General features: G+C 41.5%; 1 protein-coding gene and 2 long non-coding RNA genes across 4 annotated transcripts; 2 read left to right on the top strand and 1 right to left on the bottom strand.

Annotated features, from left to right (window-relative positions):
- Positions 1 to 17019: 17019 nt before the first annotated feature.
- On the top strand, positions 17020 to 19167 carry LOC128787441 (uncharacterized). Its single transcript, XR_008430719.1, has 3 exons — positions 17020 to 17103; positions 17184 to 17254; positions 18606 to 19167. It is a non-coding gene; the product is annotated as an uncharacterized LOC128787441 (long non-coding RNA).
- A 72225-nt stretch (positions 19168 to 91392) lies between these two features.
- ADGRL3 (adhesion G protein-coupled receptor L3) lies at positions 91393 to 571125 on the bottom strand. 2 transcript variants are annotated; one of them, XM_053940149.1, is made up of 25 exons: positions 570582 to 571125; positions 483515 to 483582; positions 397804 to 398047; positions 343650 to 343863; positions 290501 to 290610; positions 253453 to 254253; positions 223567 to 223647; positions 186347 to 186652; positions 184526 to 184629; positions 175454 to 175639; positions 172705 to 172743; positions 160102 to 160285; positions 159180 to 159302; positions 156830 to 157038; positions 155958 to 156134; positions 146168 to 146377; positions 145445 to 145665; positions 138558 to 138624; positions 136976 to 137067; positions 124026 to 124052; positions 121080 to 121248; positions 118209 to 118334; positions 115470 to 115566; positions 99748 to 99876; positions 91393 to 94263 (listed from the first exon to the last, which is right to left on the bottom strand). In XM_053940149.1, exons 3-25 carry the CDS (start codon positions 397856 to 397858, stop codon positions 93458 to 93460), a joined length of 4533 nt encoding a protein of 1510 aa, XP_053796124.1. In that variant the 5' UTR covers positions 397859 to 398047; positions 483515 to 483582; positions 570582 to 571125; the 3' UTR covers positions 91393 to 93457. The 2 variants fall into 2 exon arrangements, with proteins under 2 accessions (XP_053796124.1, XP_053796125.1); XM_053940150.1 differs by lacking the exons at positions 99748 to 99876; positions 124026 to 124052; positions 172705 to 172743.
- On the top strand, positions 310976 to 316115 carry LOC128786690 (uncharacterized). The gene is made up of 3 exons (XR_008430437.1): positions 310976 to 311080; positions 312547 to 312615; positions 315916 to 316115. It is a non-coding gene; the product is annotated as an uncharacterized LOC128786690 (long non-coding RNA).
- Positions 571126 to 576716: the final 5591 nt, after the last annotated feature.

The following is a 576716-nucleotide window of genomic DNA, read 5'->3' as shown; positions in this document are numbered from 1 at the left end:
GACTTGAGATGAAAAGACTTTATTGGCAGCACTCTAAAATTCTCCACTGCTTTTGCAATGCTGTGGCAGCTGCTACTGTAATGATACAAGGTGTGTTCTGTTAGTCTTTTCCTGGTATTTCTACTTCAATCAGATAACAGTAAATGCAAAAACACCTGTGTATGTCACTTGAGGAACTAAGCTAGGTACTATTGATCACAAACAACATCTAGTTCCTCTTTCCTTTTTTTTTTTTTTTCTTGCCATGGAGAAACCAGTCAGTGGAAACTAGGTGCTTGAATCAAACCAGAAAAGGGTGTGCCTTTGGCAGTGATTTTTGTATGGGTTTTGACACCCTGTGGTTCAAATGCAATGGGTTGTCATTCTTTTCTGCAGAAAATGCTCTAAGCTAGTTTTTATGAAGCCATGGTCAGGATATTCATGATTGACCTCTGACCTCCCTCCCTGCTCAGGAGTCAAGAGTAGTACACAGATCAAGCCAGGTAATTTGTCTATCTGATCTTTCCTGTTTAGCCCAGAATTGTAGTTTCCATAAGGTAAAAGAGAAGTATTTATAAATTAATTTATTTGTGGATTTAAGCCACAGTATTTCTGTTTCCCACTAGAACATTCTAATGCACCGTTTTCCACAGGGGGGAAAAAATAATCTTGCTGAAAAAAATCCCCCAATACTTTTATAATCTGTCCTAATAAATAGCTCTGGGCACAATCTTCTTTTGCCTAGAATGTATAATATTATCGAAGGTTTTTTCCTCTAGTCTCAAGAAGATAAGCTGAACTAAGATAATGGCAACTTTTCCACAAACCACAGCCTCCAGGACATTAGCCATTTTTTATCTTTTATGGGGTTGTCCAGGTGAGGAGTAGACAGTTGTCCTCATGTGAAACACTAATGGACTTACAAGGAAGAAGTAGTAACATTAACAAACTACTCAAGCCATGTGTTGTAAGGAGCATAAACAATGCTTTCCTCCTGGAAAAAGATCTGTTCTGATCTTTCAAAATGTGGCGTGTTTGCGAAGGAGGCACAGAATAAATAAATGCAAACACTCTTGCTCTGTTTCAGACCTGAAAAAATTCTGCTTAATTAAGTAAGAGGAAACCCTTGCATCTCCAATGAGAAGCTAATCCTCTCTTTTTATTTCCTTTTGCCTCTCCAATTCCTTAATAACAGATGGCCAGAGAGGTGTTAATAATATTCCCAGCATACCCAATGGCAATACTGAGGAGATCTATATGCTGCTATTTACATTAATTGGCAACATTGCCCTGATGGACAAGCTATTATCTTCCTAAGCTTTAGTGTCTCTGTCTGAATACTTATCTTTATCCAACCAGTAAAGTCAAGGTCCCAGTCTATTGTTTTCTCCCACAGAGGGTGATTTATTTGATAATGTGGTTTCAAACACAATCTCTTCCTAAATTGTCCTATCCATTCCATTATTTCTTTTCTATTATCCTGAAAGTCCCAAAGACTAGGTAAAAAAATTAGGTGCCAAATTCACTGTAAGTTTAGGAATTCAGACTGACATCTCTAAATCCTCTTGATGAGATTTTGTGATGTCATTTTGTCTTTCCAATTAACTTGGAGTGGCGTACTGGTGATAAAAAGATTTGGTCAGTGTCTGTCTTCCAGATATTGAGTAAATACAGGTCTCTCTAATTCATCTACACTTAGTCTTTGTTGCAGAAGCAATGAATATTTTTTATTTGATAAAAGTCATGCTTACTTTCTTTCCATGCCACAACAACACATTCTGTATGTGTGGAAAGTACCATAACTGAAGAAAAAATAAAATAGTCTGGAAAAGGACTAGTGAAAAATGCTCTTGGGGAAAGCAGTTACATTTATATTATCAGGACAGGCAAGTCTTTTAATGCTGAGATAGTGTCAGAGCAATTCAAAGCTAAGCCACTTTATAAATATTAAATTTCTAAGGAAATGGAAATTCATGGTGTACTAGTTTCAGAATGTTACTTTCACCTGTCACTTAGATCCTGAACATACGGTCTCTGAATAGCAAAGGACTTTTCCAATATTAAGATGTAGGTGTCAGGTATTTCCTTGTAGCTATGTATAAGAACTTTTTTTTTTTTTTTTTTTTTTTTTTTTTTTTTTTTTTGTTGCTCTGCTTTTCTTCTGAAGGATATGTAAACTGCTTTCCTCTCAGTATCATCCTCTGCTCTCAAGAAGTGATCTGTGGCCCTGTTCTGCTGTTCTGTATCTCAATTAACATCTAACACCCAAGAATTAGCAGAAATTCATAAAAAATCTCTCTTGGCTATTCAAGGAACAGCTATTTGAGCCCAACACTCTTTGTTGACCAGTGCTCAAGGCCAAAAAGCAAACCCATTTTGTCTGGCTAGCATCATAGCGAGCAGGCTGGAGTGTGGATCCTGCAACATTGCACCTTTGGCCCTATTCACTGTGCTCAAGACAAGCCATTACAGAACAGGCAGAAAGGCTGGCAAAATTGCAACTTGAGACCTCTGCAAAAATACCTGTGGCACCATCCCAGAAACAGTCATACATAAATGTCCTTTTGTTGTCATATGTGTAGAGTTAGTCAGAAGGGGACCTCTGACTTGCCTGACCAGCATGTGAACACCTGCCTGAAGAACAACTCTTAAAAGCCCCATACAACTCATGTCTTTTACTAACACAGCCCCTAGGTGCACTTAGTTTGTCCCTTTCACGTGTTCATCCTGAAGGACTTAGTCTATCTATCTATGTAGTGCTGAGCGAAACTCTTTGTTACTGCCTTAAAAGCTGTGAAATAATGCCTTACTACTTCTTCTCTGGGGTGAGAGCCTTTCTCAACTTTCAGGCAACATTTTGCAGACAGCCAAGGAGAGATCTGTGTGCTCAACGTGTTGTGATAACTTGAAATCTTTGCCTCAAACACACAGTTTTCTCAAGAGCAGGGTCACTGTACTGAAACAGAAGAGAGCAAAGCCCCAAGCTATCAAGCAGAGTACAAGCAGATTAGGAAGAAATGAAATTCATCAATACAGTGCCCTCTTGGTCAAAAGTTCACTAAGAGAGAAGGGAGCTGTACAATGCACCCATCTCCTTTTAATTGGCTTGAAGCTGCTTCCTACCACACTCAAGCAGATGTGGTATCAATGGAAGCCATGCTAAGGCAGAAACTTTTAATTATTTTAAAATATTCTACTTCATCTTTAGGAGCTGTAGTGAGGACTCGACAGGAAGAGAGAAATATAAAACCAAAAAAAAAAAAAAAGAGAATAGGCTAATATTTTCTGGAGTAAATCTCTGAATTTACTTCCAAAACTCTTGTGTCCAGCGTTTATTACTACAAAGGTAAGTTGTTCAGCAGCACAGAGGAAAAAATAAAAATGCTGTGAACATTTTTGAAAACACGCATATTTGTGGCTAACTCATTGTGTGATTACATGGGATTTATTTTTGTTCTTAACTCAAAAAATTGCATCTATCAGGAGGGAAGAAAACAGGCAACACAGAGCTTATAACAAACCATAAAACAACTGTCTGTGGATTGGATATTTGAACCATTAGTTATAAAGCAGAAGTTAGACTGAAATACTGTCACATATATATGACAGCTATTATTCTTGAGCAGATTTAGTCTCTCCTAGATAACTGACAGACAAACAAACAGCAGCTAAGGCAATAAAACCTGTTTCTCACCATGAGTAGGTCTGCAGTGGATAACATGGGTTAAAATAATTTTTATTACCTTCAATCTTCCAAAGTGTTATGTGGGGAAGCAGAGAGGTTCATGCATGTGCAATTGCTGTTCTCTGAGCCTCTCCTTCCCTCTGAAAAGGGTTGTGCATAATCAATGAGGGGTTGCTACCACAGGGCAAAGATGTATTGGCACTCTGAGTCCTGGGTGGCAGGGAGAGTCCAGAAGATAGCAAAGTAACTGAAAGAAAAAAAATGTCTGAGGATACAAAAGAACTTCGCGCTTCTTTTTGCAACCAGGAGGCAACAAACAAGCCAGAAAGAAAACCCTCTGCAACAACATCCTATACAGGGCAGAAATGCTTTTATAGACTTCGTTGATTTAATTTTCTCTTAAAGTGCAACAGCTGTAGATCCACATCTAACAAAGCCTAAAAGCTGAAAATAAAAGTCCCAGGATGTGCCTGGGATCTGTTCCTTTAAACCTACAGTTCTGGAAGACCGTCTTAGAGAAGAGACCATCGTGGTTATGTTCATGTGGCAAGTTTGAAACTTTGCTACAGATACCCCATGTAATGATGAACATCAGGTAGGTCTTAGCACGAACTATAACGTGTGACAAATGTAGAGTTAATAAGTGTTAAAAGGCAAAACCAACTTTCATGCTACCATGCTGTTAAAAATTCTTTCACATGCTGATTTGGCATTTCTCTCAAATATTTTACTGACCCAACCTTCTTGGCATGGTGAAATTAAGCCACAATTTATACCCTCTGGTAAAACACAGCTCCAAGTCCTATGTTGTTCTGGTACCTATAAGAAATAGAATGTAAAAAAAATTGTTTACTATTGGCATAACTTACCTCCCGCTGCTGCTACAGGGTTCTATATCCTTGAGTTCAAAAAGAGACTGAGACTAGCCCAGTGAACTTCGACAGATCCCAACCTACATTTGTTTTCACTCTTATAAAGCAAGAGTGAGATCAGAGGAAATACTTATTGCTAATCAAATATTGATGTATTATAATAAAAAAATTAAAAAGTCTGGCCAATTATGCTGACCTGTTTGTCGTGTTTTTGCAGGGCTCCTCTTGGTACCTGTGCCCACTGGGATTTAGTTTAGCACATCAAAGTGTCTGTCAGGATCAGCATTTCTTCACAGTGCTAACAGGATCAGTTGAACACTAATTCCCCTTCAATACACATATGTGGAGCATGCTAGAAAAACATTTCTCATTAAAAAAAAAAAAAAAAAAAAAGACAAATTTGTGCTGGAAGGGGAAATAAGACAAAAAAATAGGAAAAATCCCTGATGGCTAGAACCTAACTAACCCGACAGAATTAATGAGCACTTGCTACAAAGTCTCCATAGATTCTCTCACATGACAAATATCCTCATTTTAAAGCTCAAAAGTTACCTGTAAATTCTGCTTTTTGGCAGCATGATGTAGCCTTGTACCATCTCAGACAAGTCTCATATCTGCAAACGTCCCCACAACAGACTCCTTCAGGCAAGCCCTTCTGCACTCTGCAGACCATCTTGTATATCCAGATGGAGGAGAAGGTGCTCTCCTCCTCACGGGCTCACCATCCTGACATCACATTGAGTTGCCAGCTGTGCTGAGGCACCCAGATGGGTCTTGGATAGTCTCTAGGTACATCCAGTGATGCCCGAGCCCAGACTCGTAGCACACACATCTGTTCTGATCACAAATGTCCTTTCAAAGACAACCCTGGCGGTGTCGGGGAGACTGGGCCAAGAGCAGCCCTTGCCTAATGTGTCAAGTGCAGGACATCCTTAAGCACTCAGAGAATTAGGGCACTGCTTGCCACTAAGCATGCTCATAACCATCCTGAAAGCTGAACTGCTTGATGCTATAAATAAATGGTTTCCCTTTTCCCCTGTGACTGTTACTGCGTTTCTTTAAGCATCCCAGTTTAAAGTAAGCACAGATAACAACAATGTGCTCCAAGGTGCCAAATTGTACATAAGGGAAAGTCATGTGCAAGAGTGCAAGCTATTCCTGAAAGTCTGGCAGACTCTCACAATGTTTCCCTTAGTTTAATAATAAATAATCATAACACTCAAAGCACACATATTACATAAACAAGCACTGGATGACACAAAAAAAAAAAAAAAAAAAGCTCATTTTTTTTGGCTGCTGAGACTTAGTTACACAAACTACTTGCCAGAACTGACAGCTAGAAAGAAGATGGGATGCATCTTCCTGCATCTTGGGAGCCTTTCATCTAATTCCAATGACTGCGGGTGCCTCTCATTTCGTTACTATCTTCTTTTGACCCATTTAAGTTGATATGGCTTCTGGAGTTATGTGATAAGGATCACTAGGGTAGATGGAGAGATTGCAGCTGAGCGAGGACCTTCTAACCCAGAAGAAAATCCAATAACTTGACCAAGGTGCAGCTAAGGCCAGAAGTCTGAACAATAAGGATGGCCTGAGGGTGTCCAGTGGTCAGGAATGGTCAGGGATCTTCAAAATCATCAAGCAAGGAGAAAGGCAAACTGGGTAATGGCACTCTTGGTAAAGGGAAACAACGGAGAACACAATACAACTGAGTCAAAAATAACACAGATAAACCAGGTATGAGAAAGAACAAACCTTCAGCAGCAGAAAGCAAGAATAAAGACTAATCTACAGAAATGCAGCTACAATCAAGTAGTGGATTGAGCAGCCCAGAGAAATCACTCCTGCCAGAGGAAATTTTGTCAGACTTTTAAAGGACAAGAGAGGCAAGATTTTAGGCTCCCAGGTTCTTTGTTCTGTCAAGTTGTGGAGCACTGTAGATCAGGACATAAGCAGATGGCTCCTGGCCCCTTCGGACAGAACATCTGTTATCCATGACAGCAAAAGTATTGACCCATCTGTGACTAGGCTGTGTCACTGGTTGTATTTCAATTCTGTGTCAATCCACAGAATTGTGTTGCTGTTACTTGGAGTATTCACTGAAGGCAAACATATCATAATGCACTCTTGTTCTTGTCCCACATCTTCTCGTGTTCTTTATGGTCTCAGAGACCCTGGCAGCATCCAGTAGTTGCTGCTCCCAATTCACCTTCCTTTCCTTTTCCTTCTGGCTTTTCTTCCAGCTCTGGAAATCAGTGTGGCTATTTTCTTTTGCTCCACACATATGGCTTTGCATTTTGTTAGGCAGAAAATCATGCTGGCATTAATGTTGAGTTTGTTTTATTCAGCTGTTTTCCACTCCCATATGTACAAAAAGCTGCTTTTAATTCTCACCTCTCATTCTGATGTTTATATATGCCTCTGCTTTCCTGAGTTATACTTGTTTTATGACCTTCTGCTCAGTCAGAAACTTGGCAGGTATTTGCTGCATTCCTATGAGGAATATTTCTCTTATCTTCAGCAAAACTGCCCTGGAGATTTTTATCTGGATTGCTGTAGATTTTTATCTGGATTTTACCTATGAACATGTCCCTGTGAAAGGAATGGGAGAGATTTCACTAGTGCTGGACTGCTTTCTGCATCTGGATTTTTCAGTCAGTTTCAGAAGCTAATGAATAATGAAGACTTGCCTCAAACAGAGACCATCAGGTGTGGACAATAGCACTTCAGAGAGGGAGTGAGGGAAGCAGGAATAGTTTGGCCTTCAGAAATGAATACTGAGAGTAATATCATACTTTGACGCTTTACTGGCCACAGCTGGAAAACATTCTGCTGCTTTTTAAATATGAAAGTCATTGTAGAGTTATATTTCATAATCATGCACACCTTACATTTTTAACATTGCCGGGAATACTGTTTAAATGCCTCAGCACAGAGGGAGTGTTTGCCATAATATTGTCTCCTGAAGAGACATAGCCCACAAAGCTCAGTATGGTCTTTGCTGCCAACTGTCCTTTTAGCAAATGAATTCCCATCTGTGTGGGGTGAGGGCTGTGCTGAAGAATTTCACAGAAAGATCAGAAGATATATCTCTGCTAGAATTACAGTTAAGTAAAATTTGGTGTAAACTCAGTCTATCCAACTTAAACACCAGCTCCTCAGTTTTGCTAACTAGTTTGTCATAGTTATCATAGTTACACACACACACAATGCTTTGTATAATTTTTAAAATGTTTTAAATTACTGAGAACAAAAATAGTGCATTGAAGTTCAGATTTTGCAATCAGAGCCTCTAACTGCTTCCCTACTGTTTTCATACCATTTATGCTTAGTTGTACTTTCTATGCTTTTATATAAGAAAGCACAAACGCATTGTACACTAGATTTAGATAATGCTTTGAATATAAACCTGATCAGACTGGAAGTTTGTACACATTTCATGGTAGGTCTGAAGGTCTTGAGCCATAGTGTGGAGCATGACCACGTTACCCACTAGGTAACTTTTGTAAAAAGGGAATCCCATAGTTTTGGGCTCCCTCACCTTTACACTAAATAAAATTTAAGCTCTTCTTGCATGCAGCCTTATAGCTACAGCATTCATCTAGGTCTTCTTTCTATTCTTTAGTCTGAATCAGGGCAATTTTTCTCTTTGGATGACTGCAGCTCAGAGGGCAAGGGTATGAACCTGCTTCTTTTTTTTTCATCTACAGCTGGTGTGCTAAACCCCATGAGTTTAAGAAAACAAATATGTGGAAACATCTCTAAAAGCAATATATATCTCAAAAAGTTATGATGTGGCATATATCATATTCTCACAGCAACTAACTCAATCAGAAATGTTCCTACTGGTCCCTATATAGTTTGGCTGAGGGCACCTCCTGTAATCATCAAAGGTGGTTACTGAATTGCAGACCATGAAACAATTTCTTTGGTACAGCGCAGGTGCCACTGCATTAAATCAGGATATCTCCATGGAATTTAACCAGTTGTGTATCTAACCCAAGGTGTCCCCCTTTTTCTGTTACTTACTAAGCCAGAGGGTGAAACACAGATATTTTGAGGGTGGAGTGTATACAATATTAAGTATGAGTAGCCCACAAATGCTTGCTTGCATCCCTTGGGCATTCACCCAGTGCCAGATTTGTAGTTTCCATTTGGAGCTGACCCAACTCTGAGAAATTTGCTGGGCTGTGACTCTCAGCTGGGTTCCCCATTTTAGTCAAAAGCAGCTACACTTTAAAAGCCATCCAAGTTTGTTGGGAAAAAGACTCCACATTCTACCTTAAAATAAGTTACACAAATGGAAAAATACAGCCCAGGTCTTTCATAATTTGTTCACGTTGTACAGATAGGAGTCCTTAGCATGCTGGAGCAGAGCTTGGAGTACCACGGTTTTACAAAGTCGGAGTAAATTAGAAATAAAATGGATAAAATCCCCTCATAGTTCACTGTTAAAGAATAATCATACAGCATGCCTTCATGTCTATAGCTGCATTACAATGAAGGACACAATCAGTCTCTCAAACATACATTGCTAGCTTAGCTTATCATTTCCTACCTCTCAAACTGATCCTTCTGCCACTATTAAGTAGTTTTCCATTGACATTTTCTGTTCTTTTTCAATACACCAGGAGCTTTTGATGACATTGGCTGTTACAGGACTTTCAAAACTCCATCTTTTTTCATATGAGGAAAATCTGACTTTCTGGTATCTTTTCTTCTGCATTTATCCTTACAAGGTGCAGGTTTTTTGAAAGGACTGGATTTCTCTTAATGGATTCCTCTGGAGTTCCAGTCTGCTTCTGTAAAGCCCAGAAAGCACAGGTTGTGAGGAAGAGGAAGGTATTGCTGAATATGAGCCTTTTTTGAAATTTACCCTCTCTTAGGGTGGGGAAGTGAGGTGAGCTGATATTGCTGAAATATTTTTAAAACCTCAGGGATACAAAACTTTGCATTTAATGACATTTTTTGATGGGACTTCTGCCTATGAAGCACCTGTAACCTCTCCTAATTTAACCCTCATTTTACCTCATGTATTTATTTATTTTATCGAGCTGGTTTCTCTTTAACATCACTATTACAAAGAAGGTTGTTAACCTGTTATAGATCAGTTGAGTCATTATGCCCATCCTCACCTGCTCTTAATAATATTGCAATTCTGAAATTGGTAGTAAGTCATTCTAGACTTCTTTTCCCAGGTATTTTCTTCTGTCGTGGTGCTGTTAGAAAACTGCCTGGCTGCTTTCAAGCAGTCAAGATTTACATGTTGGATCACAAAAAACAAAAGGCAGTTTCCATAAGAATGCCACCCCATTCCTCTTTAGGTTCACAATGGCACTAAAAGGAAAATACACAGGGATTTTCCAAAGCAGTCGGTCTTCACGCCCAAGTGCAGTGCTCACAACAACAGAGTCCCTTACTCATGTTGAGCTCAGGTGCTGCTAGCAGCGAGGGTCAGCTGGCACTCGGGAAGGACAAGCATGGCCTGCAGCTTGCACATCACACTCCTCTGAAGGGCTGTGGCCCTAAAACCCCCAGGTCATGGCATTTGCTGCAATCTCAAATGCAGTCCCCCACATGTTGCTTTAAGGTAACAATCAGGAAACAGTAAGAATCACAACTCCTTTAGCCAGTGATGATTCCCTCTCTGTGCTCTAGCTAGTTAGGTAATAAGCCTCTGTCCTGGATTGTGACATGTATCTGTGATTCAAGGCTGCTGTTTACTTGTTAATTGTCAGCACTTGGCACAGGTCTTGTGTTTGTGCAGCATTACCAACATTTATTTGGATGGTGTTACAGAATAGGATACAGTGTGGTCAATAACACTTCAAAGCCCTTTTTCTCGTAGCCACCATAAAAACACTGGTAGATTGAGAACTGCCTGAATGGCATACTCAGGGTTGTGATCAGTGGCACAGAGTCCACTTGGATGCCGGTCACTAGTGGTGTCCCACAGGGGTCATTACTGGGCCCAGTTTTGTTTAACTTGTTCAGCCATGACTTGGATGAAGGGGCAGAGAACTCCTCAGCAAGTTCACTGATGACAGAAAGCTGGGAGGAGCAGCTAATTCTCCAGAGAAATGTGCAGCCCTTCAGCAGGATCTCAACAGGATGGAGAGATGGGCAGAGAGGAACAGTCTGAAATTCAGCAAAGGTAAGTGCAGGGTCCTGCAGGTCCTGGCAAAGAACAATCCCAGGCAGCAGCACAGCCTGGGAGCTGACCTGCTGGAAAGCAAGTCTGTATAAAAGGACCTAGGAGTCCTGGAGAACAAGCCATCCATGAGCCAGCAGTGCCCTGGTGGCCAAGAAGGCCAATGGTATCCTGGGGTGAATTAGGAAGAGCATTGCCAGCAGGTTGAGGAGGATGATCCTGGTACTCTCCTCATCCCTGGTGAGGTGCATCTGGAGTGCTGTGTCCAGCTCTGGGCTCCTCACAGCAAGAGAGACATGGAGTTCCTGGAGTGAGTCCAGTGGACAGTGACAAGGATGATGAGGGGACTGGAAAACCTCTCCTAGGAGAAAAAACTGACACAGCTGAGCCAGTTTAGCCTGGATCAGAGAAGACTGAGAGGGACCTTATCAATGAATGTGATTAACTGAAGGGACCATATCAAAAGGATGGAACCAGACTCTTCTCAGTGCTGCCAAGCAATAAGACAAGAGGCAATGAACACAGGAAGTTTCACCTGAACAAGAGCGGGTTACAGAGCACTGGGGCAGGCTGCCCAGAGAGGTTCTTGAGCCTCCCTCACTGGAGATGTTCAAGAACAATCTGGGCACAATCCAGAGCACAGTGCTCTAGGGAAACCTGCTTGAGCAGGGAGGTTGGACCAGACGACTTCCAGTAGCTCTTTCCAACCTTAAATCACAGCATCTCATAATCAGTAAAGTGTTGACAAGTAGGATTCAAAAGACTTTGATTGGTGGGACTGGTGGGAAGACCAGTAAGGACATGCCTAAATATAGGTGTATGTTTAAATACCCTCCTGAAGCTGAGCCCAAACATTTGCAGTTAGAATCTGAGCTGATTAGTACCCATAACCACATTAGATTTTTACTGAGCCCCTAATAAGCCCCTCCTTAATGCTGTGGCAAGGGACTAGCATACATTCACTTCTTATTCAAACACTTTGGAAATTATTTTGATTCCAGAACTAATTAACTGGACTATATCTTAATCATTCCTACTAGTATCATACAGACATAAGTAAACTATCATATGATTCCCTACCAGCCTGATATATTTTCAATTTCAATGTAACTAAATAATTGCAGTACCAATTAGTTAAAATGTAAGTATGAAAAAACACTGGATGGAGACATCTTAATTTAAATATAATCCATTAAGTAAAAACTGCTATTCTAATTAGTGATAATGTAGCACAATTAGTAAATAAAATTTGATTAGTACATTGGAATTTAAACTTAATTGGTAACTGCTATCCTAATTAGTAAATGCAATACGGTTTGAGCAGCGTTTTGTTGGGGGAGAAGTGCATGTACAGTAGAGAAGATGGTGAGGAAAGAGGTATTGAGAGAGCTGAGGTGGGGACTGTGGAGCATAGGAGTTCAGCCAGTGTCAAGCCCAAAGTCCTGTTTCTGAACCAGCACTGACCTCAGAGCAGAGGAGTTCGATCTCGCTCAAAACAGTTCATGTGAAGGATAGTTTGCTGTCACCTTTGGGCAATCTCTCCATGCAGTTAATTACTTCCACTGCCCAGATGGAGTGTCTTACTTTGACATCTACAGTTTTCTGTGTCCAGATCTGGACTGGTAAATTTTGATAAACTAGGGAAAATAGATATGGAAGTCAATTAAATTGAAGAGCTCAGCATTTTGAATTAGGAAAATGCAGAGTTGTCTACAGAGTGTCCTTTATGTAGACATAAAGGCACTCCAATACCATGGGTCTGCACTCTTAGAACAGGGAGAATATTGGAGGAAGGACCTTCAGACCCAGCAGGATCTACAGTCTTCTTAAAAAAGTATTGTAACATTTCTCTCAATGGGAGAGGGGAGGTGAAAAAAAGTTTTGGCTGTTATTTTCATTGAACTCACTATAATTTCAACCTCTTTTTCCTGGAAAATATTTCACCTAAGCCCCTTATTATGTACACATACTTAGCACCATTCTTCATTGTATTACTTTGCATTTATTGACACTGGATTCTGTCTGCTGTTCTATCAGCTAGTCAATGTCTTCAACAGTTCCATGGCAAGTTTAGATTTGCATTTCTGGACTAGCATGAAAATACCAGGAAATTTTATTGCTTCCTAATCACTCCTTTTGCAATCACCTGTGACTATGCAGAACATACCAGGTCCTAGGAGCATTGTATAGACTGCCATTGCCTCTTCAGTTCATTACTTATCTTTTAAGAGAGAAAAAAAAAAAAGTATTTGGAATAAATTAATTACAAACAATTAATTCATAGGAACAAGATAAGCAAATTAACTAACCTTTCCACTCATCCCCTGATAGCTTTAAAAGACTGGTCAGAGAATCTCTGTCAAAAGATTTTTAAAATCTAGTACTTTGTATTGATTGGATTCTTGTTATTAATACACACATTGCAGACAGTTTCAATAGATTTGTATGGTAATGGCTTCTTTTTATAAAAACTGCATAGTTCTTTTGTTTTTTTTTTTCCTTACTGGATCAATTTATCCAAATGCCTATTCATTCTATTCTTCATTACAGTTTACACCAGATGCTCCAAGACTTTACTTCAAAAACATTTGTTATATTTACCACTTTCCATCCCTGTGGTACCAAGAGCTATTTAAAGAGTACATGAAAAGAACAGAGCTGGCAGGTCAACACTTTCATACTTACATTCCTTGACACCTCTTGTGTGAATATTAGTTAGCTTTTGCAATTGGTTACTATTCTTCCTGCTGATTTACCTGGAAACCTTTTCCATCAGTAATTTAATTAGAGTTAGATTGTCAGAAAAGCACCCCAGAAAGAGATGTTGCTATATGAGAAAGCTCCCTCACTTTACCCAAAATGAACTTTTTAAATTACTTTTTATTACATAGTCTGATCCTCTCTGGGTGCCCCTGACTGTGCCTCAATCATTTATTATCCCTACAGTACTGACAACAACATCCCTTTTTCTAATGTGTGTAGGAGGTGGAAAGTGCATTTAGCAGGCTCAGCTCCACACCCACCCCCCTCTCCCCCTTTTTTTCCCCCCATGGCTCTTCTTAGAGTTTAGCATTTAACTTTCCAGAATTTGGGCATGTCTTTTTGTGTGTGCATATGAGTGTTGAAACATCATTTCTAGTTTTCCTTAGTGGGTCTTTTTACTGCACTGTTTGACTGTAATCTGTTTAATTTTTTTTTCTCATGGGTAACACACAGTTACTCTGAGCTTCCACTTAAAGCATTTATGCTGTAATCCAAGACCCTTTTGACTGTTCCTTTTATGTATTTATTCCTGTCTGGTTTGCCTACATGGCTAGAGAGTAAGCTTTTTCATTCTTCCACATTCTCTTTTAATTCTCCCCTTTGAAGTTAAAAATGAAACAGTACATTCTCTGAATGCAAAGGTGGAGAAGCAAAACACCAGCATGCATCTGCCAAGCACAGTGTGGATGTTTTCTCTGCTCAATGTCTTCATAAATGGGTTACACAAATATCAATCAGGAATTTTATCAGGATGACTGGATTGGCTTTGAAGTAAGGGTAAGGACAATTTAACTGTGAATGTTTCCCTGCAACACTGTTTTTCTGTAATTTTACATAATATATGAGGGCAATAAACACCAGGTGAGAAAGAAAAGCCTCTCATGCTGAGGGTAAAGGCTGGTACAAGAGCAAATACATTCACCTAAGTCATTAATAAATCAAGACTGGCAATTCAGAAGATGGTTCATGTCTGTGAATAACAGATTTCCAATCAGAAGAGTAGGTTAGGAAAATGCTAACTAGTTTTAATAGGGGGATTCCTAAATCCTTGGGTAAGATCACAAGACTCCCTTTTCTGTGGTAGCAAAGGCTTAATTTGCTAACCTCAAAAAGGCGAAAATTTTCCTAGGTGGTTCAGGACATTTTTGTGTCCTTTTCTGTTAAAGATCCTCTCCTCTGAAAACTTCCATTTTTGCTCCCCAGATTGAAAGATAGTTCAAGATCTGACTCCATTTTGGCAGTGACTTTGGCAACATAATTTACCACTGTCAGAAAAAAATTCAAAGGTTTCTTTTGTTTGTACCAAGTCTGCTATTCTATAATCTCATTTGATGTTCTGGACTTCTGAGTTGTAAGACCAACCAACTTCCCCCTCGCCACCAAACTACTTCTATAATTTTCCCACGTGTCTTCCCCTCAGACACCTTTTTTTTTCCCCACACCAAGCAGCCTTGGACCATTTAATCACCTCTTAGAGGAAACTGTTCCATACTACTGATAATCCTTCTTGCCTTGCTTTAGGGGTTGCCCAGATCTGCTAGATCATTTTTGAGCTAGACAAACAAATTTCATGCAGCACTCAAGATGTAAAAACACCATGTATTTAAACAGCAGCCTGGGGGGATTTTCTATTCACTTTTCCTAATAATTTTTAGCATAACTACTAACGAGGACCAAGCAGATGTTGAAGCTCTAAAACCTCTTTTTTTTCACTGGCAGCAGTGACTTTAGAGCCCACAACTACATGTGTAAATCTTTGAAGGTTTTTTTACCCCATGCTGTTGTTTGCAATGTGTTTTTCACATCCTGCAGATAAAAAAGGCTTTGAGTCACCCCACTTGGCAAATTGTCATCTGCAGCATATCAGTCCCTCCCTAATACAGACCGGAAGCCATTCACAGACAGCTGCACCCACCCAGTGCTCCAGACAACTTATCAACCCAGATTTGGGATGTTTTCCTATTGCAGTACCCTCTCAGATTTCCATTCAAGAAAGTGTGCACACAAGCATCTGTTTAATACCACTCTAATTAGCTAAATATTTAAGCACAAAGCAACCATTACACACCTAAAAAATTCTTTTCTATTTAGCAGGATTTCTGCATTTACTTGAATTTAAGTATAAACTTTGGTATTTTGCTGAGTGGAGATGCCTTCTTGAACACAGCTTTTATCAAATGAATTAAGCAAATAAACCAAAGAGATTTCCTAAATCCCAGGTTTTCACCTACTGGAAATGGGTTGAGTGTGTGCATAGCTTAAGAAATAAACAGATGAGGGAGTTGTCCATCAGAATTATTTTCTGCCAGCAAACAAACACTGCTTTATTTTTCCTATGTGTGAATTGAATTGTGTTATTTGTGCTTCACCTGAGTCAAACTTCACTGATCAAGAGATGCAGACCAAGGGGAGGTCTGGAAGAGAAAGGGAGAGGCAGCAGCCCACCAGGCACACACATTACCAAATTTGAATTGAGATAAAACATTGGCATTGCTCCTGAGAACTCCTCTCTGACCTTGGCTTACTGCCACAGTAGTCCCTTGAGGTGCATGCACATCCCATGAATTGCACTTACGGTTTTTAAAAAATGTAATTATTGAGCTTTAGATTTCCTCTGATAAGTCAGTAATAAAGCCTGAATGCTGCCCTGCAGTTCTGCCTGCCCTTTGGCTGAGAGAATCAAGAGCTATTTAATCTACCAGCTTGTGTTTTAACAGGGAAGTGTTTCCTTCTGGTCTTATTGTACTGCCCAGGACATGGAAAACTGCACTATGCTTTGGGACCTACTGTAGTTTGGAGCAGGGACAGAAGTCTTCCTGTAGGATTTCTGAGTGCTGGCACCATGGTACAACTGCAGCAGGCACAGAAAACACAAAAATCTTACCAAAGGAGAAGGTGTTGTTGTCACTGGCAGCTGGAAGCCTGCATTGGGTTACATATGTGTATATTTGAACATGCATCAATATTTTACCAGTTGTGCACAGTACTGTTATTTCCAAAATCCTCTCCAAACTCCTTTTTTACTGTGCATTTTTATAGCCTCTAGTGCAACAGGGTTTGAGCCCCTGACCTCAGCTCTGAGGTAAAAACTGTGATTCAAAGACTTAATGGGCAGCCAACAGGTCCCTGCCAAACTAGTAATGCTTTTCTGCAGACTGCCAGGGAGAGCAGGGGCACAGGTAAGTGGGAGTAAGGGGCTCACTTAGAGTCACATCATGAACTAATGCTCGAGGGAAGAACATTACCTGCTTGCTTTGGGCTGCACAAATTGCATTTCTGCTACATCTGCATGAGCAGGAATTAGAATTTGCCTCATACAATGGACCTGAAATAAGCAGAGTGCTCGGAGTGAAAGGCTTTTACCATTAGGCCCTAGTGGGTAAGTAGTATTTGTACCTAGAAAATAATGGTCATGCCCTCTAAACACCCTTTACTATAATATTTTTGATTAAGCATTCTGATAAATCCCCTGATGAAGAGTAAGCCTGCCCTCATGCTGCACTAAACACTGTGGAACAGCTCAGCTAATTTCAGCTGTCAAAAAATTAACTACCTAGACACAGCAGTCACTGGGGTAGGCTGTGCTCAGGAGAGATTCAGGGCTCAGGCAGGCTTCATTTCCCTCAGAGCTACCTGCCTCGCCACAGGAGAGGGTGATTCATCCTATCCTAAAATAGGTATGTAAACCTGGGATTTGCATCACGCTCTGGTAATGCTTTTCTCTCCTTCTCAGCTCCTGATGACTCTCCTGGGAGCCCAGACATTCAGCACTGACCAGCCCTGGGGCCAGTAGGCTGATTTAAGGTAAGTGCCAAACAATAAGCTTTTTCCCACCCCAAGTAGCCAACCACCTAAATTAACGAGTAGATTTTCAGAAGAAAGGTTTGCAGCTGTCAGGTCTCCTCCTCTGTGCAAGACAAGTGCCATCCTTCCTTACAGGCACGGCTCACAAGCAATTGCATTTCAGACAAGATTTTCTGCCAAGCCACAGGGGGATGTTCTCATTTCAACATACAATGGAGTGTGGCTTTGGCATGTTCTGTGCAGCGTGTATTTGACATTTTAATTGATGTCATTTGTTAATTAAGAAGGATAAATGATGACAGGGAGAGAGGAGGAGATCTTATAAAGAATGAATAATAACCTTGTTCAAAAGGTAATGAGACACTGGGATAAAATTATGTAAGCACTTGCAAAAATGTCTAAATGTTTTTCAGAAATTAGGTGCTGCCCATCTTTTCCTTATCGCAGACATGTCAGGGAGTGAAATTCATCAGCTGCTTACAACATATGCTCTGTACTGAAGGGTTTTCTAGCAGAAAAAGCTGCGCATCCCTTAGTTAAGCAAGAACTGGTCTCCTGCCACGGCTTGGACTGAAGCTCACCATTCCCTTTGTCTCCACTTACCATTACCACAGCTACCACCACGGCAGAGGACAAGGTCACATCACTGCCAGGCTCAGTCTGTCCAGCCTGGGCTGGCCCCCAGTTTTGCACAGAAAGATTCTAGGCAGAAGCAACTTCCCCCAGCAGCGGGAAGAAAACAGTGGAGTTGGTAGCATGATGCTCAACACTGATCCCCTTTTCAGATGCACCAGCAGCTGTGTTTGGGGCTTGTTTTCCCTAAATGCTCCCTGTGTGTTATGCAAAGCCCTTTAACAGAGGAGAACAGAGCAGAGTCTGTTAGCCAGGAGAGCGGCTCTGCAGAAAAGCAGATCCAAAAAAGCCTTGGGTCTAGCTCCTTTCTGTGCAGATGCACATTTAAGCAGAGACAAAAGGAAAGACCAAGCAGAGGATGGAGACAGAGGAAAAGCAATTTTTGTCATCTGATGTAGGGAGTAGAGAAAAAAGCTGCCACATCCAAATTTCCAGTGTCAATTCCTGGAAACAGAAAACTCCCAAGCTTGGTGTTTTGTACTGAGAAGGGCTTTTGACATCTAGCAAGAGACAGATTTCATCTAGACTTTCCTGTCCAGTTTGAAGTGGCATTTGTTTCCTGCTTCTCTGCCCACCCTGACAGAAGCACTGATACCAGTGTCAGCACCTGTGTAGAGTATACCATAAGTCCCTATATGTGATAGGAACCAGGAAACCTGTACAGCTATGCTAGCTATTTACTGTGGTCTATAACAAGTATATTGTGTGTGTCTCCTAGGATGGAAGGTGAGGGAGTTTACAGAGTTTCCACGTCCAGGAGCTCAGCAACCAAGCTGCAATTTTGGAGGAGCCATCAGAGCACCCAAAAGATGCTGTGTCTCTATTCTGACTCTCCTGCAGAATCTGGGTTACACCTTGAGCATGTCTCCTGCCTTCCCCAGCTCTCAGTTTGCTTCAGAGGGGTAAGAAGGCAGCAGTGAGCATAACAGCAGCCTTGTCTGGACTCTGACATGAGCACCAGCACTAGGGCAGTGGCAGGGATTTCCACACAAAGGTATACTGCAAATTTGCTAGAAAACTTAATTTTCGACTTCCACTTTAAAAAAAAAAAAATCTGTGAAAATTTTGGGGTGGTGATTAATACTAGCTCCAGACTGGTGCAGGTTGATTGTTTGTGGGTTTTTTCCTATTTGTTTTAGGTTGTTTACTCAAAGCAATCATTTGTGTACCTTGTTGTTTTCCACTCCTTGCATCTGTTCATTTGTTTAAGTATGAGCCTCTGTGTTTTCCACTTCTGTTTCCTCTCATTACAGTGGAGCATCTGCTTAGCACTTAAAAAAATAAATCAATAATGATCTTATACCATGGAGCAGAAAGTTTTTGTAAACTATGAGTGAAGAGTGATTATTGTCTACATAATCCCTTTTATTATTACTATTCATTTAGACTTCAGTCTGACAATAATCTGCATGACCTTGACAAATATTTTTTGGGGAAAAAAGGTAGGAATTACATCCTAAGATAACATCTGAGAGAATCAGCCCTCCCTGAAAATCAAAGGAACAAGACTATTGTCTTTCCCTCCCTCTGCCAGTCATTTTAAATCCAGTATTGAGATGGGGATAGCCTGCAAAAGTTTACATTTTTCCCTGCTAGACAGATATCTCAAGAGAAAATGAACCTAGCTAGATGTGACCTAGCTGCAAAACCTCTGCAGAAAGCTCAGATGGGTATGTTTGTGCAGTGTGTCATAAGAAATGCAGCATCACTGTCACCTTCACCAGCCCCCTAAACCTGGCCAAAACTCTCCTTTCGTTCTTTACCAGCAGGTGCTGAGGGCTCTCAGAATCCTGGGCACTCTTCCCTCCCTATAGGAGGGGAGCTGGGGAAAGAATCACCACACCCCTTTGCCTCCCTGCCTGCACAGGCAACCTCAGCCCTCCCTGGGCATGGGGACACACCATGAGGACTGTCATTTGACCAAGTGACATTTAGAGGAAATTGTCTTGCTGATTAAAGGTAATATGCAGTATCTGTGGAAAAGATATCAAGAGCACAGTGACGTGAGGCTGAGTGTCCTCTTGCTGCCTAGGAGCTGCAGGCAAGAGTTATTCATTAATGTAATCAAGTCACACAAAATTCCATGACAATGTTGGGGAGTTTTGCACGAATGATTAAACCAAACAACAGGTAGATGAGCCTCTGTCAGGTTTTCTAGCAACTGCCTGAATAGCCTCTAGGTTCAATTTTAGATCTAAGAGGTGATCCTGTTACCAGCAATCTGTCACAAGTGACTTTGAGTTCCCTTTCCCCATCTCTCCCTGGTGCCATCCAATAAATCTTTAAAAAAGCAAGCAAAGAACCCCAAAAAACCTTCTACACAGCAACACCATTTGGACATCACATTAGGAAAGCCCAGTGCCTACGATGAAATATTCAGATAAAAAGCACTTGGGTTGAGTTGAGGGTGGACCAAAATCTTGTGAATCAAAATAAATTCTCTGTGTGTTCCTGCCTGTTTATGCAAAGATTTCTTTCTCCACTCACCAGACACAACAAAAGGAAGAGTTTCTACATAACAAGATAACACTTGTTGCATAAAAGTACTGTTCTTCTAATTAGCAGAGATATTCATGGCAGTGAGTGGAGGAAAGCTTTTTCCCTTGCCCTATTATGCTGTAAAGATGTGCTATCATTTAGAACATCACTTAATTAAATACTAGAAATGAGGACACTTTGGAATTGAATAATTCTTTTCTCTAATAATTTTTTCTAGTGTTCAAATATTGGTCTGAAAAAAAAACCCTAGCCTTGTCACAGTCATCTGGTACTTAATTGGTTTTCTATTTAGTTCAGTATTAAAGCATGAACTTTGAGGAAAAATTAATTCATTGCTCTCCAGTGTGGACAACTGGCAATGAGTGATTGTGTGGAAAGAAAGAAAACAACTCCAAGCCTTTTTAAAGCCCAAGATCTGATCTTGGTATCATCTCTCATCATTTACAAAACTCTAGCTGACACGGGAAGTACATCTTTTCTCTGATAGCATTAAAGAGTAAACCGAAGGTAGGATTTTTCAAAGGCACTTCTTGCTGCTCTCTTGATTCCCATTGAAACCACTGGCAAAATTCTTTACTCCCTTCCCAGAGACCAGAGCATGCCAAGCACATCTGAGCACCCCACATACACAAAAATCAATAAATGCTGGTTTGTATCATCTAGACTGTGCCAGGTCAATGATGTGGCCACCCAAAGGTCACCTTTATCAGCCAAATCCATCGGGGGGACTCCTCCCTTCGAGTTGCCTCTTTAGCCCCACCACACGGCTCTTCTCGTGGTGCCATATTTTTTGGGAAGCAGGAAACATCCTGCTGCTGATGCCTTTTCCTTTCAGCTTTGCTCCAATTCAGACAGTTGTGGAAGAGGATAGCCAGGATTCCCCATGGCAGGAGAAGGGAGTGGTGGGATTACTTTGGCCTGCCACAGTGCACAGGACAACACCAACCTCCATGCCAGGGCTGGGCAGAGCTACTTGGGGCCAAACTGTGAGTCAATTGTAGGAGTTAGTAGGGCATTTGGGGGCTGGCCTGAGGGGATATCACTGCACTACTTTTAGACAGCAGGCATAGGCACAAGCCAGATCAGCTGGAAAGTGATAACAAGACTTGTATTGACACCAGGAAGAGAGGGCTTAATACAGGGGATAAAGGACAAAGACCATCTCAGGCATCCAGGGAAGCTTGATTTTATAGAGCAGCTGCTGTCCCCATCCTCCCCTTGCAAGTGTCTTACACAGATGTGTCACAGAGATGCTGGTCCCCATCCCTGCTCCTGCATCAGTGATGTCCTGCCAGGCAAGGCTGACTGAAGGGAAGTCACATGTGTGAGACTCTATTAACTAGAAAAAGCCCTCACAGTACATGCCTCTACCAATGTGCTCTTAGGAGAAAGGCAGCTTGATAGGGATTTTGGCCCAGTGCTAAAACCTGGTTAGCAAAGACAAGGTGAATCACAATTTCTGGACACCTGTGGATCACTGTAATCATTAAAAACAACAGTCTACCTTGTTTTATTTGGCTGGTTATCATACAGTAGTTAGCATGGACTAGGGACAGCACTCTTCCTGGTGAGAGGGAGTAAGAGAGGGAACAGGGATCAAAAAGATGCTGCAGAATCAGTGAAGAGTTAACACACAAGGAGATTGCAGTCTCTTCATTAGCACCAAATAAGAGCAGTTTTGAAACACATGAAATGCTTTGCTGCACCATCTGTTTTGTCCAGCTAAATTCTCACATTAATCATCTTTATTCCTTGTGAGTAATTCCCTTATGGGAAATCTACTGAGCATGTTTAAATTTATTAAAACTATCACAGTTTATTAAGAGTCCATACCCAGTGTCTTCTGCCTTACGCACCTGATGAAGGGCAGAGAAAAACAGCTGTAATCACAAAATGGTTTCTCTCATCTCTGTACCTCCCAGTGTTATTCATGCCAGTAGTGGGTATTTGTTGAAGTGACATTTCTTGCATGCCCACCGCACTGTGCCAAGCACCATGTTTCTCCAGAAACTATGTGCCAAAACTTTTAGAAGAGATGCAGAAATGGTTACATCTGGTTTAAAGAGGAAAACTCTCACCTGCTCTCCTCTAAGCTAAAGTACATAAGCCCATCCCTACTTTGTAACATAGACAAATTTACCAGCCAGCCTAGGCAGGCATCAGCCACTTGATCAACTCTGGATCACATCTCCCAAGACAGCAAAAAAGACTTTTTGCCTTCATTACTCTGTGCAGGCAACCAAAGGTAAGAAAAGAACAAGGCTGGCATCATGAGGAACCAGGGAACATTTGATGGCAGGACTTTGTATTCCAGAGGTCCTCACAATGTTCATCTCTGATAGGACAAGGAAATACTGAAATACTGGTTTCCATTAAGTTTGAGTTGCAGCTGCATCAAAAGACACGGAATTTTTAATGACAGAATAGTGACTAATTTTTCTGGTATGAATCATCACACCATCTCAGTTTCCTCACTTATATTAGGAATACCAAAACATTTGTTTCTTATCAGTAAGGGAAATTACTTAATGTGTATAAAGGGCTGTCAAGCCATGGCCAAAGACTGAGCAAGACTGCAAAATCCAAGCCCCTTCTCTCAAGCCTGTCAAACCCACAAGTGCTGTCAGAGGAGGAGCTGTCTTATCCCATCAGCCACACTGGGAAAACTAATCCATCTCACACCATTGGCTGGAGTCACCCTTGTGGCTTCACCACACCCTTGGCTGCAGCAAGGGCACTGCAGGGGCATGGCTCTTTCTGCCAACTTTGCACCAAGACCAGTAACCTCTGTGAGCTGCCATGTCCCAAGTCCCCAGATTTTGTCCTCCCTCCTTTTGGGCTCCCTAGACTGCAGCCCAGAGCTGTTGGGCTCATGCACACTTTAGTAAAGCTTGGTTTGCATGGCACAGAGAAATAGGAAACTTGAGCACAGATGGGTTTTTCCAGCCAAAAGCAAACACAGAGGCAATTGTCCCTGCAAAACTCCCTTTGCAAGCTGAACACACTCCATCCAGGCAACCTCTTTAATCTCTACTGGCTAGTTACTCCCTGCTGAATAAGCTTACTTCTCCTTGAGGGGGTTGCCAGCCTAACTCAACTCATGTGACTAAACTGGCAAAACCCACTGAAGTGTAAAGAGTCCATCCAGGGTTCAGAGACCCATTCCTGGGTAATTGTCTTCAATAATGACACATACACACACAAATACGAAACATAGGAAAGCTTCCTCTCAGATTTGCTCAGAGTACATACAGCTTTTCACTGTGATGAATAATAAAGAGCTTGTCCTTTTATTCCCCTGCCCATGAATTAATCAGGTAAGGAAAAAGGGGGATCTGGATGAGTGCCATGGGCTAAAGGATAAAAATCCCATGCACACACACACAGAGCAGGGACATGCAGAAGTGCCATATGGAGAGTAAACAAGCTGTAGTGACCTTCTCGGGCTTTATCAAGTATTCATGGGAAGCAGGCTCATGGGGATACAGAACTAATAATAATGAACCCACTAGCATCCTGGCATGTTCTGGTTCTCCCTTCTGGCAGCATTTCCTCTCCATTTGCACGCCAGATGCCTGTCAGCCCAGCAGCCCAGCCTGCCTGGTGGCCTTCAGCCCTCTGCTATTACTTGGAGCTAAAGCAAAGGAGGGTGAAGCCATGTAGAGGATTTATTTGTATCCAGGCCTTTTTAAATAGAAAAGAGCAGACAATGTCAGACCTTCAGGGAGACATGGTAATCCATGAACTCCGCTAATTTAAAAGGTGAAGACCAGCACCTTGCAATACCAGTGTCAAGTTTTATACTCTTGTGCCTTCAACAAAGACCTTGGGGTTTTTTTTCCAGCCTCTGAGAAGCATGGTCCTTAGGCACTTTCTGGAGATCAGGGAGGGCATATGTTACCAAGTTAGTGACCTCAGCCATGAAAGGAGTCATCTTATTAGAAGCTGGCCATTTAATCATAGCAAATTACATTTCTTGAAGGATTTCAGCCTTCAGTTTTCATTTCACAATATATTTCAAAGGAAAAATGGGACCTTCTAAACAGATAGCTGGAAGAATGAACTATGCAAGATGGGATGATTTTTCTAAAGGACAATGATCTATTTAAAAGCAACACAAATACACTGAGTGGAAGCAGTCAAAATTATCTTGATGTGACTACTAAGAAAGCTAAATGCAGGCAAGTCTTTGCATCATCAGTGCTTTCAGTTTTAATCTCTCAGAAGTAAAGAGAAAAAATGGCAATGTTGTCATTTCTTGAAAGACAGTGGCAGTATCTTGATTTTGGTATTCTTTGCTTCTCTTTGAACTGTTGTTTTTTTTTTTTTTTCTCTCCTACATACTTCAGATCTCAAAATAGTTATTTTAAAATAACAGATGTAATTGCCCAGAGGTGAGATAGAAAGGAGACATGGACAACCCATATAAAGACTGAGGGCATGAATGGCTGGACAGCCTCTATAAAAGCAACCTGGTCACCAATAAAACCAAAATTGGATGTTTTTGAGGGCTTATATGTTGCAGAAAGCAACTTAGGTCAGTTGCAGTAGCTACCTGAAAGTGAACATTACAGCCATTTCAAAGAGATTTGGTGAGCTCAGAAAATATTTACAGCTATGTAGGGGTAGAGCCAAAGCCATCCCCCCAGCTTTGCCCCACTGGGCAGCAGAGGTTTTCCAGGGTGAACAAACCACTCTACCACAGAGCTGCTGCTGTGATTTCCCCCCTATACTTTAAAATGACTCTTGTATCTCTCACTTTCTCAGGCTATAAAGTGTCCCTGTGATAAGTTAAACAGTGGTGCTGTTTAACACGGAGATCTATAGCTTGTGCTTGGGTGGCTGGAGGTAGGGTGAATATGTGTCGTGGGATAAACTGCATTTCTCCTGTATTTTTAACCACCTTCCTCATGCTTAGCCCATTAATCCAATATATATGGACAGACTTTTTATATTCCAGGCACCTGAACAGGTCCTGTTGCTAATAAAAAAACCCCAAACAAAATAAAGAAACAGAGATAAAAGCAGATTTTTTTTTCTTTGCCCTCATGTGAAATTGCTTCAAGAAAACCACATTCATTTGCATTTTATTGGTGAATGCAAAAATTGGTATTACAGTGCTGGGAAATGCTGAGTGAAGAAGGCCAAAGAGGAGGCAAAACAAAACTCAGCTCTTCAAATACCTTGGGGGGGTGGGGGACAAAGCTTGAGGAAAGAGGCAAAGAGAAGCTGGTAGGAATGGATGGAGATCTATGAGGTTCCAGGGATGAATGGGAAGACAAGGGCAAGGAGGCAGCCGTACACAAGAGGCAGTGCAATAACACATTAGTTATTATTAACTAATTTTAACCCTCAAGGTGTTTTGCTCTTACTCATTACACACAAGAATTTTTCCTCATGAGCAGGCACAGGCACATGTCTGCATCCTAACTCAAGACCAGCATCCACCACCTTGCCAGAAGCAGTCTCTGCCTTTGGACTGCCACACCAGCACACATGTTATAAAAACATCATGCTACAATTCCTTATTTTGTCCAAACCAGCTCCCCTTTCCCTGCACCAGGAGCTCCTAAACACAGGATTGTATCCCATCTGACCCATGGGAACACAATACGCTTCAGTTTTAATTCAATCCAACCTTTCCACTTGCTTTGGTGTTCTTTGCTCAATGTCACAGCAGGAGCAGCTTCCTGATTGCCTTGCTACATGTTTATAATTAATTCCTCTCAGGAGGATTACAGCCAATATTATTACCAAACACATTTCCTAAGTATTGAAGCAGGATTGGTTCCAAAAAATACATGTGATTTATTTTTTCCCTAAGGAGTAGACGTTTGTAAGTAGCAGATTACTGACATGCCACAACCAGAAAGCAAAACATAATAGCAATTAATACAGCATTGTGAAGGAAAGCCTGTCTGCTGCACAGACCTCTCAACAGCAGCAAGCTGACAGCACCCGTGTCACAAAATCTGTTGCATGACTCAAAATACCAAGAAAAATTAAGAGTGTGGGATTTAAATTCCTTGCAGCAGAGACTATCCTTTTATTCTGCTTTTGAGCAGCACTGGGCAGGCAGAGGTCCTGCCCTACAATGGGTGCTACGAGCATCAGCACTAGGGATGAGGGGTAACGCACACCCATATTAAAGCACTGTGGGTGTTTCAGAGGAACCAAGGCCTTTTGATAGGATAACTTTCAGAATAAATTTCAATTTTTTCCTTTTTTAAACCCTCTTTTTTCAGAGAGAAAAAGAAGAGAGGTATTTTTCCTTTTTCTCTTAAAAATTCATGAAGTGCCCCCTCTTCCCTTGCTTTCCATACTCTTTTGCTTTAAATTCCCTCAAATATGTGACACAATAACTTCAGCTGAGATTGTCCTTAGGCAAAAGTAGCTTTTCCTAGGAAAACTGGCTTCTGGAGAATATACCTTTGACCAGCCCTGAAGGAACAAAACAAGTTGCCATGGCATGATTTTAAATCACTACTCTCTTAACACAAAGCATAGGAACTTATGTCATGGTCCTACTCAGTTCAGTGGTCATTTAGCCCTATGCTTCCTTGATGAGCCAGTCTGTGAAAGGAGTAGAGGGGTCTTGCTTAATCAAAAAACACTGCCTTGCTAACCCAACCCAACAGGTGCTTGCCAGAGGCGTCTCTGCATACACAGAGAGAACCACAGCATTACAGCAAAGCTTCACCTCACCTGGTCTGGCAGCCAGGTGTCCCCTTCAGCACAGCTCCAGGTCACATCCCAGGCTTTTCAGTGAGGGTCCTCCAGGCACCAGTTTGTGCACAGCTCATCTTCTTCCCCAGGGCTGCCTTTATGCACAGACACTGCAGGCTGAAATGGGCACTGCAAGGTGCCTGTGGCTGACTTGGTGAACCTGAGCCCTGTAACTCTCCAGCCTCTCTCCCTCATTAGCTCCAAAGACAACACAAGGATGGTGACGAAGCATGGGGGCAAACCAGCCACCCTGAAACCCAGAGCTGCAAAAAGCCATGTAAATGAGGGCTGGCTAGCCCCTGCTTGTGGGTGATTTGAAAATCAATTCCTAATTGCCCCTACAAATATAACCTCAATTGTTTCCCAGACAAAAAACTTGAGATCTTGTGCAAGAAAACTGCTTTCACTGAAAAATTACCACTGAAGATTTTCAGCTCTTCCCAGCAACACATGGCCAGCAGGGTTGAAAAGAAATAAAGAGGATCTGCCAGAGGATGGGAAGATCCCTCCAGCCGTCTCTAATTTATTCACTCACCTGTATAAACAGCACTTAAAACTTGACTAGGTGAAGAAAGTAGTCTGCAAATGTTGGAAAAACATTTTTCAAGGCACAGAAAGGAAAGAGAATCAAAAATTTTTAAGTGTGATTTTCCCTATTCCATTGTAGCTTTTACAATTGTTTCTACAGGCAAGCATGGGGCAGATGATAATTGGGGCTGTGCTTGTAGAAATTCTGTACATTGTTGAGATCTTTTCACAGATATCCCAGTTATTGCAGCATGAAAACTTTCACTTTAAGAAAGTGTTTCTGCCTGTGAAAATCACTTTCTGAATCCTGAAATAACCGTGATAATAGATATAGAAACTTTTCCCCTATGATTTCCAGCATAATGACCTACAAGGTTTTTAGAACCTAATTAAGAATGTTAAAGTGTCAACAACCTTAACCTTTTCAGTACCTGACGCAGAATATCCCACCCGGTGCTGGCAGCCTGTGGTTGCCACAGTTGCCTTTGATGAGCCATGCATTTGAAAGGATGGCATGCTACAATTAACTCTGTGGGTCTGGACTATGAAAAGAAGTGCTGGGATGGCAGGAAAAAGTGGACTCTTCACCTCCAAATTATACTAGTGGGACTGATTATGGTAATGCCAATTTAATAATACAACAGTTAGCTTGTTCTTCCCCTTTCCTGACTGAAAAGTCCACTTTGCTTCACAGTGTCTTTATTTTGATAGCAATGAACTTGGAGCCTGGCTCTCAGCTAGGTTTGTGAGCTTTTCCTATCTTTTCTTTTTTTTAAAGTAAACTTCCCTCAGTAATGGAAGTAAATTCTTGATATAATCATGACAGCAACCCAGCTTTTTTTTTATATAGCACTGACTACCATCAAATTATGGCTATTTAACTGGAGAACTTCTGGATTTTGGTCTTAACTCTTACAGTACTAGCTTGGAAGACACCACTGTATTCAAGTCTGGTTCTTCATCTTCTCCCATTTCCTTTTCAATTGGGATAGTGGGTCAGGTGGACCTATTGTCTCACCCTGTAGGACAATTCTTCCAATTTTCAAGACAGGACAAAAGTCACTGGACTTTTGATTTGGCTTTAAAAAAGTTTCCAAATGCCTCAAAGTTTGCCTTATCTTTTCCTTAGTTTAACTAACTGAGAAGATTTTCCAGTTTGTGATGTCTTGGGTTATGGCATGTGCATGCATTGATTTTGTAGTACATGGCAGTGGCTACAGCTTATCAGAAGTGTACAAATGTAAATGCTTCCCTGTATAACCTACAAAGTAGGGGGAACTTGAAATCATTAAGGACCATTAAAAAAGAAACAGATTTGTTAATAACTTGACTGCTTCCCTGAAAGTCTTAGAAAGATGAATTTCTGTGTTGTTTGTGAAGGCAGAGCAAGAGGGTTTTTGCTTGCTTCCTCAGCACTGTAATCCTGAATGTCTCCCAGCAGCAACAGCAGTGTTTTATATTGAAATTTGAAGTAATGAATAGCTCATGTTTAAAATGGCAAGTTGGTCCTCCTGGAATCAGAAAAACAGGGCATGATTTCAAAAATAACACATTTTGGATTGTCTGAATTATCGGTCTTTGACATCAATATTTTGGAATCACATATTTGCGTTTCCTTCCTGCAGTGTAAAAGCAGCCCCCTAGCTAGCAGGACTCCTAAGCTTTGGGTCTTCTTACCGCCTGTCTGTACTTTTAGCATTCCTAGAAGACTGCAGAAACATGTGGGAATCCTTAATGTGGAGGGTGGTTTTTAAAAGGTGCCTCTGGTGGATATGACTGCAGGTCTCCGCCCTCCAAGTGGTGAAGCTATTTTTGCACTGTGTTCCTCTGATTTAGGTTCATAATTCCTGTGGTTTGTTTTTTGTTTGTTTTTTTTTTTTTTTTTTTTTTTTGTTTGTTTGGGTTTTTGGTTTTTTGGGTTTTTTTGGGGTTTTTTTGTGTGGTTTTTTTTTTTTTGTTTGTTTTGTTTTTTTGTTTTTGTTTTCTTTCACCCTCTGGCAAATATTTACAAGGACAGGAGAATGAGGCATGTCCTGTGGGTATCTCTGAGAGACACCTGCACTCTTTTTGTCATAGGCTGACCTCACTAATGCTTGTAACACCCAGTTTATTCCCACATTTATAAGTGAAGGCCCACTTCCCTACACAGTCTCTAGAGAGAAATACTATTTTATGAATTTCTAGTCAATTTTATGTACTGATACCTAAAACTTGTTCTAATTAGTCTCAGCTTTAATAAAGAAATGAGTGAAAAATCATCATGTTATGACAAATGAAGGTGGATCAGTTGCAATCTATATCAAGCATATACATTACCCCATATAGACCCATCTCATAACTATAACTGGCTAATCTGATTGCTTGAGTCCAATTATTTTAAATACTCCTGGCAATCAATAGAGATTCATCCCTATAAACCTATTTGACCCCTTTCCTCAGTAAGGCATGATTACACACATAGCAGTCCTCTATTAACCTTTGACAGAGGCAGGAATTAGTGATCAAATCTGACATACAAGTGGTGGAAGGTTGCCAAGCAGTCTCAAAAACATCCATCTTCAGAATGAACCCAACACTGTGGCCTTCTAAGAGAATAGAAATTCACCTCACAAGGTGGATACTAAAAGATAAGAGAGGCTTCATTGATCTTTCATTTCTCCCTACTGCACCATTGTTAATTGCAAATTATAAGAGGAAGATCATTCAACATATGCAAAGCTTTCCAATATTAACCTCAATAAGTGAATTAAGCAGCAATACTTCGCATAAAATTAGTGATCACTAATGGGTCAAGAAATGCAATTCATTCTCACTCTGGGCAATCAGAACTCTCTTATGATGGACCTCTGCAACTTACTGTAAGCCTGGTAATTGCTGCCCATTATTGCAATAATCAGAGTCTGACCTCAGGGATGAACCATACCAAACCCTTGGGATGAGCCACACCAAAATGCTACCTGATCAGAGCAGCAGCCTCCACCAGCAGTCCCATCCTTTGAAACATCCCAGTCAACAATCCATCCTATGCTCTTGAATAACACTAAGCCATTTAAACTGCTTCCAGAAGAGCAAAGGGTTAAATCCATCCCAAGGCTATCCTGTTGAAATAATGATAAATCTGGAGCAGTGTTAATTAACAACTGTGAGAGATTCTTTTCCTATTACGCAGGCAGCTGTATTTCAGCAGTAAAGGTGTAATTTATATTGAAAATTTCCAGTTAACTTCTGAATCTCTTAGGCATTGCAAAGCTCAAGGGAGAGAGTAATTCTCTTTCTACAGGGGAAGGCATCAAGAGCAGCTGTGCAGAGGTCAGTGAAATAAAACAAGCGGAGAAAGAGACACAAAGCCTAGAGTATTAAATATAACCTTATTCCCTATCCCAGTGTAACTTGGTTTTGTGTCATGGGGAATTTGATATACCTGATTCAAAGGTCCAGGGATGCCAATAGAACAGCCTTAACAGAAGCCAATGTATCATGCTTTGAAAAAAAAACAGAAACACCCAGAGTCTGTAAAAATATTCCAAAAAAACCCACCGACCTCTACTCCTGATAAAAAGAGAAAGAACATACCTACAAAAGTATATTGCAATGCAGGAAAATTCCATCACAGTATCTCCCACGCTCACCATGCTGAACACTGGCTTACACAGGTTCTCTGAGGGCTGTTACAGAGCTCTGGGTGCAGTGTGAAGAAACAGGTGCACACCTGGCCTCAGCAGAAGGGAAGCTCTAATCAATGGGCATTGAAAACAGCTGGAGTTGTTTTCAAGCAGTGCTTGTAACGCTGAAGGCTTCTGCTGGTGCCTCCTCTATATGGCCATGAGGGAGGCAAAGGAAGACTGGAAGGTTTTTCTGATTAGATTGGTGATGACACCTGTAGAAGGACTTCAGTGAGTCACACGGGGCAAGTCTACATTGATTTTGTGCTTGGTTTGGCTGTTGGAGGTGAAAACCAGCTGCAACGTACATGTTCATGAGTTTTACATTTTGATGTTACCTATAAACTGGCATGTTATGGCACTGAGCCAGTAAGGTCAGTTCTATGAGGAGAAACCATAGGAGAAATATTAACCTCTAAGGTAAAAAACAAACAAACAAACAAACAAAAAAAACCAGCATCATCCTCACATTTGAGTGCATACTTTAGTATTTGGGTTGAGCTGTGAATGGCAGATGAATAGTAACTGGATCCAAATTATCTTCCTCATCTTGCACAGATTAGATCCTTACAGTTCTGCCCTAAAGCCAGCTTGATGGCTCACATACTTTTTGATGTGCAGTGAGCTTGCTCTGTCCTTTCCAGTGCCGTAACTAAGCCTGACAGCTTTTGGTATTTATCCTCACATCACCCTGTAATGTAAAAGAAAGCTATTACTCCTTGCTTGCACAGGTGAAAAATTCATGCAAAAAAAAAAAAAAAAAAAAAAAAAAAAGACCAACCCCAAAAAAAGAAATTAAAGGGTAGGCCATCAAGTATTTTTAAATTAATGGGAGTTAGACACCTAAACAACTGGGTGAATTTAGACATTAAAGAGTCATCTACTGTCCAGCAGTAATTCCTACTAATTTACAGATTTGAAGGCCTCCCTCCCCATTTGCTCTATTTTTATTTTTTATCCTGCTGTCCTGGATTTGGTTTGTGTCTTGTGTCCTAAGAGCCATATTATGGGTCCTTCAGCCCACAGCCAACACCCTCACTTCTCTCTGCTGCTTGCAGCAATGAGCCCACAAAGAGTGCGCTGCTGTGTTTTAATGATGAACTCCTGGAGCAACTGTCTGGGACCATGGGACTTCTGGGATACCCTGGAATAGTTCCTGCCATTTCCAAGCCATCCAGGAAAAGAAACCATACTAAATCTCTGCAGACTAGGGAAATGCTAGACTTTTTCTCGGTGCAAAAAGAAGGGATTTAGAGGTGCTCCATCTCACTTTTATTTCTGCAGATATTTTATGTCCTTAATGTTGTTGTTTAAAAAATGCAACACTGTGCTTTAAGTATGCACACTCATGTTGTGCCTGCAGACCCTTGCAATAAAACTGAGGGTGCCATCAAAAAAAAAACAATCTAAAAGTTTATTTCCAGCATTTTTTTCTTTAAAGAGAAGACAGGGTAACAATTCTAGAATTCTACTGTGAAATAATTACATGTTATATACCTTTTATCTTCCTCTGACACTGATCTCATGGGCTTCAACATAGTGGGGTTCTCTACAATTGAATGGCATGAGTATACAAGCACAATTTCTCTCCAGCTCCAGATTTCTAGATCTTATAACCTGCAAGACAGTGGCCACTTACATTTGAGATGGCCATAGAGGTATCCCTGCTGATGTTCAAAGAATGTGTTGTTCACCATAGCAAGCTCTGCAGGAAATCAAAGAGCTGTTTTAGATCCACCTGTCTAGTGCTGTTTTGTGTATATGACTAAATCCCCTATTAAGTTCTTATCTCCAGTGTCCCAGTTTCATCTCCCCCTATTAAATTGTCTCCCTGCCAGTCAGATATGATTCCAGAAAAGTCTTTCAAAATAGGATTTTTTTTCTTTGCAAATCAATTCTCTCACAATGGATCAAGTGGGGAAAGAAGGCACAGGATGGTGGGAAGTCTCAAGGGAAAAAGAACTGAAAGAACATGTTAAAAAGAAGTTGCTTATGAAATTCATTCATTTCATACCTGACTGCTTCTCTTCCAATAAATAATTGCAGTATGCCAGAGACAGGAAAAGGTGTTGTTAGATCTCTTGGCTCTTCAAAACACAAAACCTGCATAGCACGGACATGATCTATAAAGGGCTTTAAGGCAATGCAAACACCTTGGCACCATGGGATGCTCAGCAACATAGTTGGAAGCACATGTAGAAACCATGACAAAAGCATTTAATGAAAGCTTCCTGGAATTGTGTGCGTCCCCACCTCCAAAGTGGATAATAAATCCCTTCTGCAAGATCTGTGTTCTTCCTTCCCAGTTTACTCTCTCTCCCTCACTGCCTCTCTTGGAAAGGACAGCAATTCATTGTGTGTGGGCAAGACCAAAGGTGCCTCAGGAAACTGTTCTTTCACACACACTTGTGGTGTTTTATCTCATCCAGTCCTGCACATTTGGTTGCATTTTGCAGCTTTCAAGAACTTCAGAGAGAAAGGCCCAGTACCTCATCCCTCTTAATAATGCAGAAATTTTTAAGGTATTTTGCTTTCAAACTGCTTTACTTTTTCCTTGTGTTGAGTCCCTCATTGTATCACCAAACTGGTAAGCTTTTTTCCAGCTCATACATGTAGTCAGATTCAAGTACTGGGCAGCAATGTTCTAGGAAGTCCCAGGATGTACACTCATTATTCCATGTTTTTTACAGCCTACAGCACTGTACAACTGCAAATAGGGTGACCCATGTTGTCTAGGGCATTTCTCATACAATTAATCTCCCCATCCATCTTTAAGCACTTTCCTCCTCCTCTTAGCCTTTATGTGTGTGCCTATACATGGGCAATGACTGATGTGGGTCATTTCTGAAAAGAAAAGCAGGCTCAAAATCCAGTAGGTGCTTTGGGCTCTTCTTGCAGGTACTAAGTGCATAGCAATTTTATTAGTGAGTCACACACCTCTAACCAGCTTTCTACTAAGTGGTTGTTTTAGTATGTTTTGTCCCATGAAAAAATGTCATATAATTAGGAAAATGATCAACTGAAGTGCAGGCACAGGTGTTATTCACCTGTGCTTGTTATTCACCTGTGCTGCAAGATATTTAGATGGGAAACAGCAGATGTATGTGTGGTGCAGCCTGCAACAGCCCCAGCATCACCATGGAGGAAAATGCTCTTCTCAGGAACAACACCCAAAGGTGGGTTGCTCCCACCCTCCTGTTCTGCTCTCTTAGGGATCCAAAGCCCCAAGGAAGGCACCTTCACTTCTCTCCTTGCATTTCACTTTGGAGATCAATCAGACCAGACTAATCTTCCCTGCACATTGAAAAGCAGTGTCTTGGGTCCTTTCCAGCATGTGGCCATGACTTTTCAGGGATTGCACCAGGGCAATGGGCCTGTGGCATTCTTACATCATCCTGCCCATGCTGAAATCCATCCTGCAGTTACTCTGTGACTGCTGCCTTGGCCCACCTCACTTGGGAATAACTGATCACTCTGCTCACAGGACTGGAGAAATTCTTCTGGAGTTCCTCCTGCACCCAGAAGGATGGGTTCTCAGAGCTGGGAGCAATCTTCTGTGATAACTAGTGTAACAAAAAAACCAAACTGTATTAACTACACTAGGGAGGCTGCTTGGAGCATATGACTTCTGGCCCACACAGTCTCAATTTCTTACACCACAAAATTAATTCCTTTGGAAAGAGGAGAGAATTGCCCTTTATATTATGTTTTAAAGATGACCCTGTGATTAAAAAGCAGATCTTATTTACTTTCAGATCCCAGCAGGATAGAAAGCTATACAGTTTCCTGTGTCTTGTCCCTGTTTAAGTACCCAAAGAGATATTTAATATTTTAAAGTACTAAATAATAGGTAAAGGATGTAAGGTGATGTCACTTTTCAAACCTGCTCCTAAGAGGGGAAATGCAGGTACAAAAAAAAGCAAGATTCAGCAGCAACTCCAACTGTCCCTGACCTCGCCAGCACAACTTCTCCCAGTTAAAGGATTCTCCATTCACTTCAGGATGAGAGCAGCACTCCCAAGTAGCCCTTCTCTGAGGAGAAGGCATTTATTTCAGAACTGCTTTTGTCTCCTGCCTGCACAGAGTAGAGAGGTAGTGCTCTGTTAGAGGCCACTAAATACGAAGAGGAGGGATGGCTGCAGTTTGAACAAAAGACACAAACCAGGAGGTGGCAGATGCCTGCATTGTGTCCTTCTAACTGTGGCATCTGTTGTCAGTGGGTATCATCAGAAGCTTAGAGGAGAAGTAACATGGAAGAGACTTAATTTCCACCCACTGTCACATATTTGAAAGGAAAATTTGGTCTATTTCTCTCATCTCCACTACCAGCAGGATTTCTGTTGAGCTAGCTACAAATTTCAGATTGCTTGTTTGACATGTTCCTTGCCAGCATCTAGGAGTCCCTTGGACTCTCCTTTAGCTTCATCTTCTACTTAGCCCTTTGAAAAACAAAAAAATCAATCATTCAGATGCAGCAGCTCCTACTTTGGACCTACCCTACTTGGTTGATGTCCTGGGGCCATAAAGGGTGACACAATGATCAGACAACAGCAAAGCTGAGGATGAAGTCTGAGATCCATCTTCAGCCATACAAATGACCTTCAATGTCCCACAAATGTTCTCCCCAGAGACATCTTTTTTTCTCCAGAGCACTTCCAAGATGCTTCACCAGCTTTCCTAGAGCCTGCAGTGCTTAGCCCCTTTGGGGAATCTCTCTATGTCAATGACATTCCTCTTTCCTTATTCATTCCTATTCAGAAGCTGGTTAAAAGGGCAGAAAGACTGAATTTGGGAACAGGGAGCTGGAAGATCTGGTCTCAAGTCCTGTGGTGTCTGGACATCAAAGGAAGGTCAGGTCAAGCTTTGTACTTGTCTCCTGAGTAGCAGCAGCTCCCATGCACTCTCCTCCAATTTACCTCGCTCACCACCAGCCTTGATTTCTCCATGACTTCTTTCCAAATCTGTCTTCACACCAGCGTGTTACTCACTGAGCCACTTTAAATGAGCAATTCAGCAGCTTATACCTGCAGAAATCTCTAAGGAAAACTTTGATCCAAATTTAAAGGTCATTTTATTTGTATAAATGCAGAAAACTTTCAAAGTAGCACCTGGAATCTTCAGTAATGGTGTATAATATTTCTAGCGAGAGTTACATTGGATCCACACAGGTTACACTTTACTACAGTTCAAAACACCTCTGTGAAAAATATGACAATCTCAGAAACAAGCTGTTGAGTGGACTTCAGGGAGAACACTTGTTCAGGAAAGAATAGATCAAACCTTTAAAACCCGGACCCTGATGCTTCCTGATGGAAATGCAAATGTGACTGTAATTGGAAGCTGTCAGCTCCCAGGTAACAGTGGCAAATTAGGGTGAGGAACCAAGGTAAGAAAGCGAGGTTATAAATGGAGACACACTTTGCTGTCGCCAGGCTGACACAGTCATATGCGAAGGCTGCATTGCAGAGTACTATTTATAACAACACCCATTTGGAATAGTGCTTAACACTATGCCAGGTAGATTTAGGTTTAAGAAAAAAAGAAAAAGAAAATGGTAGAGGCTATATTTTTTCATTGAGTTTCCTTCAAGTCTCATTTCCTCCCTTCCATCCCCACTGTGGAATTTTGCCTGTGCCACCGCTGTGTCTTATTCCAGGGTGTTGGACAGGTGCCTTCACACCCAGTTTCAGTCTTTGCCTTCCACCCTTGTTTATGCAGTGCATAACACAGGTCACAGATTTTTTCTCTGCAGAGGCAACAAGAATTGAAAATGGAATACTGGCTTATTTTCCTCCAAAAGTCTGTTTTAAATACATGTTCACACACTCTAGAGGCTTGTGGTTTAAGCTAGAGTATATCTTACCAAGATCCTAGTTTTCTGAAGGAGGATCAGGGGGTTTTCATGAGGTACAGATCTGTAGGAAAAAAAAATATAAATACCTTCTCATGCTGATTTAGTATTTTTTCTCAGTTCTTGGCCCAAGATGAGTCTGTCCATTGTATGAAAACTGCTATGGATAGATGACCTCTGAATGCTGTTGAAGATAAAGAACAGGTCAGCAAACAAGGAAAGACAGACTTGAATAGGCCAGTCACAGTAACACTGTGGGTAACACAGTTTGGTGGTGTAACCACCCAAACAAAGCCATCTCTGTCTAGGCCCAAACTATGCCCCTGTGGATGCACACCATACTTTGGCTGTACACCAATTGCTCTTAGAGGTGCCTTGAGCTTTGCATCAGTCATGTGGGGAGCCTAAAGGCCCATGGGGTAGAGTACTTTTAGATGGCTAATATTAGATTAGATGGTTCCCACTGTTTTGGCCAGTTCCAAGGGCTCCTGAATTAAAATGAAGTATTTTTTCTGGCAGTTTGGGCTCACACAACATTAATGTGGTGCAGTCCTACCAGTTTAGTACCAACTTGGCATTGCAGTGCTTATGTGAGGAATGAAGCACTGGAGATGGGTTTTATTACAGGAGTTTATTGTGGGGAACAGAAGCCTCCTCATTCTAGGGTGGGACCACTGTCATGTTCAGCCTCCTTGTTTATGGCTGGAAAACATCTAAACATGGTAAGGCTATAATATTTACAGAGAAAAGCTACACAAAAATTTATTTACACAGTAAAGCACCAATTTCAGGGTACATTTTATTAGCAACAACAATTACTAATCAGTTAACTTGCTATTTCATATTACAAGACCTGCATTTACCATCCACTTCATCTGCTCCCTAAGGCTGGCATAGGTCAGCGATGCAACTTTTGTTTTAGATGGTGGTGCACATTTCTCCCAATTTCCATTGATTACAACTAATTAAAAGTTTATATCATAGAAAGACCAGATAAAATACATTTAAAAGCCATTCTAAAGCTTATGGCAGCAGTAAACTAGTTTCAATTAAAACTGGAGAGTGTTTCCCGCAATATATTATTATACTGGTTATGTTTTTTGGGCTTCCCTGCTTTAAAGAAATTTATTAAGCTGGAAAATGTCCAGCTTTGAGTCAGTTTTATCCCAGATTAGTTATATGTAGATAATTATGCAGCCAGAAGGACTTGCAGATGCGCATCCCCATGGAGTGGCTAAGTCTCTTTGTAGGGTGACACAGCAATAGCAAGCTTTATGGAAGGGAGAAAACTCTCAGAAAAGAAGAGGGAAGTTTTTGTCTTGCCCTGCAAGTGTGTGCAACTTCTACACCTCAACTGGCCACAGTAAACTGGTCAACACTGAGATTTCACCTTAGGAGCCAGCGGGAGACCCAGTGTGCTTTTCTGTCCCCTGCACACTTTAGTTCATTCCCCTCCTGCTCTGTGTTAATACCTCAGCCAAAGTTTGAAATGAGCTGGGGCTGAGAATGTCCCACCAACCTCTGTGAAAAGAATAACACAGCTGTGGTTTCAAGGGATTTAACACACAAGTGCTTTGGGAGCTCACTCCATCTGGCATGGAGTGTCAGCCCACGGAGAGGAGCGTGTTGCACTGCTGCTTTGATTTTAACACTGTGCTTTAACTGGTGGAGGTGACAGCCCTGGGGCTGTGGCTTTGGCTCTCTGTGCACTTTTACATCTCAGCCTCAGGCTATCATTCTCTTCAGATGGGACTCGAGCTACTTAAATCCTTCAATGGTTTCTAAAAACTATAAGATATACTCAACGCCAAGGTCTCCACAAGCTCTGTTAGGTTGAAGATCAGACTATGGATGGTGTGTGAGGGTCTCTTAGAGTCCTAAATACTCCTCTTGTGCTTATATTCTTCTCTTACTTAAAGATAATGGCAGAGTAGATCTTGAGTCCAGATTGTTCTTCCTTGCCTCTTTTCTAATTTGGTGATTTCATGTCTCTTTCCCTCTGGGCTAGGCACATAACATGAAGCTTTCAACAAGAAATTTTGCTTACATGTTGCATGTACACAGTCCCACATGCTGAAGGTATCTCATCATAAACATCTTCACTTACTGTTTGCTATCACTATATGCCCATTTCCCGTTTAATTTAAAATATCTCTTCCTTCCATATTGCATAAAACTGCAATAACATCTACCATTACTGTTTTGAACATCACAAGTTACATCGATTTCTGACAGCTTTCCTTGGTTTATTGAAAATATTTAAACAGTGCACATTCTATAGCACTTGCTGTTGCTGAGCTGAGTTTCAAAGTGTTCAGCCCCCACATCACCCCACATTTTCCTTCTTGGACACAGTTCTAGAGGAGAGCACAGCCTACAGGATCTTGGGTTGTGGTCACATTTTTCACCACAGCTCTCAGCAGGTTCATGATCCATCATACAGCCAAGGGTAAGCACAGTTTAAAAAAATAAGTCAACTTATCTCTGACCGGTGTCACTCAGAGTGGTTCCCCATTTTTTTTTATTGGGCTGACACAAAGCAGGAGGATGTACTTACCCGCTTTACCCACTGCACTAGGTATACCAGGCAAAAAAAAACAAGTATGGGTGTGGCAAGCACATTTCTTTCTCTCTCAGGATTTTTTCATAGAGCAGGACAGATGAAAGGAAGAGAAAACAATTTCTATTTCTGCTCCTTGTTTTTCTCATGTGGAATGTGTTTGGAGAATTGTTTACCTGGGGTGATTGCTTGATTGGATTCTGGTGAGAATTATTTGAGCCTGATGGCCAATCAGATCCAGCTGTGCTTGGACTCGTGCAAAGAGGGTCACGAGTTGGAGTTAGATATGGTTGTTAGAACAAGCAGGTTTGTAGTTTTAGTATCTTTCTTTAAATAGTATATTAATGTATTATAGTATAGTTATAATAAAGAAATCATTCAGCCTTCTGAACTGGAGTTAGACATCATCATTTCTTCCCACTGGGTTCACCTGCATTTATCATATATGAGATCTTCCTATAGTTCTCACCCCATGAATGTTCTGCACTCAGGAGTTCTGTTGTGCAGGTTTTGTGAATGGCTATAATCTATGTTATTTTTCCTTTAGAATTTTTGTTTTTTTGTATTTCTGCTGAGATTTTTCTAAGCATCTTTTTCTTAAAAGCCTAAAAAATGATCAGGCTATATGTACTGGTGTGTGTATGTGGATAGACTGGGAACGCTGCCACAGTACCATACAGGAAACACTTCATGATCGTATTCTTTCCAGTTCCCCCAAATATGCAGTCCATAACATAAAATGCATCACCAGCAGCTTCTACAAAAGAGGCATTTTGTGCCTTGCACTACTGTTGTGATACTGAAGATTACAGCCCTATGGCACAGTCCTGAAGGATATTTATCTAACAGAATCTATAAAATAACTAGCTAGAATTGCTAATTTTTATCATATGGAAGACACTCAGAAGCCATGGATGGCAGTATAATACCAAAAAATTAAAAGTAAAATTCAAACTCAAAATGGGTACAGCAGAGCTCAAACCCATCCATTTTCTGATGCCTTGCAAAACAACTCATTCTCCTTCAGAAAGGCTTCCTGCCCAGGAGACTCCTGCCACCAATACTATAGCAGAGGAGGTCAGACTAGTAGGAAGCAGGCAGGAAAAGGTGCAAGAATCTATGCCTGTGTCTATTCACAATGAAAGGGAAGCAGATTTTTCTGAACATAATTACAAAACATGCTGGAGCCTGCGCACTCTGATGTGGGTGTACCTTTGCAAAAGCAGCTGAGAGCCTTGCCAGCTATCGGGCCTTCCTCACAGCAAAAAATGATTGCTCTGGCCCTCCAGTGTCACCTCCTTGGAGCATCCTGCTAGGAAATATCATTAATGCAGCAGACCACTGAGAGAAAAACCAGTGTGGATTCACCACACAGGGCCAGTGCCTTGGTGCCAGGCACTTCTATCATTGACTGCAAACATCCCCTTCCAGTCTGATTTTTCCCTGAAAGGAATAATTATGGGACCTCACTGTGCGCACCCCTGCCTATCCACCCAAGGGTTGCTTTTTAACCTCTCTGACAATTTGTAGCTACACACAACAAATGGATCTCACACACATTTAGCTCCTACACATGTGTGACAGAGTTGGGTTGTACATAGGGGAAAATTCGTCTCTCTTTAGCCCCTGGGGAAATGTCTAATGAGTTTTATTAAGCATCAGCATATCTGCACAGGAAAAAGGCAATGGAAACCAGGCTTTATAAATTTCAGCATGTGCAAAGAAGTCTGGCTTAATATACCTATTTGCAATGGTCTGTCTGGCCAGCCCAATCCTGGAGGGACTGCAATGTCAGTGGATTAACTGTGCAGCACAGGTCCTGTAGATTATAAAGATGCTCATCCTCAATGGATGGAGATCCTTAACTTCTGCATACCTCCTCTGGCTTTCTTAACACACAGCTGTGAGGCTGGGCTTTGCAGTGTGATCACAACTAAGATGTTTCTAACAAATCCCTAACGTAATGCACAACTTGTGTTTATTTTGCCTGATCTAGCAAAAGGGTTTACCTGGATAAAAGGCTGATTGGTTCTGATGAACTGTCTGCACATACCTAAATAGAAGCAGGGGTCCAAGGTTGTTGTTATAAAGACAAGAAGTTTCTGTGCACGTTAGAAACCCTCATATTGCTTGTAGCAGCAACATGTCTGTGACTCTGGGAAAAAAAAAAAAAAAAAAAAAGAGAGCTAGTTATACACAAAATATCCAAATACTGGAATATGAAGATGATGGGAATGTAAGACAGGGTTTATCAAAAGTCTATTGCAGACAGATGCTGTGCAGTTTTCAGCAAATACTTTGCATTTTGGTTCTCTTCAAATGCAGCTCTATAAACAGTGAATAATCCCATTGTTAATGACTGGCTTGCTGTATTTATAGAAAGCCAGATGTTATTTAGCTATGGTGGGATTTAACAAGTCTAATAACTGGGGGCTTTTATTTTTTTTTTCTAATTCCCAGTAAATCAGTAAAGTTTTGTTGCACCAACAATCTCAAATGAGAGGGCATCTACTCAAGGTTCAGCAAAACCAGCATGACACAAGACAAGGAGGTGGTGCTTTTTCTAGAATAAGTTATGCAATTTAGAGAAAGAAGACCCAAGTGTAAATAGAAACAAATGTTCTAATCCTGCAGTGATTCATTGTAAGATAATTAATCCCCTCTCTGACTCTTTCCTGCTTTCTCTGAATAGAGGCAGTGTTCCCACACAGATACACAGGAGCATCAGAAACATTGGGGCTCTACTACTGACAGCATCAGTTGACATTTCTAAGACACTGATAATAATCATTTACCTCTGGGCTTGGTTGCTCCTCATTTATTTGCTGAGAAAACGATTTGAGGCCCCAGCAGCTCTGGGCAGCTGTTGTCCATTTCATACACTCTTCTTCCAAGCAGGTAGTGTCAAGACTCACAACAGAGACAAGGAACAGACAAGGGGGGATGTCGCCCTGATTTTTAAGATTTTTCTAAAGCCTTCTGAGTTTACATTCTTGTAGAGAACTTTCTCATACAACTTTCTGTAAACAACCTATTGTTTTGCATTCCTTTATAGAGGTGGAAAAATTTGATGTACTGGTAGTTTGTCCAGTGTCGTTGGAGAGGTGGCATGTTCACCCTCCAATCTACTGGCACCTTTTGAGAACTATAAATGATTGGAGTCAGAGGAAATAAATTAGTCTCTTCATCTTGACCATAGCTGTGGTGCATCATTTTTCCTTGTGTCATCTGGTGACAGGGGTAGGAAAGAGTAAACAAATGAACAGCAAAGGAGAAGAAGCCCTCCTGTTTAATTTATCCCACACTGCAAGAGAAAAGGAGCAAACAAAAACAAAGGTCTGCTAGCTCTGGTCTAGACTGGTTAGATATTACTTTGATAAATGTTGATGGCAGACTGATGAATATCAGCTATTAATGCTCTAAATCTTAACCCTACAGGACCCTTCACCTTTGCCGTCCTTAGGAGGGGTGGCAGCCTCCATACTGAAGGAAATGCAGCTGCCCATGGCACCCAAGTAGCATTTTCTTCATGACCTTCCTGTCTTCTGACCACAGCACCACCGAACTATAGTGCTCTCCTGAGGCCAGGGCCAACTCAGACATCTTTCTAAAATGCCACTTCAGCCTGCTACAATTACATGCAAGGCAGCATCACTTCCTTTGATAGTGGGAAGAACATTAGCTCTTGCTGTCCTTCTCCCACCCACAGGGAGCAAGAGGTTGGGGTGTCATCACTTTTACTTTTGAGAATGCACTGACAGACCACTTCCTCTACCTCCTTCAAGACCACAGTAAATTTGCCTTTTTGGGTACACACCTCAGCCTTTGCTCATCTCATTGAGGAGTTCTGCTCTGGTTGAGAAGGGGTTTTTATTTTCACAGACCTAAACTTTTTAAGGCAAGGCTCCATTGCCATTTACTGGCATTTGCAAGGCTCTTTATACCAGCTTGAGCTCTTTCATTTGGTGGGTTTTCTTTTGTCTCCTCTAGAAAGTCCTACACAAATATATTTGTGGCATTTTGTCCCTGCCCTGAGCCTTGCACAGGAAATATTGCTGCTTTTTCTCAGTCAGCTTCTGGCTGGGTATGTGAAGAAATAGAGCTCCCTCTTTCACAACTTGAAGCTGATTCTTTTCCTTTGCACAAGCCATATCCCAGCAGATATTACTACAAGGCTGACAAGGCTGCCTTTCTTTCTGGATTTACTTTGAACAAAGCAGAAATCCATACGTCAAATCTGTGATATATGTGGCTCACACTATCAGTGTGTTAGCCTGGATTTAAAGAAAATACTTGATCACAGCTCCCAGGGGATCTTGAGGCACAAGTTAGGAACGATAGGCCATCTGTCCCCAGATCAGGGAGAAACTTGATGACAGGAGCCGTGTTTGCCCTGCTACCTTCAATGCCTCATTTTGCATCCTGTCTTTCATTACACTCTTTTCCTCTGTTCTTTCAGACTCCAGCACTCAGGCTTTTTGTTCACTCCTGCGGCAGGTAGGGTACATTGGTGCCCCTTAGCACACTACCTGTACCCCATGGGAGAAGGGTGTCAAACAGCAGCCAGTCTCTCTGGGTTCAGAAGGTGCTGTACTCCCTTGAATAGATTAAATAAATTATGTGCTCAGTATGCAGGGGAAGGCACTTAAAAAACAGTTCAGAAACTAAAAGGAAGCAAAACAAGGAAACGTAGATGTGGAGCTGAAGAGCCTGCTGCCCTGCCCCGCAGAACAGTACCTTCCTTGTAAGGCAGCAAGTCATCTTTGGACAGCCTCATAACAGCAGCTATTAGCTGGATTGTGCTCCTTATTCTCAGCCTTCTCCCCCTTTAATCTCAGCTGATTTTGCTACTTAGTGCAGAGGAGTTACAGGCAGACGAACCTGTTGTTAAGAGCCTGGTTTCCAATCTTGAAACCCTCTGTTCATGCACCTACATATGCACTTAGACCTAAAATTGGCACTTGACACCCACTATAAGAAGTAAGTGCTGACAGGCTTTCTGAATAATCAGTGTGCAGGTGTTTAATTGCTGAATTAAAAACCTGATTTTGAAAATTGAGCTCTAAGTATCTGTATTTCTGTAACCAACTCTACTATCAGCTTCAGACATGCACCATGGGAAAATAGTCTGGCTGTGAGGGCCAATTCCAGCACTTTTTGAGTGCTCAGTCTCCTTTTTGTGCCTCTCCCATCTCATTTTCCTCAGGTGCCCTCCCCTTTCTGCCTGCTCAGATCCAGGGTTGAAAATGGCAAAGGGAATAACCAAAAGCAACTTAAAACTCTCATCACTTCTGCTTCTGGAAGTCTTCCCATGGATTCCTGTCCTTTCCAGCCTACGTAAAAATTTGGGGGAAGCAGGTAAAACCAGGGTTCATATCTCAGTTACCATTTCAGTGTTGCTTTTCAGCTGCCCTGAATGGCCTCTTTTTGTTGAAAGACTGCAGATGGCATTTGAGCAACCAAATTCTTTTTTTCTTATTTCAAAGACAAAGCCTTAAGAGCACTCATGGTTAAAATCAAAGCTAGAGGAGGCCAACTAAGAGTGAAGTACAAGATTTCTAATAGCAAAACCCAGTAAGCAGCAGACATGCCAGAAAGCACTGTGACTTTTTTGCTTTTGAATTCATATAATCAGGCCTATCGATCTTCATGGAAATTACGTTTTAGGTAAAGAAGCTTTGCCAGGTTCACTGACAGGAACAGCAGTGTGTTTTCTGTCCTGTTTTTAAAAGGGGTCAGCAGATGATACTGGCTCTATTCTGGCTCATTTTAGCACTCCACTGTAAAGAAAACAATTGTTCTGGCCCAAAAAATATTTTAAAAGAAACAAAGCCCATTTCACTGTTAAACAGCACAAGATTTCCAACACTTCTCTGGAAGGAAACTTTATGATCTGCCTATGAATGTTGGTTTGTCCAAAGATAAACTATCTGGAGACACTTATTATTAAGAGAAAATTTTGAGATTCATGTTACCCAAGAGCTAATATAAATGAAGCAGGGGAAAGGAAGGAATATTTTAGAAAGGAAGTTAGTGATGTAGGTAAGAGTGTGCTACAACAAAACCAAAACTATCTGTACAGCTGAACATGACCTCAGTACAAGAAAAAGACTTTTTGTTTAAATATCTTTTTCAAGAAAAGGAACCAAAACAGTTTTGTTGGCATTGAGTAGACACATTGGAGAAAAACTAAACTCCAAGTGCTAGACTTGTGAGTACATAAATTTCTGAGCATATTTGCTGAACATTCCTACATCAGACTCATATTTTGGACACTGATAGGTATCCTAAGTCCGGTTTTGAAGCTGTGCAGTTGTGAGTGTTTTGGATTTTTTTAAACTAAGTACTGGCATATTATTGGCCATTGCTGGCCCATGATGCCAGTCAGCTGCTGAAAAACAATATTCTCCTGTTTCAGCATTTACTCTTCCACCCACACACACACCCCTAAGTTTAACAGCAACTATGGCAATATACACCAAGACTTCAAAGGCTGTAGATAATAAACACTCTTAGATTCATTACATACTGAAAACAAATGGCTTAATTTACAAACTTAGCTTTACACGTGCACTTAAACATACCTGAGTGGAGCAAGACCTCAGGTTTCATATTCCAAGACCTCTGCAGATGGTTTAAGTTTAGGGCAGTACTAGCCAGCTGCAAGGAATAGTTCCTTTTGTTGCCATATAAAACTGTCTCTCCTTGTCCCATCTACCATACAGAGCAGCTCATCTCCAGCCTCCATACCTGGACACACAGCACATCTTACAGACAAGGCTTGAGAGCAAAACATGGGTCCAAACCCTGACCTCAGTCACTCCTTAAGCAGCATAACTATTACCTAACACAAGCACTTCTTACAGTGGAGAGTCTTCCTCCATCAGACTATTGTGGAGAGTGATCACATTTGAGTCTGTATTTTACATTATTCTCTTCTGACCTTCTCCTTTCTTTTCAAACAAGGAATTATTTTTCTTTTTAAGAAATGCTCCTACAGGGCCACTGTATCATGCTTTACTATTTTACACAATTGCCTTTGTAAGGAACAGTCAATAAAACCCACACTGCTGCTACAGATATTTCTTCCCATCCTGCATAGCTCCTACTCAAGGTCCCAAAGGATTTCCTCATCCCCACATCTTGACTAGTCCTTTCAACAAAGCATGGCTTCCTCCTTTACTCTTTACTTCTTATTTTGAGCCTGAGCTTCGTCTCTGAAATGACTCCCCACAGTCTCCCAAATGGAAAAATTCTGAATTGGCTCACCAGGAAGTGGCAGATATGTTTGAAGGAGAAACCAAAAAATGCATGGCACAGGTCCAAAGATTTGTACTGGTCTTCCTTGACTTCTGAACAATCCTTGGGACAGAATCCTAATTCCCACTGCTACCCCCAAGATTTTGCACCTTCTCCCACAAAATAGACTAGATGCAATTATACAGACACCATGGCATCTGACATTACCTGTGCCTTCACAGAGGACATGCAGAGAATTGCCCCAGAAAGTGACAGCAAAGCCCTGCCCGACCTACTGGTCATTGTCACTGTTGTAATGCCAATGGCATGGGACAAAATACAGCTCATTTATCTCTGAATTAGACTGCTCATTGAGGTGTGAGGGACATGTGCAGCCTCTTAAAAATAAATAACTCTCATCCTTGGGGATGAGGTACAGCTCTCTTGCCTGGACAATGTGGTCAAGGCAGTCTTGTACACAAAGTCTTTTAACTTTGAGCCCTAAATTCACAGTTCTTTTTTTATCTTTTTTATTTTCCCTTTCTAAACATACTGTTACCCTCTTTCTCCCAAGCACCACCTTCAGGTTTCCTCTCTGCTGCCTGCTCCTGGCAGTATCCAAGCTCCCCGAGACAGACTTGAAGTGTTTGTCCCTTAGCCCTGAGAAGGTAACTAATGATTGCTATTAGCAGTGACAGTACAGTGCGGTTTTTACAGTGCCTTGTTGCTCCTCCCGAAATTACAAAAGTTATTTTAATACAAATAGCAAACATATTTCCTTTAGTAACACAATGCATCCTATTTTGATGAAATATGTACTAAAATTATTCCAAGTTATTCAAGACTTTCGTTGCTGTTTATTTTCTAGTAATTTTTCTATAAGGAATACAAGCCCGCTTTATTGTATATAACTCACTCTACATAGTAGTTCTTGTTTAAATTTAGCTTAGTCTTACCTCATACCCATTTAACTTTTCTGAAAGTTTCAGAGCAGAGATATCACTTATTCCCTTTGTTACTTACACAGATACATGTCTCTAAGAGCAGCTCAGTTCAGTGAAGACTCAGACAGTGGCTAATTCAATCTTCTGGGTCCTCTGGAGCTTTGATGTGTTGTCAGAGCAATGGGAAAGCCATGGCTAATCTGAATTTGGTAAGGGATTTAATATCAAGCTTAGATGAAATAAATCAGATGGAAAAAATATGGCATCAAACACACATGGTGAAGTGATCATGGGAGTTAATTGGCAACCTTTCCCTTTGATCGTGATCCAAGCATCATTGAGCCTAAAAAAAACCAGGTGTTTGGTTTGCTACCTTAGGAAGAGGCATGGGGTATGTGTAGTCATAAAAAAGAAGTCATGATTTTTTAATTACTAACTACAATGCAAGAACTTTTAAAACTTGTACAAGTCTTGCCAAAGACCTTTGAAATCAAGCAGGCCATGATGAGGTGAATTTAATTGATGGTTTGGGTGCAACTTTTCTACATCAGAGTTCTCTTTGGATAATAAAACATTGACTACTTTCATTTTCCCTTTGGTTCATATTTTTTTAATTTTAAAACTTCACTATTCTTGTCAGTAAGAAACTTTTTCAGGTGCACATGTGGGATCACACACCTAATTATATTTGAAGGCAGAAATGCAGGAAGAAATGTTGTATTGTGGCCCACCAGCAGCTCTTCTATGCCACAATCCACACACTCTGTGGTGGGAATTCCTTTCAATGACTCTCATGCTGCTCAGCTCTGTTTTTCATGCCTTCCTACAGCCAACAGTTCAGTCATTAATACAGTGACTCTTTAGGAAGAATAGATATTTATGATGGTAGGATGGGACCAAAAACACTGCTGTACATATCAAAAACTCGCAGAATGGTTTGAGTTGAAAGGGACCTTAAAGATAATCTAATTTCAACACAGGGAAACTACTAGCATCTTCTCAGAGAAGCCACCCCTGTAACCCCTTTGCTACCAAAACCTTGTCATACAAACTTAATCCAGTGAGTTTCTCTGATCCATCCAACAAGGCAAGCTCAGTAACTATAATTCCAGAAAATACATAGACTAATTCTGTCTCCAGAAACAGGGGAATCTAAATGCTGCCTTAGATGGCAAATTCTACCTGTAGCCTCACTGCCAACCTCCTCCCCTTTATTTATGCCTGCTCCGGGGACCATGCTTATAAGAATTCATTCATTGTCTTAAAAATGCACAAATTGAGACTAATAACCTATTGTAAGAAGATCCATACAGTGTATCTCTAAAACAGAACAATTGTAAGACTTCTTATGAGATATTTACAAACCAGGTCATAATGGATACAAAATAAATGCTCGGTATCCATAAAAATGTCTCCTAGAACATTTTAGAGGTCTGAACACATGACACAGAGGGTGGAAGCCCCAACCTTTTTCTGGCATGCAGCAAAACACTGGTTATAAGATCCCCTCAGACAACTCCTAGGCAATCTGATAACAGTTTGAGCTTCTGGTGCTTATTGGAACTGAAGCACCCCAACCCTTTGATGTTTTCTCATAATTAATTAATTCAGCATCAATGTTAATTGCCTACACAACACACAGAATTTACAGTACATCGAGGACTCAGCCTGCCTGTTTTGTAGCTGGCTAACTGGGGTGTTTTGCTGCTCTCATTACTATTCTTGTCAGGCCAGCCATTAAATAAAAGCAGTGACACTTTTCCTCCCCAAACACAGTCTGTTGTGGGTGCAAGTCAGATCTGATAGCTACCAGCAAGAGAAATGGACTCAACTGGCATCATGACAGAAGTCCACAGACAATATTTTTTCCCTTTTAATTATTAGCTTAGAAAGATAAACACTGACATTAAGGCAGGCTTAGAAGATGCAGCACAAAACCTTTATACAGACTCTCACTGTGGGGACCAATTTGCAAAAATTAATACAAACTGGGGACAAAATAATAATATTTGACAGATGTAAAACAAAACCATCCTGAAACAAAGAAGAAAGGACAAAAGGCTTCTTCCTTCACTGCAAAGAAAGTGCATCATTAACACCATGAATCACACCAAAGTTAGTCCAGGCTCAAACAGCTCCAGCAGCTCAGCAGCCAGCACAGTGACCCAGTGTGCCATACACCTGTAATTACAGCCTCCACAGCTCCCACACGCTCCAGATGTGCAGCTTTCTGTACTCTGCTCAGGGGGGTGATGGCATTCTAACCCACAAGGTGCATATGTCACGGGTCATGGCCCTCCTGTGTCTTCCATGTGCTGAATTGCTGCAACATGTGACTCCATAGTAGCTCACCATTCGAAACTCATCTCTGGCAGCTCAGACTGAAGGGAGACTCTGGTCCTGTCCAGACCTGGCTGATGTTGGGTAGCTCCACAGGCAGCTTGGCCTCGAGCTCCTTTCCTTTTTCCAGCAGTGTCAAATCATCATCCCCCAAACCATTTTAGGGATGGGCCATCAGAGACTGACAAGGTAAACAGGTTTATCTTGATCTGTGTGTTTTACTAAGCCTGACTGGGTGCAATTACACCGTGGTTGGTGATTGCCTTGGCTGCATGAAAAGAATGAATGCCTGGCAGCAAGAGGTGAAGAGAGGGGAGGGAGCCCAGGATGGGGGAGTGAATGGCTTCATCCATAAAGCTGCAGCTGGAGCAGGACGTGTGAGCACAACCTGGATCCTATTTCGCAAGCCCTGTGCTCAGCCATTCCTAACTAAGCTACTGAAGCTATTTCCTTCTGCAGAGATTGCAAAAGGTTGGCAGCCTGATTCTCTTAAAATAACCAAGTGAATCTTTTGCCCTGGGAAGCAAGTTTCAATCTTTCTGGAATCTAGGAGTCTAAAATCCCACTAATGTTTGTGTACCCAGTGGCAGGGGAATGCAAGCTTCAGAGGAGATTTTGGCATCTTTTATAGTCCTTTTAGACTCCAAGGAGAATAGCAGAGATACTTTATGGTATAATCGACTTTCCCCTGCTGTGAGAAGGGCATGGAGGGGCAGGTCCAAGATGCCCAGAGATCATCAGAAAAGCTGGTTTTAACAGCTAGACAAGCCAGCACACTGTACTTCAGGACTCTGCTTGAATATACTCTAAATGCCACAGCAGCTAGCACAGGAACTACTCAAAGGCCTCATTTTTCCTGCAGAAAGGCAGTGTTTCACACAATCACCTGGTAAGCCAGCAACACTTCTCCCTACTCCAGAGAACTTGAAGACAGGTTTTCTGCCTTCACTCACAGTACAGAGCAGACCTACACAACTACCTCTGTGCCAGTCCTGTCCCTGTTTGACTTTGGATTTTTCTAAGGCTAAAACTGTAGAATCTCCTACACCTTCTTCCAGTACCACATTTTTGTGAGCCAGATGTGGGTCTTTGCAGGACCATCCTTCTTACCATGCCAAATGCATGGGGAAGGATCTGAGGGGCCAGAAGAATTTAATAGGCATGGCTCAAACACCTTGGCATTATCTTGTTACAAATTAAATCACTGTAAAACTGGGCTGACTGCTGTAAGCTTTGGGTTTGTGACACTTTTCTCTACACCTTAAATCAAGTTTCCAGATCATTGTGTCAGCTTCTGTTTAGATGCTTAGAAGGCCTTGAAGTTCTATATCTTTTAATCTATCCCAAATTTTGGGGGGGTTCATCTTGTACTCTGGCTCAATAGCAACCCAGCAAACCTTGCAGCCCTGAATCCAGAGTTACTTCAACATCCCACTTATGGTGTCTGTGGATGTTCAGCAAGTAGCCAATAACCAACTAACTGCATTCATTTTCTCCAGCCTAGGAGAAATCCCAGCTTCAGCTTGTCAGGGATTATAAACAGAGGTTTTAGGCATACCTTTTGTCTTGCTTTGGTTTCAGGCTTTTATCATCACAGTGCCACTTTGGTCAACTGGCTTGTATCTTCTGTGCTGCGAACAAAGAAGGTGAGAATTTGCCATGTTTGCACTTAATTCATCACCTGTAATTGTTTGTGTGATCTGAAGCCTGTGGCACAGCATGGCATCAGTTTCTCCACTCTTGGCAAATATGAACCACACATACACTGAAAGAAATACCTTTGAGCATTTAATTTAGTGGCACAATACACTTTCCTAAGTGCACTCTGAGCAGGAGATAGGTGGTCCTTAACCTTTTCTTGCAGCAGCTGCAAAGCCAACATGTGCCAAAGCAGATGAGAGAACTCTGCCCAAACAACACAACCCCACAACAACGGCAAATATTGAGCGTTGAGACAGAAACTTTGTCTGAGTGCTATCTTCCCCTCTTTCCAACATATGAACATCCAGCGAGGAGTCATTGCATCCTTCCAACTCCCTTGTCCCCCATTCCTACACATCTAAGCCAGCCATGGACAGATCAGCACTCAAGCTTCCTGGGCAAGGAATAAGCAATTAGAGCTACAGTACTAGGCTGCAAGCCCTTAGAGTTTCAGCTCTAGAAACAAACCTGCATCCATAGGCAGGAGGGACAACCTGCGCATTTGGACATAGAGATAGTCCCTGGCTTGAGGACCAGGGGACAGTAAGCCATTCTGGCAGGCAGACTGAAGGGATTCTGGAAACTTGATTCCAGGCAGACTGGGTACAAAAAGGGAGGACTTAAGTAAGGTCAGAGTAAAGTCACATATAAAATATACAAATATACAATTTTTGAATCTTAAGCAAACAGAGATCCTGTTCACCCACTTACTCTATTTAGGAGCAGGAAATCTGTATCAGCATCTGTTCTGGGAAATACCTATGTGCCAGACCTGTAGCTCCACAAGAAGGAGAACTTTTATTTACGACTCAGTCAAAAATGGCACTAAGCCCAAAGTCATTAACCACCTACTTACTGGTCCATGCTCACAGAACCAAAACAACCTTCCCCCAGGAAAACCTACAAATCCACAGAGGTTAGCTCCAACCCAAGTGACTATTTGCTGGATCAGGTGCTATCTGTCCTCCTAAAATGAACACAAAAGTGGTATCATGCTCCCCAGCTGATTTAAGGGAACTTGAACCTCATGTATGGCAAGGAGATCCTACAGCACTCAGGTTTGGTACAAATGAGTGAAGTCACCCCCATACTTACCTGCCAAGGCTTGCTGTAGTCACAGAAATGGATGATTTGGATTTCCAGTGGGATGCACCTGCTTTTCTTTTTTGATTAAATGTCTCATATATTACATGCCTGAAGTCTCTGTGCCATGATTATCCCCTTTTGGGAGGTACAATCCCTTACAAATAGGGGAAAAAAAAAAAAAAAAAAACAAACTTGAAAAGCCAAGGTTAAGTGGCACAGAAAGGTAAAATGCCCTCTCCAAAAGCATCCAAGGAACTGGTAACTGTGCCAAGTTGTTGCCTGTCTTCTCTTCTGCCTCATGCTGCCTTGCAGCATGAATTAGCCGTCTGGCCTTCCCTTTCCTTGTGCTTTGCTATGCCAGCAGAGCTGGGCTCCACGGTGTGCAGAGAGTTATATTTAGAGAGAAATTACTTCGGCCCTGTCCAGCCAAACAGGCAAAAGCAGGGGCTTTTGATGCCTTGCTCCTACACAATTAAACAGGAACAGCAGAGCTGGCCCTAATGCTGGGCACACTCCACTTCCATGGCCTCCAGCCCTGCCAACACCTGAGCAGTCATGAAATGGAAAACATTGTGCTACCTGATGTAAAAATAGATCAAAAATGGGAGGGAAATAGCAAGAAAGGGCAGTGGCTGTCATGTGCTTTTCTAGAGAGCTCTGGGGAAGAGGCAGCTGGTCAGCCTCATGTTGCAGCCCTCCATGTCTAACAAGCAGACCATCCCACCTGCACTCTGCAGCTCCACACAAAGTCTCTCTTAACAGTAGCTACCTGTTTGGACTGTCTCATGGTGTCACTACACATCACCCTCTGCTCTGGAAGGGTTTTTCCTTTCCCTTAAATCCTGCTCTTGGGCTCTGTCACTCTCCATCTCCCTCTTAACTTATGCAGTATGAGCACTTATGCCTGCAGCCTCTCTCAGCTTGTTTTCCTTCCCTGGCCCAAAGTTCTCTACTCCTTGCACTTCACTCTTAACGGGGTTTGCACCTTTGCTTTGGAGCAGGAGGGGTGAGGAAGGATAACAGAGCAGGTTCCTGCCAAGTCAAGCACAATGTACACAAAAGGCATAGAGATGGCAGAGTGCATTTGCAAGCCTGAGAGACTTCACAATAAAATGCCTTTTCTTCTTTCTTGTTTTGTTTTGTTACAGGGAAATAGCAACTGGAGAGGATTCTCCTACAAGTTTTGTGTGCTGTGTTTGCTGACAGATGGAGGATTGCTTTTGAAGCAATCAGTCTTGATTTTGAAACCCAAAGACCACAAACAGCATCTGAAAGACCTTTTTCTCCCATTATATGCAGCAATCTCTTCACTTTGAAAAACACATGCAATCAGAGAGGCAGTTGTCAACAAGCACCAGTTCAGGTACTGAATTACAGCCAGTGGCCCTTGCAGGCACCTGCCCTTCCTGCTGGTGGAGGGAACATGCAGGGCATGACCTTGGCACACCCTTGGTACCCTGCCAGGGCCTTGAGTGTGCCTGCAGAGGGTGAATTGCTAGTTTAAGGGTGCTAGACTTGCAACAAGGGGAATTTAATGCCCAAGGAGGACCAGTATGTTATTTTAAAAGCATGAAACTTATCCCTGCTTGGGATTCACAAAACTCCCTCATTTGGATATGGGGCCAGAAGTGACTTCTACTGGGAATCTGCTCCCCATATGCTGCCTCTTCTTCCTTTTTCCTCCTATCTCTGAAGTGGATTGTGAATGTTCTGGGGACAGGTATTCTCTGCATTCTCTGCCCAGAGATGTGATAGAGAGCCATTAAATACAAGATGTGCACCCCAGTGCAAGTAGCACCTGGCCCCTTCCTGGCAGCAAGCAGGAAATGCCACACTTCAACATAAGTAGCAAGAAAATTTTAAAAAGTTATCCCTGGTTTTCACTTTTTGTGCACTCTTACCATCACACCATACTAATGTAAAGTGTGTGAGCTTTGAAAGTCACAGCAGCCCAGGCTATGCAGATGGGTCTCATCGCACTAATTCAGGCTCATCTTGTATCTGCCAAAGATTTGTCAAGTCCCCTTTTCCTTAATGCTTTAAAAACCTCCAAAATGAAGGAAGTAAAATGCAAAACCACAGCAAAGTAATGAGTACAAAGAAGGATTTATCCTTTTCTTAACCATATGCACCATCCTTTTCTTTCCTTTTAATCACTCAAGCTCATCTGACTGCAAAACTCAAAAGGCTACATTAGCCTAACTTATTCTGTTGTTTCCCTTCCTGTACTCAATCAGCAGACATAACTTTCCTCTGGAGAAGTGAAGCTTTACAAGCTTTTGAAAAGTAATTCCTAATAAGGATAAATGAACAGGCTGCCTTCTCTTTCTCCTCAGGCAGCTCCCAGGGTATCTTTAGAGGAGGTTCTGTGGGTCTGAATTCAACACAACACTACACCCTCTGCAATAACCCCTCTCTCAGGAGCCTGGCACGGCCCAAGTGTGAGCAGAGACCACATGAGATCCCAAGGCCTCAGATCTCACTACTAACCCATAAGGACCCAAAGCCAAACCTTGCTTTATGAGTTTATCTCCTGTAAGCAGGGCATTTGGCTCCTGGGGACTTCTCTCCCAAAACCCTCGCATGTGAACAGACAGTATAATAATTTTTTTTTTAATCTCTTTGTCCAAAGCTGGTGTTTTTGTTCTAAAAGCTCAGAGATTAATTAATTAGAGCATATGCACCAACATTCAGGACTTAAAAGACACCCTCCAACTGATATGGGGTTTTTTTCCTGTGAGGGTGCCAGGCAATATAAACATACATTTCTCTTGAAAACCCAGGTGAAGATGAGTTTAATGGGAATGCTCCCCAGAAGGCACTAAGCCCTTTTCCTGCTGAAGACTGGGCTGGCTCTAAAGCCTCTTCTCCACCATCTCTTGGAGTTTCTGCTGGGGGATGATGCTCACACACCATTATTAAGATGTGTTACTTGCTCTCAAATGAGAGTATGAGCATCATCACATAACTAATATTAACCAGATGTTCAAAGCATGATGCAGGTACCCTGGCTTATGTCCCCTCTGCTTCCTCAGAGACCAACGCAGCTCATCTGAGGAGATGGGCAGCAAATCCTGAGTAACCAACAGGCAAGGCTGCCATGAAACACCTTTCCTGAAGATGCCTGAGACTGAAAGCTGACAGAGTATTAACTTAACTTTTTAATCAAAATGAAAGCAGCTTATAGGGTTTTTTTCCCTACTCAATTATGCAAGCAAGGTATTTTTTAAAAAAGGATATTAGGTTACTAGTGGGTTTTATTTTAAAAAACATAACTACCTAATGTCACAGAACATCACTGCAGAAAGCATATCTGTAGGGTCAAATGGCATTTGAAATCTAAGTAACAAAAGCCCACTTCAACAGTTGTTTTCACTGAGCTGCAAATTGATTGACAAATTATTCATTGCACACTCAGACATGTCTATCTTTCAGAAAAGAGAAGCAAGTGTAAAGTATTTTCTGCTGATTTTTATCCCCAAACCATTTTCCTCCCCAAAAGTATATTGCATTCAAAGAACTCCACCAACAGAAAAGTCATAAAATACCACTTCTGCTGACTTGTATTAAAAAAACCCTTTTAAAGGGTTCAAATTGTGATTGTAGAACTGAAATATTGCTAGCCCACAAGCAGTTGGGAAAAATACATATAAATTGCAGTTCGGTGTTTTACAACAATTATATTTTAGCTCTTAAACTGACTTGCAATCCCGACAGATTTACTGCACATTCAAATTAACATACCATAGCTTACTATTGCCATAACTTTTATTCAAACAGTCATATTCCTAATGGCAGGAACTATGCTTTTACTGTTGGATAATTTTTGCTAAGTAAAATAAATGCCCTGTTAGACTCAGGCTTTTCCCCATAACTCAGCTGGTAACAGTGCCACTCAGCAGCAAAAGCTAAATTGCTCTTACAAAGAAGTTGTGGCATCTTATATTTTTGCTCTTTAGGGACTGGAGGCAGTAGTAATTTAAGAGTGGAAAGAGGTCTGGGAGTTAAAACCAATACACTGTTCTGGCCGGGGGGCCATTGTCTACTAACATAAAAATTAGTGATGCTTCTGGAGCACCTCAGTGGGACCCCACAGGTTTTTGATCAGCTCAGCACAGTGCCACCAATTTTCCTTTTTGGTCAAATGCTGAGTGTAGGCACAATGTTGAATGCAACAGGGTTATGGCAATACACCTTGTTACCATCAGCCAGATCCAACCCTATAACCAGCCATACCCACAGATGCACTTAACCCCGATGGTAAAGGGAAAATGCAGGGTATTGTGCGTAGGAACGGGCAAAATCACAAGTGTGGAGAGTGACTGCTATCACAGACTATGCACTGCCATGAGTTTATCGCATTTAAACATGTGCCATTTTAGTTTTCCTCTGGGCTTTTACATAGCTGATGTAAGCTCTGATCCATGTTAACCTTTTGCTCTATCCCTGCTCCTCACAAGCAACTTTGGCTTAAGGATTTGGCTGCTCTCAGTCTACAGACCAATAATTGTAGTTTGAGATAATTCCCACTATAAAGACTTTAGAAGGTATTGAGGTGCAGTGTCATAGTAATGCCAATTTACTTTTAAAAGACAAAAAAGCCCACAAAACTTTGAAAAGTATGTCATACCCATGACAAGCTGAAACCTTCTAAGGCCTCCAGAGAGGCTACCTGGAACAGAGGCTAGACAGAGCTAAAGGAATAAAGTAGGTATTTATTAAAAGGCCTTCAAAGGATACATCTTGGGCAGTACAAAAGCCCAGCCGTGGCTCCACCCGAGATGGACTTGAGATGGATGCAAGATGGACACCAGGTCATGAGTTTTCACACTTTTAAAAGTTTTGGTCCATTTACATATTAGGGTTAATTGCACAATTACATCTTTAGGTTATGAAGTCCCATCCTCCAAGATTGCTCTCCTCAATTTGCTGTTGTTTATATCTTTTGGACCTGAAGCCGCAATGGTCTCCTTGGTTCTCAGGCTGGAAAAGGATTATTTTGTCTAACTAAACTGTAAAGAGAACTTGCTAACACTTTATATGAAGTTCAGAGTTACACACTAAGGCAGTACAGAATCTGAAAAATATGAAAGTTAAACTTAAAGCATCATCTCAACTGCAGCGTTAAAAATTAATATTTACCGTTCACCTGGCCAGAGCTACAATACAGTGATACACATCACACAAAAATTAGTGGTTTGACATTTCACACTGAAGTCGTGGCTCACAAGGCAAAGTCTGCTCTCTTCTCCATGAACCAGCTCAGCCACACCTTGTAGCACTTACACTTCAACAGTGTAAATCAAGGCCAGTATCTGAGAGGATATATAAAGATCTCATTTGTCTCTGCATAACTCACAGACTTGAAGTTAGCAAATCTAAAATGCAGGTGACTTTCAAATCTTACTGTTTAGGCACTCAAGAACTAAAACACTCAGAATCATCAGTTGTTTAACATGATTGATATGTTCCAAATGAAAAGAGATAGCTTTGGGGTTTTGGGTCAGATACAAACACATGCAGCATCTCTATAAAAATAAAATAGTACTACCATGATTTGACAGACACTATTTCCATACCTGCAATCAAAATGGGCACTTCTTCAGCTATAAAGTAATTTTTTGTCTTCATTGCTAAGAAGCATCACTTCATTACCTTGGACCAATGCTGAGAAAGGGGAATTTATTATTAAATTCAAAAGATGGCTTCATTATAACCTTGCTGGTCTGTTGATATAGTTCACACATAAGCTACCATACACATACATCAGCCAATTTTTACCATTTGTCAATTTGGATGTCCCATATATCAGTACAGATGGGAGAAAAAAGTTATTATGTCCAATGTCCCTTGCTTACACAAAAGTTCATACTGAATTTGATGTTTCAAATCACACACTTGACAATTTTACTGTTGTCAGTGATAAAGGAAAAAGCTCAAATGAAACCAGTGTCCTTTGCTGTCAAACACAAGGGTATCTCATGTCTTGAATGCCATCACAGGCAGGAAATTGCCTGTCCTGGTTTCAAAAAGAGATTTCTGGAAGAAGAAGGGAATGACTTCTTGACAAACTGCACTCTTTTTGAAAATTGTCTGTCAATCAAGGAAACCAAATCTCTGATTAGATGTTAACTCTTTCAAGTTGTCCTAATGTTGTCCACACAGCATATTTAGGTGCTTTCTTTAGGACAACGATATTTGTCAGACAGTAACTTAGTCTCAAAGACATTACCAAGGTTTTTCAGCCAATGACTTCAATTAACCAAAAAATTCCTTGTCTGTTTTAATGACCATTTATTTATCATCTCTTGTGCCAAATGCATTCATTCCCTCAATGCTCAAATAACCCTTTGATTTGATTCAGAAGCCTGTGAAGTGGCCACAACAGTATTCACAGCTCATACCACACTTATGGAAACATGGGGTACAGGAGCCAGCTGGCAAAGGTAAAACTTGATAGCACAAGCTTGGACAACAGGAATGCTCAGCAGGGAGGCTGTGCAATAGCATCATAGCTTATAAAAAACCCAAACCACACAAAGAAAGAGGATCCCAGCACAGGGAAATCAGATAATGCAGGTTTGCTTTGTGACTGCAAGAGCACATGTCTCCCATAGGCAGCAACTGGACCAGCTTTGGCAAAACCCCTCTCTGAAAACCTGCCCATTCTGTTTAGAAACCCCACAGCTCCTGTTCCCAAAGATATGGGTTTATTATTTGTGTTTGTACAGTACCTAGAGGAGCAACACTAAGACTTTCACCAAGAACATCTCTGGGCATAACTTCAAAATAAATTTGAGCACTGAAGATAGAAGTTGTGGAGTTACAGAAGAGAAAACAGGGAAGTTCACAGCAGCCCTTCCCCCTCCTCTCTAGGACATCAATTAGGACTGACCAAACTGTGCCAGGGAAAGTAGAAGAGAAATTTATTTTTTTTCCAAAATCGCACAAAATATTATTGAGAAATTATAAATGTGACGGCAGTGCTAAAAAGAGCAGCACATCATACGGTGAAAAGAGTTGGGATGTTGCCTACAAGAAGATGTTAAAAAAGTCAAAACAAAATCAGGGAACAGACACTTGTACTGCACTTCAAAGCTGCAATAACAAATACTAACAGGGTTATATAACCTTCTGCTTCAGGATTTAAAGTAATCTCTATGATAAAATTAATAAAAAGGTCAGATTAATCAGTTTCTGCCCACTTCACTCTCCCCCAAGGCAACTGGGTAAAGTGTTCAGAAGACTCTCAAACTGCTGGGAGGTAACTCACTAAATCTTTTCACAGCATGCTCTGGGTTTGATTGGAAGTGGGATTTCAACCCATGCATCATTTAGCTGCTTTTGCAATTTTTATCTGAGTTGCTCTCTACTCTGAGACCACATCTGGCAATATCTACAAACTCGCTCTGCTCATGAAAATGTGATGAATACCAAGGTTTGCCAAGGAGATTCATATTAAATCTAACAGCTTTATAATAGTCAATAACCTACCTGTCAGGTCCAAGTATTTTATTAAAGACCATACTAATGGCTTTTCTCTAATATTACAATATTGAATTCTGTAGGTGGGCTGCACTGTGAAAAAAAGAGAATGTCACATTTTCTATTTTTGTAGCTAAATAAATACATATATGCACAGGGGAAATCTACATAAGTTCACTGCACACTTTTGAAACATCACATGTCTCCTGACACACACAGTGGCATTTATTCTTCTCCATACACTTTGATTTCTGGGCTCTTTACCTTTCCCCTCTCTGCTGAATCTGGTCTGGGACAATCTCCAACTGAAATTGCTCTGTTTCACTCACTGTCAAAAATATTTGCCCTCCCTTCCTTTCCAATAGGGTATGATTACTCTTGACTAACATCAACTGGTGACTGCATGCTTTTTTGAAACATCCTGAAGTGGTGATAGCTAGTGAGATAAGCATGGGATGGGCACAGCTGGAATCTCATTCATTTGAACTGTTCATTATAGAGACAAAAAGTCAAATGCCATAATTTAGGCAGCAACACCTTGCTCTACCTCCTAACCTAGTGTCTCATCACAACACCTAATCTCACACTACCGCCCAACACAGTTGATTCCTCCCATCTCTGACCCTTCCTGATAAAAAACATCTTGTCCTCCCTTGAGATTGCACTGCAGACTTCAGCTTCCCCAAAGGGCTCAGATTTCTCCCAAACAGGCATCCCATGGAAGGAGCAAATGATTCTTGGGTCACAAACACCATGATACATCACGTCATGCTCATAAACAGAACAACTGCTCCCTACAAACCCAGGACAAAGAATTTCCTACCTTAATCTGTTTGTTTTGCAGGCAGCAGACCAAAGGCTCAGCCACTGGACTGTCAGCATTGACTTGCACTCTCTCACATCACCAGAAGCAAGAGGAAATGCAGCTGCTCTTGAACTCCCCTCACTGCCATTAAAGGCTCACTGAACCTGCATAATTCCTGGAGGAGACAAGTACATGCTCCTACAGACTCATCTTGCTCCAGAAGTTATTCCCCAGCACAGACTGCTTCCCAGCACCCTCAGCCATGGCTAAGGCCAGGGCTTAAGTGGGTGAACACTGCAGGTGGAGACCCAGGCAAAGCTGGAATAGGCAATTAGGGTTTATTAATGACATGGTGCCCTGATAACTTTCTACACATGGTGCACAAGATTGGTACAGCTTGGGTGTTTTATTTTAAAGCCTAAATATGGCAAGAGATGATGCAGAAGCCAAAGTTTTCAGGGTGGAGCAGAAACACTGTGGCTGAGATCTAGGAAACCACCTTTGCTGTGGTGGTGGATCCTGCCATTATCCCAAAGCAAATTCCTTGCTACAGTCTGGCACCTAGGGCAATATGTGTGGCTCCTCATGTCAAAACCATACTTTTTCCATGTAATACAACCATTATTTCTGCTTTTTTGCTGGTGGCCAGAGAGTTCTTGCCCATTTCCACCAGACACAGGCAGCATGTAAAGATGAGCAACAGCAGCTAGAGAGCCATAAATGGAATATGAATAGTAAAAAGAAAAAAAGAATAAACGCCAAGGGTATTTCTCGATGCTACAAAGGTGTGAGTCCTGCCAGCCCCTTCTTTGCTCACTGTGGAGTCAAATTCTTCCACAGGCTTTGCATAAATAGTGTGTTTTGAGGAGAGTAAGATGGGAGAAAGAGATGCTTTTTATTGTGAGTTGCAGCTGAGTCCTGCTAAATACTGCAGGCAATGGTCCTAAATTGTCTCCCTGACTGACCCCAATGTGAATAGCTTGCCTGACATAGGGCTCATTTGGAAATGCTGGTGTTGAAACCAGGCAGGAACACTAAAGGTTATGGTTCCTGAGCCAACAACAGAAAGCGCCACATGACACAGCCCCTCAGGATGCTACCCAGAAGCTGGCAGAAGGAAACCTGCATGTTTTTCTGTAGGTACAACATGTGCATGCATGTAGGTGAGTGTATGCACGTATGTGAGTGTGTGCACACATGATCCTCTTGAGTTACTGTGAACAGCACAAGAAACACCAAGCCTTTGAGCCATCAGTCCCGAGGAACAGAGCTGTTCACCCTGCAAAGGTTTAGGGAGGGACACATCCCCGTCCATCTCCTAAGGTGTCCTCTCCAGTCAACAGCAAAATGGAGACCCCTCCACAGGGAGGCTTCAAACAGAAGCAGAGAATACATGGACTAAATACAGGCTCATTCTCCTTTTCCACTCCTCCCCCTAAATGCAACAACAGAAGGTTTAACTGAGGGCAAGTCTCCTCCTTATGATACAGTCCTGACCCCAGAAGCAGCTGTGTCTGGATGAAAGGCAGATGTTTGCTCCAGCCAGCTGGGGTCAGTGATTCAAAACAGCAGCCCACTGCCAGCAGAGCCCATGGGAGCAGAGCAAACCTCCAAAACATAAAACTAGTAAAAATGTCCAATGAGTAGACTTCCCAAGGCTCCCAGCAAGCCTTGTTGCTGTGTTGGGTCTGCCCTGATTTTGGTGGAGCAGCATGCTGGGTCCTGCTTCTGTCTTTAAGAGGGGGAAGTGGTCGGAGTTGATTTTCTCATTTGTATTCACATCAGGTATCCAGCCAAACCACTGTGTGCCCTTTAAATGGATTAATCTACTTGCTCCCAGCATCACTCTGCAATTCCCTCTCTGCCTGAGCTGTGTGGTATTCCTCATCATGCCACAGGAGTTGTGTTCCCACTTCCTCTCCTGTCTGAACACTCCCATTGGACTGCAGGACACAAGACAACAAAAGCAAAGAGCTGTGCTGATGCTGGAGGCCTTGTTCCTGATGTAGCCAGCAAGATTTGTTGGCAGCATGCTCCCAGCCACCCAGCCCTGAGCTGATGAGCATGGCATGCTCCTTTCTTCTCCACTTCCAAAAGCTAATGCCAAATGAGCCATCAAAACTTACAGCAAAAAAAAAATTTAATTCATTTTGCAGAAACTAGATTTTTCCTTGTTACAATGCTATATAGAGAGAATAATTATTTCAGAAAGGCCTTTTCATACTCCATGGAGTATTAAATAGACAACACTGGATTTCCCTTAGTTGCAATTGCTTCCTCTGTCAAGGTAAACCCTGTGCTCAGCCCCCCTCCATCTCATCTTCATTTTGCTGGCTTTAGTAGGCTGCTTCTCCCTAAATGACTGAATGTGACCACTGTAACTAAGTCAATCATCCATCTAGAGGTTGATACCTGCATTTATTTATCTGGATCAGAAATGCTGTAGATAATGGGGTCACTAAAAATTACACTTTTCAAGCCACAGGTATCATGAGCCTGACTGGCAAAGAATGAGCTTTTAGATAAGAAAGGAGGCTTAGGAGGGTCAATTAGGTTAAATTGGCTTGGATCATCATCCTCTGACACACAGGCTTTATTAAAGCCTGTATCTGGAGACAATAGCTTATCTTCACTTCAGCACAATTATTTTTAAAATGTGGCCACACAATTTGGGGATAGCCAACACATGATATCCACTACCAACAAATCTGAGATTATCAAACATTTGAGCCCATCAGATTAAAAGGGCAAAGGTCATTTTGTAGAAAAGATATGGAGGACAAAACCACTGTTCTTCTGTCAAGCAATGCTCAAGCCTCAGCAGAGCATGACTGGTTTGTGAAATAAAACACTGTGGGTCTGAAAGGAGCCAGTCAGCCGTGAGTTACCTGAGCCCTGCAGCTGAGCCCTTCCCCTTGGCACTCAGATGGGGTTTCCCTAGCCTGAAAATGTTCCAGTGGCTCTAGCAATATCACAATGCAATCTCCTGTTATGAGCATTTGCTCTGGGGAAGGAGAGAGAAACCCCTCTTAAGTCTTTCTCAAACAGATTTTCTCATCTCTCTTTCTAGACATCTGTTTCCAAGTAAAAGGGAAAAATATGCTTGTAATGAAACTGGCCATTGAGCCCAAAGCCAATGAGCTGCTCATATGATATTCTGTTCCCCAGAGCAGTCCCACAGCCCTTTCTTTGACAAGAGCCACAAGAGTAGGGTTCCTCCTTGTTTTTCTACTGTCCATCATCTGGTTTTGCTGGAGGGTGCCTCACTGCCCCTTCTCTTCCCTGCTGAGCCACACATCCTTGCTCTGTGGGATCTGGCAAGTGCATTGCAGATGATTTGCTGTACCTCTTGGTTTCCAAACACCTGAGGCCGATCCTTAGGTATTTCAGACAAGAGGGAAGCCAGATTGCTAAAGGGAAGCATCCAGAATACCATCAGAATGAGTACACAGCACCTGGTGATCATCATCAGCATTTTTCTTGTTGTGCTGTTGCTCTCACACCTCATCTTTGTGTGTCAGGATTTGTAGGAAGGCATGGGAACTCTCAAATCCCAGCCTCATTTCTGCTCCCTGATTGCCATTTGGCTTGGAGCAAGATATTCACAACCTTGCACATCTGCTTCTGAAGGCATCACGAGGACTCATCAGACATCTATGTTTATAAATAATGGCTTCTACAAATAGTATTGTGTGGTTTGCGGTCAGCACTACAGAGCTTGGAAAGGGCAACACAGGCCTTCTGATACATCCAAGGAATCCTGAGGACCACCACAAAGATGTCTTCCAAATAAATCCTGTCCTTGGAAAGAGACTCTAGGATGGGCTTGGAGAGTTTCCTGTGGTTTTGTTCTATTTATGACATTCCCTTCTCTGCCCCATTTCTTATATGCTCTTTTAATATTGGGGGGGGGAAAAGATTGCAAAGATCTATCTTTTTTTTTTTTTTTTTTTTTTGTCACTAGAAAGTGCAAAAGATTTTTGAGGTCCTCTCCCTGTTTAATTCATCCCAAATATACATGCATGATATCAGAGCGTGAGAAAAATATCCCTTCTTTATAGAGAAAGCATGCAGTCATAGAACAAATTTTCTGTAATAAATGTCTGCCTTTTTACCATATATTTTATAATCTGTCAGATACATCTTACATGCATGTGCAATAGGCACACATTTAAAAAGAGAGAAAATGTATGCATTTTTTACCCATATTTAGCCTGAAGTGGCTTCATTATATATTACTTCAGTTTGCTGCTGCTGTGATTGAGAGCTGGAGAAAGGGAAGCCTACAAGCAGGGATCATGGGAATATAAAGGGAATTGGCATTCACAAGTTGCTGAGAAAGTCTTGGGCTTGTGACCTCATTTTGACTCCTATCAATGCCAAGTGTAAAATAATAGTCCGATTCAGAGCTAAATACCATCTAGATTTCCCACTGAGTCCATTAATTCTCTTCTTTTATTGTGGCAGAAAGCATTAAATACCTCAGATTAGAATCAGGGTTTCATGCAGGATCTGTATTCCAATTACACAGCATCCTTTCCCAATTCAAGACATTGTATTGATTTGTTTGGGGGTAGGGGGGATTCTTTTTTTTTTTTTCCTGCCAACTTAAAAGAGCAATTTTTTCTTTCTTTTTAGATCAAATTGCAGGTGTTTTTGTCAAGCTGCTTCCTATCAGGACTGGTGCATGAGCAAGGAGAGCAGCTGCTCATGAAGGAATATGTGAGTAATGGATCTATTTTGTCTGGTCAAATCACCTCTCTGCAATCTTTGAGGATTATCACCACCAAAGAGCTCCAAAGTGACACCTGCTAGGCACTGTCTAGCTAATTATTTGAAGCTCTTCTGTTTCTGCTGAAGTTTTGGCAGCCAGCCTGTAAAGTATGACTCTCGGCAGTGTTTCTACAATATAATGCTTCTAAGAATGAGACAAACTGCTTTTTCTAGTCAATGCAAGAGACATTTGCCTCTCTACCACCACAAAAACAATATTAAGCAGCTGCTCAGTGCTGCTTTCTGAAGGCATTTCTGTCACTGATCAGCAGAATTTAATACCATCCAGATTTAATCCCTCAGACTCAAACTGGACTCCCAGCAGAGGCACAGGGTGTATCAAGGGGGTATTTTGAAATTCAAGTTCTCTCACAGGCAAGTGAGCAGCTGGAGCTGTTCTGGGTTGAAATATTTAGCCAGGGCTAGATGAACAGATTTGACAGGACAGTGGCAATTTCTGCTTTAAATTTTACTTTTTTTCACTCAGCACTTCACTCTTGTAAGAAGCCCAGAAAAGAGTTCCCTCATCAATCCTTTTTTTTTTTATTTCTCCTTTCATTTGGCAAACTCAGGGTCTCATTTGAGAAATGCAAGGAAAAGGACTAGTTTGGCTGGAAAAATGAGCAGTCTAGATGATGCTGAGAATGTCAAGGAAAAGCATCTTTGAAGTGAACATCACCAGTTTCTGTGAGGGGGCATCAATCATTCTGTAGCATCAATGAATTTCCTAGCAGATGGGAAGTTGCTCTGAGTTGTGTAAAACAGTAGACTCACCCTTCCAGGCTTTGTGGTCCTTGCTAGGAGGTGAACACCTCTGAAGATGGTCAATGCACTCTGTGCTGTCCCAGGCTCCTAAGCTGGGTGCTTCCAGTGATGGTGAGAACCCTCCATGTCTCCTGTTCCACCTCATCCTTCTCTGCCCAGCTATAAAATAAATAAATAAAGTCATACTGACACCGAAGTAAGTCAAAAAGACAAATGGCCGTTAGCTACTCTTCATAAATTGTTTCTGACTTGTGGTGGAGGATGTTTGCTAAGGTGAGTGGGAAGAAATATATGGTTATGCTGAATTATTCATAAAGATTTGCATAAAATCCAATATATATGTTACCAAAAGTTGGTCCTATAGGACAGATGGTATCCCCCCTGCTCCTGCTTTATTTTTTGTCACTTTGGCCCACAGCATCCTTCTACAGCCTTCATTTTGCAGTCTGTGCTCTACTCACTGCTTCCACAGTTATGTTTGCTCTCTCTTCAGCCCTTGCAAATACTGACCACTCCTCAGCATTTGCTGTCAGCTCCCAGTTGAACCTCTTCACCCAAATGTCTGTTTATCCAACCTTTTAGGTGACCCTGTTTTGGGTCATGATCTTCTTACAGCCATCTTCTTGCTAAATACACCTCAACTCCTCCCACCTAAACCAGGAGTGTTTGCCAGGTTGGACAGGATTTCACCTCACCTGCAGCATACAGAGAAGAGAACTCTTCTGGAGAAACATCTCTCTTCACCTCAATGAATACATAAACAAATTCCAGAGAGGTGCGTTTCCAAAGTTTATTTTAACAGTGAAATAGTTTGCAAAACTGACACTCTCAGCCAAGCAATGGTTATTCCTTTTCACTCCTTACCCTGTAAAAAAAATGCCCTGCTGGAAGGAACTCTCAGTCTCAGGTACAGTGCAGGGTTTTGTATCCTTTTCCCCCTTAGCTGAAGCTCCTTGGCAGAGCAGAGCAGAGCCATATGTCCTTTTTGGCTTCAAAATAGGCTTCTTGGGGGAGATAGTCCAGTCCACAGGCTATTTTTTATAGGAAGGAGATGTGGAACTAGAGTAGAATAAGACATGAAACACCTCCAAGGTACCACCTGAAGAAGATGTATTTTAACCTGAAAAAATTATCTGATTTTTTTTTTTTTTAAACTCACTATTTTGGTACTTTATTTTTGGGAATCTTAAAGCCTTCCTTAGACACCTCTTTCCTTGCTATCAGAGGTTTGGTAAAGTTATGCCACAACTTTGACATCCTTTGAACTTAAAACTAGAGATGCCAGGAACCTACCTCAGCTGTCCTTCACTAGCCATATTACTTAATAATTATTCTTAGAAGAGTGAAATGATTTCTCATCACTCAGAAATAAGCAGGGCTGTAGGTTTGGTTGGCAAAAGTAATTTATCCTTGTTTCCAAAACAAATAAGCAAATCTGCATACCTTTTTCTTAACAGTTCTGAGCCAGAAGTTCAGCTAACAGCAGCTGGTATAACTCCATGGTTTTCACTGGAGCTGAGACAATTCCCACTGGCTGAGTAATGAATTGTCATGAGTGAATGAGGAGTGATCAAAGAAACATTTGCTTTCAGTAACTTAAGATTACAAGTGACAGACCCTCATTTGGTATTTTTTTTTTCCCTTTCGGTCTCAGCCCTACATATGCATAGGGAGATTTTAGTCAGAGATTTCTGGGCTTTTGCAACCATTTTATATTTTCTGTATCAGCTTGTGTTCCACCGCAGATAATGGTCCCTGAAAATTCTCCCCCAAAGAAATAATAAATTCAGCATTCAAACTTATCCCAGCAGTAGATGGCACTGCAGGGACTGAAACCTGGAAGGGAAAAACCAAGACTCAAATTTTGCTCTCAGAAAGGACTGTCAGAATTATAATTGCTATAAAATATCCCATACATGCAGGTTACCCTAATAAGCATGTATTGATTATAAATTGTTTCCATAATTGCAATTTTAATGCGTGGAGTTTCAAAGGGCTTTGCACATGCTCTGTTGTGGAAGAAAAAGGCTGCATGACTGCGAGAAAATGAGAAGCCTACTAGCAATTAAATTTCGATTTGTGTATTATTTATCACAACACATACCTTATAGTTAAGGTTTTTTGGAGCATTTATCTGGCTTAAAAGGTAATGAAGGAGCTTTCTATTGTGGGAAGCATTTGATTTATAGCCTGCAAAATATTCCTGCTCTTACATAACAGGATTACACTGAGTTATTTTCTAGGCATAATCTCTATTAGGTATTGTTATAAAATGCTGTTAATGCTTTCTTTAAGGCATGAACATGTGTAAAAGTCAGATGGACAGAAGGTGTTAATTGAATGTGCTGCATCTCTTTGAGAAAAGCTGAGAGAAAAAAGGGTTAGCATGATCTAATCCCACAGAAAAAAAAAGTGGCTTCCCATTATAAAGGTGGGCTCTTCCCCACCCTCAGAAGAGACCTCCATTTGATTTCAGATTCAAGTGATTCCCCATCACCTTGTCTTTAAAGCAAACCTTTCTCACAGCTCAGCTGCAAACCTGCAAGGTCCATTTCCAACAGTATGGGTAATTTTGGGGTGATCCCAGTCATACTGATGTGCTTGTTGGTGGGCTAGCAAACAATCTTTATCCCATGAGAACATTTCCTGCTTGGATACTTCAGCACTGCATCTAGAAACCAGGGGCCAGAATGTATGTCAGGGAGGGGATGTGCTTGCTGCCAGCAAGTCTCTGAAGGGCAAAGCCAGATTTGGAGCCTGGTGCTGAATTTACAGAGACACCATAACTGAGGACTCACTCCACGTGAGTGCAGCTTCTCTGTCAGGAGCAAAGGCTAAAAGGTTTCTGCTGTGGTTGCATCAGCATCCCAGATCAGCATCTTTGTCTCCTGCATCTTCCATCTCAGTACAGAAGATAATGGCTTTCCAGGGGGAGATTTCAAATCACAATGGCCAAACCTGTGAAGACTCAGGGTTAAACTGACAGATGTTTATAGCTGAGGAAACTTGGAACTTGCAGGTGCCATTAAGGCAATAGCTCTAGCACATCTCACTTCAAGGATGCTCTTCCATTCTTTTGATTTCCCTGGGATTTTAAGCTTTGGGGCCTTTGTTAGGCAACTAACACCTCTATTTGGACCTAAAAACCTCAAGTCCAAGGAGGCATATGTCTCCTTTGCAAAACCATACACAAAAGCAGAAGAAAGGATAAATGTACTTCTCTGTGTCACAATTGTCTATATAAGTATCAGGCCCTGCTAGTCTTGGTAAGCAAACATTTGCTTAGAAGAGGAGGGGTAAAAGTTTTAAAAGCTGGGAGGAAAACCAAAAAATAAAAGACAAAAAAAATTACAAAAAAAAAGGAAAAAAAATACCAAACAAACAAACAAAAAAAATTGAGCTAGACATTTCTTCTGTGGCACAACCCTGCCTGCATTTGCAGCTGCAACATGTGCGAAAACAAAAAAAAACCACTTAGGGCAAACTTTTCCAAAATAAGATAATCTTATAAAATATGCACTGAAACATAAGGAAATTAAACCAGTGTGCTCACTAATGATGTGTGTGCCAGTAGCTCGCTCTTCTAGGTGCTGCTTGCAGAAGTCACTGGAAAATAAACAGAAAGCACTGCTGCAGGGATTAATCCTGCACCATCAGAGCTAAACCATCAGAGGTTTAGCTAAGCATCCCACATGCACTCACCAGCACCACTAGGCTAAAAACCAGTTTTGGGGTTGCTCATCTCATGCCTGTACCAATGTTATCCATCCCTTTTCTGCTCATCCTCATTTCTGAGGAATGAGGGGCTGCTCAAGGAGGTGGGACATTTTGTTCCAGCTCGGACATCCAAAGTGGACAGTTTTTCTTGCTTCTTCTATTTTCTCTTCCTTTTCAGTCTGTGAGCTCTTGAAACTGGAAAAGAGACATTTTTGTGTTGCAAACACTACTGCTATTTAACAAAACCCCCAAAAACAAACAAACAAAAAACCAAACAAACAAAAAAGGCAAAACAAATCACCAACCATCATTCTGAGCACACACTGGTAACTTTTGTCACCATGCCAGCATACGATTAAAAACAATGCAACAGAAATTACCTTTGAAAATAACTTACCATTTCCTCTTCAATCTTTTCATCTCCTTTCACTTTGCTTTGGTTGAAAAGCAACAATAGAATGTCAGAGGTGAGAGGAAAGACATTTTTGTAACAGAATTGTGGAATATGCAGCAGCTTGGGGAAAACCACTTCTTACCAGACTCATTTCTATTTAATAACTCAGTAGGCTTTCCTATTTTTATGTACACACATACATGTACAAATGTGCAGGTGGTGCCAGGATAATTTTATCTGCATTTACAGAGCATTTCCTACTTTGCCTTTGTCATCCTTGTTGTTTATGAATAATAATGATTATCCTGAATTTTCATTTCAGAAGTAGGTCATGCCAGGAATGTAAGGACAATGGCGACTCGTTTACCTGTGATCTTAAAATAAAAACTGAAATGTTCTGCCCTTGAATTGTGTTGTGTTGCAAGAAGAAAAAGAGTGTAGTGTTGTTGCCTTGTTTCAGTTTTGGATTTCCCCTGCTTCCAAAGGAATAAAGGGACTGAAGCACTAAAGGCAGCTGGGTAGCATGCATTACTGTTGTTGTTCTCAAAGAACAAAGCCTTTCTTTTAAAAGATTTTAATGTGTTTTACCTGCTTCCATCCATCTTCCACTCTCTTGTTCCTCTGTCTGCCATAAAATTTCACAGCAATATCTTACACAGAGGGAGCTTCACTAAATGCCATTTTAGAGTGGAATAACTCTTCTAAGATCTGGAGCAACACATGGGGTTTCCAGGTGTGGAGATTCAATCACTTCTTTTGCACCCATTTATCAGACCAAAACCAAACCAGGGCACTCAACTGGCTGCCAAAACATGAACTTGGAAGTCTTCATATATATATGCATATGTAAATACATATGATAGGTATCTTTACATATTATAAGTAATATATTACAATTTTTGTAATATATATTATACATTTTATAATACTGAACACAGTTTTATGGTTAGCCACAATCTAAACCCTAAAATTTTAATTTCATGGGGCTCTGGACAGAAGAAAATGAGAGTGAAACCTTTCCTTTTTTTATGTACAAAATTCTACCCTGGAGAGTTCTTTTTGATTTTTATTTCTGATAAAAAAATCAGAAATATATTGTTTTATAATAATATATTATTATATATTAATAATATATAATATATAAATAATATATTATTATTTCTGATTTACAGGAGTTATTTCTGATTTACAGGAGGAGAGGGAGGTAGTAGAATATCTAGGGTGGGTGTCCCTGGTAGGGTTTTCCTTACTGTCCATGGCACATCCTCCCTATGGAGCAATGGGAAGACGGAAGGGAACTATTGGCTGTATGGGGAAATAAACATAGCTAATGATTTTGAATTTGCTGGCAGACAGTTTGGTGATCTTGCTTTCACTTCTGGTGATCTCCTTTACACAGTTTTATCCTTGACTGTTCACATGCATCCACTCCTTCCCATTGGTAATTGTGATTCAAGGTGACTTCAGCACAAATCAAATCCACTTCCAGCAGCAGGGTCTGGTTAGTTTAGCAGTGGTGGGCCAGATGTTGGTGTAGGCATGACACTAACAGCTGTGAGACCCCCAAATCAGAACACCTGGAAAAAGTATTGCAATCTCAGCATAGGTGATGGCAAACACAGAACAAGAGATACTCTCATAACCCACCACTACTCTGTCCCCATGACTCATCTTGTTCCCCCTTTGATGGGAACTGTTTGAGAGGAGCCAAGACAAATGAAGAGGATCTAATTCCTTGGGAAAAAAAAACTTGAGTAACGTGCTAAGCAGAGCTTAAACGCTTAAAAATACTTTTCCAGATCCATACTAAGTTCCAGCTAAGGAACAAGCAAGAGTTCAGCCCAGACATTGGTGCAGTACTGAAAAAGCCAAAACATGGGGACTAGCAGACTCAAAAGTAATTGCACATGGCACCTGAGCCCACAGCTTCACAAACACTGAGCATTCCTGCACTGCCAAGTCCAGTTTTGGTGCAGACAGAGTGTAGTCCTCACACTGATAAGGAGCTAGTTACCAGCTGAAACAGTCCACCCCAGATCTGGAAAGGCAACATCTTTAATATATTTTATCCACATCCATTTATCCATATATATAGATAATAACAATAAATATGATAAATGTATCCGTTTAGCAATTAGCAACAATTAAAGGTGAAGGCACAAGCAAAGCAGGTAGTCAGATTTCAGTGCCCAACTAGTGGTCCTGTCCCACAGACTCCCTTATAAGAGCAGATGGGACTCTCTTCTGCCTTGAATGAATTCAGCTTTTGCTGACAGTGAGTGGGGATTTTACCACTGATAGCAAATAGGAATACAGCTACATCAGTGTACATCAGTTTTTACTAATCTTACTCATGCTGGACTCAAGTGCAAGTCCCTTCCATCTTATTTCTACAAGCATTGAAAGGTACTTAATAAAACCAGAAGGTCAGGGCTCTTTTAGCACTGACCAGCCACTACAGGACCTAACCACCTTACTCACAGATGACTGAAGATCCAATTTTACATAAGATGAATAGCAAAACGCTGAGCCTTTGGCTTATCAATTTGCCTCATTTCCTCATGTCCCTGCATCTGTAACAAAGCAGGGGATAATACACCTTTCCTGCATCCATCACCTGCTGGCTCTCGCGGCTCTTGCCCAACCTATCTAGCAATTCTGGCACCCAGCCTCCCCTTCGCTACAGTGGCCTCTTTTGTCACTCGTCAACTAATTAGATCTCACAGGCACATTACCAGCATGGGCAGACAACAAGGCCTAGAACAAGCACAGATTTTTTTATTTAAAAAAAAAAAAGCTACCAGATGTTTACTGGGTCTTATCCAAAGGGATTTAATGGCAGCCTCAGCATGCTCCCAACAGAACAGCATCTGCAAGTCTCCAAACAGTGTGATTTCATTAATTCCTCAACAGGCTCAGGTTTCTACCTGGGGCCCAGATTTTTCTTGTTTTCCTCCAAACATTGTGACAGATATAAACAGAGGGGGATTGCCACTCACGCCACATTGCAGCATTCCTTGGCAGCTAGAACATTTTGCAAATTTTTGGTGCATCACTGCTCCCCAGCATCAGAAAGCTAGTGAAGAATGCCATTGAATTTTGGGGCTGGCAGTATATTAAGGTTTTTATGAGTGCTGAATTGTACCTGCAGGATGAGACTAATTGGAATTATCCATTAAAAAAAAAAAAAAAAGCATAGAAACTAATATGAAAAAGGTTACAATCACTAAAGGATGTGGTGGTGAAGGAGGGAAAGGGCACAAGACATAGGGCAAGGTTATGGTGTGTACAAATCCTTCAGTCTAGTTCATTAGCAAGGCAGTTCATCTCCAATAATGGTGCATTACTGCCCATTAGTGTAGAGCAAGATTAATCAGCAAGTGATCAAAAAAGAAAGAAAAATAAAGGCACCTGTCTGTAAAGTATTACTGCTGTACACCAGTCATACACCAAAGCTGTCATCCCAGGTCTCCTGACCATTCCCAGTCTCCAGCAGTTTAACATCCTCTGTGCTTGGACTTGGTCAGCTTGGACTGCCCAGTGATGACTACTGCAACACAGCACAGATGATTTATGAAGGTTAACTGGCTCAGGAAGCCCCTATTTGTCCACAACAATATTCACTCCTCTGTTTCAGGCCAGGGGAGACTGAGACCAGGCAATATCTGCTACAGCAGGGCCTGGAGAGCCGGTACAGCTCATAAATCACTGCATCAAGGGAGAGGCCTTTATCAAGGCAACCCTTTTGTCTCTTCTGTATCTGATAGCCATGATTCTGCAATAAAGGCAGAAATACTGTTGCCTTTCACAGTAATTTACTACAGGGAAAAATCAGGTGGTAGGTTCAATACAAACTTGACAGTTATAACTAGTACTCAGCTGTATGCTTGACCTTACCCCACAGGAAAGGAAGACAGGGTTGCTTATGGTGTTTTCCTCTTATTCCTCATCTGTCACTGCCCTCCTCATTGCCTTCCAAGTTCACTTAGATTTTACATATATGGCTTTTGGCACTTCTCTTTTCTCCAGATTTTTGCCCAAAAGAAGGCAGGGAAAAAAAAAACACCTCCCAAAGGAAGGCTTGCCAGACAGCTTGCCAGAGACAGACATCTGTGATTTCTGAGACTGGCACGAGACAGAAAAAGAGTGGCAGCATCCTCGATGTGAAATGTGCATGCAGAACAGGAATTCAGGGGGCCAAGAGGACACAGCTAAGTTCAGACATATCTTCCCAGTGGAGAACTGCTGAATACTTTACTGAGATTTTTAATTAACTTATTACAAGCTCATGGTGATTAAAAAAAAAACCAAAACTATTCAGTGGCTAAAACTAAATTAAAGCTTACTGCACATGTCTTTTACCTGATGCAGTCTGATAACTGGTGGGATAGCTACAGTAAAGAAAAATGCTTTTCTCTCTCTTGATAGTCCCCCATAATTTCCTTCATCTCAGCACCTTCTCTTTGCTTGCCTCTGCTCCCTTAAAGCTTTCTCCATGCAGAGTCTCTGGCAGCACAGAAAAATTAGAAAAGTAATATCTATAGCCAGAATGCATTTTATACCCTGGTGGCTACTGCGTAGAATGTTTTTCCATCACATCTGTAAGACACAGATTGCAGTATTAAAGAGAGGGAGGTCCTCTATCGTCAGAACATTGTGATGGAAATTACACATTTTGATCCACAGATGCTCCACAGACTTGCATGTCTCCATGCAGGTTTTCTTGGAAAAAGGCAGACAGAAAAAAGCTAGTACCTGGGACACTTTTGGACAGACTAAATTAATCACTTGTTTTACACAATGATTCAGTGGTAAACACAGATGGACACGGCTCCTTGGATGGGATAGGGTCAGCAGAGCAGTTGGGTCTTGACATGGTGCATTTGATGCCTTGTATGCCAGAGTAGGAGAGAGATGATCCCATGAGTTCAGAGAGTGCTGTATTACCAATGTAAAACAGGCCCACACTGTGAAAAATCCAAAACTGTACTCACCCTATGCCAGGGGCAACCTTGGCACTTTAGGAAAAGTGATGACCCAGCTGTGCTTGGCTTCCAGCACAGGACCCTGGACAGCCTTTGGCCTGGCAAAAAGGCATTACAGAAGGCTCAAGCAGTACCAGCTTTTTCTCCTGTAAGTGCTTAGCTGTTGTTTGGGAACCAGCTTCTTGTATCCCATTTCATTTAGAAGTAAAGACACACTGAAACACTGCAGGCTCAAGCTCTCTTCTTCAGAAGAGATTGTGATGGGAACAGCAGCTTTCAGTGTCTGAAATCATCTAAGAAAGGAAATACAAAGTCTTACTTTTCCTCAATCCGTGGTTTGATATATTTCCTTTTCCTTTCTTCAGAGGCTGAACCCTGGGCTCACTTGCCACACTTGAAAAGAAGGGATCTTCAGAAGATCATCACAACCCCTACAACTCTCCCCTCAGCTCCCAATGCGTTTTCTTCAGCTGAGGTATTCAGGGCTCATTGCAAACAGTATTGCAATGGCTGGTAACTCTGCACCTACCTCCTTGAAGATGTTGAGGTGCTTAAGGAGCACCTTTTCATCTCTTCCACTACTAAAAAGTGCTTGTGTGACAGCTTTGCAAGGAGAGCAGAATGCAAGAAACTAGCAGTTCATATTCATCATACAAGCTTTACAATGAGAAGTTAATGGTGGGGGAGCAGAGAACTGAAAAGACCTAAATCTTTTTGAGACCTAAATCCCTCTCAGCTCATCACTGGCAAATATCTGTCACTGAATTATGATAAAGGACCATCTATCCTCCTTTTCTGTTGTAGGTTGTGTTGGTTTAGTCAGGGATCTTATTAAATATTAGTTAGTTTGGTTCTCTGTACCCCTGTTTTCCCTCACAATTGTTTACTCGGAGTCACTTACCACAGGAGCTCTTACATGTCAATCTTATAGCCACTCCCTGATTCTTCTTGAAAGTTCTGTATCAATCACCACACCTTTGCAATGCTATTTGTCCCAGAACACTGTACCCACCTCTGTTACGTTCCCATAGGTTGTTATGTTCTTTGTCATTCCCCTGTTGTCTGTCTCTATTAGGCGAGAGGGGTTTCCACCCTATCCACCCACCCCCCATTTAACCTAATGCTTTCTTTGTCCTGGCACCATTTTGCCTTGCACCGCACTGGGAACGGTTGTTCTGATCATCGCTGTGACCACGTGGGAAATAAAACGTTCTCAGGCAAGCAAGCAAAGTGTGCCTCTCTTGTCCCTTCGCTTCCTCGCAGCGTGAAGCTACCAAAGCTGCTTACCCATGCCGGAGTGCTCAGCACTAGCGGGGAGGCAAACGCCATAACCCTAGAGCGCCCGTGCACGCGGTGGCTATAGGCTCACCAAAGCAGTGCCTAGCCGGGCTTCCCAGCTGCTTGAGGCTGTAGCGAGTAACAGCCGCACTCTTCCTCATGCACACCAGAACAACAGAGGGGTGGAGACATTGGAGCCCATCTGGTTTCAGACATCTAAGAGCACAGGTGCCCAAGGATCTACAATCAATGGGGAGAAGGCGCACCTTCAAGGGAAATTGAGCCCAACTGGCTTTGGACCCATCTTAAGACAGCATTGTAACCTTCAAGAGGGACTGGTCTCACCACTGGGTATCAGAGTTGGGACATGGTAGTCCCCTCACATGCTCCCTACTGCAATAGAAGCTGTGGGGTTCTGTAGGCCTTGTAAGGTCTTGACACTTCATCCACCTGCCAGAGCAGGCAGGCTGAGAGCCTTGCTCTTCAGGTTAAATCAAGAAAAAATGAATGTAAAATTGACAGCAATAGCAATTTCAGTAGAATGGCATATTACTAGTAGTGTTACTGCTTCCACTGCCTTTATTAGAGTGTATACACAGTATGCAATAATGTAATTAGATTTCACAATGTGTAATAATGACATTTATGCAATGCAACAACTGTGCTTTAGAGAGGGGAATTGGTTCCCATTACAGAGCCAGCACGAATCTTGGGCCAATACTTCATACCTGACAGTGCATCTGTTGGGTCTCAGGTCTGGGCTATAATCCAGTAAAAGCTGGAGAAGCCTAGTGCAGAGTTTTTTTCCACTGTGATTCCAGAAATGCCTCTGTGCTTCTTCCTGCCCCATGCCTTCCTGTACGGGCAGCATCACCAGAAATCCAGGAGAACCCAGTACACCGCTCCTTCATGACTGGAATGCTCACAGGAGAAGACAAGCTCTTTTGGTAGAGTAGGGAACATCTTTATCTACCTTGGAGAAAACTATTTAGGAACTAAGGTGTAGCCACAACACATGAGCCTACCCAGGTGGGAAGAAAATCACCAGCACAGCCTGAGACGAATGAGGGAAGATGAACCGTCATGGGACCGATGACTACATAGGGCCCATTGTGGCGATAATAAGGAGACAAAAAGTAGAGGGATATTAAAAGTGCTCCTGATCCACAGATATTCACTGCACCCAAGTGCAGCTGCTGACATAGAGCCTGGCACAATTTACCCCTTAGCACAGGTGGGGCCAAATAATTTCCAGCGTCACATCTTCCACTTTAGACCCTGATGACTGGGCTGGAACACTTGTGGCATGTGCTAGAAAGGGCACAGCAGTGGCCACTCAGCATGTCCTGCAACACAGTGGAGAGCAGCAGCAGAAATGCAGCCCTCAGCTCCAGACATAGAGAGCTTGGCTAAACCCTGCCTGGACAACGGCACCCCAAAGCATTGCGACTTGCTCTTGAAATCCAATTGTGACAACAAACATTTGATGCCTTCAGAATAAATAATTCTCACTTTCCATCTGAGTGGACTTGTTTTAAATGCTGCTTACTCTGTCTCTGCCATTAATGAGCACAAGTTGACCCACTTATTCTCTGCTGCATTTTCCACAGCAAATCATGACTTTACTGCAAAGGCACAGAATATTAGAGACACAATTTCATTGGCAAGATTTTTTCGCTTGTGAACCCGTTCGTATTTTCCCTGAACATTTTTTTCTCCCTCATCTTGCTAGAATAGAGAATTGCTCTTTTGCAGGTCTACTCTCACTGCTATTCCCTTGGCTTGAGTGAAATATATATAAGATGACTCAGAGTTTGAATTCTCAGTATATGTTTCTAATACAAAGTCTCTGTGTGTCTGGGGACTTAAAGTAGGTATTTAATTTTAGATAAGAAATAGTGGTGACATCATGCCTTTGATTTCTTTGCTGGATATCTGTGCAGCCTGCACATGGTGAAGCTGTTCAGCCATAACACCTCATTGCTTTAAGGAAGATGCTTAATATTCAGCAGAAGTGCAGAGCAGCAGGCAGCCACTGGTCCTCACAGGTGGGGCTTAGGGGGAGTTACCATACAGTAATCCGTATGTAAGGGTAAATAAAGGATAGTGCAAAGAAAACCAGGGTCTCCAAGTCTCATTTTTGTGCAGCTGCTGTGTCCCCAAGACAACAAAGCTCTAAGCAGGGCACATTAGCTTGAGGGTCAGCTACTCTTACCCCAAAGCCACCTTGCAGATGTTGGTTTATGCCCCCTCAACACACTCATTGGAGAAGTTTAATTTAGCCTCACCATCAGTGACTTCAACTTCCCACTGCAGCAGATGTTGGCAAGTGCATCCAAGCAGGAGAAAGCATGCACATAACAGCTTCATTTTTAGCTTTACAGATGAAAAAAAAAAAAAAAAAGGCATGTCTTCATCTTATTTTGAAACATGACTAAAAGCTCATATGCATGGAGGGAAGCTTGAGGAAAAAAATCAGACTCCTGCAGCAACACCTTTTAGTTGAGACCATTTTGATGACATTACAGTGACAAATACTCAGCCCTTCCTACAATTTTATATCTTCTTACACAGCAGGTGTTATCCAAGAAGATCTAGGAGAGTTATTAGCATGGATAAATAGGGTGTAAGACAGGAAACAAAATTTAATTGCTGAGATACGAGTCAAACTGCTGTACTTGCACATCAACAGAAACACTTAGCATGTGGGGTGTCTTACCAAGGGGTCCAACAGAGTCATCACTCTTCAGAACTCCAGTCACTCTTGAAACATCTTCCTAAAGTTTAATAGCCAGTTCAGCCAGGAGTTATAAAACTGCTGCAAACAGTATAATCTTTATCACTTTGGCCTGCATGAAGGAAATCCTCCTCAGCACGCACCCTTGAGCTTGTTAAGGGGTCTCTAAGCAACATCCACAGGTGTTCCTGTTACTTCTCCAATTAGGGACCAGAGTTACATCCAGGTGGGCACAGAGCTGATTAAACCAGCTCCTAGCCTTCATACAACATACTTATCTTGTGTTTACCTTTTTTTCCCCCCAGCCTTTGTCAGGTGTTTCTCCTAATTGCTCTAAAAGAATAATGAATAAACCTGTAGAGTGAGAGAATTTGGTTTGTTTGGCCTGTAAAAGGGAAAGCTTAGGAGTAATGTAATAGCAGCCTCTTGTACCTGACAGAGCCAAAAAGAAACATGGGGAAGGACTATTTGCTGACACCAGTTCTGCAGTGATGGGTTCAATGGTTGTGAGGCACAGTTACCCCTCAGCATCACTCTCTTAGTATTCCCATCCTCTTGAAGGTACAGCCCAGGGTGCTGACATGCAAAGTTCACTCCCCTTTTCACACTGACAGCTGGCAAGTAATTTTCCAGGCCTATCTAATACTATTGTAATTTTTAATGTTAGTAAAATATGGTTGGAAAGAAAAAAAAAAAAAAAATCACAAGTGTGAGGTAAGGCTGAAGACTCAGCAGGGGTTTTTCTGCAGTTCCTCAGGGAGCAAGCAATTCCTCCTGACCCTGAAACAAGAGACTGTAGGTGACAGGCTTCTCTTAACATTTTTTTCCCCTTTCATTCTTTAAACTGTGAAACAGCATAATATCTTACTGAAGCTCACTGTACATCACCTTACTGGTGTATTGGGTCAGGGAGTCTGTGGGTAAATCCTGTGATGGGTAATGAAACATTACTTATAACTACATTTAAAACTTCACCTCTTCATTGCTCCACATAGTGCCACTTGCTGTATAACCTATGGTGAGCTGCAGCACTCAATTCACCTTCTCTGGACACTACTCATTTTATAGGTCTCTAATATGTCACTTCTTCTGTGCCTTTGCACTAAAGAGATTTCTAAATGGCTCCTAACAGGAAGGTTTCTGCTTTCATTTAATAAATCCTTTATGTCTCCTTTTTCCTTGGTCCCCAGGAAAAGCAGCGTGGTCCAAAGAAAACACATGCAATCGATTGGGAACCTGGGATTAAGCCTCCTTGGAATGTTATACCCTTAAACACTCATGGTAGCCCAGCCACTTTCACAGCTGCAATGCACAGTGAGCAGATGTTTTCCTTGCCCTCTTTGACCAGGCTTTCCTCAAGCAGGGGATATGGCCCATGTGATTCAGACACAATTTACCTGGAACTGGGATTTTCTTGTAAGATAAGGCAGCAGAAATCACCACACATGTCAATGAACTCCTGCCTTTGCACTGGCTGGTGGCTCTTTGTTGCTTTGCTAAACCTCCAGCATTTGTAAGCATTGGGACAATTATGTTGACTTTGACACATTACCACTCAGATCTCCTGTATTAGGGTTGCATTGTTTTTTATGTGAAATATTGCAGCAGCTAATTGCAATTACCAGAAAGTATATACAAGAGAGCTTGTTGATTGCCAGTAGACAAAGACACTTTGGAAATCTTGGATTTTGCTATAGATGAAAGCCTATAAATTTTAAAATAGAAACCACGTTATCATTTACAATTTCTGTTTGTGAACAAATTCTGCTAAACAAAATTGGCGGCTGATTAAGTAAACATTTACACATAAATAAAACAGTAAAGATCTCTTCAGTTGTTGAGATGCAGCCAGTTCAGTCTCTCGTAAATAATACAGTGATGAATTCTGGCGTTACAGTGCATGATAAAGCTACCTAGCCTCAAAGTCTTAGGCAAACTAATCCATACGTATGAATCAATCAGTTCATTTTAGTCATACCAGTGTTATATAAATGTCACCAAAATCAATGCTTGAAAGATATAACAGATTAATAAGTCCTCATGCGGTACATCTAACTGGAATGCAACCTACAGCAGATAACTTCACGCTGAACACATCTATACAAGTAGTTTGAATAAGTCATTTTAATAGAAAACTCAAGGGCAGGCCTGGAATGAGCAGGCGTGGATGAGAAAAATCTGGTGCATTATTAATTTCAGACATTGCCGAGTTCTTTTTCATAATGTACATTTTATTAATGCTTTCTGTGATAGCTTTTCATACCGGTTCACCACCAGGAGTACAGTAATTACAATGTATTAAGATTCGTTCCATGCCTGAGGAGTAAGGAAGTCCAGTTATGATATGGAAAGCAAGTGAAATGTCAATCAGTATTGACTCAGGGCTGGATTAAATCAAAACTCTGCCAGGTGGGGTTGGTTACAACACCTCCCGCACACAATTTTCATTGATTATCTGCCTCCCCCTCCTCAGTGCTCATCTCCATGTGTGACCTGTGTGCCATCAATATGGATGCAGTGGATGGGATTCATAATTTTTATTAGGCCTTGGGGTTGGTCTGGCTCATCTTCACAACTGTCAGTTGTGGGGTGTCAGCCTCTTTTAGGGTTAGAGAGAGAGAGAAACTTTGAAGGTTGTTGTAAACGCCTCCAAGAATAACTCTTCTAGACAAGAAGGCAAGGGTTTAAGGTACGAGATGATGGGATAGTCTGGGAAGAGGAACTAACAGTGAGTGCTCCAATGAAAAAGAATCCACCACTCAACCCAACTAGGGGAGTTCTGCTTTCCTGCAATCTAATAAAACCAGGGAATATATTTTTTCCTGTAATTGCTGCCCCTAAGTTTTCCCATGCTGCACCTCAAACCTCCCCAGGGTCAGGAAGCCTTGGGTTCAGGATTTAGCATTGCTCTTTGAGGCCCTAGAAACCGTAAGAATGGTCCCCTCATACCTGTGAAAGATCATGAACTTTCAAACATTTTTGAGTTATTTATTTTGTTTAATAGACTGGCTGACTTTCAGCACATTTCCAGCACAAAGTCAGGGTGTGTTGCTCATATCTTTCACTATTTTTCTTCTGGGAAAAAAGGTTAACAGCCTTCTCTGGGGAGGAAACCAAAGACTCCCCAAGATGATGGTCATCTTGCCTGGGAATACTATACAAGGCTGCAGAAGTGGGAAAAGGAAGAAGTGTCCACATGTGGCAGATGAAAGCACAGTGCCTCCTGCACATTGGTTTGATAAATTAAAAAGTGTCCTGATAAATATATAAATCACTTGGCACTGGCAGTTGTTAGGTGTTAATGGTAACATACACAGCTGGATAACAGGAGCTATTCAAGTATTCAAGTGGAAAAGACTCCCTGCAATTCACTGTGGATCACTGCAAACAAATTACCATTCTAGATGCCCACACCCCTCAGGAATTTGAGGCAGCTTCCAATTTCTGTTAGTATCCCACTGCCCATTCTTTGCAAAGGTAAAGGGGCTTTGGCCCCAGTGTTGTACTAAATAGTGCAACAGTTGTTTCATGCTATCTGGCTTTTTCATGGGGAAGACACTTCACCTTGGCACTGCTTTCCTGCAAAATGCTAAGCTGAAGAGAGACTTCTATGTCAAGAGAAAATTATTTGGGGTAATTTTCAAAAATATCTGTTTTCTTCTCATGTATGGGCTTTTTCCTAATTTCAATTTCTAATTTAATTCTCTTTTCCTAATTTCCCTGCACTGCATGAATCTGAACAGTTGGACTCAGAGTAAATAAAGCATAAGTAAGCTTTGGGTGGTGAATGATGAAAAGGAAACCCCAAAGCTCCTGTCCAACTTCCAGGAGGTGCCATCCTGCCAGTGTCTGAGCTGGAGTGCAGCCCTGTTCTGCTGGCAGTGCTTGCAGATGACCACTGTTGTGCCACAGCAGGGGACAGTGGATGACAACTCAATGCAGAGCAGAGATTTATCAGCTCTCACTCAGCTAACACCATCCCCCTGCCTGCCAAGCCTCATTCCCTGGAGAGGTGTGGACACTACTCCACACTCATGCTACTAAAGCTGGACCTAGCAGTGTTACTTACGACTCCTTGAATGTGTTTAGGTGGATAAAGGACAGTACAACACACAAATCCATTTTCTCTCCTCTCTCATGGACACAGCTACACAGTCACAGGGACCTGCACTGGCTGGCAGCCCCCCAAACCAGACACAGCCTTGCACATGCATTTGCACAGACAGAGAACAGAGAACTGCACAGACAGGCACTGGCTGACATGAACACAGAACATGTCTACGCATGCCTCCATTTACCCAGCCGAACAGTTGGCCCAAAGCCATTAATAAGCCTTCAGAGTTGTTTTTTTTTAATTTTTTCCTTTTTTTTTTTTTTTAAACTAATGCTAAAAGCGTGGGGATCACCACGCTGATGGGGTTTACATCCCTCTCTGATGATTTCTGCCCATCCCACCCTCCCCCCTCCCACAACTGCACCAAGCAGTCCAAGTCCTCTGTGGGCTGTAGCTGATTATTTACATCAGCAGAGACCATGGGACCAATGAGCTCACCCTGCTGACAGGGATTAGGGAGAAATGTCTGCTGAATCCTCTGTTGGACAGGTCCATCCTCCTGCAGGTGTCTCCTGCACCCGCGGCGATGGCAGAGCTTGGCTGTGAGAGCCCATGCCAGCCTCCAGCAGGCAGATCCCATGGGTTCCCATATAACCATCCCCAGCTGAGCTGATTGAGAAACGCTATCTTCAAGATACTAAGGCTCATTATTTTGCTCAAAAAATATTTCTATTTACACAAGACAATAAAATCTGAGCAGCTTTCCCCCAAGAAACTTTGGCTAAGTGGAGCTGCTGCTGGACACATGCGCCGGTCTGAATTTACAAGCAACACCTTCACTTGACAGTACTCTGCTGGCACGTTCAGCTTCTTCTGGTGTAAGGACTACTTCTCTGTCCCTCTGGTCCTTCCCTTGTTGGATCTTCGCACTGACAGGTCTGTATTTACAACAGCAACCTGGATCCGGCAGGTTCTCCTTTATACAGCCCAGCTTGAGGGCATGGAGAGAGGCTCAGGATGGTGGATTAAGCACACTCAGCCATTTTTATCAAGTTGCAAAGTCAATGTTTGGAGCAGGTGAAACTAATTTCTTATTACAAAAGAGAATTTTCACCTGTTCTGCTCATCTTCAAAAAAGAGACGAGCAGCCAAACACCGAGGGCACATCCCAGGGTGCTGCCATGCATGGGGCAGTGGGAATTTCAGCTGGGCTGTTCTCTTCTTGGGGATGCAAGGGTTTGCTGAGGGTTTGGTCAAGGCCAGTTTCTCCAGTCTGTCCTGTAGTGAGATCCCAAGTGAGGGATGGGTGAACCGAGGCACAGAGGAGCTGAGGCGGTGCATTGGTATGGGCTGGCCGGGGCAGGCTCATGGGGTCCCCAGGCACTAGATGACACTGTCCTCCATGGTGACTCGCCTGAAGACTGGCTCCTGCTTGGGCGTCCTTCCACCTTCTGTGAAAAACAAGGGGAGAGCAGGTAAATCCCCGGAGCAGGACCCTGCAACCAATACAGCTATTTTCAAGATCATTTCCATCCCCAAGCAAAGCAGGGGATGCCTGGACTTGCCTTGAAAAGGAAGGCTTGCTCAGGGAAGGTGAATCTATTTATGGGTGAGCGTCCCATTGCGAACCTCCTCTCACCCTTTTTGCTGAATTTGGTGCTACAGTTTTGCCTGGCTTTGGCCCCCCATGAGCCAGTAGTTTGCTGTACAGCAGCATCAGCCACTGCTGCCCACTGCTCTGCAGAAGAAGAGTGACACTTGAGGTGCCTCTTTGCTCCTCTGTGTTTAGCACATCACTGAGCTGCAGCCACCAGTTTGTGTCAACACAATAGAGCTTGTTTGAGCAAAATGCATTTTCTGTTGTGTCCACCCACCCCTCAATAATAAATATTCAGTATAAATGACTACAGAGTAAACAGATTTGTTTTGATATCAGACATTATCTGAAGGCCACTTTACATCCTGAGTGGTCTGCTTTACAGCTGCCTTTATAATCTCTGCAGCCCAAGGGAGGAAAGCGCCTCCTTTCACAAGCTCATGTTGGGAGGACACAGCCACACACACTTTGGGGTGAGCTCATACAGGCTTTTTTATAAATAATATTTCAGGGAGATTTTAAGATAGGCTAATCACATTCAAGAAGAATCAGGAGTTATTCTGGAGACATGTTCTAAGTATAAATAATTGAACTCTGTTTCTCACCCTCCCAAATATATGTTGCTCTCTATGGCATCAAAGGCAAAGTGGTGGGGGCAGAACGGACAACTTTTCAGGCATCTCCCAGCTTGGCCCTTTTGGCTGATCTTTTGGGGTTTTTCTGAAGAGGAGGGACTGCATCCTTTCCTTGTTGCTCATCTATTTTTCTTCTTTTTTTTCCTAAGTAGTGGGATGCATTTTCTCCTTTCACTTCCACTGCTGTTACCTCAGTGGGCTGCTTTGCACTGCAGTACAAACTGCCAGCAGTGGAAAATTCCTGGGCGCACAGTGTGTAAAAAATAAACAAAATCAAAAACCCCACCCATTTAATATGTAGCACTCTTCCTGGCTGATATCAACAGCAGCTTAAACAATGAGGCCTTTTATCTCTAAGTTTGAATAAGCAAGCAAGGAAGTGGGTGAGGGGAAGGAGACCAAAGGGCAGAGCTGAGGTGCTTGCACTGAAAAAATAATCCTCTTCTATTTATCAGGAAGGGACTCTCTCAAAAAAAAAAAAAAAAAAAAACAACCAACCAACCAACCAAAAAAAACCCAAAAAACACAAAAAACCAACCAACCAACCAAAAAAAAAACAATAAACAAACAAACAAAAAAAAAACCAAAAAACCAAACCCAAACCAAAAGGCTGCTTTGTGGCAAACCATTTAAACTTATATATATATATATTTTTTTTTTAAGGTGGGGAAACCAGGGACTGGCCAGAGCAGGCATCTGATAGCCACAGCAAAGCTTTAGCCTTCTATCACATATGGTTCTGATTTCCCATGACCTTGCACTTCTCTCCAGATGCCTACAGAAAGCACTTGAGAAACTCTTTTTGGCATATTTCAGCCAGAGGACAAAGCCTTGCCAGAAATTAGGGGCTTTTTCTTTTAATACCCCCCCACCCAAAGTCCATTTTCCCATCCCGCCTTTGCAGCTTTTGTGCAACCAAATCCTCAGAGATGCTTGGGGCGCAGTGGTTCTGCTTCCCAAGTGGAATATCCAGACATCCTCCACCCAGTTTGTTGACTGCTTGGTTTTCAACATTCATCCTCCAAAGCCATTTTTCAGTGGATATTATCACAGACTTGTGCCCACTGAAAGTCGAAGCCTTTGCTGCTGGTGGGACACAAAGGCTGCAGGGCCATTGTCTGGAGTGAGGTTTTCTGTCACAGGGACCCAAATTTAACTCTGCCTGAGATGCCTCCAAGAGAAGTGGGAGAAGATAGGCTCCCAGATAAAGATAAAACAGTTTAATTATTGCCATAATTTACCCATCAAACACCCTTCTGCTGGAAATAACCTTTCCAAAGCTGTAAAACAAGATGCAGTCCATTGAGATATTTGGTCATCTGTACAAATATTGCCAGCACACCAGCTGAGGAGGTTGTGCAGCAGCTGTGTTTCTGTCTTCAAAGTGGCTGTTTGGGGTTTTAAGCAGCACTGCTAAAATACCAAGCATTTGCTTTCAACACATAATAATTGCTCTGTATACAAATATTTTTTGTTTATTTATTGAGGTTTTAGCTTGGGTTTTTACATGTGTACAGTGTATTTAAGGAGTAAAAAGATAAGAAAAGAAAATATGTGGAGGGTAAAGAAAAGACAGAAAATACTTAGGATTTTTTTTTCTTGGCATTTTCCTGAAGAAGACTATCAGCATCTGTCTGGCGTACCAAATACAATAAACAGTAAGCACCTGTAAAAAGCTATTTTGATGTGAAAAAGGAAGACTTCCAAGCTATCCTGGCAAGTCTCGATATTTCAGCTTTAAACAGACTGCCTCTTCTGAACTGGGAAGATAAATGATCTGGTATATGATCCATGCATCCCCAGGGCTTGCCAAAGACTTTGGAAGAGCAAAAGTGGCCCTAAGCCAGCTACCTGTGCTGAATGAAATGTCCCTCAGTCTGGAAAGGGGAGTGCTGCAGTCTTCCAGGGGTACTGCAGTGCCCTCCCCTGACTGCACTGCTAATGCCCCCACCCAGGACAGTCACTGAATAATCCATGGCTGCCTTCCCTGGGAGCACTAATCAGAGATTTTATCTGGCTTCAGCTTTACATTTCAGGATGTCCTCCATGCCATTACCAGAGAGCCTGCAACAACATGACATTTATATAATGTTCATGATCCCAGACTATTTAAATCCTAAAATATTCATTAAATAAAATTTGCATAGAGTGTAGCTGAATGCAGCAGATAGCCAAAAATAAAGTACTTCTCTTTCTAGAGGTAAGGAGGAGATCAGGGTGTGATAGATGACCAAGCTTGTGCTCTTAGGTTTTCCTGAGACAGGTTTTTAATAAGATGAGCTATCATTCTATCCCTTTTGACTAGGCAATTCTTCAGGGTATTACATTCTTCATAACCTAGTGAGCTCAAGGGCACATGGGGGTGTGACAGAGAGGGCAGCTGGTCAGGCAAGGGGATGCAGGCAATAGGGACACATAGACACAAAACGACCCCCAGGAGCTCAGTGTCTCCCCTTATCACCACTGTTTCCCCTGGCCCTCTGAGGTATCCCACTGCTTATTACTTGGGGCAAGGGAGGAAGGAAAAATATTGGTAAACAACTACAGATGTCAAGGAATTAAAAGCAAAGAAATGAACAGGACCATGGTAAGCACTATTGCCTATACAGTGCCTCCAAAGCTGTGATGAATAGCCCCCATTCCCAGCAACCCTCCAGCTACATGGTCTTTCCTGGCATGTCTTTTGCCTTGTATTTCTCCTTCATGTTTCAGGGATATCTTACAGTCTCTTCTGGCTCTTGCAGAAAATGGGTGGGAATTGCCTGCTGTAGTCAAGGAGTCCTTAAGCAGTAAGCTGATGTGTCAGCTCTTTATGGGGTGGTCTGCAATGGGAATACACAGGAAAAACAACCCAGTCCTGCACAAATTAGCAGTGAGTGAAAAAAGGGATTCATAACCTGTAAAGCATACATTTTCAGGAAAATGCAAAGCATGGAGTCTTGCACTTCTCCATCCCACTCTCCCCACCTGAAAGGAAGACTTTCTGAAGGGGCAACTGAATCAATGGATTAATATTAACAATTCTCACTCCAAACATGCCTGGCAGCTCCAGCTTCCTAAAGGCGGCCCTGTGTATCAGCTCATGTTCTTGTCAGATCAAGCACTACCTGTTTGCCTCTATTTTGTCTGTTTTCAGCTGAAAGGGGGATGCTTGTTGCACTTGAATGATGAAGCTTTAATCTTCTCCCTATAAGCCAAATCTGGTTTGGTTTTCATTATTTTGTTTTGTTAAATGGAGCCCTAAAAAAGATCCCTTGAGTACAGGGCTGATTATCCCCTTCAACCCAGCCTACACAGTTATGTGCCCCAAGCATGAGTATGGATTTAACATCATAATCACTACTGCATTTTCATCAAGTTTTTTTCTCACATTCTTGCCTTGGCTCAGCATTAAGAAATGCCTTAGAAGTTTTGCCACTCTCCCTCATACCCCAGGAGCATTGTAGGCACCGAGGACTTAACAGTGAGTTTATTTTCACATGCTGCAGTCTGCATAGAAGACACTGTTGCAAGTCATATTAGAATTGTATATAGTGAGCTACTTATCAACAAGCACCAACCTTTACCATGCCCATAAACAACTGACACAAAAAAATCTGTTCTCAAGGCGAAGAAAATGCCAAAAATAATCTGCGTCCTGCTCTCCCTCATAAAACATTGCCACTATATTACAGTCTTAAATAATTTTTGGCTTAATAAAATTAATAATATATATTTTCCCTCTATTTTGTGATTCAGCTGTTTCCTAAGCCATAAGAAGCACCAACAATGAATCCTGTGATGTCAGAGCAGCCTGGGAACAGAAATAATCAGCTTGAAAAGAAACAGCATTTTTTTTTTGCAATCAAAAGGGCTAATAGGCATGAGTAGGCTGCCAAAGAGATGAGGGGAAAAACAGCCTGCACACTGATAAACCTGGAATACATAAAAGGGCTGGGGAAGAATGCCCATTTGTAGTAAAAGAAGTTAAAGATTTTCCAGTAGGACAAACCCATCCCATAGCAAATCCACCACTGGTTTGTTCTTGCAGAGTTTCAGAAACACTGGTAAATGCTGTGTTCATCACCTGGCTCCCGCTTTACCATGATGATATTTGCTAGGGTGTATCTCACCCTCTGCATGAACTCAATTCCACCATACCCCTTAAAAACTATTTTTTGAGTCTAATACAGTAAAAGAGTTTTCACTTTCCCCAAAATAAGAAGTACCTCAGTTATTTAAAGCTTCAGCAGCCTCTCTTAGGCTGCTACATGAATTGCTGTGACCACATGGGTGTGAGTAACCTGCTGTACCTGCAAGAGTGGATCCAACATGCACTATCCACTTCCATCACTGCTGGTATGGATAATAAAATGAAACAGGGAGGCAGCATCAAGAGCAAGAGCATAACCTGGCTGGCCAGTGACTACTCTGCTATGAAGTCAGGTGATTCCCCAATATTCCAATAGGAAATGCTCCCTTGCCAAAACCTAGACCTGGCAAGAGGCACTGCTGTGATCAATGCTTGGTCCCACATGGAGTTTCTCCCCCAGGATGTTTTGGCCAGAGTGGCTGCAGGAAGGACTCAGGTGACTTGAACCAGACTCTTTTGTAGGCCACGAATACGACCAAATACCACCAGCCCTGGTTCTCTTGCCCAACCAGACTTTGCTGAGAAGCACCAAGCAGCGCTGCTCCAGTGTGAGGACAGTCCAGGATGGGGTGGAACTGCTCCACTGATCTGCTGCTGCTGCATTTATCCTCCAGCACTGGGAATATCTTATTCAAAATGTGCCTCACCCACCTGCTCCAAGCCTTTTTGGCTTTTATCCAGCATGACAGGACTTGGACAGGTACAGTTTAGATGGAGGCAGCACCAAGCCCCTAAGCCCAGGCCATGGGAGGGCTTTGCAAAAAATCACTGAAATTTCATTACCAAACATATCCAGAGGTGGTTATTTCCCCTGTCAACCTTTCCAGTCTATTTTGTGGCTTTCTGTATTCCTGATTGCACTCAAAGGATTTGAAGGGGGAGGCTGGAGGAGCAAAGTGCCAGTGGGACATTGGCAGAATTGGGGCAGGAAGGACGATGTGGCCAAGGATGGTGAGGTCGCTTGGCATATGCCCGGAGCAAGAAAATAAAGAGACAGCAAACAACGACCGAGAAGGCCTAACGGGGACTTGTTTTACTCTTTGACATGCTACCAGCAGTTTTTAATCTCAGAAAACCCAAATTTAAAAAAAAAAAAAAGAAAAGAAGAAAATTAAGAAAAGAAAAATATTACAATGATTAAAAGATGTGACACATGAAACACTACTCAAATCATCTGTGTGTCATCGGCTACTTTATACAGTAGGCACAAAACAGACCTAGAATCACCTGCAACAAATGTCAACCAGTGTTGTTCTTGCACCTGAACAAGTACCACCAGCCTGATTTTTCTAGTCAGCCACAGCTGCATAACCTTTGTGCTTAAATTTCTCAATTTAGGCCTCCTTTCTTCGGCATTGCTCAACCATGCTGCAAAGGAGTGAAGACTCATACTGATGACATTAATGGAGAGAGGAACAACAATGACAAAAAAAGAGAGATTAATTGTACAGTACATACATACAATATCTTCTAAATCGTGATCAGTTGTTTATTGGTTGGCAAACAAGCTTCACTTTTACAACAAATATTAGTAATGAGGTCATTCAACTGCCGAGACCGTACAAAATGGATCATAAATTAAAAAAAAAAAAAAAAGAGAAAAAGAAGAAGAATTCATACTCCGTGCTGCTAATTTACCTCCAGAAAGCCTATGTTACTTAAAAATCCTGTCAAATAAATAAATTTCCTGTTAGGAAAAATAATGAACAGAGGACTTTTTTTTTTTATTAAAAATCACTGCAAAGTACTTTTTAGCTCACTACGCTTCAATCTATTTTCTTCTTAACCACTGCAGTACAAGTGCCTAAACCGGGGACCAGACTGAGCTGAGAAGGCCCTTTGCTCCTCCAGGGAAATGGCCGTCTCCTGTAGAACCCCCACTATGACTACAAAACCTCCTCTCAGTCCCTAGATGAGGGCTTGGCTGAGGGGCTATTGGCCAGAGATGCTTCACAGGATTATCATCATGATTGACTGGTTGTGCACTGACAATGAGGAAGTTTGCCCTGCTCTAGTCTGCCAAAAGATCTGCTGGCAACATGCCGGCTGAAAAAGGTTATACAGCGAGGAAATTAAAAGACTGCCCTGGCTGAAAAGAAATGATAATGGTGTTACTAAAAATGGTCCTTAGAAAGTGATGTTTGAGGGTTTTTTTTTGCCCAATGAGTTTTTCTGCTGGGAGGGGAAGGGGACAGAGGGAAGGAGCAGTGGAAAAGGCAAAACAAAATTAAAAAAAAAAAAAAAAAGAAAAAAGAAAGAGTTATGAAAAACCTTGCTCCTACTGGTAGACAAACTTACAAGACCAGCACAACAGAAAAAAGTTCTTATTTTTTTTTCCACTACATTAACAGGGACGCAAGTTCTGGAGGAACAGAAAGCAGACTATATGTGCAATGCTAGTATCTGTACATTACATAGAAATTGTTTGCTTCTCTTTCTGCCATTAGTTTTTATCATCCGTTAATACAGCAAAATGTAAAATATGCCTTTAGCACAGGATTCTAGGATTCCCTTCTGTCTCATTAAATTTGTTTACGTTTTGTTTACTCCTGCAGCAAAGGGTGCTGCAGTGAAACCAAGTTGTGAGTGACCATAACCCATGGTGTGATCTGGATTGATAAGAAAGAGTTTTGCTAGCTTGGTTTACGCAGCGCTCCCACCTAGATGCGTCATCGCTACTAGTTTCAAATGCACATTTCTGGCCTTTTATTATTTTTTTTTCCCTCTTAAATCAGGTCCTTGGTATTAAGAGCAACACAGCATCAAGGATTGTTTAAACAAACACGGCATAACTTGAGAAGGCCACGAAGTGTGCCGTTATCTATCTCTTTCATTAACATAATGAAGTCTGTCTGGAGGGAAGAAGGATAGGAAGATAAGGGGGGGTACAGCAGTTACTGTCCTCTCCAGGCTGGCCTAAAAATTCCAGTAAAAAAAGTCTGAGAATTTCCTTTTGAACAGCATGAAGATTTAGGAGTACACACAATATTACCACTGTTTGGATTAACTCAGAACGGTAAACCGAGTGTTACGGAGAGGCTTTTAGTTGTCTCTTTGCTTAATTTTTGCTGAATCTTCTATAGACTAGTGACCAAGTGAGCGGGTCCTTTTGCATTGCCATCTGGAGAGGTTCCCTCTTTGTTTGGCGGGACTATAAAACCGTCGCTGCTGCCTCGACCTAGCTGGTAGTAAGTGTGTAGCTGATGTACGTGATTCCTGGAGCCAAGATTGGGCATGCTTTTGTAGTAAACATCATCGGCATCGCCACCGCCGCTTTTTGCTGGTGGAGGATCGGTCTGGGTGCTGGCGGTGACGCTTTCTGTCATGGGCATGCCAGCCAGTGCGGGCATACTGGTGTAGAGAGAATCCCTGTTGGGCGACTGCAGGTCGTCCGTGTGCTCATTGGTCAGCAAAGGGAAAAAGCTCTCGCTGTTGTCTTGCGGGATGCGACGCCGACTGTAGAGGTGGGGCTGGTGGTTGTCTGCTGAGTACACCCGGGGAGGCAGCAGCGGGGCGTCTGACTCCTCGTGGATGAGCTCCAGGCCCAGGCTCTCCTCATGGGTGAAGGAGGTGGCATCATCCAGCACAATGGCATCGTCCTCGCTCCCGCCGCCCACGCTGTTGACGAGTTTGTTCATCAAGTTGCGGCTCTGCTCGCTGGAGCGCTCATGGTTGTTCAGGTAGGAAGGGATGTAGTTGGAGGTGAGTTCCTTCAGGATCTTTTTCTCGAGGGCGTTCTCCGTGTGGTTGTACCCACGGTCAAGGATTTGCACGCAGTTGCTGAGGTACTCGCCGCTGGCGATGCTGTAGCTGTTGCCGTGATTACCATTCAGTGGTAGAGTATCCGTGACACTTGTATCCCTGGCATTGTTCAGAAGCCCCTCTGAAAAACATTACACAAGAGAGGGTGACTTGTACAAACAGGACACTCATGCGGGATGTGCACACTCAAACCCCCTTCCTATGCTGCTGCAGCTGCTGGGGCTGGGCAGCAAGGAGAGCGTCGCGGCCAAAATGGGAGGGCGCAGCTCCATCCAACCAGCTGATGGTCAAGGGCTTCCCACCAAAAAAAATGGAAAGCACTGTCAAGTGTGTGACTTGATGTGGCAACATCCAGCTGGAAGGATAACCTCTCCTGGCCAGCATTCTCCTACAGCTCTTGTGCTCTATGTACTTCTGGGGGAGCTGAAAAATTCATGACCCTGGGCTGGTCCCAACTGCCCTGGCCCTAGGAACTTTGGAGGAAGGGGGCAATTCATCCCAGCTGAGGGAAAAGTATTTGCAGCCCAGGCTAATCATTACCAAAACTTTGTTTTTCCTAGAGGAAAAAAAGTCTGCTCTCCCCTTTCGCTGGGCAGGCTGTTAGGATAAAGACACAAGGACTGAATGGCAGGATTCAGGGAGTAGCAAGGAGGAGGCACGAAGTGCTTCCTGGCTCAGGATTTTCTGTAACAAAGCTAAATGCCCTACCTCTTCTGGCTTAAGGGCACAACCAAAATTATTTACTCCACACTGGCCAGGTGGGGATTTTCTAATACAATTGATGTTGGAGGCAGCTGTTCTGGGGTCTTGTGAAACCTTTAAAAATAGCTCCTATTCCACTTGCAAAATTAAAGCAGTGGGTTCAGCAGAGGGTACAGCAAGTACCATCACTGCCATGGTATGGTGGGCTCATGGGAACCTGAGAGGAGTAGCAGGGTCTCGGGGTGTCCCCGCTCTAACTGCCTATTGCATCTCCACAGGTGTCTCAATGCTGACAACTGAGGCTGGAGCTCAGCTCTTTCCCAAAGCACTATGGGAGATGGCAGGGAAGTGCTTTGAGAGCAATGCCAGCATGGGTGGGCAAGGGAGAAGAAAATCAGGCCCAGCAGTTAAGCCACCATGCTTTCTTTTTTGCGATCACTGGTCTCCTTGGAAGGAGAGCAGGCATGGGGATGCATGAAATAACTTATTAACCTCTCAGCTAAGGGCTTCAGGCATTGCCAAAAACTGGCAAGCAACTCCCAGCAAGGCACAGTGGATCAGAGAAGCCATTAAACTGACCATTTGAGATGAACAGTTGCTCATACCATGCTTAGTACATGGCATGTGTACCTTCTGAAAATACAGGATTCAGTCTATATCTGCGATGGAGTAGTTGCTGTATGTCAAGGGCTGGAAAGCGCTACTGAAGGCTTCTTCTTGCTTTTGAATTAAATGCCCCCAATGTGTCGGTCACCTTTTGGGTTTCTGAAGCTTAGAGGGTGCTGCTGTATCCTGAGTTCCCCAGCAAATGAGGGAAATGCCAAAAAATCAACTAGCCATCACAGACATAGAGCAAAGTTGTTGATTTTCATGGTGAAAGCTCTCCAACCAAGTCACGATGCTTGGGGAGAAATGAAAAGTGAGCACTTTTGGGGGAGGGCTGTATGTAATGGGTGACAGGTACAACAGCATCTGTTTGATGGTTACGCTGAGTAACGTATGCATTGTGGCACTGAGCACTGCACTCCTGCTGCCAATGCACAGATCTGGGGTTTGGTGCAGAAATAAAATGGGAGGCATTGCAGATGAGAACAGAGTGGGGGCTGCAATGAAGCACACTGTATAAAAATGCCATGACGTTGCAAATAAAAACATGAAGTTGGGAAAAAAAAAAGGATACACAACTAAATGAGAAACTATGCTGTGTAAACGATACCACAAAAATGAGAAATAAACAAAGGAAGCATCATCTAATCTCATCTATATATATATGTACACATACATATATATATACATACATACACACGCATACACATATATATACATGTCTATTCATAGTCTTCTGATTTCAAAACTGTGAGATTAATTTCCTTTATTAACTACATCATCTATATGTGATGCAATAAAAGTGAACTAAAAAAAATTACATTTGATATGCAATGTTTAGCTTTACTCCCATACTTGTCTCTCTGTAGGGCTCTAAACGACAGCATGAAGAAAAGGAAAGAAAAAACAACAAGTAAGCTTACAGCGACAGTAGGAGAAACATGAGTAAAAAGCAAATTGATGATATGCAGAAAAGAGAGTTAACAGAAATAATTTCCACTGCCCAGAATACATGAATTTGTTACAAGGTTTATTTCAGGTTAAAAATATTGACATTTTAGACAGAAAAAAAATATTTTACGCACAATATTCAATAGTCTACATTTTTATTTAAAAAAATTATCACATTTAAACTGCTTTCCAATGCCATTATAAAATGTTCAGCGTGCAACACAAATGAAGAAATAATGCCAGGAAATTTAAGAAAAGTCTAAAGCTGGTAACGGTCATGCCTGAAAAGACAGGCACTGTCATCATCACTTCCAAAGTCTTAAAATGAATGGCTTTACTTACTGTTAGCTATAATAACCCCTGGTAGCTGAAACTGAAATCTGTTTCCTTGCTAAAAATGTTTTGCCATCCATCTTTTGCAACAGTGCTTTCTAAGAGTATGACTGCTCATGTTGGGGCTGCTGGCATTTTATAAACTTTGGTTAAGTCTGATTTTTACTTTAACCAAACATATGGCACAATACATGGACTTGGCAAAAAAAAGAAACAAACCAAAAAAAAAAGAGGAATAGTAGTTTGAATAATGGCATTGCTAAATGAAACTATTAAGAAAGGCTTAAAACAAGAAGAGTCAGAGAATAAGATGAAGAGGCAGTGATAACACTCAGCTTCCCACTCTTCAGTGGTCTATGGCACATTAGGTTTTAAGTAGAGCTTGTTAATGGTCATTAATGCTTGTGAACACCTTCTCTCAAAATTAGTTCCGACAAAAGGTGTTGGGATGTTTTCCTGCTTTGGAGGGACTGAGCCCAGTGTGTCCCTCAACTTCCAATGACAGTGAGCACTTGGTCCCACACCTACCACCTCCTCCTTCCTCTACACTTTGTGTCCTGTCAAGGAATCACTTATGCCACTGGAACATGGGATTTTGGAATTTTAGGATCTGATTCCCCACCTCCTTCCAAGGGTAATTTTTAGGACTTCCAGCCCCTGGTGATTGTCTGCCAAAGATGTGGCAGCTTTGGCTTAAGCAGAGACGGTATTTTAAAAGATATGGGGAGAAGAAAAGAAACAAGTGGACCAGATCAGCCCCTTGTTCTTTAGGGAGTTCTGCCCCATCCATGGCCAGCACCAGAGTGGTACATGAATGTGCAAAAAAAAAAAAAAAAAAAAAAAAAAAAAAAAAAAAAATATCACAGCCTTAGTGATGTGGAATGAGTTAGTTGGATGGTGTCAGCTAAGAATGCCTCACTGCACGCCAACCACAGCCAAGCCATACCCAGAGATGATGACAGCATCTACTTTTACAATGCACTCTCCTGGCTTTAGCATTCCTGCTGGTGCAGCATCCCCAAAGGGCCACCAAGACCACTAGTCCTGGTTGGTTTTGCTACTCTTAATTTCTGCTGTGGAATCTCCTAATATTCACAGTTTGTAATTGTTCAGGGACCTAACCAGTTTGAAAACTAACAGCTATACCAGTTCTAAGGTCATTAACTAATTTGCAGCCTCCTGAAAAAAATAGGTTGGGTTCTGCTCCCTCTCAAGTCAATGGCAAAGCTCCAAGAGCTTAAATGAGACCAGGTTTGTCCCATTCTCTTTCTTCATCTCCCATGGGTGAAGCCTAGATATGTTTCTCTGTTACGTATCTGTGTTGAACAGAATAGCACTTGCAAAAAATTATGCTGTTTTTTGTGGAATAACATTCTGTTAGCTCAGGTAACTGTATTAGATTCTAATATTAAAAATTTGAAGAACACAAAATTATTAAGATACATGTAACTTCCATTTCTGCCCATATCACCTGGGATCAGTTGAAGCACACAGACCTGAACATCAGGACTTCCCTCAAGGCAAATGCTGACCCAGCATTACCTGTTACCTGTTGATTTAAAAGACTCCCATACCTCAAGGTTATCATGCAAGAAACTTGTCAGAACATCAAAGCTCATTTCAACATTTGCAGTACACTGAAATTCCTAAAATTCAGAGCATTTCATGTTTAACAGTAGCCCCTTTTTAAAAAAGCGTTCTCGGAAACAAATTTATTGCACAAAGTTAGCATAGTTTAGGAAATTAATAAACAGCAAAAAGGTCAAACACGTGTGCTTTCCTTGTGCTTTGAATGCAAATACCCTACTGATACAGTTCAACATCTATTGCTGTCATAAACAACATGCTGCCATAGAGTACAAAGGGTACTTTCCTGCTTGCATTATAACCATCATTATTTTCCCTCTGTTGGATATCCTTTACTGGGAAGTGATGCCTTCATTGAGAGTGAGAGCTGACAGAGTGCTGGCACTCTTGCACTGGAATGCAGTGCTACTCTGCAGTGACTCAGCCACCTTACAAGACCAAAAAAAAAAAATCCCATGGAAAAGGGCAGAGCAGGATGGAGCCACAAAGAGACAGGAGCTGTCAGACCTCCACACTCCCTATCTCCTCCTCAGGCCCTACTTAAACACATCTGCCTCTCCCTCACAGAAGAGCCAGGGCATCAGCTTACAAACATTGTCCCTTCCCACAGAAGTCAGAGCAGAGACAAACATGTGACAAGAGAGTGATTTCTGTAGCAGAAATCTCCATTAGGTACAACTGACTCTGCCTGTCTCTTTCCTGTTGCCAAAAGGAGGATATCAAAGATTATCTAGATTCACTACACCTTTTTTCGATTATTTTTTCCCCTAGTAGCACAGATAAAATGTAAAAATGCAAACGGCAGAACATTTCTTATCTCAGCTCTGCTCTTTGGAGCTGGCCTACACTTCTTGCTTCAACTGTCATTTTTCTTAGAGATCAAGGGCAGTTTTGTTTTATTTCGCATTTTACTCCCTGTGCAAACCAGAGCAATGCTGGCCACATTTCTCTAGGCCATTTCAAATGAGAGCAACTTTGGTGGCAAAGGCCAGTTTAGCTTCACTTACCTTCAGCGGTGTTCCTGTTTCTGAAATGAATGGTTTAACAAGGAAATGCACTGACAACAAAGAGAGGAATGGATGTGTCTGACAAAACACACACATACAAGTCCAAAACAATACAAAAGCAAGGAGATTGAAAAAAAATATCAAAATCAAAACACTATGAATGTTTTGAGTGAAACTGACAAGAGTCTTTCAAAGTGAATTGGATTGCTCATGGAAAAATAGCATCTGGAAGATGGAAAGATGCATTGAAATGAAAGGGAGGAGAGAGGATTTTTTTTTGTGCCCAGTTACAAAGAAAAAGGTGTGTGTGCGTGGGGAGAGAAAAAGTAAAAGGAAGAAAAAAAAGAAAGAAATGGGCCAAAATAAGCCACAGAAAATGGAATTCTCACTAGAAAAATTAGAGAGAAACTCCAGCACACCTTGTGCGTTGTACATGCTGACAGAAGGGTTGTTATAGACCGCCGATTCCCCGAGCAATGTATTATAAGGGTTGTTAGTGCCATGAGGACGAAGCAGAGCATTGGTTATAAGATGATTAGCCATGGCTCCTGGAGCAGCCCGATAGAAAGACAGAGAAAAAAAAACAACAAAAAAGGTCAATCAGGCAAATGTGGTATTAAAAAAAAGGGAAAAAGAACATTCAGAATGACAACAGTTGAAATAGTCCTGATTACAAGCAGCCAGCTAATTAGACTCAGAAAACTGTATGCCACTAAAGCAGAACAGATGTTACTGACGATGCACAAATCCAAACCAACGCAAAAGAAAATGTATCAGAAAGCGGATAAGCTACATTTATGGTGGTTCCCCAGTTGCTTGGAGTGTAAGCAAGGCTGCGCCCACATGCTTGCTACAAAGAAAGAAAGGAAGATGGCAGCCTACACAATGTGGAGGGAAAAAACTCTCCGGAAAGTGCCAAATGAATAAAAAAAAATTATATATATATAATGACTAACACACAACAGCACATTCAACTCCCACTATATGCTAGGATCTCTTTTACCAGTCCTTCGCAACACATCTAAACCAAAGAAGCAGAATTAAAGAGAAAGGATGGAGAATGCAGCCTCTTTTCTAAGAGGGCAAGTTTTCACTTCAGCTACTTCTCTGATATCACCATCAAGAACATCCACAACCATCTGAATCATTCTGGAAGGTGAGAACACTATTGCTCTGCCAGGCATTTCTATCAGGAATGAGAGTGGCCACAAAGTGATGTCTGGAGGCTCTCTGTGTGCCCCACAAACACCTTGTTTCACCACTCCAGCACCTCTTTGCTGCTGTTTCCAAGCACTCAGCCAACAGTTGTCCTTTGCTCTTTGATTTATCCCTTGGAGATGCAGCCTCTGGACCTGTGCTTTTTGGGATCATCATGGCCTGGCAGGTGGCTGCCAAGACCTACTTCAATTCATATTGCAGCCATTAACCCAGGAAATAAAGTCTCCCCCTACCTTTCAGCTGACCTATAGGATGAAAAACCTTAAAGCCTTGCTCTGAACCTCTTCTAATCTCCAGAGACATGGCCGAATAAAAAAAACCTTGCCCTTCAGGGCCATTTCCACTGTGTTCTAGAGGAGGAAGGGTAACCATGGTTTTTAACCTCCAGGACTAAACTGTAAAGACAAAACCTTTCCACCAGAAAAGTAAGTCATTGGTGGGGCAACTAGAGCTAGTTAGGACTGTCAGAGGGCTCAGACGACCTAGCTGTCACCAACATCTGATAGCCTCAATTCAAAGAAGTAACTGAAAAGCTAATCCTCAAAACAAGTAACCCTTTCAGGAATGTTTTTACCAGTGTCTGAGGAATGGAGACCCCATTTGCCTCTTTTAGGTGTGGAGGTGGCCCTGTGCCGAGGTGAAGGCTGTCTTTGCAGGGCATGTAGGGCACTGGGTACAATCTCTTTGGATGGAGGTGCTGAGGATATATAAGCCCTGAGGGCCTCTGGCTAGCAGAAATCCCCTTAGTAGGGAGTTCTCTGAAAGCTCACACCTACTAATTATTTACAGAAAGGCAAAAACTGGCCAAACCTCAGGCTAGGTGGAGGTTGCCTCCTGCTGTGCTTGTATGCAGGCCTGGGATGACATTTCCCCATGTCTTTGCAGGTAGAGGAGGTAGAGGAGGGAGCAGACAGTTTCTTGCCTCTTCTCCATCCCCCAGCACTTCCCAGCCCCAGGCGTATGGCATTAGCAGATCACTTAATCAGTCTTTTGAGCACAGGACAAAGTAGAAGGCAGTGTTTTATGGGGGCTGCATGCCAGGGAGGCTCCTCGACACATGCAGCTGGAAAAGAAAGACTTGTTTTCTCTCACCTGATATTTTTGTCTATGCTGATGGAAAGCAAGATGAGCTGCTGTGTTTGAAAATAAGGAAACAAAGCTGTCTCCTGTAAGAAAACATTATATGAATGCTTAACTAAGTAACCTTGAATGTAACTAATGGGTAAATGAGTCAATTCTTTGTTTTTGGTAATGTGTTTTCTCTCAATCTCACATACATCTGGGATGAAGGACTGTAGGAACCATTTCTCTTCTTGCACTAGTTTTATACCAGTGAGCACTAAGGCCATTAAAATTGTTTCTGCTTTCATCTCACTTTTAATCAAGCCAGTCTGTAAAAGATTCAAAAAGGGGCTCACTTTTATACAAGTAATGAGAAAGTCCAGACTTAATGCCAGCCATAAACTCAGAAGTTATATAATCCTCCCATTTGAGATTTAACCCAATCTCGAACTCAGTCCCTATGAGAATTGATATTAAAAATATATCCACAGTGGGCTTTTGAGCACTTCAGCTTGAGGTGTCTTTAAATGCCTGCTGCTAGAAAGAGCATCTCACTCAATATATCCATAGCCTGATCTTGTCTAGTGAACCCCAGCATGCAGGAGCAAGCTGATCGGACCATGGCTGGGCAGGAGAATGTTTTGCAAGAGGGATGCTCTCAGACTGTGATAAGAAAGAAGGGATAAACCTGTATAAGCACTTAAATATAGGTTTTGCTTGCCTTCATTTGCCAGCATAGTGGGCTCTGGAATGAGCTGAATTTACACAAATATGGTTCTTTCAGCCAGCTTTTAATACAGATCCATGATTCTGACTACAAACTTGGCAAAAAAAGTTGAAAATACAGAATAAGTAAGTCAGTTTTGCTCTCAGTTGTGTAAAAGATAGGGCGTGGTACTACAGCCACCCATTCCTGTATGCAGCAACTGAGCAAAAATATTCCATCTTCTGCTTTCCTCTCCCTTGATTTCATTAAGATTTTTTAATTTACTGTTCAAAATGCCAATTTCAATGGCAGTGCTGAGTAAGTCTCCTGGTGCAAATCCAAAACAAACCCTTTGCTAACATGTTCAGATATCTTTCAATACTTTCAGAGACCAAACTGGGCCCTAAGCACTCTGCAGCTTAGGTTCCCATCATGGTGAACTGGTAAACTTCTTACCTTGTGTATGACACAATAACTTTGGCATCTTAAATACAAAATTACATGTAGTCTGTATTCATAATTTTGGGCCCTTGTTTCTTACTACCTGCTCTTGAGTTGCAAAATTCCCAGCCTAAAAGAGTGCCGAGAGAGGATTTCACCCAGGGTCCAAAAAGCCTACAGTTAAAGCTTTTGATAAAACAGTAATACACCAAAAAAAAAAAAAAAAAAAAAAAAAAAAAAAAACCCAAAACAAAAAAAAACAACAAACCCCTCATTATTTGGTTTCTCTTTCCCAGGAGAAAGAAAGAAAAATGTAATACCAGACATACATTTAATTCTCATCCTGGCTTTTTCATACCACTTTATCATTGCTATAGCAACCAACGGGACTATTAGGAAGAGCAGATTAGGTCTGCAGATGAGGCAGGAGCAGAAGGAGCAGGTAGACTATAGAATTATGGCCTCATTTGCATGAAAATGGCCTTGGTAATAGAAAGCCAACAAAACCCCAATAAAGTAAGCACCGGATCATAGCAGCATGCTCTCCCAAAACACCATGGGGGACAGCAAAGACAGTTATTCTGCAGTCCTATGTGCAAGTGTGCATCACTGGGGCTGCAATTACAAAGGTCAGTGCATGTCCAGGGGCCCAAAAACTAGAAAGATGGGGCTGCAAGTGCCTGTCGACCACCTGCAATCTCCTCCCTATCAGAGCACTCTTGGGATGGGACCCCTGGCAGCTGTCAGGCCCGGCGTTGGTGATGTGCCTAATATCTTCAGCAGGCAGCAGTAATCATCACTTTTATTTATTCACTTACTGCTGGATCCTTGGCTCTCAGCATCGGTGGTGCAACATAGACCTCTCCCAGCAAACCCCACAGCTCTGTGTCATTCTTGCTTTCCTACATTCCAGCAATAGCAGCCCCTATACAAATCCCTCCTTTGCCATCTGCTGAACCACCTAAGTCCAGCACACAGCTACCACTCTTTATTTAGATAGGGGAACTGCTTTCTATCCAGCTGTGCTGAATCACCTTCAGTTCTGCTAGTCAAAGGTACCCTACTGAAAGCAAATGCATTCTGTCTCCAAACCCCTATCACGTTGTGTACATGTGGGAGCATGAATTCAGGGTTGGAAAAAAGATGGGTTCAAACCCACAGGTTCACCTTTTTACAGCATGATGATATCATCACAACCAGCAAACATTTAACAGCAGAACTCACACCTCTACAAAAATATTCCCTGCAACCACACTGGTACAATTACAGTCCCAAATCTTCTTGTTTTCACTGGTCTTCAACCAAAGTTCAGAGCAAAACACAGTGACCAGGTCAGCTCTAATATCCAAAATTACATTCAAATTTGGGTTTCTGGAAAGGCCAGTGCTCAGTTCAAGGCTTCCTGACGCTAGATTTCCTCAAGTGAAGGATTTGCAGGCTGTGATCACAAGGAGAAAGAAATTATGGTCTTTCTGAAGTCAAGTATTTGCTGGGTAACATGCAGATGCTCCTGCCCCTCTCACAGCATCAGTGATCCTCATGGTTCAAGCACCACAGATCCAGCCGTACTGGATTTAAAAGGCCAGGAGAAGCCATGGCCTGTGCTCAGGGTGCAGGGGGAGATCTGGAGGGTTGCACTTTTGACTTGCAAACTAAGAAAAACTGTTAGGAAAACCAACCAGGACAAAGAAGATGAAGATCCCACAATTTTTAACATCACTGTAACCAGACACAAAGGATTCAGATAGCTACACTTAGCTGCTTTCTGTGGCTATGAAAGTAGGTATTATTTTAATGACAGTATGCAACCAAATGGAACCTTTTTCTTTTCTTTCTAAGGTAGAAATTGCTGTCTTTGATGCAGGACAACATTTAATGTAGAGATAATTTTTTTGGAAGAGATTTGTGTAATGACTGTATGGAAAAACTGCACCTTGTTAAACACAAGTGTGGCTTATTCACTCACTGAAAGCAAAGGATGAAAATTATGATGACAAGCACATGTTGCCAGACTCTAGACTGCATCACTCAGGAAGAAAATTCAAAAAATTTCTTGTGGGCAGCTGGCTGACAAAGCCACACAGGTTACCTTGAATCATCTGCATGGTCTACCCAGATGGAAGGGAAATTGATTCAACTGCTCCTCCAGATTTTCTGAATAATACTGTTACTCACCATGGCCCTGCCTGGCTGAAAGGGTTTGAGCAGCACTGCTTTAATTGGGATCATCTGTCTGAACAGGCAACACCACCACCATGTATCTTCCTTGACTTCTGGTCTTTTAAATTGCATATCAAAATATTTTTGGTATATGCATTTCAGCAGGGGATTGGAGAGATTCCCCACTGCCAAGAAGATGTGACAGAAGAGCAGTTTTGCTGAGAAAAGAGAATGGACCAGCTTACAAATTTAATTAGATGAGCTATTCAGTGCTTAAAAAATGTCCATACAAAATCAGTATTTTCCAAATGAAATGTTTTCACTTTTTGTTCCAGAAGACTGGCTGGTATAAAAACTGACCTTGATTTTTCATATTATTTCAACTTTTTATTAGAGCAGAAACAGAAATAGTTTAGAAAAAGCACATCTGAGTTATAATAAAATGTTTCACTGCCTCTGACCCAGCAATTCCAAAATGTAGATTTTTCTTGGGCTTTTTTGTTTGTTTCAGAAGGAAATATATGTACTGCTGTGTTTTCAATCGATCTCAATCCTCTTTCCTCCCTGTTTTGCCAGCAATGTGGTTCCCCTTCCACAAGGTAAGGGAACAGTGCTATACTGCTGCCTGCTCTGACTCCTGGAACACCCAACTTATCTTGTGGCTCACATCCACCATGAACCAGCTCCCTCAGCTTCTTGCACATCATGTCCTTGACTTCAGACTGCCTTGCAGGGACAAGTGACAGCCAGGAAGAACATGGACCACTCTATGAAAGGTAGAACAGTTCCTGAGCTATCAGGGGACATGGTTTAGCTTGGACACAAATGATGTGGTAAGAGCTCAGTCTTCCTCTAAGTGTCCATTAAAACAACCCCATAACACACACTGCCTTACCCAAAGGGTCGTGAATAGCTCACACTGGAATGGTCTCTCTGCAGTGATTTCAGTTTGTAAATTCTAGCTGGTTTTATCCTTCACTCAGTATTAACTTATTCCATTTTGCTCTCAGGGAAACAAAAGTGGGTTTGTAGGAGTCAAAGCTCTAATTTTCTTTGAGACTTTCCTTACCAGCATTCCACTGTGTCCTTTTCTAAAGGTAGAATTTTTACGTATTTAATGAATCCTGGTCTTCCATGTGTTCAAAATTTGTTCTAACAATAAATGCAATTATGACAAGCAAAATCACACATATTTGCTGGAGGACAACAGGCATTTTCAGTATTTTTCCAAGTTCCTTCCAATAAATGCTCTGACATTTAGATTTATCAAGCTCTTTTCTTATAATAGCCAACAGGATTCAGTTAATAAACTTCAATAAACTTCAATTTCTCTCAAATAGGTTTGTTGCCACTTGCAGCATCTAATCTATTCATTGTAAAGCTATTAATACTGACTGCAGTGAAATGGAGCTTCAGCAAATGAGGCTGTTAAGCTCTGGGCCATCTTCTGCCACATGAAACATCCTGTGCTTTCATGCAGAGACAAGGGAGTGAAAGTATTTCTTTGCCCCTTTTTTTTCCCTTCCTTTTTTTAGCAATAATTTCAGATGACAAACCCCTGCTGGATTATAATCTGCAGGTCATGTTCAAAACACACAGCTAGTGTTTTTTTACACCAATTTATCAATTTATAATAATTTATAAGTATTTGCTCACTCGTTAATTACTTTTTCAGTGCCTGGAGCAGAAACATTGGCCCAGGATGGAACATTTCTTTAATACCACCACTATCCCTTACAAGGGTTTACACCACATTGTATCTCCACTATACAGACATGCATTATCCCTAATTGTTCCTGTTTATGATTATTTCTCACTAAACCTGAGGCCTTGTCCAAGATGTGCACAGAGCCCCGCCTGTGGTGAAAATTGGATCATGCTTCCAGGAATCTATAAAAGCAGCTATGCTTTCTTCCTTCCTCCTTCACAGTCACCATATTAAGCCTGCTCTGCAGCAATACTCTGCCAGATCTAATACTCCCCAAAGCCTGCTCTGATTTCAGAAATTGCCTTGCCCTTACTTTTCCTCTTTAAAGCTGATCCACCTAATGACTGAACTTCCAATTATATGGCTGTCAATCCTAAAATCAAAGTCAGTTCATAATATCTCCCAAAGGAAGAATGTCATGTCACTCACTGAAATCACTGCAACAAATCTTAGCTAACTCAGTCCCAGGCAGTAGAGAGGCAAAATAAACCAGGAGAATATCAACAATGGGATTAGTTTTGCACATAGGCAGAAATAAGAGTTAAAACTCTCTGAGTTTTGATCCTTGATGCAGAAAATCATAATTTTTCTAGCATAAAATGTACAGCTGATTGAGAAGGGGGGGGGGAGATAAAAACCACCAGAAGCAATTTGCTAGTCCAAAAGGCTGATGACTTCCCCTTACGATGAGAAAATATTCCTCTGCTGTCACCTACCTAGAACTTTTCTTTACTTCACATGTGATTATCAGGATGGGTCATTTTGAGGCCAGTTGCTGACATTTAGCCAAATCAACAGTTGCTTTACAGGGTTGCAGAAATGTTTGGCTTACAAACAGCAATCCCTTGTGACAGAACTGGTGCAATGGCATGTGGATTACTCCCTCCAAATACACCCTCCATCTGGGCAATGGGTCCCAGAAAGGGGTATCCATGGGGTCAGGGGAGGGTAAGTGTGTCTGTAAGAGTTACAGAGGGAACAAAAGAAGCAGAAGGGCAGGGGGGATGAAACCAAAGAGCTTCATTAGGAAAATGACAGTGGTGGGGAGATGGGGAGGTAAAGGAACAGCCTCCTGCAATGGGTAAAATGGAAGTTTTGAAGTCCTGGTATAAATTGACTCTGCTATTTCTTTTGCAGGCTGTCCCTGGAGTTGTGAGCACTAATCCTAGCACCAGGGTGCTGGGACAGTGAGCGCCCTTGAACACCAATCTGCCCAGTGAAGAGTAGGAGCTGCAGCATTCAAGTAGCTGTGGATGGATGAGATGCTGCAAAACAGGCCACAGGCTGCATTTGGATTAGCAGAGAAGTGCTGTCAGGGATTCTACCCTGCTTCTTACCCCTTGATTTCCACCAAACAACCAGCAGCTCCAAAAACCCCCTTCTCAAGTAGCAGCCTTGACTTTAAAAAAATAGAAACTGAACATCTAATCATATTCCAGAGAGGGAAGAGACTGGCACTGCTGCTGCTGTTTGTGGCTAAACCAGAGATCTCCAGGCTCCAGGACCGATGTACCCCTTGAAACACAGAATAAATTTCCCAGGACTAAGGGCTTTGCAATGTGAAGAACAACGCTCAACAGCAAGGACTGCTGCATCCCTCAGGTTCATGCAGCAGGCTGGCCCTGCCAACTCAGCAATGGTCAGCACAGACAACATTAGGCACTGACACCTCTCAGCACTCTGCACAAAGGGATAAGTTGGGGGGAGAGTGCCATGTTTTAGATTTGAAGCAATGACAATGAAGAAGTGAGATCTGCACACTGACAGATGATGGTCTCTGAATGGTCACCGAGGCTGCTGTCCCTGCCAAGGGCCATCCCAGGTTCAGCTTTGATAATTCCTCTGCATTTACATCCGTCAAACCCTGAGCATGACTGAAAACAGAGCTGAAATCTTTTAAAGCATCTCCAGGGGATATTCAGTTTTAAACAGACGCGGCTCTTGCTCTGCACCACATACCCAGTTGCGCAGTGATGGTACTCACAAGACCAAAGAGTCTGCAGAAGATAGACACTTTTCTTTAGCCCAATTGTCTTTGAGCTGTTAAGTGCTCAGAAACCAAAAATAATGTGTATTTTTATATCCATGAATATTTTGGTGAGTTCCCTTTAGGTATCTACAGCTGCATTCATGAACAAGGAGAGCAACTGCAGGCACCTTGGACATCCTGTGAGTCCTCTGCACTGAACCTGCTTACCCCAGAACCACAACAGGAACAAGAAATAATGGAAAAAAAAGTGACCATTAACACTGCTAACACCCTAAAATTATCTCTCTGAATGAAATGACATGAAAGCTGACTGACTTAACAGGAGAAACTGGGGCACTGTTTTCTGCCAACTGTAAAAAAAGACAACAAATGGAAAGAAAACAGAGAAAGTATTTATTCTCTAATATCTTCAAGCCACAAGAAAAGCCATAGGTGTTACTCAGAGTAGGTAAGAAGTGTGTAGACAGACTGTGATAGATCATTTGGTAGTGTCCTCTGAATATCCTATCAAGATGAGCAGAGGCACTTCCACTTCTAGAACTTGGCTGCTTGCTATTTGTTTTATATGCAACATAAATTTAGCAGAAATCTCTGTGATGCCGGTCACATTAATCCATCAAGGAGCAAACAAGCATCTTGAGGAAGGCTGATGCATGACAACAGTAGCACTTCCACTGTCCAAACTTCCACCTTCTTCTGCTTTATCTAGGCAGCAAAGGGTCAGCACTAGCAAATGGGTTATAATGAGCAGCAATTGCACTTTGAAGTGTACCAGGGATAGGGTTTGAGATCCCTGGGGAACCCAGTTCTGCTCCTTTCTTTTCTTTTTTTTTTTTTTTTTTCTTTTTTCCTCCTCTCCTACTTGCCTGTGCTTTTTAACACACCAAATTCCACCCTGTTTTCACTGTTGTATTGGCCAGTTATGTCCACACCATGGCACCCACCACACCTGCAGACAGCTAAACTGAATCTTCTTGATCTTGCAGCACTGAGACACATCCAACAGCCCTCATCTCTCAGCAGAAAGGGCAGATTTGGTGACCAAATCTTGACTCATTGCACTGTCTCAGTGTTAACCTATACCTCCTGTCTTCCAGAGTGACAGTCTCCTAACAAAGGAAGAATTTAACCTTCTACTGGTGTTTTCTAAATAACTGCTTCTGAAAAATGCAGGAAAGTAAATTCACCTGAAAATAATTCTGCAACACACACAGTTGTCCCTGCTGAATTCACAGTGCAGATACGATTTCAGCCTGGAAATCACAGCTTAATTATATTTTTGGGTGGGTGGAAGGAATTTGATGGGATATTTCATTTAGGAAACAATCAGGTCTCAGTTTGCTTAGAAATCAGGATATTAGTGTTCTTCATTTTAATCTTCCTCTCTCAGATTCCCACTGTTTGAATTTGAGCTCAATTTGTTCTGTTCATTATGAAGAAATCCACATGAATTTGACATTAACCTGCTTACCTCTGAAAACAGTAGCAATAATTTCCCTTTTTCCTGTGTGTCTTTCAGATTAAGTCTTTGTGGTTGACATAAAAACACAGAGGAGAAATAATAAAGCAAAGGGAAATCAAGTATTTATTCTGGAATGCTACCTAGAAGAGGAAACATGCAACAGCACTTATGCATTGGGAAGAAAAAACAAGGGGGAGTGACAAACAATACCATCATTTCCATTTTCCATTTCAGTCCATTTGCATGGGAGCAAACAGTGAATGATCACGGCTTTCCTAGTCAGGGATAATATTTGTTGTGCCAATACTGGGGATCTGTGGGCTTTGTTATGACTCTGATGGGGTTTGCTGGCAAGGGCCTTCTCCCTCATGAATGGACCCTTAGGGCCTCATTGATGAATTTGTATTCAAGACTTACCATCCTTCAGGAAGAGCTGCCAGGGGTCCTGGGCTCCAATCTGCAACAGCTTTTAAGGTCCTTACAACCCCTGTAGGCCTCAGTGATCTTGATGAGACCCACCAGGAAGCCACAGTCCTGCTCAGCTCTGGGCATCCAGTCCTTGCCTTGTGTCTGGCTCCTGGCTGGATCTTGGACCTGCCTTGTAGCTCAGTTTCCAGCCCTGTCTCTGCCAGTATCTCCTGGTGGTCTGGACCAGGTTCATCTCCTCACCTTGTCCAGGGCTCTGCCTCCTGGCTTAATCCCCTGTGTGCAATGAACCATCACTGAGGGTTTGGACTGTGCTTGACTCTCCCTCAGCTCCCAGGTGTTCTCCCTCATGAAACAGCTCTGTTCTTATAGCTCCCTGCTGTTTCTTTTCTTTCAGACTAGTGGAGCAGCAATGCAGACCACCAGGAAGTGCCTCCAGGAGACCTCCATGAATGAGGGTGGTGAGGATGGTGAGCAGTATTTTGGGGGTGGATGGACATAAAGCATATATAGATAGATAGATAGATAGATAGATAGATAGATAGATAGATAGATAGATAGATATAGATATCTCCAATAGACAAGAAGTGTACATACTCCTGTTTCTATAGCAGGACTGCTATTGGGATAAACTATTATATTTGCTGTCTAGTTTATAAACTAAAAGTCAGAGCATTACAGCAGGAGAACACCACTTGATTCAACACAACACACTTCTGGAGCAGTTTCTATTCTCTATGAAATCTGGTGACTTTACTCCTAGCCCAGTTATTTCCCTGAAGAGGGAAAAACTACTATGCGCTAACTTGAATTGATAGACACAACTCCATCTGAGCATTTTCCTTTTACAAAACACTACCTTGCACCAGAGACACAGTCCTTTGTCTCTGCTGCTCTTGAGCCTCACCAAAACAAGGAACAGGCCCTCCTTTAACAGATAACTTCCACTTTTCCTCTGAAAAAAAAAAAAAAAATCATATCACCACCTCCCTTCCCCCAGCTTGAAAACTTGAAGGGTAACAAAGTACCACATAGTTCATAAAGATTTTTTTTCTCACCCAGTTGTCTCATATGCAAAGAGAGACAGTAATTACTGTATTGCCTCTCACCTAGACATGGATAAAAATAGGCTGGTGTCACATTGCTATTTCGTGCTATGACTACTTGTTTGCAAGGCTGGCTGAGCTATTCCAGAGCTTTTTGACATTAACACTCCAAAGGTGCAAACAGACCCATCCCTCACAATCCTGAGGTAGCCAACTGGACGTACCCAAAGCTCAGGCAAGTTCTGTTGCTTTTCCTTCATACATTTCACTTTTGAGACTGCAAAGTACTGAACTCCAGCAAACAGTCCATCCTACATGCATTCCTTTTGTACTACTTCTTCAGCACTGGCATCCAAGTGCCTACATTAAGATCACACACCAAACACCCTGCAGGCAAAAGGAAACTTCTTTTTCCCACTTATGAGGTAATCAGCTTGGTTCAGCTTTTACACTTCTGAAGTTTTCAGCACTAGGAAAATAAATGTAGAGCACAGTTTGGATGTGAAATACATGGAAGAAGTATGCAGCCAGACCCAGGGTGTGAATTGGACAGAGTTGCAGAGTGGGAATGCAAAGAGCAGGATTCCCTGTGGATCCTGAAACTGAGACCATGCTCATGGGCTGGACAGGAATGCTCTTCATTCAACAGTAAAAAAGGAAATCCACAGCCAGTTTCTCTTCCCTTCCTCCTGATTTCAGTGGTATAACAACCCCAAATCCGCATCACTACGAAACCATAATGAGCAGCAAGGGGAAACAAAGCCAGACATACTTTTTATTAATCAATAATTAGATGCTACCTTCAGGAAATATCTGAAATCGTCTTTTATGCCTTAGGACAGAATAAAATTTTCATTACAGAACACATTTAATCAGGCATATTTGGGGTTATGCCTGAAATTCCTGGTGTCATAAATGAGAATAAGAGAAGTAACATTATGGTCAATTACTTTGGCAGGGAGAGGGGGGAATAGAAGATAAAAGAGAATATGGAACTGAAAAGAGCCATAAGTAGTGTATTACCTGCTAAATCAGAAAAGGACATAGCAGTATGTCTAAAGGAAGGATGCACTAACACAGACACCATATTTCAGACTGATGCCTAGGAGGTTCATGAAGGAAGAAGGGATGAAATGTCATACAGAAATGCAGGTCATCATACAGGAAATATGGATAGGCAGAGCAGTCTTGCCTGGAATGTTACCATGTAGCAGGAGGCTGTGAATATGACAAATGGTATCAGGGAAAAAACAGGTTTCAATGAGACTGTACCCCAGTTAGAGGGCTAGTTTCTGCTCCCCCAGCAGAAATGTTAAAACTCAGTGCTGGCCCAGGACATGGAGAAGTGGAGTTAAGCTCCAAGACCTGGATGCTAGGACAATCCTGGGGACAAAGGATCATTTTCTTCCTGTTTTAGAACACAGACTGCTCTCTGAAGGCTCTGGGGAAAATGCCAGCACACACAGAATGTTTAACGTGGGCTAATACAGATAATTTTGTGAAAATGGTGTCTAGGCTGGGAGGGCTGGAGTGGGAATTTTGAACAGGAATAGGACCCTATTGTATCAGCCTCAGGCAGGGAAAGCTACTGACCTGACAGTTCAAGGCTCGCGTTTGAATCCTCTGAGCCTTAATAGCATGCTTGAAAATAAAACATTAATGAAACAGCTCCTTTAAAGATGAATAGATATGTAAATATTAAGATTAAGACAAGAACTGTAAAAAACACATTGCCCCAGTGCTCTGTTCAGGCTGCAGTTCTCTGGAGAGTTTTCTCTGTGTAAAGCCCTAAGGCCACGAATGTTGCTTTTCAGCTGAAATAAACAGGATAAAGGGAGAAATACCTGGAGTCCATGCAGCTGGGTTTGCTGTTGATGTAAGGTGTTTTTCCATGTGGAACTGACCACCTGCTGCTTTGGAGATGCCATCTCCCATAGAAATATTTTTAACCTCCACTTTATAAATATTTCTGTTTACCAGACAAAATCCCCCAAAACCCAACAACAACAAATATTGTGCCTGCTTGTGTGAAAAAGAGGGAGGATGACTGTAGAATTGTAAAATTTACTCAAGTCACTTCAGTGTTCCACCTAAAAGGCTTCCCTTATAAGACACTTATCAGGCTGCTTCTGTAGCCAGTAGAGAGATTCAGGCCCTTCATGTGATTCACCTCATCCAGTGTTACACAGGGAAAATAGCTGGAGGAAACCTGCTTTGAAGATGCTTCCCCTGCCAGTTAATTTCCTAACTGACCTTTAAATAACAGGCACATATTGTAACAGGCTCTCACCACACTGGGATGAATATTGCCCACTTGAAACCTCTTCACCTGTCCCAGTTGAAAGTCATACTTCCTTCTTGGCCCAGAAAAATGCACAACCAAAAAAAGGAGGGATACCTTTCTTTTACTAACAAGCCCAGAAGATCCTGTTTGCTAAAACACATCCCTTGGTAACCTCAGCTGCATCAGAGAGCAAGTTCAACTTCTGTGCTAACTAAAGGAGAAAACATTTCATGCGTAACACATTTTGGTTTGCCACTGAGATTGAGCAGTGGGATGGATGGCTGAGGGAGACAGTGGCTCTTGGTAGAACCTTTGTGTGACAACCAATTCCCCCCTCCATTAGACCCAGACTGCTGCTCTGCAGTCTTTAGTGCAGAGACAGAGAGAGATGGGAGGGCAACGCATGTGGATAAATCAGGCATTTGCAGTAATGGAATCTTATAGTCAACTTTATTAATGAATCTTCAGTGCAAAGGGAAAAATACCATGGCACAAAAAAGACCAGTGAGTTGAAGAACAGGACAGCTCCGTGTTGCACTGCCTTCCCCCTTTGCACTGATTTGGGCAGCGTGTATAATGCTCAGAGAACAGAATCATGTACCCCTAGTTCCCCCAGCACTCAGTTAGTATTACTCAGCAATCCTTCAAGCCGATCCTCAGGCAAAACTCACCCTAAAATCAGTGGGAATTTAGTGAGAATAAAGTTTGAATAGGAACCAAAGTCTCTACTAAATTCTCAGTTGAGCTTTGCAGACCAACCATCAAGACTGGAATTAAGTTTGATTTTCATCATCATGAGAGAACAGCTAGGCCCAGTAATCCCAATTCTACCATCTCTTAATTTCAGCATCAACTCGACAGATAACACAAAACAGAGTTTGGCATCTGGTTGCTCAAGGTTAATTCATAAAGTAGCTGTACTGGAAGAGAAAGGAAACAACCTCTGAGGCTCTTTTTCTGGTATTCTGTTACTGCCGCTTTCCTACAGCTCCCTGAAAAACACTTGGTTTAAAAAAGCTGTTCAGCCAGACACCACATTTTGTTTGGCATATACACTTCTGATACCCTTTCCTCCACAGATGTCTATAAAGTTCACATCAGTCAGTTCTTCAAACTAGGTATATTAACACCAACACAGAAAATTTTGTTCCAAGCACAGTTTTTCCTTACATCTATGTTCTGCTGTTCACTTTTGCTTCTGTAAAGATGACAGTATTGCTACATATGCAGGACAATCAGGACTCCTGTGATGTTTAACACAGGCTGTACAGTGCTGTAATGGCCCATTTTCACTGTCAGCAACGAAGCCTGACATGTCAGCAGCTTCTGGCACTAGCAGCTTTCTGAGGGAAAGGGGAGATTTCAACTTAATTTCATTGCTCTTTTTTACTAACTTCCTTCCAGAAATTAAAAATCTTGAAAATGCACTTTTAAAAATAAAGAAAGAAAAGGAAAAGAAGGCAACAACCACATAAAATCTCCTCCCATTTATTACTGTAACATTTCTTGGGTTGTATAACAGGTTCCAGTGACATCTGGGGTGAGGAGGAAAAGGTAGGGGGCAAAGAGGCAACACATTTCAGACTCCTTAAAGCCATCAGTAAAGAGTTAGAGATATGAAAAACAGTTTATAATTACCTCTGTTGAGTGAAGCTGAACTGTTTATATCTCCAGTAATAAAGGAAGACTCGGACTGCTTTCGAACTGTGTCATTCCACATCCTACGAATCCGGCTCTGAAGGGGGATTGAAGCACAGCAGGCAATGAATTTTTAGCAGCTGTAAAGAAGTTTCTTTCTGCCTCACTAAGGATGGCTACTGGGCATGTCTAGCTCAGGATGAGACTTGCTTCTAGCCAGCTGTAAGCAAGCAGTTGCTGTTTTGCTCTAACCTGCCTCATGCATGCCAGACCCTGCCAGACTTACTTCGTAACTCAAATGCCTACCTCAAAGAAAAAGTGTATAGTTGAATTGCTTACATCTTAATTAAAAAAAAAAAAAAAATCATGCATGAGAGAAACCCAGACCCCATGCCAGCTACAGGTCTACCAATATAGCACCACATAATGGAAAAATAACCCACACACACAGAAGCTTGTGTGCACATGTGTGCTTCTCATACTCAGACAACTTGTTTCTTATTTTTTGTGAAGTGTAACGGAAGACTTTATTTGTCTCTTGGTGTCCCTGAATGAGCAGAAGTTTTCTATAGCTATTTTCCATCTTGGGGATTTTAGGGGGGCAAAAAAAATCCCCACAAATGAATGATTTCTGTTCCCATACTGAAAAATCTGTGATGGTTTTGCCATCTGCGGTATAGCTTCTGCTATTGGCAAGTGTCCTGAACATGTTGGCCTTCTGTTTTGTTCCTCAAATATGCTGTGAAGTATCTGCCTCTGTGGCATTTACATCACTGTCTCACTCCTCCCCAACCAGACCTTGCAAAATATCAAAAAATCAGCCAAAATGCATCTTGTGAACAGTCAAACCCAATCCATGAATCCACCCAATGCATGAAGGTGACTGGACCCAGGTGTCCCAGGGAAACTCTCCCTCACCTCACGTCTGTGACTCTGATGGATGTTTACCTTGGCTGTGTGAAAGCAATGGTAGGTGGTCTGGGGGACTAGGAAGCCTTTTTCCCATTGTGACAGACCACAAATCCAGTGGTTTCCATAGTAAGATTTTAGCCATGAGAGATTTACCAAGGCCTAATCATATGGTCCCAGGCTGAAAAGGCCTAGATTACTCATTAACCATGGAATAACAGCATCTCCTAATAATACATTAGACCTCTATAAATGGAAGTACCATGTGACATGATGCCTACGATTTTTATAGTAATTATTTTTCACCTGGACATTTAATTTATTATATTTCTCTGACATGATCCATTGTAGATTAATTATTCTGTTTTCTGTGAGCTTCTCAGAGAATAAAGGGATCTTAGAAGCTTTCCTCCTCATGGTCTTCTCTATTTAATGTTAGGAGCTGATGTTTTCAACAACTCAGACTGATCTCCATCTATTCTCCATCACCTGTGTGAGGTTTCTCCTGGCTACAATAGGCCTTAGGAACTTCCATCCTTTCAAGGACATGCTTCTGCAGGCAAAATAATTGTCCTTAGTGCCTCAGACCTCACCTGCCACAACGGGATTGCTGCCAGAAGACTCAGTTCACCCTCAAAAGGGCTTGTTCTCTTGTGCTGGGACCGGTGAGAGGAGGGGACCATTAAAGTCAACCCTTCTTGGAGAGACGAGCACCAGGACAGCAGCTAAGTTTTGTAACACCAGAGGCTTTCAAATCAGCCACCTAAATGTTGCTGAATATTTTGAGTTTTGGACATTACTGGGATTTGATGGCCTACTGGAGAGAGGTTCTATATTCTATTGCTTTTATTTGCTCTGCATAGCTACCAGACCTATGAAAACACCGAAACAGAGCTTTTGGATGACATCTTGGAAACCATTGCAAATAAATAATGATTTACTCCAAGACATAAATTGCAAATTAGGTTTTCCTGGAAAGTTATGAGCTGTTACTCACTGCATGTCTTTTATAATTTAATAGTGGAACTGTCATGTATAATTACTTCCATTACTAATACTGAATAAATTTGTGTTTGGTTTCTATTGATTAAGAAATAAGCTTCTTCATTTTATATGAACTCTTCGTCCATAAATCTGCATCTCTACACACAAGTTAGCTTCAAAACTGCTAAGTGCACAAACTGCACAAAACCTGAATTTTCAGGTGACCAAAGGCAACAAATCTAGTAACATAGTGAGATAGTCTGACCCCAGTGGCTTACCCTAAGAGGTCTACAAGCTAAAACAAATTGTGTGAGGCATAGAACAGACCAAACCACTAAATGTCAGAAAGCCAGCTCTTTCACTGGGAAGTCTGCTAAAAGACACTTGTAGACTTTAAATTTTTTTGCAAGAAACACACTCGGGGCTTATAGCACCATTCTTGTACATGTTAATAGTTAATAGTGACAACCTTCATCTCACGATTAAAGGATGTACTGGAATGTAGCACAGGTGACAAAACACTCCTACCTCCTGCTTCCTATGGAGAGCAGGCAGGACACCTCAAGTGATAACCACCCACCTGCCTCTGGAAGGCAATTTATATTCCCAACACTTTTTATTCCCAACAGAATTATTCAGAAGGTTCTTGGAGAGGCATTTAATTGCCATCACGTTTCAGGGGAAACCACTGTGTTGAGTTCAGATCTGGAAGTGAGGGAAATCTCTGCAGGTGCACTGGGGAGTGGCCTAAGGCAGCTCCTTTGGTGCCGAGAGGAGCTTTCCTCCCAGAATATCTGAGAAGGGTCTTGGCATGGCACTGGGACACAAACAAAAGGCGTGGGTTACCTGTGAGCCTGTGGAATATCTTCCAGGTGTCCTTGACCCCGAGGTTTTTCCTGAGCCGATAGAACTCTCTGTACTTTTCCCACTACAGCAATGTGTGCGCAGGCATTTTCCGTACTCTTTACGTACCTGGCCAGAGAAAGAGCAGTGGTGGTTAGCAGGCAGCTACTCCTGCAGCCCACTGCCTTCTGATTTTCAACACAGCCCTTGATTTTTCCTCAGTGTTTCAGTATAACAAAATCTGCTGCAGTGTGTGGGAAAGCCTTCTATTATCCCTTGCAGCTGAGCTCATGGCTGAGGATGTCACAAGAGACTGCTCCCATGCAGCAAAGCCGCTCGTTGGCACCAGCCCATTACAGCATCCTCTGAGGCACATCAAAGGAGTATGGGAGAAAGTGCAGGTACACTATTTATGACTGAAAATTAATATTGTTGTAGATTTGATATAAACTAGCATATTGGCTCATCAAGGTACTAAAAGTTATTCTTCTGGCAGGGGACTAAGAAAAGAGAATTCCAGAGAAACATATGAAAGCTATTGATTTTTTATTAAAAAAATGTTTCTTGCAGTCAAATTGAAATTTGAGGAAACAGTAGAACCAGCAGCATTAGAGATTATATCCCCAATGCTCAGGGATGGCTGGAGCCTGCTTTTCCACAGCACTGTGCAAGCCAGTAATGTTTTAAATGGGCATTGCAGTCAAACCCATGCCACCTCCTTTGCTTCAGAGGAGCTACACTGCCTTGTGCCAGGACAGGATCTAACCTTCCACCAAGCTTCAGGTGTGACTTTTTATGGGCAGCAATACCCAGAAACCAGATGGGACAGGGCTGAAGGTGAGCAGACTGTACTGAAGAGCCAAAAGAGGGTCATATTACCCACAGACACAAAAAAACCCCAAACCATCATGCATGTCCAAAACACCAGTTGAAAAATTCCTTGAAGCACACGGTTAGCTGTACAATTTTGCCAAACTCTCCATAAGCATTTCACAACTCTGTGAAACTACTATTTAAATATCAAATTACAGCTTTTTCATTAGGCTCTTCCTTAAGTGCTTGAGACAAACACATACCACAAGTGCCCAATATGCTCGAGTGCCTAATCAATCCTTTCTTGAGAGAAAATAATTCAATTGCTTTAATTAGCCACCCACTGCTTGCCTCTCTGCAGCGTTTTGCCAATTTTCTAGGCCATGATAGATAGAAAAGGAAAGAATTTTTTTTTCTCCCTTTAAATAATACCTCCCTCAGCTCTTAGGTCAGAGAGGTGCATCAAGGTGCATCCACCCCACATCAAGGTACCAGCTGTGTTCTCCTTCCCTCTGTGCAGCCATAAATCAGGAACAATTCCACAGTCATCAGTGGTGGTTTAAGGGTGTAAATTAGCTTAAGACAGAAAAGAGAATGGTTCTGTCATGCTGACTGAAAACCCCATGAGCCGAGGAGGCTGTGGAGCAGTACAGGGATGCTGGGTTAGGAACTGACCCATTGCAGGGTGCATTGGAGGTGAGAGGATATACTAGTTAGAAGGTGCAGAAATTCAAACTCCTCTCAGAGAGGCACCTGCAGGTTTAATAAGCAATGGTGATGCTTCCTACACTCTTACTATCATCTTGCCTGGAAACTTTCTTACTGAAATATTTGGGATCATCAGCAGGAAGTTGCATCTAGATAAAGCTTTAAAGCTTTTTAAGATGGAAAATCTGAGATGCAAAAACAAGGACAAAACTCTTCACCCCAAAAGTCTTCCTTTGGTTTCAAGAATGACATTTACACACAGCTCTGTAGATCCTTACAGAGGCATCACTTGCAGGGCTCACTTTTTATAATTTTGTTTTCATGGGACAGATCTACCTTGCCTATATAGGAAAATGTGAGTAACAGAGGAGCAAACCCGTGGCTCTCAGATGGAGGACAGATCTCAACATGGACCTGACTTTACTCAATAAGCCATTTCAGCAAAAGATACTGGTTACCCTGAGAAACTGGCACCAGTGTATCCACATAAAGTCTTCCCTATTGGTTCAGTAAACTGCCCTTTGAAACTAAAATGTACATAGCAAATTATCAGCAGACATGCACAGAATTGGAAAGCCCTGTATAACTGAATTTAAGTAGAGAACAAAAAGGTTCTTAAAAATACTTATTACTGATTGTCAGAGGCTGTACATTTGATCTACATAAACACAGAATTTTTATTCTGCTGTGTTTATTTTTCCCCCCTGGAGTTTATCTAAGTTACTCCACTGTTATCTTGCAAATGTTAATGGGGGCATACTTCAATTTCTACCAAGAAGCACTTGCTGTGCTTGCTTTGAAGAAGATTTCCAAAACACCACATCAGACCCAAGCAATACAAAGGCTAATGAACTGCTGCAGAACACAGGTCCTTTACTTCTTAAAAAAGCAGGGGAAGCAGTCCCTATTATATCCCATCAACCCACATATGCTGTCACAGAAAGGGGTAATTTCCTGCAGGGACTACACATGAGGATGCAAAGCTCCACTTTGCTGTGAGCACTCAGTCACGTGAGCACTTTGTAGATGCTCCTGGATTCTCTCCCCTCTCACACTGGCATGCAAGGAAGGAGAATCTGGCTGACAGCAGGACCCTACAAACTGACAGCTGCCTTTTCCCTTGTCTCTGACACATCTGCCAGGACTCTGGCTGCTGAAATGCCACTGCCACATGTCAGAACCTCATTCCCCAGCATCTTGCTGGTTTCCAGTCTAAATAGCACCCTTATTACGTGCACAGAGATAAATCTGTGTGATACGAACTCAGGGCACACAGATGATGCTATGCTGTGGTTGTTAGGCAACAAAACACCTCGTTACCACCTCTCTTGCTGCTGGGAACCATCATCTTACCTTTTTCTGGAGGACACAATGGAAAATGAATATAAACATTCCCTGCAGAGAATTGAATATGGTGAAGAGATACGCCATGATGACTGTGCTTTCATTAATATACATGAGTCCAAATGCCCAGGTCAGTCCTAATAGGCAGAGTAGGGCTATTGCACCTATAACCCAGGACCTGTCAGGAGAAACAAAAAAAAAAACAAAAAACAAAAAAACAATGGGATTGGTTTTTCATCTACACAAAAGAATGCATGTGTCTACAGGCAGGAAGATTTTGCCCCTGGTTTTAGCAAGAAGAAAATAGCATATCAAAATAAATCATAGGGAGCTTTTGTCTTCGAGCTGAATGTAGTTTACAAATCTTCAAGCTTGAGGAAATACAAGGAAATGGAAGTGTTATGAGCATAGAAATTTATCATATCCAAAGCACATTTGTAACCACAATGTCTCTTTTTTAAATATGTAAAAGCAGTGTGCATGTAAATGACATGTGACATGTAGATGTTATTTCTGCAAATGGAGTGAAAGAAAACAAACCAAATGAAATGACAACTCTGATTGTCACTTTTTTTAGTGTCCACTGGTTTCACAGGACTGCCAGCTGGATTAGCTTCTTTATTTACACTTAACACCAAGACACATGTATTGCTGCATTTTAGCTAGTCTTCCATATGCCTGTAAGCCAGATAAACAGCTACAGGCAGGTGGGCAAGCATTCTCTGCTTGCCAGATCCACCCTACACAAGGATGTTCTTTGCAATGCTGCTTCACACTTCTTCCACCCTGCGATGAGGGGAAGTGTGTATACTCATACAGGCACTCACACACTACCTTTGCTAACGTGGGAGCTGCTGCCACACTTCTCCCTGGAGAAAAGGAGGGGCAATCCTTCATCACATGGGCTGTAAAACTAAGATTATCACTTGCTCCACCTCAGGAGGGCAGTGGGAGTAGAGATGTAGCCACTGCTTGTCTCCCCAAATGTTGTTCTGACAAATAGGGGGAGCAGGAGGTTTTTGCCTGCTTTCTCCCACTGACTTTCTACCTGGACAACAGAGCTGGGGACATGAGATGACTGCTGAATGGCCTGGGTTTGGGCATGTTTGGGCTTCCATCTGCTAAACAGAGCATGGGGCAAGGGGAAGAAAGATGAAGCAGCAGCAACTTGGGGGGAGACAAAGCAGTCCTTCAGAGGTCAAGACAGACAATCTCTGCTACGGAGATGCCATGGCAGCTACAGCCTTGAATCCTTTTCCTTTTAGCAGGGCTTATCACAAACAAAAGCATACCAATGTTGTATTCAAGTCTTTTGTTTATTTTTTTCCTTTATTGGAAAATGGTATTAGAATCATTGGTATTAGAATGAAAACATAGCATTGTCTTCCACTGAAGTTTATAAAATATGTATTATTTAACCACATGACCAGAGGAGCTCCCTAAGGTAACCACTTATTAAGACAGTTATTTAAAAATCACTATTATGGACCTAGCAGACCAGAACAGCTCCTTTGAAGCATTTCCAGTCAATCCCACTAATAAATATTTAGCGTGATGCAAATTGAAAATACACTCACAATCCTTCAAAAAGGTAGTCACTAAATAAAGCGACAGCTTTAGTCGCTTGGGGTATTTTTCTCCCTGAGATTCCACCATCAGTGAGAGCATGCTATTGTCCTAGTTGTATACCAATTAATAAAATAAAAATAATTTTCTTTTTCAACAAAAAAAGGAGAACAAATTAAGTGGAAAACCCCCCTTTTTTTCCTCTTTCCACCTTTCCCATCCCCAGATAAAAGCTTCCTGCATTTCCAGAGTATTTTAAAAATTATTCCCTGGAAATCAGAGAAGTATTCTGCTCTGAAGCACAGCCCATTCTTGAATCTAATTAAAGAGCCTTAGGCTGCAGAGGTGTACAGGAATTAAACAGTTATTTAGTGAAGATATGCTACCTTCAGTGATGGAAAGGAATCTGTGGGTTAGAAGACCCCCTACAGTGCACACTGCACGCATTAACAGTGTTGTGTCTCAGAAAACAAGACCCAGCGATAAGGAGGAAGTGGAGATTACTGAGAATAGCTCCATCCCGCATCCGCAGCAAAAAACAGAACCAAGCGATGAAAGAGAATATGGGAATGGTGCTGAAAGAACGAATACAAAGGACTCTTCACCAGAAGAACAAACTGAAAGTCTACTGCAAAGTTGATTTGCTTCTATTTTGTGCTACTGCACATTAATTTTTTGGTTACAGGAGAAAGAGTGCGGATGCCCTAAGGTATGTAATTTCTAGACATTCTTCACAGGTTTGGGGGTTGTTTTTTTTGGTGCAGCTTGAGATTTTTATCTTGCTCTTTGTACAGACTTGCTGCTGCTTTTCCATGGCTTTTCTTTCCTGTAGTGGAATTTTTTTTGCAATAAAGAAACAAAAATATCTATTTTTTGGTGCATTTGAAAATCAGTGGTTTACAATTAGGGACAATTAGGAGGTACTCCAATGAGTAAGGAGCCACCAATGCACACAGATTTGCTTGCACTACTCCCATTAACTAGAAAAGGAATCATGGGGATTAGCAGCCAAGCACCTTTTTGAAAATTTGCTTCCGTATTTATACTACCATAAAGCAATCCCAGTGACAGAGCACAGTGGACCAGAGGCTGCTATTGGTAGAACAAGTCTGTACTACGTAGGATTAAACTGGAAGCTTTCCCCTTGAATTCAAGTAACATCGAATTAAAGAATAGAAAGCAAATAAGGTGACAATTGGTTGGCAATACACATGCAGCACATTTACTCTGCACCTTAGCTGTATGCCTGACCATTTTCCTGCACAGTTTGCTCTTCTGCCTCAAAAGCGAATGACAGAAGCTTTAATGATTTTTCAATATTGATCTGACAGCTGGTTCATGAGACCACACTGATAAATGAAATTTATCAGCCATTCAGGTCATTCTTACTTGATGAAGGGTCTGTTATCCTCATAGCTAAAGAATGCATAGACATAAAGACAAGAACACCAACATTAGAAATATAATGACATAGAGAACAGAGTTTACTGCTAGCTCCCCTCCCTTCTCCCACCAGCCATCACCAAAACCAAAGGTGGACTGGCACCAGGTGCACCTAGAACACACCAGCCAGCCTGGCTTGCTGCCCCAGGGAATTGAAACATGACTGGGAATGCTAGCTTAATGCACAGAAGCAGGTATCGCTAGCTGTGTGCAGCAGCTAGTCCTCCTGGCCACCATCCCACAGCTGTCAATGGACTTAGAGATAACTTTCAAATGTCATGGCTGTCCCTGGAGAAGACAAGTTTTGAAACCCCAGCACAGCCACCATAGGCAGCTTTCACGTGTTCAAGTGGCAAAACTCCACCACGCCTCCAGCCTGTGGGGCCAGAGCATGTTACTGGAGAATCTTTACTGCCATTTACTTTTCCAAAGTGGAACTTCCATGTTGCCACATTATGAGTCAGACTGCAGAATTCTTAAGATAATGGCATCAGGAACTTCTAAAGCCCTGGGTGACAAGGCATGGACCTATTTACTACCATTTCATGGGGAAGAGCAAAGAAAGGCCTCTGCCAGGCAAGGGTGAAAAGCAGCTCACTGCAGTGATGAAGAAACCAAGCTGGATCACTCAGCTCCTGTCACTGTGGGGACACAAGATTAGTTGCAGCCATTTTCCATGGGGAGTCTCCCATACCTTCTGGGACAGGCTGTGTGCCTAACCCAGCCTGTGTGGCCGTTGACGTGCAACAACTCCTAGGCCTCCTCTCCCCACTGACATGGAGCTTTTGAACCTGTGATCCCTTGCAGAAACCCCCATGGGTGCCAGAGATGGAGGATGGCTCAACATGCTCATCTCATTTCCCCTGTCAACACAGGCAGGGCCAGTCCATCCTGCTGAGACCTCCTTGGGTCAATACTGGCAACCTGCAGCTCCCCTACAATGCAATTAAATGAAATGAAGATATGAGACAATCTGGAGCTGTCAGCCCAGCAGTGTGGGCAGGAGCAGGGCCTGGATTTCTATTACTGTGTTCACAAGCATGCAGGTTTTATGGTAAAGACTTTATACTGAAAAGCAACCAGCACTAGATTATAAAAGTACAGAATTAGAATTGTTGCTGCTACTATCTAGACCTTCATAAAGTTTTTCAGCAATCCATAACAGCATTTCTTCAAGGCAGCTGAAGGTTCCATTTCATCTTTTGTACAGGCAAAATGCAAAACTGGTAAACTCGGCTTAAGGCTAACACTTCAAAGCAGCTCAGGAGAAAACCACTAAAAAGACTGTAGCAGTTTTTTCCCTGTTTCCAACATGGATGTGTCCAGGACCCAATCCCCAAAGTAAACAGGTGCCTAAGAAGTGAGATTTTCAAAGATGCCTAATTCCCACGGGACGTAGAATTTAGTGTCTTGCAGCTCTCATGAAATACAATCCTTTTCATTTTATCAACTCAAGTGCTGTAAGAAGCTTAACTATTGTGTTAGCAACAATTTTACTTCAGCATGTTTTGTTTTTTTTTTACCTCTGGTGATGTCTGTGAAACCTATCAGTGGTGCAGTAATACTGTGTCATTATCTGCAATACATAAAACCTATCACTTAGACAAGAGAAAAGCCTTGGAAGAGCCTCAGTTCCCAGAAAAATTGAGATGCTGACTGGAAAACTGAGATTATATTCACTAGTAGTAAAAGCAAGTAATAGTTGAAACAGAAACTGATGGAAAATCTAGCCTAGCACAGCCTGAGATGCTGCATCTGAAGTGCTAGATCCAGATTTGGTTAAATTCATCCAATAGCTGGCAGTAAAGGATATAGCCCATTGCATCCCTGCTCCCCCCTGCCCGCCCCAGGTAATGTCAGACTAGTATTCTCAAAGAGGAATTTATCCCTTAAAAGTAAGAACAGGTATTTAAGGCAGGTGGGGCTTCACCATTCCCTGAAGAAATGCATTTCTCCACTGACTGCAGAGAAAACTTGAATGATGGTTTAGGTGGAGGCTCCATTTTCAAATACCTGAGGGCAAAAAGTTGATCTTTAGTGGCTGCATTATTCACTGAACCTGTGAAATCTTACCTCACCTCCCTTGTGTTTCTTTGCAGCCCAGATGATGGATAGCAGATGGTCTACCAAGCTGTATAAATACCTAATTCATTTTCTAATCTTAAAAAAGCCCTGACTTTACCTTGGGGCAAAGACTTCTTAAGGTTAATTACACATCATGTAAAACTCTTTCAAAATCTTATTTAAGTTAGATGTCTTTCAATTTCCCAGAGTACCTTCTCCTTCAGCGATGACAAAAGATTGTTCACATTACCTTCTATCTTCCTATATTTGGTCTGTATTTCCAGACCAATACTTAAAAAAAAAAAAGTTGTTAAAATTAACTACTTATATCCTTGTTTTGATGCTTAAGGAATTTCAAAATCATTTCATCCTAAGCTCAGGAACCCCTTTTGCACTTTTAAAACCCCAAGAAATACCCTTTTGTCATCAGGAGACCGAATTGCTGGGATATACATGGACAGCCCAAAACAGTTACAGACAATCTGCAACTTATATGAAACAAATGACTTTCCTGTATCTGGATTAGCAATATCATGAAATGCTAAAGCTTTCACTTTTTCTGCAGCAGGAAAAGCAAGCCAAGAATTTACCTTCACATGAAGATTGGTTCCAAAATGCTGCTGAACAGAGAAACTCTGTTTTCAGAAAGCAGATATTCAGCTCTCATTTAAAAAGAATGATGGCTGGTCTTCTTATGCTTTGAAAAAAGCTTTTTTTTATTTGTGTTTTAATTTAACAAACTGTAGTTTTGAGCCACATTTAGAGTAAACCTAGGTCTTTAATAAAACTCTACATAACTAATTGACTTTACATATTATCATTTTTTACAACCTTTTACAGTTTAACTTTACTTAACTTGAATTTATAACTCTTTTGACAATTCCAAGTATTTCCCCATCTCTATGATAGCAGGAAAAGGCTCAGTAAGCACATGGACTGATGCCTTGGGCCCCAAAATAACTGTTTGGATAGCAAGGAAAAACACCACAGTGAGTATACAGGACCTTTAGTAGCTGTTAGGGGTGATGAAACCCAAATAAAAACAGATGGATGATGTGCCCCCACAAAAGCATTCAGAAAGACCCATGGAATTAATTTTAACATGGTGCAAATAAAGCAGAGAGGCAGATGTTTCCTGCAGGCAAGCAGGAGGGAAACACAAAATAAAGTGTGCTATTGTGTCTCCCCACTGCCTGCCTGCCAATATGAAGTAGTAGGGATGTTGTGCTTTCTTTTTTTTTTTTTTTTTTTTAATTTCAAGGATTAGGAAAGAGTGATTTATTGAAGGAGTTGGAAAGGCCAGCACTCCCCTCATAAAGCAAACAGGTTCATCGTTAATTAGTGAAGGAGCATCTTCATGGTGAGAAAAATCAATAGCAAGCAATAAAAGAGTGCTTAAAGGATTTTGCCTTTGCATTTTGTGACAAAGTTACCACCTTGATGGCATGAAGCCAAATGACTTCCTAATCTCCTTCCTTAGGCTGCTGGTGTTCAACACACAGCCTTCCAAGTCATCATTTATCGGTCTCATCTTCTGGCTCCCGCACTGTCTTTGACAGTAGGTGGCCAGTCCCCTCAAGACATCTGTAACCATCTCAGGGGCCAGTGAGCCTGCCACAGCTTCATTTGTAGGAGAAACTCCTGCCTTTACATGCCTTGAAGATCTGTAAAGGTTCAGGCTTTACCACCTGGCATAAGGATAATTTTATATATATTGAAAACCATAGCCACTTTTGATTTCCACCAGTAGATCTGCAAATATTGTTCAGACAAATGAGGCCACACCTTTCTTGGCTTTTGTGATGCCTAAGCCTATGATTTGGGGCAACCAGTGGCTAGACTTTTCTGCCAAAGGCAAAGCATCATCCCTTTCTGCTCAACTCACCCAGGGAAGTCATGTCCTGCTTTCTCAGACTTGTCCTTAATTATTGCAATTGGAAAAAGCAATCCTGTTAAGTTCATCTCATTTTCTGTAATTAATTACCCTCAGAATTGCTTACCCTGTTTATTTCCTTCCTCCTCACTTTGCAAAGGCATGGCACAATTATTCAAGCCACACTGATGTGTAACCACATATCTAATTGTTTCCACACTATATGGATTCAGCAAAGCCTTTAGACACATTTGTATTATCCAAATAGCACCAGCAAGGCTTGCTGACAAAGTGCTTAAAATGCATGGCCTTTTAAAACAATAATAATGATTTATGGGTCCACAGAAAGATTGTAAGTATTAAATATCTTCCAGGACACTCTCTCAAATCAATAACCACTGATTGATTTTTTTTTTTTTTTTAGATTCAGAAAGGACAATACATCTCAGTGGGAAGATTGGTGCATTACAATCACTATTCAACATTAACACAACCATCACAAAAACATAGGTAAACAACCAAATCCCCAAATCAAAATAATCAGGTATCAACCAAACTCTCCTGTGAAAAACTCAAACAGCAGCAGATTGCAACAAATGAAATCAGATGCTGCCATCAACATCTCTGTGGGAAAAGGCACACAGACAAAAGTGCAGTCTCAGATGTTTTTCCAGCACTGGCAGGGTTTCTGACTCTGAGGTGCTCATAAACTCGGCCCTTGGGCAAAATATAAATGTGCCATACCTTTTCTTGGTAGGAAGCTTGTACATAATTTGTTTTGTGCCAACTCCGAGTTTTGTTTCTGGGTTTGCTCAGCCGGCTGTTCAATTTGCTCATGCAGAGATGCAGATGAAGGTTACATAGGAGCAGCACTGAGTTTACCAGTGGACTCAAAGGCAAAGTACTTTCTTACACAGGATGCAGGGGGATCCGAGACAACTCTTGGGTTGTTCAACCTGATAAAGAAGAGGCTGAGGGAAGACCTTACAACTGTAGTTGCAGTTTCCTCATGAGGGGAAGAAGAGAGGCAGGCACTGATCTCTTCTCTGTGGTGACCATTGACAGCACCAAAGGGAATGGCCAGAAGTTGTGTCGGGGCAGTTTTAGCTTGGATATTAGGAAAAGGTTCTTCATCTGTCGGGTGTTTGGGCACTGGAACAGGCTCCCCAAGGGAAGTGGTCACAGGACCAACCCTGAGAGAGCTCAAGAAGCCTTTGGAAAATGCCTTTTGGTGTTCTTCTGTGTAGAACCAGGAGCTGGACTTCAATGATCCTCAAGATATTCTATAAATCTATGATTCATTGACCATCAGGCTGTGAAGACACAGTACTCTCTCTAAAGGCCATATGAAACACATAGATTGTGGCCTGAGCTCAGGGACAATGAAAATGAGGGAAGACATTTCTAATGCCCAGCTCAGTACTCCATGGCTAATATCTAAACTTTGCAGAGGGGGAGGTTTTCCAAAGGAGGAAAAAGCTATTCCTGATCTTCCACCTCATCTTCCAAAGTGCCCAGATCATTTGGTTATTCTTGCAAAACACTGCTCTTAAGCTTTTTGGCAACAGAGAATGTGCTGTCTGCACGTCCCAAGCACTCTTCAAACACACTTGCTTCTCATCTAAGTTTATGCAGACCCAGACATTGGCTCGGGAGTCCTCTTGGTTCCCTAGGATCAGATCATCCTTTCCATGGATGATTCCTCTCCAGAAGCCATCCCTGGAGCTGCTGTGCTCTGACCCTGCTGTCCCCAAAAGTCAGAGGAGTCCAAAAATGCTGCATATAGCACATTTAGCTGAGTGGGAAGGAGAGATTTTTCAACACCCTCTTCCTGAAGAGCCCACTCAGTTAATCTTTCTATTTTGTTAGTAGGGCTGTATGAAAATCTTTTTTAAGATTTTTAAAGATCTTTTAAGATCTTAAAGATTTTTTAAGATCTTTTTTAAGGGAGTTCACTCTGTATAGGCACTGTTGTTTTATTTAAGTTATAGCTAATGTCCAATCAGGACATGGGTGCATGAAAACTTCCTTTCCACGCCTGCTGCTCCTAATAGGGAGTGTTCATGTTGCCAGACTCTCAGCCCTTACTCCACAAATCTGAGAACTCTGAAGATAAACGAATGGACCTTTTGCACCTAGATGCAGTGCTGGGCAAGCTCTCAAGAACTGGATCCCCTCATTGTACTGTGTCCCCCCTCTGCACTCCCAAGCAACCACAAACCCAGAGGTAATGAAGGATTGAAGTGTTGCTGTTCTGCAAGTCCAGTCTCGTGGGTGAACACAATGCAATATTCAGTTCCAGACCCTTTGTCATCACAAACTATTTCCAAGATGGAGCATTTTATGATTAAACAAGGAAGATCTGGAAACCGATAGAGGATCCTAAATCTCCATAGAAAAAGCTGGAATAATCCTTATTGTCTCCTACTTTATTTTGTTTCTAAAATGGCTAGAACAAAGCACAAATTAATCTTCATTAATGAAAGCATACTTGCTACAAATTATTGCTCTTCATTGGTAATGTAAGCTCTTCATATCAAAGGAGAAAAAAAAATCTTCCATTTTCAAAAGTCTAACTCATTCCTCACTCCACGAAACTCAGTATGTTTACTTTTTTCTGCATTTCAATCAGATGAGTAAATAAAACTAGACTGGTAAACCTCTGTTCCTACCAGCACAATACCACTGTGTTGAATCAAGGATTTAATTTAAACATTTCTGCAGATGATTTTTGGAAGTTCTATTTAACCTTTGTTTTCAATTTTCTACCTAACTCAGTTTTTTTTGGTTTTTTTTGGGTTTTTTTTAATAGCTTAAGCAAACCCACAGGACTGAAACAACAAGCTAATCTGGGGGCTGGGATTAATCATGTCTCTTTAAATAAAATACATACGTTGAAGCACGAAAATGAGCAGATAATCACTTACACCTATACAACATATGGGGAGAGCAGGCTATGGCAACGGTTTTAAAAGAGGCATATCTTCAAAAGGGGCTTCTCAGTTTTGTGCCTGGTGCTCCCCATCCTTCACCTCCCACAACCTGGGCCAGACTCCCTGAAAGGGCCCAGACTGAGCTTTGCAAGGTTTTATATAGTAATAATCAAGGTTAAATCTTATCGTTTGGCTCCTACTTTTGGCTGTTAAGTTGTGCATTCTTGGATTTATTTCTTGCAAGCCTTTGAGTAAGAGACTTCTATGGAAAAAAAACCCACAAATAAAGGAGTACGGTGTGAGTTTTATTTCCACTCAGAAACTTGAAAGAACATATATGATTTTGTTTAATCATTAATTCAGGGCTGTGTGCCTTTAGCTGTGGCCACTTGAAACTTCCATGGCAGCCAGCAAGCTGAGGAGGGCTCGTTTTGGTCATTTGAGGATTGATTTCTGAAGGTTGCAATGCAGGACATTTTTGCTTTGTCCCCATTAATGGGATTTGAGCATGTGTTCTTGTGAATCTGGTCACAATGCCTAAAAACATCATCTCCTATGTGCTCAGAATAAATACATGTTTTTCTAGGGAATTCCATGTTTTTGACATAGTGCTTATTCTTTCATTGTGGAAGATGGGATGGGAGCAGATTTCCACAAGAGGAAGAAAACTGCAGCACAACTGCAGTGACTAATGCCAGGATTAAACTATCTCAAGGTCCCTAATTAATAGTGCCTCTTTAGCAACAAAAGGTGCTCCCATCTAAGACACTGGGCCTCCCTGTCTGAAGGAAAGAAAATTAAATTTCCAGGATGACTTTCAGGTGAGGTTCTACTGCACTAAATGACTTTTTTCCAACAAACCCAGGACTACTGCCTCACATGCTCCTCTTTGAAGGGGTCCCCAGATGTTGTGCTTTCTAAAGAGCATGCAGGTGGCCTATGGCACAACCCAAGCTATGCCCTGACTAAACCAATAACACAATAAAATGGGACAAAAAGGGAAACAAACTGGCAAAGCCCTTTGCCTCTTGCCTGCCTTCTCATGGGTCTGCAACTGCTCTTGGCAGCTACAGCAGATGTATTGCTCTTCCAAAGTAAACAAAATAAAATCTTGTTGCCACATACTACAGCATAGAAGAATGTGAGGAAGTCTGGTCTGGCCTGGGGAAACACTAACAGACTCAACCACAGTCAGGCAGCACCAGGGAGAGAAGGGATGGATGCCTGTGGGAACTTCAAAGGAAAGGTAGTATCTGTAAGGAAGAGAAAATTATGGCTTCTGGTCTCTCCTGAGAGAGATCCTCTCCCCTCCAGCCATTTGGAAAAGTCCACTGTAACTTCAGGTGCAGCAGCTGCTCGACCCCCATTGATGAACCCTCTTAATCTGCTTGTAGGACTTACCTTTTGTTAGCTGAATGACTGCTCTCCCCTCCCAATTTTCCATCAGTTTTCCATGTCATTAACTAATGAGCCCCACACAGTGCACAATGAGAGCTTGCAGCAAAGACAAGAGCTCAGATTTCACTATATATCCTCAAGAGTGCATCTGGATTACCATCAGTGTAGCTCTTCTTTTTTTCCCTTCACTATAACCACGATGATTTGAATGAGCAGTATTTAAATGGCTGCAGAACAAGCACTGCACTGCCACACAATGCAAAGGCTTCACCTGAAACCCTGTTTTGCACAGAGAATGGTGGTTAAGCATCTGGAAATGGGGATGGTTTGTTGTGCTGCAACATCTGGCATGGTATGGATGGAAACCTGGTGTGCAAGCTGCCACAGTACACACCTGACCACCTGGAAAGGAGTTGATGGATGGAAAATGGAAGAACTGTGCTGGACTATTCACATATAATGTATTTTCCATTGTCACATGAGGCTTCCTACAGGAATGTGAATATGAAGAAGATTCAGTGTAGTCTTGTCTGTGACAATCTGAGACATTTTGCCCATCCAGCATCTTCCTGGCACAATGGAAAAGCACGAAGGAGAGCCTCTGGGCTGCTCAGCTCCAGAAATCACTCAACACAACAGCAATCTCCGGTAAAACAGCCTCACAGCTGCTCTGATGAATTCCAGCTGCTAACACATCCTCATGAGGAGCCATCTGCTAGCAAGAGTGCATCAATACTGTACTGATATGCCTACAGTTTCCACCTCACAGGCTACAGGTGCAAGCAGTGCAGCAGGCCTTTGCTGTCCAAGAAGTTTATGTAGTCCCTGGCTTGAAAAATGTGCCTTCCCTGAAAGCCTGTAAAGGCTGGGGGCATCAATCTTCCAAAACAACGCCTTCCTGGGTACATTTGTTGACAGCAAATTAGTTTGGGCTCAAGAGCCTTTTTGTGCACCCTTTGCATGCCACTTTTAATCTCAGATGGGCCAGGAGTGAGATACAAGTGATATGGGCAGAGCTGCCCAGGACTAAACAACGCTCCTCTCTGCCCATCTCTGCTCATCTGTGCTTGCCAACAAGCCACACACAGATGAAAGAACAATGGCAACAGTGGACTTCAAGTACCCAGAAAAAGCCATTGTAAAAGGATGGGAAGGAAAACCCCCTCCCAGTCTGTGTCTGGGGAGGCATGGTGAGAAGCTACACACACCACCCAAGAGGTAGCTGTTTGGGCAATCTTGTCTGTGTCACTTCATACTAAAGAGATCTTTAAAGGGCAGAAGAGAACCCCATTCTGGATGAATCCTTAATCATTCTGTGTAAATATACTGAAGGAAGACATCAAACAGAACTTTTTCCTAAGGGCCTAGGTAAAAGCATGCTACTTTTGAGGACGGTACCTCTTATGAAAAGGAAGCCAATATCTTCCTGGCATCAGTGGCAGGCACAGAAACTCTTGCAGCTCTGAACAACATATCCCACATACACAGGCTCATATCTTTTCCTGGCTACATGCCCCAAAAGCAGCACTAGAGCACAAATCTTGCTGTCTCAGTGGGCACAACCCACTGAATTGGATCAGTACCAACCTGTCATATAGGGAGGATGCCACTGGAACAGGGTGAAGGACCCACATATGTAGTTACCCTACTTCTCTGTTGAAATGCTGGGCTAAGCTAGAAAAGTTAACAAGGACAAAAATAAACCAGCTCTGTACTCATTAAATCTCTTGTTGGGTAACCCCTGGGTAACCAGTGCCCCACTGCAGGAATGGCAAAATCTCCCATGCTGGCACAATAATCCAGGGACTGTTCCTGAAGGTTAGGGAAGTTTATTTTTACAACTTTGCACAGTGCCTACAAATCTATCAGCCACACAACATCTGGGTCAGGCACTGCCCTTTGAATGGTTTTTCTGTTGGTGCAGTAATTAAAGGTATCCCAGGTGACACCTGATCCCTTATCAAGTTCATTAATTTAAGTGGAGTTATTTGGCTCTCTATTTTCTATACTTCACAATGTATTTCTAACCTTTAAAGTGACATAGGCAAGGACCAGATTGCAGGGGTGCTTATTAACAGCCTATTAAAATATTTTATGGCCTTTATTTTTATGTTGCCATAGGGAATCAAGTATTTTGCTGTTGTTAAACAGGCTCAGGATTTATGTTGCGAGAGCTTCACCACAGCCTAATACAGAGTAATGCTAGGAAATGAGCTGGGAGAACAAGCTCTCATTCAGCTCTCCATGTGCTGTAAAGCTGTCACATGCAGATGGCAGCAAGGGGCCCTCCAATGCAGGCCCTTGGTTTGGTTTGTTTTATTAAATATGAACTGATATAACAAGACACAAGGGTCTGGGACCTCTGGGTGCCTTTGTACTAACCCTGTAGATCCATGGAGGGTAGCTCAGAAAGGATCTTTGTGGTCGCCTGTGAAATAAATGTTCTGTGGCTTTTTATTCCAGAACTGCAGTAACACATCCATGTTTTGCAACTGACTTAAAGCCAATGACTGTGCAGGAAGACCACAATCTTAGCTGCAACAAGTCTATGATCCTATCTAGAAGACAACTATGATCGTACTGAAAACTTTTCTTGAGATTGCAAGCCCCTTGCTTCCCTAGGAAACCTCCCTCCAAGGTAAATTCTCCTCTCTGTTACAAATCTGCACTTCCTCCTAACTCTAGCATATCCAACACTGAGACAACACATGTCTTGAATTTAGAGACTTAATGATGGCCTGCTTAGGTATTCAGAAATTACAATCAAATCTGTTCTGAAATGCTTGGTTTGATAAACTTCCTGGGGTGAGTCTGGGGTCTTCCTGAGTTTATATTATGTTGCTCTTATTTTCTCAAGCATAAAAAGTAATTTGTAATGAAGCAACACATTTGGAAGAGTATCAGCAACATACTTAAAAGTATTTTAATTGCTTGTGTTTTCAAAATGTTTTAATGAAGTCAAATCAGGAATAGACACTCATCTGCCAAAGAACCTATAAAATATTTTACAATGATATTATAATTGATGCAACTGGTTGTACAAATTCCTGGCATTTTCAACAAAGATACTAGAGATTAGCTCAAAAAGATTATTCAGTAGGCATTTATTATTTCTGCTTTAATTATAAGGGTTTTGTTGTTTTTCTTCTTCCCAGTTTTTGATTTAAATGTCATACTGTAAGATGATTTTCTGTGGGTTACCTTAGAGAGATTGTTCTCAGTGAGTAATTCCATAGCACTAATGCATGACAAGTAGCCATATTAATAAATGTTATTAAATGTACCATGCCTTTAATGCCTCATGCAAGACCAAATGACAGACTATCTTTCTGGGATCAATCCTGGACATCCAGGAGGGATTGCTCCTCTAATTTCATTTTATAGCAGAGCGATGGCAGAAGAAATTGAGACTCCCTGCAGAGCAGACTCCCTACAACCTGGGCAAACGAGGGCTCTGAGGGTTTCTGAGCTCACTGGAGTCTCCTGCATTTGTGCAGACTCCAGTTCCCTTCCCTCCCAACCCTAGAGGGAGAAGCTGCACCTAAGAAACTAAAACTTCACCCAAAGGACCATGCCAGGTCATGGCACACCAATGGCACTGCAAGCCTTGCCTGCTGAGGAAGTTTTTTGGGGGGCCCTGACCTGGTTTAAATTAAAGCTGCATCTGCAAGAGCAGCTCAGCAGTAATAACAGCAGCCTTGCTGAGAGCTGCCTTGCAAGTGTGCAATTCAGACATCCTCTAACGAGCTCCCCTTATGCCTCTTTTCCCTTTCCTACCATGAAAGAGAGAGGAGAACCCACTTCAAGCCGTGTTGCACCATGCTCTCCTTTCCTGGTTGAGCAGTAAAGCACTGACTCCCATCAATTTCCTCCTCCTGAAGCTCATTAGATGGTTTTATTAATTAGCAGGCTCCCAATCTTATCATGCACTGCACCTGAAATCTGGCTTGTGTTTTTGAAGAGAGTAATTAAAGCCAGAGGTAGTTGAATAAACAAGCACTGACAGAGACTAATACTCTACCAATATAATGAAGCAGCTTGCTAGACAGTAAGTTGCCCAGGCTCAGATGTTAACCCAGTACAAGAGCAAAACATGCTTTGGCTGGCAAGCACATCCACCTGCTGATGTGGGCACCCCCTGGTAAATCCTCAATAACTTTGCTGAAAGCACTATCAGACTCCGGGGGAGAATTTGGGTCATGGAATCTGTCAGGGGCCAAAACAAACAGAAAACAAGTAAGGCAGCTGCCCTCAGAGCACACAGAAGTCGTAATAATCAACAATTTCAACACCTTCCCTGTAGAGACTGCAATAATTAGCTGTTAATTATTGGGCACAATTTCCTTTATGTAGACTAGAAGGTTACCTGCTTCAAGGACAGAAAATGTGGTTTTGCCTCCTTCATGCAAAATTGAACTGAAAATGCCAACAATTGCAGCCAAATCCCAGTATAGTGCTTCATCAACAGCCACTTGGTATCTTTTAGAAAGCACCCTGCAGTGCCATAGCCCAAGGTATTATCCCTGGTTAGCACTGCTGCTGGCAGAGCTGGTTCCCCTGTTTCATACCTCAGAGGAATGAGGGAATAAACAGGAAAAGACAGAAACAGGCAGAGAAAAACCACTTACTTGATATTGTCAAGACATCCAGATTCAGGTTTCAGTATGGCAGTATGATGAAACATTTTATAGAGAGCAATCCCAAGGAAGATGACATTAAGCTGTAATGGAAGGGGAAGGAAAAAAAAAAAGGATTATGTGACACAGCACAACATGATGGGGAGAAAGTCAGCTCATTCTCTGTAACAGATGGGTTACTATAGGAAATTAGCTCATGGTACAGCTTTATAGTGGCTGAATCACAGAAAATTTCTAAGCATTTTATAAAGTGACTTGGCCTGTAGATTACAGGACTGGTGATGCCACAGCCTTATCACAGCTGTGGCAATACTGATAGAAGGCTGGTTCTAACCTCAACTGTAGTGCTTCAAAGAGCATTACAGAAAATTAAAAATAATTGCTGTAAGGGCTTCTTTGTGTCTGATATGTGTACAGTCATGAAAAATCACTCCACACATCTTACTAAGCCAGTCCCATTGTAATGAAGCATAAAAGCATCTTTTTTCTGTGAATACACCTTTTAAACACATTGTAATGGGGCAGATGGGCAGGGAAATCACAACTGATGCTTAACACAATGCAAAGTTGAAAAACAAAAATAAAAAAGGGTTTGATTTGTTCTGTAAAAGATGCAATGGTGTTTCCATGCCTCAGTGGCGGCCAATTCCTGGAAGGGAGTTTCCCAAAAAGCCCAGTTTAGGATTTGAGACATAATCAAAAAGGGAAGATATCTTTTTATAAATGAATTGTTTAAGGGAAAAAAGCCCTCAATAGTTGTAGTTGGTGGCATGGCCCCCTTCCTGATGTGGAAGGCTGCTGAAATCCCTCCCAATTTGCAGGAGAAGCAGAAGAAGCAGAGACAATGTCTGCATTGAAGTGAGAGAGCCTGGTTTTCTGTGCTAGCCTAAGTCAAAACAAAGGATAGTTTATTTAAGCCATATTGTAGCGATTAAAGTATAAGAAAACTCCAGCTGTCTCTAATGTTGGGTTCTCTACCTTGTTGCTGTGTTAGCTGATATGCTGGCAATGTGCTAAACATGAAGTCACACAAGTTTCAACTTTTGCTGGTTAGGAAAAACCCTCATCAAACTTCTTTTGCAGTTTGGACTTTTCTTCATCCCCCCTCCCAATGTTCCCTTTTTTTTCTGTTTTTTTTTTTTTTTTTTTTTTTTTTTTTTTTTTGTTGTTGTTGTTGTTGTTGTTGTTGTTGTTGTTTGGTTTTTTGTTTTGTTTTGTTGTTTGTTTTTTGTTTTGTTTTGTTTGTTTCTTTTTGCATTATCAATGCAAAACTTCACTCTCGAATTCAAAAAGTGTTAGCAGTGAGTGGCATCAAAAGAGTTTGGCACTTCTAAATGTCCACTGGTAGAAACCAAACTCTGCAAGTGCCCATTCTGAAGGTCTCTGGTCCATTTTGATCAAGTATTTTGCAATGCCAAGAGCCTCTCATAATGAGGGTCTAATTGCTATGCCAGGTAGGGTCAAAGAAGAACATGCCTTCCTCAAATTAATCTGTGTAAATTAAAGAGAAAAGGGACAGCAAAAGTTTTATTTCTTGACCTGAGAGATGGAGTAGTTAATTAGGAGTTCTTACCATAATTATCAAGGTTGCCGGTCCTATAAAGCTCCAAATGAAGTAGGTGTCAAGTCGGAGCCAACATCTGTAATGAAACACAGGGGAAAGAAGGCATTCAAGGACTGCACCCAGGACATACATCAAGAGTGAGCGAGTGACAGAGAAGAATGTGAGCTGCAAAACATGCCGGTGGGAGACGGGAAATATTACATTGCTTGTTCATTTAAATGCTGAATTATGTGCCCAATTTCTGACAGCGCTATGGATGGAGTAAGATAATTACCTCTAGAGGAAGCTAGGAGAAAATGGCACAAGGCCTATTTGCTAAGGCTTTCTGCATCTGTTGGAAAAACTCCTTAAACTGTGGGTTTTTTTAAGGAAGGGGTCTGATGAACATCCACAGAGCTTCTTCTTTGCTTTATGCTCCTCTTTGCTCTCCAGCTCTGATGCAATGCAAGCTGTCTGTCAGCTGTCAAGCGAGATGACATTTCTCTAGCAAATACATCAGAGAAACTTTGCTGCAAATAGGCAGCATGAATTGGATAACAGAAGGCTGAGGTTTAATTAGGTTCAGCAACTTCCCCTTTAGAGTGTTTTATTTCCCTGAACCTCCTGAGTATTTTGTTTCCACTAATGTTTCCAGGGTTGCATATGGTCTGCGCTATCACAAGAAGTTGATTCATGGCCTAAAACTAAATTATTAATCGCTTAATTTCAACTACATTTAATACTCCCCACATTTTTAAAGCCCCTGGGAAATTACATTTCCATTCCTAGTTCATTCCAGGCGACAGGAAGATAAAATGGAAGTGACTCGTTACAAGACAGACAAATGTAAATTCCAAGAAAGTTTCACATGATGTTTAAAATAATATCTTGTTGTCTTTGTAATGCTGCAAATCACAGTTCCATTTATACACAAAGGACTGAGAAAGCATAAAGCCACTCTTATACTAAACATCCGACAGAATTTCATGATTAGGCAAGTGACAGGAGCTGTATATATGAATTTTTCATGGTGGTGAAGATAGCAATTCTCACAAATGACAGCTCTAGTGTATGTGCCTAATGTTTTTTCCATTCCAATGGACTCTGCAACAGGCAGAAAGGTCTGTGCCAGCAGCCCCATGGGAGATGATCAGCAGGAGATGCCTGATGAGAGAATAAAGCATGCCCTGAACCTCTGTGACTGGGAGAAGCCAAAATACGAATAAATTCAAATATGCAGAGAAAACTTCTCACTTCCCTTCCTGACCATATAAATTTCAGGTCTCATCAGAGTTGGGGATGTATTGATATATACACACACACTCATAAGGCTGTTTGCCACAAATTAAAATACTGTCACTTCCGTAACTGTCATTCCCAAACTGCCTCTGCAGTTGTTCATCTAGAATCTTCATGTGATAGCAGCAAAATCTTAATGTGAGAGGCAAACAGAGGCTTTCAGAACGATTGCTGGGAAATTTTGTTTCCTCCATGGCTGCTGAAGTTCAAGGTGATTTAGAGGCATCTACTGGAACAACATGAGTGACTCAAAATGACTTGAGTCTGATTCCCTATAGGAAAAGGTTTATGTGATCATGACATCTGTGTACCACCCATAATGACATCTGAAATGTCACCCAGTTGCAACTAGATTTGACAAAGGAATAGAGGTTTCAAGGATAATGAAGTCCCTGTAAAAAGTGCCCCCCCATTCCTAAACAAGGATGTCCGCATAGCAGCAGCTCACATATTTACACGGCATTTCAGACTTTATACCTACCCCATCCCCCTCAGAAAAAATGAGTATCTGGTGCTTATGCCTCAGCTGCTACATATAAATCACAGAATATGCAGCCCCATCACTTTTTTTCTACTGATAATGAGTGCTGGTGTGTGTGAGAGGACTCAGAGGGTTGTGGGGATTTTTTTTTTTTTAATGAAAATATTTTGAACTTTTTTTTTTTTTTTGACAACCCCCAGCCCCTGCTGCTCAGAAGTTGGGAACACTGTATTTTAGTCACCACCAACTTGGTTTTCCTTCAGCATAAAGAGTGACCTGGATCTTGGAAAGTCTGGGGAAGAGGAAAAACATAAACCCTCTCTTTACTTCTTGAAGCATGGTGATCACACTTCAGTCACATCTGGTGCAGCTTGTTCTGAATGCATATAAGTTGGAACATGGGGAAAATACTAGGGAAAGCTGAAATACAGAAGGAGCAAAAAGCTGTGCCAGGTTCAGCAAAAAAGAGCAAAGCAACTGGTATCTTTTCCAGACAGCAAAAACAATGAAATTTTCCAGCCCACTCCCATAAAATATTTGTCTCTTCATTTGTAGAAAACAACTGAGTGACAAGAAATGGATGCTGCTGAGAAACAGCAGAGGAACTAGGTCCTGCCATCAGGATAAATGGGGGCAAGGCATGGAGCAAAAGGAACCCTAGGAGAGATGGCTTCACCTAAGCTGGAGCAATGTTTGTGATAAAACAGAGAAGGATTTTTTTAGGCCTCTCTGCGCACTTCAAAAAATGCCATGTAATTTTTTATTTGTTTGAATCGAAAATTTGCCTTTCTATGAAATTGTGTATGATACTCAGTCTTGGGGGACAAAAAAAAATATGGGGTTTTTGGTGGTCATTAGGAAGAGGTGAAACTCTGAACCTGTTTAAGTCATACCTCATTAAAAATGCAAATTAAAACCCAAACATTAAAACACAGGCCTCCTGCCAATTGTGTTGTGGAGCTGTAAATTGCTAATCAGACAAGTACCACACTGAGCTTTTCTTGCCTTAGAAGACAAAAACCCACACACACAATGAGCTGCACAAATGAGGTCCTCCAAACAAGGAAGCAAACAGGCAACTCACTTCCCAGAGTTGCTAATCTTCGGCTGCTGAGTTACTTGTGACCCTCCACGCGTAGCTGCGCTGTGAGCACGGACTTGCCACATTACGAGTTTAGGCTGTGCTGCCATTAAGCAAATGAGCTACTTCAGGGCTCAGTGCAAGGCAAAGGATTATCAGGAAATGTGTGTATGTAGGGAATACTGCTCAAAACCCCACTGCTTTTTTTAGGAGTCACCCCAATGCGTTCAGTTCTTGTGACAAGCTCTGTGGCACTGCTCTCCTTTACTTTTTAATTTCCTCCTTTTCCACAGTGGCAACTCACAATAGTCACCCAAAGCTTTGCCCAAGTAATAAAGACTACAAAGAGTTTACTCTATTTTCTGCATGAAGAGAAATCAAATACTAAACTATCCCTGGTGCATTTAATATAACCAATAAACAATCATTAGCTGCCATTGGACCATAAAATTTGAAGAGCCCTAAACATATCATGTTGTTCATGGGAGCTCAGCCGTTTGTTTCATGTGGCTGTACAGCCTCCTTGTCAGGGTGCAGTAATGGGATATGTATGCGCCAGACATGCCTTTCGAGGGTGCAATATAAGTTCTGCTTAATGGAGTTCAGCATCCACATAGCTCATGCTTCTTCCTCCAAATACTGGCAGCAGCACTGCAAATAAAACAAGTTCAGTGGAGCCACCCAAGACAGACCACATTGTTAGATGCTATTTTCTGAGCAGCATTTACATGCATGAAACGTCGGCGCCTGGCTGATGGACTCGGAGGCTGTGTACATACACAGGGCTTTCATTTTGCTTTCTGACAGCTGGATTGCTTACCATGTATATCCTGCTTTATGGCATTCCAAAAGGGGGGAAGAAGGGGGAGAAACAAAAGAGAGATCCCTTCCCTGATGGATTTGATCACCAGTGAATGAATATACCTACAAGTTTCTAAAATATATTGAACCATTCAAAGCATAGCTGCTTTCCTCTGCAATTTGTGAGAGGCTTTGATATAAAACCCAGGGAAGTATGGAAGTATGGAATAGCTTCTTGCTGCTGATTTGGGATGGCCTGCTTCTAGCATGAGTCTCCTCAAAGGCTGCTAAAGCCATAATTGAGTTTTTACTAAATTTTAGATGCAAGTTATTTTCAAACTAACTAACTACAAATGCAAATACTATTTTCTTTGCATTTTGCAGCACTGCCTACCATGACCCTTGACATCATATCCATCGAGGAGATGGATGGATTTGGTTAACACACAGGATAAGGCAAATTATGTATCTTTAATATTTTTTTTAAATACAATCCCAATATATTTTTTTGCAGCAAAACTTGAGCTGTGGGCATTTAAGACCTAGCAGCTGAAGATATGGCCTGTAAGAAATGGTAACTTGGATGTTTATGAGAACACTGCCAGAATCTCTTTGGCAATGTGGGGAAACCACACTGTCTGCAGTGGGGCTTCCTGCTTTTCATCTTCACTTGACAGGTTACAATCAGAACAAGATGAGACACAACATTTCTGATTTATCTGGGGGGAAAGGACCAAACACAGTTGAGCTAGCCTGAATGGGATGATCTTTTAAGGGAATCACTATGCTGCTGCTTAGTCACAAAAGCACATTAATCTCCTAATATAAGGGGTTTGAACTATTCTAAAACAAACAAACAAAAAAAGTAGGAAAAGGATCAATCCCTATCCTTGAATTAATTAAGTGTACAGGAGTATCTTTATGGAGCAGCTACTCCAAAATGGCAATATGAACAATAGGACATGGGACACTTCAGAAAATCACAAGCACCAAGTGAGGAGTAAAGCAACAGAGGGAGGAACAACTGCCCGTTCCTGGCTACGCAATCTGGGCATGTGTTACAGGAGGGTTGGATTTAGAAAGGAAATGAAATCAAGAAACCCCTACACTGCGTGTTTAAGCAAATCATTCTGAGATGTATGAATGGTGGCACCAAATGCCAGGCAAAAAACAAATAACACTAACAGCTCCTTAAGTCCTGCTTAAACAAATGCAGTAAATAACGGAGAGAGGCAAGTAATATATTCCAGAGAATGTTTTACAAAACCTGGCAAAACCAAACAACTTCTTGCAACCAAATTATGTATGCCTGGCATACAGTTCACTACAAATTCTAATCAGTTCTACCCTTCTAATAACATTATACTGAAAAATACATCATCATCCATCAACCAGATGGAGCATGATAGTTCTACAAAACATATTGTATGGTTTTTATTTTCCTCCATGAGAACGTGATAAAATTGTACATTCTGGAATTAAAAATTATAAATAAATATTTTAGATTTGCAAATCTCTGTAAATATTTATTTGCAAAATATTATATATACATGTTTAATCATTAAAAATACCACTTTGTGCTGTGGTGAGGGAGACATTTTATTGGCACAGACACAGGACTGTTGCCTCTTCAATGCCAAGATAGCAAAGTGTTTGCCTTCAGTGAATTTCAGCCAAACTTTATGCCTGTACCTTCCATGCCATGGAAACATTTGGGCACAAGGTCTATTTGCAAAAGGTCTGTTTGCAAGGTCTATGGAAACAAGGTCTATTTGCAAAAGCCAAAGGGTGAACAGTGTGGAAAGTAGCCACAAAATACTACACTGCAAACCAGACAGGTTAGGACAGTGCTCCAGCAATGGCAGATGTCCTGTCCTTTCCAGACTGCTGGAATATGTTTGAGGCTCAACGTGCCCGATGTAGGGCACTGTGAAGAGCTATGTCCTCCACAGGAACATCACAGTTAAGAATATATTTGTTTAAAGGGACAAGGCAAACTGTTTTCATACCTGATTTAATAGGTGCTTATATAATAATATAGGGCAGCAAAGACGGCACAGGCTCAAGAGGGGGAGTGAATAGAAGAGCTTGTTGGGGCAGGAAGCAGGTGGCAACTGATGGAAAACCTTCTTCAAAAATGGCTGTTCTAAAATCAGCTGTTGTGTTACCTATTCTTTGCCCCCTAGGCCTGTAAAAGTCAGTCAAACTACTTTGGATAAATTGGTAGATATCCTTAAAAACTTACACCCTCCTACCCTTATCTGTGTGGGCCATTTCCTTTCCACAAAGCGTGACATTTATACAAATTCAGGTCACTGCTGTCCTACTCATGGGAGGAACACAACACAAATATCCATCTGGGATCCAAGTCTGCCTGCTGGCATGGTAATGGATCATGAGCAGTTCCACTGCTCTACAGATCTGGTTTTTCAAGAAATAAAGGTTCATATATACAAATACGGCTTCAGGCAAAAAATCTGCAGTTGAACCTAACAGAAAATCAAATGCTGCCATGGCCTGACCTGATCTATGCTAAAAAAAGAGCTTCAGAACCACCACTGGCTCATTGCTATATATGCCTTCGTATTGAGCCCTTAACTCAGTTAAAGTGAGACTGGAAAGGCAGACTGACAAGGGAAGAAAAAAAAGGTAAATAAAACCACATTGTTAATCCTACTGTAGCAAAGATGGCAAAGAGAATCAAAGGTTCAAGCTTCCCCTTGATTTCCATTTGATGGTGTTGCATGATAATCTAACTTGTGCTTCCATACCAGCTTCAGCAACATTTAAAACACTTAAGAATATTCATAATGATGAATGATAGAGCTGTTCTGATTTGCAAAGAGCCTAATGCACTCCACAGTCACCACCTATTTTGCCTGCAGGCTCTGTTAATTTGATAGAACAATTTAAAAAGAAGAGGAAGAAAGCAGTATTTTCATCCAAATAAGAAATACTCTTTGGTTAGAGAAGGAGAATCATGCAGATATAGTATCAAACTGAGACTAGGGACAGTTACCACTGCTGCTGTTATGCAATGATGTAACAAAATTTTCCTTGAATGACTTCCCTAGAAAATACCTTTGCAAATCATTTCATAGTGCAGAATTTGTCCTGCAAGAAACACAGAGATAAGGCAAAGCATGCCTCCTGGCTGAGCTCTGCCTGAACAAACCCTCTGGGCTCCTCATGTCCATTTGTTGCCCCCACTCCCATCTCTCCTGAGCAGCTCCAAGCAATGCAAAGGTCACTCACACTTTGTCCGTGCCGTAGCTCCGGTAGTCCACTGCCGCCGACACGGCCACAATCAGTGCAGGCATGCCATACCCCACCAAATAGAAATACTTCCTTCGGGAGTGCTCGCTCTCAAAAACCTCCACCAGCATGATGTAGAGCTGCACCCCCTCCAGGAACATCCAGGTGAAAGCTGCCAGGAAAAAGAAGTGCAGGAGGGCAGCAAAGACGGCACAGGCAATCTGTGTGAGGATTGAAAAGAGCAAGGGAAGGTGTTTGTACTATGATTAATTAATGCAACAGTCAGGAGTACTCTTACTTGGAGACTTAATAAAAATGAAGGTGTTCTTGTCTTCCCTCTCCAATGGAAGAACTTTTTTTCACTTGGAAAACATGTGTGAATTGTTTTAAAATAGACACATATTTGCATATATAAGTGATGCTAAAAGATACAAAGGTAGGCACATACACCATCAGGCAAATAAACACATGAAGATGTACATAGTATAGGCTCATCTTTATAACCTGCTTATTAAACATACACACACATCAACAAGCAACACACATACAGCCCCTGAAATCACAGTAGGCATCAGCATGTGTCAGTTATCAGCTGGGGGCCCAGCCCTGTGAGGACTCGTGCATGGAAAGAAGACAGTGCTGGAATGTTTCTCACTGGTCAAACATTGCAGATACACTGAGACAAGAGCCTGTGACAGAAGCAGAAAGTGCTTTGTCTCTTACCGGCTGGTCAGTCCGGTTGATGCCGATGAGGAAGAGGAGCTCTGCCACGAAGAGGCTGATACACAAGTTCTTGTGAATCGTGTTGCGGTCGCTCTGCAGCCCACGGAAGAAGCAGAAGGTGAAGATGCAGATCAGGAGGCAGACCAGTGAAAGCAGGATGCCAACCCATGTGATGAAGTCCAGGAGCAGGTCATGGACTGCATCACTGTGCTGAAGGTAAAACAAAAAAATCTCATCAGGTGCATGATGCATGACTTCTAATGCATCCTAGACACAGAGTAAGGTTGTCTGTGGCACAAGGCATCAGTACAAAAAGATTAAATGGACCTAAACTTGAATCCTGCAGCAAGAAAGCTGCAACCTGAAACACAGACTCCAAAGCATCTTGCAAGTTGCAGGTGCCTTGAACAGACTCAGACCCCAAAACCTTGCAGAAACATATGCTGTTGATGAAAATACTGAGATATCAGGCCTAGTCTTGTCTGCGGCTCAATCTTGCACAAGCATGGCAAAGGAGTGCCTGGACACACAGTATACAGAACCACTGAACAGAGTGATACGAGTGTAAAAAAGCATTTCATGCTAACAACATCATGTCCAACAATTGCAAGTCCATTACAGTCATTTGCTAACAGCAAAAAAAGACTCTCTTTAAATGTTCTGAGATGTATGAACTTGGAGGCTTTGGAAAGAAAGAGATTGCTTAAATTCTTTTTTTCTTTTACTACAGGGAAAGGAGAAAGGAAGTTTGATTTTTCTTTTTCAAACCCTGGAGTTATATTTTGGAACTCCTGGGAAGTCAGATTGATCCCGAGAACGTTACCCAGAAAAAAAGACAGACCTTTTAACACAAATTTCCTTTTAAACTGTAACAGAGCAGTGATTTTAAGACAGCCTGGAAAGTGACTGATTCCCTGTGATGAACTTTTAACATGGATGTACTTCAAAGCCATGCAAACAAAGCCAGTGCAAAAGTAGGCAACAAAGTGTGCGAGTCAGGATAGGTGAGCCTTGGCTCTGCTGACAAAACACTGCTGCATTGCTCCTGAGCTTACACTGCGTGTCTCTCATGGAAAGAGGAGGCACGTGATGAGACCCTCCTGGTGAGAGTATCCCACCATCTTCTTCCCTGTTCATGCTGTAAAACATGCGTGTAATTCCCCAAGCTTCCACCAGATGTAGTGAAATTACAGATATCATTGCTTAATAAAATGTAAACAAAACACAAGAAATAAACGGTAAGCCATGAGATGACTACTTGGGTGTAAGTCATTAGAGTCAATGAGCTGGGGAAAAGACTGGCTGGACATCTCTGGGGCCATTTCACAATGGCCCCAGAGCAGCTCGAAGCCCAACTTTGTACCTTTGTGCAAAGGTCATTGAGGGTAAAAACCTCCTGAACTGGTGGAGAAATTGGTGGAAGAGTAGGAATTGATGGGAGTATAGATGTACCTCCTTACTGGCTATCACCAGTTCACCAAGAATTTTATCAGGATCTTTCCTTGAAAACCACTGTGTGCACCATGTCCTCTCGGTCCACCAGGTGGTATTATAAATGGTAATCACATTCTCCACCATTTCTGGCATTTCAATGACTTAGGCATTATGTAGGCTAGCAAATACAATAGTGTCACACTTCAAAAAGCCAGGGCAAAGTGGAGACATTTTTCTCTCCATGGCACAAAAGCTTATGACAGACGGAGGGAAAAGGTGATTAATTTATCCATTTTCTTTGCCTGCTTGCCAATGATAAAGCCGCATCAAATGTCAGGCCTTTCCTGATAAACATTCTGCTATGTCAGCACCCACAAGAAACACCTCAAACCTTTCAGGTCTTTGGCTTCACCAGCATGAGTGATAGGCATCAAATGATAATGAAAGATGGGGAGTGATTCTCTGCTGTATCCCTTCCATGCTGGAAGTTTTGTCTCCAGGAAGACTTGGAGGTGGAGAGATGGAGGGCTCCTTTGCCCAAACCCCCTTGCATCTCTTTCCAACTATTTCCGATACCTAAGGAACTAGAGGTCACAAGTCCAACAGGGAGACAAGAAATCATTGTGTGCTTTCTGTAGCTCATGACAGAAATGCCTATTCCAGCCAGCTCATCCAGCAGCGCCCAGAAACCTGACAAGATGAAGCACATCATTTCCCTGGCAGCTGTGAGTTGCTTTATTTCAGTGTCATTCCAGATCATCCATCCCTCTTAACTCTGCGGAAAAATGTTAATGCAAACCTTGCACCTTGCAAATCATTCTTTCTTTTGTCTGAGGCTGCAGGGGAATGGCAGGAGAACATCTCCCTGAACAAACCCTCATCTGATTAGTTTGGCCTGCCAGGCTGAATGGACCAAGAGCTCTTGGGCTGGGCAACAGGAGAAGGCGGCTAATGTAGGTGGGTGCAGGGAGAAAGAAAACAGGCAGACGGTGGCCAGATGCACACACCCCACCCAAATGTGGCCAGATTCATCCATCCCAAGACAAGCTTATCATGGTGCAGGGAAAATTCTCCAAGGGCTTCTTCTCCTAAGTGAGATAAGTCTCACAGGTCCCAACTCTTGCACCTCTTATCACAATATCACAACTCTGCTGAATCTAAGACATGATGCAGGAACTGCAGATGTTTTTACTTTTGGAGAGGGATCCTACCATCTAGGTTCTTTGCCTTCTTCAGGGAAGGGCTGCTTGCCCAAGAAGCTCACCATACTTAGCAGTAAATATGCTTCACTGCTGTATCATTATTATTATTATCACTCTTACTGCTTTTCTTTTTAATATTAATCATAAAGATAATACTGATTTTATGTACATAACACTATCCCTGGAGTGCTGGGAAACAACCATAAAACAACTTCTCCATAATTACAAACTCCCTCCCCAAACTCAACAAACTCACAGAAGAACAAACGGAAAGGAATGATAACAATGAACTGGGAACAAGAGCAATTTAAAAACACCTCAGGGGGAAAAAATATGAATTTGTAGCTTTTCTAGTAAAGTCCAAGAGAAGAAGTGAGCTGAATTTTAAAGGCTGGGTACACTCCAGCCTGTTTGAGATGCCCAGTTTCAGGTGCTACTGCAGAGCCAATGGATCAGGGAAGACTTGATAAGCACTGGCATCCTTCCCATGGCAGTGCCAACTGCTCCATCAGGGCAGGCACATCCAGAACTTTTACACCAGCAACTACAACAAAAGGCAACTTGCCTTTTTCTGTAGACTGAAACTTGTAAATTACTGCAATGTTACAGCAATCAGAATAATATAGGAAAGGGAACAATAGTGGTAACCTCTCCCAGTGCCATGAGCTTTTCCTTGCTATCACCTGATTGCTGTGTGACAAACAAGGAGCAGTATAACCTGGCTTACACAGTTGGTATATGGAGTTCCAGGGTTAAATATGCTACAAGGCACACCAAGATTTTGTATGTAGGTCTCAGCCTTCAAGCCTGGTCTCTTAACCATAGAAAAATACAAGAAGAGCAAATCTTCTCTTTACCTGTCCAGCACTGTTCCAAACTCTTTGACTGATGATAAAACAGCTTTGATGTGCATGCTAACCACTGAATCACAGCATGGTGAAGGTTGGAAGGGACCAGCAGTGGGGTTGTCTGGTCTAATCTCCCTGCTCAGGTCCAGCTAGACTCTGTGCCACTGATCACGACCCTCTGGGATCTGCCATTCCCAAAGATCCCTAGGAGTATCTTTCCAGCACCATGAAAGCCCTAGGGTCTCTAAAGCATGCAACATACATCTGAGACCACCAGTGTATTGACAACAGTCACCTCTTGCTTCTAAATTATTTTCCCAAATACTTGGGCAACCCGAAGAGTCCATGAGAAATACCAGATATCAGTCCAAGAGACAATTCCTGACAGCATCAACCAAACAACTCCTTGCCCAAATGCACCATGGCTCTCGACACTGGTGCTACATGGCATAGCATGCAAGACACTGAGGTTTGTTACCACTAAGCTACACTCACTTCACAGAATAAGCTGACACACAGATTATTTTTAGCACAGGAGCAACTTACTAAGTAATTGAAGAAAAAAACAAAAACCAAAACACTTCAGTGACAGTGTTTCTATAGTAAGTTTGCTTTACATTTATGATTTAGTAAACATAAAGCCCAGTGAAAAGAGATGTCTCTGGCTTTGGGATAAAGACCTGGTTTTGTTCCAGTGGGGCCAGGAGCAGTAGGAGGAGAGTGCTGACAGGGATTTGTGCAGGAGGAGTTACAGGAACACTGGTCGCAAATGCAGCAGGGTGAGCAGGCAGCCCCAATATTATCCAGGCTGGGAAAATCAATGAGCAGCTCTGGCAGTGCTGTACACCACAGCTGAGCTAATAAAAACAAATCCCAGGGAATGTCAGCTTATGACAGAATGGCTCTCCCTGAGATGAACAGCCATTTCCTCCCTTATTAAAAACATCATCAGAAGAAAACAGCAGCCAAACCAAGCTGCTAGCAGCAAAGGACACATTTGCTAATCTGTCCTTCCAGGAATGGAAGAAGTAATCTTTGGGGGTGGAAGAATAAGCAAGCAGTAAATAAAAACACAATGTCATCAAACTAGCTCCAATATGACCGCTCAGTGCCTGGTGGGAGCTGGCAGAGTGCTGGGCTGGGCAGAAACCCAAGTGGGACAGGTTTGAACTTCTGTGCATTGCTGATGCTGTTTCTTTGATTTGTAGGTCTTTTGGAGCTATGCAGGGTCTCTCTGCCCTTTTTCCCCCCATCTCTGGTGGTGAGAGGATTTACTGCTATGACCTGGCTGTAATGCTTTGTTGGCTGTGTGCAAAGAGTTACTGAAGAGGCAGATGGTTTTGTAGATGTGTCAAAAGCACCAGCTGGCGTACATGGACTGGGAGGAAACCCCAAGGATTCCCAAAGTACATCCGAGCTGGCTAAAGGCATCACCTGCTGTGGCTATGAAAGTATGAGAGGCTTTAAGGGAGCTTTTCCCCTTCTGTGGCCAAGAGGACTATGACCGTTTGCTTTAGCACCCATCCTCTCCATCTTCCCCAATGATGTACCCAGGGAGGTAGGCAGCTGTGCTCCACAGTGAATACAGCACCCATGGACCTGGTATGCATTTCCTCTGGGCTATGCAAAGGTGATGCAATCATTGGCACCATCAGGTCCTAACCCAGGAACAAAGTGAGCAAATTCCCACCTGAAGCCTCTGTGCAATATTAATGTCTTCTGACTTCGGCCATTCACAACAAGGCTCAGATCCCTGAGCATTCCTACAAGGTGGTTTAGTCATCTTTTCTCTCCTTGCCTTAGTCCACAAAGCTGCCTTCATTTTCTGCATGGGCAACACATATGAGCTTCCTCCTCTTCTGCCCTCCTCAGCAAGATGAAGCCCTTCTAACAGAACTCTCTCCCACAAACTTCTCCCCAGAAATGCAACAGCCTTCCAGTGACTGCCAGAAGCAGCAGCCATTTTAAGTCCTAGAAACCCCCGTGGCCAGAACAAAGCTGTATGGGGACAGGTGTGCATAGAGAAATGGATATAGACCTCACCTCACCATGTGTCACAGGCTCTACTGCAGATACAACACATGGCAAGAGCCCACTATTTCCACTGAACTCACCAACCCCACTACAACTGAGAGGCAGCTAAGGTCAAATTCAGTCATGGAGAGGAGACTTAGGAAAAATAATTGCATCCATCATCCTGCTCTCCCACGATGGCTGGATTTAGGCAGCTCTGATTACTCACATGGCATCTCCAACAGAAGAAATGAGCTACAGCAGTTGTGCCAAACATAGTGTAGACATCCACCCAGCCAAGCTGCCAGAAATGTGAGCTTCTGTTAAAAGCCTGGTCACAGCATCATCAGCTTCTGCTATCACAGCGATGTGCTCTCCTATCAGCCCAGTGCTGAGAGACAGCTGGGACATGGTTCCACCACACCATGGCTACTACCTTTGCTCAAATTCACCCTGCTCTCAGCCAGAAAGGAAGGGTGCAGCAAGACACAGATCAAGGCTTAGCACTTGCCAGTGTGAGCTACGTGAAGTTTAGAACATAGGATCAGCCTGCAATAACTCCAGCTTGCTCCTCTACTTCTTTAGGCAACGGACTATTACATTCCACTTAGACTTCATATATTTTTATTCCTTTCTCTCCTTAGCTTGCCTTATGCTTCCACTCCCCAAATAATTAGCACAGTGTAATCTCTTTGTGGTAAAGAAAAACACCTGAAACTTTCCTATTAATTGCAACAGTCAAAATACCTTTCTTTTTTTCCTCCTTTCTATTTTTATTTAAAAAGAAGAGTAAGATCTGGCATTCACTACGTACTGATAAGCAACATTTATCTACCCTGGGGGCACCTTTGCTTATTCTGGTTTGGGTGGTTTTATTAATTGCACTTTCCCACCAACTCTGAACTTGTTTTCTGGCTGCATAATTTCCCCATGATACATTTAAGATGCATCTGCTATAATTAGTATGATGCAAAGCACAAGCTTATGAAAAAACAACTTGTAAATTTTGAATAATTCTACAGCAATTACATAGGTAGGGTGGCTTATTTAATGATGGGATTTGTTCCACAGCATGGGAGCCACCACATTTTTATAGACAGTGGCTGGAAGGGGACTTGCAGGTGAGGGCCCACTGCTCTTCCCAGCAGTTATGCATCCTGCTTCTGTGCACAGCCAACTCTTGGTCTTGGACACTGTTATTTTACCCCAGTGGGTGAATAAAAAACTCTAAGCCCAACTTATTTTAACAGGCAGAAAACATCTTCAAATTAAATTCTCCTCTTAATCAGGTACTGTCCTAGTCAGACCAGAATTGATTCCAGCAACTTCTACTTCAAGCACACCAATAAATCCCTGCTGCCATGGTCAGATGGTGGCATTTTCTGTCCCTCTGTACAAAGACACATTGCTTTTTCACACTGGAGAGCCAGATGGCCATCAATCACCTCTCCTCAGTGACACTACCTTCCAGTTCCACCTTGCCACACACACTCTGCTAATAATTAAACTGCAGCCCGGAACTCACAGAGCAGCCACCGAGATCCCCTCTGGAGAACATGCTCTTGTGCCAAGTTACCAGGCAGGGAGATCATTCATGAGCAAATGTGACACTTGTCAAATTGGTGCTCATTTTTGATTAGCAGGACTATGATGTCTGCTCCCCATGATGCCCAGTTTTCAGTCTTATTAGGAAGGGTGCTGTAGATACTCTTTAAGGCAAAGAATGTTGCCTACAGATCCAAAAATCCAAACAACTGAAGTCAGGAAACTACAAATCTCAATCATGGGAGAAAATTGTTTCTGTTGCAAAGCTCCCAGAATATTATTATTTATTGTGAGTACAACAGTCCTTTTAGAGATCCTGGTCACTGGTCTAAGAGGTCTTGCAGAAGCACACTACATCATTTCCACAAGGATCATTCCACCTCCAAGGACACTAACAGATCATGGAATGACTGAGGAATGCCTTTTTGAACCAGCCACTAGATAAAAAAAGGCTCAAAAGCATATCTATGAGCAGTGAGCGTGAGTCAATGAATGACAACTCCCATTTGTTTCTAAACCTCCACTTTTCCAAACTAGCAGGTATTGTGCTGCCAAGACTTTAAAATCAACTCATTACAATGGCATAAGAAATGTCACATAAGCCACCTTCTATGCCAAGAGCCACACGGTCACGTCCGCCATGGAGCGAGACAGTGCAACCAGGAAGAGCAAGGTGACAAGCAGCTGGCAGGACAAGTTGCAAATGTCTGTATATTTATACCTGAAATATGTGTCTGTGTTATGTGGGAGGAAACCCTGCCATGCCTTTGCCCTCAGGCCAGGATGATCACTGAAGTGGACATGCCAGGAAGCTGTCCGGCTGTATCAGAGTCAACAAAGTGGAGTCACTTTGGCTCTGACAGCAATGGTACTTTGGCTGCAGCCAAATGATAAAACGTGACCTGAAAGTCTTGACGGCAGTTGTTAACACCCAAAAACAGCCACTAGCTAATAGCACACTTGCTTGGCACTCAGGAAGCTTCCAGCTGCAGCTCTTTCCATCCTGATGGATGAACATGGGCGAGGAAGGGTCTTACATACTTTTCCTGCAAGATGAGATAACAGCAGCTCTACTTGTCTCACAAGGTTTGGATGGAAAGTGCAGACAAGGCTGACCTATTTGCAGTTTGAGAAGAGGCTTGCTGAGCACTCGGCTGTATCTGCACCCGGCAGTAGGGATCACCCCCATTCACACCAGTGGAGTGGATCTCTATCTGCATTTCCCAGCTGCAGCCTCTGACTTCAGCAACTCAGGCATATCTGTTAATACCAGGTGGGTGATAATGAGCCAAACACACATTTCTTATGAAAATTCAAGCAGTTATAGGAAACTGGCAAAACCAGACCTGGACTGCAGAATGCCATTAACGTGTAAATATGTGCTTTGAATAGGCCTATTCTTCAGGCATCTCCCAGGACAATGGCACGAACATTTAATGGCGTGTTTCCTGGACTAGGACTGACTCCAGCAGAATAAAGTGGTTACCACAACTTGCAGGAGCAACAGATATATCCTGCCCCTCTCAGCTGGACCCAGCTGTTGCATGAAATGTGCCCCCAGGCTCCCATTTCTTTTTTGCAGAACTTTTGTCATACATGATGCTTATTTAATATATATTTTATTGCAGCTCTTCACATTCCTCTTCAGATTATTAAGTGGAACAGAAATACACAAAGCAGTGACACTGGAAGACTACTTGAGAAAAAGTAGTTTTAAAGCCATAAAATGTCGTTATGCTGGTCATGAAAGTGAATCTGAAAAGTTCTGCCTGCATGGAAGATGCCAATTCCATATCTGGCTCAGAGCTGTGGATTTTGCTGCTGTGCCAGGCACATGAGATCACAATAAAGAAAATGACTAGGCCAAAATCTTTTGAGCATCAGGGCCTTTTCTTCTTTCTCCAGCAGTTTAGACTGTTCTCAACCAAAGACAGCCAAGGCAGCTCAGGAAATAGAGGATCATCTCAACCATTCTCCTGTTCTTGAGTAAAATCCCAAATGTGTGCTTCAATCCCAAAACCACTGCTACCATGAGGAACATCTACCTTCAGGATTAACAACTTTAGCTCCTGTGGGGTTAGTCATGTGAAAAGCTAGATTTACACCACGGACATAAAGGTGGGCAAGGGAACCAGCTGGTCATGTACTGGCCTCAAGTAGATGCCCAGTCTATACAGGATGGTATCAGAAGCTTCCCTCTCATGTGTCACACTCTGCATGTCTCTGTCACAGAGTGAGATGCAGACAATGTATTTTCCCCTTGGTTGGAAGGAGGAAAACACTGTTGGCTCCACACACGCACCTCACACAAACATGTGTGGCAGTGTATCTGCAGCTGCCACCAGCAGGACACCCAACCTTGCACCCCACGAGATGGACTGCACACTTCTGTCCCCCCACCTTGCTACTCCCTAATGACACAGAGAGGACCCTATGAGAAAGAACCCAGCCAGGAGATGTTCTGTACTAGTTAGTAAAGGATATGGCAACAGCTAAACCTGCTCACTCGCTATCCCCAGCTCAGAGCTGCCCATGCTAAGAACCCAAGACAGGCTTTGCAGTGGTGTGACTATTTCCTGTTTCACCACAGAGCAGAAGGAAGGCTTACACCAGATGCCTTCTACTTTCAGAGTTACTGTCACACAGCAACTTCCCTGCTCAGCTCCATTAGTAGCAACAAAATGGTGCCATACATTGACTACTTTTCCTGCCCAGTGCATTGGCAGCCTGGGAATCTGCAATGCCTACCTTAACTTCCACATGTGCCATTAGGACTGCAAAGTTGGTGAGGTGGTTGCAGGAGCACGAGGTGTGTGTCTTGTTAGTTGTCAGGAGGCGACAACCCTGGGTGGACCAATACCCTGTCATTGTACGCTTCGTGTAGCTCCAGAATGAACAGTTCGGGTTAAAATTTTCTTCTGACTGCTGCAGGGAAGAAATTAATAAATGCAGTAACAATAATAGGCTCTCAGAGATTTCTAAATGCACTATTGAGACTCTTTGTAACTCTCACCTTTTAATTTTAGATAAACAATTAGTAGTGGCTTATACATCAAGTATTACTTGCCAATACAAGAGAAAGTTAGATTGTTGCTGCACTCTTTGCCAGTGCAAACTTAGTTCTTTGTTCTTATTTCTGATTAATTTCTGACATTGACTAAATCCAACTCTTCAAAACCAGACTGCTTCATTTGCATTGCAGAGCAGAGAAATTAATTGCTTTAAGCAATCAACTTTTGCAACGACTGAGCTTGGCTAGCAGGAGGACTTAGCTGTCCTCTTTCACTGTAATTCCACTTTCCTCTAAACTCCCCTGCCACCATGATAAAATAACATTATGGTCTATTCTAATTTATTGGTAGTTTTTAATTACAGAATGATGCGTGTCAGCAACTGAGCAATGGGCATCAGTTCAAAGGAGACACCTTCTTTACTTCTATTAATGCAATGCAAAGGACACCTTCTCCATAAATAACACAAAGTGCAAAGGAACAAAAGTATAATTCAAAATCTAATCAAGGACTGCTGGGGGCCTCACAGCAGCCAACTTTTGCATCATTTCATTTCAGAAACCAAAAAAAAAAAAAAAAAAAAGAGAAGTGCTTTTTGAACTCACACACCTTGATGTGCTTGACAGTGAACACCACAGGATCAGCCAGGTAAACCTTATTGCTGAACTCTTTATTTATTGCTGCCGTGATGACAGGAGAGTTGACAATGACAGAATGATTGGTTGACATTGCTTCTGTTCCCAACTTCATGCTGGCATTCTCCGTGGAGAGATAGGTGCCCAGGTTGTTGTATAGCACAAAAGCCACCCTGATCTCACCTAGAGAAAGGTAAGAGGTTAGATAGCCAGGTTGAGTCATCGGGGTGGCTTTTTGGTTTTTAGATTGCAAATCTTTTCTCTTAACCAACTTCAAACCTGCTCTGAGAAAATGTGAAAGGACCAGGATGCAGCATATGAAAACGCACCTCTTCCCAATTCCAGTGAGCACCAAGAGGTGCAACAAGCAGTCCTTGGATAAGAAGGGCAGAGCTCCTTCTTCCAGAAGAAACTTTAATAAGCAAACAGATGAGCAGAAGACAGACAGGGAAGGTGGGCTTATTTTTGGCACCAGTAGGTATAACTGGCTTCAGAAAAAAAGAGGTCAGGTGGTCCATTTCCCACCTGACATAATTTTATTCTCCTGGATATACCTGGGAAATATGTTTCAAGCTGACATGTTGCACAGATGCAATATAAAACTATAATTTAGTTTGGTAATAAATTAAGATTATCTCAGGAAAGTGTAGGGACAAATCTGGGAGAAGAAATCAAAACCTTTCCAACAGAATTTCAATCTCACATGACAAGTAAAACGAAATTTCAGAAATTTCATTTAAAAATACATTAATTCCATTAATTTGCCAATCAGATAATCAGAAAAACACCATTAGAGAGCCTGCAGAAATCTGAGTCTACCAGCCAACTGTTTTTAACTGAAACCATCCAGTTTGCCTTCTGTTTTGCACATTATTTCACAGCCTATAAATAGGAATGGAATGTGATTAGTTTGCCTTCATATGTATTAGTTGTGGAGACATATGTTTTTGTTCCTATATGAATTACCACAGCATTTGAGGAAGGTCAAGCACTGATGACTCCAAAGGTTCCTCCCAACCTAAATCCTTTTATGATAATTCCATGGCTCTCTGGTGACCTCTGGGCATGTGTCAAGCTGGTGAAAAATGATAGGGTTCTGCTTTGAACAGAACTGTGTTTCAAAATACAAAACTTTCCTTTCATTGCTGCCAATAGATAGCAGAGTAAAAGTCCTGCCCTGTTGGAGTTTTGCTACACATCTTGAGTGTTAAACTGTCTCTAAAAGAGATAATTCTCCTCAAATCCTATGTGCAAGCAAGACAATGGCAAGACTTTCTTTCTGAACCACCAGACCGAACTTTGTCTAAAGTTTCTAGAAATTTTAACACATCTGGTCTGGTTGTAATGCTGCCTTATCATTCCATGTTTTTTTTTTTCTTTATACAGGGGAGGGTGAAGCACTGGCACAGACTGCCCAGAGAGGCTGAGGATGCCTCATCCCTGGAAGTGTTCAAGGCCAGGTTGGATGGGGCTTGAGCAACTTAATCTAGCGGAAAGTGTCCCTGTTCATGGTAAGGGGGTTGGAACCAGATGATTCTTAAAGGTCTCTTCCAAGCCAAGCCATTCTATGATTCTGTGTTTTGCCTGCAGTGATCAAAGCCTGTATGTGAGTGTTGTCCCCTGTATAGAGATTAAATTTTAAAGGAACTCAGAAATAGGAGGATGTTGGGCCCACCACTAGAAGCCTATGAGTTTAAAGTTGGTCTACAGTGAGGCTGTAGAGATCAACAAATGTGTCTGCTCAAACTCCTGATCTGGAAATAAATGGCTTGGCAGGATGAAGACCATTCACATATAACATCATCTAAAATTTATGCTGTATCAGGAGGTTCATAAGATACAGAAAGGCACTAAAGATTTAGACTCATAACAGTTAATCAACCTTTTCTGCCATGTTGGCTCATTATTAATATTTGCTACTATTGTTTCTTCCCAGAACTTCTTCAGATATTTGTATGGTACCCTGCTGTGAAGCAGTTTACTCAAATGAGCCTCTTATCCCATCTGAAGCCTCCTATTGCAGAAATCAGCAGTTAAAAGCACTTCTCTGGATTCAGCACTGTGCCACAGAAGCCCTATAATTTAAGGACCTGATGCATTTTTAACATCACAAAATACTTTTGAAGGCTGTGAATCACTTAGCAATATAATACATTCCCAGTCAGTCAACGTAGCTTGCAGTCAAGGGCATGAACAAATGACACCACTGTTAATTTAAATATTAACATAGCAATTAATACTTTACTTATAATGGTTAAACACAAAACAATGCCTAAGGCATGACTGCCTCATGAGGCTGATGTGGTCTGAGGTGCCAGACCTACCATTTCGACCATTTTGCTTCAAGGTATTTGCTGACAGCTGAATGGTGCTCCCATGGCCCATGTTCTGGGGAAACTTCAGATCTTCCAGATTCCCATCTGTGCTTAGTCTCGCAACTTCCAGCTCTGTGTGCAAGAGAGACAGACACTAAGAAAAAAATCTCTGCTGAAATAATCTTCAACACAGTATTTCAAAGCTACAAAATGGTGTACCAACCAGCTGAGAGGAGGGGAATTACAGTACTGCATTGTTAGAATGTGTTTGGGCTCCTATTTCTTTTTAAATCTTTGCCCTGAAGAAGTTTTAAATTTAATTTTAAAAAAAACACGCAAATAAATTCTACTCTCTGTGGAAGACAAAAGACAACCAGTTCTTGTAAACAAGAACCTCAGGATATTAAGGACAACGGTTAAAATGAAAATCTGAGAATACTAGTTCTTTGCCACTGGCGATTGGTACTTTCTGTAAATGTTATCAGTGCTCAGGATCTGTATTCATGGAAATAGAAAGAAGAGTTGTTCTCAATTTACATATGCTGGTGCTTTCCATCATGCTTGTTTTTTAATTAAAATCAACAGTCAGCTGAATAAAGACACAAATTTGTATGAAATGAAATACAATTGTCTTACGATGAACAATCCCCCTGTGAAGCAGTGCTCTCATTGCTCTAGCACAGATTATACCCTCAAAGCCAGGAGTAATAAAGGCAGGTCAGGCGTTCATTTTCCATGGGATTTCAAGGGTAGAGAGCTGCCTTATTCCTTTAGGCTCTTTTGGAAACATTTTGAAGTCCTTCACACAAAGGCCCAAGACCTATCTAACAAATCGCTCTCCAATTAATCTAGGGACCAAGACCAAAGCCGGGCTTCACAGCCTTTACTCTTCCACTGGCTGCTCTCGGTACTTATGGGATTTGCCCCTTACGGATGTTGTCAGTGTTCTCCCGGACAATGTCTGTCTTCAGCAGGTTGTCAGCCAGCACGAAGGCACTGTCCTCCACTGTGTCCAGCAACTTGGTGGCTGCACGCTGCTGCTCGCTCGCATTCAGGTCCCTCCATGCGTTCAGAGCCTGAGGCTGCAGGAGGTTGTTCACCGTCTCCACCATGGCCTGCAAGGCAGAGGGATGGAGTGAGAAAAAGCTCCAGCAAAACTAAAGCACCACATACCTCTGACATATGCTTAGTCCCATCCTCCACACACATCAGTTTACAGGGGGATGACAGCATCTCCTTGCCCCACCCATTAGGGCAGGCTGCAATGGAGCAGGACAGCTTCTGTACCATCAGATGGGACAGGGAGGAAATACTGATATTATTATAAATGCAGGCTGGGAATGGTGCTTTTCTGCTTCCATAATCATCAGCTGTGGGCTTCAAAAAAGAAGGAATTAGGGCAGGTGGGGAAGGAGGGGAAGAAGGAAAACGACAGTTAAGGAAACATGCAGGAAAACCCCATCTGCAGCACCAGAACTCAAGAGTAGGGCTGGGGCACTCAACGAAGGTATTTGGTATCTGCAAAGGCTGTGCTCCCTAAAACATTTCCTACCACATAACCTCTGGCAGGCAGCCATGAAGACACAGAGATAGCTGAGTTACACCACTTCATCCAGAGCAGCAGCAGGTGCCCGTAGAGATTTAGATAAGACACTACATTTCAAATCACTGCATTCAGGAAGGAGTCAGCCCTGCGGAAACTGCTTCAGTCCCTCCTACAGTGTACCTTCTGCCCTGAGCTGCCATGCACAAAGAGCTCTCCCATGGATAACTTCCAACAGGTTAATCTGGATGCACACACAGGATTATGCAAAACTGCACTGGTCTCATGGCTGCAAAATTACTGCAGTAGAATTTACCCAGACTGAAGACTTTTCTCAACCTAAGTTCTCTGCTTTGTTACTAACCAGAGCTGACTCAACCACTTTTCAGTGAACATTTTTAATGAGACCAGCTGTACCAGTTAATAGAACTGATTGTACAGAGGAAAAGGATAAAAAATAAGCTACTTGGATCATGCTTTCTTCAGCTGGTTAGGGTCTAGTCACCAGGCAGGCCTACCCCACAGAGAAACACCTCCACTGCCACCTAAGGCTGACTGCAGAAACCAACCTCCCATCCAAGATGAAATTGCTGTTTGTAATAATTTTCTGTATGCTGAGCACATAGGCATCAAACCCACACCTCTGCTCTGCAAGCTGATGACAGTCCCATGGGACTTCAACATTTTCCATGCTTAAAGTGTGCCCCATGGGCTCACTGTCATGGGAATACTTCAGTATTTACCCCTGATACAGTTGCTAAACCCATGGGTGGAAAGAAGCTGTTGCATGGCCCATTCCCCAGCAGAGCTCTCAGGAGGAGTGCTACAATGGCAACATGTGGCACAGAGAATTCTGACTCACTCACCAGTCATGGTCAGGTGCAAATGAGCAATGGGAAGATACGGTCACATCGAACTAGAATTTATTGCTATAGCCACACGACCTTAACAAGCATTTCAATTACAGCAAAGTTCAAGGAGAAAAAAGGCAGCTAGAACTGCCACTGTTGGTGCTTTTAATCCCAGCAAAGATACTTTCTTTGAGTTTGGAAGGTTTCTCACACCATCAGGTTTCCTGTTGGGAGACTGCACCATAATTGGGCTCCTCTGACAGCACAAAGCTCCTACTTTCACAGTTACATTTATTCATGGTCAATTAACTAATTTGTTCTTATGCCAAATCTCTCTTATACCATCAGCAGAATGCCTCACTCATTTGGTCTTAAGTGGAAATTGATAACCATAAAGCAATTTTTAAAACTGATTATTAAACTGATTTTCCTGAATAGTCTGAAAATTATCTTACCACATTTGCTATGTACATACAACAAGCTGGTTAAAATTAGTAGTCAAGAAGAAACAGAAAAATCCATAGCATATAAATCTGATATTTTTCTGTGTTTTAGAATTTGGAAGCCTGATCTCTGCAGCTTTTAATAAAATTTTGTAGTATACTTTGGTAGTTTATCTCTTCACAGGCAAAAAAATATGTGGTGTTATTTTCCAGTGACCAAAAAGCTTGATTATTTTGTGGTGCAGCTTCTACACAACATGGTGTTTTCTTGTAAAGACCTTCTATGCCCGGAAAGCAGAAAATGAGGATTTTTCTCCCCTTTCCATGTTATCACACAATTTGCCTTACCTCCATTTAGCTCAGCTCCTATCGGTGTCTTAAATTCTCTGCTAAAACAGCATCCTGCATACTTTTATCAATATCTGAATGGTGTAAAATGTCTTTGCAGCAGATCCAGCTCCTGGCTCTGGACAGAAAGGTAATGTCTATTCATCAGAATATGAAACAGATGCTAAAATATTTGTGTTATGGTGAAACATTTGCTGCAGAGTCTTTCCCTCAGGAAAAAAAAAATTATCTAATGCACTCGTACTTTTTTTTCAGATGTGCACATATGTGTGCATGCAAGTTTGAGAGAAAATACCAATTAAGCCTAATGTACCACTTCCTGAACCATGTACACTCCCCACCCAATGCTGAGCATCCATCCTCTTGAAGTGACTAACCTGAAACCAGCCACTTCACCTCACTTTGGGTCTGGGGTCAAACACAAAACTCCAGGAAGATTTCCAAGGACTTTGGGTCATGTCCTTACCATGTATCTGAACAAAGCTGGTAGGCTGTTTTTGTTGGCATTACATCCGAGATTAATTTAGTCCCTAGCTTTTCCCAGAGGGTCACTCCCCTCACCTGTCTCAGTGCATTAATCAAGTGTTCCCCACATATTTCTGAGTGCAGCACTTCATTATGGCCGAGTGCTATGGGCTGGAGCCAAGGAGATGAGGTGCTAATGAAATGTTTGCGTTTTGGACAGGAGCTGAGGTAGGTGTTTGAATGAAACAAAACAGCTGTTATAGCAACAGTGCCTTGTGAGACAGAGATGCCAACTGGGAAATGTTGGGCAGGGGAATGGGAGTTGTGGGAAAGCAGACACAAGGATAGGCCTGTGTCTTTACATTTAAGCTGAGCCTTTGTGATTTATGTGGGTTTGGCACCTGGTCCAATGACTTTGTGGTCTGATGAAGCTCCAAACAGCTGTGCCAAACCTCCAGGAAAGCTTCTCAATGACCATCTGGAGGAGGATTAGCTTTTAGAAAAAAACCTTCAAAATGCAGAAGGCATGGGATAGGTGTGCTTGGGAGCTGATGGCATGATAGGTTTTACCTGAGATCCCTGGGGATCCTGATAAAAGGTGGGGACTTCCAGAGGGAGATGGGAAAGTTCTGACCTAGTTTTATCTCACCCCACTTCTAGCATTTAACATGCAGCCAAGTAAGGAGCCCAGATACTCTCTAGTTTCTTTCTCCCCACTGAAAGTAGAAGAAACTACCCCAAGGATTATCCCCATTTTACCCAAAATCACATGAGATAAAACCTATCCATAAAGAACTGAACACCTACTATAGAATGCTGCATGACCTCCACTGAAGACCCTGTTCTTGCTTCCCAAGCTAAAGAACTACCTCTCCTGTGATTTCTTCTTCCTCTGCCTGATCTTTCTTCCAAATGCAACTCAGCTAAGCTTCTTGCAAATAAAAATGTAGGGCTTGGAGCTCAAACATACATCAACACCATGCACAGCACGGCACCAAACCAATGCTGTGATTGCTTGGACTTAAAGAGTAGACAGCACAAGCACACAGATGCACCAGGAGATGGACAAAAGTAACTCAAATTAGATCAAGAGAAAGCTTTCATAAAGCACAGCTCGCTTGTTTGTAGGCTAAGATCAAATGAGGGAAGAAGGGCATGGCAGAAGGGAGCCAAGAAGGCAGACTTTCCATTTTTCTGTGCTGAGGTACATATGAGCTTTATGCTCTCTGTGATGTCAGGGTATCTATACATGCAAAGCCAAACCCTCTAATTACCAGCCTGTAAAGAACAATCATCCTGGGTCACAGAACATTAGACACAGTGGACCTTTCATGTCCTCAGCAGTGACTGCAACTGGACATCAAGAGAAGAGCAAGACCCTGTTGAGCACAAAAGACAAATTCCATGACAGTGATGCCTTTCATTATGTGGTTATATAGAACCACAGATTGTATGTTCAATGCAAATAAATGTTAATAAATTGCAGACAGAGGTTCTTCCCAAGTAAGGGCATGTGCTCATGGTTTCTTAGTTCTATCCTGAGGTTACAAAGAAGAAACAAAATGTAAGCCTTCCTTCTTAGACTCTTACAAATTGGTATTAAAAGATGCAATGTAAAAAGGAAACTAATTAGAAGCCTTACAGTAATTATGCATTACTAAAAGGCCAATTGCACATATCCCATTGATTTCCTTTGTGACAGCTGCTACATTGCATTAAACTGAATTTTGCTTGTTCATTTATTTTTCTCTTCTCTTCTCTCCCTCTAGAAATGTCTGGTGAGAGTACCTGGCTATCTGGCACACAGTTTAAACCTAGGAGGTTTGAACTCTGTATATATCCAGTGACACCATATCTATTTATTTTTCTCTTACTCTACCAACATCCAAGATACCGCTCTTTGATTAAAACAAATTTTGCAATGTAAAAATCTCTCTTTAACTGAGACTTAGCACTGAAAATCACTTGGAGACTGGACTGAGGTACTCAAGGAGGTACTAGGAGGTTAGAGGTACGTAGCAACCCTAACCTTAGAAAACCAGCAGCTTTCCTAGAGTTAGGATCTCTTTAAGCCTTTTTTGTTAATTTTGGCCTCTTGCTGAGCAGCGGATGGAAGATCAAACAATCCCAACAAACCTACAGCTGGAGAAAATACTGCTTTTTGGCAAGTGAATACCAGCAGGTCCTACAGGGAATATGGGTTGAATTCTTCTGTTCAGTAATTTTCAAATATTCGGTTTGTCCTTCCTTACAAAGGAGCATCTCCTTAGGAAGAGACTGAACACACTATACACTTTATTTAGCATGAAACTTACATCAAGGACTTACCTCCTATAGCAGCTTTGGGAGAATAAGGGTAGTGGCACAGTGCAATAAAGTACCACTTTTGCAATGACATCTCTAATTAAAACATCTGAATTTTATAACTTGCAAAGCCCTGTCTCATACTGCTAACACTTCCTTGATCTCACAGGAATATCTCATACAGTGCACTTTCAAAAATTAGGATATATGGAGCTACAGCCACGAGGTTTTGCATAGGTAGGCTAAAATCACGGCTGGTGCATGAAGCAAGCAGTGCTTTGATACCCTGTGCCAAAGGTGTTTGCCAGCACAGTCTCATCCAAAGAGATTGACTCATCCTTCCTGAGAACAGCAGTGCTCAACCTGCAGAGTACAATCATACAGGCACAGCCTCAGGCCTTGCTTAAGGCCTGAGTTTCTGGACCTGCCTGAGGTCTCCTCATACAGCTCCCAAAGAAATGCGTTGTCTTTATTTGAAAAATGCAAACACATAACTCATCCACTTTTTATAACAGCTTGAGGTTTTATGGCAAATCAGCAGAGAAAAAAGCACAAAACCCCTTTCAGGCTCACACTTTACAGTGCAAATGAAAAACCCATCAGAGAGCAGATGCACTGAAATGTTGATATGGTACAATGATCACAATGTTATGCTCTTTTTTCCTTTTTTTCTGACTGGAAAGCAGCGGTACTTGAAAAAAGCTTACTTGTCTCCTTCCTCAAGAATAGCTGGTTTTGCTCTGTATTCATATTAAGCACCCAGTGCTAAAACAAACCCTTTCCTTAAGCTATCAATATTTGCAAGACTCTAAACTAATTGAGTTAAAGGCACAATCAATGCCATTGACGACAAGTTGTGCTGGAAGTTGTTTGATTCTTGCCTCTGGCCAGAAGAAGCACCAGTACAAGAGAAACTCCCATTAACTCTGAATGTAGCTGGTACAGTAGGACGAGAGGACCAGCATGAAAGTATGGATGTGGGAACACAAAAACTTCTGGAAAGGTTATTGCATTGAAAGGGACCAGTTGAGGAAATGACATGTCTTTTTGGAGTGGCAAATGAACAGCACCTCAATCCCACTACACAGAGGTCATCGATCAAATGATTACACTCATCCGCTGTGTGGGACTTCAGAACAAAAAAGAGATGCACATGTCATTTCTTCAGCTTCTTAAACAAAGAAAATGCCATTTGGCTACATGATGGCTTTAAATCCTACTTCTTAGCTGAAAAGTGCCTTCAAATCTGTCTGACAAGGCTCTTCATTCTTGGATGATTTCTTTCCTTGCCATTTATTCTTTTAATTCAAAATCAAAATTTGTCTCTGGTCAAAGCATCAGGAAACACAATGGAGACAATTTCTTACAGGGAAGCCCAGCCACTGTCTAATGTTTTTTAAAAAAGCAACACGGTCATCACAAAACTGTTGTAACATTTAGTGGAATGGACAAACATATTTAGACTGAAACATATTCAGCCACAGTGAGTGCTTGAAAATAAATAAATCATTAGAATATTTACTGCTAATCTTTGCTTCTGCCTTCAAAACTAAGCCAGAAGCACTAACCTACATCTGGTACCAGAGTGATGATTGGCAACAGATGGCATCAATTTTGGTGAACTGAGACACAGCCTAGTACTCATGGCAAAGACAAGAAGAGAACTTCCTGTAACCATGCAGAGGGATTTCTAAAATTGCTCCAGAGACTGAGAGCAAAGGCTCCCAACAGAGAGCATGCAACCCTTTTTCTTCAACTATACAGAAAATGTTTATGCTGTGGCTACAGGAACTGTACTGACTCAGAAATGGCCTGAATTCCAGCAGTGCTGAGAACTCACTGTAGTGAGAAGAAAGGCACTGACCTTTATTAAAATTAGGTCATCTACAAAATGCTTAACTATGGAATTAATGGTCTTTTACTAGGTATGCAAGGTTTGCAATCTTGGCCTTGAACTACCAATAATCTCCTAATGGGAGCATGCAAAAAATAATAGGCGATATGAGAAACAGAACAAGGTTACAAATTACAGGTTATGGTTTTGCTTTACTTACTACATGAGGAAGAATATTTTAAGGTCAGAAGGCATCCATAGAACTGACATAAAAGGAATTGATTGGGAAGAAGGAAATAACATACGATCTATTTCATCTAATGAGATCTTTCCCACAGAATAAGCTGAGAACTGCATTTATGAATCATCTGTATTTGCTGCCTTACTGTTTGGGATTTTAAACCATACCAGCAACTGCTAGAGTAATTACACTAGGGAAGCAAGCAAGGCTGTAGCAACAAAGGAAAATGCCTTTGACAGAATATCCACAGTCTTCAAGAAACTCCTGGGGAGTCTGTGGGACTCATCCTTTCCTCCAGTGGTTCAAATCAAAGGGACATCTCCTGCTGCTCCCTATGGCAATTTACATTCAGACTTTTTATCAGTGACATCAGGTACCAGGAGTGACTCAGACTCAAGCAGAGAGTAAGCACAGAGCAACACAGAAAACACTAGATTTTTTTTCTTAGTTTTGCCATGTGAGAACCTAACCATACGTGTAGATGAGTTGTAGGTGGATGAACATGGGGTCACCTTCCTTTTTAACATTTATGCAATGAATTTTGGAGTCTGGTCAGAAACTCAAGGCTGCTGCTTTGATACTCCTCTCCCTTAACAACAGGCTCACCGCAGCAGAAACATGCAGGGTGAGGATTTCTAGTTTCACTCTTGCCGATACAAATCAAGTGCAGGTTTCTCAAGCTGTGAAGTATATTAAGTTCACAGAGTTTTAACAAAGGACTACCAAACCACTGAACTTCACTGCGAGTCACACTTCTTTCAGATGTCCTTTTAATTATATTAAATGAAAGTTTTAGGCACTTTGATGCTGATGGGCAAACATCTCGATCTCTTGAAAAAGCAGCTAAAAGTACTCCCTGTAGCTATAGGTAATATACAACATTGTATGCTCACTGCTAGCTAATTTATTTCAGCCACTTTAACAATGATACCTCGCCTGATGGGCTGTGCAGAACAGCATCAGGAGTCAAGCAATGCACAAATCACCAGAGAACTCTCAGAGTTGTTTGACACACACGGCAGAGCTCTTTGTCATACAGCCAATTAAGTGACCAAACAAGGAACTTGAAAACCTTCATTAATTTGCCTCTTTTTTGTATAAATGGTGGTTAGAGTCTTTCTTGACAGAGGGGCAACAAGAACACAAGCAAACACGGCATAATTCATTTTGTGCTCCTTCTCAGAGCTACAAGTTTCTTTAGTTTAGTCTTCATGGAAGCTGTGACCAATCATGCAAGCAAGAGAGAACTAGGACAAACAGAATTAATCCACTTTAAATAGTACTGGCTAAGTCCCAGATGCACCTTTTATCTGATCAGTACCACTAGGTTAGCAAAGAAAAAAAAAATAAAGTCTCTTCTGCTCAGGTCTAAACTTAATGCCTTGAATCCTCTGAGGAAAGCCTTTCAATTTTTGCTTAGTGCATCAATTCAAACAGCCCATGTTTCAAACAAGAAGTGTTCAGAAAACTTGCAGGAGAACCAGAAGGACAACTCTGCAACCTCCTGCCACTGTCTGCTACAGGGAGCTTGCCATCCTCTCAGCACCAGCTTCATGTATGGCTCTGATGACACCTGCACCTAGAAATTCTTGTAATTACCACAGAGCAGGTGGCACCTCCATAATCTTTGCCATTTGCTATCCAGACCAGTGCAGAGCTACAAAAGAGGGGAAGCTGATTTACAGGACAGCTCAGAGGATGGCAGGAACCAAGAGCAGCAAACTCCATTAGATGAGAAAGATGCTGCAAAAGCAACCCTCTGCTGCCTCCTTCCACCCTTTCCACAAAGCTGCTAGTCACACTATCTGTTGTATTCACCAGCCTCCAGCTGTAAAACCACTCATACTGACTTTACAAAATAAACCAAAAGATTGGGAACCCTGTGAAGTTTTTGTCTTCCAAGATCCTCATCCCAAATGCAGCATGCAATTTCACATGGGAAGAGGCCTCTGGTTTGGCACTGCAAGGAAATTCTTTGGCCTCCTGATGCCCCAGAGCTGCAGCCCACAAATCCAAGTGAAACAAGCAGGTGACCTCAGACTTTGTAATCAGATGCATGAACATGATAAAAAGACTGCAAGCATGGGTGTGGTATGAACCTTTAATAAAACCTGTGTTTCCAGTTACTAAATCAGCAAAATTCCCTCATTTTTCCCCATGTTTAAGTTTTCTCTTTTAATACAGCCTCACTTACTACATTGTGTGAGTACTTAGACTTTTTATTTCCTTTTACTACCCCACCTCTGTTCCTACAGGACAGGAGAATTGCATCCATGGCATTTTATGTTGGGGAGCTGAGAAATATTGAACACATGACACTAGTTGAGGGGCATGGAAGATATCTGTGACACCAAACCCAGTTTCACAATCCCCAAAAGGAAAATGATTTCTGTTTTCTACAACTCCAATGCTTCAGTTGAAGGACAACAACTTTTGGAAAATGAACAAACATAAATTCTGAAAAAAATGGAAGAAAATTCATACTAGGTTACATCACAGACCAGCCACCAAACCAAGCTATGCTAATCAAATGCATCACCCGCTGTGACTCATTCTCCCACATGATGACTTTTCCATCCCCTTTCCAAAATAGAGTGCAAAATCTTCAGAAAGGTGGGCATAGGAGATGTAGATCTCTGCTCTCTAGAAGGCCACCCTCTTTGCTAATGGAGTACCTTCCTGAGGCCACTCTGCCACCTTTATATACACCTTGGCCAGCTCAGTCTCAGCTGACTATTAATTAGTATCACAAATTAAAACCCACCTAGAAGTTTCTTAGTTATCACCGTGACTGAAAAATCTTCCAGCAACTGTCCAGTCACTATATTAATATGTATTTATCATGCCACCTGCCAGGTTGGTCCTTGCTGGATTTTTGAGGCAAAAAAGATCATTTACCACATGTGAAACTAAAGAAGCAGCATTTTTAACCTCTATCTCCAGTCATAAAATCCCTGAGCTTTTAACTCAACAAATACTGTGAAAATGAACAAATTAAATCCATGTTTGTTTTAAAGGTACCCAAAGAGATGAGGTGATAATCTTATAATGCATTCCCAGTTTTATGTTTGAATAACTTGCAAAATTTCACCATCCACTTTGCATATTTATTTATAGTAATTTATTTTGGGCTTAAGAAGACTTTACACACCAATTGCTACAGGGGTTCTGTCATGGCTCCTTAAATTGGTTAGCCGAAAGAAAACAGTAAGACTGATTTCAGCAATTATTATCTTCTCAGGTCACCGTCCTCCTTCCAAAAAAACCACCTTTCCTCAAAATCACTCTTGATATTCACAGTTCCTGGACATCTCTCACATAAACTTCATACTGCACCTTCCTTTGTCTAGGGAACACAGAAATGAAGGTACACTTCCAGCCCTCTGAGCCAAATTCAGCCACGGATGCTCTTCACAATAATGGGATCAGCATGAGCAGATCATGTCAGCAAAGTTAAACACTCTATTTCTCTGCCATCAATGCCATATGTCCCAGTGACTTCCTATGTTCCATTGACTTTACAGAGCCCTGGGGATCACCACTTAAGATATGTTGGAAAATCTCTGCTAAATTCCCTCAGCCAACCCATCCATTTCAATTCCTGGTAAAGTTTGAGTAGCCTGTAACATGACTATGTGCAGTCACATCTAATTGCTATTACAGACAACCTCTCCCTCACTAGATTTTTTTTATGACTTTAGCCACACAATTCTCCAAATGGAAGCATACTGTATGAGAATATGTCAAGATATGTTACTTTACCGCCATATAGTACAAAGCAGAGCTGGAAAGGTTCAATTAGGTAATCTAATTCATTCTTCAAGCCCTCTTTTACAGGACTGTCCTCTTCAATATATGTACCAGATTTGTCCATATCCATACGTAACAGCTCAAGCAATGAGCTTTCACCGTTTTTTATCTACTGAAGTAGATGCATGATTAATGCTTAAACGTGCAAGCAACCTTTCCAAGTGAAAGGAAAGGCGTCCTTGAAATTAAGGGTAAGCTGAAGTTTTTGCAGAGTATTCAGGCTTTATTCTATCAAGGCCAAGCTTTCTGTAGGGTATATTAAACTCACCAATTGCTACTGTTTGAAAAAACACAACAGCAGGAGTGTGCATTGACTCTGTGGAGAATGCCTGTGCAGCCAGGGAAAATGACAGCTATGGATCATATAGCACCCAATGTCCCCAACAGGACTGTGCAGCCCAGAGTCAAGGAAGTCTCACCACGTTTCCAGTGGTAGCAGTACACAAAGTAGCTAGCTTGGGAGTGAGCACTGCACTGCAAACTTTCCTAAATTCCTTCAAATGCCTGCTAGTTGCTTTCTCTGGGATCCCAGACAAGGGACATGTAACTCCATAACTCATCTTTATCCATTAATGTATTTGGAAAGGAAAAGGTGACTTTCTCTTGTGACATTTTCCAAAGGGAAGACAGCTTACCAGCACAGAGGGGTACTGTTTTATTTCTAACATCCTAGAAATCCAGACCATCTAATCCCATTTGCTAAATGAAATATCCGCTTACAAAATAAAGTCAGTACAGACTGTAGGGAGTGGAATTTTGCAGGAAAATGCAGGTACAGACAGTCCCCTCCAGAAACATAGAGTTCATTTATGCCTGTTACACATATACATATAAATAACGATCAACCACCCATAAGAACAATATCAACATTCACAAGCACAAGACATAGATTAGAAGGTAAAACATTCACATTTCTTAGAGCAGCATTAACTGACCTACAGAATACAATCAGATTTATATAAAAAAACACTGGAGCAAATGCTATAAGGCAAGGTGACAGGATTAATAAGATAACCCAAGGTCCCACTCCTGAAAAGCCCACAAGTGTGATCTTTCCAGAATGCTGGGGCTTGACTTTGTTCACATCAAACACAACGTAAGCCTATGAAAGTCAGGCCAGACCTGGGTGAACTTCATGAGATGTTATGTTCATCACCCTATGCATTGTTTGCAGCACTCTCCTCCTTCCAACATCTCTCTGTGAGACACTCTGCATTTCATTACAATTCTACCTCCTCCCTCATGCGAAGTGCTGCCACTTTGAATTGCTCTGAATTTAGAAGTGTAAAAGGGGAAGAAGGAAAACTAAGGAAATGCAGGTGGCAGTAACATGAATGACATGCTGTAAGCAAAATCCAGTTGGTCTGGAGACACCTCTGTGAGCAGCAGTTTTGCATTCTTTACTTGCACATCTCCATACTGTGCTGTTCATTCAGATGGCCAGATGAAACTTGTCAGATCTCTCTTGTGTTTTTTCCATTTTCTGGTTCAGAGATTTTGTCCCAAATTTTTGTCAAGTCTGAGAGAAATGGGGCAGGTCAGTGAGGTAAAAAATCTCATTATTATCCTGTAACCTTAACCTTAGAACTTGCTGCCACAAAGGTGGTAATAATCAGATTATTCACAGAGACAAGACCCACTTCACAGTCATTCAGTCAAACAACTGGACACGTGTATTAAAAACACAAGAAATACCTGGACATAGGCCCTGCAAGAGCGCTCCCTTTTCTGAAGCTGAGTCCATAAAGAGAGCAGATTAAAGACGGAATAGAAAAAAACAAGTTAGCGACAGAACAAGGGAAAAAAAAATGAAGAAAATGCCTGTGAAAAAACCCTCATTTATCTCTTAAACAGCTCCTGTAAAACCAACCAAACTAAAGGAGTGAGCATTAGTCAGTAGTGGAAAACTGGAAAGACTGGCTCCAGAAATGTGGGTTAGTCCTTTTTCAGTGAAGTGAAGCACATACTGGCAGCTTTGCAAGAGCAGCTGTTAGATGGTAGAAGACTCTGAAGTCTTGTAGAAATACTCAGGAGATGATGTTTTCCTTACAGATTGGAGATCATGGTCACGTGACATTTCCATGTCAAACAAGGCTGAAAAGGATGAGGCTAATGGTTACTTGTATAAGAGGAGCATGGGCTCTGCAGTCAGACAGTGCTGACACCACAGTGAAATACAACCAAGCTTCAGATGAGCAGGACCAACCCCAGGGAACAAGACTTGTGCAGGACTGCATCCTGATACAGCCTGGACCTGTATAGTCCCATCCTGACAGAACTGGGGCTTGGCAGGCAGTCTGCAGCAGTGAGCTGGAATTGGTGAACTCTGCATCACTGCAAAGAAAGCTCACAGAACCAGGCTGCTTAGAGCCACTGGCTTAGCTGGGTTTGTTTTTGCTGATGTGCCTGGTTGGAAATTGCACATCAACAGAGATTCAGGACAACTTGTGCTCTCAACACACAGCAGTGTGATCCCATTAGTACAGTTGAGAACCAAATTTGTCCTCCAGAGTTTTGAGGCTCTGAAATAAACAAAAGAAAAACCCAAGTATCATGCAATGCCTAATTTCAATTTCTAATTCATCCATTTGTAACAGTAGAAATCTTCCTCTGGGTAAATCTGGCCAGTACGAAGACTTTACAGAAACAAATGGAGATCAAAGAAAGCCTTGCTGAAAATTACAGAGCTATCCACTCAGGGGTCTTCCCAGTCTGAAATGGAACAATTATCACCTTAATTAAGCCTGATCCAGTGGAAATCATAAAAGCTTTTAGTGACAGAAAAGTGGTTCCTGAAAGATGATGGCTTTAAAAAATTCTGATTATGCCAGTTTATTTCAATTCGTTGTACGTCAGCTTGTAAAAAAACCCACCAGTACAAAACAGCACAGGTGATTACTTTCGGATCCACAGCACATTTCCTTTAATGATTAAAAGGATATTTAATGGCTTGTGCTTACTTTATTTCTTCTTTCTGACTAAACAGTACTAAACAAAACTCTTTGCAATTTACTTTTTTCTTTTTTTTGTAAATACTCTTGATCAGTGAAGGGGAAAATGGAGCAGTAACTCTGCTGCCTTTTGTTTGCCCAATACTACTTCCAAGTTGAATTCATGCATTCTTAAATGAACACAGAGCAGTTGCTCTTCTAAAGAATTAAGTGGGGAATGAGAGCAAGTAAATTACTGAGCCTGTCATTTGAATCACTGAGTTGCATCACTGCTTTGCAGGACTTCACGTGGTCCAGAATTTTAATGTGGAATGCAATTGATTTGTATGTGTTGCTTGTGCAAAGCTGATTGTAGGGGGAAGAAACCTGCAGTGGGGACCCCAGAAGTGACAGCTGACTCAAGGAGTTCTGCCTTGCCCAGTCTTTCCATCCCCTCAGTAGCTCATTCCTGCCCCCATGATACAACCCCATTTCATGTAATTGAAACAAATATCATAAGGTAAGATAAAACAAAGATGAAAAATATGTGCTTGCAAAGCTGAATTGACAAAATGTTGGGTATGGCTGGGACGTACCCAGAACAAGAAGCACACTACAACTATGAAACCTGTTAGTAGGTGACATTAATTGCTGGCTTTACCTAATATTGTCAGACATCACCATCATTTCAACAAAGAACCATAGTATGATTATAACAAATAATGTTATGCTGATGTAATAGTTAATATAATTATCACCTACATTGTTATAAAAATGGCTGGAAGCAGCACTAATTAAAAGCATCAGGATAACCCAATTCACAGCACATGCAAAGCACATGAGACGCAGGAGTTCAGCTCCTATGCAACTGAAATCTCAAAAAATCCTGAAGCCCTTTGCATTTAAAACAGCATCAGTCTACAATAATAACTTACAGGAAAAAAGACCATGTTACATCTCTGAAAACCATTCTTCTTCATAAAACACCTAAGAAATTTCAGGTTTAGCTGGGATCACTTATTCATCATATAATCTTAGGACCAAGTTCTGTTCATGCTTACATGAATGCCAGACCTGTCAGAGCCTGATATGCAGCTGAGAACAAAATTCTGTGCCTTTTTTTAACTGGGTGGCCAATATAACATGTGCTCATAGCCACCAGGGTCCAGCTGCTCTTTGTCCTGACAACCAGGCCCACACAATTCATCGTCAGAATCCTAGATAAGTCCTACCCCATGTGTTTACATGGGATTCAGTGATGAAAAGGGCTTCTCACTAAGGAAACCCTCAGCTTTAAATGCATTCTTACAGAGTCTACAGCTTGTTTTCTCCCACATCTGGAAACTCCTAGCACCTTTAGTGCTATGAAGCAATTCCACTTACTTCTGGAAATGACAAAAGGACTAATAATTCTTCTTAAACTGTGGGTACAGAAACCACACTGCTGTAATGCAGTTAAGGTGCTTCTGGGGCTAAGTGACAGGCTATTGCTAAAAAGGCCCCATCGCTCTTACCTTATTTAAGCTGCGGGCAGCGCTGTCCTTCCCGCCAGGAGTCAGGTTCCGAAGCTGCACGTCCAGCAGGTTGACAAGCTGGACCATGGCGGACACGGAGTAGGCGATGTCGCCGGCGTACAGGTGGTTCCTGGTGTGCTCTGCCAGCTCCCGCGCGATGTTGGCAGCCATCTCCCCTGACCTCATCTGCGGGGGAGAAAGCAAAGGGAAAGGTTGTCCCCGGCTGCTGGCGACATGTCACTCCAGTGCCTTCCAACCCCACATTGTTAACCAGGTCAACTCCCCTCAAGAAGAAAAAGAAAAGAGATGAAGAAAAGGAGAAGGAAGAAGGAATAGAAGCATTTCCCAAGAAGTCAACTACAACAAGAGTCTTTGTGGTTTGATTATTAATAGTTTTTTGAGTATGGTTTTTCCAGTCAACCATGATGGCTTCAACAATTTCTTCTCACTTTTCTTCTCACTTTTCCATGGGATTTCCATGCTAATGAGGGCTTTAATTAGCTTGTCCCATTGGCTTACTGTGCCACTTGAAAAAAACAAACCATTATAAGTAGCCTCTCCTGTTAAGAAAAAGCAGTTTCTGATTTCCGAATTTTATGTGATAGCAAAGAGATGATTTTTGTTACAATTCCTGCACAGAAGCGTTCCTTGTAAGAGGAGCAAAAATAGATGACATAACACAAAAACCAGACGAAAAAGTTCACTATTTCCATCTTATTGATTTAATAATCAGGTGCACATTTATCACTAAGCATCACTTGCCACTGATAATGAGGCTACTGTCTCTCAGCACATGTAAATGTATCCTAACTCTAGAGCAAAAGGCTCAAGCAGAGCCTACACCAGAAGGGAAAAGCTACCAGGTCAGTTGGCTGAATATTCTACTAGAAGACTTGTATTATCTAGTTGAGTCACAAAATTCACAAATAACCTCCAGGGAAATTCACTGTGTCATTATTTGGGAAACTCTCAATTTTCTCTGTGTTTTTCCTCCTTTCTTGCTCTGTTTTGCTCTCCCTATCTGGTACTCCTTTCCTCTTCTGTGCCATGGGGATTTGGGACAGGGCAGTTGGCCCCATCTCCTTTTCATGAGCAGCCCACTACAAAAATACCACTGCAGGTTGCTGTCTTTTATTCATTATCTACCAGTCTGTGATCTGGAATGCAAATTCATGTGGAATATGCCTGGGACAAGGAGAAATTATAGAGGATAACACATAAATTAAGCTCCCACTTCTCTGTCAGGCTCAATGGTAAACTCTGCTGTGCTCTTCATATGAATTTTCAATTGTTTTATCTACCAACAGCTAGAAATCAGATATTTCTCTTGTTCCCTCACTTTCTGGTGCTTATTATAAAAGCAAGATTCTAGGGAAAGATTATAGGCTGAGCTTCTACCTCTCTGTAAATCAATTAGCTGAGTTATAAATGAATAACTTACTTCCATCAATTTGACAGCAAAAGCCAATCTGATTTAATGAAATCTAACTCAAGATGTTCATATGTTCATCTTCAGGGAATTAACGCATATGATGATACAGAGAAGATAAATAAAGGAGATAATGTGTTGTTCTTCCCATCAGAGCAATGATAAGATACATTCAAAAAATGAATTACTTTTTTCTTGTTACACAGAAGACTAATGCCATAGAAACCAGATCCTATTCTTACAGCTGCCTGCTCTCCTAAGCAGCTGAAGGAAGCCACGCATCAGCACAAAGGCTGAATTTTGACCTCTGCTGTTAGCTCTCAGAACTTGAAAGAATGACTGCATCAAATCCCTTTACATAAAGAAATCAATTTCAACATTTTCCTGCAGTTCACTGCTGAAGCTTAGCAAGTATCATGACACATTGTGTTTGCATAAACTCTGCAGAAAACTGTAGGAATTCAAGGTATTTTTTTACAGATACACCACAGTAAAACCAAAAATCCTGCTACCCAATATTTGATGTTCACATTTTCCCTTGGACCACACACCTGTGCAAACTGGTACACTCAGAGAAAATGCAGCTCAGCTGCTACAAAGGCAAACACAAGAGTTTTCTTTCCTGCAGGCTGCTGCTGTTCCTATCTGTCTGCAAAAGCAATAAAGGCTGGTCACTAATTAACCCTTTTCCTTTTCTCTTGGACTGACCCTAAAAACTGCAAATCTGAGGAATTACACTGTGTCCAAATAAACAACACAAAAAATAGGCAGCAATGGAAGAAATGCCCAAGAAAAAGGCAGACTAAAGCTCAAGAGTCAATGAACTCCTGGGACATAGAAGTATTTATCCAAAGTTATCTTACACACCCAGGTTTCCTGAAAACACATATGGGCCATTCTTCTGGGAAAATGTTTTTGGCTGGCAGGTAATGAAACTACATACTAGCACTGACAATTCCACATCTAAACACAGTCACACAGAACGTGCAGCTACAAGTCACTAGAGCAGTGCTGAGCCACTCTTTCCACTCTGGCCATGTGCATGAGAGGGATGTCTAGAATGATGGCTGTGTGACATTTTAATGCTGATTTCCCCAATTCTTTTGAGCTTTTTCTGCTGAAATTGAAGTGTCTCCTATGCAGTGCTGTCAAACCCAACTTCTCTTATGAGTCCCGAATGATGGCTGAATATTCCAGGGCTAAGATAAGTATCTGGTCTCTTATAACAACAGGACTCATTCTTTTTTCTTTTTTTTTTTGTTAATTCTACGTAATGCTCAGCGAAGATTACTGCTACCCAAGAGGATGCATTACTAACTTACTTCCTTTCTATAATTTACTTCTCCACATTGTTTTCTTCATTACTGCCGCATGAAAGATGAGCTCTTTATGTTATTTCTTCCAAAACCTGTAATACTCTTTAACCCAAACACTGACATAGCTACATATGAATACAGGAACAACCCCTGGAGGTTCTACATGGCTCAAGCTGATATTGAGAGGCAAGTAAGAAGTAGGGAAAAAATGTGTAAGTATCTGACCTTTCTACTGTGAGGCTTGAGAACAATAAAGGGAATTAAAAATAATATATCTCACCCTGATAAAAACTACTTTTTAACATTTTCTACCTTGATTATGAAAAAATTAAATTTAAAAAACTAAATAGGATTCTGGGATAAAAGAAAACATACTGTTCAAACCAAGTCTGAAACCAAATTTTTGGTTTCTGTGGTTTTTTTGGCCTATTTTTTCCTACCTTTTACAAACTGATTAAAAATAGTCTTGGAATGCTAATTCGAAGGAGTGAAAACATGTTCCTTGTCAGTAATGCCAACACACAAAACATAGTTTTATAGGTATGCCAAAAAATTTCCTCCCCTCTTCCATTTGAGAAGACAGGATTCAGGCCAAATTTACAAATGATCATTGGCACACCTGAAATTCCTCTGTGTAACACTGCTAACATTTTCCAAGTTTGTGCCACTATCTTGCACCTTCTTATGAGTGAAAAGACTGTGAAACAATAGTTTTTGGAGAGGACATGTTCTCCTGCCTGTTTCATATATGTCAGCAAATAGAAGCAGGGAGTTTTGTCTGGAAAGACAAAGAAAGACCCTCCTGCAGCATTGCTCACTGTTTCAGCCCTACCTTTCTCAGAAGAAGCCCAACTGCAGAAGAGGACAGTAGAATAAAAATGAGAGAAATTGCAGAAAAATAAGTATTTAGGGAGGAAAATTCAGAAGAAATATGCTGAGAAGGGAGCAAATGAACTAAAACACCAGTAGTCATAAAGGCAAAAGTATTTTCCTGCAGCCTTCTGAAGAGGCAAACTGATATAAAAAATAAAAAGATGGCATGAAAGACTGAACTAGGATTTTTAAAAACAGTAACATACAGATGGATTGGTCAGCTGGAAAGACCATGAAGTTGATGTTTTTTTGTGGAGGAACAAACATCTGACAGGTTTCACCAGGCACCATTAGCTGCCAGCAGTCAGGTAACAAGGCTGTAAGAGGGGCTGTGGGCTAACTTCTGACACTGCAAAGCTTTCATGGCATTTTTCTTTCTCTGGCAGGAATTTCAATATATGTGCGTGCATTCACAGAAAAGAGTCAGAGCAGATCTACCATCCAATCCTTTTTTATTTCTGAATCACAGAATCATTTAAGTTGGAAAAGTCCTCTAAAATTACCAAGTTGAACCTGTGACCAAACACCAAAATGTCAGCTAGACCATGGCACTGAGTACTACATCCAGCCTTTCCTTAAACATCTCCAGAAACAGTGACTCCACCACTTCTATGGGCAGCCCAGTCCAGAGCCTAATAACCCTTTCTATGAAGAAATGCCTCCTGATGCAAAAACCTAAACCTCCCCTGGCACAGCTTGTGTCCTCTTGTCCTTTTGCCAGCTGCCTGGGAGAAGAGACAATGCTCTCCACGGAGTACAGCAGACCCAGAGAACACTGAAAAAGTGGCTTTGAAACCATGGTATTCAACCAACTTAAACTGCATTTAATGACCCTTTAATAAGCTACCCTCTGTGGAATCTGCTCCATCCAATTGATGATGGTGCTCTGAAAACAGACTGCCAAAAGCAACCTGGATGGAGGATTTGATCGTGCCATCATCAGGACTGCAACTGCACCCTCAGACCTGGACACGACGATGACATAAAACCTCAATCTCTCTGTAGATCTACCAAGCAGATCTACAAGACCTCCGGAAGGTGCTATGAATCCTAAGGTTCACCTGGGTTTTTGGGAGTGCATGATTCAGGCCACTCAGGAGGGCATGGGTGGCACGTGCTTTAGATTTACAGATTGAGGCTTTTTGTGCATTCGTGAAGGCACAAATTTTTCTGTTCTGCTACAAAAGAGGCCTCCTCTCTTCCAGAGGTTTGAAGCTGAGCGTAGCAGTGCCTGTCCTCCCAGGCAGCACCCACAGCTGAAAGCTGCAGCAAGGAAGAGTTGTGTTCAGCAGTCACATGCTGTGCTAAGGATGGCACTGATGAAAGCAAGAGGCAAAACAAATAGGCTGAGACTGAACATGTGACCTCACGATCAGGATGATGCAATGTATCCAAAGCTGACCTTTTTGCTTCCTGTTACTGCTTGACTCTAGAAATAACCCAGGTAGCAGTGCATAATTCAATCACACTGGCAAGTTCATTCCCCCACTCCGTTACGAGGGCACAGTAGGCACCAACAATAAAGTTAAAGTAAATGTCAGGAGGCCAATGAATTGCTGAGGAGAACATTTGTTCTGATCTTCCATCCAGCACAATAACTCTAATGGAAGCTAGGAAATGGCTGTAAAACCTAATACTATGATGGAAGCAGGCAAACACCCAATCTACAGTCTGAGCACAGCAGGAGAAAGAGAAGAAGTAAGTAATCATTCTTACTTCACTACACAGATATGAAAGCAAGCACACCATTTCCCTACCATCCTTTCTTGCTTGGCTGAAATCCCTCCAGGGCACCCATCACCGTTCTTCCTGAGCAGTTTGGATCCAGCAGATGTCAGATTTTTGGGAGACAAAGCAGATTAAAAATGAAGACACGCTCAGCAGGTATGAACCCTGGCTGACAAAGATTGGATTTTTACCCATTTTGTCAGCTGTGCTGCAGCTGCAGATGCAGTGGGCTGAGTGACCAGGAGAGCTGGGGATGCAGGAGAGCTGAGCTGCAGGGTGTAACCAGCCCTGTCCTTGCAGCACAGCTGCTCCCTCTAGCTGTCCCCACAGCAGCAAGAAGAGAAGGTGGCTTGACTTAGAGGAGGAAGGTTCCTTTTCCACCTTCAGAGAGGTGCTGGAGCAAATCTGCAAGCTTTGGGAAGCATCTCATCCACAGCAGGGATGTTGGAAACCAGTGCATGATTTATGGATTAATCAGTCTCCATCTTTAAATGCAGTGATGATTTTCAAGCCTCTTGCTTGGGCAGGGAAACCAAATGGCTATTGGTTATTTCATAAGTAATTTAAAACTGTATTTACTATAAGGATCCTACTGAATCTTAAAGGCAGGGTATACCCATGTGCCAAAAGATGAGCTGGTGGGGAATAAGACTGACCTGGCTGAACAGAGAGCTTTGGCTGGAATAAGAAAAAAAAAAATAAGGAGAGATTATGGCCCTCTGGAAAAGGGCAGGTAACAAAGGAGGACTACAAGCATGTTGTGAGGTTATACAGGGAGAAAATTAGCAGGGCTAAAGCTCAACTAGAACTTTGTCTGTCTGCTGCCATAAAAGACAATAAAAATGGATATGGGAGAAATATAGTGACAAAGAATGAGGAAACGGTTGAGGTGGCAGTTAATGCCTTCTTTGGCTCAGTCTTTAAGACCAGTTGTGCTCATGGTACCCAGCACCCAGAGCTGGAAAACAGGGATGGGGAGCAGAAGAAAACTCCCACAATCCAGGAAAAAAACCAGACCTGATACACCATTTACACATCCACAGGTCTATGGGGCTGGATGATATCCACCCAAGGGTACTGAAGAAACTGGCAGAAGAGCTTACTGAGTCACTTTCCATCATTTATCAGCAGTCCTGGCTAACTGGGGGTGTCCTAGTGGACTAGAAATTGAAGATGTGATGCAATATCATGGAGCAGATTATGCTGAGTGCCCTCACATGGCATGTACAGGATCTGGACATGACAGGCTGGATCGATGGGCCAAGGCCAATGGTATGAGGTTCAATAAGGCCAAGTGCAGGTCCTGCTCTTGGGTCACAACAACCCCATGTAGCGCTGCAGGCTGGGGAAGGGTAACTGGAAAACTGCCCAGCATAAAACATAAGCCAGCTGTGTACCCAGGTGGCCAAGAAGGCCAATGGCATCCTGGCCTGGGTCAGCAATAGTGTGGCCAGCAGGGCCAGGGTGGTGATTGGCACGTATACTTGGCACTGGTGAGGCCACACCTCGAGTGCTGTGTCCAGTTCTGGGCCCCTCACTACAAGTAGGACATTGAGGTGCTGGAGTGAGTCCAGAGAAGGGCAACAGAGCTGGGGAAAAGTCTGGAGCACAAGGCTTATGAGGAACTGCTCAGGCAGCTGAGGGTGTTTAGCCTGGAGAAAAAGAGGCTTGGGGAGACCTTATCCCTCTTTACAACTACTTGAAAGGAGGTTCTAGTGAGGTGGGTGTCAGTCTCTTCTCTTGGTAAGAAATGATAGGACAAGAAGAAACCACCTGAGGATGCACCAGGGAAGCTTTTTATTGGATACTAGGAAAAGTTTCTTCACAGAGAGTGGCCAAGCATTGGAACAGACTGCCCAGGGAAGCGGTTGAGTCATTATTCCTGGAGGGATTTAAAAGACATGTAGACATGGCACTTAGGGACATGGATTAGTGGTGGATGTGGCAGTGCTGGGTGAATGGTTGAAGCCAATGATCTTAGAGGTCTTTTTCAATATAAATGTTACAATGATTGCAACCCCAACACAAACCCCTAGGCGAGCCTTGCAAGGCTTTCCCCTCAAAAGTCACTCCTGAAAAGTCTTGGTGTTTTGTTACAGCTGTCATTGAGATTAGGTCACATATCTCAAGATCCCAATGAATTCCCACTCAGGCAAAAAACTTAGATCCAGGGTCATCTCATAGATCCTCCAAGTCCTTTCTACTGACTGGTAGAAGGTATTCAACACTGAACATAACTAAATTCCTTCAGAAAAAAAAAATAAATCTAGTCCCAGTTGTAACCTGCTGGGCATTTCTGAAAACTTGCCTGTTCAATTTTAGCCTACTTTGAAAGCACGTAACAAATTAAATGGGGCCCATTTGTTATGCAAATGATAGCTAGGGTTTCAAATAAAATAAGCCTAAGCTTGATGGAGATTTCATCAGTGCACGCTATTATTTCCCTCTGCTAATGGCTAACAGCCTAGTCATCTTCACCAAGCAGAAAGAGGTCTCCCAGCTGCCTGGGTGAATTATGGCTGGAGTAAGTAATATTAACCCCTCCAGGGTAAGTATGTTGGTCAGAAAACAAAGACCTGCACACAGCTGCTAATGCCAGCAAAGGCAGCCTGTGTTCATCAGCTTGCTGGGTGTACAGCAGGAGAGGGACAGAAGGACCACAGGTTTTGTACTGGCTGTGCTGTATCACAGCAGCCCCACATTAACTGATGTTTTCCTTTGTGGAGGGATGGGTATAAGCACAGATGAAGCAAGATAGGGATGACCAATGTCATCAATTCACAGATTATTAGGTCTCAGTTTAGATGGGGGCAGAGAGGAGACTGTCCAAGAGTCTTGTCTGTGGGGTGACCCCATCCCACTGACCAGTGGCTCTTTGGGAGTTCTGTGTCACAATTGTGCAGCAGCACAGCTCGCTTGCAACACCAGGACTTGCTCGCTCTGGCTAAAGGAGTGAATAAATCCCCACAAATTGCCATAATGAAGATTCAGCCCACAGACTCCGTGGCGTAAACACACATCTGGTCTCTGTTTGCAAGAAATCAGCTGAAAGCACCACTGTGCATTAATAACAAAAATGCTCAACATATTGCTACCAAATAAGCTCTGCTTGTCTTGAACTTCTATTGTCACATGTTAAAGCATTTTTAACACTAATAAATGATGAAGTGCTAGAAAACATTCATCAAGGGACTTAAGAGTCAAAAGATAAGCATTACTGCAGCACTGTTTTCTATTCCACCTGTTCTTTAATAATTTGGGCAGAAGATAAAAACAGAAAGTCAGAGGCAGAAACCAAACATTTCACATTGAGCCTGCATTTCTTTGGTAAAGATTTCTTAACTATGGGGTTTATCCTGTGCTTGCATGACATGAAAAAATCCTTGAGGATGCATGAAAGGGTGTTTCCTTTTTCAACAACTCAGTACTTTCCATATGTCCACCCACCTCCTCCTCCCTCTTCTTCCTTTTCTTGCCATGAACAAGAAATGTCATTCGCTCTAGTTTAATTCCACTCTTCAGTCCCTCTCCTTTGCCTTCCCTTACCCTCTCTGCCTTAATTTTCATGAGACACTTGTTTTCCCCTTGCAATTCTTGGCTGCTATGGATGGTTAATGCTTTATGTGCGACTGTTGATCCTTTTGGGTTCCTTGTGTGAGAAAACCAGGGAGCTGAGCAACGTCACTGTGCAGACTCAGAGTGGTCAACACATGGGAGGGGTTTTACCTTTTGAGTGATGTGGTTGATCCAGGGTGAAGAGCAGTTGCTAAGATCAGGTCCTTGGGGTTCCCAGATACCATCAGGAGCAAGACACCGGAAAGTGGCAACACCTGTAATAGGAAAGTTACTGTGTTCAAGTGTGACTGGTTTCATTTTGCCCCCAGCACCCTGTGTCAAAGACTTCTGGGAGCTTATTAGTGCTCAGGTCTTAAGTAGGACACTTCTGAGTCATCTCAGTGTCCTAGTCTCCCATCATCTTGGTCCTTTAAGGGCCCTAAGATATAAAAGACCCATGATGTTGTGCAGGAATTTAATTTCTAATTTGGCAAACAGCAATTACAGGCAGAGGGCTTGCAGGAAAGCTGCCAGGTACTAAGAAATCAGAAGTAGATCTCAAACACCGAGCCAGCACCTTCAGTGCTCTGCCCCAGCACTGGTGATTTGGGATCAGACCCCGTGCCTCATTTTTCTTGCTGCTTTATGAAGATTTTATGGCTCTGAATCATCATTACAACATTTGGGTGGAAACACACAAAAGTTTGAATTCTACAAATGCCAAGATAGATTGCTGGGGTTTACTGTCTGCCCCCAGCTGTCAAGAGGGACTTTAGAGGAGTATTTTGTTTGGGAAGAGCTGCCCAATCCCTGCTGGAAAAGACAGCAAAATGCCTCAGACCCTTTCAGACAAAGAGAAGTGCATCACTGCTAATGTATCACAGCTTTTAATAAGTTGTGTGAATCACTGAAATTAGACATGGGAAAGGCTTACTGGCCATCCTCTATCCATAACTTGGGCTATTATCTTTTCCTTAGTTATTTTTATCCAGTTCTTAGCTCTTGTGCTTAGGAAAAGACTCCCTGCATCCAGCCTTCCTTTTCCATCTTTTCCTTTTTACAGCTTTGGTTCACAATATCCTTTCCCCTTTCTAGGAATCACATCATACTTTTTGCATTAATTTGACCAAGTAGGGCTGGGAAAGACAACAAAAATGTTCTTTACCTATTCTCACCCATGATGCCTTTCCATGCTCCTCATACTTTAACATATATTTTATCAGTCTGTCCTCACCAAATTCCAGACTGAGTCAGTACTCATATACACAGGTGTATATTCTCATATTCTCCAGGAGTGGAGAATTAACACAGAGTCTTCCCTCTGCAAGTCAGATCCCTTCAGCCCTCATTTTCAGGTAATTTCCTCCACTTTTAAGATTTCTTCTTTGGAAGAGAACTTTTGGGGCTTGACACCAAGACTAGCATGAAAAGTAACTATTTTTAGAAAACTGCATTTGTTAAAACACAGCAAACTGAATCATATGCCAAAACTCATTCTCAATGCGATTATGTTTCAAATTGAACAGAAAATTTCCAAAAGCAATATTTTTCAAGGAAACAACTGCGGGAAGAGCAGAAGAAAAGGAGCAAAATCCAATAAGCAATAAACCATTTTGAAAGATTTGGCTTTGTTTCCTCCCCCCACTTTCCCAGCTGATCATACTGGATGCTGGCTGCAATTTAAAAAAATCACTCACACTAGTTCAGGAACTTCAAAGTACAAGTTTTGTTTATTTTTTGATTGATTTCATCCACTGTCCCCTCTTTTATCAAAACAAGCAAAGAATTAGCCACCAACACATCAGTCAGTGAGCTCAGGGACTACAAATACAGGCAAAACCAGGTAAGGCACATTGTACGCAACTTCTGGAAGCAGAGGCTCTTTCAGCACATCAAGCATAGCCCCACAAGGTTGTCAGTACTGGCTGCACACTGACAAGGTGTCACAGGAAGTGAAGACAGCCTGCTGTGTCCTCCCGCCCCTTGACTCACCTATGGAGCCCAAAGGACACGGCTGCTTTGCCAGCTGGCCCTGCCGAGTCCGGGACCACATAATATCGCGGGCTTCCATGGGGTCGCAGCTCTCTGCCCCGGCCGGTGGCAGCTGGGAGGAGGCGGGCGGCAGGTGCGTGGTCATTTCGTTGAGGATGTCAGCCATGGGGGACGGCGTGCTGGTGCTCCTGTTCCTCCTGCCTGAGGCCAATGTGGTGGTGGTGCGGCCGGTGGTGCTGGTGGCCACACGCGGTGTGGTGCTGGCAGTGGTGCTCCCCGGGCCCAGAGCCCCTGATGTTGATACTCCTGAAACAAAGGCAGAGCTGGTTAGAAAGAGGAAGGGACCAGGACTCAAGCCTAGATCCTGGGGATGTCTCCTCTGATGACTCCAGGGCCCTGCAGGGTGTGACTGGAGCTACGACTAAGGCAAGGCTTTCTGCACAAGCCGCCTTTCAGAGAGAAGCTGGAGCAAACAGTGAGAGAAGCACACAAGGGGGTAATGATCACTGGAGCACAACTGATTTTCCAAAAGCACTAACATCTGATGAAAACAAAGCAGCACTTTATGCCCTCACCATTTTTCTTCCTGGCATTTTAATGTAAAAGTCTTATTTTCCATCTTTTATGAAACACCTAGCAGAGAAGTGCTTTAAATTGTTAAGTGTTGCTGAAGACCCAGCTGGTTTGGACAGAAAAACGTTTTCCATGGTGTAATAAAAAAAAAAGAGCAACAAAACCCAACAAAACCCAAAACCAAATCACAAATGCATTCCCAAAATCAAAAGTGCACAGAGAGATGAACACTAGGCTGCACTCTGGAGCAAGCCATCAATTTTCTCTGAGGTTTGTGCTTTGCTGCACCATCCCAAGAACAATGCCTGGCCCCTTGATCTGCAAGCCACATGACACAAGCAAAAGAACACGTCAGCCCAGTCAGATCCTTGAGACTTTAATGACTGCAATGAGCAGTCAAGCAGCAAGTGGTGGGGAACATGCTTTAGAAGTGCATTAATCCACTGTACATCCTGCAATAGCTGCAACAAGAACTGAGTGTTTTGGGAATATTGAGGGATGCCCACCTTACAATTACCTTATTTAACCTCTTATTCAGACCAAGGTGCTTGCACAGACTGGAGCTTCACAGGGCTTAACCTGAAATATCAGGTGGGGAAACTGAAGTAGGCTGCCTCCAGCTGCTCCCACCTCACCCCTGCCATGCCATATCACACATAGCTCATGGAAAAGCTTGCTTCTCCCATCTCCTTTACCACTCTCAAAGATAAGCACCCTCCAGCTTCTCTCAGCATAAAGCTTTTACTCCAGTTAAATGCCAGATATTTTCAACTGCCCCCTCAATCCCTGTCGGGGAAAATGTTGGGGCTGACTGTGAAATGCAGGTAAGGAAGCAATATGAAAAGGCTTGTCTTGATCCATTCTCACTCTAATTTCCATGCTATAACACCTCACTACCATCCCACCTCTTCCAGTGTCCAAAAAGCCTTCAGTCACTGTTGCTCCATGTCCAGCAACAGGAAACGGAGTTTCTACAGTAATTCACCTGAGCACCAGGACACTAATCTGAAAACAGATCTTCAACACTCAGTGATCAGATTTTCCAGCCTTCTCCTGGCACCTCCCTTTCACCATGAACCCTGAGATTGAATGAACTCTGAAAAATACAATGCAAAAACATGTAGACCCCGACAGATTTCTTCCAATTTCTGCTTAAAGCTGCACTAGGCCATCAAGCAATTATTTTCCTCTGATGTTAAAGGGAGGACTAATTTGTAGAGAATTTCAGCAAATATTACATTTTTACTGCAGCAGGACTTAACACAAATATGTTTTATTTCTTCATAATATAGATTAGCCTGGTAGATAACAACCTGCAAAATTTTTCCCATTTACTCTTGCAATAACAAGTTATTTTCCTTCTGCAAAAATGCCATGCACAAAGGAAATGAATAGATACAGTGGATGCAGTTTCAAAGTCAAAGCTAGCAAGCCTTGTTTAAAATAATTCTTACAGTCATGTGTGAGAGTATAGAAATATATACTGAGCACCCTAGAGCTCCCCTTGATCCACACACAGGAGATCTGTATTTTTAAGCCTGGTTTCCATTGAAAATCACTGAATATCCCATGACACGCTGTTTTTGGAATAGCTCTGGCAAGTTTACTGAAGCAGATAGGCACAAGGGATTTAATGGCATTTTCCTTCAGCCATAAAAAAATGAGCTGTTTTATCTTATATAAAACCCCTGGCACCAGTATCAAAAACTCTTTGAGGACTTGTTCTTCCAACTTTTTTCTTGTTCCACTGGGCTTTCTTGCTGCTTTTGAAAATAAACACATCCACCATTTACATAGGACAAGTTGTAAGATGACATGAAAGAGCTGCCTCCAAGATGCCTAACGGAGTGAGACGGATGGGGTACCACTGAACTGAGTTCAAAGGTTTGATTATTCAAAGAGTCAATTTGGTAATGAGCTCCAGCAATCATGATCACCATGCTAACACCACCCAGTTTTTCACCAGGAAGCACCACTTGCCAATTTTGCTCACACAACCGTGTGCTTCAAAAACCAAGTTAATTGGTAAGGAGGAAAAGAACAGGGGATCAGATCATTTACATATAAATGATTCTCAAATCCAAGCAAAACCATGAAGAGACTGCAACCTGTGTAAAAGGACCTAAACCCTATAGCACAGAACAGATTAACTTAGGCTGCCAATAAACTGTGAATTTTTAACTTGGGAGAAAGCAGCACTGCAGCACTGCTTCAACAGAGGGATACTTCAGATGATGTTTCACAAGACAATTTTTGCTCCAAGACAAGTACCTTTAAAAAACACCAACATTACTACAACTAGAAATGTATAAACTTAATCATTTTATTGTCACTGTTTGTTTTTACCATGCATTGCCATATCAAGACCTTGAAGTTTTTTGATAAGACTCAGTTTTTATTCTTTACGAATCCAAGACTTTGCTGACTTTGATTCCCTGAAGCACAGCACTAGGATAGGAATTTTCAGTGCTCCCAAGAAAGCAATTTATGGCTGTGGAAACATTTCTTCCCCAGAAACACCCCGAAGTGATACTTTACTTTTTTCTTCCCTGCTCTATCTAGCAAGCTGGCAGTAACAACAGAAGACTGAGTTTTGCTATCATTCAGATTAAAGCTGCAGTCGTAAAAAAAACAAACCCCAAAACATTTCCAGCATCCACAAGGGAGCAATTGCAACTCCCAGAGAAGCCTCTCTCTACTCAGGGTACATTTGACTAGCAAGAAATAAAGAAATTTTCAGGTTTTTCCCTTCTCTCTTTTATTTCCCAACCTCTACATAGAGTTCAGGCTTGTGGAAGCAAATTTTTGCTTGGCGGAAGGAAAATCATGAGAGGGATTTGCTCATAGGGAAAAAATCTCATATAAAAAATGGACTGTCTTTTCCCCATTTCTCTCTGTTCCCCTTTACTGAAGTAGTGACATCACAAGTGACCTGCACTTTGTATTTGCCATGAGGAAATCCACCACATGCCATATATCCACAATGTGGTTAGATGCTCTGCTCACCTCTTCCTGGTGCTCCCACAGACATAGGAGACTGCTTTCTCAAATGACTCTGACTAGTGTTTTCCTATGACAAAAGCAGCTTTGATTGCAAGAAAGGCTATTTGCTATCTTTTTTCCCATTTTTTAAAAATTTTGGCACCTAAGTCTCCAGCCAATGACTTGGTGTACTCAATAATACTTTATAAGAGACATCATGCACTTTCTGTCCCATGAATGAAGATAACTTAGGTGCCCCTTGAGAAAAAATTGCAGAGAGGATTTCCTGGGTGAGGCTCACTGGCTCTAGCAGGGTAAGAGATGACAGGAGACATCCATCAAGCTGTCTCCCTGGGATCACAATCCAAAGGTTCAGCCTGCAGACTATGTGCTACGTGCCAGCACTTGCTCACGTAATTGGAAAGAGAGGCTGCACTCCAAGTTCCACGCTCAAAGTCCAAGCAAACCATGATGACTTCATTCTCTGGTGAGTTCTGCATTCCTGAGCCTGATGCTCAAGGAGATGGGATGGGGAACCGGCAGCCAGGAGTCCCTGCCTGCTCCCTGTGCTGCACCTAAAGCAGGGCTGGACCAAGTGAGGTACAACTAATCCAGCAGCCTAAGAGCAGCAATCCCAGGGCTCTCTTGAGCACGTCCAGACTCCATTATTTACACATGTTGCTGCTGCATGAAGGCAAATGGAGCACTGAAGGAGTTGGGAAGGCTGTGAGAAGCACAAAACCTGGAGGTCCCTCCCTTTTCTCCCTCCCTGTAGTTTTGCCCTTTTCATATTTGGCAACCATATCCTTTGCTTACAGAGTCCCTTTTATCATTTCTTCTTCTACTGAAAGATGGTGCAAGTTGTATTTACATAGCAAATAAGAAGGTTTAGGCATGCCTTGAAAGAAGCAGCACAAAACCGCACAAACCTAATACAATGGAGGATTATATCACAGCTGTTTTTCCTTTCCCTGTTGCATAAATGCATCTCATGGGAATTAATTTTCTACAGGCATTTTCCAACACATTTCAGAACATCTTCTGAAACTCCCTAGAAAAACAGTAATATTTGAAAGTAAATATATTCCCATTTTCTTTTGCCTTTTCTTTTTTAGTGTGTTTTTTTTTTCAAAGAACTCCACATGAGGTGACAGAAAAGGATGATGAAAAGAAGCACCTACACAGACAACACGAACTCATTAACACACTGTTGGATTGCAAAGTTACACTGAATCTACGTTAAAGACATCACCCTGCAAAACCTTCTCATGGTAAATGTCTGCTGGAAGACCAAAAGCCACATGCTGGTGTCACTCAAGAGCTGCAAGACAGGGAATCGACAAGGTGAGATTAGCCCCTAAATTATGTACAGCTCCTTCCACGTGTTTGAGAGACGCTATGATTTATTTTTACTGCAGGCGAAGGCCAAGTCGGCCTCATATCAAACATCTGAACAGTTCTCCCCTCTGCTCACACATGCCATTATTTTGGGAAGCTGAGCCAGAATCCCGTGTGTGAACATAAGTTCACACGCTGCTTTTGGGGCAGTTGGGATTGTGGAGCTTTATTTACTGACACTGACAAAAGGCTTGCAAAACCCATTGATGGAAAGACTACATATGCAGTGGCCCCAGAGTGCTCAACGTGGCACATTGTCTTCAACAACACAACTGCACACAGCCCTGTGCTGTGAAATGGGCACGTGATACAGATCTCTTCCTGTTCCTCCCTCTTAACTAACACAAGGGAACGAGGGAAAGCAGAGGAGGAGGATGCTGCATCTGAGAGAAGGAAGATCCATTCCCTTGTGGACAGCTGACAAATGGAAAATCACTTTTTGGATTTTCTTTTTTTCCTACTTCTTCTAGCAGGGGATCAGTTTTTGTGCCCAAGGCTACTCTGCCCACATATGAGTGCTCTGCTGGGCTTGTGCAGATGCTGCAACGGATATGGGCCATATGTTGCATTCCTGTGCTAAGAGGAAACCTACAGCAGCAGTCCAAGACATGGTGCAGACTCAGTTGTTTCAAGGCACTTCAAGCTGGAATCACTTAACACGCTGGGACTTTCCTCTGAGTCTCAGCATTTAACATAAACAACAAAGAATGAGAGCCAAAGTGGGTGAAATCAGCACAACAGGCTCAAGTTCACTCAAACTGCCCCAGCTCATCCTTTTCACTGCACTACCACTCTCAGCAAGACAGTCAATACACTCAAAGAGCCACTGAAGGCACAGAATTTCAACAGGCAAAAGGTATGCCTACCAGAGTCCTTTTGACTCAAAATTCTGCATTTCTGACAATGATAAACAGTTCATTCCACATGCTGGATTGCTACAGAAAGGCTGTTCTGTCAAAGGCATTCTCAGTATTATTGCAAATTTCTAGGTTTTGCCTGAAAAAAATAAGAACCCAGACAGCAGCCTGACTGCATTTGTGTGAAATATCAACTTTTATGTTTCTGTGGGACTTTTGTGGGGGTGTGCATGTGTCAGCACTTAATACTTTTTCTGTCTCCAAACAGCTCTTAATGTCAGGTCCCCAATTTAGTTGTCATTTGAATAAAAAAAAATACATCTTTATTTTCTTCTTTTTTTTTTTCTCTCTGACCCATTCTTCTCCAAGAAACTACTGCTAAAAATATTTAACTTCAGAGACATCAGACAAAATTTTAGCTGTTATTTTACAGCACATATTTAGCAACACCAGGAGATGAATGGGTACAGCACAGGAGCATCATGTGTTGTCTTCACCATGGTCCTCTTCTATCAGAAGACAGTTCCTAAAGTCTTATCTCCAGCTTCCTGCCCAGGACTTCTGCCAAATTCACCTTTGTGAACCTCTTGTACCCTTTGGCAACCATCCACTGAGGGTATTGAAGCCTTATTGCTTGTTCCAGACTTTGATTCTGAATGCAGAATGCAGAAATTTACCTGGACCATTGTGCACAAGACACAAAAAACCTGAGCATTTCTTTCAACATCATGCTGTAATGCTTTTAGAAATGCACATGAACTATGCCCATAGGAAAAGATTACAGAAGAGATGATCTAATAGACAGTAGATCAGGATTTATTATAAATGGGCAAATCTAATAGTTTTTAGAGTTCAGTTCAAGGGCTATTTTTAGTCACTCTACCTTCAATTCACTCTAGTTCTCAAAAATACTGTCAGATATGGTTTCAGTTACTTTGAATTTCTGGATTTGAATGTATAAAATCTGATTTTTTTTTTCCAATCCACATGTAGTTTCACACAGGGAAATAAAAGATGCATACAATCCTTTTTTTAAGGACATACCAGCTGTGTGTTATTACTGGATGTATGGAGTGAACTTCTATCCTCCTCAACAATCACTGTCCCTTGGCATGATTCACATCCATCAGAGCCAGTGGTGCAGATCTTATGCACTGTCTTCCAACCTGAATCCTTCAAATTCTATTAAAGAGAAGCCTGGAAGGAATTCCCCAGTATCCCATTGTTAGAGAAATCACTTTTGATTTCAGTAACAGGTGCTGTCAGGTTTTCATTCAGACCACATTAGAGTGCAGACACGTGAGCACTGCATATTCACAGCTTGAAGAGATTTACTGGGGACTCAGAGTGCCAGCTTTTTTGGGTTTTGGTGTTTTTTTATCTTTTAATTATTTAAACCACATATGCTCTATCCAAGCAAGCTGAAACATACCTTTTCATTTCTAGGCAGAACAAGCAAATGTGTAGCTGGTAAGAGAGAAATCCAGTTTTTCCCTCTGTATGGCAACGGATGTAATGTGTGTTTTCCACTTTTTCCCTGCACTTCTGCTTCTTGAAACGAACAACTTGTGTGCACTATGCAGAGGCAGTGCCAGATGGAGCCAGTCTCTCTCCAGCAGTTCTCCACCTCTGCATTTGCAAAGAATGGAATTGAGTGCAGGAATCATAAAGTGACTGCTCACGCCCCAGCATTTTTTCATCTACCCAATCAATGTGATGAGTCCTTTGCAGAGCCAGAGGCAGTCAGCTTGTACCACTGTCCAAAACATTTCTTCAGTTGCAAGCTACAAACACAACTTAATAAGAGAAAACCATCATGTTCAAATAGTCACTGTTCAACTGTGTGTGTAGTATCTCCAATCTAGATGTTAGTCAGCAAGATGGCCAATTGCATTCAGACAAATGCCTTGGACTTTCTTAAACATACCATAATCTGCCTGTGAAATGGCTCGTTAGTTGCTTTCCAATTTGTGAAATGGTTCAAATGCTGTAAATAAAAAAGAAATTGGACAGCTTTCAAAAAGGACAGATTAGACTTTTCAATTCTCAGTATTCTGTGCTTCCAAGCTACACTCCTGTGATCTCTGTATTAATATTCAGCACCTGATGCTGTTATCTTGAGGAAGAGGGCACAGAACAATCGAGCCGAAGGAGACAATCCACTGGAACTACATGAGACAATCCACTGGAACTACATTAAATCAGCTCCCTGGCCCCACAGTACTCATATGTACAAGGGGTGTCAGGGAGAGATTGATGAAAATTTTCCTGGTCCCACCTCCTCCTGTCCAGCTTGGCAGATTAAAAGCAAAAAGGCTGCTTTTCGTATTACAATTCACCTCCCATTGCACCACTATCCCTTGATCCCAGCTTCTCTGAGGCTCGGGATTTGAGGTGCCTCCTGCATTCCTGTACTGGGCATCCAAATCAGCCCTGATGCTCAGTGTTTTATGTGTAAACACACTCTGAGGGTGGGCCGGTCAGCTGAAATCAAGGAGAGGAAAAGGAATAAACCATAACATATCAAAGGTGGAGTTACAGCTGCTCACACCCTTCTTCCTCTAACCCATGTTAGGATTGACTTCATTAGCATGCAGATCATACTGCTTTCCCAGACATGAACTGGAGACCTGACAGCAGGCCCTGATGTCTGTGATATCCATAGTCTAGAGTAACAGGAATTATAAACCTGCCAGCACAACCTCACCTTTTGCCTTTCACCAAACCCATCTATTTTCTCTTCTTGCTACCCACTAGCTATTTCAAACCTGCTTTAAAATCCAAAATTCTCCAAAGCTACTCCAAAGCCACCAAAGGTGCTTCCTCTCTACAGGGCATTTGCTCCACTCAGACTCTGACTGCACTGGCTTCTATTTTATTTATTTTTTCCATTTATTCTTGTTCCTGTGAGGAAACCAGCCTGAACTGTGGAGAGAGCTGACTACTGAAACCACCAGAAATACAGAAATGGTGAGAAAGGCTGCCTTTTCTCATCCTTTGAGCATGTCCTGGTGCAGCTTGGTATGGATGTGCTGTCAAGACCCCTCCTGAAAATCAGAGGGCAGGCATGGCTTCAGCCTCTTGGCCACATCTTGGTTTGGAGCTCAGGTTAGTTCAATCCTCTCCCCAAACTTACTAGTGGCTTGCTTTCTACCCCTGGAGACACAGATGGAGAGGAGGGAGAGAAGAAAGAAGCCTATGCTAAAAGAAATATTTCACGTAAACCCATCCTAGGAAGCTGACAAAACTCCCTTATCAGAATATCAATATTCAGCTACTTTCAGAAATAAAGCAGTTTCCCTGAAAAACATAAAAGGCTGCTCAGCTCCCTTTCTAAACTCTTTATTACTTATGTAGAAATGTCAATATATTGTAAAGCTCAATCCTAATAGCTGTATTCATCCTGGCTCAGGGATCTGCCTAAACAATGCTTAATTTGTTTTACAGATATCTGACTTATGCAGAGGGCTCCAACAAGGAGAACACCATTAATATTATGAAAAACACATTTACTTCAGCAAAGCAGATTTATAACAAATAAACAAATTATGCAATATACAGGGTGTTTTAAGGTGAAATGAACTGGGTAGCACTTTCAGGGATCTCCAGTTTTCCTAACAGACTTGAGTACTGGACACAGGGACCTTAGTGTACTATCAAGTCCGTGCTGATATTCTAAAAAGCCTGGCATGCAAGCAGCTCTCACACATGTTCCAGAGGTTAATTTTTCATTTGAGGGAGGCCACTGGGGTGCTGGTAGCAATGGTGAATATTCATTCATATGCTCAGCATCTGAGATCTCCACCCTGAAGGCTCCAGGGCCAGAGACATTGCCATGGCCAGTCATCTCAGTTGAAAAGTCACAGTAGAAACCTGAGAGGCAAGAAGGAACAGCCTCCAAAATATCAGAAAAGGAGGTTTTACCAAATATTTTTTTCTCTGAAACATTAAGGGCTACCAGCTCTCATGAAGTCAGCTTTGGCCAAGCTGTAGTTTCAGACTCTTAGCCGAGGGCTTGATGACAAGAAGACAATACATAATCCCAGGATGGAAAAGCTTTCAACATTGAACATTTGTAGCTTTACATCTGTCACCTTTCAGATTATTCTTGTTAATGGATAGCCCAGACCAGCACATTGCAAGGTCAGCATGTTTTCTTGTGTGAAACCAAAGAATATACCCATTGACATTTTAAGACTCAGAATTGGGCCCACAAAAGAGAAAAGATATTTAAAACTTATAAGAAAGTGAATAGGAGTACTGAAAAACAAGTATTTTAGGTCAAAGTTGTATGCCTACTTCCCCAGATTTGGCACGTGGTTTTTACATGCAGTCAGGTGCTAAAGTTTACATGCCCAGGGGAATTACTGGTCCAAACCAGAGGCACCAAATGCACAAAAGAATGTCCAGGTGCTGCTGTGCCAGACTAGGGATTTTCCATAATGTACTCTTGGCCTGGAAGGTTAAACTGCACCTGATCCACTTGGGCTACCAACAAAAGCATTGCAGATCCTCACAAGCAATAATCTCAGGAAGTTTGGAACTGGTAGGAAAAAAAATCAAATAGGATGACACAGAAATGAAAAAAGCAAACTGTATCCTTTAGAGATTTTTAAGCTGTGCAATCTCCTTGCCTTTTTATAATATGTACATCCATAAAATTAAGTACCTGATGTCACTGCAAAGCATAAATTTGATACTTTGAACGAAAGAATGATGTCTCTCATAAGGAGAAAAAAAAGGGGAAAGAGAAGAGTGACAAAGAAAATCTGACCTGGTCCAATGCACATGTCTTAAAAACATAACTGCTAAATAGCTACATTTGTTTTATAGACAAACACAGACATACAGACTTAACTAAATGTGAATGCATCTCCATAGGACAGCACAATTCAAAAGCGTAACAGAAAAACAGGAGGGGAAAAAAATAGTCAAGCAGTATGTATTCAATTCTAAGTACAGCAGAGATGCATATATACTTAGAGATGTTTTCTTACCTTCAATCTAGGATAAAACTACCGCTACAGTGCATGGCCAAAGAGCTGCTATATGCTTCTAGCACACAGCCTAAACCTCATTTTACAGCTCTCACAGGTAACATAAAATAAATGCACCAGTCTACAGTGATTATTAGTTTTCCCCCTCTTCGGTATCAAATATGTTCAAATGTTTTTGTTTAGTAAATTTTTTTACAGCAGACCACTTAGTACACATGTTGAGACCTGTAATGTTATTAGCCCTGAGACTTTCAAATCCCATGCATGCATCAAGAAGTTTCATGAATTTGCAGGGAAGAAGTATATTAGTTTTTCTAGTCATTGCAGTGCTTCACAGGTACTAAAAACTCAAAAGCCCTAATATTTTACATTATCCAGCCATAACTCTCATTTTGTTATAATACCAAACAAAAATCTAGTTTACTTATGTCATCAAAAGCAACTCTTCTTCCATTATCTTAAATATAAATGAGAAAAACCATGCAGCTGAAGCAGACAGAATAATTTATGATGAGAGGAGATCTGTCATGCCAGTAATACTAAAAAAAATAGAGCATAACCTTGAACTCATTTGGAATTGAAGGAAAAAACAGACTTTCTAGGGTGGTGGTCAGGCTCAAGATGAAAAGGGAGGAAGAAGGTGACCTGTGATAGACCTTCATGGTCAGCACTAAGCAAGTCAAGAAATGCTTAAACCTTCAAAAAAATATTAGACACATTTTGTTGCTTTTTCTTCTCTAGAGGCTAGAGCCTAGCTGACCACAGATCAGAGACACGGCATTCGCTGGCATGGCATTCCACCTGGCAATGGCTCAGCAAAATACAAATTCCAAGTGTAGGCGCTGCAGTGGCAAGCAGCTCATCCACAATGTTTAGCTGGCACAGAGATTGTTCCAAGGCAGAGAGAAATGTGGTTTTGCTTGAAGAGAAAGGGAGAGATCTGATTTAGGAACCTGAGTCAGCCAGTTTATAGACAATAAAAGGTAGCATCAAAAGCCATTCAATTTGTCCAAGAGCCCAGGTGCTCTTTGGAGGTGCAGGAGCGTACAGGTTGGTGCAATGCCACTGCCTTCACTGTATCAACATCTCCATACCTGAACCTCGGCTGAAAACTGTGCCATCCATCAGCAAGCAACTTCTGATTTGTAACCCTGAAAAGCTCAGTGTCTGTGACAGCAGATCTCCAGGCTACTACAAGCATCTCAATTATTTGCTCGCCTGTCCTTGGGGTGTTTAGTTGGTGCTGGGGAAGGCTTAAGCCTTTCCACGGATAACCAGAAAATCTAAAACTATGGCACAGATTCTAATAATGGAGTAGCGGGAAGAGGCAAGGGAAAACTCCATCTCAAGCAGCCAACCTGATGTCCTTATTTCCTTCTCCTCCTGCAGAGGACATTATTCATCACAGTCCACAGCACACTCCTGGGAAGTGCTGAGATGTGCCAAGGATTACAGTAAAAGAAGAGGTGGACAGGGAAGGCTTTGATCCTTCTGTGTTGCTGTATGAGGAAATTATTTGCTAATGCAGAAGAATGAGCCCTTCTTTTGATCCAGGTAATTCCATGAGGAATCTCTTTCTACAAAGCCTGAAGCTCAGACAAGGTATTGGGCTTGAGGGACCAGTCTTCACATCTTCTGTGCCAAGCTCAGCATGTCCATGGTACATTTCTGAGCGCAACATGCAACTCCCTAATCCTCTTGGCAGCAGTCACTCCTACAAGGTCAGTCCCCCTGGCCTAAAAGATGCCTTTCCAAATTAAGCTGTTATTTTCCCTTATTAAACATCAGATTTGAGCTAAAACAGCATCACTGATTCAGTTAAACCCTCACTGTCTGCAGCTCTTGTCCAGAGCAGAGTGCACAGAAATCTCATAGAGACCGAGATGCCTGGTCACACAGACTCCAGTGAGTTGCAACTAAGGGAGATGCAACTTTATTTTAGCAACATGAATCATTTCAGGTCCAGGGACAGCAATGTGAATCGTGCTTCCTGGCTGAGCTTGTGTCTTCAGTAATAGCAATGTGCATACTGCACTGAAGAGTCAAGAGTGACAATAGACACTGCTACCTACCAGGGCACCCTGACCTGACACTTATTTGCCACAGATGGTGACTACGATAGACACTGCTACCTACCAGGGCACCCTGACCTGACACTTATTTGCCACAGATGGCTTTTATCCACTGGCAGCTGCTGATTTATGTGAGGATAGGGATGTTTGGCTCCAAGAGGAGGTAATATCCACTGCCATTTACCACCTCTGAAGAAAATGGGTAGAAATTAGGAGGACAGTCAGCTCTAGATCCAGCCAGCTTTTAAACAAGGCCAAGCAGTCACTGGATTTCAGATCTTTTAAGCAACACAGGGTGAGTATGTTCTAACAGAAAGGAAATTTTAAGTGTGTGCAAAGAAAACTAAATAAAACACATAAGGAACGGGCTGGATTTAAAAGCAGATATTAGATTTTTTTTCTCTCTTGCACACAAAGCAAAGACTGTTCAAGGATGTTCAGCAATCTGTTTGGCACCTGAGGTGTGCAGGACTCCACTAGCAATATAACAGAATATTATCTGTCCATTTCTGTCAAGCTGAGGCAAGTTCACTTTGTGGTGTCTGCCTAAATGAAAAAGAAAAACCTTGACAGAACTGACCCAGGCCAGTCTGAGAGTATGTTGGATGGGATAGAGCAGAGATGAAGAAAAAGGGAAAGCAGATGCAAAGGGTGTAAAATGAGAAAGAAGCCAAATGCAGGGACCAAGCTGACTTAAAAATTCCTTCCCTCTACAATCAATTGTTGGGCCTTTATAAGTTGCTTTTTCCTTTTTGATAGTATCTAAATCTTAAAAACAGTCTGACTGGATGAAAGCAGTACGAGTTAAGTCAGTGTTACTGAATATTTTTCCTTTGGAGACAATTTCTTTGCAGGGATCCTCCAAGTGATGAATGCAGTGTTATATTTCCTTCATCAGCCAACAGAAACATTGCAGTGGTGAGGCCAAGCCCTTGCAGGTGATAGGATCCCTGCTGGAAATTCAGGTTAACATTCAGAAAACCCCCAGTCTCCCTCTTATCCAGATTTCTCTCCCTGCACATCAAATAAAATCTCATTCATGTGGAACCTGCATTACAGCTCTCTGGGCACAGTGCTGGCTCACCTCCACTAAAAGGGATCTTAAATCTCTATTTTTAGCTCTTTTCCTCATCCCAGGTCAGTTCCAAAACTAACCCCTGCCTGTCTCACTTGTCATTGCCTACAAACCACTTCTAATCTGCCCCTTGGGTAAAGAGCTGCTCCTTCCAGTTTTATTTCTCTATTGTCTTCCATTTGCTTTCCTTTCCCAGAAAAGGAAAGGGAACACATCATCACATGGAACTTTCCTCAGCCTCATGCCCGCTTCTCAGCTCTCTGTTTTCTTAACTCCAAAATGAAGGATTCTCTCAAGGTAAACTATTTTGGATATCTCCTTTACTTGACATCTGACACCCCTCAAAGTCCAGTGGGCACCGGATTTGCAGTGTGGAGTGGCATCTTTCTGGCTGATGTGCCGCATCCCAGTGGTAATATTTGCTGAATATTTCTCCACCTTTGGAAAACCATAACCAGCAGGGAAGTATTAAAGTCTGATTGCAGGGTGGAAACTTCATTCCCCCACACCCAAAACTGCCAGATGAACTATTTGTGTTTGTGTGGACCTGTTTGTATTTACTCTTCTTCCTCCTCCACAAAACAAATTACAATTAAAGTTAGCTGCATCTGATCAAACAGCACATGAAAAAGGACGTCATAGTAGATTTGCACTCAAAACACCTATCTCATTATAACTGGCACTCTTTTAAAGGTTTGGGATTTTTTAAATAGCCAAATTGAACCAAAATTGATACCCATAAAAACATTTGTGATTTGACCTTTTACAAGTTATCTGTGTTCAATCAGAAAAAAAGAGCAGGCAAAAACCTGTTTTTTTCCAATAACTAAGCATACTAGAAAAAAGAAAGAAGTATCTTATGAGACACTCAGTTCTCTAATAACCCAACTTGAAGTCAAGGGCATCCTTCTTAGGCCAGAATACATTTTATTGAACAAAACTTTCTAATTAATTGCTGACAATGTAACAGCTGTGTCAGTAAAATTTTCCACACTGCCTGTCTCTCCTTGCCACTCTGTCATGCAGCAAGATGGGAGCACAACAAAGCTCTGATTAAACCTTCCTTGTTGCAGGGCATCCTCCGTTTTCTCAGTGAGAAATGTGTTCAGTCTCCACTGTCCTTGGTGACTAAAGTTAAGCCACCTGCAGCAGGCGTGCAGCTGGCACATGGAAATGGCATGAATGATGATAGGTAATGATTTAGCCATCATGACCCATCATTTGGGCAGCCAGTCAGAGACACAGATAATGATTAGTCTTACTGCATTCATGCACAGAAGCTTTAGAATGCAGCAGGAGCAGCTGGATATTTATTCCACGCCTACACTGTTGGAGGTAGCATGAGGTGTTGGGGAAGAAAATGTCATCACACACCTGGCAACGCCACAGCATCCTCCAAGAGCCCTCAGGTAAAGAAAGGCTCCTCATTTTATTACCAGGCTTGTAGGCCAAGGATGGAAAGAGTCATGGAGAGCTGAAAAAGTATTTGACCTCTGAAAAGCGAGACAGCTACCCAAATTCTGTCCTGAGAACATTAATAAGTTGAAACAAAGATGTGCCAAGGGAGAGAAAGTCAAGTATGTGCTCCCTGTGGAGCTCCTGCTCCATAGGTCAGTGAAGGAGCTTGTGAAGCAGATACAAGTTTAGTTGCTTTTGTTGTTTGCAATTAATCCCTTTGAAGTGTTACAGTCCTAACCAAATAAAGAAAATTGCTTGGGCACTGAATATTTAGAAAATCACTGTCCCACTGAGAGCAAAACAGCAGGGAGGATGCAAAGGGAACGGGCTGAACTCAGTACAGATTGAGTCCTGTGCAGCCTGTGCTATTATGAGTGGGTCAGGCAGGACTTCGCAGACTTCTCTTTCTCTTCATTCTTGCACTTCATTATTTTCCCCATGGGAAAAAACAATACAAACACAGTGGGTACGACATTTAGGTCATGACTTTCATAAACAGGATCCCAATGTTGGTCTCTGAACAGGTGACCTGATTTTTAAAAACACTAAGAAAGCACTATCTCCCAGTGCCTTAAACAAACAGTGGTCTTTTGAGTATCAGGTTATTTAGGGGTCTCAGGCTTACCTTCAAATCAAGTTTTATCTTCTCATATCACAGGCTCAGTACCGACTCAAGAGTCCAATCTAATGAAGCTGCACATGGGAGATCAGATCTAAGATGAACCCCCAAAAAATAAGTCTCCCAATTCACTCAAGCCAGCTGGGAAATCCTGAGTGCACATTAGTGAGCAGTGACAGATGTATTTACACCATACTTCAAATACCTAAAATTTCCAGTAAACCACAAACATCCTCATACACCTCCAGGAATGCTCGATTTTGCAAGGTGCTTTTCCTAATCTCTGTCTGAAGGTCTTCCTCTTCCATGGTGGCAGAGGGAGCGCAGTGGATGGTTTAGCCCATAAATTTTAAATAGCTCAAGATGGCTTAAATCCCTCCCATGGCTTGCTACCTCTATATACGTCTCTTTGCATTTCCTGGACAGAATTAGAAGCAGGGATAGCCTTTATTATGGTCAAGTTAGATTAGTGCTCATGGTTAGAACAGTATCTCATGGCTAAGGAACATCTGCTCCAGATTTGCTTTGAAACACCCAAAGAGAGCCTGTCCTGCCCTATTTCTCCCCAGTCTCTGGCAGAGAGCCCCACACCAGCCTACGTGTACCTTCTGCCTCCCATGTAACTGTTCGAGTTCCAAATAGACTGTCTTTGGTGCTCAGGAGGAAAAAAAAAACCTCCTTTCTTATCAGCTTTTGAACAAGTTTTACTGCTGGAAAAAGAATCTCTATCCATGTATTTCTGAATATAGAGGACGTACTCTATGTATCTTTAAAAAAAACACTATGTGAAATGGAGCATTGATGGGTTTTGCATCTGAACTGAGATTGACACTCTGAAGTATTTTGCTTTGCCTTTTTACAATAAAAACTGTATCAATTATTAGCAATAATACAACACATAACTTAGGGACATGGAGTACCACATACTAAACTTGATAACCTGGTAGGACAGAGCATGGCAGTAAATATCCCCAGTTCAGTACAGCTTTTATATCTAGACTTACACTTAAGAGCCGAGCATGAATTTAACTCATTTCACAGCCAGAGACACAAACTTTTAAATCCTCATTTGCTCAACTTCCCAGGAGACAGAAAAAAAAAAAAAAAAAAGCCACATGAACACCAAAAGATGAGGCAGGACTAACAGAGGGATCCAGCATCTCTCCCAAGCAATGCTTACCTAACAACAGAGATTTGTCAACCTCAGGCCACATGACAGAGGACGAGAGCATGTGAAATGCATTTTGCTATATACTACAGAGCAAATGAAATAGTATATTAGGGGTCAAATGCTGCAATAGCACAAGACTGACCCTAGTCTATCTCTGTGCCCCATCAGTTCAGCCCCAACAAGGGCTGAATCTGACTTAATCTTTCACACAAACACCACCAAACATTGTTTCAATTGAAAAAGGCTTAAGGTGAGATTTACTTTTTTCCATGGAAGTTCCTGCCAGAACCACTGTCAAGACTCTTGCATGACAGATACTAAATTATGAACTGTGTTATATTTATTTTCAAATGCAACTAACTAGTTTATTTGAAAAAGATTTGCATCATTCTAAATTTTAATTCAGCTCTTTTTTGTCTAAAATAGGTATATTGTTCCTCTGCTGTCTCACTGTGCTGTAGTTGTTAAGGTTTTCCTAATACTACACATAGACAAGTTGATATTTTTATATACTTATGAAAAATAGATCAAGCTTTCTCAAACCTTATTAATGTTTGTCCCCTCCCTGCATCAGGAGCATATCCTGGTGACAAAAAGCTAAGTAGAGCTGAAGGTACAGTGTTACAGACAAAGAACAATATGAAGGAAATATGTAACAAATAAATTAGTCTCTTAATGAACAAGGACCCTGTTTCTGAATAAATGTCCTAAAGAGGAAAAAATCTGCAATGAAAACATAAGTTTTATAAAACATAGCTAATTTGCTAAATTGCCTCAGAACAGACTGGTATTTTTTTTCATTAAGATTTCCATGGTGATACCAGTGTTCCTCACATAAAGCACTCCAAAAGCCAATAATATAATATCTGCTGCTTTTACACCTCACTGAGACACCTGGCAGACAGCACTTCACGACCTATGCTTGTCTTCCAGGTGCTGGAGGTGATGATCCAACTTTTTGGCTGTTTGATGAGAAGAGATCCGTGTCCAATTCTTGCTATTTCCAGTTTTGTGATTTTTCTTTCAGCTGCCAACAAATTTTCAAACATATGATATGCCATAGTCTTGTGGTTTGGACTTCCTCCAGCACTTCACTAACATCTGCCAAATTCCTGTTAAATCCAGCACTGGTTGATGAGCACTTTCCAATGGTGTGAAACTTAATGCAAGTAACTAGTGGAAGCTTGGGAGCAATTAAATTTTAATCAGAGGTAAGTTCAGTTTTCAGCATTGTGAGTTATCTCTAGTGTCTAAATAGCTAATATCTATAATAACCCTCTTCTCCTCTTGTGATCAGCAGCACGGAGACACAGAAGGGGAGAAAAATAGCAGCTTAAGAAGTGCCCTCCCCAAGAAAGCCACTAGCTATATTAATAACCTATGTAGTCTTTCTCTCTGACATGCCATCGCCATCCCAAATTACTCAGCCGTGTTTTCCAGACGGGTCCAAGCATCTGCCCCTCTCCTGGCTGCCTCTCCTCAGCCTCCTGCCCAAGATGGGCTCTCACGCCCAGCTCTGTGAGCAGGCCTTTTGTCTCTCTGCTCTTCAGTGTGTGTCAGGCCAAAGGAGCAGGGCTAATATTTCCTTTTGAAATCCCAGACAGCTTCCTTTCACCTTCCTTCCAGCACACACCAGGTCCTTGATTGTGAGGAAACCTGGCTTTTGCCTGGTTTCTTGGCCTCTCCCTCCAGCTGCGCCTGGAGCAGGGGGACACCCCCAACATTGCTCCAAACCCCTTCTCCCCGTGGGCTGTGAAATTACAGATCTCCTGCCAAAGTGTGCCTAATCCACAGCCTTCCCCATCCTTGTAAATATGCAGGACAGCATGATGGTTTCTCATAAAATAAACCAAGCCTTTCTACTGCTTGGTAAGTGACACATGCAAGTTACAGTCCTTTTACTATACTGTCACAGTAGACTCAAAGCTTTCCCACTGCTCTTCCAAGTTCAAAAATCCCCTGTTGCCAACCAAGAGCTATTTCCTTATGCACTCCAGCAGGACCAACATAGCAAGCAGAGCTCAGCACCTCCCAGGCTGTTCTTAATGGAAAACATAAGCCCCAAAACAGAGGTTGATGGCTGAGGTCTGGGAAGCATTTGGAGAAGTAGAAGGATCCCTGCATAAGCCACTCTTTGGTATGAAGTATTTGTTAGAAGGTGGCCACACCATCAGAGCCAAGCTTCAGGGAAGCACAAAACACAGCAGTGGGCTCCCTGACCTCAGACAGCTCCATAGAAAGCAGAAGAGATAACAGAAGCTGGTGAATTTTTTTTTATTTCTTTGTAAGTGAAACTATCCTAAACACCCTCAGCATGTGCAGCCTGGGGAAGTTAGATGAACAGCTGCCTGGAACTGAGCACTAATTCATCCATTTTGCTCTCTGTTAATGAATACAGACAATGGAAAATCAGTAGATGCAAAAGCCCCAAAATTTTTATGGATTTACAGACTGATTTTCTGTACCTCATCTAGTAATTTTTATGCCTGTGCAAAGTGATGGCACAGTTGGTGTAAGTACTACCAAATTATCATAGGGATATTTTTACCCTCTATTTCCACTGGTATGGCAAATGGCTACAGGTGTCAAAGGCAAAATAAAATGTGCCTTTTAGCAGAAAAAAGGGATATTCAGAACAAAAATGAAATGAGTTTGCTGTCCCCACTACTGTCTCCAGATAACATGTGTGGCTATGTACTGCTTTATCTACAGAAAACTGTATTTCCCTCTCTACCTCTGCCTCAAATTTTTGACATTTAAAGTAGTGTGCGACCACCAGGACCTATTTAGAGAAAAGCAGGAGGAGCATCAGTCCCAGCTGCAGCCGTGTGTTGGAACAGCCTCTTTCACATTTCTTACCTGGTAGGACATGCACCCTGCTGCACATTTCTCTTCCTACATTACAGCCTGACAGCTCAAATCCAGCTGGATTAGTGACAAACTGCACTGGGCTCAAGGGGGGATTGAGCACAGAGTGAACAAACCATGCTCTGACTTGCACAGCCTCTCCGGTTATATATATATATATATATATATATATATTCCGGTTATAAATTTTTTAACCAAAAAACCACTGTGTAGGCTAAGAGAAACATCTTCATAAAATGTGTGTGCAGCTATGAGACAATTTTCTTTTTTCAGTTAACAGCAAATTTTGAGGCCACGGTTATTATGACAAGACAAATATTCCCATGTGCAAATGCAAAATCCCTTTGAAGCTGAATAGATACACCAAATCCAAAGTACTGCTAGGAAGAGGGAAGGGGAAATGTCACTTCCTGCCAGGCAGTGAGGATAATGCAGCCCAGCACAAAGCTATTACAGTATGCACAGATGAATAAACTATCCCTCTTCAAAAAATATATAGAGAAACTCCTCACACTGCTTCGCAGACTTTTAAAATAAGAAGGCACCGGGAATCATCTGCTCTGACCTCTGTGGGAACCAACTGGTACTGTTTCAGCCCCTGTGCCAAAAACTCAGGCTCTGGGGCTTGCATCACTGTCAGACTGGTCCAACTGCTGAATCTGCCTGCTGAGAAAGCAGTGACTCTCATCCAAAAATTGGCCTGCCACCCTTTATCTTCGATAGGGGCACTCAGTGCACTGAGTTACTACACACCTACGCCAGCTAAACCTTAGCATTATTAAGCAGAGCCCAACAGACTCACTATCGATCTGATTTGGTGACATTTCTGCACGCACACACACAAAATCCATAGACAAACAAGCAGCACCACAGAAATTGTAGGTCAAGAACAAATAGACAAAATTTTCCCCTTTAAAAAGATGAGCAAATCCCATCACTCTTCCAGGTGAAATTAGCTGTGTCTATATTTGATACCTAGAATGCAGTGAATACCACCGTCTCCAAAAACCATGGCAACCTGATAATGTGAGCAATGTTTTTTTCTTTTTTCCCCCTTTTTTTTAATTTTTAATAGTTCTTCACACTGCTGAAATTCCTGCATTGTTTTTTAAGATAACAGTGTAGTGCCTCAGAGGCGCCAACATGGAACGTGGCTGCTGGATGAGCCATTAATAATTTCAGGGCTTTGGGAGATTTTGCACCATGTTTCTTTGGTTTTTTTCACTCAACTGCATTTAATCAAAGACTGCAGCTATTCCTCACTCACAGCCAGTATATCCATCCGTGTGCATTCACCTTTGGAAGGTTTTTCTATCTAAGAAATAGTCACATCCAGCACTATGAGGTGTTTGGACAGCCCTTTTTTATTTTTCTAGTGCTATATAACTTTCTTTTCCCAATAATTTTTTTTTTACCTTTGTCCACTTAAAGGTGAAATACCATCAAACAAAAGCCAAACAACAACCTGCATTAGGGCAAGAGTCAAGAGAGAGTAGTAATTTACAGCTCTCTGCCTGAAGCAAGAGTAGAGATTACTGCCATTTAAACCCACTTCCACCTTGCAATTTCCACCATTTCCTGCTACTTTGCAGCCTGGTGTATTAAAAACCAAAACACCAGAGCTGAGGTCTGACTTGAAGAGAAGCCCATCTCATTCTGCTTGGGAATTACATCATATTTCAAGGCAATGTACATCTTGCTGTGGACAAAATTAAGTCGAATAAAATCAATTTCCGCTCTGACATTATTTAAACATGGCCACAATCAAATAGAGTAGAAAGCCAAATGAAAAACCCAAACACTAAAGTGATTTCATAGATGAAGGCTGAAAAGCTCCACTGACTTGAACCCCTCCTGCTAAAGACGGATGCCCTCCAGTACATTATGATCTGTGCACTGTAAAATTCTGTGGATTTTTAGCTATACTCTTAATTTTAAGTGGATCATATACTCCACACCCCCTTCTGCAACAGCTTAAATCTCACCATCCGATTATCTCTTTCTGTAATACCACACTTTTCAGAATAGCAGCACACCAGCATTGTGAATAAACCCCAACAAAAGAAATTTAAGGACAAAAGAAGCATTGAGGGATGCAGCCTCAATAACTACGCAGTGGTTCATTCTTGCTTGTGGCTGCTGCTGTAACTGTGTGAAGTACCTTTGCCTTTTGAAAAGTGCTGCATGAAAAACTCTCACTTATCCAGTCAGTAATAGTAGCTTCTTTATAGATTTCTGATAAACTGCATTGGTCTTTAACTGGACACAGAGGGGAAAAAAAAAAATCTTAGTATCTTTGGACCGATAAAAGTTGCCTATATATTTGTTTCTTTATTCTTCACCCACGTAGCTGCCCACAGAAGCTGCCCATCCCCTGAGGTTGCAATAGAGTGGCAAAAGAAATTTTTGCTAAATCCTTTCTGATCTCACAGTGATTTGCAATCCCTAACTCCAAACCCTCTCATCTAGCATGGTCTCAAACACACCCCCTTTGCTACTCATCCCGGCAACCCTGACAGAGCTTAAGGAAACAAGGCTCATGACCAGATGCATCTATGTCATTTAAATACAGGGATGTAGGTACAACAAACCTTGGAACAGCAAATTAAACGTTAGGATGTGCTTCCTCCTCCCTGCCAGCCAAGCACGGCAGTGCATGGGGAAGCAGTAGCTGCATTACCACCCTGAGGACACAAAGAGCAAAGCCAAGGCTGCATCTCAGTCCTGCCTGCAGATTGCAAAAAGTGTGTTCAATCCTATTCCTTTTTTTGCTTTGCCCTTCTGTTTCTGCCTCCCTCCCTTTTCTGGGGGTTGTGTGAACAAATGATAGCTCTGTGAAAATCAGAGAACAAAGGGAAGATCAAAGAAGCAGGTAGCTAGATCATTATGTATCCCAGCTGGGACAAGAGTCTAAGCCTCCGGAGCTTACTTGCCAAGTTGTTTTAGAGTTATGCCAAGAGAGCTGTGCCCTCTGAAGCTTTCTGGCATAGGAAGTGTTGTGAAGCAAAGCAATGAGGTTTCCAGTGCTGCAGGAGGGATGTCAGGCTGCAGGAGCCATCAACTACACAGGCATCTAGTTAATTCAAGTACAATTACAGTCAATAAAAGTTGCTTGTTACTTACATTTCTTTGGCATCCGAGTCCAAGAGATGCAGGTTTATGTACTGAGGCCCTCTGGGGCATGTGAGTGTGTGTGTGTGTGTGTGTGTGTGTGAGATGATTTTGGGGCAGAAACTGGGTTTGCTAAAGGTCCAACTAACAACTCTGAGGTGCACACAGAGCACTCTCCCTGTGCTGCACCACTCCAGGGACAGTCAGTGCTTCTGGGAAGAGGCTGTATGTGGACAATATGTTGGAGATCAGGCTGGAAATGTGGGTCAAGAAAACACCCTAGAAATACCACCACATCCCCCCCCGATGGGATCTGGGTGTGGAAAAATGCAAGGACTGTAAGTGTAGCTTGGGTTCTTCACTAGGAGCCCCTTCTGCTCTGCTTTTTCTACCTCTGTGTTTGGAAATGCTCAAAGGCACAATTTTGATGGATGGGACAACCTTGAGGATGGAGTTCTCCATTCTCACTGCACATACACCGTGCTCTGTATTTTCCCAGCATCTCTTGCACAACTGAATGCAACAGCCTCTTGTTTTGTCCTGTGTTGCTTGTCCACCCACATTTTTCTTCTTCTCCTCTTTTACTATTTTTTTAAAATCTTTTTTAAGGCTTGTAGCTTTGAGCCACCTACAAATGAGGGTAAAATGCTCTGTGCTAAGATGTTTTCCCTCCTTCCCATGCTAGTGTTCTCTTAAAACCCAAACCCACGCCTCTGGGAACATGTTTTCTGAATCTAATTTATAATTGTCTGAGCAAAGAGAACAGAAGGAAGATGTTAATTTCACTAGCTACTGATTGCAAAAGTCAATACTCCTTGATCCATTTGTGCTATTTCTCATCTTGACAATTCTTCTGGAAAAAAAAATAAAATGTCAAAAAGTGCAAAATATTTTACCCATGTGTGCAGATTATCAACAATGGTGCCTAAAGAGCACGACAAAAAGCATTTTGAAGTATAAATCCATTTCTTTTCTGCATGAAAAGGACAGGACATGTATGTCTATCATTAGCTGCTGATTTTGGAAATATTTGTACATTAATTACACTGTGCCAGCAATAATTGCCCAGCTCTACAATTGCCTTTTCTCTTTCCCTTCAAACCTAGAGGTTCTACAGAACCAAAAAACCATTTCCCATTACTCAGAGTAGTACATGAAAAAAACAGCCACAAGGTTAGGGGATGTCACAGTTAAAAAATCACTTTCTACAGAAACTAGACATATGTGTGAGTGCATTAAATGACTAATCACACAACCAGCACAAGGAAATGTAAAAATAAAATCTGGTCTCCCAACAGCAAGCAATGGCTCCTAGGCCATGCCCAACTTTCCCCACTGTTTGGAAGGACAGCCCTTTATTCAAACCATGCCACAGGAAGGTGGCAGAGCAATGCCTGGAGATGAGACTGGCCACATTGCTCCTAACAGGATTATCCAAGTTAAAGGGATCCTGCTTTAACTATTTGGGCATTCTGTCATTCCTTCAGGAATCACAGACTTTTATTTCTCTATAAGCTGTCTTAGCTCTTGCTCTTGTGTTCACTTCTATTTGCCTGGGCAAGCACAACAAGCAAGAGAGACAGACTGACAGCCCTGAGGTGGGCTAGTCCCTACTCCATCACTGTTGCCTGCTCCCCAGCACTTCAGCTCAGCAGCAAAATTTAGCATCACTCCCCCAGTTTCTTGCAATATAAACACTTTTATATGATTAGTGTGTGCTCTACAAACACTACAGCAAAACCAGAAACTTCAGGTACTCCGACCACCGTGATGCCAGCAAGCAGGAGAGCCTATCCTGAGCAATGAGAACAGGGCTGTGATTGTGCATGCAGGAACTCACTGCTTCATGGGGACTCAAGAAGATGGCACTGGATCTCATTAGATGTTTAGGATCTTAATTTTTTAGTGATTTCATTGGCCAGGTAAACATCAAAAAGAAACCAGTGGTCATTATGTATAAGTCAGGTAAGAGTTTGAGGGTCTGCCTCTGCACAAAGGTCTCTAATTAAGTGCATTAAGTGAGCAGACAGGACAGCACAGCCCTGGTGCTGCAGCAGAACCTTCAGCTGACCCCAGGAACCATTTCACTGAAAGCAGCAAGCAGAGGAGAATTGACACAGGAGTCCTGCATGTGAAACCAGGGCCTCGAGATTTCGCTGTGAGCAAAAAAAAAAAAAATCTCTTCCCGCTTCCCTGCCACTCTCCTGTCTCCAGCCTTTGTTCACTCCAGTAATGAACACCTTTGTACAAATAGCTGTAGATTAGAAAAGGAATTAACCTCCAGACAAAGGAGAAGCTTAATTAAGCATTGCACTAAAAGAAAAGAGAGAGGAAGTACAGGTTAAAACAAAAAAAAAAAAAGACAAGACAGCTACACAGACTTAATTCAATTTTTTCCTCTTGTAGGTCATTTTACTCAATGTAAATTCCTTTTTGTATTTGCACTATTTTGTTGCTGAGGCACTGCCCATCAACAGAAGGGTTTTTCTTGCTTTCCATTCACTTGTACTTTTTTTAATGCTTTGCATTACAAGGCTTCCATAAAAAATTTTTTAAAAGCGAAACAGATTTAAATTAGACTTTGGAAGTATGCCATTTCACATACTTTGCCCAAGAGAGCTTCAGCTAATTAAACAAATGGTTGCAAAATACTCACAATGTCAACCCTGTCAGCTTATATGCAAAATATCTACACCAAGGTGTGGTTATTTAACCAAACACAATGAAAGGAGCAATGTCCTGTGAAGATAAGCACAAACTTTAAGCTGTAAGGGGACACTTTTTAAAACCATGGGTGGATCATGGGGAGAACACAGACTTTTAATATCCCAGCCCATGGCGTCAGGAGCCAGCAGGCACAGTCACACCAATCTGAAAGGGACAGGAGCTGACGATTTGGGTGGCCAGGATAAGGAGACTTCAACACATTCCAAAAATGGATGAGCACACTGAGCTGCTCTTGACATTTCAGCTGAGCTTTATATTACTGCTAGGAGGACAGGGTAGGAGTAGTTAATAATGAAGGAAATATCCAGATTTTTGCTGTTAAATTGCAGCAGCTCAGAGCAAAAGCTGGAAAGAAGCAAGCAGATAGAAATAGGTGCCTGGAGTAGGAAAATAAATGTTATGGTGATTAACCTCTGCATAGTTGCTGGAGGCAGTGAAAGTTTCAATTGTCTAAAGCTAAAGGATTTTAAATTTCTCTATACATAAAAAGGTTCCTAAAATCCTCCCCCCCCCCCCAATTTTTTCCATCCCATCTTGCCTTCCTCTAGGTCTCAATGTCCACCCTCTCTGCACAGAGCCTGTTGCCTATTTCTACCCCCTGCTACTCTTTATTCCTCCCATTTTCTTCTCTCCAACACACACCTCCAGCATGAAGCACGCACTGACTCTCAGCACTGAGTACTCCATTCCCTCTCACCCCTCCATCCTGCTCTTGTCTCAGAATATGTTTAATTTGCCCAAGAAAGAGACAATTCCCAGGCCAGGCACTTTAGCTTCCAGAAGGATTTTATGATCAGGTGCATGCAACAAGGTCTAACATAAATTATTGCAGCCTTAGCTAGGAAAACGTAATATTAACTTTCCTAAAGCCTTGTTAAGGGTCACAAAAAAACACTGCATAAGGTTTCAGCAAAAAGGACAGTGAGGATAAAGGAGGAAAGGTTGCTGTGCTCATCATAGCAGGGTCAGAGGCTGAAGCTGATGTTAAAAAGCACTAACGGAGTTGGGATGTTGGCAAGCCTCTGATGGGTTTCCTGAGGACCACTGCTTGCTGTAGCTCTGGCAAACAGGACTGATCTCAGCTGGGTGGACCTGGGTGCTCAGCACCCCTGGATTTAGGAGATGAGATTAGCAGGGGATAAGCCTCACCCACCTGATCCAGGGAGAAACCCAGCTCTGTTGCACTGAATATTTGAAAGTGTGAGACAGTACTACAAGGCAAGCATTATATATTTTCAGGTGCCATGACCATGATAACCCTAAGAATGCTCCTGAGGACATTATCCCAGCTGAATCAGCGAGGTGCAGGGCACAGCAGAATTGAGCTCCTACCCATCCAGTTCTCCTTTGTGGTTGCTTCATGCCTTGGCAGCAGTATTAATGAGAAAACAGTTTTGAAAGGGGATACTCAGTTCAGAACGTTCCTTCAAGAGAAATGCAAAGATCCTTCCTTGTTTATTTTACTTGTTGTAAACATTTTCATAATGCTTATCAATACAGTCTGTAGAGTGTATTTGTTAAAATAAGCAGCATGGACATCAGTATCTTGCCCAGGACTCTGGCCTTTTCTCTGACCCCATACACTGGAGCTAATGGATCATTTGCCATTTTACTTGGTGGATGCTGCTGGCTACACTGCAGGCTCTTAGTGAATCAAGATAAATGAATGACAAAGTACCAAAATCACATAATAGACACCAGCATTGGAAATGGTCAGGAAATAGGAATTAAGGATGAATGCTCTGTTTACATGATCCAAACACATTAAGGCATGAGGAAGCTGTGAAATTCTTCACTGTATGTGTTTGGTAAAAGTATTCAGCTTGCTTCTGCCAGATTCCCTCTTAGCAGCACTGGTTCCAGATTCCAACTTCTGAGCAATTTTAAAGTTCAGTGAACAAATTGTTTCAAATGTTTGGTTTTGTCCCATTTTCTGTGTGAATTATTCTCAAATTCAAGCTTAGTTTTTGCTTCTAAATGTGAGCAACAATCTGAAGAGGCTCTAATCAAAATGGTGCATTAACTTCTCTCCCCACCCCAACTTCTTCAATGTACATAACCCAGCCTGCATAGTTATGGTCACAAAATATTAACATAATGTACCTCTTCCTTAGCAACAGCAATAGTGTCGGGGGAATGCAGCCCATAATAATAAACCTTGATCTAGAAGCACAATAAAATATAAATAAGCTTGTTCCACTTCAGCGGCACACAGGATTCCATTATGAAGGGCCTTCATGAATTTAGAAACCTCATCTTCTTTTTACTCTCCAACACAGATTATTTAGAAGAAGATTTATGGGCACACATTCCCTTTTATTCCTGAAAATGAAATGTAATTGTTTACTCAGTAACAGTGTTATTTTGCTGCACACCTACTAGTAAATTTGTGGGCATAATACAGCCACACACACACTCATCTGTGGAAAGCAGTGCTCATGAGATAAACATGAAACCAGGACTTTGAGAAAATCTAAAGGGGAGACTGACTGCCATGAGAGCATCCATAGTTGTGGTCACTTTCTAAAGAAGAAAGCTCAAGCAATTTTCTGGGGAAAAAAAAAAAAAAAACCTAAAAAAACCCTAAACAAAGCAAACAGCTGCAGTGAATTACTACTAATTAGCATGATTAATCTATAAGCCTTTCCCTGTACCTGTGTGCAAACAGCCTAGCATCCCTGGCTGGGTAAGGGCTAAGTCTTCTTCTTGCCCCAAGTTCAGCTGTTTTTCTCCATCCCTGAAAGCTCCTTGGCCAACAACCCCACAGCTGCTGCCACCTCATGCTTGCTGGCCCTCTAACCCTTATAATTACAGCTAATCAACCTTAGTATCTGTTCTTACAAGATCTTTCAAATACTGTTTCTTGTGAGTTTTCAAGGAGAACAAACTACATCAAGCTAATTTGAAGGCAGCAACAAACCATTTGGAACTAGAGGATAGCAGACCTCTTCTGAGCAAACACTGCAGTTTTCAAGCCAAATTTACTTGGCTGAAAAACATAAAATACGAGGACTCTTATGAGGGAGCCAAGTTACAATCTTAGCATGGTGTTCCATAATCAGTAAATCCGTATTTAGTAAGCATTTATTAAGGCTGGGATTTCCAAAAACACTTTTTAAGAGTGAGGTACACAATTCACAGGTATAACTTTCCCTCTGAATGGATTATATCACATCACTAGGATTCCCTGCACCAAACAAGACACAGAGAAAAGAATCAAAATTCAACAATCCACTTTGAGGAAATCCAGGGGCCAAAAATGGCTCAAAATCCAGACATTTTATAAAACATCAGATCACTGTCTCTGGTGGAAATCTCTCATTTCCAATAATACCTTATTCAGCCAAAGATGATTCCAAGAGCCAAGTGCTGTAAAAAAACCCTGCTTACCTACAGAAAATCCCACTGCACAGCTGGAGAGCCATCAAATAAATACAAAACTCTTTGACTCAATGCTGTCAGGAGTAGTATGTCTGAGCCTAACACGATTTGCTTGTATGGGAAATCATCTGCCTGCCTTTCTACAACACTGCTGATAAACTTCTACAAGAACATGGTAAACTATATTTCTACATTTTACTGGAAGAGAGACAGACTACACCACTGGATAACCCAGGCCTTTAGAAGTTGCTGTTCCTAACTTGTCATTAACTAGAACATTTTTTACATTTCTAACATTTCTTTTGTAAGGTTGATTTGCTTGGCTGGCTTTCCAGGGACTAAGCTGCTTGTGGCAGAGGGCTCCCACAGGAGGTGTTACCTCACATCATGCGCCTTTTTAACATCTCTGAATGTGTAAAATAAAGGCCAGTAATGTCTCTCAATCCAAGCACTAAAGACCAATCCTGGTCTCTTTCACACAGGCATGTGGCTTAGGAAATCAATAAACCTGAAATTTGATCTCTCATATGATTTATTTGCTATCTTCTCCCATTACACAAATATAAATATAACAGGCATTTTTCTGCAGCCCTGAAATGATTCAGAATTAATACCAGATAACAAAATGGACCATGTACTAGGAGGGGGAAAGTTACAGTAAAAGCTCCTTCCCATTAATGGGACCATTCATTCATATGCCCACTATTCCACAGGGGAGCTGGACATAAATTATGTATTTGACATCTAGTTATAGACAATTATATCTGACATAATGAAGTTATAATGGAAGGAGTTTGCACATTGTTTGGTTATTAAGTGCCCATTTCTTGTCTCTGCAGCAGGTGCAATGGTGATAGGCCATACAAATCATCCAGAAGAACTGCCAAAATGGGTTCCCTTACTGATAAAGCACCTCACATGTTTATTAATTTAACAGCTTGTCTTATGTCTCCCCCATCTGCTCATTTAAAACAGTTATTTGCCCTATAAATATTTCAGGAAGAGAAGTGTAGCCAAAAATTAGTCTGGCAGAAAACGAAAAAAAGAAGTTTGAGAAAGGGTCTGATGCTATATGCAGCACTATACTCTTTTTTTTTTTTTTTTTTTTCACATTGAACTGGTTCAACAGCTTTTTTTCCAAGCTGGTAATAGGACATTCACTTTAGATTAGTGATGCTTGAGGGTGCACCACCATAGCTGACTCTACTTTCCAGCTGTTGCCACTGTCAGGTGGGTGAAAACTTCCACCATTGATGGAGAGTGGCAAAACTCAGTGCAGCGGAAAATGAAAGCCACTGTCAAAAGCATCTCCTGGATGTATGTCCATGTCCATTGTTATAAATGACAATAATAGTACTGGCTTTCACATTTCTGTATTAGCTTTTGCATATCATAATTAATCACAAAGATTTTAACATGGTACAATTTGTATTTCCTTTTAACTGCTTTATGGTACAGTGTAATCTGTCAGTTTATGTATGCACCGTATAGCTTATATGAATAGTAGTTTGATAAATATATCAAATCTTAGGCTGTAGCACAATATTAAAATAGAGACTATGTGATGTTAAAATGCTTTTATTCATGTAACTAACTCAGAGAATGGTGTAAGATAATTAGGTGGTTCCTCACATTTGTGGACTATCTTATGATAAGATAACAGTGACAAAAACCAGAACACCATGAGAAGAATTTACCGACTCTTCAGGGAGTGTAAAAACAACAGGGTGGAGCCACAAGAAGAAATAAAACATATTGATTTAATCTGAAGGATGGCATGCAGACAAGTCAAAGGTAAAAACCAAGCAAAAGAATTCATGGAACAACTAAACACACATTTGAACATTTGAATATGTATAAACTCTTATGAATATGCATATACCCACTGTAATGCAACAGTATCTAGAGAACACTGTTTTAAGCTAAGGGTGTGGCTTTTTAACCGTCACCAAAAACACTCCAGCGCTAGATATTTGTCCCTTTTTATCCCTTATTAAACTTAAAAAAAAATCTCAAAGAGTGAGCTCTGTTTCTCACATCCATTTTGAGCTTATCAGGTCACATGGTGGATTCAAAGGGCCTACAGAGAGTAACATTTCAAGGTATCTTTAAATCACAGTTCAGGCTGATATCCATAGCAAAACTCCTTTACAAGGCAGTAGCCAGCTAGTAAAAAGAAGCTTCTTAAAAAGTGCCCTTTTAATTTTTTTTTTCAGATGACTAAGAATAATGGAAAAGTTGTTAAATATCACTCAGACTATTCTTCCCCCCTTCCCCAAAATCCTTAAATATTTTCAAGTGTAAATACTTCGAACAGTTTCCACCAGCACACAGGAGTTAGCACTCTTCCTTGAGAGACTGTTAGCTCCAGCTTTCTGCTAGAGCAAATGCTGTTATCTTATAAATAAACAGCAATGCCCCAAGGTGCTCCTGTGCAGTGAAAACACACATTCCAGAGAAATCAGAGCAACAGTTCAGCACCACAGTGAAAACCCAAACAGTGAGCAGCATGCAATTAACCCTTTCTAACTGTGGAGGGCTACAGGATGCAAGGTGGGATCTCACGGATGGCAACAAGCAAACAGGAGAAGTACAGGCTGGTTGCAAGATTTCCAGGAGCTCTGGTTGTGATACTTGTTAGCCCCATACCTAATGAGAAATTAATAAATATGGAGCATGGTGCATGTTCAAAGCAGCTGCCTGCCCTAGGAACATCAGTGTAGTCCACAAAGGTGGACATCACAGTACAGACCTGAGCCACAATGGGAGATTTTCTGAGAGTGCTGCATAAAACTGAGAAAAGCATTGTATCAGAGCTCATCCATCCCTCCACCATTTTCAGGACCCAAACAAGCTCCATATCTGGCAAAAGATTCCTTCATCCACATCCACCACCCTGCCCAAAACCCACCCCATTGCAATGTTGACCTGTTTGAAGATGGATATCCAGCCTTCCTATCACAAGGGAAAGGAAAAAAAAAAAAAAGAAAAAAAGAACAACTCAAAAAAACAAACAAACAGCAAAGGAACACAACAAACAAATCTCTGTAGACAGATTCAAGAACAGACTTTGAAACAATGCAGTTGCAAAGTCATAGTACACTTGAGGCTTGTAGTCGCTGCAAAACCTTCCCACTGATGGTGCAGGTGTGGTGATAATCACCTCCCTTCCACCCAACACCAATTATCTGTCTGCCTCTTACACACTGCTTTCCTAAAAGCCACATGGGATAAGAGGATAGTGCTGGCTTCCTGCAATGAGCACTCACACCCCATGCTGGAATGCGGGGGATGCTGTAGTGGGCTCAGGACAGCCAAAAAGGGGAAGCCCTGAGAGATGTCATCCTTGAAAAAAAGGCTGAGCAAAACCAAAGTACATGACCAAGAAAGAGCAGGACACAATATGGCATCCCACAACTGCATAGGGAAAAGGGAATGAGGGTCCTGAGCACAGGAGATCCCAAATAGCATTCACTGCATGATCTTTTCTTGGCAAAAAGGCATCAAATTAGCCTCTCCCCTGCACTATTCCACCTGAAAGATGTGAGGAAAATAATATTGCCTTAAGAAGTTGGAAACATATAGCTAAATCAGAAGGAGCAGGATGAGTAAAAGCAGTGAGAGCAGCAGAGGGACACTGTAAAGGACTCCTGAGCTGAGAGAATGCCTTCCCCAGGGAGACTCCAGCAGAAAATGAAAAAGCCTGGAAACAGAAGGTGCCTGGCCAGCATTGGCTCACAGCAGGGAGTCCTGGACAGCATTTCTCTCACAATGCTGGACCAGGGGAAGGAGAGGCAGGCAAGCTGGTGTCTCAGGGCCTGGTGAGCACAGGATACATGACCCCACGTGTCAGCTTGAATTAAGGCAAGAAGTGCCACTGGGCCTCGCTGCCCAATGCTCCCCTTTCTCTGGACCTGGGAAGGAGGACTGGGGCTGTGCAACAAGCCCAGCTGTCAGATCCTCCTACATCATCTGCAAAGCCATTGACCTTCTTGGGACCTTTGGGAGGGAAAAAATAAATAAGACTCAGAATGCATACTTATAAAAAGCCTACTCTATTTTTGGTTATAGGATTTCACTGTGCTTCTGCTGTTCAGGACAGGGTCCTCCTCAGAGACTGCAAATGCAAAGGGGGGAAGAAATGGCAGAATGGATCCAGGTTTTAAAGAAAGAAAGCACAAACGGACATCTTCCCCTAAGATGGAGAAGAAAGGTGCAAACCCAGCAAAACCTCTGGCTCCTTGATGTGCTGTCTAAGGACTAGGGCCAGATTCTGTGTTTATGGAATATGAACCTTATAACTGAGGTTTACAGGAAAACCTCCAACAGTGCCTTAACACAGTGCCATAACAACCTCCCTGGCTAAAGAAATCTGCACAGAAGGATAAGAACTTCCTGTGCCTCCTTTATTTGATATTTATTTCTGGAACTGGGGACCAGACCAGAGTTTTGCTTACCAGTTAGTGTTTAGAAAATGTACTGACTTCAAGCATATCAATCTCCAATATAACTACTCTCTGGACTTCAGCTTAGAAGGAAACCTTTACAAAACATCAGCTCAACAGGGCAGGTGAATTTCTCAGGCTCCCCAACTTTAAATAGCATGAATACATTTCAAGTTTAATGATTCCACATATACGTTAAAATCTGCCTCTACACAGCTTTATAAATCGTTTTAGTGCACATATTTGGTGTGTTTAATTCACTTCTTTACTGTGTTTTAGTACCTGGCAGAATCAAACATTTAATTTAATTTATTGCTATATTTGATAATTCTATAAAATCCCTTTGGCCAGAGTATCAGTGTGACTCTCACCTATGAAACTCCCTGCTATTGTCAGTAACCATTTTTAAACACACGTTTAATCTTCAGTCTATGATATCACAACCTAAGGTCTCAACTATGCCTGGAATTATTCTATACAAAGAAGGTGTAAACACTTGCATAAAAATCATGTAGTCACATCCAAATTGTTGGATTGAAAGGAGGTGTAAAAATGGTAGTTAACAGTGCTTCATACACGGAACTAATTTTACAACAGCCTCAAATTAAAAAGCAGGTGGGGACTAAGAAGTGTCTTGATGAAAAATGCTGATTCAAGGCTTCATTTCTATTCAGTGATGTACAGTGTCATTACTGGGTGGCTGCACAGAGCAGTGGCTCAGGGTAATTACCCTGTAATGCACAGTGACACTAATGTACTAGTAAACTAGTGCAGTTTATACCCTATTCACCATCAGTGTCAGGACTCTGAAAGGCAGGTAAAAATCCCCTGCATGCATAAACAATGTGTGTAAATGTCACCAGTGATAAAATTTTTAAAAAGGAGAAGGAAGAGTCAGTTACAAATAAATCTGTCAGCTGAGAATTGCTACTGCATAGACCCACAGGAGCACTAAAGCTGTTCTTTTTTTGATAATACAGGAAGGAAAGATGCTTCTCTTAAAGCATATTAGCCAGGTTCTATTTCCATTTCTTACAATGTATGGTGGCTCCTTTTTTTTGCCACTCTGAGTGCAAAGTTGGCCTGCACCTGGTGCTCAAAAGTTGGCCTGCACCTGGTGCTCATCTTAGTGCAAGGGTAAGCATGGAGGGGAAACGAAGAGCATCAAAGGAGTAGCCAGGAGCATTAGTGGTTTATGCTGACTGTCATAATGCTGCTCTGGTTTTAGAGATACAGCTACAGGAAATGTGGAGGATCACAAGCTTAAGAACAGGTTGTTTGACTCCTTTGTTTGAAACAGCTCTTGTGGATGAAGCTTGGAACATGACCCAAGCATGTCCTAAGGTGTCAGAAAAAGCAGACAAAAAAGGAATTATAAGCCTAATATACTTAGGGAAAAAATATTATTACAATACTCTAAAGGATTTTGAATGCTGACACTAGAAATGAGGCAGCAGAGCTACACATCCCACATCCCAGGGCCAGAGGAAAGCCTTGCTCTTCTCCCAGGAGACAGTGACAATTACTACGTTTTTAACAGCCCCTAGCTATCAGCTAATAGATTGATGCCTCCAGAGCTGGCTTTCTCCCTGGCCCTCTCCTATTAAGTTACACAAGACTACTTAAGTCCTTTTACCAGCTCACAGCAGCAGTAGTATCAGTTCTTCCACCATGAGCAGCCCCTTCTTCAAGATCTGTCAAACAGGGGGATAGAGGCCCTGGTGAAACCTGTCAGTGTAGCAGTTTATGTTGGATAAAATCTATTTTACCCTCTCTGCAAGCCCTGCAACTGTTCTGCCTGACCTACTTTGCCCTGCTCCTGGTGGCACTGCCATTTATCTTGTGGATGTACCTCTGCCCTCATGAACAGCAGATCACTGAAGAGTTTTGTTAGTCTTTAGCTCTTTCAGCTTGGAGAAGGCAAGACGCGGGTTCTCTGTCCTGCTGCTGTTCCAGAATCCTTTAATCTTCTATAGTCTGTTCAGATGCCAAGGCAAGAATTTACATTGACCTATTCTAAGTAAGTTCTGATTCATCACCTCAATGACAAACTAGAGCAAGAAGGTCCTGCAAGTCATAACTGTCTCTGCCTCAGTAGAGTGCTCTGCTATAAAGCAAGGTAGTAAATTTTACCACAGAACTGGAGGTTTTCAAATTACTTAGAAGAAGCTGATGATCTCAAATGCACATGTCAAATCCCAGGGTACTTCACTTAAAGCTGAATGGAGCTTGTGGACTGCCAGAAGATTGTGCACAGCCAGCCTGACTCACGGCAAGACCAGATTTGGAGAAAGAACTGTGAATCTGGCATCCTCACACCACCCAACACGTGGTTCCACCTAACATTTTTCAATTAAGAGCAGTTAAAGAAACATGTGCAGACACAAACACACACCAACAGCCTTACAGTGTTGTGGCAGAATGGTGACAATCACCACAAAGGTCAATTTGGTACTCTTTCTGCCACTGTAGCGCCCTTGGAAGAGTGGGGAAAAGGGAAAAAAGCCCAAACCTAAGGTATAGAATATCTCCATATTATATTACACTTTGGCTGTCCTCTTCCTCCCCTTCTCTTCTTCCACAACATTCCCTGGGTTTGATGTTAATATCCAGATGTAGAGTTGACCAAGAAATCCTTCATATTCCTGTATGATTTTTGCTTTACTATCATCTATTCCAAGAAGAACAAGCTATTTACTTTGATATCATACCTGAATACTGGCCAGCCTAACCAAAAGGAGCAAAGGGAGGTGTAAGAAGTCTGCACCACCACATATGCTTGCTTTGGGGACAAGCTCATTTCCCCAGGCCTCAGGGGCAAATACTAGGGGCTCAGCCCTAGGGAATGATTGTCCAAATGGGGCAGAGAAATGAAGAGCTTGCATTCATATTGCTTTATTTGCACCACTCAAGCCAGGTACCAGTCTTAGCAAGGCTATTCTGCACTTACTCTGTACATATTGGCTACTAGCATCGCTCCCAAGGGCAATCAGCCCACCAAAAATTTAATTAATCCTCTGTAATGAACATCTCCTCACCAAGTCTAGGGAAAAAAACCTCAAGCAACAGCAATGAGGACTGAGTCTTGGCTTGAACCACTGTACCCTTTACTCACTTGAAGGGCAGCTGAAATCTGCCCTTTTGCACTCTGCCAGCAGCTCCCTGTGCCTTTGCCACCACCATTAGGAAGGAAAGGTGCAAAACAGAGGGAGGGACCTAAGGCCTACCTGTCCTTTCAGGAGTAAACTAACAGGGAGAGCAAACCACCCTGTGAAGTGATGGGATGTTCAAAGCTATGTAATAGGATACACGGGACACAGACATCCTACATACATCTCTCCTGCAGGAATCAATTTGCTCCCCAGTGTCCTTGGATGGAGGGTGACAACTTGGCCATGGAAGCTCAGTGAACAAGTGAGTGATAGCCACCCATGCCTGTGGCTGGATTGGAATGCAAGTAAATGGAGACTGTCCCACTTGACTCACCCTTGGATGGCGGTCTGTCCAGATCCGAATCCAGGTGGATCGGTGGGGCAATGTAGGAAACCTGCCCATGGTGAGCCTGCCCTGTGGACAAATAAGTGGTTTAGTTCTGCTGTTTCCTACAGAGATCTACTATCAGGGCTACAGTCAAATACACATAATTTGGATTAAAAACAGGTTTACAAGTATTTTGTTCTGTATGTTTTTCACAATGAAAAACATTTGTGGAGGCACCTGGTGACAAGATGAAACCACTTCCACCTCTCACTTCTTCCTTGTAGACATGGGTACTCTGGTGAACTTTAGTTACACGTGCTTTACCACTACTACATATACTTTACACCACGTTCTCTTGAAACGTGTTCTCTCTCTCTCTATATATATATATATGCTATGGAAGAGAACCCAATTTCACACAAGCCCATTCAATCTGTTAATCTCACTTTAGGAGGGAAACAAGTGTTCCTATGTCACAGCCATTTTTGAAGGAAGCATGGTATGAAGCACAATCCCACCTGTTTGTCCCACCTGCAGGAGACACATCTATCATTTTCAGAGCTCAGCATTGCTTTCACATGAGTGGAAGCTTTTTTGGTTTCTCAGTTGCTAAAGACTCAATCCTTCTCCAGCAATTTAGAGGTAACTATATTGAGAAACTTCTATTTATAAGAAATACATTTTTTATAATTCATCTATTTACTGTACCAATTTACAGGGTTGTTAATCTCTTCTTCTAAACATGGAAAGTTAATGACACATAGATTATGATAACAGTTAGAGTAACCTTCCCATTTCAAGTAATATTCGTTCTGCAATAAAAGCAGTTGATTCCTCTTAAGAGACACATTCCAAATAATTAATACAGCTCCCTGTTGACACTTGCTGTTGTTGCTCCAAGCAATTTCCAAGCTAGCATCACAGGCAGAGGAGCAGCAGTACAGTCTTCAGGCTTCTTTGTAATGACACTCAGGAATACCACAAGCACAGTATGCTGGTGCACATAATATGTTGAAAACATCTCTTCAGGGAGATAAAATATTAATGAGAAAGAGGAGAGGGAAAAAAAAAAAAAAAAAGAAGTGTGTCTGAATGTGCAGGTTACATTTACTGCTTTACACTGAGGATGACTCAAATAATTTGCATTATTAGCCATTACAAGAACTGGACATAATCCAGATTTAAAATCTACCGACACATCATAAATTCTGTATTTGCTTTTAAGTGCTTTAACATGGGAAATTTGCTTCAGGCAAACCCATAGCAAAAAACAAGTTACTCTGCTTTCCTCTTCTCTTTTACATGTTAAAAACCCATTTGATGTCATTAGTGAGCAAAAGTCGTCATTTAATAGCTGCTTGGTTCTGCAGCAGAAACAAGCAGATGGTCTTCTCTCACTCTGAGCTGCTCAATGTGCAAGGATGATCAGTGCCCTTATAGCCACAGAACAGTCTCCCCCTTTACTGCATCAAAGATACCACTGAAATGTAAAACAGCTGAGCTTGGCAGGAAACTCTGGAAATCACCTAGCCCAGCTCAAGGGCAGCAAGAGCCCATAGCAACTGTCCAATCTGATTTCCAATGTCTCTAACGATGGAGACTCCACAATCTCTCTGGGCAATCTGTACCAGTGCCTTGCCACCCTGACAGGAAAAGAAAAAATAGAAAAGCTTTTCCACTATCTGCCTGTAAGAAGAGCCTGGCTCCATCTTCTTTATTCCCTGTCATCATGTACTTATGCACATCAGTAAGATCCCTTGGATAATCTGATCCAGGCTGGATACTCACAGCTTTTCAGTCCATCCCCACAAAGAGATGCTTCAATCCCTTTATCATCATTATGGCCCTTTGCTGGACTTGCTCTGGGCACACTGCTGACACATGGCTTTTGGGTTTTTTTTTAACCACCTGGTCTTCCTGGGAGCAAACCAAAAAAAGAATTATTCTGGAGGCTTAAAGGGCTAGGCTGGAGTAAATAAGACACACCCATGTTACATGAAAGACTAAAAAACATCTGAGTTTGTTTAGACATTCATTACAACTGAGTAATAACTGTGGAAGCTTATTATTGCTTTATTAAGGCTTTTACTTCATATGGAGGAAGCAGTAGCATCAAAAAGCTCTCTAGTGATAAATGAAACAAGTTGCAGAAAGCTTTTATCTATTTGCTGCTGATGCAAAACAGTACTTCCAAAAAAACAAATAAACCAAACTTCTGTTACTTCTACTACTACTACTACTGTGTACTACTAAAAAAAAACCCCAGACTTCTGGTAGACTGCACACTTCTCACTATGCTAATAAATCAAACTCTGGGTTTTAATATTCCTTCTCCAAAAAAAGCAATGCAAACAATTGTTGTGATTTATTTTCTGGGCATGAATGCTAGCTCACTTGTTCTTCAGCCTTATCAGAGTGTTCAACTGGAGAAACAAAGGATCTCCACTATTACCTTATGAATCTTTTTAATCAATGAATCACATTTTTGCTTTGGTTTTACCATTATTGCCAGTGGTGAACTTTGAGACAGTTGAGGGAAGGGAGGCAAGGGGAAGTGTCTGAAGCAAGACCTGGCAATGGGGCTGGTAAACAAACACATGGTCTTCTTGGCTTTAATGGCATTAAAAGTTCTGCCACTCAGTTAAAACCCAAAATTTTACCCAATATAGCTATGAAAGGTTTTGAGACTGATATCACTGGTACAGCTCAAGTTGATCTCAAATACTGACAGAACGAGCTTTCCCAAGTGAGGCCAACTCCCAGTCCCTGTGGAGTGAGTTTTGCAGTTTCAGATGCTTACTGCAAGCCCAGCCCTAGGAATGAGGGACTCCCTCTCTTTAGTTCCAGCTGCTGTAGAAAAGGACTTTAAAAAATGGATGTGAGAGCCTTAAAAAAAAAAAAAAAAAATAGAAGGCAGAAACACTCCAACACTCCACACCTGTCTCTCCAGTCCTTCAGCTGTTTTCTCTGCACATTGAATCTGAGCTGACAGTGGTGAAGGAAAAAGAAAGAAGACTTCTGACAAAATTCCAAAGGTCAAGATATCTCTGTTGCTAATGGGAAGTTGAGCATGCCTTGTATCAGAACAGCTTGCATGGCCTTCTCCCAGTCCCACCCTGCCTATAACCATCTGCTTTTTCTGCAGCCAGCTCCCAGGTAAAAAAGTAAACAGCAATCAAATGTAATCATCAAAGTAATGTTTGATGAAGTTGCCAATTTTGCACCTACCAGCTCAGGTTATGTTCTATCCTTTATCCCTCTTGCCTGGAGAGGCCTGTGCCCATGGTTCCTTGTGAGAGCTAATGCTGGAAGACAGCTGTGGATCGTCCCTACCCTGCTTTTCTTGCACCACAACACAGGGATGCAGGTCTGGCCAACACTGCCTAAATATCAACACCATCTCAGGTGAGACAGGGCAAACAGCAGGTGTGGCACAGGTAGCCAGCAGTCTTCATAGCAGCCAGGCCACCTGCATGTGCTGTGACAATGTGAAAAAAAAAAACCCATGTTTGGTAGAAACAATTTTGGGAGCAACAATATGGATATGACCTTGAAAGTCTATCTGGTGACATGCCCTCCTCAGGTAGAGGAAATGAGAAAGATGTTTGTGAATTAGAAAAAGTGCTTGACTGGCCATTATTTTCACATTGACACATGAGAGATATAACATCTTTTAAAAAACTTAGAAGAACAACGATAATGTTTTGTGGAGACTGAATGAAACATAATAGCTTGGCCTACGGGATTTTTTTTTTTTTTACTGTTTTTTTAAAAAAGGGATCTGGGTGCTCACAGACAGAAAATAAAATCCACACAACTTCAAAAATCTGCCCCTAAGTGATTTAGTCATCTACAGATGCAATGATATAAAACTACAGAAAAAAATCTGCAAATGCATGGACTAACCAAGAAAAGTAGCAACAAAGAAGTCTCATGTGTGTATCTATTAAAACCACTTCCTCCTGATCCTTTTTGGAAGCATACCCACTGTTTGTAGCACCTGAGAGGGAAGGCCTTCCTCCTATCCTGGGCCACATTTCCAATGCTGGTGACATTTGATTTTTCTAGAGTACAATGCATACTGTCATGTGTACACTTGGGAAACTTATCTGCCTGACACCTGCTCATTTTCTGCCTGAGATTTTCCATCAGAGAAAACCTGAACAGAAAACATAAGACTGAATGATTCAAACACCCCAAAACAAAGGAAAAAAACCAACAACATTTACCAGGTTAAAAATAAGGCTTTTTAAAACATTTGATGACTTGTCTCCTAAAGCCCTGGTGATGCCATGAAGATAACCACAGTCACTTGAATGAATGGCTCTCCCTTTTCCCTGCTGCTCCTTTGCTCAATGCCCATGGTGGGTATGGACAGTTGTGCACCTGAATCGCAGTTCTGCCCCACACCTGACTCAGATCCAGCAGCAGCAGTGAGAAGCCACCAGAAGATATATTTTTTTAAACAAACATGCTTCAGACTCTTTGTTCTCAAGGGATGAGAGTCCCTTTTCTCTGCTGTCCTTACCCAGAGGCAATCACTGCAACACATTTTTTTGCTGTCATGTCAGATTACTCTGATTTCCACCCATTTTCCAGCCTGTTTTAGCATTCTTTTGTCTTCCACAGGTTCACCAGTTCCCAAGATCCTTTTTAGACAACCTAGTCAGCATTTCATGCAGAGGATTTAATTTAATTTCATGCTGGTCTCTCTGATGACCTGTGTTCCCAGGTACTGCCTCTCCTAAACCCCCTCTTCTCTGCACCTCTGAATGCAGGCATCTCCATGGATTTAATCCCTCATCTGTTAGTCCATTTGCTTGGATCATTAATTAGGTAATATGCATGAAACCACACATCCATTCCCGAGCCTTTGATTCCAGTTCTTCACATATTTTTACTTTTTTTTTTTTAAATAACAATAGGATGGACACATACCAGGTACGCAAAATACATATTCTGAGGAAAAGTCTTGGGAAACATAATGACAGTTTTACTAATATCTCTACTGGTAAAATATTCTTTACATGCTGTGGCTTTTTTTTCCCATGTAACTGAAAATAATAATTTTTAAAAGCAGTCTAGTTTGTCTGTGATGATCTGATCTATAAAATACAACATTACTTTTTGGGCACATTTATGTAATTCTGTAAATGTTAACATGATTTTTTCTTAAATCCAATTTATTATCTAGCAAAGGACTACATATACTTTGTTGGAGTGCAGCTTCTAGGATCATCACACTCATCCTCTTTCATTTTCAAAACTAGTTATTATTTTTCTTGCCCTTTTTTCTCCCCTCTGTTTGAATCCCATAATATGTAGGCATATATTAAAACATATGAAAAGAAATTAAAAAGCTGGTGGGCTTGTTAACAAACGCTTTTGACATGCCATTAAACAAATTTAATTCAGACCTATTACTCTGCATATATTCAGACTTCTCCTGGCAGCCTTTTTGTCTGCCTTTCATTTACAAAACACCATTCCCTCACTGCCCGCCCTTTTCCATTTTGCATTAAAAGCTTTCTTTTTAAATAATGCTTTTATAAAGCCATTCTCTTCCTCGGACGTGTCAGAGTTAGCACAGATTCTGTCCACTGCTTCATTTATTCATGGCCTTTTAGGGAGTGTCTCTCTTTCATCTGTACATTTCTCTTTCATCTCTCAATGCCCTTTTAACTCCTTAGAGTAGCAGCAACTCACACTCTCCCTCTTCTTCCCTCACTCCCACGGCCATTTCCCCGTGCTTCCCTCAAAGCCGTGGATGCTTCTGAGTACAAGAAAACCCTCTTTTCCAAGAGGAACTCTCTGACTACATTACCTCTGCTCCCTTGCTATTTTGCCTCTTGTATTTCATACTGGGAACTATCGCAAGCTTAAAGGCACTGGAGCAGGACAGAGTAGGGTACCTGCACTGTGGCTTCCATGAGGGACAGCTGGCTCCTGGTCACGTCTGCCTGTTGAAAACAGAAAGTACCAACACCAGCAGCCTCAATGGGCTACGGCCGAGTTTCCCAGTACTAAAGCAAACTCCAGGCTCAGTCAAGGCAGCTGGCAAATGCAAAAAAGACCTTGGATGCAAGGAAGAAAGGTCAAAGAATGTGGAGAAAGGAGTAAACTGGGGAGATGTTTGGCTAAGTCCCTGTCACATATGCATCTCATGCTTTAGAGTAAATGCAAATCCAAAAGCAGCATCTGGCAGCACACCTGCATGAGAAGAGGTTGGCCTAAACTTTTCTGAGGTAGTACTATTCCTGTTTTTAATTTTTCACAACAAACAGCCCTAACCATGAGAGAGGAAGGACATCAAAATGACCCTTTTTGATGACCAAGTTGTCCTTCATGTAACAGCTATTACCTGACAGCACCAAGGCTAGGTTTGAGCTACAGGAAAAAATAAGGACAAAAATAATGCCAAAGGAATGGGCTAAAACCTGAATATTATAGCAGGTAAAACAACTGGAAGCTTTTCACTAGTGGCAGATGTGTATTTTCCAAGAAGTATTTAGGACTCAGAAATTCATGTTCCAGCTGAAGTCAGAGATGAATGAGACTCCTTAAAGTCACACAAAGATTCCTCACTTTGATGTGTGATCATCATAATTTGTTTTTAGGTGAACTTCATCCTTCTGTTAAGGACTTCAAAACATTTGAATTTAGCAGCACCTTGGCTCCAGTGAAGTTCTGCATCCTGCACTGCATATCCCAAAATCTACACTGAGTGTCTGGTATAAAGGTTGGGAAAGAAAAATTTAAAAACCTGGGAAATATTTCACACATGCCATGATAATTAAGCTGTCTTAAAAATCTCCTGTTTTCCCTGTCCCCTTGCCATATGGCAGCACATGCAGGAAGGCTGCATCCAGGTCTGGCTTTCCCCAATGCCCAAAGAAGGGACCTGACCTCCAGGGCTGCACAGTTTTTGAGCTTGTCTCCTCACAGGCCTGCTCAGCAGGCTAAAGAAACATGACATGTTGAATTTTTCTTCCCCTCCAAGATGTGCTTGCTCTGCTATTAAATACAATTTATCAGCCACCTGTACTGAAAAACATGGGAGAGGAGGAGGAGGATTTTGGTGCAGAGGAAACAGAGGGATTTGGAGCAATGCAGTCCTCACAGCCCTGGAGCAGATGACAAATATTGGTCACAACCACCCAGAGCGGGTTTAGCAATGGTGACTACAGCAAAACCCAGCAAGATTTTTATGCCACCTCTCAGAGATTGAATCTGATATGAAGAGCTCTGTGCCAGCTCCTGCTGTCCTTACTCTGTTCCTACCCCAAAAGTCAAACAGGGCGTTTCCAACCTCCTACCTCCTTACTGGGTCAAGCCCAGCCTGTTCTGGTTCAGGTGTGCCTGAAAAGACTTGGGATGAAGAAGTTTAGGGAAAACCCAGCCAAAGCCATCCAGTCTATCTCTGGCAGAGGCAAAATCATTCCTTATACTGCTTTGAAAGGTATCTCCTTGGGGCTGTCCACCTCACACTATCAGCTGCTGAGCAGCAGATCTCATAATTAGAAGATTTTGCTTTAGTTTTCCCTTTCTTTGGGGGGAAGGAATATTGCTATTTCTTTTTTTCTCCCATCTCTTTTAGCTGGGTACAGCTCTTAATTAAGCCTGTAGCCTTGTGTTAGAACTGAACTATTTCACAGCACTCTCCTCTCCTCTGTGACATGGCCAGGCATTCCCATCTCCTCTCTTGGAGCAGATCTGGCAATTAAAGCAAACACAGAGTGAGGCAGAGCTGATCTGATGGAAAATGCCCCACTGAAAAGAATAGTTACTAGTTTTCCACTGGCTCAATGAGCAGAACCAATTCAGGCTGCTGTGGCAGCAGTGCCAGATCTAAAGCAAAGGAAAGGGCAAGAATAAAAGAGCCAGGGGTGGGATGGGGACAGCTATCAGTTTAACCATAACATAAAGCCACATCTGGGAACAGTAGTGGCATTGTATCTGGACAATCCCTCCACTCCCACACCAAACTATACCCTCGCCCCAGGGAGACTCCCACCAATTGCATCCTTCCTTCACTGCCTTTTAGACAGCTTTAAATTCACCTGCCAGGATAATTTAAAGAGCAACTCTAGGTCAAGGGGTTTAATGAAAGCCAAATATGTTACAGCATACAACTCCTTGCAGGCAGAACATGGGACGCAGCCCTGTCATTTTCTTACTTATGCCACTCTTGTTCATGCAGAAAGGGGAGCAGTGGAGTAGAAGAAGAAACCAGGCTCTAGCTCTTGCCATGCTGAGCTTAAATTTCAAAGGCAAAGCATCCAGGGGGTTTGTCAGAGAAATCAGCTGAGATGCTGGATTATGACGTAGGAAACATGTCCAGAGCAGACAGGTAGATCTGTGAGTCACCAGCCTGGAGATGGTAATTGAAGTGTCTCGTGGTTTCAGATACTGTGTGATGTGGTCCAAGAATTTGTCACTCTCCCCTGGCTCCATTTGTGATAGGCTACAGCAGATGTCCCCTCCAATTTTGTCTTTATTTTCCAACTTTTATACCTCTGCATGTGTAGCACAACTTCCATTTCCACCTTGTACCTCCCCGGTTCTGCCTGTACTTCTGCTGTGAGCTCCCATTTCACCACAGGCCTGATCCCCTGCCTCTCAACCTGCATTGTCTTGTCCAGCTTCATCAGCTCCATCTTCCATTGCTATGTGGCCAATACACCACACAAACCTTAAATCTTATCTCCCATGGGTTTCTGTGACTATTCCTGACTGCAACTGCAGCCCAGAAAGGGCTGTCAGACAATAAAGCATAAAAGCATCTTCTTCATTACAGGTATTCTTAATCAACTGCTCTCATTAAGGAAGTGCAAAGATGAGAAATCTGCTTTCCCTGTGGGTCAGTGCACCCTAACTGCATTAATCACTTCTTTAGATCTGCATCAGGAGCCCTGAGACAGGCAGTGCTGCTTGCCTGGCTCTGCATTCCTGCCTGCTGTCAAGCATCAGCAGTGGTGCAGCAGGACACTGCAAGAGGGGACAGACTCCATCTCAAAGGGAGTGATCAAGCAGCAATCGAGATTAACACAACATGATTTGATGAAGAAATGAAACAAGAGTGGTATTATGCTCTGTGACCTAAAAGAACAGGAATCTAAGCCATCTTGTCTTTCCTTTTTTTTTATTTTCTTCTTTCTTATCTTTCAAGATAGTGTAAGGTATTTCTCAACATGAAGGACATGACTGCCTGTACAGAGATTTTGACAACTCTCCTCTGAGTGCTAAAATGCTGTCAGCTGAAAAACTGAGCTGTTTGGGCAAATTGATCCAACTCTGACAGACTTCCTCTCTGTTTTCATGTTTTCTCTCTCAATCAAAAGCCTCCTAAAGAATCCACGTTTTCAGTTCAATGTCAGGGAAAGGGGGAGAAGAGGGGAGATCGTCTGCTTTTGCTGCACTGTTCATCATTAACCTAGCTGGATGGAGAAACGTGAGAGGAAGAGGAAGGTCTCAGAAGTCTCTTTCATCTCCCCATTGCACACAGATACAGGGTATGAACACAACAGTTTCACATATATAGGAACTGCATATGGACTTTCTGACTGCCACTGAGGACAGAATCAATACAGTTTGGGTGCAGACACGAACAGCATAGGAAGCTGAGCTTATAGGCCTGAGTTTATCTCCAATGCCCATAACAGGCAAACTGCTAGATCAGCCATCCAAAGAAAGCCTTATGGATTTTTTTTTTTAATAATCATTAGAAATCATTTTCCCCTTCCTCAGCCCAAAGAAAATGAAATCAAAGCATTTTTAAACTTTGTCCCTAGCTGTGAATATATCTGTAACCTTTCTACATCAGTGACAATTCTGAATACAATTTTTGATGGCCAAATCCTGGGAGCACTCTTACCACTTTATAGCAAAGATTAAGCACGCTCCTGTTACAGTCAGTAAAAGAGCATCTCTTTCTATCACCTCAGTTGGAAACTCCAGAAATCTCCAGTCCTCTAAAGTGAAGCAATGCCAAGCAGCCCAGAAGTGCTTTGCAAAGACAATTTAGTGCTTTGTTGTTTCTGCACTCTTTTCACCTTTGCATATAACACAGTTTTATAAGTTGGTGACTGCTTTTGTGCTTATAGGGTCTTTCTCTAGTTTTTTGAGTTAAGTATCAAAACATTGTGATGTTCATTTTTCCTCTTTACCCATCTGAGGAAACCCATGCTCAATGTGGCCATTTTTTTTTTTTTTTAAGACTTGTGAAGCAAAATTACTGGTTTACAGAATCAAAGAGATTTGAAGTCTGTAGCTTATGAATTTTACTTCTGGTAAAGTCAACTACGGACTTTATAAACTTCATTGTATCCCTTTCCATTCCTCTGCAAAGTCAGGAACGACACAGAAGATTTTACTGTCTCTTCCCTTCATGCTGTCATTTCTCCACTTATTTATTTCCTCATGGCCAGGGAATATGAAGTTTGAAATGGGTCAGAAACTGCAACAGCTCACAGACTTCTGAATAACTATGCACGGAACATAGGTTCATACAGCCAACATCTACAGACCAGATGTTTCATACAAGGTCAAATATAATTTTTTAGCATCAGATATTCTGTATTTGGGACCTGCATTCCTTAAGGCCCTTCAAGCATGTCTCGGGATTATTCTTATCTTAGTTCCCATGATGTTACTGTAGGCCTTTGGATGACAGTTTTGATTATAAGTTTGCACACTGCCTAGAACAATAAGCTCCTGATTGGTACTCCTTGAATAATACAAATTAATTCTCGCCTGAGCCTCCCTCGCCCTGCATGAATCATGCTGGATGTCTGCCTTCTGCAAAGGCAGCAGACAGGTCTGCTGGGGCACTGCTCTGTCTGCCAGCACTGGGCAAGGGTCCCGAGGTGCTGCCAAATTTCCTGATCCCAAGGATCTAGCTGCATACGTGCAGGGGAAGAGGCTGTTACACTGTATCACTTCTGATGTGCCTGTCAGACCCTCCAAAAGACTACAGGAAACATATAGCATGACTCAAAATGAGACCACAGAGTCTGAAAAGTACACCCAAAAGGTTGTGTGTTTCAGCCAAGTTGAAAACTATTTCAGCTTGTTCAGCTTGTTCAGGCTCCTGTTCTTTGCAGTAAAATATGCTGCTATAAACTTAATAGACAGCTTTAGTTTAGAGTATTTTCCTTTACAACAGACAACACTCAAATTGTCCTTAGTCATACATTCTATTGCCTATGAAACACAATTTTCTTCCCTTTAGACTACAACCCTTTAGTTGCTTTAATGAATGTACAGATTTACATATTTGCCACCACTTCAAGTTAAACTTACTCTCACAGGCTAACCCTTAATTTTGCATTTAAGTTTCTTAAATAATCTCTTTACTGAAGAACTGACAAATCCAAGCTTCAATTATCTGGGCAACCTGGCCCTTATCAGGGGCATGAAGCTCTTTCTTCACCCTCTTGTAACATAAGCAAGAAAGGAAGACCACCTGTATTTCTGATTAGGCATCTGATCTATGTGGGATTCTAACTTCTACAGAATTAGCTTCACACTGAGTCTTAGTAATGACCACCTCATTATTTAGGAGCCCAGGATAGATACATGCCTTTTCTTACCTGGATCAGAGAAAGGATAGAGCAACCCCTGTTTAATCCTTCTTTTGTAGGGTTATATCTAACCCAAGGGTTATATCACTGGGTTATATCTAACCCAGTGGCTTTGGGGACACTCAGAGGAAGGTATGATTTCTGGGTCGGCACCTTGGGATCGAATGCAGTATGAGTAATATCAGCCATTCCAGCTCTAATTGACAAAATAGTTTCAAGTAACATTGGTTGAATGGCTTGGTGACTGCTACAGCAAGAATTGTGGGTACATACGCATCTGATAAAAGAATACTTTGCTTTCAGTAACTTGCATTACCAACTAGACCACTTGCTGCAGAGAGATTCTAATGCAACATAATCTGCTTAAGGAAAAGAAATAGAAGAAATAAAGACAGAAAATTTCCAGTGTGGAAGTACTTGCGACCCCAACATGGAAGTAACACCTTCAGAACAGTATAAATTCAGCTTTCTAAATCTAGCTCCAAGTCCTCAAGCAAGCCAGCTGAATACTGGGCAAGCCTCAGCCAAAACTTCACCTCCTTTCCACAGCCCCTGTGGATGGAGGAGAATGCCACTGATGAAGGTGACTGTCCTGCTCCTGCCAGTTTGCCCTTTCAAAGTGTTAAAGCTCCTTGGCACAGGTGACTTCTTTGTGCAGGAGTTCAAGCTTTCATTGTGCTTTCCCTTCAGGGATGTCCTAATTAGAGATGGGTTTTCCTTCTCAAGTTACTGGATTTAAGGAATCACGCTGTTGTTATTTCCAGGTCCAGGCAAATTAAACAGGAGCAAAGATGGACAAAGGGGAAGAACAGAGCAGGGGGGAAAAGGCCCCAGGCCCCCGCCCCACCCCACCCAGGGGGTTGCAGGGAAGAAAGGGACCATACCCTGATGCATCCAAAAAAAGGACAAGAACACCTTCACAGTAGGTTGGTGACCTTGGCATCCAATCCTGTGTCCCTATGGTCAGGGAGCAAGTCCTCTGAAAGATTTTCCTTTGCAAGACACCAGACAAACATCTCCAATTAGTTTCATAAAGATGAGAAACCAGATTGAAAGCTGTCTGTTATTTGACACAAAGGTGGCTTTCTGCTCAGGATAGAAGTTTAGAAAACACTGAAAGATTTTCATTAAGGTGTGGGAACAAAAGAACAAAGAAAAAGTGGAGGGCAACGAAGTATCTGTGCTGTGGATTGAGGGCAAATACCTACACTTTCTGCTTCAGAAGATGGATGAGCAGGGCTGCTGGTTGTCCCCAGGTACCCAGTCAAGCTGATTACAAAGGTTACAAATGACTGGAACAAGCTTAGAGCACCCAGGACAGCTAAGGAAAAAAACACCTGTGAAAAAGCCTCATTTTTCAGATGTTTGAAATGACATTCCTCAAAAGTCAGTGCTGGGAAGACATTTCATGTTCAGTCTCAGGCATGTACAAGTCAGGAGTGGCACCCTAAAATTCTGCGATTACATCCTAGGACTTTTAAACTAAAGGAAAATAAAACCCACAAGAAATAATCAATATTACAGATTTAGGCTTTTCTTTGCTGTGCCTCAAAGTCTTCAGGACTTACACTTTAAAGCTTCTCTTTCCACTTAAAAATGCAAGATGACTTTTATACATTTCAACAGAACTGAAAATCCTGTGATCACAGAGACTCTGGATAAACCATACCTGACCTCAACAATGCAGTCACTAGCACTGACAACCCTGAAGTTACACTTCAGAGGGCAAATTGTAGAGCAGTCTTTGTGGAAATTTGTGTATTCTGGAGGGCATTTAGAAAATGAAAGCAGAACACATTCCCAGAAGCCCAAACTCCCGGTGGTGATCTGGTAACGAAGTCAGGCTGTTGGATTTGGCACTGGAGCAGATGAGCACTTGTGTTCTCTGCCCTACCAGCTATGCTGGGATAACCTCTCAAGGAAGTTAGTGATGAGTTGGGCATGGGAACATCACTGTACAGCCACAGCACCTGGGCAGCTGCAGTGTGCTTGGATTCATGGCACCCTGAACCAGAGCCAGACGTTTTAGCTGCTCGTGGTGTGCACAGGACACACACAGAGCTGCTGAGACAGCTTGAGGTGTTCAGCAGGAGAAATTGTATTTGAAACACGAGTCAGGTTTTGATGAAACTGGCAATTAAGCAAGCAAGGAGCAGCATGCCCTGCAGCTGCAGAGATGAAAAGACAAAAGACCAATTCCTTTGGTGGTGCAAATGGCTGCAACTTTGCTGCCTTCAGCAGGGCTGCACTTTTCCATGTGGAGCCAGCCCCCTCCAGCCTCAGACAGGACTGTGATACAAATAGTACTGAACTGCATTCAGCTGGGAAGAAGCCATGGTGCGGGGTGGCAAAAACTGACACTTTACAGGGGTTTGCAACACAGCAATGAGCCAGCAGCAGCACCCATCTTCTATGCTGGCTTCCTCTCTCAAGCTGTTGGTGGACTCTTTTACTAGGGGCAGCTGGGCAAAAAGGTAGCCAGACAGATACCTGGTGCTACCCTCTGCCCATCAGAAGCTGGCAAGGGTCTTCAAGCCTGTTTATAAAGTTTAGCCCATTTGTGATCAGAAGCTTCTCTGAACTAATATAATACTTTTCAGTGAAGTCATGCATCTTACATTTTCAGTGGGCACAGGACAAAGGAGAACTTCGCTATTCTGTTATAATCTCCCCAAGTCAATGATCATCTACCAAAATTTCATTGAATAGGAAGTCCCCAAGATGAAGAACTTAGGGTCATTTTAGGTTAGCAGTCCTGCTGCTCAAATTTTAGCTAAGAATATTGTCAGAGGCAAATTAATGCACTGGAAACATCAGAACTGATGATGGTTAAACTATGTTTAACCAAAGGATAAGCTGCTGACAGTGATTGTGTAGACCTTTGTGCTCTGGTCTGCATCTAGTTTCAGACTAAAGGTCCAGAATTCAATTTAAAATACTATGAATGCAGCACTAACATGCACAGAGAAAAGCAGGTGATAATCTTAGTGTGGGATACAATGGATGAGAAAATATCATGACTGTCTGAAGATGACTTAGATGACTGGGTAACAGCAAGCATCCAAGCACTCGGGTGAGACTGCGATTGGAAGAGGAGGACCCCACAATATGAAGTGGAAAAGCAAGCACTTAGAATGGCAGAAAATTCAGAAAGAAATTCAGCCCAGCTCAAGAAGATGCAGGGCCTGGATCCATTCCTGCCTCTTATTCAGAGAGATACCCTGGAAAGGCACCAAGGGTGATTTTTAACTGAAGTCCTCTGTGCTTAGCTCTCACACAAAAAGGCCGTACTGACAGTTAACTCCACTGGCCACCTCTCTGTCCTCCCTCTACCCCTGGCATGTGACATTTTCCTGAGTGTTTCAGCTCCCTTCACTGATTTGTTCTTAGCACGATGCACCCGACCATCAGAAAACCTGGCACATGATGCACTCCCTGCTAAATGCCAACCCTTCCATTCCAGCCAGGAGCTGAATCTCAGCCCGAGCATCTAGCAACACAAATGAAACACAGAGCTTCATCTCAGCAGATAAATAAATACTGGGCAATCCTAGTTAACTCTGGCTATCAAACACAGCCAGGGTGAAGCACAGAGATCTGCTCTCTATGCACAGCTAAGGCACTGATTTTTATATAGACAAATATATCACCACTGGGCAGAGTTACAAAACGTATTCTAACATGAGATTTATGAAGATAAAAGACTCCCTCCCAGAATTTCAAATAAGTACATCACCCAGTAATTTGCTTGGCACACTTGCTCCTTTTTCTCCCAAGGCAAAAAGCAGGATGTGTGATTCATCTTATTACCCAGTGGTCAGCAAACCTAAGACTCTTTGAGCAGTTCAGCAAGCACTGCCCAGTCTTTCCAAAATTTCCTACTTGCAGATGAAAGTTATGAGCTATGAGAAACATAGTTTCATGTATGAAATAGACATGATATAGCCATAGGGATAGCTAGAAAAACAGGGAATATTCCTAGTTACATCCCCTCTAGGTAGATAATCTACAGTTTCCCTGCTCTGTCTAAAAATGCAATGAGTCAAGGATACAAGGATCAAATCAACAGCACATTCTTCTGGAAAGGCTGAGGGGCCATAACGTCAGTCCATACCAGAAAAAGAACAGGTCAGAAAAACCTGCTCACCAAAGGAAATTATGATGTGCAAGGATCTATTTTTATTATAACCTGGAAGAAAAGACTGAAATTTATAAAGGATTGTGACTGTCACACAATATTGACTCAAAGGCCATCAAAAGTTTCATTTCCTTAGAACTGATTTTTTTTCCCTCTTGGGTAATACTAAAATGTTTTATGTTTAAATGTACAGTTTTCTAAATCTAATCCCCAGGGTGGTATAAAAAACCTTCAACCTTGATAGAGAAGGAGGAGGTTGAGAGCCGCAATGCCCCAGCTATTGCCACCTGGCCAACTCCTCTCCAGTCTGCAAAAATCTGTCTCTGAATTTCCATCAGGCTGATGCTCTTTCCTTTTCAAAGCCATGTGTGTACTTGGAAACATCAGAGGCTGCAAATTACTGCCTAACAAATCCAGACAGTCTAACCATGTCAGAGTTAGAACTGAGTCTTTGCTTCACTAAAAACTACAGGAAATTTTGCCTAATTCTGGGACCTCTCCATTCCCTCACTATCTTGCTGCCCCTCTCTGGTCTGGTCTAGGCCTTTTTCCTCTCCTGATAAGCTTGGTATTGGCCAGCTGATGCTGTCTGACAGGGCCAGGGACCTTCACTGCTTTGCCAAAGCTCATGTAGTCTTGCCTAGAAAAGAGGATCCTATCAGACAGAAAATAGATAAAGTGATAGAAATATATAAATTCCCTATATTGCATTTGGACTGATGTGAAAAATCAAATTAATTAGGCCTGTATAATATCTAGATGTCTTGAGTCAGGGAAGCCTATCAAATGTTTATACCTATGTGAATTGCTTGGGACAGTTTCATCCAAGGAGAAAAAAACCCCTCCTCTATCTGTGTCTTCTGTGAGAACAAATGTGTATTTACCATGAAAATCTTACTTTTTCAAATATATCTCATCAACACACAAGTATCTATCTATCTATACATGTAAAGTGTGCACAGCACTACTGTCAATAGTGCTCCCTGCAGCAGTAGCTTCACACAAGTCTGCACTTAATGTTTGATTTCAGATACAAGATGAACAGCAAATAGACCTAAATAAACATCTCAGAGATGCAGGCATGGCTTTTACCAAGTCAGCAGCAACCTCACATGCCCTCCAGATGCCTGATAACCTCCCCATAAAAGTGAGGCAAGGTTTTTCTGGGGAAGAGTTGCTTCCTGGGGACATGGCCACTGATTTCAAGTTGGCCTTTTAATCTGCTAAAATTGACGAACAGGGCTAACCTTGACCTGGAAGCCCATGCAAAAGGCACTAGTGTTTTTCAATAGGTAGTGAAACCAGGCATATGAATATCCAGGTAGACAATACCAACTTTTTCTTTAATGCTCTGGAATTGCCTAAAATATTTCCTTTTTTAATAATGCGATCCAGTTTTCAGGCATTCAGTACAACAAATTTTATGTTGTTAATAAACACATTTGTCTAATGAATATCTCTTGGTAAGCTTGCCTGTAATTCAGGAAACCCAAGTGTAGCCAAGATAAAAATATGCACATACTAAAAGCTCAAATTGAAGAGAAAAAAAAATCAATTCAAAGTTAAATTACCCATCTTAAATTTTGTATAAAGCTACTAGAAATACTGACTCTTGAACTCCAATTAACCTCTAGCAATTAAGCCAGAAGGGAAAAAGATTCTTCAGAGTTATCAGGAAGAGGGAAAAAAAAAAAAAAAGGAAAAAAAAAAGCTTCAAAGAGCTAATTTCAGCTTTGGTAGGGATGTCATCATCGCTTAAATTCCCATTCATGGATCTGTTGGGCTGATTAACTCATGCTTGTCCTAGACTCCTCTGGGTTTCTTTTTTCCAGGCATCCATGTGTGACTGCCTGCTTGTGTGTGGCATTTTCCAGCTTCACTTCTCAGGGATTAATCGGCATAAGTGCTTGTCATGGTTAAATAGTTTTATTTAATTTGCACTGTGTGAAGATATTTCGGCAAAAGGGAAAAATAATCAACATTTAATTGCTTTTCCCCCCTGTTATAATGAGAAACAGTTGCACTCCTTGGAGACTCAGCTGGGAATAGAACATTACTTAATTTTGTTGTTAAATATGCAAAAAAAAAATTTAAAAGTCAATAATCAATCTCTTGCAGTAGGAGAGTGACAAGCTCAGCACAGATTAAACAGACTTCTATTATCAACAGCTGAAGTTTATAAAGATACTGAGGGGACAAGAAAACAGAGGACTTTGTTACAGGTTTCTAAACAAACAAAAACTTTTACTAAATGCCTCTAAGATGTCACTTCAATCAGTCATGCCAGCTATGGGAAGTATCACCTTTAGTGACTGGCCACAGTCTGTGCCTCACAAGTTAAAGTTAAATTTCCTAAAACTTGACCACCTCTCCTTTCTTCTAATTTCAGGCAAAATTATTAATTTGTTTTCTATGGATTCCAAGTGAAAAGAAAGGCTGCCTTAGCCCTCCTCTTCCCTCGTTGTCATCTTTCCTTACATATTACCTATCAGAAAAGGGTCCAAAGGTTTCCAAGGAAGATGAATTAGAGAAATCCACTGATGCATGTCATGTTTTTTATGATTATTCCTTTGGTATATTAAAATCAGCTTTCAAACTGGAGTAGGAAGAGGACAACCAGGTCATTGTAACATGAGCTTCATTTGGAGAGGACCTGCTTTTACAGCTCTGGCTTTACTCACTAAAGAAAAGACATTCCTCACGGCTCGGTGGTAACCAACTGTAGAAGGAAACTACATATCACTTCCCTCTACCCAAGACGACATCACAAGGAGGAGATTTAATGAAACACGTAGGGGCCATGGTTCAGCAAGGGGACGCTTGCTACGTTGAAGGTACAAATCAGGTTGCCTAGAAACCCACAGCCCAAAACTCCCACCGGCACTGCCTTATACCAGCTAGCCTCCACAAGATTTTGCAGTAATTTTGGCTAATTCCAATCATTTTCCTTTGGTTACAGCTTATATTTACTCTGCCAAGAACATTGTGGCAATGACTTCCAAACATGCACAGGACCATTTTGGTCACAAATTCTTCTGTAAAGGGGAAGAGAGGACTTCCCTAGCCTTCCTTGATACATGCCCATTTAAAGGGTTCCTCTCTCTGATGAAAGGAGAGGGATACATGCCTACCCGCACACTGCTTAACCTAAAAAAGTCACAGCCTTGATAAAGCCTCTCTCGGGTGGTTATTAACCATAAAGAAAATACCTGAAGGTGAAGTTTATCCGAAGTATCACAAAACATGGTGTTTGAAGGAAAAAGTTACATTTCAATTTGAATTAAGGCACTGATGAGTGTGGGAAATTTATGTCTGCATATTAAGAAAATCACACCCCCTTTCCACCAGAATTTGCCAGTATATCTTGCCATGAAAAAACTAGTGTTAACAAGACTCCTAACACAATTAATTAATTACCCAATTACTTCTTGTATCCTCTACAGTTGCTTTTCTTGCATCATCATCTTTTTTTACAGTACACACTCCTTTAAAAAGAGTATGGGAAACAAAAGCAGGAAAAAAAGACAAGCCAGCAATCAGAACTCCCATTTGGAATTAAATCATTCAATACCTTATGCAAAAACTGCTGGAACAAGGTTTTGCCATTTCCCATGGACAGATGTTCCCATCAAGAAGAAAATTATTACTTGATGACAAACTGCAAGGTTTAAATGTTACTCCCTAGTACTCTGGTTCAAACAAAAATGGAAGTGGCATTAAGAGAGCAGTATGCAAGCTCTGCAGACTGGTAATTTCCTTTACATAGAAAACAGAGTTTATACACACATTTCGTGGCACTCATCATAAAGTCACATCTGAAAGTAAAGGCTTTCTTGATTTTAGTGCCCAGAAAGCTATTTTTCTCATTGCTAGTGAATTATTTGCTATTTTGGTCTATTCAGGCATTTCCCACTTCAGTAACAAGTTTCTAAAATCTTAAAAAAAATAAAACAAAAATCAGACCTACCACTAACTCCCATAGAAGGCAACCTCCAGAGCACTGCCTGAGCAAGGTCCAAAGGGTACGATTCAAGAAACACATTTTTACCTTTTTATGGATGGTGCAAATAGGCACAATCAAAACATTTATAATGCGAATGTTATTTTCCTTCTTAACTGAGGCAGAGAATATGCAACCAAGAAAAGCAGTCAGTGAAGTGAGGCACTGATTGTCTGGGTGCCTTTCTGGAAGGTACACTTCAGTTAAAGTCAAGTCATTAGGCTCAGCAGAAGAGGAAGTGGATGAAATTCAATTGAATGCATTACAGAGGTCAGACTAAATGAGCTAATGGTCCCTTCTGGTCTTAAAAAATCTATTAATCTAATTTAATTCTCTGTTCTACTCCTCATACCAGAGTCAATTTGAACTCATTTATATGAAAAAAACAGATTATGGCAGCCTTACACAACACTGTGTTCTGACTATACAGTTTTAGGCTACCCAAAAGCTTCATTTACTCCCCACTGAGCTCAGGAGGAAGCTTGATTTACCCATAAAGAGAACTTACATTTACAAGCAAGGCACCAGCCACAGGTACCTCTCTCAACAGAATGTTGGATGAATGTTCACCTTAGGCTGTACAAATCAACCAGACACTTGCCAGAGCACTCTCCACCTTGGCTTGGCTTTTTGGGTGATGGCATCCTTCACTCAGCCTGATACTTGCCATGGAGAAGAGCACAATGCTTTCATCAAAAAAATCTGTTCCAGTCATTCCAAGGATATTTCTTGTGAATAAATTGTAGCACACTCAATATTGCATCAAGAAAATACTTGGCAGTTACTGTCCAGTGAGAAAAGCATGCACTTAGGAGGAGAAGGCCAGAAATATTCCCTGCTGTTAATGTTTCCACGGTACTGAATATGCTCCTATCAAGCAAATATATGTTATTATCCCTCCTTATCCCTCCTTCTCCTCCTCCTCAAAAAAAAAAAAAAAAAAAAAAAAAAAAAAAAAAATTCATTCCCTTTTTACATTTTCTTTTCTTCTTCATGCAGTTTTCCCTCAGTATCTCCCTCCTCCTGGAGCCTCTGTGTTCACATTAACATCGCCAGTCATTTGCTTAATTTGGCAGTACAAGAGTGCAAAGCATCACATGAATCCAGGCTGATCGACCTTAGTGAGCCACAGCATCCTCCAAGCACGCCTTGGATAGAGGGAATAATTTAACACAGAGGAGCAACTGAAGGCCAGTACATGGGGCTCACAAAAGCTTTACTTCACATGGTAGGTTGGAAAGATCTTAGGAGTGGAGTAGAGACCTCATCTCTGCTGGCATGTCTATACTTGATGTTGCCTTTACTTTTTCTCTCTGCCTGCAGCTTAGACAACCGTTCCCCTGTCTCTGTCCCAAAAATCAACAGATGAAAAAGAGCTGCAGAGCTGCCTAATGCCTCATCTCTCCAGTGGTTAATTTATTCCAGCTATTTGAGGAAAGCATGAATGGCACCCCAGTAAGCCAGCCCAAACTGGTATAAAGGCAGCTGTTTTTCCCATCTTCTGTCATGACCACTGTATAACTTCTATACTTTTTAGCTCTGATGTTTCTTTGGGTTTTTTTCCTCCTCCCTTTTGAGTCTCAAGCAGGTAGTACTTTGTGAAAACAGACCCAAGGAGCTATGTAACATAAAACAGCCGGTTTTCCTCTTCAGTGCCAGTCTTTTCAAACTGAGTCCCATATTTCAGTGAAACTTCCCCTAAGTCCTGTTTCCTCTCAGCACATTTTAATCACGCAAAAATCCTATTTACAATGAAGAAATCCCATTACAGTGAACAATCATGACGTTGTTTTCTTGGACACATCTTGTTACCTAAGCCTTTATTGTCTCCTTTGCGTTCAAATCATGAGCACACCCTTAAAGATAACCTTTTCAACATTAAAATGTAAGGCAGATATTGCAACCTAAATTCATATGGATATTCACCATTCGTTCCAGCTTACAATTTATATATTCTCTTTGGATGCTTCAGACACAAATCAGTAGGTCAAAGGGCCTCTCACTGGCAAAATGCAATTCCTTCCAGGACAAACAGCAATCTACTGCAGACTTACTCCTGATCCTCTAGCCCAAACTCCCACCAAGCTTCAGAGAATTTATCTGAAAAAAAGCTGAGCTGAAACTCTTCTGGGATTTTGTCACAGAAAGTTTTTCACTTTATCAACCTTTACTTTTGCACACCTGGTGGACTCACCTGAAAGAAATCAACACTTCTATTCTTGATTTTTTTACAACTCTACACTCTTGCTTTAGCATAGTTACTAATAATAAAATGCACTTTGAGAAGGAATGCTTTGAAGTGCTTACTACTTCTTTCTTTCCTTAATCTGTGCTCCCCTTTCATGGGCATTTCACAGCCCTTCATGGCTAGTCCCATTTCTCCCTGAACTTAGAGATCTTCAAACTAGCTACCAAGATTCTTTTTGCTCCTTCAACCTAAATTCCCTTCCTATCAGTAATCAATCCAATCCAACCCTACCATGAGAGTTCAGCTGGATTTAGGAGGATAATGCTGACCCTTCCATTCCTCATACATGCCTTGGGTATGCTTTTTATCAGCACTGATATACCTCTGAAAAGTTGACTCACTGATGGATCTGAAGGATGGGGACGTGCCAAGGACAGCACCACAACTGCCTGAAGTAAAGGGAAGGCTCTTTAAAGCCTCCCCTTAAAGGTTCAGTAATTTTGTAGCAGACTCCTAAAGAGCTTCTTACTCTTCTTTAACTCAAGTATAAAAGCAGAAAGCAGGGCATCCAAACCCTGCTTTCTTTGACTCTAAAGCAGAATATGGCAGGGCATCCATATCTGCTTTCTCAGTAAAAAAAAAAAAAAAGAAAAAAAAGAAGAAAACCTGGCATAGCAGCACTGAAGAGTGCTGGTGGCATCTAAGAAGTTAATTAGCAACATTGAACTAGACTTTAGGAGAAAAGTCTTAATAAGTGTTGCTAAAAATACTACATTAGTCATTTCCAGAACAAACACAATCAGTGGCAGATGAGGGAGGAGAGCAATCCAGACCCGTGGGCAACCATGGTGGAGGTATTTTCAGTGGGGAACAGGGATAAAGACTGCTCATTTCAAAAATGCAGTAGCAAAAAACCAAATCCAGGATAACCGTGTCCCAAGCCAGGCTAGTGACTCTGCAGTCAGGCCATACCAGAACCACAAGGAGCAGGTGTTTGCCCCACACAGGGCCTCGAGGTGCGCAAATGTGAGCTGCATTGAGAGGGTAATGCCTTGAGAAAAAGCCTGGCACATTATAATCTTGGTTTGGGCTGGCAGGAAAGGAGCTGGCAGAGGCAACAGCTCAAAAATGTAACATTCAGGAAGGAGTCTCTTGGGCTAAACCCCCAAACCCATGCAGACCCCCATCATTGCACACAAGCCAGCTAAATATGCTAGCTAAGGGACAAATGATAGACTAATCACTAAAATCATGTTTAAAAACTCAACACTCAAAGGCTGTCTCTAGTACACAATGTAGTCCCTTTCTCCTGCAAAAAGCAGCCCTGGACATTTGCTATGTGTCACCTCTTGCTCCCTGCTGCTGGCAAACAGCTCTAACCCAAAGTGCTGGCACATTCACAGCTGGGTTTGGTGCTAAGTAGACTGATAAGCCATGGCTGAAGTCAGCATGACTCAGTGGTCTTAAACTCAATGAAATAACAATTAATCACTACTGAGGCTGATTTCTCACGCTGAGAAGCTTGCTGCAGAAGAGGAAAAGCCACTATCCTTCACTGGCAGCTAATGCTTTTTTCCCTATGCAATCACCCTCCTATCTGCATCCAATGCTTGCTGCCAGAAACAGCTGTCTCAGCTTTTCAGACACGTTCTTGGCAAGGTCCTTTCCCCCTCACAGTGTTTGACAGGATTATGAAGTGCTGAAGCCTCAGGCCTCCTTTTGTTTTGAAGCTTAAAAGTGAAGTTTTAGCTTAATCATTTTGTCTCTTCCTGTCCTTCCCCTCCTTCAACCATCCTGGCTGCCCACCAGCCCAGTCCCCAAGCACTCCCATGGGAACAGGACCCCAGCCCATGGATATAGGCAATGGCAGCAACTGACCTATGAGGATACAGTAGTATCCCGGTTTAGCTCATGGTTGGGTTAGATCTGCTGTACCATTTTCTCAGGGTTGTTTAAACAGGTGCTTCAGAGCAGGAGCAGTGAGTGAGCTGAGGAAGAGGAAGGCTGCTCTAACTCTGGTAAAGTTATCTGCTGTTCCATGGTAGTTTTATTTAGGAAGGAGGAGCAACCACATATTTATTTGTACTGAAGAGATGCTGAAGTTCATCCCACTGTGCTAACCAAACAGTATTAATATTCATGACATGCTCTGCAAAGGCAGAATTTTGAAGCTGAGTAATATTGCACTTTTTAAGGTTTTTTTGTGAAGTGGTAGACAAAAGAGCTCGAACTCCAGCTTTCCAGACAGAAAACAGAAACCCCTAATTTCAGAAGTCTAGTGTGGTATGATGCTTTTTTACCATTTTCTATTCAAACACTGCTTTACAAAGAGGGCAAATTTAAAACAGAATAAAAATTAAGAGACAGACCAGGCCTCAAAATGGAGTATGAATGCAAAACTGTCCTCCTGCCCCTTTGAGCTTAAGGTACTGTCTGCCCAACAAATGTAGGCTGAAAGACCTGCTTTGTTGTAAAGGATGTTCTGCTTTTTTCACCTCCAAACTCAGACATCCCTTTTTGCCTGAGATAGCAAAAAGGGACTGAAATATTCATTGACTAAATGGAACATGAATATGTGGGCAGATATTGGTGGATAAAAGTCAGGGCTCCAGTCGCACTACACATTTAGCAGAAGCTCCTGAAAGTAAAAGCTTATCTCTCTGAAAGCCTCCAGCAACACATGCAACCAGCAGCTGTCAATGTAAGCAATGAGCAGGAACAGGAGTGAGAGAGTCAGGGATGCTCCTAGGTGGGAGAAAAACATCTGTAAAGTGAAAACACAGCAGAAGCAGCAATTAAACACTCAGCAGCTCCCTAAAAAATGGCCTTTGTCCACCAGGAGAAGCTGCTCATCAGAAAGGCACAGCCAGCCTTTTAAAAAGCAGCCCAGATTCAACTTCAAAGATAGCAAATGTGGCTTATCACAATGAGTTCTCAAAGCGATAGCAATTCATACCCTGTGCACAAGTGGGATTTAAGATCCTGCAGCCCTTTTGATGTGTTCCTTGGCAAGGAAGTCAGGCACCAGAGACGAGCAGTGCAGGAAGCAGCTCCCAGTTACATAATGAGCACGTGACAGCTTTGAAATGTTCAAGTTGCTCTGCCCATTACCCACATTACACAGCTGTCAAAGGAAAGGCCTCAGATTTATGATGTGAAAATTACATTTTAACGAGGTGTCATATGTGTTTAAAGTCCTTATTCATCACCATACTGCAGCATCTTTTACCCAAGACACAAATGCACTTAATTAGCATATTATAAGGACAGACGGTTTACCTTATCTGCCTTGTGAAACTGCTTCAGGAAGAAAAAACACAAAACAACCCAAACATTCTGACTGAATAAAATACTTGCAATCACATGTCAAGAGAGCATCCCACAATACTTGAAAAAATGTGGAAGATAAAAGTTTGACATGCATACTCTGGGATTCTTAAAATATCAGATATCCATGCAATTTCTATATCACATTTGATTACCAGAATGGCTGTCCATAGTGTTAACATGAAACATGCAGAAGCCACTTAAGCACATTTAGGCTGTATTAGAAGTTCTACAGATCATATCAGCATCTTCCTTATGTACTGGGCATATTTATTTATTAACTTCACACATCCATGGAGCGGCCCATATGGTAATGCTTGGGTCTCCTGGACAAAATTTAAAATACCTTCTTGAAAATAGGAGGTCTGTGTGTCCCATGTCACTAGGATCGGCTGCTGGGACATCCAAGGCCAAAATATGCACAAAGGGATACTTAAGTTGGTTCAAGTTCTTCCCTGGACTTCTCTACTATGGGACATGCTCCAGTCCCCACTTAAGCACCCAAATGCTCAGTCAGCATATTCTGAGCCCTGGCGAGAGCTGCCAGCACTAGGGCACCTCATACATTTAGAAGACAGAACTTGTGGTCTCTGTGATGCCCAGAAACCCCTGGCTGGTGTCCAGGCAGGAGCTGTGCCTGCTCAGGGAGACGCTGAGGCACAGAACCAGGAGATGTGTGTTTGCATGCAGCACAGCACTGGGAAGCAGGATGGGAGCACTTCACCTTTTTGGAGAGGAAAGTTTGTTGATATTTTCTTGAGTTGATTTGCACAGAACGTATCATAAGTGAGTCATGATTAAAACAGGTAACTCTGGTGAATATCAACTGATTAGGCTGCAGAAAAAAATTCATCCTGTCACTACAGCCTTCTGTTTCCCTCTCTGCATATATCTGGTAGGACACATAAAAAAATAACCTGAATACTGTTCTGGGTTTAACTTGTTGAAGAATGAGAAGAGATGCAGAGTTGTCCTTACTAACACTTCAAATTCACAAACACAATAGAAGCTAGAAAGAAATAACTCAAAACCTCAAGAGCATTTATGAAAAAGCATCCTCCAAAAAGCTCATTTTAAGGCCAAACGGCTCAAAGAAAATACACTTCAAAGGCTTTTGGTATCTTCAAGTTCACTTCTTGAGGGCAGACATTAATGATAGGTTTCTTGAGACTCGCAGACACTGAGGAGTGTTTGCTTTCAAAACCACTTTTGGGAAAAATGAAAACAACCCGAGACAAAAGGGAAGGAAAAAAAAAAGAGCAGGGTAAAACCCTAAAATGCAGCTTTTCTCATTTCTGACAAAAACGAACAGTTGGGTTTAATTCCATCAAGGACCTTGAATTGCTTCAAGATCAGCTAAACTCAGCTTCCAGCACTTCAAAATATTTTGTTTTCCCTGGTAACTTCAACTGCTGCTGAAGTTGAGTAGAGAAACTCCAGGATTTGACATTCACTTTCTCCAAGGAGTAAAAGCTCATTTTTTAATATAGTAGGTGAGTGAGGCTCTGCAACAGTGAAGATCTCAAATATGCTCCAAACATACATGCACAGATCTTTAATTAAAAATCACAGAAAATGCTTCCACATTGTGAACAGTAAGAAGATGCGAGCCCCGCCTTTCCTATACATTAAGAAACTCCTGCCAACTCCCAGTTTCTCTGAATAGTTTGGGAAAAGACTGGAAATGCTTGATTCTAGGTGAACTGCAGTCTCCAGAACCTGCATTTTATTTTAGATATCCCTGAATTGTATGATGCAAGTGATTTCTAATAGGTTACTGCATATTTAAGTTGTTAAATATATCACTTTTCTTGTTATGACCAATTTTTGCTTTTAAGTGCTCTTCTAAAACTTCACCCTTAATTGTTTTTTAACAACCCATATGTTCAACCCATCAATTTTACAATCCTTCTTTTATTTTCTAATTAAGCTGATATTGTTTACAAATTTTGCTACTCAAATGGAAATGCCTGCACCATGGAAAATGCCTGCAATGAACATGTCTCTAATATGAAGAAACACTGATGATTTTTGAAGAGAAGAGTGACACATATCCACAGTGCACTCCATTAAAAAAAAGAAAAAGCTAAACAAATCCAAATAAAACTATCCTGGTTCTTCACTGCTTTCCCAGCATTGTATCAGCTTCAGTTCTTGCTCTTTGGTGAAGGAGCAGAGTTAAGCAATCAGATATTTAGTGTTACATGTAAAGCAATGCAGCATGAAATTTGGTGCTAACCCAAAAAAAGGGTAGTACTGAACTTGGAAGAGAAAGTATCATGCAGACCTGGTCTCCTGGCTCCTCTCTGCAAAAAAGCCTGATGTCAAGTAACTATTTCTCACCTGTTCAACTCAAAATCAGTGCTTCTGTTTCACTGATTCATCAAAAATTGTTCCCACTAATCAGGCTATGTGGGTAATGGAGCAGTAAACTCCCTTAGTGAAGTTTTTTTCCTTGTCTTTGAAATGTCTTGGCCCATCCAAGTTTTCTCATCAAAAAATGCAGTGGCTGTCAGAGCAGACCTCTCAAAAGTCCTCTAAACTTGTGAAATAGTGAGGTAATGGGATCCTTATGCAGTTTTGCCAGAAAGGAAATCCTGACAATTCTCAAAGAAGAAAATCGCAGGTAAAATTCAGCCTTTTATCCATATTACAAAGCTTTGCACAAAATTTGCACACAGGGAATGTCAGAGAAGGCTCACCAGATTCCCTGACACCAGATTAACTCTCTCATGCCCACCATTCAAAGCTAAGAACTGCTTCAGCTTCCTATCTGAGGCACTGGGGAATTTTAAATTCTCATCCAAACCAGAGTGAGTGGCTTCAAACCAGAGTGACACAAAGATAAATCAAATCCTTGCACCTCACAGGCTTTCAGCCCCCTGCAATGTTTTCACCTACTCTCCTACTTTACCATCTTACATTGTGAAAAAAGGGAGAACAATTTCCTTTTTTAATAGTTTTTTTTCCTTATTTTAGGTTTTTCACTGATTAAAGCTTTTTTAAAAAAAAAAAAAAAAGATGCTATTACTGACAATGGTCACTACATGAAAAAGTACCAGCAAAGAGTCCATTATAATACCTGGAAATAATTCTCTAAAAAGAAAAGAAACTCTGTGAAATGGAAGCGATGCAACTGATTTCCACTCCTTGGGGATAACCAATAGCTCACAAATTGCTCTGCCTCACTCCACCACCCAGAAAGTACATGCTTGTCATTAAGTTAGGAGAAGGAGAAGTATTACTTCATTTTTCACTCATCTGAGATCTTGCAGCGGTCAACATCCTTGAAAATATCTCTACTCCTTAACAAACATTCAGCTCTTGCTCATCTGCTTCTTCAAGATTTTCTTCTCCCCTTCCTTACAATTTTGTAAAAAAATCACAATTTCACTGCCAGTTTACTACTTTTATTCCAGCCCTCCCCAGATTTTCATACCCACAATTTCTTTCAGCATCTCTTGATCCATTTTCATTTTATATGGGTAACAGGCTGCACACAGGAAAAGAAAATCTCATCAACACAAATCTTTTCACTTCTCTTTTGCAATCTAAAGCCTTGAATCCAGTCACCCACTTTCAAGTTTCTTACTTATAAAAGAAATGTTTCAGAAAAAGCCATGTTATGGATTGAATACTTTACTGTCCAAATTATATTAATTCTGCCTTTTTTTTTTTAACTTTTTTAGCCTTTCAAAGTACACAGTCTACCACAGGAACTACCTAATACTATGACTACATCACTACAGTAACAGCCATTTAAAACCACTGAGCAAATTCTGTTTGGAAATTCTTGCAACCACATACAAGCTTGACCACAGTGCAGGCTAAGTTTTGTTACTAGTAAAGTGGCAATTTTGTAATTGCAAAATGATGATGGATTTGATAAAGGTAAGGGAATATACATAAAGTAACTACCAGCACAATTTCTAACAGGAAAAAAGGTGGAAAAGCTGGGAAACCTCGGGGGAGCCAGATGATCCTCTAAGATAAAATATAGGAAGTCACAGTATGTCATGAAATGCTTTAAAAAAGAAAGAGAAACTTTACAGAAAATAAAGCAAGAATTTAGAGGATTTTGTTGATTCTCCTCCTGTCTCCAGACACACACTTGTGGGTGAATGCTCACATTTTCAATTAGGTTCACCTCCTCTAAAAAGATAAAACTCCTCCAGCTTAATGAAACAAAGTAATTTAAACTGGCAGGCAGTTCTCCTCCAGCTGTTTGCAACAACAACATCTTCCATGCTTTGTTTTGTCAAAATTCCTGCAGAAGGGAAAAAGGTCTGATCATGTATGAAAGAAATTTGATTTAGGAGAAAAGACTGCTATCCCTGTGAATAAAAGCATGGGTATTTGGAAACTGTTTCAGGCTACTTATGTGTAGATACTCCTTCATCCACTTCATTTCAACTAAGACCAAAAAAAAAAAAAAAAAAAAAAAAAAAAAAAAAAAAAATCTGTACATATTAATGTCTTAATAACCATTATAGGTCTGTGGTGGGGCTTTATTTGCAGAAACTCAGCCAGATCAGTAAGACAGGAGGATACTTCAATTTTACACAAAAATAAATATAGAAAAAAAAAAAAAACAAAAACAAAAAACCCCAAAAATAAAAAAACAGAAATATTTTTTGTTTTGTATTAAACCCCTTACCTGCTCTGCTGTCCAGTGGGCCAAAATCCAAGGAGTATTTTACAACATGATAGTTGTTCCATACATACAGGAGGTTGTCCCGGGGATTATAATCCACAGCAGCAATGTACTGGTAGGAATTTGGAAAGGGCACATCCACCATGCTATCCTTGCTTTGGTCAGTGTTATATATGTAGTCTATTTTATTCCCTGTGGCTTCATTGTCGTCATCTTCGTATACAGACTTCACCACATATAAAATCCCACAGATCATGAAGGCATTAGAAGCTGACCTCTTGTCATAGGCAGTATCCCACGTCCCTTCGATCCTTAATGTGTAAGGGTTCAACTGGCTAATGACTATTTTGCCATTATTTTGTTCTGTTGCATAGATTACCCAGAGCCCATTCTCATCCACGGCCAGGTCTATGTCGGACTTGCCTCCCCAGCGGTAGGGAGAGGTGTCGTGGTAGTTGGCATTGGCTATGATTGCCTCCCCGCTCTTTATCCTGGTCCGCAAGTCAAACTTGACGATGTTCCTGGTCCGCTCCTTGTTGAAGAACAAAGCCCCGTCGTACACCACGAACCCTGTGCCATCCACCCGGTGCGGGAGCTTGTAGGTCGTGGTTGGCCTCCCAGCGATGAAGTCGTCCTTGGAGGAGTATTCTGTCAGTGTGTCTGTCCGGTACGGCGTCCAGGGCATGTAGTAGATCTTGTCAGAGGCCTGCAGAGGGTCCTTGCACCAGGCGCCCGACTGGTGGTCAGACTCGAATAAGTGTTCACTCTGGTAAACTCCTTTCAGCAGTCCAGGGCAAAGAAAAACTGTCATAGGGGAAAAGGATTTAAAAGAAAAATGGAATTAATGGCAGTTCAGGGGTGGCTGGCCCAAGAATCTCAACAGCTTCTAGTCCCGGAGCAGAGGACACTCGTGATGAGAGGGAACCCAAGAGCAATGCCTTGTAGCTGGAGACTATCCTTCCTGCCCATCATGTATCTGGAACAAGATTTGCCCCACCAAACTGGTTTTTTTCCCCCCCTGCTTTTTCTATCTGGCTTGTTTTCTTATTGCTTTTCAAATCTATTTTTACAAGTATACTTACTTGGACCACTTGCTTTTGTAAACTCTGAAATGAATATGTGCCCCCAAAGGATTTCTGGGTTGGCATTTCCAAATTATATTCTGCAGTAAATCTGTACCTACTAGGTGAAGGGCTAAATTCCGAGGGAATTGATCCACATATTTATTTGAACAGCCCACAGAAGAGTGGCCTAGAAATGGAAATAAGAGAAAGAAATTCCCATCCTTACAGCCCAAGCGATATTAAATATTTAAAGGATACCAACAGCAAAGCAGAGGTGAATCCCTTAGCAACTCAGAAGAGCATTTAAAGCGAAGGGAGTGTTGGGGGGGAACACCCATCTGGAGTATAACTAGGAATGAGACTTTCCAAGCTGCTACAGGACACATGAAACATGCAGTCCACACAATTAAAAACGAATGACATATGGATGCTGAAAGGAAAAGACAAGGAAGAAAGGAAGAAAGGAAAGAAGGAAGGAAAAGAATAAAGTTTACTGGAGAGGAACCCAATGTCTAGATTTTAATCAGTTAAAAAATGTCCTGTTAAATATAGTAGTAATTCAAACTTAAAAACATATACCTTCTATTGTTACATGAGAGGAGCACAGAGGAGCAGTTTGACTAACTGGGATGCTTTGCTGCTCAGACTTCGGGAGGGGGGGCTGGCAGGGTCCAGGGAACGCCCAAGACCTGGGAAGAGGCTCAGCCACTGCCCGGCCGACCTTGGCCCCACGGGAACACCATCACCCAGGGGCCAGCCAGCTGGATGGGGAGGCAAAAGGAGGGATGCTGCGGAGCAAATCTGGCCCTTGCCATCCCCAGCAGCACCCTCCTGGCCTGGAGGTGCTGCATACGCTTCGGTGGGAGAATATTGGTTGGTTATTTGGAACGCTGATCTCCGCGATCCACGAGAGGCACAGTGACCATGACGATGGGATGGGCGGCAGGGAGGCATGAAGAAGTATCCCACCGTGCGCTTCCGGCAGCACGGGGCTGGCAAGATGGGATCCCACATTCACACTTCCTGCTTGGAGCATAATTGATTATTTTTTGTAAATTCAGAAATTGGTAATGTTGTCTGGAGAGCAAGACGGGAGGAAAATCAGATTTAATAACCAGTATAAAATGATATAGATCCATTGGAGTCTAAGTAACCACATGGAGTTGCTGAAAAAGGGGTGCCATTCCCAAGAGGCTTTTATGCCATAATCAGATATACTTATGCACATACATATATGTATGCACACCTTCCAAATTCTTTGGGGCAGGAAACTGAGATATCTAAGCCTTTGAATATAAATTTAATGAAAAAATAAAGGTGGCACTGGTAAAAACTTTTCAGCAAATATGAGTTATCTGGTGAAGTTGAGCAGCAGAGATACTAAATAAACTTTAACAAAAAGGTAGTGAGAATTAATGACAAAGTATTTCAACTAAAACGTTAAACTGTTAAATAACTTAGCCTATACATAAGTAATATATATATAATTTGAAAGGTATTTAATTACCTTTTTGTTCCACTTCTATTGTAGAGAGAGAGGTAAAGAGAGAAAGGAGAAAAGAGAATAGATTAATGGTACTGTATTGGCCAGGTACTTTTCTTTACCTCTTTCATAAGAAAAGGAACATTTATTAATTTACTTTGGTATGTGAACATTTAAATATATATATATATATATATATATATATAAACCTTTCCTCTGATATATACACTGGATAATATGCACACAAGCTGAACAAAATACAGATAAATTTTAAATTGAGAAAAATCTGGCAGAAGAAAAAAAAAAGCCCAACAGTTGGGATGTAATGAGCCCCCTGGACTCTACCTTGTCAGCAGCAACCTCGGACTAGTTTCATAGAGCAAAATGAAATATCCATTAAGTGAAATATGACTGATACAGCTTTATGTATAGAATAAAAATTCCAGGGAGAAACTTTATATAATATACATCTTCATATGTTTTGCCAAAATCCTGTAAAACAGAGATCCCTACCTAAAATAGGAGAATATTAACTTATGACGTGAAAAAAAAAAAACTTAGGAGAGTCAAATGAAGCACATCCGTGGATGTTCGTAGAGTCCTGTCCTTTGTCTTGGAGAAACACACTTTAGTAAGAGTTGGAAAAAAGCACTGGAAACATTGTAGCACTTATAAATATGATCCCGAAGATTCACAGTGTTAACGAGACAAAAATATGTAAGCACTATTTTAAAAGCCCAACCCCAGAACTTGCTGGATATTTTAGTATGAATTATTCATCGTGCATCATAATTCTGCTGAAGAGACTGTGTCCCTTTGGACAAAGCCCCTTTCAGGTGGAATAAATAAATGAAGTGCACTTATTATTTCCTGAATGCTCAGTACTAGTTTCTATACATAACAACCTCCTGCAAGAAAGTTTGGGGATCCTCATCCAAAAGCCTCCTGTAGTTGTGGCACAGTCCCTGACTTCTTCCAGCATGGTGGTGACCCAACAGCCTCTGCACCCCCAGCCCTGTGGTTTGCTGGTTCCATGGAGCCTCTTCCCTGAAGGTGTCAGAGAAGACAGGCCCCATGAAATAACAGAGGGAGAAGTGAGAACTTGCCAGCAAACCACGATGTCTTTGACAGCTGAGAGATCCCTGTTAGGAGAAGTGAGACAGGAATGCAAAGATGGACACATGTGCTTTGGTTTTGCTGCTCAGAGTTCACTCCAGCTCCTTCCAGACCAAGACACCTGCCAAGTGTCCTCTGGTGCTGGCATTGCAGAACTCTGCATTCAAAAGTCTCATTCATTTGGATGGGAAATTACAGGCTCGGAGGAAGGACAATTTCAGGGTAGGGCTGCAAATGCTCTGGCTAGACATGTGGATCTACATGTCCCTATCCAGAGAGGCATACAGCTGGAGCCAACTGCAGCTCCCATAATGAGTGTTTCCAAACTCCAACAGCCTTTTTTACCTGGGCTTTGATTCAGGCTCCTTTCTACCTCATAACAGGATAAGGTTAAAGGCAAATGTTTTCAACATGTGGCTGTCAGGGCTCTAGGGATCAGAGACAATGCATTTGAGTGCAATCTGGGTTTGCAAGGGAAGGAGCCAGCAAGATTAAAAGGCTCCAGACACAGCAGCTGGAGAAACCCACACACCACTTGTTCTCCCCATCCTGGGTTGTGGCTGGTCACAGTTAAGTAAGGTATTCAGAAAAGCATTAAATGTCCCTGGCAAAAGCGAGAAGGCAACATTACAGATCTTCAAATGTATGGCTTCACACTGATTCCCCTGGCTGATGGTATACAGTACCTCTGGCAGCATAGAAGGTAGTAATTTACATTTCCAAATGTGCAAAAGCTTTTGTAATGCACTCAAACAACAGTGTGATATTGTAAATCAGGGAGAGAGAAGCTTCTAGAGGAGATAATTTATTTGTGACCAGCTGATCTGAGTGACCTGAAGTGATTACCCTTATCCTGAATAGCTTGTGTCATTAACACTCAGTGCCATATCCAGCTCTAAAATTCCAAACACAGATGTGTTTTGGTGACATTCTGAATGGTGCTTCCATTGTTTGTGTCACAAACACCTATTTTCCCTCTGCTAATTTAAGACTTAATGCTTTTCAATTTTAATAATTACTCAGCTTACATTGGGGCACCATATTCTTCAGACAGGTTCCATGAGAAGCTTGGAGGATTTAGATCACTGAACAATATTAAAAGAAAGGGTCTAATTAGCATCTGATTATCCCTTCAGTTATACAACATACCACCACAAAACTGTCTTCATAAAGCACTGGTAGAATTTTTTTAAATTTTGCCCAGCTACAGACAATTTTACATCTCTGTAATGCCTGTACCAGTCTACAGAATTTAAGTACTGATGATGGCACAGGGTGCACCCTACGTACCTACACAGATCTACAGAAACGAAACAGGCATACACAACTTTTATTCTTATAGTGAGGTCTTCCATTCCTGCTGTCACTGCATGGGTGGAGAACAAGGGTATTTCACCTGATTCTCTACAGTGGTTGCCAGTGCCATTGACTTCAACAGTGTCAGGAGTCAAAAGGAAATCAAGGACAACTTGCTGTGTCTGAGGGAAGTTACTAACAAGACTTTCCACATACACTGGTTTTCTCATGATTCTCCAGATGGAAGGAAAACTGAGGACAACATACAATCATGAGCCACTACAGCCTGTCCCCAAGCAGACTCCTTCTACCTGTTCAGAGAAATCGCACAAAAGCAGTAATTAATTGTTCTTAGTATTGCTGGGTTGAGGCACACTCTGGCAAAATTAACACTTGAACAACATTAGCTGCTCATTTTCTTATCGCCACATTGAATTGCACTCAACTATTTAAGGCACAAGCACACGGTGGTGGAGACTTATAGAGAGCTGTCTCCCAGGCACTGCTTCAAACCCACACAACAGCAGCAAAAAACTCCTGGGAAAAAAATGTGAGTAGAGGAATGTTAAAAGGCAATTGCAAAAGTAGTGCAAAAATGTGTGCCCTGTACTTTGCTAGTTGTTTGTCTAATTTTTCTTTTTTCAAGGCAGATATTTAATAGTGGCATAAGTGACATTCACTCCCTGCCCCTGTCCCTCACAGATCTGATTGATTTAATATACTCAGACTAATAATTAATACACTCAGCACTAAACACATAGTTAATGACAAACCAGAAGGGCTAAAAAATCCAGGTTTTTGAGGTTGACCTTAGAAGCATAAGCTGCAGCTTCTCAGCCATGCTGAGAGTGTTTTCCATGCCAGACATGGCTGCTGTATCTCACACCCACAACCAACTTGACCACATGCATAGGCAGGTGAAGCTGAAAAGCAATTTATGTGTTTCTCCCTAACACACAGCCCCATCTGTGGGCCCTAGGTTGAATTGGAATATGTCTCAGAAGCTGCCAAATCTACCACGGCACCACAAAGCACACCCACGTAGAGCCTGCTCACAGGTGAAAGTGCTCTTCTTTTTTGAAGGCATGGTTGAGTTCTGGAGTCACAGTAAAAAAAACAAGAGGCACGTTGAAAATTCAGGGCAGCAGCAGACCTGAAATAAATATGCCTAAACCCAGGGAATGAAAATCACAGAATCACAAAATGGTTTTTGTTGGAAGGAACCTTAAAGACCATCCACTTCCCCCTTAAAAATCACCCAGCAATGGGCAGAGACACATTCAGCTATGCTAGGTCGCTCAAAGCCTCATTAAAACATGAAAATACTTTTTGGGAAAAAAAAAATTGCATTTCAAACCCACTCAACCTCCATATATGGTTTAGCAGAAGAAAAGCTAAGAGAGCTAGCTTGGCATTTATATGACACACTCTGGCAACCTGAAGTTCAACATGCTGCAGAAGTACCCATCTCTGATTCTTTTTCTTCTCCCCACTCATAATTAAAGTGAAAAAAGAGACCACACAGCCAAGTTGAGCACTCACTCTGTGCAGCACAGACACAAAACAAAGTATATGGCACCATTTCTCTCATCCACCCACTCCTTCTGGGAAAGTCTGGGGTCTCATTGCAGCGCAGGTGGGCGGTCACCAGACCCCAAGTGCCTTGATAATGGGAACACAGCCACATCTACTGCAGCAAGCTCCACCAGCAGAAAGTCAGAAGATATTTTGCCTCTAGGCAAAGGAAACCAAACAGCAATACAATGGTCTTTTGGGTTCACACCCTCCATTGCAACTATCTTCTCTACAGAAGACACAATGACCAGCCTTTGTCCCTAACCTCCACATCAAGCTGTCCCCAAGTCACAACTAAACTCCAGTCCTGTCAGTCCCAGTGAAACACTCATTTTCTGAGCTTTTAATGTGAAAAGTTTGAACTTGCAATGGGGGAAAACCTCTTGAACCTTGGCTCAGGAGCAAGCACAAAGAATGGAAAAATTAGGTTTTCTGAGAGTATTTTACAAATACGTAAGAGTAATGCTATTTTTCCATTTTTTTGCCGCCAAGTCTTCCTTTACTTTGATTTTTCTTTTTTTCCTCAACATGATGGGTTTTCTAGAACACATTTAAACGGAGAACAGACCCCATTAACATTACTGGAATTTTTGGTCCAAGAGCAACCTGACACTTGAATGTAAAGCACTCAGACTTTCATTCTCCAGCCAGAGGAATGAAGAAATTATTCTTATCAAGTATATCGCCATGAATTATCATCCCTGTGGCTGACAATTTCTCTTATGAAAGAACAATCAACCTTGAGCCTCTCTGATGGAGTTCTCCACCAAACATAAATGATTCTACAAGCTAAGCTTTAAAGTTTGCTTAGGTTGAAATTACTACAGTGGTGGGAGAAACTTAGTTTGTAATATTATTTTAAGGTCTCAATAAACAGAGTACTTTCTTCTTCTTGGCTGTATGTAACTATGTGTGCATGTTAGACTCCTATAAAACTGGGGGGAAAATGGGATTTATTGCACAGGAGACATGCCTGCATTTTACAGCAAATGAAGAGTTAATCCTTTGTTTAATAAAAGAAAGGAATAATCTCACTTGCTTAACTTCCAGATTACGTTTTTCCTATAATATCGAAGCACCAGTAAACAAAGGTGCTCTATGAGTACTCTGTGCTACAATGGCTTCATGTAACACATTCCTGAAATTATCACCTCCTAATTAATCTTGCTGTGAAGTACAGATATTGGAAATGTCAATAATCTGTGCTTTCATGAACCACAACCTAAATTAGATCCTTAAATATGGTATCTATAGATCTGCAGAAATCAAAGCTGTCATTTTGCGTAAGTGGATTTTTTTTCCTCCTTAGATTTCCATTCATCTGATAAATTTGTGAAACCTTTCAAACCATTAATTCGGGCTTCCTTAAAATGTCAGTGCTTTCAGTCTGCTTTTTAATACATAATAACTAAGTTTAATAGATGTTCACTAAAATAAAACTAAGGATTATTAATGTTAAAACACCTGTCAGTGTAACTTAAAAGTCATCAGGACCCAGGAAAACACTAATATACATTAAGTCTTGTCCACTAGAGGTTTCTGTGAGATGAAAAAAATTATGGCTTCCTACAAAATTGCCTTTTGTATTACAGATCAAACTTCAGGCTATTTTGGGAGAAAGCCCTCATTTTGTTAAGACATTCATATAATGGATGACTGGCATCAGAGGCTCAAGCTCCCACATGGACTCTCCCACAAAACCCAAGTAATAACAAATTTTTTTCCATGGCACTGTCCCCTTGAGGCAAATTTTCTATAAGCTTAAATGTGATTACCTCATTTCCTAATTTTAGGTACCAAAGCACACAAAAAAATTATGCCTTTAAATATTTTGTAAAGGGAGAACAAAAAATCTCTCCAGCAGAAAGTAAATGAAACTCAGGGATTCTGAGTTTTGAGATTATACAGATCCATGCTGTGTGCCTGGCCCTGCAAAAGGAGCAAACAGCGAGCTGGTTCTCAACGATTTTGCAAACATTTGAATTTCCTGAAATTCTGTGAATAATTTCTATTCTTTCTTTGCCTTTCTCCTCTCATTATTATTCCAGGTGGCAGTCACAGTGACTGGCTTCTGTGAAGAAGCAGACATTTAATCAGCTTCAGCAGATACTGAATGTGATTGTGCTGCACTTCTAAATGTATTATACCAAGAGATAAATACTTCTTTCTCAAGTAAAGATAATTCACTTAAGATAATGAGTCCTGAAATATACTGCACTGGAAAGAAAAGAAACAGCAGGAATTGTTATATTTAAAGTTCATCTTCAGAAGGAATATCTGATTTTTTAATGTGTATAAATCTCTTTTGTAGATGAGATTTTATGCTTAGAGCACCATTTATTCAAAGATAAAGAGACCTGAAAAACAAATTCATACCTGAATTTGGGAAACAAAAAAATTGTTTATGCTATTCAAAGTCTTTGTCAAGAGCACTGGCCACCACTCACTATCCTCACAAATAGAAAGGTTGCTCTCAACTTGTTGGGCACCAGAATTTTCCTTCGAAATCCACCAATGTAAAAAGAAGCAGCAAGATGAGCAAGCACAAGATGGGGGAAAAAAAAAGGATACAGTACAAGTACTGTGCAAAATTCAATTAAGGCTACAGGTCATTCAGCCAAACTTTCCCTGGCAGTTGGCCTTGTATTGTTTCCGGCACAACAGCAGATGAGTGAGCCACCATTAAATTACAGCAGAATCAGCCACCTGGACATCATTCTCCTACAACAAAGAAAAATTGTAAAAAGTAAAAGCACAGCTCCAGAAAGGGAGGTAAGCACTGCAGGGCTGACTCTGCAGCCCTTGTTCTGTTGCCTGTGGCTGCCTCCTGCTGCCAGTGAAGAGCCAGATGCTGAGCACCCATCAACCTTTTGCAGCGAAGGACAAACGAGATGCAGACATCCAGTCTCCCCAACACAGACATGAATTACACCTCAGCCAGGATCTAAGCTTCTTTATAAAATAGAAGAGGCATGTGCATCTGTGCATTACTTACAGCTCCAAGCCTAAACTAGTAAAAAAAAAAAAAAAAAAAAAAAAAAGAAGAAGAAGATAGCTGAGCTTTTCCACAGAACAATTGTTTAATAGTACCCTTCTGAAAAAGGTCTGGGGGCAAACTGAGTATCAAGGTATCAAGATGCTGCTCCCCTCCATCAAGAAAGGCTTCTGTGCACATAGAGGTGGGCCAAGAGGTGCTAGCACCAAGGTTTGATGCTCCAGGGATGCTAAGCGTGGTTTTTCAGGGCAGGAATGTACATCTAATTCCCAGTGCTGCCAGCTCAGCCCAGGAGTGCTCAGAGACAGGGTATGGAGAGACAAACTGACAGAATGGTTAAAGACCCACAACAAAACAGCTGTTTGGGAAACAAATAACTTTGTCTGGTAAAATCTAACCCCAGAGAGCTCTTGTAATCAAGTTTGAGTCTAGGTCTTACTCTCTTTGCTCATTCAGCCATTGTAACTGGGTCAGGTAAATAGACCTGGATAACCACCCCACTTGTTCCTTCTTTTGGGATTTCAAATGCACAGGAATATCACATGGCAAATGTAGCTAATAATTATTATTTGTATGGGTTTTTTAAATATATTTTTTGCCTCCTTACCTGACTTTAAAATGAAAGAAATCCTGAAGACTCTTAAAAATTTGTCCTCATTTAGGAAACAGCTAAATCTGGGATGTCAAAAGCCTGACAGAGCCATCCAGGCAAACATTAGATGTCTTGCCTTAAGCAATAGGTGGGAAAGGAAAAATATCTTAGGTGGGAGAGCACTGAATTAAAACTCTGTGTCTTTCAGTCCGATCTCTCTCCAAAGAGGAATAAACTGTTTGTCACCCTGCCAGCTATGAGACTAGCTATAAAATAATAGATTCCACAGGCCCAAATGAGGCTAATCATGATTGCCAAGGCATGTCTGAGCTGTGAGAAGTGAGTGAAATCTGATGCTCTTCAGAGAAAACATTTATTGAAAAGCCCTTTGCTCTGCAATAAGCCTTGGCAGTTCTCTCATGTCTTGGAGTATCTACCATATTTCTCATTTGATTGCAAGGCATATTGCTGACAGCAGCTGCTATGACTGAATTTCCTTTAATAACGCTTTGGTAGGTAAAACACCACTTGTTTTTAGCTATTGAGAGAACAGTCAGGAAGGATTTTGTATCAACTGCCTCCGTCAATAGTATTTATTCTTAAGTGTCTCCAACTAGATACTGTAGTAAAATGCCCATCAAAATCAGAAAAGGATTTCCACAAAAACAAACAAAGTGACACCTTTGTTTCCCCTCTACGAATTGGCGAAACATCTACAAAGTAAACGGAAAGGTGGGATTTTACTGCAACCACTTCGGAGAGCAAGTGAGGAGCAGGGGAAGGAGATGTTAAGACTTCAGACCGATCCTTTGGAACAGATTTTACAATCTGGTGTAAAATTTAACAACATCTGCTATTTAAAAAGAGAAGATGAAAAAAGGAATCAAGGCGTGCCTTCTAGCATTTTTAGGCTGAAGTAATTAACACAAGTGTGCTGTACGTGTGTGTGTGTGTGTGTGTACGTGTGTGTGTGAGCACATATGTGTACATATGCAGAGGAGTGGCTTCCAACATTTTAGGATTTAAATAATTAACCCAAGCATGTCTCACATGCACATACGCTCACATATTAAATGCAAAGATATTGGCACAGCTCACACTTCGAGGCACATTCCTAAAACACTCTAAAAGAAATTATTCTGACACATCCCATCAGCACACTGCTAAATCAAGTATTGCAGAAAACTGCTTGGAAGCCTTCACTTCATCTTCTCTTTTGCTTCAGCCTTCAATTCTCAGAGTCAACCAAACCTCAGCTGAGAGGCAGATGTTTCAGGGGCGATCATGTGCTGATGAATTGTGAAAGGCTCCCATGCCTTTTCCCCAGCTCATGCTCCAGATGTGCTGGGGGATGGGAGGGATCGTATGCACGCCTTTGCAGTGTAAGGCAGACAGGCACGGCCACCTCCTGCAGAGGTACGGAGCAGAAGGTAACACTGAATGTCGGGGTGCCCCCCTCCACACCCCTGTGTGCTGTGCACCAGCATCCTCCTCACCCTCGGCTTCCCTCATCTCCCGCTGCACCAAGCACTCATTAATCCCTCTCTACCCTTGCCGGAGCCTTCCCCCAGATTGGGGTGACTCCGGGTGGTGGTAAAGTCTCTCCTCCAACCCGTGCCTTCAAAGAAAGACTCAGTAGTCTTCAGTCGTCTGGTCTCAAGGCAGTTTATTGCATGTTATCTCAAGGCACACAGACTCCCTGACATTGTCCCTGACTCCTTCTCCCTCTGCATCTCTCTCCGTCCCCCTTCGTCTTCCTTCGTCTCTGTCTCCGTCTCTCGAGGGGTGCCATCTTTTATATCACACATTACGTATTAGATGTTTATAGTTTTTCCCCAATGCCTATTACCTATGTTGAACAGTGACTTTCTACTCTAAACCAATCTGTGAGTGCCAACACCACCAAGAACATGGGGAATAGGAAGAAGAAAGAAGGAGGACAGGGCACGCCCAAATCCCTCCATCTTAGAACCTCTGACCCCCATGTACAAAACTCAGACCCCTCTGTACAAGGCCTAAAACCCACCCTGTACAGCACTCAAAAATCCTACCTTTTACTTTGTGATTACTTCTATTATAATATCTAAACTTTTGTGATTTCTTGTTCTTCCTGCAAAGTTGGTAAATTGTTCCATGGGTCAAACTCAAGACCACAGGGGTTTCTGGCTGCCTGCCAGGGTCTCAGAGGCTTCTGCCCTGGACCCGGAACATCCAAGAGTGTCTGAGAGACACCTTGGGTTCTGACATACCCTCACATATTTGGGGAGCTTACTGAGCAGCAGAAATGATGCCAGGAGTCCCTGCAGTACTCTGGGGACAGCTGTGACAAGCCAGCCTGCCACCAGCTGGGGCTGCCACACACGGGCACTGGGACAGGCTGGCGCTGGGCGGTATGTACTTAATGAAGCACACAGGTAAACCACTGAGGGAGTACCTTGCAGCTAATGTGTGCTCTGAGCCTAAGTGTGAATAGAGAACCCTTTCTGGGTTTCAGGATTTGGCTGCCAACTGCTTGAATACAGAACTAAGAAGGATGACATTGTATTTTATGTTTATTTTTAATGAATCAAGTACTGATATAAAGCAGGAACGTAGCTGGAATGAACTGCCATTTTAAAGGAATACATCTGAGACCTTTAACTTGCACAGTATATTCAGGGAAGTAAAAATATTATTCTGCTTGGGAGAACCACACATTACAGCAATAAAATATATGCAGTGAATATGTAGAAATTTCATACTATTTGCAATGAACTGAATATTAGGCACTGCTAAGACCTATCGTTTCACAAAAAAAAGAGACTACTTTATATCTAATTTAAAGCATAAGAATTTATGAATGTTGAGGAAAGTCTTTTTGTGCTTTTGCAACAGCTTAACTTCTAATGTATTACCTATTCAAAAATCAGGATCCTTGAGTCTCTTGCACTTATTTACTGTGCACATGATTGGAGCGGTCAATGTGTGGTGCCCTCTCTACTTCATAGCCAATGCAGCTATTTCCCCATGGCATCAGTAGATATAAAAAAAGTAAAAAAAAAAAAAATCTTGCTTAAAGAAAAAAAAAAAGAAGTGAAATGAAACACACTCATTTTGGTATGAGATAATTCAATAAATCTGTCTACTTTGCTAAGGCTTAGTTTTTATGTAAAACAACACTTACTTATCTTGCTAGATTCAAAATGGCAAAAGAATTAAGGGTAAGGTTCAGTTTTCAGTCCAGCTTTTAGTAATCTGAAAATAAACAACAGTGTTAAAAGGAATCCTTAAGAGATCTAGGGGACAGAGCCAGATGCCAAGGTTATGCCTGCTTCACATAAAAATGCCCTTTCTCTCTTGAAATATCTTTTGGATAATTTAGATGACGCAAAACCTCAAAAATCAAATTACCACATTGCCAAAAGTTCCCAGAGGGGCATCAATGGGTCCATGCTTATATGGTAACTATTCTGCATTCAGGAGGACTCATCCAACAGATCTGATGGGATTGTGCCATGGCCTGAACCCACAAATAGCACAAGCACAGCTTACACCATCTCCTGGGAGAGGAGGCTCAGCTTCCCACCAAATTCCTAAATAACTTTGGGGGTGAGAGGGAAGGGCTTTTGAGAAGAGTTGGACCAAGCAGACATGCAATAAGAAAGGCTGGTGAAAAGGAGCTAAAATTTGAAGTGAAACAGATTAAGGAGCATCACCATTAATGCCAGTATGGAAACACAACCTAGAGAGCATCTGTCGACACCCATCTCAACCCTCAGCCAGCACAGTTCATTGCAAACTTGGTTTGCTTTTTCCATGTTCACCTCCCAGATAGAGGACACCAGTATGATAACAACCCATGTGTTCCTGGCAGTGGCAGTGCATTACAAATTGAGATCATACTCAGGCACAACCTAATGAAGGTTTAGTCAACTATTTGGCCTCAGCAGGCTTGTGAAAAACTGGGATGTTGTGCATCTCCCTCACAACCTGAGGGCAAGAGCAGTGCTGTTAGTGAGGAGCTCTACGTAGCCACCCCACTGCCAGGAGCTCGCATGGAATCTTTCACAAATTCATACTTCTATAAAAATTTAAACAACTTTCAGTGCATTACTATGTTCTCTTAGAGCTAATTTACAAAATAGAAGAAATAAGAAGAAAGTCCCAGTGATGGCTCTAGCTGAGTTGACTGAGGTAGAAGACCTCATCTTTAGCTCCACAGACATTAGTCTAAATTAGCAGAAGACAAACCCATTTTTAAAAAAAGGGTTCTCTGATTTAAAGAAGCAGGTACTCAAACAGCAGTTTCACAAAAATCATGGCCCATATCTCAGTTCGACACCGATGTTTGTGAGAACAGCAGATTGTGTGGGACCCAAGACACAGAGACAGGATGGAAGTGCAATTATTACTTCGTCTGAGACTGCCCTTCTCTGAAAGCTCAAGGGAGAGTTGCTGGGGGCTCTTGGCAGTTGGTGCTGTCTCTTCCAGTGCCACACTCAAACAGAGAAAGGAAAAAAGATGGATGGGACACCTCTGGTGCTGCATGTGGTTTCAAGTCATGGGGAACCTTCTGAGAAAGGCTATGGTGTTGGTCTTGTCATGGCCAATAGGCAAGAAATGCAAGCAGGAAACAGCCAGCTCTGTTGGCCTCTGGATCTTTTAGTGGACCTGCCCCTTTGAAAAATACACCTTTGACTGATGGCTTCTGGACTCCCTGTTCCATGCAAAGAGTAGGTGTTAACGCAGCTCCTCCCTTCAAACTCGAGCAAGTAGTATTTCCATTCTACAGATAAGGAAGCCAACACAAATGCCAATACCTTGAAACTCTGACAGAGCAAGAAGCAGTGGCTTGGGACAGCTGGCCAGGAGTTTAAATCACTGTCCATTAGCTTACAGCAATTCTTGGTTCACAAACTCACTAGGAATATTATCACTCAAGTCTTCAGGATGACAAAAGGGGAAAAAACAGGGATTTTTGCAGTTTTTCCCAAGTCATGTCACAAAGCCAGAGGAAAAGTGGACCAGATGCTTGTGGCACAGTTTGTTGTGAATTAAGCAAAACCAAAGTGTGTTTGACATATACACAGCTGTGTGTGAACACAAAGACAGGAAAAATATGTTAAATGAAAAACTAAGATGACAAGTCTGGTACATCAGAGCTCTTCAGAGATCTGCCTGTCCCACAGTAAACCTCCATTTGATAAACATGTCTCATTTCTTCCTGAAGCACAACTGGAGCCAGAAGAAAACATCCACAGTATTAACAGCATGGGCACATTTAAATCTCTTTCTATTCTCTTTATGTTTTGGGAGGAGTGCTAAATAGGTGTTTTAAAATCATCCATGATTCCCATCCAAAACCACATGCCCCTTTGGATCAGAACTGTAATTCTGTCTCAGAAAACTTATCACACTGCTTACAATTCTGGTCATCTCTGACTGCATCACAACCAAATATAGAGGGAAAGTAACAGCCAAAAGGAACAGGCCTTGTTTTCCTAAAGTAAGGCATTAAACAATCACTTCATTACTTACATTCACAGGAAAAAAAACGCCAATTTAAAAACTCCATACGTATTCTCAACTTGTCATGCGGATTCCCTTAAGTGAAGGCCTTGAGAAATAAAAAGCATTTTACTTGCCTACAGTTAGAAAACTAATGAAAATACTATTTGTAATGTAAAAAATTTCTAACGCATTGGGGAAGAAAGCTGGCTTTTTCATGGATATACTTTGTGTTTTGTTCCTCTTAATCCTATTTTAAACATAAGTAACACAGATGTTGCCAAACTGCATATCTGAATGCTCCTGTTTTGCATGCTGGGATTCATAATTTAGTCAAAATCATGGATCAACAAGCCAGTGATAATATTTCCACTGTGGGTGACACTGCCATGATGGCAAAGACACCAGATGAGGAAACGTCCTGTTCTTTTTTATGGTACTTATCCTGTAGCAATATCCCAGGGCCAGAGCAGAAATAGATAGCAGTCTACTACTAAGTGAGAAAAGACTGTTCTCCCAATAGCTTACAAGATAAACAAACAACATAGTCAAGGTTAATTAAAGACTGATTAATATTTCCATTTGGGAACGGTGGCAGGAAAATATTACCTACTTTGTCCAAGGAAGCTGTGGCAGAGCTGGGAAATGGTGCCAAAACTGGCTTCCTGTGCTTTAACCATAGTCCAAAATCAAGTATGAAAACCTGCAAGCATAAGGAGCAAGCACGGATGCTTTCCTCAAGGGATGATCACTGCAAATGCAGCTGTCAGCATCCCTCCAGTGTGCTGTGTGCAGCATGGCAAGGTCACCTTGCCCAGGTCTTTTTAAGAATGGTTGGCAGAATACAGCACGGTGGCCTCCCTTTAGACAGACAGTAAACAGGTATAAGAGAGAATTTTTCTTTTCCTCTAGTCCCACAGGTTCAATGTTGTGAACTCCTGTGGATCGCATTTGCTCAGGAGAGAGGATGCAGGCTTTGAACACTGATGTCTTGTCAATGAACTCTGAGCTACTTTCTCAGCTGTGCTACCCATCTGGGTGCCTGCCTGCCATCAGCTCTGCTGAAGAATGTCTGGTCACAGGGAGAACTGCTCTCAAGAACTGAGGTGGTTTGTTACTTTACAGCATTGTTTTCAGGTGTTGGCTTGCAAACTGGCCAAGCTCTTCCTGGTGACAGCCTCCCTGTGGATCTGACTCTACACCTGAATTCATCAAGCAGCAGGAGGGAGTAAAGTGTGCAAGAAATGCTCCTCTGTGTCCATCAGAAGAAGCAATATCAAAAGCTGTTTCTCTTCCTTTGAGAGTTGTGCCTGGCCTCAGTCTTTCCAAGGTTAAACTCCCAGAACTGGCTGCACTTTGGAAAGCCATAATTTTAAAGCTGGTGCACAACACAGCTGCTTCCTCTTTTATACAAGTCAGGTTCCAAGGGAAATGTCTACAGCACAGACCATGGCCTAAGGGCCCATTGCCTTCTGGTCACACTTCAACCCCCCCATGATGCTGGCAAAGGCTCAGAAGCTGCTCACCCCAGCACCCTGTGGTCAGGGCAGCTGTCTTTGCGTGAACCTGCTGGTGGTGTCCATCCCACGAGCAGGGATAGCCAAGGAGGTGATAGCTTCATCTCCACCAGCATTGTTAGCACCAATGAACCATTGTCAATAAGGTCTGAGGCAGCTGGGGATGGGAACAGGGATGCTGCTTGATGGGCACCAAATACAAGCAAACAGCAGGGGGCTGGAGCCACAGCCCCTCTACAAATGGTCCATGGCTGTCACCATCCTTTCTGTTTCTTAACAACAGAGCACCAGGGCATTTGGTCATCTTACTGATGATCTTTCCCCCCCATTTCTGATGTCTGCACAGCAGAAGGCTCGTAAGCTGCAAGGTAAAACAAAACTGGAAGCAGATTTGCATGTACACACTTGCTCTAGAGCTACTCCAGACTGGCAGATGCCATACTGGGAGAGGAAACATGTCTCATGTCCACTACCAGAGCTGCACCAGATTGCAGTGGCTCTGAATAAAGGCTTTATTGTTCCCTTTCCTAGCAATGCCAGCAGAGGTCAAGGATCTCAGAGATGCCACCTTTAAAAACACACGAACCAGAAAGACAAGAAAGTGGAAAACACAACAGCAAGAGCTGGAGTTCAGGATCACTGAGAGACCACATTGGGGTGGTATTCACTGTGGGGAAGAGCAAAATGAGATGTTTAGGTGCTTAAGGAAAATAAATGCCAAGATAGACAGGCACCAGTGGGGCACAGCCAGTTAGGCCCTTTGTTATGTTCTCAGCTTTCCCTGACCATGACTGCAAAGATAGCCTAATGCGGTGAGGCATCTGACATGCACACAATGGCTTCAGAGTCACGAGACCATCCACTCCGAATTTTCCTACGTATAACAGCAGGAATCTAGCCATTAGATTATACAAAAAGTAATGTAGTATAAGCATGCTGTGGGGACTGAGATAAAAATTAACACCAAACTGGCTCCCCATCCTCCTTGCCACCCCTGCTTCTCCCAAGAGACAGTGAGATGCAGTTCCTTCCAGGAAAGGGTTAAGCAGCTCTGCAAAGCACATCTTGCCTCCCCTGTTTGTATTGGTGTGCTGAGAGGACTCCAGCTCTCAGCAGTGCAGTCCTTGAGGAGGAGCCCCAGGTGCGGCTCCACACTCCAGTTTTTGTTGCTTTCTTTGTTAATAAATCTGAAGGGAACTTTGGGTTTTGTACACAACACGGGCTTTACAGAGCAGGTCAGGCAAAGCTCCTGCTCACAAAGTTGATAGTGGAAAATGGCACTGCTGTACACAATATCATCACGCCTGGGACCTGAGTGTGGAGAATGCTGAGCTTGTTGACTGTAATCGCAATTTTGCTTTGTTTTCCAACCTTTAGCCACAAAACAGCTACGTTTCACAACAGGAAAACTGAGACGGAAGAGAGAGGCCATCAGGTTAGGGCATAACTGAGCTTCCTCCTGGACCATCAGGATTCATCCAGGTCACATCCAGTCAACACAGAGTTTGCAATCATGACCTTCTCTGGAAATTACAGCTTTGCTTCCCTGCTAAAATGTTTTATCCAGCAATGATTTTGCAGCTTCATGAAGCATTCCTGATTAGATTTTCAACACTGTTACACATGAGGTCTCTTGTACAGAACAGTATCTATCCACACAGAAAATGTGAAAATCGCCATTCAGCAGTTTTCACTGCACATTTCAAAGGAAAATAGAAATAGAAAAGTCCTATTTATAAAAAAAAAATCTTGACGTGTTTGGAAACTTTTTAAAAACAACGCTTTTCTTTTTTTTTACAAGTGCATTTATGCAAACAAATGTACAAATTAAGCTTTTTTAAGAGCAAAAAGTATCTCTTCGCACCACATACACTCAGTAACTATAAGCCACAATTTAAATCATCTTTAGCACCATCATAGGCTATTGCCCTGCAGTTTTAGGGCAAACAAAGAAGGAACAGAAAGTTTTCAACTGGTCCAAGATTAGAATTGGAGATGGGAAAGATGCAAAACAAAAATTAGTTGTCTCAGGGAAAGTCCTCTACTGGAGATTTTAAAGACAGCAGTGGAAGATAGGAGGAAAGATATACATTATGACCAAACTAATCTAATCAAAAATAATGTGGAGTCTATTTATTTGCTTTTCTAAAAGCAATATCCAGCAGATAGAGGAATGTAAAGTGAGATCTCATACCCAGGGAATAGAAAAGCAGTCTGGAGCACAAGCATCACACTGTAAAGCATTGACAATGTTTCCTTCCAAAATCCAACACAAGGGAGTCAGGTCATCAGCAAGAAAAAAACAGGACTGATGAACAACCCTGCAGGTCTTGCCTTTCCCTCCCTACACCTTATATTGCAACACTCCCACACTAAGAATGAAACATCATGTAGCTGGTCCATATGACCTGAGGGTCATGGAGAGCTTGCCTTTCCTTAGAATGACATATTGCAAGTAACAACATCTCTTCAAGTATTCCTCAGCGGTATCAACAAGTTCCATTTTTTGCAGGGAGGACTAGGATCAAGGATTAGCTCTTCTGGATAAAAAGAGAAAGTGTGTTCAAAAATTCTGAATAATTACAACTGAACCTTAAACTGGAATTTACATGCCAAGCTTGCTATTTTTCTCACTCATCTTTTTGCAATTACGCAGTTGCCTGGGCAGCCAGGCATAGTGCAGGCAGCAGGCAGTGTCCACTGCAAAGTACCTCTAGCAGGATAAGCATCAGTCATGGCTGCATTAATCAACTCCTGCAGGCTAAGCCCTGCAGAGACATGACTGGGTTTTCAAAAACACTTAACTCCTTCTGTGTGCCCAGCCCCAAATATTCCAAGCTTTTAGATCAATTGCATGTTGCAGGGACACACAAAAGAGTATGTGTATTTCCAGCAATTCCTTGGTACCAATTTTTAAATCCAGGTCAGTTAGGTTTGGGGTCTGGCAGACCATGATGCTGGAAAAGCTCTGCCATTAGGTACTGGGCTGCTAAGAAAACTTCATCTCTGAACAATCTGATTGGGCAACTCCCTGAGAAACTAAACCAAATTTTGTTTGGATTTAAGCTAAAAGTATGGCTACAAGCAGTGCTGAAATTCTGTTTTCAGCTCCATACCCCTTCAAAAATCTGCCCAAATGGCCCAATGGGAGCATCCACAGGTTCAAAATTCAGCCCTACATAATGGATTCTTTCTCAACTAGAAAGACAAGTGAGTGAAGCCAAGCTTCTCTGTGTGATGTTCATAGCATCACCCAGTTTGCCATGCTTTTTTAGAGCTGCCACACATCACCACATAACCATCTCCACTGCTGCACTGGGTAAAGAGAGACGTCAGGCTGCTGCTACATTTTAATTAATTCATGAAATTATTCATTTTTTTCAAATAAAGTATGTTTTAGAGCAAGAGATATTTGCATTTTTCATTTCTTTAAATGGAACTAACAAGGCACATACATAGTAAAACCTAAAATCAAACAAAAAAAAAACCAAAACCTTGCAACATTCATTTTCTCTTAGGCAACTTTGATTCAAGATTATTGTAGCACATTGTCTTTGGAGCTTTAATGCCTACACTTTTACAGACCAAACCCAATCACTGTTATTTTGCTTCAAAGAAAACCTGCAGGCTGAGAAAAGAAGGCTCTAATTGACTTTTTTTTTTCTTTTATGAAAAACTGAGTCCCCAAATTCTTTATGCATTAAAATGAATTTTCAAACTGATGTTTATCATGTGTGTAATTCTTTCCACAAATGAATTTTTAATTCTGGATACTGGACAGACTACGCATACAGAGAGCTTGCCCAATGTTTTTAGAAGTAATGGTTGCAGTAAAAATGTCAGTCTGAAAAGGAAGCAACAATTCTGTCTTCCTCTGCTAATTACATAAGTTTCAAAATTATGTTAGGACATTCATTTATGGCCAGTGTTAACCAGGAGTCACACAGCTGTAGGTCAGAGTAACTATGTGCATTTAGAAGCAAGTCCATCATTTTTGCATATGATTTTTCTTTGTTAGTAAAGAACAGTTTTGCAGTGAATATATACCATTAGTTTCCAATAAAAGCATATTCCTCCATATTTTTAGATCCATTACACACACACAATTCATTCTGGAAATGTCTGAAATTCAGCACGGTGGGCTGTATTTAGAAACAGAAGTTCTCAGTTTGATGCTTTCTTACTGATCATTAACTACCACACAGCTGGCAATGAAATCAAGCCCCCAGCTGTCTTTTAAATGCAATAAGCATATAACTGGGTCAAATTATTGCTCTAAATCATCTTTAGCCACTTTTGCATCATGTAATTTAATAGGCATTTGTAGAAGAGCTGACACTACCACTCTCTTCTCATTCAATATTGGAAATTTTAATTGGCTACATATTTGATTTCAGGCAAACACTGACATAAACCAGACAAACTTTTGCCTCTTGACCCTATTGACTGACCAAAGACAAACACATCATTGGTACCACAAAAGCCATGTGAGTACTAAGTTAGGCTAATTCTGCATTCCTCAGAGGGGTCACATTTTGGGATTCTCTACTAGCATGATTAGAAAAAGGTGTCAAAAATAAAATAATTTTTAAAAATTTAAAAAAGACATTCAAGTTGACTGATTAATTGTAAATCCCATGCTCTACAAGCCAATATCCTCCTGCATGTTACAGTAGAGCCTCTGCTCCTGAAAGGCGAGGTCACCTGCAAAGAATAGCATTTGGGTTTAAGAGGCTGAAGCTTGTAAAGCTACAATCACAGCTGTTCAGGTATATTTATCATAGTGTAAACAAGAACGTGAGGAATTAAGTGGAAAGAATAAAAGGGGAGATGAGAGGTGAATTTTCAATAAAAACCTCCCTGAATTCAGGCAGAGGGAAAGGAAAGTGATAAATAATCTCTCTGGAGATAGCACTCATCTTGACACTTAATGGTATCCATACACCTAATTTCCATGGACTGTGACATCATGAGAAAGACTGCAAACCTTGGGTACCTGGGGCTCCTTCCCACACATCCTGAGTTCCAATGAGACTGTCATCTTGCTCAGATTTATGCAGCACACAAACTGCATGGCAAAGAGAGCCAGTGCCACATTAAATGCAGTAACTCAGCGCTGGGCCAAAAGGATCACAGGAAGGATGATCACAAGTTGGAGCAAAGAAAGAGAAGGGTGCATCTTTTATGCTCTTCAAGCAGCATGATTTGGGTAGCAGGAGGTGCAACTCTTACCAAGGTGGTCATCAGTACCTAAGCCTGCCTTTTCTTATCCTGAGCTCCAGAGCACAAAAAAAAAAAAAAAATCCCTTAGGCCTTGCATAACTATCACCACAATCCCACACAGGACCCACAAGGCATCAAATTCTACTTTAAAAAAGGCTTTTACATTGGAAACTTTTTACATACAGATCTGGGCACAATACAAGGAGTTTGTCCCACTGTCAGCAAAGAGCACTGCAGAATTCCTCTAGTTTAGTCTGATAAAAGTGACATAAAGTTGATTTCTTCCCATTAAAATAAATATCAAGAGTACTGCTTAGGGAAAAAAAAAAACTTTATGATTAGCTTTAGAGCTTTGTTTTGATTGATTTATCTTCTTTGCCTGAAGAGAAGGTTGTGCAAATGCTGCACTGTTAAGGGAAAGAAGTCCAAACTTTACATAAGGGCTTTTTGCCCAGTGTCTCTTGGCATGCTTTGAGTTTGAGATTGCTTTGTATGGTGAAGTATTACAGAATAAGATAACACTGTGTTATCAAGGCACTAAGGAAGGGCTTTGCACTAAAGAAATTCAGCCAAAATTCCTTTTCAAGGAGAGCAGAGAGCACATTTGAATAAGCACTAAATTCAGCAGGGGAATATCTAATATGATTGGTTTTAAAGACACAGAAATGAGTATTTTGCTGTGTTTTGAATGTTAAGTGAGAATTTTAAAACACCAGAGGAAGAAAATAAATGCTTTATAACCACAGTTTCAGCCAAGATGCTGTAGCAATTTTATAAATCAGAAAATAAACAAATTATTGTGATTCTATTTTTGAATGGCTACTATCACAAAATACCTTTGGCTCATTTGTTTTGGCAATGTATCTAGATTCTGCATCATAAACAGTAAATGTTTTTGTAGCAAATTGTGTAAGAGCAATGAAGATTTTTAAATGGACTTTTCTCCACCAAATTAGGCACCAATCCTGCAGATGCTTCCACAGTTTGTTTCCAGATAAGGCACGTACATAGGATTTTATATCTAGAGCAAAAACAGGCACAAGCTTAAGGGAATATAGTTTCCAAGACTTTTGGTCCAATTTCTGAGGACTGCTACAGTTCATCTGGATTGCTCTTCAAGAGCCAGGCTTTTAGCCGCAAAAGCCTTTCACCTGCTGTATTTAGAACAATTATTTATTATAGAGCAGTTTCTAAAGTAAAGCAAAGCAACAAATGGGGATTAAAAGAAAAACTGAAGGACTACACAGTATTTTCTGCAAAGCCAGGTATCTGACAAAGCACTAATCAATATCATCATGATATACCATGATCTCAGGCTACAGACAGTTCTTTGCAGCAACATTGCACAAACTTCTTGAAACTTCAAGTAAGAAGTTTTGCAGAAATTCCCTGTCCCAAGGACTCTTGGGAAAGGCTGATCGATAGTTGTGCTGCAAACACAAATTTCACCCTTGCCCAGACAGGTGCAGCTCCCAGCAAGCTGAGAAAGAGTAGGATCCTCTTAGAACGGAATTGATGTCTGCACACAGTTTTCCGTCGTGCAATATTTCATGGTCCTCATTTTTTGGTTATTAAAATAGGATGTTATCCAACAAGTGGAGGGGAAAACAAGGTCAGGGATTTGGTTCCCATCTCAGAAGTGGCAGCTAAAGCTGCTGAGCAGCATGTGTTTCTTGTTTGAAACATATCACTTATTCTTATAAACAATAATATATACCATCTGTTGCAGCCATTCATAATTGATAAGATTTGGGCTGGTTTTGACTGCAAAAGCCCATTTCAACATGAGTGTAGATGTTCAGATGCAAAAGTGTTGCAAAGCAATTTGCATGAGCTTTCTTACCACACATTACACCAACAATGTCCAACTTCCTCCAGGCACTCACATGAGGCTCTGGACACCCCATTTATTATTTTGCTGGGAATCATCAGCATCTTCTCATGGCAAAAATGGTTTATCTTCAGTTGGAATTACCATCTAGAGTCCAACTGTTCAACCACTTCAGGGCTGACCAAAAACCAAAGCATAGTATTAAGGGTGTTGTCCAAATAATTCTTAAAGACTGACAGGCTTGGGGTATCTAACACCCTTCCAGGAACCCTCTCCAGTGCTGGACCTTCTCAATAAAGAAATGCTTCCTAATGTCAAGACTAAGCTTCCTCAGGCACAATTTGAACTAATCCCATGTGTTATATCACTGGATGCCAGGGAGCTGAGCTCAGCACCTCCCTCTAACTCATCCTTTCCTCAGGAATCTGTGGAGGGTAACAAGGCTGTCACTTGAACTCTTTTTCTCCAAACTTGACAAATCAAAAGTTATCAGCTGCTCCTCACAGGAGCAGTCTTTCATCCCTTTCACTGGCTTTGCTGCCCTCCTTTGGATGCATTAGAGCACCTTAACATCCTTTTTATATTGTGGGGTCCAGAACTGCACACAGGACTCAAGGTGGAGGCTGCATCAATGCTTAGTACAGCGGGATAATCACCGTTTTGTTCGACTGGTTATGCCGTGTTTGATGCTACCCAGGATGCAGACAGTCCTCTAGGCTGCCAGGGAACTCTCTGCTGGCTCACACTGAGGTGTTGTCAACCATCACCCCCAGATCCCCTTCTGCAGGGCTGCCACTCCCCCACACCAGGCAAAGAATCCAGCAATTGTTCTTGTCAAATTTTGTCCCATTAATCATTGTCTGATGCTCCAATATATCTGTACTCCCTCTGCAATACCTCTCATCCCTCAAGAGAGTTAAAAGCAACTCCCAGTCTGGGATCATCAGCAAACTTGCTGATAGTGTATTCCCATCCTGTATCCAGATCTTTGATCCACTAGGCAAATGACCTTGTCATAGAAGAATACCAGATTACTTAAACAGGGATCTGCCTGTGTGAACCCAGGCTGACTGTGCCCGGCAACTAGAATATTCTTTAAATGCCTGTCAATAGTACCCCACTATGATCTACTTCATAGGAACATGATCTACTTCCAGGAACTGGAGTTAGAGTAACAGTCCTTCTTATAAATTGGAATAACATTAGCTACCTTCAAGTCAGCAGGGACCTCCCCAGACTCCCAAGACACTTAGTAAATGATCAAGAGGGGTCTTGCCATAATATGTGCTAGTTCCATCAGAACTCTGGGATGAATTCCACCAGGGACTGTAGACTTGTCAACATTCAGCTGATGCAGCTGGTCCCTTACAGTCTCACAAAAAGAAAGTCACTGCTCCCACACACTTATGGTCCTCCAACTGAAAGGACCAGGCAGCCCAAGGCTTTCCAGGATTATTAAAGAATTGGGGAACAAAAACGAAGTAACATTCAATGCCTCCACTTTATCTCCATTAGAGGAGTGATCACATTAAACAAGTGTCACTCCCAGTGTTTTCTTTAGATTTTCTTTTGCTATTAAAGTACTTTTTAAAAAGCTTTGTGTTATCTGCCACAACACTGGCTAGTTTCAACTCTGATTGAGATTTGGCCTTTCCTGTCTTCTCCCTGCATGCTCAAACCACAGCTCTGTGATCTTCCTTTTACCAAGGCAAAATGTAAATGATTGTTTTTGTGTACTTTAGAACTGGTTTGAGACTTAGCCACTTAATTTCGTTTCTGAGACAAGACAGCAGAACGGACCAGTCCTCTTTGAGAAAGACACGCTTTTCCTTTTCTCTGGAAATCTGTCTATATTATCATCACTGCACCACAAATTTCTCCCAAATGTGAAGGCTCAGACTCATGCTGTTTAATAAGCAAAGCTGCACTAATTTAAATACTGTCCAATTTCACTCTCTGCATCCAAATTCCCTCCAACTCAACAAGAAAACTCCCAGGTGTTTCAGTGGGCTCTTATCAAAGGCATGTGCTGAAAGACAACTACTATACCTCTATTAAGATGTTTAAAAAAAATCAGAAAATACCATCCAAAACTTAAGACATTAAACTTATGACAATTAACATTAATTGTCATAAACATGACAATTGAATCAGGTCATATTTTTAATGGATTCTATTAGAAACACTGACTTTTTGTTTTCAAAGTACCAGCCACAGAATGTAGATTTGTCACTTTCTGGTAATTACTAATATCCTCCCCCACCAGAGTCATCTGGAACATATTTAATTATTGACTTCACTGGAAATGTACACGGCACATGCTCACTCTTCTGAGTAAGTCTTTAAATGGACAAAGGCCTATTTGTTTCTCCTCTGAAACCCCATCTTGAGCACATAAAAGATCCCCCAGATTAGGCTTCTGTAGTTGCATACACCATATATAAGATGCAAGCACACAAGCTGACATCCATCAAACCTTTAAGCACATGTCTGGCTGGGAGTGTCCCAGTGGTGCCAATGGGAAAGGCCGAGTGAAACCAGGGCTACAACTGTGCCTTGTACAAACACCTACGTGGCAAGTTTATCCCTGCTTTACAGCTTGTGCCTCTGCATCTCATGCCCTGGTATGCATCAGAGCTGGCTCAGGTGTGCCTGTAGGATAGAAGCATCTTTTCCCTGCTGCATTTTAGTAGCTGCTGCCTCCACACCTTCAGCTCCATACTGATTACTGACTGAAAGTCTTTCCTGTTTCAGGCACTGCCAAACCTGAATGTAAATACCCAAAGCAGCAGCAGCAGGATACAAATGTGATTATATTTACGCAGGACTAATTTCAGCCTGTGATAAGGCAAAGACCACCAGTAGAGATACCATGTAATTTCATACCAAAGACAGTCACTAGCCACTCCATTCTGCTCTCCCACATGAGGCTAGACTATGAAACTCATTTACCTTACAATTTCAATGTTTTGAGCCATGTCTTACTAATAAAAAAAATATCTCCAACACCATCTATACATTGTTTCCTAAATTTTTCTTCTCAAAGTCAAATATTCAAACTCAAGTCTGCATTTACTCCACGGACTTTACATTACTTCCAAGCCTTCAGTTTTGCTGCAGACACATGGAACCATCTTTTAGGGCTGCATTCAGAATAGCACTTAAATGCGCAATTTGCTGCTTTAAATAGTAACATAGGTGGAATGATGCCAGAGTGGTTCCTATACAGACATTAAAGGTAGATTTCCAGGGAAGCTCAGCTTTCATTAGGGCACCTAAATATAATGGACTCATTTTCAAAATCCCAAGAGCATAATAGTTCCTGTTCTGTTTAGAAGAACCATTATTTTGCAGATCTGAACATCTGAGGTTTCGGAAGCTTTCAGGTGCATGAGTGTGCATCTGTGTTGTCCTGCAAGCTATTGTAAGGGATGAAATGGAAAAATGTGAGATTATTTATTTTTAAAACAATAAAAAGGACAAGGCCCCGACGCAGCCTTTCCTGGGATAAAAAGAAAGGACTCGGCTGGATTATGTGGTAACATGCCAGCCCCAGCTGCACCAGCATGTGCACTCCAGCAAGGGACAAGACAATAGTTCCACTCACAGACACTGTTCAACACACACAAAAGAGAAGGAAAAGAAACAACAGGAAAAAAAAAGCCAAACCAGAGTTAATGAGGTGCAGCTGAATAATACCTTCATAAAAACAGGGAGAGAAACCAGGTAGACGTCATCTGCAAGGTAAATGAAAATTATACATCTCTGAGGATTGTCAGTGAAAATTGAGATCTGGAAGGGAATTTGCTTTTGATATTGGAAGGGATAAATACCCACTGTAAATCTTTTTATGTGGGCTTGTAGAGCGGAACAGAGAAATTAAAGATAAATGAGATTAAGGCATTTTTTAAAACTACATTAGACATTTTTAAGTTACCCATGGAGTGAAAAAGGACTTTGGAGGAGGAAATTAGTTTAGACCCTCAGCAATACATTAATCTGTAAAATCAATTGGAATAAATCTTTTCTAATCTGAATTGGTCATCATTCCACTCCCCATCCCTTCACCCTTCACCCTGCCCCACCCCCTCCCCCCCCCCCCGCCCAAAAAAAAAGCCCATAAGAACATTTCTGCATGTTCTGGCAATCAGCCTAGATAAGCGACATGCCATGACTATTTTTAGATAAGAAACCTCTAGAAATAAGTTGCAGGATTTGTTTGGTGCTTTGTTTTTCAAAAGGATACCCTGGGGAAGGCCCTTTTGCCTTAGTCTTCCACAATTACTCCCATTTTACTCCTCTTGGAAACAGAAGCTAACAAAAATCAATGTTGGTCTCCTTTGCCAGAGCTTGAAGTGCATACAACCACTGTGGTTTCATGCAGGTCGATATTGCTAAAAGTTGACTGGAAATGTTGTTAGGAAGAAAAGTGGAGGAAATGAGGGAAAGAAGTAATACATTCAGATGTATTTGGCTCTCTTCCTGGGAGCCCTTTTAATATAAAGAAATTCAACAAAGTTGTATTTTTAGATGTGAAAAGATGCATTTTCGTATTTCACACACTAAAGGGATTTGCCTTAATATACTCAAATTTCCCCCCTCCCTCCTCCTCCCTCGTGTGCTAGAAGAAATGAACTTCAATCCTCATCTTAGCCACTGGATATACATATTCTGTTCTCCCTATTGACCAGAATAAAACCCAATAAATGTATTTCATTTCTTTTGTGGATTTATAATAGCACTTGGCAAGGATGGTCTTAATCTCCTTACACTGCTTGCACCAATGAAAGAAATCTTTGCAATACTTCTTATAAGAGAAATTAAAGGAAAATAGGAATAAAACCTGGAGATATAAATATTATTTCCATTAAAATCTGTTATAAAATATGAAATCCATATCAATGTGTCCAGAGGGTGCTTGGCATAATAGCACAATTTAGGCAATAGGTTATTAAAGATGGGAAGAAATATATATTTCCCTTAATGATGACAGAATTGTTCAGAGACAACTGGGAAGTGTGGGGTCACACTTAGACAGCAAATTGGTGGCAAATATCTGTAAGTGTCACGTCAGAAAGAGTTGAAAAACATGGCTTGGTACAGATGACCTAAAGCCAGGGGGGTTCTTCTCATTTGTGCTCCAGAAAAGCTTTTGCAGGGGTCAGGCTGCTATGTTTTGCCAGTATCTTTATTAAGGTAGCACAAAACTATTTCAGATACTACAAATATGTCTCACTATTTAGATACGGAACCATCAGCTGAGAAGGTGGGAGGACTGCAGCCTATTACTTTATTGAAGGATATCCCATATTTTCATTCTTATTTCTATGCAGTATTAGCTACAATTCCCTTTTTGGCTGAGACAATATCAGTTATTTACTACACTAGAAATGGGTGTGACAAAGATGAATTTCTTGAAAAAAGCTAATGAATTCATATAGCATCAGGTTATCAGGAACCTGACCCAAAGTTTCCCTGCAATTTAATGACCTGCAATTCAGATTCAAAGGCCAAAGGCAGTCGGGCAACAGATTGAAAGATTTTAAGTACCTTTTAGTTTAAATGAGTAGAATCAAACCAAACCTATACACTTTCTCACTAAAAATTCAGCTGCTATGGGTCAGGATTGGAAAGGAATAAATAGTGCATAGAAGTCACACAAGGAATTAAGTTACCCCCTTACACTCATAATCTTCATAAAATAAATTACACTACACATCACAGTTTCCCACCTTCAACTTCCATAATAAACGAATTATAGAGGCCCTCAGGAGAACTGACAGGGCTCTATATCAAGAAAAACAGCCTATGTGAGAATCATATAACAGACCTACACTAAATTCTTTGACTTATTTAAAGTCTGGTTCTCCACATTGCAAATTTTCTGAGAGTGAGATGATGGTGGGGAGAGATGTGAATTTTGCCTCTTGTGCTCTACCACAGAAACCTTTTCATATTCTTAAAAAAAACCCAAAACAATTTCTCCCACCTGAACAAGCTTAAAAATATAATAAAAATATCAACAAATGTACAATCAAGCATCCCATGATCATGTGAGAAGTTCATAGGTTGCCCAAGCTGTAGTACACTCCAACTCTCATCCACTGCAGCATCTCAGACCTAAAGGAGTTGAGCTTACCACTGTGGTGACTTTTCTGATAAAGACAGCTTGTGCAACTCCAAGACATATGGGAACAAAGCCTGTTGTTCATGGAGATTTCCAGAACCAATGCATGTTTTAAAGACAGAATGCATCAGTGCATGGATGCATTTCAACACTTTAAGCCTGGGACTAGGGAGAGGTGAGGTGGTTCAGGAGGTAATCAGCTAAACACCCAGGAGAGAGCAAAAGAAAAAAAATTACTTTTCACACAACGGCTCATGTTGGCATGGGTGGAAGACATGAAGAAGTGTCCCACTACCTAGAGGAAAGGACAGAGATGACAGGAGCCAGCAGGAGCTGGCTTTTCACAGAACCATGCTGGAACTCAGAGATGCAACAGGTAGTGATGGCCTTCCTAACTATGGAGATTCCCTAACATGTATCTAACTTCTCCCCACAATAAAATCCATTATGTTCCTGCTGGCAGCAGACCTTCATACCAGTATGCATTAAAGACACACTGGAAACCACCTAACTTCCTTATTTTAACCCAAACTCATCTCATATTCAAAAATTAACCATGTTGCCATTTATTTCATTGTGCCTTACAAAAATGTTCATTTCTCTTTGTATCAGGCTACTTCAACTTTTCAAAATACCTTTATTTCCCTAGCTCTTAGCTTTCCTTCCCTTCTTGAACATTATGCATACAACTATTCAGATAGGTCAGCCTGCAGATTTGCAAAGGCCCATAATATCAGGTTATTTTAACTAAGAGTGCTTTCCAATGGGCACTCTCCCTACAAACACAGAGTAAAAGAAGACTGATAAGGGAAGCAATATATTCTTTATTTCTGCCTCTCTGGATTAAAGAAAAAATCAAAAACCCAACAAACTAGCAAGCAAAGCTGTAAATTTAAGTGAATACAATAAAGAGGCTTTTTTGACTGCAATGCCAGGAAATTGTAAACATTGGAAGAAAGGCAATTTGTCAGCAGGAGACAAAGACTCTCTGCACAGAAATAATCATAATGGATAATTAGGTCTGATGTTGGGTTTTTGGTTTGGGGGTTTTCTTGTTTGCTTTTTCTTTGGTTTTACTTATTTTTCCCAGCCTGTGCACAAAAATAATGTATTTAACAAATAAAACAAAGGAGGCCAGGCTTTAGGAGGGAATTCACTCATTACTGGCCGAAATGTCAACAGTCAGACTTAATCCTTTGGGAACGTTTACCATTTTCCCTGCTGGGCCTTGAGGGACCAAATTCTCTTGGGAGAAAACAAAACCAAAGCAAACATAAAAACCCAGGGCAAAAAAGAAAAGCTAGAAGCTGCTAGTCCATTTGTTTAACAAAACACAGCACTGCTCTCAGTGGGCAAACACTGCCTTCTCAACCGATGGAAGAGGCAGCAAGAAAATGCAGGGGGAAAACCTAGAGGCCACATAATGGCCTTACAGCACTCCAGAAATAATTAAGAATTGTATTCTAGGGAAAAGTGGTCTCATTAAACTGTTTTCAGATTGCAATTTTGTCCCATCTTCTCCCCCACTCTCCCCTTCTACTAGCAATGTTAGAGGAATGAAAATATCAGTTTGCTTTCTAGTGCTTGTATTCTCTTAAAAATGTCATTATTCAATTATCTGTCTATTCACTGGCCCTAAGGTCCAGCAGAGCAGATATTGTGCACCTTCATGTAATGTTTTTAAATGCATTTCAGTCCACTTGTGATACAATAAAACTTTATTGAATTCTGTTCCCACATCACACTTACCATCCCTAACTTTTATTGATACGTGAGCCCATCTACTCTTCTATCAGCAATAAAAGGAATCTTTCTAGCAAGCTGTGACCTTTTCTTCCATCACTACAGCAACTGGGAAATGTGATTTCAGTTCCACGTTTAAAAAGAAAAAAAGTCCTAAGAAAATAAAGGATGAAATATGCTCATGTGTTGTTTTGGTTTTTTTTTTTTTTTTCCCCTTTCTCTTGTTAGTATTAAAGAAGAAGGAAATTCTCTGTAAGCACCAGAGATGTGTGGTGCCTTCACATTAGCCCACACAGAAAGAAACAGAATGGAAAGAAAGAACAATTCATCCTTCCCTGGAAGCCACGAGTATTTTTCCCTTGTAAGAAACATCCCTTTGAACAGATCTCCCCAGTAAAAGCTGATGGAAGACTGGTGGCCTGGGTGTGAGGCAGGTTATCATCACAGTGGGATATGCCATGCCTGAGGCACCCTCCTGCTGCTGCCATCCTTTCCATCAATGCAGCAATGGTCTTGTCCTCATTGAGTCACCACCCTTTTGGCACTTTGCCCTATACCATAGCTTAAATTTTCCAATTCCCTGTTCAAAAAACAGACTGCTTCTGAAGGACAACAGTGCACAAGTTATTCTGTGACCTCCAAAACTTATAGATTAAGGGAACTGGGAGCTCAGGATAAACTGAAGGTAAATTTGACTCAGATACACCTAAATCCTCTTTTCAACACTGTGCTGAATCCTTAGAAGCCTGTAAGGTTGTCTCTACAGGGAAATGAGCAGAAGAAAGCATTCCAAAATACCTCTGGTGCTTTCAACTCATACCATTTTCAAAATCTAAATAAAAACTAAATGCAGACAATCCCTAAATTTTAGTCTAATCCAGTGGACAACAGCTGCTCACATGTTGGAATTTCCCCCTCTTCTGATCTGGAGTGCCACCCATGAAGGGCAGTGCCACTGCCATGTCCCACGGAGCACATGTGAGAGAAAAGGGAGCCTCAACTGGGTTGTTCACTCTATTCCTCTTTCTCAGAAATACCTGCAGAACTACTAAAACATGGATGCTTTGAGCTGTGAAGTGTCACACACATACAGAGGCAGTATTAGCAAAACTAAAGGGTGGGTTTGGGTTTACCATGTTATTGATAGAAAGTGTGTCTGATTAGAGTGACAACTAGCTGGGCAGCTCTCCCAACACCACTTCTCCTGAAAATCTGGGTTCTCTTGCTGGCCACTGGTCTCATGTACAGCTTTGGATAAACCACTCGTCTGCTTTCTGTGCTGGCTCATGAGTAAAACAGGAAGGCCTTTAGCATATTACAAAGGTGAAATAAGAAAAATTTTACTCCTAGATGTACTGGCACCATGACAACAGGATTGTACAAGCACCAGAAGATGATAGTGAAGTGTTTCTGCAATGAGAGTGTTGACCTAGCTTTACAAAACCACCTCCACCACTGCTGTTCCCATTACCCATTTAACTCTGCTCTGTAAAGGGAGAAGGGCAGAGGGAAGGAATGTAGTAGGAAACAACAGAGTACTGGATCAAGGGGACCCTCACCATGTCAGGTTTCTCATTCTCAAACACAGCACAAATCACCTCTCCACAATGAAACATGTCCACAGCTCTGGTAATGGCAGACTGCAGGTTTGCAGTAGTACATATTCAGTTGAAAACCATGGACAATCTCTTTTGGTCAGTAATTATTAAAAGCAAATACAATTTAAGAGAACTGGAGTAGTAAATTAAGTATTTCAGAAGCGGCAGTACCTAAAGCAAGTGTTAAGAGAAAGACATGCCATGTGCTAAGCCCTACTTTGAGAAAGACAAAATTATTTGGATGATTTTTTTCTGATACCAGAAAAATAGGACAACTGATGCCAGTGAAGCCTGACAAATTAGGTCTGCTATCTTTTTACCTGCTGATATCACCTACTTTTCACTGTCAGAAGGCAACCTAAGAAGCCCAAGTGTCCTGGAATGACTGTCTCTTCTAGTAGAAGGCTGCTGCTACCAGATAAAGCAACTACAGGATCAGGAATATGAGGACTGGGCTATCTGCATAATCATCCCTCATCTTGTCTACATGGAGAGAGTAACTGCAGCCCAATAAAACTCTCCTTATCAGGGCTATCTCTAGTGAATACAGAGGAATGCAGTGTGTGGGGTAATGTAAAGAATATTTTACAATATATGAGCTACCTAGTTAGAGAACATTTGTATTTCCCCCATCTGAGAAAAAAGGGGGATACTTTCCTGTAGAAAATGATATGAGCTAGTGGTGGAAGAGTTAAGAAATAAATAATAAAATCTCAAGAGAAACAGACGAATGAATGGAGTTTTAAATCTTCCAAATTTTTTCTTTGGGGGAGCATATAAACTAGCACTATACTGAGCACAAGTGCCTAAGGCCAGTCCTAACAACATCTGTTAAAGATGACTCCCAAACCCTCTCCTCTTGAGATGCACACCCTCCCTTCTGCTGCTCAGCCAACACTTGGGTAAATCCACTCTCTGTCCATAAAGAATAATTTGAAATTGTGAGGAGTAATCCATCCAACCAGACAAAGGCAAGCTGGAATTGCACACAAGTACAACTGCCTGCTGAAATATTAATTCCTTTATCATGCAACTGAGGTGCTCCTTTAGCAGATGGCCATATGGCAGACCCCACCACTCACCAAAGGCTGGCTGCACAAGGGCTGAGGCATGTGGGTTCAGTGACAAGAACTGACCTCTGACAATAACAGGGCAGAAAAGAAGGAACAGATTTCATCCACCAGGCGTGGCTTTGGTCCAGACATGCCTCTGCTGACCTACTTGCCCAGAGCTGACACGTTCCCCATCACTTGGATGGCTTTCACTTATGGGACACTCATGGGGCCCCCGTGGGGAACATCTATAGAGTTAATCTTGAAATAGAGGCAGCAACAAAGCCAGGCAGAGACTGAGGCAGGAGAAGAATAAAATGAAGCTCTAGGTTTCCCACTCCATGTCAGCACATGAAAGGACACAGTTTACCTAAACACAACCTAGTTCACTGGTGCTACGCTAAATAACAACACATGAAGATTTGACCCAAAGTTTCCTAGATAACACACAACAAGAACAACCTCAGAAGACTAGATCCTATTTCATCATGTGCTCGCTCTTTATCTTTCCCCGCTAACTCTACTTGCAGAGGCACTATATTTGATTCATAAAGAAATGAAGGAAACAGCCATCAAATCTCCTACCTTAATTGCAAAGGCAGAGTGTCAGTTGTCATCCTTCTCCTCCCTACACTCAGATAATTAAAAAATACTCAATCCCCACTGTACATTTGCTACTGAGCAACGTCTCACATGAGTTATTCTATATCTTGTACGCAGGGCAAATTAACACTTTGGGGTGTAATACTGACACACTGCCTTTCTCACAAGGCACCACTATTCCTCTTTGTTTCATGTGCAACAAAGGCTGTGGAGGGGTACCAGGTAATGACTACTACTTTAACAGCCCAGTCTCTGGAGGGAACAGCATACCCTCATGCAAATATAAATCACAGGGAAATACAACCTGCTGTGATAAGTTGAAACCAGTCTTCCCTAACCCCTTCCATGCACAGTGTTGCTTCTGAAATGAAAAGCCTCATTTAGAGTGGAATAACTCTAAACTATAATTTGGAGTATATTCTGCTTCATAGGGTAGATCCTAAGCCCTGATGTCAATTTTTCCGTGAGTTTAATAGCTCACCCCATAAAAAGTATTCCATTGCTGCATTTAGAAGCTTCACAGTTTTGTTTAGAAAAATCAAATATGGACACACTGAGACTGCTGCCAGCATAGTATCCAAGTCCCTCAACAGAGAGACTCGGACAAGAGAGGTCCCCTTTACTCAGAGAGGTGGTCTTGGAGTTTCACAGAAACCAACCACCACATAGTCTTTCCAAGCTGAGGCAGCAGGCAGGTGGCCACCTCCTGCCTGAGGGATGGGGACCACCCCAGGGGCTGTAAGCTCTTGTTTCCTCTCTGGACAGGGTGCCTGTCATTGCTCAGCTACATCTGCTCTCCTGCAGCCAATGCTTGAGGCAACAAAGATGGTCTTAGTCCTCAAGCCAAACTCTGAGTTTCAGCAAATTGATGCTTCCTGTTGCTCTCTCAATACAACACCGTGGGTTGAAAGCATACATTCCCATACCTGCTTTATTATTTTGAGAGTGTGCTACAATAAGCTTTGGCCTGAAAACCTGGAAATGGCACTGTTATTCACCACTCAGCTCTCTACAACTGCTAATAAAAAGTGCACTTCTCATAGTATTGCTATTTCCTTTTTCAGGTACACCCTTTTTGGCAGTAGGACCTTAACCACATGTAACAAATTTGGCTTTTACAGAAAAGAAATTCTGAGGTACACAACTTTTTGTAGCTCTGAATTTCCCACTTGGCACATATTGCTGTCATCTCAGGTGGCTTTCTACCCTCAAAAGTTCAGTCTCAATGGCTTGCCTGTAATTTGCCTTCATAACTTTGGAAGCTTATAAATTAGTATTTTTCTACGATCAAACATCAAATTACCCAAAACAATAGTGTCCTACCTCCTTGGTGATACAATACTGTATTTAAAGCACTTATCAAATGCCACCAATTACGTGGACATAGGTCAGTCGAAGCACACTACTGTGAGATTACAAGCACAAACCTCTGTAAAGAGAAGCTGTAAGCCAGCAATAGTGCTTCACTCCTCTGGCATGCCTTCTCTAATGGGGTTTCCCAAGTGTTTTCCAAAAGATGATACATTACTGTTATGCTGTACAACACAGGAAACATTATTAGGATATTTTTAACCTAAGCACAAACCTGACACAGAGAACCATGTTTCATATCTTATCAGCTCAGTCTCATATGATGCACATGGTCTGCTTTACTTGCCCTTGAGCAGCAAGAGACAAGGTCAAGGCTGTCCCAATCTCCACAATAAATCTCTACTGAAATAACAAGTGCAAATATATTGGGATACATACTGTAAGGGACACACTCATACTGCACTTCCAGGTACTTGTACGTCCCGGGGCACGGGTCTGGAAACACATCAGGGCCGGCAACAACTGCACACTGGGTCCGATTACTGCACCTGGAAAGCAACAAAGATGAGAGTCAGAAAACAGACCAGACAGAAGGACAGAACAAGAAGCTGAGTGGCCCCTGCAGTGTCAAAAAGATGCAGGAGTAAGGACTTCAGCATCACCTGGGGGAGCTCAGCAGTGAGCACACAGAGGCTGATGGCAACACCAACATCTTCATCAGCTTATTACCAAAAGAGAAGAGGCACGGTGGCACAACCCTTCCCTCCAGGCGGTATTTCTTTAATACCAGCATCCTGACCAAACAAAATGCAGGGACTAAACCAACAATGGTGGCAAAAAATAATCATTGCATCTTTTATAGCAGGCATAACAATATGTTTGCAACATTTTTATGAAGTGTTCCCACAAAACCAGTTATCTTGTATAATACTGCTTAAGCCAAAGCAAAGACTAGAAACAACAACACTTGAGAGGGAGGAAAAAAACATCACCAAATAAACTGTCTAAAAACCAAAATAATGTTTTCATACAAGGCCTGTTAGGGAAACTTCCCAGTCTGATCATTCACTTTTGTGCCTTGCATTAGGCACAGATGGCTAAGTTTTAATCCATTATTCTGCCCAGCATGGATGCATCTCCTTGAATGAGGTACATTTTCCAAAAAGCTTGTTCTCCATGAAGAAGACACACAGAAGGAATGACCCTCCCTGCAGCAGTGAGCATCTTTTCCAGCTTTAGAGCACACACACAGAGGTTGGGTTCTGCAAGATGCTCTTCCTGAGGCATATACAGGTCCATGGGTGACTGACTTGTGCATGTGTAGAAACCCACATTTGCCTCTGATTTCATGGGACAAACACCTCTAATGTACAATTGGTGATGCAAAAATATTTAGCAAACAGTGATTATATAGAGAAAAATCTTCTGCTTCTTTGTTTAAAGAAAAAAATATTATTAGTCTTTGATTTTTCTGTTTTTGCATGCCAGAAATACACTTCCTAAGGGCTAGACAACTACATTTATTTTCTTTAGGATTCTGCCTCCTCTGACATGAAGTAGGACCCCTGACCCTCCCGCTCTTCTGGCAGAAGCTGCAACATCCAGCACAGAATTAATTTAGGTCTGCAGTAGAAATGCTTCATGTTCACCTGAAGCTACAGTTTGTCAGCATTAATGCAGATTTTATTTGACCCTATAAATTAAAATTGATTCATTAGTGACTGCCTTAAGCTCCATAATTTCTTTAATTTTATGGAAAGAATAATAAGAGGGGATATGCCTCCTCATCAGGCTGGATATGAGATAATCCAGAGGGCTGGGACATTCTCATGTTTTCTAGCTGAAAGACAGTAGTTATCACAGCAAGTGACTAGTTCTGCTATATAGACAGAAAAATAATTTTCTTAACAAAAAAGATAACTGTCCTCAGCCATGCTGGGATATCACAGGTAGCCCAGACCATGCAAGTGGGCAGTTTTCCAGGAGAGGCTTTGAACATCATCCAAAATTTTACTTTCAACAAAAATCCTTTTGATGGGCTCCATGTGCCTTTCAAAAAGCAATTTCACTGGTCTAATCAATAGTCTTCCTGGCTGAAGGGACAGCACTGGCCACATTACACAGAATAACAGCAATGGATCAAAGATCCCTTTCAAAATCACAAGTAAATATCCAGAATTATGAGGAACTGGAGGTGGGGGGAGGAGCAAACACATTTAGGGTTCATCTGTGCTGTGTTTTCTTTCTGTTTGCAAGGAAGCGTTTGCTTTGAATGGTCAAGCACTTCCTTCCTTCCTTTCTTTTTAATGCAAGAATTTGGACACATAAAACAAAAGTGAAAATACAAACTGGAAAGTTGTCTGTGAACAGCACGGTTTTAACCTCCTCAAATGCATGCTGCCTTCTGCAATATCACCAAAGACACTAAAAGTTTCATGATACAAGGGTTTGAATGGGGAATGCAGGATGCACAGAAATGCAAAAGCTTTTCCCCCCAACTCTAGGACATCCTGAAGCCCCCCTACACTTTCCTGGAATGGGGGACAGCAAAGCCTACCAAACACAGGAACTTTCAAAGAAGGTGAGATCAAATTATCAGTGCCACTTTGGGGAGGAAACACAGAAAACCAAATGAAAAACTCTCAAATAAAATCACAAATACTACGTGGTGTCAGTACCTCACAAAATTAACTAAAAAAAAGGGTTCATATTAAAAACAAACAAAAACAAAAAAACAAAACAAATTTAAAAGAATGAAAACCAGAAGAACTCAGCCTCCTTTCTTTTTCACACTTCTTTCCTATGGGCAGCAAAATAGAATCTGGCACTTGGCATTTTGAGCCTCCTTTTATCATCCCAGAGTGAAACATACAGGTTTGTCATTCCAGCACACTTAAGGTATGACAGCAATTTACACTAAAAACCATAGGAAAAAACCTAATACCTAAAAAACCTAATCTTCGATGAAGTATTACTGTCAGACATCAGACTATGGAAATTTTAAGGGGAGAAAGAGGTAAAAACCACTCATCATTAAAGCTCTGGTTGCTCTGCTTTTGCTCATGCATTTTATCCCTTTTACAACAGCTTCTTGGTCCCTTCAGCTTTGTCATATTTCTTTCCAGACAGATTAAAGGCCCAGGTGACACTAAGTGACATGCAAAAAGTGACACAGGAAAGGAGATATGTAAAAGATGATCAATCTGGAGCCTTGAAAATGACAGGGAGAAAAACCGTAACATATTCATGCCATATTCCATTTTCAACAAACCAGGCCATGAGCTTTTCCTTGTAAACCACTGGATTTTACATGGAATCTTGGGATTCCTTGGCACCTGGGTCTTGGCAATACTTGCTCCAAACTCCTGCAAATTGTGAGGCTCAGTGCTGGGTACTGACCTTTCCAGTAAATGAAGCAATTATCTTTTTTTTTTTTATTCTTGTTTTTTTTTTTTCTGTCATGTCCTGTCTGCCACTGCCCACCTCACTCCATTCCCCCTCCCTTCTTTTTTCTTTTAATTTTTCTCTCTTTTCTTGAAGGAAGATCTTTGCCAGCTACTGGAGGTACAGCTTGCAATGAGAACCAGCACTGCAGCAGCTGATATGGAGCTGGTAAGTATGAATCTGTCTCCTCTACTGGGCAATCACAGAAACACCTCCCTTAGCTATACACGTAGCTCTGCATCACACTGGATTCCTCTCCAATAATGCAGGAACTGCTTGCATTGCTGGCTATAGCATAACTTTAGCATAACCCCAGGAAAATACAGTCACCTTTTTCACACCCATCTATATCTCTTATTACTGCCTTTACACAAGCACCTCTTATTTCTAGCACTGATTCATCAATTCCTTCAAAGAAAATCACTTCTTTCCCCATCATTGCCCTCATGCTACAGCTTTTCCACAGCAATCCCTGACCTCTTGGAGTATTTCCTCATTCTCCATATGTTCTGATGCCAAGCAAACAAGAGGACTGTGACAGGACTCTGGTAATTTTAGGGGACCAGATAGAAAATTTTATGCTATTAAAGAAACAGCATTTTAAAGGCAAATGTTCTGGAAACACAGGAAAACTGAAGTAGCCCCTCAAGTGGTTTTAGTTCACCTTGTTGTTGTTTATTATGAAATCTGACAAGAAATTTATAGTCATCTCTTTGTGTGTGTGCTGGTTTGATTTATTTTGCAGCCCTTATTTCTATCTGCCATCATTCTCCTTTCCCTGTTATGCCCTGAAGTGCAAGGTGGGCACATGAGTAGACACTGCTTCTCAAAGACCCTCTCCATATCTTGGGCCACTTCCATAATGCTGCTGGGGTTTGTGGACACTTTCTCTGAACCAAGAGTGTCCACTCAGCTCAGCAAGACCAACCAAGAGACCAGAAACCAAAGCAAAATCCAAGATCAGCATTTTCAGCCCAACTTCAGCCACTGATGCTCATCTCTTTCTGTATGTTCAGGAAAAAAGAATACTCCAAACCCCCCGAAAAGTCAGTCCAAGGTACTTGGCAGCCTTTAAGCATCCATCATTTCATAAACCTAAGTTCATGTTATTCACATCTATGTTTTGGAGAGGAAAAATCACTCTACTGGGAAAAGTGTAAATTGTTGCAGTTGCAAGATTATTAAAAAAAAAAAAAAGACAAAAATAAAACCAAACAGAAAGAAAGAAAAAAATAAGTGTGGGGGGGGTTCCCTATGCATTCCCTCCAGCTGCATTTATTCCTACTTGTTAAGTTCCCCATTTTGTCTTTCTACCTAGATATGTGGAAAAATATTTAATCTAGAAGCAAGGTGCCAATCCAGTATAACAAATACATTTTAACAGAAAACATGGATTATTTTTGCAGAATTTCTCCCAGTTCCAGGGGAAAACGACTTTCAGGAGTTTTAATGTGAAACAGGAACAGTATTTTATATGTCATTTGTTTTGCATTTATAGCAGTGGGACTGAAGGAAACATTTGAGTTCAGGACCGGCTGCAGGGCTCAACTCTGCTTACAACTCTGTTCAGACTTTAACTAAAAACAACACCAAAACTTCATTCCCCTTCAGCAAACTGCCATTTCTTCTCCCTGGAAATATCTTAATGATTTTTAAGTTACAGGGTCATCTTGTGATAGCAAAGCAGAAACAATTTAGACGTAAACAGCTGCTTATTCCTGCTGTGATATCTTTAATTATTTTTTTTCGATGCTGACATTGTTAATATATTTAGCAAGAGACAACGAAAGGAAAAAAAATAGTTTGGCGGTTTATTTTCAGGTTTTCCAGAAAACTTTAAAGCATAGACATGTCAACATCATCAGGCTAGACATGTCTGTGGCAATACATTTGCCAGAACAAAAATGCAAAGGCAGCATAAAATAAAAGAAAAATCTCAAACAAAAGCCTTTCAGCATTAATCATCGCAGATGCAATACCAGCAAGTCCTCCAACTCCCCACCTAGGAGGGGACCACATAAACCGATGCCTAAACCACGGAGACAGGCACCTGTTGTGCTGGGGACATCAGGAGAAGAGCAAAGAGAATCCATGCACGGCTCCACAACAAGCCTAGAGGTTCAAACATTGATTTCATGCTAACACACCCTCCATCTTATCCTCCAGAGACAAGCCCTTCAGAGATGAAGCAACAATTTCTGCAATGCCAGAACCTCTTGTGAACATGGCACAGTGGAAGCTACTACGTGGGGAAGCCACCTGCCTCCTCTGAATCCACAGATTGTCAGAGTCCAGACTGGGTGTTAAACATCCTGAGGATGGGAAAACTTCACATCCATGAACTTAGATTTGTAGAGCATGTACTGAGCTGCCATATCCAGCCCATGCACTGCTAACACACCCTGCTCATAGCTGGTGCTACCCTCCACCTACAGCAGCTTCCAGCAAGGGATCCTTAATGCCCACGTGTGCCAACCAAACCACTCACCTGTGTTTCATGAGCACTGGCTGCCAAAAAAACAAGGCACTCTTTCTCTCTGCCCTCAGCTGAAACACCTACTTTACACAGACTTTATTTTTTTCTGTAAAGACAAGGCAGCCATTGTGTGCCCAGGCACACTAATATAGCCAAGACATCAATATCTAAGCCTCTTCCTCAAGGTCTATTATGCTTTTCTAATGGTTTTATAGTAACAGACAGACTTAATTCATTATCCTTCATGGCGATGCTGCAAGACATCCTTTTCCTTCCCTTGCACACAAAAATCTCCTCTCTGGATGAGTGCTTTAAGAAAGAGGCTGTCACAGCAAGTAAGTTAGCCAGGAGTGTGTTCTCCCCTGTCACTATATGATATTTCCAAATCAGTCCTTTAGGAAGAGCCAAGAGGGGAAAAAAAAAAAAAAAAAAAAAAAAAAAAACACACCACCAAACAAAAAAACTGGAGAAAGTAAACAGGAAGCAAAGAAAAATATCACTAAAAAGGGGAGCTCACGTGATGGATTGGAAATAAGGGGGAAATTAAAAAAAACAAGGCAAGCAGAGAAGGGAGGCAGTGGAGATGGGAGAGGGGAGAACAGAATTGTAAGCCCCGAAAAAATACTTGGGTTCAGTACATTTGCTTTCAGTAATGTGCTGCACAAAAGCGAAGCTAAGTCCGTCACCTGTTTAGCTTCCAGAAACAAAGAATTCCTCAATTCCTCAACAGAATCTTTTTCTGCCTCTGCAAAACCTTAAAACCTTAATGACAGGGAGATGAAAATCCAGTTTCTCTAGCATTTTTTTTATTATGAATGGGCCTTTTTATTGATCTTTCAGAGCACTGAGAGGCTGGCTTTCCAACCTCTGCTGCAATATAATTATCTGCGGTGTTTAATGCTAGCACAGACGAGTCCCACTACACAGTGCATTTTGTTGTTTTATTGACAGGTTTTAATTATCCAGGTGTTAGAGCTGTCAGATAGGCTGCTTCTTATATGATCAAACTAATACAGGATGAGGCAAAGCACTCTAATTGCAGCCTCCCCTAGTGCCTCTGTGCAGAAATGCCAATGAGAAACTGCTATGATTATTGCAAAATCTTATAAAATTTGATGGGAAAAGGAGTCCTCTTTCTATAGCTCCAACCTATTTCATCCCCCTTGTTATTATTTTATATTGAACAAAGGAAAATTGAAGGAAAACAAGCCTCCAAAACCACCCCAAAACCCCAGAAAAATCTTGCAGAGCCAAACCAAATATGAGCTGCAAAGGTCACCAAAGGGACTACCTTGATATGTTATGGAGAGCCTGGGAGCAATAAGGAAAACAGGTCCTGAAAATAAATTAAATACTAGTTTTACAGAGTAAAAAACAAAAAAGTAATTGCACTGTTTCAACTCATTGATAAGGCCCTTAAAATTTAACAAGAGGCATTTAATAGCAAATTCACAAGACTTAAGAATTTTTTATAAAAAATTTGGGGCACCCCTGAACATGGTTTATCTGCTGAGCTGCCAGGGACTCCCCCAGCCAGTAATATGAGGTCTAGGGCAGGACCTGCCAGTGGGGATGATGTGATTCATCATCAACCTCCAAATGAGAGTTTCCCCCAAGCAACAAAAGCTTTTTCCTCTATGCTTTGTCATGTAGTATCTCTTACATTTTATTGTTTCCTTGGATTTCTTTTATCTCATCTCCTTGCAATTAGCACAGTGAGGAGAGGAGGTGGAATCCCCAAAGGCAATGAATGTGTAGAGCAACAGGCGAGCTTGCCAAGCGGCCCGTGCCCATGTGCCAGGATGCAGCACCCCTGCAGCTACAGGAAACAAGCCTGGTGAAAGAAATTCTCATCCTTAAAGAAAAAACAACTAAACAACAATGTGCCCCAGCACAACGGGTGTATTTGGACAAAAAGTCTGGGTCAGCATGGAAAACAGATCTGCACTGAGCACATCTCAAGCAGTGTTGCTCCAGCTGCAGGGAAATGAAGACACAAGCAAGGCCAGGTTTGCAATGCAGGCTAACATTACTGGAGGGTCCTCAGGGCTAATCACCACACCAGCCAGGCCTTAAGACTGTAAAGCTCATCTTTTAAAGAACTACATCTGCCCTTTTACAGGTACTCTGTTTTTTCCAACTCAATAAACTTCTGTAGCAGCCTAATAAAAAAACACTTTACACTGTCGAGGTACCTGGAGAAGAGAACCAACACCTAAAACAAACCAACCAATAAAAGGCTCATCAGTTTAGCCAGACTTAACACTAGTTAAAATAACTGTGAACAGAAAAAAATCTGGTTTTTAATTAGGGCTAGAAGGTCAAATTAAAGGCTAAGGGAGATCTGGGCTGAATTTCAGCTCCACATTACTTTGTCTTCATTGCTGTTTTAACACAAGTTAATGTGAGCTAAAGCCCATTTTTTTCTTCTTTAGTGCAGCTACCCAGAGCTGGGATAGCCAGAGCAAGCTGAAAAGGGTTCTTTTCTCTACAACAGCTCTGAAGTGTGTTCAGACCCTCAGTCTACCATTACCTGCATGTCCACTGAGCCTGCAGCACAGGGAGCAATGCTCTGCCTGACACCAAAGTGCTGCAGCTCTGTAGCACTGTGAGGTACAAACCTGCTACTCAGCACTGGCTGAGCAGGAAGCAAATTTGAACATGAACACTTATAAATGTTTTAAATATATTAAGAAAAAAAATCGTAAATAAATATTCCACCCTATTTTCAAAGGAAAATCCAGTATTACTTTCACCGTATCCCTCTTTGCTAATTGTCACTATACTGCTGCCATTTACTTTCACCACCCAGTGCCCCCATCCCAGCCACTCAACAATTGCTGCAAAAGATAAAACTGAAATCAGAGAATATTGTCTCTGAAGGGGCTGAAGTAATCTGTATGCATGGGCTGGTAGGTTTAATGTATTAGCCTTTCACCTCTGCAAATAGGGTTAAAGAAATGTTTGGGACCAAAATAATTTATACTGCACTCCATCTCAAATTTTACATAATAAGTGAATGAAACAAAAATGAACACGTCCAAACAGCACAGAAGGTCAAGGCTGGGCAACTCCCTGATGAACTAAAGAGTGAACCAAAGGCACGCAGGCACTTCTGCTTCTATAACCCAGAGCAACATCTCTCCTCATTGCTCTTGCCAATAGCATGATACTGAGGTGATTTTTAAGAAAAGGTCGATAGATTTTAGTTTAGGTGGCAATTGGCCCTCAGCCTGTTGCGGGGGGAGAGGGAGGCAGCAGAGTACAGTAAGCTTCCTGACCAAATGAAACACAGGATCAACATGTGGCAGGTTGTGACTTTAGCACCATGGCTAAAGCAGTTCAGACAAAAAGATAGTATTAGTGAGTAAAGAAACAGTCTCCAACAGCCTGCCACATCATGTGCTATTAATACAGAATCTGTTCATGGTCCCCGATTTTGTACAGCACCTCGTGCAAAGGAGACTTGGCCCTCTCTGTGCCTCAGGCATTAAAGCAAGAAAAATAATAACCAGAAACAAAACAAATTTTCTCAAAAAATAATCCTGAAATGAACTAAGTATGTTATTCAATATTCAAAGGTGATTTCTTTTTTTATTTTATTCCAACACAACCAATGCTGCCTCTTTGATCTTCAGTACAAAGCTTGAATAAAGGCAGCCTGCACTTTGATTCTCAGCTCCAGAGAAATCACAGTGTCACAAAACCTTCATATGCTTCCCTGCTCTGCATTGCCCAACCAAAGCATATTCAGAAGCAAAAGGTAAGGGGGGGGGGGGGGGGGGAAGCCAAATCAAATGTATTGAAACCACAGTTGTGAAGTTGCTCAAAATGTCTAAACATAGCACTGAACACTTTGTGGCTGCATGCAACAACATAGGAAGGGATGGAAGGAAGTGTTTTTAAAAACATATGCCTAGCAGCTCCAGAGAGGGTTTCTTACACTGTGCTAGGCACTAGGCTGGGTGAAGTCTAATCACACACCTCCACCCTCTCACACCCCCATTCCTTCCACACTTGTCCTTCCTAGGGCAGTTTTCAGCACATCCATCCATCCATCCATCCATCCATCCATTGTAAGCTAAATATGCCCACCAGCTCTTCTCCTTCCTCACCCTCTGGTCACCATCCTGAAAGGAACACAACTTGTTCATTACATACCTTATCCGACTTTAAAACATATATTTAAAAAAAACAGAGATTTGGCTAAAAAAACTCCTTTGAGAAAAAGTCTGATAGGAAAAGGTGTCTGAACATCTGCAGGACAACAGCTGGTAGGAATGAAGGAACAGGGCTTCTGCAAAACCTCAAGTCTTTTTTGTGACTATGTGGAAAATACTTTGTTAGTAGAGGATTCACTGTTTCATAATACAGAACCCGCCTGAGAATTAAAGAATTACACTCACTGTACGTAAGACAACTTCCTTTGAGGAAGCTAAACACAAAGGCCAAGTTTTCCAGACAGCCTCTGCCTCCCACCAGGGCTGGATTCTTCCAAAGAGCTCGGTTCTTCCTAGAGGAGCTACAAAAAGGCCCAACTGTTAAAGCATGGCCTGCAACTCCTCAATTCTCATGGGGAGCAGTTGAAGCTGACAGCTATTAAGCATTTTTCAGGCAGCAGGCTGTGTCACAGACTGCCTACTTTGGTAATCTAACCCAGAGAGTCCCATTGGGAAAAAAAAAAAAAAAAAGCCTGCACAGGATTGTATGGGAGCCTTAGGTGGGACAAAAACTGGGAAATCCACATTCCAGAGCATGGAGCATGTCTCTGGCAAGTCAGATTTAAAATATGTGACTGATGCTGCTCAGACATACTAGCTGAAGTCCAGGGAGATGGATGAAAGGGTAAAAGATGCAGGATAAATTCATCAGATGTCTCCATAAATCACTTCTATAGTTAACATTTGTTCTCTGCTTTTCATTACTTACATTTCTAAAGCCACTGGGTGCCTTGCTGCAGTGGATCTAATAAAAAGGGAAATAAATTTTAACATCCCTTTTTGAAACATGTTAAAATGATCTCGCTTTCTTTTGAATGTTAATGGCAACCATTACAAGAAATACAATTTCTCAAAACAATTCACTGGGGCTGGAAGAGAAAGCAGAGTCTCGCTGTAGCCTGGAAATTCACTGCCCTGATTACCACCCCAACTGGTTTAAAAGATTTTATTTCTGACCCTAATGTTTTGGGCAGCTTTGTCACTGAAACCTGCCCTTGCTTTGCACAGACTCTCTGACTCAAGGGCAAAATTCCATACTTGAGAAGAAAAGGAATTATTTTTGGAGACTGGCAGTTTGGAAAAGAATCTGAGCTGCCTGACAGCTGTTCAGAGATATGGGATGCCATCAGGATCCCAGTGGAGCATACAGGATTACACCCATGCACACACAGAGAAAATCATTAAAGTTTCTGTCTCTAAAGTTTCACACTTAATGAAAGAAAGCGAGGGAGATATCTGGAGAATTCTTGGGTTATACTGACAGCCAATGATCCTCCTTTTGCCAAGAGGACACCCTGGGAAACTCACTGGCAGTGATGGAGTGGGCCACAAAAATACCAGTGTATCCAGGCAGTGTGGAGAGGGAGAGTAAGGAGTGATGCCCCTCCAGTTCTTCCCTGCTCCATCCCCGGGGGTGTCAGGAATAAAGCAGAGAGCCTGCTGTTGGATGGCTGGAGTTGTTCTACAACAGAAGCAAGGACCTTTATAACCGAGTTTAATCCCTCACAGGTTAAACAAAACAAATGACTGCACGAGTGAGCAATTAAAAGAGAATTCCACAGCCAGCCCTGGAAGAGCCCCGTCATTGATTAATTAGGTTCAAAGGGCCAAGACTAACCTCACAGTCCCCTGAGAAAGAGACAACTTAGCCCCTTCCAAAACAGGGAAAAAAAAAAAAAAAAAAAAAAAAAAGGAAATAAAATATCAGCATCAGCATTCCTATTTAACCCTGGAGCATTAGTTAAACAGCTGCTGAAGCAGTGAAACAATTACTTGGGACTGATCCACATTCAGCTGTATTTTTTATTACATTCAGGAGAAACTTAATTAAGCTTCTGTTACTTAATAAAAGCACTGTTTCTGCCATGCAAAGCCCTCAAATTTGTCGGTGGGGTTTCCCAAGAGAGCATAGCTCCCACTATCACATTCCTCCTGCCTGCATTTGAAGGCTAAGATGATGGAGGATGTTTTCATGCATTAATGCTCCTTGGGGGGCTCTAGCTCTCTCTGCCAGCTGTCACCAGGGTGGAGAGGACCACAGCCACTGATACGTGCCCTGTTATCTTAGGAGACCTATTGGACACCTGAGCAACATGGTTTATTCCCAACCACATCATGGGCTAGGTCATGAGTGCTTCAGCACTGCCAGGAGGAAGGCATCAACTATTCACTTTACTGCAACAAGCAAAAAAGCGACCTGTTCCTGGAGAAAAGCAAACAAACCCAAACATGCTGCTGGCCTTATAGTTGCCCACAGGAATGATCCACATCCTAGGAAATTCAGAGGCTGAACAGTCCTTTACAGGCACCACATACCATTAACAGGGTCTGAGCTGGGTAGCAGGAGTGCACAATCAAGGGTACTCCTGTACTAGAACATGTGAAGTTTCACCAGCTCATGCTATCAGAAAGACTCCCCTAAACTATTCACCCAAGAATTGCCTGGAATATTAAGGTTTTAAAAGATTGAAAAAGATTTGCTGAAAGGGCCATGCCGTACATGTGACCTACACTCATTGACTGTAACTCTGCCCAACTTCTCTACAGGATTATCAGCCACATGCTATATCCTAACCACCCTCTCCCTTAAAGTGCTTGTCTTGCCCTCCTCCTGCCCTCATAAAAACAGCTCCTCTGCTCTGACTTACCAAAAGATCCAGTTTTGAGGAGAAAAATCTGTCCTCAGCTTTGTAAAAGTAATGAAAGCAAGCACTTAAACTGCAAAGTGCCAGACAAAAAACACTAACCAGCTGCTCAGACTCTCTGGACTTTCACTGAACTGACTGTGGATGCTCAGACAAACTTTGGTGAAGTAATGAGAAAATTTCTCCCTGGGGAGGGAGAAAACCCAAAAAGCATCACTTGCTGAGCGGAGCCCATGGCTCGAACAGCTTTTCAGCACTGGCACCATGACCAGAAAACTTCTGAACACACCGACTCACGCCGTTTCCCAGCCAAGGGTAACTTGCCAATTGGCTTTTGGCCCTATTGAACTCTTTGCTGGGTGCTTGTGACCCTGAAGTTACTCCTGGATGTTCTGACACATCCAATTCCACATGTGCCCTATTGACATTTATATTTATAAAGCTACCTTTCCTTTCCAGGAGACAAAGGCATGGGTACAGAGGTGACAGGCACACACCAAGAAGCAACTCCCCCAGTCATGTGACACTGCAGCCCCTGCATCAGCTCAGCATCTCACAGCAAGTAGCTGTTAATAATGCCATGACACCTCCCAGAGTTTAAAATCACATGAAGCTCTGAAGTCTGCACACTGTCAGGACCATTAGTGCCAAGCACGCTGGTCTGATGATGCTTGCAGCTACTTTGTCTCTGCTCTCTGAAGTAATTTACTGCCACAGATTCCATTCTGTGGATCTGAAAAAACTGGATTTAATTCCATGGATGGCTGTAAAGACTTAGTTTCCAGCCTGTAGCAAAGCACCCTTATGTTGGTGAAATCCAAACCTTTTCTCCTTGCAAGGGGCTCTGCTTTTTCTGAATGGTGACTTAAAATCCTGCAGTACTTAGGTAGTCCATATTGCAGTTTGGTTGTAATAAGGGGCAAGTGGGGAACAGATCTCAGGTGCTGAAGAATACGCAGTCAGGGGTGAGGATATCTCAACTCACCTTTGGGGTCAATAGAACTCTCTATATTCACTACTGCTAACCCTGACTGCAGTGAAATAATAGGTGAGTGACCACATTTTATTCTCTTTGTTAGTGTAAACAAGAATTGCTTGTTAAGACACAGGTGGCATCCAAATTCTCCCTTCTTTTTCTCAGTGCATACATCAAAAGTTAATTCTCTTCCAAATGTTGAGAATATGAGGCTTTCCCTCATCTGGGCTTTTGGCAGACTTCATCTTACTCCGGGCTTTTTGAAATGTCATGTATAAATAACCAATGCCCCTCATGGTACTAAATTAGCCAGTACAGACATATGGACAGGGCTGAGAAAGCTCACTGTGAACAGACTGACAGACAAACCCTAAAATATTAACCAACCAGGAAATTTTCTCTGTCCCAACCAGTCTCATCCTATGTGTCACTCCCTGCAACCATGCAGCCTGGGAAAAAAGACGCTTTGGTTTTCCACCTAATGGCTATTCACCTGCTGCAGCCAGGGGCTGTGGCTTGATCCTGCAGCCTCTGCCTTGACAAATGCTCTAACAACTCTCTCAAAACACCAGCAAGCCTCACCTCACTCACTCTGACACAACTGAGCAAATAAATAATGCTATTTGTGCACAGCACACCATTTGTCAACCCATTTGTCATTTCTGATCTTTCATTGCTCATGCAGTAAAACTATGTGGGATTTTATTCAAACCTCCCTTGCAGGTGTGATGAATGCTTTATTTATACAGCAGCATTTCATCTTGTGCAACTGTTACTATGCATATACAAGCCTCGAAGTCCCTGTGTGGTGTAAGTAGAAGGTGTAAAGACAGATGACAACTAGAGGCAGCACCATAATTAAAGCCACAGGGGGAATCATGGATGGCTCAGCTAAAACTGGGACAAGCTTGCCAGGGAAAACACACCACTTCAGATGAAGCATTCACTCTCCATCATCAAGCAAGGGGGAAAACATGGATCAGTTCCCAAAGACCCTCTTAAAGGTCAGTGTGACAATGTCTATCCATGCCCAGCTTATCAGAGCACCCATGACATCAGCAACTGCTTTGCCTAGGGAGCACATTATTTCCAAGCAAATCATCTCCCATTGATTCCGCCTGCCAGAATTCTGGTCCAGGACCAAAAAACGTGGAAAAATACACTCCTACAAATAATCACTTATCAGCCATTAATAAATTCCCTTGGGTGGTGTCTGCCAGTGGCCAAAAGCCCCGACAGGAAGTGGCAAAGGAGCCCCTACTAAGATTTCTGTTGTGAGGCACAGCAACCTTATGTGGGACATTGCTGCTCTTCCACACCACTGGAAGCATGACACTGACCTCCCTGCAAAATCTTTTAAAAGCCACAGAAGAAAAACACATATATATATATATATATATATATATATATATGTATGTATATGTATATATATATATGTATATATACACACACATATTACTTTTATAACTATTTAGTGACCTGGGAAATCTGCTGCCTGAACCTGCTGAGATCTACAGGGTCTCTTCTGGAAGTAAAGCTGTAAAGCTCTGTTACAATGAAGGACATCATAACATCTGCCTGGTTTCTGCTTTGCATCACAGACACCACAGTAAGGCTTGAGTGGCGCTCACTCATGCCATGGAGCACACCAAATGTGTCCCTGGCCCTTCATAACTATTTGACACAAATAGGGCTGCAGTAAAAAGAGTAAAGGATCAGCCCTGAACTGATCCCTTTGTTTTCTGGGAGGAACTTCCTTGGCAGTTTTTACTGTGTGAGCAGAATCTAATCAACTCCAGAATGATCTTCCTGGCAGCTCCTGGCCACTTCAGATAAATGTGCAACGCCTATTATCAATTCTTGTATTTTTGTGGGTGTGGGGTAAAGTAAAGGTGAGAGAAATAGCTATGGACCAATTTCAGGTATCTTGATATCAAACCACTCCTTCCTCCACTTTCTTTTTAGATTTCAAGGGGCAGGTGGGATTCATAAAAAACTGTGTAAATAGGCATCAGACTCATGTTTATTGCCTAAGCAATAGAAGATTAGAATTGACAAATGGAGAGGTTTTTGGAGACACAGATGCTACAATAATTTTAATATAATTTGGATTTCCAAATCAGTAATTACTCTATCACATATTTATAATTTTGTAGACGCTACTAGAAATGCTGATGTCTTTTTCTATGCATAGTAATGAGCAACAACAAGGGCTGTTAATATAAAGCCTGTAATGTTTGTATTCATATGTAAATAGGTTATGTAAACGTTTTAGACATTTCTCACTAAAACACTGAGTTCTAATCTAAGTGGCTCCATTCCTAAACTAGAAAATCGCACTCTGCATAGAAGTTGTTTACTAGTCTGTCAGCAAAGCTGCCAAAGCAGTGAGCTGCATTTATAGAGGGATTTTCATCTCCCCATTAGACACAACGTCAGAGTAATTGACAAGGTATAAATGCCCAGACAGATATGCAAGTTGTTATTCAGAAATTTGATTGCATGTGATGTCATACATATTCAGCACACACGCACCTTCAGTGTTACACATGTACAAGCACTGTTTCTGAGCGCTGAGGAATGCAGTAGTGTTTAATTAAACTAATTTAGTTAAGGTGATACAAACCCTGGTTAAGAGCGACAATCAGTTTAGTTTCTACCTGCTCCTAATTGACTAACGTGTGTCTCCAACAAACAGTAAATTACACAAATTTAAACCCACAACTTTAGTTAATTCCAAGTGATGCTAGAGACAGAAGAGAAAAAGAAAAAAAAAAAAAAAAAAAAAAAAAGGAAGTGGACTAGAACACTCCAGGGCAATCATAGAATGGTTTTCACCATAGGATGTCACCATTTTTCTCCCCTCTCCTTCCCCACAAGCTGCAGTCTGCATTTGTCCCAGTTGGTGCATGGGAAGCTTGGAGGAGTGGCCCTTGGGGCTTACACAGCCCATTTGTAACTCAGCTGGAGCATGCATACACCACCACAGCACTGTCCTTTAGAGGACCTGCTGTGCCTAGCAAAGTAAACGCCTGGGCCTCTTTCCTCTTTGAACACCATACTACTAACTTGCATTAACTTCAGTGATACTTGCTCTCAACTCTGTAATGCAGAGAGGATTGCATCTTGAGCCTTTTTCCTTGGTGTGTCTCTAACAAACCATATCCAGCCTCATCCTTTTCTCTTCTTGATTGTATATATTTGCCAAGATGATTTAGTGTCAGTAAAGGCTTTGGAAAGACAGTTCAGAGACTCCCAAGGCTCCAGTACAGCACATGAGTAACTCCTATTTGTAGAAGAGACAGTAGATGTATTCTCTTCATCAGCAAAAATAAAATGGAAATGACAATAAGGATACAAACATCCTGCTGTTGCTGCAGCAATTCTCAGCATGTTCTACCATCTAGGGATAATATTTTCAAGATCAGTTTAGTCCTTTGCTTTTGATGAGGCTGTCAAACACTGCCAGGGGCAGCTACTGGTGTTTTGACCTTGCTCTCTTCTGCCTTCCCTGCTCCTCCTTCATCCCCACTTTCCCTTTGTTCCACTTTGAAGTATTTGTACACCACTCCTGGAATGGTATTAACAATGAACTAGCCAAAGTATATTTACATGTCATGCAATCACAGCTTTGCTCATCCTGCCCTCTTAACTACTGCCTTCAAGCAAGGCAAAGTAACATCAGTCATGCCACGAAACAACAGGGAGAGAAAAGCTTGACATCCATATCCAAGCACTTGAATTATTGTCATTTCCCTGGTGAGCCACAGTGATGTGGAATGACCTGTGACAAACAAGGCAGTTTCCAGTGGAAACTGGGGGCAGGGAAGGCAGATAGCTCTACAGGAAAAGCATAATAATTTCTGCAGGCCACAAGTGTAGACTCTATTACGCCCCTGCCAAGAACAGCTACTCACATGAGTAAAATTAAGAGCACTACAGACTAGGTGAGTAAATCCATGCCCACTTTGTTTCCAAGGACAGAATTTCATCCTGGTAAGGCTCTGTTTGTACAGTGGAATAGCAATATCGATTGCAGCATTTATTGCAGTCCCCCAGTGCAGGAACACTGAAGTGAATCAAACCCACTGTGGTTTTGCCCCTGTGATCACCTTTGTGCTAAGGGGTATTGGGATGCCCAGTGCTAAGAAACTGGATCATAGGCTGCTTTAGATTTTTATTCCCATTCCTCTTGGATGTGATAAACGGTCAGCACTTTCTAGTGATGATGTAACTGCTAAAGCATGGTTGCACCTAACAAAAACATGGGAGCAAAAGTTATTTTGCCTGCTCACCTGGAACTTGTTGCATCAAGTGAAATTTGCAGACAAACAGAGGAAAATTAAAGTTCTTTATTCCTGTGGGGGAACCTTCATCTATAAATTTTAAGAGGAGAAAGTAAAAAATGGGCCACATGGCACATTTGCTCAGCAGCACTGGTGATCTGACATCACTGTGTCACTTAAATATAGCTGTACACTGATCAAATCTGATCAGACTTCTCATTACATAACCTCTTTCAACAAGGACAATTATTTTTACAAATCAATCCAGTGATCCCACTGGGGGACCAAACTTCCCCCTTGGTTTTAAAACACCACCCCTGACCTGATGAGTTCACTGTCTAGCTTACAGACTCGGTAAAAGCCTTGACGCTCAAAATGATGCTCTGAAATCAGAGAAGCATCCAGGACCTTTGTGCCATCTGAGAGTGAGAATTTTTTCTGAAGGAGTCAGCCTCTGTTCAAGGTCTGCACAGGGAACTAAGCCAGCAAATCACTTTAACTGTCTCTGTTAGAAGTATCACAAATGATGATGGTTTAGTATTTGTGTTTAATAAAAACAATTCTTGCTTCATCAAAATCTCTTTTTTGCATAGCCATAATCAAACTAAACCTATGCAACAACCTCATGAAGTAAATGAGGCTGGTAAGAGAAGGCTTGTTGCTGGCAGAGCTTTCTTCATCCTCTATGTAAAGCCAGTTACCCAGGCAAAATAAATTATTTACTGACAGGTCTGTGCTGAAATTAGGAGTCCTAGTGGTATGGCACAACTTCTTCCTGTGCTGTTAACCAACTGCACTGGCAAAATATCTAGCGCAGAGCAGCCTGCAGATCTGTGTCCACTGGTGTTTTCTAAGGATTCTGCCTCATGTCAGGAAAATCCTATTCAGACTTAGATTCCTGCGGTGCCAATATATCCTTATATCCTTAAACATCTGTTCCTAAGACTATCCCTCCGCATTACTTCACAGCATAATTACAAAGGCACAAAGCTGGAGTATCCCTCGCCACCCACTCCAAATCCTCTCTCACACTGCCTGCTTCTTCCCATATTTCACTCCATTTCAGGCAAATCCTAATTACTGCAACACAAAGGGAATTGGACAACTTTGTTCAGACTCAGCCTAAACAGACTGAGCATTTCTATTCATCAAGGCCTCTGCTTGACTTTTTAATTTTTTCTTTTTTGATGTTAAACAAGGAACTAGGAAGTTTGTAACTATTTCACCAATTAAAAAAAAAAAAATTACAGTGCACAAGATACTAAGAAACTCCATTCTCTCCCTTTTACAGATATTGGTGCTTTTCCTTCTGGCATAAGTGTTTCTCCTCCGATATATATTTAGGTCCCTACTGAGTGATCCAAAATCCACCTGGCTGTGGGTGGAAAAAAACATGAACAAAAACTGAACAAGGAAAAGGTTCCTAATTTCATACCATAATTCAGATGGCTGCAAGGAACATTTGACTTGTCAACTCATCTGTTTAATCAAAGAACTTTAATCAAACTGCAGTTCCAGAAACCACAGGTTAATGTGGACAAACAATAAGAATAATTAAAACACTCAATCTGTAGCTTGTGTGTCATCAGCTCCTATGTACACTGGAGGTTTGAGATACTTTTATCTTGCATATTTAGTGAGCTGGATCCTTAGCAAGACTCAGTAAATAAAGTTCCCATGGAACTATTGCTGATCCCTGATGAATGCAGAGCTATTACCTCCAAAGGCTGAACTGTTCCAGTCTCCATGTTTCTTCAGACACACATGCATCCACAGGAACAACCACTGTATTGTTTCTTATCAATGCAGTTAAATACAAAGAGTTGTCACAGCCAAATATCTTTGAGGCACTGTTTTCCCTTGGAAAATGATGAACTGTCGAATCAAAACGCTGTGTGGGAATATGTTGATTCACTTAGCCATTCAGGAAAAAAACTTTCCAGTTTAAAATGTGTTTTATGTGCTCTTATTAAAATTAATTACATAGCTTTGAAAAGCAAAATATTCTGATTCAACAAACATTTCAGCAGAAAGTCAGTCTTCTGGACAATTTAGAAATATTTGGTCTTGTGTTGATTCAGAATTGTTTTACACTGTCATTGCAATGGCAGAAATTCCTGTAGCAGTTGAGAGTGTTCTCAGCGAAAGCCAAGTAATCTAGCCCTCTTTCACCATCTTCCAGGCTATCTCAAATTGATGTGAGATCACTATATGGTTCCTCAGAATATGCGTCTGTATATTTTTGAGAGCTACTACACATCCACTGATCCTCACCAACTCATTGGCCAGCCAGAGCCCTTCCTTGGTCCTCAATTCTGGACACTTAAAGAATTTCAGAAGACAGGCTGAGTAGATTCATGGGCATTAAAATGCAAAAACAAACACACACGAGACACTGAACTGCAGCCTAGGAGGAAGAAAGCCAGAGACAATCAGGCAGGCTGCTTTTGCAGGCTTATGAGAAAAGAAAAAGATTTCAGGTTTGTCCAACTGCATTGCAATGCCTTCTAAGATCAGCAGTTTACACACTGTTTCTGAGGCATACCCTGCTCCTGCTGGCTGCTTTTTGGCTGCTTTTTGAGGGAAACTCCATTATTAGGACACAGCACTTGAATTCCACAGGGCTGAGGGGAATTAAATATTTGTCTGACAGCAGAGGGGGAAGGAAAAAAAAAAGTGAGCCAAAGGAGCTCCTTCCTACTCAGCAAAGAATTTGAACTCCTACATGCTTACCAGGATGAGGGAGGATAGAGAGGTTCAAGTTTCACGGCATTGTTTATGATGTAAGAGAGGCCCCTTGTGAAGGAACCTGCAGGAAGATCTATGAGGAAGGGTAAAACAGAATTGCTCAACATGAAATCCTAGATGATGTTACTGCAAACAAAATGAAAAGTCTAAGTGTTGTTACCCAAGAAGCATTTCCCAAGATGTCAAACAAGGTTTGGAAAATGGAGAAGTGGCCACTGGAAAGGTGAGAAAATTATCAAGGCCATCTTTCCTAAAGTGTTAAAAGCAAAAATTGTACTGGCAGAAGATTAAAGTCTACATCTCCCAGTAACTCAGGAGATCCAGAGGGACTGAAAAATCAAATAAATGAGATGTCCCCTTTGGGATGTTGGAGGGCTGCAGCAGGCACAAGAAGACAAGGAAATCTTTATTAATTTGCCCAAGACTGCACTCATAATCAGTAGGACAGACATTTTAGGTTATGCCTCCAAACATCAAAATTATGAATTGGTGGTGAAACCAATGTGTAAGTATAGACAGACTGCAAACTTTTTAAGAATAAGGGTTACAACTGTTTGGTTACAAAGGTAGTAATTTTACATTTTTCTCTGAAGTTTATCCTTCAGTCATTCTTGTGAATTGGAAATGTGCTGCCAGGACCAATTTATTATCTAACACATTGCAACAGCTACTGCTGTTCATTAGGAGATGCTACAGCAGTGTTTACTCAAACATTCAATAAGAGCAATTTCACTTCCCACCTTAGATGGTTTGTTCAGGTACACACTGATATTGATGCTAGCAGGCATCAAGTTAAAAATCACACATGAGAAACATAAGCTTCCACCTGTTTTACCCTTGTATTTTATCACTGAAGATCGGATAAATCAAAGCAGTGATTTTTTTTTCCTTTCTTCTGCTTTTAAGCATATTCTACTGTATGTTGTTTTTACTCAGGTCAGGAGATGGCTATATAATACATCAGACATTTGCTTTTACAGACTTGGGAAGGAATTTAATCAATACATGAATGAGGCTTAAAGAAACAGAAGGCTTCCTAATGCAAATGCAGCTGTGACTGATAAGAAGGACAATGGACAGAAATCCTTGACTTGATTAACTTAGTGACCTAGAAAGAGGGATGTGTCTCATTCCAGCAGGGCAGAACAGAGAAACACTCATTAACTGTTCCTTCTGGCTGAAAGGATCCGCAGCACTCACTTCCGCACCCAAAGGAGCCATTCACAAGAAACTTGGACACACTAGGGAAGCCTTTCTTTTAGTTTCTGGCTGTACAAAGTCAAACAGAGGTACAGACTTCACATAAATAAATGTCTTTCTCTCTCCCCCTCACCCTCTCTCGCTCCCTGCTTTGGCTTTTCAGATGGTTCAGCTGGTCCTTAACCACATACAATAAGAAAGATTATTTCAAAAGGACTTGAATCACTTTGATGTGTTGTTTTAATGGGATGACTTTTCAGAAGATATGCAAAAACTCTTAACTATTTCATATCTGTACATGCACTGTGTACATCTCCCTGGTAATTGTATGGGAAAGAGCAGAACTCAGCAAGGCTAATCTTAGTAAGACCTTTAATAATACCCCAGATATATCTTACACCTTTCAAAACCCTGTGAACAGCAGCTAATTAAATCTCTCAACACTGTTCTGGTACAGATGGGTTAAGAGTAGTTATCTCTGTTTTGCAGGTGGAAGGAGAGAAACGACATGCTGTAGAATTTAGAAGCTACAGTCATTTCCTCCTCCAGATCATGGCTGTAAGTGCACACCCCAAAACCCCACAGAGCAGCCCAGTTTGCGTGAGAATAAGGGGTCACAGACTACCGTGGGGGAGTTTAGGCATTGAGAGAGAGAGAGGACACAAACCCAAAAGCTGCCTCCTGACCCCAAGGACTCCCGCCACAGAGCAACAATGCTGAACAGCACTGACATTTTTACACAGTAAAGAAATGGAGCACAAAGGTCTCGTAAAGAATCAATTAGATATTGCAAGAGAATGCAAAATAAAGGTGTGGGACACATAGAGAATATCAAATGGAGAGGAGAAAGGCAGGAGCATGTTCTCCTAAGGCTGGCTCATGTCCCCACTGCAGCTATCATTGGCCTGATTGGCATGCAGGAGGATGGGAATCCAGAAGTGTAACAGAGCTGGAAAGGAAGCCAGGTCTTCCTTATCTTGCCACGGTGGTCCCATTCCTCCAAATAACAGAGGTTTGGAAAATTAATTAACATGCTGAAAGAAAGTCTGACCACAAGAGCAGATTTCTAATTAGCTACTGATAGTGCTGGCAGCCTGCTTTAGAGTCAAGGCTGACTCCACTGGCCGCACACAGGGTATGGCCCAAGACTGAGTAAAACGCAAACAAACCTGGACACCACTTACTCTAGTGATTCACGGATAAGAGGGCATAAAGAGCACATTAACACTGCCTGATGACATGGCGGACTTGCAGCATATCACCAAGGATCCAAATGGTGCTTCCTAATCAAAACATTTATGTCTTACTGCCTGTATCAGCTACACATCTTTCCTTCACTCATCTCCAAACAACAATTTAAAAATAGCACACAGAGTCATGAGAGCTCACCTAAGCTTGAGCCCTGCTTGGATAATATCACTAAGCAGAGCTCACACTTGGCTAAGGATTGAAGGCACATTTATTGGGGAAGGCAGTGGCAATGCCAGGACTCTTCAATGGATGAAGCTCTTCCACAATCCTGGACTGGCAGTATGAGAGTTAACTATTTCTGATGATCAAAAGCTCAACAGAGATCTTCAGGAGTGTCACTGCTGTGTCTGATCCCAGACAGCTAGCTCGGATTTCCACAGCAACTTGAACCTCGCCACTCCCACCAGCACTACCAACCTCTCCCCTCATAATGGAAGTCTTCTCTTTTGGGGAGTCCAAATTCAGGAGGCTCCCCTGAGGCTTAAATATGTTTTTCCAACCATATCAGAATCAGAGCAAGATTAGTAAGAACTGAGGGTACAGCAGCAATTTAATGGAGGAAACAATAGGAGTCAAGCAACAAGAACTGCCAGGCACTGAGCAGCAGAGAAGCTGAAGGCCACTTAAGCAGAGCTCAGTGCAGTTTGCACGGCAGGAACATCTCAGCTGCCAGGCACGGCCGTGCACTGAGGGCAGAACAAGGTGTGTGAGGGATCGGGGGCCAGCTCGGCACAGCGCAAAGCACACAAAGAAAGCCGTGAGTCCTTCCGGCAGGGACAAAGGAATGGGCCAAAAGGGGGATCCTGGCTGCAGGGGAAAGTGGGAGGTGCCAGCTGCTCCTGCCAGACTCTGAAGGCACACGGTGATTGATGGGGGACAGGCGAGATGCATAAATAAAGGAAAGGAACTGCGAGGAGAAGGAAGAACCAGCTAATTTAGCCACAAGCGACTAACACAGCCAAAATTGTGCTAGGGTCAGGAGCCAGACAAAAATTAGGAGCTTTGACTTGACAGGAAGATGCTTGGCAAAGAGAAAAGACAACCCAGTTTCTTCACAAAATGTCCATGGAAGTGGAGGCTGCTAGGAAGAACAAAAAGAGCATTTTTTTTTTAGGAAAAAAAATCCAATCCACCACAAGGTGTAAGGAGAAAGGAGGCAATGAAGGAAATCTGATCTTGAAAGGGAACAGGGAGTAGAGTGCCTGACATGAAGCTGGAAGGATAAGTTAGTGGCAAAAGAAAGAGCCAAGAGAGATTTATGAGTTTGGAACAAATAATTTAATTACAAATGGAACAAATAAAGCTTTCACCTAAAATCTACTTCTTAATGCATCTCCCAGATAGTTTGGTGTGTGCCCTGCTGATAAGGAGATAGTTTAAAACAACAGAAAAGCACAAATCTCTGAGTACCTAAAACCAGCAGTTTGTGGGTCTTATCCTGCTGTGAAGACTCATGTGATTACAGCCAGCCACATCCAAGCCACTGGCATTTAGGAGGCAGGAGAGGCAGATCAAACCCTGGGAGGAGCAAAGCTCTAATTCCAGGGAAGCAGCTGGCAAGGACAGATGGAGGCAAACACCCAAACAGAAATAGAACCTACAAGAAGTAGCCTCTACACAGTCACAATTAGGGGCACAGGCCAGGCCTGATTAGAGGGAGGGGAAAAAAAAAAAAAAAAAAAAAAAAAAAAACATAAACAAAAACAAAAAAAAAAAAAAAAAAAACAAACACCACACCACCCACCAAAAACCTAAAAATATAGCCTGAAACTAAGGGTGGGGAGGGGGAAGCATTAGTGCCAAGGAAAATTCAAATTATGTTTAATTCCAAGCAAATGACTGCAAAATTGCAGGAACCTCTCTAATCCCATTACTGACACCTTATTTTTCAGCCACTTTATCTATTTTTTTTAATTTCTTTTTTTAGTAGGAAGAGAAAAAATATTTTATTAATTGAATTAATAAAATCCCTTGTTGACTCCAGTCCATCCTGGGTGATAACAAATCCTTTCCAGATGGATTGTAATTTCCATTTATTCTTTTATTCCTTTGCTGACCAGCAACCCACAGAGCATGAGAACTCATTTCTATGCATCCCTGGCTTGGTGCTCTTGCACCAGGGGTGATTGTAACAGCCCTTTAAGTAGCTTTACTCCATTTTGAGTCCACATTCAAAATCAGCTTCCTTTAGTATTCACAAATAAACATGTCCCAGCCTCCAGTCCCATTTTTTAAAACCTCTCTTTCCAAAACTTATCCAAAGATGTGAAGAATCTGCTTACATTAAGTCTGATTCAAAAGCTGAAAGCTTAAATTTGGAGAGGCACTGTGTATTGTACTGTGTTGTATTTACCAACACAAATCATACTTTTGGGGATACTCAGTGTAGCCATGAACATATGTCTGCATGGCTAAACCACTGACTGTGGCTGCTTTGTCACAGATTTTAGAAAACTGTATTAATATCATGATCAAAACTTGCAGGAAGTGAGTGAGAAGTGCCATCCTTATAATAATAATTTAAAAAAAAAAAAAAGGACTGGACAATCAAGAGCAGAAAATTCCATTTTAGTGCAGATTATTAACTAACCTCTTTTTACATCACAGGATTCCCAACCTTCAACTGTGCCATTAACCAGGCTCCAAAATGATGACAGCAGCTCTCTTCCCTCTTTTCTCTCTCTCTTCCCCTTCCCCACACGAGGCAGCCACAATGAAGACCTCCATGGTCAAAGACTGAGTGAAGGCTCCTCCTAAGCCCAATGGATAAGAAAGGTGGAAAGAGCAATACAGACAGCACCTTTTCTCAGCTGTTTTAAACAATATATCCTTTTATCACCACTAATGCTGTCCTGCATCAACTTGAAAGAACAAACTCTTTCTCTGTTCAATGATAGTTAAGGGATTAAACCAGAATTCCCTCACTGTAAGCGACAGCCACACACAATATGAATTCCTCAACCTAAAGTAAACCCAAAGAAAACATTTATTTAAAAAGAAAGGATGGATGGGAGGTGGAGACACTGAAAATCTCTGTCAAAAAGGAATGTTAAAGCCAGTCAGCTGTTGAAAACAAAGTAATAACAGTTTATTAATTTACAGGAGAGAACATGCATTTAAACTTTAGCCTATTTTTCCAGGAGCTGCAAAGGGTCTTGGGATTCCTAATGGCATAGCCTAGAGAGATGACCCCACATTAGTGCAAGGGCTTGCTCAGGCTGCCCATTTTGGGCTCCCCAGCATCCACAAAGGGGAATATTCAGTAAAATGACAGTGAGGGGGGGTCTCAAAGCCTGATGCAAATAGCTAGGAGAGAGGCATGAAGACTGTTTTAATCTTTCATTTTGCATAAGCTGGCACTTTATCAGTACCTTGCGCATCTCAGGGGGCTCAGAATGGAAAGGAACGTCCTGAACCACAAGCCCACATTAAGGCATACTTCATTAGATCTGGGCTTCCACAAACAAAGAGAAAAAAAACTTCTGTTCAGACAAGTCAGAAAAAAAGCCATAACTTTCCACTTGGCATAACTACTCCAAAACAGCTCCAGTTCCATTAATTTGCCAATGTTTAACTACGTGTGCACATAAAAGCAAGTAACAGCAGCACTGAAAGCAACAATGAACTGCTATGTTAAATTACTTTTGACTCCTCTCTTTAGTGGTCACCCAACCCTGCAGCAAGCCAATTAAAATATGTTTATCTTAAGGTTAATAAAGAATAGCCTTGATAAAATAAATCAGGTTTATATTCCCTAATTATTTTTTGCCTTTCCTCAGATGGCTTACCTGTGCTTATTAAAATACCATTCCTGAGTACCTACAGGTAGACAACTAATGATTTTAACAGGAAAAATATTTCAACCACTATTGTTCAACCGTTGACCACATCTGTATCAAATCACATTCCTAATGATAAGAATTTAATTTTACTGAGCAATATGCTCAAGGATATGCTAACACTAAGTTCCTAATTTCAAGAATAACTTATCATATAGGCATATGTAAATAAATGCAGACATCTTTTTTCAAAAAAACACTTAAAAATACACACACCTAAAACCACATAGATAATACAGAAACACACAGGTGAAACTGCACAGTACAGGCATAAAGGATCCAGTAATTTACACAAATGTTTACACAAATGTTTGGGTTTAAGCTGTAGGCAATGAGGCAACTCCCTTCGACAGAGTATCCAGCTGATTTTCTGAGCAGGAAACAAATGAGCAGACAGTCATGGACATGAAGCTGGAAGCTTCCTACACTCTCATTGAAATGCTGCTTCAAAGATGTCTTGGACAGAGATACCTTAGTATTCAAGGCAAGGAAATTGTCAGTGCTACACAGACTGACGTTTGTCTTCTTTTTTATTCAACCACAAAAATAGCTTTCACTTTTGTTAAATTCACTTTGGTTAAAAAGTAAAAACAAAATTCAATACACCATCCACTTAAAAAAAATTAAAAAAAGAAACAACAGCTATACTAAGTTAAATTAGAATCAAACACAATACTAGGACATTTCTGATGCTAGGCATCTGAAGAGAGTGCACCCCAACCAAAACCTAGCATAGATTTCTTAACTGTGGAACAATCTAAAAAAACTTTGACACACCCCTCATACTGTATGTTCTTTGCAAAGTAGCTCTCAATTCCCTCTCCTCTTTTGGCTGTCAAAATGAAGAACTGGGAAGCATTTACCCAAAGATTGGCAGAATCCGTCGAAGATTAATGGTGTAATTGACAGGAAATCTAGTGTGTTTAGACAGCAGTGACTGACATCAGCCTCTACAACACAGCATGCCATAATTCTTATGCCATTACAAAATACGTCCAAAAAAAAAAAAAAAAGAGTCCAAGTTCTGGCAGCTTATAATGGCAGCTTGCTTGGATATGACCAAAAGTAGCTTCATCCAAAAGATACAGAACATGGATCTTCTCTGTGACATATTAAAAATGAGTGTGTGGCTAGTAATATGTAAAAGACACTGAAACAGAGACTTGTAAGCAGTGGAGCTATACTGGGACAGTGGCATCACTGTCACAAAAGGAAGTGGAGAATATCATGTTCTTCAGATAGAAAAAATACCAAGAATAACTACGTACAAAGCTTTCCAACTCCAATGAGTGCCAGATCATTAGTATTCTTGACTCAGACTGATAGTGAAGAAAAAAACCTGGAAGTTGTGAGCAGAGCAACAAGAAATAGAATGAGATCAAGCTCAAACCACAAGGTGAATTTCAATATGCAGTCCTCACCCAATGGGAGCTTAGTCAAGAAACACAAAATACAGCTGAAATATTTAATGAAGTATAGCTCTCCACAAAGGCATCTGCACACTGCTGTCTTGCAGAATATATTGACAATTGGAATCACTCAAAGTCTGGTTACCAACTTTCCTGACAAGCCCTCAATGTTCAGCAGCTCAAACTTACTAGATAAAGCAGTTTTCTAACAAATATGAATTAATATCATCATCAAATGGTTGGAAGGTCTCAAAATAAGGACTGTATTCACTAACACTAGTATGTGCAATATATCAAATGCAGTATCAAAAAATGCTTGCAATTTAACTGTCTAAAAAATTTTAGATTAATTTCCTTCAAGATTTATTCCTGTGATATATATACAGATCTAGCATGAATGTTCAACTTTTGCATGCAAAGCTATGTTGCATTTTTGCTGGTGTTTTATGGTTTTTTCAAGATGTCTCTAGGCAGACAAAAGGTTTACAACTCCAAGCTGTCCAGAAGGCATCTGAGAATATCTATTGGGAGATAGGTTTTCAAAGATCAGAGAAAAGAAACTTCCTACCCCACAACCTAAAAATATTAATGTTCAACTGAATTATCTCTCGCGGTTTTTGGCTGGCATACTTAAAAAGTGCAGTTGTAACCAAATTTCTCTCTCCCTCTGTCAGCTTGTCACCCAGAAATTCTGTAATGCCAATGCAAGTTTGTAGTAGCAATGATATAATAAACTTTAATTGTGTAAAGGATATATACAAATTCAGGCAAAGTCCTTTACTACATTTCTTGAGCAACTGTTTGATGTCACTCTTCAACAGGCTGAGAGAGGTGGGGCTGTTCATCCTGGAGATGGCTCCAGGGAAACCACCTAGCAATCTTCCAGTACCTAAAGGGGGCTGCTAGAGACTTGAAGAGGTACTTTTTACAATGGCATATAGGGATAGGAAAATGGAGAATTGCTTTAGGATGAAGATTATTAGATTTAGATTAGATATTAGGAAAAAATTCTTTTGTGTGAAAATGCTGAGGCACTGGCACAGTTTGCTCAGAAAAGCTGTGACTACCCCATGCCTGGATAAGTCTTATACATAAGAGCATACACCTAATAAGATTAGTACTATGATGATAAAGAAACTCAAATTAATTATCAGTGAAAATTAGAAATTCTTTTTTCCAATATCTGTCATACCTTAAAGGAGGATTTTACAAACAAAAACCAAAACAAACAAACAAAAAAACCCACCTCTGCATTGTAAAATGCAGTGTAAAAATTTTATTGTAAAAATCAAAATGGTCAAATACTAAACGCTTTCATCAGTTAGAGATTAAAGAGAATAAAATGGCCAGTTTGATAAAGGTGGAAACAAAATCACCAACTGGAAACTTTAGAAAGCTGCTCCAGAGTTCATCTCTCTGCAAAACTAGGATTTCATTAAAGCTGGTACAGACCAGCTGCCCTCACAGAAGCAAATGATGGCCCTGATCCTGCAAATAGCTTGTGAGTCCTTCCAGGACTAGAGTGGATAAATTGAAATAACTTACTTTTTCTCTGGCTTGTGACTGCAGGATCATCTATATTCTCTACAGAAGACAATCCATTGCAGGCAGGCAAACAAATTAGATACTCTTGGGCTTTGCAAGCTGAGGCTGTTATTTATCAGTAACAACTGCAGTAATTATGCTGCAAATGGCCAGCTGTTTAAATTACTCAGGTATTTGTGTTCCAGGCAGACTACTGGGAAATCTGGGCACATGGAGTTTTAAGGAAGAAAGTCCATAGTTCAATAATTGACTTTGATCTTATTAAATAGAGAGAAATCCTTGGGAAGGAAACAAACACATGCAGATTGAGGGGGAACCAAGCCCATGAACTGTTTACAACGAGTGGGCACATCCTATGTACTCCTCTGTGAAGCAACAACTTGACTAATTGATTTAACTGCTGATCTTCGTTCTGCCTCCCATCCCTGTTTGCTCCCCTCTGTGCCCAGCACATCTGCCTTAACTCAGAGCTGCTCCTTGATGTGTTCTGGCTTCCTGGCCTAAATTTAAGTTATACCATTTTGTTCCACATTTCCTTGTCACAATGCATTCAGGATTTACCGTCCTGCTACTGTTCCCAAAAAAGATGCTGTCAGATTTTGTGCAGAAGAAATCTGCACACAAGTTATTGAAAGCACATCTCAGATCTGCCCCAAGAGCAGCCTTTTGGGAAGAGATTCTAGGACAAACTTCTAGGAAGCGATTCAAAAGGATTTCAATGCATGCTTGTTGAGTAGCTACTTCAGAAACTTCAACAAAAGCCACTGGATACAGAAATTAGGTTAGTAACTTATGCTACAGGACACATTAACTATCTTAGCAGTGCACACATTCCTCCAAAGAGTGAAGGCGGGGGATTCCCAGCGCACAACAGGTGATAATGGAAACGTGCTGCATTTTCCCTTGGGTTTAAGGGCTGGTGGATTTTTTAGGATCAGTGTAGCTTGATGATTATACTTGGTATGTTACCATCAAAATACCATGGAGATTTCAAAGGCTTCCTGTGCTAGTCCATTTGACAGTGTTGGCAGTCTGCAATGTTGCGGTCGTTTAATGAACTACATTACATTTACTACATAGCTCAGGGAAATAGGAAAACAAACTGACTTACAAAAAGAGAGACACAGAGAGGTTTTTTTCTCAAATGGCAACCTGATAGGATATCAGTTAAGGATGGAGCCTTAAATAAATAGTTAAGGATTCCAAATAAGATGTGATGACTTCCTTACTGCATTAACAATTTCCATTTTCTTAAGACAATGCTGTGATGTTCCCCAAGAAGTTCTTGGATATAGAAGTGCTAAGCCTTTGCTCTTACTATTATTAGTCAGTTTTCTTAGACAAAAGCTTCAGGGAAAACTATTTTCCACTGCTGGTACCCACACTTTACTCAAAGGGTTAGTGATCATGTATTTGTTGCCAACTCTCTGTCAATTTACTTTCCAACTAATTTAATACATCTTGACTCCTAGTGTTTTTTATTTTCTCCCCTGCTGATATCAGAATGTCAGAGATCAAAAGCTCATTCCCATCTTCCAGCTTGTGCTACATTCAAGTAAATTACCAGATATATTACAGAAAATTTACAGCATTCATCCAAACACCGTCATAAGCAACCCAACAAAGCTCTGAACACTGCAGAGTCGGGGGCACTGACAAGCCAGGGCTGGAAAGCCAAGCTAACTAACCATGAAAATGTGTCTCCTGTACCTAGCAGGCACTTACAGATGTGTGGGCTGGAAAGAAAAACCAAAATCCTATGGGTCAAGGGGGAGGAGGCCTGGGGGATGGAAGGCAGTGTTAAGGAAATAAAAGCGAAAAAAAGATACAGAGGTTTTCTTTTAGCTTGGTTTAATAAAGCTAGTAAAGAAATTTGTAAAGCTTTGGCAGGTCTACATGGTTTTTAACCTGTTCTTGCCCACATGTGTGAAGAAGGCCTTTCAGAATGCTCAAAAGAAAATAATGAGCAAATGTCTAATAAAGATTAGGTCAAGCATTTCTGGCTCACCTCTCTAACCCTTTCATCACAAGCTAATCCTCCTTTGGCACTGAAATAAAGAAATACAAACAGAAATCCTTTCTGCATTGGCTGCCTGCCTAAACTATAGTGTCTGTAAACTTTCATTGAAAACCCTGTTGGAGTGAAAATTAATTCACTGAAGACAATTCATTGCTCCAACAAGTGACTCTCTCATAAAAGACATACCTGACAGCTCAGCTTGATGACCTATGTCAGAGGAAAAGACACATGTATATATAATACATGGAAACACACACAGAAAATGGGGCACTGGGGTCCTGACTTGCAGTTTGCAAGAATACTTCAAAGTACGAGACCCATGATAAGGGTGATATTCTCCAGGGAAAACGTTACAGGACAGAATTTATTTCAATTCCATCTTAAGTGCTCTCTAGTGCACATCAAAACCACCCCTCTCTCCAGGATTCTAGCACAACTATGTCCATGGCTCTAGGTAATCAGCTCTGATACCTTGAAAACAGTGAGAGAAATTACCTGTGTGAAGGGATTAAAAGCCAGCACTGTGGGTAGGATCAGACTCTGGATCCCAGGATATTCTGAAGAGAGCATCATCGCCACTTAAACAACAGTTAGCAAGAAATACCTAAAAACTCTGACACAAAGAAAGAAACTTTAATGCAGAATGTAGATGCTGCCTGTTATGACCATCAGAAAACAAATCAGGGTGAAAGCACTAACTGAAAAAGTATCAATACCTTTTTATTTTAATTTAAAACATTACAGAAATGAACAGGTTGCTGGTTTAAGATTGCTGTCATATTAAGTCATCTGGAAGACTATTCAAGATATCTAGGCTTCCCTGCCCCCCATCTTGAATGCAATTGGTATCTCAAAACAATTTCAGAAATACTTTTGAATAAACCAAAACTAGCTAACAAGAAGGAAATGAAATGCTGGAAAGTCACCAAATGGACTGAAGCAAAAAAAATCCCAGCTGGCAAAACACCAAATGCAATTTCTTACCATTTCCCAATAATTTCCATGCCATACATCTTCAAGCTATTCAACTGTACTACCTATCAGATGAAATGTCTGGATGGGTGGGAAGTGAATAGTGTCAGAGGAGTTCTTCTTTAGGGGCTGAACTATTCAGTGCACTTAAAGGAGAAAAAAAAAAAAAAGGTAGGACAAAAATAGAGTAAATCATAAAGGGTGATGGATAATTCATTACAAGGAGTTTCTCCTGCTTTTCTGGGAGGGCTGCAGTGTCAAGCACCCAGGATGAGAAAAACAACTCAAGACATAGATCTTGACTGTTACTGGGATTACAAAGACAACAGCTTCCACAGAGTGAAAACTGTCAGATTACAGTAGGCAAGCAAGGGATAACCAAAGGTATTTAAATCAGATGGTGAAAAACTTGTTTTTCCTTTCATCCTTCTTACTCTTCCCCTCTTTTACTACCATAACTGGGTTAACATCAGTTACCATCTCACTCTTTCCCATTGTGCACTACAGTGGCCATACGGCAGGCACACCTGCCAGTTGCACTGAAACTGAAATGGTGACCAGCAGACAGATACTTTCCATTAAGTTTATATGCTTTTTTCCCCCAGTCCTTTTCCCAATAAACAGCAATTGAGTTCATATTGCTTGTGTAAATCTGAAATATCCAGCACCAGGTTATAAATAATGACTGTTGCACTTCCTGGGCCAAATTTTTCAAGGGCTCAGCTCCTGTTCAGAGCTGTTAGGTGAACCAGTCCATCTTTAAAGGGTCTGGTGAAATTAAGCCTCACTGCTATTCCCCAAGAAAGCTACTTTCGAAACTTACATGCCACCTTCTCTTCAGTTGTCAAAACAGAACTCAAACCAATGCTACAATTCTTCATCTAGAGTGGAGGTTATACAAACTGTAATTGCTAAATCCCTCAAAACACTGGAGAGTCACATGTTTTGTCACTATAAGCACACAGCAAAAAAAAAAAAGGTTAGGTTTAGTTAAGTTATTCATCTATCAGCCTCATTTAAGAAAGAACAACGTCAAAAAACCCTTAGAGATACTTCCTGAACACACAGTAAAATTATGTGTGGGTCCATTCCACAGCTAATTGCATCTTTAACTACTCCTGTGTTTTCCTAAATCTGCTGAGTCTGTCCATAAACAGGGGACTTATACCAGGTGTATTATGCAATAGAAAAGAGTTAAAATTAATCTTAAAAGCATTAAGAAAATATGGTAAGAGCAGTGGTGAGAGCAGCCTGACCACAAAGAGCCAGACAACTCAGGCTAAAAAATCCACCTGAGATTCTGCCCTCTGTAAAGCAGGAAGTTATTTGAACTCATGTTGATGCTGCCTGGCCTGTTTTCTTTCATCTGTCAACTCCCTTGATATTTCTTATTCTTTTAAATCCACATACAGTCCTTCTACATTTCCCAGGTCAGGTATTTCAAAGCCTCCTCCCCGAGCATGCCACATGCCAGAGCTGAGGCCATGTGCTTTGGCAGTGAACACTGATGCAATGAGAAAGGTTATTTTACCCACGGCTCCTTGAGCATGTGAGGGAGCTTACTTTTACTGGGAATGCTCTGTTGTCACCTTGGCTGCAATCCTACATTAACATGACATGGGAGACAGTGATAAGCTACAGCTCACACTTTAGCTTTTCTTCACAGAATTAGGAGCTCCACATCTTGATAAAATGACACAGAATATGTTGCTCGAGAATGAAAGTGATTTTCCAGCCTTTGATTGCTGAAAACATGCTTGATAAATTGAATGGGAAGGCATAAAAAAACAATGGGGAGGTAGCTGAGAACAAGAGATGTTAACAATGAAGCTCTTATGTGAGGAGGATTCAGGTCACCAATTTTCCTTCAGTATGAATCAAATACAGTTAGCAATGTGGACTCGGCTCCACGGTAAGACACACACAGACACGCTTGAGAAATTTAATGCTTTGCCCCTCGTTGCAGAATTTACAGCATTTAATCGACCAAATGGAAAGGCAGAGGCTCTTATCAACTGGAAAGCAGGAGGCGTGACAGGAGAGCAGGCTGCAATATTGAATGCACAGTGAAGTCATAGGGTTACTTGCGAAGCCACTCCAGTGTCTCAGTGGTGCTGAGGTTCTTGGAGTTAATTAAATTACATCTCCCTCCTGGGCACAATTTAATTTGGGATGTGATGGAAGTAAGGGAAGGCCTCCATTTTCTTCCATGCCCCAGAGGACAGAGTATCACTGAGTTAGATGCCTCAGATCCACATCAAGGTTTGCATCCTTACCAGTGAACGCTCCTGCCTTCACCCACAAGATTTCCTCCTCTTCTTACTCAGATCACCCCTCCAAGCTCCTTTCTAAAATACTTTCCTAGAAATCTCTCTCAGTCATGCTGCGGCCTTCCATCCTTGCTATCCTCCCCTTTTATAGTGACCAAACCCGTCTGCTTCCAAGTTGTGTTTGCTACATGCCTTGGCTCTCTCATTGCTCTCTAAATTCAGTTTGCTAGTAAACAACACATAGCAGGTAGCACCTGCAGCAATTCCCTCACCTCCCAGAAAAGCTTCCAAAACAACAAAACCAAACCATGCATCAGTGTACAAGATGATCCAGTTGTTCATCAGGCTTTCATTCTCCTTTCTTCTCTAAGGTGCTTACAGTATCTTTTTTGAGTCAAAATTTCTCCAAGAGGCAAAAGGACTTGTCAGACCAAAGAACTATGTAACACAGATGCAAGCCTTTATGTGCAGAATAATCACAATTAATTAAAATTAAGTTTCTGCTAATATAGACATTGTCCTTCTTCCCCATTACCTTCTAAATGGTGGTAAAAAGTATACCATGTGAACTTTACAGATTATCCAGTATGTTTCTTTGGCATCTATTGATGTAACCATGCGTTTTAATACACAAGGATGTCACAAACATCCAATTTTCTAGTATTTCTTCGGAAACAGAATTTTATTTACTGTTCACAAGTAACCTCTCCCATATAAATTAATGCTAAAATAAATCTATAGCACCCATTTCCACATCAAGCAGCATCTAAGCAGAAAATAGAGCAGAAAAAGAAGCTATTGGCAGTAACAGTTTCAAGCAGCTATCCAGGGGACTTCTCCCTACTCACAACACTGATCTAAAGACTGATTTGGCACACAAAAGGCATCCTCGGTAATCTGAACAGAACCTGCTGGCACTTTTTTTTTTTAATTATGTTCATTGAGTCACAGTGTCTTTTGACTTCTGGAGAGCCAGGAGGCAAATTTATTCCTCTAGTATCTATGGTGTCAGTCCCAGAATTTCTGCACCAACAAGCATTTCAATCTTTCTATTGATCCACAACACACATTAAAATGGCCTGCAGAGGAGGAATTGCCCTGTCCTTACTTTATTCAATACTTGCCATATCATAAGGGCAAAAGCCTTGTGTCTGGAAATGATAGAGAAAAGGGACCAGTTACAACTTCACACACAATGCAGCAGATTCCTGTCACACCCAGCTTTCCTGTCCAGTTTGATCTCACTAACCCTCCTTCCATGAGGATGCCCAAACTCTCCTGCTGCCTTGATGAAGCCACTGGGCCCAGACAAGGATCTCCAGTGCAAGGGGGAGGATCTCCCTTGCCCTGTGCTACTCGTGAGCAGCTGCTGTCAACGCCACTGATGCCACACTTTGTGATCACTTAGTACAAAGTTGTCATCTCTGACTTGGTAAAGATCCATGGTTCTCCCAAATAAACTCACTGATTTGTGGAAAAAGAGCACTGGGGGAAAAATCTCTGGAAACAGTCTCTGCATTTCAAGATTAGAAATCCAGTCTTCCCTTGTGCCCTGTGGGAATTGCCCACAGGGCTGTGATCTAAAGGTGGCATTTATCTCCTGACAAGCTGAAAGAAGAGCTTTAATCGAAGAATAACATAATCAGGAAAACAATGATTAAAGAATAATTCTCATGCTGTATTTGCACGTCAACCAACCCCCTAAAGCAAGGTATAGATCCAGACACATGACGAGATAATCAACTTTTTAATCATAGGATCAACTTTTTGAATGGCATTGCTTCTTGTTTCAGAAAACAGAATCTAATGCACACCTCAACTGAGAGAAAAACTTGTTTTCTTCAGTTTTTTTCTGAGAAAGCACACCAGAAAAAATTGTAGGAACATACAAAATGCCAGAGGCTTTGACCATACAACTCTGCTCCTGCTGCCCTGCTGAAATTCTCATTTGTTCTGTCACCCAGTGCAGGCAACTGAGGTACACAAGTACATAACCCTTACTGCAACTTAATTCTTGACCTGAGTAGGTCTCTAGTTTTCATTTTAGGGCAACAAAGAATGAGAATTATTCAATGACCCACACCTTGTATGTTTCTGGGTGGAACTGGGATGAGGAGTGGAGAGTGTGGGAAGCTGTCCTCCCTCCTCTGTTGAATTTCCAAATGGTTTGTTGTCATGGGAAAGGGAATCAAAGCTTTTGGGCCATGCCACCATCCCCCAGAACTGCTGCCTTTGTGCCTCCCAAACTTCAAACTAGTTCTACTTCACCATGCAAGACAGCAACTTCAGAGGCAATTTTGGGAGTCTATACAAAAAAATAGAAAAGAAAGAGGCTCAATTTTGAGTTCCCTGTAAGTCCCACAAAACACCTGTGAGCAAACTGCACATTGTATGATTTTCAAGACCAAGGCGACAAATTCCTGACCATATTACTGGGGCTGTCATAGAGGCAATTAACCAGTCATCCAGAGATACAGATTATCAGAGAATCCTGCTGTCAGCAGCAATCAAAGGCATCAAATACATCTGCAACAAACAGGAGCAGCAGAAGCAGAAAGATCAGTGACTTCAATTGACTCCAAAGAACCTACAGGAAAAGCAAATGCCATGGACAGGGAGGAGGAGATTTCTTTCTACACATAAGAGATATATAAACCTTAAAAACCCCAGGTGGTGTTCACACTGAGAAAAGCAAATGCACAGAGCTGGCAAGGCTGCTGGTTAGAAGAAAAGAAACCTCTACTACTTTCCCCAAGGGTGCCCAAAAGCTCTAAGACATTATAAGGATGCCAAAAAAAAACAAAAAAACAAAAAAAACAAAACCCCAATTTAAAAAGTGAGGAAAACATGCATAATTTTATATATGGTGAAACAGGACAGAAGTAATCAGAGGAGAGGAGGCAAGAATTTCCTCTGAAGGCAAGTTTTACTATAACTGCCTGCTTCAGGACTACTGAATCCTAAGCACTCCTTCAGCCTAATTTCCATAAAATAAGTATGGCCTGCTGAACACTCAATTTTGAAAAAAAAAGGTCTTGACAAAAGTTAAAATGTATAGTAATAGCATATATTTGCATATAACATAAGTGGAAAAGTCATGAGCAAATAGCAAATGAGTACCTATGTGACCTCGTCTAACAAATCCAGAAGGAATAATTCCTCCCATCTTCTTATAAATCCTTGGTCAGCAGTGTTGCTGTACACATCAATAAAGCATTATACCATCCTAACCAGAGGATCAGTTCTATCCCAGCCAACCATCTGAAAGCTTTTCAGGGGGGGAAGGGACAGCCTTTGCCCCTATCCTTATGTCCACACACTCACACCCCAATTATAACACAATTAAGTACTTCTTTGTAGATGTTCCAATTCACAGCTAAAGTTCCTGCAGCTTAGAGTAGAAAGCCTTCCCACACCTACAGCTTTGGCCTTCTTACTGGTATGAGTAATAAAACACAATCTAAGAAACAGCCATTCAGGATAAATTCTCCCTTGGAAAAGATGAAAATTTCATTCTCACCCCAGAGACAAACTGAAGTAGTCAGCAGTATTCATGTATTTTTGCTAGCAACTCAATTAAGCACGCAGTAAGGATTGCAGGGTAAAATGTAGCATGTATTTGCATGCATGTAAAAATGCAGACTCAAAGAGTCTTAAAATGCCCTTATAAATACAGCAAAAATAGATCAATAAAATATTTTTAATGACTGTTTATGTTTGTATAACAACTCATTATTTCAATTCTCCGCATCAGGGATTTCTTGTTTCTTTCCTCTACCCCTTAAATAAATCTAAATAAATTATACATTTAAAAACAGGCTATGCATCGATAACAACAGAAACAAATTTCATTTAACATCCAGCTGTCAAAGCCAGCCCTTCTGTCACTCTTTATTCAAGTCTGTTCTACATAATTCATGTCATCTTAATTATTTCCTTCTCTTTCTGGGTAGGATGGCACTTAAGGACGAGCCACTTACAGCACAGTCATTTCCTTTTGAGATGATACAACTGCGTGCCATGATCACTCACAAAAAAAACCCTACACTGATATTTTAAGGTCTCCAGGTGGAGAGTGATGTATATGTAGATGCTGTCATGATGGGACCTCACCTGATCTGCATACTACAGCAATAAAAATAGCAGTTTATATGCATAATACTGAGTTTTAACACAGACATACTGTGCTATTAATAGCCTCCCTTTTTGCTTCTTTAACTCCTGTATGAACAGATTATGACAGAGTTCATGGGAAGCAGAAGATAGAAGATGAGAACATTAGCTCAAACCAGACTGGTATCTTTTTTCTCTCTTTTTTTTTTTTTTTGTCCCATTAAATCCCCAAAATTAAAAATTATTAAGTCTCAGCCAAATTCCTTTTTTTCCTCCACCACTCTGTGCCAATAATCAATTAGCAGGATTTACAAACAGACCTTTAATCAGAAGTACACTAAAATATGTCTAAAGCAGTACAGGCATCACTCTAAAAATATTCTATCCCATTTGCATAGGATAAATAATTAAATTGTTTTAAGCAGTCTAATCTGTTAATGCCTGAGAGGCCTTAATTTTGGCTACTAAATTTCAAGAAGCTACTTTTGTCAATTCAATATAGTTAATAGCCATAAACCAACTTCCTCACTCTACATGACTAATGAATTTACTACATGATGGAGAAAGCCAATTCCTCAAATTAAGGTTTCACTGTATAATGCTCCTCATCCTTCCTACAGCCCAGCACATTTCTCTGCCCTTTCTGTGGCCTCCTGAAAGCTGCAGCAGGGGACTTGCAAAAGTGATAGCCTGGATCCTGCTAACATTTGCTTGCAAAGATGACCACCGTGATTCAGGAAATGTTCTCAGGTTAACTGAGCTACTAAATCTCAACAGCGCTTTGCATCACTCCAGACCTTCCAGAATCAGGTTCTCCATGCTCCAAAAACACTGTTAGAACCATCATTGATCACACCCAGGCTCCAAACAAATCTGGGGTTGCTTCCAGTGCACGCAGTCCTGTACTTTGCACCCTGCTCTGCTGCTCACATTGCCTTGCACACCATCTCAGGTTACTCAGAGCCTCAGCAAAGCATGATCATTATTTACTCAAAACTGAGCTGAAATGGCAGCAAAAGTCTCCACTCAGGGCTGTTGCCATCTCAGAGCACAGCTCAAGGCCAGGAATACAAACACAGATTAATCTGCTAGCACTGGCAGAGCCACATGCACAGACCAACAAACATCGGGGGATTCACCTCATTAGGAGCTGGGAAGATTGAAGGGGCTGGACACAGTCACAGAACAAAGTCCCTGTAAAATATTAACTTAATTCCATACCAGCTGACTGTGCAACATCAAAGAAATCCCAACTATATGATGCTCCCCAGCAAAATACAGATTGCCTCTGCAGTGCCAAAAGAGGACAAGCAAAAGAGTATTTTACCTACCCACCTGCTTCCCCACATAATGCTGGCAGTAGGAAGACACTGCAAATAGGAATTGCCCTCCCTGGGGGTGCTGTCCCCATGGGAGGCACTTACTGGTGCAGCCACACAAAGGCTGTCTGGAGCACATCCTGAGCACTTCCAAATCAGGGCATTCCAACTTCACTTTAGGGCAGTACAGGACCTACACCTCCACACAGCCTAATAACAGTCCCTGTAACCATATTTTTAAAAAAGGACATAAGGATTACTTAGAAATAATCAACAGGAGCACAGGTTTCACAGAGAAAACACAGTGATCACCTGGGAGCAAAAGGATGCTGAGAAGTGCCTGAGAGGAAAGAAAAAGTCCAGCAGAAAGTAAAGCCAGGTGAAAATGTAAAGTATTAAAGCGAGAGTTACAGCTATTTCTGATGCTGAATAATGAGATGATAATCAGATGATAATCAAATAAAAAGTTTGGGTGAGAAGGAAAAACGTAAGCAGTTGGAAGTCAAAAGCTAAATTCTTGGGCACGTTATGAAGCCAGCTCCCTTGATCCCATTTGCCTGCTATGGTCTTACATACAGTGGGCAGAAGTGGGATGTACAGTCACAGTGCGAGTTCATTGATCAGCAGTCATAAAAGTTTGGAGGTGCTAAGCTGGAAGCCATGACACATGTGTGGGACATTAAGACTGCAATTTTTTAGCATTATATGTGACATAGAAGCATGGGCTTAACAGATTTCCAGGGCAGCACAACTTTCTTGCTTTCTTTGCATTTTTGAAGAAACCGAAATGACTAACATCTACATCATAATACAATTTGGATTTGCTGGTCTGCTGCAATACCTTTGGGGTCTTGTGGATGTTGCTCCTGGTATCAGCTCTGAAGAGACTGTGTGTTGCTTCTGCTTCCTTCTTGATAGTAAATCAGCTCTGTTCTTTGTGCAAGTGCAAGGCAAGAATTGTGCTGTTTTCTCTTTAAAAAAGTCTGTCGTTTGCTATTTTTCTGTGCACATGTTGTTGTACTTTCTCATATGCACATCCTCCTCTACATATATGCAGTCACTCTAGATGTATATACAAACATGCCAAATGTTGCACATTAAAGAAATGCATATACTTAAAACAGCATACTGTGTCCTGTCTATTTTGCCAATAGCCATCTGGGAGAGGGAAGGAAGCATAGAGAAATACTTCATGTAACCAAACTAGACTTTGTACACTTCTCCAGAAAGAAAACCTTCCGGCTACTCTTTCTTTTGCAAATTAACCATTACTGCAATAGCTTTACCCAGATAAAGACAACAAAGCTGTGCCATACGGCAACCAACTCCAGCAGGCCACCACCTTTATTTTCAGTGTATTTTTAAGTAACACAGAAGACAGGACAGGCATGTTTTCATAACCTTTACAAAAGACATACCCCTGTAAATGTCAGTATCTCAATTTTTTTTATTTTCCTATGTGGTCAACATATTTTTGTACGATTTTGCTCTAGTTAAGCCCTCCCATGGACCACCAACGACTGATGATGGCTCCTTTCACAGCACAGGGATTTCAAAATTACCCAGTGTTTACTTCAGGGCCTCATACTCACAGCTAAAGCCCTTCAGCCATTCCTGTAGCCAATGCTAAACACAACTTTAAATTAGCACCACAGGCACTGCAGCTTTGTTTCTCTTCTTGCTGAGCAACACTGGACTGTGACCAATCTGTCCTACAGATTTCCTCCTTCCTGTAAGGCCCCTAATAAAATTTGTGATTTTCAAAAAGTGGTATGCTCTTGATTTCACATTCCTCTTTCACAGCTGCATTATTCCTGCTGAAACAGTGGAATGAAATTATGCATGGAAACTCCGCTGAGAGTTTTCCTCTTCATGGAAGAATTAAAAATGCTCAACATGCTCAGAATTCAAATCAGAACCAGAAGGGCCCCTATTCCATATACATGTTATCAATATGGTGCACATTTGGAAATCACACAGTATTTGCCATACTTGAGGGTGTCCCCCTGGGAGGAAGGGGATTAATATGTAACCTTGGGTTAAAAGAGGTTACACAATCAGGACTTCCCATACCAACACTGAGGAAAGTAAATTCATGGTGGAGATACTCTGCTGCTGAAATGCAAACAAATACTGGAAAAAACTAACATGATTAAAATACATGAATTAATTATTTTATGCAGAAGAGCCCCAAAACACAGATTTGGCAGGTATACTCTTCAAACTCATTTATTCATTAATTCTAGTGGCCCTGCTGTATTTTGTGAATTATTCTCCATAATTCAAGCAGACATATAAGAGTTCCCACATATTTTAATACACATTCTGGAGTCTCAAAAAAAAAAAAAAATTTGAACTATGTATCCAGTTCTGTGTGTGCATATTTGTGTACATCTCCAAAGATGACAGCTGAAAAAGGGAATATTGGGTTTTAATCTCTTAATTATGCTTTTTTCCCCCTCCCCTCTTAGTGCATTAATTTGGCAGTAAAGATTTCTGCTCTCAGCGAAGTCTGAGACAACAAAGCCTCTCGGAACCCTGATTTTTGGCACCACCACACTCCTACTTTATGCTTGAGGCTACTTCCCCTCTGACTGATTCTTAATTTGAATAAGCTTTCACTGAAGACTGTATCAGAACTGCAGCAAGTTAATCTTATTAAACCATATGAGTTTAGAAACTCATAGCTTGATGTTAGGCAGGCTGTTTCTAAATTGGTATACTTAAGATCCAAATTAGATCATGAGCAAAATATTAAAAGGCACTAGAGCCATTTAAGAGTGAACTTCCATTTTGAAAAGAAATTTCTGGACATTGAGACCTCAGGAGTTGTGCCAGTTCAGTGGGAGTCAGGCTCCTGGCTGCAATGGGTCCTTTTAAACCTTTAAAATTTAAGCTATGGAGAAAGGAATAAAGGAATTTATTTCATCTATTGTCAGTACAAGCACAAATACATGGGTCATTCTGAAGGATACTTTATGTATAGAAGGTTTCTACACCAAACCAAAGCTTCCTGATAAAAAACATCTTTGGGGCACACTGTGTCAGCTGTGAATCTGTTAGCTGATGCAACAAAGTGCCTTTTAAGCATTATACAACAAAATCTCCATCCTCTTTCTCTCCCTTTATTGTATAGAGTACTTTTGGATTTTAAGTGTTTACAACTTCAGTATGCCTTCAGACACTTCTGGGCATAGAAGGCTTCCCCGCCTCAGTCAATAGACACGGAGGAAGTAGTGATTACGATGCTTGGCTCACCAATCCATGTAGTTTGCAGCAAAGTAGGTGGTGGGTGAGTTGCCCTTGACTTCCAGTGATTTGGTGAGGTGAACCACTGGGTGCTTTTACTACCTGGATGCCATCTAGGCCACAAAAATGAGGAGAAAAAGAGACCTCTCTCTCTGTGCAGAGATTTCCCGTAAGGCTTCTACCTCCATGCTGACTTCAGACAGTTCTTGCCACATGCACAGCTACACAGGCACCAAAGTGTTCTCTGGACTGCAGCCCACCATGATAGACACTACCCTGCATTGTTTGGTGCCTGGCTTTAACTCCATCTAGCTACAAGTGCAGCTAATCAAACAAAATTCAAAATTGATTTTCCAGAGCGCCGACTAATCCACTGCATTGAAGGTGACCTATATTCTTTGCGTGTATGTATCATTAAGGGATTCAGGGTTTTTTTAAGGTGTCTTGGATATTAGAAGCCTGTCTTCAGCTGTGAGCAACCTTGCCAACAATTAAAAAGGGTGTCGAGGTGCACTTCTGACCCTGGCAGTTTTTTTTAAGACGTCTTCTTTGCTCCCCGAAATACCAATGATGACAATGACTCATCTGCATTTGTATGTGAAATTTCCCATGACCCATGGGAAAATCACTTGGGACACCAATTTGAGCACACTTCCAGTCCACCAACATCTGTGACAAGGTTATAGTGCTCCACTATGTGTGACTAAGACCCTGGATGCCTGTAACAAGTACTATCCTCTTTCCAGAACTAACCTTGCTCCCTCCAACCTAATGGACACTGATATTTTACTCCACACATTTGCTAGTATCAAGGACTAGACTTTCCTTTTTCATCAGTACTAGCTGGCACCACTGTAATCATTTAAGTGGAACAATCTGTTCCAAGCAACCAAGAGAACTAAAAATTTATTAGGAGCAGAGCAAGCCTTTTGGGGGAGGATGCAATTGTATTTGTGTGGGTGTAATACCAGAGTCAAAAGGGATATTCTGTGTAATTCAAAGCCACTTGGGAAAAGGAAGAGCAGAAGCAGGCTTTACAGAGAGAAATGACATCAAACTCTCAAATTTATCACATATGTTTTTCTCCCTCTTCTGTCCTTTTGGGTTTGCTTAAAAATGAAGGGTATTCAGGGAGAACAACAAGAACCTTCACACACTTGTAACAAAAATCCATACCAACTCCCACAAGAAGAAATATTTGAAAGATCATCATGTTCTCCCTTGGAGAACAGAAAGGTTAGAAGCCATATGACAAATGGATACAAGCTAAGGAACAGAAATGGCAAAGGTAGCTTGGATGCCTCTGTCTCCACAATGAGGAAGAATGGCAAAGAAATTAAGTCCTAACACGAATTTTTGACACAGGAAGCTATTATCCTGCTGGACTTAGAGATCCTATAAGTCACCATGACCAGGGACATAACGAGACTCAGAAAGGATTTGACCATTTATACAGACAGTAAAAATACACAATTACAATTATGGCTGAAAATCTAAAAAGGATACCAAAAATCTTGGGCACTGGGGTGAAAGGCCATCTCTAAATATGAGGGATCAAGAACAAAAAAATGGCATGGGAGTGGCAGAAATAGTCCCTGCCTGCTATGGGATGCCACATCCTGCCTGAAGGAGGCAGGACAGCAGGCACAGGGGCAAACCAGTGACTGCGTGGGAAAACTCTATTCCCATTCTGGCATCTTTCCTTCTGGCCAGCTCAAAATCCTCCCTCCTTCTCTTGCATTAGTTTTATTGTTCTCTATTGTTGTCTTGCCCATAACTCAGTCTTCCATTTCTCAGAGTGTCTCTGTGATAAAGTTTTTCCCTTCCTTGTCACCAGCCCTACTCTGGGTAAAAGCATGTAATATACTGCCTGCTACCAACTGCAACTCTTGGTAACAGACTGAACGCTGAGGCCATAAGTCAGTGTGGAGACTCCACTACTGCCCATAAACCACTCCCTGTCTCCCAGTTTACGATGTCAGCAGGACTCAAGCTGAATTAAGCCTTCTACTCAATATAACTGACACCAATGTATGATCTTATACATAATGCATAGAAGATGGCTCTAATCAAATTCCATATCCTGCCCTTTCTTTACATCACAAATGTGGCCTGGCATTTCTTATTCACTCCACTTACTGATACATAAAATCCTTCTCCTGAATTACAATGGGCAGCAAAACCTATTCTGGGGTCACCGCTTCCAGTAACTGTCATTCCTTCCCTCTTTTTCCCAAAGAGGTTGAAATAAACTTCAGTTTATCCCTCTAACAAAACTCACACCTAAATTTAAGGACCACATTGAACTGACCATCCAGGAACATTGCCTGCGTCAGTCCTATTTTTGATGCTGGCAAGCAAATGGTTTGTGTCTAATGGACATCTTTTGCCTGTTTGCATTTGGTATCAGCAGAGTGACCACACAAAATGCACAGCCACACTGTGGATGCCAAATTGCAAGCATGCAAAGGTGAGGGAGGTCTGCAGGGAATGCTTCCAGCCCTGCAGAGAGGCACAGAAATCCCAGGCACACATGCAGAGGGTGTGGTATAAGCCAGTGCTGGTTTTACACGTCTTAGAACAGAATATGGAGCTCAAGCTCCAAAGATTCCACAAACGATGCAGTCAAAAGTGTGCTGAATGAAAGCTTTGAAATGTCCTAGAGAATAGACAATCCCCTGTGTATAAACCCAATTTCGACCTCAGGCACAGACTAACTGAGCTCTTTTGTACATGAAGAAAGAAAGAAGCAAAAGAAAGTGATATAGACGCATTAGTTCAAAGCCATCTTACGTCACACCCCTCAGACATTATTCCTAACCAGAAAATCAACTAGAGAAGAAGTGTGCATATATCTTTCTAATCAAAAGAAACTTTCGCTTTGTTATCTTAAGATAGTGTAAGTCCACTTAGCCGGAACAAACTTTATAGACTATCTTGCAATGCTTTGCATAGATTCAAGCCTTGTGACAAGAAGACCAAGCATCTAATGGCCAATTCCTGCGACAGCCTCACATGACTGCCACATTCAGGTGGGTGGAAGATGCAAGAAGACTAAGCAAAAGCATCTTTGATGTTTATCACTTCAGCTACTTAGCTTATGGGCAGGAGGTACCATGGGAAGCATGCAGATGCCTGGCTTTAAACTTTGCTCTTTGGGCACTTTGGATAATGCTTACATGGTACAAAACCTGTTTCAGCCAAAGGAGAGAACAGCACCCAAGAGCCTAAAGCTGCGTCTTCCCTAAGCACCCTTCTTGTGGATCCAGGACTCTGCTGCCAGCAACACATCCATTCTTCCTCAACCCTTCCTCCCACATTAACAATTGAGCTGCTGCTCTCAACAAGCCTCAAACACTCAGAAGAAAAACAGATGACAGGAGTATGTTTCACGTAGGTCTTCTCCCACTAGCAAAAAGCTACATGTGAAAGGCTGCCAAGGGCTGGCTGGTTCCTTCCCTCTTACAGGCTCAAGGTGGCCACTTCCACACTAGTTAAGTAATGGATGCAGTAATAAACCTGGATTTTTCCTGCATGGTTTTCAGCACATCATGTATTCAGAGATTCTGAGGCCACTTCAAGATATGATTTACCCAAGAGATTAACCTGTGTCTTCCCTTTGTCAGTTAAGGCCAGGGTTGGGGGGGAACTGGAAAGAAACAAAATGAAATAGCTGGAAAAACTGAAACTTAGAGAACAGCAAAGATTAATTCCTCCAGCATGCCCACATCAAGGAGACCTTTCCCTTTGGCCACAGGAGCTGCTTGTTGCATATTGCTTTCTTAGCTCAAGTCTGGATTTTCCCAAATGGCAATGCGCTGGAGTCACATGCTAACAGCAACCAAAACCCGATAGCCACAGCACAACACTGCCATCTAATTATTTATTTATTGTAAGTGTGGTGTTTTATAGCTGGCCACAGCTACCAATTGGTACCCAGGGAGGCCTAAAGCACTATTTTTGATCTACAGAGCCTTCCACAGTTTGGAAACTAATTACCTTCAAAAGCTACTGCCTCCTCTTCATCTGTTACCATGGCAGCTGCAATTATCTGAGAGGGTTGAGTTGGCAAACCCTGATTTCCTAGGGTACCAGGGCAGTTCCAAGGGGCTGTCACTTTAAGAATTTACTCCAACATCATTTTCAGGAGAGGAAGAGGTAGGATAAATTAGGACTGTGTAGGCTGGGAAGTAGCAACCTGTTTTAGAGTGATTCAACAGCCCAGTGCATAAAACCCCACTAGGACTTACTGTTGTTGTTTGGTAATTTTTAATTTTTTCCCTGTCTTAGTAATATAGCATGGACCCTTGTCCCAGGGTCAAGGTTCAGGTGAGATTAACAGAATTCCCTTAATTTTAAAATCTTTCCACATGGTAAGAAAATAGATAGTTTAACCAAGTGGTGAGTCTTGTTTTCTAACCTTTAAAATCAGAATCCAGGAACATGAGTTTCACTATTCTCCACTGATTTCTACTGGTTACAAAAACTGTTTAACTGAAACATTAGTATTTTTCCATATTGATGCTTTTCACGTGGAGATCTCAAAGCGCCAGACTTAGGCTTCCCAGAAAGCCTAGCTTCCCATTGCAGCATCTCAGTCCTTCAGAAATGTATTTCTCATGCCATCTGTATGGTAACAAATATAGAAAAATGAGTAGTATCATGGCAGTCTTAGCAAAATGTGCTCAGGAGGCAGAGGAGGGTGGTGGGGGGTTCCTACCAAATAGGGCATTCAGTATCTGAGTCAGAGGTGATGACAGCATCTAAGCAGGGGGCTGTTTTCTAAGAAATACACCATTAATTTTTTAGAGCCTGACACAAATGTGCTACAGTTCAGCTGAAGCCACCCCCTTGAGTCCTGCTGATGGCCCTGTCAGTACAGAGCCTCCAGGTCTGCAGCTCTCCTGTCCTCTGCATCTTCCCACATGCACTGCAACAAGCTACTTAATATACATTACTCTAGAAGAACATCCCAAAACTAGTCTGTTCAAAACCAGCCGCCATTTTATGAATGACCAACATGAATGAATGAACTATCTGTAAAATACAGGTAATCCTGCCTCTTTGTTTCCCAATGCAAGTGAAGACCACTGACATTTGAGAAGTGTCTTGAAAAATCACAGGAGATGATAACATCAATAACAGCACGTCATGAGATGCAATAATATTACAATAATAATGGCACTCATTTCAGACTCTTGCATTTTTCAGGTCATCAACCAAAAACATTAGCAAAATAGCCCTTCAGGAGATGAAAAATCTTTGCAAGCTGCTTCATTCAATTTATTTATTCTCCCCTATGCTGTGCAAAAGTGCCTGCTACCATCCCTCCAACTACCAAGAGTAGAATTGTGAGTGCCCCTTCTCACATAAACAGATTAGGCCCTCTGATGAAACTAAAGGGAAATCTAAGAGCAGCTGACCACAGTCGTACATTCCTGCAGTCTTGCAGTTTTTCTATTTTTTTTTTCCTTTAAGTCTTGACCTGCAATCTTCATCAGTGATGTTAACACTGAAACCACAGGGACAAGCCATGCAGATCAGACTCAAACCTAAAGGAAATTAGCTCAGCTAAGTTACTGAAGGCCCAGCAGGACATTTAGTACCTCCCAGCTGTGCCTCCCTTCAGGGGAAAAGTGAGGAGATAGCTGAGCAGCTTTCAGCAGCCCTCATCTCCAAGCCAGAAGTGGTAAGAGCAGCATACAAGAGCTCTGCATGGCTCCGCTGTGGCAAAAGGCAAACGCTGCCTACTTTGCAAACTGAGCTCTCTGGTTGTTGAGAGAGATGAGAGTTCCCCAGCAAGAGCCTTCCACATCTTCTAGGGCAGAAAGAATCTTGCTTTGATCTTCATAAAAATTGCTGAGACCTGTGAACATTTCTCCCATCTCTTCTGCTCTGCCTTCTGGTTTTGCCATTTAGCCTCATTATTCCATCCCTCCTTTCCCTCCTCCAGATTAAGAGTAGCAGACAATGGTTGGGGTAGAAAAGGATCCAAAAAGCAAAAGGAAAGCCTTGCTCTTCTTGCCTTTAGGGCAAAAAATCAAAGTGCTCTGAGTATGTGTACCTACATGTCAGATACTTCCTACTGTTCCTACTTGGACTTTCCTCCTCCCCCCCCCCCCGCCCTTTTCAACATTTGAGGTTAAAGTCTATGGAAAAAAATGTTCCAAACTTCAAAGTTAAATGCAAAGGTGGTACTGACAGCACAAAGTTCTGTGAACATACATGCAAAAACCTGATCCCCTCTTCTTTCGTCCCTTGCTTTCAACCCAGGATGCTTCCTTGGTGGGAAGCATCAACAGGAAATTCAAGAGAGCACACCAAAAGCTATTTTTTTCCCTTTTTCCTTTAAGGTGTTTTTAATATACTAAACTGTCTTAACACTATAAAAACAAAGGCAACTCTTACAGGAATTGAAGGCCACTTTTCCCTGTTGCTCACAGAGAACTCTGGCTGTTGGAATGGATGATATGTTAATTTTGTGGCACAGTCAATCAAGGGAGGCCATAGCAAAGTCTCCCATGGTACAGTGCACACAATTTACAATGGGCATGGTTAAAATTTAATTAATTGTTACAGGCTTTGCAAAGATGCTTCTCCAAAGCAAACATGCTACAAAAGACATTTTTTTCTCATCACATCTGAAAAACTTCAGTTCATAAAGCACACTTTCTGAGCTGTTACGGACAACAGCTGCTGGGATTTTTGAAGGAGGAGCTGGCAAAATTAAAAAAAAAAATAAAAAATAAAAACCTAAAACAGGCCTCAGAGATTTAATGTCCTATAAAATAGCTCCGTACAAGCTGTTTAAATGTCCTTTACTTCAAGCAATATTCCCAAGATTGTAGAGAGTTTTAGGGCAATACTTGCAGCAAGAACTCCTTGTATTCCCTCTGCTTAGGGGGCTCCACAAACACACCATAAGATTTATGCCTTTCCCTTTCAAAATAACCTCATGTAGTCATCTGCAAAAATTAATTTATATAAGCATACAGAAGAAAGGAACATGTTAGCTCAGGCTGTTGGGATTTTGTTGTTTTTTTTTTTTCCAGGTTTTCTTCAGTGGGGGTGGGCTGGGGGAGCAATCACTAACATCTACCATAAATCTGCTCACTCACAGCCCCAGCTCACACACTAGCACCACCTCTGTCTCACACACACTTTCCTTCCCATCTTTCCCTCTCTCCCTCCCTACAGCCACACCAGAATGAGTCTTGAGTTGGCCGTACAGTGTTGCTGATTTAAATTTGCCAGTAGTGAGACAACTTCTTATAGAGCCTACAAGGGGACTATGTATTTATGAATGCAATAATTCATCAATGCACAATAAGCACACACTGCACATACCACTTTTCTTTCCTTACACAGACACTTTAAATTACCATGCAGGTTTCACTCACGACAATCTTCAGTTCCCAGCAGCTGCTCCCCCACCCTGCTGCATTAGCAAAGACAAGCTCACTGTGTTACAGCCTGCATTCATCTGGAAACCCACCCAAATACTGCTTGATTGTTTAATTTTGAAGGTAGAGGTTTTCAGAAGAAAATTCCATACTTAGTGCCACAAATACTAGGCTGTCACAATTTTCCTTTTAAACTATTTTTTTTCAGAGGCTCAGCTGTAAAGTGTACTCAGAGCTGGTTTGCATCTTAAGAACATATTTCATTTTAATAGCTTTTCATATAATAGCTTTTTCATATTTAATAGCTTTATTTTTAAATTGTTTCAACTCTCTGAATTAATGGAAACTTAAAAACTAGACTGACAAAAACGCAAAGTCGAATATTTTCTCATTTTTTACATGTCTTTTAACATCAGGCTTATATTTATTTTCAAGAAACTCAATAGTACCCAATAATAGGACTGCACATCTTCTCCCCCCTTCAGTGTCCATCCTCTTCAGCACCATTTTCTGCTGCCCAAATGGAAGAACAGAGATATTTTGCCACAGAGATGAGTCACTCTCTGCTAAGCCATTTGAGCCTGATGATACCTGGAGGTGAGTAATCACCAGAATTTTTCATTGCAGTGCCACGGGCACAGAAGACAATTGTGTGCCCTCCCTGACCCAAGGGCCAATGTTTATTGCAGACTTTCTGTAAGTAGAGACTGATCAGAAGGTTGCAGAGCTCTGCATTTGGCTCAGGAGCTGCAGCCTAGAGGACACTAATAAATTTAGATACATAAAAATATTAATACTCTGTACTCTGTAATGGGCCACAAAGGGGATGACATGGCTTTATTCTGCCAATATGTAGAGGATTAAGGGTTTCTGCTTGAAGCCACTAACAACCTGAACAGAAGAATTACAGTAATTCCACTAAAACCACATGGAATCCAAGGGACTGGCTGATGGCACTTTGCTATCCTTCCCCACTTCTCTCGAAAATGTAGCTGACACAACTCTATAAACAAGAATTCAACCAGCTACCCAAGGAGGTCCAACTTAAAGAATGGTCTTAGAGGAGCCATGTGCAGCAGCAAGGACATTTGTCATGAGACTTCTCAACATTTTGAGACCTAAATACTCAACATGGAGCAGTTTCTAAAGTCAAAAATAGCAGTTAGCATGTGAAACACAGTTGCATCTCATGTTGCTCACACCAGTCCATTTTAGTGCAAAGCGTTTCACAGCAAATAACAGCAAGATGCTCCATTAAAACTCTGCACTGCTTTAAGCCATGAGGTCACTGTTAGGACCCAAACACATGTTGTCATGACATCAATTAGCAACACTTAGCCTATGCCAGTGCCATTATTAATATCTTGAAATACTAATCTCTATTACTAATTAACAGTCAAATGCACTAAATAATTTTTCATGCATTAGGAATGTATTACTGAATTCAATTACATGTCAAGAGCTGTGACTTATGAATCCTTCCCACACCACCATTTGTGCCAGAAAATATCCTTAAAAATTCAGCAACATTTTAAAGGCTTTTCATAACCAAGATACCTCTATATTGGAATAAACTGTTAGGCCCTGGCTCTGCAAGCAAGACAGGAGTCTGTCTACATGTCTGACTGTATCTCAGTTACCATTTCCAAATGCAGCAGCCACACTTAACAGCTACAGTTATTATTGAGAAATTTAGCAATTCACCAATGAGAATACCAATGCTTGACTAGAAATTCAGATCTTCCCTAAAACTAAGCCTGGCAACACAGGAAGGAATGCAGATGCCTCTTTGCGTTTTGAAAACTGTAAATGTTATTCTGAACACAAAATATTGATTGTTTCAAGGAGATTACTGGCCTTCTGTTTGAACACTGCACGAGAACTAGTGAATATGTATTTTGAGAAAGATTTCACTTCTACATTCATTAAGAGCCTTTATATTGAGGTATTTCAGAGGGAAAACTGGGACACAGAGAGAATAAAATGACTGATGAGCAGTACTTACAGGAAATGTTATTTATATTGCGTGATGCTAAACCAACTCAGTTAAACCCACAGTTTAGCAATGATAGCTGTAATTCTGTGCACATACACCCCGACTAAGCACCTGCATTTTCTCACACAAACACGCACACAAACTGGTGTGTACACTCCGGATTAAAAAATCGACAATCAGCAAACAAAGAATACTAAGTACTATACCTTTGAGTCATAATCTTATAGGCATCTGGCAGATAACAGCGGATATTCTCCATCTGAGCAGGATCAGAGTCACAGATTTTATCATCAGTCCTGCCATAGTTGGCACTTTCGATCATGATAACATCTGTTCCTGGGCAGCGCAGCTCAATGGGGTAACTCTCACAGGACAGCTCCCTTCGGACCACAGCCATGGGCACTGGGGCACGGCTGAAAGCTGCAAGGATTAACACAGAAACACAGTCAGCAGTGGCTTTCCACACCGAGGCTAAAATTAAAAGCGGAATCACGTTCAGCAGCAGGCTTTACTCATATGCTGTACTGAGATAGTTTCGGTACCAGGTCTGGTCGCTGGCTTGCTGGCTGCCCAGAGAAATCACTTCTCCACTCAGTGACTTGATTTTCTCATTTCAGAAACAAGCTATAGATTCCTTTTATATAGGGCTTTAGAAATCCCTTATTGAAACAGGCAAATAGCAACTATGGCATCATTATTATTTCAACTTACCAGGTGAAAAACTATTCGGCTTTCATATGTAAAATTACAGTCCTGCGTTGTACTTGAACAAGCAAAGAACATTTTATGACAACAAGTAATCCAAGAACTAGGAACCTACCTGCTCAGCAAGATTGCACCTGTCCTACAGCAGATGTAATAACATCTGTATTGTTCCTGGTCTTTTTCTTAGACCTTAGAAAAAGTCATCCTAATGGCTTTTGCTGTAGCCTGCAGCATATGCCTGGGGATGGTCTGCAGGTTCTGGCAACCATCCCAAAGTCTGGGCCCTGTAGTGATACTTTCCATGGAAAGTCCAATTTAGGGGACACCAGATGATTGAAGTTCAGTCTTAGCTTTGCATTGGATCTGCCTATATGGTCAAATACCTAGCAAATACTTATGAAATTAAAGAGCTCTCAGAAATCTTACCTGTTTTAAAAGAAATCCAGGCTACAGTTTGCAAAAGAAAAAAAAAAAAAAAAAAAGAAACACACTTTGAGATGCCTTGAAAACAAAGCCCTAACGTATTAGTAAACAATGCCACTTGACAACAAGCAATTGTATTTCCCATCTTTACAGCCTCTTTGATCCAAAGATCTTAAACAGCTTGATGAATGTGAATCTATTAATCCCCAAATACCCATATGAAGTAACTACACATTGTCTTTCTCAACTCAGCTACAGAAGGGTTTTGCAGCTTTCAGATGATCTCATGGGAAATCCATGGTGATGCTAGGAACAAAATACTTGTTTCCCAGCCTAGCACACCAGTCACAAGCTGAAATAAAAGCCAACTCCATTTCTCCTTTATTCCACAAGAATGAAAGGAACCATAAAGGTTTCCAGATATAGGGATGATGTGCCCATACCATAAAGGTTTCCAGATTATGTGCCCTCCCAGCTACATTTGTACACTTCCAACCAGAAAACTCAACATACAATCCAAGCCTGTCTCTATGTGATGGTGAGAAGTGTAAGACTCCAGTAGATCCATGGCCCATCTGATACCAGGCATTTTTCAACAACTCCCTTTTCCTCCTGGCCCCATTATAAAAACACTAAAATACTCTCCCCCTAAACCAAAAATCCCATCCAATGTTCTGCTGGTTTGTTCCATAAAACTTCCCCATGGTACATGCACACTAAGTTTGCTTATGGAAAATAAGATTATATTGATGTTTCTCAGAATACCATTTGACTATATCAAGGCCGCCCTGTGTGTCAGGCAGCAATCCAACACATTAACTTCCATGAAACCTTCCATTATTGTCAGTTGTCTCATTTATGTATCACTGGACAGATTCTCAGATTCCAATTTCTGTAAATCTGCAGGGATTACTTCGATATCAGACCCTCCCTGGTGTGCCAGAGTTGTGGACTAATTGCAAACTCCTAAGACACATGCTTATTCTTGAATAATAGCTCGCACAATTAGCACAGCTTTAGGGTTTCGATCACTTGAGATGTCCTCCTTCCCTGAGATCGGAGAAATGGTTTTGCCCTGGGCTCATATTGCACCATACATTTGTGTAACGCAATAAATTCTCACTGCCACCAGATTCTCCTGCTACAAGAGGAGGAAAATGAGGAGGACAAGCGTGAACCTCTAAGGTGCACTGCCGCATTCTTACCCTTGGCTTGATATCACTAGTCAAGTAGAGGTGAGTGGAGGAAGGATAGGACAATGATAGAGACAACATTTGATAGAAGAGATAAGCCAGGCAGAAAGGCAGAGTCAGCAGAGCTCAGCAATTTTAGCCTGCCCTAAAAACAACTTCAAGAGGTATTAAGTTTGCTCACAGGGATCTGTCCACAGATGCGTGCAGCAGGCTCTGCTCTGTCAAACACTGGACTCTATAGCAGAAGGCCAGTGCTGACCAAAAAACTTCTGATGCCAGGATTCTCATTTTGGAAAAGAGCTGTGGCGAGTTCTCCTCTCAAGCCTGTTCTGTGCTAAACCTGAGCATATTGGTGACATGGGAGGCAGAAGGTTTCTAGCAGCTTTTGGCAGAATGCTGAGGCCAAGGGCTCTCCCTCCTCCTGCCATGTGCTTAGATGACTCCTGTTAACTGCCAAAAAAATGACAAAATGAGGTTTACGGGCAATATTAGCTGTTTGGAGCTATGGTTTTGCCCAGTTCTTTGGCAATTTCGATCTTTTTCTCTGGAAGGTTAACATAGGCTATACAAAGGGCAAAGAGAGTCAGTAATACTACTTTATTTTTTACAGTTCCCACTACAGAATACAAAACATCTGAGCCACACAATTCAAAAAGTGTATTTTTGCTCTTAATTCCTATGTTTTGGGTTTTTTTCAGTAACTATTCTATATCAAAGAAAGACATTAAACACGTGAAGGCTGAGGAAAACCCTGTTTAAAATCACAAAAAAATTAAACGTCTGAGAATTCACCCATACAAATGTGGTTTATTTGTCAAATAGCAATACTGTACAAATGCAACTAACCTTAACTCTTGCGTTTTGCTGGAAATAAGACATTAAGAATTACTAACAGCAAGTTATAAAATCATTAAAGATATTTCTCTACTTCAAATGAGAACACATTTCTAGTATCATAAGTGTGTCTCCTGTACATGCAACTTTACAACATTGATCTACTAAAATTGGATGCATATCAATTCCAAGGATGCCCCCTGAACACTCCAAACCAAAGCTGAACACCCCTTGCCAAAATAACAGCTCATGTTTTATTCTCTAGTAAAGGATCTCTGCACAGATGCAAACATTTCTAGATTCAGCTTTAAACTTCCTGGAATTTAACTTTTTGCCTTTCACATAATCACTTGACTGCTTGCTCTAAGAACGACAACTTTCACTTACAGACACCTCCCTGTGGTATCATGGAGTCAACATTTACATTTATTTTCTGCATAAAAAACATAAAAAATTAAACACCCTGGAAAAACTAGAAGCAGCTGAATACTGTAATACAGCATGATCTCCTATCATGCTTTCTCCTAAAGCAATAGGCACATGTTTTCCATTCTGCCATTGACCACCAAATCATTTGCTCTGCATGGCTTTTTTTTCTACTTCAGTATCTACAATAAATACTCCGAAGGAAGATTAGAGTCTGGCTGTTTATCTCCTTGTAAACACGTTTTTTGTTGTTGTGTCAATATATGATAATCTTACTTAATAATTTTTACTGGTTTTCCTGTAAGGAGCAAAGATATTTTGCTTTTTGCTGTGAAACAAGATACATCGAAGCCCATCTGTGAAATACACAGCACGATTGTATTAATTCATTAATACACTTCCCTCTCCTTTGAGCAGCTCCCTATCTTTACAGTCTCCACTGAGCTCCTTATTTAATCTCCTAAATAAGTGACCTAATTGTTGGCTTGAAGTCAAGAGGAGCTGATGGCTGCTCACTACTTTGACAAACAGGTGTCTTTTTCCAGGATCCTGTGTGCAGACAGCCATCTAAGTACAGAACTTTAAAAGAGTGTTTTTCAAATTATTTAACGTTTAAATGTGTGCCAACTCGAGTTTTTTAAGTGCGGCCATTTGGTGGAAAATAATCCTCCAGAGCTTCTGCGGGGCAAAGTGAGAGCAGAGGGTGAAAAGGCAACAGATAATGACAGGATTTTATCTGGGCGATTTAGAACTCCTTTGTCTCTGCTAATTTCAGGAGCTGGAAAATAAAGTAAGTCATCAAAATCTTGTGCTTTTTCTCCCCCTCGCTTTTGACCTCAGAACATAATTGCCTCTTGTCATGCCTGCAGGGCACGGGCTTGTAGTTATCACTGTGTGCTTAATCAAATGCCGAAATAGCCTTTAAATTATGTGTTTCCTTGGCTGCTAGAGACTTGTTGAGCTTTGTTACATTCAGAGGCATGATGGTAGTAGATGTACTTTTAAAAGAAAAGTGTGGCTTGATGCTTTTAATTAGGTTTTATATGCAATTTTCCCAGCAAAATCATGTTCTGGCTCAGAATTTTTAGTGCGAAAATTCAGTGCATATTTAAGGACTGTGAAACAAAAGCTGGAATTGTAGAGATAATTATTTTCACAAGCTCTGTATATGATTTGGTCTGCCCAGCTAAGTATCTGACTTACTGTTCCCAAGTGCAAACAGAGCATGCTGGGGGAAGAGGTTTCCTAGTAATTTGGAAGAATGCTTCTGTGTTTGTAATTTTGCAGTATTTAATACTCCCACAGTTCACCTTGGCTCTGTGGGGAAAAAAATCATAAAGTAATAATAAAAAAAGTCCCCCTCCTCTTATTCTCAAGCCTACTCAGGTGTGGGTAGGAGTGGAAATCCCTTTCAGTCAATAAGTCAATGGGCTTTGTAGGGCTCACTCCACATTCTGAAGTACTTTTCTAAACCAGGGCCCTACTTTTGCCTGTTAGGATATAAAGTCTCCTTAGTGCATTAATTGTTTACATCCAGACATAGCTCAGTATTTCTTCTCTGTCTCTCTTTTCCTTAATTCAAATTCTGCTTGGCCTCTGATCTCAAGAGCAATATTAGTAGAAAACTTACCTTTCAACAACCTTGAGTTAAAGATGGTGACAACAAACATTTCTCAAGCATCCAACATCCCCACTTCCCAGTATTTTCACAAAAAAAGTTCTGACAAGCTTAAAATAGCTTAGTTGGTCCAAAGTTCTCTGACATCTTATGATAAATATACAAATATGGAAATACCATTTTTTCACCCCCACTTTCTCTACAGATGCTGACAAAAAAAAAAAAAAAAAAAAAAAAAAAGAAAAAACACAAGCAACTTTGTCTTTTCTAGAGGGACAAAGTGGAAAAGCCTTTCTTCTACTCTCTGGCTGCAGTGGGGTTAAAGAAAGGTGAATCCTACAGACAAAGGCTGGTGTCAAGAGATTGCAGCAAATGCTTGCAACATCCATATCCAGCTCCCCTGGGGAAGAATTGAAGACAGCCAGTGTGGCCAAAGAGCTGAAGCCATCAGCAGTGCAAAGCTGGATAGTCCTGGTCCCCATTCCCAGCTCTCCCCTATGTGCCTCAGCTGATTGCTGTCTCATCTATCAAAATCTTATCTCCTCCATTAAGCACTCTAAAATCTGCCATGGAAAGGAAGAAGAGAATTAGTTGCATCCTCAGAAAGTGAAGCATGTGGCTTCAGCTTTGGTTTCCCGACATGAATCAAATACCCACATCCTCCTAGATCATCTTGGGATTTCTTATTTTATAGATTATATCAAAAGCAATTTGCAACTTTCCTTTGGTCACCTTCACCTTGATCCCCCTCAGCCAGCAAACAGCCAGCGATGAGCAGACTTCAGAAACTGAAAAAGCATCTTTTTTTACATGGTGGGATGGAGTACACAAGGCTGGGCAACACCCCACCAAAGCAACCAAAGAAAAGCTAAAAAATAGAAAATCCTCATACATTTCCCTGTGCTGTTTATGTGAAGGTTGAGGTCAACTATCTTAAGGTTCCATAAAATGCTTACCCTATCTCCATTATATAACACACAAGGGACATCTGCTAGGGATTTGCTCCCAGCTTCTATGAATGAAAATAGTAGGGATGTTCATCTGTAAGTTTATACCTGATGCTCTCCCCACAATTAAAAGGATTCACAGAAGGTTGTCGCAAACATAGAGAGGATTTTATGTAGGGATTGCCAAAATTCACACACAATCAGTGAATTTTCCAAGGTGACACAACTATGAACACAAACAGGAGCACAAAAAACTCCAAAACCTAGCCAAGTCCTAAACTGAGTATCTCTGAAGGAAACGTCTGTCTCTGTGTATAAGCCTCATGGAAAGCACCTTTTATTTCCATGGCAGATCTCTTTCTGCATTTCTAGGCGTCTTAAGATCTCAAAACAGTGAGGGACAAACAACTGGCTCTTTCCACCATCCTCTGGATGCCCAAAAAGCCCAGGGACAGCAGCCAGAGGATTAAGCACCAGAGAGATACATCCTGGGGTAATTCTATTGCTCATTCTTCATACAATCAATACTCCTCTCATCTCTTTGCCACGCTCAGCTGATAAATATCCTTATTCTCTCCCCTTACATTCCCAAAGCCTTACACAAAGTATGGAGAAGCTTTCCTTATGAGTAAGAAGCATTAGATTATCTTAGAATCTCTCAGTATCTTCCTAGAGAAGAGAAAAGAAACTCACAGACAGTGGGCAAAGAGTACTGTGGAAGATCACCAGAAAAAGACAACAGTGAAGTGGATGCATTTGCACTCAGGGGCGAGTGTTAACAAGGGAAATCGGTCATTTCAAAGCCCTGGGGGAGAAGAAAATGAAGCGATAAAAGAACAAAACCACAGAATCAAGATGGTAGCTCTGAATGGAGGAGCTTGACAGGAGGAGGTGACTGAGGCACTGTGTGAAGACAGCCCGAGCCAGGGAGACCCAAACCAGGCCTGTTGGAGGACGTAGTGCACCAGAATACTGCTCTTCCCTTCTCCGCCTCCATTCTCACCTTCTGGGGCACACGGGTTGTAATCTCATTAGTGAGTGATGGGAAACTCTGGGAACTGCAACAAACTTGCCTTTCAACAAGGCCTCATCCTCACCTATTTCCCCCTCGTGGAGATGTGAATACCTCTGAAGCTGATCTCTACACCCGAGCAAGGCGTCACCAAGGCGTCACCAAGGGTCACCACCCTTCCAAGCTGCTGAAGAGGCAGTGCTCTAGGGTAAGTGCACCTGCCAGAAGAGTGTTGTTGAAAGGAAAAGGGATCCTGCTTCTTCCCTAAAACAAACCTTCCTGTCTCCATCCATGGCTCCACTGCTGGACACGCTTCCAGCTCTGTACTTGCTGCACTCCTTTATGAGGCAGGGAAAGTCAATAATTCACCAAGAAGCTAAACCAGTGGGGGCAGAAGGGAAAGGATTTCTGCTGGGCTGATAGAGTTCAATCAACTCAGAAAAGGTTAGCTCAGGTCATAGTAAGAAAGCAAAAGATTTTTAAAAGGAAGAGAGGCTGAATTTAGAGTGCTTTTCAAAAAAACATGACAACCTACTTTCAAATCAGAGGTCAGAAGCACAGTCCCAGCCTGAGCTAAATGTCATTTTAATTAATTTAATTAAAGCAGAAGAAACAAGTTGAGAACAACAGACAAATATAATGTGGCCTCCAAGGGGATGTTGAATGCAAGTGCATTAATATTTAGGCCCTATCACAGGAAAAAAGCCATTCCTAAGTATCTTTTCCTTTGCAGTGGGTCATCTAATTTGTAATGAAAGGCACACATTAGATACTTAGACACAAACGTTCTTTAAATTTACAGGCTTCTTTCACGTGAATTACCTTTCAAGTGTAGGAAAGCTGTGCACACATAAGTATCGGAGTTTAAAGCCTTGCACTAAGCAGTGGTGCTTAATTTCTATAACCAACTCTTATAGTAAACTTGCCTTCCAGCCAAACAGTGACATTATTAAAATATCTAGCTTTTATATCCTGGTCCATAACTTTAAGACATTTGTATTCTCAATAAAAGAAGCATTAGGTTCTGAGCCACAGAGACCAGTCCTTTTTACAAATCCATGCACCTCAAATATCACTGGGTCCTTAGTAAGGAAAAACTTAGTTTGTACCCAACTCAAAGTTAGTGTCGTTACAATAGGCATTCAACGGTCTTCAACAAAAACCCTCAAATCAGAGAAGCTTTGATTTTGACATTGCTGAACAGCCTTGGTATCTCAAATTTAATACAGCACAAGTTAATGTGAAGTGAGTAGGATTTGAGTAATAACAGAATTTGCCCCATTTCAAATTACTCCAGTGTAGGTTTTAATTGTAGCCATTAGTAAGGTTAATCTTTAATCTCATATAAAAACTTTTATAAACCACCATAACAGGTAAAATCATAGAGACAGATAAATGAGCATCAAGGGTTTAGCCTAAGAACATTAAGTAAAAAGAATCTGATAATAATTTTCATATTTCCTATTATATAATAAGTTAATTTAAAATTACAGTTTGTTTTTGTTCCCATTTAAAACACTAGCTTAAATTCATACCCTTTCTAAAATAACACAAAGCTAGAATAGCTTTCCTGTTACCAGCAGAATTATTTGAGGTTTGCCATTAGAATGGGCTTCAGTAGGATTTAGTGGTGGCCTAGCTGGATATTTCCCAAGTGCTCTTCTGCTTTTGTACCACTGTGAACTGGGAGGTGGCAGCCCTGGGCTACAGGAAGCAGGATGAAGATAACTGGAGGAGGCCAAGACACAAATGCATTCTCAAAAGTTGGAGATGAAACAGAGCCCAAATATGATTTTTATCTCACAATAGGAGAAAAAAAATGGGGGTGGGGAGAAAAAGAGAAGGGGGGAAACCCCAAACATAAAACCACACCAAAGTAACTAACTGACCCCAAAAAACAAAAAAAGTCAGGAAGAGACCTGGTGAATTCAGCAGGTTCAGCAATTCTTCTAAGGTTATTGAAAATTAGACAGGTTGGATGCATTTGGAGTTTTGCTGAAAAGCTGCAAATAGATTCCTAGCAAGAAATACCTTCGCAAAATTTTTAATTTTGATTTACAGCTCCCTGAAAAGGCTCTGAAGGGGAACATTAAAGCTCTTGTAGAAATATCTGCATTATTACAGAAATGATGAACAGCAGAGTGGAGATTACTTTGTGCTGTTTACAGATTTATCAGAGCAGTAAATCTATTTTTAAGTTTGTACTGCCTACAAAGGAGAACCATGTGAAATATGGAGAATTGTCCAGAGAAAAAGACAGGCAGGCAAAAAAGAATTTATGCCGAAGTATTAGAGCCTAACACTCAAATATCTGTAGAAAAATCTGAGCCCCCAAATATTTACCATTTAAAACAATTGTTTTACATCAAAGGCTAAAAATGACACCTTTAGCATTCATTTTACAAGAAGTTATCCAGACCTCAAAGACTAGCCATCTCAAGGAAGTAATATGGCTAAATCACAGATCATTAATAACTGATTTTTTTTTTGTGTTTTAGCCATCAGAGCTCCTTTGAGTCTCTGCCATAAATAGCAACAGGGAATTTGTTCTTTCCACTAGCCATAACTGTGAAAGTTTTATAAAGAAGTCTGAGACTACCTTAAGATCCTGACTTCTCAGAATTGCATTCCATTATATTTTTTATATATATGCACTTCTTAAACTTTTAGAAAGGCATGGTGCATTTGAAACAGGCAAAATGGCAAGCGTAGTTTTCTACATGGCAAAACAACATTTGCCCTTACTGAATTTTGAGAAACCAATGGGTGCTTCTTACTGTAGATTACCTGTGAGTAATCTACAAAGACAACCCAGTCCCCAGGTGCTGAATGAGGTTTTCCATAGCATGCCACATATGAGCTCCATCCCAGGAACACCGGCATGAGATCCAAGAGACTTTTTTGCTGATACACTAACAAGAATCACAAGTAGGCCCTGCCAAGCCATTCTTTGCAGTCCTCTGAATCATGACTTCCAAACTCTGTGACGTTTACTCCCCCCTCCTCCTTTGACCTCAAAATATCAATGATTTCACCTTGAAGTTACTAGCAGCTTCAAAGAGCTTTTCAGAAGCATTTACATTCATCTGAACAGTGGCCAACTTTATTTACTTCCCCTCAATCTTAAAAATAAAGAACAGTAGGAGAATTAAATTTGGGGAATGAACTGAAGCATGCACACTTGCTCCAGGTAGAAATATACCTGAAGTAAAAGCAGATTTTCAAGGAATTCACATATTTTTGCCCATAATACCCCTTTCTCCTCAGTAGAAAGTAGCAAAACATTAAAACTAATTAATTACCTCCAGAAAACGATTCACCTTCTAGGAAACACAACTATAATCGTGAGTGATGAAGTTTCCTATTGTGCCCACCTGCTCACAGCAAGCACTGTGCTTAATTATTTTCCCACCTAATAACACCTGTGCAAATATTACTCCAGAAAGACTATATAGCTTGATATGGGTGTGTGTTGATATAATACTTACATGCATGCAATACTGCCCCCATCTCAAGGTGAGTCACATAAAAAAAAAATTTTAAAAATCTGAAATAATGCACAGCCGTAGACTCCCAGAAATGCCCTGGACTTATCAACTGCTTCCCAGAAAAGTCATGTGAACAGCTGAGAGCTTCTGGGCTTTGTAGTAGGGAGAGGATGCTACCCTGTGGTACCACCAGGACTCCCATTGCAGATCCAGGGCAGCCAGGGCACAACAGTGTGGCCAAACTCACCTTACTACATTTTTATCTGCAGTAAAACACTCTGAATTCTGCCCTCCCACACCCCACCAGCTGTGGAGGTGTCCCAGGATAAAAGTTTCTATTAATTTTCCACTCCAGCCCTCAAAGTGGTTAACAATAGCCTAATAAGCATTTTAAAAAGTAGCAATAACAAGTGTGAGTAGTCACAGAGACATTGTGCTCAGAAAAAGAAAAACAAAAGCAAAACAACAACCTCATACTGGTTAAAAGCCAGCCCTGCTTTACAGAAGTCCTTAAAGCACTGGATATCATGATTCATTTCTTGTTCTATGGGAAACTGTAGGGTTCCTTTGCAGACACCCACGTGCATGACTGAACAAAATGAGGGTCTGTGCCCCAAAGGACACTTTAAAGAGAAGAAGAAATGTGTGCAGGTTAGGAACAGGAGCTACAGTGACACACAAAAGGATAGTCATGCAGCATGAGCAACAAACAGGTGCAGATGCTACGCTTGAGGGCACAAAACTCACCAATTCAATGAAAATATGGCTGAAAAAAAAATTATCTAAGTTGCTTCAGGAGAAAACCACTGCAAACAACTGTGATGGATGGAAGACTCTTTTTTAGCCTTTTTTTTTTTATACACAATCACTAGACTTGTTTCAAATTGTCCTCCTTCAAGAGGTAGATGAAAGAAGTAAATCTTTTGCTGATCTCTCTGCCAGCAAAAACCAGGATATATTTGCCCAGTCTAATCAGAGCAAGATAGTGGGCCCAAAGGCAAAGAAATATTTTTGACAAAATAACCTGATGAAAGAGTCCATTCCTCCTTCTCCTGTAAATAAGGTGTCAGAGAGAGCAGGACTATTTTCAAGCCCCAGCACTGTTGTGACACAGAGGATGCTCAGGAAGAAGGGCACAGAAAGGGCTCTTGGAAAACCAAGCACTTGCTTAGCACTTGGTAAATCCCCTGTGCTGTTTGCCCCCTAAAGGGTTTTGAAGCATTCTTTCAAGTAGGAAAAAAGAAAAGCACCAGAGAAAGGTTTTCAAAAAACTTTCTGGGAGAGTATTCATTAAATTTCTAATGTAATTATGTTGCAGTACATTTAAGTTCACTTTCTAAATAGAATCTGACTTCTGTCTAACAAAGGATCCATTTCAAGCATTTTTTCTTCTATCTATAATATCCATTTCCTTTTGTACCTGTTTCAAGCATTGTTCTTATAGAGTTATTTATACCTCAAATTTAGAATTTTCTGCTTTTTCTAAGAATAAAATTGTTACATATTTCCATCATCTTGTGCTCCCTTTTCATATTTGAGGAAAGAATTCTGTTGCCACTGTCCCTCCAAAGGAATTTTTGGAGCACCAGGAAAAACCTTCGTAAAATAAGTCAGATTTTTCTACTTACAATTCTTCTAATGTGCACCATTATTCTGTAATAAAGCTCCTCAAACTGTGTAGGGTAAAAAAAAAAAAAAAAAAAAAACCACAACAGTTTTTCAAGGGGTAACAATCTGGGCAAAATACAAAGGGTTACTGAACAAGTTTATTGTTAAGCCAATTTTTCTGATGCACTGTAATATTAGCCCTTACTGAATGTGTTGATCACAGACAAAAAAAACACAAACAAACAGAAGCCCAACTAAAACCACAAACAAAAAGTGACTCCCCAAAAAATCGACAAGAAACAAAACCAAAACCACCATCAACAAACACACAGACGTCTATGAGCAAATAAACACAAACCAATTTTACTTGGTAAGAAAAAAAGATCACAGTCCTGACTGGTAACACAAATATTTGAGGGTTTTAGCTTGGATAGCTCCTCACAGGTTAAAATACTTAGCACAAAATTAAACAGAGAGGAAGATTTAAGATTAAAAATAAAGACAGTATACTGAGAAGTCTGTTTCCACATGACAAAACCCCCAAGTCTGCAATCATGAGAAATGGCTTCTTTTGTTAAATAGTCTACCCTCTCTTACAAAAAATAAATTAAAAAAAATTGCAGCAGTGTAGTTAACAAGTACAAATTACAGTTTGGAAACACAAACATGCAGCACTAAAAGCTCAAAATACTAATGAAATAACAGTAGACCATCAAACTAAAAAAAATATGCTTGCAGAATTTTTAAAGAAGTGTCAGTATTTTTAAACTAGTAAGGTTTGTGGGTCAAAGACAACCAGCTATCAAGCACAAACTGAACTCCCTACAAATATTCAGTAACTCTCTCCAATCTGTATTTAGAAAGAGGCAAACAGAAATATTCATCATTCACAGTGATAAAGAGATGCTTTCTGTTCTAGCAGATATTTGGAAAGATATTAATAGCAAAACACCCAGTATTTTTCAATCTGAAGAATGGGAGTTTGTAAGAAACCCAAAACCCTCTTAGGAATCCCCCTGCTGTTTTTTAGCTTGATTCTGGGCACTGGCACTTTGCTACTAACAAGCATTAAAAAAAAAAAAAAAAAAGGCATGAAAACAGAAGTCCACTTTCATACAAGAAAAATGCATTAGCTGTTGCTTCTCAAAACCTAATGCAAATGTGGAACTGTCATCTCAACTGAAGCATTTCTGGAAGTTCAGCAAGACCCTCAACAGTCCAAAATCATTCAACATACTTGTCGATGATCTGGGAGAAAATAAACACAGAGCTTGCCAAATCTAGAGTCAGTGCAAAAACTGATGAAATGTTAAATAATGACACAGACCTTGTCAGTTTTGCCGATTGATCTACACACTACCTGAGCAGACCATGCTTGAACACAGACAAATACAAGTCCATGTAAGAATACAAGAAGTGCTCATTATGTGAGACCACAGACTTGCAAGGAGTCACTCTGAAACAAGACTGTTTCCATAACAGCTGATAACAATTTGAACAACTTGCAGTAGTTCAAAGGGCAAACGTGATCTCTGGAAGTATGAGGAGGTGAATAATAAGTCGAAGTGGGAAGATGAAATTGCCCTGCATATGGTATTAATGAGACCATTTATTCTTGGAATATGTACACGTTGTGGTACCCTACACTGCAGAGGGTTTGTTCAGAAACTGAAAGGGTTTGCCAAAGAATTAAAAAAAAAAAAAATATCAAGCAGAGCCTGGAAAGTCAGTTTAACAAGTGAGCCACCAAAATTATTTAGTCTGTTTAACTGGTCTAAAAAACTATTCTAGTCTGCAGGTAGCTACCAAGGGAAGATACTTCTCTTTAATCTAGTAGAAAAAGGCAAGCAAGATCCAAGATCTGGAAGCTGAAGTCTAATACATGGAGATAGAAAAAAGGTAATATTTTTAACCATGTGAGCAAGTTACCATGGAACAGCTTACTTATATAGATATGATTTGTTCCTTATCAGCTGAAGTACCTAAACAATGACTGAGTATTTTTCTGGAGCACACCGATGCCTGATTCACAAATTACTGGGTGAGACCTCTACTGTGCAAATAGTCTGGCTTGTTGATCATAGGAGTTTCTTTTTATTTTAAGGATCTATGTAGATTTGGGAGAAAGCGAACAGGAAGAGGAAAGCGGCATTTAGCTGCATGGAACTCATTGAATTTATTAACTTAGAGTAAAAAAAAAAAAAGAAAACCCAAAAAATACTCCACTCTAAAAAACTCAACAGCAACAAACCCCAAAACAAAAAAACCAAACAAACAACACAAAACCTCCAGTAACCTCTTACTGCAGAGCTGGTGAGCTTATCCACAAAGACAAGGTTTTTATACTGCCATTTGAGGTTGTAAATATTAAAAAAAAAAAAAAAAAAAGTTTCAGAACAGCTTCTTTGAATGCCCAGGAATAAAAAAGGGCAAGGAGGAAGAAGGGACTTGCTTAATGCAAACCAACAGATGGGATTTTCAGTCAGAGGCTTGCTTTGTTTTCATGAGCCATCATCTGTGAAATATAAAACATTTTTTATTTGCTGCAGCGAGACAAAGACTGCAGTTATAGCATGTGAATTGTTCTCTCCACCCTTCATCCTTACAGAAGATAACAATGCAGATGCACTGGACCTGGAATAATCAGCCAAAGTTTAGAAGGATGGATGAAAGTGTAGGTATAGCATTATATGTTTAGTAGGTTTGTCTGTCTTGGGTGGGTTTTTTTTCTTCCCTTTAATTAGATAGCCTTCCACTATGGCTATCTAATAAATTAGTGTAATTCTGTAAAGGATATTAACTGCCTCTCAGTGTTATTAGCTAGTGTACACCCTACAATATGAAATCAACATCAGAGACATATTGGGGCCTGGTGTGATGTTACTGGGATGGGTTGAGGGGCATTATTCCCTAAATCCTACGTCCCAGTCATGGTGCCGCAGGTGCTCCCTACTTGGGCATTGTTCCATGAGTCGTCTCTGGTTGTGCAGCTCCTGGTGCCAGCTGTGGGAGCTGCAGAGAGCCAACAGCACTGCAGAGAAGCAAGGTCTGTGTTCTGCTGGCAGCTCTGTACCCCAGATCTGTCCCTCCCAGTTATGCAAAGCAGCATATATATATATACATATATATACACACATATCATTCCTATATTACATCCGGTTATGTTACACACTCTATCACAAAATGGACAGGTAAGCAATTCAGTGTTAAGGCACAAGCCAAGAAAAACTTAAGCTACCTGGAAGCCTGGAGCTGCAAATAGTGGCTGCCACATATATTGCTTATTATATTTCTGAAGTCCAAAACTGAGGTTTCAGAAACATCAAACATCTACTTGTGGCTTCTTAGTACACTTATATCCCCATAACATTTTGCAATATAAAATACTGACTTCTATTCATACGTATTTCCCCATGTTATCAAGTCCATCTTCATATTAAAAATAAATGAATTTAAAATGTAGACAGCTACATATATAAGCACTCTGCTTCAAAGCCATACTTCATCTTTAAATAGCAGCAATCAATACATACACTATATAACCTAAACAAATTTCTATTATGAATTCCTAATGGATGCATGCTTTGGTCATTTTTATTACTAATATATTATTGATTTACAGAATACATTACCACCTTAGGCATTGGGATTTGCTGAAGTCCTTACACTGTGTTTGTAGTTTTAGTCAAAATATGAGTCAGAAGTCAATACCCCATTTACCACCAGCACAGCCCCACTACAGAGTTAGATATTTAATTATGGTCTGACTCTCACAGTGGAATCATAGGTCTTACATTGGCACATATAACTCATAGTTATTAATGTAGAATTATCCATGAGGCCTGCCTGCTTGTCTTTCACTCTATTGCCAAAACACTTTGGGAGTCACAATTTGGACAGAATTTGTGAAAACACTGGCAGTCTAACCTTGCAGATCCCTTGCAGGGCAGAGTTTCTCTGAAATCAAAGCACCCACTTGGGCTCTTTTGCTCTGAATCAATGAACAGTTTCTCACTGTTGCCATTCACAACAGGGAGCAGTGACTGACTCCTGCAGTTGCCCAGGAGAAAGGGAACCAAACAGCTTTCTTTGATATGAATACTAATACTAGCAGACAGGGAGAAGACAGCATGCCAATCAGCCCCACACTACCTCCATGCACAGGCTGAAGATACGATATCAGCTGCTGCTCCTTGAGGCTTCAGAAGAAGCCTGTAATAAGATGGGCACATCATAATATTGTTACAGAAATCAAATCCAAAGTGCTTGTTTACTGCTACAGGCAGAAATGAGGAGGAAAAAAGGATTTTGGGTTACGGTTACTTTGGTGAAACTATGCCACATTGTTGGCTTGCAGATCTACGTCACACGCATCCAACAACACACATGTGTCTTGCCAGAATATTATCACACCTTGGGCAAGTCAGGATTTCTGTCAAAAGCCAAGCACAGAAATGGCAGAGATGCAGTATCACAAGCATCGCTGTTTTTTCAGCTGCTCAATGACACAACTCTCCTGTAATCTGTAAATAAGTTACTTCCAGGGAGAATCCAAAGTAACATATTGCTTTTCTGGTTTTAATATCTTTTAAGAGATGGATGAGAATCTATCCCTTGAGGAGAATAGTCTACAAGGAGGGAACCCTGCTTCTCTCGGTTTCCTCTCTTTTTTTTGTTTTCAAACTGATGTAGGTGAGGACAAAGGAATAAAATACATACAGAGTATGAGTGCTTTGCACCCTTTTTGCAGAAGAACAAACAACTGCAACAGAGAAAACAGTAATCAAAAACACGCCTGAGAAAATAATAGCCACAAAAAGCAAAAGTCATATCAATTGCTTAGGCCTCTCTGCACACAGAAGTTAAGTGAAGTGAAGCGAAAAAGTTTAATTCACTGAGCTGACTAGAACTAAACAAATGAGCCATCTAAAAAGTGGAAGATCAGCTCCTAAAAACCTGCCTACAATGCACCTTGTCACACCAACTTTAAACTGTTTTTTTCACCCACTGTCCCATTCCTCACCTAAAGGCAAGGTGCTCACCCCCTCCTCTTTCATTTATTTCTCGCACATGGATTCCAGCCAAATTTAGAAACCAGCTCAGTCTTGGTATTTGCTCCAAAACCAAAGGGGACAGGAAAGCTTCAGCAGTGTGTTGAGAGGTCCCTGAACACAACACATTCATGAGGGGAAAACATCACATCGGTCTTCCCTGCCTTGTCGTCACCCAACCATATCTCTCACTGTGATAACTTTAAAGACCAGCCACATAACTATGCAAGAGACCATCCTAGTAGACACAAAGCCTGACAGATTCAGAACACACCCAGCAAAGGCTCTTCCAGACTAGGGTAGGACTCTTGAGAGACAGGACCTTTTGCAAAAAAAGCACCACCTTTAGAGCAGTACAGGAAAAAGCTTCCAAAGGTTCTGCTGACAGACATGAGACATTTTATGAGCAGCCTTTTTTGCTTCTATCCTTATTCACCAGTGGCAACAAGAAAACACGATCAAATATAAAATTATTCTGATGCCTGTTGATGAATCTGTCGCACATGGAGACAGTCCTGGAAATTATCCTTGCTTCACCTCCCCCTAGAATGGCTTGTGTCCAGGACCCATAGGTTATAGAGCAATTCCCATTTTTGTGAATGCTTACTGCATCACCATCCCTTTCAACACATGCATGCAAAGCATGGTGAAGCTGGTAAATAATGATAATTTATTTTATTTCTATGTGTCTTGTGCCAGGCAAGGACATGACAAAACATCATGCTTCTAAAATTAAACCGTATTTATTATCAGAATTAAACAAAGAGTTGCTGCTTTTTTACTGAACTTCAAAGCCACAGGCAGGAGTTTGTGGCAGTTGTTTCAATCAAATGTGCTATTTATCCAGATTCACACTGAACAAAGCAATATGTAAGGCACACCAGAGCTGGAAAGCAATATTTAAACAATATCACCCCTTCTCATTTTTAAACACACAGCCAACACTGTCTCCATTGAAATATCTTGCAAACAAAACAAATTCCTTACAAAGATTTTTTTTTAAATTTCTTTAAATGCAATTTAAAACAGCTATGCAAAATAAATAAACAAAGAGAACCTACAGGAAACCTTTCATTCCAGCCCAATGAAAAAGCTTAGTTGAATCCCACACGGTGGTTTAAGAGGGTTTTTGGGTTTTGTTTCCTTTCCCCAGCTTTAATTGTTTCAGAAAGGGCACCAGAGCAGAGAGGCAGGAGGCAGGAAATGAAGAGGCTGGAGGCTATCAGTAGTGGAGAGCTTGGCTCTGTTGGGTAAACCTGCCCATACTCTGTATCGTCCCACCTCTAGGAATGCACAGACCTTGGTATTGCCCTTCCCAGTGATCATGTTTGGCAGCATCTTTGTGCTCCTGCTTTATGAATGCCATCATCTGAAAACCCTTCCACCATAGGTGAGGACATTCAGATACACCACAATACTTCCTGAAGTCAGGAAGCTGAGGGAGTCATTCAGGTCAGCTTGGCATACCCTGAGCCACGGCTGTTTTTGTCACAAGTTAAGCAATTTTATTTTCTCCTTGGCAACAATAACAGCTCCTTTTCTGCATCTTCCTTAATGGCCTTGGACTGGATCAACTTCTCAGTTATCTAAAAGGCTCTCTTGATGCTGGCCAGCCACATACCAAGGATGGGGCAGTTTCAAAGGATGTGATGATTTCTCCACCAGCAGTACTTTATCCTTCAGAAGCCACAGAGAAGCATGGATAGAGGGAGTAGGAGACAAGGCTGAGACAAGAGGTTTCTTTTTATTTTTATCCTTACATTGCCCTGTAGACACTCAAATCCTTTAGTTGCATGCCCACATTACATTCAAATACTGGACAGGGCCCAGACATCTGCTCTGCCCCCCTGCCCCAGGGTTGCCCTAGGATTACACCCATGCCCTGCCACAAGTGGTATTGCTGTGTGTCAGCTGCATGAACCTCCAGGCAAAAACCTCTCCACTTACATGAGCTTGGTATCACAATATGCCTGCATTTGCCTGCAAGGCACAGAATGATTGCACTGTATCTCACCAAGGCTTGGTCAGATTTACCTAGGCTTGTATTTTCCATTTATCAGTGTGGCTGGGATTACACAGCAGCTGGCCTGGCAATCCAGAGCAAACTGAACAGGCTGTTGACTCACAGCATAGCTATAAAATATGGCAGTGAAATGTCTGGCAACCTCCTCCAGCACAGGGAAAGTCAGTCCCTACCTCCTGCACTCTAGGTTCCTGCAGCCCAGGTCTGCTTCTGCATGAGGTTTTCAGCCCTTCACTGGGTGTTTCAGTCAACTTTCTCTCCACCCTCCCTCCTGCTAACCTACATGTATGATGTGGATTCAGTGCTAGGGAGCCTTTAATGTCCCCAGAAATTATGTGCTGGAGTCAGAATTGTCCCCTCTCTAAAGGAGTCAACGCAGCCTTCTTACAAACTTTGGCTCTGGGCAACAGGAGCAGGGCTGCACCCTGTCCTGGGCAAGGACACTCCCAAACCCCAGGCAGCCTTGAGCAGTGTTTCCAGAAGCAGCTTCCCAGCCCTACCTTCAGTGTCACTGTTCTCCCAAAAGCTGGTAAGGAAATTTTACAGTTGTTTTCTTATCTTTATCCCCTGGGGTGGTGCGTAGCTATGCAAAAAGGGCAAAAAGCTTTGTGAATCCAAAGTTGGAGTTTCGTTTCTGTATTTTTCTGTATATTCATTCCTCCCCCTGAAGCTATTCCCATTGGACTTGACCTGTAATGTATTCAGGCTGGACACTGTCTCTATTGGTTTTACCTTATCACCTATATACTCCCTGTAGAAGCTGTAACCAAACCCCTACCCAGGGTCACTTGTCCCTGCGGCATTCGAGCTTTCTTCGAACTGCAAACAGGTGTCCTCTCTGGTCTGTCTCAGTCCTAGTAGCGTTCTTAGAACAGTGCAGCCCGTATCGCACGAACCAACTGCTACCTGGATTCTCAGCAGAGACCCAGGAGCAGCAGCGTGTGTTGCCTAGCAAACCCCCCCCCGCCCCCCACGGCGAACCGCTGGCCGGAGCCGGGAAGAACAGAAGCCAGGAGGGGACAAAACAAAGGCGACAATCCCCCAAGTTGCTCTGTGCACAAACTCACATCTGCCTTTCTCTATCACCCTGCTCCTGCAAGGGAATTTTATTCAAAATTAAAGGGTTTTTGTGCTTTTGAGATCTTGCATACAGCTCTTTAATTTAGTTTGATGGTGAGAGTGGTGTTCTTTTTCTTCTCCTTTTTATCACACTCTCATTTGATGCACAACAATTCTGCTTTGAGCGAGAAGTTGGACTAGGGACTCCAGAGCTCTTCAAACCAGCATGGATGCAATTCTTACCTCTTGTGGACCTCCCTGGCACCACCACACACCTTATGCTTCTTTTTCTTGGTAACAGCCTGTCGTGGGGACAGGACATTTTCATGCTTATTATCCCAATCGTGGTTTCTGTTCCCTGTTCTCAGTTTGTTTTGTCTTCCTTTCCCCCCCCCCGGCTCGCTGCTGGCTTGCTGCTTGGCTTTGGCTTGCTTGCTGCTTTTGCTCACTGCTGGCTGCCTGCTTGGCTAGCTCTGTTCTCCTTTCTTTTTTCTTTGCTTTTCGCTTGCTTGCTTTTTTGCGCCATTTTTTTCCTTTTTCCCCGGTTTCTGTTGTTTCCTTCCCCCCAACCCCCCCTCCCCCCGAAGATATCGGACCTACTCCGGGCAGGAGCTCCCCCAGGGTCTGCGAAAGAAGCTTCGTACCCTCTGCAGCGAGGAGAGATACAGCTCAACCCCCTTGGACTGGTGAAAACATCTGTGGTCATCTCGGGCTATTTCTCTTGTGCTGGGGAGTGTTTTTTGTTGTTCCTTAATAAACAAGTTTTTTCCACTTCCACTCTGAAGAAATTCCTCCCGAACCCGGTGGTGGGGGGAAGTTGCGGAGGGTTTGGTTTCCTATAAGGGGCTCCTTTGGAGATGTTTTCCCCTAATTTGTCCTAAACCAGGACACAGCCCAAACCGAACAGTTACTTCAGGAACAGAATTAGTAAAGGTAAAACTACCACTCTGTCACACACCCAGGCTATTTTCACAGGCTGCCTCTCTCTTGCTTCTCTTAGCCTGGCTTCTTTCCTCCTTCTAGCAGGGACGTTGCTATGGAGATTTCTTGAGAAACAAAGAGAAAAAGGGATGCAAGAAACACAAAGCATGGAGAAGGGTGTGGAGAGGAAAACAAATGTATCTTTTGTGTTAATAAATCCATTTCCCCCAAATCTTTACCTGGAAAGACACTGATGAAGAGACCAGATCCTCAAACATTTCTGCTCTGCAGCACATCCCCCATCACATGGCATAGGGACTTTGCAGGGTGGCAGTCCTTGTGAATGGCACCCCAGCAACACACAGATGCTGAAGCAGAGTTACACTCATGTGCATCACAACAACCAGTCAGAAAGGATCTTAAGACCTTTTTCCTCTCTTTTAGAGCTGCTGAAAATTCTTTAAGTGATCAGTACAGGCTTTCAACACTTTCTCCAAAAGGCCCATGTGGCTCTCAAACCAAAAGAGATGGGTGGGCAAGACAGAGGAAAGCAGACAAGTCAAGGAAAGTGAAGAAAGAATAAAGAAAAAAAATTCTGAAAATACAGCAGCAAATAACATCATCTCCATTCATAGCAGTACTCAGGGTTGTACAATGATCCTGCCATGATTTATCACCAACACGCTATCAGGATGAAGAGAAGCAAGGTCTAAAAGAGATTAGAAAATAGATATTTGTAACTATACCGAATGCTTCCATTTTTCCAGATTATGCCTTGCTTTAGTTTCCTCAAAACAAATGCCAGAGCGTGGTTGTTGTTTGGTGTTTTCTGAACAGGCTGGTTCAGAAATTCTGAACTTCTTTGGTTATTTACCTCGTTATCTTATTTCCATCATATATGCTGATAGGGCTATGTAAGGATCTTAACTAGAGCACGAAGATAAATGCAGTCCCTAGTCAAGACTATTTTACACACTTATGCAGGCTCAGTTCCCACAGTATTGGGGCACATCTCAGGTTGTTCTGCCTGCCATGCAATGAAAGACAGCTCAGTGCTCCTGTCCTCACCCTATAAACCATGGTCTGAAAGGATTATGGGCCAGGTCCACAAGGAGTCAGAAGAACCAGCATGACCTTTGGTTCAAGGACTGACATGGGACTTCAGCCAAAACCCAATACTCACTCTGGTGCTGCATCTTCCCTACAAGCCTCAGTTCAGCAATGCTGTCAGCACCTCTGGTTGCGTCACTGCTGCTTTACAGCAGCACACAAGCACCTTGGTCCCACTCATCTGCCACCTCAGGGAGCTTCTTGACACACAGAAATGAGCCCAAGCATTTCATCAGTGGTCATATGGCAAGTCAGTGCAAAAGCAGGATCCCTAGCTTAGCTGTTTTCACCAGCTGAGAGAGCTGGAAATATTGGAGGAAGTAAAGTGACTGTTCTGCCTCTCCCCTTGCCTCCATGACAGCCCTCAGGACTGGTCAGAGTGCACAGAGGCAGCATCCTGCTGCAAGGCATGCAGGTAAAGGAGCCCACAGACACAAAGCCCCATTATTGAGCAGCAAGTTTAACTTGGAAAAGACATCAGACAGAGAGAGTTTTGACATGCCTAGCATTGGTAATAGTATGAAGAAGGTCGGAAGGTAACAGGAAATAATTATTCAGTACTCTTCCTAATATCACAAATAAGGGAAGTCAATGAACTACTCGCAGGTACAAGGGTCAAAAATGAGCACAGTGATGTATTTTTGCACACAACAGTGATGTATTTTTGCACACAACTTACAGCGTCACTGTAGCAGGATGGTGTAGAAGCCAGAGACATTCAGAAAGAACTAGAAGAATTCCTATAACACAAGGTCCACCAGTAGCTTTAACCTGACAGTCCAGATGTTATCTCCAGATTAGAAAGTCTTTACATCAGACGATCACAAATGTGCCATTGTTCTCATACTACTTTTTCCTTCACCACATCTGTTGCTAATTACTGCTGGAGACAAGACACTGGGTAAGCAAGTCTTCAGCCTGACCCAGTAATAATTTCCCTAAGGATGTTCTCACTGCTTGGAACAGAAGAAAGAGTAAGGTGTCTCCTATCATCTCCTGAATGATTGTGAGAAAGAAGGGGAAATTAAAGATAATTAACCGAAACTGACTTTTATCCATCTATTATGCAGGGGGAAAAAAAAAATGGAGAAATACATGTGCTGTTGTCTTCTCCCCTGCACCCTATTGCTCTATTAAGATATCATTACATCAGTGTAAAAAGTTATTTCCTAAAAAGATAGATTTGCAAAGAGTCCACTGGCCTACCACGCTTTCCTGGAACTCTGTGCTAAAACTCCTGTTGAGTTCAATGATAGCCCTGAAGGGAGGGAGTAATGACATCAGAGGAGAACACATCTCACATGCCAATGCTCCAAATAAAGCTAAAAATCACTACGGGAAATATTCAACAAGAACCCTACACACACTATCTGCCTCTATCACTAATACCTAATGATTCAACCAGAACAAACAGATCTTCAATACCAATACACCCAAGCCAAGTATAATCACAGGAACACAGCCTGGCTTGTCATCCACCCAAAATCACTGGGAACAGGGGCAGACTGAAGACCTCAGCTCCAGGATATCCTTAGACTCTGCTGTGGCATAGCTAGTCTTGTTATATATAGGAGTGTGACTTGTATAATATTGTTATGTACAGGTCTGTATTTCTTTATTCCACCAAGTCACCACCCTTCAAGTCAAGGAAAAGAGACTTGGCTGACAATTAACTTCCTAACTGTTTAGTAAGAATAGTAACAGAGCAAAAGAAAGGAACCCTATCAGTACAGAAGAAGTTGCAGTTTCAGCTCAGCCCAGACTAGACACCACAGGAATCCAGTATACTTAGCATATTACACTTTGCTAAGCTACCATCTTCCAGCTCCCACAGGTGGGTGCACATGGCAATGAGCAATGCCCATTTAATCCAAAGTCTGTATTCAGATCTCAAGATATCCCACCAAAACAGAAAAGCCAATCCCTGCGAAAGTGGGCTCTTGCTCTGCTTTCCAGTTACCAAAATATCCTTCCCAGTCCACACCCTGCTTCCAACCCTGCAGTAACCAACAACATCTAAACCTTTTCCCTCCTGTATGTGGACCAGCACTGTAGGGGTTAATTATAAAATAAATATTGATAAAATCTCATCTATCCCACACACAGGCAGATGTTGCAGCTGTGAAGGAGCTCTATCACTGCATAAGAAAAATTAATTGTAGTACAAGCCCTACCGTAAGCTCTCAGCAAAGTTACACTGTAACAGTCAAATTCATTTCCTGACTTCATTTTCTTCTTGCCATTTCAAATTACCATTAAAAAAAAAATACAATATTTCTGGTATATAATAAAACACTTTCCCATGATCTTTAGCACAGTTCTATTAATACACATCACTTAGCTTTTACAGCTTCTCACAGCAATCCTCATGTGAGATCCACACAATAATTCAGGAAAGGTTTGCCCTCACTTCCTCACATGTACCATAGGCACTTTTTCACCACATTTTAATCAAATCTGCAGATTGCATAAAACTAACAAGATATTACTTTACACTGCCATTCAAGATTTGTCTACTAGAAGAGAGGAAAGAAGCTTACAGAGTGGCACAGATGTGTAATGCCATTTTATAAGTATTTCAAATATTTATAAATATATATATACACACAATGAAAATAAAGACCTGTAGTGAAATACAAGGGCAGCCTATATAGGCACAATAGCAATCAATTTCAGAAAGTAGCTAAAGAAGTTCTCAAATAACAAAGTCAATTCAGAACCATCAGAGGAAGAAAATCACTGAAACAATTATTTTCACTCACAATAAACAAGTCAGCCAAAGAAACCTCAGAAGAGTCACTCTGCTTAGCAGAAGTTGCTGAAATCAAGTGATGTATATCAGCATCCAGTTGAAAATAAAATTTAGGCCTAAATAACTGGTTACTTCATTAATCTTTCTTCCTATATCCTACCATAAAGGAAACGGGAATTGGAGGTTTCTGGCTGTTTGAAGTTTCTGCACAATTGTATTTTAGGACACTGAAAAATATGTGCTTTCTAAAAAATATCAAGTATTATCTCTGAAATTTAGTGCAGGGCGTGGAAATACAGATACTAAAAAATCACTAAAGATAAAACAAAAAGCAAGAGAACAGCTACCTTCGAGCCTGGTCCAGGACATTACCTAATCCAGGCATCCGAAATGATCAGATCACTTCTGCCCATATCTCCTTTCAGGCAATGAAGTTTAAATAGCAACACCTCACTGCTCATCTGCAGGACAAGCACTCAAGCTGGGTGAGGGTTAGGACAAAGTGACTAAAGGGGCTAAAATTGTATCCAAGAAGCAGCCAACCAAAGCTTTAGCAGCTATCCCACAGATGTTTCAGGCCAGTGAACTGCTGATCCACTGCTGAGACCAACAAGATTTGGAGGGTGCTCAGGACCTTGCAGAACAAAACAGCACAAATTTACAGAACAGGGTTATTGTGTGCCAAAGTGAAGAGAAGTAACAAGCATTCAAAAAAAACCAGAGGTTTCTTCCTTCTGTTACTGTAAGCTCACCATTTTAGAATGAGATTTAAAAGATGTAGAAATTATGATAAAAAAGCCTCTCACATTTCAACTAAAGTAAGAAGTGAAGATCTGTATGTGTGCTGCTGCTCCCAGGCCTGGTGGCACAACGGGGTAGCCCCAAGGGTGACAAGAAGTCACAGGTGGCTGTCGGAGACCACCTTGAATAGCTGGAGAGCCCAGCGTGAGCTGAAAGCCCCATCAGCTCCAGGAGAAACACTTTTTTTGGGATAGCCACTGCTGCCTGGCTTTGAAGTCCCCACCAAGATGAGGACCCAGTGACCAAGGGCTGGAGGAAATCAGCCTTCCATTATATCTTTACCTGCAAATGAGAGACCATGGCTGTGGCCAAGCCCTGCTTCCAGCAGCCAACCAGAGACCTATGGGTTACTGCAACTGGATGTATTTCTGCTATGTTCACCTGTAAGAGCTCTAGACCCACCTATCAAGTGGTGCCTTCTCTTGTAATGTGTTATACCTCTTCCCCCATCTGTATGGGGGAAAAAGAAGGTAGAAAAAAAAAAGCAGCTTCTTCTGAAAGAAGCATGAATGTGCATCCTCCAAGGTCTGCCATGTGCACAAATGTTTTCCCCACAATTATGTGGGGAATAATTATGCATATAGCATGTGCCTTTCATGCCAGACAACACAATACACTTAAAAAAAAAAAAAGCGTGCTAGCATTTAACCAGATTTCATAATTTCTCTTGCTCCAAAAAAAGTGCAAAAAATTACCTGTTTTACATTTAGTTTAAACCCAAAGCTCTGTAGTTTAAGTCACACACACACTTAGTAATACCAAAAAAACTATAAAATCCCCATAAAACCTACAATTTTATTCTAGCATTCATACACTTGTTTTTATGCTTTACTTGACATACACGTGAATTAAGAAATTATGGTTGTCAGGTTGGTGTTGTTCACTATGTACAGCTCCCAGAAGCACTGGTTGAGAATGCTCTGAAAAAAACTTGTTCTTTCATCAAAAAATGGTGATCTGTCAAAACTAAATCTGTTCATGAGAAGAAGGGAAATGCTGAGAAGTATTTTTGGAAAAAGGAAAATACATGCAAAACAAAAACTTGAAATTGTCAGAATGCCCAATTTAAACATATTTTCAATAAAGAGATTAAGCTAATCCTGAATGCTTTTACATTTTCAAGTGCTTATTTTTTTATCAACTTTGAAAAAAGTTCAAATTAAAATACAGTGCTTCCAGATGCTGGAAATTCAGTATTTTCATTGAGGATTTCTCCTGCCCTTTTCCCCACTCCCAAATTATACACTGATTATACTGGAAACACTAACATTCCAGTCAGGATGGGAAAATTTTCCTCTGTTTTCCCCTCAAAATTATTTTGGCATGATCAAAAAAGCCTCTGGCTTTTCTTAGCAGATAGGGAATCTGTACTGTCACAGTGATACACACAGCCACACTCTACTGAGTTCCTTTAGGATCAAAATTTTATGGAACAAACCATCTCTAATGAATGTTAAAGATGAGAAATAGGAAATGGTGTAAGAAAAACAGCCATGTTTGTCATAAATTTCAATTTCTTAGAGAACATCAGGAAAAAAAACCCCACTGCCTACAGCAAAATCTTGCCATAAATCATACATTTTAGAACTCAGCTGAAGCATAGGAAGACAGAATCCAATTTCTGTTTCTGGTGAGCGTAACCTCTGACAACAGCAGCAACAAAACAAAAATCCGGTCTCAGGTGAAGCCATTACAGCTACAAAACCATCAAAACCTTTTTCCTCTGAGCTGAAATTACCACTGCCATTTTTATCCCATGCTCCTGACATTCAAGACATCTGAAAAAAAAAAAGAACTTCCTTTCCAGTTCCTGTCAAACACTGACTCAACAGGGAAAATCTGAAATGCAAGCATCTACTTGATCGTTCTCCATCAGAACCATATGGAGAAAAGACAGCATTACCAGGAGGTCTTACAGAACTTTATTCTCTTACCTGAATGTTTGGGGTTTTTTTTCCACGTCAAATAGTTTAAATATTATTTTGCGGCCTCGCCTAGTTGGAGAGTTGTGAGATAAGGTACACCATGAAAATCATCATTCAAAAGGCTGCCAATTTAGGGAACACAAGTTATCAGAACCGTGGTGATCATCACACCCTTTAAAGCCTGGCAATAGCTGGATTTATGACAGCCATAGTAACAACTCACTGTTGTTTTTAAAATAAGGTGAGACGTAGCAAAAGCAGAGATGATGGGGAGTACCTGAAGACCAGTTTCTGCAGATGACCTTTGGGGTCACATTGGGTTGTGACATGGGATCTGGCCCCTGAGAGTGACAGCAGTGGGCAACTCCAGCAGGTCACAGCTGCTGAGCACCCAATTGAAAACCTGAGTCCTGGGTTATCTTTGTTACTGCTGATAAACTCCCCCCACAGCCATTATTGCTTTTATGATAGTTTTGAAGATACAGTCAGTGCTATGCATGTGATGAGCATTGTGTTAAAATGTTTTTAATAAATGCATGGCTTGATATTCCTGCTGGTTACCTCCCTTTTGGCTCAGCCACATCCCTTCCATCTCTGAGACTAGTGAGAATTTCCAACACCAGCTGTGCTAAAGCATTCAGTTTGAGCTGACTCCCCTGCAGAGTCTCCCACCTTCCACAGGGAGAAAGTTTCAATCTCATCTGGGAAATGAGATCACCCACTACTGCAAGCTTTGTCTCATATTTTTGCAATGCCCTCACTGCTTTGCACTTGGTCTGGGGCTAAGTCCAGACTGTCAGCTGAGCATAGAGCAGAAAACTGAAAACTCCTGTTTTTATTAACAGCAACCTGTTAACTAATCAACACCATGAAATTAAAAAAAAAAAAAAAAAAAGGGATTTCAAACTTTATTCAAGACCTACTTGGCATGTAAAATTACCTGAAGCACAAATGTCACTTGATATAAGTATATCCTGGTTGCCACTTGTGGAAAGGTAGATAAGCCACTAAGGTCCCCTTAATATCATTATCTCCAAAACCTGCATGTCTCCAGAGCCAGATGCAATTTCAATTCTTTAACCAACATCATGCAATGGCTGCAGCAAAAGTCTGCAAGTGTGATTCAACTCTGACAAGCAGCTTGGGCATGTTTGTTTGTTTAAAAAAATGAAGTAAAGAAAAGGCATGTCAGGGCTCTAATTTTATTGTCTCTGTAATTTCCTTATTAAATGTGTATGACATATATATACAAAGACTGCAGGTTTCCAGGGTTCTTCCACAAAACGAAAACAGAAAACAACGCCTCACTGCCAGTCCCCTGAAAAAATTAGCCTGTAATGTGAAAATCAGCACAGGATACATCTTTTTTCCTTTTTTTTTTTTTTTTTTTCTTTGCATGTTATTGTAAGCAATAGCTCTTTGGGCAAATAAAGCACAGTTGTTGCTGTGCAATTTGATAGCATTTACTTGAACTGCACAAGTGTAACTATCCACATACGAAAAAATTTACTTCGCCATGTTTTCTCCAATACAGAAGATAAATAACCACCTTTCTTAGTTCTCATTTACTAACAGGAATTTTTTGACGTATAAATACTGCAATATTTTTGTTACCAGGAAGGTAATGTTACAGTAGGTAAACCATGAAAAAGAGCATTTCTGTTCCACAGATTCCTAAGCAACCAAATTCTGCAGTCTGTTTAAAGCTGGGCAACAGATGTAAAGGTTTCTTCCTTGCTACCTCTGGAGGCAGAGCCCACCACCTCTGTCACTGATTGAGTACTGAGCTTGAAGAAAACATTTGCATGTACCTCTGCAACAACATTGGCATCACAGCAAAACCCAAACCCACGCACATTTTAGAGATAGTGCTTTTTAAAGTTTATGCTGTGTTGATCAGATATCCACAAAATTACCAAAGTTCTAACATGTTACTTCCTATATTCCCAGAGATTCCAATGTCAGCTGAAGTGCCTACTTTTCTGGATCCAGCTGTAGCTCCCTAAAAACGCCCACCTGGGCAGGAGCTGTGTGCCTGATCAGTAGGCAGCGCGTATTGCCTGCCTACAGCTCCCCTTGTGCTAAGGGATTACAGAAAAAACCTGGTCTACACAGAGAGTCTACATCCTTCCAGGCAATGTGCCCAGCATCCCCAAATGCCCTCGCCAGCAGTGCAAGCTCCAGATAGAGCAATGCTGGCACTCACATTAACATACCCAGCAGTAAATATCCGAGCCCAGTAACTTTTCAACACGCTACCCCCTTCTGTTGCCCCAAAGCACACCTATAAAATGCTACATTCCCAAGTTGAGCCCAGATGCCTACCCAATTAATGGAACTGTCATTTATCTCAATGTTTTTGACATTAGTATGGCACTTCAGCATCCTGCCAATGATATAATGCCAATAGGATCAGATCTTGTTAGGCAGGGATGCAAGGAACACCGTTTCACGAATTTTTTTAATGACCTTCAGTATTCCCCCATATCCTGGCTGTTTCATCAAAACTATAAAAAAGACAAAGTTTCAGCAAAGTCAGAGCTGTTCTTTTCACATTACTATCACTACATCTGCATTGCCATAAACATCCACGGCAGCCTTCCCAAGCAAAAAAAGGTGACACAGATGGATGTCCCAGAGAACTTAATTCCTGACATATTTTGAGACAAAAAGCCACAGTTCAAGCATTTGAGGGCAAGGGGTCACCCTGGAGACAAGGAAAGAAACAGACAGAAAAGGTAGAGAGAAAAAAAATAAGCTATCCAGTTTTTTTTTTTTGTACAAAAGGCAGCTTTTGGAAAGAGGAGGGGAGTAGGTAAGGAAGAAGAAAGAAATGTTTCATTGACATATAAAGCAGGAGGAAATAAGAATCTCTGCCAAAATGCAGGAAGAAAGAGAAAGCCAGAGAAGAGACTGATGAGAAGGAGCAACTGTTGTGGAGAGCATCCTCATGTGTCTTGCTCAAAATGTCAAGACAATCTCAGTGCAACCACAGCACATTTAACTCATGGCACAGAGGGTTTGCAGCGACCTTGAGCGGGGAGATCTGCTTAAAGGACCATGAGCTTCTAACATTTAGAAAAGTCCTTTGGAAACAATACAGCCCAAGTCCACTGCATTCCCCTTGGTTGTTAACTCCAAGCCTCATTCCTGCAGCTCTTTCTTTACCAAATTATTTACTAAGTGCATTAACATAAATGGAACTGGAAGATTTATTTTTAATTAAAAAAAGAGGGAAAGAGAACTAAGCACACTGTTAATATTGCCAATGCTTTTCATGACTCCATTAAAAAATAAATTTTAAGATTCACCTTTAGTAGCTATTGTAATAGAGCTATTTTTCATTGACTCAGTGAAATTCCTTTCACATTCCTTTTACTAGGAAAATTGAATGTAAAAGCATATACGATTTTTTTCTAAAGTAGATACTTCCTCCAATAAGGAAGCAAAACAACTAAATTATTTATCTGCCATGTATAGGAAGAGTGAAAAGAAAATTAAATCATTAGCTTTCTTCAAAACAGGAAAAGAAAGAAATTTTTCATGCAATAGTTGTTTCTTCAGTTATGAACACTGCACCAAATTGTAGTCCACAGTACAAAGTTTTTAGAAGAATAGGAGGCATTTTCTGAATTGAACTGAGGCACTTTCAGAATTGAACGTCTCTGTCGCCCAGGTCTTCTTGCCCTGCCTAAGACGTCCCAACAACTAACATCTCTCCAACTCCTGGAGAGCAGTAAATCTCCAGGATCCCTAGTCTTGAGGGATGAGGTCAGAGCCAAGCTACTGGTGAGTTGCCTCCACAGATCTACCCAGGTATTAAAGTCAGAAGATCCACACAGCCTGTTAAGGAAGCTAAGCCAGAGAGTACCAAAGAGATGCATTTTAACTCCCATTATCTCCCTTCATTCCTTGTAACAGTCAAGGTGGATGCATCACAAAGCTAAAATAAACTGCAAGTTTCTGAAGCTGCTTCCCAGTAATCCAGGTTTCCCAGCATCCACCATGCATGTAAACTGCTATTTACACCTATTCAGAGTGCCTCCATGTCCCGAAGTGCCATGAAGACTAGGCTTGGAGCTAATCCAGCACTTGCTGTACAAAGGATACTAAACTGCAAACAACTGCAAAAATCTAGGCAGAATAAACACCTATTTCCCCCCTGAAGGAAGACTTGATTAGCAGAAACAAAAGGCTATTACACTTTGAGATAAGTGTACAAGGGATTACGTTCTTCTTATAAATATGAAGCAGAGAGAAAACATAATCTGTTTCAAGGACAATAATTCAAATAAGCAAATTTAGAAATTCTGTTTCATTTGATACCCACATCTACATTTCATTGCAACCTATTAAACATAGAAGGCTAAAACCTTTCAAGGAAATGAAGTGTGAAACCATTCAGATTACATCTCTTTAAAAAAAAACACTCTCACATAAGTGCCTTCATTCGTTTTGTGGTATCACCTACTCTGTCCTCCTCACAGAACAGCACCAGCAACACAAACAATGACCCAAGACCTTTTATGAGCCCGTTAGCAGGTATGCCAACACAGAAGACAACAAGAGCTGTGGCTCACTGAGAGAGAGAGGATTCTGCTGGCAAACCCAAAGGGTGACAGGTCCCCCTCCTCATCAGAGAGAGTCCCTTGGTTGGAGGGCTGCCAGCCGAGCCCAAGAGACACGACCCAGGCGACCAGTTACTCTCCAGATCATCTTTCCAGATCTCCTTTGGGGATTTTGGTTCAGTGCCACTCGATGTAGTGTCAATTGTTGCACAGAGGTCTCAGAACAGCTGTCAATCAACAGATGCAGGGCACAGCTCACCCAGGCAGAGCACAGCAAAGCAGGGCTGCTCCAGATGCCACTGGTCATGCACGGGGTTGGAGTAAAACACAAGTATCTCCAGCCCTAACATGACAGTAAATTGAACCAAGCCTGAACAAGGCCAGGACACTGCCACAAAGACTAGCACGTGATCATCCACATACAAACTGATGTCCTCACATGGGTTTTCAGCAACAACTTCCTGCCAACATCTAGGTAAGGCAAAGGGCTTAGGACAAACCAAGGGCCACAGCCTGTAAGTTAACTGGGGACAGCCAGACTGTTTTGAAGGGTTACCTTCCTAAGAACAGCCTGGCCACACCACCTACCTGAGAGCTAGAGAAAGTACTAGTACAGCCAAACAGGAGTATGGGCTCCTGTCACCACAGTTCATTTCCTGAGCAAAGTGTGCATCTGACACCCACTGCAGTCCCTGAAACATTGCCAAGCATTTGGACACTACCATGGCAAAGGCAACATAAGACCCTGAAGTACACAGAATTTTGCTGTTCTCAAAATAGGGGTGGATCTGATCACTCCTGCCCAAGAATGAAAAAGTAAGCAATTTCTACAAGTAAAGGATATAAGAAGCTGAAGATAGTTCTCAGAGTAGGCAGACAACCCAAAGCAGCCTTAAAGACTAGACCAGCCGTGCACTCACAGCATTTATATTCTGTTTTTACAAGGGAACTCTTTTCAGCAGGACTCATTATTTAAAATCCTTCACATACCCCCATGCAATGCAGTAAGAAAGGTTAAGGTTTCATTCCCCTGGTGAATTCTCAATGTAATTTGACAAGGGTAAAGCACTGTTCTTGTTCATCAGGTTAAATACAGACCCTGTCACATCACTGGAGGTGCTGGACATCAGGCACTCTTACAGTCCACCACACATTTTTGACATTATGTCTCTGTGTGCTCATGTTTCTTGCAAGTGATGGTTTGCAACAGCTTTTATAAGATGGCAACAGAGCTAATATTTGTCTCTGCTTTCCCAAGCACAAACTATACCCACTTCCCTCATCACACGTAGATAAGGAGACCACAGCAATACCTCGAAAATCTCGAATAATGGCTGTAATCCTCAGAGTTTGAGGAGGACTGTGAGATTTGAGCTGTCCAGAGCTCCCATAAAAGTAATCTAGCAATGACACTACTCTGCTTCTGGCAAAGGATGCTTTATAGCACCTCAAAGGACTGAGGTGCACAAGGTTTCTTGTATCCATGTGATCTGTCTTGTCTAAATCAGTAAGCAAAATCAAACCAGACCAAATCATGCACTCTAAGTTCAAGAGCCAAACAGAGCCCTTCATCTCACATAATACAACAGCAGTGCAGAAAAAGCAGGAGGGCTAGTGCAGCATTTTAAAATAAATTTTCATCCTGTACAGAAGCCACAGGTTGGGAACACATCGCCAAGGGCTCATTTCTGCAGCATGCCATGATACCAACAAGGAGTAAAGTGTGTATGATGGCCTGCTTGCTTCCTGCCACCCTAACACATACCTCCATGGGTGCCACACACGTGGTATGCCTCCTGTGCAGCCCCAAGAAGTGCTGGAAAAAATGCCATCAAGGAGATCAAAGATCAGCACACAGTCAGATCCCTTCATCCCAAAATTTCAGCTTCTCCTGACTGTCCTTTGCTCTTCTGAGTAGTCTGGTTACACAGCAAAGCCCTTGTCACTGTGCAGAAGAGGAGGTGAGCCCTGCTCGTGCAGGGTAAACCCCCCTCTGTACTTGAAGTGGGAGCAGCAAAAACAATAAATGCAGACAGACATAAACAAGGCTGCATCTTCATACAGCAGCAGCAAATTTGAGATTTCCAAAATGAGAGGTGTAAAATAATTCTCATCAAGAATACATCAAGACCCAAATAAACATGTAAGGGCAGCTTCTGTCTGGCAATTACCCCGGAAGAGTGCAATGTCCAGTCACCAAAACCACAAGATGTCACATCAGCTGTCTGCTGTCACAGTTCCTTTGTTCCCACCACTAGCTGACCCAACAGAGATAAAGCTCAGTTGGGCCCTTCTACGCACACAGTGACCACACCTCCTCAAAACTCCAGGCACACAGTCGAGTCTGATGAGGTCCTGGGAAACCACACAGTGAGACAAGAGCTGCCACCCTATTACTTGCTATTGGGAGATGCAAGCCATGTGTGTTTCTGAACAGTCATTCACATGTGATTTTAGTAATTGTGTATGACCTTCCACAATAATAACCACAATCAGTGGTGGTGTTGATGTTAATTACTTAAGTTTAAATACAAAACATAATGAGATTATTTGATTCTATTTTCAGACAGTTTTACCCTGAACATTAAACATTATCCAGCTTATTAAAAAAAAATCAGTTTAGCACAGTCATCTTAAGGGACTTGCATGTTTTAATCATCAGTTTTAATTAGGCTAAAAAATAAAGAATAAATAAAGGGCCTTTTTGAGGCACTCTCAAAAGGCACCAAAAAGGTTCCATTCCTTATTTGACTGAAGTGCACATTATGTTAAAGTGTTAATGAGAACAAACAAGAGTAACTGAAATCAGTCTCCTCCTAATTTTCTTAATTTGTAGTAGAACACTATTCTAATTAATAATAGACTTCTAGAGACATCTGTGTTGACAAATACACACAGGCTGCACTCCTTTACTTTTCTGACATCTTTCCTTTGATGCTGATGTACAAGGTGCTTCCATACCTTTTTTTTCCTACAAGCTGCTCAGCATTAAAAAACCTGCATTTTTCCATGAGTCTTCTGATAGCATCTGACTGTCCCACTGTTTGTGAGCTACAATAAATACTGGTATTTCAAGACAGAGGAAGTTAGTAACACCAACACAATTCTACATTAAATGCATGCTGAAACAAATGCACTTTGCAGCCAGCTGTACAACAGAATTTGGGTGAAATAATACATTAAAAGAAAAAGGATATTGTTATTCAGATTTGAATTTTTTTCTGTCTCTTAGGTCTTCAGCTTAGATGCGCTGCTTACAGACCTGGGGCTGTCACTTGACACAACAGTCTGAGTCACCCAAAGCTACATGTAATGTATCATGTGGAAGAATGCATTTGGTGCCTAGGAACAGGGCAGACCATGAAAGCCTTTGGGGCCTTCTCCTGCACTCCATACATTCTTCTGGCTAAGTGACTCTGGCCAAGCTTGTCTTACAATAGGTGTAAAAGAACATTTAGAAGTGAAATCTGGACAAATCACCTCATAAAATGTGAAACCCATGAAGATGAGGGGTCTGCATGCTTGCTGCCTCTTTGTAAGATACAAGCTGTTCTTGTGCTTGTAAAACCTGTCCTCCTGCACACACCAGCCTAAGCAGGTAAGACTGCTTAGTCAAGACTAGAAAAATAATCTACCTAGTAAGCAAAAAAAACCACAAAACCCAAACATTCCCATCTATTCCTCAGGTATATTTGATTCTAGCTACTGCCCAGTTGTAATCTATTTATTGTCTTCTAGTGTGTAACTAGAGCTGATGAAAGAGTTGCCCTGCAATCACTACAATCACATGTTCTGCTCGCCTTTGCTCTAGCTCCCCAAAACCTGCTATACACTGACAACAACAAATGGCATCCAACACTAGTAGGTGGAGGTGTTCCTTCACTAAACTACCCCATGATGTCAAATTAACTGAATGTATTCCTCGAGTATTCCTTTAATTTCTTTCAAAATCTTGTAATTTCCTTCAAAGCTCATCATTTTTCCTGGTTGTTTCAGCCCTTGAACCCACTCATGTTTCAGCCAGCAGCTCCTCAAGGAGCAGCAAGTGTGACAAGCTAGCAAGAGGGAAAGGGGCTCACTGAAGAAGAGTAAGAAGACAGCAATGCAGGAAAAGACAAGGAGCATGAAAAGTGACTGAAGACTTAAGAATTTTGCACACAACAGCCCAGTCAAACCACCTCTGTAAGGAAGATTTTCCTACTACTTAACTGCATTCATTATCAACCTCACTTCCCCTTTATAGCCTAAATCATTCCTCAATATAACTCAGGTTAAAAAAGATGCAGGCAGTGCCTCCAAGGAAGTCTCTCTCCAGGGACCACAACCCTTCCCATGTAACCCTCATTGTTACTCAGTTAATGAGTAGCGTGAATCTCACAAGAAGCAAATAGGAAACCAAAACAACTGTGAGAGAGAACTTCATAGAACATGCATGTTTGTAGTCATCAAAGTCAAATTCTTATTTGTTTTAGAGAGGCAGTTACTTTAAATCAAAAGGCTCCCTGCACAAAACTTGAGGGCAATACAGATTTTTTTTATTTTTAAACACAAGTTGACAGTCTAAGGTAATCACTTATTTCTACAAAGTGGGTCTTTTAAGCAAAACACTACATATCACAAGGCATGCCAAAAAATATCTCAAGATTTAACTCAATGATGCCAAATTCAATGATGCAGGAGATGATTTTTGTAATTTATTGTGTTGGAGTTTTTTTTCCATTTAAATACTCTAGTCCCCCAAAAGCAGTCCTGAAGTCATTTAGGAAGCTTATTGTGAAATAATCCAGAAAAAAATTAGGCTAGAACATTAAAAAAAAAAAAAAAAAAAAAAAAAAAAAAAAAAAAAAACCACAAAAACAAAGCACAAAAAAAACACTAAAAGGCAAAAAATAAACATTTCATTTCATTTGGACTCACAATGAAATACAATTTAATCCAAGCTGGTTTGGGTCAAGAGTTTTCCTCTGGTTAGAAGTGTCATATTAGTTAGAAAATTGATCTCCCTAAAATGACTGAGAAGAAATCACATTTTCTTCTTATATTGCTCAAAATCTGGCCTGGCCATCAAACACTCAAACTCCATTTTTCATGTGCATTTTCTTTTTTGCATCCACTGAGGGCAAATGAAAGGTAAGAGGTTTCTAGGAGCCCTCACAATGACAAAGAGTTTTCTTAACAAGCACATATTGAATGTCTCCGCCAAAACTCAGACAACAGCTGGCTCTGATGGGAAAAAATCACTCTGCAGTAGAAAAAAAGTCAAACTTAAAAACAGAGGGGGGTTTCAATTAGGTGGTTTTTTTTTTTTAATTAAAATCATGAGCAAAGTGAATTATTCCTTGTGTGGAAGGTTCCAGCATTTTCATAGTGTCTTTAACATCAAGAATTGCAGTAACTATTTGCATCTTAACAGGCATCTGTGAGTGTATACTATTGCTGACAACAAACCTACCTACTAAATCAGCTGATCCAAAACTAGGGAAATACTAAAGAAAAGCCTTTAAGAGAAGTATTTACTTAAGTATTTTTCCTGGATTATTTTTGTGGCTATACCCAAAGAACATTCTCCACAGAGATGGAAAAAGAGCAAGGAATAGCTCAGACCTTAGCAAGCACAAAGATGCTGTGAACAAGGTCAGGTTTAGCAGATTTTATCTCAGTTCTTTGGGAAAGGGTATCTCCTGTACCATATGCCTCTCCCATCTCTAGTGATGCACACAGAGACCAGCTGTTGCTCCTATTTAGACACCACTCTATTCACCAGGCAAAAAAAGCATCACCTAGAGCAAGGAATGATGCCAGTAGAATGTTATTTTGAAAATGACTGCCTCCTCAATTTATCATCATCCAAGACCAGCCAGAACAAGTAAGCAGTCCATTCTGAAAATAAATGGATTAATCAACAAAAAAATAAATCCTCTGAGGCCAGGTGAAAAGGGAGAGAGATTGCCAGGGCATCAGAGTTTGACAGCTGCTGTTCTTTGCATTCTCTTCTACCTGAGACTGTCCCAGTAGAAGGCACCTGGTGACCAAGAAGGGTCCCACATGAAGCACAACCTGATGTGTTCAGAAATCAATCCTCATCCAGAGGACAGGGCAGGGCCCATTCCTGCTGATGCTGTGCAGCATCCCCAGGGGTAGATTTACAGCAGTGTTGTGACAATTCTTTGTTTCCCTCCTGCAGCTAAGTAACCTTTGGGAGGCACTGTAGCTGTAACCACAATTCTGAAAGTTGATCATACCACCACAGCAAACAGAATGGCAACACCTGACTGACAGGCACAGACATTGGCACTAGGAAGATTAAATTAAATGAAAAATTAAACATACTAGAAACTACCCAGCCTGCCAAGATATTTCACAATTATCCAGCAAAGTGTCCCTGGCTCTTAAGACTTTAGAGTACAACTGTGATAAAGTTAGAGAACCTCAGCACTGTGGGGTATCTAGTCAGATTCACCATACCAAGGACACTTGGATTTTAATATTTCCCATTTTTTTCATCATAGCCTTTGCTGATTTAACCTTGTACCAGCAGCAGAATAAAAGGTCAAAGAAAATAAAAATAGCACAGGATACAAACACTCATAGTATCTAGCATACCCATAAGGTACTCAACAGACCACATGTCTGCATTGCAAATCATCATTGATACATTCTACATATGTGAAATTTAAGGCACTCAAATTATGATCCAAAAGAATACAAAGGCAATCTCAGGGAAAACACAAGAACTAAAGTATCAGCTTACTGCTAATTCGCTGTGCTGCAAACTCCTGCCTAAATGCAAATAAATGCTGTGTCCTTTAGATCCGGTAGATGAAAAGTCTTCTACCAATAAAAGGCATCTGTTAAATTTGCAGTATAGAGATTAAAAACATTTGCAAGGTAAATCTGAAACCCCAGACTGAAACAACACTGTGCTTTCATTTAAACACATAACTCTGCGTGGTTACTATAAAGCCCTTCACTCATACTGTAATTTAAGGACCGTTTGGATATTCTGTTTGGAAAAAAGGTGTCAAATTAAGAAAAGTAGTGTCAAGTCCAGAAACTTTGTGAAAACGAAGCCCCATCTGTAATAGCACACTATAGGGTTTTATTTCAACAGCGTTATTATGTAATTGTACTGGTGCCATAGCATTTGTCTCAGAGACCGCCAGCTCTGTGAAAAGACTCCCACAGCATCCCTGTTCCTGTCCGCCACAAATGCTGGTAACAGATTACAGGCAATCATCAGCTAACACTGTAACACAGCTCAGGCTATGATGGTCACATGAAGCACATGGCTGTATGAAGTCTCCAGACAGAACCTGCCTGGTTGCATGGACAGCCCATACTTCCCTCACTGCTGACTTCTGGCATTCAAGGCCAGAGAGGGCTGTGACCCCTGCAGTTCTCCTCAACCTTGCTAAAGCAGACAAAGTTGGGCCAGCAGATGCCATCCACACAAGCAAGCAGCAGGCAATGGCAAACCAACTGCATACCAGTTTTGGTTTTGTTTTGTTCTCCAAGGATTTTGGACCTAATATGAGATCATGTAGATCAATCTTGTAGATTGTGTCTGCTGCACAGTATCCCTCTAACCACTTTTAGCCTGTTGTTCCATTTGGAATCCCACCTGGCAAAAAAGGACAGAGAAAATAATTCAATTTATGCAAGTTTCATCAAAGGAAGGAGCCTGCCAGTGAAGGAGACACCCGACACTACCTTCTACAATGAAGGAAAGAATCCAAAATACAAATCTGTCTCTCTTACTTCTTTTGCCCATGAAACAAGCTGACTTTTCAGAATTATAAAGTTTATTTAACTTTAGTTTAACTTTAGTAACTTACTCAAAGGCCACAACAGAAATCTCTACTATTTTCTGCAAGTACAGGAAGTGATAATTTTTTTTACTTATCAGGCCTTTCTTTTCAGGCCTTGGACATAGGTATGCCAGACATCCTGATGTCAATGTGGGATGTGCACTGAAGTTGCAGGAAAAGAGTTAAGATTATTTCTTATGTCCCTTTCTTCCTGCTAAAGGGATAGATTGAAAGTGCCACACAAATGATCCCGGCCATCACATAACCTCCAACTCAAGTAATAAATTATTTACCACAGTCTCCTGTTTGAAAGGGAGTCAATTAGTTAACAGCCCATCAATTAATACTCAGCAAGGAACAATACCAAGAGAGGAACTGGTCTGAACAGCACAGCTTTTGAAACAGAGTGCTTTTAAACCAGATACTTCTGTGTTCAGGCCAGTATCTTGCTTCACTGAACATCTATTTCAATATATAAGCAGCTACATTTGCTAGCAAGACATCCTGTTGACACCTATTCAGTCCTGCCCTACTTTGGCATGACAGCCCTGTGTGTTCTGCAGGGTTCAAGCGAGTGCTGGGATACATTCAAAGGATTATAATGTGATGTATCTGAGGGCATGAGACAAAAGCTTTATTTCCCAGAACAACATCTGAAGGGCAGCATCCCCTCAAGGGAGGACGCTGGAAACAAAGTTACCCTGGAGACAGTCTCTGAGGAATAGTGACAATTCTCCCCAGACAAGATGATCTGTTGTGTTGGTATTTTAAATGAGGGGATGGGGTGGTCAGTTCTCCACTCTTTGTTTGGGAAGCAGGAAGGAAAACAAAAGTGAGGGAAGGAAAAATAATTCTAGGAGCTTATTGCAGGGTCTTTACAAAAAGAAAAGCCCATCACTCCCTCTACTATACAATAGCATCATTTTACTGTCAGGACATAAATAGCTTTCTCAGTTTCTTGGCATGACTTTCTCTTAGATTTTGCTTTCAACCCTGCAATCCAATAAAAGCAGAGCTCAGTCAACCTCTCTGCTCAAGAACTGAGCACCCAGCATTTATGGTCTTCATTTTGCCAAGCCTTCAGACAAGGAGCCTTCAGACACCTGTGTTCTTCAGACAAGGAGCCCAACCAGGAGAAAGCACCACACGTACAAAGCCATGAGAACTCACCAGAGGCATCACAGCAAACTGTGTCAAAATAGATTTTTTTTTTTTTTAAATATTGTCAAAGCCAGGTATTCTGCTTTATAAACAAACATTCACCCAGGCTTCCCCAGGAAAAATACCTTTCATTACTATTATTTTTCAGCTCTACTTAGCTCTTTCCCACAGCTTTAGCTGCTATTTCCATTGCTTTCTAGGTAGCATAACTAAGGTTACTAACCATTTCATATGTGCATTTGGCCTCACACATAATGCTCTAGAGGTGTAAGCATTATTACTACGTAACCACCAACTAAGAGATCTATAAAAATTAAGGAACATTTGACAGCTCTGCAGCTACCACTTCTACAAGATACTCAGATTGCCATATCCCACTGCAAACTACCAAAACAAAATCCCCAAACCTATAAATAAATAAAACAGAAATAAAAATCACACACTGCAGTGAAACGTTAAAATGGACTTGGCCCCTAAAATGGTTGTGAGTCTAACTCTCAGAGTTTCATACCTCACAGCTCCTTTTGACTTCTGAGTTAATCCTTTTTAACTCAATGCATTTGCACGAGTGCCAGAGAGACTGATCTCATCTCTTGGTACCAACTTTTCTGTGCCCTAAGCTTCTCACCATAATAGCGTTCCAGAGTGATATTGGATACACCAGCCCTCCTCAAAAGTTATTCTTGATTGCATTTTGCCAACTGGCCAACAAGGGATAATGAAATTCAACATGTAAGCATTCCCCCACCAAGAGCTGGAGAATTTCACATCTGTCATATATTTACTATTCAAAAGAGAAAGGCACTGTATTTGTGCAAGGGCTAGGGCTCTGAGAAAAAGGGCTGTCACCAGATGTTCCACAGCTGAGAGTCTGTGTAGCCTCAAGATGTGAGGCTAATCAGTGCAGACCCTAAATAATTAAGTTACTATGCTTTGCAAGAACTGCTGGCTGTTTAGAGGAGAAACAATTCAACATCCTAGTGAGAGAAAGGCAGAAAGAGCTCATATATTATATAGGTGAATAGGGGACAGCCAGCATTACCAGGGCAGAATGCACAGGACAAAGTGGGAATCCACATCAAGCCAGACATCAAAAGAGAGTAGTCCCACCTTCTGGGGCCCGCTAGGAAGATTTTGGCACCAGTGCCACAAATGAGAGCAGAGAGCAAATAGTCTAAGCCATTTGGGTTTCTATTAAACAGCGTTCCCAATCCTGTTTTCAATTAGGATCCTCAAGGACACTCCACAGAGACTACGAGGTTCATCCATTTTGTGCCTCATCTCCTCCATCTTATTGTCTTCCAGCTCTTTAATCTTGGGCTCCTGTGAATTCAGGTATGCAATCTGAAACAAGGACTGTAGCTGTCAGGATGCAAGGACGTGCTTGCAGTGCCTCACGACAACTGCTGTCTGGAGAGGTGACACTGCTAAAGACGCACCAAAACAGCTTCTTACAAATAAGAGCTCTCAAAATTTAGGCCCAGACTTGTTTTTTTTTAAAAGGTAAGGAAGTTGGAGCTTTTCTGAAATTATTTTTCTTATGGCTGTCTGACACTGTAACACATGACTTCCAAGCACTTTCATGACCAGGGCTCACAAACTCTAAGGTGTCTGCTGGTGACAGGAATTCATTATGTATTTGGCATTTGGCCATGAGGCCATTTTTTTCTCCCCCAATCAAATTAAGGAAAACAACTAAACATTATTAGATTTTTTAGTCCTCAGAATTCCCCCAGAGCAATATCTAATGGTAAGATTTTTAATTGCACATGCCTATAAGATTACAAATTGTGATGACAGGTTGGATTTCAAGTCATGACAAAGACATGAACACATGTCAAATGTTCCTTACCTTATCTAAGTTTAGACAGACCAGCTCGCTATGGGTTTATTTATATATACAGTATGAAAATTACATTTAAAGGACATAAACATCCTCATACGTACATAAACACACACAAAAAAATAAAATCAAGTGATCTGGATTTTCCTACAACTCTTACAAATAAGCATTCTTCCTTGAAAACGTACTAACAATTAAATGTACACAAAATTGAGCAGTGATGCTGGCAAAATACAGTTTGAGGTGATAAACAGGACTTGGCCATGAGTCTGTCTTTCAGAGTGGAGACTAAAGGGGACTCCTGTTCCCAGGTACACCTGCCAGCCCCGGTGCCGACTGCCCTGCTCCAGCAGAGGAGCGGACACATTAGAGGGAGGAAGAGGATACCTCTGGAGAAATTCACAGCAAGCAGCAGTTGGCAGTGTTAGTACCAGCCCCTGGCTTTGTGGAGCACCACCATGGTTTTCCCTACCTGCAGAGACTCTGCCACATGGATTTGCTCACCCACTCCTTTGGCTGGAAGGGCACAAAGCTCCTAGCTCCTCTCCAGCCTGATGAAAGTAGCACAGCCAGCCACACTGCCTTGCTCATAAGCCAACAGGCATATCTCCCCCACCACTGCAGAGATAAGTGCTGCACGAGATTGACATACCAAAGCCAGTTTCCTTTTTGTCATCTACTCTCCTGATACTAAATCAGCCCTTACTGCAGCCTCCAGCATTTCAGTAATAGAAACAAGACACTGTGCATTCAAAGTTGGAGACAGATCTTCAGCAACAAGAGCTGTAGAGGGGGAAAAAAAACCCCTAAAATTCCCATTTAAATCAGCAGCACTGATGGACTTCTGATTGTTTGTAGAAGAGCTTGAAGAGGATCAGCCTACCAAGAGAATAAGGACCAAGCACAATGCTGTAACTCTCAGTGCAGGGGAGCAGCCCACAATCTAGTGAACTCACTGCAAGAACTAAGAGTTGAAAGATTAGCCCAGGGTACCTTCTCCTCCATGTTACACTCCAGCTTTCCCCAAAGTAACTCCTCTGGGCTGAGCAAACCGGATTCAGAGTGCATTTACAAGGAATCACTGACTTGCCATGGGATTTAGAGCAGACCCCAAAAACATTTAGGGCATGGGTTGGACTTTAGGACATAGGTTGGACTCAGTGACCTTGAAAGTTTCTTCCAACCCACTGATTCTGTGATTAAATGAACTCAGTATTAAAATTCTATTTTTATTTATGGCTCCACATTCTGGAGACGTAAGAACATGTGACAATTTGACTGAGATTCTAAAATCCATCAGGCATCTCACTTTCCATAGATTATGGTATAGGAGGGAGTGACAGGAGTGACAGTAACAAAATTACATATTCCTAGTCCTTACCTCTTCCTCTGCCCATTCTAATGCACAGACTGTCTTGAGAAGGATTTTAAACACCTGTGAGTCTTACAGGAAACAAATTTACACCTCAGGATGTGTAACAAGGCACCCACCACTATCAAGCACTGCAGAAAACAGCCCAACACAGCAAAACACAAGGGAATGTATAGCAGTACATGCTGCTGTGATTATAATTCCCTGAGTTTATGTGATGCATTCAGTACTGCACTGTAACTAAAAACCCACCAGCCCAGGCCCATGCTTGCTACAATGGGCAGATTGCAGTATCTGTGTGGTGTTGGCTAAACACCCATTGCACATCCCACAGCTTGAAGCAGAACCATGACAGAACAGGGCTCATCCTGCCAGGCCCTGGGAGGAATATTCCAGGGAGGCTGCCCAGCAAAAACTGTTTGATGAAATCGGGGAAGTTCCAAGTGAGGAAAATCTACTTAAGTCTCTGATATGGCTTTTCATTTTTCCCACACCACAGCATCTTTCCCAGATGAGTCACTCATTGAGCAGCAGGAAATGTCTTCCAAATTCAAAAAAAACACATCACCAAACACATCCAATTAAAAAAACTCATGATCAATAAAGGAAACAACTGAACAACAGTCAATATGCCATGAGGTAATAAATATCAGATGGCTCTAAGATTCATTTAACATAGTGGAGCTGATTAAATGGATATTAGAGATATCTTCTAGGGAATCAGCAGTTTCATTTGCAATAAAGAGCTGCTTCTTGCTGGTTTTTGCTGGGCAAAGGTTGCTCTCCCCAACAGGAAAACAGCATGTCTGCCCAGAACTCATGGGAGCAGGTTAGCAACAGCTGAGGAGGAGATGCAAGAGTGCAGGTGGCCATAATTCATCGCCTCACTGTCATTCTTTTCTCATTTTAGCTTAGAGTACTTCAACATGCCTAGCTTCAATGTATGAGACAACTAGGGCCAGAAAACTCTCAGAAGTTTTTTTTTTTTTTTTCTATCCAGCTCCAATGGTTTAAGCTTAGCTGACGTTATAAGAAAAAGAAAAGAGAAATAACAACCCATTTGTGGGCAATCCTACAAATTTTCACATCCAGAAAAGAGATGTTCCAGCTGCATGAAAAGGATGGGCACAGCAAGCTTTTGCACTTACAAAAAGCCTGGCCATGGCTTCCACCTGCACTGCTGGAAAGGATGTCTCTGCCCTAGCATTAGGCAGCTGCTTTGTCTGTAAAGATATCCTTCGGTCCTGCACTTCTCCATTCATTGGGGGAATGGATGCACAGCCAGCCCAGAATGACCAGATCTCTCTCCTTGGCAGCTTCCTGTCATTTTCACAAAAATGAGCTTTTACCTGGAACCTTAGCCTTAACAAAATAGACAGGAATCAGCAATTAGCCAAATTAAGGTAACAATGCAATAGGTGAAAACAAATAGGGAATGGGTGGGCAATTATCTCCCCCTTTTCATGAGGATAAGGAAAGGGAAGCTACTCACTTCTGCTGCTCTTTCTTTACTGCACCAGACTCAATCGACCTCTGCTTGTCCCAAAAAACAGTCCTTTTGGAGTATCTTGCATGTACAGGAAGATCCAAGGCAAAGTGCCCTCTCATGCGTAGAAAGCTGCAGATGTGAAAATATTCCTGGTGCTCCATGGCACCTCTGGGTATTGGCTATGGGATGCCTGTACCCATATTAGTCACTTTGACACACTGTTTTTCAGACTTGGTTGCTTAGGACTATTAACTCCAAAAGGATGCATAGAGAGATTATTCACATGTTTAATTGGAAAAGTCAGGCAAGCTTTTTTGGTTTGGGTTTTTTTTGTTTGTTTGTTTTTCTTTTTTTTTTTTTTTTTTTTTTTGCTTTTTTTTGTTTGGTTTGGTTTGTTTTCAAGCATTTGCATCTAATGCCAAACCACTGTAACTGCATCACTTACATGGAAAACCACTGTGGTTTTTCATTGGGATGCTAATCTTAATACCCATATCCAACAGACGTGAAACAGCTCTGGCCCCATCAATATCCTGATGAGTTGTAAGTTGCTGAGAACGTAAGTAAAACTTAGAGAGTAACTGCCTTGAAAGTACCCACTTTTAATAGCAATCCCATATTTATTTTGTGCTTAGCTATGACAAGAACTAGTGAAGAATAGGGCTATCTAAAGTACTTGCTAGCCAGGAACTGCTACAAAAGAGAGAGACCTTGGATAATTTCAACATCCTCCTGAATTCCAAGAGAAAGCCAGGCAATACCCCAGAGATCCTGTCATTTCAAGCACATGGCTTCTCTTAATTCTTTCAAAACAATTTATTGGGAAGAAGGTTTTAGCCTGGTAATCTTTAAGCACCCTTAACTGCATGAGGTTTGACTTTTCAATTAAAAAAAAAAAAAAAAAAGCATGCTAAAGGTTTGTAGAAAGACAAAGGAAAAGGAAAATTAAGAAAGACTTTTAAGGCATTCATGGCTCTTTTGTTTTTCCTCTCCAGTACCACCCAAGCTGTTTTCAGGTTGGCTTATTTTTTCCCTAACACATCAGCCTGATCCCTTTCTGATGCTTCTCCAAATTGCTGCCACCAAACCACCTTGTCTATTTGCTCAGCACTTGCTGAAAATGACCAAAACCCAAATGCACCAGACATTACATTTGCATAGCCTGAACTGGGAGAAGATTGGAAGGCTCAAGACACTGGCTGCAAGCTAAGGTTTCCAGATCAAATCAAGACTAGGTCAGAAACAAAGAAACCTACTCATCCTAGCAACTGCCTGGCAGCTGATACAAAATGACTACTTAGAGTTAGGTCAGCTTTTTCAGACAGCAGACGTCAGCACCATGACACCTATTCATTACCTAGGATTACTAAAAATAGTAATTTTTCAGGATTAAACAAAACTCCTTATTGTACAAAGCTATTTTCTTCTTTGTGAGAAGCTCAGCATTGCACTTTTCAGTTCCGTTTTTTAAAAACTGACTTTTCTTAAAGAAGTTCACTAATAAAAACATTTTTACAATCACAGTAAAATATAATAGGAATTAAATTATGGCACAATAATTCACACTTGACTGCACAGAGGCCGTTTGGCCTTCATCTTTGTGTCTGAATGTGCTGAGTGGGAATTACTGCACTATAATTCACATGCTGTCACATCTTATGGCTTGGCTAACGCTTGAAAAAATCAGAGCTCAGAGCTGGCCACTAGAGAACAGAAATCAGTCTTGTCAGGAAATTATTACAAATGACAGAAGCATCAGATATTTCAGGCCTGAAAGGTAACACAGCTTACCCCCTTCCCGCTGCTGTGAGAGCAAACACATTTTCTGTTGCTGCAGTTCAGAAAGAAACCCACATGCACTGCTACCATATGCCATACATGTTAAAAACCATCAAACATTTAGGATGGGAAGGGACTACCCCCCTGTTCCAACCCCCTTGCCATGGGCAGGGACACCTCCCACTAGACCAGGGTGCTCAGAGTCCCACCCAACCTGGTTTTGAACACTTCCAAGGATGGGATATACAGCTTCTCTGTACAACCTGTTCCAGAGCCTCACCACCCACACAGTGGAACTCTTTGGCTTTGTGGAACATCACAACCTTCCTGTGGCCCCTTCTCTCAGGTTTGTTCGGATCCCTCTGGATGGCATTCCATCCTTCAGGCACGTCAATGCATCACACAGCTTGGTGTCAACAAAAAACTTGCGGAGGATGCAATGAGTTGATCCCTTTTTCCATGTCACTGATGGAGACATTAAATAGCCCTAGTCCTGATATGGAACCCTGGGAAGAAAAGGTCTTGTTTCCTCCCTATAGCAGGAAGATTCTTTGAGCAGACACATTTGCCAAAAGCTGAAGGAAAAAAAAACACATTACAAGAAAATCCACTTCAAATCTCCCTCCCTATTTAGTGTGAAATTTAGACATGAAAGAAGTGGGTCCGCACACAGACCTCTGCACTGCATAATGGCTTAAACAAGAATTAAATAGTGGTTAGTGTTAAAAAGGTTGATTTTCACCCTCTATCAGTTTATAGATTGATCTGTCATCAGATGGGGAATTTAATATTCTCAATTTTAGTGTAATGCTGCTAATGAAAATGCTGTCATTTATACAGAGAACAGCCACCCCTTTTATCAGGAAAGCCTTCCTCGATCACTTGTTCCACTATGGAAAAGGTGGCACGCCTGCAGGTAATACAAATTGCCAAGAATAGCAAACATTATAAATACTTCAAGGATGATTAATCTTTAAAACACTGAAGTTAGGCAGAAGCCTGGAAGTCAACTTGGCTATTTCACAACTAATAAAACATGTATCTTGTATTTCATTGTGATTGTATAAAGAGTATCATAGTAAAAGGCAATTATCCGCCATTCACTAGCTAACATAACACTTGTACAAGTATAAAAGAAACACAGTATGTATTTTAAGCAGTGACGGTATTTTCACCGTATTGAAATAGTAGTGAGGCAAACGTTCAGCTCACATTAAACAGCACTCTGTCACTGAAGACCAGCCTGCTAGCATCATATATTCCCCCAAGATAGATAATGCTGCTTGCTTTAACAGAATCATTGTCACCAGGCAACTACCAGTGCTGTTCAGTAATAAATATTTCCACTGTTCCCACAGAAACTGGCTCAGCATCTGGACCTGCTAATGCCTGGAGAGATCAGCCTGACCTTGGAGTGCCATCTTTTCACAAGGATGCAGCCCTCGCCACGGCTGTCTCCCAGAAGCATTGCAGAGATGGAACAGAAGCTCAGAGGGCAGGAACAGGACAGCAGACGAGGCTCTCTTCCTTGCAGCTGCAATGACTTGAAAGGACTTCAAATTTCATTTCCTACTCTGAGAATGATAAATTAGTTCAGCCCCATCTCAAACTAATTCTCGTATGGAGAGACAAAATGGCATCTGTCCCCAAATGCAGGAAGGTCACTTCACAGCTATGCCACAAGACTGCAAAAATGAATTCTTGGAGGCAACTAGTTTTTTTGTTTTGTTTTTTTTTTTTTTAAGTTTAGAACTGGGCCAGCAGCATCTGTAGTCCTGCCAGTTTGGTGCTGTCAAGTATCAGTATTAGGCCTTAAGCTTGGTAACAATACCAGGCTCCAGGACTTGACAGGCTTTGTCTGAACTACAACCTATTTTAGCTTAAACTTAGGCTCTAATCTCCTAACTTATTTGAGAAATTTGCTGTGCTTGCAACTTCCCCTGGGATGAGATAACTTTTGTCTAGTCTGTCCTAGCTGCAATGTCAAATTGTCCTGGTTTTGGCTGGGATAGAGTTCATTTTTTCTTAGTAGTTGGTACAGTACTATGTTTTGGATTCAGTATGAAAATACAGAATCACACTGATGTATGAGACTGGAGGGAAGTAAGCAAGCATCTGTGGTGCTTAGCTGCTAGCTGGGCTTAAACCATGACACAGATACCTGATGTTTGTCCTGTAATTTCAGCCAGGTTCTGGTTACATTATTAACTTGTTCTGACTTCAGTTTAGCTTAATGTTGGCCAAGTGTGTGGTTCTAACCCAAAAATCACATTGTATAGCAAGGAAAATATTAAGGGATTTAAGCAATCACAGCAATGACTAACCCACCCCATGGATCATCAGGGGAGAAGAGTGTGCAATCCATTAATAAATACAGGGTTAAAATATATATAAACAACCCCAAGCAACTGCAAGTCCAGGAGGAACCAAACCCCAGAACTTTGCCCAAACAGGATTTGGGATGCTGACAGCTCACTCTCATGTCACAAGCACAAGGCAAGAGCTTAGCAGCAAAAGAAACAGGTTCACAGATAGTCACACCTGTTGATTTTATTGCATTTGTAACAATCTCCAACAGCAACTGGGCATTTTGGATTATTATTTAATTGGAAAAACAAATGGTTGTCCCTTTTTGGATTATGAAAAGAAGCAGAGTAACAACAATTAACTCTTTGTTGCCCATCATATAATTAGACATGCAGTACAGTCCTTAAAAAATAATTTGCAAATAAATAATAATAAACCAATATGATGGGATGATAAAGATCTTTCCATACAACAGGCCTTCAGCTCTCTTCCAAAGCCTAAAATAAGTTGTTTGGAAACGTGCAAAATTTCACCCCACAGTAATCACTGTGGTATTCTTCCTATCCTGCTCTTAACAGCATGCAGCTCTCAATCCCTTTATTTCTATTATTATTTTTGTCCAGCAGTCTAGAAGTCTTAAATCTCAGCTCTGAGCCACACACGAGCACGACAGCAATGTGACAGAGCAGGTGTACATCTCTCCAGGCTTGCAAACTGAGCTGCTGCCTGTCATGTCCATCTCATTTAAAGTGAACTTTTGACAGAGTTCATTTGTGGGTGAAGAGAAATCTGCTCTGTTTGGAGTCAAGGGGAGGAAGGCTGAGGAAGAGAACAGCTGTTTATTCCAGAAAATGCCTCTTGGAAATCCACCTGCTACAGGGAAAGAGGATCCGTTTGCCCAGGTGTATGTGGGGGGAAACAAACCAAGAAGCACTTTCCCAGGGTCCAGACCTTCAGATGCTTTGGGAAAAGCTTCCAAAGAGGGGCAAAAATAAGGCAGGGGTGCCAAAGTCCTGTCCCCTTAGCAGAGCCCTTGCCAAGGATGAAGAAGGCTCTGCTTTTATTGTTATTGCTGATGGTTTTATTTTATTCCTTGGTATTATTTCAGTCTATCTTGTGTAATTCTCTGATTTTGTATAACAGGTTTAGTTTTAGGCAACAAATGGATTTACAGGCTTTGCTGTAGCTTAGGAGATAGTTTTTGGATAGTTCTTTTAGGGGATAGTTTTTGGGGGTGCTTCTACACTGCTCCAGGTTGTGGCATAAGTTGTAAGCTATTTTCCATTCAACTCAAGGGTAACAGTAAAGAAAGCAGCCACTACACAAATCTATTATCTTAAGTATTTCATGTGGCTCAATTTTTTGGTGAGCTATGATTCAAAGCAGTCTGGGCAAAACTAGACAGTGCTGTGCCTGTGCATTTTGGATACAGCAGATTAATATCATCACTGAGGAAATGCAAGGACTCATGACCTTTTCCCGTTTCATGATTTCTACAGCTTATCATCAAGATGATATTGTACCAGGGCACTATTCTGGAGGATTACTTTACATCTTGCAGATCACTGAAGTATACACCCTTTGACTCCATACCTGTTATCACTGCCCAAGACACACAATCTACTCCAAGAAATGATACAGCTAAAGCAAAAATTAAAAAAAAAAAAAAAAAAAAAAAAAAAAAAAAAAAAAAAAAAAAAAACCACAAAAAAAAACCCCCAAAACATCAAAACACCACCACCACCTCTGCAATTTATGAGATCACTGGTCTAAGAAATCTGTCTGTAATGCAGCTACCACTACAGATTAAGAGGCTGTGTCAGGAAACTGAAAAAGGGAATGAGATGTAGCAAGGTCAGTCTGAAAAAGTAGTTCGTATCATCTCCAGCAATCATTACAGCACAGGAGTCATTCCACATCATGAAAGAGGAACTCAAATGCTTGATTCTTGTTAAGCATAAATTCTGAATGCTTTCTGCATGCAGTGAAAAGGGATTACTGAAAGAGAAAACTTTAAAAAAATAAAAAGCAGGGCTTAACTAGGCTATTTTCATAAGGAAGGTGAGGTTGTGGCATGTGTTTAAACAGCATGCCACAATGCTGAGATGGAAGCTGCATCCTGGCCACTCAGAGATCAGAACAGGGAAAGCCAAATGAAGTTCTTTGGCTCAGACCAAGGCTGTTCTCCCTCCCTTGTTCAAAGATAGGTGTCACACTTCCACTAGCAGCTGATCAGATAATGTGGGTGTTGGGTAGATGGGTGATGGTCAAATTTACCACCACAGCAAACACCCTGTACCATTTAGTCTGGGGAGAATCATAAAGGCTAGAAATATTTCCAGACGTAGTTCCTGCACCCCTGGCATTTGGTCATCTGTAGTATAATATGACTCCTAGGATACTTGTGACATTTTCATTTACTGGGACTATCAGGCAGGACTTTCCAGCTACAGTGGCTGAGAATCTTAAGTAAAATTGCCAGAGGCATATTTACACTAATAATTGCTTTCACTGCTAATACTACTTAATTATAAGGTTTTACAAAACATTTAGCATTTAACTTTCCTGGAGAGGATTGGAGAGCACCTTTCTGAATAGCTCTTTCATTCCACTCTAATTGGTCAACCCAGTTTAAACACTCATTCTAATTTTCAAATCAGTGAGCAGGAGTCTTGCTTAAAGAACAATAGTACAGATAGCCTTTGTCCCCAAAGGTGTTATATAAGAGAGGTTGTGCTCTGTAGATATGTTCAGCCAATCACTTTTTTTGGTTTTTTATCACCTTCTTTCCCGTAAAATTTTTCTCCTAGAAGCAGTTTAGCAAAGGATCAGTCGGTAAAGCTCAAAAAAAACTGATGAATATTTTAAAAGCAGAGGCCCACAGCTTACATACAGGGAGTCATGTCATTTACAGACATGCTTCCACTGGCCTTTAATTAAAAGGAGATCCTTTGTAGAGTTCACCTTCCATTTAAGCATCAGAAAAATTAGGCAGACAGATTTTCCCAAGCTCTGCCCTGAGCATTTAGTACCCACCACTGCTAACAGGAGCTCCTCAACCCGTCAGCACCTGTGAAACCTGGCAGCTTACTTCTAGAGCACGCACTTGGGTTTCTTATATCAAAAGAACCCAATAGGCCTCAAAATCTTATTTCAAAGAATTACATGTGTCACATTTCACTTAAGAGTTTCCTGGCTAATAAAAGAGATCAAATTTTTCTGCTACAGCTCTGTACTAAATTTGCATGGCCAGGTTTTGGGGAGGGAGGGGCTGGTTACAGGGGTGGCTTCTGTGAGAAGCTGCTTGAAGCTTTCCTATGTGTGACAGAGCCAGTGCCAGCTGGCTCCAGGACAGACCCATCACTGGCCAAGGCTGAGTCTATCAGGGACTGCAGTAGCGCCTCTGGGATAACATATCCAAGAAAGGGGATAAAGCTGCTGCTTTGTGAGACAAACAGCTCTGGAGACAGGGTCAGTGAAGGAAGAAGGGCAGGAGGTGCTCCACATGCCAGAGCTGAGATTTCCCTGCAGCCCTTGGAGGTGAAGCAGCTGTGTCCCAGCAGCCTTGCTGTGGCTCTGTGGCGAGAGAAGCCCACACTGGAGCAGGTTTGCTGGCAGCACGAGTGACCCCATGGGAGGAATCCATGCTGGAGTAGGGGAAGAATGTTAGGGCTCCTCCCTCTGAGGAGGAAGGAGCAGTAGAAACAAGATGTGATGAACTGAACACAACTCCCATTCCCTGTGTCCCTGTACTGCTGCAGGGGAGGAGGTAGAGACAACTGGGAGTAAGTTCACTTTACAAAGAAGGGAGGTGGGGGGACAGTGTTTATAATTTGCCTTTATTTCTCATTACCCTGACTTGATTGGTAATAAATCCATTTTTCCCCAAGAAAAGGGAAGAAAATGTCTGTCTAATGTGGTAGCTAAACTCAGAAAAAGAAGCCTTTATGTGTCACCAGAGTTCTTTGTTTCAGTAGTTAAGTCATAACCTGGGAATCTCAAAGACATGAGGTGCAAGCAGGGAGACAAACCAACATCCTGTAAAGAAACCCACACCATTAGGAAAAGACATAGGAAAAAATCCTTGCTATTTTCTCTTCCCTTCCCACAGGCACATTTACACCATCTCTCACTCACCATGGACAAACGGTGTTAAGAGCATTGTGAAGAACAGCAGCTGTGATGACCACATGACTGTGAAGAGCTTGAAAGTATCCCAGCAAACAAGGGCTCAAATAAAAAGGTGAGCGTCCTCCTGCACGTGCTTCCAACACTTCAATGGCTGTTTGCCTTCAATTCACATCCAAAAAGGGGAAAAAAACCCGATCAAAAATAATAATAATAAAAAAATATCCCACAACCAGTATCCAGAGTCTGAGACCTACAAATGAGAAAGGAAAAAAAACTGCAGTTAGTAAAACTGTAAGCTATGTGTTTTCAATCAAGTCTTGCTGCGTTTCTTTGCTGCCAGCTGTAAAGGCAAATGTGCCTTCCCCACTCTCTGCCCTTCAAATGCATGCACATTCCTACATAAAATAGGAATTAAAACTTATGCCTGTGCAGAGGACCAGTTACCAGTTGGTGGATAACTGTAGAAGTGCTCTGCTTCCTCTCTCAAAAGAGGGCCCCAGACAGTAGTTTTGAACAAAAAAGCTGAGACTTTTCCCTCCCTTTTGCATTTCTGTCATGCTTCTGGATGTGGATGCTAACGGCAAGATACCAGGCCAGGCAGTGGGATTAGTAACACAGCTTGGGAGTATTTCCACTGATGATATGCCAAAAAGAAACTCTCTTTGTTTGAGGTGACCTGTATGGCTTTTAATGACTGCATCTGGACCAGGCTTTGAACCCAAGTAGAGCCTAAAGTCACCTTTATCCCATAACCAGCTACTTTCTAGTCACTGCCAGCTACTCACTGCTAGCTGAGCTCTGCAGTTATTTATTGTGAAATTAAAAATAATGGTCTTGTCCATCCCACGCGCTCACAGGAAAGCGCGGGGAAATCTGAATCCATGCTTGAATAGAAACATTCGCTCATTTAAGAGGAGAATGTATTCCAGCTTTCCATCATTTTAATCTCTCCAGAAGGGCCTAGATGGCCACGGTGACTCAAACTTGGCAGGAAAAAAACAACTATACAGAGTTAAACTGCAGCATCAGTTTGAAACTTAGCTCCCCACTGACTTTGAAATTATAAGGAAATATGAGGAATTGAAAAGTACTTTACATATCTGTTTTGAACTACTTAGACTCTGCAGTCTTCACAGTACTGATCTAATTAAAAATCTCTGATCAACCAAAGTTATTCTTCTCTGAGCACAGAAGCTGTTTTTGCCAGCTTTTGTTCTTACCCAAAACCAAGTCTGAGCCAAAAAGCTGTATGAAAAAACTGCGCTGCATGCCATTGTGATGTGGGTATATTTCTGAAAGTCTGGCATGACAAAGTGGCCTTTGTTTTGCTTCCTATCTTTACCGATCAACTAAATAAAACCCCATATTGTTCAGAACCAAAGTCTATAAAGAAGCTGCATTTTTTTTTAATAAATATATCTTGTACTGCCAAGATTTTATTTTCTCACTTGACTCTCCTCCCCAGTCTGTCCCCTGCAATTTGTTCACTCAAATGTAGCATTTAGTTTCCATAGCCCTTTTCTCATGTCTATATGTGGGGCTACTAAAAAATCCAAGGTCAATCTGCAGTCAAGTGGCTTCTTTATGGACATCCTTGATATTAAAACTTTGCTCAAGCTGGGACTAATCAAAATGGTCATTGATAATATTAGAAGTCTGCTTTTCAAATAGGGAAGAGCCTCATGAATATTTTAAATTATACATTCTAAACAGTGATCAAGTTTTCCATTTATATTTTAGTAGGCTACCAGTACACATCAAACTACAGCACTGCCATTATTTATGCATGCTTTTTCTATAGCATCCTCGCTAAAGTTTCAAAAGTGGGAAGCTTTTTGTGCTACAAAATTTGAAAAGGCATATGAAAAAGATGGGTGAAAGCTATCCAAGCACAGGTACACTTCCCTGAAGCAAAAGCTCAGTTAGGCAGTGAAAGAGTGAAGGTTTGTTTTCAATTTTTATTTGTTTAAACTGAATCAGTTCTGAATAATCTAAGCCTGTTAGAAAGAGGTAACATTATGGTGCAGTAAAAGGGTTTTGGGTGTATCTGAAGAAGCCACAAACTAATTAGGCTCTCTATCCCAGAGAAGGGATAATTGTCAGCAAAATACTTACACAGAGCCCTTTAATTTTTTTATCTGTCTATACATTCCTGCATGATAGGATTCTAGGATTTTTTTTTTCCTATCATCTCACCAGCTGAGGCTGAATGAGCAAAGCATTCACACACCCTCTGCACAGTCCAAACACTAATTTTAGAGAACTAATGTCTTGGAACCACCAGAGCCACAAATAAACATTTTATCCTCCTGGAAAGTACATTATTGAGTCACAAAGCTCCTGTGCCAAAGAGACAACAGGACTAGCTCGTCATTATGCACCATTTACTCCAGTTGTAAATCTGACCAAATATTCTCTGCCCTACCATCCTTCCTGCCAGAGCAGAACACTCCAGAGCTGTGGCCTGTCAGGTGGTGTCTGCACACCCTGGCTGGCACAACCCTGTCCTTAAACTTGAGCCTTCAACTCAAGCTCACACAAATATTACCAAATACACAATGTGTCTGGAGACATGCCAGCTGTGTTTAACAACACAGGGCACCACTAGATTAACCAAGTACATTGGAATGCTGCAAAATTCTGGGTGGGTTTGTATTTCATGTAATCGAATAATCACAGTGTGTTTAAGAACTGGGTATCTGTAGGGAAACAGCTACATAGGAAATGAGTGGAACAAGTCTTTTTCTTAATGGTCACTCAACTCCCACAGGCAGCAGAAAGAGGCCTGCAAAACAAAATTCACTTCATTGTTGGATTACCTCCAGGTAAAGTACAGCCAAGGAGAGAAACTAGAGAAAACTGTTCACTATCTGTGAGCTGTAAAGCAGAATGTTACCTTTATTGATGCAAGAAAGGGATATGCTATCCCAGAAAAAATTTAAGGACTTGACTTGAGGGGTTTGGACTTTGACCACAAAGATGATGCTGCCTGCATTAAGAGAAAGTTCTTCGGCTCACTGACCTTTATGCCCAAAGGGCTGCTCCTGGTGCCTTCACAGTCTGATCTCCTGCATCACCCAAAACAGAACTGCATGCTGGCAGTTCCCAAAAATCCAGCTCAAAGTGCTACTGACAGAATAGGAGAAAGCTAAATAAAGGAAACTAAGGCCTCGTAGTGAAAAGATGAGCAGTGAGGTATTCATCAAGGCATTGTTCATAAAAGAGCATTATAAATACACTGACAATCTCAACATCTACCCTTGCTGAAGTCTGTTCTTCAGCAGTTGATGTCAAGCAGCACATGGAGCATTTTCTAAGCTCATCTGTTGACAGTCTACAGGGAGGGTGAAAAAGAAAAGGAAACCAGTTCATGTGGTGAGTGAACAGATAGGCTGAATTCAAAGCAGAGTTCAGAGCAGCGCAAGTCAAACCTGTCAGAACTCCATTTAATTACTGCCTTCTTCCAAACACAACCATTTGCACCTGCACAAAGCTGCTCCCTACCCTTTTCACACAGCAAAAGCTGCTTCAGGTATCCAGCATTTTCTAGACAGGGGAGAGGAGAGAGTGTCTTACAAAGGGGCCCATTAGCAAAAGACAGATAGGAATGCTGGGGCTTTCATATCCAGTTTTACTTGCAGCAATTTCCTCCCCACCCCTGAAAATGAGCATAGCAAAACTAGCTTAAACAAATAAAGGATTGTTTTATACATCTTAATAGAAAAGATTCCAGCACTTATTCTCCTCCTTTGGCAAAAGTCACCTATCAAGTAAGAAATAAGTGTGATGTTTCAAACAAATATTGTTTAAATTCACTATTTACGAGGGAGAAATTTTGGAAGTAATTAAACTCCTTGAAGCTGATGGTCCAAGCTGAAACCATGGGTGTAATTCCCCATTCTCAGCATCAGCTATTTGAGATTATTTCAGGCAATATATTCAGAATTTTGTTAAGAGAGGGAAAATAACCCAGCAAGAAAAAAATAAAACATGCAATATCTGCAAAATTAAATTAACTGTAATTTAATGTTAGAAAATTTCTTTAAGTAAGAGAATAAGCTGTATTTCCACTCCCATTATGAACAGCTAAAGGAAAGAATTTCTGCAATACATTTGGCCATAAGTTGTTTGCAAAACACTTTCTTTTTTTTATTTTTTGCAACATTGCTAAAAAGGAAAGGTTCTGCTCCTCCAATCTCTTTCTACCTTTATCCTAATTCAATTCATTTTCCCTGTCAGGTACTCAGGATGTGGCTCCCTGGTCACTTTGTGGAGGCAGCAACACAACCTACCATGTAAAAGGTCACACAGACATTACCAACTGCACAACACAGGGGGAACAGGGCAGGAGCAAGCTGCACTCCTGGCATTTCCACACGCACTTTCACGCATAGCCACTCACTGAAGTTGCTGCTACATGGTCATTGATAGACAGATTTTTCCAAGTGCATTTTTAAGAAGTCAGGAATATGTTTCTGAGACAAACTGAATTGCCTGTAAACTTTTATCTCTGTCTGCATTCAGCCCAGGAGAATGTTCATCCTATACCACAAATACTTATGAAGTCAGAGTTCTCACTGAGTTGAGAAAAAAAAACACTTTTGTTTCTCAAAATAATGAGAGTTGGCTCTTCATTTCAGGTTTTAAGTTTGCCAGATGCGAGGAAGCACTGTGAGAGAGCCAGGGAGCCTTCTTCAGGTGACAGGACATACCAGCTTGTGGCTTCAAACTGTTCACATCTATATGTTCCCTTCCTGTACTGCAGACCCTGCTTCTGCTCTCACACCTCTGCTGAGATGGTGGACCCTGAAGGAAATGACTCAACGTCTCACCCAGTATGTGCAAAATGACACGGTATTTCTAAGCCACTTCTTCCAAGAAAGATTTAAAATGAACACTTGCACCTCTATTGCACTTAACTGCCATTCCTGTACATTAATATTCATTTCATACATACTGTTTAAGAACCCAAGACCATTCTGCTTGTTATTTCCTCCCTTATACTTGATGTAGCACTCTGGAAAGTAATTTTAAAAACCTTAAAACCACACAACAATGACAACAATAAGTTGTCTAATAAGTTTATGTTTATCCTGGATTCTCGAGTATCACAGCAGTGCTACTTACACTTCCCTGAGGAGAGTAGCCAGGGCAGCAAGGAGCGACTCTCAGCTCAAACCAGGCTCATCAACCACCTGTTTAGGCTATAATTCAAAGTGACAAAGAGCTCTTTAGATGTTCTGCGGGTTTTGCTGCAAAATAACTCTCAAGTGTTAACCGAGTTAATTCATTTCAGATTGATCAAGCCTTTGATGAAAGCACACCCGAATACAGACCAGCTGAATATAGTAGATCTTGGGGTTTTTTTCCTGTGTAGGTGAAATGGAGCCTTTTGTGCTGTTCCAGAGGTCAAATAGGGAACTTGAGCTATCAGCTGCTTTCTGGTTTTCCCATTCAATCCAGAATCAAAGCAATTTCAGCAGAAAATTATAATTATGCTAACAGTGAAGCCATTCACACATCTTGTGACTACACATGGAAGGATGAGGGGAAGTAACAGAGAGAAAAAAAATAAGAGTCTTGAAAATACGGTCTAGAAGCTTAGAAAGAATGTACTGAATTGTACATCTGAATATCACAGCTACTGAATGTTCCAGACTTTCTTTAAGTGCCTGCTGGTTATCCTTGGCAATATAATTCATCACAGATTTCAGAGGAAAGTACACCATTCACAAGGTCCCTGCGTGTGTGCAAATATATGATAACACATGCAAAATTTCAAAAGGTGCAGAGTATCATGTGAGGATGTGGTAAAATATGCAAATGTTTGTATTGCATTACAACCCCAGATCAACGGGCTTTCTGAAAACTGATTACAAAAAACTTGGTACTCTCGCTGCTTAAGCACCACCTGCTAAAGCAGATCACAGCTGGCAAGAAGCACGTCAGTCCCTCCACTCCAAACCCATCAGGGCAAAAATAACCCTGCAAGTATTGGGAAAAGCTATACAGCTCTTCACACAAGCTGCACAGCACCATAAACTTCTGACCACTTGGAACAGTCCTGTGTCATCACCGTATACAGCAATCATTGCAACAATCTTCTGAAAAATTTTGGGGAGGTGTTCCCATCTTTCTCAAAAATTTATTATACCTACATAATACACCCATCTTCCTCAAATGTTTTAGTTGATAGCACATCTTTATAGAGGGAAAATAATGCATAAGCAAACACTCTTCACAGTATTGCCAACAGTTATGATTTCATTGCAAAACTCAATATGTGGCAGATCCTTGCAATAATAAAAATTTCATCTTTCTTTTCAAGTAAATTTCTCCTTGCAGAGAGAAGCTTAAAAAGAGGACCAAAATACCGCTCAGAGTCTCAGTAAACCAGTGGTAAATAAACATAATTCAGCATACTTGATTTGAAATTTGCATAACTTTTAATCAAATCTCTTTTTTTTGTTTGTTTTTTTGTTTTTTTTTTTTTTCCTGTAAATGTTACAGGATGTTGAAAGTCTGGGTCTGACAATACTCTCACAATGCTTATTTGCATTCCACAGAGCCTTCGGCAATTCTTCTGTGACAAATAAAACATGTGTGGTGCATGCACTGAAAACGCAGACAAACTTATCACCAGGGTCAGCATAATTTTAATTTCCCTTTGCTACCATAAACTCAGCTTATGTTTTGAGGCATCACCTCTCCCACACATCCTGGCCCCATTTCTTCAAGAGCCTTACCATGACTGTAATTGTGATGGCACAGATCCTGCACTGGGTCTTGCTTTACCGTGAGGAAGTGGCAGCCTCCAAAGAGAAAATTAGTCAACGGAAGTGACAGAAAGTTCCATGAGAGTTCAAAGAGGGGAAGCGCAGTCTGATATTGGGACCAGAGGAGGACTACTCCTAAATGCCTCTGGATGCAGCCTTTAAAATATTTTTCAATATTCATTTATCTTCCCTATCTCTCCCTTCCTGCTATCTCCTTCATAGCACCTTTAATTTTCTTCCTTTCCTCTTCCTGGCAGTAAAGGACTTCTTTAACTTGCATTGCTCCAGACTGATGAGCAGCTGCAGATATACATAGAGAGCGTTTAGTGACATCTACCTTCACTACAAGGATGGGATTTCTTGTTGAGGTGTGCAGGGGAATGCAGGGAGAAGCCATTTCTCTTTTGCCTGAATCCATCAGGAGGCAGCCCAGAGCACATAGTAGTGGCCTCCTTCCCTCTGTGCATCAGTCAGGAACAGCTGTTTGCTCCCCCAAAAGCAGCATTATATCAGAGAAGTTTCTTACTTACAAAGATGACAGTGGACCACTTTTTGTGAGCCCAGCAATGCAGAAAAGGTGGAAAGGGCTGACTTGTGCCCACCCTGGGGCACTCTCCTTCACAGCCCAGTTGGCACCACAGTTCTTTGCTTATGAAAGTTAAAGAGCATAGTTAAAGACATTGACAGCTACAGAGAATTGAGCAATGCTGAGCTGAAGCACAAAGCCTTGCCCCCCACCTTTGATGGCTTGTTTCATGGGACCTGACAGATAGCAACACCTGAACCAAAAATACCAGGATTATGACTTCATTTCTCATAGGAAGCAGTACTTTTGACAATGCTGGGTTTCCTCAGCTCCAGTCACTACTTGCAAACATGACTACATGCAGGAATAAAACAGGGAAAAGGTACCACTTGATTGAGGAATTGCAATTAAAACAGCCAGGAAACTGTAATCTACTTCCTATGTGTAAAATGTGCATCCAGAGCATTTTTTATCCTGTTCTTGCTTAGTATCCTCTTCTCAAATGGATGGCAGATATTACTTGTTTTACTCTAAGAAAGTGTAAATTTCCTTCACTTTTTGTGCTGATTAGGAAGTTAACAGGCAGTATAAGGAGGGATAATAACTTTTCTCACTGAAAATGTACTGGTCTTGAAAGACAGTAACAACAAGAAATCACCTTACACACAACTCTATGCATACATGCACAATATCAAGTGGAAAAAAATTGCTAGTAAATGAGATTAATGGCAAAAGCCAGGTGAACAACACATTTTTAAAGGAGAGTTATCTAGGAAAAAGATAAGTTTAATTGTCTTTCAGACAATTATAATGATAAAATAAATGTCTATTAATGTTTAGCAGCAAATTGGCTTTTAATGATCATTGCTATTTTTAGCTGGTGGGTGACACGTAGTTTAAATATAAAGCAGATTTATGCTTTGCACACCAGGATGACTTTCTCAGATGACTCTCCTTGATTTAACCTCTTCACACCCCACAAGACATTTAATATAATTTTATTTCTAATAGACTGTGAGCCAATAGGATTGTATTTGCTACTACTGATGCTTTCAATGAGAAATAAAATCAATGAAGTTTATGCTGAAGATAAGTGTAAGTGATTAGTTAAGTGTAAGTGGCTTGGAAAATATCAGGAGGGCTACATTATTCAAGCAAATAATGCAAATTTTAAAAGACTCTGGATTGAAGTAAAATCTATTAACAAACTCCTGACCTTGCTGTGTTGGAAAAAAAAAAATCTTAGCTAGAATTTATTCTTTTGGGTCTACCTCAAACATGAGCATTAGTAGGTGAGAAATCCTGTCACATTTTTCAACACAAAGCAGACAACCTTAAACATTCATACCTACAAGGAAAAAAAATTAAAAAAGAAAAAATCTTTTTAGACCTAGAGACAAAGAGCAGCCCAGTAGGTTGCTAGGAGAAAAATAAACAACACTTGATGTCGTATAAAAAAAGTGGGCAAGCAAAGCAAAGCCCTGCATACACTGCCTAGGAAAGCAAGACAGGAACACAGAAGCAGCATTCTGGCACCACTTAAAAAAAAAAAAAAAAAAAAAAAAAAGATATGCATACAGAAGAATAAAAGTTGCATCTAAATTTCTAGGTGTGGTATTCTCGAGGGAGCTGCATACACAGAAACAATAGCAAAAGCAATAGGGCAAATTAGTGAACAAAAAGTACTTATAGTTCCCTAAAGCAAATGTCTGTGTAGTAATAACCAATGGCCTGTTAATGAATTCTGTTGTGCATTAATCAAGAGTCAAACCTCTTTGATCTTTGGAGGGGAAAATAAAAAGAAAGATATTTAATTACTGCACTCATTTTCTGCACGGATACTTTTATTATTACTTATATTCTACTAACAGAGGTTACCATCTCACCCAAAGCCTAGTTACGGAAGGTATTGGGCATTCTCACAGTAAAAAATAGTTTTCTTCCTCCTTACCCCTTCCTCCCTCACATTATCTAAACAAAGAATGGCATGAAAACACTCTTTTGCAGAGAACAGAGCAGTAGAGAGGGAGGGGCTGGGGATTTCTATGTGTGTGTGCCCTTCAACTCTGAAATCAAGCTTCAGTCAGTTAGTGGACCATTTCCAGCTGATTTTGATAACCAGTCATAAATACTCAACATCTCCTTAACCCCTGCAGAAGCAGCCCTTCAGAACTGCACCCAGTCTAATCCCTAAGGAAAATACCCCTCAAACACAAGCTGAAAGACTGCAATTTTTTTTATCTCCTTCCTAATGAGGAGCATCACATCACTACACACAACAGTGACTTCAAATCTGAAAGGGCAACTGCATTACAGCTGAGAGTCAACACTTCTCATGATACTACCAAGAAAACATCTTGTATGCGAAGCTCTGCACAGATGAAGTATTTATATAATACAGATCACACACACTCTCTTCCCTTCTGAAGTGAAACAAAGGTCAGATATTTCCAGCTGAAACTACAAGAGGGATCTTAACTAAACAGAACATTTAAACCTGGATGGAATTTCACCAGGAGCTTCCAGCTGAAGCCTCCACTCTCACATCCCAACTTGGCATCATCACAATACATATATGATAACCAGCTCTTCTCCAAAGTGACTAGCACCTTCACTCTTGCAAAAAGTATTTTAAAACCAAACACTTGCTTTTTGCAAAAGAAAAGCAAGTTTTGCAGAAGAAAATCTTACTCCAGTAAGCATGTGTGCTTTTTTAATGGGTCCTATCAAGTTTTTAAACAGTAAAATACTTGGATGAGTGAAAGGCTAAAATTAATTAATTCCTTGAGTGCTTTCTAGCAAAAATTAATTGTGAGGACAATCAGGATAAATGTGCTTAAGATTATTGTCTTGGGTGCTGAGTAAGGACTATGAGACACTTTTCCTCTTTTCATACCTCATAGCTGAGTATCAGAGCAGCCACCTAAAGAGAAAATGCACCTGCTGTGAAATTTGCCAGTATAACATGTGCCTGCCTCTGTAAGCCTCAAACATATTTCTTACTGACCTATTACACAGTAACAACCACTGAGAGGTCCACCAGAAAACCAAAAGCAGGCTTTACTAAAAAAAGTTAAGTCCCAGAAAATGATGCAGTGTCATGTAAAGAATAGGAAGGGGAAAACCCCAAATTAAACCCAGAAAATTCTTCAATACTTTTCCCCCCCAGTTAAACCTGAGAGTCCTACTTGACTCCCTCTGAAATCATGGGATTGGAACTTCTCTTTCAGCTATCTACTGCAGGACAAGAATGAGCATTCAGTAACAATGCTGTCCATCTGTAGTTTGTCCAACTGAAGCAACAAACTTCCGTAACATTTTACATTTTAAAGTATGCACCGAATTTAGAATAATCACGAAAGGATTCTCAACATTTAACTCAGTCACAACTATCTGGCAAAATTAAATACCATTGAATACAGTCAGACTGGCTGTGCCACTAGAAACTCTGCAATGAACTTAATTATTCTGCTTCCATTATTTATAAGGAAACAGCAAATAACCTCATTTCCATATATCTGAGTATAACAGCTGTAAAATTTACAGTAACACCTTTATTTGTGGTATGAAAGTCCACTTCTGATTTTGCTCTTAATGTCGTGCTTCCACCTGGATAAGAAGTGAGATGTCTCACTAGTCAAGGAGTAACATTTAATTGCAGGAGTCATATTCAATTCCAAAGAAGAAATGAAGCACCTCTGGCAACTAGAAGGCAAGATAATTCATCTGGTGTATGGGCCTGTCTCTTTTGATATTTTGCAGGGGACTCCGTAAATACCAAGATGTAGCAACGTTTGATAGGCAACATGAATTATTGGGGAAGAGGAAGTCTTTTGGTACCTCCTGAAATGTTCCCTGTGAAATGTCCCCATTTCTCATTCCTCTGCAGGAGAAGGTTTCAAAAGCACTGCTGCTCCAAAGCTAGCTCATCTGAGGTCACTGGCAAAATCCTGCTGACTGTTGAAGGAAGATGTACAATCAAGAGAGAGCTTTTGAAAACATCACCCTAAGCCTATTAAGCAGCAAGTAAAACCTTTGTTATTTAAGGTTATAGCTGGAAGTGAAACTGCAATAAAGTACTTCATTTGATTATCTGAAAGGCAATTCACTGTAAACAACAAACAACAACTCTTTACTACATCTTTACTTTGACTTATTTTATGTAAGTGGACTAAGCACTGTAGTTTATAAAACAAGGGGATAAATGACAGAAAGACATAAACGCTAAATATTTTGCTAAAGAAATCACTCTTCTGTTCATTTTGTTCTCCCTATAAGGGAGATTCACAAGGCCAAAGCTGCAACACTGGGCTTCAAAAGTAACCAAAATTGGCAAATAGTGCAGAAAGATAGATAGTGTCATTGTTTAGCACTTGGCATCAGCATGGATCAAGCAAGAACACAGATTGCCTGTGATGGGAAAATCTATCAAATGTAAAAGAGCCAACTGATGGCTAAAATTCTAACATTAAGGTCCTTTCATTCATTGCTTACCTTCCATTTACATTAGCTTCATGTCCAGAGCAAAGGGACCCCAAAGAGGCACTGCCTGAATTGAAAGAGATCAAGACCTTCTTACCAAGATCCAAACTTACCATCAAGGAAAAAGCTCAATATCTGAAATTAATTTTCCCTAAAATACCATTTTTCCATTTGAGCTTTGCCTATACTGATTACAGAAATATGGAGAGAAGACTTAAATTTGTTTTCCGAGAGCAAGAAGGGGCAGATTACTCCCTGGCATTGGTGTCCCTTCTGACCACACAATCCAACACTGCCTGTGCCCAAAGCTCACTTGCAGTGCAAACACAGCCAGTACAGTTCAGCAGTGCATCATATACAAGCCCACAGACTGAGGTCCCAGCCAGGGCTGTCTCATTATGGAAGAAAACAAAAATAGCATTCCTAAATTGGATGCGATCACCAGGAACCATTTAGCATCAAATGCTCCAAAATCTGCATGTAAAAAGCCGAAGCACTGCATGCCAGATTTCAGGCTGTGGATAACCTTAGGGGGAGAGAGCAGGAGAATCCTAACGGGACAGTTTGCTATCAGAAATTTATCAGAGTTCATGCATTATTTCTTCCTCCTGCATTAGGAATTAAACCCACTGATGATGTGGGGCTCAGATTGGCAGAGTGAAGCGGGGGGGACAGATGACCCAAATAAGCACCTTGTTACAGCCAGAGGGAGGGGAAAGCAATTTTTGGCAAAGACCTCCACTAATGTCAGAGGTTGACATCCTCTTCATCCATGAGAGGCTTGTTGAGTGCCACAGTCACATATTGACAGCAGGAAACAAAAATGCCTTTTCATGTTAATCAGGTTGGGAAATTTCCAAGACTTTCCTCCCCTTTTACAACTGCCCTTGTTTTTTAAAAAACCCAGTACTGAGACTAACACACTGCACTCCCAAACACAAGAAAATCAGGTGGTTTTGCAAGCCTGAGTCTTTACAAGTCCCATCACTTGAAGAGGAAGGAGTTAATCAACTCAAAGACAAGGAAATCATGCTGGGTTATCCAGCAGCAGAACTAAATTTCCCTCTGAAGCACCAGAAGTCTCTGGCTCACATGACCGGGTTTGCCAGGACTTCTCAACCAACCTACACATACCAGGGAAATCCCGACAAAGTTACCTTTATCTCTTCCTTGAGAATTAAAATAATGTAAGCTCTCCCTTCAGAACACAAAATATAGAAATTTGCTCTTTACCCAAGCATTTGTGACCCAAATGACTTTTTCTGAATTTTAAATTTTCCTGAAAATAATTACAAATTTCAATGTTTTATAAAAATTAGGTTTTCCTATTATCATGTTAGAAATTACTTTTTCTGCTAATGTTTCAATCCATGGCACTTCATTTTAAGAAACTAAGGTGCTCTTAACAGAAGATTTCAGTTGTGTTGAAACATTCTGGCTGATACAGGATTTTGATTAAGGAAGCCAATTTGCTGGAGAAAATAGTATCCCTGGATTTTTTTTCCCTACCCAAAACTGACAGTAACTAAAACAATTTTCCCTCTAGTCAGAGAAGATATGTGCAATGTGATGACTCAGAGCTCCGTTGCATAAAATGGTCAGACCATTGGGCAGCCCTCTATGAGCTGAGAGGAGAACCAGGAGGAACCACCATGCTGCTGAAGATGAGGCTGCTGCTGGAAAGCTCTCCATGTCCCTGATTCCCCCACCATTTCTGCTGTTCTTCCCTCAGAAAGAGGGCAAGTCTCTTCTTCCCCATCCTCCTCCAGTGCAAAATCCACACACATTTTCAGGTCAACTTTCTCCTGCCACCAAATATACTTCAGCCTGCATATGCTGCACCATTTTTAAATACCTAGAACCTCAATCCCATAGGGCTCAGCCCCCAACCCGCTGACTTTTCTCTGAGAAGCACTGCCATCAGTTCAAGGCTTTCATTACTGTAAGGCAAGACTGAGAGGAACTACAAGGTGGAGAATAGCTGAGGACACAGACCTCCCTAGAATTCCCTTTATAATTAATTAGAAGTTAGCCACAATTAAACCAGAACAGCTAATCAGACAGTGGGGCTGCTCCCTGGTGGCAAGCTCACAGGTACCAGCAGTAAGGATAAATGCAACATCCTCTTTGGTCTTCCCCACCAACTTCAGCATTCCTTGTGCAAAAAGGCACCAGGGAGGAGAATCACGGGAGTGGAGCATTTTCCAGCACTGCCATACAAGCACTGTTCTCTGCAAGACTCTCTTGTGTTACAGCTCCCCCTATACACTTTAGTTTCCTACCTGCCTTGAGATACGTCCACCAGCATTTAGTTTTCAGACAAATGAGGTGCCAGACTGTTCTTTCACTGATCTTTCTCTGACCTAATCTGGGCCTTGCTATTCTCATCCACAAATGACTGGAACTAGAGAGGCAGAGTCAGTCTTCCCTACCACGCATGGCACCACTGGCCAAGCAAACGCTATAGCTACAAAGCTCACGTCAGGAATAATTGGGAGTAAAGCTCAGGGTTGTCTTTCAAAAATAAAAAAGTGAATCCTGAAATGGTTAACATACTTTGGATCCACAGGACTTCCTTGTGCCTCCCTCTCCCACAGCATTTATGCTACCTTTCCTTGCAAAAACAGCCAGCACCTTTTATTCATTTTTGACTACTAATCTTCCAGTCAGCAGCAGGCTGTTATCCAGTTTAAATGAAAATGTCAGTCAGGCCGGTTCACCCCACCTAATGAAATCATCGTCACGTACGTAGTTTCAGAGAATACCTGCAGACCACACTTAAGACTAAACCAGGCCTTCGCAGTCCTCATAGCCCTTCAGTCCTCTACATTTTCTCACTGTAATTTAAATCAGCAAAGTTCTTTTGAAAGTTGCCACCTTTAAAACACATTCCTTTATCTTCTTTACCACCGAGCATCTGAAAAGGTTTTCCCATATTAAGAAAAGGGACAAAGAGGAATGCTCAGGAACACCACCACATGGTTATCTGAGGCAGGACAGAAACAATTGCCAGGATAAGCAGCAAAGCCAGAGCTCATCTTCACAAAGCCAGTAATTGTGTCCATAAGGCCAGCAATTTCAAAGGCAGCCTGCATGAAAATCACTATGAAATGATAACATCAGACTCGTGTCTCTGTGGTGTAAAGCAAAGTTATGCTGCATCCACAGTGAGAAAATTAAATCAATACTGTTCAGGGGCAATATTGGGAAGCCACTAACCAAACGAGCAGCCATGTGAACCTATTGATTCTGTACAGCTATATTTCCATGCTTCTTTCTTCACCTTCTGAAAGATTTCCATCACCTTGCATTATGTAAAACTGGATACTGTAACTCCTAATTAATATTTCCCAAAAAAACTGAAGTTAAAATCAGACAATTACAAGGATCCTTGGTAGCATTAAACATTAAGAACAAAAATTAGTTTTTTAATTATTCTGCTTTCTTTAAATTATCAGGCTGAACACTTAGTTAGAACAACCTCAGGCAACTCAGTAAGGCTACCTGGACGGGTTTGTGACACTCACTGCTCCTGCTGAGCACACAGGTGTACAGACAAAGCACACTGCTAAGTGGGGACAAAACCAGGCAAAATTAATGCCTGGGTTGACTTCATTTTGCATCCAGAGATGGATAAGCTTGTCAGCCGCTGGAGACTTGCATGTCCCTGTCTTCCTTCCAGCCAGGTGAAAGGCTTCTGGGGACACACTTACCTTCCTCTCCCTCCCCACACTGCTCCCCTGGTCTCAGGGTGAAAACCAGGGCAGGATTAGGAAAGAACTGGAGGATAAACACATCGGTAAAACAATAAATACAATAAATACCAGCTAGACAACCTGGAGGGTCAGGAGATGTTTAGGAAGATTACAAGTTCAAAGACCACAGCAGCAGCAAGTACTGACAGAAAACATGCACTGCTCCTTCTGAAAAGTACAGGCAAGTTGCACACATATATATTGTGCGTAGATACAGTTTCTCATACAAAACTTTAAATTTTAACCTTTTTTATATTTTTTCCCAAGACTCCTGGAACATGAAAGCACCTTACTACTGCTTTCCTATGGCAGAGTGCATCCCCACAGAGCGCTGACGAGGAGACCTGGTGTCAGAGGCCTCCACAGGGAATTCCTTAGCTAGTCAGAGATGCAGGGGTTTTGGCAGAAGCAGCAGGGGTAGCAAAGGGCTGCACAGGAACCCCCCCCAACTTACCAGCAGCATCTGAGGGTGACTACCCTATGTGGTCACTGTGGCCACTGCCTGGTCTTGCTCCATCCCCTCCTGGTGGAGAGGAGCAATACCTCTGGACACCAGGACCTTCTCTTTGTGGCTGCACACCATCCCCAGGTGGTGTGGGACCCTCCACACCACCAGGATCCCTTGCTCCTGCAGCCACTCCTGACCCCAAGGCTTTCCTCTGATGACCGTCAAGGAGCCATTCTCCTCCCCCTACATGTTGCTGCTCAGCTCCCATGGTGACCCCAGTGCTCAGGCTCTCACAGACGCAGCAGAGCAAACACAGGCCCCTCACGTTGCTTTCAGACCCCAGTCTAGGGCCTATTACCTTGTCCAAGAGGCCATGAAATTGCTAACACAGCTTTTCTGCCAGGCAGACAGCACTATTGGTTTGCAGATGATTCTTTTTCTGAAGCCATCACAGGACACCAAAGTGCCCCAGGCAGGCCAAAAAGTGTGGAGAGAACAGGGCTGCTGTCCTTCAGCAAGTGAAGGGGACAGACTGCATTTAAATAGTCAAGCAGCACCTACAGAGGTACTCTAAAAACAACACAGCCTTAACAAAAGCTGGCCCAAGGTCTACAAGGCTTCCCCTTCTCCTCCAGAATAATCAGATTTTAAACATACCCTTCAGAGAAATGGTCCAGTCATTAACAGTAACTGTTTCTTATGTGTATCAGTAAAAGATGTAGTGCTACAGAGACTAAATGGGACTTACAGAAAAGAAGCCATAAATCTTTGTCAGCCTCTCAGAAATGAACACTTAATACAACTAGCTTGGAATACTTCACTTCTCACTCAGCCAAGGTACCAATTATGGCACCACTATGATATATTTTAATCACTGTTGTGTTAATGGCTTCCACGATTTATTTTATCCCCTCTCTGCACTAATGACCTGTGCTCAGTCTCATGATTCAAATACTTCCCCCTTCCAGCTGAATAAAGCAATCTTTTGGATTTCGACCTATGATACTGCTGACCTATTCAAAGACATGTGAAAGGACTTCAGACACTTGGACCTACAGCAAGTTTGGGTCTAGATACAGTTATACAATGCAACCAGCAGTCACTTGTTTCCCTTTTCTTGCCCCTAATTCAAATCCTGCGTTTCCTTGCTTTTCCTCCATCCCAGCACCCAGAGCTTTAATTTCCTTATCAGCACTTCAAGCCTTTTATTTCATGTTGTAAGAGTGTGTGTAGAACCAATATACTGCTTAGGACCACAAACAGAGAGCTGCCCACTAAGTCTCCCCCAGCATCCCTTGAGTTACTAGTTGGGATTAATTTAGCAAGCAGTTTTATAAGCTCAAAGGGTGGGGGGGGTGGTCCTACCACGTTCCAGGGTAGCAAGAAGCCTCCTTGCTTCTATGAAACTTGGCTCACCAAAACCAGACCAACTAGAGATATCCTGCATCCCTACATCCTGCCTGTGACAGAAACACATCACTTGGATAATTCTCCTACAGCAAGGGGATCAGTCACAGTGTACAAAGTGATTTGGGTAGCCTGGGTTCCTCCAGATGGGATCAAGGGTCTCCCAGCAGTGTTAAAAAGCAGTAAATCAAAACATCTTGAAGAAATTTCCCCTGTTCTACCTAAGCCAGGGAACTTCCTGTCACAAGAGGGTGATGAAGCCAATTCACAAAAGCAGCAGATGTTTATATCCCAGTCCCGAATCCTCAGGAGCTCACAAAATCCCTCTGACCAGGTTCTCCTGGAAGTATTTATCAGACAAGCTGGCAATCTCTTTGCTGCTCAGGATCTAAGGAAATGAGAGAAGAAAGTCACACACACGCACAAGAATTCCACATTTGTTGGAACAGCAAGTTGGCAACATGGAAGCAAATGGATTCTAACTAGTTTTTGCCCCTGAGAAACTTACGACAAAAGTCATCCAAGCAAGAGCACATCAGAGACGACTTCTATGTTAACAACGAAAAATAAACAAATAAGCTTTTATTTATCTCTTCTCCCTCAATTTCTATCCCATCACCTACCTACATTCTTTCTTATTTTTTTTAACATCCTTCCAGCTATCTAAAGCAAAAGTGACTTTTAAAACCTTTTTTCTTCACAAAGATGCAGTGGGTTCAAGTCATAGCACATCCCGCATCAGTCTTTGGAACACCAGGCTTCTCAAAAGCCTCAAGGAAAATTCCTTAATAAACACCCCCAGTGCCCCCCTGCATGAGAGCAGGTGTCTTCTAGTGTCATGGTTTCATCCCAGACAACAACCAAGCCCCACATAGCTGCTCATTTCGCTTTCTCCCAAGTGGGAAGAGGGAGAGAATTAGAAGGGTAAAAGTGAGAAAGCTCATGAGTTGAGATAAAGACACTTTAATAGGCAAAACAAAAGCTGTGCACATAAGCAAAGTGAAACAAGGAATTCATTCCCAGCTTCCCATGGGCAGGCAACTGTTCAGCCATACCCAGATCAGCAGAACACCATCATGCACAATGGCTACCTGGGAAGAGAAACACTCTCGCTCTACAATTGTCTCCCCCTTCCTTCTCCCCCCAGCTCTATATGCTGGGCAAGATGCCATATAGGAGGAAATATCCCTTGGGTCAGCTGGGATCAGCTGCGCTGGCTGTGTTCCCTCTCAGCTCTTCATGCACCCTCATCCTCACTGGCAGAGTGGGGTGAGAGGCAGAAGAGGCCTTGGTGCTGTTCAAGCGCTGCTCAGCAGTGACCAAAATATCCCTGAATGATTGACACTGTCTCCAGTACAAATCCATACCAACTACTGTGAAGAAAACTAACTCTAGCCAGCACACATACCCAAAAGACCCTCACTGTCCTCCACAAGTGGCAAAATCTCCCTGAGAACCGGTTTTATATTTGGCAGAGCATTCAACACTGCTGAGACAGCAGGTACCTCCTGGACTCTGGAGCCCTGCAGGGCCTTGTTTATGAAGCACCACCATATTCTACATGAACAGTGGCCAGTTTCAGGACTGGATCATGGCAGTGGCTGAGTAAGGAATGGTCTCATGAAACACAGCAACACCTTTCATGGGGGACTGCTTTTTTACTCTCTGCCTACAAACTCTGTGCCATATGGAGGGCTGGCAAAAGGGAGCATACAGATGTCTGGAGACATTATAGTTACTATGTTAACTGCCTGTGAGTTAATTCATCAGAAGGTGATCACCCTTTGTTCTGGTAAGAATTTAACTTTCTATGCAGCTTTGAGAGGTTGACAGCAAATCACTATTACACAGTTCTCAAAAAGTACCAGGTGATTTGCAGCCTTGATTAAAAGGCATGGTTCTTGACCTCAAATACCAAACATTAGGCAAAACCTACAAAAGTAGAAGAACCAAGAGGTTACAGCTGCAGAAAAGGAGAAGAATTGAAGGCCTTCTCGGCAGCCATGCAGGCTCTGTGCATGTTTGCACACTCAGGTAGAACAGCTGGATTTACAGTGGTGCACAGCTATATGAGCAAAAAGTGCTGCTACACTAAGAGAAGCTTCTTTTTCTGCATTCAAACAAAGGGGAAGTTTGAAGCACTTGAACTAACACCACAAAAAACACTCCCTCTTTTTAAAACAGGGATTTGGATGTGCATTCCATAGTAAGGAAAAAAACCCACCAGATAAACTATTTACTTTTCATCAGTGTTTCACAGAGACTGAGCTCCCATGGATGTCCTTTGAGTCAACCTGAGTTCATTTCCTGTGGACTACGAAGAGCATTAAATGCCCATGTGGTTCTTGGAAGGAAGAGAACAAAACCATTTAGAAAATCCTTTCCAACATTAAATCTGATTCTGGAGTTTGCATCCTGTAAGCAACACTTCCTGTGAAGGAGTAGCCATAGGCAGTACAAATCTGCAGTCTCACAAGAAGAAGATGGAAGTTCAAGTGAGAATTCAGCTCACAGATAGGCACAAAGCCCAAAACTCATCACACTGTTTGGACACACAGAGAAAAAATGAAGTCACCTTCACCCAACATGAAGCTGAGGGGAAGCTACCCCAGCATCATCTTCACCTGAGCATTGGATGGACGGCCAAAGGGGAATCATAGACATTTGGTCTATGGGAGGAGGGAGAAGTCAACTATTTCTTTTCCCTGGAAGGCAGGTTCCAGACAGAACTTTTCAACAGCACTTAACAACACAGACATCTCAGAAAATAGATGATAGAGTAGGTTGGCAAAAGGGATGGGAGCTGGTAGTATTTTTCCCTCAGATTGGCTACCAACATACCTATAATTTAGACAAGCTGAATTGATGGGACAAGGCCAGCTGCATGGTGTTCAACAAGAGCAAATGCCAGGTACTGCACTTGAGTCACAACAACCCATTGCAGCACTACTGGCTGGGGGAGAGAGGCTGGAAAGCTGCCCTGTGGAAAAGGACCCACGGGGTACTGGTCAACAACAGCTGAACACAAGCCAACAAGTGCCCAGGTGGCCAAGAAGGCAAATGGCATCCTGGCCTGGATCAGCAATAGTGCAGCCAGCAGGAGCAGAGCTGGGCACTGGTGAGGCCACACTTCAAATGCTGTGTTCAATTCTGGGCCCCTCACTACAAGAAACATATCGAGGTGCTGGAGCGAGTCCAGAGAAAGGCAATAAAGCTGATGAAGGATCTAGAGGGTAAAGTCCTCTAAGAAGCAGCTGAGATTGTTTAGCCTAGGGAAAAAAAAAAAGGCTGAGGAGAGACCCTACTTACTCTCCACAACTCCCTGAAAGGAGGCTGTAGCCAGGTGGGGTTTGGTCTCTTCTCGCAGGAGAGAAATTGACAGGAAATTTCCCAGGAAACTGACAGGATGATAGGAAGTGGCCTCAAGTTACATCAGGGGAGTTTTAGACTGGATATTTGGAAAAAAAACTTCACTGAAATGGTTTTTGAGCATTAGACTGCCCAGGGAAGTGAAGGATTCTTTGAGGTGTTTAAAAAGATGTGTAGATGTGGCTCTTCAGGACATAGTTTAGTGATGGACATAAGCTAGGCTTATGGCTGAACTCCATCTTACATGTATTTTCCAACCTGATTCCATGACTCTATGCAAAGAGGCTTCTCTTCAGCACAGGACACCTACCCACTACTTTTCCCCAGTTGCTGTTCAAGAGTTATTAACTTTTACCCAGTCCATGGTTGTAGAAGACAGCACAACAAAAAGACTGCCTCTGTAGAAGCAGCCTTCGTTAAGTCAGGTAGGAGGATGCCAAAAAAAGATATGTCAGACTGGTAGGAAGACATACACACACAAAAAAGAAGAAGAAAAAAAAATAAACAGTCATTCTTTATGTAAGTAGCAATGTGTCCTGGCACTTAGCACAAGGTAGAAATGATTGCTCCCCTCCTTGGAAGAGTTTATCACTTACAGTGGAAGGGGAAAACAACTTTAAACCACGTTCAGAGAAATGAGAGCTGTACAGTTTAAAGGATGAAAAAGGCATCATTTGCCAGTCTATAATCTATTTCTTCTGGCACTTGATGAAATCTCACCTGCCTGCCTGTTTTGTTTGGGCTTTTTTACCAAAATTCAGGTCAGTCACTCTCCCTTACTCACAGTCCCACAGCCATTCTGAATACACACATCAAAGCATCAGCTGAAAAAATGAGCTGCCAGACACCCCTGCAATGCAGGTCAGGCACATAAGCATTTTTCCTTCTTCTTTTTGCCTGTGTAAAAGGCCATGCTTATTCCCTAGAATGCAAATCCCAGCCACATGCAAGATGGCAGAGAGAGCAGGCAACCAGAAGGTGCCATCCCATGGTGTCAACAGTGCTGTTCCTGACACAGAGGTCACCTCCCACAGGAGCTCCCTTCAACAGGTGGCAAGGATGGCCAACAACACTGGCACACTGGCTCTCCCCTCCCCACTGCCAGCCCAAAACACGCCTGATCTTCCCAAGGACCTTCACAAGAGGTTTGTTAAATAGGTGATTCTCTGAAGGAAAGAGCTTGGGAGCAAAACAGACTATGATAATGAACGAAGTGTTCACAAGGGCTTTATCTCCGCAGGGGAGGGATTTGTTGGTTTTAAATTCTCAGCCAGTAGACGATGAAACACCTCTCCCTGGGGTTTGCTGACCCACAGTAAACAGCATGCACGTACACCCGCATCTTTATTATGCTCCTCTTACTTTAACACAGTTTTAAAAGAAGCCAACATAGACTGCCTTTAAGGCAGAAGCACCAGAGTAACAAACACAAGGCCAAACTTAACTTTTCTTGCTTGCTGCAATGCCTCCACTCACCTGCTTATAATATATGCACAGATAAGCATGAACGTGGGACAGGAACACAAAAATATCTGCAGTATCAGAAGGCAGGTACCAAAAGCTGGAACCTCCATGCTTGACATTGAGCTAAAATAAAAAATTAAAAAATAAAAGTAGGGCAAATGCTGCCTTGATTCTCTGTGCTTTCTCCACAGCGCTGTCAATCCCTAATGCACTTGAATCACTTGTTTTGCATGCCATTGCTCTCTAATATTACTGTTGTTTGCTTGAAAAATTAGGATTTATATTTTTTTAAGGGAGAAAAAACATACACACACCCCCTTTAAGGACTGACTGGATTTATCCTTTAGGCTTTTCAAGTATGGAGACAGGGAGATGCCTCCTCCTCTTACCACAGTGCTGATTTTTTTTTATTCTCATTAAGCTGTGCTTAAGGCAAAAACAGTCAGTACACCCAAGTACCACAAAACTGCCTTAGACAGACAAGGATTTAGCCTTAGCAGACATTCTTTCATAATTTTCAAGTGCTGTGTTATGGTCTCATCCAAACTGCACTCAGCCACAACAGAGAAGTACTCATGGGTATTAATAAATGAGGAACTGAGCTGCAAACATGAAACATTATCTTGGACATCTTGGTTTCCTTAATTAGAATAATAAATTTTAACATAAAAAAACCTTATTTGTGGAGACCAAATTGCTTCAACTGTGATTGAAGGAAAACTGTGGAAATCAGGCCAAAAAACCAGAAATGGCCTGCAATAAGAAGAGCAATGCTGCCTGTAACAGCAACTTATTCATAAACCCAGCATTAGAACTTCACCTGTCCCAAATACCCTGTTCTGAAACAAGACATCATATTCCTTGGTCAATGTGTACACACCCCTAATTCCATGGTCAGCAGGACCTCATTGGTTCCCTCATGAGATCTATCTCAACCTGCTCCTTCCTGCAGGACAACAGCAAACACGTGCCACAAACCCTGGCATACCAGCACACGTTCTCACAGTAAGCTGCCCATGAATGAGGCATCTGTCTAGCTGCAGATGTCTAGCCTTTGGGAGAAAGCACACTTTACATTTCTGAATCAAGAACTGCAATCAGCAAGTCTGGTGCAAAAGCCTAAACCAGTCCCCTTCCCTAGCTTATTTTAGTTACCTAAAAGAAAAGCAGACAGCTCTTGTTTATCTGGCCATCAGTCAGTTTCAGTCTACATATATAACTACTAACAAAAGTGCTTTGTAAAAATATTATCATTTCACAAGCATGAAAAGCCCCACAGATTGAAATAACAACCATACAACTTTATTCTTTGCAAAAAAAAAAATTAAAAACCCAAAAACAAACAGTATAATATCACATTTCAAAGTCATTTGGGAGAGATGAGGGAAGAAAAAAAAATCCAAACAAACAAGCAGCTAACCAACAAGCCTCCAGAAAATACAAGATTATCTGTAGGAAGCACAGGGACAAGAGGCAGAGAAGCAAGACCCCAGCACTTCCCATCCTCAGACATGCTCCTGGCACAGGGACTACTGTAAGCCTAACGATAACGGGAGAAGAAGGAAATTATTTCTTGGCAGGGTTCTGCCCAAATATATGTAAGAGATATAACATATTCTTGAGTACAAGGAAGGGTAGGAATAATAGCAAGGCTTACAGACTGCCTAAAGCCCAGGCTACAGGAATCCAGAGAGAAGCATCTTGGAAAAATAAAAGAATTGTGATGTGCTAGAGGCTAAAACAAAAAAAAAATTAGTCTCTCCTAGCTGTAAAAACCAGTAATAGCTAAATCCAAAGTGCCAGGCAAACAATTCTCCATAACTTACATTTTATAAAACAAGGCACCAAGGCACACAATGGTTTTGAAGGTGGAAACATGGAAAAAGATAAGGGACTGGTGGCAGAAAACAAAGGAAATCACTGGCTATCAATTAATCCACTAGATTACAGCTCCTATTACTCCACAGACATCTTGCCTTGAGTTTATTCCTTGTTCAGATTACTTTCCAATATTCCTGCTCCAATTTTAACCCCCTCACAACACACACACTGCCAAGAGCCTATCGATTTCAGCAAAATGGTATGCAGAGCAAGCGGGAAGGTCAATGCTGCCAGAACCTCAGCTTTGGGAACCTTCCAGGTAGAAGCACAACTATACCAAATTTCTTCCTGCTTGCGCTGGTCAGGTTGTTAAAAGCACTGTGTTTGTACCATGTCATAAGGCCCCTCTGAAAGGAGGAAAGACAGGTCAACAGGATTGTTTAATGCGGACTCAATAGCTACAGAAGAGAGCAACCCTACTGGAAATGGGCCATTGCTGGGAGCTGAGTTACAGTCACCATTATTTCAGTCCTCAGAGAGCTCGGCAGGCCAGAATACAAATTAAAAGATTATAAATAGCACCAAGCAAGGGTTTTTGTTACCATGTCTGAGGCAGCACTCTGCTGACCTGCATTTAGGTTTCACCACAAATCTGAAATTCAGCTCAAGCCCCCAAGAAAAGTTCAAGCAAGTGTCAGCACCACCCTAATAATGGTCATGACTTGGGATAATCTGCTTGCTTTTCTCTCACACTGCCAGCAGAGTATTTATAACTTCAACTTGAAGCCAGATGTAAACGGATGATTTTGAACAGTGTTAACTCAAGTCCTGATGTTCACAGAAAGCATTCAGAACAGCAAATCATTCCCTTCCTCTCAAGGGAAGAGAGAGGGCACAAAATCTCAAATCCATAAGCATGTTCAAGCTCTTTAAGTTAAGCATCACATCCAATTGGAAGTGCTTGACATATTCCACCAAAAGTAGAGCATTCTTCCTACCCTGCTTGGTGATGAGAAGTTCCTTGAAATGGGAGGGGCAAGGCAAGGAGCAGGGATTTAGGAGCCTCTGTCCTGTTTATGCCTCTGCAACTCATCTGTGATATGTCCTTGTCCAGCCTCCCTGACATACTTGTGCTAAAGCTTGTATTTTGTTTAATGTCACATTTCCAAAGAAGAAATGTTCTAGTTTACTTACAAGCCTCAAATTGACTTTCTGTTCTTTCAGAAAAGTACTTGGGACCATCAAGAGGGACCTTGTTGACTATGACTCAAAGAATTTACCTTAATTTTTGGGTCTTCCATTTGCAAATCAAAATGTTTTCCCTGGAATAATTTTAGCTGAATGAAGATTTCAATCCTGGCTCTGCGCACCACTGCCCTAGGTGGTGTAACATCAAGTAGCCAGAATCTTCAACCTCAATGAGCTCACGATTTCCATATAAACAGCTGATGGCAGGACACCAAATAAACTCCAGTGACTAATCCTGCCTTCACACAAGAACAGGTCATCAGAATAATGGATCATTTTCATGACTGGGCTCTTCACAGTCCTGACTCACTTCAAGTATGACAAGTGTCAGTATAGCAGCTTTGAATTCATGGTCATGAACCCACCAGTTTCCAGCAAGAACAAGATGTCTAAAGCCTTATCAGTTTTAAGGTAAGACAAATGCTAAAAACAGACCTCTTAATGCAGTGCTTTCCAGATCAGAGTGGAAAGTTTCTGCTTTTGATATTCGCCTCCAGAGTTTTATCAGAGGATCTGTGAAAAGTGACTGGTCTGAACAAAAGAATCCTTCACAATTATCTAGAAGCCTTTAGAAAAGGCTGATGTTAAATGTCATATTTTATGCTGCTATCTCACAGGCCTCAAGGAAGAACAGAGCTTATGTCAGAGTCAGTATTTGTTTTTCCTTCTGCAGAGATGCACACTTCAGTGGGAAAGCTTCTCCCAGAAAGATACATTTCTTAGGCAAGATAGCAACATGAAAAGCAGGATGCTTTGAAGAGCCCTCTCCCCCTTTTAATTACAGACTTTCAATATATCACTTGGGTAAATAAAACCAGATTATTCCACCAATATTCAAGCTGATCTGGGTTTAGCACTCAATAGCTCTCCTCAAAACCGACAGGATTCAGAAAATCAAGCTGCTGAATGCAAGCAAAGGCTGCAGAATCTGGCTCAAAGGGAATCAGTAGAAACAGCAGCCTCTCAACTCTACAGAATTCATTTAGTGATAACACCACCATCACCACTGGCCTGCTCACAAAGGCCAATCTCTGCTTAAGGACACCGATGCTCTGGCAGACACCTCTACTGAGCAAGGATTCATAACTTCCCAGGTCTCTGGTGTTGCCACCTCTCCTTCCCCACCACCTCCAAGGAATCTGCCTTACTCCACACACCTGGCTCTGTACCTGCCCTCTCTGACTGCTGCCTTTCCACCTAGGCTGCTGACATCTGTCTAACCTTGCCGATAGGACGTGTGACTAATCTACTGGTTTGCAAACACAACCAGACTTGCAGCTCTTCCCACAGGCATTTACCAGCATATTTTGGGAAATGGTTTGTACAGATGGCAGCGGGTTGCTGGAAAACCATTTAATCCTCCTCCATGTGCTTTGGAGACAGCATTATTCTTAGAGCTGGCAGCACTGCCTTGATCTGTTGTACCAAACTACAGATGTATCAGCCTTGGTATTATTAGACAGTGGCAGTTTGCCCCAAGGGAAAAAAAAAAAAAAAAAAAAAAAAAAAAAAAAAAAAAAAAAACACCAAAAACCCTACAACAAACCAGCGCCAAGGCACTTCTACTAAGCATTGGTCAGTACGAGCATGCACCTCCCAGCAGGAATGCCAGAAAAGCCCTGGGATGAGCAGAGCTGAGATTACACCACAGTGACAAAGGTTGATCTGCAGTGGTTCCTTCCAGACACACTTCCACAAACAGCAAGGAACAGAAATGATACTCAAGGAATAGTGGTCATATGGCTGCAGCCCATGACTGCTCCTGCAGCAAATTGTTACTGCTCATCTAGGGCCAAACCCCCTTGTGCCCCCCAGTTGGCTTGGGGACAAGGTAAGCCTCCTCTGCTCCCCAAATCACCCAAAATCCACATGAAGGCCATCAGCTGGACATCCATGAGGGTCTGGACCCCACCCTGCAGCACGAGCACACACAGATTTTCAAAGCCCAATTATTTTCTTTGGCTTAGACAACATGCTACAATATGGCTTGTGGTATTTTTCCTCTCTGGGGATGTGTCTCAGCACTCCAAACCAGCAGGAGCTAATAGCAAAGTGTTGATGCCCATTCAAAACTATACTGCAGCTCTTTCTCCCCTGGGGATTCACTGCCATTGTCCAAATCTAGGAAATGTCCCATAACCAAACCAAAAAACCAACAGATCTTGCAAGGAGGACATTCACCTGTAATGCCTCCTTCAACATCCTGAATTCAGAGACAGAGTAAGTGTTGGAGATATTTCAAATTCCCTTAACCCACTTTTAAGAAGTACAGCCTGTTCAGCACTGCAAAAAACATTTATTTCAAGAGGATCCTCAAGTCATCTGTCTGAGAGTCTACACCTGGGGGCCAAGCTACCTGCAGCAGTGTGCTATGAAATGAGAGGATCACAAAGCAACAGCATAAGGAAGCAGTTATGACAGAACAAAATGTCACGGCACAAACACTGGACATGTCTTAATTGCCATCTGGAAACAGCAAATTTTTTTTCTTTTTTTTCGATTTAACCAAACAGCCTTCCTGCCCTAAAAGCCAGAGGGCCCAGCCCAGTGCAAAGACATGCACTGGGCACTCAGATGACTCACATCCTATAGCTAGAGAAGTACCTGTGTATAAGGGCACATCTAGCTGAGCTGCTTTCTTAACAAATTGCAGCCACAAAAATTTTGTACATTTCAATGAAATTACAAAAAAAAAAAAAAAGATAAAAAAAAGATAAAAAAAAAATAAAGAGAAGAGGGCGAAAGTGGAGCCAAGTCTACACTGAAAGCATTGTATTAGAAAACAGGCTGGTGGAGCATGCAGCAATGGCAGAGGACTTAGGGCCTATATATTGGAGTGATTTTGTCAGCTTTTAAAGTGAAAAAAATGCACATAACTTGTTTCAATTTCTAGGCTTTAAATAAGATAAACCCCATACTTTCAAAAATGCAGGAGCCTCAAGGCACAGACATATTTCTGTCAGAGGTGCAACTAACACGTCTGCATACCTGCAGGATGCTTAATCAATCTGACTCAAGTGCCAGAAATTGTGACAAGGGAGTCTTGCCCCACCACAGCTTCACTGCTATTGCTGCCATGATAGACTTGATGAAAAGTAGGTCTCACACTACAATTATAATTGCAATTCACAGTACCAGCATGTTTGTACTTCACAGACTTTCAATATACTTTAAGCTCATACAGAATAAATCTTCCTAATTAATCCCACCTTTAAAGGTGTTTAAGTGATGGAGAAACCTCATTTTCAACTACTTTTAGTGGAGCTACCAGTCCTGACAGGCATGCAGCCACAATCTGAAGGCATGAGGGGTTTTGTCTGCTCTGAAGGCAAAGACATCAGATTCTCTCCTGAAGTGCCTACAGTCACTGCCATTTTCTGCTCAGAGCTCACCTTCATCTGTCGGTCCAAGAGCTACAATGCCCCTAGGACTGGCTTGCTGGCAGAGCTGGCAACCCCAGCCAGTGTCAGCAAAGAGATAAAAAGAGAGGAGATCACCTCTATAACCCATACAGCATAAACCCATAAAAATTTGTGTTAAAAAAAGGGAAGAAATGAAAAACCTTCAAGCTGTTTCCTAGATTACTAGGCAAGCTGCTTCAGGTACCTTAGTGATACATCATTGGGAGCTAATTATCTTCTCCTGCCTTCCTACCATCAAAAAGCATTCCCCTTGGGGCTAAAAATGTGACATTGCACTGTAGATGTCAATCTCTTTGCCGGATAGTTAGTTGTGACAAATCTTACAGTACCACCTTGTACCCCTGCTCTCACACAGTACCTCAGGCTCATTTCTTCTGCTGTACCACCTATTTTTTTAATGAAAGACTCTTGCATTTTTCTGTTGCCAGTATTTGATACACAGCCAGGTCACAAAGATTAATCTGGTAATTTTATTTTCATGATTAATTATTTTCTGATAAGCAGTTTTTTCCTCCACATTTCATAAGAACAGTTATTGCCCTGCCCTTAACTAATCACATCAAATTTGATCTCTTTTGTCAAACTCTGACAAGTTGAGAGTAAAGTCAGAAATGAGCACTGCTGCACATCAGCTAAGCTTAGGGACAGTAGAGATAGAGAACTGACAGTCTGTTTTGAAATTAGCTCCAGAGTCAGCCCATGACCACAGGAAGACATCTTGTGCTACAAGGAGAGAAACTCAGATTAGCTGGTTGTCCTGAGCCCCTTCCCGTGGCAGGGAAAGGGTGATGAGAAGAAACAAATGCAACCACCTGACCTCTAAAAAGAGAAACTCCTCTTCTTTCTCTTCCCACCTCCCTGCTTCAGATCCTAAAGGGATGCTGCTTCCAATAGCGCCTCACTGTGCCATGCCTTCAAAGTGCCACTGAATCCTCACTCAGGTGACAAAAGAAGAAATTGCTATCAGGGATTATAGCCCAGACAGCAGTAGCCACAAACAACCTAATTTTCCCCAGAGGCAGGCTGTGTGTGATTTTTGTTGTTCAGAGCCATCTGCAAGAAACTGGATATTTGCAAATAAAAGGGGATTAGGGCAAGACATTAATCCAGCATCTGCTGCTCATTCATGCTGTCCCCTGAAAGAGAGCCCAGATACAACATTTAAGTCATAACATTCACTTCCAAGCAGCTGGTAAATGAAAAATTAAAAAGAAGAAAATAAAAAAGAAGATAGAAATTAATAGGCACACAAAGTTGTAGTATTACTTCTTATACCGACTAAGTTATAGGAGGGCAGAAACAGGTGGAACTGTTAAGAAAACACAGTGAAATTCTCTTTGGGGAAGGACAGCTTTCCCTTGGCTGTGCCCACTCATGCACCAAGCCCGAGCAGAAAAGACACAAATGTGGAACAGGGTGGAAGCAGAAACAGTGACAGCTTGTCCAGAAACCCCTGTTCTGAGAAAGGCCTCATTTTTTGAAGCCTACCAAAACAGCACAACAGGGCTATTGTTCCCAGAGTTGGATGGCAAAGACTCCTGCTACCCTTGGGAATTGTTTCCACTTTTGGATGGAAGGGTGCAGCAGAAAATCATCCACACTCTTCACAGAAAGATCTGCTCTGTGCAGATCTACACACTACACAAGAGAGCAATGGCATCAACCCAGCAAGCTCACTTCTAATTTTTATTTGTTTTCTTCATATTCACAGTAACTATGTGGCTGTCACTGCTGCTTTTCTGAGAAAAAGAAAAAAAATAATTTCAGCTTGGGGAAAAACATCCAGTTCAGAAACACAGATGAAAAGCATTTCATCTCTACATACTGTCTGTTTTTCTACCAGCAGCCACTTTTCACAGAGGATTTTGCCTGACAGAGCTGATAACCACTCACCACTGCTCAGATTTTGGGTTTGATACCTTTCAGATGTAGCGGGCGCATTTGGAGTTCAAAGGCATCGCACACACGTGGCACCACCTGCATCCTATGCCTTGGGAATCCAGAGCACTTTTTACATTACAAACACTGACTGTCTACCACTGCCATCTGATGCTTTCTATTCAGCTTTTTTTTCGGCCTAATTTCATTTACTTTAAGATGGAAAAGAGATGGTTCATTAGAGGCACTTCCCACAGCCTACTTAAAAGCACTGATGAGCTGACACACATTTTCATAGGTTCAGGTTTCATCGCTTTACCTCAAGTTGCAGCTTTTTAGCAGAGAGCAACAAGCCAGCCAAGCAAGAGCTGCCTTACAATGCCTATCCCCATCACCTTATTCCTACCCACAGCACCTCTGTAACCTGGAGTATTTTTACCTTACTAGTTCAGGAGCGTCCTGTGCTCAGCAAGCCAAACCTTCCTGCCACCAGCATTCATTTCACTTACAGCTGGAAAAAAAATAAATCAATTTTGTTTTCAAGAGAAAAACTTGGGTCAAATTTCAGACAAGAGACCTGGACAGTTAAGAAAGACACTCAGGCAGCACCCTCAGAGAAAACACTCTTTAGTCATTTCTGGAAGAGACTTGAAGGGGTTTTAAGAACATGAATTTCAAATACATGGAAGAGCTGATAGCTGGTCTTAGCCAGTCCCACCACTGCACACCAACTAGGGGAAGGGCACAGTGACACAGCCTAATGGGATGGCCAGCTGGTGACACACAGTGGGGAAACATGCAGGATAGCCATGGGAGCAGCTTGGGAGCAGGAGGTAGCTTACTCCAGCCTCACATGGCCACCTCCTCTAAGATGACCACCAAGTAAGTTGGCTGCAATTCCTGGAAGAACCGCCCTCCACGACACACAATCATTTCTCACCTCCCTCTTCCAGTTCTGTGAAAGCAGCCTAAGCATCACTCTCCATCCAAGCAACCTTTTGTCATCTAAGTGGTATTAAAGCCACCCTTGCATTGTCATGCCATTAGCTTAAATCAGTGTTACAGCCAGTTTCCCGATCAATGAAATGCAGAAACACGACTGCAGGAAAGAATTATCAGCTGTAATCCCATGATTACATAAATCCCTTTGGTCAATCAGTTATTAATGGCTGTTATATTTATTGGGGTTTATAGCAGACCTACAAACCTGAGCCATTAGAAGTAGACACCAAAAAGGACACTATAAAAAAGCTGTTTGATTACTGACTCCTCACAGCAAGTGCTGACAGAATACAAATTTGGCTCGCTCTCCCTCCTGTTAGCGAGCCTGCTAATGAGCTTTCCAATTAAGAGCCAATCTGAAGACCTTGGAGGGGAAGCTGTCAAGAACATGAACTCCCATGCCTCTGAGCAGCTGCAGGACTGTCGAGGGGGCCACCTTCAGTGCTTCTGCCAATGCCACCGGCTGATGCCTTCATCTCCCAGAACTCATCCCCCTCACCCAGGAAATACAAACACTTGTCACGCACACATATTATGGCTTCTAAGGTATGGATATTGAAAACAAACACATGCTAAAGAGTAAAAAAATCCTCCCTTGCTCCTGATCATTACAGAGGTTTTACTAGGTCAAATGCTAGAACTACTGTGAAAGTACAAAAGCTTTAAAATAATAATGAGAAGAGTCATTAATTACACATCATAATGTCTATCTAATTATATTGGGATGCATTTTGTATTTTTGCACATGTATATTTCTATTTAAGGAATCAAGGACAGCTTGAGCAAGAGAATTTAGGCTCTTAGCTCCATTTGGATATTTCTGTGTATATTCCTTCCCTCATAAGCAATTCACTTAATACAGTTAATAAAAGGAAAGGCAAAAGCACAAACCCTACACCAGTCCAAAATCTCTGGAAACAAAACTTTCAGTGCCAGGAACACATATGATCCACTTCAGTCACAGCAACACAACAGGACAGGATGCTAGCATGAGAGGGCTGCAGGCATCTCACGTATCAGTCACTCCTTTGACTACCGTGGCTTGTCATTTAAGCAATCTCATTTCAGAACCACTCAGTACTGCATTTCTTTCTACTTTTCTTCCTGCCCAGTCCTTGAGTGGCTAACTAACAGTGGCATTTCCAACAGAGAGCTGTGACCAACACACTTCCCCCCTGAAGTAACCCCTGGTGACTGCTCATAGAGGGTAAAGTTTATTACAATGTTCATGTTCAAGAGACTGTCAGAAGCAGGACTCTGGCCCAGGTTTTCTTCTGGATTTTTCTATCTCCCATTTAATTCATCACACCACATGATGAGTAACCCTCTGGAAATAACCTTTAGCAAAAAGCTCTGCTACCTATATAAAGAAATGGCATAGTTTCTCTGAAAATGTATCATTCCGCTCAAACTAATTATGAGAAAGCTGGTGCTTAATGAAAGTTTGCTTTAATATGACTTATACTATTCATAAGTTTGCTTTGGACAGCATCCAGGTTTTTTAAATTAAATATTAGCAGTCTGTTAGCCTATCAAACAAACCTAAGCATGTCAAGTTAGTATTTTAATAGTGTTTTTTCTTCTCCTCCCAACCTAGGTTTGGCTTCCTAATTGACTTGCTGCTTTAAAGTCAGTAAACTCGAAAGTCTGAGAAGAAGATGTCACACTTTAATGGTTTAGGAGTGCACACTTTGTCTGGGTGATTGATGGACCAGATGTGTGCTGAGGAATGCCGCAATGTTTCTTTCATCATTTCTGCTTCTCATGAGGCTGAAAACTGGACTGTTGCTAAACTTCTTTGCTGCTAGAACAACAACAACAGTAAAATCCTCATTCATTATAAATGTAAAATCCACCCTGGCATACTGAAGGGCTGTTACTGAGCTGACTACTGTGACCACCGACCAAGGTGTACGTGAGAATTTATCACCTAGGATGCGGCTAAATCTATGCACCAGGCATGCTGGGCTCTCTCTCTGGCTCATTACACTCCTTTCCTGGTTATTGCCAGCCCCAACCTGTTTGGTGAATCAGATATGGAAGAGCTGCAGAGACACAGCAGCAAAAGGTCCTTCAGAAGCACAGGCAATAAATGGGGTAACATTCACAGGTGACTTGTAAAGAAAGACTGAAGCGTTAATCGAGGGTTGTGCATCTGACAAAAGGCACAAATGTAGATAGAGAGCCCTTATTAAAGCAATATTAAGTAACTTTCAGAGTGCTTTTCAACTGCAATCATTTACTTTCAGTCCTGCCTAATCAAGTAAAGGACTGCAACATTTCTGATCTCAAGATGAGGGCTGAAATGTATAGAAGGCTTCCAAATGTGTTTCCAAAAGTGTGCTCTCCAAAGCAACTAGTACAGACTACACACATATTCACACACCTCTATCAAACTTCCCAGTGCAAGTACAAGTTATTTCTGACTGCAGGCCCTGCCAGTAGGATGTGAAAGTCAGGCAGGTTCTCTAAAGCATTGACATAACACTTATTAAACATATATTTCACATATAAAGCTTAGTTAACAAATCCGCTGACAATGCCCAAGTCGGAATAAAAGCCTGCTCCCTCTCCAGAGCAGGGCAGCTCTCCCAGATTAAAGGAGAGCAGAAAGGTATTGAAACTCACTGAGGTCAGGCAAGGGGGCTGGCACACATGTGGGTACCATTAGAACAAATCTGCCCAGAGTGTCCCAGAAAGAGAGGACTGCAAGAAATCTCTGGGGATGCAGAGTCCAATGCGCTCAAGCATAAGCAGTCAGAGGAAGAATGGGGCAGGAAGGATCAAGAGCACTGCCAATACCCTCAAGCCCTGAAATAGTAGAGGATTTGTTAAATCCCAGAGAGCAGCCCTGGCTGTATTCGGCAAAGGAGGATAAAGCAAAGCCCCGTGCTGGCAGTGCTGGCAAGTCTGGAGAGGGTCATAGTCCCCCCCTTCCTCTCCCCACATCTGGGGAACACAATTCAAGATGACAAGTAGGGCTGAGCAGTCAGGTAGCCCAACATTTTTGTGCTCTCTCAAGGAGCCACAGGCCTACCCACAGCTGAGGCACTGCGGGTTTCAGCAGGACCCAACCTGCACTTCAGTTCAAAGTCCCTCACGAACTTAAATGGGGTTGCTGGGTACTTCATCCAATAAAATCCTTAGTGTCCTGCTCACATGAACCTGTTCCATTGCAGAAGCTATACCTTTTCCCTTTTTTTTTTCCTCCCCATACTATCCATGAAAAAAGAAAAAGCTGCTGTGCTTTATCCAGTCTTGGATATGTAATGCTGACTGCATTACATACCAGCAGTGAGGTGGACTCACAGGCAGCAGCTGTGATTTCTCCTCTGCTCTCCACACTTCTAACTTGCACCAACTCTTGTGTATCTTTGCATTTTAGGCATACCTCTGAGACTGCTCATTTATCTACAAATCATCCTCATCATAATTACAAGCCAGGAATGCCATTTTTCCTCCCTTGCTCTATAGACAGGCAGAGAAAATGAGGCAGTGGTAACACTGAATAAGCAGGGACATGCCTCAACTTGGCCTTAGGAAGAGTCAAGCCTGGGGCCACCCAAAAGCACAGTCCCCCTCTCCTTTGGGGGCTGGGGAGATGTCCACACTGCAGTACTGATGATATTTCACTCGGCAGCCTGCAAGTACAGCAGGGATTCAGCCACATCCCAGGAGAGCTTTGCTGCCTGGCCATGCGCAGGGCCATTTGCAGGACAGTTGCACTTTCCTTTGTTCCCCATCTTTTTTCTTCAAACCTTCCTGGCATTTCCTTGCTTCCCCCTCCCATGTTCTGGCAGGGATGCTGAATGCTGATGAGACAATACTTGATACATCTTCAAGCACTTATTTTCGGGCAATTAACTTGGCATCATAGAAGCACTTAAGAAACCTGGCTTTCCGGAGTGGGAGACAACTGACTAAAAAGCTAAGCAAAGTAGTAAATTATTGTCAAATGACTAAAAAAGAATGGGGGGAAGGGGGGGGGAAGAAACCAACACTTTGATAGAAAACGCTTGCTGCCGTCAGGCCAAATCTGAGATCTCACAAAAGAAAGCCAATCTAACAGTTTCAGCAACCATTAGGGCGAGTCCAATACTGGCCACTATCAATCCTGTCTAAAACAATTGAGTTTTGCCATTCAAGGCTGGATGCTTTCTTTTCTGACGTCTCCTGATTGAATGTCATCAATGCATCCTTGGAAAAATTAGCCCAGGCAAAGCATCTATCTATTTAGATAGAGGATATTACCCTAATGTTCCAAAGGTTTACCAATCACCATGTGGTCTTTCATAACTGTGCCTGCTATAATAATGCTTTTCTACATTCAGAACCCATTATCAACATTTTACTTATTTACCTGGTCTTGAATTAAATTCAAGGGGGGGCAGAACCATAAATCATTAATTCAATTTTCCATAAACCAGAAATTCCAAAGTTTTCCTTTGTGGTGTTATTTCCCTGACCCCAAAATTATACTTCAAAGATCCATTTGCCTTTCATCCCTTAGATGCCAACATTAGGAACGGGGCATGAAAAAAGCCAGCCTGGCACTGCCTGAGCATTCCCTCTGCTTGGCACCTGAATGTTTCCTCATATTCCCTAGCTGGCTTTGGGAACAGCGGGTGTTGTAAATAGAGACAAGCCAATCTGAATTAATTAATAGCATAAATTTATTTTGCGATCGCGTAACAATTTCGAGTTCGAATTTCCCCAACCGCAGCTCGGTTGGGTCAGCCCACAGTCTACAGAGAGCTCTGGGTGCAAAACGGAGCCCGACAGAGTCAGTGCCTCCTTCGAGTTTTTGCACACCACTGTATTTCCGCAGAGGGCTTTTATACTTTTTATTTCGCCTTTGGTTAGAAGTCATTGTGGCAAGCTGCATATTCATGCAGTCTTCCCTCACAGAGAAGGCATTTTAGCCGCTGATGTCTTCTGATGCACCAGATCATCAGCCAGTTATGAGTCCAGATGTCCCCCTCCTTGTCCTCCCTCCTGGTTTTGAGTCTGGGTCCCGGCATCGACGCCACCTGCCTGTGATTCGCTTGGGTGTGACCTAATAGCCAGCTTTTTGCGGTCATTGTTTTCTGCTGGCTTGGGCTTTTTAAATGCTAATTAGGTGCCCGGCAACTCAATCTGCGAATTTCCTTTCGCCTTGGTTTTTCCAGTAACTCGAAAACATTTTGTGGCTACAGTGTATAACATCTATAACTACAGCTTATTACATGCAACCCCAACTGCACGAATTATACAACAGCGGGGATTTTTTGAACATCACAAGCATGTTGATTTTGCAGACACAGCTTCAGGTTTAAAGTGAATAAATAAATATTAGTCTTCCCGTGCATAGTTTACAGCTACCTTGCACATTTTAAAAACATTTTCCACTTCGTAGTTTATCCTACTGGCTATTTCAGCTACCTTCCCACCCCCCCCCCCCCCCACTATGTCTAAGTGTTGCTGCCAGTGAGCAACATCCTGGAGCTGGAACTCCAATGGTACACAGTGCTCCTGCAGGCACAAGGGCTGGGGCTGCTTTTAGCCCCCCATTAGGTCAATGAGAAGAACGTAGGGACAGGCAAATAGGGCAGTAAATTCCTATTCCCCATGCTTTCAAAACCCAAATTAAAAATGTTTCCTCTTGCCTCACTAAATTGACATGATGATGTAAAACACCAGCATATGAAAAGCCACAAGGTACATACAGAAAAACCTGACCTGCCACCCTTCTATCTGCCAACCCACACAAAGAAGCAGAGACTTCAGACACCCAGACTTATTCCCATTAAATATTCAGTGTTATAAACCAAGCCCTCCCACCTTATATAAACACATCACAGCTCTTGCACAATAACATCCTGCTTGCATACATTTACATTATTCCCTCAAATGAAAAAAAAAAAATTATTCCATGAAACATTATCTGTGCAATCCTCCTAAAAGAGTTTAAAGGAAACAGAACCTAAAATAAAGGCAGACAATATCCTTAAGAGGAAATACCTTTAAGGTAGATAGTTCAGGTGGGACATACATTTCCAGGGCTCAGGGGTAAACATGAAGTCACAACCCTCTATTTAACATACAACAAACCCAAAGTCAAGACATGCAAGAAATAGAGACCTAGCCAAACAGCTCTTCTTTCCCAACCTGGTTGTTTCTTCCTACAAATAAACACTCATGCCTCATAGCATGAGGTATGAGCTGGTGTCACTGCAGAGACACAATGGGGCAGGGGGGAAAAAAGTACCGGTCTTGCTGTTTTCAGTAAGAAATTAATTTAAGGGTAAACATGAACACTTAGACCAAGGCTGAATTATCAACTGCACAACACTAAGCAGATGAACAGCATTTAGGAGGCACTGTTACACCCTTCACTTTCCTCTTGCAGCTCCAGCCCTATCATACACACCTGGGTGCACTGGGCTTCAAGAGCACCAAACCATGACACGGACCATTGCAGTCCTGCTTCCCAGGTATCCAACATACCAATTCTGGCACTGTGAAACACTCTGTAACTACAACAGGTTGCTTAGGTTTTATCCATCAGTTTTAAATGCTGCAAAATACAAATTACTTGCTCTCCTGGACTTCCCTCACACTTGTGGGTATGTTCTTATCTTTTTGTTTAACTGAGAATGCCACACATTTCAGCCCCAAGAGCATCAAGAGGAAACCACAAGCTACTTTTAGGCATCATTTTTATGTGAATTAAGAGATAACTTTTAGGTTGTTATCTCTTAATTCACATAGCCATCCTAGGCTTCACATGCTACTGTCTTCAAGCACCACCTGCAGCGGAGGCCTAGCCCAGAGCACCAGGATGGGACAACCATTTAGCCATAGCCCTCTACATGCTTTCCCACACTCAAGCAATCCAGGGACTTGAAATTAAGCAACACAGAGTTCTGTATGGAGGCCTTTCCAAAACTAACTGTCTTCATTAGCACCAATCCAGCTGCAAAAATATCAGTCAAGGCTGCATTAAAGCCAAATGGGCCCTGCAATCACACAGGTTTTGTTAAGAGAACCAGAGATACTTGACAGGTAGGGTGGGCTTTTCCCTCTGCTGTTCTGGTTTTCTTGGCCTTTCCACCCTCCTAAGTTTAAAATCTGTCAGCAATTTAAAACAAATTACTGCGTAGAAGGTATGCACATACATATGTGTGTCTGCACGCACGTAAGCCAGGCAACTCAGTAAGTTTCTCTTAGGGAAAGAATCCCACTGCAAGGGGCTGGACTCAGTCCTTGATGGCTAAAATGGGGCATTTGCTAATTACAGTCTTAGGCAAAATATTACAATGAGGCAGATGTTTCTCCAGAAAGAACACAGGAACCATTATATTCCAAAAGAATCAAGTTTGGAGATGCTTTAATCTCCCTGCCCTGGTGGCCCAGGTAGCACCAGCCTGTAGACTGGAACCTTGTCATTGCCCCAGGCAGGGGAAGAGGGATTTTAGGCCTGGTCTTCAGCACTTCAGGACTTTAAAACAAGCACCCTTCAGGAAAGGCAGACAAGAGAGTTTCCCTTTTCATAATTACATCACTCAGGTATGCAATCACCCTACAAACTGCCCTGCCTACATATGCCAAATAGGACAGCTGCTCTCGACATTTCATCACGGGTTTGCTACAGGATTAAGCAACCAAATATTTTTTCTGCCTTTCTTCAAGGCAATACTAAGCCACGTGTCTCTCTTCTCTGCTCACACATATGCCATGATGAACCAGCAGCATGTGCTGACATATATGATGCTCAAACTTGTTACACAGATAAGAGACACACTCCATCTCATTAATTCAGGGTTTCCACCTGCTCAGAGAGATGCATTTTGTCAAAACCAAAGCTTAATTCACTCAATCTGCAGTACAAAAGACTACTGAGAATAAAAAACTCTTTGCTGGCAAAACCAAATGAAATGGAGCAGAGAAGGACATAAATCCAGAGCCTCAGCAGGATTGAAAACACCACTTGCCATCCCCACAGGCTTCGTAACCCTCGTGAGCCTGAGAGGGATGGATTTCAGCATGTTAAGATCCTAAGAGAATACTGCAAGAAATGGGACACTGGGTGGTTATATGAACTTCTGGTTTACCAGATAATTTTGCGAACTCCCCCAAGCCTTTCATGGCAGATCAGTAAAGGTTATTATGGACATCCACACTTTGCTGGGGATTTTCAAGTCTCCCAACCAGCAAAGACAAGTTCCCGGGCTTTACAAGTACTGCTGACTGGCCTGTCCACCTGTTATATTTCATGAAGATTGAAATGAACAAGCAACTCATGGAGAACATAAAACATAATTTTGTTAGAGCAGTTTGTCAGCTCAGAAAACTCAGAACACAACGGGCTCAAGGTGTTATTTTAATTTCCACTGGAGGTGTCACCCATGGGGTTTACAAGGTTCATCAACCAACTCACACCCACACACATCTCGTAGTATAAAATTTGCTCAGGTTAGAAGACCCTACCATAATCAGAACAGCGGTTCCCATCTGCAAAAACTTACAGCAGCAACAGGAAAAAAAAGGAAAACTATTACATATATTCCTTCTGTAATGCCAGGGAACCTCAAACTCACTAAAGTACATACTGAGAGAATCCAAAGCCAAAAGATAAGGCCTTTGACTGCTCCTTAGATGCTGATGCAAAAAGGGAAGAAAATGCAACCCAGCACTTTGCAAACTGGCAACCAACCCTGAAAGAAGTCTTCATGTACTCCCGCTCAATGAGAAAAACAGGAGCAGATTGATGTACACTTAAACAGGGCCTTTGTGAATATTAGAAGTCCTTTAACATAGCCAGAAGTCTTTTCTGAAAATGCTTCAAACCCTTCATCAGCATAGCATTCTCCTTTTCCCAAACTATTTTTTGGTCAAGAGAAAAACATGTCATACCCCCCAAAGGAAAAAAAAGCCCTCTAATCCCCACCTCCTTCCTCCAGGAATTGGTCTGGAGAGGAAAGCAAAATTAAAAAAAAAAAAATTTATATTCCAATTACTTCATGGTTTTTCTGTAAAGTTTTAATAACTTCCTCCAGCTTGTCCACTCAGTATATCTTATTCAGAGTATCCAAATGAAATTTCAAAAAGTTCAGCAGGACTTCTAATTGCATCATTTAAAAAGGTTTTCTGTCAAGGGCCCATGCCAAAAGCAGGTTAGAGACTTTCAGATCAAGGATACTTCATGGGTAGATAGAGTTTTAGACACAAATAGCCAAAGCAAGAGAGCACACAGAACTTTCATACACTGTGGCTACTGGGTGTCTATTAAATAAACACTTGGGTGTAATACAGCACATAGTTTTTAATATCCTCTCTGTCTTGTCTCTCAGAAGTGTTCAAAACATTGCTCATTATACATTTCTGTGGAACAGGCAGACTGGAGTTCTTCACATCTTTGTGAACACGCACATTTCAACAGACCACGAGTCTGCGCAGCACAGAGGTGTCAAATGAATAAAGAAATAGACTGCCTCCCAGTGAAGTTCAAATAAGGGAAGCATTTAATTATGCATACTTCTCCAATGCTTTGGAAACTGCTTTTAAAGGAGAGAAAGTGTCATAACTCAAAGGTATTTACTCTAATGAAAATCTACAATTGTTCAGGCTGTTTCCAATATATTCAAATAAAAGAAGATGGATTGAGATTTTTTTTTTCCCTTCAAGAATAACACTCAGGAAAATACATCCCATCCAACCCTTCCCCCTCATCTTTTTGTCAGCAAATCCTATAAACCCACAAAATACCCAGAATTAAATGCTAAGGTTGGCAATCTGTCATTGACATATGTTCCTGCCTTTTTTCCCCCACCAAGTCATGAGATAAAGCTGCAGTTTCAGCTTTAGCATGGAATTTCTTAGCATCAGTTAGTATTTGGTGGCTTCAGTTCTCCCCTCCTTCCCTCATCAGTGTGATTTACTTTGCTATCCCACAAGCCAATTTTTCAAGAGTCACAACCCAGCTTCCAGATACTTAGAGGCACTCTGCACAAGAAACAGCCTGCTCCAAAGTAACACCATCAGCTTCCAAGCATGACACCAGACAGCCCCGTGATACACTGCCATGACAAAATAATTCCTTCCCTTTGGGAAGCCCTCAGCACATGCTGTCTAAACATTATTTACAATTTCAAGTGTTGCCTTATTTATGGCTGAAATTCTCCCTGTTCAGAAGAGAGAGAGACTGAGTAACTTATTAGGAATGTTCCTAGGGAATGGGGGAAAAGGTGAAATGAAAATGAGATCAGTCATAACTCCAGAAACATTTACAGCTTTTATGCAAAATTTAAAATTGGAGCATTATAAAAAAACAAAAAAAAAAAACCACAAAAAAAAAAAAAAAAAAAAAAAAAAAAAAAAAAAAAAAAAAAAAAAAAACCAAAAAAAAAAAAAAAAAAAAAAAAAAAAAAAAAACCCAAAAAAAAAAACTAACCCAACCCAAACAACCTCAATCTGGTAGTTTGCCAAGCTACAGGTGGGTTTTGTAAGAAGGGAGAGGATTCCAGCTTTCTTGTTTGGAGAAGAAAGGCAAGCATAACTTCTGGGAAGATTAAATACTTGAAGTGGATATATTTACACAATATGTGGGAAGTGTGAACAGATGCTACATAGGAGGCCTTTCTCATGACAGCATCTCCAGAACACAAGACAGTTTTTCATTTGGATTCTGTTTGTGTGGTATGGTGATTTCTTTGCAAGACACAAAAATGAATTTTTACAGAGAGTTTTGCAATTGGAAATACTGGCTTCTAAGGCTTTTCAAATGAATCTATTAATAGTTTTTTTGGTAGTTAATAGAAATAATTATTGTTGTCTTCCTACATATAGATTCTATTACAGACTGACTGTGTGAATATTGAACTTAAAACCAACATGTGTCATTTTCAGCAGTAGTAAATACAACTATTCCTACTGACATCTCCCATGGTTACAGATGCTCTACACAGCTGCAAACTCAACCCACACCCTCACATTCCCAAAACTCTGGCCCACAATTTTGCTTGCAGCAGAGGTTTTCAAATCAATGGCAAAGAGATTGTTTCTGGCCAAGTTGCCTTGGAATAGGAAAGGTATAACAAAGCTCACCTGAGACCAGATGGGGAAAGAAATCAGTGGGCAAATTAGGAAGAGCAAACAGGACACACACCACCAGAACTTTCTGTGTTTAGCTGGTGTTTATAAAGCAGGACCCACATCAGTAATGACAAAAGAATGATATTATGATTTGTTTGGGTGTTTGGGTACAGCTACAGACAGCACCACTTTGTGAAGAGCTAGCAGCTCTCAAATAGCTGACTTCCAGAGAGTTCAGTTAAATATAACCCTACTGCCCAAGCCACAAATAAAATCTATTCCATTTAATGTGATTTCAGTTAAATCTGAAGAGTTAACAGCCAAAGAGCTGCATATTGATTATGCCATTCTTATGAAAACGATTTTGAAACAGCACCCAGAATCCAATATTTTCCTTAATTCCATTAAGTTCTGCTACCAAAGGCTTTCTATTTATTTTCCCTATAAAGTACCCAATTCACAGGTATTCCTTCAAGTTCCAGGCAAACCCAGGCATTTACTGGCCCGTACAACAAATACATGCATACAAACATATCGCCATGCACACACTTATTTTTCCACATTCCTTTCAATATCTTTAGGGTAGAAGAAATATAAAGGAGACTGAATTTGTTTCAGTGGCTCAAACCCGCAAGGAAATTTTGCCTGCTATGTTTTCAGGCTGTCACCTAGACAAGAGTTAATAAAGGCTGCTGATGGGAGCATAGTCATTCATGCTGCTTTACAAGAAAAGAGAGAAATTGAAAAGAAAAAAGTGATATGCACATGCCTGAATACCATTTACACCACAGAAAACACTTAGCTAGATAACATCTTCTAATGCTTCACAGTGATTTAGCTCTCTACCCTGAGGATTCATAGGTAGATAGGCAGGCAGTTCTAACACTCTCCCCTAGCTCATTAAAAATATTAGTCAGTGGGGTCTCTCTTCTGAAGCTGCCTGGAACATGATCAACATTTAAGAAATCAAAACTGCTTCCCACTGAGGTCCACGTGGTGCCCATTCTTGTGCACAGTTGTAACTAACTCTTAAAACTGGAAAGATATTTTCTTCCATCTGTCACTGCAGAAAAGCTAAGAAGGGGAGGGGATATCCCAAGATGGTCATAAATCAGACTGTGTTATTTGTTGTACTTATATCTTTAACTAATCTTATTAAAAAAAAAAAGTTCGTAACGTGCTGTTCTTCTGGATACCATAAATTGACTATGGGTATCACAGTCATATGCATATAAGGTTGAGCTATGGAAAGGGTAAAAAAGAGAAACACTGAAGAAAACCACACACCAAATTGACAACTGAGGTCCAACTTCTCAGCTGTAGCAGCAAATTTTAATAAGTGATTTTTTTTCTTGTACTTGATGGGGCTCCTTAGCGTAACAAGCAGCAGAGGCAAAAACAAAAAATCAAAGAAACCTTTTATTACGCTCATGAAAAACGCTAAGGGGTAATGGCTCATAAATACAGTCCTGCCCACTTCTTCCATCAAACTGTCAGCCAGGAGATGCCCTGAATGTTTGCTCACTGTTTGCCCTGTCAGTGGATTTCAGCTCCACCAAAATCAGACCGAGAACCACACTCATGACAAAAAAATATAACTGCAAGAAAAAATAATCCAGCAACTCCCCTTATGTATGAGACAGTATCTAGACAGCTGCAGATGAGAAAGCCAGTGATCCCGCCTCCATAAAGATGAACAACCTTCTCCCTGGAGAAGGCTTGAGTCCAAGAGACAGCTAAAACTTCCTTTAGTTCTGATGCTGTCCTCTGCACTGCCTGATCATCTTCCAAAGACAAAAGGAGAAAGCAGGTGTGGTAACATTTATTACCTTTTTTATCCAGTTTAAGCATCAGGAGAAATCCAACTGCAATATAACTCTTCACAATCACCTTTGCCAGGAGAGCACTACTTCACTTCTTTTAAGGAGATGCAGAACTTCTCATGCAAACTTTAGTAGCAAATTCTAATTTTTTTCAGATTCCTCCTATAGAAAGCTACTTGCTCTAGTAACAGTATGAAGCCAACCTGCATTTTCTGTTCACTTGGCTGTATTTTCCAGTCCTTCTACCACATTTGGAGAATGGGCATATGTGGAAGGGAGAAGCTGTGCAGTGCCATCATTTTTGACTGGTTCATCAGCCTGACTGCAAGTTGCACAAGTAGAGTTGCCTAAAATGGTGGCATCTAGTTGAAAAAGAGGTCATGATTTAGTGCCAAATTAATATGCGAGCAGCTAAGCATGACTAATGCCAGGCTCAAGCATAATACTCCTGTCTTCACAAACCCACGAGCTGCCTTAACCTTTCTATACAAAGAACTGTCAGGAGAGACACTATCAACATAAAACCAAGTGTGCAAGTCCTGTAAATCACATGAGAGGAGAAAAATGAGCTGCAAGAAAAACAAAGTATAGACATATTATATGTTAATCATTCAAAGGAGGAACAAGATGCCAGTAATTATGTGTTAGCTAGAAAGGCTGATCTCAAGATGGACCTAATCACCAGCAAGAGCTTCACTGGGGCTGGATGTCCCAGAATTATGCCTGCCCCCACCATCCTCTCTCTTTCTTTGTATAAAAGGTAAGATGGAAATGTAAAAATAAAAGCACAGCCCTCTTCCACACCCAGTGTCTTCCTCCTCTGCTCCACATGGAAAGCCTTCCTCTTTCATGCTCTACCTATCAGGTCAAAGAAAAGAAAATCAAATCAATTTTTCCTTCATTTCATGATTTTTCTCTGTACAAGTTACTGACATGGAACAGCACCTATCTACAGTTGAGAACTAAAATGCCTAATGCAACATTCAAAGCTACCCCAGACAAAGTCCCAAGCAAAACTTTGAAAAAGCCAGGGGGAACAACTGCTATGAAAAAAATCCCTCCTCCCTCTTAGTCTGACCCAACAAAGCAGAGCAGCACTACTTCCTCTAGAAATATCCCTCAATTCTGCACTTCAAGACATCAATATTTTGGCCGAATTTTCAGCCCTCTGCTGCACATACTGCATTCCCTATAATGCAAGGCCTAGGTGTACAGCATAAGTCAAAGCTGAGAGTACAAATAGCTGGGCAAGAGCAACAAGCAATCCATCACTGAATGCAGCTTATTCTTAACAAAGGTTAAAAAAAAAAAAAAAAAAGAAAGTTCTGAAACCCACATGGCTTTTAACTTTGGTTTGGCACACAGCAGCTTAGTTTCTGGTCACTTTGCTTATGTGTTCCTAAGATCCAGGCTCGCTCCCAACATCACGTTGTCTCCGTTTCTCAGTTCACACGACTTCAACTCAATAAGCAGCTCCAATCCTCAGCAAACAGATGCCACAGGCTGAGGATTGATCTCAGCTTGCATCCGACCCCCGGGTCCTCTTTGGGGAAATGCCACAAGGAAAGCTGAGTGGGTGTGAGGGAATGGCATACCTGGGTTACCAGGATCAACATCTGGCTCATAATTCTGCAACACACTTTTGCTTCTTAATGCTTTGATTTAAAAAGTGCCTATTTAGGGATCCTTAAAGATTTTAAAGCATGGAAAGAGGGGAGGGATAGGATGAAACACTACTTGTAGCATTTTAACAACTAGCATGTTTCCACCATAATTATTCTCTCAAATTCAGGGGGACCAGGCTTTAAAGACAAACACAGGTTCCTTATAATTTACTGGGAAAGCCCCTAAGAGAAACAATATTAAAGATAACTCATTAACGCATAAATAAAATATGGACCTGTTCTGCATGGGCAGACCAGACACAAACTGCAGGAGAGGGTCCAGCAAGAAGGTGGCACCTTCCGTGGCCACAGTTCAGTGAAGATAAATGAAGGTAAGGCAAGGAACAGCATAAGCTATACAGAACTGTACACAGCACCACTGAAAGTACAACAACATCTGTCCTGTGCTGCATTAAATTTCCCCTGGTCTTTAAAAGAACTGACCGTTCATTTTGTGAATTAACACTACCACTGTTAAAGCTCCTGCCCATGGCCATAAACCAGATTTTGTCTGACCTCAGAAACTGAGCCAGCCTAGGTTTGGCTCCTGCTTGGGTGGAAGAATAGATTGGGATCCTGAGCACCTGAAGGCAGAAACTGTTGTTGGTCAACTGATGAATGTTCAGCTGTGAGAAGAATGAGCAGAATCAGACAGGGAGCTTTTAGCAGCAGACAAAGACTGGATGAGAAATGGTATTGCAAACACCATTAGTCTATAGGTCTTTATTACAGTACTGTCACTTCTTAAGTGCCTGATGTCATTAGAATTATGCCAGCACCAAACCATCACAAAAAGAAGAGACAGGAACATAAACTTTGAGTTTCATCTGTGAGTTTATGAGTTTTAGAACTTCTGAGTTTGCCTCACCATGAAGCTGCCATCTGAGAGAGATAATGCCACAGTGCATGAATGCTGGGCACCAGCTCAACTCCAAGCATGACTTCAGAGTCCCTAAGCTGGTCCCATGTTAAATAAATCACACACAGACTCATGCTGAGTTGCCTCCCTGCTTCAGAGTCTAAAACAAGATACCAAATTGCTTAATGTGCAAAAATTAAGCCACTCTGAAATTAATTAAAAACATTTGCATCACTTAGCTGAAATTTACCGACACAGCAATTTCAGGAGTCAGATTAAAACTCCAGCCTGTCCACCTGAATTTCTCTGACTTAAGAAGTTAATACCTTGTCATATTACAGGTGACATGCTTGCCTCATTCCACTTTGCATAGCATTAACTACTGATTTTCTTCAGTGCTTTGGTTGGAAATAAAATGACCTACCTACATGTTTGGTATGAACAGTACCATGCAGAAACCAAACCCAAACAGCCTCATATAGAAGACATGTGATAAGGCTTTTCTTATTTTAATATATTACATATATATATATGTGTGTGTGTGCATGCGTGTGTATGAATACATACACTCATACATACAGGGGTAGTCTGCCGCCAGAATGCTTTTTTTTTTTTTTTAAATAGTTGGCCTGGCCTCTTATGTACCAGGAATATAAGCTAAAAAATGTTCTTTGAGCTTTCCCTTAAAGAAATAAGTTTCATGCCTGTACTCCACTGTGTTTCTCCAAATGGGATTACACTGTAGACTTGTAAGGCTACAAAACTAGGGAACTTTGTTTCCCCTTTCTGCCTCAGTAGACCTGTCAAATTAAAATAATTCTTTTCTCCCACCTTTTGTCCATCAAGCCTACCTAGACCTGTATATTTTTCAAGATGGAAACTGTTTATAATCAAGAGGCTCTCACCTTCAACCTCATAGCTAAATAAGCACTAGGTGCTCTGCCGTCATTTTAAACTACAAAAAAAAATTTTATGAAAACTTACAAAGAATTAAAAAATTCCACTAAAGGCAGAATATTGCATGATGGGTTTGCAGAAAGGAACAGAAGAGTTCATTGAGGGCTCATCTACACTGGAAAATAACATTGTGTTAAAACATGATGCTTAATGAGTGCCATTAACAGCTGGCGTCATCTGGCACTGTTCCTATAATTTTTTTTCCAACAATACTTGCACAGAATTACACCAGGCACAGTCCTCCTTCTCTGTGTATATGGGAACAGCTGGCTGAAATCACAAATGACCTCTGAGGGTAAAATACTTTAGGACATTTCAAACAGAACTGACTTAAACACGTTCCCTCGGGGGGGGGGGGATATTTTCAAAATGCTTTTCCAGACCTAAAGTTTAGCCAATCTAAAGCAACACCAAGCTAGAAAGAACCCATCCTATGCCTGCAGAAGCCCTGGATTTTCAAAAGAAAAGCATCACAGAAGAAACCATCAAGCCAACACAGGGTTTGCACTCCGTGGCTTATATATACAGAGTATGCAGGCTGGCAGCACCTGAAGAGTGAGCCATTCTGCCACGTGCTGGCTTTGGGTAGAGGATTTCAGTCTGTTTGCAACCCATAACCATGTATATCTCACCTTACCTCCTTCCCAGCACATCTCCAATTCAAGACAGAGCAAGTGTGGGGAGAGGGGCAAAGCACAGTCACCACCTTTGCAACTCTTGTAACATTAAACAAAACATTGTTCCCATGCTATTCTGTGAGAAATTGTTGAAGATGAATGAAAATAGCACAGTGTTTCTTGGTTTGCTTGCCCCTTCCTCCCTCCCTCAATTTTGTCTCTAATAAATTAGATAAGGAGCTTGAATGCAAGCAGTTTTGTTGGAGGAAAAAACTTTCAAAAACATGTTTATCCAGCCCTAGCAAGTGGTGCAGACAGGTCATGACATAAAACTTCAGCTTGGGGGCCAAAAAAAAAAAAAGGTCACGGAAGGTCTGATACGTGCTGTTCACAAGTACAAGAGCTACAGGATTTCCCTCCTCCTCCACTGAAACCCTGCCTACGTTTTCCCATACCTTGTGAGTCAAAATCACTTTCTCCACATAACAGAAAAAAATTCTCCTTGAGTAAGGAAAGCCCTGCTACGTGCAGAAGAACAACCATGGTGAATGTTTAGGTTGCTTAAGACAGGCATGTTTTTCTTTTCCCTGTAGCAAAATTGTTTAAATGCATACGAAACAGTAGATTGATTGTCGCAGGTAAAAAATGACCGCTCCTTTTTCTTTCCTTGCACTAACTTACAAGTCATAAAAAATAATAAATTCAGACTTATGTCCTGATAAACAAAACCGCAGTGGAGCATGGCATAATTTCTCCTCTTTTGCTGCTGCCTAACTCAGCTTTCTTAATTCAGGCCATATTTAATCTATGTGTAGGAAATCCACATTTGTTTCTAATAAGAGAAGGAAAGTAATGAGATGTCAAGGAACCGTTTCCTTAGGCCAGAGAGACTTCAAAGGTGAGTCTGGCAGCTTGTCCTGCGTTTATTGTTTGCGTCAAGCTTAAGATTTTCTAAAGAGCAACTGCCCATTTAAAATAATTATAAGCTGCAACGTAAACCCAAACAGCATATGAACATATGATAAAACACTTACACCATCATCCAAATTTCCACATCAGCCCTGTATCAGAGAACACATAGCTCCAGATGCTGGATTAAAACAGTAAGTACAAGCTGAAAATGAGCATATAATTCTTTCAGCTAATGCAGAAGGGTCATGCTGCTTAATGCAAAAGCAACATTAAATGAAACTATGGACTACATTGCCTCAACATATGAGCTTCAACCACAGACACTTCTGGTGTGCCTGTCCTGCAGCAAGAGGCAGAGCTTCCAATAAAAAAGTATTTTCACTGAGGGATTTTTCTTTTTTCTTCCTCTTGATTATTATTTTTGCCAAGCTTCTGAGTTATAGCAGAGCTGAGAAAAAACAGGAACATACATCAGAAAAGAAAAAAAGACACACTGCTTATTGCTTATGCCACAGAACTGTACTGCTCATTCATGCTGAGTTTTGAAGCTCCTGAAGCCAGGGCAGAGGCTTGTCCAGGAAGGGGAAGCCCTTAAAATGAAGGCTGCAGCAGTACAGAATAAGCATTAGAATACAAGTTTAATATTAAAAATCTAAAAGGGCTTACCTCTGCACCAATAAATACAAAACAAACAAAAAAAAAAATCCCTGCAAGGTCCACAATACACAAGCACTGAGGCAGACAAAATTATAAAATAGGCAGCCAATCTGTGTATCACAGGCAGCACTGCTAAACACAAAGCATACCTTCTAATTGATTCCATTTTCTATTGTGTGTCTGTGTGCATGTATTTATGAACACATACACACTTTATTGTTTATCATCTCTCAGCACACACTCTGAGTCAGGAGATAGAAGAAAATATGTTTGAGCAGTGTTTAAAATGACACCCTTTACAAATGAAACCATCTAAATCCGGTGTTAGAGAATTAATGAGCTTCTCATGTAAATCACACATAATTTACAGTGGAATTTGTTCTTATGCCAACAGCCAATTGCACTGCATAATAATGAAGGGAGGGCTTCAGAGACACACCGAGCTCACTACAGCCTGTTTGTGTCGTACCTCTGCTTTTCCCTGAGCAACTAGAACACCCTTTCAAAGTGCAGTAATATGAGGCTTCAAATAACACAGTTTTCATCTTCCACCTCTCCTTTTCACTTCTGGCTGAGAAATATTGCCACCACCAGGAACACTCATTTTAAAAGCTATTAATTCACATTGAAAAACATTTTAAGTTTGAGCATAGCCTCATTTTGGGTTGAATATCTGAAACAAACACTAAGCCTTTGTAACACTGTATAAGGCATTACCTGTGTTTTAGGCAAAAGGAGGAGCAGTAACAGCATCAAGGAGTGGAAAGGATCAAAGAGAACCACTGCACACCACTCAAGAGATGCAACCAATGGTCAAGGACTCGGTGCCTTATTTCAAACATATCAACTTATTTGACCTAAATTCCATTTCTATTGATTGAGAAAGCCTCAAAAACCTCAAAAAACCAGCCCTGAAAAAGCCCATTCCTCTTTTTACTGATAAGAAATATCAATCACTAAACCCCTGACTCACCATCACCTCCAGCAGCCTCCTCTCGCCATGACCAAACAGGAGCACTCCAACAAGCTGGTACAAAACAGGATTCCCTCCAGCACCCAAGATGGAAGGCACCTGAGAGGAGAAGAGCTAAATACCTCCTCCCCAGGCACAGCTGAGAACACAGCTGAGAGCCATAATGCCTCCATCCGACTAACAAGGCAGGGCTGGGAGCCCAAATTCAGCACTGATGAGTAGTGGAACTTCTCCACTGTTGCCCTGAAGCTGTAGCACCAAAGCAAAGCAACTTCTTGGTCAGAGTAATTTTTGTTCTTTTTTCGAGGATTTACACGCTGTGTGGGTTCAAGAGGTGCTTGAAGACCCAGCAACACTCCCAGGATGCAGGAATGAAAGCAGCAGTGAGGGGCATGATGGAAACACCTAATTGTCCTTCCAAAGCCACAGATATAAACCTGCATCTGCACCACCTCCACAACCTTTTGTAAATGTATTTACAAGGGCTCCCCTGTCTGTCCCTTTCTGTTATTACAATGCATTCGTATTTGATGCCTGAGCAATAGAAAAGGACATTTCTCTATTCTTTTCTACCCCTCTGCCCAGCAGCCACACAGAAGAGCTCATTAGTAACATCACTCTCCCCCTAAGCCTGGCAAAGGGAACACATATTATAAAACCTGGAGGGATCATCACACTGTCACATTGTGTGATGCTGTGCGGGATGAAGCAATAAAAGCAGGATTTTTTTTTTTTTTTTTTTTTTCTTTTTTCACAAAACAAAGCACACATTCTGCTTCAGGATGCTGAAGACTCCCAGTGGCAGCAATCATTGCTGTCAACAGAAGTAAAACAGCAGCAGATCAGGAAATATGCCTGGTAGTGCAACTTCTGTATCTGGGGTGTCAAAAGTCCAGCCCCAGCAACCAGAAGAGCATTCTCAGGTACTCCATATCCCCCCTCACTTGTGTTTCTTCTGCTGAAGGTCCCACCCACAAGTGCTGGTTGAGACATTTCTTACTACTGGACACTGATTTTAGTGGCATCCTAAGTGGAGTTCTCCACCCTTCTGCCCTCACTGCTAATGGCATTGCCTGTCCAATCCCATTCAGTTGTCTTCACTCTTTTGAGATTTCTCTGCCGCCTTTGCTCATTCCAAGCCTTCTCTGCCATCCTGATTGGTCAATAACTTTTATAAGTACCAGTCATTAAACATCTAGCTTTGAGACAAGACCAGGTGCCCAGTGAAACCAATAAAACTCAATGTAGGGAGTACAAAGTATGTCTTAGAGACACATAAATGATGAAGTACCCCTACCTTCAAGTGGAGCCAAGATTTTACCTTAAGTCCCTGCTTCTCAGCTTAATTATTTAAATAAATGAGCATTTCTTATTTCACTATTGGTTTAAAAATCTGATATCCAACAATCATGAAGGTACACCTCTTTTGTCACCACCTTGTCTATTTCTTTGTTTTTCTCACTGAACTGGCCCAGCAAAACCCCTGGAGGTTCACAGGGGTGAGCTCCACTCTGTCAGAGTGCATTCATGATATTCTGTGGCTCATTTTGCACAGCAAATTTTGCACAAATACTCTTGAAATTTCACTTCCATTGACCTGAAGTTCATCAACATCAAAGCTTGTGCCAAGTCCTCCTGGAAATCCTACAAGCCTATCCCAGCTGAGCAGCAACTAAACAAACTTCTTCCAGCCACCACACAGATCTGGGATTTTCTTCTTTATATGATTTCCTAAAGGTATGACACAGGCTGGAAGCAAAATGTCCAGGCAGCTCCCGCTGCCAGACCATGAAGTGAGTCCCATACTCACCTGAAATACTTATTAAATAAAGCTATACCAATATCAGCCTTTTTGCCCAAGGGTGATCAGGAAATAATGAGTTAAAGCTCTTAAGTAGCCCTGACTTCTCATTTGCTTATCTCAGTGGTCATTAATTGGTCATTACTGGTGGAGACAGAGACCCCTAATGCATCCCTAATGCAACATGGGCTGCACACTTCCACGTTGTCCTACTCTTACGAGGGATTCATGGCAGACAATAAAAGTGTAATCTCATGCCATATATTCACAGATATTCCCCTCCCACAATAAAATAAAAACAAATAGCAAGCTAATCCCTGTGAAATGGCACTTCATGAATAGAGCTGCTAAAGGGGGAACAAGCATCCCTTTCCCTCCTTCTCTTTGCAGCCTTTCCTCAGGTCCCATCCGCTCTTTACACAGAAATAAAATTAATTCCTGCTCTTGTATTCCTACTAATGAATAGCAGCCCAGAATTACAAACATTTGCATAATGGCCTAATTTTTAGAATCAATTAGGAAATTTTAAGAAATCTTTCCACCACCAAGACTCTGCACCAAGCCAGGTGCTTTGCATGTCTCCCTTGCAACTGCAAGCAAGCTTCCTTTGACTTGCTGAAGACAGGCAGCATTCCTTCAGCTTTAAAATCCATCAAATTACAAATATAATGGCTGCATAAGCAAATTCATTGCCTTGAAGGTTCAGCAGATGTTTCAGCAGATTTATATCAAATTTGGGGGGCCCAAATTTGGGAGCCCACCCCACATAAACAGTGAAGTTTGTTTAAAATAAAAAGCACTTTTTCTCTAGCTCCCCCAGATTTTGGAGTGCAACTTTTTTTGCCTGTTTCCTAAGGAAGTGAGAGCAATGCAGCCACTCTTTTTTGGATCTCTTAATTAGCTTCACTCCCTCTCTTGTGCCTCTGAATCCAGGGACTCTTTTCAATCATATTTGAAAGAAGAGCATAAAGATAAATTGGGTTTTTTTATGATCTGTGGACACTGGCAGCTGGACAGAAGAACAAGTGCCAATCAAACTGCTGCCTAGGGAAAGCCAGGTAAAATTAAGCTGTTGGACATAACTTGAAAGTGGATGAGTGACTAATTAGTAGAAGCAAGTAAAAAAAATTAAAAGCTAATGTTTACCAGAAAATGAAAACAACAGGATTAAACAGAACAGGAACTATGACACGCTGCACACAAAATCTCATGTTAAAATCAGCTTGAGTGCTGTAACCCAACTCATAAAACCAGTCTCCCTGCAGCTCCAAGTGATGCTGTTGTGTGCTGGGAAGCTTGGCCATGAAACTCTCCCTCCTTCCAAAAAGGTTTTATTACAAAAACATTTATCAGTATGAAAGAAGCAGCCAAGATGACATTTTCTTCCTCTCCCTGCTTCTTCCTTCTCCCATTTTATCTTCCTCCTTTTACTCCCCAGGGATACTGCTGGCCGCCTCACTGTGGTCCTGCTTACACTCTGTTGTAATTCTGCTTTAAGCATGATCCCAGCAGGTTATTTAAGCTCACCAAAAGCCAGGGTACACCTGGATTCCTAAGGCTGTCCTTTACATACACATGTTTTCCTTGCTGTATTCAAGAAGGGGCTTTTTATGGAGCTCACAGCTCCATAGAATGTTTTATCCCTTCCTTTCCAAGCACTCACATTTTGGTTACTGCAACACCCTCTCCTGTGGCCTTGCAGAAAATCATCCTGCACATATGTTTTCTTTAAAAGTGCTTCCATGAAGATCCTTTCTGCACCTTGTTGCTTTGACCACATCCCACTTCTCTGTTTTTCTTTTGCGGTTACGTCTGTTCCACACATCCAGAATAAACACTGTGCTTTTAGCTCCAGGTTTTTTTCATGGCTTACCTCCAACTTGAAAATCACCTCTACTGCTACCAAGATGTACTTCTACTCTGCCATGGCACCTTTTCCCCTGAACTTGTATATTTGAAAACCAAATGTACCATACCACTGGCATGCAGAGAAGAGAGACACACTCGTTGCTGGAAAACTGGAAAACCCTCTCTGGTCCTTCCCTAAACCCCTCCCCTTGCTGCAGTGCCAAAGATAGACCCCATACCTGTTTTTAGAGGGTCAAAAAAACCACTCCTGGCCTTGTGAATGTCACTAAAATCAACACATGCATCTCCACTTGCATTTATTTGATAGATTTTTAAATAGACTCTGCTTTCTGGCATGCTGAGGCTGACATCACTGATGTAGATCACTGATGTGGATCTCTGGCCCATAGCCTCCCTACACTCCGTCTATGATGCCTTACAATGTGGGGGCTCTGGGGCAGGCCTCCCTCTTTGCTCTGCAGCCACAAAGCACAGAGCACATCTGGTTCTGATCCATGTCTGGGCTTCCTAGATGTTACAGGAACCGGATAATATTTGAATAATAGCAATAACATGCCCTGCTGTTTGTTTTACGGCACCTTTGCGGTCGTCAGCATGTCTTATGTGTTACTTCAATTTGCTCCTTGCTATCTCTAGATAGCAGTCTTGCAAGAGTCCTAGAAAGCCTGGTTTCCCTTAAAATCATCGAGAATCCAAAGGAAAAACTTGAGGAGAGGTGGTTTGCATTCCTAGCAGCTCTCCTCCAACAGAGTTTTATATCCTTGCTCTCTCCCAGCTGGCTCACCTCCTGCCCTGTTTATTTGCAGCAGAAGGCAGGAGGAGCCCAGATTAATAGAAAACAGGGAGGTTTCTGGCTTTCATCAGAAACCACAGAGTTCCAACCAGCATGGACAGAAGAAACCACTTGACAAGGGGTTTGCAGGACAGCAAAGTGAAGTCGCAGGGATGTTTACAGGAGTGAGCCCAGGAGAGCAAAGGGCTGCTTCAGCAAGGGCAGCATCCCTGCATCTTCAAGAAACAAGCATCCCAGAGAGAGGAAAACTGGTTTTATGTACTTTCTGAGTTCTCAGGCCCCTTTGAAAGCAATGTAAGGAAGTAATTTTGGGAAAACAAAAACAAACAAACAAATGAACAAACAAAAAGGCAAAAAAACCCCACAGACAGACATTAAAATTATTTTCTCTCTGCACACTGTATATCTTGATGAGTTATTTGGCATTCCAAGCCTTGTGTCTGCAAAGAGAATAAAGGAAGACAAAATGTTCTGCAAATGCAAATATACAACTCTACATTAAGCTGAGTATCTTCTGATATCTCTATACAAAATGAAAGCAGTGCTTAAATTTTAGTTCTGGAGTACCTGAACTACACAGAGGAAAAGCAGTTCTTATAAAGATCTATTATTGAGCATTCTGCAGGATGACACATCTGCTTATTAATATACAGTAGGCTGGAAGGCTGTGGCTGTGAGTGATGGATTCTGAAGTATTGCCTATGTACATCAAATCAGATCACTTTTTGTCAAAGGAAAAACACAGGTCTGGGAAACTGAGAGTGGGAGAAAGAATTTTTCACAACAAAAATATAAGAGTAATAATTATTAGCTTCCACTGTTACTGCAGACAAAAGGGCAATCACTTTAATTCTTCTGCATCTTGGCAAGCCTCTTATTTCTTAGCTCTAACAATTAGCGTGCCAAATTAATGTGAACCAGGATGCAATTACTGAAGAGCCAGAGGGGCGGGGAGAGACAGGGGCAGAATGACTGCATGCTCAAATTATTTCACTTTAAGGAACATCTCAGTGAAACCAGCTCAGGCACATTATTAATGGAGGTAAAACATCATGGAAGAAGAGATGTGAATCTAGGCCCTCCACTCCCTCTCCTATATGTGCTTGGTGTGAAAGAGAACTATTCCTACATCCCTACCATGGATTTTATGTTTGCCACTGCACTGTTGATAGGAACCAATAAAAAAACCAAATGTTTCTTCTTTGTTTCCAGCTGATGTCCATTTAAGATATACATATATCTCATGTCACCAACATCCTCAAATCTTAACAATAGGTTTCCACAGCTTTTCTTTTTAAAATCAAGTATTAGACATGTGTGAGTTCTACAATCTTCTACAATTATGCAATCTTGCAGTTGCATAAGCTTCCAGCCATGAGAAAACTACCATTTTAACTGAAAAAAAGTATGTTCTGCTAGCAGGTTAATATTCCTATAATTTAAAAAATGTTCCACTGGAGGGAAAATAAAATCTAAAATCAATTTTCAGAAATTAAGATGAAATCCATATACTTAGTGGTTTTGTTTCCAACTACTTTTTCCCCATATTGTTTCTCATACAAACTCTTACAAATGGACCCTGTTAGCATCTGAAGGGGAGGGATGGTGGCAGGACATTCACAGCAGCACAAGGCAGTCAGAGGACAGCCTGGAAGGAGGGAGGACTTCAGGATGAATACATTCAGGACTCTATATACACACAGGTAGCACCTGTGTATACAAATCACATGGTGATTTTTAATCTTTTTCAGCCTGCAAAATTTTTTTTAAAAATATTCCAGTCAAGCTCTATATATACTTTGGTGTTACTGAAGAGGTCCTCAATGCCCTTATGGCCATTGAGATCACCCAGCTCAGAGTGGTGGGGGTGTGTAAATTTGCAGTTGGGTCAGGTTTGCTCACAGAGGGGGCAGGGGTTTGTTGGCAGCTGCTCAGGGAGGACAAACCTCTGGCCTGGGGTGTAAGGGTAATTTTGCACTTACTTCCCTTCTCTAGCGCAGCACATACATATAACATTATCCACATAAGCATGTGCATGGTTATGTAAACCTTCCCAACCAAAACACTCAACTCCACATCCGTCTTTCTCTGGGGAGCAGATGAAAGAGCATGTACAGATGTGCACCACTGGAAGCTATTTGGAAACCACAGCAATAAGGGTGATACCAAGAAACAACTGAGGAGAGAAAAACAAAACCACACAAAACCAAGTCCAAGCGGTGCATCCACCTGAACCAGTCAGATTGATCAAACAGATTTGCTTTTAGTTAAAGATTACCTTAACTGGAGTGCTATCAGTCATATATGGGATACACAATACACATTTTTAATAGTGAAAACACATTAAGGAAGAAAAACCATGAGAGAGCTCCTCCAGAAACCCTAACTGTGAACTTCCCAGCACACCAGCAGCTAAGCCCCTGCCTTAATCATGCATGTGTTTTGCATTATTTTTTACTGACTTTTCAAACTCATAAAATGAGAAAATAAAAGAAAATCTTGGTGACTAGCAACACAACCAATCTTTCTGGTCCTATAATCCCACAGACCTCTACAACACAGTTTTATTTTAAACACCTGGGTAATCCTGTTGAAGTCAGGGAGATTACTCATGGATGTGGAGTCAAAGACATGACTCACCGGGTGTCCCTACTGACAGACGATGAACGATTCCCATGGAGACCCTCTTGAAATACACAGTCAAATGACAATTTTTTTCCCCACACTTTTTTAAGGGAAAAGCTAAAATAAGAAGCCATGCAAGCATGAGACACATCGACTGCTCATCTCAAGTCTGTGGAAAATCAGAAATATCTCAAAGGCAACTGGGGAGCCAGGGATGGGATGAAATGTTAATGCAACCCTTTCCTGACCCACAGTCACAGTGTAGCAGCTAAAGCCATAGTGGATTCTAGCAAAAATGAATATAACCTGCAGCATCTTTACAGAGACTGCAAAATGTAGGAAGGTCACTGACTAAGTAAACATCAAATTAATGATTATCTTAATTTATAAAGAAGCAGGACTAGGAGGAAACCAGGCCAAGCAATTTCTATCTCCACTGAGGTAGGATCATATCTACCTGTTTGAGCTGAAGGGAATCAACTCCTTTCAACAATAATTCCACTTAAGGTCCGTAACTATCAGTCTGATGCCCTGGAAGAGACACATATTTCATAGATACCTTTTTTCTTTTTCTTATTGCTGATCTACAATTCAAGTGTGGACTTCTTCCAGCTGTGATTATTGTTTAAAGTCACATGAGCCCAGGTCTAATATTTCAAGCATCCAGGTTTGGGTTCTTTAATTGCAACTTTCTGTGACTTCATGATTTATTCATCTCAGGATGCACTCAAAAGTCTAGCATATCGCTGACATCCCCACGCAGCATACTGTTAGCTTTAAAATTTCATAAACCACCATGTACTTGACAAGTTGAAAAGCTAAAAAGGGTTATAAGGCAAAGGAAAAAAAGCACATTGAGCTCTGATCAGCTCAGCCCCCAGAAATCCAGGCTTTTCGGAAGTGCAGCACACAGTTCACTATTAAAAAGGGAGACGCTATTACAATATTGTCTTTATGGCCCACGTTTCCCCATTCCTCAGATAAGCTAAAATACATGTCTCCTCTTTAATGAAAGCCATACTTACTTCATACACGCTGGCTATAAACTATCAAATAGGGTCTCTGTCTAATACATAAATTAAGTCTTGCTCGCGGATTTTTTTAAAGACCTTTGAAAAGAAAATGGCTTGTGAGGCCACTCACTCCTGCGTGGCCACATGAGCAGCTAGGAGACACCAAAACCTGCCCTTCATCCCCACACAAATCAGTGATCACCTATACACTGGGTTCAGAGTGCTCAAGGGAAAGAGAGGAGAAACCCTGCACATTTGGAAATGAGGGTCTCTTAGTCCAAATGACTATGCAAGATGTCTTCTTTAAAAGAAGCTCCTCTGCAGAAAAGAACTGCCAGCAAGTTCTTCCTGAGAAGGCTTTTATGAGGGTCAATTAAACTTCTCAGCCTACAGTCAGCAGAAAAACATTACAGGCAGACACAGACAACATCAGACAGAACAAAAATAAATGCATAAATATGACTTATATCTTAATATATAATACCTTACCAACATCATAGGCATCAAGTTGTGCCCTATAAGGACCAAGAGACCTTTTTTTCAAGTCTACTGAATTATCCCACAAGCTTTTATATGCTCCTCCTGATGCCTGGAACTTTTGCTATTCACAAAGCAGGTCTGCTCTGACGAGCAGGCAATAAAATGACATACAAAGTACATGTCTTTTCATCTCACCAGTGATGGTGCAGCTCTCTCACATTTGCCCAGGATCAGCGTCAGCTACCACAGGTCTCCCTCAGAGATGAAGGGGTTTTGGCCATACACATGAACCACCATGTGAAGGTTTAGAGGATGACAAAACTGCCTTTCAACCGGTTTTCAAGTCTATAAACAGTACTTTCAGAGCTGCTTACATTTCTGTTGTCCTGTGAATGTATTTCTTCAATGGGAAAGCAACAACAGTCATTCACTTTCATCCCAAACAAAACAAAAGGACCACAGCTAAACCAGAAACCGTTTGTGTACAGCACCAGAATATTTGATTACCACTTCTGAAAATATACCTGCATAGCATGAATAATCTCCCAGCGGACCACGCTGCGCTGTGTTTTTATTTTACAAATGCAAGTTGAATTTAAGCAGCTTTTGCAAAGCCTGTTTTGTTAAGAAAATCAGCCAGCAATGTGATGTAGCCCTGCCTCTGTTTTGCCTACATTAGCAAGGACAGGCTCCAATCTGCAGTATGGGGCAGGGGGTAACAAACAGGCAGACAGTGATTTGGTTTCTGCACCAAACTCAGAAATTAGGCAGGCCATGGAAAAATTTCAAGCTCACTTAGTGAACAATAAGCTTATAAGAAAACACATATTATTACAAAATGGGCTGCAGTGGGCTCTCCTTGAAAAGCGATGCTGCAAACTCAAACAGAAGTATAATTTAATAAAATGCAGTGAGATTCAAGCAAATAATAAAACCTGCTGTGATGAGAAGACCAAATGAAATTGCTTCTTCTTGTCCATTATACCTTTATTTTTGATTAGGGAAACAAAAGCTGGGAATCAAAATGTCAGGCTTTTTCATCCCCAATGGGTTCCAATGGATACTGAAAAGGGAGAAAGTGCCTTGATCCTGGCAAAGATAATTAGCATAACTTCAGAGCGAAAAACAGGTAGCTGCAGTCACACAGCTCTCACATGGATGCAGACTTCTGCAAAGACCCTTTAACAAAAAGGCAAATATTATCCCTAACTTGACTTCTAAAATGAGTACATAAAAACACATTCATTTCATGCACTTTCCATGACACTTCATTACCTCCCAGAAAATTATATGCACTGGCTGTCTTCTCTTCCATGCTAAAATATACACCGCACCCTACGCTGGCTCTTGTTTCTTACACACTGCATTTTGAAATATGGAGTAGAAACCTCCTCAGGCAGAGGATAAAGGAAATGTATGACTCAATAAAGCTAACTGGCATTACGTTCAAAACTCTCCTTGTGCTACGCTCCCCAAACTCTTACCCTCTTTCCGCTGAGGCCATTAAAGCTGTTAAGTTGGGTTTCTTGTAATTTCTGTCCCCATGCTTCTCAACCAAGAAAGAAAAGGCTGATTGAAAATCTCTGACCTTTCCTGAAACAATACTCATGTGGATCTGCCCAAGTGTTTCAGCAGCAAGTCTGCTGTCATGAGCCCTCTCTCCATAAATCTGTCATCCCTGGTCCACTCCTCCAAGCACCACTTGCATGGAGAAAAAGCCACGTTAGTGGATTACTCTTTTAGTTACTCTTATTTGGATGCCAGTGATGCCCAGAAGGCCAAAACCCCAGCTTTGTCAAGTATTTTCTTCAGTCATCCTCATGTGAAGCTCACTAGAGTAAGAGAGTCTTTTTTCTCCTCTTTCACGCCAAAAGGTGACTGTGTTGGTGGTGGTGTTGTTTAAGGACAAAACATGCCATTAGATCACTCTCTAAACTGTCAATACAACTGCCTTTCACTAGGACTACCACAGCCTTTATGGATAAGATGATTAATCACTTCTATTGTACCAGCCATTATTTCTAATTAAAAACCAACCCATAAATACCTATTTTATCGCTAGGTCTGTATGGTAAATAAATTCAAGTGGTCAGTAAAACACTCACAAAGGAAATTACATTTAAAAAATGACTTTTCATTTCCAAGTGTATCTTCTTAATTAAAATGGCTGTTTCCCATACATATCCCAGCAGCACAATCTGCAATAATTTAAAGAGTCTTTGAAAGCACAATTCTCAACAAACCCATTAAAGTAACTTCTTACCATCATCTGTTCAATGGAAAACTAGAGCATTTTAATATTATACCACACTTCTCAATGTTGACACTTTACTGCTTCTCTGTCTCCCAGCCAGGTGGTGAAGAATAAAAGCATGAGCAAAAGAAGAAACATGCAAAATGTGCAACCTCCTAAACAGGCAACTTTATACATTCAGATTATTTACCCTCCAGTGCTGATGACAGACACAAATCTGTATGGTAATTATATCAAACTTTCTTTCCAGGAACATCTCAAACCTAAGGGGTTCTTGGGGTACCTTGGGGCTTTCCTGGTAAGGAAGAAAAACCTTTTTTTACAAGTGCGAAGAAGCTACTAAGAAGGAACCCCCCAGGGTGGGACTGTCAAGCCAAGACACCGTGTGTGGTCGGCACGAAAATGCAGATGTTAATACCCTTCTAGTCATCACTTCACATCTAGCACAGTCATAACTTATTCTATATACACAGAGCTGTTACACAAATTCCTCTGCCTTAGAAGCCCCAAAAGGACCTATTCCACAGAAAGCAGAGCAAAGTCCTCCATTCCTAATGGAGCATGTGACAAAGAAATGCAGCCCTGCTCCTTGGTACAGCTACAGTGACCAGGGCAGAAAATGGGACCTAGAATCCAAGGGGTGTTTTTAACATTTGAGTTTCCAGAGGAAGAAGCAGAAGGACCATGCCGGGCACGGGCAACGTTTACATTGCAAAGGAAGGAAGGAAGAACAGTTCAACTGAGACATGAAAAAAGGCAAATGCTGCAAGCGAAGCACAAGCTGAACTGCCATCTATAAATATTTGAATTATTCTATGCAATATTTCAGAACATAACAAACAGCACTGGGATTTATATTAAAATGATCCCTCTGTGTTGTTCCTGTATGTGTGTATTAATCATACATATTCTTCTTTAGTTGCACTGCGTATAAAATTATAGATCATATAAAAAGCTAAGGACCAGAGTTTCAGAAGTGCTCAGCATACATTTAGATACTGTCAGCAGAGACTGCTGGAGAAATCAGCTGACTTTTTTTTTGAGGACAGCAAGGATGTCAGAAACCACCATCACACTCTTGAATTTTGCTGATACACAGTCTGGATGTGAAGACTTTCCCAAAACAAGGCCACTGTACGTATGCTCTTAAGTGTGTGCTAAATGCACTTGAGAAAACCTGACCCTAAACAGACAGTTTTACCAATACTGATTCTGCTAAAAACCACAACAAAGCCATAACTTAACATCTAGCCCAACTACAGCACACTTGAAACACTCATAATGTGCCATATATATTTCTAGTTATTTATTCTTTAATATAAACACTTAAATTAATTACACGCTCTGTCAGAGATGTCTAATACATAGGTAATCTCACCTATAAAACACTGCTGTGCTCTTCTCTGTAATCACCCCCACCTTTTGAAATTACCTTCAGATGTTTGTTAAGGGACATTAATGTCTCTGAAATTCAGCAAGAGGTAAAATGTTGCACTCAGCTCAGTGCCTTGTATATAATTCCTGCATCATTAACTGGCAGCCACTAATTTTATCCTTAAACGACAACACAATTTTATGGGACTTTTCCAGAGACCAATTATTGTAACTCTTACTACTTTGGGAGGACACAAAAACCCCTCAACTGCATCAAACCAGTCTATCCTGAACTGCAATTCTTCAGCTCACATGGTTTTATAAGGCCTTAAATGCACTGCTGTGGGGGTTTACAGCGTGATTCTCCAACTGCCTGGACAGGCACACAGCAAGAACAACTCTGGCAAACTTGCCTTCAGCACCACTTCCACTGAGATACAAAGATCTCCTTGGGACTAACAAGCAGGCAAATGCTGGAGTGTACTGCACAAAGCTGCACTGGACAACAGAGCATGGAAAAGCTAGCTTGGATATATAGTAATGTGCACTGAAAAAGGAAGATACAAATGTGATTTTAACTAAAACTTAATAGATGACCTTTCTAGCTTGGGATCTGTTGAAAATTATCTCTTGGAAATTATGCAGGAGGAAATGAAGACAATGAATTTAGTGAGAGGTGTTTTCCCTATTTCATTAACTGCAGGGTGATTACCAATCAGTTGTGAAAGTTATTAAAGCAATTTGTAACTTTAGGTATCTAATGGCATTTATGCAGGAGGGAACTGGCAATCAACATTACGTAATTCAGCTTGAGGCGTTTCTGGTTTTTAATATATCATAAGCAAATTATGGCTGTGATTCTAACAATATGCCACATTTGAATCTGGCTTTTAGTTTGTACTGTTAATTTCCTCATTTTAATTTGCACTGACAACCAAGGATGGCATAAGACTATTTCTCACCCTCCTTGCCTCCCCTTTTTAACATATAGTCAAGAAACTGCTCGATACCCTGTTTTTCTCTGGAATAAATAAAATTCCTCCTGAATATGCAAAACTCCTTCTAAAGAAATAGATACTTAAAATACTTTGCTCCTACTCAAGTGGGACTCCTTAATTCCCTCACTTGGAACAAGATGCAATAGAAACAAATCTGGATCAAAGCCAGGTGAGGGGCTGCTGTAACAAACACATGTGCTTTATTCCATACCAAGTTCATGAGACTTCATCACCCAGATCTTCCTCCACCTACTTTTTACCCTGTCCAGACAGACTTTTCCTCATCAACAACCTGATGAGTTACTGAAGTTAATTGAAAATTAAAGCACAACCAGCCAAACAGTTACCTTTTACAAAATCCCAACTAATTAATGTACCAAACACAAAATGTTTATGGCAATCACTTAGCCATTAATGGGTTTTCTTCTTGTTGTTGTTTCTGAAATGTGGAATAATTCTAAAAAATCACAAATAAAATAGAGACCACATAGCTCTGCCTATTTGGTTCATAACTGTCCATTACAGGCTATTTCCACCTACAAGACTATGGGCTGGTATGTTCTCAGTTGGCACCCTTTTGCTAAGAAATAACTGACATCTCAACTGTCTGACATTTAAATATAATATTGACTTTTGAACTGCTATTTTAATGGCATGTCTAAGCAGCATGAATAAAAATGCGCTGTGCAGAAATAGATATATTTCCATCACTGAAAAAAACCCAAAGAACTCAACAAAAAACCCCGTTCCATGGGACTATTTTGACTGCAGTAATCCTATAACTGTCTTCTCCACTTTCTAAGAATTTTTTTTTTTTTTCCCTTCCAGGTGTGACAGTAAATCTGTCTTTCTCTCATCATTTTTCCAGACCCCAGCCTATGGGCATTTGCTGAGGTACGTGTCTTCATTTCTGACACCAAGTACTGCTGCATTTTTGAGGAAGGTTTTGGGAAAGAGTCAAGCAATTGTACATGTTTCTGCATCCTCACAGACATGATACACATATTCAAATAGAAATGAAAACATCATAAATTTTTTTGTTTTATTGACTTGCCACCAAGTAGCTATTGGTACAAACAGGGAGATCTGCTGGCTCCTGATACCGCTGCAAAAAAGTATCCCCACTGAAGAATAGTTTCTACGATTTAAAACCTGAGACCTTCTACTCTTCCCTCTTTATAGTCAGCAGGTTTAGATGTCCAATCTGAAAGCGAGGTGCAATTAGTGCCTACAAGATGGTGGTTAGGGATGGAATTCACAGGAGTGTTTCTCCACACAGGAGAGACTGAAAAATCATCCTTGTGTTCTGGCATTTTCCAGGCTATGCCACCTCTCCATGCTGAGGAAGGATGAGCACAATTTTTCCCTTTAAGGGTTTTCATTCCACATTCCCCCCGCAAAAAATGCAGTGTTACTGCAGGAGAGGAAGGTATGGTGGGGCAGATAGCAAGCTGATTTGAAAATGACTGAGGAAGGTTTTTTCTCCCTACTTATAACTCTCCCTACTTTAAACTTACTGAAGTTTAAAATTTGAAATGTTCAGGTTGGCTAATCCCCTCTGGGGCTTTGCATTACTAGTTAAAGTTATGACAGCAAAAAGACCTGGATTAGAAGTGGTTACAGACTTCAGCTTTCTGGGAGATAAAATGGATGGGACAGCACACAGGGGAAAGAAGTTTCAGAAAAATCCCAGTCTTAATACCGTGACACAGGTAATACTGCAAATCCACTGTGCTGTTCTGACTGCTTTTTGAGGGTGGGGGGGGGTTATATCTGCACTTTAATGAACAGTGAATGAGTATCTGCATAGGTAAAAAATACCCACAGGGTAGCTCAGTCCTATGGGTGGGCATAAAAAGGAGTTAATTGGGATTTAAAAAAAAAAATCTGTGTCCGTCCCTGTTGCAGGCATGGGGGAACACTGCACTGCAGGAGAGAGAATAAGGGAAGCATCCTTCCAGCTGTAACTCCAATGAATTAGGACATGACTGAAGGAGAAAAAAAACAAATGTTTAGGGGTTTTTCAGCTGTTGTGACACACAGGAATCCTGATCTGTAACCCAGCAATCCACACAGCCTCTCTCCTCCCTGCAATTGCATCTCATCATGAAAACCACTGAACCAAATACACAACCTAACATGGGCAGTTCCAGTTATGTAGCAATCCTGTCCTCAGGGAGGGAAGAAAAAAAAAAAAAAGGAGAGAAAAGCCAAACAAAACCAGGAGAGACAGGTGAAAAATTACTGGGGGAAAAGCCAAGAAATAATTAGTCTGTTTTCACATAGTTATGCATAGAGCATTTCTGTATGTATTCCAGGGGAAAAAAAATAAAGAGGCACAAGTTGTAGGACATTTATTTTGGGCATTTTCTAAAGTGCCTCTTACTGCCTTATACAGAAGTAGTTTTATTTGTACTTTGTGCTGATTTACAGCCCTCCTTTCTAAAAACAAAAAAAACCCCACAATCCTGCCTATTCTCTGAAAGAAGGTTTAAATGTTTAAACCTGTCACTTCTTCAGCAGAATTATAAATTGGTCTATGAAGCCAGCAAGAAATAAAAAAACGAGGGACATAAAAAGAAGTCTTAAATGGGTAAGTCGTTTCAGCAAACTCTCTACTATCTCTTTTTTACATTACATGAGAAATCTAATTAAATGCTTCATGGGGGAAAGGCAAAGTAGTTCTCAGGCTGACTATATTTGACCTTTTTTCCTTCAAGGTGATAAACAAACAAACAGGATGCTAATTATTGTCTCAGCTTGAATTTGCACTTGGAAAAAAAAAAAGTTTTGCTTAGCTGAGACTATAGGGAAAGGTGTAAACTCTCAGGAACTTTATAGTTCATCTTGACTTTGTGTTGGCTTTTGATGTCCAAAAAAGCATTCACTCGGGACACCTTCCCCAAGCTTGTAGTTGGAGCAAAGCTGAGCACAAGCATCCAACTACTGCCAGCTCTACTCTGACCTGCACAACTGGAATCCACTTGGTACAAAACTCAGTATGATCAGCAGTGGATATATACTGAAGAACAGCGCTGCCAAACATGCCTCTGATCAGAGGGGAAAACACTGAACTTATCTCATCACCAAGGGAATGGAATAATTCAGTCTGAGTTTTGGAAGACCCCATCAGAAGACATGCCTTTTGGCTTGGCAATATTCCAACTATACAGCTATTGATGCAAACCACAGACTGTAGTCACCTAAATGACTGCTTACACCACACTCTCTGGTTAGAAACCTCCTCTGAGGCTGACGCAACCATGTCTCCTGCACCTTTCTATACAGCCATGTGGGCAGCAGAAATTAGAGTTTAAGGCTGCTTTTGTGTAAGAAAAAAGGCATTTTCTTTCCCTCTCTGACCTTGAACTCTATCAGGGCACACATCCCCTTTAATCCTCTTCAGGGACATCCTCAGTTGACGATGATGGCAAACCTCCCATCATCAGCTTGAGAGTGGGCCAAGATAACCTTCAAGATATCCTTAAAACCTTCAGAAAATTAAAGCTACCACAGGGAGCCCTGAAAACCTGTGGGAATGAGAAGCCCAGGTCCAAGGCTCTTCCCTTGTACAAGTGTGCTTCAACACTTCATGCAGTCAATCCAATAGATACATTAATCAATTAAATGGTATTAAGCCTTGGGAGTTGCTAAGACATTCTACTTGCAAAGCTCTTGGATTGTGACTATCCTGTTTTCCACACAAAAGCCAGCTCCCTACCACACATACAGGTGAGTTTTTTGGTGCAAAGTAGCACAAATACTTGCTGTGACAGCAAACTCAAAGCAAAGAAAGGAAAATGTTCCCTTAATAGCACTTGATGTCTACACGGTAGAAGTATTCGGTCACTGTCACGAAAATTTTCTAATTCGAGCTGCAGCACCAGGAGATTTGTTTAATACAAACACCATGGATGTATCCACCTGTTCACCCTTCAGCTGAGATGGCTATGCAGCTTCCAGGAGCCATGTCATGGGTTTTGAAGAATACCTCACTGGAAAGAGTGAAGAAGTCCTGCTCAGGAAAACACTTGCACAACATGACCCAAGCCTGGGCTACTTGAGTATTGAGTGAAAAATGAATCAAAAGCAACAGGCCAAGGCACAGTGAGAAGAAACATGTAGAAGAAAATACAAACAAAAAGACTTTAAAAGAAATCAATGCCACAAACAGAGGTGAAATTACCAATGCTTCTCCCAGTGCCACTGGTTTTTTGCTCACTTTACAAAAGCTCATGAGCCATATTTTGCCCAGGAAGGCAGGGTTCAGCAGTGAATTTAAAAAAAGTCAAGTCGAGGGTTAGGGAATAGCTTCTCAAAATATAATCTGTTAGATGCAGCAGAGAAAGTGCTTTTAGAGACATAAAAAAGAGTTATGAAGCAGATTCTTTACAACAACATGTTGAGAAAGAACTTTTGTTTGGTGAGACTGCATCAAGTACTTCTTTCTCTCCTTGTTCTGTGCACTGGCACTTAAGCTACAATGAAAAACAATCCCATGCACCTTTAAATATTTCATTGTTTGAATCAAAATGGCTCTACTATGCCTAAAATGGACAGAGGTTGGTTTTTATCAGGAGGTACTGCAGCAAATCTTTTGGAAATCTTTTATCAGTGTTCTACTTTGCAACATCCTCGCTGTAAATTTTACCGTGAAGAATTCATTACATAACTGGATGTGGGTCTACCCAATTTATTTTTGCTTCCTGAGAATCCAAACATAATTCATGATTCATGTATAAATTATATCAGGAGCAAATGATCTGAGTGCAAACTTCATATTGCATTAAAGAAGACTGAGCTGCTAACTTCAGTGTGTAATATTTTCATTTAAAATGGAGAGCAAGTATGGGAAAGACTTCTGAGCTTCCCTCAATATGTCAGAGAGTGAAACAGAGCAAGCCCAGAGGGTGAAGCCTCTGTCAGGCCAAGACAATGGAAAATAAAAATGTACATTAGTAAGCATGCAATTTAAATGCAAACTTCAGTTATACCAATCCAGAAAATGTTAATCAAGACAACCAGCCAGCAGGAGCTGGCACTGCAGAGAGTTATCCATTGGGGTGTTGACAAAGATATTCCCTAATTTCTTTTTCCCTCTCTCTCAGCAGGTGAGTGTATTACCCAAAATAGCAAGAATAACAGGAGTTTCTGAATGCTAAACTCTTATGAAAAGGTTTTACACCCTTAAATCTCACTAGAAATCATGCTTCTCATTTTCAAAAAAGCAAGATGAAGCTTCCAACTTTGCATTTCTCTCTACCTTGTTTTTTTTTTCCAGAAGGGCAAAACTGAGCTAGCTGGAAAAGATCCACACATTTTGACATTTAATCAAAACTCCAAGATAAAGCATTATGCAAAAACAAAATTCCCCCCAGGAAACCTACGTTATTTCAGAGACTGTGAAAACAAGTCAAAGCTATCTTGGAAACAGTCTTCCATCAGCTGGTCTACTACAGTCCTTCTGAAAGGATTGAAGTGTTCCATTTTCTCCTCTAGTCCATTTTCCCTTGACAGAAAACCTCATTGCTCATCTACCAGTGGAAGTCACACGGCTGGAAAGCACCCAGAGGAAGGAGTCAGGCAGGGAGCTCAACCGGCTATGGAAAAGTCATGCAGCACTTGGGAAAGACCACCAAGCTCATTAAGAGTGAGCCAAACCTGCAGGTTTTAACAGTGTTAGATTCTTCTGCATGATCTGCACTAGAAATAGCCTTCCTTTTTTGATTTTTCCAATTCTTCCCTGAAAAAAGTTGACATTTTCTACAGCAGCCAAATCCTCTTCCCATTCTGCCTTTCCACTACTGGAAAACAGGTTCAGCTCACATGCCTTACAGCAGCCCCAACAGGACAGGGCTGGAGCTATGGCAGGAATGGACATCTCCCACCAGAGATATCACAGCCCATCACCAGTGAGCACCTCCCTTACTGGGGCCAGAGAATCTTCACACTGGAGCACAGGGCCTACAGGCTCCTTGGGATAGCACAGTGTCCTCAGGCATGGCTGAAATGGACTCAGACAAGAAAGACAAAGAAAGAGAAAGCCAGAAGATTATAATGACCCCATATTTGCTGACTCACTGAAAAACACCTAAGAGGGCTTTAAAAGAGGCAAGTAGGCAAGTAACACTTTTACTCAAACTGAACCTTCATTTTTTCACAGAGCTGCCATCACTTACACCTGGGACCAAGGAGATTTGAAGAAAAGGAAACTAGAGATGGGAGATTAGAAGAGAGGAGATAGTGACCCAAATATTGATGCTAATGGAAAACAAGAGACTGGGAATACAGGCAAGTCTGACTACAGGGAAGCTCATGGAGGATACAAAGCTGATGAAAAATAGGTTTAAGTATTTTAGGAATTCACTCCTAAACCTTCTTTGAGGGCCTGATTCAGCACCCACTGCACTCAATATAACCATGTAAGTGCAAAACCACACACTAGAAAAGAAATTACTTATGGCTTCATAAGACTGAAAGAAAGCATCAGGTTTCTTTTACCTACAGGAAGTTCAACCTAGCCTTCCTGGAGAAACCCACCAACAAAAATACTGTCCAATCTCTCCAGAAGAAAAGACATTTTATGCACTTACAATCTTGGCCTATTCAGCTCCCAGCATTCAGCACTAAAATACAGCAAGGTTTTGACAGTCAGAAAGCCACCTAATGCTACCTCTTCACAGAAAATTATTTCCAACATGGATGTGAAAAGGTCTTTGTCATGTTGTTCTCTAGACTCATCTGGAGCAGAACTGAGCTTGTAGAGCCATTAAAATGCCAAAATGCCACCACAGCTAACAGGCGCATAACTTGCTGTTATTTTTAAGTGAATACAGAAGTGCTTTGAGAAAGCAGTTGGAGGTTACTGAAATACCAAAGTCCAGTAATGGGAAGAAAACATCCAGAGCATTATGGCCATGGGCTGACTGTGAGGTCCTCTGCTTGCTGCAAACCAAATCAGAAACGTGCTGCAACAAAGGAGAAAAACAGAGCTCACATCCCATGTTTCAGAGTGACTTTTGGAAAGCAATGACCATTGCTGTGAGCCATGCCTTCCTACATCACAAGTGGAAAATTAACCACTTAAACACACACACACACACACACACACACACACGTAAGAAATATCCCAGTTTCTTATTTACAAATTTCTATTCTAAATCAGACCTTTGCAAATAAAGTAGAATTACAGAGGCCTGCTAGGAATACCAGTGAACAACTTGAGTTACGATGTTTCATATAAACCAAATCATGGCACTCAGATCATATGTAAGCAATTTTTCTGTAGAAAATTGGTTTTTGCAATTCTCAAGCTCTGCTGTAATAAAACTCTCTAGTGTATTTGTATGTCCACTGATTCCAGGGACTGATTTGTGCTATATGTTTGCAATTATTTGGCAAGGATATACCAATGACAAAACCCTTACGACTACACAGGCTAAGCTCACGTCTTAAAGAACAATGCTTGGAAGTGGGTGTTTTTTCATATTAATCCTCCATGCACTTTAAGTAATTCATGGTTACTTAAAGTTTTACAATACTAAAAATTCTTTGTAGACTAAACCAGATGTTAATCTTAATTTCTAAAAAGCCTTCTTGAACCCAACAGAGAGATAGCACCATTGATTAATAACCAAATTTTCTGTCATGCCATCTTTGAAGGATACTTAAGGAAAACTCCCTTGTGAAATGTACTTTTGAAACATTACTGATGTCTGGATTTCTTTGATTTTCCTCGCGCTCCTTTCACTGCTTACACTCTATAAAAGCTTCTTTGCATCCTTCAGAAATTGTCTTATTAAAAAAAAAAAATGAAGTTCCTAAGTAAGTCTGACCCTTTGACTAAAATTACAGTTAACAAGCTACGGGACTGAAATCCATCTCCAAGGCAGATGCACGAACCCAACAAAGTAAACTGGAATAGCTACTGTTGACCTCAAAAGCACCACAGTTTGGCCCGCTGCAAACTTTACAAGAATTATTTAAGAAGTCAGTCACTAAACACCCATCCAGAAATCAAGCAAGCTATTCAAGGTTTACTCTTGCTATATCTTTTAGGTAATATGAGAACCATCCTTAGCTATCATTAGATTGGGAATTTTTATGGCCTCAATAATATCACCTAATATAAAGCAAAACATGTGATGGCCAGTTATTAATGAAAGAGCGTTAAATATTTAGACTGCTTTGCTGGCTTGTAAAATAAGCCAAAATTAGTGCCTCACAGCATTCCACCCCAACAGGATATTATTTTAAATGTGGCTTTAAGCAGCAGCAACCTCTGCAGCTGGGACACTGGCAAGTATTCTGTTTGGTGGAAGACCTAGGAGTGTTGGCCACTGACATACAAATTTACATTCTGGAATCTAACACCCTCTCTCAAGTCATTTAACTGTTTACCCTCCTCTTTGTCATCTTCCCTAAATCCTGGAAGACACAAAGCATCTGCCAGGAGGTCACGCTGAAATCAGCAGGCAGATACCATGGAAGGGCTGCTCTAATCTATGATGGCTCCAACCACACAATGGAACTGGCACCTTCCTTGGCTTGCTTGGTGCTTGTCAGCCAAATGGCAAAATGCAGTCTGATTAGAGGCTGCTTTTTTCTGCGAGTGCCAAAATAAAACTTTCGCCTTCCAGAGGGACACAGATTATTTATTAGCAATTATTTCTCTCGAAAACCCTCTTTTCCAGGAAATCGTCTTTTCTCTCTTCACTTCAGAAAGTTTACACACAGCTTTCCAGGATGTCACTAAAGTGCGAGCAAACTATTTACATTCCTGCCATATGTGTATTGATACCCTTCAGCTGTCTATCTAATTTACAATTAGATACCAAACTCCTGCTTGCATAACCATTTGCATGCTTCCCCATTACATGTTTTTAACACAGTTAAGCAGATGTCATTTTTTTATTTTTCAAATCTAGCTTATTTTTTTCTTACCTTAAAGTCTACACATTTCTCCTAGTAAAAGAGGAGACAGATTAAAAAATAAGCATTCAATACCCTGGGTATTGGCAGATTATAAGAGAGAGAGCACTATCTCCAGCCTTGTAGGTTTGCAAGATAACAGCTGTACAAAGTCACCATCAAGCTGGCCTCATGCAGACAATTGTCCTGCACTGAATGGGAGACTGGATCAGTAACTCCACAGATCCCATCCCATGAGCTCTCCTATAATTTCCACATCCTGCCCTACTGGCACAGGGAAGGAAACAGCATACCCTGCTTCTTTCTGTACTAAGAGGCAAGACCCAAGCCACACACCAAGAAACACAGCCCTCCTCCCTAAGAGATTAAGCCTAGTTTTGCTTTCAGAGCTCTACAGACACTATAGGAATTAAAACTCGAATTCTGTGTGCATCTATGTGCCTGATTCAAGCATGTGCTGTGACTGACTTCACAAGCTGAGCAACTGAACACAACAGCAACACTCCTTAGAGCCACACTGCAGTATCATGTGTGAAGTAACCTACCCCACGGGAACAGGACCTGCAGTTCCACTACCTCCATGGTATTTCTTGAGTGTAGATTCAATATCCAACCTCCCAATGTGCCCCTGCAGCTCAAAGGGAAAATACAACTGAGACAATACATAAACTCTATGTGCAGGCTGAAAGCTGGAGCATAGAGAAACCTCTTCAGAAACTGTGGATGAGCACTGTGTGTGCACATGGCTCCTATAAAGGACAAGCAAGTTTGGTGTCCTCACTCATTTGGTATCCCCCAGCATCCCTTCATAATTGTCATGCAAAGGAGGATGCAACCTCAGCAAGGCCTGGGGAAAACCTCAGCATATTTGTCTCTGCAATGAAAGGCTGACAGGTATTTTTCTAAGGCTCCAGGGGGAAGCAGGGAAAAAATTAATTTCCTAATCCAAATAAAAGACTTGGAGCTTTTAATTCTGTGTTCCATACCTGAACTAGTATTAAAATTATATACACATATCAGAAAAAAGCTAATCAAGTTTTCCTTTCTGGTGAAACAGCATTCTAGACAGAAACTTATTTTAGATTAATTAAAACAAGTTACATTTGATGAAAAGAAAAAGTCTAATTTTCCTCTTTTCCTATTAAAACACAGTAAGAGTTACAACTCTAAATGCAAGATATTGAACACAAAAAAAAATATTATCAATTCTGCAACTATCAAGAAGACATCCTGACATTTTCCAAATCATTTTTGTCTTACTTCCACTCAAAAGAAAACCCCATTAAAATTAATGAGCTTTAATAAGCAATTTTGTTTTGAAGAAACAGCTTTTTCTAAGAGAAAATTGTTTCAGTGGATTTTTTTTTTCTGTTTTGATCACTAACTAATTATTCGAAGACACTGGAGTTCTCTGATCCTGGACATATGACATGGATTATAGTGAAACCAGCTGGAGATTGAATTTCTAATTCACATATGGAGCTCATGACCCTCTTTATGAATCATCACACCGTTTGTTTAATATTTAATGCAACTCTTAGTTACTCTGAAGAAAACGTTGAACAACAGGAGCCTATAAAATTAAAATCATACAGCAAAATCGCAGCTACTTGCAAGCCCTCTTTCTTCTTTGGGACTTCATCACAAATCTGTCTGATCTAGGTTCATTAAGTTTATTTTTTCACTCTCAAGATGATAAGATATGATGGAACACTAAAATGTCATATGAACATCTTTGATTATAGCTTTCAAGCCTCAAGACATCCAGCCTCGCCTTTCATGCAAACCTAGGCATGGTAATATCTTGAGATTAAAAAGAAATATTTCTGAGCATGCTAATCTATTGAAATCTTAGGAAGAGCGAGAAATTAAAACTGTGCAGTTCTAGATAAAATTTTACTATGTTAAATGCATAGACCATGCACACTGAAAAAGCAAGTGTCTCGGTCATGGTGATCTCTCTCTCCTTGGCTCCTTAACTCACCAACATGAACATTAAACTCAGAAAACTATCAGTAGGATCTTGGAGAATGCAAACCTGCCATCAGGAACATTTTATCTACCTATTTTGGCAAAGCTAAAAGAAATACCCTTTTCTAAATATATTGGCACAGCTTCTAAAAATTGCCACGGCAATAAGTGCTATTAAATGGGTCATGTGAGAGGTTTAAAGCTTGACCACCACATGCTCACCTGAGCAAGATCAGCAAAGCCATGCCAAAACCCAGCTGTTCACCTATCAACCTGAATCTGTCTGTTGCTCAAAGACCTGTTTCCACTCAATATGAAGACCTCTCTTGTCTTCAGCTTTCAGGCCAAAGCCCAGATTCACATCCAATGAGCAGGATTTCTTTCCAGCCATGTTATTTTCTGGCATCAAGCATCCCTCTGCCTTTCCTGCTCCATCAGTGCTCCCACTCTGGCTTACCCCCATCATATCAAAAAATTCCACACATTCTCACGCCTAGAAGCCTGTTTGATTGATACAGCAAGAATCAAGTCATATAACGCTCACGTGGTTCTCTGCTAATAATTCAGCATCAGTAGGCACAATCTTTTAAAAGCTCATTTTAATATAATGCCTGGTTGAGTGGATTTGATGTCTGGAGTTTTGTTTTCCCTCAGAAGCGATGTTCCAGGCAAGTCTCAAGGCACAGGCAGTGTTGATTGCCTCGTGCCAGAGTGTGTGCAGCTGGAAGATGCTGGTGATTGTGCCAGCTTTAAATGCTGCTGCTGCTTCATAGCTCCTGCTGCTCTGCCTGTGCAGAGCCAGTGGCAGGGGATGGGTGAGCACTCCTCGTCCTCTCTAGGGCAAGTTACTGCAGCCCATGCCAAAGGCTGCTGATGCTGCCCTGAAGAGAAGATGGAAGGCTTTCCCACAGTCGTTTCTGCAGCTCTGTTGGGCTTCTTCACTCCTGCCCAAGACAACATCCGCATGGGCATAATGGTTTTTCGCATGCAAAGAGCCACCAGTGTAGAGCAGAGCACTGTGCACCTCAAAATCTGCATGTGCTGTAAGTGGTTTACTCATTTTCCAAGTGAAAAGCATGCAGCTGCAGCCCTGACTTCTGCACAGCCTCCATGCCTCAGCAGTGAGTATCCACACAGCATCTGCCTGGCTGCTCAGTTACCATCTCTGCAAGCTTGAAGCCATCTGCAGGGGTAGATGTGGAAACAGAAATCCCAGGCTGCCCATCTACCCAAGCAGGGCAACAGCAACATTCTTCCACTGAAAACACCAAGCACCCACTCACTGGAAAAAACAGGTAGCTAAAAGAGATTTTTCTGCCATGAAAGCACCTGTTGTACCGTGCTCTGCTGAATTATGTATGTAAGCATAGACCTCCCAAGCCCAGCAATGCTGCCCTTGCCATCTCTTGTGGCTCTGCAGTTTGCATAACTATTCCAGAAGCACTTTTTTGTATGCTCCCCAGCAGAATTAATTAATGTTTGCACAGTACTTTGAAGATGAAAGTACTAAGTGACTGCTAAATATCAGGCCAGATTCTCAGCTGGTTTAAAAAATAGCATTTGCAGTGCAGCATCTGGGCCAACAACCACCCTGGCTCATTAGAGAGACTCTGTAGCACATGTGGAGGAAAAAAAATAATTGAAAAAAAAGAAAAATAAAGTAGAAAAAGAAGAATATATGCAGAAACACAGCACTGAAGTAATAACCTTCATGCCTTTCACAGAGTCCCTTTTTCTGCAGAAGAGTACAAATCTGCAGAGCCATGACACTGTTCTCCTTCAAACCTCCTTAAAACTCACCTCTACTGAGATGCCTACAAATCATTCAGCACTGATTAGCAAGTTGATGTACTGTGACTTCTGCACATTACACTCACCATAACCATCCTGCTCTTAATGTTGGCCCACCCCATCTGTTTACTCAACCTGCTGCTTCTTTCCTATCCTCTGCCTTGAGCATTTGCAGGTTTTTCTTTCTTTTATTTGGCGTCAGGCCTAGCCAAAGGATACACTGACACTGACAAAATGTCTTCCCAGTCTTTTGCAGGCTCCATGTAATAAGGACATGCAAAAGTCATTCTCAAAGGATTAGCCTCAATAGGTTTAGGCCCACTTACTCAGTGTGTTCCTGTATAAAATGGTAGATCATGGAAAGCAACTCATGACATTTAAGTCACACACAAGTAATACATAAGCACCTGTGTGTTTTTACAAAAGGCATTGTATTGCTGCAGTTCAAAGGCTAAACTTCCTCCTTATGCTATGTTATTATTTTTTTTTTAATAGCAGAGATTGCTCTTAAAATTGTAGATATGTGGTCCAAGAAAAAAAAAGAAAGAGAGTAAAGGAGGCACCTGCAGACTGCATTCATCTGATGTCAGGACACCATGACTGATGGGAGAAGCACTTCCATCAGCTGGACATGTACAGGATGAAGCACTAGCAATGAGTAATCTCTGAGCATGAGGTATCAGAGTGAGTCATCTCATCAATCACAAAGGGACCTATAATGCGTGTCTTGGACCTGGCCAAACCTCTCATCATAACCATGTGATTTGGGGGCCAAATTCAGGCTCACTTCAAAAAACATAACTCCATTTATTTCAGTGGGAAGTAACGCACACAAAGGGTGTAGATACTCCTTCCATGGCCTCAGTAGACCTTATATTTTTGACTCGTTCACTAAATCAGTCACATGCACCATTCACAGAGATACAAGAGGAGAACTCTCAAGGTTTTTCCCACATACAACAGCGAGACTCACTCAAATGCCTAAAAGAACACTTAACTTTTAGGTATTTAAATTAAAATATTACTCCATGCTGTGAGATTCCAGCGAGTGCTACAAATCCCAAGGTCACTACCTTTGTAAGTATGTTGGGTTTTTTTTTTAAAAAGGTAAATCCAACGAAAAAACTGGGGCCAGCAGCCTCAAGCTTTTCTTCTGTACCCCCTTGGTGCAGCAGTACTGATCAAAACATGAGAGGAGAAGATGCACCTACCCACCCAAAAACAGGGAGGCTGCCCATATACACACTTTGCCAGTAGCAGAGACTCAAAGATGCATCCATGTGAGTTAACTTCCAACCCTTGTGCCTTGGGCAAAGCTGGATTTTATTCCATCTGGTTGCAGATCTTTCTTACCCAAGTCTGTTTCATGCTTCTGCTGTCCAAATGAAGCCTCTCTCCATTGAGAAACATCCCTTCTTGCCTCTTCAGCATGACTTAGGCTGAGGCCCTGCACTCATAGCCCTAATCTCCAGAGAGCTGGGATGAGATTTTCAAAAGCACATAGTGTTGACCTACCTCTGCTCCAATAATATGATCAGTCTGATCATATTAGGTTAACTATATTTAAGTTTGGCCATGTATATTTTGTAATAATAAACTTACCCCAAAGAAGTGCTGCTGCTTTAATACAAGATTACGAGACCTACTACTATATTTACGCATCTCAATAACAAATCAGATTTTCCAGTTTCAGGTCTGTGGAATTATTTTGGAGCATGTTGAATATTTAGCACTGGCAGAACAGAGGTCAATGCAATTATGTCCCCTCTAAATTGAGTGCTAAAGAAGCATTGCACTGGAGACCTTAAGGCTCAAAACTCCAAAACTAATGCTTAAAATTTATAAAGATCTCAAGCCAGCTGGACTATACTTTTTTTTCAGCATACATGAGTGGCTCTGCACAATAAAGACTTCAATACCAATACAGGACTTTATCTTTCACCTCCTCCTTTTTTTTTTTTTTTTTTTTTTTTTTTTTTTTTTTTTTTTTTTTTCCCCGAAGAATTGCCAGGCAGTGACTGTTTCTAAATGGTACAAGAAGTGACTGTCAGCTGTCACCAGCATTTTTCCAACACACAAACACTGGAGAGCCACTTCTCAACTTAGTCCATATGGCACCTTCAGAAAGACCAGAGTAATAGTTCAAGAGTTTTGGCCACAAAGCTCATACAGAGTAGGACTAAATGCACTCTTACAGATGAGTTGGTTTTGGGGTTTTTTAAAATTAGTATGTTGGATCATCTTCTGCTGCATTTTCTCTTTTGATATATATATATATATATATATATATATATATTTTAACTGAATCCATAATTGGTCTATCTAAATGATTGACAGCAAAGGTGAAGGAATAGTCTGTTAGTCTTGACTGCTAGAGTAATGAATAGAGAAACTGACAAGTTAAATTTCTTCACCTCCAACTGGAATTATAAATTATAGACTTCTTTTAGATTATCATAATACCAAGTTCATCTTAAAAATAGAAATGATTCCTTGAGGGTGTATTTATAGTGAAAAAATACATATCTAATGCTGTACTTAGCATATCTTCATATTTTAATAAAATTGGATTGATTGCTCCAATTTTGTTCATATTTTTGGAAATTAAAAAGCAGAATCAGATCGTCTTACATTTTTTACAAGATCCATCGTTTTGCTCCTGCAGGACATTCTAAAATTTTCAAAAGCTCTCTGTAACTTAATATATCCTTATGCTCTCCCTACAGCTGCTTGGCACATTGCATTTTCCTAGTTCGGCCAAGGGCCACTTTATCTGAGTCTGTACAAACTTTGCAGGGAGTAGAACTGGGACCTGAAGAAGTTTGTGGAAAATAAAGTTTCTACCCCATAAACCCCCCTTAATTCAGCCTTCATCTCTAAGCAAACAACTTCTGGGAAACAAATCATTGTGTCCAAATGAATCAGTTTGTGTGAAAGCAAACACAGCCCATCAATAAAAGCAAAGCAATAAACCACGGGGAAATGTCTCCAAGCCAGACACAGCACATGTAGACTCTCCAGTGTACTTTGCATGAGAGGGAGGGGAGAGAGCTTTTTAAACTTCTGTCTAAATTAGACTTAAGTTCAAATCATGCTGGTGCAAAATCTCAATGCCTAGCTCCTAATGACTTAACTGTCTGTGGAATGCAGAGAAGACAAACCTGATCTGAATTGTGGAATGTCATGAGGAGGGGGTTTCTGGGGAGGGGGTAGATGCAGTCACCCAGGCCCCAAGTCCTGTCCTCCACCCCAAAGGAGGCCCAGGCAATAAAACTCTCGATCTGCCCCAGATTCTTGACAGCATCTGTGGCAGAGCTAAAGTCACATCAGAGCAGGGGCAAAGGGAGACACCTTGGCCACAGTTCTTTCTGTTCACCTGAGTTTTCTATACCATTAATGTATACAGTCCTGTTGGCAGTGCTGCTTCTTACTGACATTTCTTTCTTCCACAGGAAAAAATCAGCCTCAAGTCATCTGCATGATGAATTCCCCTTCAGCTCTCATAAGATACATGAAAGAAATGTGTCCAGGAAATGCTTACTTGCCCAGTATCACCCACGGACGGGTAAGTGCAGACACTCTTCAGATGCAAGGAAGCCACTAGAAAAAAACTGCACTGAGAGCAAAGCCACCACATGGACTGAAAAAAAAGAAAAAGCTAATAAATACTGCCACACCATATCCAAGCATGCAGTGCAATGCTCTACTGCACGCTTACAATTAGTATGAAGGTGTTTTGTTGGTATCAGCACAGGCTCAAAATGCCTGATTCTTCCCACTCCACAAATGCTACGCAGTGACAAAATCTGCTCTAATAGCTGGATGGCAGCACTTATGTTTCCCATTGGCCATTTCTGTAACCCAAAGAGAAGCAGCAGTTCCAGAGCACGATTTGCATTGTAGATGGGCAAAATCACCTTCTGAGGTTGTTCGTGTTTGTCAACCAACCAGGACAAGTCTCTTCATGCAGTTATCCTGGCAAAGATGCATCTTCACCCAGCTGGAACCCATCGGTGATTCCCCTGGGCTAGGCTCCAGGTGGGGGACAGGAGGACAGCAGTAACAGCACTCAGTGCTGCACAGTTTCCAGCTTCTCTTCAGCCTCCACTATTTAATATCTGGAACATCTAATATTAATTGCACTTAACAGCAAACTGTAAAATAAATGTGAGGAATGCACAAATAAACTCTGGCACAAATAAACTCTGGCACACCCTGCTCTTCACTTGGTTTCAGCTTTACCATGCAAAGTTTGAAACATCTGTTATATACGTACTACAACCAAGCTTTGCAAAATCCATCAACCTGCAAGCCTTGGTAACAAAACCAGCCCAAGAGATGTAAGTGGCAATCTGAGAAGATACTCCCCAGGAATTAGATTTTGTAAACAAACATTTCAGCTAATTGCTTTCTTGTTCTCAGCACAATGAAGGCCCCATTTAGCCAAAGCATTTGTCTACAGAGCTTAGTTTCTTCCAGCTAATGAACGTTGATCTTGTCATAGCTTCATCAACAGGAAATGCTAATGGAGAGAAATGCTTAATATCATTTCAAGTGTTTAAGTTACAACTGCAGCTATTAAGGCAAATCCATTTTACCTGTTCCTCCTCAGGCTCCCCAGTGAGACAGATTTAAAAGTTTCCATGGGCTGAAGTGATTCATAATGGCTACACAGATGAAATAAAAAGCTTTTCACCATTAATTAAAGCCAGCGTTTTCCAAACCCAAGCTGGTCATTTTGCAGGCACAACACATAATTAGCAAGGCTCATTTTATTTCGTTGCCTTCACAAATTAGTTCACTTCTTAAAAAGCAAGGTGGCTGCCTCCAGCAGCAGGGATAACCATGCCAACCAGACCGAAAAATAAATCTTTTTCATCCACTTGTAGTCCATGGCAGAAAAATCCAACAGGTCCCCTAGTTTTCACTCCTATTAGTGGTTCTATGCAGGAATCAGTGTTGCTCCCTGTGGCATCCCCAACAGGAGACTCTGAGGTGCAACCATTTAAGACAATCACGTCCAGTCCTGTGAATGTAGTTCTTGGCAACAAGAGAAGCTTCCTCTATTTCAACTTTTCAACTGCTCAGTCAAAGTACAGGACCTGCAATAGCCAGAGCAGTGAGGAAGAGAAGGATGCTTCCTGCTCCTCTACCTGTAGAGGAACTGCACTGGGTCCCGCCCCAGAGACATCCAAGGCATCTTCATGGAGAGTGCTTTGGAGACATCACAGTAATAAAAACAGGGGATGATGATGTGTAAGAGATGCTGGACTCATTCGCCCACACAGAGAACGTTCTCAGACACCACCTGCCTTTTAAAGCATGACTGTTTCTTTCTTTGCGTGGCTCAGGCTGCCCCTCAACCTCTTTGAGGAGCAAATTCTCCACAGCAGAGGCTTCTGGGGGATGCACCTGCCAAGATCCCAGTTTTGAACAAGGCACCCAAAACAGTGGTTGGAGCCCCTGGTACCCAGACAGAGCACGCTGCTGGAAGCTATTGTTGAAAATAGTACAGTTATTCTCATGCAGATTTTAAAAGGCCACTATTTATGCACATAAATCCTGAAGGGCATTAGCAGTATCACTGACACACGCTGACAGCCAGCCCAGCTTTGGGAAGGGAATAAGCAGCAGCGACTGCCTGAATAATTGATGTGTTTTTACTCTGCCCCATGGCCCAGTTATTACATTGCTCACTCTCTTCAACTGTCTGTGGTTTCTAAATTAATTAGAAATCTTAATGTCGTGGCCAGCCAGTTAAAAAAAAAAAAAAAAAAGACTCAGAGAACAAAAGAAGAGAGCGCTTCCCATGCCCTTGAGCCTTAGGATTTCTTCCTTCGGTCTGGCCACACAGGAAGTAAAAGCACAGTCTCAACTTCTGCAGCTTTGAACCCCACTCACTGATGCTAACAGCAGCACAGCACTAAATCCACTCCATCTGCAAAAAGCCCCCACTGCATGGGGGTGAACATCCCCATCAAAGTCACTGCCTCTGTAAGATGGAGCAAAGCCTTTCCTAGGGGCTGACTCATGCACAGGGCAGCTACTGTGTCTTCTGCAATGAAATACATTTGACACATGCCTAACCCAGCCATTGCAACCAAGTGCCATGCAGCATCAAATAAAAAGACACCACTGCAGTCTGGAGGAATAAAAGAGTTCATGGCTGTTCTGCTCACACAGCTGACAGAACTAAATGACTCTCTGGGATCCTGTTCAAGGGATGAAAAAAAATTGTGTGACTACCTGACCTCACAAAAGACGAGATCAAATACAACAATGTGAGTCGCCATTTTTTTGCTGCATATATACCCTTACCTACTTACAATATTGCTTATGTGAAACTTTAAAACAACACCTATAGCTTTCAAGAAACCCAGTGGGAATAATTCCCATGTTTGAGCCACATTGGAATAGCGCAGGTAGTTGTGTTTCAAGGCCTCAGAAAGCATGTAGCCATGATGAATGTGGGCATGTTTTTAATCTCTTACTTGCAAAAAGAAATACTGCTTTTTTCAAAAATCCCTTTACAACTGTCCCAAAAACATAAGTACGTATAAATGACTGAACTTATAGAGGTAATTTTAAATTGCACGGTTAACTTAGACTAATATTTCATCTTCTTATAAAAGAGCAGTGAAATACCAATGAGACTCAACAGTATGGTACAGTCTTCCTCTTTGCTAGTACATCATGGCATACTGTAATCTGCACCACCTTTCCATTATTCCCCTTGGAAAACTCATTATTTTAAAGAAAACTGATTTTTCAGCTTTTCTTTTTGACCTGGATAAACAGACTTATACTCAAGAGCATTGAACTGTCTGACTCCCAGTAAAGTTATCCTACATTTCCCATAAATGTCAAGTGCCCAAACAGGACAGTCGCACAGGAGAGAAATGGTCTGGTGATGGTGACAGAAAGCACTACAGAGTTTTAAATGACACCATAAATCCAAATAGAAGTATCCAACAAAATGAATCCCATTTGTTAGCACATGGAAGGTAGTTCTAAACAATTTGACCCCAAATACAGGACAATGTGGTTCTCTAAAAGTTTAATGCACTTTGACCAAGCATTTATTTGCTCCAAGAGCTTCTTCTTCTGTCTGCTCTTCTTCCTCTGCTGTCATAATTTTGCACTCGATGCATGCAGAGACCACCACAAGAAAAACACACAAGGTTACACACAAGTTGCAAATTTAGGCCCTTGAAGTGTTTTTCAACATCCTTCTTGAGACAACACTTCCATTTGTAGGGTGAGAAGATGGACTTTCAGAAAATGGTAATGCTGATATATGGAGAACGCAGAATTGTTCCACCCTATGCTTTGTCTGTGCTTGTCATCTTGGCTTCATACTAAAATGCATGTGCTAATTATCAGCATTGTGGCACTGCAGATGTAGTGAACACAAGATGTCACTCACATGCATTTTTAAAACCCAAGCAATGAAATTAAGTGTCTCGTAAGAACATGTCACATGTTCATACAGGAAGTTCCCTGACCCCAGCAACATCTGCTGTATCCCTCTCTTCATATCCATGTTTTTAAGTCTCACTAGGCTTGCTCTACTATACTCAGATTTAGACCTTCACATTATATATTTATTTTGTTCTTCATACTGATATCTACTGACACATTTTCTTATTTTAAAGTCATTATATTAATTACAACAAAAAACTTACTGAAAGGCTCAGCTCATGTAGATTCCTCAGCTTAACCCCAGTAAGAACCAGTAAGAATCAGTAAGAATCATGTCCAACACAGACTTTAAGGCAGAGGTGAGTTCCTGGTCCCTCTTCTGGATCACTGTACAGCTGAAGGGATGTACCAGCTGAACCATGACCACCACTCTTCAACATGGCCATGCTTGCCTTGTCCAACTTTTCCTCCAAGGAGGAAAGACTGCAAAACCACTCGAGGCCCTGTAGGGGTGCTGACCTCTTAGCCTTGGAAAGAAGGTAGAAGAAAATACAGGAGATGGCAGCAGTACAGAGCAGCACAGCTCTGCTCACTGCTTTTTGGAGCTTACTCTTTCAAGATGCAGCCCCTGGCAAAGTGTCTCATGAAAGTTTGATGAACAGCATTTTGTTTAACACCAGCAACTGAGCCACAGCCCTGCCAAGCTGTGTTGCACCAACAAAATGTCATGACCCAGGAGGATCAAGAAACTCGATTGCAAGAGGCAGGCTTGCAGGCAGCAGAGGAACTCACACCTCTGGAGCAGGGTGCACCACCCCACAAGCTACTCAGTCACTGAAACATGAGGAGGCTGCTGTAACGCTGATGATCACTGATCCTCCTCCGACATTCGCCCAGCAGGCTGCAAGGCTCCACCAGGCAGTCTTGCAAACACAGCCAAGCCTGCAGCCCTTTTCCCATTGGCACATATAAACCTTGATGCCTTTTCCCCCTCTTTTACCCTTTTCACTTCTATTGGTATTGAAAATATTCACAGTATGCTCTTCCCTACCATTTGCTTCAGCATCTTCATGCTCTGCTGCTTTTGTTCCCCTGCTCCCTTTATGTAAAGGAATATTCTCATGAAACAACTGTGCCTGCATAACTGAAAATATACAAAACCCATATGCAGAAACAGTGGTGGAGGCTCATGCAACAGGATCTGGTCTAAATATTTTAGCACAGCAAACAAATGAGGCTCCACCGTATGGTCCAGTAATTACCTTTTCTTGTTCTTCAGGTGTGAGAAATCCACACGTTATTTTTTTGCAGAGCACTGTATTCAACATTTCTGGAAACAAAGAGAAAAATAAAACCATTTAAAAACGTTTATACTGGCCTCTGAGGACATATCAGGCACTCATGAACTTTCTGCTATGCATTTACCAGAGGACAGAACAATGAACAACTGATTTTGGTCAACCGAACTGATTTTTGAAAAGTAAGAATTCTTAATGTCTATGAAGAAGATCTCTGCATGGGAAAATAGTAGTAAACCATACAAAACAATGGTCAGAGGAAAAATCAGTTGACAATATCACTGCCAATAATTAAAAAAACCTTAGAGATTCAAGTAGATCTCAAACACAGATGCAGGTGTGTAAGTATCTCTTCCTACAATGTGATCTGGAGAAACTATTGTTAAACCAGACAATTTATCAGAGGTTTTTAGAGGTCACTGCACCAGAATAAAAAACATTTAGTTTGAAAGAAGTTAAATTATGATTGCAAGGATAGTAATTCCTTTTCCTTGGCAGCTACAACTTAATATTTATCTGTCCCTTTACATCCTCAGTATTTTCTTCTAATTACAGTGTTAGATGCTAAATATAACATTAATTGACAAAACAATGAAATGGATGGATCCAGGTCAGCCTCCTAGAACTGTTGGATTTATTAGGATTAATTACACATGAAAAATTGTTCCTCACAGTTGGGATTGTAACAAATGAAACTTCAGTGAGAATCAGTCTTGTTAGAGTCAAGCTGGATGGCACAGGACTCCAGGACCCCATCCCAACCCAGTGAAACAATTAGACAATATAATTAAAAACCCATGCAAGGGAAATAGCAATGAGTCCTGCCTGAATTTTGCTTCCAACATCAACTAGCTCATTTTCTGCAACCTATAGGGGAGAACACAGGTCATGTTATTTGAAAGAAGTGTACTGAAATGAAAAAACTTTAAAGGCTGATTAAAAAAGGATCCAGTGTAAAATTGGGGCCAGTTGTTCCAGTTACAGCAGTGAGTCCCCAAGCCTTTCCCACCCAGGGTTCTAGCACAGCTTTCACTCTGATGCCATGGTTCCGCAGCCTGGACCACCCTACACTGTCAAAAATTTCAGACCAAAACAAACGGTCCTGAGGCTCCAGTTTCACATCTGAGCGAATCCAGAACAGTCTTACTTTAATTTTCAATGACAGAAAAAGGAAGTTGCACCCCAGCTCTAAGCACTCCTCAGCAGGTCCTACCCTGCGAGCATGAGAAGAACGAGGCCAAAGCATTGGTCCCTAACGCATAATTCATCTTATTTATGTACTGAAGGAATAATTGCTTGCATTCAGTAACCTTGGAAGTCAGACAAGTAAATTAAAACTTAAAACAAGGCTTGAGAGTCCAGCATGCATGCTGCTTTTTGAGTGATTTCTCTATAATAGGCAAGTATGGATGCTCTGGAAGAAAAAGAGACCTATTCCAGCTTGACTGTCAGCAAAATTGCCTCTGTAAGCAATAAACAGGCTTTGGATCATCTAGGAAATTTACAGGCAAACTCGGGGTAAGGCCAGTTATTATTCCTCACTGTACAAATGAAAAAGTCTCTAGATGTACAGACTATACCCATTTTCAGCCTTGGATTTTGACCAAATATATACAGTTTCAGTAGTGTAGAGCAGACCAGGCAACATCTCATAAGGACATCCATATACTTTATTTCCAGGAAGAATGCAATTTGTTTAGACTACTCTGCTTGTGCTTTATAGCAAAACCTTTACCTGGTTCCAAGAGGCTTTTGGAGAATAATTTTCAGTTGATGGCAGCAGTACAGAGCAGACAAATTTGCCTGGTTTGAAGAAGTTAATGTTTGTTACCCCATTGCCTTGCAATGGCTTTTAAAATAAAATTAAAATAAGATCTTTGTTTCATTTATGATACCCCACATCTTACTTCTGCTTGAAGCATAAAGGACTAGAGATAGCACAACATACTGTGGGGTTTATGGCTCTCCTGTGTCATTTTGGGATTCAGCACATGTTCTTCTCCCAGCTCACCTTTATTTTATCATAATGTGAGTGTACTGACTGGTAAATTGTTCTTGCCTTCCCTTCCCAAATGTCAAATGTGTAACCTTGAGTTGGCCTCTGCCACATGCATATTTCTATGCAGATTTCAAATGCAGATTGGGGAATTCTTGTTCATATTAAAACCGGAAGGGAACCATACAGGGATTCCTGCAAGAGCAAAGATCTTGCAAAATACTTGTTAGAGAGCTGACACTCACTGGCAGTGGTGCACTGCAGGAACTACAGGGATTTAGTATTAGCCCTAAAACAGAGAATAAACACACTAAAGAAAGAGGCATTGCTTTACCTCTGACTCCTACTAATACTCAGAGCAGTGGAGCTTCTGCCCTTTATGCAAGGGAACCTTGTTTTGATCCTCTTTTACTGCTTTCCACATCACTTGACTAACCTGCTTGCCGTCAAACCTACAGTGCTTCCCAGAAATTATTTGCTGCTTCTTCCCCAGTTCTCCCCTGGTCATACTCTGCCTGGACAATTTGCAAAGTGGTCTCTCTCAGGCTGCTAAGGAGAGGGGAAATCACCTCTCTCCCTTGCTTCATCCCTCATTTCCCTGGATCTCTACCTGCCAAGTTTACTGCTCAATGAATAATGGAGATACTTCAACATAGCCCACTTTTACTAACTTGATGGTGGTGTTGATGTGGCTAAATATTTCTAAATCCTCTGCTATGGTGCATAATGCATCCACCCAAAGAGGACAAGGGCACATTGCTCTGCATCACAAGATACCACAAGAAGGGTAATTAATCTGCAAACTGGCATGCTGCTGCACCTCCATCCCAAACCAGAAGCTGCTAATAAGGAGAGCAATGATAAACACTTTATTTTGGCAACAGCAAAGGCTAGGAGGAGAATCCATCAAGATGGGTCACACTCAAGGATCTGTCTTCACTGTAAAAAGCCAAGCAGCCCAATTTCTGTGGTAAATGCTCACAACAGAAAAGAATATGAAGTTTTAAGCTAGGAGGAACATGAAGTTTTCAGTAGGAGGCTTCTGAAAAAGCCTTGTTTGGTAAAACATATCAAGCACCTCATTTCTTGCTCTACAGAAGCAGAGGAGTGAGCACGCAAGGTCAGCATCACGCTTTTGGGGATGAAAACCCGCATGAAGCAGCACTGTCCTGCTCCCGGGCATCTCTGCATCAGCCCAAGGAAACCCAATCAGCAACTTTCACCCACAGTGACTTAATTAACAGGCACCCTACAGATTTCTCCAAATCCTCCACACTGACACCCTCCATTACCAAGCTCTTTTGATGAAAGTGATTAAAGCTAACAATTATAATTTCTTCTAGAGATGCCCCTAGAGGCTTTAGTGAGGCTCAGACTTCATTGTTCACAGAACACAATGCAAAGAAATCTCTCTCCTGAAGAGCTCATCCTCCACAAGGTCAAGGCAATCAAGGAATAGCAGGAAGAAAGGCAAGGAGTCAAAAAATTTTTGCTCAAGGTCAAAAAGCAGGCTCCTGACAGAGCTAGAAAAAACCCACCTCCTCTGGAGTACTCATGAGACCATGCTGACTCTCCAGTACTAAGCTGATCAACTAATACTCTTTATTTATCAAGCGTCAAGAGCAGGTGAAGTAGTTCAGTGTTACTTGATGTTCTGGTTTTGATCATGCCTTTTTGCAATGGCTCCCCAAGCAAAGCTAACCATGACAGTGAAAGGGTTATCTCCCCTTCACATTCCAAAGAAATGCTTCCCATACTTTTTCATACATATTACTGCCAAATCAATCCCCCTCAATTTTTAAATTCTTCCATCAATGCTCTCAACAAAGAATGATTGCTCAAGCACCCTTCTCAACCTTGTACTTCCAATTTTTTAAAGAATGGTCAATCTCAATATGCATAATTATAATTGCAAATTGGTAATTTAATCTTGTACTCTTCTGTTTTTCTGGGATTATGTACCGTCAAATCTCTACAGTAACATTTAAAGTAAAAACATCCTACGTCATTCATGTGTGGTTTAGATATTTAAAACATTAATAGAAACCTGTGATATTACAAAAGGCTAGATTTCTAACTACCTGGCTCAGTTATGACATCATAAATCTGATTTAATCTTCACTGATTACTAAAAAAATCTTTCCGATGCAGTATAAATGTGATTTGATAGAACTTCTTGACATACAATTCATCAGCAAGAGAGTGGTTCTTTTGTGCTTTGTACAGGGACAGAACAAAGCACAAGTGTGCAAAGTGAGCTTTTAATCTTTGCAAACTTCAGTGCATAAAATATTAAAAGCAATGCTAAACTAATCTCTGGCAAGAAGTGCAGGCAATTCACTACAACTCGTATTACAAATGCCTTTGGTTTACCATTTAAAAAACATTAGAATCTACCATTACGTTTGGGTATCATAGTGCTGTACATTAACCTCTGTAATTTTCCAACATGGTATATTGCAGTAACACAAATTAGGCTATCTGGCAAAAAAAGCTTAAAAAGACACATTATTTAAAAAGAGCAGACAGGAAAGCTCCTTGCTCCTTCCTGCCAAAGACAGCAGGAGAAAGTCCAGTCCTCTTTTCCTCAAAGCAAATAGTAAAATTCCATTAATTTCCCCTGGAACCGACAGATCTGCAGCATCTGGGAAAGGATTCAGTCTAAATACATTGCAGACATAACAGATTAATGATTTGGAGGAAAGCGGTTGCCTGCTCTCTTTTAACACTTCTGTGTAACAGGAATGGAGCAGGTCATTTTTGTAAGCTTGAAAATGCTTTGTGAGCTTTCAGTAGGATTTTCCCTTCAGCGATTTTTGCCTTCTGTCTCCATTTTCTTCTTGTTCATAGACTTAACAGCTTTAAAATCTGTTGAGTGTATAAGGTGCTTAAAGCCTACACTTGATATTTACTGTTGTAGGATGCACATGGATGAAATATTGTTCTCCTACGATTAACAGGAAAACATTTACATTTCACATGTTTTGGAACAATTATGTCTTCTTCTCTAAAGAAACAGACCGGAAGCTAAATTTTCACTTTCACATAATATGGAAATTTTTGTAGCAAGGTATCTATTTCAGGTACTGAAAAATAATCATACTAAAATGCTCCTTGTGTTTGCAAATTATTCTAATTTCCATTATGAAATTCATCCACTCAGTGATATGTCTAATAACTAAACAAGAAAGATTTTATTTGGCTTTGTAACCATTTTCAAAGGTTCTTTTTTTTTTTCTTGGTGGGATAAGAGACTTTTAAAAATATGAAAAACACCACGAAAGAAGAAGAAGAAAGAGAACACAGCCCAACACCAAGACAGCAACACTCACCCAGGGAGTGTTGGAGTCCTGCTTCTTCTGTGCAGGATGCAGAACACACACTCAAACCTTGCTGCTTCCCCTACGAGGCCACTGACTTGCTGCTCTCCTTCCTATAGAACTACTTGGCTCCTTTCCCTCACTATCCACTTTTAACATATATGAAGCTCCATCCAAACCCAAATGCTTCTGTTAAATATATTGAGTTTGAGGAGAGAAAGGTCAGCTTCATTTTGTCTCAGCTGGCTCAAGCTCCCAGCTGTCAGGACCAATGGGTGCTGGGGTTAAGCGAGACTTTTTGAGCTTGTCTTTGAAGCAGAGAGCAGCCATTATTTCAAGCTGGTATCCCTGAGATATTTTTTTCCAAGCAATATACTGGTTCCAAGTGGTTTTTGAAGCAAGCAACCAGGCAGCTATGTGAAACCCAGGATCTGGTATTGGAAGATCCAGAGAGCTCCCTGCAACAGCAAGGTATTTAATGAGAGAGGCCAAACCTAATCCTGGTTATACGTGCCACAGCTGGATTTCTTCAAGTAGGGGCTATTACACTGGCACACTGCTGACCAAAATCTTCTGTTTCATGTAAACTCTCTGCAAAGACTTAGGAGATAAAACTGATTAATCCTAATTAAAATGAAAATCAAGGAAATTACACAGTCTGTTGAATCTACTTGATGAATCAAAAGCTTCCCTCATTTCTATGTTAATTGTCTTTTTACAAATGTGCAGCCCACTCATACGCACAGAATAATGTTTTCATATTTTTCTTCACTTGGAACATTGCAGGACAGATGTTAAAAAGCAACCAGAGCCCTTCTGCATTATCAGGCCCCTGCAGAAGTGCCTAGCTGGGTGCTGACTCCTTTCTCAGACTTCTCATTGCTTTAATTAAAAAAAAAAAAAAATCCCAGCCTGCAGCAGTGTAGCAGCCCAGACACTGAAGGTACAAAAGGACTGGCACCAGGTAGGACACAGCGCTTTCCAGGATGCTGAAGGTGTTCGAGATGCCCCATTAGCATTGAGCAGGGAGTAAGTTAAATTCAACCAACACAAACACACAAAATCCCTGCTCTCCATTTGCATGAGTCTGATAACACTTCCATGAAATGTCACCACCTGAGTTTTTATCAAAAACCTACTTGCACATAACACCGTATCACAGAGAGGACATTTGGGAAAGCAATCAACCTGCAAAGACATTCTTGAAGTACAGAAATGCAGAACAGACCCTTTCAAGGACAGTTCAACTTAGGATGGCAGTGATTTAACGAGGAATGAACCAGCACACTGCTAACACCATCCAATTAAGAGGTGGAATGCATAGAAAGGTCTCTATAGATATGTATGTAACACATTAAAGAGATCCACATTCCCTTTGTATCCAGTCAAAATCGCATCTTGCCTATACTTGTAGGGGGGCAAAACTAACCTAAGTGGTAAAGGCACACTGGACAAAATCCAGAATCTGCTGCATTACTTGCTTAGACACCATTTATTGTGGTTACATTTTATTATACAGTAGTAAAAAATTACAAGGCAACATCCTGTGTTATTTCCCGCTGGGATAAATGATACAGATGTACTATTAAACCTCAAAACCAGCACCAGTCTGCCAGGCTACATTCCATTTGTGTCTTTATAATGTGTCAATAGGCTGACATTTATGCCTTCTGATGGTAAAGCGAATTATGTTATAGACATTTAAATATGCCATAAAATGCCTAGCACTGCACAAACTTATAACTCTTCCAATCTTTACCAAAACAACAGACACAAATCTAAAATCTCACCAGACACCAGCATCTAAACTTAGAACACACTGGTTTCCTTTTTTTCCATGCTAAATTGATTTTTGTATTGCTGTTAGCCCCAGCTGACACTGGGAAGGCACTCATGAAGGTCTGCCACAATTTGCAGCTCAAGGGCATCGTAAACCATGGAAATGCACCAGAAAGGGAGGGTCCTATCGGGATCTCAATGCAGGTCACACACTTTATGTGAACTAAGACATGATCTAAGCACAGTCAGTGGTGCTGAGGGTTTGAGGGACATCAAGCTCAATAATTCTGATTTTAAATGAACTCTCTCTGCTTAGCCACCACCAGCTCCTTTGAAAAAGCCAGCCTGGTCAGAAATCAAGACAAAACACTCATAGATTGGCTATTAAATGTCCTGTTTGTGAGAACTGTCAAGATAAAAACATGGATACTAGCATACATACAATGGATATTTTAGGCCCATCATATTCTTGCATTAATGCCATTCACCAAAGTTTGTTAACTTGAAATGAGGCTCTAAGATATGCAGGTGGCAAAACCAGACTGGGGAACAAAGAAATTCATCCTTTGGGCTAGATGGTCAAAATTTTAAAATCCATCTACAGCCAAATTATATAGGCTGTCTTGGCTAGAAGTAGATTGGAGTAACTGGAAGTGGTGAATGGGGATGCATAAACAGCAAAACACAATGGGTTTGGTCTAAAACCAAAGAAGCCCCAAGGCTGTGGTTGAAGCTTTTTTTTGCACACATCAAATTCCTCAGTAATATAAAAGATAAGCAGGCAAAAGCAAAAGAGGAGTTCAGAAATATGCAGCCTGGAAAGACATCCTGGAAGGAGGGCTGCATGCTCCAGTTACTATCCCTCTAGCAACTAGCATGTGAGGATAAGGAAAAGCTGCAAACATACCAACTCCAAAGTATTCTGTAGGGATCACATCTTGAAATGATTGTAATCAGAATAAGGGGTACTGATGCTTGAGGGACTTGTTTAAAAAAACACCCTTAAAAGGAAATTATCATAGAAAACAAGTCTGGGGTATTTTGCCTCTGAGAACATTTAGACCTTATGCATTAGAAATGCAGCAGCATCAGATATTGCATTGGGATTGTCCATGATCAAGCTGCAGGCAGGAAAATGCCAGGCTGATCCACTTCATTACAGTGCTTACCATCAAAATGTGGCTGCTTCTCCACTCTGACAAGTTTTTAATTGCATCTAGAAATTACCTTCTACTTTGAATTTCATTTCGAAATTGTGTCTCATAGAGGCTGCTCAAGATGAGTTTGTCGCACTTCTAAATAATTATTATTAATGTGACACTAACATCTTTCCCTGGAGTTTACACCACCTAGAGTGTCATTAAAAATGTCCTTATCATTAAACTTAGCACCAAATGTGACTAAAATGCAGAATTATCCTGACCTTTTTTAATTCCAAGTGGCTTAGCAGTCACAGTCCTCCTCCAAAAGGAGGCCCACCACCTTTTCTGTTTTGCTGACATTAGTGAACATCTTTTGAAGGACAGAAGAATTCCTTCCCACATCAGAGCACAATGAACACACAGGCCCAAGCTTAAATAACACTCATAACCAAAACTAAAGATTATTAACAGGCTGCATTGTCTCAAGACAACACAGTTCAATCTAAAAGTCCCAAGATGACCAGATTTTCAAGAGCACCTTCTACAAGCTCATTCTATGAGCTTTGCATCCTGTCAGGGAAAATACCACATGTGAACAAAACAGTGAAGATTGCCAACTTTGCAGTCTTGACAAACCATGAGCCTTGGAAATTCTGCACCACCAGGACCTGAAGCCACCAGAAAAGAAGACGGTCTCTATGCAGACACCCTCATGAAATCAACTATCCAACAATCTGCTACACAAATTCAATGAGAAACCTTCCAGTTCATGATGAAGATCTTAAAGGGGAAGGAAAATAAAGGCTCCTGCTCCTTCTAAAGCAGAAAGTAAAATTTTCCCAAAAAGAGGGGCTCCAAGGAAACTACACAGTCATGCCTGAAAAAGTTTTCTTTTGATTTTCTATGGGCAGAGCATCCCATAGGTTTTAAAGATCTGTAAATGCAGCTAATTCGGACATTAAAGAATCTCTGTAAATGTAAAATAAATAAATGAAAAGTAGCATGAAGAAGTCCATGAGAGGAAAATTCTTAACCAGTGTCACCTCACAAAATTATTAAGCAGTATTAGGATTCAATCACCTGAGGCATGAAAGATATATAAAGACATCTCTGGCTACAGTTGCTTTGGAACTGACTTCAACCATCTTTGTTTTATTACCTCAGATAGCATGATGTCACCAGAAGCCTTTTAATGTCTTTTAAGACCTTCTCTAGTTTTCTTAAATTATTAGGTGTGAATATGTGCATGTGTGTGGCATTTCTTTATTCCTGCAACCATGTGATAAACTGCAGTGCCACAAGATAAATTGCATTCAGTTTACAAATTTGACCTCCTCACTTGAACTCTGCCTGCTAATCCATTTCAGCTGGGACTATTTCTAATATGCCATACCTCCGAATAGCTTTCAAACAGCTGTAAGGTTTTTTTTTTCCTTTTTCTAATGTGTGTTTCAAAATGGATTTCACATTAGAAGTGTTTTCTTCTTTGCATCAGAAAGTGGAACAGATTACAAGCAGATGGACCCTGACTCCTGGCAGCTCCAGGATCAAGTGTCAAGACACATCCCAAGCCAAAGGGGAACAAGAGCTGCTGTTGGTGTACAGGAAAGTTTTGTGGTGTGGGGTGCTCATACCTTTAATGGTGTGCCTCCAACAATATCTGCCACATACCTGCAGTCCCATTAAAATCCTCAGGAGTTATCCTCCTGCAACACCCTAAACAGTTTTAATGAAGGTTTAGGCACTCAAGCCTGGCTTTCACATATGTCACCTCATGTCATGCAGGTGAAGCATCACCCTACCATACAGGGCTCTCAACTAAACCAGGTGCTGTGCTGCTATCTGCTCAACTCCAGGCAAGCAGTTTGGGTAATCCTCCATTTCCATGAAAACGTCTGGAATTCAGAACAAATGCCTCAATGTGTGCTGTGATACAGAAGGGGCAACTAATAATCAAACCGATTTTGGGTTTCCCTTTGGAATAGATGAATGTATTTTAATTGTTGTTAGTTTTCCAGAGGTAGCACAGAAGCAGCTCTCCCTAACATATGTTTTCTCTGTATGTTTGAGAAGTTCACTGCTTTTCAACAGCTTTCTTTTTTCTTTTTACTTTCTAAATTTCCTTTCTTGGTTCCATCCTAATTTTTTTTAAAAGGTTAACAATAAAGTTTTGTTTGCATTTAGCCAACATAAACAAATCACCTCTCAACTACTCACCACAATTTTTCACAAGAAGGACAAGAGTAAGTTTTTTAATAACTTGCTTAAATACCCGTGACAGAAGAGTCCTATTGCTGCCAAGCTACCATTTGCGTGTGCCATGCCTGACCAAACAGCGAAACTGCCGTTTTCTTGGCCTCTCCTTGAATCTCAGACAAGATGGATGCTCAGAGTAGCACTTCCCATTCAGCTGAAGGGTGCCTTTTACTAAACAAAGCAACCAACTGCTGAGTTTAAGTATGAGCATAACTATACATATGCTCTGAGATACCAGGAGCCGCCAGCTCACGCTGCCACACCATCCCAAATACAAGCTGTAAACCTCAGCATTACTCCTGCATGAGGAAAACAAGCCAGCCCCCTTCTCAGCTTCACAAAAGTGAGAAGTCCTAGCAGTCCAGCCTCCATAAAACTTGTGTGGATGAAAATTAAGGATGTGGTAAAGGGCCCTTGCCAGACTGGGGTCTTGCTGTATTTTTCCAAAAGAAGTTTGATGGCATCAGATATATAAACAGGACTGGCTTAAGTAATTAGACTTGCATTTGCTATAAACTCTGCAATCAAATATTCATTTCATTCTGCAATGTCATCAGTAGTCTAACAGGAGTAAAAGCAAATTAAAAATGCAGGAAAGTATTCCAGGTAATCATATGCTTTTTTAAGGAGCTAAATTACTTATTTAAATTAGAGATACATTGAATGGGTTGGCTGTGAAAAAAAAACTATTGCAGGAACTGGCAGAGACATTGGTTTTGAGTAAATCAAACTTCTGTGTGATGATACTTGATAACAAAAGCACCAATTAACAGGGTAGGGTTTTTTTTACCAATTCCAAGCCCACATTATAGGCAGTTTCTACTTCTAGAAAACTGCACTCAGTTGAAGCCAATAGTAAAAACTTGACTACCTTCTAGGCATGTTGGTTTTGGCTGGTATGTTTTCCATAAGCCACATAAATTATTAACCCTTTTTCAAATTAAAAAAAATAAATAAAGACATTAAGAAAAAGTGCACTTTTCTTGGGTGATTCTTTAAGGGCATTCTGTACATCGAGGTCTCAAAGGATAGCACAGCTTTATTCACAATTGATTTGTGTTTAGATATATGAAAGGAATAATCAACTCTTAATATGATGAGCACTACTCAGGATTTCCTTAACATGGAAGAGATCTTACTAATAGTTTGACCTGAAATGAAGAAGGCAAACCTCAAGTAGTTAGAACAAAGAAGTGCTTTAAGTTTCCCTTCTTTTTGCATAAACCATTACAGAGGTCATTTGGTCAAAAAACTTCAGCAGCTGAACACCACAGAGAAATGCATCTTCTGAATCTGCTCTCTGCTGAACCTCACAGAGTAAACCCCATTCTGCTGCTGCTTCTTCATTGATATGGAAGAGTATAACCAGAGACACAGTATCCAAAGCATTTCACCAGAGCAAGAATATTGGTTGAAAAAGTATTAAGTGAATGACAACAGGAGACCAGAATTGTTTAAACAGTATGAGGAACAAAAAAAAGTGCTAGTCAGTTAGTAGAATATTTAGAGGTAGTATGCTTTCATTCAGTATTAGATTCATCAGTAAATACCGTGAACAGAAAAATTAAAAAATGTTTGGCAGAGTTAGGATTGAGAACCACTCTCTTGATTGACTGGAAGTGCTGGTGAGACTCTAATGACCTAAAAGGAAAGACAGATGGGCAAACCCATGGCAGGTCCCAGATGTCAGTGGCTGCTTCACACCAAATTGCTGGGGGGGACCCCATGAAAGCTGAGGGGAGAACCAACCTGAAAGGCAGTCTGTACACATACCTGACCAACATCACAACTCATGTTCAACTTTCTCAAGTTGCAATTTATTAGCTGTCTGGGATCTCCTTGAACACTTATCAGATACATTCACACCCATTCCTACATCTGGAACAAGCGACTCCACTAAAGCACATCATGATAGGGTGATAAGAATGATAGCAACTGGTCTCAGCTGGGATACCAGCAACCTCTGATGGCTGATGTACATTTCTCACATTCATTCTGAACTGCTCTAAGAGGTCCCAGTGCCCACAGTGCTAAGCAAACTCTAAGCAGTGGATGGTTCCTTAGGATAAATGCAAGAAGCTCCTTGCAGAAGCCTATCTCAAGCCCTTGCTTAGTGCCACCAGCACTAAAACTTCTTTGTAAGACCTATCATCACAACTTCTGGACTGTACTTCAGTCATTCACACGGCACCAGCAGAGAGAGCACAGCAAAAAAATTGGGCTTGCAGCATTGAACAAAATGTGGTATATAAAGGAAGCTGACAGGAAGGTGCATTTTTGCTGAGCAGTATCCGATAAATAAATTATGAAGAACTGTAACTGTTAACTGTGAGAGACAGATTTATATGATAGCTAAAGCTTTCATAGTTGAGGAAGGAATGTCTAATAAAACAGCATAGCTGTGATTTAGTACAGTGTTTAAATTCATCGTTACATATATTTTGTATTTCTGACTGGTCTTTGCTACCAACTCATATATTGGCTTTGCTTGATATACCTATCATTTTTTGCATATGTAATGAGCTTATCAGCTTCCAGTAGAAAAGGCAATTTTAGAGCTGTCTTCTCCAAAGGTTTGCACTTAAATATGCCGGATGACTCATCTGCTGTACTAATAGACACAGTGAATCCAGCAAGGTGAAAAATGTTAAAGGCTGAGATTCTGCATGGCACAGTAGGAGGACGAAGAACACAAAGACATTAAACTGAGAGGGACTGTCTTACCCAGCAAGGCTTCCTGGGAGTGGGGGAAAAAAAAACCCAACAAATTCCCTCATATATTCTATAATTTGCTAAGACCTTACAGGTCCTTGATCATCCCAGAAATACAGGCTGAGGTTCCCCAAACTGGACCTAAAGCCTTCAGTCACCTGGATGAAGTGGCCAAGACTTCCAATACAGCTTTGAACATCCACAGGAGCCACTGAGGTTTTAGCATGTCTGAGATTTGCAAGGCTGTGTTTTAAAGCTTAGCTGTGGGCAGCATTCCCCAGAATCCTGGCCCAGCTTCTCCCATTTCCAGGCTGGAAGGGACTTACGGTTCAGCTGCTCTGGACTTCTGTGTAACACCAGCCAAAGGATTTCAGCTCAGTGCTCCAGCCACAGTGAGTGCAATCATTGATGGTCAGTCTGTGCCTTGCTCCAGAAAGAGGGCAATTAGTGGTAACTCCTGCTGCAAAATTTGAAGGGTCAGGGGAGAGCTACATCTAACTGTGATTACCCTTCTCAGTATCATCACCACAAAAGCAAAGGAATCTGCAGGATTTGGTGCTGCAGTTACACCACAGAACTACGTATGAAGACATCTCAGTTGAATACTGCAAGATTTCTTTCTTAATGAATTTTTTCCCCCATACTTTTCAGAAATATTTAAATAAACAAAAACAGAAAACCACTACAAAAACTCTTTGTCCAGTTGCAATGTTTTGAAAATAATACCCAAATCATGTTTCTATTGGATTTAATTCATGCTGAAGCCCAAGTGAACATTTAGGCAGCATTTATCATCTTCAGAGCACTGTGCAAATGCAAGTTAATGCATGATTTGTGGTCCTGCTCAGCAGGTCTGCGGCCCTCTAATTCCTGAGTATCTAGATCCTTCAGCCTAACTTGAGTCTGCACTCTGGCGAGCCAACAGCCACCCACCACCCAAGCACTGGCAAGCTGCAAGTGTTTCACATCATCAGCAGCTCTAGACACTCTGCAATAAAATCCTGCTGCTGTTCATCTCTGTCTCATAGCAGACCCTACCTTGCATAGGTCACTTCTCAGCTAAGATTTAGTTAACACAGCTCATAAAATACTATTCTATCTACCTAAATAGCAAAGAAAAGAGGGGATAAAGCCAGATAAATAAAACATTTTACAGAGAAGATCTTTTGGAGCATTTTAGCAGTGCCTCTTTCTTTCCCCAAATAACACAGGACTTATCCTTGAAGATGCTTACGAGTTAGCTTTCCCTTTTAATCACAGCACGTTGGAGAGTAAATAATCATAATCGTCTTGTACACTGCTGACTATAAGAGGAATACAGTAAGGGATATGGCCCAGAAAGGAGCTGGTACATTTCACATTATCAGGAATGAGTAAAACAGAGGCTACATTAAAAGGAAAGGCAGAGAATTTAGTATGACTGCAACATGGGAAAAACAGTTTCTGACATCTGCCAGGTATTTGTCTTCTGTATATTGTAGCATATTAGCCTATGTCCAAGGGGGTTCCCAACCCAGAAGGTTAAGATAGGAGGCTGGATCACAAAACCAACCACTTGTTACCATAGAAAAGACAACTGTATTCCCTTGAACTATGACAAGCCAAAGGACACTCCTGCTTTTCTGAAAGCATTAATGCTGCTGGTATTTCCCATGGGACTTGAACTAGGGACTAGATAGAGGGCAGGCGAGGCACAGGCCCCCATTTCCAGAAAAAGGGCAAAATTATTCAAAGGGTTAGAGAAACCATTTGCAATCAGAGCCATATAGCTCTGAAGTTGTCTTTAGGATATTTGTTACACAGGATTTACTTCAACAGCAGGAAAGTCTGAAAGTACTTCAAGGCTTCCAGGTCTTTGAGGGCAACCAAGATGGCATTTTTGACAGCAGGCAGGAAACCTCCTAAGTAATGCCCTGTGCTGATTATACTTGTCATGGTAGGATTTCACATGCTTCCTGCAAATACAACCCCCAGCAAGGAGTAGCAGCACAGACAGATTTCCAGGAACTCCAAATATCAACAGGCAACTGTGAGGCACAAGGGACAATGCTGCTGGGTGCACCTGGTGCTCCTCCCACAGCTATGTTCCTCCTGGCTAGCACAGTGGTTTCACCATTATATTTTGTGGGGAATAGAAGCTGAAAGCAGACAATTTGGCTGAACCCTCAAAAGGGAAAACAGAATTGATTTGCAGATGTTACATAACAATGCTCCTTTTTCTCCTGTTTCCTCTCTTGACCTGCACCATACCTGCAATGTTGCTCAGGACCCTCTGAAGTCAAGAGCAGAGGTCCTCACATGAAAGACAGGTCTAGGATGGGGATCTGTATCTATCAGTTAGCACTTTTCCTGCTATCAAAACTAAAGACAACCCAGAAACTATGTACACGTAAGCAGTGAGGAAAAAAATGCCATCTCTCACTACTACAAGAAATGGACATTTAACACTTTGCTTCACAAGAACATGTGGAGGCAGGACTCTACATTGATCGTTTCCCCTACAAACTAACTTCCTAGAATGTTGCAGTGCCTTGAAAAGAAGCAGCTGGCACAGGGCACGGAATAATGGAAGGTGAGGTGTCGCACTGCAGCAGGTTCATACCCACAGCAGCAGGGATTGCTGGCCCCACTCTGGCACTTTCAACACAAGGATAACTAGCTTCAGCTTATCATCTGTTCCCCTTGCTTAAGGCCAAAAATATGCTACACTGCTTGGTGAGCCCAAGGGGGAGGATTTTATAACTACATTATGCATTAGCCTGGAAATGAGACAACACTGGGAACAAACTTAAGAGGGAGGACTGAGCAGACTTTCTAATTCCTTCACAACGAAAAAATCTCCATAAATACCAGTAAGGCATAAAAGAGAGAAAGCAATGGGACCCCAAAACACAGGCTTGCTTCCAGAGTCCACACGAACTTTTTATACCTTTTAGCCATTTCATTTCCCAGGGAAGGAAGAACTGGCACAGAGAGGCAGCAGCACTGCACTCCTCTGCAGGGAAATTGGACTCACATAACTTCTTAACTTGACTGGGAGGCAGCAACGGAGCCCCAGCAAGCTGTGTGGAGCCAGTTTGCATCTGGAACCAAAGCTGCCTTCCCTCCTCAAGAGAGTCACCATGCAGGTCAGCAGGCACTGATCAGCCAGGCTTCCCTTCCTTCCTCTGCTGTGGATGAAGTCAGCCAAAGGCAGCTTAAGGCTTTGGAGAAATCAAGAGCCCCAAGTGCCAGTTACTTTTTTTTCACAGATAAATAAGAGCAAAGTGCCCAGAAGAGATGCTTGGTCACTGAAGTGTGCAGAGTCATGGCATGGGGCTGCTCTGTTTACTCCAGCCAGAGAGTCCCTGCAGAAGGTTGGATGCTATTTTTGAATCCTGCAGGCTGATGAACTAATTCCTGAGGCACGGAGCCTCACAAGGGACTCCACTGCAGGAAGAATGAACACAGCTGTGCAAGGAAAAAGCATATTCAGCAGAATATGGCAGGGCTCGGAGGCACTCAGAGCCCAGCAGGCAGAGCTGGCAGCACCCAGCAAGATGAGAGCAAGCAAGTGCTGGGAGGCACTGGGCACTCAGCAGCACTTCAGAGAATCACACCATCATGGAATATCCTGAGTAAGAAGGGACCCACAAGGATCATCGAAGTCCAGCTCCTAGCCCTGCAGAGGACTAAAGTGGAAACCTACCAATTTCTCTGCTGCAGTCCCTGGCAAAGGGAACTGATCCATGACTCTGGCCTTCCTAAACTGGATGCTCCCATACAAATGATACTGGCTATTTCCCATGCTGCCAGATGCCTCTTCTCCTTTCTCCTGAATGGCAGTCTGCATTGCTCCTTTCCACTCAATGCACACATTTCCAAGAGCTTTCTGTGAAGACCTGAGCTGTCTTGAGCAAGAAGACGCCCAAAGCATTCATGCCTTCCCAGTCACCAGCAGCAACTTTTTCTCTTTTGGGCACCTCCCATCCAACAGGAGTAAATCTGAGAAGCTGAAGTAACAGTTGAACTTTCAGAAAAATAAAGGAAAAGTTGAAGTATATGAAGAGAGGAAGTATAAGAACTGAGGATTTCCACTGGAAAAGTTTAGTGCACATAAATCCACAACTGAAGTCAGAGGAGCTCGTGCTTCAAATAAACAGAGCACAACACACACTCTCTATGAGGGCAAGTCTGACCCCAAAGCTGAAGCTAGTAGGTAGAGTTCTCCAACCTTGACTTCCCCATCTGTAGAGTCACCCAAGCAAACACAGAGATAGACAGACAGACAGATATTTTGCAATAGTCAGGAGAAAATAAACTCATCACTGCTTCTGGATCACAGTGATACATACATCTGAAACTAACAGCACAAAGAAGTCAAAATTATGTTAACTGTGTCTTCAGCATTTCAATACTCTGCAGGTATTAAATATGAGGCCAATAGCCAAGGGAATACAAAATACTGTAAAGGGGCTCACTATATATCAATTTTCCTTTCTTATACCAGTGGGACAGGGTTCAGGATGTGAAGTTACATAGCAGTGTGGAATTACTAGGGGACACGGTTCAGGTGCCCATCGCCCACTGATTTCAGGCTTTCTTCAAGTCCTTGAGCACTTGGCTCTCAGGAAGTGTTTCAGACAGAATTTACCCTCTGCTACTAAGCAGGTTAACCTTGCTGAGAGGGAATTGTTCCAGGGAAGAGGAGACATGATTACTTACCTGATTTACTTAAATTTCCTACTGAATATACATATATACACACACACACACATTTAGATGCATAGAAATATATAGATATGTGTATGCATGTATATTCAGAACAACTGACACACCATGATCTTAGGACTAGGAAACATAAGGCTTTCTTAAAAGGATGCACTGTTGACTTGACAGGTCCCATTCTAAAAAATTAAATCAGAAAATATTTTAAATATTCTACTGCCAAGGCTGCAATTTGATGCTGAGATTCTCATACCCCTGATAAAACTATTTGGTTTGGGGGGGTTTTCTTTGCTTGCAGGAGGAAAACAGAAAGCCACAAACAACAAATCTTTGAAGCACAGAGGGGAAACACAAAGCAAGCAATGTAAAACCAGATACCAACCCTTCCAGTCCATATTTAGGTAGTATTTACAATTGCAGCTGGTTGGGGAAAAAATAATTATTAGGCAATCAGGTCACTTTAAGGATAAAGCATGGCCCTTTGACTACACACAGATCCTCATCTTGACAGACACTTAACCTATCTTTGAAGGCTGCAGAGAGCTGACTAAAGAGAAACACAGCATTTCACCATTCACTCCAAATTATGCTTGTTTGCTTGTTTACTGGATTATTTTCAAAGGCTGCAATAAAGGCACAGACTGCCTAAAGGCTTACACTGGATTTCTTTGCCATTTTGCTGCATTTAAGGCCAGAACAAAATGAAGATGTTTTTTTTTCCCTTTTTTTTCCATGTTTGGTACAACTCCACTCCAACAATCTGACAGCATGTTGGATTGCCTTGGGCAAAGATACACTCTAGTAGGTTAGGAGAAATAAACTGCACAGTAACATCTTACAACCATCTAAGTTGGGTTTTGTATTCAGATATTAATAAAAAGAAGTTACAGTAAGCACTGAGATCAGGACAATGATGTTCATCTGCTACAGCAGGTGATCCCAGACAATTTTCCACCAAGGGTAAAAATTCCACCTTTTTTCTGACAGTATTTCTAACAGATCCGGAAGGGATCTGGCTACCTCATGTCCTTGACCAAGAAGGAACACCATGAAATGATCAGCACCTTGCTAGAAGCCTCTTTGATGCAGCGGTGGGACACACTGCCACAAGGAAGTGCTTCAGCCAGCACTCAGGAATGCAAGGGAGCAGCAGAGATGCTGAGAGTGGCAGAGCATGGAACACAAGGCATGGCCACACACAGGTTCTTCATGCTCCAGGAATAACAGGACAGCCAAAGTGAGGAACATCAGCAAGGATGCACCAAGAATGCTGTTTTTTGGCATGGAGCTACATCCAGTGCCTTTGCCTGTCACAGCAAACGCTCTGCACACTGAACACACACACAGCATCCTGGCTGATTTGTCTTGTGTTTACAGAACACTCTCTGCTCCTGCCCTCTGAAGATTACACTTGCTTTCTGTAGCCAGAAAATGAAATTACATTAGAATCAGTAAATTTGAGCCTCCAAAATTCTGACACATGGGTATTAGAGTAAGATTCAAAACATTAAAATAATGGTTGAAGGATAATTTGACCTGTATAACCATACATTTTCTCATACATTTATAATTGTTTCCATGGGGCAGGGCGAAAAGAAGAAGAAAGCAAGCATGAATTGGAATAATTTTAAAAATTCATGTAATTTTTTTCTTGGAATAACCTTGATCATTAATGACAAAGACATTGTTAATTCCAGGAGAAGGCAGAATAGGAATATCTACTTTAAAAATAAAATTAAAGAATGGTATGTAGCAAAGTACCATTCGAAGATTTTAAGCTTAAGCTTAAGGATCTTACAGCTACACTTATCCTTCACAGGCATACAACATTGATTTTCAAATTATTTACAAGGAGTTAAAGAAAAATTTGTGATTCAAAATAGGGAGTGGGGGAAAGCGGCAGTGCTTTACTGGGGAGACACTAAATTTTCTTGATGTTTGGATAGGTTTATGTGTTTACTACCCTGCTTTCCACTCACAACAAACACGTTTTAGCAACCAACAGTTGGAAAAGCAGAAGCTGCCAGTGAAAGTCAAATATGACATGCAGAAGGCATCTTTTTTTTTTTCTTTTATGCTAATTCAGAAAAGAAAACCTTCATCCTTTAGACCCTGGGATTAAATAGGTATCTCTGAGTCCCTCGTTATCAGATAAGCTGCCACCCAGGGAAACCAAAAAAGATAAGGATACAATTTTTGGCTTTCTCTTGAAAGGGACCATGACCCTTCCTCCAGTCCTGAGTGGAAGGTCCCTGATGGCCCAGGCAATACCCAGCTATGCTCAGCTCTTGCCTCACTACCAAAGTCATGAAGAGCTGAGGAAGTTGCCAAAGTGACAAGAAAGGGCAACGTGCTGCCTCCCCAATGCACAGCATCACCTCTGGCCATCGGAAACATGTACATCCCTTTTATTGCCAACTTCCCACAAAGCAAGCCTGTATTTTAGCTATTCTAGCAGATGATGAAACACTGTTTATTAATCTCCAATCACTTTTAGAAATGATAGATTCCTGAGAGTCACTGGAGCCCTGTTGGTCATGGCAACTGGCGATTTTAGAGAAAGCAAAGAACCAGATGAATTTGCTTTTAAGAAGACTATTTAAGAGCCACTCAGTCTAATATGGTCTATAACCATTCCCCAGCAAGTCTAATTGCAGACTTTCAAGCAAACTTTTTGACATTTTGTTCCAGTATATCTGTTCAAACCAGGATGCAACAAATTTTGTAGAAGTTTCAACAATGGCTCTTAATGGTGGAATAACACCTCAAACTTCTCAAGGGTATGTCAGGTTAGGTTTTTTGCTACTCCATTAAACTTTTAACATAGCTTCAGCAAATAATGAGTTTACAGACTGAGACTGTTCCCAAATCCAGGCACCTGAAGATAGTAATGAAGTAAAAATGCAAAATGCCCATTGGTGGAGAAAGTTACACATTACCCATCAATCATTGCAGAGACTGACAGTCACAGGAGACTATTTCAAAGCCAATATGGGAACTGTATAGGCAGGAAAGGGTCAGGATGGCAATAGTGATAAAGTGGGAGGAAAGCAGCATATAAGCTATCATTCATTATTTTACTACTATCAGAGTACCCAAAAATCCCAGTGGAGTCCTAAGCTCCAGCCCACTAAATACTGCACACATGTAAAGTAAAACCCCTTCTGCCCTGAAGAATATATATTCAGTAAGTCTGAGGACAAAGACCATGAAAGAGGCAGTGGCGCTGTCCCTGTGGTGCAGATGGCCAACCAGGGCAGGAGGAGGTTATGCCCCTTTTGCAAGGTCAGATGAAAAATCAATGGCGTGCAAGCACAAGTCATCTGAATTGCAGTCTGGAGTCCACTGCAAGGCCAGCCCTCCCCACTCTCATGTCTGGGCCAGCACTACTAAATGCTGTGCTTAGGTACTTTGTGCATCCTCCTGAAGTGCTACCATGAGTTGGGAATTCAGCAGGGAAATCCTTCTGAACAACCTGTGAACAACTGACTGTGCCCTGAGCCTCTCTCAGGATATTCAGACCCAACTGATACAAGACGTAGTGAAACAGATATCAAGTGTGGAGGAATACATGTCCCTTGAGGGATGCAAAATCTTCTGCCAACTAATCAAGATCTCTCTAGTTACAAAACTCTGTGCTGCACTTGGGACTCGCTCATTTGTAGCAAAATTACCTAAAAGTAGGAAGGGCTCCGTTTGCAGAGATAACGGTGGCACAAGCCACTAAAACCACAGTGGTCCACAACAGAAAGAGAAAGAAACTCAACTTTGTAGTGCTCTCTGGAAAAGCACATTGTGGCTCAGCAGGATGGCTCGCTAGGGGAGGAGCAGAATGAAGCCCAGCAGCATTGTTACCCCTGGCCCCTAAATGCAAGAGCATGCTATGTTCTCTATTCCCATTAACTTGCACAACTATTAATATCCCATTCCTCTCTGGAACAGTGGAGGATGGTGAGTCCTGATATATCAGGGATTTGAAAACTGACCCAAAATCAGTAAAGTTAAAGCCTTACCTGCTGCAAATGCACTTTACTGTAAACGGTAAGATTTGAGTGGCATCTCTGTAGCAGTTCCCTGTACTAACTGTAGATCAACTGGGTGTTTTATACACATTGGTGAAAGGATTTTTCCTTGTTTCTTAGGATTATCATAGCAAAGAGAACATATCTCATCGTATTCCTTCTCTGTCAATCCCAGCTATTTATCACAGAGGCTAAGAGTTGACCCATTAATGGGATAAGGATTCTTAATCTATCAAGAATATATGCCAACAACTAATCATTAGATCCTCTGTAAGCCTACACATTATTTACTTTTGACATAACACATCGTACAGCTTTCTCTTTTACTCAAAAATCATTTCTAAACTCACAATGCAATTGAATGGAAGAAGATGGCTACAGAGGGAAAGCTGTTTAACACCAGAAGAACCAGAGAGCCTGTATCTGCTCCTCAGACAACTTAAATCAACACAGGCAGTGACCTGATTTCGGTGGCACTAAGCTAATTTGCATCAGTTGAACACCGGGCCCATTATCAACAGATTTGGAAATGAGCAAGCAGATGCAAAAAACTCACTTAGCATTGAAAGATTGGCTGTAAGAGGCTTTTACAAAGGTTTCTTACTGAAGGTTTGCTTTTTATGGCATCACTAATGAGTACCTAGCTTCCCCACAGAGTCTGTGTATCAAATGCTTGTGGATTCTATGGCACAGGGTTCTTCTTCATGGTTACCAGCATGGAAAGGGTTTGACACATAGGTGATTTTCGTGCACATCCCAAGGAACCAAGCTGCTTGGGAGAAGGACAGAAAGAGCTTAAAACAATGATGTACTTTCCCCCCTTCATTTATGGTACCAATTCTCCATCCCAACACCCATCCTGCAAAGTTTCAGCTCAGAAAGAAGCTTGGTCATCCAGACTTGTTTGTTTTTACAGTTCTGGAGGAGATGATAATGCAGAGTCAAATAAGAAGATAACTTCCATATTTAAACAGCTACACATACTCTTAGCCTATTTCAGGAGCACAGGGAAGATAACACACAGCTCCACTTTCCAGGCTTACCATGCTAAGAGGATAAAATGAGAACTCTTGTTAATACTTGTGCCTAGACAGTAGAGCATTATGGCTTGGATTCACAAAGGGATTTAGAACTCTAAGTCCCACTGAAATCAGGAAATGAATGGGACTTAGGGTCCTAAGGGCCTTTGAGAGTCCCAGTCTAAGTGCCTCCTCCTTTTGAAGCCAATGGGAATAATGCCATGGCATTAAACAAGGGCAGAGCCTGCCCATGAAGCTTTAACTCTATTAGAAGACACAGGGTTATCTAGTGACAAACAGGCACAACGCCCCTGGTGAAGAGACTTTGGCCCGAATGCTTTTAAAGCTTCCACTGCGCTCCATCAATTGGAGCTGAAGCAAAGTCCATACATGTCAATGAGAGCTTTGCAGCGAGATTAAGATTTCAGTCCAGGTCCTCGAGTCAGAGGCAGAGGAGTTGTCACTGGGAAGACAAACTGTGCTATTAGCAAGCCTGGACCACGCACTGTTACTGCATAAAGCTCTTTGAATAGGCAGGGAACAGTGCACAGTGGTGTAGTTTCACCCCTTGGTTTTCCATGATTAAAGCTTGGCATGCCCTAATCCACACTAGCTTTAAAAACATTCCATGAAGTAAATGTAGCCATAGCACTCGCGTTTCATTCATTATTGCTATTTTGAATACATTTTTAATAAAGATCAGTGCCATGTGCTCCTGTAGAATGAAACGGGGTTTCCCAATACAGGTCACACCAGCACTACTGACATTTCCTACACTAGTAAGGGGAGAAAAAAATCCAGCCTACCTTCTGTACTCCTGAACACAGCATAGGAGAAATATACGGCATTATCTAAGCAAGTATCAAGTGTTTAAATATTATTAGCTGCTACTAAACTCATTGTGATGGTATAGTATATCTCTTTTGCTTGTACAACACCAGAAATGTAAGACAAAGTTATACCAACAAATGACCCAATGGAAATCATTTGCATGGTAACCAAGCACTTACTTGATGCCTGCAGTTCCTCTTTCCATTCCAGTAGACCCAGAACTTCTCTATTAAGGCTGATACACAAACTGCTAAGTGCTCAGCCTCATCTGTGGCACTTTTTTGTTCTACTTGGTCCACAACATATACCCAAGAGGACTACGACACTGTTTTACGGGACACAGTATTTTTGACAAAAGGACTTTCCTTAAAAAGCATCCCTGAAATCTTGCAGTGTGTGCTGTAGACAATTTGACATGACGTCAAAAAATGCACATCATCACTGCAGCAATGCTATCTCAACACCTAGAACATATAGCTAAAGCTTCCTCTGCTCTACCTAGTCAGGAGGAGTGAAAGAAAAAAATTATTGGGGTTTTTTTTTTCAAAAAGGAAATCAATAAACACCAGCATTTCATCTCTGCTCAATTTAGCCCCTTCTGGAAGCACAGGTAACTCCTGATTTGGCAGTTGTCCAAAGTGTCCAAATTCAGACAGTCTGATAGCCCTTTCAGTAGGGTTAGTCTTGGTGGAGACAATAATCAGGCCTCCCACGACGAATTTCATTCAGCGAGCAGTGCTGATTACAGGAGTGGTTCGAATCATCACACAGTATTGACCAGAGATCAATTTTCAGCTTGAGGTATTGTGAAGAACATATAGTACACAGCTAAGCCAAAGGCAGGGAGTAAGGATTCAATAGCCTACCCAACCATGTCAAATCAAAGCCTGAACAGACAGATGCTACAATCTCTGCCCCCTGAAGCCCATGGTTTTAAAGATACAGCTTATGATGAAATGGAGCCCAAGGAACTATGTTTCATCATTAACTTTTTGCTGCATCATTCAAATTACCATTTGGTTTTCCACCCCAAATTTATTTCAATGTGACTTCACATTAAAAAAACAAAAGACAACTTGCTCAAACAGATCTTCCTTTGATCCCTTCTCTCCTTAATCAAAACTCTCTGAGCCAGTTAATGACAGCCCTTCCTGCTGCAGGTGCCTCAGCCCCCAGCAGTACATACGTTTTCCACCTCTACCCATGCCAGGAACCACAACTTTCAGCTCTGACCCACACCACCACTATCTTTGTAAACAGGGAACACCTAGTGATGCTCTATGTTCCCTGAAAACTCCATCCTGCCAAGCATTGCTGGATACTTCTGGCCCTTCACACCTTTAAGAAAAAAAAAAAAAATAACCACAGAGGTAAGGAAATACAACATGTCCTAAAAATAGTCAAAGAAAGAAAAAGGTGCTTCAGAAGGGATTCCTTTCGCAGTTATGCTCACTGTCATGTATATTACAAGATCACCATTTCTGTAGAGCATTCAAAGAGGAACCAGGGCTTGATCCAGCTCTGTAGCAAAGAAGAGAAGGTCAGAGCCCATTTTAGGACATACAGCTGCATAGGTCTCTCTGCCAAGTACCAGCCCTAAGGAAAACAGCTTTCACTTAGGGAAAACCTACACCAAAAGTAGTTTTCTCCCTTACTTCTCCAGGCCCCAGTGTCTGGTTGCATTCCTCAGCATACAGGAGGATGCTGGGATTCAGCATCACTGACACTGGGAAGGGAGAGAGGGAGTGGGGCAAAAACAGACACAGAGCCTTGCACAGGTGCTCCCAGATCTCCACAGGCACCTTGTGGATGAGAGAATTTGCAATGTCTCAGCAAATGCAGAATTTGACAAGCCAGTTTGGAAGCAGGGGGCTTTGAGCTGGAAAAAAATATGAGTTTTACTTGCAGGGGGAGAAACTGAGAATCAGGAACAAGTGTGGGACTTGGTCTGTTTGCATTAAAAAGTTACAATATCTTAGGGTAGTTTTTGTTCAAGTGTGCAAGGATAGAGAGCTTAATCTTGTAAAGATCAGGGATTCTTCACTTTTTTTAATTAAGGTGTTTTTTTACTCATCTATTATTTATGGGACCTATTTTAGTATTTCCACAGGGCTCAAAGAACAGTAATACAGAGTGTCTCTTAAAATGGAAGAGAAATTTGAAAATGGGTACTCTAAAAATCACATCGAATCACAGGAAAAGTGAATTTAGCAACCACAAAACTGCTTACGAAGTCATTGAAACCACTGTGCTGTAACAAGCTGTGGTGTAGCAAGGAAGGACACATTTCCAAATTTCTCCACCAGTCTATACTCAAGCCTTATACAGAAAATAAAAAACCAAGAGAAACTCACAGCTAGAGCAGGTTAAATTCTAATCCTTCATAGTCAGCAGCTCTACTGAGTTGACTTCCCACATCCACACACAAAAAGCATGAGCTTATGCACATGGAGCATTTCAATGTTCTGCATAAGATCCTACTGTTTCTCTTTAATCTCTCATTTTATGTTTTCTTCTTATGTTTTTTAAGCCAATTAAAGTCCTCCTATTTGCAAAACTTACTTTTCTTTTTTTTTTTTTTTTTAATCTTTAAGAGTTCTGGAGTCTTTTTTGTTTTTTCTACAGTCTTATTCCCCTTAGTCTTAATAAGTAAAACATAAAATCAAACCTAATTTGGTCATGAATGGGTAAAGAAATATAACAGTGGTCTAGGGAAAACTGTATTTAATGATCCCATGCAAACCTAGCTATAAGACAAGAACTACCAACAGGAATTAAAAATAGGGAGATGTCAGAGGATGGTTTTGGGTCTTTTTTCCTTTTGCCTATTCTTAAATCTGTCAAAAAGTTAATGTAAGTCAAGGACCAAAATGAAGTAACTAGGGTAAAAAATAGTGCTGAATGTTTGAAACAAGACAGCGAGTTCAGTTTAAGAGACTCAGCTTACAGATCCCTCATCTACATAAGCCCTCAAACAATGATGTGTTCTAACAGAGTGAAGTGCTAAAATACACCTGAGCTGCAAACAGCGGATTGGTATCCTGCAGTGACAGAAAATTTCTGCTGGATGACAGGGCCTGCAAAGTTAAATTGTATTGCCTTAAAGGAGTAGAAGATAAGAGTATTGCTAGGAAATGCAGGCTGCTATACAGTAGAGTATGATGTGCACACACCAGAATCAGAGGTCTCTCTTATTATTCTGCTGTTGTAGTGGCCAAGGCATGCCAAATGAATTAAGCAATTTGACAGCAACTTAGAAGAAAAAATAATTTCAATTTAATAAATAAATAAATAAATAAACATATATATATATATATACACACACATATACATGGCCTAGGGCTTTACAATTCACAGAGTTCATTAAAATATTAAATGAGAAATTTACCTGCTATTTTTAAAAGTTGCCCTCTACCCTCACAAATAACAGAGGATCTCTTTGTACTTTTCTAACCTCAGCCAACTACACCAGCTTTTTCGGAAGATATTCCTGTGCCTTTATTTTCAGCTCCTCCATTCTGCAGTGCTTTGTGTTATGGTGTAGCACGTTTCCCAGGGCTTTCCCCTTGCATTGTAATGGACAAAATATTTGGATTTTTCTACTTCTCCTTACTATAATAAGCATCTTTAGTCATCGACTTGCTTGCTTCAAAAACAACTGCTTTCAGTGCACACAACAATTTGCCATCAGAATATTTCTTTAAATGCTGCACACTTGTCATTTTAAAAAAAAACTTGTATTTAATAAAAAAGTAAGTTGGACGTCTAACAAGTGTGACCCATAAAATCTCCACTCTGCTGGAAAATCACAGCCATGACACTCAAATTTAATTGTTTCTTATCTCCTGAAAAGTTCATCCACAGTTGGCCATTTTAGCTATCCAGCGATACATTTTAAAAATAAGAATTTTCCTTTGTGTTTCCTTTGTGTAATATGAAAGTCTCTGTTAATTGAACAAATTCAATCAGCAATCCTGCAGACTGGCCAAAGCTTGCATGAAAATGAAAAGGACTCAGGTAAGATAAACAATCCAACACAACTCCTGTTTCTACATGAAGAATTTACTGCCAGTCAAAATGTCAGCACTCGGGGGCACATGGAGATTGCGAAAAAGCTGTGATTGCTCCACACACACAATTTCAGCAGATCCTTCTTCTTGCTGTTACCGCTGCACCTTCCTCATGACATGATTTACAGGTAGCCTGATGAAGATCAGCCAGCTATGGCTGAGATACAGAAACAATCTGGTCCATCACTGAGGAGCACTGAGCACCTCCAAAATCTGTTCTGCGTTAACCTCTGTGCCTACTGATGGATTGCAGTGCCCCGGGCTTCCACTGATTAAAGGTCTGTCAATACTTCCCTGGAAACAGCCTCCCGTCCTGCAGCACAACGGCTCATTTGAAAGACCTTGTGTTGATTGCTAACATGTGTCCTCACTTACAATATTTTATTTCATGCTGAAATTCAGATGCAGTTATGATTTTAAAACACTGTAGCTAGCAGTGGATTTGAATGGATAAACAGACTAAGCACAGTTAAAAGTCCCACTGGGAAGTCTTAAAAAGACTAATTTTTGAATATGCAAACACTTTCATGTCACTCAATCCTGATAAACTCCAGTTGCAGGAGCCCACAAGATGAAGGCATTTTGATACTAAACAAAGCGACTAACTGCAAGAATAGTAACTTAGAAAGGATTTATACTGAGGAATTTATCCTGTGCAAGTTTCCTTTCAAACACACTGCTGCTTGGGTTCTCCTTCTTTTCCAAAGACCTTGTATATTGTTCTTTTGTGACCATTTTACTTCTCCATAGTAGTTTTTACCATCTGCATTAAACTACCCTACATATTCCCATCTTTTTTGCACTAAATGGCGTAAGTAGAAGAAAAGGAAGCGATTTCTCCTGACATACACGAAGTCACACAAATAAAAATACTGTTACAGCTGAAAGGAAGAATTTGCTGCTTGCTTTGTTTGCATTTAGAAAGCTTATCACAACTAAAAGTACACCTTGCCTGGTAATACTAAAGACATGTTAGTGGCAATGCACAGGATTTGCAAAATTATTTCACTCTAGCTTAATGCTGCAATCAGAAGTAAAAGGACTATCAGTATCTTGAAAGGGTAGGGGGTGATTCCAGACATAGCCTTCTCTAGGAATGCAGGCCAACAGGGAGCATTTGGAGCAACCAACCCTCAGAGAGAATTATTATTAAAGTCAGGGCCCAAAACCAGTTTGGTTATTGACAGCCAGGGTGTGTGTCCTACATACTGCTGTACACAGTGGGGGTGGGGGTCACACCCTGACCCAGCTGCACACTTGGATTGAGCAGCTCTTCCAGTGTTCTCATCCTTGCCCTTGCTGTCATATTATTCTAAGTATTATGGATAATAAATCAGGGGCTGCTAAGCTCTGACTGAGCCTTCCACTAGCATTAAACTGACTTCACTGAGATTGGAGGAGAAAAAAATCAGACCTACACCATAAGGCAACGTGGCAAGAGGCAGGGATGGCACAGATATGGCAAACATGGCAGCTTCTCCTTGGCGTGAGAGATGCCAGAAAGCCCCACAACCCAAGAGAGGGGATGTGGCTCCAGCATCTCTTCAGGGCAGGAGACAGGACTGACTGCAAAGCTTAAGAACACAGAGTCCCTGTCAGTGCATCTGTCCCTGGATGTCAGCAGATTAAATAAATATGGCCACAAAGGTCTGCAGGTTAAATGGAAAGATGTTAAGTGGCCCGGACTGCAAGAGTGGGGTGGGATGGCTCCTTTGAAATCCATATGTTTAAGTTTTACTTCCTCTCTTGTTAGCCTGATTTGAGACCACCACCACAGTGCTATTTTCTCATTTGGCCAAATGCACGTAGACCATTTTCAGAAATGGTTTTTGTCCTTGAGGACAGACACACTGCATCTTTTCATGGTACCTGCAGCTCACAGAGATCACATACAGCTTTAGAAGCAACTCAAACCAACAGGGTAAGAGTAGTCTAAGGAGTCAGGTCGCAACAAAGAGTCATCCAGCACTGACTGAGGACACTCTGAGCTCACTGGTGACCATCAACAAATCAGCAGGAACGTGGTCAAACCAGGAGTACTGACAAAACTAAAATCTCCATTATTGTGTTCTGTTGAGGAAAACTGAGATAGAAAGTTGAACTAAAATGCCTTCCCGGTGATTTATGGCCAAAGCTTATACACTCTGGTCAAAGAAAAGAAGACTGCTCAAGGTTTTAGCTCAGTTTTGTCCTTTGCTTAAAAAAATAAACAAGTGCTTGAATGCAAATAGTTGACAGTGAAAGAAGAAGGTTGATCTCTTCAGGCTCTCAAACTTGCAAAAAGGCAAACCTGTTTTTTTAGCATTTAAAATACATTAACCCAAATAATGACTCATTTACTCCTTGATTATTGAAAGATGATTGTGCACATTAAAGTATTTTGTGAATCTACAACAATAAAAGACTATGATGTCATTTTAGAGAATGTGCAAGAATTATCTTTCCCCCAGATTTCATTATTAAAAAATCAGGAATTTTTATCCAGAAAATTACTTCCTCTCTGAAAAAAAAAATCTTCGACCTGGAAAGGTAACCTTATGGTCAGCAGAAGGATGTGTGAAGGATACTGGAGCAAGGAACAGTACGTGTAAAAACACTGATAAAAGGAGTAAGATCAGGTACTTGAATGTGAACATAGTAAAGGTGCAGGCCCCAAAAAAATAGGGGGTTGCTACCTGAAAGCACAACACCTGCCAGGCAGTTTCTAGATCATGGTACAGGAGGTGGTATCTCAAAATAGTGCTCAGTCAAAAGAAAATTATATCCAATTTATATCCAATGTATTGCCTGATTAGCAAAGACACTAATAGACGTGTGCCTTTCCTTCCTGAATGAAACAAGTTAGCAAAGACCACCAGTTGTGCTAGAGAAAAAGGATTTCCTAAGAGCAAATAAGCAGAAATATGGGAAAGCTCAATCCACACCTACACTATGGTGAAGTTTCTCAGCTGTGGCTGAGGCACAGAAGGCACATATAAATCCAGTGTAAAAGCAGATGTAAGAAAGCAAAAAGAGGATCAAAGTTCATATGAACAAATTGCAAAAGTCAAAAAGTCAAACTGGTACTTCTTAATTCTGCTGGTCTCTAGATGCAAGGCAGGTAACAGGAAAAACAAGTGATTGGGGTAAGTAAAGTGCAAAATACAAGAAAGGAATTTTCCCTGAATAACATGAAAACTCACAGACTAAAATAATCAAAATGCATCACATATAGGAGATCTAGAGATCTCAGAGTTTGAGTTTGAAGGGGCTGTGCAGAGGAGGATACCTGGTTTCATGGGTCACCGAGCACATTATAGACAAATTAATCTGGATACACTGCAGAGAGGCTTCCAAAACTAGAAGCAAGGCCTTCAGCTCTTACCTCTTCAAAAGGAGAAAAAAGTAGAAATGCCTCCCTGACATGCAAGAAGTACTCTGACAGCTGGAAGAGGCACGCACCATACGAGGAGATATCAGTGAGACTCAGAGCTGGGGGAAATCACAGAGGGAAATAACCATGTAAGAGCAGCTGCTCCTAAGACAGAGTGGCAGCTCTTCCCTTCCTGGAGGACTTTGCCACATCTGTGTACAGCTGCTGCCTTTGTCAGGGAAAAGGGATGCTGGAGTACAGGAAACTCAGAATGTGCTGCCAACAGCACCTTGCCACCCTGCCCCATGTCCAACCATCTCTCCAGCAGCTCCCAGCTTGCTGGAATTGAAAGCATAGCTGTTGCATCACACTGTAACCGAACAGATATGGATTTTTACACAGTCTTCTTTATGTATCTTTAAAGAGTGTATTTCTGGAATGCTTAAGTTCCAGAAATTAATTAATGCATTAATTCTAGTAATGAGACTGGAAGATAAGCTATTTGCTCCCACACTCATAGTAAGTTTAATTCATGGAAAAGTTGCTGCAACTTGATACCTTGCCAGTCTTACACAATACATCTTTGTAGCCCCAGACCCTCTCAAGGACCAATCGCTGCTCAGAATGCCACAGCAGGGACCCTTACAGGGTGAATGGAGAATCCTACATAACAGACCTGCAGAACAGCCCTGATGGACAGGCAGGTTTGCCCAAGGGAAACCAAATTTTAGGGTACAGGCTTCAGGAGAAGCTTCCCATTGGGCACAGTTAAATGCTTGGAGAGAAGGGAGAGTCTACAGCCCCCATGCGTACCTGCCTCTCCCCCTCCTGGGGTGGCACAGCTGTAGGGGTTCCCGGTATCCAGATCATCATTTCCCAGCAGTTTCCAGGCTAATGAGTCTTAAACAAAAGATTCAGCTGCCCAAAGGCTGGTGACTAAAACAGAGCCATCAGCAGCCTAAATACTCACCAGGCTCCTTTTATAGTTAGCAGAGATTGAGTAAATATAGTCAGGGGAATTCAGGGAGTGATTCATCTTGACCCAGACAGAAGTGTCCAAATGCATGTACAAAAAGCAAAGTGCTTGCCAAGAGGTCAGGCCAGCAGAAATGATGCTTGTCCTCACAGCCTCTGCATAACTTGTGTAGCTATTGCATAAAGATGTAATTATGTTTCTTCTCAGACTTCTGTTTAATTTTGCAAAGAGTGGCCCAGCAGCTAAACAGAGTAAAACAGATGAAGGGGATCAGACCTCACCCTTCACATCCAGGCTGCATTCCCGACTTTGAAAAGGGAGATGGAACACACCTCAGCATGCAGACTCTGCAGACAGTGTACACACAAGGCTCTGCCCTGCTGACAGAGCTCTGAAACTGCATCAGGGTGCTGGGGAAGGTCTAGAAAGCTATGGCACAGACAGGCATCACTCCATTTTTTTAGGAAGCTCATAGTAACCTAGGAAAAAAAAAAAAAACGAGTGGGAAATCATAGACTCATTAAGGATGGAAAAGCTCTCTAAAATGCATAGAGTCCAGTCATTAACCTAGAACTACCACAGTCACCACTAAACCATGTCCCTAAGTGCCACATAAACAGAGTTTTTAAACTCTTCACAGTGCTGTAGATTCCACTGCTTCTCTGGGCAGCCCATTCCAATGACTCACCAATCTCTCAGCGAACAAATTTTTCCTGATGTGCAATCTAAACCTCCTCTGGCCATTTCCTCTTGTCCTGTCACATGTTACCTGAGAGAAAAGACAGATCCTACCTTTATAAAACCTCCTTTCACGTAATTTTAGAGAGCAATAAGATCCCCCTTGGTCTCCTCCAGACTAAACACTCCTAGCTCCCTCAGCTGCTCCTCATTAGACTTATGCTCCAGACCTTTTCCCGGTTCTGCCGCCCTTCTCTGGACACCCTCCAGCACCTCAGTGTCCTTCTTGTAGGGAAGGCCCCAGAGCTGGACACAGCACTCGAGGTGCAGCCTCACCATTGTTGAGTACAGACAGACAATCACTGCCCTGGTCCTGCTCGCCACACTGTTGCTGACCCAGACCAGGATGCCCATGGCCTTCTTGGCCACTTGGGCACATGCTGTCTCATGCTCAGCTGCTGTCTCCCAGCATCCCAAGTTCTTTTCTCCCAGGCAGGTTTCCAGCCATTCAAATTCTGCAAAGGAACTTTCCCCATCAGAATATATTGCCTTTGGTTCTTTCTTTGAAGCATATTTAGCTCTAGCACAAGACACATTTAGATTTGGCCATGAGGACTGCCACCAATCTCAGTTTACAATGTGCCTTGGGTGTTCTGGGGAAGAGAGGAGGGGATTTTTTATGTAGGTTCACAAATGCTGCCTGAAAGACCTGCTAGAAGAGCCCTTTGCTCCACTGGTGAAGCCCAGCATTGACTTCACCCAAAAAGAGCCATCACTCACACCACCTCTCTGACTCTCCTCCAGGCAAGCATCAGGGGGAAAAAAAGGGCATTTCCAACATCACTGTATGAACACTAAGAAAGTAGATAAACATTCTAAAAGCAAAGATCGGGCAGAGAAATGAGTAAGAGGTGGAGCAGCCAGGGAGTGACTAAGAACGATTTTACAAATAATCAGGCTGAAGCTGCTGGACATGGAGGCTGGGGCCCAGGCCACCTGAAAGTCATCAAAACCATGCCCTTTTGAGATGCTTCAGCTATGTAAAAGCATAGGCTGAGCATCCTCTGCAGAGACTGAAGCAGGGAGGTGTAGAAATAGAAGGAATAAGGCTGGGAGCCAAACTGGGGTGTAGGGGGTGTGGAAGGAGGGAGGATAAGGCACTTTGCAACATGTCAAGTTAGGAATGTGGCTCACAAGGCTTGTTGTTTGGGTTTAGAGTTGCATAAGAGGTTAGGAAGCTCAGGTCAACACCACCTCCAAAACAAGGCCAACAAAACATGTAATATGCAAATAATTGTCAGTTCTGTTGCCACACAACACCCAGCTAAGAAGGGGCTCGCTTGAGTTACCAGCTCTTCAAGGAGAAAAGAAAACACAGTCTCTTCAACAAAGGTGCAACAGTTGAGGACATTTTCCATTACTCAAAAGAAGAAAAAAAAAAAACTGCTTGACCATAAATATGAAGTGGCCATAGCACTGTAGAGGTGAGCAACAGTGGAGACTGTGCAGATCAAAGCTCAGCTTCTAGTTGGAAAAGCAACACCCCCATCTCCAAGGCACAGAGGAGGTGGCAAGGTACAAGGAGCTCCTGTTGCTGGACTAATAATATCTGAAAACTAATTATGTCATTTGGAAATACAAGCTCTGTATGCTTCTCAAATACATGCTCTGTATTCAAGAAGAACATCAGCTACAAATAGAATTTAAACACTTTTCTTCTCCCTTTCTATTTTTTGTTGTCCAGTGTATGTATGAAAAGGAGTGAGGCCAGCTGGACGTCTCAAGAAACCTGTGTCCAGACAGTGTATTCATGCTCACAGAGAAAATCTTCACTAAACATTTCCAGACCCTGTCTTACAATTGGCTAACACCAGTCTTTGGGAACATCTGTTCACTTCCATATTGTTCTCATGCTCACTTAAAAAAAAAGAAAAAAAAAGTAATAAAAATGAACTAGCTTATTTTTTTTCTACCTATCTCCCATAAACATCCAAATTACTTCCTCTAACAGAAAGAACTATTTCCACACAATCAATAGCGGTTTTCAGTTGCACATGGTACTATCTATGTGGGCGGGAAGAGTTCAGCAAAAGGTGGCAACATCATGCACAGCCCGTCTGATGTATGGAAAGCTATACATCCCTGAAAAGCCATAAGGCAGCTTCCCTTTGCTCAGCCGAACCAGCATGCAAATTTCACTTAGATGAATGAGGCAACAGCATAGGCACGGTGTATCACTTCAGATTTTGGGACAGAATGACATCTGGATAAAGCTATCCTGGATTAGTCTGCTACCAGGCAGATTGCAGCACAGATACCTTGCACGATGGGATGCTGATATTTGCATACTGCACGGGAAGCCAGATAGTGCCCTGTTTGCACAGGAGATGGAAGGAATAATCCTGCCTCACCCTGAAAATTACATTCCTTATCCTAACTACAGAGAAAGAGTGAAGCCTCACACTAATATTATTATTAGGTTCTTGGATGCACTCACTTGAAAAAAAAACCAAAATAGTTGCACTAAAAGATACACATTTGCTCTGCTGGTCACTTATTTGCAATCCTGCTTCCATACCACAAATAATCACTTTGTGCTTGCTGGGCTGTGTTATCTCCACAGCTACGCACATATATGCTAATACACCTGCAAAAGCATGGCAGGTGAGCATCCCAAATCCTCCTGTTAAATGAATAGAATACAGAAAAGGTATCTGAGAAACAAAACGTATTTTAAAAGCACCAAAAATTGGGCAGAACTGAAGTGTTTGGTCGCATCAAAAACATAATTTCCCGAAAGGCCAGGCTCATTCCATAACAGACACTGAATAAATCCAATCACTGACTTCGACATAGGGATATATCAAAAAGTAGAAGATAGCCACATTGTTCTTCACATGCAAGAACTGCTATTTATTATTTTATTATTATTTTAATGCAGAAGCAGTTGTCCCAGTGCTTATTATTTGGCTGAATGAGCTGAAGTGAGACTCCCCGGGCAGCTGCTGACATAATGAATGATTGTGTGGCGAAGCCCAGAATGTGAATGATGAAGAATTTTGAAAGGCTCTGGAATTTGTGAATAACAAAAGTAGCTACAGTCCCCAAAATCTCACCATTTGTTCTCAGCAACAAAGGAGGACTCAAAGGCCTTTGTTTAACAAAATGATTCAAAAACAGGATACGAAAGGAATTAGGGGTTATCTCTACTGGCATAATACAGCAAGCAAATTGTGTCCCCAAGTAGGAAGAGTTATGAATGCATTCTGTGAACATATTGTTAACTAAATTACTAGGGTACTGTTTCTTTTATCCCTTTTCCAGTACTGTTGCCATGTTTCCTGTGTCAGTAATTCTCAAGGTCTTAGGGCCTTTCAACCCAGACTCTGCCAAAGGGGAGCTGCTTACTCCACAGGAGACTTTGGTCCTCCAATGTGCAAAGGAGAACTATCTGACCATACAACCCCGCTCCTCTCAGGGTTTCCAGCATGATGTCTCAGCATATCTCTTCACCAACATTAAAAATACTGTACTTCTTCACCAATATTAAAAATAAGCACAATTACAATTATCCTAAATAAATATTTGAGTTGTAAAAAATACAAAACACCAAACAAACAAAAAAAGCAACCATGCATCACAATCTTATTAATGGTGTCCAGTATGGGACAAGAGCTTGATGGTGCAAGGCACTGGATGCTCTAAAGCAGCTTCCTTTCCCCTCAAGGGGGAAGAAGCATTCCAGTTTTGGAGCACTTACTGTGGGGAATACATAGGAGCTCGGTGAAAGACAACTGAACCTGTTGAAGATTCATGCCACACTGACAAGTGCTATCCAAACAAATATAAATTCAATTAAAAAGACTGTTGTGTGAGCAATAAACTGAGAAGTGTTCTGGATCAAGGAGTGGAAAGCCAGCTCACCCGTGAAGGTTGTCAGGCATGAGGAATTAAGACAGCAGACACAATGCTGATGCTGAAACCAAACAGCCACCATAAATCAGAAGGATGGCACTCGTGAGCAAGGGGAGGAGGGACCAACACCCACTAAGGGATGCATACAGCTCTGCTCCCTCCTCCTCATGTTTGGGTCCATCAGCTGAGGGACTGGCAAGGGTTTAACCTCCTGCAGGCTCCACTGTCTGCTGGATGAGCTCCGCAAAAACCCTGGCCATGTATCACTTACAGGGATAACATCAAGGACTCCTGCACAGGATGATTACATGGTTATCTTTCCTTGCATTTAGGCATTAATTTTATTAAATCATGCACTTCCTACTGCAGCAGCCAAAGTCAATAGTACCTGTGGTGTTTCTTTTGCCAATTGCTATAATGCTGTAGCTGCAAGCAGTGCAATAAAACCTGCTTGTGCTACACTGACTGCCTCCAGTCTATGTGAATTTGGCAATCCTTTCAAAGGAACCAGGCTTTTACCTTGGGATGCTACTCAGACCTGGAAAAAAAGGTCACCCTGACATTAATTTTTATAGATGCCTCATCAGCTCATCCTGTCTCTCCAAGAAAACACTGATTAGACAATAAAAATGCAGCAGAAACCCATGGCTAAAGAGCATCTTCAGCTCCTGGCCTCCTTCAGCCCCCTGGGCAGTACTCAGAGAACAAGAGGGATTCATCAGTTTATCTTTCTAAAGAATTCAGTGCACCTTTGCTGACACTGGGTGCTAAATATAATTGCTGAAAATTATTTTTTTAATGAATGGTGAAATCAGTACTATATATTCCAATTCCAGGAGCTGCACTAGAATTTAAAAAAAATTAAGCCACGTGATTCATGGTAAAAAAGATAACAAGATATGACAGCCACATTGAGAAGTTGCCTAGAGAACGTAAGGTGAAGAAAATCTGCTATCAAATTGTCATGCTCAACATGAAATAAAGCCCCTACAAAACAATGCAGGGCTGAAGAGGCTGGAGATGTATGTTTTCTGAGTAGTGACATCTCCTGAAATACTATTTAACACCTGTTATTAATCCTGCTGCCTTGGCACATTTACACCATTACTTCTTCCGTTTCAGCTACAAATTCAAAGGATCACACCTGAGCCTGGCATTAACCTATGGAAGCACCACAGTCAGAGCTAACCCATCCTGCATGCTCAAAGGGAAGCCTGCTATCTAATTCCATTCTTGTGAGGATTGACTGACATGGACTCCACTTACGCCATCAAAGCAAAGCCAGTTTATTACACAGTTTATTGTTGTATTTATAGGTCACTACATTCGTACAAAATTTTCCACTCTGACTCCTTTGTCCCAGTCCCCTTAAGAAACACAATCTTCTGATTATTCTTCTTACACTAGTAATGACTTTTGTTACTCTTTTGCCAGTAAAGTCCTTGTTGCATCTTGTCCTTCATCAAAGCGGTCAGCGTCAGAGGGTCAGAGTGACCAGGCGTGGTATCTTCGCTTCTGTTCTTGCCTTGAGTTTATCTCTCCCTTGGCCTTCACTGTACAAGGGCCAAAAGGTCTGTGATGCTACCCAGTTCAGCTTCTGCAGCTGTCTGATTTCCAACACATTCTATTTAAGAAAACTCCTAATTACAGTCCCAGACCTATCATCCTTCCCTGTCCACCCCACTTTAGCCTTTTGCTTTCACAAATGGTAATTTATGGACAAAGATATATGGTGTAGAAGTGACTATTTTAGCTGCTCATTTCCATTTTCTTAATATATTAAGCCTCCAAAAAAGCAGTGGAAAAACAAAGTTTTCACAATTTGCTTTCTAAAATTGCCTGAATGGTAAATAAGCACACCAGAATTACTGAAAATCCAAGAATGTTACAGAAAGTAAACCACTAAAACATGGGAGAAGATGCCCCCAAACAGAGCTGGTCCTCCCAGCTCAAAATTCTCAATTTATCACTAATTTTTTGCACTGGGCATCACTTGCTCCACACCACCCTTCTAAGCTCTTACTAAAATTCAGCAGAGATTTCATCATGCTGAAGCAAAAACATCTCTCCACTTGGTTCTGCCACATCAAAAAAAAAGACCCTAACAGTTCATACAACAAGAGCATCACAACCTTCAAGACATGACTGCCTTCAAAGCCCTGACATCCTCCAAAGAACGCAGTGGAGCCACACACTCTGGGGAAATGGTTCTGGCTCTTACCATGTCAGCACCTTCACCATCTGCATAGTGACCCCAACAAGAAGCTGGAGTGCCTGTCCCAGAGAGCATCCCACCAACAAGTCACAGAGGAAAGTAACAGAGCCAGCAGCAGCTTGGGAAAAATCAAGAGCTGGGTGCTGGTGACAGCAGTCCATCCTCGGGCAGGAATGCTAATGTGCCTCTTTTCCCAGCATCACCCTGCCAACATGTAAAAACTGGGTTTAGCCCCTGAATTTTTCAGCTGCTTCTGATCTCAGTGAACATTAATGTGTGGACAATAGGCTTAGCCCCTACGTCCCCACTGCTGTGCCCTGTGCATGACCTTTAATTGGCAAAGGACACAATGGGAGACAAGGGCCAATTCAGAGCTGCTCCTGCCAACCATGTCACTTCTTATTTACTCTTGCCAAAGCACAAGCACCATTTGTCTGGGGACAAAAAAAAAAAAAAAAAAAAAAAACAGAAAAAAAACCCTCAAAAAATGTATGAATTTATTTTGTTTGAGCTCCATAAGAAGATGTGAATGATTTGGGCAAAATGAAGCTCCAGCTGATCTTACTGCAGCACACAAGCAGTACCCACAGGGCAGAGGGGGAAATAGATACTCAGCATGAAGGAATACTCTGGCATATATTTTATTTCTCCAAGATATCTAAGGATGGTATTTTTACTTTATGTAATAGGAGTCTATTAAATTTCATGTTGTAAATTTGAACTCTCCCAGTAGTCTTCAGGAGTACTAAAAAAGGAATATCTCATTGGTTTTCCACTCTCTCTTCTCAAGTTTTAGAGCAAAATAAAAAACAACAACAAAATGAGCTCTGCTCCCTGATGAAAACAGTAGACTCTACTACACTTCTTTGTGTTGGGAGTCCTATTCCCCAGGCCCCCTGGTCCTTTCTAGCTCTATTCCCCTGGCATCTCTAGACACTTTCCTTCTCCTCCCTCCATATTTCATGTAGAAGATATTCCATTCAATTTAATAAAGATGGAGAGTCACCTAAGTGGGGGCTGTGCATAATTCAACTTCAGTACTCTGTGACTGCATTTCTATTAGAACAGTCATAGGCTAAATAAGTAAGAAGGAGCAATTTTCTCTCTGGGAGACACAGCACCTTTCCTATGGCCCAATCACCATTTTATTATGCTGGTTGCACAATGCATTTTGAGGTTTGGAGCACTGTCTGAAAAAATGCAACATTTGTTCACTTATAAATGAAACTTTCCCAGAGCAATACAATACTAAACAAGCTATCATTTCTTCAAGAGGGCTGTTTTTCTTTTTTGCTGATGATTTTTATGCTAGCGGTGTACATTAAAGGTAGCCTCACCAGACAGGTCTAGTGCATTAGAATAGAAATGTCAATAGGGTGAAATAGTATGTGTCACGTTAAACAACATTATTATGTGTATTTATACTCCAGGAGGCAATGACCACAAGATACAATGCAACAGCAACTTTATCTGCCCTTTAATAAAAACTTGCACTTCTAGCAAGTCAGGTGTCACGGCAATGCACTGCATAAGACCTATTACTGGCAACAGGAATGGTCACTTATAAAAATGTTATACTTAGAAGTATGTGTTATGGTTACACAGCAGGTCAAGAAGATAAATTCTGGAAATAATTTTGCCTTAAAAAGTGAATGTTTAAAGTCGCTCATCTTGTACAAATACATTGCTTAGTGCTTCTTAAATTTTCAAGATTCTTATCATAATGACGCCTCAGCTATGTACATGTGGGACTCTAAAACTTCAAAATGATCAAGTGAACATTCCTTCCCTGCATGTCATCTCAAGCACCCACCAAAGAGGTCAGTCTGAAGCCCACAGGGGTGTCAGTCCACACACAGGTCCAAGTTAAAAAGCATTTAGATAAATTGCCCAACACAGCACAATCATTATTTCACTTGTACCTTGCCTAATTACCTGCATTTTTACACTGTTTTCTCTCTGGATACAAATTATTCCTGCTTAAGATATTGAAAAGCAGACTTCTGTAACTCAGCCTTAGTTATCTGAGCTTAAAATTTATGGAATTACAATTATGCTTAACAGACAAAAACTCCTTTCAAACCACAGGCTAGTGTAACCAAGTTAAATGAGAAAGGCCTCAACCCTTCTGATCTGCAAAGCAGGAAAGGGTTTATTTAAGCCACTACCAGTACCCACTAGCTCTGCCACTACTAGGATGGGAAAACAATATAGCCCTATTTCCCAAGTGGCCCTGAAAACAGACATCCTTGCTCAGTGCCAAAGCTGTTGCTTGGAGCTGGTACAGCAGCAATGACCTTAAAATCTTGCTCTTTTGATCCTCCTTTACGAAGATTGCTTACCCACACAGCAGCATGAGCCAGCTATTAAGCTAACTGGCTCAGGGAACAAGCTTTCACTGCCCCTCACCTCCTCCCTATCCTCCTGGATCATGGGATAGAGTTTTGTGCATACCCTAAATATCAGCAAAGCCGTTTTCTGGAAAGGGAGGAGGTTATCAACAAGCTGCTCTTGGAGGTCCTGCTCAACAGTTCAATGTGATTCAGATCATAGCATCTCCCTCCAATATCTCCATAATTTTCTCATTTTCTCAGGGACTGTGAGGGCTACTGAAATTTTAATGACCTATTCATCTTGTCCACATGTAGGAACAAAAATATCTAAAGAAAAACATAAAATTATTTTACTGCAAGGATGCGTGAAGAGATCCAAATAGGACCTCTATTCTACAAGGAGACTTAAGTCCTGCTTAAGTGGCTTTTTGCTCACATTCATGAGCAATGCAAACAAAAAACCACCAAGCTACTAGGAAGCCCCGGTCTTACATTTTTTTTTTTACTATTAGTAAACAAATCAAATAAAAAAAAAAATTAAAAAATCATCAGATGCACCAGGTAGAGCATTTAACTGGGAGATAAAATTCTCCAAGAATGTTTTCACACATGAACAACTATGACTAGATGTCTTGACAGGGAGAGGCTCAGGGATATGAGCATCCCTTTTTGGTACCAACAAAAAGTTTCCTAGAAAGCCAAGGGGATGGAGCCATTGACAAGAAGGTGGCAGCTTTTTTAAGTGTTTTATTAGCCCTTGAGGAAGGGCAGACCAAGAGACTTTTTTACCTTCATGTTTTTTCTCATCATATCCCAAGCCTTGGGAGGGGAACGTGCCCTCAATTTTTGCTCACCCAGCTTTAAGTAATTATCCTATAAATTGTGGAGGGCTCTTGTAGCAAGCACACTTTCCATCACCAGCACCACATTACTCTAATGTTACAACCACAGACAAAATTTCCATGGCTCAGGGGGAGCACAGCCAAATGGGAAGGGAGCCAAGGGCACCTACATGACTCAACATATCACTGTGCCCCAGCTCCACACCTGTAAGACAACAGAACGGGAATAATTCCATGTCAAAAATTAATGAAGTTATCAGCTGTGACAGCAAAGAGGGTCAAAATATACAAGCAAACAGTAAAAGGCTCCTTCTATATCCAGGGATGCTCAAATTTCTGTTTCAGAGTAATAGAACTTCCTCATCAGTTGCAAGTTATTCTGTTGACGCTTCATGAGCAATGTTAGGCCATTTAGAAACATGAATTAAACACTGAAATAGAATTAATAAATTATTATTATAAATTATAAATAATCAGACATTTTGACAGCTATCATACAACTGCTACTAAATGAGAACCCATCCCTAACAATTAGCCAAGACACAGTCAAGCAACAAGCAGCTGTTCATGTTTCCATTCTGAGCAATGAACAAGTTTTAACACAGTTTGTCTGACAGAACCATCATCATCTACTATGTGAAAGTGAAGCAGCTTCAAACCTGATACATGCCAAAATTCAGATGTCCAGCTCTCTTCACAGTAAACTAGACAGTAATAAGAACAGAGACTTGAGACCAACTGGTCCTCAAATTACTCACAAAAGGGGACTGTATTTAAAATGAAGAGCTGTATTACTTCTTAGTAAGGAAAACTACAAGTTGAATTGCATCACTTATGCACCAAGATAGATGGATAAATGCAAAATATATTAAAATATTGCACTTCATTTGATAGTGGAGACAAATAAGAAATGCTTACCTGCACAGCAAGCATCTTTTTACAGATTGCTTTAGCACCATCCTGATGATGCATCACACATAAGTGTAGAAAACTACAGACCTAAGCAAAGATTTACTGTATCAGCACTTGGGGAGTAGAGTGCCACGTAAGTTGAACAGCAAAAAAGAAAAGCCACTTTGGTGCACACATCTCTGTCTCCAAATGGAGTAGGAAGCACAGCTGGAGATCTGCCAAGGCCGTCAACTCCTCCATTCACCCAGACAGACTAATGACAACCAGAAGAATCTTTGGAAAGGTCAAAAGCAACCTCACTCAGTAAAGCTCTTGCCGCTACAGGCAAGGTACATCAAAACTAACAGATTGATTCAAAAGTCTCTCTGCTGTAGAAAGCTGGCTAATACTTTCTGAGACAAGATACTGAACTCAGCTAAAATGACATCTATCCCAACTCGGGACAGATCTTGGGTCCATGCTCAGATGGATAGCTTTACAGTAGGAAAATAAGAATCAAAGCCAGCTCCCGAGGGACACGTTATCCTTGGCTCCCAGGGCAGAAGAGATGAGGAGAACTCATCACCCACCTTAGCAATAAATGAAATAACCACCCTCAGGAATTCACACCAGCTTGGGATCAATTCACACTCTGTTTTCTAAATCCAGCATGTAACTTAGCCTCTGCCAATATGGCTTCATTTTCATATTAAACTCAATGGCATTTTGCTACTTAAAAACACATTTATAGTATCAATTGATATTTCATAGAAAATCAAGATTGATACCACCAGACAGTCTGGAATATAAACCAGAAGTGCTACAAAAATCACTTATCGAATGATTACTTGAGACTTAGGAATAGTTAAGAGAGAAATCAGGAATCTCAGTGCAGCAGCAAACAGCCTCTTTGCAGAGATGTTTGCAGCATCCCACTGTGAAACATCAAGCCAGCAAATCCTTCCTAAACTAATTGTGGTTGTTTCCAACTTCAGAGTCCCCTTCTTTGGGGCTGGCAAGACTCCTTTCCCAAACTTCAAAGGTGCAAGACCTCAAAGATGCTTTATTGGGTTTACACTGGCCCGCAGACCTGATGTATGGGGTTGATACTGGCCAGCAGCCCACAGATTCTCACACCTGGCCAACAGACTCTTGCATAAGCTAGGCTTTGCTCCAGAAGCGGCAATCTTTACAACCTTTTCAAAGTAAGTATTTAAGTCTCTGAAAGTTTTCCCTTTTGAAGAAACTTTGTGCAGGGCTTAACAGGTCTGGGGGATCTCTGTAAATAAAATTGGTGAGAGGGGGGATAAGTGTGTGTATGTTTGTTTAGGAGGGCTATGTTACATCTTTCACACCACCCTGTATTTTAAGGCAGGAAAATCTGCTCAGAAATGCTTTCAGAAAGAAGCAAAAAAAAAGATTTTTGAGTAAAGAAGAGCTAAATTTAGCAGGTTTTTTAAATTTAGCTCAGCTTTTCTACAGCATCCCAAAGCATGCTAGCTGGCAGCAGTATTCAGAAAACAAACCCTTAATTCCAATATTTAAGGTCTAACAATTGTTAAATACTCCTAGAACCAAAACAGGCTCCCTAGGTTGATTTTTTTTTTACTTTTTATTCAGCTTGTTCCAGCATTTATTATTATAGATTACTTTTAATCACAAACCACTAGGAAATTTCAGACCCCCTCTGGATACAATACATGAAGCCAAGGGCAGTATGTCATCTATACACCCCTATCCCAGGAAAGCAATGCTTCAGAAATATTTTTACAGGCACTCAGAACCTTCTAGCAAGTTTAAAAATGTTGCCACACCGAGGCTGTGATTCCAGGTAAGAATCCAGGGTAGGAACATGTCTAGCTTTAACCCTGGCTTAAGCTAGACCAATGAACTCCAATGGAAGATTAACGGAGATGGAAAATTGTAGTCATGCTCTGTACCACTATTTTCAGCAAGTACTCAGCCATATTTTTTTCACTGCTCTAACATTAGAGGCAGATTTTCAAAAGAAAAATACAGTCTATCTTTAATGTTTTTTCTGGCTGGACCCCATCAGCAGCAACAGAAGCTGGAAGAAACCAGACAGCAAAGGATAGATGAGGATTGTTTTAGGGAAGTTATTTTCACCCAATGTAACTCTTCAGCAGACAACATTCCTGCTATGAGGCACTGTCCTGCCTTTTGAAAGTTCATCCAGCATTTCTCCAAGGAAACCCTTCTAAAATCCACTGCTATGAGATTTACTGCTGCTCCTGCCCCAAATGGATGGGTTTGTACAAACAAAACACTTAAAAAAAAAAAAACCAAACAAACAAAAAAACCCAACCAAACAAAAAACCAAAACCACACAACAAACTAAAAATATTTTTAAAAAGAGATGGAAAAAATGCATGCCAAGATCATAGCTTCACCTGAAACTGAAAGCAGATTTTTCGGCATGCAAGGCATTACAGACATGTACCTTGACACGGACAGTCAGCAGTAGCCAAGCTGTAGGTGGGTTTAGCCCTTCCCAGCAAGCAGGATGCAACCAGCCCTGCAGAAGAGCCTTGGATCCCACTCAGTGTGAATTTACTTTGATAGTCAGGTAAGAATTTATCTGCCTGCTTGCCTACAGAGTGATAATGCATGCTGTACTAACTGCAGAATGCTCTTCTTCTCCTCCTCAGTATTTGTAATTAAGGTTTCTATATCACTTCAGGGAAGCACACCTACTTGTGGGTTGCCTTACTTTCAGAAAAATGAAGGGCCTCCATGGTTTCTACTATGAAACAGAAAAGGCAGTGAAAAATGATCCTGGGCCAAAGAAAGTGGACTTTAAGTTGTACATAAGAAACCTGCAATCATTTCAGATTATCAGCAGCACCTAAGCAACTTAGAAAAACAAATTCCCACAGCTTCCACTGGTGGGTCTGCCTCTAAAACTGCTAAACATGATTTCCATAAGTTCTTCATTAACATAAGCACACAAATCCCACTGACTTATAAAGTGCCCTAAATGCTACCAGAAAGAATTTTAAAAGGTGTTTAGGCTTCTATTTCATCCTGAAATCAACAAGAATTAGCCACAGACCTTCAAGAATACTCCCCAAGGGCAATGAACAATTAAACTTTCATGTTATTTAAAGGAGATTTTTAAAACTTCATGGATTACTGATCATTTCATGTCCTAGCCTGTAATGGATGAGAAAGAAAATAAAAGGAGGGATGGAAAAAATAATAACAAAAAAATCCAGGAAAAACCCATATTTTCTCTTTCCTAGCAATGCTTTTTTTTGCATTACTGATTTTGAGAAACACAATGGAACTACAAAAGTAAAAAGTAAAAACTAAATCTGTAGAAAGCTCACTAATACACTACACAAAATACCTACATTTATAATTTCTGCTAACTTTTCCACTGGCATATTCCACGGTTTCTTCGGTCTCATCAACACAGAAACCAGCAACTCAAGTACTCCCATTGAAAGATCTTCTTTCAAAGAAGGAAAGGAAACACTGTTTTCAGAAGAGGCTAGGGTTTTTTTTTTTTTTTTTTGAGATAAAAAGGAAGATACCAATGCAAGAATTCACCATAAGAGGTAGTATTTAAATGGGGGATATTGTCTTTGACTAAGAGTATTTCAATACCTGGCTGGGCAGCACAACCTACATGGCTCAGTCTCTAATTCTACAGGGAGGGCTGGAAATCAGCATATGGCATCTACTGTTTCCCAACCTTCACGACTGTCTGCAAACCTTGCCTAACAACTGGCTGCAGCAACAAACAAATACTTCAATAACTCCTGAGATAAGTGTTTCAGCTCCTGGAAGACTGGTTGGGTGATTGTGATGCAAACCATCACCGACTGAGGCAGTAAATACTATGGAGGGGAAGGGGTAGGCGGTGGAGGGCTTTGTCCATCTCTAAAACGGGACATTCAGCATTCCTAGCTAAATGTTTGCCCTGTGGATATGCAGGAAGATTAATAAAGTCAACAGCCCAGAAAAGCTCGGCTGGCTCAGAGCAGCACCCAGGAGCATCACCCTTGAGTAAACTTGTGAATGGCATAGCCTGATTTGTGTTCATCCTCCTTAGGCTTAGAGCAATGGGGAAGATGAAAAACTACCTCCTCCAAGGAGTGGAGTCTAACATTTAAAAATGCAGTGATATCACTAGCGAAAGCATGAAATAGTTTACTGAACCAGTTATAAACTTTTCTCCACAGGAAAGATAAAATAGGAAGATTTCCCATAAATATTCTGTGTAAAAAACAACCGAAGCTATTTTAGAGAAAATGAAAACTGTGTTTTACTGCCAACATTTCTGATTAAACAATTTACTCAAAAAGCCTATTTTATGATGAAACCAAACTTAAAAACACTGACATTATTGCAAAACATATGTCTTCTGCAAAGATATTAAAAGCAAGGTAGTAAACTTGTGTTCCATTTTATTCCTTTTAAGGTTAAACAACCTTTTTCTTTTAAGAGTAAATTGAGACTCGAAGTCCAAAACTACTGCTTTTAGAATACAGTAGTACAGTAGTTTCAGAATATTCTCTTTGATTCTAAACATACTGTTTTCAAAACTACCAACACAGAATATTTTTATGTATTTATGCTCTGTACTCAGCAAGATCAGGGCTCATGCAGGAGGACCAATTTGGGAAGAGGAAAAGGCAGGGTATTTTGCTGTGTTACAGTGAAGAGGAGGAAGAGAATTTGCCTCAGTCAAGATTTCCTCCAAAAGCCCTGCTCCCAGTTAGCAAGGGATATTGCTTTATTTCTTGTTTCCCTTCCACTACGTGAAGCAGATTTTTAAAAAGGTATGTACTGATAAGCTAAGGGGGAATGGCTTCAAGCTGAAAGAAGGCAGATTTAGATTAGATATTAGAAAAAAATTCTTTACTGTGAGGCCAGTGAGGCACTGGCACAAGTTGCCTAGAGAAGTGATAGACACTCATCCCTGGAAGTGCTCAAGGCCAGGCTGGATGAGGCTCTGATTAACTTGGTCTACTGGAAGGTGTTCCTGCCCATAGCAGGAGGAGTGGAACTAGATGGATGATCTTTATTGTCCCTTCTAAACCAAACCATTCTGTGATTCTGTCATATTCAACTTTTCTTGCTTCTTGTGTGCATACACTCTCAGTATATTTTTTCCTTTAGACACGTGACTTTCTCCCCGTTCTTCTCTGCTTTAAGACATTTTTCTGAAGGAAACAGTAAACTTCAAACAGCTGGAGCACCACCCAGGAACACACAAATGCTACTCAGGGCAAGACCCTGTGCATTAATTACAAGATGGCAACCAAGCCATCCATTTGCCGATATTTATGTGCAAAACACCTAACTGTGAGGTGTACAAAATTTTTGGGCCAAGAGCTCCACATCAGCTTCTCTGCTAGCCCATGCAAAGCACTGCTGCTGTATAAAATGCAATGACTTTCCACCATGCAACAGGTGAGCCTCTAAGCCAGTAAATATGGCTAGCCCAAGTGGCTTAATGGTTAATGCCTGACTTTCACCCAGGAGCACTTAAATGCAGGGAAAACAGTGCACTGTGCATGCCAGCTGGGAACAGGAAGGATGAGTAAATTTTTGGCAGGGCAAAGAGGGATCAGCCCCACAACTACTCGAGGAGGTCTCTGAGGCATTGCCCCTACTGCAGGCCACTGAAAGCACATTCAGAGAGCCAATGCCCTACCAAAGCCACCTGCAGTGCCAGCCTGAGTGGCAGACACCAGGAATTCCTCCCTTTGGAATGGAGGAACTCTCCATCTGTGCATCCCTGCTCCTGTGCACGCTCTCTGGAAAAGCAACCCCAGCTCGTGGCCACACCAGAAGCATCAAGCAGGCAACTCAGCAGCATTCACCTCCCACAAACAAAGAAATCTGATCATCCTCAGTAATTTCCTTAGGATAGATTGCAGCAAAAGCCTAGAGCAAAATTAACTGGATGTTCTGTCAAAGCCACTAGACCAGGACTGAACTCAAAGAATTATGTTCACTGATGCCTTCATATTTACTTTAGAATGCAGTCATTTTGATGGGTTCATGAGGTAGAAGATCTCATTTTATGAAGGTCTTAAGGGACAAAAGGAGCAGAAATATAACATGCTGCTGTCTCAGTCAGCAAAATGATCACAAAATTACTTTACAACTGACTTTCAAAAGTACAAATCCAGTTATTCTGAGTAATTTCAAGCCTTTTAAGAAAGATACATAGTGCTTCAGATTGACCAAAAAAGCAACAAACTCAATAAGTATGATTGGGACAATTTTCCTTCCTTGTAAAATGATGCTTCTGCACATAACCACCTTCATCTCCTTCAGTTCAAGAACAACTTAAGGAGCACAGCCTACCAACCACACAACAAAGAACAGATTTCATCTGCAATCCAGCCACCAATTACCCCCAAACCTTCTTAAGATTCACTGGGTACCAACCTAGGGTCTCCTTCACCTCTTTATTAATAATTTCTATCCAGAATTAGCAAAACACCTAAAATTCCAAAACTTTTAATCCCACACATGTAATTACTTGCCTGCTTGGCATCAAAGTTGTGAACCAGTCTCTTTTTCAGGGCAACATCAACACCAGTAAGCAGAAAAAGTGATTTTCCGTGCTCTTTTATCGAAGAACCTTGCTAGTAATGCCAGGATAAAGCTTTGGAAAGGCTCCTCCTCCCTGTGGCACGAATGCTACCCCAAAAGGTGGACAAACACACAAACAGGGGTTTACAAAAAGCTTGTAGGAGGAACTGCCTTGGATATGATCCTTTCTCTGCAAGTTCCGTACAGTACAATCAGAAAGTATTTTCCTGGCAATTACTTCGCTCCGCAGCCCTGAAATTATCACAGAGCTCTAAGTCTTGTTTGTATGCAGGAGGTGTGCTGGGGAACAACAAGAGCACTGCTGCCCCGTGTTGAGACTTTCAACACTGACTTTACTCAGGCAGAAAAACTTGCTGTGAGCACAGCTGGGTGCATCAAGCAGCAGTGGTAAAAAGGAGAGAGCTGGGTTTTCTTTAATTCTTTTTGCCTATTTCCATTTGCAATACTTAAAAGGTGATGCCCTTAAAATAATAATCATTAAAAAAAATAGAAACCCACTTTTTTCCTTCACTTAAATTGATTAATTTCTTAATTTCTGACTCCATCACATTTTAATTTCATTTTCTACTCTTTGTTTTTTGTGCAGCCATTTTAAATAAAACCCTTTGCTCTAATTTAAAATACAAATAATAAATACTAAATAAATAAATAAAAACAACAACAAAGCCCCAAGAATTTAAGGAAACTGAAATTAAGGAATTTAGTTAATTTTAACTCCTCTGTGCTTGCGAGAACAAAAACCCAACTAATGCAATAAAAGCAACACGGCCTGACTGCACTTAATGCATTACATCTCTAAGATGTAATGCATTTTTTTGGTCTGTCCTTTTTTTTTGGTCTGTCCAGTATCTTCCCTTTCTCAAGCCCTTTCAAGGGAAATCCTCCAGCATTACAAGCTCAAGATTCCCCTCAGGAGCGTAGGAAGGGGGTTGGAGCAGCATTGCCTGGGGTCACCCATGGCTTTCAGGGAAAGCCAGAGCCAGCACCCAACCAAGGCCAGGAAGATCTGAGGTGGAACAGAAGCCAAGGACCCCTGACCTGGCTGAGGCACAGACAGCAGAGATGCTGTTGGTTGATGTCTGAGGCAAGAAGGAGCTATTTCTGCAAGCCCCAGCAAGCCCAGGAATTTAAATCCCTTCCCAGGAATCAATGTCACATGTGCCTGGTGCTGCCCTGACGTCAAGGACAACCTGAATTAAACAGGGATGAAACAATTAGGCAAAACACATCTTGTAAAATTATCAAAGTACATCTGATATCTGAAGTGCACAACGTTACAATAACTGCAACATCTGCATAGCCTGTCAGAAGCAATAGAAATAAATGAACGTTGCTGTTATTATTGCTGAAGTTGTCTTTAAACCCATTACAATCACCATAGCCTCAGACCCAGGGAGGAGAAAGGTGGTGTATGACATTTGTTATGATTACATGAGGAATCTGGTCAAGCTGGTAGATACAGCCTTTCAAGCAGGCAGAGGGCTCTGGAAAAGCTATTATTTCTGGACAAAAAGAAGGAGGGAAGGAAGGGGAAGGAAGGCAAAAATTATTGATTCTGCATTTCCACTTTGAGCAAAACTAAATCCTTCCCCTGACAAAAAAAAATCAGAAATCATTTTAAAAAAAAAATAGTAAGTATGAATGTGGCTCACTAGAAATATATAAACTAGAAAAATAAATAATAAAAAGGAAACTCAAAGCAAATCTTGCGGTCAGATCAGAATACTTAGGTCTGTTGTAATTAAGATTGATTTTAATGGATAAATGTTGGTTTTGGCATCCTGTCTCCTGCCCAGAAACACACACTTGAAATTTCTGACTAATATTTGCATTTCAAATTGCCCAGAAAGTGATACTATCTTAAGTTAGCACCCTGTGACCTGCAAAGTAAATAGGTAAACTTGGGGCTCCTAGAGGAAGGAGAGAAGTCTCTGGAAGAGAGAACTGCGTCCTGCTCTTGTTAGTTTTGCAAACATGTACAGGCAATGCACATACCCAGGTATGTAAAGAGGTATTTTATCACTCCAAGCTGAGGAAGTGGAAGGTATATATGCATGTGTATGTATGAGTACAGGAGTACACACATGAGTACATAATACTCATATATATATGTGTGTATATATATATATATATTTATTTAATCTGCATCCAGTATAGGCACTAAGGTGTCAAGTAAAGGTCCACCCTCACACCCAGACAGATCTAGCCCAAGCATCCTCCCATGCTAAGCCAGAGTAGGACACTGCTGCTCTTCCCCATTTAAGTGAGCACTGCAAGAGACTCCTGCAGAGCATAGCAAATCCATTCTCCGAGCACGGTGTTTTGATGAATGCCGAACAACAGGAAGAAAACCGTGGCCAGCCAGGAGTACAAGGAGGCAGAGGATGATTTCAATAGCCCCCCTCTCCTGCCTTGAAGCCAAACACCAGCTCCAACACTCAAACTGGGATCTGAGCTGACTCTCCAGTGCAGCAAAGCATTAAAAGATACTAATCACAAGACTTTCCCCTCCATCAGAGGAGTCAAACACAGGTAATTCATCTCACCTGTAAAATCACCCAAAAATAAATTAGGACTGGCTGCAGCCCCATAAGACTGCTACCCGTCTTTAAATCAGACACACACAGAGCTCCATAAAGGATACACCTAAAGTTCTATATAGGACATACCTAAAGCTGAGCTCCTGCATGGTTGTTTACAAAACTGTGAAGGGCCAAAAAAGCTCAGCAGACCAGGTGTGAACCAAGAAGTGTGCTTTCATTACTGTGAATCTTCTCTCCTCCACAGGCAGGACTCTTGATTGATAGAAAATAAAATAGGGAGGGAGAGGATGGGGCAAAAGAAGCTCTGTAGTGCCAAAAGCAACCCAAGTAATACAAGTAACCCAGATAACCCAAATAACCCAGCTTTGACTTGTAAAAATGTAATTTTTTTTCAGGGTTCTATTCTTTCCAGTGATTCACAGCACTGCTCCTTTCACAGCCAGCAGCAGACAGCTTGCTCACCAGCTCTCTCAAGCAAATTGGTTTGCTCCTAGGGGCAAAAGCAAGTTCTTTTCTGAAGAAATCCCCAGGACTCAGCTTTTAAGGATTATTTTCTGTACTGGAACTGTTTATTATCTAAATACATTTCAGGTGGCTACACATCCATCCTCCCTCTGATGACCTAACTATATTTCCACCTGCAAGCGAGGATAGTTTGGGGTGCACTTGTGGCACACAAGGTTGACAAAAACAAGTCATCATCCAGCACTTTACAGTTAGAACTCCTGAATGTAGCTTGTGCCATTGCCAAGCTCTTCTTTTTAATAATGTATCTACTCTTTGATGCTGCAAAGATCTTCCAGCATGTAATTAAGTCCAGGGAAGTCCTGCAGGCAGCAGTAAGATGAAACTGATACAGTGCTATGTAAAGTCTAGCATGTAGGTTATACAGTTGGTGGGTATGTATAAATATATATATATATGCATATAATATCTTCATTCCTTTACACACCCATGCCTTCTCAACATATTATTAATACCAGCAGAGCTTGGAATGCTGCATACGTAGGAACACTGTTGGTGTAACATTTTGCATGTTTATACTCAATGGATATTTGTGTTTAACTCCGCAGGGCATTTCTTTTGTATCTCTGTTGAGAAAATATTATTAGATGGTAATAGCCCCCCTTCTTGCAGGTGGCCTGCAGATTTTGTGTGCTGTTAAAAGATTAGTTACAAATCAATCTGGAAAATGGGGTAAGGACAAGGTTCAGTAATTTAATGAGAGCTCTGATACAGCACAGTCCTCCTTTTGAAGTTCTCATCTTTTTTAAGGAAGCTGGTGACATCGGAGGCCAGAGACTGCAAAATCACTCATGAAAATCTCACTGAATTCTGTGAGGTCAGTCACACACCCAAGTGTGGCAAAAGTATTTGATTCCTGTCAATTGTAGCCATGACTCTGAATTCATGTGAATGTTTCTCTGTATAATTCTTGAAAGAATTCTTGAGAAAATAGTTTACTGTGTCAAAGATTAATGTTCAAAATTTCATGTTACAAAGAATAAAATCACAAGCCTCATTGCCACTCAATGGGACCAGTGAAGTTGTTTTACCAGTGTTGAGTTGTTTACCAAAGTTGAATTTACCAGTGTTTATATAAAGTTGAACACTACCTTCTGATTAAAACTAAAATGATAAGAAATGAGCTGAAATGTCAGCCAGCATCCCACAGCTCATCTACAGCATCACAGATTAGAATTTTAAAATGGGATATAAAGAAATATCTGCCTGCACACAGCATGAATATGGAAGGCATTCAGATACCAAATCTGTGTTCTAGCCCTTCCTCCAAAATTCTGTAGCTTTTTCATTAGCAAGTAAATAAGTATGTGCAAGAGCCACACTGTGCTCCAGCAATGAATAAATGACCCACAGCAACCCAGATAAACAAATCTACATGCACATCTTTTCCTCCCTCCCCGAGACAGTTATTATATCCTCTTTCACTGACTCGATGAGAATAAATTCAAACTCCTACAACTTACTGAAGGTAAACCATCACAGGGCTAGAAACGCCAGTTTTTGGCTGTGTGCTGTGGTCCAGAGTGCCCAGCCCTGCCCACTGGGGCACCTGCACCTAGCACAGCAGTCCCCCATTTCTTCCCCAAAGCTTAGCTAAGACAAGACTAAGTATGTTCCTCCCAGAGACAGCAAACCAGTCTCAGAGGTTCTAAAAACACTTGTAATGAAGGTTAGAACTTTCCAGACAAAATCTGTTTCTCATGCATTTTTATTTATTTTTGGTATTCACCATTTCCTGGAAGTTTAGTGGTCCTGGTACCGGGCTGTATTTGCTTCTCCTCTAAAACCAATGGCAGCACATTTAATGACTTACTGTAATTTGAACTAAGCATGGCTCACAAACCATGCTGCAAATTTAAACTCTATTTCACCTAAGAGACAAAATTAAGTTTGAAAGAAACTGCTCAGAACAAGGCAGACCTTTAAGCAGCTCTGGAGTTCACTGAATTTGGTTACTAAAAGAATATTAAAGTGAGAACGAAGGGGATAAATAACTAAGTTAATCCCTATGAGCTTTCTGTGCAGTCAGTCCTGACTTCCTGCCACCCCAATGACATTTCCGGTGTTCAGTGCTTGAAAGTCATGAAGCAGCTCCCAGTAAGACCAGGTGAGTGATTCACAAAGTAATAAATGCCTAAACACAAGAAGTTTGGGAGTCTCTTCACTTGTATTTGGGTGACATAATTTTTAAGATCCATAATTAAGTTTCCCAGGCAGTTACAAGGCGAAGCAACCAATGTGCTGAGATTCCCCTGGGATCACACAAATCTAAGTGACAGGGCTGGTGAAAAAGCGTGTACACTGGAAGATACATGATAAAAATGATGATAAATTGGAAACAAGAGGGTTTTCACCTGGTGCAACAGCACAATATGAAATTTGCGATTTCCTTCATTCAAACTCTATCCCAAACTCTGTTGTCTAGAACAGCACATAATCAAAGTATAATGAGAGGGTGTAAAACAGGCTTCCTCATATTACAGAGACTTCCTTTCTTATGGTGGGTCTTCTTGTAAAGAATCAACATTAATAGGGTCCCAACTGGAGTTTAGATTCTGGGAATTAACATGCTATCAATAAATAATAAAAGCCAGCACGAGAGAAGGAGAAATTTATGGCTTTGTCACTGCATGGAAGGAAGCAAAAAAATAATAACTAAAAGAAAACTGGATAGTGCTTGCAGTACTATCTTTAAGAATAAAAGCACTCCTGCTGATAGAGCTGAGATCTGCAGGCTGTCAGACAAAGATGGGGACATTCACTCTTTCATTTGTATCATTGCTCCTTGCACCAAGATACTTCAGAGCGGGTTCAGAGCAGGGTTTTGGTCAGCATTGTAACACATCCTAAATGAACACAGAATGCAATAAATCTCCACCCATAGAACTCTGGCACTACCAGCACTTGGGCTGGATGGCCAGACCTCAGCTAAGCTGCACCACACATCGCCAAACCCTGGCTGCTCAGAAAGGCAGTTCACTGCTGTCTTCAACCAGCTCGGCTCTCAGTGAAACAAGTGTGACTCAGAGCCCAGTGTTGCCAAACTGGGACACCTCCTATGAAAGCGCTGCTTTCTCTACATTATTTTTAGCTTTCTAATTATACAGTTACCAAACATAACAGGAAGGCTGAGTGGGTCCCTCCTTAAGTGGGGGAAAAAAAAGTGGCAGCAATATGAACTAATTGAGATGGTTTCAATAAAGAAAAAAAAAAAAGTGACTACCAGCATAGGAGGTGATAACACACCAAAACCCACAAGTCTGACAGAACAAAGATCTGCAAGAGCACTGTTCAGGTAACACACAAAAACCACAAGCTGAATGCAAGACTCCCGGGGCCAGCTCTGTGCTACTCTCCTCCCACAGAAAGCATGGACAACCTGAAAATTAAACCATAACCTCTTCATCTATCCCAGGGCAGGGGCTGACATTTCCAAGCACCTGGTGAGCTGTCAGCAGCCAGAAGCAATTGGTATAATAGACTGTCTATCAGCAGTTAAGCTGTATCATAAGCTAGTAGTAATATCCTATGATGGTGTCTTTTAATTTATTTTTAGTGCTGTAACACCCAACGGCCCAGGAAGAATACATTTCCAAATGGGTCTGCTGGCTCACAACCTCATCGCATTTCCTCTCTAAAAGGGTTATAGACTGCTGGCTTCAGGGTAAGGAGGACTGAATATTTACAGCATGGCAATTGCTGGGGATAGCCTGAGCCTCTAATCACTCTGACTGCGGAACCACCCTTTGTCATCACAACATGAAGCCTGATTGCTCTTTTCTTGCAAAGTTTAGCCACAAACTTTAAAAATATGGATTTAATGCAGTTCAGATGCCTCATGTGAAGTCAAATCTAAGAGAAGGGTGCTGTCCGATTTTCAGATTTCCACTGCAATGACTTATTTCAACTTCTACATGGCAAGGCATGCCTCCACAAAGCCTAACAAACCAACTGCTAGGATTAACTGCTGCAGTTTGCAACATATTCCTTTCTCCACTGCCGCATGAGTTCACAGACCATGACAGCCTCAAGTTCACACTACATAAAGTTATCTTTATATCATTCAAAAATCACAAAAAATCATTAAGTGCCATCCAGTTTTTTTCCTCAAAGCTCTATCATATGAGTGAATTAAAAATTCACACACAATGCTGCTATCCTCTCTCCCTTAAGGGGCTCCTTCCAAAAACATGTGATTTTTATTGAAAACAAATTAAAAAGGCAACACAGGCTGCCTCTGCTCTGTGCTCCCTCCTCTCCCCTCCAAAGCCCCATAGATTCTCTTCTCACCTGGCTGTGATGTCCAAGCAACTTCTTTCTATCAACTTTAAGACAGCTGGATTCAGACATAGCTATTTCCTACACAGGATTTGTCAACAGGAAAGAATTAGGAAAAAAAAAAAAGAAGCAGTTGTAGAAGGACTTGTCTTTGGAGCACAGGGCTGAAATGCATTGCACAACACAGCATCCAGACAACACAGCAGCTCCTCCACATGTGCTCTCATCTTGCTTACCTGAAGCTCTTATTTCTTTTCTTTCTTTTTTTTTCCCCTCTCCACTTGAAGGTTACTATTTCTGCAGGCCATTGATGTGCAGTCAGAGAAAAGGACTTTACAATACCAAAAGAGAAAACCAGAGCTGGAAAAAGGTCACACTATTACATGTCAGGAAGCTTGTTTGGTCCAGTTAGGTCCTTCTCTGACTGCAGGTGGTAATTTTACCTTTCCAGACAGCAGTTTACCTTAAAATAAAATAAAATGTAGCAGATGTCACCAGAAATTGCCAGCTGTCAAGAGTTCCCATTTACACAGGCTCTGAAAATACAGGCTTATCGCACCACACGGCCGCCTGAATTTCTTGAAGCAATGACATCACTGGCAGCATCCCTAACTAAAATGCCAGCTTCCACCCACCCGACTGTCACACTGAAGTTATTTGCCATCTCTTTCCAATGGCTAATTCAATGAAATAAGAGCAATCTCTAGAGTAAACACACATTTTATTTCCAAATCTAACATCATTTAGTACTAGCTGGCTTCAAATGGGATGAAAAAGACACAGTTGCCATTCCTAAAAGCCATAAACCAGTTGGACTGGGGCCACTGGGAAGCTGGTAGGATTTCATCCTTCTACCTACTTTGTTGAACCAACTTTGAAGGCACTGGGTACACACTAACAACCAAATGTTTTGTGGTAGCTCTGCTTTTTCAGGATCAGCACAGGTATTAGAACTGTAAGAGGCATCAAAGAATCACCAGACTGCATCTCCATCCACATCCTCCATAGGCTCTTGTCTCTCCCAAGGAGTCAATGCTCAGACAAAGGCAGTACCAATCAATGCTTGGCCCCCATCACCACCATCTGGGCAAAGGAGGCCAAAACACTATTAACAGGTCAGCAGAGATAAGCAGGACAGGAAAGCTGGCAGGAACTCTCAGGGAAAATACAGAAATACTGAATGCACTTTAACGGCAGTAAGAAGCATCTCAAGAGGACTGGCACAGGCAATCTGCTAAGCTTCTCTGTAGAGAGAATTCATCTTATTTCTTGAGCAGTCTATTTTAAGACAATTTCAGTGACCTTACTTAACAGAGATTATGCTGTGTTTCAATTAATTTTTACAGCATTATAATTAATATTTTGGTGTCTGCTGGAAAGCACGCTGAGCTATGTAAAATCCACATGTGCGGCGAGATGACAAGTGCTGTTATCAAGGCGGAAGGAAGGAGATAAGAGCCCTTCAACCTTGCCTGGCAGGGCAGAGCAGCAGCACCCCTCCAGCTGACTGCTCCTGTGAGGGTCCAGCACACAGAAACGTGGCAAAGGTCAGCACTCCTCCTCAAATAACCCAGCCAGTATCGCTAGGGTGGGGATATTTTCCCAAGCCAATGAATTCCCACATGCACCCACACCACAAGCAGAGCTTCTCCTCACCACCTGCTCAAATAACTGAGCCCCAGAAGGTGAAAGCAGCCAAATCAGCACAGCTTATACACACACAGTTTATGTAAGTACAGCCTTTTTTTTCTACTCAGAGAGCCAAACCTTAGCTCATCTGGTCAGATACACTAATTCCTCTGTATGCTGGTCACCTCTCAAGTAAACCATTCTCACACCACTACAGAGGCTCCTTTTTGTAGGGCTCATTTCTGCTTCTGTTTCATCCCTGGGTTTGCAGGAGGACAGAAGACATTGCATGATAACACTCCTCCAGAACTCTGCTCCTGACACATTGCACCTCCAAACCAACTTCACCCTCATTCACTCAAGGAAAATTGACTTATATACACCCACATTAATAAACAAGACTAAATTGATGAGACGCTGAAATAACTGGAAGTTTCTGGGCATGCTGTTACTTCAGGAGCAGTGTTTTCCCCTCAACACAACTTCAAATACTCCATTTTGATTTCTGCTATTACTGTTTCAATGAGTCCCAGCTGTTGATGCTTTTACCAAGCAGGATCACGGCATAACTGTGCAAAAAGATTCACAAGCACATCAGCTCCACTTTTTAAAATCTCAGACTCAAAACAAAAAATCTTCCTAAAAACTCGGAACAATATGACAACAACTGAATTGTACTTCATTAAATTCAGTAACTGTGCAACATTTGAGCACAGCCATGAACGTACATTCAATTCATCCAAATCTTTGCAGGAGATTTTGGTAGGATGCTGCATAGATGAAGTACCACCAGCAGTGTTGCTAGAGGCAGTTTGAAACATTCTTCCTGAATTTGTAACACATCAGGAGTGAGGGGAAGACACACAGGGAAAAATTCTAATTGTGACAACTCAGGAGTGATGATTTGTGACTGAGACGTGATCTGGCACAGAGGGCAAGAAGTCCAACTACAGGAAGGGGTTAACTCTCTGGAAGCAGGAATGCCAGGGACAGAAGGACTTCTTACAAGGGAAAGCAATTTCCTCAGCGGTTTTGTAGCCGTCCTAGAACTGAAGCTTCAGGGGCTGAGCTCAGGGACACCTTTGGGCAGCACAGCTGGGCTGGGGGTGGCCTATGCAAATACTCTTGGGATTGGTGCTGGAGGCATTTTTGGCATTTGCTTGTGATGCATCTTTGAAGACTCCCTGTGGAACCAGGTACTTCAGTAGGATTCTGCACATATACTTAAACACAAACGTGTGTTTAATTTGCCTCAATGAGCATTACTAAAATTTCCTACTAATTTTTTTAACAAGTTCTCAAATGAAAAAAAATATATAACAACTGGAAATTCTGGCCTTACCAAAAATACTATTACATAACAAACTCAAGCTTACACTTCTAACTGTAGGTTACCTGTATTTGTGACCAATTGAGTTATAATATTGACTCTAGGCTTGAACCTCTTCAAATCACCAGTCAAGACCCTTTTCCAGGACAACCCTTTATCTCCTTGTTGGAGTTCTTCTCCCCCAAACCACTTCTAGTACAGTCTGACCTATACAGAGCAAAGGGGGGGGGCAGCAGCTGTGTGGGTACAGGTGGGAAACCATCAACCCAAGCAATGACAGGTAAAAGAAAATTAGGTGTAGCCTAATGAACAACACGAGCAAGTGCAGACACTGTCCACTTCTTTGTTTACACACACAACCTTCCTTTTAATTGGAATGGTGTAATAAATTGAAGTATTCAGGACATTGCAAGCAGGAGTAACATCCATTGTGAGTTCCAGCTTTACTTTTTTCCTCACTCTGAAATAAATTAGATGTGCTGCTGATAGAACAAACTGGTTTACACCTCTATGAACACACCAAACAGGAAAAGTTAAGTTTAGTGAGGACTCCAACTAAAATGTTGTTAAGGTTTTGTCATGTGCTTTCAGCTATCAATGACTTCCTTGCCATCACATTTAGAAGCAACATGAAATACATCTTACATCTCAGGTTCAGAGTGACAAAGCAGTGTCAGACAAAGCAAGCATCTGAGGTCAGCTCGGCTGTTTGCATACAGCTGGCTTGTTCCTACGACACGAGGTTCTGTAAAACACTTGTCACAAACCAGAGAGATGTGTGCAAGAACAAGTGCTGTAGTTTGATCAAGTAGGCACAAGAGTGTGTATATAAGTCAATATTTTTTGGAAGAAGTTACATATAAAATGGAAAGAGTTGAACACAACTCTTGAAAGCCAGGGGAGAGAAAGAATCTTACAGATCTTTTGTAAGACTCTCTTGCTGCCATAGGAAAAGAAGTGATAGCACACAGTTAATAGCTATTCTGACCGTAAAGCCGGAGACAACTAACAAACTAGTACACTTACTGCAAGACCTAAATTCTCAAAGTATTAACCATTTTTACGGCCCTCTAAAAGTGGATTTAAAACAGGAAGGAACAGAAGAAGAGAACAGGAAGGAAAAAGAAGAGCAATGTTGGCCTTAGGATTGAAGTACTGATCCTGTCACAAGCAAAAAGCAAGTGCCAATCCTATATATTTTCACCTCCCCTGCCATGAAATCATCTATGCTCTTTCATCCTTATATTTCAGTGACCTCTTAGAACCACAGAATAATTTAGGTTGGAAAAGATCTCTGAGATCAAATTCAACCCAGCACTGCTAAGTCCACTACTGAACCATGTTCCTAAGCACAACTAGACATCTTTTAAATACTTCCAGGAATGGTGACTCCACTACTTCTCAGGGCAGCATATTCCAGTGCTTTAAAATCCTTTCGATGAAGATTTTTTTCCCTAATATCCAATGTAAACCTCCACTGGTGCAACTTGAGGCCATTTCCTTTTGTCCTGTCACTTGTTACTTGTGAGAAAAGACCTGAACCCCACCTGGCTACACTCTCCTGTCAGGTAGTTGCAGAGAGTGATAAAGGCTCCTCTGAGCCACCTTTTTTCCAGATTGAACAACCACAACTCCCTCAGACACTCCTGTTAAGACTTGTGCTCCAGACCCCTCCCCAGCTCCATTGCTCCTCTTTGGAAACAGCAGAAAGATCCGTGAACAAATAGCCTTGAGAGCCAGTATCTACAAAAGGCTTTCCCGCAAAACCACTTAAAAAAGGGTGACATTGTACAATTCACTAAACAACATATTTACTCACAGGCTGACTACACATGTTGTACTTAGATGTCACAGCAGATTACTCACTAATTATACTAGGAAAAACCCAAGCAATTACTGCAGACTCTTTCTTCTGGTGCAGAAGAGGTCGGAGACATTCATTTACATGACAAATGATCACACCTACAACTAGCAGTTGTAGCTTCCAGCTGTGCTTCCAGCACAGAAGGATCCCTCCTCCGAAACAGTGCCATTAAATAATCTTTTTTTTTTTTTTATCACACTAAAAGCTGAGGATGTATCAGAAATGCAGAGACTGAAAAAAAATTAAAAGCTCTCGCTGTTAAGGAATCAGTTTTTTTAGGCCCGTAGTGCAAAAATCAAATTGTTTCTTAATATTTTATCTGATATTTCAGGTTGATAAAAACTTCTGCTACTGAATGAAGGAAATCATATTACCAGGGCTGATAGTCATCAGAAATATTTTGAACTGAATATGTGAACTACTTTTAACCGAGTTTAAATCAATAACACCACTACTGTGGTTAGTTTTATTGAAGTGTACATTGGAATAATATAATTTCAATTATGTTATGATGACAGTATTACCCTCTGCTATGAGCTGTATTTATTCAGCAGGAATGTGAGATGTGCCACCTCTTCATTTGACAAATCAGACACACCACTGCTCTTAATGCTATTTTATGGAATGATCATTGCAGGTTTACACTGCCACGTTCACCAGGCTCTTCCCTCAAAAAGTCAGCACCTTGAAAAAAACTTCATTTTGAATGGCATTTCTTTTTCCTTTCAGAAATAAAGCACCATAGGGAAGTTCAAATGCAACCACACAAACCAACACAAACCAGCATATGTTAAATGTCTAGGATCCTTCATGGCTGTTTCAAGAGAAAACAAGAGATCCAAGCAGGGGCTTGGAAGCAAGAGAAGGTTTGTTTGTGGGGGGTATGCTTATAAGCATTATTTATACATGCAAGATGACAGCTAAATCCTAGGAGAGAAAAAAATACTAAAATAAGTATTCAAGGTTCATTTCTATGTTTCCTCTCAAAAGATTTTAGTTTTTAAAGCATCATTTCAGATTTTAACTTGCATAACATTTGTCTTTGTCTTTTTCAACTCCAATAGAGTTTAAAACCACAAGGAAGTGGCAAGCACAGATAACTAATCATCCTAAAACAGCACTTGTCAGAGGTGAATTTCAGAGCACCTTGACAAAGGTCATCAGAATCATTAAATGCATTTTACTGAGGTTTAGATGCAATAAGGAAGAGTGATGCATGCACACAAGGCAGGAATAGAATTCTGCTCTCCTACCTGGCCATGGGAGCACTGCAAACTCATTCTATATCATAACATTATGACCATTATTACAGACGTGCTTTATGGAAGGCTCCCTTTTTCCCCCAAGCGCCATTGACCTGTGAACTCAACCTCCATTCCTGTAATACCTATAATTAAGTAGCTTTTATTTTCCTTTGATGTATCAAAAAGCAGAACTACTGATTTTTGTCTACTTGTTTGACTAACGGTCACAGAAATCACCATTGTCTTCAATTATCTTAGCAGGATAAAAAAGGATTTTGTTTTTCCCTTTGCATGGATACAATGCTACTGAATAGATTTCCTCACAATCATCAACAACCAGCTTTTAAGTCCCTTATTAGCCAGTGATGTTCTCTTTCCACTAACTTGGAGTCACGCTTGTTTTTCATCAGCAGCAAAGGAAAGGTCTCATTCCTAGGAGACATCCAGATTACATTACTTCCTGTACCTGGGTCCTTCTGACTTGTGATAAACTCACTGTCTGGCTTCCTCCTATATTCACATGCAACTCCTCCAACATAAGCCCTCACTTCTGCAAACAGGTATAAAGGCAATGCATCTTTGTTCTTTAAATACAGCTGAAGTGGGAGTCTTAAGAGCCCCAAATGGCACCTGCTTCAGTTAGGTCTCTTCTACTCCAAATATCATTCCCAGAGACATCCATGTCCATGCACACTGCTGTCACTGCAGTCTAGCCAAGAACTATTAGCACTTTGCAGCCTTCAATTTAAGAGCATCAGTGTGTGACCATTAGATATATTAAATTCTGTTAGGCCAACAAAACTTATGATTTAGCTAACAGAACTATACCAATAATTTATATGTATTTTTTTATCAGCGATTAATCCACTAGACTTCATGCTTTGATCGTGATACTTGTGGGTTTCACTTTTCCAAAAAAACCCATTACAGATATGCAGGCAAGTGCCAAGTTACACCACTACCTATAATTTCATTCTCCTTGCTGCCAAAATGAGCCTGGGTCTTTACTATGCGTACAAATGCTAATTACAGCTCAACACTAATGCTAATCCTGACATCTGCTAATTAAAAGATCACATCGTCTGCAGAGTCAGCAGTGCTATTCAAATGAAAACATTAATCAGTTTAAAATTAAAAAAAAAATCAATCAACAAAGCAGGAATTTTAGTCCTTGGTTCAATTAATATCAAAGTGCAAACTGGGAGTACTCAAGAGCAAGTGTCAGTACATTCTTTGGGAACATCTAATGTTCAATGAAAAGGAAAACTTTCAGCACTGTGTGATTTTTCTCTTCTCAGTAACTGTCCACTTTCTCCCTTACAGCTTCTTTAATCCCCCCCTCCTCTGCAACCAGAGCACCTCAGAAACCTAAGACCAGCCCACACCAACATCCCACAGTCAAACCAAGGCAAGCACAAATATCTACATGTGTACATTCAAATATCTAAGAAGTCACACTTAAGCTTAATTGGGACCACTCTCCCTTACAGCTAACACATGGACCTACTGGATCAGGGCTGTCATGGACAGCTACAATCTATTAACACACTCACTAACAATGTAATGGACAGGACAGTCCAGATTTGCTTCCCATTTCAGCACACACATTAGGCAGGGAAAAAGGATAAAGAGCAGGATGTATCCATCCCATGAAATAAACACCGAGATCATAAAACCCCACCAAAAAGTCTACACATGCCTGGACCTAACACATCTTTAATTCATCCATTCCTACCTCAAACCCTGCTGCTTTACATCTAGTCCTCAGTTCTTGTTTTTTCCTTTAAGGGATGTCCATCCATTCCTCCTGGAAGAACCCTCCTGCACAGTATCTTCACTCTCTCCATGAACTGAGCTGCTACTTTCCAGACCCTGCTTGCTGGCTGATTCTGTGATCAATTTCTTCAGTGCTTAGAAACCACGGTACAGGTGCTCTACAGACAAAGTAGCTCTGCTCAGACTTCAGATTATAGGGACATTAGAACCAGGCAGACTACCCCAATTTCCAAGGAAACCAGAAGAAAATGAAGGTTTTAAAGAGATGAAGAGAAGGTGCAGCACATTGGCATCCCAAGAACAGCCGTCTCCTACAGAGTAATCTTTTAAAAATCATGTTTACTAAGTGCCAAAAGGATGTCCTTTGGTAAAGAGAAATGGGAAGTCACCTCAAAACAAAAAAAAAATTACCTTGTCTTAGTGGGGCAATACTCCTGCAACCCTCCAAAGAAAGAAAAAAATTCCAGTAAAGGAAAAAGCCCATGGAGCAACAGTAGCTACCAAGGCAGCACCAGGCAAGAAGAAAAATAAGGTTTTTCATTCATTTAGCATGCTGCTGCTCAAAATTTATTTAAAATAGTCTGCATTTATTTTGCTGAAGCTCAATAGAGAAAAAAAAAAAGCTCCTTAATTTTTTTATACAAGTTAATATTTGTGTTTACAAGGAAACCAGAAATCAGGTTTAGTGACTTTTTAACAATGTTAATATGAAAATGCTCTTTTGTAAGATGCCAAGGTTCCGGTTCCCTCCCTTCTCAGCTACATGCCCTGCAATTGCCATCTTATCTGCATTTTAAAATTTCCACTCTGGTGAAATCTTACACTGTAATATATCTTTAGCTAATAATACACTGCAGCCAGTTATAAATTAATCACATTGATAAAAGGTCTAACAAAGTTACCAATATCACTCTGTAATGCATATGCAATATTACCAAGTCTTATTTGAATAGAATAGGCAATTCAATCAAGAAAAAATGTGACAGAGACTTCCGACTGCAAAATAATCTTAAATCATTAATGAAACTAAGAATTTAATGTATGCAAATTAAATTATATATGCATATTTCAATGGGCTAAAAGTTTGTGTGCACACTTTACTTGGGAATCTGCCTTGTGATACGATTAGAAAGAAATGGTGACAATTCAGATTTTTTTCTTACTTTGGACTGTAAAATGTTTATATAATTTATGTTCACCTAAAAAGGTACAAAACCCCATCAATTAAAGCCAGGCTGCAGATGGTATAAATAGACTGCAGACCCACTAAAGGAGCTATAAGCACTGTCTCAGTACATCATTTGAGGTTCAGATCTCACTAGTCTCCACGTGTAAAAAGGAAACAAAACTTGAGGTTATGAAAAACCTGGCACCAGCCTGCACAGAATTCAAATAAAATTCACGACCTCTCCTCATCTGGTAATCAAATTCAGCAGCAGGTTCAAAAGTTACCAGGGCATGGCATAAAGGACATTGACCTGTACAACCATTAAATAAGCTTTCTCTCCTGGCAAATCACTTTTTAAAGACAGGAACAGAATATGTGGTAAAATATTAATCTTATTGATTGTGCTCTAAGGAAAAAAAAAGATTAGAATCTGATTGCAGAGGATATGACAGCTTGTGGCTACTAAACATCTCTTCAGAATTACTATGTTGGATTTTTCCCCTTTTTAGTAAAGCAGGCCAGAAAAACATTCCCCTAATTAAATGTCAAACATTTTTGACTTCTGAAATCAACCCAGTATTTCCTTCTATAAGCCATTTACTGTGAAGACAAAAATCCAGGCAGGCAATGGGCCCTTCAGGAAACATTTTTACCGCAAGCACAAAAAATTATATTGATAAAAATACACACATGTATGTTGCCACAGTGAAAAGCATCTGTTGGAGCTCAAGGCAGAAAACAAGAAATAAGATGTCATTTTCCAGTTTGAGGTAAATGTACTAATTTAATACTGACTCCTTTTTTAATTTTGCTTTTTTTTTTTTCCCTTTTTTTTTCTCCCAACAGATTAACAACACTCCTAAAGAAGGTATCACAGGAGAGGGGAAGTTCTGAGGCAGATGCTCCCACCGTGTCGCACCACATCCAGCTAACACAGAAATGGTACCCAAGGAGCCAAAACTGAGCAACTTCATCAGGGGCACAGCACCAGCAACTTCTGCCAAGATGCTGAGCCCTCCCCATCGGAGGTAAAAATCTGGTTTTAGGCTCAAACCCTGGAAAGCTAATGCTCAGCTACAAGGGAGGATTTAAACCCTATTAGTGCATCTGTAAAAAGCTTTGTTGAAGTAAAGCTCTGCCCATTTACACCTCTTCCTGTTATCATTTCTCCCTGGGCTATAACTAAATCACATAGGATCTAATGACCTAATTAAAACACTCACAGCATTTCTGATGCCAGCTTTCAACACAACTAGTGGCAAATGAAGGTTAATAACTGGCAATTATCATACCCCTTCTAAAGATTTTGTTTTTAAACAAAGGAGTGAAGATATAAAAATAAATTACTGCAAGGAAACAGCAAGCATACATGCCATTACTGAACACTGCAAAAAACCATTCACAGGAACAGCAGTTGTGGCTATAAAAGCTAAATATTAAAAACATTCAATGCATTCAAGCAGAATGAATCTTACTGTAGAAAAAGCTATCTAAATACTAGTTTATAGTATTATAATATATATATATTCTATATATATATTATATATTCTATATTATTTAATATAGAAATAAAAACTGATATCTTGCCAAGAGACAACTACTGAAGTGCAGATACAGCTACTGAAGTGCTTCCTGTAACTTTTCATTGTTCTGTAAAAAAGCTGCTTCTTTGCTACACTGCCTTTCATATACATTATGCCAACCAATCCCCATGGCCCATTTCTAGTCATAGAGCTTCAAACTTACATGCTTTAAAAAACAAACAAAAGACAATCTTTAAAAACATAACAATAAAAACCTCCCACCTAACATAACACTACAGAAGCCTGAGCAGCTTCATGATCAGTTTATATTAACAGCTGCTGTAAAACCAGGGGAACACAAGCCTACATTAAAATAATATTTGAGGTTTTCACAACAAGAGACAAGCAGATTTACAGAAATATAAAACAGTATTCAGAAAGGAGTCGGTGCTTGGACTTGTTTATTCAAGTGTGTCCTTCAGTAGGAAAGGCTGCTCATAATGCAACACCTCAATGCCATTCAGGCTCAATCAATTCTTACAGAGGCAGATGCTAAGTTGCACTAGTGTATGGCAAGCTCTAACCAGAAATGCAGCTTTCTCCAATAAAAAGATTTGTTCAAATTTGCAAATATTAGGAAAATCACTGAAAATAAGATTCAACTGAGATAAAATTAAGTAACATCTCTTGAACCCTGGCTCTGTCAGAAAGTGTTGCCTGAGAGAGTAACAAAGATTTTGAACTCAAACTTAGGAACTTTACAGATCTATAGCCTTCAAACTGCTCCAAGTCTTTTTTAATGCTAATTAATTTTTTCAAGATGAACACACATGTCTTTGTGACCTCAAGAAAATTTGGGGAAGAGGTCTGTGCAAAAGTACGTCACTTGGCCACTGGAGTACAATGCTGATTTGAAAATAAGTACAGGTGTTTAATGCACTGATAAATCCCCAGCAACTGGAGCAAAATAACAGGACTATGCTGTAAACAGACACAAAAACAACATAAAAAACTGTCATGAAACAAACACATAGTTTCAGAGTCTACAGAAGGCATGAATATACTTCATAATCAGTGATTTGAGGCAAAAGGACCAAGATCGAGGCTACCGAGTAACCCTGAAGAGAACATTCTCAATCCCCTCAATCAGAATTGTTCATTTCCAGCTAAAGTGGCTAAAACTTTCAAGCAATATTAGCAATATTATCTATTTCTTTTTCTTTTTTCTTTTTTTTTTTTTGAGGTAATGAATCATACAAAATCATTCATTGGCTCTAACTCCATATTGGTTTCCTCCAATTTCTTAATTAGATCTGACAATTATTACCATAAAGCACAAATTATTTTAAGTGACACTGAAGTAAACACTCAGCAACATCTGCTTTGTTTTCACTGTTCATTAAAACTTATTCAGAACAACAGAAGCTTTAAATGCTCCATCACTAGTTGGTATTCTGTATTTAAATACTTCCATCAGCTCCCTTCAGAAAAAGCAACATATGCCATTTTCCATCAAGACTAAAGAACAAAGAAATCTCCCTTGCCCTTTGGATGAGGGCAAAATCATCCAATGGCACCACAGAACTTTACCAGCTGCTAAAAAAATACAAAAAAACTCAGCCACCAGCGTGAGACTGCTACTGTACGTTCCTAGAATCCCCATCTCCATCCAGTTCAAAAGTCAAGACTGTTCAAGGATTCAGCCACCGACTTAAAAAATTAAAATCAACAGTGTGGAGAAGAAACCAGAACCAAGTAATTAGTAACAGGGTTAGTGAATTTAGTGCTACGTATCTGCAATATTGATGGATTCAGGCATGTGCCATGCATATATAGCTCTGCTTTGGAGATGCAAGATGCAGTTTGCTGTCACACCCCTCTTTCTCCAAAGTTCTGTACAAGTTTTAAAATGAATTTGCATGATGATGAGGCTCAATTTTGTTAGTTTTCACTGGACTATATCAGAAACAGTATGAAGAAAGAGAATAGAACACACCTTGCTAAGCAAGTTAGCGTACCACACACACATCTAGAGAATCACAGTATCATCAATGTTGGAAGAGACCTTTAAGATCATCAAGCCCAACCATCCCACCCAGCACTGCCACTGTAACCCCTAAACCACTAAATCATCACCCAGCACCAGATCCAGACATCTCCTGAACACCTGATAGTGGATCCCATCAGGGGCCACAGACTTGTGGGTGCGTAACTGGCAGAGCAGGCCACCAATCATTTCCTCATGGATTATACGGACTTCCCTCATTTCCCCATCACCAACTTCAGCTCTGAGAGCTGGGTATCCTAAGGACAGCTGGCCCTGATATTGAAGAGTGGGGCAAAGGTGGCATAAAATACACATGCATGCATATATATGTACACATTCCTACTCACACATACACACGTATGCCATGCTCAGTGCTCCCTAGGGCAGGAGACTTAACCAACACACTGGGGACTGATCTTCAGAACACCTAAGACTGGAAACAGGAAGGTTGAGAGAGATTCCAGTACCGCAGAGCAAATATACACACTTTAAACAGCTCTGCCCTGTCCCACAGCTTGTGCTACTACTATGCAGCCACACAAAAATTAGCTGTAAACCAGCCAGGAAGCTGATCCCAGGTGAAAACGGCCTAGCAAGATTATAAATTCAACAGAGATTTTAAAATTAGAGCTTCATTTCCCAGCTTGGTTGCCCATACAGCCACAGAAACAGATGGGAAATGAAGAGGGTTGATTTAGGGGTGGAGGGGAAACAGTCAAAACTTGCATTGGAACATCTGTCCAAACTGCAGCTCTCAGGGAATCAAGAAAGGAAGGTAGAAAAAAAAATTTCTGAGTTTTTGAAGAGACTAGCAGGATTTACATACACCTGATTCATAGGACATAGCTTTGTTAGATAAATCATTAATTTGCCAGGAATCAGGAGCTTAGGGCTACATTCTGAGAAGCTCCTCTTCCCACCCACTGGCTCAGCATCTGTGGGCACCTACCCAAGGGATGCCTTCTCACACAAGTCAAGGCAGATTCATCTCCCAGCATCTGCCTTTTCAGACTTTTATGTTTGCAGCCCTTGAAAGGAAAAGGGAGAACAGAGGTGTAATTGCTCAGGTCTGCAGGTTACTCCATGCTCTTGAGGAAAAATAGCCCATGCTGGGAGTCCTGCTCATAACATACATGACTGCACAGGAGCTAACAGGAGAAATCACTCGTGTGCCACCACACTTGCATTTATTTTTATGATATTTAAGGTACATGTCTTATACCAATTGAAGTGAGAGCTCCTCCTGGGCACAAGCTCTGTGAAGATCAGGGACCATTTAAATTCCTCTCCATGCACTTTCTGATGGATCAGCTTTGCTGTGCCAGGTATCAGCTTATCACACAGATTCACATTTGAATTGGAAATGCACTGCAAGCCAAGGAGAGTAATTTCCTGGGGTGGGATTCACCTTCTCCATCTTAAGGTATCTGCAATGTAAATGTCTCTATCTGAGTTTGGCACCTTAGGCTTCCTCTACAGTCAGTGAAGAGAAAAAATCTTTTTAGGATGCAATTCATCTGACATATTTTAAAGGTCTACATGAGAAGGAAAAGAATCATGTCTCAAAAGTGCCTGCCTCTTTCCATTAGGCAGAAGGTCAGTTTAAATGATTAGCTTTCATACAGACATCTCACACCAGATAAACAGAACCTACCTCATCTTTCTGCTTTTAAAAAACAAAACCAACAAAAAATTCACAAAAAACAATCCCAAACAAACAAACAAACCCACACAAAAGCCCATCCCAAAAAAAAAACCCTAAAATCAAAACAAAGACCACAAAAGCCAGACACACTGATCCCATGGCAAAAGTGGGATGCAGAATAAAAGAATAAAATTATAAAAATACCAATTAGCTACTCAAACAAGTCAGAACAATGCCCACTTCCTGTCCACCACACTTCAGCACTGCAATAAAAGCTCACTGATGAGCCAGTTAACCACACCAGACTTATTCACTGCCTACAGCAGTGACCAGCTGACTGACCACCAAACGTATCCCCATGGATGCTCCCCAGCTGCAGCTCAGCCCAACTCATTGTCTGGGCAGATACCACGACAGCAAGGCAGGCTGCTCACTGGGACCTTTTTCTAGATACTTGACCAGCTCAAATAATTTTGTTCAGGAAGAGAAAAAGGCAAAGTTGCACAAGCGCCATACTCATCAAAAAGCAGCCAGAAATTTGGAGACAAGGTTAGTTGTAAGGAAAAGCTAAGCATTTGTCATTATAAAAATATACACAGGCAGGATCCAAGCACCAACCACTATTTCTGCATAAAGCAATATTTTTTTTTAAATTGTTATCTTTATTCCTTTAATAGCTTAAGTATAACAGGTATTATTTCTGGAACAGCAACAATTTCTAAGGTATCTCCGAAGTTCCAAAGCCTTTGGAACATTGTGATTTTGGAGAAGTTGCTATATACTTGCAACTTCCCACTGGACTGTTCAAATATCATTTTTAATCAGTGACATACTTAGAGCTGTCCAAAGTGAAAAGACATGAAATTATAAAGGTCAGCATGTGGACTGAAGGAAGTTCAGCAGATGAATCATGTGGCACAAGGGGATTATACCCTGTCACACTTGTACAACTGAACTCAAGTTTTCTGCTGCCTGGTCCTGCAGGAAACAATCCTGTTAATCATAACATCATACATACAATACATAAGAGGTGCATAATAACCTCTAAGTTATCAGGTATCAATAAAACAAAGTGACAAGACATTGTACTTGTAAATGAAACTTTAATTTCCCCCATATTTTAGCAGTATTACAAGTCACCACTAGATTACTTTTCAAATGTGTCTCCATGTTGAATGAAGCAGATATTTGCAAGCCTCTTCAAGCTGATTCACCCTTTACTTTCCCAGGCAACCTCTTACATGACTAATGTGCAGGAAAATTCAAGTCCACAACATTCAGCTCTCAACTAGAGGCTATTTTTAATTAGCAACAAACACTATATCCAAAGCCTGTATCAGCAGCAACTGGCCTGAATCAACACAGAGTTTTTGAGGAAAACAAACAAAGCAAGCCCAGACAAGAAAACTTCATCTGGCCTTAACCCAAGCATGCAAACTAAGGGACATTTCCATATCCCTCTGAAGATTTCACTGCACTGGCCAAAGCCAAATTAATAAGGGAAAGACAGCTTCTTCTCAGTTTAAAAACAGAAACTGTTTCTTTACCATACCCTTACCTGACAAGAACAGTACAGAGACAAGCACAACAAAATCATATCAACGCAAAAAAACAGGAAACACATTTTTCATTGATCTGATATCCTAAAGTGTAAATAACATGAGAACTGATCAGTAAGGTGGTGGGAAAACTCAGAAGGGAAGAAGAATGAGCAAAGGCCCCATCCATCTCTTCATAATCTCTTAATTGCATCCAGAAAATGGAGGCAACCACAATGCTGTCTCCTCATCCTCCTCCATCGGCACACGCTCATACCATTTTTGCCATGATGTGACACCAGCATCTAGAGCTGAACACCAAAAGGCAAACATTGCAAAGCTACATCAAGATTTCACAATGTGATTTATTTGTGGCTCCCAGCAGGTCTTCCCAGATGATGAAGTGTCTTGCCAGCAGCTGAAATCTTGATACTGAGACCACAGACCTGCATTAAACAAAGCGTTGCTCCTGCTATTATTTTATCCCATCCTGCTCATGAACGATGTCCTCTTGATTAATTTAAATAATTGCTCCATGTTACAATAGCACCAGTAGATACACATTGATCATCTTTACATACCCTGGATGCCTGACATAATGAGTCTGGAAATGAAAGTGAAGAAACTAAAGAAAATGGAGTCAGCATCCAGCTAGGAAAAAGCTGGAGTAGCCAGGAATCAGCCCCTGCTTTGCTGGAAGGGAAGACACATTGCCAGGACACAAAAAGATCCTCCTTTCTCCCTCAATCAACAGAAAATTAGCAAGGAGGCTGGAAACTTAAAATAACTACACAGCGACCTTTGAACGTTATTACTGCATACACACACAGGTTTAACTGTAGGGCTGTCATTGGTCCCTTACTCCCTAACACTAATTAGCTGTGTTAGGCAAAAATTCAGCAAGAAATGTCACGAAGTGCAGTAATTAGTATGCACTGCAGCTGGACACCTTGTGCTGCCTCCAACGTGGGCACTATCCCCTTCCCATAGGTTTTGTAACATCTGGCAAGGAGAACATAATGGGACCGTTACTTTTCCAGCAGGCTGTGCTTTCATATGTAAATTTCATCTCCACGAAGGACCATTTTAAAATGTTTGGGTTTCTTTTTTAAGGCTAGATTATAACCTAGCTTCCACACAGGTACCCAGATGAAACAAGGCCTGTCTGAGTACCTCACTGCAAGAGCCAAGCCAAGACCAGAGCCAAGAACACCTGTCATCCTTGTGCAACCAGTAGAATGGTTATAAACCCAGCTCTCCTTGCCCTTACTCTTCCTCTTTGTCATCCCAGGATGATGATTTCATGGCAGGGAGTTTCACCAGCCTCAGAACCAAGCCAGCCCTGGGTGTAAGATCTAGGATGCTCAAAATGGATTATGTTTGCTGGTCTTTGACCTTGGCTCTGGGCTTGCAGTTTCTGCTAAAAAGACAATTCATATCCAGCTGCAGATGTATGGAAGAGCCCCTTAAAATATGATGGTCAGTGAAATGCTTACAGGCCATATTCTTCCTCAGTGTACCATATACACAAATCACCTTGCAAGGAGAAATTATCCCTGAAGCTCAGGCAAACATCATGGCAAAATATGCAGGGCTCACAGACACATGAATTCCTGTACTTCACACCCAGCCTCACAAATCTGTATTTGGCATCTGGTGGAATTAGCTGTGCACTAGGAGAGAAAAAAATATATGCATAATTATAAGTTATTAGAAAGTCCTGAGAGCTGTCCAGCTCCTAGGAAAAACAATCCCCTTAACCAAAGATCAGAGAAGGTGAGCAGCTGGAGCATCAAACACTGGAGGCTCCTAAGCTGGCACCTCAAGACACCATTAAGGCATGGAGCTCACATCTTCTCTCCTGTAAGGAAAGGTTTTGGGTTTAGCCGTAGAAGGAGGAATTACTAAATCACCATCTAACCTGATGTAAAGACAGCTGTTCTACAATGCAGGGAAGAAGTGGGGGAGATGGGGATTGATCCAAACACAGTTTTGAAGCAGAGGCACTCTGGGGTTCTTTTCCTTTAAAAGTGGAATTCCCCCTTCTTTTGCAGGGGAAGACTAAGTCCCTCAGAAAACTCACATATCCAACCTCCAAAGATCACCACAGCCCACTACTGAAAAGGAAAGTTTAAAATAATATACCTCCAGGTACTCATGTTCTCAGCTTCATATTGGGAAACGTAAGTCATGTAGCTGTATGTCAGCACCTGAAAAACCTATGCAGTTCACACATTCAATGAATTTTTATCCTGTGAGTTGTATGGAAAAGAACAATGAACTAGACCGTTTTGTTGGAAAAACAGATACATGGCACTGTATGTCCAATCATGTTTCAAAATTGAAAGCTCCTGTGGAATATTTTTCCCTGGTGAAGGGCTCCACAGTAGCTATGCCCAATAAAAAAACATTGTGTTTCAATCGTCATGGTTTAACCCCAGCTGGCAACAGCTGCTCACTTGCTCCCCACAACCAAACGGGGGAGAGAATCACACTAAAAGTGAGAACACTCATGGGTTGAGATAAGGGCAGTTTAATAGGTAAAGCAAAAGCTATGCAGGCAAGCAGAGCAAAACAAGGAATTTATCCACTACTTCCCATGGGCAGCCAGGTGTTCAGTCATACCCCAGGTAAGCAGGGGTTACTTGGGAAGACAAAAAGCCACCACTCCAAATGTCTTCCACTTCCTTCATCTTCCCCCAACTCTAAAAGCTGAGCAAGATGCCATATGGGATGAAATAGCCCTTGGGTCAGCTGGGATCAGCTGTCCTAGCTGTGTTCCCCTTCCAGCTCCTTGTGCATCCCCAGCCTCCTCACTGGTGGGGTGGGGTGAGAGGCAGAAAAGGCCTTGATGCTGTGCAAGAGCTGCTCAGCAGTGACCAAAATACCCCTGAATTATTGACATTGTTTCCAGCACAAATCCCAAACAAAGCCCCACAACAACTACTGTGAAAAAATTTGCCCAGCCAAAACCAGCACACTGATGATAAAAACAAGTGAGATGAGATTATTTATCCACATTTCACATCTTCTCCTTGTTGGACACAATACAAGAGGTTAAACATCCTGTGGTGAAGTCTCCCTTCGTCTCACTGATTTGGAATTATCATAAAACATAGGACTGCTTAAGGGCACCAGCATTTATGACAGTAGTCAGCTACCATCAACTATATCAGCATTGACCACAGGAGTTAAATCCCTGTTTGGGGATTTGTGTTTGTGGGTTTTGATTTCTTATACTTCTACCAAGTTTAAGCATCTCAAAGCTCCAGCTAAAGGATAAGATTACTGATACAGAGCTAGATAGATACGTGCATCACTTGATATGCCAAACCATATGCCAACAGGAAAGTCCTGAAGTGTGTAAATCTTGATCTGAAAATAATTCTCGGCAGAACTAGGGCCTGAATCTGCAACATATGACAATTTCCCTACATCCTATTCTCACACCTGTGCTCTTGTGTTATCTTCTCGCCCCAATCACATTGCAAAACCCCACACCAAAAAAATAAAAAGCCCAACCCCCAGAACACGTTGCACAGCTGTCTCACTGTCACATCTATTATTCAAGAAAGGTCTCATTGAATAAATGTCTGTTCAGAGGCTCTAAACAAATTTCATTTCTGAACACCACTGTCTGTAGCCCAGCAAGCCATTTCACCAAGATAAGATCACACATTTAATCAAATGCTTCAAAAAAACACACCAAGTTTGCTTAATAACATCAAATAATAAAAGTGCAGCACTGGCAGCATACTAATTTTTAGTGCTCTTTCTTCTTTGAGGGTTGTCTCAATAGTCAAGGTCAACCGTACATGGGATTTCTTCTAATTAGGCCTTCTGGTAATGGAAGACCTGCTTACTCTCACCACTTAGCCATGGTTTTCCCTACAATGAAGACATCTCTCTTTCATTTTAAATTAAATCACTGCAGCATCCCACCCAAGTACGACAGACAAAACTGCATAACTCAGCTAATTCAATAGAGCACATAAACGGAAGAAAAACCACATCTCTGTGGTCAACAAGCAATCATCCGCACAAATGTCTATGGTATAAAAGGAAAAGTGATTTACAGGAGGAAAAAAAACCAAAATGTGATTATCTGCTTGATGTTTAACTATAGCTCCTACTGCAGTACAGCACAGACCTATTTTCAGTAAGAAATTGGGAGTGGACTTGGGACCCCTAGGCCAAAATACACTTTGCCCTTTATTTTATTGTAGTAGTAAGAGGAACCAGCTCAAAAATCCAGCATTATGTTACTATGCATTGCAAAATACATCTGTATTACTACAGACCAGACTTAAATTGTATTCTTAACTAACTTGTCTATTACTCTGTTTACTAATAATTACTTATTTATGCATTTAAGTAATCAGCTTTACCACAATGACAACTGCTGAAGTAGGCTTTGCCCCCAGATTACATGAACTTGGGATAACTGTGGACTCTTGCTGTGCTCAAGCCTGCAGCTTGAAAAGAGTCAAACAAAAGCTGGCATCCTCACCCTTACAGCCTGGCTCATAGGTTATGCTGGGCTGCCCTTTGCTTCCTCGTGATGAGGGAGCAACAAAGCATAAAGGCATTGGAGAAGACAACCCCCCATCTGCTGCTGCCAAATCTTAAGACAAACAGTGAGGCAGCTCTGAGATATATTCCACACCATATCACATTCTCTCTGTCAAAAACATCCCTGCAGACACTGTGGAGGTCCAGATTCTCCCCTTGAACAGGAAAAACTGCAGCTTAGTTTAAGCTGGCATAAACAACTGCTTGAGTCTATTGGCAAACATCTTTCTCCATGTTTCAAACATCTTGAGTTTCACCCAAGGTCTCAGCTCCACTGCAAACACAGGGCTGCTCAGTTGGGAATATCCTCATGTGTTCAGTGATGTGTGCCTGTATTTCTCACCAAAACAAGGTTACTTACATAGGTATCATTCCCTTGTTGCAGTGGATATCGTCTACCTCAACTTCAGCCTTTAGACACTATCTCTCACAACATCCTCACAGGCAAGCTCAGCAAGTCTGGAAAGGATGAGGGTACAGTGAGGTGGATTGGGAACCGGCTGAACGGCAGGTCCCATAAGGTTGTAATCACTGCACAGGGTTCATTTGGAGGCCCATCACTGGTGCTGTCCCCCACGGTTCAATACCAGGTCCGGTTAATCAGTGACTTGGACAAAGGGGCAGATGCCTGCTTAGCAAGTTCAATGATGACAAGGCAGGGAGGAGTGGCCAATTCCCCAGAAAGATGTGCAGCCCTTCAGCAGAAATCATCTGAAAATCAGCAAAGGCAAATGCAGAGTCCTACACCTGGGGCAGAATAACCCACACACCAGCACAGGCTAGGGCTGACCTGCCAGGAAGCAGCTCCATGGAGAAGGACCTGGAGGTCCTGGTAGACAATAAGCTGCCCATGAGCCAGTGAGTGGTCCATGTCTTGTGGCCAAGCAGGCCCATGGTATCCTGGGGTTCATTAGGAAGAGCATTGCCAGCAGGTCAAGGGAGATGATCCTGCCCCCCTACTCAGCCTTTGTAAGGCATCACCTGGAATGCTGTGTCCACTTCTGGGCTCCTCAGGACAAGAAGCAAGGAGCTCCTGGAGTGAGTCCAGTGGAGGCCAAGAAAAGATGATGAGGAGTCTAGAGCATAAAGGGACTGGAGCATTTATGGAAGAAATTCTTCACTGCAAGGGTGGTGAGGCACAGGTTGCCCAGAGAGGCTGTAGATGCCCAGGTAATGACTGTTCAAGGCCAGGTTGGATGAATCATTGATCAACCTGGTCCAGTTGGGAGGTATCCCTGCCCATGGAAGGGGTTTGGAAAGAGACGATCTTTAAGGTCCCTTCCAACCCAAACCATTCTAAGATTCCATGATTCTGTTTCTGTTACTGAGATATAAGTAACAAGTTAAGAGAGCTGGGCCTGTTCAGTCTTAAAAAGATGACCAAGAAGTCATCTCATCAATGTCTGAGTATCTGAAGGAAGGTGTCAAGAGGATGGAGCCCCACTCTTCTTGCTGGTGCCAATCAAAAGGACAAGAGGCAATGGGCAGAAACTGAGGTACAGGAAGTTTCACCTGAACATTAGGAAGAACTTTTTTTACTGTGTGGGCAACCGAGGACTGGAACAGATTGCCCAAAAAAGATTGTGAGTCTCCCTGACTGGAGATATTCAAGGACAGACTGGATGCAAACCTGTGCAATGTGCTCTAGGATGATCCTGCATCAGTAGGAAGGGTGGAGCAGATGACCCAGTGTGGTTACTTCCAACCTTATCCATCCTGTGATTCCATCATTTCACTCTCCCTTTGAATCAGTGATGTTGTACAGAACAAGGCTCCCCACTCCTGCAATTGAAAGGCCTCGCACAGTCTTTAGAAAGACTCATTGCAAATTGGTGATCTACTTAAGATCTATAAAGTACATTATGATTGTAATTGTGAATCCCTTGTCAGAAGGTCACAAGTTATCCCTCTATGCAGCATAATTGCTATATTTCAAATACCTATCAGGAAGAATTTTATTCACAGAGGTATATGTCATTTTGGAGTTGTACCAAATAAAGCAGCAATTGTAACATTACTTTCCTCTAAAAAAAAAAAAAAAAAGACACGGACATTCCACACACCTGCATCCATTAAAGATAATCCAAAATGACATTTTCTTGAAATCTGTGCTGTGGGAATTGCAAGTGCAGTAGTCACATCATAATTTCCCTCGGAAGGAAGTGGGATAGATACATCAAATTCTCCAACTATTACAGCTTATGATTGCAATATCCAAAATCCAAAGGAATGACATTTTAGATTACACATACAGTTCCAACAAGCTTTAGCTGAGAAACAATGTCCAATATAGAAATCTGTGGTCTGCTGGAAACAGGAATGGCTGTTCTCTGGATACTCCAGGTAAGCCGTCTTCTACAGAATTACAGACCAGTACTGTGTACCTCCAGAGAGATTTCACATAAAAAAAATTCAACATAGAATCCCAAAATCTTTTGTAAATGCAGGGAAAAAAAAGGAGGGAGACATAAAAAAACCAAACCAAACAAACCCAAACCAAAAATGCAAAAGAACACAGCAACAGAAGTGGTAAGTAAGGATTCACATTACACAGCACATATGGGTAGAAAAAACCACAACATACATCTTGCTGAAAGAAAAACAACCAAACAACAAAAACCTGTGCCCTTTGAAGCAAGTGGTGGGAATTTGTACCATTTTGAAATCACAATGTTTCAGTCAGTAACACACATATGCAAAAGCAAACCAAAAGAAAAGGAGTTAACATGATCCCTGAAATTCTCAACTGTCTCCATCAGTGAGATGTATTCAAAAAGACAGCCACAAAGGGTGTTTTTTTTTCCCCTCCTTCAGCAGTCTTTGGAACAGAAAAAAATAAAAATAAAATAAAAATAGATAAAATAAACTAAAATTGTGGGGGAAAAGGAAGGGCGGGGGGAAGAGAAAAAATCCAGAGAGCTACTGAAAATGTCCTTACAGGGTCAGCTGTCACTGGAATGCATTTGCATATTCAAGGTACCCACCCATGCAGAACATTAAAAACTGGGCTTGGGTCCCTCCCCCATTTTCACGGGCTTAAGCCATGGCTTGGTTTGCCACACTGAAGAGCAAGGCAGGGCAGCGCCTCTGCAGGGCTCATAAACAGATACCCACTGATGAAACAGAACAGGGGCACTGCTTCTGCCTAGGGCCTCCCTTGTCTCCTGGTGTCCTCCAACACAACACACCGGCTTTAGCACTAAAAAAAAACAGTAAACAGCACAGCAGCCCCCAGTGCTGGGCTCTTCTGAGCTAAACTCCCCATCTAACCTAGGCCTGCCCAAAGTTAGGCAGCATACTTATAGCTAATATGTCCCTTACTCCTTGCTCAAAGGAAAATGTTGACATTCCCAAGTATGCTGCAAACAGCACTTCTGCAACACAGTGAAGCTTCTCTTACTCTGAGGGCAATGAAAAAAAATCTCATTAAGGTAGGCTTGGGATCAGCAACTTCAGAATGGAAAAAACCTGCTACAATAAATAAGCAAGGACCAGAACTGACTCTGATAAAACATGTGGTTGCTCAACACATCTAAAAATGTGGTTATGCTATTTTGGTGTTGGACTACTAACCAAGCAACTCAGTTAAAATTTTACAACTGCAGGCCCATGCACAAGTTATTGTCCATTACTGCACCTACCAAAAAACAACCAGAAAATAAACAGAGTTTCCAGCAAGACAATTAAAAAAAAAAAAAAACCAAAAAACAAACAACTCTTTGCATCAGCATCATCATTTCACAAACAAAACCAGTGTATGCACACACATGGACATACATATGTGGGTACATGTTTTGGGTACAGGTGTAATTCTCAGATTTCACCTAAAGCCAAATTCTTTTTCATTTTGCCAAGTGTGACAAAAAAATCAGAACTGCGTCTGTTCCCCAAATCATGGTATTTGTATGTCTATATATGTGCCTGCCCATGATAAACAGATGTTCTAAGACTGCATTAGTCAGAATGTTCCTATTCCCCGAATTTTAAACGGTGTTCATTGATGTAGTGGCCTCACCTCCATAAGTAGATTCTTGATTTTTAGGGAGTGGCAAAGGGACTTCCTGTAAAAACTCATATATATTGTGTGCAGTGACTCTCACAAACTAATTATTTGCCCTTGGTGTAAAACCACTAAGAGTCTTACCCAATGGGGTCAGGTTAGACAAGGCCTCCTTTCAGAACAGCGCTGTGCCATGCTGGCACCTTTGAGCAGGACTTTGCAGTAGGGCAATTCACAGGTAAATTTTAAGCATCACTTCTACAGAAGCACTCTCTAGAGTCCTGTTGCATTTAACTTTGCATTTCATGTTGGTCCTTTGTATTTATGACACCTTGTTCTAAGTTTCAGAAACGCATAGCTCCATTCCAAAGTTTGAAATCAATGGCTTTACCTGATATAAATCAATGCAACTGCAATCAAATCAGTAAAGCTCTTACAATTAATAGTAGCAAAGCTATAATCCAAACTACTCAAAACACTGTGCATAATATTTCAAAGCTGTTCCTTGACAGATACCTATTGTAATGAATTGGAGGTATGCTACAGGCCTCTGAAGCATTAGGTTTGTAGCCACTGAAAAAATTCCTATGTAATTACTCACATATTGACTAACACGCTTTAAAAAAATAATTTTCAAAAATCCTGGCAGAGTGAGCACCAATGTAAAGGTTTATTACTTTTAGGTATTTAAACAAAATCTACAACTTCATATTGCCTAAATGGGATAGCTGCCAAACTCCTCTTTGCTTTCTTCAGAATGCTGTCTATTTCATGACCCTTACAACTCAAAGCTGTCAAGCCTCAAACAAAAGTGTCTTTATTTTAATTTTGGACTGTTTTCACAAACACATTTTAGAAGTGTACACAGATTTCTACTCTTCCTCTGTGTTCAATGCTTTGTTTGGCCTGAAATGCCACCTCTGGCAAAGACATTACAAAACAATTACTAGAAACTTGATGCTGAAGCAGGGGAATGTTTTTGAAAAGATTCCACATCTGAGATTCTGGAGCTTCTCTTCAGAAGATACCACATGTGAGACTCTTGAGCATCTTCCCTTCACAGGAAAGCCAACAGAAGTGCTCCACTGACTACAGTGGGAGCTCCCATGACAGATGCAGCAGTACCTCCTTCAGATGGGAGTGGGCCTGAAGAAGTAGAGATGAAAAGTTCAAAAAGGGAGGGGAAAAAAGACTCAGCCAGAGGAAAACACAGATTTCAGGCAGGCTGAAAAAATCCTGAACTGAGCACCACTTAGTAAGTAATACTGTGGTCCACAACACTATTAAAATGACATTTCTACTGCCTGAAAAGACTAGCTACCTTGCTATAGTTACAGATGCTTGGTGCAATGACTAGTAAAAGCATCTGCCTTACAGGCAAAATCAGAAGGCTCTCTGAAGACTGCAGAAGTAAAAGCTGTAGTGCCAAGGTGTCTTTAGAGAAGTTGTCTTAAAAATGAACACTTAGCTTGCAGCCAGGAATTTCAGACTGCACTGTAGAGATTATCTAGTGAGGAACATAAAGAAAGCATTACACTGCAAACCTGGAGGCCAAAAACAGGCAATGAGATAACGTCCTAGATAGAATCATATCACAGATTTGAGTAGGAGGTGGTTTCCTTACCATTAAGATAGGCAAGACTTAAAAGTAGATGCTTAAAGACAAAGTTCTCCTTCTAGTTCATCAGCCTGCTCTGGGAGCTTCTATTGCCACTAGGCACCAGGATAAGACCAGAGTGCTGGAGCATCTCAACACCTACAGAAACATGACATACTCACATGCATCCCAAGGAGGGATTAAAGAGCCTTACATTAAGTGCTGGTGAGGATCATGACAAACATTTGGCAAGGCAGGCATGACCCCAGGAGATGAGGCAGTCAGAGGCCAGCATGTCACACCCCCTTACTGGGACAGGTACATTCTTACAAACACAGCATACTGAATTCCTGCAAATGACAATTTCTAGCTCTCCATCCTGCAACTGAAAGCACTGCCTGAAGACATAGCAGAGACTGAAGTGTGGATGTACACTCAGAATTTGGCATCATGGTGCATTTTTCATATTCCCATCCCAGCAGGAGGGCATCTATTGAATAAGAAAAGGACCAGCAGGGAAGAAATGGGTGTCCATAAACATCTCTCCAGAATGTCAATGCTCACCAGTACATCCTCCCCCAATAAGCAGCCCATTAGAAGGGGAAGACAAAACATTATTTTGCAGTGCTTCCTGATGTTTCAGTATTGTCCTCAGCAACCCATCAATATTGTGATGTCTAGACAATCACCACTCCAAAAAAAATTAACTTTTGAGTTGTTCTTACAAACCTCTTGTGATGTACAAGAAGGTATTATTTAAAAATAATTTTTTTTATCAAAATCACTCCAATCGCAGCATTTGGCTGTTTCCACAACCACCAGGTAATATAATTACAACAGAAAAAAAAAAAAAAGAACTTACTTAAAGCACAGAAAATCTTTATGCCTATCCTCCATGTTTTAGCTTTTCCCTGATCCATTCTTGCTCCCTGAATTCCATCTCTTTCATCAATCTTTAACCCATCCTTTATAATGTGTCACACATTAAATTGCTTCCTAGTCAATCCACACCAGTCCCAACACTATTAGTATTAAAATTATTAATAAATCACCCATTCCTAGGACTTCTTAATTTATGAAGACTTCCCTCCCCCGTGTGCATGAATAAATGTGTTGATGATGCATCCACTCATGCTCTGAATATGAAAACCCTGACAGCAGCATCAGGCCCTCCAGCTGAGTGCTGCCCAAAGCTAAAGGTCATGCATATTCCTGTTCAGTTCTGGCTGAGCTTTCGCTCTACCTGCCTCTAAATACCTATTTATTTATTTTTCTAACATCCCTGCAACGCTGGGCTGAGATGCCCAGCTCATCAGTCAGCTGGCTGATGTGCGTGTCTGCATTTTCACCTACAAACCTGCTTGCACTTCCCTCCCAGCCAGCAAAGAGCACCCACTTCATGTTTGCACCCGCAGGCACAGGGCAATTTGCTTTCTGTTTCAGGAGGAAAAAAGCCTTTCCTGCAATCAGTGCTTGGATAGGCAAGCTGAGCACCTCTGCCACATCACTCTAAACCGGGAGGAAGGACATGGTCCCCATGGCATCCCAACCTGTCAGATGCACAGCCAAGCAAACAAAGGAGGGGGCTGGAGGGATGGACCTGGCAGGGCTCAGGGACAAATTCAAATATCCTAGGCTGAGACATAAACTACTTCATCTCCGGAGGGCACTAAGAAACTGAAATGTGAGCTCCTGCTTTTGTCACAAAAAAAAACATCTCCATGAGGACTCGGTAGCCTCAAGTTAATAAATACTGTTAAAATCTCACTGCCCCACAAAGCAGCACCCAATGTTTTCACTATCATCAATCAACACTGTCATTTATCTTGTTCTGGAATTCAATGCAAAACTAAAATACCTTCTCCTAACCACCCCAAGAAGAAAAGGGAAAATACATACTTATTCAATAATAGAAATTATATGGAACTCACAGGTGAAGACTAGCTTTATAGAAACTTCAGTCCTTTTGGAAATAAACACACCAGAGATTTGTGTCCACTTTATTTTTTGCTAGCAGGTAACAAGACAGCAGTCACTTTATAGTAAATCAAGCCTAAATAAGGAAGAAGTACTCTTAAAGAGCAGGAACCGGAGCAGCCTCAACCACAACAAGGGGGACTGACTCCTGTTCTCTCAGAGCAGTTTAATCTTTAGGAAAAATACACAGCTTTACCATGGAGCTCTAACCTGAATTTTGTCACCCAACATTGGCATGGATCTAAAGTGATGACTGCAGACTTTTTGACAGCAGCCCATTTTAACCTGTAACACCTGGTTTACTCCCATGAAAAGCTCCACGGAAGAATTCTCCCTAATGAATGCACAGTAGAAGCCTGTTCGTATTGCAAACCCCTGGAAATTATGATAAATGAGCTCTACAAAGCACATGCTACTACTCAATACCAAGCAGGCAGCATTTGCTGTGCTCTTAAGAGGCAGCATTCCACAATGAAAATGGAATTTATTTCTTTTCAACTCCAGGGAAGATTTCTTTTTGGTCAGCTTCGAAAATTTTGATCCTACATTCTGGAATAATGAATGCTGTAATACAGTGAGAAATTGCAGCCAGCAGACTACCTCTCTGACTTATATCAAGAGACAGATGGCATTTTCGCCTTTTCCCTTACATCTCAGCCTCTCTCTAAGCAGCTGGCTGCCTAGAACCAGAACTGTGAGAGTGGAAATGGCAATTAACTCCTAAGGAGTGATCTAAACAGGAAAGTAAATACAATAGACGTGGGTTGTTTTGGCTAAAACATAATGAACTCCACAGTTGACAAACAGAAACAATACATTGCTGTTGGCCAAAATACGAGTTGTTTTAACTACCACTGAGAAGAATCTCATGCCTATCAGGAAAGGGAGAGAAAGAGAGGCTCCTTTCCTACCTCGCCAACCCTCAAGCAAAACTACCCATCTGCCTGTCTGTAGGAGAAAGGGTAAGGAAAAAAGCCCAACTAAATGTACTGGAGGTCAGCGTTACTTCCCTGGACAACTCCGGATGCAAGCCTGCTGATCAAACTCAGTCCTCGGAGGCAATCCCCCAAATACCCAGGGCATATCTCTGGGGTAGTGTAGCTACATCTTCATTAGCACTAACGGGCACCAGTTGGAGGCAGGCTCCTTAAACTGGGAAACAGGGTTGCTCTCCGGCTGATGGTTCCTCCCTGCCATCAGCCTTACAACCGGTACTTCCAAGTTACGCAGTCAAAAGATGATTGTAAGGGAAACACAAATAAATAATTAAGGGAGCAAATAAACAAAGGGTAAAAAGGAAATAGGCATTAAAAATACAATTCCAGCTCTACATACCGGCCCTTACTCAAAACAAACGCCAGTCCTATACGGACAGGAGCCAGCAAACGCAGCCTCACGGCAGGAGGTGGGGAGCTCTGCACATCCCTACCTACACCTAACGTTTCGCTCTCCGGCTGCACGGGAAGGCGAAGCTCCTCGCGTCTACCTGTAACCCGGGGCTGCTGGATTCAGACCTCTACCCTACCCCCTCACCTCCACGGCAAGGCAGCCCCCAACACACACCCACAATTCGGCAAATTCCCTCCCACTCATGCCCCCTGATATCCAAGAAAGCAATCGCTTCTCGAGGCACACTTCAGCTATTAAACAGCAACGCAGATCCACGAAAGAGTCGGCATGAAGATGGGGGAAGGGGGGGAGATTGAGGAAACATAATGAAACTCACGAATTCCTCAGTGTAACACCAGCAAACCCCCCGGTCCAACGTGGTGCCTTTCACAGAAAAAAAACAAGGGAGAGCAAGAACAAAACCTATTAGGTCCCCCCACTGTCTTTGCCACCCTAGCTGCCCACAGCCAAACCAGGCTGGAGCCTACAAGGCATTTCCAAACAAGATGCACATCCCTTGTCTCCACTGTCGCCCAGCATGCAGACCCAGAGAGATGCTCCCCCTTTACCTGAAGAATCCAGCCTCCCTGAAGACAAACTACCCTTATTATAGCATAATTCAATCCAAGCGTGCGCCCAGGGTGGCCGGCACCCTTCAGCCCAACGCAAGCGGGCAAGGGAGCAACCGAAGGCCAGGTAAGGGCTGCTAAGCATCCATGTGCTGGTTAGTTACCTTTAGTCACCTCCGGCTCCTGAAATTCGAGTCCCCATCAGATCCTCAACAACCTGCAGCAGGGAGCTGCTGCCACAATCCAGCCATTAAAACCAGGGGTGGGAGTAGGAAGCAGACCTGGCCACAGTACCAAAGCCCCCAGCCAGGAGGAAAAGGGGGCCGGACGAGAAGCACGGACGTCCCTCAAGCAAGGAAAAATTAAAAAAAAAAATAGAAAGAAGTAAAGTCTTTCCTTTTTTGCCGTGTTCTTCTGCTACACAAGCTTCCTCCCGGAGGACGAGAGTGTGTGGGGATGGGGGAGGCGATCGCTCCCTCCTCTTCCCCACCGTTGCCGACCCCTCTGGACGAAAGCCCCGCTCCGATTTACCTCCTCCAGGTAGGCAACTTCAGAGCAAGGTGATGTCTCCGGAGCCGGCGACATCGGCCAGGCGATTCGGATGCGGCAGAGTCATTGCCTGTGCTGCTGCTGCCGCCGCTGCTGCTGCTGCTGCTCCTGGGGAAGAACAGCTGCTGCCGAAGAGACCACCAAAAAAAACAAAATAAAAAAAAAAGAGAGAAATCTTCCACCATGCCCCTTTCTCTTCCTCTCTCTCCCCTCCAGCACCAGCCGCTCTTCGCATCCGCTCCCCTGCCCGCGGCCCCTCGCTCCGCCGGGGCTGGGGGACACAAAGGCGCCCGCGCAGAGGGAGGCAGGTCGTCCTCAGCCCCCCGCGCTCCGCAGACACCCTGTATCCTTCCTCTTCTTCCTCCTCCTCCCACTGCGGAGACCGCCAGCCCCAGCGCGGCGCGGGCGGGCGGGCGGAGGGGGCGGCTCCGCGGGCGCGCCCCGCGCGGTGCTCAGCGGATGCGGGGGGGCCGCATGGCCGCCCCGCCGGCTCGGCACGGCTCGGCACAGCGCACACGCTCCGCACACGGGCAGCGTACTCCGGGGCGGCGGGACCCGCGTCCCCAGCAGGGCCGGGCCGGGAGCGGGGAACGGGGCCCGGGGAGGAGGCGGCGACGGGCGGCGCGGCGCTGCTGCCCTGCTCGGCGGCGGCCGCACGGAGCCGGGCGGGCGGCGAGCCGAGGGGCGGGGGAGCGCCGAGGGCCCGGATCTGGGTTGTGCGGACGCGGGCTCCACCTAGCAGCCGACCGGCACCGCAACGCACCGCCGCGTCCGCACTGCCCCGCAGCCGCCTCTTAGCCCGCAACCTCTGCGATCCAGCCCCCCGCCCGCCACCACCTGTCTCGCAGCCCCCTCCGGAAAGGATCCCGCACCGCCCAGTTGGACACTCCGCCCGTGGCTTCCCTGCCAGGTAGCCAATCGCAGCCTCCATACAGGGCACGGACCCACTCCACACTGGCTCTCCCATGGCCCGATTGGCCGCTTGGAATTTTGTCCCCATCCAAGCAGCCAATTGCAGCCTGCCTTTGCGGCACCGATCCATCACCTGTGTAGTTGCTCTGCCCACTGCTGCCCTCCCAGAAAACTAATTGCAGCCTGTATTTCCAGCACAGACCCTAGATTCCCCGGCTCACGATTAGCCTCTCAGCATGTTGTCCGCAACCAAGCAGCCCATCAGACCACACCTCCTGGTAAAGGATGGTCTCCCTGCTGCCCAGCACAGGCTCAGGGCAGCCTGGCATCAGCTGGGGCAGCAAGACACACTCTGTCCTTGCTAGGAGGTGGGAAACATGAACCCGCTCGTCTCCTGAGAGTCAGGAACCTCCAGGAAAGAGGACAAGAAGCCTTCCTTTGCGTTAACATGTAATCTTAAATGCTTGCATGGGACCTCCAGAAATAATGGTGCTTGGCTGGAACATGCTAACATTTCCCTCACAAACCAAATTGTTTGTTTGTTTTGGTTTGTGAGGGAAGGACCTAAACAAATGAAGCTCTTTTAACAACAAAGCAAACAAAAAAGTAGATTTCTGACAATCATAGTTTTCTAATTGCCTGACTGCTGACAAATGCAACACACCATACTTTAGCCCAGTGACCAGACCTACCTGGGGACTTGCTGCTGCACTCCCAGCTTTGACTGTAGCCAAGAGAGCTGGAAGGGCTCAAATGAGGCCTCCTGATCCAACCCAATGGAAAATATACTCAGTTAATTATCCTGCTCAGCTTTTTCCTTAACAAGCTCCTAAATATCCTTGATGATGGAGACCTTGCAAGGCCATTCTTTTAAATGGGATAAAGGAATTAAGTAACCTTGTTTGTTAACTCAGACCATGAATCAGGAAGATGCTCACACATGTTCCTAGCTGAATTTCTAGTTAGACAGGCACAGAAATGTGTATTTAATGTTAAGAACTGCTTTCTGGATGCATTGATGTGCAGTGGAAAATTAGTACCAATAAACATAAGGGCTGTTTTCCCATTAATAAAATCAGGGCCCAGTCACTGACCCTGCAAAAATAAAGAATATCAACTGTGGTCAGGGAAGGGAAATCTACAAATTTTAACATGTCTTTTTCAACCATTTCCATTTCCAGTAGATGTCTGCAAAGTCATGTTAGAGAACACCTATCCTTTTCCTACATGGCTGCAGAACAGTCCCACATGTCCAAGTGAATTATGCTCAGTCTTCTACAATCACTTGACTTAAGAAAAAGTAGATTTCACAGCAATTTAAAAGCCGTTGTTCTTTGGACCTTGCATTTGACTCATGAAAATTATTATTTCCCAGTAGAGAAAGCCCTTGGAGAATCTACTGCTTCATCTTTGGGAAAGTCTTTTGTGTAACAGCCTTTCTTCCAGGGTCTGCATGGAGGAGAAAAACAAAAAACGAAGCAAACAAGGAAAACAACAACCAAAAAACTCCACAAAACCAACAAACCAATCCCACCCCCCAAAAAGAACCCAAACTAGCAAAACCCTCTAATCTGTAATACTGCTTCTGCTGGGATGCTCAGAGATATGAGATATGAGATTCTTCAAGATACAATTACCTCTCTGATGATATTCACCATTCACCACACATGCTCTGGGAATGAAACAAAGCCCTACAAGTTGAAATTAGATTTCTTCTATATCTTTAAGCTCTGTTTTAATGCAGAGATGAAAATGAAACCAATGTTCAGTCAGCAAGTAAAGACAAAAAAACACTAGGCTAAAGTGTGGTGGTGTGTTTTTTTTCCCCTCTCATAGCATTGCATAAAATGAGGATGGAAAAAGCCCAATAGATTGTGGGGGGAGGCGAGGAAGAGCTTCAAAATGCCACAAGCCTGTTGTGCTGTTGGTGCTTTTTAAAATCATGTCTCAGGCTTAATGCTGTGAGTCAGCCGAGAAAAACTTAGACACAGAATAGTTGCAGTAGGTTGTGCAGTTGTCTCCAGAGGCAACAGCAAGATTGTTCTCCAAAGAATATTTCCCCAGTATTTTGTCCAGCAAAACTTGAAATGTGTCCAGGGATAAGGTTTCCACTAATTCCCTTGAGTGATTACTCCCCAGTCTCATATATCTCACCATTTGGAAGATTTTCCTCATGTTCAGCCTACATTTTTGCATTTCTTAATTTAATACTATTACTTGTGGTTATGGCCCAAATTAATCAAAGTACTTCAATGCATGCTTAAATTTAGTATATGCTGAAGCACCACTGAAATCACGGACATTGGTGTTTTGCAGGGCTGATGGATCTGCACGTGTTTTAGCACTGTGGTGAACTGGGACCATGCATCATACAAAATAATTATCTTTCTCTTACATATTTTTAAGCCATTATCTTTCCCCTGCTTAATTATTGATTAGATAAGCTATATATTTAAGCTACTTAATCTCTGCTTGTGTATCACTCTTTCCAAGAGTCATTTTTCTTTTTCAGATCTGAATTCCCTGAAACTCTTCCATGTTTTTTGAGGACGAGTAATGAGGTATTGCAATTTAATGACATATCCCAGGTGTGATTACATAAAGAGCAGTTATTCTGTGCAGTTGGAGGATATAACTTACCTTCACTAGCAACCCCAAAGCACATTGATTTGTTGTGCTGCTCTATCATTTTATAAGACTCTATAATCTACGACTATTCTTTTCCATATCCATCACCCCGGCATTCAGTTATTTTTTACTTGCATAGGCAGACAGCCTTGAGGCCTTGAAATTCAGTGTGGTGTTTTACGCTGGGAAACCTGTAACAGAACCAAATTGCAACCTTAGAGAGGTTTCCAGAACACTTTCTTAAAAAAAAAAAAAAAAAAAAAAAATCTCTGTTTCAAAATGTATTATTTGAATCTGTTCACCCAGGATTTTGAGTTCCCAATCAATTTACTTCAGGAGGGTTTGTCACACATACCACCCTGGCACCCTGGTGTCTGTATCGTTTGTTGCTCATTATTCCATTATCCCCCAGGTAGATGTGGAGCTTCAATGATAATTTCATTATTTTGCGATGATTTAAAAGTGGGTTTACTGAATTGTAATTGACTGTGATTCTGATTCTTTTCTCCTTTTATTTTTTTCTTTTTCTGAATATATGTCCTATTTGCTTTCTCTCTTTCTCTCATATTTCCATTAACTTCCATAAACAACTGTCACTGAGCCATTACATTCTGTAATGAACTACCTTATTCTCAAAGATGCATGTCATCTGGACCAATTCATGGATACACATTTCTGTTTTCAGCACTGTTAACAGTTGTCCTACATGAAACATACAATGTTTTCTTTACTTCACGATCAAGTATTATGGTTGGTTTTCACCTTTTTTTTTTTCCAATCTGAAGTATTGTCATGACAAAACTACATGAATTTTTAAAAACAAATGCTGTGGAGTGATACAAATAAACATCACTGACTTCCTACTATAGATCCAGCAAAACTCAGCTTATCTCTGATAAATCCACATTTCCATCAGAAAATCACAACAATTCAAATAGATAGATAGATAGATAGATAGATAGATAGATAGATAGATGGTAACACTGAATTAGACCTCGACAGACTCCACATTCTGTGTTTTCTTCACCCCCATCATCATCTCCTCTGCACTCCTGATCTAGGAAAGCACCATAAGATTCCTCCCTGCAAAGGAAGCACCTCATGTTTTTGCATGCTGAATTTTCCCACACTCATTTCTAGGCACAAACTTCAGTGGGATTGTTTGCACTGGGCTCAAGCAAAATTCCAAAATAAGGAGTAATTCAAAAGCAGAAATCAGCGACAAGGGTCCCATTTGGTCTGACTTTTTTAGTCTCTTCCTCCTAATATGTACCTTCATTTGGATTCCATTTTTCTAGTTGCAAGAATAACTTCAAAAAATAACAAAATACCTCCTCCCATATTACATCGAAAATGCAGCTAATAATGATTTAATTTTGAAAACATGGGCTGTCAAAAAATGCTTTCCACTTAAGGGATAGTTTAAGCCATAGCACACTGGCAACTGTAGTAGGTTTGCAGTACCATGGCACCAACAGAAAAGCCTAAAGGAAAGAAGGTGCCATGGAATGTCTGGTCCCTAACTTTTAGCTAACATATTTCCTTCCAGCCAGTCCATGTCCAATGCCATCTGCAGCAGAAGATGGGTTCTGAGTCTCTCAATAATAGTATGCTGGTTTCAGCTGGCGTAGAGTTAATTTTGTGCACAGAGGCTTTTATTGGGCTGTGTTTTGGATTTGTGCTGAACACAGTGATGATAATCTAAAGATGTTTTTGTTATTGCTGAGCAGGGCTTGCACAGAGCCAAGGCCTCTTCTATTGTTTGTACAGGGAGGCTGGGGATACACAGGAGGCTTGGAGGAGACAGAGCCAGGCCAGGTGACCCCAACTGATCAAAGTGATATTCCAGACCATGTGGCATCATTCTCAATGTAAAAAGTGGGGAGAAAAAGGAGGAAGGGGGGGAGTGATGGTGGTTTTCTTCCCAAGTTAGGTATGCTGGGAGGCCCTGGTCACTTGGAGATGGCTGAACACATTCCTGTACATGGGAAACACAGAATTAATTCCTTGTTTTGCTTTGCCTCAGTGCGCTGTTTTTGCTTTTCCTATTAAACTGTCTTTATCTCAACCCACGGGTTTTCTAGCTTTTGCTGTTCCAATTCTCTCACAAATCTTACTGGTGGGAGAGTGAGTAAGCTTTTGCATGGGGCTTTGTTGATGGCTGAAGTAAACCATGACAAACAGAAATATGCCTGATTTTCTTTTGGTGT

The sequence above is a fragment of the Vidua chalybeata genome, chromosome 4 (genome assembly GCF_026979565.1).
Source record: "Vidua chalybeata isolate OUT-0048 chromosome 4, bVidCha1 merged haplotype, whole genome shotgun sequence".
NCBI lineage: Eukaryota > Metazoa > Chordata > Aves > Passeriformes > Viduidae > Vidua > Vidua chalybeata.
This window is presented reverse-complemented; position numbering and strand designations above follow the sequence as displayed.

Coding starts and splice junctions, on each gene's coding strand:
- ADGRL3 (XM_053940149.1), bottom strand. CDS start 397,858: ATGTGGTCATCACAGCTGCTGTTCTTCACAATGCTCTTAACACCGTTT. Junction 160,286..172,704: donor CTTGCAGGGCCTATGTCCAG/GTATTTCTTGTG, acceptor TCTGCCTTGCAG/GCCATGGTGGAGACGGTGAA. Junction 94,264..99,747: donor CAGCATGTACAACGCACAAG/GTGTGCTGGAGT, acceptor AATGTTTTTCAG/AGGGGCTTCTGAACAATGCC.